The following is a 487,587-nucleotide window of genomic DNA, read 5'->3' on the forward strand; positions in this document are numbered from 1 at the left end:
TGAAAAGAAATGGGAAAAAAAATGTCCTCAGGTAAAGATTTAAAAATAAAAAGAAACCAGCATAGAGTGTTCTAAGAACTTGAAGAAAAGATCCTCTCTTGTAGACACAAAAGGACTTCACTATTCAAAAGAAAAATCAATTTAGCAGAGACTGGATGCGGAAGGATATGTTCACGAGATGCCCACTGTACAGCTTCTTTCCCACTTGGCCCCTATTTGGTCCAAGCCCATTCGCCTTGGCTGCCATAAGGAAGCGTGACTGTCCTGGTTGAGAAGATGAAACAATAGCCCCATCTGAGAGTTACTAAGTCCCTAGCAGAGTCTCATTATGAACAACCACTTCTCCCACCCCAACCTGGGTCTCCGTCACTCTTCACTTCACCTCCTCTTTCTACTCTGTCCTCACCTCCCCTTCTCTCTGCTTTCTGCTGTTATTGTCCTACTATCCATCTAGCTCTCAACACTTACCAATAATCCTAAAACAAAGCATCCAAACCATCATGGAAAATGCAGAATGATGTCTTTGGCTTATTGTTTAAATTCTGAGGGCCCTTGAGAATCTATTACTTCTATTACTCAGATCAGATATTCCTGGAAGCATGAGGATTTGGTTTATTTTTACGTAGCACCTTGAGACGATGCACATAGAAGGTGCTCAGTCTTTATTATATTAATTATAAAATGCTATGGTGTCCCCAAAATACAAAAATAATGTCACAGACGCAAATGTATATCCAGAAGGGGTATAAATATCAATGGACTAAATACTGTCTGCCTGCTGGATTTTTTTGCTTGGGATGCAAACCCATCTCTGCCTCCCAGCAAGTAGGTATTAATGGATCCTTAAAGGCCCATCACCATAACTAAAAATCAGCCGGACAGAAAGAGGCTCCAGTAGCATCCTCTGAATGTACTTAAGACAGCCACTCCACTAAGAAACACAGTACAAGGAAATGTTGTTTGTTAATGATTCTTTTCCAAAGAGCAAGTAGGTTTGGGGGGCGGGGGGAGAGGGAGCAGTAGAGACCCTATATTGAGGAAGGTGTCTAGCCCAGAGTCCCCACCCTAGCCAATCTCTCTCTGCTTATAGCAAACCCAAGTTCAGCTTCCCCCTCCTAACACAAAACATCGTGCCACTGCTTTTTCTGCCTCTTCATAAAAAGGGTTTCATGACATTACTTTAGACAAATTAAGTTTACATCTGTGTGTTGTTTTTAATCCAAGAAACCCTCTTGTATATACTGGAAGTGCTAGGGATGGTAACATATTTTTTAAGGGTTTGGGAATCAGTAGTGTGAGGTGAAGATGGAGATGGACTTATCTCGCCTATTTAAAGGCTTCTGGGATCTTGTGGGGTTCTGGGACAGAAACATGTTTAGAAAGAAGGCAGGATGTGTCCACTTTCTTCCCCTATTCTTCCTTCCCTGAGGAAATTGGAGCCAATTGCTTTCTTTCCCTAAAAGTAATCCACACTGCCCAAAATGAAGTTCCTGCGAATTCGACAGTCAAAAAATCCGGCTTTCCAGGAGATGTACACACTGCTTTACAGGACGGAACACGGGGCAGTGCAGTCCAACAAATGCTATTTCTAAAAGAGCATCCCGCACAGTCGATTTCTTCTCCATCAACATCAGGGGGTAAATCAGATTAAAAGCTGGAGGCAGCATCTGTTCCACGTACAATCTGGGGCTCAGATCTCCCACGTGGAATCCTCGCTTCCCCGCGCCCGCCCCTCTCACCTTGTTCGTGAGGTAAGAGGCCAGGTAGCAGGTACAAAAGGTGAGGCCGACCAGGCACCTCCTCATGCACATCTGTCAACTTGAGGCCCTGGCCGGGGACCCCGCGGGAACCCCACGACTGCCGCTGGAGCTGGGCCGCTGCCTGGACGGCTACGTGGCTACGAGCTCCACCAATCGGCTCGGGGACCGCCCCTCGCTCCCCCCACTACCCCTGCTCCTGGCTCTTAAGGGGGCCGCGCCTCTGTAGGGCCCGGCCTACTGGCGATGGGTAGGGGGCACCCAGCTGGCAGAATGACCTTGGAGGAGAAACTAAGTCTGCCAGGGCTGCGACCACCTGTGGAGAAAGAACGGGCAGTCATCATAAAAAAGTAGGAAATGGAAGAAGGGGGGAAAAAAGACAGTTCATGACACCCTTTTACCATTTAAAGAAAAATGTTCATAGCTATCTCTACAGGGTGGGACTAAAATGTTGTTGGTGCTCTACTGCGTTTCCCCAGATTTCTGCGTTGAGTCTGTATTACTTTTGCAAAAGACACACAAAAAAAGCTAACAACAATAAATGTTATTTTATAAGAAGGAGGACTAAGGGGGAGGGAACTAGAATGAGTATAGTATTTTTTTTTTTTTTTTAAGAGAAATAATTCCAATGTGTTGAGATTTACATAAGACGTTCTTCCAAAAGGGGATTTTCAAGCACAGCCCCTGTTACTGGTTTCTAGGGTGGAGAATTGACCGAGTTAAGCTTCTGGCCAATAGTAGTAAACATAAACGAAAACATGGTGATGGACTTTGTCAGGAGCTAGAGGTTCAACTGAAGTATTCGCAACATGTAGAAACACGCAGATTTTTAGAAATACCACACACACCAGAAAACTTTCGTGTTTTGTTTTTTTTTATGTGTATTTCCTACTTAATATTGTGTATCAAACTATATTATCCGAGCAAACACTGGATGTATTGTTTCTACATAAAAGACAAATAAACTAAGAAGTTATTTTCTCTTGACATTATTTTAGAGCTAAATTTCAGAGTTAAATTGTCCTTACAAAGAAAATTTTTGCCCAATAGAGTTTTCTTGAACCAGTGATTGATTTTATTTCCTGAGATTTCTCTAAGCTCTTTTAGTAGATGAACAAATTCAATTCAGACCTTATTATTTCCTAGTTATTGCTTCACTTACTTTCTTTGAGAGAATTTGCTTAACAACCAGTACAGTTAAGAACCATGTAAACAGAAGTTAACATTTGTAGCAAAAGAAGTATTGATTTTTTTCTGTTCCACAAAGCAAACTAAACTAAGACTGAATCAAAATAAAATCATCAGGTCTTTCGTTGAGCTACTATATATGCGATTGAAGACATTCTATACACATGAAAAGATCTAACTACTTACATTGTTAATTGAAATCTTTGAAACCAAAGGATACAGTTATTAATTTATTGTCTTATAATGAATCAGTAATTGCTCAATAAATGTTTATTGAATAAAAAAGAGGAGCTTGCATCAAACAATACCTTGTGAATTTTTTCCTTTACAAATCTTTTTTTTGTTTGTTTTTAATATGTTTTTATTGATTTTTTTTAGAGAGAGAGGAAGGGAGAGAAAGATAGAAACATCAATGTGAGAGAGAAACATCAATCAGCTGCCGCATGCACACCCTACAGTGGGAAAATGGAGCCCGCAACCAAGGCATGTGCACTGACAGGGAATCGAACCAGGACCTCTCAGTCCATGGAACAATGCTCAATCCACTGAGCCATACCAGCCGGGCACAGATTTTTTTTTTTTACAGCAATCATGGAGAATTTTCAAAATATGGCAGAAACAGCTATATACTTTTTGAGACTCCCTAAGTTCACCTTTAAAAACAGATATAACAGCCCTGGCAAGTTTGGCTTAGCGGTTAAAGCATCGGCCTGCGGACCAGAGAGTCCCGGGTTCGGTTTCCGCTAAGGGCACGTACCTCAGTTGCAGTTTGTCCCTGGCCTCGATTAGGATCCTGTGGGTGGCAACTAGTTGATGTGTCTCTCTCAAATTGCTGTTTCTCTCTCTCTCTTCCTTTCTCTCCCCATCCCGCTCCATCTGAAGATAAATGCAAAAATGTCCTCGGGTGAGGATAAAAAAAAACAAAAACATATTAACAGCAACATTCTTATGAATATAGATACAAAAATCCTCAACAAAACACTAGCAAATAGATTAGGTAATATAAAAAAACGTATATGATTGGGTAAAAAATAAAGCATGGTTGATCTAAAAAAGATTATACACATGATCAAGTGTGATTTATCCCAGAAATGCAGGGTTGTTTTAACATACAAAAATCAATTAATGTAATACACCATATCGATAAAATAAAGGATAGCCCTGGCAGGTGTGGCTCAGTTGGTTGGAGTGTCATCCCACATACCATAAAGTGGTGGGTATGATTCCCAGTCAGGAAACATACCCAGGTTTTGGGTCTGATCCCGGTTGGTGTGTGTTGCGGAGGCAACCAATGGATGTTTCTTTCTCACATTGATGTTTCTCTCTCACTTGCTCTCTCTCTCTCTCCTTTCCTCTCTCTAAAATCAATTGGAAGCCCTGGCCGGTTTGGCTCAGCGGTTAGAGCGTCGGCCTGCGGTCCAGAGAGACCCTGGTTCGGTTCCCGCTAAGGGCGTGTGCCTCGGTTGCAGTTTGTCCCCGGCCCTGGTTGGGTTGTGAGGGTGGCAACCACTCGATGTGTCCCTTTCACGTCAATGTTTTCTCTCTCTCTCTCTCTCTCTCTCTCTCCCCCCACTCTATCTGAACAAAATATAAAAAAATAAATAAATAAATAAAATCAATTGGAAAAATAATTTTAAAATAAAGAACAAAAACCATACCTTTATCTCAATAGAAACAGATACAGCATTTGACAAAATTCAACACCCTTTAAAAATTGTTTTAATAAGCCCGGCCAGTGTGGCTCAGTGGATTGAGTGTCAGTCCCATGGACTGAGAGGCCCCGGTTCAATTCCTGGTCACGGCACGTGCCTGGGTTGTGGGCTCAAAAATTGTTTTAATCTAGGAATAGAAGGGAACTTCCACGAAATGCATCCATGAAAATCCTACAATTAGCATTATACTTAACCATGAAAGAAAATGTCTTCTTCCCTAAGGTTCATGAATAAGAGAAGGATGAACATTCTTGTTGTACTTATTAAACATTGTATTGGAGGTTCCAGGTGGACAATAAGGCAAACACATTTTTCAAAAGTCATCCAGATTGCAAAAAAGGTAAAAACTATCTCTATTACATATGGCAAGATTCTGAATATAGATAATCATAAAGAACACACTACAGAAATACTATTAGAACTAATGAGTTCAGCAAGGTTATGAGATACAAGAACAATTCACAAAAATCAATTGTATTTCTATACACTTGCAGTGAACAATGTGGAAATAAAATTCGAGAAACAATTCAATTAAAAATAGCACCAAATAGAATAAAACACTTAGTAGTAAATTTAGCAAAATAAGTGCAAAATTTGTACTCTGAAAAGTGCAAAGCATTATTGAAGAAGACAAAATAAATGGAAAAATATACATGTTCATAGATTGGAAAATTTAATATTGTTAAGATGGCAATATTTCCCAACTCGATCTACAAATTCAACACAAAACCTCATTAAAATTTGAGGTGATTTCTCTGCAGAAATTAACAAGCTGATCCTAAAACTCATATGGAAAGTCTTTAAAAAGAAGAACAAACTTAAATGACTCACAGTTCTTAAATTCAAATGTTACTACAAAGCTACAGTAGTCAAAACAGTATGGTACTAGTATAGGGATACACCATAGATCAATGGAGTAGAATTGAGGTCCAGAAGTAAACCCTCACATTTATGCCGAATTGATTTTGACAGGGGTGTCAAGACAATCTAGTGAGCAAAGAAAAGCACTTTTCAACAAATGGTGCTCAGACAACTGGATAGCCACTAAAGGTGGACCCCTATCTTATACCATACTCAAAAATTAACTCAAATGCTATGTGAAAGAAGCCAGTAACAAAAGACCACATATTGAATGATTCCATGTATGTGAACTATTCAGAATAGGCAAATCTATAGATACAGAAAATAGAATAGTATCTCCCTGGGGCTGGGAGGAAAGGGTGAGGAGAATGGAGAGTGACTGTTAAGGGACATGGGTTTCTTTATAGGATAATGAAAATGTTCCAAAACTGACTGTCTTGATGGTTGCACAATTTAATGAACATACTAAAATCATTGAATTGTACTGACTAAGTTATATGGTGTGTGAATTATATCTCAACAAAAGTGTTATTTTTAAAAAACCAGACTGCCCTGACCAGGTGGCTCAGTTGGTTGGAGCATTGTCCTGTGCACCAAAAGGTTTAGGGTTGGATTCCAGTCAGGGCACATACCTAGGTTTCAGGTTTGATCTGAAGTTGGGGCCCATATGGGAGGCAACCCATCAGTGTTTCTCCATCAGATTGATGTTTCTCTCCCTCTCTCTCTCTAATCCAACAGAGACATCATCAGTTGAGGATTTAAAAAAACAACAACAATAAAAAAAAAAAAAAAAAAAAGCAGAGCCCTGCCCTGGCCTGTTTGGCTCAGCATTTAGAACATTGGCCCTTGGACCAAAGAAGTGGGGGTTCGATTCCGGTCAAGGGCATGTACCTCAGTTGTGGTTCAGTCCCCAGCCCTGGTCAGGATCATGTGGAAAGCAACCAATCAATGTGTCTCTCTCACATCTCTCTCTCTCTCTCTCTCTCTGTCCCTCCCTCCCACTCTATCTAAAGATAAATGGTAAAGTATCCTTGGGTGGGAATTTTTAAAAAACACAAAAAACAGAGCAACAAAACTACACCCCATGAACAATATCTACCTCAAAACTAAGACAACAATAATTACCCTTGAAGGTAGTTGTAACTGGAAGAAGGCACGAGGTGTATTTCTAAAATGCTGGTAATATTCTGTTTCCTGATGTGGATGCTGATTCCATGACGTACTCAGTTTGCAAATATTAATTTTAGTTGTATACTTACTACTTTGTATTTTTTAGTATGTACAGTTTAATTCAATAAAAGCACATAGCACAAAGGCAACAATATGGAACATATGAGAAAGTAGTTAAGAGTCATGAAAGATAGAACGAGAAGGTCTAACATACACTTAATATTAGTTCCATAAAAAGAGAATATAGAGAATGTGCCAGAGATATTTGTTGTTGTTAATCCTCACCTGAGGATAGTTTTCCCATTGATTTTTAGAGAGAGTGGAAGAGAGGGAGGGGAAGAGACAGAAACTTGGATGTGAGAGAGACACATCAATTGGTTGCCTTCCACACATGCCCTGATCAGGGCTGGGGATTGAACCTGCAGCCCAGGTACAAGTCCTTGATCAGGAATCAAACCTGTGACCCTTTGGTGCACAGGCCGATGCTCTAATCACTGAGCACACCAGCCAGGGAATGAGAGAGGAATTTCCCCCCCAGAACTAATGTAAGGCATGAATCCTCAGATACAGTAGGGATAATGAATGTCAAGCAAACCAAATGAAAAGAAATTCACTCTTAGGCATATTTATATATTGAAATTCATATTTTTAGTGTATTAAAAATAACATATAATTTACCATCTTAACCACTTTAAAGTATACAGCACAATAGTGGTAACTATATGCACATTGTTGTGCAACAGATCTCTGCCAGTCCCTGCCAACCACCATTCTATTTTCTAAGAGTTTGATTACATTAGATACGGCATATAGGTGGAATCAAATACATATATTTTATTTAAAATATTCTTTTTTAATTTATCTTTTACAGTCAGTTAAAGCATTATATCAATTTTTAAAAATATTGTGCCAGCCCTGGCCAGTTTGACTCAGCATTTAGAGGGCTGGCCTGTGGACCAAAAGGTCGCAGGTTAGATTCCCAGTGAAGGGGCATGTACCTGAGTTGCAGGTTCAATCCCTGGTCCCTTTCGGGGTTGTGCAAGAGGCAACCAATTGATGTGTCTATTTCACATGAACGTTTATCTCTCTCTCTCCCTCCCTTTCTTCCACTCTATCTAAAAATCAATGAGATAATATCTTTTACAGTGCTATCTACCGACTTTTGGGTTATAATCTGAACATTTTCTGAAGACTCCAACACCTGCTCACACTCTTCCACCCCAAGCCCTGACATCTTGCTGGGTAATCTTAAGGTCCATGTGGATCACCCATCCAATATCCTGGCATTTTATCCTAGTCTTTTAAACTTCCCAACCTCATCCTCACCTCCTCACCATAGCTTCACTGTGGCTTCCTCTGACTTGGGAATGACTTGCATCTGCTTTGCTCTATCACTAAGACTCTTAAATTGTGTGTGCGTGCTCTCTTTAAGGTTAAATTCACATAACATAAAATTAACCATTTCAAGTGTGAAATTCAATGGCCTTGAGTAGATTCACAGTGTTGTGCAACTGTGACATATATCAAGTTCCAGGTTTCATGACGCCAAAAGAAAAACTCCTTGCCCGTTAAGTGGTCACTCTTCATTTCCTCCTTCCCCACCCCATTACCTGGCAACCACCAATCTGCTTTCTGTCTTTATAGATTTACCCTATTCTTCACTTTTTATATAAATTGAATCAGACAACATGTGTTTTTCGTGTCTGGCTTTTTTCACTTAGCATAATGTTTTTGAGATTTATCCATATTGTAGCATGTATTAGTACTTCATTCCTATATTAGTTTTCTTGGGCTGCCATAACAAAACACAATAGACTGAGTGGTTTAAACAAAAGAAATGCATTATCTCACGGTTCTGGAGGCTGGGAATCCAAGATCAAGGTGCTGATGGGACTAGTTTCCACTGAGGTCTCTCTCCTTGCCTTGAAGATGGCTGCCCTCTTGCTGCTTCTTCACATGGCTGTCCCTCTGTGCACCCACATGCCCCTAGTATCTCTTCTTCTTCTTGTAAGGACACCAGTCATATTGGCTTAGGGCCCCATTCTAATCCACTTAATTTAGACACCTCTCTAAAGACCTTATCTGAAAATAATATAACATTCTGAGGCATTGGGGTTTGAGATTTCAATATATGAATTTCAGGGGACACAATTCAATCCATAGCAATTGCTTTTTATGGCTGAATAATATTCAATTGTAGGTATATATCACTATTTGCTGGTGGACATTTGGGTTGTTTCCACCTTTTGGCTATTGTGAATAGTGATTCTATGAACATTCAGGTACTAGTACTTGTCTGAGTACCTGTTTCCAATTCTCTTAAGTGTATACATAGGAGTGGAATTGCTGGATCATATGATAATTTTATGTTTAACTTTTTGAGGAACCACTAACTGTTTTCCACAGCAGCTGCACTATTTTACATTTTTACTAGCTATGTATGAGGGTTCCAGTTTCTCCACATCTTCACCGACAGCCCATTATCTTTCAACTCTTTAGCTCCAGTATGTCATTTCTTCCACTGAATTTCTTTACTACAATTTTATGAAAATTTCTTGTCCCTTAACTCCCTATATTCTCCCTAAAAGATTATCTCTATTTTCATTTCCTTCCATAGTCACCATGAAGCTTATCATTCATTATGTGTGACATTGGGCTTTCCAAATTTCAGTCTCCTAATCTATAAAATGGGGCTACCAATATCTCTCAGACTTGTCTTAAGAACTGAATGAGCAAATATATTTGAAATGTTTAATTCAACACAGCAACCATTCAATAAGTGGTAACAATGATGATGATTATTAAATTTCTATTTCAGCCCCTAATTTTTTTTTCTCATAAACTCTAAGCTGCCTATTAGCCATTTTCAACTTTATCCGTTCAGTTCATTCATTCACAAATATTAATCGAGTGCCTATTATATATCAGGCACCATGCTAGGCATTGATTACCTCAGTGAACAAAATAAACATATCCCCTGCTCTCATGAAGAAAAAAAGATAGGCAAATAAATGTGTGTTTACAATTTTTGATAGCTGCTATGTTGCATAGGCCACTTAAATGTAATATATCCAAAATTAAAATTATCTTCCTCTTTCTCCAAACCAGATCCTCAGACACCACCATCCACCCAGCCAACCAATTGAAAGCAGAAGTTATCTCATCTTCCTGCTCTCCACTGAGATGTCTTACCTCCCATTCTGCTCTACCCCCACCTGGCACTACCAACATCAGGCACCAAAACCCAAAAACCAAATCTTGGAAATAGATTTGGAATATTCAAAGTCACCTGAAAGAAATTTTCAAAGTTGCTGAAACTTGAAATTAGTTTGAAGTATTAACACATTTAAAGAATGTGTCAATGGAAGTTCAGACAACCCTGATCATCAATCACTTGGCAGGTTTTCAGTCTCTAACCTCACCCTTCACACAGCTGTCAAAATTATCTTTCTAGTAAGCAAATCTGAAAACATTATTCTCCCCATTTAAATCCTTTCCATGACTCTTTGTTGTCTAAACTCTGAAGCCCTTAGCATTAACATCTCTTGGACCTGGACCTCCCTTGCATTCTCCAACCCAATCTTTTACTTTGTCCCTGTTGAATCCTAGGTTTGCCCATGGCAAACCACTTGTCCTTTTCTAATGGGTGCTGTATACAGTTTCCTGTGGGGATGTTCCTGCTTGACCTACAGCCCACCTCATTGATGCCTGCTCTTCTTGCAAGACTGAAGTCAGTGTCATTTACTTTAAGGAAACTTTTCTGAACATCTGGGTAGATCTGACCTCTCCCTCCTCTAAATTGCCACATGCTTCTATCATAACATCTTTAACATTTAATTGTACTTGTGTTTATGATTTCAAAGTCCATGAGGACTGGCACCTATTTTTATTCATGTTTGTCACTCCAATTTAGGCACTTAAGAAAGCATTCAATACAATTTGTTGAATAAATGGTCTAAAGTGAATATCCTTAGTTCTACTTTTCTTAGTTCTACTTTCAACTTCTTGTCCTTTTCTGGCACATCTCCCAAATGGCCTCTCACTGGCACCTTTTTGTCATGAACTGCATTTCAGCCCTTCTTTCTGATCTGCTCTTTTCCTTTAGAAATTCTGGGCTTACTTAGTAGGCGGCCCCAAGTACATGAAACTGGCCAGCAAACAGGTCTGGGCCACGTGTCACTGCTTGAGCCAATTAAACAGAGACAAGGTTTAATTGTATATGAGTGTTTTATTCCAATAATGCTGGTAGTATAGGAGAACAGCAGGTCATCCTGTAAAATCTGCTCTAATCCCCCCACCCACCGAATGCAGTTGCTTATATAAGAGTAGAAAGACAAAGGCTACGTGGGGAAGGGCAAGTGGGCAAAAAGAAGAAAAAAAAAAATGGGTAAAATGGTTTAGAGCAAGGGGAAGGAATGCTGGCTGGGGTTTGCAAAGAATGGTTGCCAGTGCTTCCCCTCCAGGATTCCAATTCTCATCTTCCCATGATGTTAAGCAGTTCCCCCTTGTTCTCAGATAAGAATGGACAGCATTCCTGAAGTAAACTTCCAGGGCGTATAACTCCTAGCCAGGTCAGAATGTGCTTTCTTTAATCAGAATAAAGCAATCACAATTAACAGAGCAAAAATGATTAACATTTCTTATAACTATGGCTAGTGCCCGCTATGACTAATTCCCTATTATGCTATTATTCCTTCCCTGCCCCTATCAAAAACAGTCACAGAGGTGTCAAGTATGGCATAGAGAATAGTCAGTAATATTGTAATAACTATAAATGGTGTCAGATGGATACTAAAGTTATCAGGGGAATCACTTCATAAGATATTTAAATATCTAATCAGTATGTTGTACAACTCTATCGTAATATTGTATGTCAACTGTAATTGAAAAATAAATTTAAAAGCCCTGGCCAGCTTGGCTCAGCGGTTAGAGTGTCGGACCGTGGACCAGAGAGCCCCGGGTTCAGTTTCATTAAGGGCATATATCTTGGTTGCAGTTTGTCCCTGCCCCGGGTGGGGTCGTGTGGGTGGCAACCAGTGGATGTGTCTCCCTCACATCGACATTTCTCTCTCTCTCTCTTCCTCCCTCTCTCCCTCCCACTCTATCTGAAGATAAATGCAAAAATGTCCTCAGGTGAGGATAAAAAAATTAATTAATTAATTAAAAAATATATATATGGAAAAAAACAAACAAACCCACAAAACAAACAATAACTTCTCTTGGCTGATCCTCTCTCCTGTTCCTTTTTTGTCTAGAAGTGAGAGGTCTATTTAATTTCTGGTTACAACCATTGTCCTCAATTATTTATACCTTTGAACACTAATTGTAATCCTTTAAACACTAAGAGGGTTTACAATTTCCACACACATTCACAACTGTTGACATTTGCCAAGCATAAGTCTGTATCCTATTATACAGCTATATAGTTTTGCTTTATTTTAGTTTGGAGTTTTGGGAAGATTCAGGACATGTTGTGTCCTGGAATGGGAAGGAGGCAAGGACTGCACACTAATGACAATCATCAAGGTCAGTATACTGGGGATGTCAGGCATGGGATCCTGGCTCAGAATTGCAATTTAGGGAGAGTATTGTTATTCAGGACTTATTTCTAGAATGTCTGAAGAGTTAGCATACAGACAGTCTACTAAAGCCAGTCTCCAGACCCAGGCTGCCTGGGTTCTCATTTGCTGTATGACCTGGAGCAAATTACTTTACCTCCTTGTGCCTCAATTTCATTACTGGAAAATTTGAGATAAACGATAGAATTTACCTCTCAGGAGTATTTTGAGGACTGGAGAGTTAGTTCGAACAGTGGGTGAATATGTAAGTGAAGTGTAATGCTTAGATATTTTTATCCAGCCACCTTATGAGAATCTCTCTACAAAATATCGAATCAAAAATTGTATTAGGCAGTCCTAGTTATGTTCAATGTTATGTAATACCTTTTACAAATTTCCACATTCCATGTCCCGTCTCCTAAGGACAACACAACCGATTTCTTCCTGTCTCCTTCGGCTGGCTAAACCTGCCACTTTCTGTCTCGCATTTCAGCCCAGTTTAGAATTTACCCGGGAAATAATGAACCAACAGAGAGAATTTCGTTTGCTCGTTTATTTATAATTCACGCAGTCTCATTCCGATAACAAGACATCCAGCGGATGTCTTGCCCAGCGAAGGAGGAAGGAAGGGGACCGCGGTGAGGGTGAAGACAGAAGGTGGCCAGAGAAGCCACACCCGGCCTCTGCCCCTCCAGGGGCTTCCAGGACCAGCAGCCGGCTGCCCGGGGCTGCGACCGGAAGTGCGGCCCTCCGGGGGCGGGCAGAGGTGACTTAAGGCGGAGCCCGGGGCGCTGGCCAATCGGAAGCGACGGTCCCAGCAGAGAGGGCGGAAGAGAAGAGGTCTAGTTCCGGACGCGGCGGCGGCGGCCGCCGCCATCTGTCACCTCAGCTCCCGCACCACCACCAGCACCAGCACCCCGTCGCCCCTGCCCCGCTTGCTGTCTCCCCGGCGGAGGCTGCTTCCCGGTCCTGCCCTCTCTCTGCTCTGTTGTCGTTGCTGGTTTCTTCTCCCACATGGATCTGGTCGGAGTGTCATCGCCTGAACCGGGGCCGGCAACGGCTTGGGGGTCCAACAAGGTGAGTGGCCGTCGGGGCAAACACTCCTTGTTTGGTCACCTGGGCTGGACCTGTTAGAGGGCCGAGAGAGGGTGACCGGCGCCGAGGCAGCTCCGCAGGCGACCCGGGGAGTTCTGGGCGAGACCCCGGAGAGCGGGGAAGGGCTACACTGCAGGGCGGCCGGGGTGGGAGTGGAAGAGGCGAGGAGGGCCCAGGCCGCCCGAGACCTGGGGTCTTTCTCTGGGTCCGCCCCCCGCTCTCTCCAAGTCCGTAGTGTATTTGTGGGCGGGGCCGCACCGCCAGTGACGTTCGAGGGAAATCCGGCCCCGGCCTGTTTTGCACCGGCCGAGTGAGTCAGCCCAGCAACACCCAAGAAGCCGGCAGAGGTGATGTAGAAAGCTGTTTCCTTAACTTGACAAGTGTGGTTATACTACTTAGGCAATTTCTTGTTTTTTAAGTCGTGAAAGATAAATCTAGGGGCACCTTTTCTCCACCCAGGCTAATACTGAAGTGTACTCGACTTACTGTAAAAAACGGTTACGGATTCTTAGCGGCCTGGCTGTAACATTTACGCTTTTCCTATAATGGCCAACTCTTATGTTTATTTCACACCAGGTTTCCGGATTTCAGGCTGCTCCTTTTCACGATACTTTCACTAAAGGATGAAAAGGCTCTTTGCCACTTTATTGAAGGTTTGCTTGAAAATAAGAGTGCTTCAGTTGGGATTTTGTGTTCCTCAAGTTAAAGTTATGAAGGAATCCAACCTTTTTAGCTTCATAGTTCTTTATATGCCAACACAGAACTTTTCTTTTCCTGTAGAGGATCATTTGTTAAACTTATTGCATCTTCAGGCCAGATCTTAACAGAAATAGGGGGAAATAATTGGCTACTAAGTAAAAGGAAAATTAATTTCATGAAGTTGTCTCGTACAACTGTAGGGAGAATCTGAGCTGTTCTGTTGGCAATTGTGGTTACATGTACATGTTACTTTGTGTACTTTTTTCTATAACGCCATGTCTTCAAGTCCCAAGATCAATAGACAAAAAGACAAAATCAGTTGACAGATACTAATTAATATGTAGTTTGCATGTTAAATTCCTCCAGTTAAGCATCAACAACAGTTGGTGAAAATAAAACAAACTTTGCTCAGATTTCCTAAATTCAGAACAAATTTTATTTACAAAATGAATTCAATAATAAAATATTGGTGTACATTTAAATAAAAATATAACTGGTATCCATCAAGTATTATTTTTATTATGCAACAAAAATACCATCCTGGGTTTACTGGTGTTCAGTTGGGAAGATAGCATTTCATAGGCAAAAAATTTAGAAAGATGCTGCAAGTTTTACTTAATCCTTTCCTTCTCTAACTTGGAGGACCAGAGTGAATATTGAATCCTACATAGAGAGGTGGAGTTTGGGGGAAAGTCTTAAAAAATGGAAAGAATGTTAAAGGCCAGTGATTCTCAAGTTTTCAGTGGGGACTTCTTTACACTCTTAAAAATCATTGAGGACTCTGGAGAAATTTTGTTTATATTGGCTATTGCTATTGATGTTTGTCATATCGAAATTAAAACTGCAAGACTGAAAAATATTAAGTCATGTTAATATAAAAGTAATATATTTATATTAAAAATTATTTTCCAAAACAAAAAACTAGTGAAGAGAGTAATATTGTTTTACATTTTTGCAAGTCTTTTTAATGTCTGACAATAGAATACAGTTGAGCCCTGGCCAGGTTGCTCAGTTGGTCAGAGCATCGTTCCATACACCAAAAGGTTGCAGGTTTGATTCCTGTTCAGGGCACATAACATCGGTTGTGGGTCCAATCCCCAGTCGGTTGTGGGTCCAATCCCCAGTCGGGGCCTGTATGGGAGGCAACCAGTTGAATTGTCTCTCCCTCCCTTCCCCTCTACCCCCTCCCGCCCCTCCCCCTCTCCCTCCCCCACTCCCTCTCTTTCCTTTCCTTTCTCTTTCCCTTACCCTTCTTCTCTCTAAAATCAGTAGAAACATATCCTTGGGTGAGGATTAAAAAAAAAAAATAGAAGACAGCTGGATTCTCATAGCTCCTTTTTTCATTCAATCTGTTGCAATATGATTTGGTTGAAGTATATTGAAGAAAATCTAGTATCACAGATATGTAGATTATAGCAGGTATAATCAAGGATGGGTAATGAGAGCACAGTAGACATATTGAGAACAAACTGAGTTAATCTCTAAAAATCACATTTATATCCTAAACCTACTACTTTAGAAAATGTTGGAAAATGCAAGAATACACATGCACACATTCCCATAGCAATCAGAATGATGTCATGTCTGATAAAGAGTCTGGAAAACTCAACTCCACACTCTTGAGTGAATGAGTGGAAAAGACAGGGGATGTCTTAGTACTATTATGAAAATAAGTTTGACCTCACAGATACCCTGAAAGGGTCTGGGGGAAACCCCCAGGATTCTGGGCTACCATTTATAAAATGCCAAACTGCTTTATGGGCAAAGAATGTTGGGATAGTCCAAGAAGGGAGAATTGGCTAACTTGGGCAAAAGTGAGGATGTGTATACCTCTATTGGAAAGTGAGCTATAAAAAATTAGTGGTATTCCTCAAAACTATCAAGGTCATCAAAAACAAGGAAAGTAAAAAACTGAGAGCCAAGAAGAGCCTAAACAGACACAATAACTAAATGTATGGTATCCCGGATAGGATCCTGGAGTAAAAAAGGGACATTTGGGGAAAACTAAGGAAATCTGAATAAAGTATAGACATTAATTAATAATGTATAAATGTTGGTTCATTGCCCTGGCCAGTTTGGCTCAGCGGTTGGAGCGTCAGCCTGTGGTACAGAGAGACCCGGGTTCGGTTCCCGCTGAGGGCATGTACCTCGGTTGCAGTTTGTCCCTGGCCCTGGTTGGTCGTGCGGGTGGCAGCCACTCGATGTGTCCCTTCACATCGATGTTTCTCTCTCTCCCTTTCTCTCCCTCCCGCTCTATCTGAACAAAAAATGGAAAAATGTCTTTGGGTGAGGATAAAAAAAAAAAAAAAATGTTGGTTCATTAATTGTGACAAATGTACAATACTAATACAGGGAAAACTATTATAGGATATTTGGGAACTCTGTACTGTCTTTGCAATTTTTGTATAAATCTAAAACAACCCTAAAATTTAAAGTTAAAAAAACAACAACATAGCCCTTGCCAGGTAGCTCAGTTGGTTAGAACATTGTCCTGATAGGCCAACGTTTTGAGTGGAACATCAACTCAATGCTTCTCTTCCTCTAAAATCAATCAATAAAAAAAATTAAAAAAAAAAAAAATAGATTAGTGTTGTTGCATAGACCCAGATAACACTTTCCAGAGACCATGTCTTGAGAAGTAAATTTACCCACTTAAATATTCTGTCTATATTGTATCTTCTAGCTGCATGTATAGACAAGGGATCTTCCTGTGGGCTATGGTTGTCTTGATTTGCTTCAAGTTGACAACTGGATTTTTATGTGCCCACTTGTGTTTGCTGTTTTTTATTTTACTTGATTCTTTCTCTGTAGTTATCTGCAGTAAAGCTTTAAAAAGATAAAACTGGCATAAACAGCTAGGGATGCATCTTTGGGAGATGGAAAGAAAAGGGGACAGTTTCCCTCTAATCTGCAGCCAGCCAGGTTTGGGAGAATGTCTTATTAGTGATGACCGCCACTACTGAACAGAGTTCAGTGGTGGCTGTTTACCAGAGGGGAGGAAAGTCTGGTGAGTCTCAGGGCTCTTCATCAAACAGGGAAGAATGAATCAGGGAACTGGTTATGAGCTTGATGTCATTTAAAGCAGAATAACTAACTGGAAAGGATTGTGTGGGGTTTCCCATCTTGATGCAATGGGGAGTTCATGTTGATGAAGGGAGTAGTGGAAAATGATGTTGTACAACAAAGATAGAGAAGATTATGGGGGAACTCTTCTTTTTTTTTCTTTTTTTTTTTTCTTTTTTATCCTCACCCAAGAACATTTTTGTTCAGATAGAGTGAGTGGGAGGGAGAGAGAGAGAAATATCGATGTGAAAGGGACACATTGAGTGGTTGCCACCCGCAGGACCCAACCAGGGCCGGGAACAAACTGCAACCGAGGTACATGTCCCTAGCGGGAACCAAACCCAGGTCTCTCTGGACCGCAGGCCAACGCTCTAACTGCTGAGCCAAACCGGCCAGGGCAATAATTTTTTTTCTTTATTGATTTTAGAGAGAGAAGAAGGGAGAAGGAGAGAGAGATAGAAACATCGATGAGAGAGAATATCCACTGGCCGCCTCCTGCAAATCCTCTACTGGGGATCAGGCCCACAATCTGGGCATGTATCCTAATAGGGAATCAAACCGGTGACCTCTTGGTGCATGGGTCAACCCTCAACCACTGAACCACGCCAACTGGGCGGGATTTTCTTCTTTATCTTTTTAGATTTATTATTATTTTAACATTTAATAAAGTTTCTCTAATTACAAAGAGTATCTGATTTACTGAAGAGTTGTAAGGTGATGACAGAGGATTCCTCTCTATACACTCCATGGTGCTCATTCCTAGGAGGAGTCCCCAGTAAATTTTCTAGGCCCCCCTTGGGGTGGTAAACCTCTTGTGTCTATGGTGCATTGTCCCTTACCCAGCTTGAAATGTTTTATGGAGAGCTTCTGACTACAGGTTTGAAGAGTTTGGATTTGGTCCAAATATGGGAGTTGGCAACCTTTCAGAAGTCTTGACCAATTTATTACCCTCATCAGAGGAAGGCGGCCTAGCTGAGCTGGTTAGCAGACGTACCAGGAAGTACATCTCTAGAGTCTGAGGCTCTGAGGAGCAAGAGCAGTGGGAGTGGGCAGGGTGCCTTGGTGCCCACTGTGCTCTCTGCATGTTCCCTTTCTGATTCAATCTGTTTGGGGAATAGGTAAATCTCTGCCTCAAAATTAACGGTTAACTGCCGCCCATTTATATCTCTTCTAAAGAAATAAGCTAAATTTTACATATTAGTGGAATTAATTGACCTTGGCAAAAGACTAGAAAATCAGAAGTGGATGGGCAGAGGGTCCAACTTCAAGAGGAAAAAAGAACCTTAGTAGGCGTGTAGAAAGGCAACAGACCTCTACAGCCTAGGGGCAACCTGCCAGTTTTGTGGAATATCTCCCGTGTTTCCTTTTGGCACATATTCAGTAAACACTTGAGTGCCTCTTTATGTCTGAAGCTCCATGCTGGGCTCTGAGAATGAAAACACCCTGCCTTTCAAGAGGCTACTGCTATATTGTGGTTGATGCAGTAACTGATACAGTGATTGGTCCTGCTCACACAGTACACAGTGGTATAGGAACACAAAGAAACGGGTGGACATTAAGACAGCCTTAAGGAGGAGGTGTAATTTAATTGGGAGAAATAGATATGGAGGAAAAAGCATCAGGAGAGAAGAGCATGTGTGAAGGTGTGGAAGGACATATAATTAAGTGTTGCTTGAGTGTAGGGTAATGAGGGTAATTGAGACTGGAAAGTTAAATTAGATCAAGTTTTGAAGGACATTTATTGCTGAGGAATTTGGATTTTAGACTGCAGACAGTATAGTACAGCAGTTTGCTTCTCATATCCCAAGGCAAGGTGATTAGGGAAGCAGTATAGCAAAATACTAAGAATGCAGTCACTTAAATCCTACTGCCTTGGTTCAGATCTCAGCACTTCCATCTACAAAAAAAGTTTCTGTGTCTCAGTTTCTAAATCTATAAAATAGGGGTAGTATTGCAACTGATCAATTGTTGTGTGACTTTAATCTGTATAAGTTATGTATATTTAGCCAAGTGACTCAAATATAGTGAGTCACTGCCTTTTATTTTACTATTAGTCATTGCAGAATGTGATTGACAATTCTGAGTTAGAGAATACAATCTTTTACCTTTTGGAACCTGGACTTTGAAACTGATCAGACCAAACATTTCTAGGTAGCATTATGTCTTCTACCTAGAGGATTTAGAAGGAAGTCAGCAGAGTCATGTGGCCAAAAGATTAGCTATATTCTCCAGATTACAGAGAGCTTCAAGATTCTAGACCTCAAAATTCACACCAGGAGAGTGCTCAATTGCTTATAAGATCTGAGCAAATGAAGTCATTCCAGACCTTGAGGAAGCCTCCCCGTTCTCTCGAGGTCAGTTCTGCAATAGGCTAGTGTAGGTATGTGCTGAGATCTGGGTGCATCTCATCAATCTCAGGGTTAGACTAGATAAAACTTGATCCTGATTCACTTAGGCATAGTTGTCATTTATCACCCTTAAGTGCTCCACCGTAACAGTCTGAACCAAGTAAATTCCTGAACCTCAGTGCTTTGGAACCTGAGCAAGGGTCAGTTGCTCAGTTGTCCTCAGAGTCAAAAAAGCCCTTAGGCCAGCTAGAGATCCTTTACTGGCTAAACTTGATGAAACAGTTTTGTCTGGCTAAAACATGTGCTCCATTCTAAGTAAGACACTCAGTAGTTAAGGAATAAGTTTGGACTTTATCCTAAAGTCAATGGGAAACATTAAAACAAGGAAAGAGCTTTAAGTAAGGAAACTGGACCAATCAAGTCTGCATTTTAAGAAAATCATTGTGTTGGGGTGTGCTGACTAGAAACAAGCAGGAATGGAAGCAGAAAGGTTAGGAAGCTCTTATGGTAGCTTGGTGATGGGAGGATGATAGGTAGAATCTTAGAAGGAGAGCTGGGCAAGTTCAAGAGATATTTAGACATCTAACTCAATATTGATGGTTCTAATCCCTAGACTATCAAATATAATTTGCTGCTGTAAGTAAAACTTGCCCCCTCAAAGGGCTGAGATAGTGATGTCATTGAGAAAGGCTGGCTGGCTAGCCCCCTAAGAATAGTCTCACAGAATATCATTCTGCTATAGTGGTATTATTTTAAGACTATTTTTTGGCTTCTGAAGTTCAGAAAATAGTTTTTATTGTCAATTTTTTTTTTTTTTTTTTTTTTTTTTTAGCATATCCCAAGGTGTCTTGAGAGAGACTGACACATACTTTTTACATGTAGAAGAAACTGCTTAAATTAGAATGAGGTATGCCTTCCAAGTGGGCTTGAAATGTGCCAATTGGTATAGTCTGTTCCTATTAAGAGATTCTGTATGGGAAGCCAAATTATAAGCAGGAGGTTGTTTGGTGAGTATGGACTTGGAATAAGGGGCATTATATGAACTCATTGGCTGGTGGGGTGGTGCTATATCCCTTCAACTAAAAGACACATTTGCCGATTTGAGCCGGGAGATAGTTTTACTTTGGGTTGATTAAACTAATTTAGTTCTCAAAAGATAACTTTATTTCAAAGTTTGAAAGAAATTTTAATTTCATTATTATGAATTGAATTGCCTTTTTTTTTTTCTTCAATAGTGTCCGTGGGCTACCCCTCAGAACACAATATCTTGTTCTTTGGCTGATGTAATGAGTGAACAGTTGGCAAAAGAGTTGCAATTAGAAGAAGAAGCTGCCACTTTTCCTAAAGTTGTGTAAGTAAAATTCATGAATCTATTTTGTCTAGCAGCTTATTATGACAAAGTTTTAGGATTTGATTAGTGATTGTCATCACAAATGATTACGAAATACATTTAGAAAAGCAGTGCAGTAGAAAGAGCACTATACTGGGCGTCCACTGATACTTGAGTTTTGGTCCTGATTCTGTGATGAGTTTTCAGTATTATCTTAGGCAGACCATTCTGTTTCTCTGGGTTTTAGTTATTGCAACAATTGCACCAGATAGTCTCCAGATTACCAAATAATGTTTTAATCAAACATCTGTAGTTTATTTTCCTGTATAGATGTTATCTCTCCTTTGGTCAGAACACGGAACAAATGAATTCTGGGTCTTAGTGTGAAATTTATTATAGATTCTGTAGCTTTCTCTCACAGCTTTCTTAATCCCAGTTTGTGCTCACAGGTTCCTGCCATTAATCAGAGGGTGGCTGGTCAGGAGAAGGTGCTTTAGTAAAGTTTTTTCCATTGTTTCTTTAGTACAATTTTTAAGTGAAAAAGCACATCCAGCTCTCATAATTGGTAGCATCTGTTTACATAGCACAGTATATTAGTTTATATTGCCTTATTTTGAATAGTGTTGCTGAAGGACCATTTATTACTGGAGAAAACACTGATACTTCCAGTGACCTAATGCTGGCTCAGATGCTACAGATGGAATTTGACAGAGAATATGATGCACAGCTTAGGCGTGAAGAAAAAAAATTCAATGGAGATAGCAAAGGTACTCCAACCTCATTGTGACAACTGCATTGGGTGGTAGAAATACTTGTAAAGTGCTCCTCAATAAGTCTTCAACTGTTTTTTTGCCTTTTAAGTTTCCATTTCCTTTGAAAATTATCGAAAAGTGCATCCTTATGAAGACAGTGATAGCTCTGAAGATGAGGTAGACTGGCAGGATACTCGTGATGATCCCTATAGACCAGGTATTAATGCTTTTATTTGATGGAAACATAGGAAGATTAAGTTTTCCAATGAATCCTTATATTTTATATTTATCTTTGAGTTGTGTTTGGTAATTTACTGTTAGATTCAAATATCTTTTCAGACAATATTGAATTGAGTAATTTAGTTTTTGCTATTTTACATACTTGGCTTGTCTTAATTGCCTTTAGCAAAACCAGTTCCTACTCCCAAAAAGGGCTTTATTGGAAAAGGAAAAGACATCACCACCAAACATGATGAAGTAGTATGTGGGAGGAAGAATACAGCCAGAATGGAGAATGTAAGTTACAGAAAATATTATCTCTGAATTGACAATTTTATTAGAATAAGTTAAAAACATGAGATTCTAAACACAATATCTTAAATTTCTAAAAATATCTTTCATTCCTTCTAAAAATGTTTTAGATTATAATATGGCAGTATCATGAAAACTCTCAACCACTAATGAGAATATAATGTACCACAGAATAAAATTCTACAATATTAAGAAAAATAGTTTGATTTATATTGATTCTAAAATGAAGAAGTTCTTAGGAAAGTAACAATTATTTTTCAGCATTTTATTTTTCATAAACTAGCACTCCTACCCAAGAACAGGAAACAGTGGTGATTAGGGGATAAGAATGGGAGAAAGAAATAGAAATGCTTTCTACTATATCCCCTTTTATACTTTTTACATTTTTTATGTTATGCCTGAATTACTCCTGAAAAATCAGAAATAAAATGTAATTTAACATAATAGAAAAGGGGGAAAATAGCATTTTCCCTCTTTTATAAATATTTTGGTTAATATAAAATATTTAGACTTGAGGACACAAATACTTGTTAAGTAAACATATTACATTCTAGAAACAGTCCAGATTTGACTCTAGAACAGCCCTATCCAAAAGAACTTACTGGTAGAAGTGTTTTGTATCTGTGCTATTTAATATTATCCACATTTGACAACTGAAATTTTGGTGTTGTAACTGAAGAACTGAATTTTTTTTTTTTTTTAATTAATTTAACTTTAAATATCCACATGTGGCTAGTGGCTACTATATTGAACAGTGTACTTCTAGAACATAGTTGTCATGGTGTGGGCATAGTTTGCTATACTAACCCACTCCTCAGAAATAATTAATTATGAAATTATATTTCTTTGGTAAGATTTGGTGTAATCTTCAAAATATAGTGTCCTTTGAAGTAACAGCAAGGTACAAAGCATATGCTGAAATGTTTTTACACGTGATTGGATGTTTTCTGTGCATAGAATACAATAAACCTCTTCCTTTGGGTTGCAATTTCTTTTCTTTCAGTTTTTTGTTAATCCTCACCCGATAATATTTTTTAATTGATTATTTTAGATAGCATGGAAGGGAAGGAGGGAGGGGTGAAAGAGAGAGAGAGAAAGACAGACATCGCTGTCAGAGAGACACACTGACTGGTTGCCTGCCTCCCGAAGCACTCCAACTAGGGCCGGGGATCTAACCTGCAACCCAGGTGCTTGCTCTTGACTGGAACTCAAACCTGAGATGCTCTGCAGGCTGACCCTCTAACCACTGAGCAAAACCAGCCACGGCCAGTTGCAATTTCTTTTTTTTTAGTTTCTAGTTATTATTATTAAAAAAAAACTTTTTTTCTTTATTCTTTTAGAGAGAGGAAGGGAGAAGGAGAGAGAGATAGAAACATTGATGATAGAGAACATCGATTAGCCGCCGCCTGCATGCCCCCCACTGGGGATTTGGTCCACAACCTAGGCATGTGCACTGACCGGGAATCAAACCAGCGACCTCTTGGTGCATGGCTCGACGCTCAACCAGTGAATCACACTGACTGGGCTGGTTGCAACTTCTTAAATAGCCTTGCTCTCCTTTCTGTTGGATCTGTTAATGAGTCATTTTTTTTTTTTTCACTGTACTATATATGGGTTCTGCCTCCATGGCCTGATCGTCTATTGAGTAGGAAACCTGTTTCAAGTAAAGACTGATCTCCTCATTTTTTGTTTTTACTGGCCGCATTTCAAAGTATTAGTTGCTAAAACTTCTTTTTGGCAGTTTGCACCTGGGTTTCAGGTAGGAGATGGAATTGGAATGGATTTAAAACTATCAAACCATGTTTTCAATGCTTTAAAACAACATGCCTACTCAGAAGAACGTCGAAGTGCCCGCCTCCATGAGAAAAAAGAACATTCTACTGCAGTGAGTAATCTTCTATTTTTGTTTGGTTTTTCAAATCAAAGATGTAAATAAAACCCAAGTACTTTTCTTATTAGACTTTTTAGATTTTTTTTGTTGTTGAAAGTATTACAGAAGACTTTTTAGATTTAATGTAATGGTTTATTAATCACTATTTTAAAACATTTTAATGGTCATTAGTTTACATTGCATTTTAATGTTCTAAGATTTTAAAGAAATTATGACATATTTATAATAATTCACAAGTTTCTAATGCAGTGGTTCTCAACCTTCCTAATGCCGCAACCCTTTAATACAGTTCCTCATGTAGTGGTGATCCCCAACCGTAAAATTATTTTTATTGCTACTTCATAACTATGATTTTGCTACTGTTATGAATTGCCAACGCAAATGTGTGTTTTCCAGTGGTCTTAGGCGACCCCTGTGAAAAGGTTGTTCTACCCCCAAAGGGGTCGCCACCCACAGGTTGAGAACCGCTGCTCTAATGTTTTACATAAACGAAGACAATGTCTAATATCATGAGAATAAAGGTTTTTGTTGTTGTTGTTGTTAATCATTATCCGAGGATATTTTTTCATTGATTTTTAGGTATAGTGGAAGGGAGGAAGGGAGGGAGGGAGGGAGGGAGAGAGAGAGAGAGAGAGAGAGAGAGAGAGAGAGAGAGAGAGAGAAGCATCCATGTGAGAGAGACACAGTGATTGGTTGCCTTCTGCATGACCCCAGCCAGGGCCAAGGATTGAGCCTGAAACCAAGATACTGCCCTTGACTGGGAATCAAACCTGAGACCCTTTAATCCAAGGGCTGATGCTCTAACTGCTGAGCCAAACAAGCCAAGGCTAAAGTAATTTTTAAACTTTTAGAAAAACAAACTAATGGTAAGTGTACTGGGAGAACTGTTTTTTGTGTTTTTTTTTAAATAGGTTTTTATTGATTTTTTTCTAGGGAGAGGGAGATAGAAACATCACTCGGCTGCCTTCTGCACACCTCCTGCTGGGGGTCAAGTCTGAAACCCAGGCATGTGCCCTGACTGGGAATTGAACCAGAACCTCTTAGTCCATGGGAAGACATTCAATCCATTGAGCCACATCGGCCAGGCTAGATATTCATTTTCAAAGACATTAAAGTTATAGGAATAAATTGTATCTTGACACTACTCTTAAGAGTCTATTATAAGTAAATAATAAAGGTAAAATATATATATATATATTTTTTAATATTTGATAATAGAAATAGTTCAGAAAATGTTATGTGATGAACGGTTTCATTGATGGTGCTTTATCTCTTGCAGGAAAAAGCAGTCGATCCTAAGACACGTTTACTTATGTATAAAATGGTCAATTCTGGAATGTTGGAGACAATCACTGGCTGCATTAGTACAGGGAAGGAATCTGTTGTCTTTCATGCATATGGAGGGAGGTAAATGAGCAAAATATAATACCATGATATCAACAAAAGCTTAGCCCCTTTCCTCAATATGAATGGATTTACACAAAATCAAAGTTAATGCTTCTTGGAAAGCAGATTAATTTAAAAAGTGTTATTGTAGAAAATCTAGACAATATAAGAATGTAGAAAGAAAAACACAATCATCTTAATTCCACCATCCGGGGGTAATTATTAATTTTGTGTAGACTCCTTCAGTCTTTTTTCTGTGCATATACTTTCTACTTTATTGTAATCATACTATATTATACAGGCAACTGTAAGTAGCAGAGCAAAATTTGAACCTGGGTTTGTCTCAAAACCCATGTTTTTTCCACTGTGGAGCCTTTTGGTACCAGATCCAAGAGGACATGTTTCATCAGTCACTGATTCCTCCCCGTATAACTCCGATTCTTACTTTAAGAAATACCAGTTTTAAATAATGCTTATATTATTTAAGAAAATGTCTTTTAGAGATATTACGCTATTTAGATCTTACCACTTCACTTTGTTACAAGGGCTTAGATGAGTAAAGAACTGCATGAGGAAAAGAAACATTTTTAAAAGTAGAGTCTGTTTAGAGAACATTCCAGGAATATGAAATCATCTGGTTACTTACTGTTGAAATCACAGCAAGGCTTACTAGCTCAGCTATCCCTTTACCTTAACATTGTTTATAAACAAATATGTTAAAATAGATTACAGGAATTCTACTTTTTTTAGGTTTAGAAAGTTATTTACTGTGTACTTAAAGGGATTCAAATAACTGTTGGTCAAGTTCTTACCTTAGGTTTTCTTTGTCTTTTTTAAATTATTATTTTTTTTCTTATTGATTGATTTTAGAGGGGGAGGTGGGAGAGAGAGAGAGATTGTTGTTTCACTTATTTATGCATTCATTGGTTGATTCTCGTATGTGCCCTGATGGGATCTAGCCTACAAACTTGGCTTATCAGGATGATACTGAGCTACCCTGCCAGGGCAGGTTTTCTTAACTGTTTAACTAGTCTCTGTTTCTAGATGAGATATACATGTATACTTGTATATTGAATTATACTGTTAGTTCCAAAGAGAAAAGGATAAAAATTAATGTTAGAATAAAATAGTTCAACATTTTTCAAGCTGTATCATCTGGAGCAAGTTACTATATCTCATTTATAAATTGACCTTTACCTCAGGATTTTTGTGGGGATACATGAGGGTCATACTTGACAATACTTGGTATATATTAATCTTAATAAACATTTATTTCTTCCTTACTTTAAGCTTTGTTGCCCCTTTTCAAATTTAATTTGAGGGTTCCCTAAGATCAGGCAAATATAACCTAATGGCACAAATTATTTAAAATGAAAGATTACTTGTGGTAGAAATTAAAACTTTACAGGAAAAATTAAAGTGAAAAATATCTTTAATCTTACCAACTCTCACCCCACAGATCTTTTCTCTAAAGATAACTATTAAAATTTTTTACTCTGATCTTTCAGAAATTTTTATGCATATATCCCTTGGTTTTTTTTAATATAAAAGAGATTATTCTCTATGTTCAGGATCTTAGTTTTTCAGTATATATCTTAGATCCTCCTATATTACTGGCTTACACTACCCCATTTTTTATGGTAGTACATTCCATTGTGTGAATACATAGGAGTATTCTTGTATTTCTACCTTGGTGTGCTTTTGCCAGTATATCCTTAAGCTAAATTCCTAACACACACATTGCTGGGGCAAAGACTATAATGCACGCATTTGGAAAAGCTACTTGATTATATAACAGACTTTTGGCTTTAATGGACACCCCCTTGCTGGAATTAGTCCTTTATGTTGAGGATTCACTGTACTTGTAAGTTGGCAAAACTAGAGAGCATTTGGTTTTCTACAACTGAAAGTAAATGCTTTTAAAAGTTTATATTAGTTTTCTTTGCTACATAAATTACCACAGGCTTAGCAGCTTAAAAACAACACCCATTTATTATCTCATAGTTTTAGTTGATCAGAAGTTTGGGAGGGCATGGCTTAGCTGGGCTCTCTGCTCGGGGTTTCACAGGGCTGTAAAGCAGGTGTCTGCTGGGCTGTGATTCTTTCTGGAGTTTGGGTCTTGTTCCCTTGGTACAATGTAGTTCCTTCCAGCTATAGGACTGAGAGATCTCTACTTGTTGGCTGTCAGGTGGGGGCTGCTCGAAATTTCTTAGAGGCTGCTGCAGTTCCTGGTCATGTAGCCCTTTTACATAGTAGGTCACTTCTTCAAAGCCAGCAGGAGAATCTCCTTCAGTTAGCTGAAACTGAGTCTTAGATTAATGCAGTGTAATCCAGGGAATGACTGTTCCATCACCTTTGCCATATAATGTAAGCTAATGAAGGGAGTGGCTACCTACACTCAAGTGGGGGGTGGGGTTATTTAGTGTGTGTATATCTGGGCTACCTACACTCAAGGGGGGTGGGTATTATTCAGAGTGTGTACACCGAGGGCTGGGATCTTGCAAGCCATCTTAGGATTCTGCCAGCCATTTTAGGATTCTGCCTTCCACAAAGTTATTCTGGTTTCTATTGTTGGCCTCGTAATCCACAATTAATTGAATAGTAACTTGTGCTCGATTTTTCAGGGAATAAAGTATGACATGTTTTCTACTCTCAAAGAGCTTATGGTACAGCCAAGAGGAAAACGTTACAGCAAGAATTGTTATAGTCAGTAAAAGATAATTATGAAATAGGGAACACAGTTATATAAGTGAGACTTTGTAGTATGGGATAGGAATAGAGAACAGAACAACATTATTGCCAGTTGTGTTTAAGGAAGGTAGATGTACTCATGTTACAGAATTTTTATTTTGAAATTATTCTACTTGTGAGCTGACAACTTATACTGACTTAATTTTTTTTTCTTCCATTTAGCATGGAAGATGAAAAGGAACATAGTAAATTTATACCTACAGAATGTGCCATCAAGGTGTTTAAAACAACCCTTAATGAGTTCAAGAACCGTGACAAATATATAAAAGATGATTTCAGGTTTAAAGATCGTTTCAGTAAGCTAAATCCACGTAAGATCATTCGAATGTGGGCAGAAAAAGAAATGCACAATCTCACAAGGTAAAGAAAATCATTGTGCTAGAAATAATAGTGAGTAATTACCTTTTTGTATTAGGCCTGTTTAGCCAAGCAAAAAAAATCTGTGCTTTCTTTTAAATTCATTTGCAGAAATTAGGGAAGGCCTCAAAATTCTAGTGTGTGAAGAGGCTCTCTATAAGAAACATTTCCATGCATATAAGTATGAATTCATATTTTCAGGATAAATAAACCATTTTCTTTTTTCTTTCCTCAATACAGTTGCAGGGAAATAGAGTCATTTTCTGCCTAAGATTTTTTTGTCATATATCTAAGTGCTATCTTTTTTCATCCTCCAATTAGGATTTTTACATAAAATTATTTCCCTTTCTTATTTTAGAAAATGTTTATTACATGTAATATTTGTTATTTTGGTGGGGGTGGAGCCTTACCAGTCAAATTGCATTTTGCTTTAATTTATTAAACTTGCTTCTCGCCCTGGCTGGTTTGGCTCAGCGGTTGGAGCGTCGGCCTGTGGTACAGAGAGACCCGGGTTCAGTTCCCACTAAGGGCACGTACCTCGGTTGCAGTTTGTCCCCGGCCCTGGTTATTTTATTATTTTATAAAAAAATAAAATAAAATAAACTTGCTTCTCAATTCTCTAAGCAGAATTTATCAGGGAATTTGGTTTATCAACCAAGTAACTTAGTAATAATCTTTCTCATTAATAAAACTTCCCATATCTTTTTTTTTTTTTTAATCCTCACCAGAGGACATTTTTTCCATTTTTTGTTCAGATAGAGCGGGAGGGAGAGAGAGAGAGAAACATCGATGTGAAGGGACACATCTAGTGGCTGCCACCCACACGACCAACCAGGGCCGGGGACAAACTGCAACCGAGGTACGTGCCCTTAGCGGGAACTGAACCCGGCTCTCTCTGTACCGCAGGCCGACGCTCCAACCGCTGAGCCAAATCGGCCAGGGCAAAACTTCCCATATCTTAATCTTACTGGAAGCTTAATTTTAGTTTATTTTTTCTAAAGATGTTTGCTTTCAAATGTAATATTCATATTTATTTGTCGCAAAATTCCTCTATTTAGTAGGACTTCTAAGTATAGAATAATTTCCTAAGAGGTCTCCAGTCTCTTCTGTACTACTGAGATCTCACCTCTGCCTTTCTTAAAATTCTTCAGTAGCCCCAGTAGTCTTTAGTGTAAAGTTCAAAGTCTTTTTGTGATGCAGAGCCTACCTGTCTCTGCACCTGCAACCCACATTGCCTTTCCTCCTATTGAAGGTCCAGTTGTGTTGATTTATGTACATTTCCCAAATGGACTGTGCTCTTGAACGCTTCCATGCATTTCCACAAGCTGCTTCTAGCCTTAGACTAGCATCTCCCCACACTGTCTTAATTTGGCTAATTCCCATTCACCCAGTTTTCCTAAACCTTCCTTGATGTTGCATGCTCCCATAGTTCCCATCCCCACCTCTGCCAGTGCACAGACCATACTGCCCTGTAATCATCTCCTTACCTGTCTGTCGTTTCCGCCATTCCATGTGCATTCCCACATCTCCAGGACAGAACATGCAGCTCATTGCAGGCCCTTGTTAGATATTTTTTGAATAAGTAAAACATTCTCCCCTGATCTTTATATTCTTAATCACTTCTTTCTCAATAGAATGCGGAAAGCTGGAATTCCTTGTCCAGCAGTTGTGCTACTCAAGAAACACATTTTAGTTATGTCTTTTATTGGCCATGATCAAGTTCCAGCCCCCAAATTGAAAGAAGTGAAGCTCAGTAGTGAAGAAATGAAAGAAGCCTACTATCAAACTCTTCATGTAAGTTACGCCTTTCAAAGCATTCACATACCAACTTTTAAAAAATTTCTTCTAAACCTTAAAAAAGTTTCCTAAAATAGTACTCTTTGTTTTTTTTTTTTTTGTTTTTTTTTTTATCCTCACCCGAGGACATTTTTCCATTTTTTGTTCAGGTAGAGTGGGAGGGAGAGAGAGGAACAGAGAGAGAGAGAGAAACATCGATGTGAAAGGGACACATCGAGTGGCTGCCACCCGCACAACCGACCAGGGCCGGGGACAAACTGCAGCCGAGGCACGCGCCCTTAGCGGGAACCGAACCCGGGTCTCTCAGGACCGCAGGCCGACGCTCTAACTGCTGAGCCAAACTGGCCAGGGCTAAAATAGTACTCTTTTATGGTGATATAATAAGGACAACTGAAGAGTTGTCTTTGTACCACTATGTGTGTATCTTGAGTCGTTTTAGAAAAATAGGCTTATGGAGCAAGTGAAGGCTCAATTGTTAGCATCAGTGATATAGAAGCATGAAGCTATTATTCACAAAACTTATTAAATAAAATTTGACATTACTACATTTAGCAGATATAGTGCCTAATTGGTTTTTACGTCTTCTTGAATGATATTGCTCTAACTGTGAAGAAATTATCTTTCTTTTTGGGAAATTTGAAGGAAGTAGATTTGGACTCAAAGTACTGAAAACTAAGGATGGTCGGGAGTGGTTTCTCAATCTGTGCAGGTGTTAGAGTTAGGAGGCGCATGTCATGAATCTGGAGGAAGCTATTTATGCTTCAGGACAGCAACTGAATTCAGTCTGAGGTCCTTCTAACTTAAGAAAATTCTCCCAATATTGTCATGATTTTTCTGTATTTCTTTAACTGAATAGTGGAGAAATGTATGCTTTTTACACAGTCTCTGCATGGATCTCTCATGTCATTCAGCAGTTGATGTGAATACAGAAGTCTTATACAAGTTAATTTCTTAAGATCTAGCTACAGAGACAATCCAACTTTCTCTTCCTCCAGTAGGACAATATTTGAAGGAGAATCAAATTACTTTTCTGGCTTTTTTTTTTTTGTGGTGGGGTAGCTGGGGAAGGGATGAAGTAGTGATGTACTTTTTTGTTTGAATTATATTAAGACTGAGACACAAAGCATTAACACTGATTTCTACTATAAGGCTAAGGCTAAGGCTATCATCAATAATGAACATATAATACCACGTAATTTATAAGAATAACTCTTTCCTACTATGTCTGACAGGAAGTACATTTTAACCTTGGAATTATATACATCCCCTAGAGGTTTCAATGAGTCACTTGCCCTTTTATGAAGGGTAAACCTAAGTCTTCTGATTAGTGACCATGCACATGGCTGCTCTCTTACTCGTGTGGAATCCAGGTCTGCCCCTTGGCCTCCTGACCCCATTGTTATCACATGGACAAGGAAGGAGTGTCAAACACTCTTCCTCCCACTGTGTCTCACTGTTTCACCACCCTACCTTAAAACAAAGAAAGCCCAATCCTAGACTATACAAAGAAGAAGTAAGCTCTTTAACCTAGTCTTAATTTTTCTGGATACTGTTGGTTAGCATAGACATTTTAGTTGTACTGGTAAATTAGAATGACTGCATTTCCTAAATGTCTGCCTTGCCTCCTCACAGTTGATGCAGCAGTTATATAATGAATGCACGCTTGTACATGCTGACCTCAGTGAATATAACATGCTGTGGCATGCTGGGAAGGTGAGAATGTTTTGTTAATATTCAGATTAAATGACTTGATGTAAATTGCTGAAGGTTAATCAATATGCTCTATATTTAAATAGGTTTGGTTGATTGATGTCAGTCAGTCTGTAGAACCAACGCATCCTCATGGCCTGGAGTTCTTGTTCCGTGACTGTAGGAATGTCTCACAGGTAGGCATGTAAACTAATAATGGTTTTTTAAATAGGATATAAGAGATTTATATATTTTTCTCACTCCTAACGTAAGTAAGATGTTCTTAGAAATTGAAGGAAGGGTTTGGTTACTGGGTGCCTTCAAGATAGAGATATGAAGATCAATTTGTCAGATTTTATTTTCAGCAAGAATTTGCGTGCCTCACATTCAGGCCTTTGAATTAAATTTCCAATAGAGTAAGTTTTTATTTTGGCTCCAAATGTTTAAACAGTCCAGTAGGCACTTAATACATACCCAGTCCTTAAAGAGAGGACTGCATGCTTACTGTCATCGTTATTACCATTAAAAGGACAATAGTCATACGGGTACAGTATCTGATCATTGTTTCTCTGAGGCATAGTAGACAGATTAGGGAAGGTAAAACTTAGTAATCACAGAGTTGGGACACATTTGTTTGCTGTTTCTAAAGGAAATGAATTGTTAGTAACAGATTCAGGTAGTAATGATCTTTCTGAATGATGGAATAACTTCATATTGGAAATTACTTCTCTGCCTGTTTGACAGTTTTATTCATGGGACTTAGTGAATGTTTTGAGTCTACACATTCAAAGCAATGCCAAACAGTTTTAGAAACCATTCATTTTTATAGCTTTAGAAGGTACAAACGTAATCCAGCTGTAGACTGTGACAGACTTAACTCAGAAAACGGCGTGGATGTGTAAGAGAGGACAAAGAACAAGTAGAACCTGAACACAATTAAACTTGAAGTGGGAAAATCTGTGGTTTAAAAGTCGTGGGAGGAATTCAGTGGTGTCCTATCAAGTACACAATTCCATTTTTAGAGAACCTTGCTAATATTTCTTACTGACTTTATTTTTCTTTTACTAGTTTTTCCAGAAAGGAGGAGTAAAGGAAGCCCTTAATGAACGAGAACTCTTCAATGCTGTTTCAGGGTTAAACATCTCAGCAGATAATGAAGCTGATTTCTTAGCTGAGGTAAGCTTAGCTGTTTTCACATTGCTGATAATTGAGGACTGGGTATAGTAGATAACTGAAACCCAGAGCTAATTTTATCCTCCCTCCCCTCAAAAACAAAATTAATTTGTGATTTGTTTTTTTTCTGGAGATATTTTTAATCCTTTCTAGGCTTAAACACTAAGATAGACATAGCAAAACACCCCTTCAAGGAGTTTACAGTTTGGTTGAGACAACCAAATAACACATTTCCAGTACACTGTATTTCCCCTTTTTTGTGACGTTAACTGGTGAACACTCTGGGTGACACAGAAATTAGTGGCACATGGTCCTGCTTTTAACTGGAAATACAAAGTTAGCAGTGGCCATTCTCAGAAATACCCAGTCATTACAACATGGATCTATAGAACTATAAAAAAATCTCCCTTAGGGTTCTGTCAAAATTGAACAAAAACTAGCCCTGGCCAGTTTGGTTCAGCCATTGGAGCATTGGCCTGTGGACCAGAGAGTCCTGGGTTCGGTTCCCGCTAGGGGCACGTACCAAAAAAAAAAAAAAAAAATTGAACAAAAACTAAAAAGTGAAACAGCAGCTAATGATTCCCAACAATATACCGAAGCAGAGAAGAGAATAGTTGTTAGGGAGTTTGTTCCAGAACTCCCTATATGACTTGAATTTGGAAAGCTGAAGTCTAAGGCCAGAGGAGAAGTACTAAAAAGATGGTAAATCTAGCTTCTAGCTCAGTACAGTTGCTAAGTAGATGTCACTATTGTTGAATGAATGCTAGAAAAATCCTTTTTCCTGTTCCCTGAAAGCTTTATTTCTTTATTTTTGAAATTTTTTTCCTTATTGTTTAGAGAGAGGGAGAGGGAGAGAGAGATGGAAACATCGATGAGAGAGAACATCGATTGGCCGCCTCCTGCATGCCCCCCATTAGGGATTTGGCCCACAACTTGGGCATGTGCCCTGACTGGGAATTGAACTGGCGACCTCTTGGTGCATGGGTCGATGCTCCACTACTGAGCCACACCGGCTTGGCATAGGTATAAATTTTTTTTTAATCTTCACCCAAGGATATTTTTATAGAGTGGGAGGGAGGGAGGGAGGGAGAGAGGAACATCGATGTGGGAGAGACACATCGACTAGTTGCCTCCCACACGAGCGGACCAGAGCCAGGGACAAACTGCAACCAAGGTATATGCCCTTGACCAGAATTGAACTCAAGACTCTTTGGTCTTTGGGCCGATGCTCTAATTGCTGAGCCAAACCTGCCAGGCCCCTGAAAACTTTATAGAGTATACCGTAAGACATATTCCTGATTCCAATTGCTAACTTGATAAAGATGACTAAATATTGATAATCAAGTAAAAAACATACATGCGTCATGCTGTAATATATGTATGTGGCATATTATAATACGTGTCATATACTGTAATTCTAATTCAAGGCCAGCATCATTTGGAATGACCTCATTTTAAGAGAGTAAACATACTGACTCAATCTGAAGTATGGATTCTGTGAAATAGGATTTTGACAAATGGATTCAATTTTAAATGGTATTAAATTTTGTAGATAGAAGCTTTGGAGAAAACGAATGAAGATCATGTTCAGAAGAATGGAAGGAAAGCTGCTTCATTTTTGAAAGATGATGAAGGTCCTCCAGTTCGATATGATGAATAGCACCAATACCCACTGCTTTCATTGTTAACACAGCAGTGATTGCCGGCTGCCAATGCCAAATTAAGTTATGGGTGACTTGAAATACCAAACACAAGGAGTGTACAATGGTGCTTCTGTGCTTTTCCCCCCTTGTAACCCATATGCCAGATGTGTGGAATTTTTAGCTCAGCATTGAGAGAATAAAATGTCACTACCTCTCATCTTATGAACAGGATAATATAATTCTTTAATAGCTACAGGTTATCTAGTTGAAATTGACCTGATTTTACAGGATTCGTGGTATAAAATGTTTGGATGATAATTTTTTAAAACTTAGGTAACATTTCCAGATATGGGAGGAAAGGTCTTGCTGTGATCACCTCCCTGTTTAGTGTTTCATCTTCCCTTAAATATATTATTGGCCTGAAATTAGCCCTTCTCAATTCTTTTTCCAAAATGTAACCGTGATTCTAAAGGAAAATATCTTCTTTTAATTGGTGTTATAAATGGAAATCTGGTTTCAGAAAGGCTAATGAAAATAGATAAAAGCAAAATACTTCTTATTGGTACATCATGATTATAAGCTGAGTTCTTTTCCATGTTCATATCCAAGAAAAGGCATTGTAGGTTTCTAAAAGAGAGAAATATATAAGAACTAAACCATCCACATTTTTTAAAATTAGCTTTTAACATATTTAGGTGAAATGGATAGAATGTAACTCGGGGTGCAGCTGCTCTGCATTTGTAATGAAAATGTAAGTTATCTGGAAGGGCAGAATATAAGATTTAACCCCATTTAACATTTTTAATGAAGTCAATGATACAAAGTTTACATTTCACTCATACTATATACTTATTTATTTTGAGAGAAATATAGCAAGTCAGGTGATGAACACTAACTTTGAAACAAGTTGAGTACCAAATTAACCATCTAATTTGAACTATCTGACCTCATTTTTAATATTTTTCAGTACTTGCTAGATGCCACTTAAATAAAGCAAGCACTGTACTAGAAAAGTACATTGGTTTTGTTAGGATTGAAGTTCATTAACTACAGTGTAATCATTCCTCCTATTACTGACTTCAGATCAGAACCACTAGAGACAATCTGCTAATAGGAAGTAAAAATCTAAATATTATTTACACTCAAAAGTTTCTCCTTTAACATTATTTTAAAATGCCAAATATGTTCTTTCTAGAAAAAATATTTATTTTTGTTTCTGTTGTATAGTTTTTAGAGAAGTGTGATTGGGGATAGATACTACATTTCTGAAATGTTTACTATGAAACAGATTTAAATAACTGGTGATTATTGGATTTACAGAAAGTCCAGAGACCTAATTTTTAAAAACCATTAACCACTTTAAAAATTTTTTGTTTTGTTTTATGACATACTCTGTTTGACTAAGAGCAGCAAACCATTGCTGAATGGCATCCTTGGAGTGTGCTGTGAACATGCTTTTTAAGAAATTAAAAAAATGAAGAGATCATTTTAGAACTGGTTCTTTGTGTGGTTTCTTCCTGTTCCTTATATTAACGTATGTCATGGCACCAAGTTACCCCATCTACATAAAATCTAGTAGTACCTTTTTTTTTTAATCCTCACCCGAGGATATTTTTCCATTGATTTTCAGATAGAGTGGGAGGGAGGGAGGGGGAGAGAGAGAAAGAGAGACAGAGAAACATTGATGTGAGAGAGACACATCGATTGGTTGTCTCCCGCACAACCATGACCAAGGCTGGGGATCGAACCACAACCAGGGTACATACCCTTGACAGGAATCAAACCTGCGACTCTTTGGTCCTTGGGCTGACGCTCTAACCACTGAACCCAATTGGCCAGGGCTGGCAGTACTATTTTAAGCAGTACCTCCCCCCTCAAATTCTCATATTTAGATTTCACTTTTAAGTGACTTTAAAGATAGGGCCCATGCAGGAGGCAGCCTATCTGTGATTGCTTTCACATCGATGTTTCTCTCAAAAAAATAAAAGGGGAGGAAAAGATGGTGGACAGGCAGGACCAGAGCGTGGGTGAGTGTGTAAGAGTGTGAGAGAGAGTGTGAGTGAATGTGAGCGTGGACAACCAACCTTGAGCAGTGCAGAGACACAGGGCAGAAGGTTCCTGTGCTGTGGACAGAAAGCAGCTGGCTACCGTGGTAAGTAGCGGCACGTCAGTGAACTTTTCCCTGCGCAGTGGCCAGGAGGCCTCGCCATTTTGAAGGATCCTGGGTCTTCCCTGGGAGGAGGAAATGAAGTGGCTGGGGCCAAGCGACCTGAGTCCACTAGAGCGCCCTGCACCACCCGTCCAGTGGTCTCAGCTGTGTTGGCACGGTCAGCACACTGTAGGTGCCTGCAACAGTAGCTGAAACCGTTGGGGAGCCGGAGCCCCACCCCCAACAGCAGCAATGGCTCGCCCAGGCCCACAGCAGCATGGTGGCTGCAGAGTCCAGGCCCGCGATGGCATGGCAGCCAGCCCAGGCTCCAGGCCCACCCAGGCTCATAGGGGCACTAGCACCAGCTTGGGAGCCCGGCACCTCCCTCCACAGCAACAGTGACTGGGCGAGAGTAGAGCCCCACTCCAAACAAGCATTAGCAGCTCAGATCGGCAGCTGAAACCATCCCCAGCAGCATCAGCAAAGGCTGATCAGGAGTGGTGCCCCAGCCCAAGCAGCAGGGCTAGCGCAGCTGAGACCTGCCCCTGACAACTGCAGCAGTGGAGTTGGAGTGGAGCCACTCCCCCTAGCAGCAGCAAAATCCCAGGTGCAGAGCATTCTTAGCCCCCAACAGCAGTCAAGTATTGGGACCTGAGAGCATTCCCTGGCAGCAGCAGCAGCAGCAGCGGCAGCTGCAGTGTGAATTGGGAGCTGACACTTGCCCCCAGCAGGGACTGATCAGGAGCTAAGCCCCACCATGCATCAAGGTTCCCCAACAGCACACCAGCAGGACCCACGCACCACAGCAGTGTACCAGAGGGACCCACGAACCCCATAAGTGCACCAGTGGAACCCACACACCCCAACAGCATACTAGTGGAACCTCTCGCACCCTAGCAACATACCAGCGGGTCCCACACACCCCAGTAGAGCACCAGATGGACCTGTGCAACCCACGCAGCAGCAGCATGTATCAGCAGCTAAGACCCATCCCCAGCAGCATCAGCAGAAGCTGATTAAGAGCGGTGCCCCAGCCCAAGCAGCAGTGAGTCTCAAGGAGCTGAGACCTGCACGACAGACCAATTCCAGCCACCAGTTATCAACCCACCAGGACTCAGCAGGCAAAAGGTGCCATACACCAAAACAGGCTGGAAGGCACAGCAGCCTTAGTTGATACACACAAACCTGCCTACACATTCCAACAATCCCCACTGGGCTTAGAACTACCAGATTGCTAAAATCGTGAGACAAAGAAACAACACCCACATGAGAAACAACACCCACATGGAAAAAAAAAGAAGAATCACCAGAAAAGGAGCTACAGGAACTACAAGAAAGCAACTTATCAGATAAAGAATTCAAAGCAATGATTATAAGGGTGTTCAAACAATTTGGTGAGAACTACAAGCAACTTAATAAGAATTATGAAGAGCTCACTGGGAACTACTTCAGCTTAAAAAAAGAGGTAGAAACTATGCATAGAAATCAAGAAAAAATAATGACATAGCTGTTATGAAAAATATCTTAGAAGCGTTCAGTAGAAGAAGCTGAAGACTGAATCAGCAACTTAGAAGACAAGATAGAAAAAAACACCCAAGTGGAGCAGCAAATGAGGGAATAAATTAAAAAGCAGGAGGAGAGTTTAAGGGAGCTGTGGGATAATACAAAACATAACAACATTCTCATTATAGGTGTACCGGAAGGAGAAGAATCATAGAAAGGAATAGAGAACCTGTTTGAAGAAATAATGACAGAAAACTTCCCTAAACTGGTGAAGGAAAAAGTCACACAAGTCCAGAAAACACAGAGAATCCCAAGCAAGATGAACCCCAAAAGACCCACAGCTAGACACATCATAATAAAAATGGCAAATATTAAAGACAAAGAAAAAATCTTAAAGGAAGCGAGAGATAGAAAGTTACCTAAAAGGGGGATCCCATTAGACTGACAGCTGATTTCTCAATAGAAACGCTGCAGGCCAGAAGGGAGTATACAAAGTAATGCAAGGCAAGGGTCTGAATCCAAGACTATCCAGCAAGACTATCATTCAAAATTGAAAAAGAAATAAAGAGCTTAACAGATTAAAAAAAAAAAAGGCTAAAGGAATTCACCACCACCAAACCAGCACTACAAGAAATTCTGAAGGGACTCTTATAAGAAGAAGAAACAGAGAGAGGAAAAAAAGAACACAGGCATAATATAAAAATGGCAACTAATAACTATGAATAATAACCTTAAATGTAAGTGGCTTAAATGCTCCAATCAAAAGACATAGGGTAGCTGATTGGATAACAAAATACAACCCATATATATGCTGTCTACAAGAGACTCACCTCACAACAAAAGAGGCACAGGATAAAAGTGAAGAGATGGAAAAAAAATTTCCAAGCAAATGGAAATGAAAGAAAAGCTGGTGTAGTAATACTCATCTCTGACAAAATAGACTTCAAAACGAGGGCCATAATAAGAGACAAAGAAGGTCACTACATAATATTAAAAGGATCGATCCAACAAGAGGATATAACCCTGGTAAACATATATGCACCAAATATGGGAACACTAAAATACATTAAAAAACTTCTGGCCCATTTATCTTTAAAACTATCACTTTTGGAAGATGGCAGCGGGCAGGACCGGAGGGAGGGTGAGTGTGTGAGAGAGTGAGCGAGTGTGTGAGAAAGTGTGAGTGGACATGAAGGTGGACTACCAAACCCAATCAGTGCAGAGACACGGAGCAGAAGGTTCCTGTGCTGTGGATGGAGCAGCTGGCTACTGCAGTAAGCAGCCCTTCAGGGCGCTTCTCCCTGCACCATGGGGAGGACCCACCATTTTGGAAGATCCTGGGTCTTCCCTGGGAGGAGGCAGTGGGAGCGGCTAGGGCTCAGCAACCTGAGCCCACCAGCGCATCTGGTACCATCGGACCAGTGGACACTCTGTAGCAGCCTGATCAGAGTCAAGATATACCCCCAGCAACAGAGGCTGGGGAGCAGACATCCATCCCCAGGCAACAGAAGCACAGACCAGCAGCTGAAACCCATCCCCAAAACTACAGCAAAAGCTGAGCAGGAGTTGAGCCCCACGGGGCAGCAGCACTCCCCAGCCGCCAGCTTCGGGACCTGGGGCTCCACAGAGGCCTGTGCGGTCCAATAGCCCACAAGAGCAGTGGGAAGCCGGAGCCCAAGAGAAACAGTGCAATCCAGCTGCCCGCCCGCAGGACCTGCAGGGTGTGGGGACACCAGAGAGGCCTGTGCGACCCAGCCGGGACTACACAATCTAGTTACCCACGGGGCCTGTGGGGTGCTGCAGCACCAGAGAGGCCTGCGGAACCCAGAAGGGATTGTGCCCTCCAGTTACCCACAGGACCTATGGGGTGCTGAAGCACTAGAGAGGCCTGTGCGACTTAGCAGCCCATTACATAGGCATAGAGCCGGGTCTCCAAAGAAACTGTGTGATCCAGTTACCTGTGGGACCTGCAGGGTGCTGGGGCACCAGGAAGGCCTGTGCTACCCAGCTGCTTACAAGATAGGCATAGAGGATGTGAAAAATGGAGGCGGAGTGAATAGAAGCTATGCAGACAATCTCCCAGGACCAAACAAGAATTACAACTAAAATAAAGACAAATCCTCAGGAAAAAAAGCAACAGAAAAGCAGCAGGACAGAACCATATAACCAGGGATACTGGTAGGATCTATGGAGACGCAAGAGGGTGGCGGGTTGGGAGCCCACGGACAGCAGCAGTCTTAGCTGTGGGCAGCACCCTTGGTGAATAAAGACCAAGCCTGCTCCACAGTGCAGAGAGCCAGGACAGAGGCTAAAATAGCCACAGCCACTCTCCTGGGGGCTATGGCAGAGGGAGGGCAGACTGGGCTGGAACTCTGTGGGGACACCCGGGATTTGAAGGGCACTCAGAGTTTTTGCTGAATTGCGGCCACAAAGGACCATGGCCAGTGTGCTCCTTCCCAGAGCTGTGGGGAAAAGCAGCAGGCCCCCACCCCCAGAGATTCAGCCTTACCCAGGTGAGGCAAAGAAATCCAAATTGAAGCTCTTTCCAAGAGTTTGCTGGTTCGATTCCCGGTCAGGGCACATGCCCAGGTTGTGGGCCGATCCCCAGCGGGGAGCGTGCAGGAGGCAGCCAATCGATGTTCTCTCTCATCGATGTTTCTATCTCTTTCTCCTCCCTTCCTCTCTCTCTAAAATCAATAAAGAAAAAAAAATTTTTTTAAAAATTGAAGCTCATTAATAACCAGCATCTTCCCACCCTCTAGAAATCCTCTTCTGCAGAACACCAGGACTACATTCCAAGGTAATGAGTAACTGAGACTACTAGCCACCAGGAAAAAGCTAGAGGATAACTGAACCTTTCCAGGGCTTGCAAATCTACCCAGGAAAGTAAGACTTGACAGTGGTGTTTAACGTGGGCCCACCCAGGCTCATCCAAACCCAGTGGAGCGAGCCACAAACAGCAGAACACCAACACCCACAGGGAAAATTTGGCAGACTCTAAAACCCACTAAGATAGTCAAAATGAAAGAACAAGAAAACTCTATCAAAGATGAGATCAATGAAATGCAGTTAAGCAAATTATCAGAGGTAGAATTCAGAGCCATGATCTTGAGGAAGCTCAACAGCATGAGTAAGGACATCAGCACCATGAGTAAAGATACAGAAACACTGAAAACCAACCAAGTGGAAATGAAGAATGACACAGCAGAAATTAAGAACACATTGGAAAGACTAGCCAGCAGAGTAGAGAAAGCTAAGGACCGGACAAGTGAATTAGAAGACAGGGTAGAAAAAAATCAACCAATCAGAAAACCAAAAGGAAAAAAAAATTAAAATAACAGGAAGACAGCTTAAGAGAACTGTGGGACAACTGAAAACGTAATAACATTCGCATCATAGGAGTCCTCAAAGAGGAAGAAAATGGGCAAGAGTTAGAGATATATTTGAAGAAATAGTGACAGAAAATTTCCCTAACTTGGTGAAGGAAGAAAGCATTCAAGTTCAAGAAGAACATAGAACCCCAAGTAAGAAGAACCCAAACAGACCCACACCAAGACACATAGTAATTAAAATGCCAAAAATTAATGACAAAGAGAGAATCCTAAAGGCAGCAAGAGATAAGCAACAAGTTACCTACAAAGGAAACCCCATAAAACTCTCAACTGACTTCTCACAAGAAACACTACAGGCCAGAATGGAGTGGCATGAAGTAATCGAGGTCATGAAAAACAAGGATCTGAATCCAAGACTACTTTATTGAGCAAGGCTATCATTCAAAATAGGTCAAATAAAAAGCTTCCCAGACAAAAAAGGCTAAGGGACTATATTAACACCAAATCAGCACTGCATGATATGCTAAAAGGACTGCTGTAATTAGTAGAAGAAATAGGAAGAAAAATAGAACCACACTAAACAAAAATGGCAATAAATAAGTACATATCAATTATCACCTTAAAGGTGAATGGTTTGAATGCTTTGCTAAAAAAGATACAGAGTAGCTGACTGGATAAGAAAGCATGACTCACATATATGTTGTTTACAAGAAACCCACCTCACAACAAAAGACTCATAGGTTGAAAGTGAAGGGATGGAAAAAATCTTTCCAGCAAACAGAAAGCAAAAAAAAGCTGGGGTAGCAATACTCATATCTGATGAAATAGATTTCAAAATGAAGGCAATAACTAAAAACAAAGAAGGCCACTACATAATATTGAAAGGATCTATGCAACAGGAAGATATAATAAATAACCTTGGTAAACATATATGCACCCAATATAGGAGCACCAAAATATATTAAAAATCTTTTGGAGAAATTAACAGCAATACAATCATAGCAGGGAACTTCAATACCCCGCTGACATCACTGGATAGATCTTCTAGACAAAAAATTAACAAGGAAACACAGACTCTAAATGAAGCTCTTGATCAAATGGATTTCATAGATATCTACAGAGAATTACACCCCAAAAATGCAGAATTCACATTCTTCTCGAATGCACATGGGACATTCTCAAAGATAGACCACATGTTAGGACACAAACTGAGTCTCTACAATTTCAGAAGATTGAAATCATATCAAGCATCTTCTCAGATCACAATGGCATGAAACTAGAAATCAATTACAACAAGAACATGCAAAGACATTTGAACACATGGAGGATAAATAGCATGTTATTGAAAAATAAATGGGTTACCATGGAGATCAAGGAAGAAATTAAAAACTTCCTGGAAACCAATGAAAATGAACACACCACAACACAAAATCTATGAGATGCAGCAAAAGCAGTTCTGAGAGGGAAGTTCATACCACTGCAGGCCTACCTCAAGAAGCAAGAAAAATTTCTAATAGACTTTCTAACCTCACAACTTAAAGACCTAGAAAGCAAACAAAAAGAAAATCCCAGAGCAAGTAGAAGGAAGGAAATAGTAAAGATCAGAGCAGAAATAAATGACATGGAGACCAAAAAAAAAAAAAAAAAAAAATCAATGAAACAAACAGCTGGTTCTGTGAAAAGATAAACAAGATTGATGGACCCCCTTAGCTAGACTCACCAAGAAACAAAGAGAGAGAACCCAAATACACAAAATCAGAAATGAAAGAGGAGAAATAATAACTGACACCACAGAAATACAAAGGATTGTGAACAAATATTATGAACAATTATACAGCAACAAATTCAACAATGTAAGTGAAATGGACAAATTTCTAGAAACACATAGTCTCCCAAAACTGAACCAGGAAGAGATAGGAAACTTGAACAGACCAATAACAACTAAGGAAATTGAAGAGGTAATCAAGACTCTCCCAGCAAACCAAAGCCCAGGCCCGGATGGCTTCATGGGGGAGTTTTGCCGAACATTCAAAAAAGAACTAACACCCATTCTCCTCAAACAATTTCAAAAAATTTAAGAAGAAGGAAAACTTCCAAACTTGTTTTATGAGGCCAGCATAAGTCTAATTCCAAAACTAGAAAAAGACACTACAAAGAAAGAAAACTACAGGCCAATATCCCTGATGAACATAGAGATGCCAAAATCCTGAACAAAATACTAGCAAATTGGATCCAGAAATACATCAAAAAAATTATTCACCATGACCAAGGGGGATTCATCCCAGGGATGCAAGGCTGGTACAATATTCACAAATCAATAAATGTGATACCCCACATAAACAAAATGAAAGATAGAAATCATATGATCATATCAATAGACGCTGAAAAAGCATTCAACAAAATCCAGCACCTATTTCTGATAAAAACTCTCAGCAATGAGGGAATAGAGGGATCATATCTTAACATAATAAAGGCCATATATGAAAGACCTACAGCCAACATTATACTCAATGGGCAAAAATTTAAAGCATTTCCCTTAAGAATAGAAACAAGACAAGGATGCCCACTTTTGCCACTCTTATTTAACATAGTACTGGAAGACTTAGCCACAGCAATCGGACAGGAAAAACAAATAAAAGGGATCCAAATTGGAAAGGAGGAAGTAAAACTGTCATTATTCACAGATGACATGATATTGTACACAGAAAACCCTAAAGACTCCATCAAAAATCTACTAGACTTGCCCTGGCTGGTTTGGTCCAGTGGTTAGAGTGTCGGCCCATGGACCAGAGAGGTGTGGGTTTGGTTTCCACTAAGGGCGCATACTTCGGTTGCAGTTTGTCCCTGGCCCTGGTTGAGGATGTGTGGGTGGCAACCAGTCGATATGTCTCTCTCATGTCAATGTTTCTCTCTCTTCCTCCCTTTATCCCTCTTGTTCTATCTCAAGATAAATGCAAAAGTGTCCTCGGGTGAGGATTAAAAAAAAAATCTACTAGACTTAACGAATGAATTTGGCAAAGTAGCAGGATACAAAATTAATGTCAAGAAATCAACGGCATTCTTATACACCAACAATGAACTCACAAAAAGAGAAACTGAAAAAACAATACCATTTACCATCGCAGCAAAAAAATTAAGATTCCTAGGAATAAACAACCCAAGAGTTAAGGATCTCATCACAGAAAACTACAGATCATTGAAGAAAGGAATAGAGGAAGATATAAAAAAGTGGAAGCATATATCTTGTTCATGGATTGGAAGAATTAACATCATTAAAATGTCCATACTACCCAAAGCTATATATAGATTCAATGCAATTCCCATCAAAATACCAATGATATACTTCACAGAACTAGAACAAATACTTCAAAAGTGTATACGGAACCAAAAAAGGCCCCAAATAGCCACAGCAATCTTGAAAAAGAAGAACAAAGTAGGAGGGATCGCAATACCAGATATCAGGTTATACTACAAAGCCACTGTAATCAGAACAGCCTGGTACTGGCACAAGAACAGGCACACAGATCAATGGAACAGAACAGAGAACCCAGTAATTGACCCAAGACAATATGCTCAATTAATATTTGACAAAGGAGGCAAAAGAATACAGTGGAGTCATGGCAGCCTCTTCAATCGTGTTGGAAAAATTGGACAGCTACATGCAAAAAAGTGAAGCTAGACCACCAACTTGCAACATACACAAGAATAAACTCAAAATGGATAAAAGACTTAAATGTGACTCATTATTCCATAAAAATCCTAGAAGAAAATGCAGGCAACAAAATTTCAGACATCACATGCAGCAGAATTTTCACTGATACACCTAATGCAACAGAAACAAAGAAAAAAATGAACACATGGGACTACATCAAACTCAAAATCTTCTGCACAGCAAAAGAAACAACCATCAAAATGGAAAGAGAACCCACTCTATGGGAGAGCATAATTGCCAATGATACATCAGATAAGGGGTTAATTTCCAAAATATATAGAGTACTCACACAACTCAACAAAAGGAAGACAAAGAACCCAATTAAAAAATGGGCAGAGGACCTAAATAGATACCTTTCCAAACAGGACATACAAATGGCCAAAAGACATATGAAAAAATGCTCAATGTCACTAATCATCAGAGAGATGCAAATTAAAACAACAAGGTATCACTTCACACCTGTCAGAATGGCCGCCATCAACAAATCATCAAACAAGTGCTGGCGAGGGTGTGGAGAAAAGGGGACCCTAGTACACTGCTGGTGGGAATGCAAACTGGTGCAACCACTATGGAAAACAATATTGTGTTACCTCAAATAATTAAAAATTGAACTTCCATTTGACCCAGTGATCCCACTTCTAGGAATATACCTTAAGAAGCCTGAAACACCAATCAGAAAGAATATATGTACCCCTATGTTCATAGCACCAGTATTTACAATTGCTAAGATCTGGAAACAGCCCAAGTGTCCATCATTAGACGAGTGGATAAAAAAGCAGTGGTACATATACACAATGGAGTACTATGCAGCTGTAAGAAAGAAAGATCTCTTATCCTTTGAGACAACATGGAGGGACCTGGAAAGTATTATCGTAAGTGAAACAAGCCAAGTAGAGAAAGATAAATATCACATGATCTCACTTATTGCTGGAATATAATGAACTAAACAAACTGATGAACAAAGTAGACCCAGAGTCATAGAAGTAGGGTACAGACTGGCAATCTCCAGAAGAGGTGGAGGGAGGGAAAAAAGGAATAAACCTCAGAACTTACATGCATGTATGTATAACCAATGGACATAGATAAGAAAGCTGGGGTTGGGGGGGGATGGGGAGGAGGGTGTCAATGAGGGGAAAAAGGAGAAACATCTGTAACAAAAATAAGTTAATTAAAATAAATAAATAAATAAATAAATAAGAATACAGAAAAACATAGATAAAAGGGGGAAGAAGGCATGTGATAAGACAGTTGAACGTGTTACATATACAGAATTATTTAAATTGTCACTTGGGCTTGCATGAATTTTGAAAGAAAAAAAACACACATTAAGGAGGGTTATTAAAATAGGGAAATACAACAGGTAAGATTTTGGACTTATGCTATTTTCCTTTCCCCTGCCCCTTGAGCTGGAAGAATAGAACTACATAGTGGTAACTTTGGGAAAGATAAGCTGCTGAGTAACCTACTAGCAATTCACTGTCATACTAGATTCAGGAGACTCAGAACTTGAATATCTACCCAGTTTACTTACTCAGTGTATTTAGCAATGACTTGATTGATGCTATAAAGAATTCAGTTACCAGATCTGTGAAATGTACCCAAATCTGTTCAACCATTCACCCATTGAAAGACATTTGGGTGGTTTTTAGTTTGGGGCTATTATGAATAAAGCTGCTATGAACATTTATATACAGGTTTTTGCATGAACATGAGTGCAATTGTTAGATTTTATGACAAACGTATGTTTAGTTTTGTAAGAAACTCAAACGATTTTCTTGAGTGGCTATACCATTTTACACTTCCACCTGTAATGTATGAGTTTCTGCCCATCCTCACCAGCATTTTGTATAATCATTATTTCTTTATTTTGGCCAATCTAATAGGTGTTTAGTGATACCCAGTGAGATCTGTAGTAATACTTACATAGGTAGGATTTTTTTTTTGAAACATATAATGATATCAACATTTAAAAGATCTGTGTAACCCAGTGAACAAATATTTTCCAAAGAACCAGTGCATAGTGTTATGAAATCATCCATGAGTGTTCTGGTTTTAAAATATGTCCACAAAGGCCCTGGCTGGTTTTTCTCAGTGGTTAGATTGTCGGCCCGCGGTTATAGAGTCCTGGGTTCGGTTCCCACTGGGGGCATGTACCTCGGTTGCAGTTTGTCCCCGGCCCTCGTTGGGGTTGTGAGAGTGGTGGCCAGTTGATGTGTCTCTCTCACACTGATGTTTCTCTCTCTCTCTCTCTCTTCCTTCCTCTCTCCCTCCTGCTTTGAGGATAAATGCAAAAATGTCCTCAGGTGAGGATATAAAAAAAGAAAGAAAATGTGTACACGAAGTCTTTGATACCTCTCCTTTCAAAGATAGAAGCTAATTCCCCTCCCCTTAAATGTGAACTGCACTCAGTGACTCCAATGAAGAGAATATAGCAAAAATGGTGGTGTATGCCCAGAAAATATGCCCAGAAGTGGACTTGCTGGATCATATGGTAATTCTATGTTTATTAATTTTTTATTCCTCACCCGAGGATATTTTTCTATTTATCTTCAGATAGAGTGGGAAGGAGGGAAAGAGAGAGAGAGAAATCGACGTGAGACACATCGACTGGTTGCCTCCTGCATGACTTGACCGGGGCTGGGGACGAACAACAACCGAGGTATGTACCCCTGACCAGAATCGAACCTGCGGGTCAGTGCTCTAACCATTGAGCTAAACCGGCCAGGGCTCTATGTTTAATTTTTTTGAGGAACCTCCATAATGGTTTCCACAGCAGCTGCACTATTTTACATTCCCAACAGCAGTGTACAAGGGTTCCGATTTCTCTACATCCTTACCTTTTGCTTTTTGATAATAGCCATACTAATGGGTGTGAATCTTATTTTTTGAAATTTAAATTTTCCAACTTTATTTTGAAAAAACTCAAACCTACAGAAAAGCTGTATACCCATTACCTGGATTCACCTGTTAACATTTCACCAAATATGCCTCTCTCTTTATATTCTTTGTTGTTTTTCAGAATCATTTAATGGATTATTGCAGACACCATGCTTCTTCCTGCCTAAGTACTTTTAGTATGGATCATTTAAGAAGGATGGTCGATAGTAACATAATTTCATGTATTGTCTAGTATGCAGTCCACACTCAAATTTCCCCAATTGTCCCCCAAAAAATATTTTAAAGGGTTTTGAATTTGTTTTTTGTTTGTTTGGCATCCAGGATTCAATCAAAGTTTATTTGTTGAATATGGTTAGTATCACTCTTTAAATTTTCTTAATCCAGTTTTCTTGGATGCTTTAGGTCTCTTTGTTTTCATATTTAAAATAAAAATAATTGTAATATATACTGTTTTATGAGTTTTCTATGTCATAATGTAGGCGAGACTCACTACCAAAACATAAGCTCTAAGAAGGCAGGGTTTTTAAGTGTTTTTTCTTTTTTTTTAATCCTCACCCGAGGAAATTTTTCCATTTTTTGTTCAGATAGAGAGGGAGGGAGAGAGAGGTAGAGAGAGAGAAAGAGAGAAACATCGATGTGAAAGGGACACATCGAGTGGCTGCCTCCCGCACGACCAACCAGGGCCGGGGACAAACTGCAACTGAGGTACGCGCCCTTAGCTGGAACGGAACCCAGGTCTTTCTGGACTGCAGGCCAACGCTGTAACCACTGAGCCAAACTGGCCAGGGCTTTATGTGTTTTTTTTCAATGGAACCTCAGCACCTAGAATTGTGCCTTGCATATAATAGGTACTCAATTAATATTTGAATGAATGAATGACTGAATGAACACAGTGCCGGAGTAAATAGTGAGTTGGGGAAAGGTACTTATACTGTGCAACATTTACCATTATTTTATATCTAACATTTTACTTCTCTACTTGGATGTCTAGTGGGCATCTCAAACTTTGTTTTGTTCTCCACATCCAGGAGAAATATATCTAGAGTAGAGTGTGTCCACTTTTCACTGCATCCACTGCTATTTTCCTGGTTCAGGTTAATCTCTTAACTAGTCTCCCTGTTTCTGTTCTTGCCTGGCTCTCTCCCCCTTTCACACTAGTCTCAACACAGAAGCCACAGTGATTTAATTTTTATTTATTTAAACCTATCTTTATTGTTGAATGTATTACAGATGTCCCCTCTTTTTTCCCCATTGACCCCCTCCTCCCCAGTCCTGCCTCCCTCCTGCCTTCCCCACACAATTGTCTGTGTCTTTTGGTTATGCATATATGCATAGAAGTTCTTGGGTTTATCTCATCTCGCCTTCCCTCCCCACTTCCCTTTGAGGTTCATCAGTCTAACAACCGATTTGTACTTCTTAATTCCTTCATCTTTTCACTCATCCTCCCAGCCCCCTCCCATCTGGAAAGCAACAAAAAGTTATCTGTATCTGTGAGTCTGTTTCTGTTCTGCTTGCTCATTTTGTTTGTAGATTCAATTGTTGATAGATATGTATTAATTGTCATTTTATTGTTCATATTTTTGTTGTTCTTCCCCTTCAAGGAGATCCTTCAACACTTCATATAATACTGTTTTGGTGGTGGTGAACTCCTTTAGCTTTTTCTTGTCTGGGAAACACCATATGTTCGTTGACTCTAAATGATAGCTTTGCAGGATACAGTAATCTTGGTTTTAGGTCATTGCTTTTCATCACCTTGAATACCTCTTGCCACTCCTTTCTGGTCTGCAAAGTTTCTTTTGAGAAATCAGCTGACAGTGTCATGGGAGCACCTTTGTAGGTAATGAACTGCTTTTCTCGCTGCTTTTGAGATTTTCTCTCTGTCGTTAACCATTTGCATTTTGATGATGTGTTGTGGTGTGGACCTCTTTGGGTTCATCTTGTTTGGGACTCTGTGCTTCCTGAACTTGTATGTCTTTTTCCTTCACCAAGTTAGGAAATTTTTCTGTCATTATTTTTCAAATAGGTTTTCAATTTCTTGCTCCCCCTCTTCTCCTTCTGGCCCCCAATGATGTGAATGTTGGCACACTTGAAGTTGTCCCAGATGCTTCTTACACTATCCTCATTTTTTTGGATTCTTTTTTCTTTTTGCTGTTCTAATTGGGTGATTTTTTGCTTCCTTATATTCCAAATCAATGGTTTGTTTCTTGGCTTTACCTACTCTACTATTGAATCTCTGTAAAGTATTCTTTATTTCAGTTAGTGCCTCCTTCATTTCTGACTGGTCTTTTTTTATGTTGTTGATGTTCTCACTAAGTTCCTTGGAGGTCTCAAGTTCCTTGAAGTTCTCACTAAGTTCCTTGAGCATCCTCATAACCAGTGTTTTGAACTCTGCATCTGATTGATTGCTTATCTCCATTTTGTTTAGTTTTTTTCCTTAAGTTTTGTTATTTTCTTTCATTTGGGACATGTTTCTTTGTCTCCTCATTGTGCCTGCTTCCCTGTGTTTGTTTCTATGTATAGGTAGAGTTGCTATGTCTCCTAGGCTTCATAGGGTGGCCTCTTGTTGTAGGTGTCCTTTAGGATCCAGTAGCACAACCTCCCTGATGACCCCAGCTGGGCCCTCGAGGTGCACCCCTAGTGTGGACTGTACACCCTTCTGTTGTAACTGAGTCTTGATTGCTGTTGGCACATCAATGGGAGGGGCCCACTTAGGCTCATCATAAATAAAATAAAAATAGTTTGAGGATTAGCAAACAGCCAATGTGGCTATGTAAGGGGAGAAAGAGTAGGACATGAAGACAGAGGTACCATGGGCCCGATTTTAGGCCATTATAAATCCTTTGGATTTTACTCTGAGATGAGAATCCATTGGAGTATAGGGTTTTGAACAGAAAGGTGACCTGATTTGATTGTTTTTTTGTTTTTAATCATCCAAAGGACTGATGGGGGCTGGTGGATTCCTTTCCAAGATGGTTCATTTAACATGACTTTTGGCAACAGGCCTCGGTTCCTCACTGAGGTTTCAGTCCTTTGGAGATAGCAGCCTTTGCAAAGGGCTACTTGAATGTCCTTGACTCACAGCAGCTGACAGTCCTCAAAGCTATTGATCCAAGAAAGATTAAGGCCGAAGCCACCGTTTCTTTTATAACCTATCATCAGAAGACATTCTCTGTCATTTGTGCAATATTCTACTGGTACACAGGTCAGCCCTGTTCAGCCTGGGAGAGGACTGCACAAGGTCATGGGTACCTAGAGGCGGAAATCACTGTGGGCCACCTTGGAGGTTGGTGATGACGATAATATTTTTTAAAACCAAACAATGCCAGAGGTAGAAAAAAGAAAGCAAAAATAACTCACAGTACAGGCTGTATACAAGCAAACACAAATATGTAAGGGCACATGCATTCACACATACAATACTTACTTAGAAGGCTGCAAAATCATGATACATAGTCAAGATTCCCCAGTAAATATAGGCATACTTTTATTTATTTATTTATTTATTTATTTTTATTAATTAATTTTTGTTACAGATGTTTCTCCTTTTTCCCCCACTGATTCCCCCCTCCTCCTCCCTCCTGTCCTTTCCCCAATTTGTTGTCCATGTCCACTGTTCATGCATACATGCATATAAGTTCTGTGGTCTATCTCTTCCCCACCCCCCACCCCCATTTAGGGGATTGTCAGTCTGTATCCCACTTCCGTATCTCTGGGACTACCCCCTTCCTCAGACTGTTATGTTCATTATATTCCACAAATAAGTGAGATCATGTGAAACTTGTCTTTCTCTGTTTGGCTTGTTTCACTTAGGATGATATTTTCCAGGTCCCTCCATGTAGTCTCAAAGAATAAGAGGTCTTTCTTTCTTATGGCTGCGTAGTACTCCATTGTGTATATGTACCACTGCGTTTTAATCCATTAGTCTACTGATGGACACTTGGGCTGTTTCCAGATCTTAGCTATTGTAAACAGTGCTGCTACAAACATGGGGGTACATATATTCTTTCTGATTGGTGTTTTAGGCTTCTTAGGGTATATTCCTAGAAGTGGGATCACTGGGTCAAATGGAAGTTCAATTTTTAATTTTTTGAGGTAATTTTTTGATGGGGATTGCATTGAATCTATAGATTGCTTTGGGTAATATGGACATTTTAATGATGTTAATTCTCCCAATCCATGAACAGGGTATATGCTTCCACGTTTTTATATCTTCCTCTATTTCTTTTTTCAATGACCTGTAGTTTTCTGCGAATAGGTCCTTTATTTCTTTGGTTATTCCTAGGTATCTTAATTTTTTTTTTTTTTATTCAGATAGAGCGGGAAGGAGAGAGAGGAAGAGAAAGAGAGAGAAACATCGATGTGAAAGGGACACATCGAGTGGCCGCCACCCACATGACCCAACCAGGGCTGGGGACAAACCGCAGCTGAGGTACATGCCCTTAGCGTGAATCGAACCCGGGTCTCTGTGGATAGCAGGCTGACGCTCTAACCGCTGAGCCAAACCAGCCAGGGCTGTATCTTAATTTTTTGCCGCAATGGTAAATGGGATTTTTTCCTTAGTTTCTCTTTCTGTGAGTTCATCATTGGTGTATAAGAATGCCATTGATTTCTTGACATTAATTTTGTATCCTGCTACTTTGCCAAATTCATTTATTAAGTCTAGTAAACTTTTGATGGAGTCTTTGGGGTTTTCTATGTATAGTATCATGTCATCTGCAAATAATGACAATTTCACTTCCTCCTTTCCAATTTGGATCTCTTTTATTCTTTGTTCCTGTCTGATTGCTGTGGCTAAGACTTCCAGTACTATGTTAAATAGGAGTGGCGAAAGTGGGCATCCTTGCCTTGTTCCTGTTCTTAAGGGAAATGCTTTTAGTTTTTGCCTATTGAGTATGATGTTGGCTGTAGGTCTTTCATATATGGCCTTTATTATGTCTAGATATGATCCCTCTATTCCCACACTGCTGAGCGTTTTTATCAGAAATGGATGCTGGATTTTGTCGAAGGCTTTTTCAGCATCTATTGATATTATCATGTGGTTTTTATTCTTCATTCTATTTATGTGGTGTATCACATTTATGGATTTGCGAATATTGCACCAGCCTTGCATCCCTGGGATGAATCCCACTTGGTCATGGTGGATAATTTTTTTGGTGTATTGCTGGATCCGATTTGCTAGTATTTTGTTCAGGATTTTGGCATCTATATTCATCAGGGATATTGGCCTGTAGTTTTCTTTCTTTGTTGTGTCTTTTTCTGGTTTTGGAATTAGAATTATGCTGGCTTCATAAAACGAGTTTGGAAGTCTTCCTTCTTCTTGAATTTTTTGAAATACTTTGAGGAAAATGGGTATTAGTTCTTCTTTGAATGTTCAGTAAAACTCCCCCGTGAAGCCATCTGGGCCTGGGCTTTTATTTGCTGGGAGAGTCTTGATTACATCTTCAATTTCTTCTGTTGTTATTGATCTGTTCAAGTTTTCCATCTCTTCCTGATCTAGTTTTGGGAGACTATGTGTTTCTAGAAATTTGTCCATTTCGCTTAGATTGTCAAATTTGTTGCCATATAGTTGTTCATAGTAGTTGTTAACGATCTTTTGTATTTCTGTGGTGTCAGTTGTTATCTCTCCTCTTTCATTTCTGATTCTGTGTATTTGGGTTCTCTCTCTTTGTTTCCTGGTGAGTCTAGCTAAGTGTCCATCAATCTTGTTTATTTTTTCGAAAAACCATCTCTTTGTTTTATTGATTCTTTGAATTGTTTTTTTGGTCTCGATGTCATTTATTTCTGCTCTGATCTTTACTATTTCCTTCCTTCTACTTGCTCTGGGGTTTTCTTTTTGTTTGCTCTCTAGTTCTTTAAGTTGTGAGGTTAGATAGTCTATTAGAGATTTTTCTTCTTTTTTGAGGTAGGCCTGTAGTGCTATGAACTTCCCTCTCAGAACTGCTTTCACTGCATCCCATAGATTTTGTGTTGTTGTGTCTTCATTTTCATTGGTTTCCAGGAAGTTTTTGATTTCTTCCTTGATCTCCTCAGTGACCCATTCATTGTTTAATAACATGCTATTTAGCTTCCATGTGTTCAAATGTCTTTGTATGTTCTTCTTGCAATTGATTTCAAGTTTCATGCCATTGTGATCTGAGAAGATGCTTGATATAATTTCAATCTTCTTGAACTTGTAGAGACTTAGTTTGTGCCCTAACATGTGGTCTATCTTTGAGAATGTCCCATGTGCACTTGAGAGGAATGTGAATTCTGTAGTTTTGGGGTGTAGTTCTCTGTAGATATCTATTAAATCCATTTGGTCTAGTGCTTAATTTAGAGTCTCTGTTTCCTTGCTAATTTTTTGTCTAGAGGATCTATCCAGCGATGACAGCGGGGTGTTGAATTCCCCTGCTATGATTATATTGCTATCGATTTCTCCTTTGAAGTCCTCCAGAAGTTTTTAAATATATTTTGGTGCTCCTATATTGGGTGCATATATGTTTATCAAGGTTATATCTTCCTGTTGGATAGATCCTTTCAATATTATGTAGTGGCCTTCTTTGTCTCTAATTATGGCCTTCATTCTGAAATCTATTTTATCAGATATGAGTATTGCTACCCCAGCTTTTTTTTCTTTTCCGTTTGCTTGGAAGATTTTTTTCCATCCCTTCACTTTCAATCTATGTGAGTCTTTTGTTGTGAGGTGGGTCTCTTGTAAACAACATATAGATGAGTCATGCTTTCTTATCCCATCAGCTACTCTGTGTCTTTTTATGGGAGCATTCAGTCCGTTTACATTTAAGGTGATTATTGATATGTACTTATTTATTGCCATTTTTGTTTAGTGTGGTTCTATTTTTCTTCCTATTTCTCCTGGTAATTACAGCAGTCCTTTTAACATTTCTTGCAGTGCTGGTTTGGTGTTAATGTATTCCCTTAGCCTTTTTTTGTCTGGGAAGCTCTTTATTTGACCTTCTATTTTTAATGATAGCCTTGATGGGTAGAGTAGTCTTGGATTCAGATCCTTGTTTTTCATGACCTTGATTACTTCATGCCATTCCCTTCTGGCCTGTAGTGTTTCTTGTGAGAAGTCAGCTGAGAGCCTTATGGGGTTTCCTTTGTAGGTAACCTGTTGCTTATCTCTTGCTGCTTTTAGGATTCTCTCTTTGTCTTTAATTTTTGGCAGTTTGATTACTATGTGTCTTGGTGTGGGCCTGTTTGGGTTCTTCTTACTTGGGGCTCTCTGTGCTTCTTGAACTTGAATGCCTCCTTCCTTCACCAAATTAGGGAAGTTTTCTGTCACTATTTCTTTGAATATATTCTCTATCCCTTGCTCATTTTCTTCTTCTTCAGGGACTCCTATGATGCAAATATTATTCCATTTCCAGTTGTCCCACAGTTCTCTTAAGCTGTCTTCCTGTTTTTTAATCGTTTTTTCCTTTTGGTTTTCTGATTGGTTGATTTTTTCTAGCCTGTCTTCTAATTCACTGATCCGGTCCTCAGCTTCCCCTACTCTGCTTCCAATGTGTTTTTCATTTCTGATATGTCATTCTTCATTTCTTCCTGTTGGTGTTTAATTTCCAACTGGTTGATTTTCAACATTTCTATGTCTTTACTCATGGTGCTCATATCCTTGCACATGCTGTTGAGCTTCCTCAACATCATGGCTCTTAATTCTAGTTCTGTTAACTTGCTTAACTGCACCTCGTTTATCTCATCTTCCGTAGAGGTCTCATGTTCTTTCATTTGGCTTTTGTTTCTGTTTTTCACCATTTTGGCTATCATAGTGGGCTTTGTAGTCTGCCAAATTTTCCCTGTGGGTGTTGGTGTTCTGCTGTTTGTGGTTCCCTCTCCTGGGTTTGGATGAGCCAGGGAAGACCCACTTTAAACACCACCTTCAAGTCTTAGCTTTTCTGGTTAGTGATGCTAGCCCAGGGAATAGTAGTTATCCTCTAGATTTTGTGTGTGTGTGTGTGTGTGTGTGTGTGGAGGCTATTAGTAGAGGTCACCTGAAGACCCTTAGTTTCTGAGTTGCCTGGAAAACTCCCTCAGGTGCTCAGTGTAAGAGGATTTCCCGAGGTTGGAGCAGCTGCTGGTTATTAATGGGCCCCAATTAGCATTTCAATGGCCACCCGGTGGGATTGAATCTCTGAGGGGGGGCCTCCGCCTCGCCTCTCCCCAGGGCCCTGGGAAGGAGCAAAATGATCAGAGTCCTGTGTGGCTGCACTCGGGGAAAGCTCTTAGCACCCTCCAAAACCTGAGTGTCCCCACACAGTTCCAGTCTAGTCTTCCCTTCTTCTGCTGAAGCCCAAGGTGAGTGGCTGCTGCCAATTTAGCCTGTGTCTAGAATCTGCGTTGTGGAGCCGCCTGGGACTTTTAACCCGAGAGCGCTGCTTCCAGCCAAGGGCGGCCACGGCTGTGGCACCAGCAGAGGGTTTTGCACTCATTAGAAGCCCAAGGACTGAGCTGCGGTAGCGGGACACTGCCGGGGTGACAGCACCTTCCAGCAGAGTTCCCTGGTCCCCACGAGTCTGTGCGGCACCAACCGAGGGCTTAGCACGCAGAGTTCGCAGGAGTCAGCCTGGGTAGCAGCATCCCGCCGAGTCCCCTGGTCGGAGCCAGTCCGTGCGGCACCAGCCGAGGGCTTGGCAGGCAGCAGAGTTCGCAGGACTCAGGCGGGGTCTCAGCAGAGGCGGCAGCAGCAACTTCCCGCCGCCTAGTTCCCTGGTCCCCGCCCAGGCCGCTGCGGACCGTGGGCTCCCGGCCCCCTCTTGCGTCCTCGCAAGCCTACCAGGATTTAGTTGGTGTCCTGGTTATGTGGTCCTCCAAGGTGTCTTTCGGTTGCCCTTTACTGAAGATTTGCCTTTATTTTCGTTGTGAATCCAGTTTGGTCCTGGGAGATGGTCTGTGTAGCTCCATTCACTCCGCCGCTATTTTTTCTTCCCCTAGGCTTCCTTTTAAAAACAGTTCATTTTATAAAAACTAGTCGTGCTTATTTTTAAAACCAAAAGGAATTTAGAAAGTTCAAAGAAGAATGTAAGTCACATAAAAACCTGCCAAGCTGTGAGCACCACTATAAAAATGTTGGGCCCTGGCTAGTTTGGCTCAGCAGTTAGAGCGTCAGCCTGCGGTCCAGAGAAACCAGGTTCGGTTTCCACTAAGGGCATGTACCTCGGTTGCAGTTTGTCCCTGGCCATGGATGGGTCATGTGGGTGGCAGCCACTCGATGTGTCCCTTTCACGTCGATGGTTCTCTCTCTCTCTCTCTCTCTCTCTCTCTCTCTCTCTCTTCCTCTCTATCCCTCCTGCTTTATCTGAACAAAAAATGAAAAAATGTACTCGAGTGAGGATAAAAAAAAATGTTGGTACATGTCCTTGCAGATATCAGCCATATAGTCTGAAAAGGAATTAAAAAAAACAAACCCAGAAAACCAGAAAAGCCTGTGTGTTGTGTTTAGGTTTTTTTTACAAACTGCCAGAAGTACCTTTTAAACGCCAGGAGTTACACTGAGCACAGGCCCACAGTAAAATAAGAAAACAAACCATGAACTTACTGATTCACTACCACCCAGGGGCCGTCAAGTGACCCCAGCGGTTAAGCTGATTCAAAGCTGCACTTCATTTTTTTTTTTTTTTTTTTGGCTTTTTCAGTAAAGGTTTTGTCCCTCTTTTAGTTTTTATTTTACTTCTTTTCCTTTTTCCTAAATTTATTGGGGTGACACTGGTTAACAAAATTATACAAGTTTCAGGTGCACAATTCCACATCTGTACACTGAACTGTGTGTTCATCACCCCAAGTCAAGTATCCTTTTCAGTTTACCTGCTCCTAGGTTGGAGTGCCCTGCTGGGCCCCCTGAGAGCCTGGTGGTTACGGGGACTGCTCCTCCACCACATCCCTGAATGTGTCTAAAAATACTTTCTGGCCCGGCTGGTGTGGCTCAGTGGTTGAGCGTCAACCCATGTACCAAGAAGTTGCCAGTTCGATTCCCGGTCAGGGCACATGCCCAGGTTGTGGGCCAAATCCCCAGTGGGGTGCATGCAAGAGGCGGCCAATCGATGTTCTCTCTCATTGATGTTTCCATCTCTCTCTCCCTCTCTCTTCCTCTCTCTGTAAAAATCAATAAGAAAAAGGAAATTAGTGTATAGCCGTGGCCGGTTTGGCTCAGCGGTTAGAGTGTCGGCCTGCGGTTCAGAGAGACCCGGGTTCGGTTCCCGCTAAGGGCATGTACCTCGGTTGCAGTTTGTCCCCGGCCCTGGTTGGGTTGTGTGGGTAGCAGCCACTCGATGTGTCCCTTTCATGTCGATGTTTCTCTCTCTCTCTTTCTCTTCCTCTCTCTCCCTCCCACTCTATCTGAACAAAAAATGGAAAAATGTCCTCAGGTGAGGATAAAAAAAAAAAAGAGTCTCAGACTCAGCCAGCAAACCTTTTCCTTTCACTCTTCCCCTCCTTCCCGACTGAGAGCTGTGGGCCCGTGTGAGACTGAGCGTCCACCTTGCAGCTACCAGGCGATGAGCATGAGGAGGAAAGCCACAGACTGAGGATGAATGGTTCAGCGGAGAAAGAGAAGGGATATGGATCTCGGAGCCATCATGGACCCCCAATGTCAGGCCTGGAAGGCTTACCTCCAGACTTCTTCTTCCTTGAGAAAAAGTAAAGGCCTATTTGGTTAAATACAATTGCTGGACAATCAAAACATAGAATAAGAAATGAAAGGGCTCTCCGAAGAGCATCTGCAAGAACTATGGAGGCCATTACACAAACAGTATAATTAATAAAAACCTGAAAAAGCTGAAAGATAGATAAAAACATTGTCTCTTCTGTCAATAACACAACAAAAAAGAAAGGCAATTAAAAACTGCAGAAGACTTCTAGTCAAGATGACAGTGTAGGCAAATGTGGTACTTGCCTCCTCCCACAACCACATCAAAATTACAACCAAACTACAGAACAACCATCCTTCAGAACCACCTGAAATCGAACTGAATGGAAGTCCTACAATTATGAAATTGAAGAAGCAGCCACATCGAGACTGGTAGGAGGGGCGGAGAGTGGATAGGCTGGTCTCACACTGACGTGTAGAGGATAAAAATCAGGAGGGATACCTCGGCTGTGAAGGTCCTCCCTGAGGAGTGAGGGGGTCCCTGTCCCACATCAGGTGCCCCCAGCTCAGGGTTCCAGTGCCAGGAAGAGAATCCCCATGACTTCTGGCTGGAAAAACCAGCGGGAACTGAGGCTGAGGGAGGCGGAGGCTGCGTGAGCCCTGGGAAGCTCCTCTTAAAGGGCCTGTGCTCAGACTTACTCGGACTCACACCCTCCAGGCTCCAGCACTGGGGAGGCAGCTTGAAAGGCACAAAGACATACGGGGAAGAACTGAGTTGTTTGACATCAGGGTGAGAGCTAAAGGCACCTTTCTCCAGGACAGAAGTGCTGGGAGAGACCGTTTTTCCTTTGGTGAGCCCTTTCCCCACGGGGCAGGCAGATGGCCGCCATATCTGGGACTCCAGCAACCTGGCTCACACTGTTTTCTGTGCCCTGGTGATTCCCTGAGGCCCCGCCCCACCCAACTTTCAGGCCCACCCAAGCGGTTTCCAGTGGCTTTATCATAGGATTGACCTGTCTTGGCTCCTGTTTCAGATTTCCTTCTCTCAAAAAAAGCAGCACCTGGCCTCAGCAAGCCCCATACCTCTCACTAAGTGGCCCCAGGCCTGGCACTGGGAGCAGCCAGCTTGGTTCACGACTTGGCTTTTCCTGGGCACCTTCAAACCCAGTATAAGAAACAACCATCTGAAGGTTGCTTTGTAGCGTATGCTTGGTGGCCCTGGGTAGAACACACGCAGTGGCTGACCTTGCCCCAGAGCCAGCACACCCAGTGGACAGCTTCAGACCATGGGAAAGCACCACCACCCAACCACCTCCATAGATGACACACTCAAGGAGTGGACTCAGTGGGTACCAGAGCTCTGCTGAGGTAAGTCTTACTCTGTTTGATGGTCCCCTGCAGAGCTGATCCTCCAAGGTAGTCAGAGGTCAGTGGGCATTGGGTACAGCCAGTTGTTGCAGCTGATCAGCCTGAATAAATCCCTCCTATTGACGTGCCAATAGCAATCAAGACTCAATTATAAGAGAAGGGTGGACAGTCCACACGAGGGTGCACCTTGAGGGCACAGCTGGGGTGATCAGGGAGGCTATGGCACTGGGCCCTACATGACACCTACTACAACAGGCCACCCTCAGAAGCCTAGGAGATATAGCAGCTCTACCTAATACATAGAAACAAACACATGGAAGCAGCCAAAATGGGGAGACAAAGAAACATGTCCCAAATAAAAGAACAGAACAAAACTCCAGGAAAAGAACTGAACAAAATGAAGATACGCAATCTATCAGATGCAGAGTTCAAACAACGGTTATAAGGATGCTCAATAAACTTAATGAGGGCCTCAAGAGCATAAAATAAGACCAGTCAGAAATAAAAAATGCACAATCAGAAATGAAGGAGGCACTAATTAAAATAAAGAATAATTTACGGAAATCAATAGTAGAGTAGGTAAAGCCAAGAAGCAAACCATTAATTTGGAATATGAGGAAGCAAAACACACCCAATCAGCCCTGGCTGGTTTGGCTCAGCGGTTAGAGCATCAGCCTGTGGACCAGAGAGTCCCGGGTTCGGTTCCCGCTAAGGGCACATACCTTGGTTGCAATTTGTCCCCGGCCCTGGTTGGGGTTATGTGGGTAGCAACCAGTCAATATGTCTCTCTCACATCGATGTTTCTCTCTCTCTCTCTTCCCCCTTCTCTCCCTCCAGCTCTGTCTGAAGATAAATGCAAAAATGTCTTCCGGTGAGGATAAAAAACAAACAAACAAAAAACACACACCTAATCAAAACAGCAAATAGAAAAAAGAATTAAAAAAAAAAAAAATGAGGACAGTGTAAGGAGTCTCTGGGACAACCACAAGCGTACCAACATTCATATCATGGGGGTGCCAGAAGAAGAGAGAAAGCAAGAAATTGAAAACCTATTTGAAAAAATAATGACAGAAAACTTCCCTAACTTGGTGAAGGAAACAGACATACAAGTCCAGGAAGCACAGAGAGTCCCAAACAAGATGAACCCCAAAAGGTCCACACCAAGACATATCATCATCAAAATGTAAATGATTAAAGACAAAGAGAGCATCTAAAAGTAGCAAGAGAAAAGCAGTTTGTTACCTACAAGGGAGCTCCCATAAGACTGTCAGTTGATTTCTCAAAAGAAACTTTGCAAGCCAGAAGGGAGTGGCAAGAAATATTCAAAGTGATGAAAAACAAGAGCCTACAACCAAGATTACTCTATCCTTCAAAGCTGTCATTTAAAATCAATGGACATATAAAGGTTTTCCCAGACAAGAAAAAGCTAAAGGAGTTCATCACCACCAAACCAGTGGTGGTGAAATGTTGAAAGGTCTTCTTGAAGAAAAAGAAGATAAAAAATAAGAACAATAAAATGGCAATAAATATATATGTATCAACAATTGAATCTACAAATAAAATGAACAAGCAGAACAGAAACAGACTCACAGGTACAGAGAACTTTTTGTTGGTTGCCAGATGGGAGGGGAGTGGGGGAATGGGTAGGAAGGTGAAGGGATTAAGAAGTACAAATTGGTTATTAGACTGACAAACCTCAAAGGGAAGAAGGGTGGGGGGTTGGGAAGAGATAAACCAAAGAACTTTTATGCATATATGGACACAGACAATAGTGTGGGGAACTGAGGAGGGGGGCAGGAGAAGGGAGGAGGGTGTCAATAGAGGAAAAAGGAGGGACATCTGTAATATATTCAACAATAATGTTTAAAATACATAAATAAATAAATCCCCAGAAAAACATTAAAAACTGTGTAACAAATTTAGTTTTAGTTGAAGCAAACAAAAATATGCTATGACTTTTGCAAAATGGTGCAGAATTTTGACCACAGTATTTGGGATAGTCTCTTTTAAGTGGTCAAGTTATTGACCAAAGATTTCATGTACTTTTCTATAGACAATGTCATTCTACATGATTGTACAGTGAAATTCATAATATTATTTTAAATAATCATAGTAATTTTAATACTATTATTTTTCAAACTTTAGAAACGATCTATTGGCGAGGTACTGAATTTATATGTATGGACTGTTAATGCCCTAAACTTTGACAGTGTAAAAGACTGTGAGTAGGGGGGCGGAAGAAGAGAAAGGGTGTCGTACAAGCACTCTCCTCTCCATCTTATAGAGCATAGTGTCACTAGAAACTTCCTAATATTGATGGATCCAATATGATATTGCTAGAACAACTACAAATAACGCAACTAATAAAAATTGAGAAGTATGGGGAAAATAAAGTTGAAAAGCAGATTAATGTGCTAAACGCCTCATCTTATTTGTCATAGCAGAGAGTAACATATACCACCAGAAGCTGATAAAACAAGAAAAGTACAAGAGAGCTGTGATGTGATCATCAGAGCTAAAAAGAGAAACTGGTAACAGTGGCTTCCTCTGAGTTGTGGTTTTGCGAATTCTTGGCGAAGAGGGAGAAGAGAGATTTTTTTCACTTGATATTCTTCTGTGCTATTGGAATTATTTTAATCCCATGTGTGCATTCCTTTTGTAATCACAATATAGAATGTTTTGGTTTGTTTTTTAACTCTTTTGATTCTGACAGCCACCGGGTGTGTGGAACCTTTGAACTACACAATCTCTAAAACTGTCTTCAAGCTCAAACACTTCCGTGAGCTTTTTCTCCAGCACAGTCCAGGCAGGGGCAGGAGAGATGCCTACTGGTCCTTCCATAGGTTTCAATGGAAACAGGCTTTTAGGGAAGTTTTACTTAAATTACCTTTCAAAACAACTGCAGTCAAAAGAATAATGTTTTGAGAATGTTTAATGGATCACTTTATTTATTTGTTATTTATTTTTTGTTACAGATGTTTTTCCTTTTCCCTCCACTGACACCCTCCTCCTGATCCTGCTCCCCCACGGCATTGTTGTCTATTATAATGGACCACTTTAAAAATGCAACTTTGCATTCCCAATAAAATGAATTTAAATATTAAACATAAGAGTTATTTTGATTTGTATATCAGACTTCTATTTTTCTCTGAAAATCAAATCAAGAGCAGAGAAAACGTGTGACAGCAATGAAAAGAAACCAAAAGCAGAGGTATACCTTTGCGTCCTTTAAATGTAATGTTTTAAGAAATAGCAGAAAGGTTATCTGATGCATAAATAACTGAAATGAGGAAAGTAGCATCTATCTGAATAGCAGAGGAAATCTACAGAGAAGAACCTTCTGATAAAAGAGGTTAATTATCAGGCCAAATGGGGTACAATACAAAAGAAATTCTTACCTAATTTTAATTCTGGCCTGTCATTTATGGTAATTCCCAAACTGATATTAAGCACACTTACACATTTAAGTCCTGGTAACATGTGGAAATTCAAAGTTCTAGAAATGACTGTTGATCCAATGTTCTTTAAATCCTCACTTGAGAATATTTTTCCTATTTATCTTCAGATAGAGTGGGAGACAGAGAGAAGGAGAGAGAAACATCAATGTGAGAGAGACACATTGATCAGCTGCCTCCCGCATGACCCTGACCAGGGCTGGGGACTGAACTGTAACCAAAGTATGTGCCCTTGACCAGAATCGAACCTGAGACTCTTTGGTCCATGGGCCAAACTGGCCAGAGCTGTTGATCCATTTTTAAGGACTAATTCCAGTCTTTTAAAAAAATCCTCATCCCAGGATATTTTTCCATTCTTTTAAAAAAAATTTTTTTAAAGACAGAGTGGAGGGGAGGGAGAGAGAGAGAGAAAGAGAAAGAGAGAGAAACATCAATATGAGAGAGAAATCGATTGGTTGCTTCCAGCAGGACCCCAACCAGGGCGGGGATTTGAACCTGCAACCCAGGTACGTGCCCTTGACTGAGAATCGAATCCATGACCCCTCGGTCCCAGAGCCGACACTCTAACAGCTGAGCCAAGCTGGCCAGTGCTAATTTCAGAGTCTTGATGTTTCCAATGAAAAGATAATCTTTTAAATCTGGGAAGAACAGGGAATCCTATATGGGCATGGGGCAAATAATCAAATAGTGTTTAATGCTGAACTATGCAGAAAAAATAAGTTTGTGACTGAAAGAGATGGATCATAGAGAGGTGAAGACTTGGTTTGCCCAAGGTGGTTCTGGACTCTGCATGGTCTGCAGAGGCTTCACGGGTGCTCAGGATTTCCTGGGCCACACCCAGCGGCTGTGTTGAGGGCCTCCTGCCCATGGCCAGGCAGATCTCCATGCTGCTTGCCGACCCAAGGCAAACTGCACAATAATGAAGTCTGGCTCTCCTTGGTCAGGAGCAAATGTCTTCCAAAAACGACTGAATCTATCTCTCTGGAAAGAAGGACGAGATGCCCAGGGTCAAAAGGGGGCAGAGGTCTTCTCTGAGCATGCCCATGCCCATGCACACACACAGTGCCCTTCATAACTGCCTCCACTGCTCTTGGCAGACACACCTGTGGGAGTCATGTTCAAATAGGCTCTTCTGTGGAGAAGCTTGGGTTCCCCCGGGGGCCTTTTCAATCTCCAGATTTTTCCTGTTCTCAGCAGATTCTATCGGTGTTTGGGCATGGGGATGGTGACAGAGAGGGAGTGTCAAGGACGACTCCAGCTCTTGATTTCTGCAACTGGATGGGTAGAGGTGGCAGGTACTGGAATGAGAGACCCTTGCAGAGGAGCCTGGTGGGTGAGAAGGGGAGTGCTATCTTAGAAATGTTGACTTTCAGGTGCTCTGAGACTTCCAAGTGGAAATGAGAAGTAGGCAACTGATGTAAGGGCCGAGGGATACACGGTGACAGTGACATACCCCTACCTTCATGGGTCTTACAGTCAACGGGAACAGCAGTTAATAAAATAATTAGAACAATAAATAGCAACAGTTTCATGAGAATGGGGGAGTATTGGATGGTATTGGATGCTTCTGGAAAACGTGCATGAATATAATGACGTGAAGGCCACTAGGGGTCCTGATGAGAGCTGTTTCGTTTTCAGAGTGCTGGGGCAGAAGCCAGACTGGAGTGGGTTAAGGATGAGGAAATGGAGACCATGTATCACAACTGTTAGGAGAGGTTTGCTGTGAAGGAGAGGAAGCGGGTGATAGCTCAGAGGGATCAGTGCTTAGGGAAGGATTTTGTGTTTGTTTTCAGTTTTTGATTGGTTCTTAAGAAGGAAGACATGAACACACTGAAGGGCTATTTTTAGGAGCCAGGATTTGAAAAGAGGCGGGATAATCCATTGTAAGTTTTCTGAGAAAGTCACAGATGGGATCCAAAGAGTGTTGAGTTCAGCCTTGGGCAGGATGAGCAGTTTTTAGAGTCATGGACGATCAGAGGGGTGAGGGGCAGCTGTGGGGGACTGGACCATGGTGTGAGGCTAAGTTTTCATCTGCTGGTCTCACTTTCTCCACAAACAGAGACAAGGCGCTCTGTGAAGGGCAATGAGGTGAGCTGAGGAGTGTGGAGAAGGCTTGGAAAAGATAGGAGGGGCAGCTGATGAGGAGAGCCAGGTCCAAGGAGGGGCATTTCCATCTTTACCTCTGCTAAACCAGTCTCACTCCATGCAAAGATGCCCCAGTCCATTCTTTCAAATTAAGGTGGTCCTTCAACTCTACCTCAGAGATACCCAGGGTTCTGCAGATTCCTGGGCGCACCCCAGATTTGCATGCTTCTTAAGCACATAAAGTCAGAACAGCCTGGCTCCTGCTTTTATTTTAAATGCCAGGCTTATCCTCCATTCCTCATTCCTACATCCATTCCTTCCATCCTAGGCCACCACCATCTCCATCTTTCTACTTCCCTCGGTGGCAAACTTCTCCAGATTAGTAACCCCACTGGCTATCAACCCTTTCTCACTTCCAACCGCCGTAGTGTGGCTCTGTCCCGCACCCGGGCGGTGGTGGTCTTCCAGAGGAAGCCCCGTGTCTTCCCTGGGATGAAATGGAGAGCACGTCAGTGATCTGCTTTCCTGACTCACCTGCTTCCTGAAACAGTCTTCTCATTTAGCTTCAGTGACAGTCCCCTCTCCTTTTTCTACTTCTCCGGTGATTCCTCTTCCTGGCCCCTGTCTTAGGCCATCCTACCCAATTCCATGGCTTCAAATGCCATCTATATTTCAACAACTCCTAATTTCTACTGCAGTCTTGTCACTCTTCTGGTGAGCTTCAGACCTATAAGTCTATCCAGATGTCATTCTCATTGGAGTCACATGTTCTGAACTCAACTCATGATTTCCCCCACTTCCCCGTCAAATTTCTCAAGCCTCTGTATCTTAGAGAATAGGGCCAAAACCCATCTGCTGAGAATGGACACTGAGGGGTCATCCCAGACCCCTTCCTTCCATCTCTTCCTCTTCTATTCCTTGATTGAGGAGTTTCCCTCCACCCCTTCAAAAAGGCTTTCTGACCCGCAGTCTAAACTAGGTTTCGGGTTCCATGCTCGCAGCATCCAGGTGCAGCCCGCAGGACTCATCTCCCTTACTAGGCTCCTAGAGGCAGGCTCAGTCAACCCTCTCGAGAGCAAGGATGAGCCTTCCCTAGACCAAGGGCAGCCCTGTCCCACGCGGGAAACCGGCCACGCGCAAACCTCCCGGGAGGGATTGGAGCGGCCCGCACACGCTAGGGAAGGCGCGCTTGCGATTGGCAGAGCCACCGGCCGCCCTCCACAGGGCCCGGCTTCCGCCTCCGCTCCCAGACTCGGTGCCGCCCTGGGACCCCGCCCCCGCGGAAAGGGGAGGAGCCTCTTGCTCTGATGGGCCCCGCGGTGGCCAGGCGGCTGTCGCCGGCTTAAGCGCCGAGGGCCGCGGGTCACGTGCGCAGGGCGTGGGGGCGTGGCACCAGGAAGCCGCCTCCGCGCCCGCCGGATCGGATCGCCGCCGCAGCCTGGCCGGACTCCCCGGGCCCCTGCGCCGGGTGCCGTCGCCCTGCTCCACGCTGGCTGCCATCCCCGGGCCCCCCGCCGCCGCCGCGGCGCCCGCCATGGGCGAGGAGGACTATTACCTGGAGCTGTGCGAGCGGCCGGTGCACTTCGAGAAGGCGAACCCCGTCAACTGCGTCTTCTTCGATGAGGCCAACAAGCAGGTCCGGGCCCGCCCGCAGCCTCCGCCCCCGCGCGGCCGGGCGCGCCCTGCCTGCCGACCCCCGCGCCCCAAGGTCGCCCCGCGCCCAGGCCGGCGGCCGGGAACCAGGCCTGGGGCCTCCCCCGCGTCCCGGCGCCGGCGCCTTCCTGTGGGTGGGCCGAGGGACCAGACTCCCCCGCGCCGGGGCTTTCTTCTCCGTAGTGACAGCTGGGTGGACCCGAGCCGGCGCCGCCGACCCAGGGCCCTTTGGCCGGTGCGGTCGGCTGTTAGCACGCCAGTCCTTTCCCGGCACCTTTTGTTGGTCTTGGACATCGAGAAGTCGGAGTTTTGGAAAGGGGCGAAAAGCAGGGTGTGCTTAAGCGGCGCCTTTGCCAAACTGGATTAAAACTTGGGAGCCTCGGGGACCTCCGACCCCGTCTTGCACAGTTAGCATTGGCAACCGTTTTGGTCTCTACTCTCGTTTCTTAAAATTCATATGAACACCAAGCATCACAGATTGATATGTGCAGCGTTGGTTTAGAACCAAGGGTTGGGTGTAGCAGGAATGTTTACTTGTAGGTGGTATGTTGTCCAGGCGGTTAACCTTGCTGCTTTTCCCTCTCAGGTTTTTGCTGTTCGATCTGGTGGAGCTACTGGGGTGGTAGTTAAAGGCCCAGATGATAGGAACCCCATCTCATTTAGGTACCAGTATAACATTTTCAGAATAAATTAAGCATGTAAATGCTGTTTTTCTGTTTCTCATTCCGGAGGTGGTTTTGAAATTTTGTCTTTTGCCTCCCTTAAGAAGTCCGAAGTGTGTGTGTGTGTGTGTGTGTGTGTGTACGCGCGCATAAATCCGAGTCAGTAGGGAGAGGGAAGCAGACACCTGCTGTGCAGCCTTGCTGGCACATACTAGTGCTTTTTGTCAGGGTAAAATATGTGGAATAGTCCCTTGTTGATTTGGGTACCAAACACTCCCGAGTAGGGCATCTACTTCCTGGTTCTTGAAATTAGCAGGTCAGTACTTATTGATGTGCCCATTTCCTGTTTCTTAAGGGTGGAGTACCTTCATTTCCTCGTTAGGCTCAGGTCTTTCCAGAGGGGATTCCTGGGTCAGTATTTTTCAGGTAATAATGTATATTAGGAAAATCCCACCTTTGACTGTACTTAAGGTGACTGGGTGTCCCAGTTTATGCGACTTGAACCAGTATAATTATGAATAGCAGCTCCTTTCACTTTCAGAAGTATCTCAATTTGGATGATAAACTATTTAGTCACCTTAATTCCTGTGGTTACAGAAGGGGAAAGTACAATGTAGGCCCTCAATTCAGTGGTGACTTAAACATTTTTTTGCAGTTGGCCTGTGCTGACAGGAAACAGTTTTATTTTTTTTAGTAGAAAGTTGCTTTTTAAAAAAAATATACTTTTTTATTGATTTTAGAAAGGAAGGGAGAGAGAGAAATATTGATTGGCTGCTTCCTGCACTCCCCCTACTGGGGATTGAGCCCAGAACCGTGCTTGTGCCCTGACACGAAATTGAACCTGCAACCTCTTGGTGCATGGGAAAACGGCTCAACCAACTGAGCTACACTGGCCAGGCAGGAAACAATATGTTTGTTTTGTTAATTCTCACCCGAAGACATTTTTTCCATTGATTTTTAGAGAGAGTGGGAGGGAGGGGAGGTTGGGGGAGAGAGAGAGAATCATCCATGTGAGAGAGATACATTGATTGGTTTCCTCTCAAATGCACCCAACTGAGCTGGGAATCGAACCTATAACCCTTTGGTGCATGGGTCAGTGTTCTAACCACTGCACAATACCGGTCAGGGCAGGAAACAGGTTTTTCTAAAATTTATGTTTTGAAGGCTTTTTTTTGTTTGTTTTAATTTTTTTTCTTTATTGATTTTAGAGAGAGAAGGGAGATGGAGAGAGAGAAACATCGATGAGAGAGAACATTGATTGGCCGCCTCCTACATGCCCCCCACTGGGGATTGGGCCCCACAACCTGGGCATGTGCCCTGACTGGGAATTGAACTGGTGACCTCTTGGTGCATGGGTCATTGTTCAACTACTGACCCACACCAGCCGGGCTAGGTTTTTTGTTTTTTTTTTTAATGTTTTTATTGGATTTTGTTTTTTAGAGAGAGAGGAAGGGAGAGAGAGAGAGAGAGAAACATCCATGTGAGAAAGAAACATTGATTCACAGACTCTTGTATGCCCCCTACTGGGTATCAAGCCCAAAACCCGAGCATGTGCCGTGACCTCTGTCCATGGGACGATGCTCAATCCACTGAGCCACACTGGCCAGGCGAGGAAACAGTTTTGTTTTTATTTCAGTCCTCACCTGAGGATATTTTTCCATTTTTCTTCGGACAGAGTGGGAGAGAGGAAGAGAGGGAGAAGGGAGAGAGAGAGACAGAGAGAGAGAGAGACATCACTGTGAAAGAGACACATCAACTGGTTGCCTCCCGCGTGACCCAGACCAGGGCTGGGGACTGAACCGCAACCGAGGTATGTGCCCTTGACCAGAATTGAATCTGAGACCTGTTGATGCTCTAACTGCTGAGCCAAACCGGCCAGGGCAAGGAAATAGTTTTTGAAGTAGAAAATGAATCATGAATCATTTGTTGGGCAAACTCTGATTGCAGTGCCTGTGCCAGGCATCAGGCATGTGAATGCTTTGAATTAGCCTGGCACCTTTTTGGAGAATGCATAACTTTAGTGTAGGAGACAGATACTATTTACTGTGACAAGTGGTGTACCAAAAATGTGAAAACATAGAGAAGATGTGGCATTTATCTTGGGAATAGGAAGGAGAAGGCCTTAGGAGGTAGTCTTTGAGCAAAACTTGAGAGCTTGAATGGGTTAGTTCTAGTGGGGAAGAGAGGAGGCCTTCCGGATGGAAAGAACACCAAATGCAATGGGGAGCAAGCATGGTGTTTGGGGAACTCCAGGTCTGTGTGTCTGAAGATCAGGTGTCCATGCAGGAAGGCAGGGTGGTGGTGTGGCCACTGGCGGGGGTTAGCTTGAACCTTATCTATTCTGCTATGGAATTAGGGCTTTATCTTGTTACTGAAAATGTGTAAGGTGGGGCATGGCATGATCATATAAGTGTTTGGAAAGATCACACTGGTCGTAGGCTTGAGGCTGGATTGGTTGGAAGCATATCAGAGTCAGGGACACCATTAAGAGGTGATTGTAATAGTCTGAGCCAGGCATGGTGGAGACCAAACTGAAGGCAGTGTAGACTGGTATTTCGCAAAGGCACTTGGTGGTCAAAATGAGAGTGAGCCCATAATGGTCCCTATTTGGGTGCTCAGTAGGGTTTGAGGGGAAAGATACTGAATGTATCCTCTTTTAAAAACATTTTATTTATTGTTAATAGCCTTACTGCTATAAAATTATTATTAACTGAATATATATAACTTATGTAATTGATAAGCTTTGACATATTTGTACATCCATGAAACCATCACCATAAACAAGATAATGAATACTCCAGACCCCCCAAAGTCTCCTCACACCCCTCTGTAATCCATCTCTTGATTTTCCTTTGTTTGAGATGGTTGTGAGAATTGTAGATGGGGCCATATTAGCCCATAGAGTAGTGAATGGGAAAGAGGCCACTAATGTTTCAAAAGCTTTTCTGTGAGAGCAATGGAGAGAGAAGGCGGTAATTTGTGGTGGTTATGTGTGTGTACTGGAATACCTCCGAGATATGGCGGGTTTGGTTCCAGACCACCGCAGTCGAGTATCAGAATAAAGTGAGTTGTAATCTTTTTGCTGGTGAAGGGTCTTGCCTTCAATCTTTCAAAAGTGCAACACCTGTCCTGGCCGGTTTGGCTCAGTGGTTAGAGCGTAGGCCCGTGGACCTATGAGTCGCAGGTTCAATTCTGGTCAGGGGCATGTACCTCGGTTGTGGTTCATCCCCGGCCCTGGTCAGATCATGTGGGAGGCAACCAGTCAATGTGGCTCTATCACATCGATGTTTCTCTCTGTCTTTCTCTCTGTCCCTCTCACTCTATCTGATGATAAATAGAAAAATCTTGGGTGAGGAATTAAAAAAAAAAAGTGCATCACCTGTGAAGTGCAGTACAGCCCAGTAAAATGAGGTGTGCCTGTATATATGTATTCATCTAAAAGGATTCTCGTGACAGTGCAGGTGGTCCCAGTCTTTCTGGTGCTTGTGACCGCAGTGCCGTACATTTCTCCAGCAGCTTGTTGCTAGTTGGATTTTGTTTTCTGAAAAGACGTTTTACCATAGCTTCAGGAACATAAGTTTAATTTTAAACTAAGATTTGCTGCTTCCTGAATATTTAACTTGTCTTTTTTTTCTTCTCACAAAATGATAGAAGCTGGAGTTCAGTTATTAAATTTAACACTTAACATACTCTTTCTTCTTAAAGAATGGAAGACAAAGGAGAAGTGAAGTGCATTAAGTTTTCCTTAGAAAATAAGATATTAGCTGTTCAGAGGACCTCAAAGACTGTGGTAAGACACATCTTTAAATATAGTATAAACAAAGGACATTAGAAGTACATTTGGAAGAGAATGAATTGCAAACATCCAGTGTTAAAGGAACCGTTTATTATTTTAATGTCATGAAAACTATAATTATGCTGCCTTTGGAGTTCTTGAAGGACATTTGAATGGATAAATACTTGTGACCTTAGTGTGTCATTTTTGACTTGAACTAATTTGGAACCTCAGGCATCTTTTGTATGGATTAATAGCTAGCATCGTAGACTATGTGGCTGATATTTTGGGCTGCTTTCTGAATTACCCTTACTGGAGTAACTCCATTTATTCACTTCATTCACTTTTCTTATCTTTGAATGCTTAATCTAATAGGAACAGATCTTCAAAGTTGGAGCAGCTTGTTGGCATTTTAGCCTTTACAGTCATCATTGCATTTTTCAAGTAGAAAAAACTGTTGATAAAGAGACAGAATCCTCTTTTCTTCCATCAGTATTAATTGCTAAAATTTTTGGAAACCCTCTTACAAAATGTAGAGCAGCACATTTCTCTGAAATCAACCATTTGAGGAGTGAATTTTCAAAATCAGTTTCTAAACCCTAACTGAATATTTGGAGTAACTCTTTTTAAAAAATTAATTTCTCAGTGTGCTGCGGTTAAGGAGGCAGGTTGTCCAAATTGGTATTTTCATTTATCCTGTCTTTGGGTTTTTTGTCAGTTTTTTTTTTCTAATCACCTTTTACGTTTATTTGTCTTTTTCTTTTGTCTGTTGTGTTTCAAAGTAGGTTGCTGCCCGATCCAAGTTTCTCCTTGTGTTTTTTTGTTTTTTTCAGGAGTTTTCAAATTTTATCCCGGATAGTTCTCAGCTGGAATACACTCAGGAGTGCAAGGTATGGGCTCATATCCTTCTCCATCTGGTCTGCATTCAACTGCACAGTTATGCTGTGGAGATGCTGGGTAGCCTGGTAACAGCACAGGCAGGGCAGATTCCCGGTAGAGAAGGGAGGCAGTCTGGGAGGCAGATGCCGGGTAGCGTGGTAACGGCACAGTCTGGGAAGATGCTGGGTAGCGTGGTAACGGCACAGTCTGGGAAGATGCTGGGTAGCGTGGTAACGGCACAGTCTGGGCAGATGCCGGGTAGCGTGGTAACAGCACAGTCTGGGAGGCAGATGCTGGGTAGCGTGGTAACGGCACAGTCTGGGCAGATGCTGGGTAGCGTGGTAACAGCACAGTCTGGGAGGCAGATGCTGGGTAGCGTGGTAACGGCACGGTCTGGGCAGATGCCGGGTAGCGTGGTAACGGCACAGTCTGGGCAGATGCTTAACGGCACAGTCTGGGAGGCAGATGCCGGGTAGCATGGTAACGGCACAGTCTGGGCAGATGCCAGGTAGCGTGGTAACGGCACAGTCTGGGCAGATGCCGGGTAGCGTGGTAACAGCACAGTCTGGGAGGCCAACTGTGCTTTGTGCTGAGATATGCTGCCTGTGGGCGCTGTGACTTTGGACAAATCCTAAAAAGTGTCAAGCCTGTTTCTTCATCTAAATTTGGAGTTGGGAGGATTAAACGGATGGGGGATGGTACACACCTGACAGTGTCTGTATTTGGTGGCTGTCATCTTCCTGCCACCCCTGCACTTCTCTGGGTTGGCACATCTGGATCAGACTCTGGATTCCTTTCGTAGTCGCCTCTTTGGAGGTTTGTGGAAGAGGAGGTCTTTCTTGGTGATGCTTTCTTTCCTTGATTTGCCCTTGTCATATCCTTCTTTCTTTCCCAAGGTGTAGATTCTAATTCATGTCATTTAGATTTGCTGGGTATAATAAACGAGGCTAGAGAAGGCTCAGCTAAAAGTGGCAGTGTGGCACTGGAAACTGGCAGACGTTGGCAGTGGATAGGGATGGCGTTTGGCATCTTATAATGGTTTTGCTACATGAGTTTGGTGGGCTCCTCCGCGGGGAAAGGCACATCTGCCAAATAACAACCCTTCGCAGGCCTCCAGTTCCTCTGTGTGGTTGTCAGAGCCCTGTCTGCCCTCAGGCTCAGGGCACTCACTGCTGTTCACCAAGTGAGCTGGGCGTGCGTGGGCTCTAGGCCCTCAACCCTATTTTGGTCAACACTCACTGAGAACGTATAGGCCTTTATACTTTTATAACGCTGGTTTTTATAACGTGTTTGACCAAGAGATGTCAGCTGACCTTTGGTTCCTAAAGGTAGAAGTTGATGTCTGTGAGTGCTGGTCAGTTACCTTGCTGCATTTCCTTCTGTTTTGTTGACTAGACGGAACTAGATTCAGGTGCTTCAATGAGGTGTTATAGGTGAAAATCTGGGAATACTGTATTTAAAAGAAAGTTTGATTAAAAAATTTTTAAAGAGTAATACATACAGTATTTTCAGCTTTTGTTTTTCTTATTAATTAAAAAAAATCTAAGAATATATGTACCGCCATGTTCATAGCAGCACTATTTACAATAGCTAACATCTGGAAACAGCCCAAGTGTCCATCAGTAGACGAGTGGATAAAAAAGTGGTACATATACACAGTGGAGTACTATGCAGCTGTAAGAAAGAAAGATCTCCTGTCCTTTGAGACGACATAATACCTGGAGAGTATTATGTTAAGTGAAATAAGCCAGTCAGAGAAAGACAAGTATCACATGATCTCACTTATTTGTGGAATATAATGAACAAAATAAGATGATGAACAAAATAAACCCAGAGACATAGAAGTAGGGTTCAGACTGACAAACTTCAGAGGAGGGGGTGTGTGGGGGGAGAGATGAACCAAAGAACTTATGCATATAAGCATAACCAATGGACATAGACAACAATGCTGGGGCGTGGGGGGCCAGGGGAGGGGGTAGGAATGGAAGAGGAGGGTGTCAATGGGAGGAAAAGGAGAAACATCTGTAACAAAAATAAATTAATTTAAAAAAATCTTTCTATAATTCTTTTCAGACCAAGAATGCCAACATACTAGGATTCTGCTGGACCAGTTCCACTGAAATTGTCTTCATTACAGATCAAGGAATCGAATTTTACCAGGTATATTTGTCACTTATGTTTGCTGGAGAAAGTGAGGCAGGATAGTAAGAGGCTAGGGAGATTCCTTGACAGGTGGAATAAGGGAAATTGAGACAAAATAATTGAACAGGCCAAACAATCTGAGCATTTTACATCCAGTTAATGATTCACAAGATTTTGTATTCCCTCACCAAGGACATATAGGAGCAAATGGTTTGCATATTCCAGGCTGCCCCGGGGCAGACCAGCCTCAGTCTCAGTCTCTCTTCAATAATGTTCTTTTATAATAAAACTAACCAGAAAATGACCTTGGCCCCTCTGAACACACATTTTGATGAATCATCATATTGAAGGACACACCTGAAAAGCTAATGAATATTCTGTTGAGACCCTTACCTGAGACCTCCCCTTGATTCCAGTGGCCAAAGGGAGATAAAAAGCCTCAAGGCAAAGGAGCCACTGCACACTCTTGAAAGAGCACGCCCATGCTTTGTACCTTTGCTGTTTTTCTCCTACACTCTAAGGGACCCCATGAGACTTGCCACCAGGGGAGCAGCGGGCAGTGGCAGCTAGACCCAGGGTTATCCCCTGAACCTGTCTCCAAGGCCCCCGTTTTCTCTGACGTTTCCTCTCCTGTTGCTTCTACCTTAAGCCCTTCCTGTGTTTCACTGTCCTCAGCTTTAATAAACATACTATCAAATCACGGGGACTTGTATTGTGAAATCTTTCCTACAAGAAGTCAAGAATCCACACACTATCATCAGGCCAAAGGCAGACCCGCTCCAGGCCCAGACCCTGTCGGATAACAAAAGGTCTATAATAGCAGTTTGGCAGCTTTGTGAATTCAGCACTAAACTGATATTTTGGGATTCTAGAACTTTAGTCTCTTGGTTGGATTTAAATTCTTTTTTTTTTTTAATTATAAGTAATACATGTTTTTTATAAAATGTTCAAATATTGCCCTGGCCGGTTTGGCTCAGCAGTTAGAGCGTTGGCCAGCGATCCAGAGAGACCCGGGTTCGGTTCCCGCTAAGGGCACATATCTTGGTTGTAGTTTGTCCCCGGCCCTGGTTGGTCATGCGGGGGGCAACCACTTGATGTGTCCCTTTCACATCAATGTTTCTCTCTCTCTCTCTCTTTCTTCCTCTCTCTCCCTCCCACTCTATCTGAACAAAAGAAAAAAATGGAAAAATGTCCTCGGGTGAGGAAAAAAAAAAAGAATGTCAAACATTACCAAAATGTAGTTATATGGAAAATAAAAGTTCCCCATAGTCCCTAGAAATAACTATTATGAACAATTTGGTGCATAAACCTCCATTTTTTTCTACACACACACAAACATCTTTTTCACAAAGATGGGAATACTATATATAAACTTTTGTTATTGCTTTTTTTTTTTTTTTTGCTTTGCAGTGTGTCTTGGACATCTTTCCACATTTTATTCTAACTGAATTGTATTCTGCTGTTTGGGTGTAGTAGTTTATTTAATCAATTCCTTGTTTATGAACATTAGGCTTATTTTCAGTTTTTTGTAATTATAAACAGTCTCCAGTGAACACATTTATAAACATTTCTTTATATTCTTGGGTGAGGCTAAACAGATATTGCTGATTTTCTTCCAGAAGTTTGAAATTTTTATTTTATATTAATCTTCACCTGAGGATATGTTTATTGATTTTAGAGAGGAAGGGAGAGAGACAGAGAGAGGGAAACATAGATAAAAGAGAGAAACATCAATTGATTAGTTGCCTCCCATATGTGCCCCGACCCAGGGATTGGATCTGCAGCCTAGGTATGTGACCTGACTGGGAATTGAACCCACAGCCTTTCAGTGCACGGGATGATGGTCCAACCAACCGAGCCACCTGGCTGGGGCAGAAGTTTGCACAATTTTTTTTTTTTTTAAATACAACTGTATTTCTTTCTTTATGTTTTAAATACATCTGTATCTCCTTTATTTTATTTTATTTATTTATTTTTTTTTTATCCTCACCCGAGGACATTTTTCCATTTTTTGTTTAGGTAGAGTGGGAGGGAGAGAGAGGAACAGAGAGAGAGAGAGAAACATCGATGTGAAAGGAACACATCGAGTGGCTGCCACCCGCACGACCGACCAGGGCCGGGGACAAACTGCAACCGAGGTACACGCCCTTAGCGGGAACCGAACCCGGGTCTCTCAGGACCGCAGGCCGACGCTCTAACCGCTGAGCCAAACTGGCCAGGGCTATCTCCTTTATTTTATCTTGCAACACTACATCAATGGAATTTTTCTTTTTTTTAAAAAAATTTTTCTTTATTGATTTTAGAGAGAGAGAGGAGGGAGAGAGAGAGATATTGATGAGCGAGAACATCGATTGACTATCTCCTGCATGCCCCACACTGGAGGATCGGCCCACAACTTGGGCATGTGTCCTGACTGAGAATTGAACTGACGACCTCATGGTGCATGGGTCGATGCTCAACCACTGAACCACACCATCAGGGCCAGAAGTTTGCACTTTCATTAGCACTGTAGGACTCTCCATTTTCCACACCTTTGCTGGAACTGGATATTTTCAGTATGTAGATATTTGCCAATCTAAGAGGTGGAAAGACTTTTTAATTTACATTTTTCATTGCTAGAGAGGTAAGTGTGTTTTCATTTGTGTATTGTCTATTTGTATTTCCTCTTTTGTGAACTGCCTCTTCATCTTAAAAGAACACTGCTATTTTTCAGTAGTGTTAAGTATATTCACATTGTTATGAAACAGAGCTTCAGAACTTTTTCATCTTACAAAACTGAACTCCCTATTCGTTAAATAACTCCCCTTTCCTTCTTCCCTCAACCCCTAGTAACCACCATTTTACTTTATTAATTTGACTACTATAAGTACTAGACATAAGTGGAATCATACAGTAATTATATTTTGTGACTGGCTTATTTCACTTAGTATAGGTCCTCAAGTTTCATTTATATTGTTGTATGTGTTAGAATTTCCTCTTCAAGGCTGAATACTATTCCATTGTGTGTGTGTGTGTGTGTGTGTGTGTGTGTGTGTATACACACACACACTTACTTTTTTCAGTTTATACATTGATGGATACTTGGGTTGCTTTCCACCTTTGGGCTCTTTGAATAATGTGGCTACGAATATGGCTGTGTAAGTATCTCTTCAAGACCCTGCTTGAAGAGACCCTATCTCTTCAGGTCTTTTGGGTATATACCCAGAAATGGGATTGGTGGAGCATGTGCCAATTCTATTTTTAATTTTTGGGGGGAATTGCCATACTGTTTTTCACAGCAGTCATGCCATTTTACATCCCCACCTGCAGTGCACAAGGGTTCCATTTTCACATCCTCGCCAACACTAGTTGTTCTCTGTTTTATCAGTAATAGCCATCCTTCTGGGTGTGAGATGATATCTCATTGTGGTTTTGATTGCATTTCTCTGGTGATCAATGATATTGAACATTTTTTTTTATGACTTCTTGGCTATTTGCATATCCTCTAGAAAAATGTCTAATCAAGTCCTTTGGCCATTTTTTTAATTGATCATTTTATTTTTGTTGTTGAGTTGTTCGAGTTCTTTATATATTTTGGATATTAATCCTTTATCAGGTAGATGATTGGCAGATATTTTCTATTCTGTATGTTGCCTTTCACTCTGTTGATTGTTTATCTCGATGCATGTTCCAACTGCCTAACCTATTGAGAATGCTCCTGAGATCTGTAAGTGGAGCTGGTATAGGAAGTGTTAGGATCCTTTCAGGTTTTAATTTTGTTGACCTGTTGAAAGCAGTATAATTTAGAATCAGTGGCTGGAGAAAATATACCTATAAGCAAACATGACATGTTAACGCCATGGTGTTTTGCTGTAGGGCTGTCATTCAAACCTTTGTAATGACTGGCAGAAAGAAAAAACTTCACAGTAATCCTATGCTCACAGAAATAGAATTTGTGTATGTGACAGCATGGATAGGGAAAGGATTGATTGCTTTATAAAAGGGTCCCCTGGGGCAATCATTTAAAAGTATGTATTTCTGTTCTCTGTAGTGGAAAATGTATATCAGATCATCTAGATGGTCTTCAGAACTTTAAGAAATAAGTTAGAAAAACAACAGCCTTCCCCCAGATAAACAAAAAGAAATGTTAGAAAGAGGACTCTAGCACATCCTTATTATTATACCTGACTTATCAAGAAACTCATCCCCGACTTCCACCTCAGTTCTTCATTTTAGTGTTCTATGAGCATTGATGCCTTGGGCTCTATACAGTATTCCTTAATGTATCAGAGCATTTAAAGTATGTTAAATTTTGCTTTGAATAAGTTTGCATTCATAGTCTCATGAACACATCTGTTAGAAAAAGGGGGCCGCTCCCAGACACATCGGGAAGTGGAGTCGACAGAGCCCAGGCGGAAGGCTGATGCTGCAGGCCGCCTGTGGCTGATGAGTGCTCGGGGTTCTGGGGTGTGAGTCTGTTCGAATTGTTTCCGCGATGAGTGAAGATGCTGCTGCTGTGTGGTGCATGGTGCCTGAGAATGTGCGGGTTCAGACCGGGTCTTGCAGAGAAGTGGCTTGCCCAGATCACAGCTGTCATTGTGTCAGGTTCCTCACTTCTCTGAGCCTCTGTCAAATACCAGTGACACCCACCCCTCGGGCGTGGTGAGAGCCAAGGTTTGTAAAGCAGTAAGCGCCCAGATCAATAAGTAGTAGATGTAATAAGTAAAAAATAATATTTTTCTATTTAACTTACTGGGTTTTTTTGTTATTTTTTTGCTTTTTATAATTTTTAAAATTTATAGTCTTCTGACATTTTGCTGTTCTTTAATGAAGATTCTGTTTCTTGAACTTTGCTTCAGGTATTACCAGAGAAACGAAATCTGAAACTCCTGAAGAGCCAGAATATCAATGTGAATTGGTACATGTACTGTCCTGAGAGTGCTGTGATTCTGCTCTCTACCACAGTCCTTGGCAACGTGCTGCAGCCTTTTTATTTCAGGGTAAGAGTAAGCCTCTCTTTTAAAAATATTTATTTCCCCCTTCCTACCCTGTTCTTTAACAACCTGAAGTGCCAACTAGTTCTTCAAAGGGACAAGTTCCTCTAACGATAACCTTGCTGCATCTGACCACTAGAGGGCGCACGGTACCATCCCGGCACCTCCAAGAATGACTCATATTGTGGGAACAGACCTGTTGAGTGAGTCAGGGACAGTGTGTGTGTATCCTCAATGATTTTATGTAGGGCATGCAAAACAGAGGGCTTTAATAAACTTTTCCTAAAACTTTCTTTCCCCCCAACAGGCTGGCACTATGTCAAAACTGCCCAAGTTTGAGATTGAATTACCAGCTGCGCCTAAGTCCACTAAACTGAATCTTTCTGAGAGAGATATTGCGATGGCAACGATGTATGTTTGTCTTTTGAGAGACTTCCTTTTGTAATTGCTTTTAGTGATGCAACTAATAGAAGTGTGTTATAAATACTCCAGGGCCGCCCTTTCCTTAAGCAGCCTTGGACCACACAATAGGGACTTGCCTTCCCTGCTTAGTCCCTAGACTTATGAATATGGATCTTAGGAATGCCGTCTTCTGGGCATTCTTTTATTTTACTAGCTTCGTCTTGGGAAAAGTTTTTTTCACCATTCTAATCTGATAAAAATGAGAACATCGAACCAATTTATTTCTTGGGTATCTTCATTTTAGAATTTTTTTTTCATTCTCTGAGTTGAAGCTTATCAACTATTATTTTCTTAACAAAAATCTATCCTAATTGTTCTAAAAAGAACATAGTGTCAGTTTTTTATCTAACAAACATGAAACTGAATTATTTATATAGGACAGGATATTTTCACTTGGAAATACTGATATCTTAATTTTTAAACTTTATTATGAAAAGTTCAAACATGCAAAAGTAAAACTAATACAAAGAACCACCTATAACCCTATTCAACAAATATCAAAATTTTGCTTCTAAATTACTTCTGTGGCTTAGAACAGTGGTTTTTAAACTTTAAAAATATTTAAAAGTTAGACTGTCCCCCTCCCTTTTTTTTTCAAAGGCTATCTGTGGCATCCTGGTTTAGAAAAATGAGAGCAATCCTGGCCAAAGTGGAGGTGGGGGACCCACTCCCTTTCCTTTGGTCCCCTCCTCATTCCTGTGGCAGGTTAACAGCACAGTGTTAACCACTGGAATAAAAATGTACACGCAGGAATTGGTCACACCACATTTATTAGATGAGGCTTAGAAATGAAGAGTGATTCTATTTTCCTGTGATTAAGGAATGTACTCGTTGTACAAAACTTGGAAAATACACAAAGAGGAAAAGAAAATGGACCTTGCTTATAAACTCAAGGATCGTTAGTAACAACATGTATTTCCAGTTTTTTGGATATTATGTATTAGTTTGTATTTTTCTTTTAAAATATTATGGTCAAGCTATAATTAGTTTTGCATCCCTCTTTTCACTTCACTTTATAATAGGCTTTTTTTTTTTTTAACTGCACTTGCTTGGCAAACATTTTTGTTGGCTACAAAATACCCATGAAGTGATTATTTCATGATGTACTTAAGTATGATTCAGCATTGACAATGGAGGAATTTCAAACAGCCAAGTGTGACTTATGTCTCTCTGTTCTCCAATCAGCTACGGCCAGCTGTATGTTCTCTTCCTGAGGCATCATTCTCGGACCTCCAATAGTACAGGGGCAGAGGTGGTCCTCTACCATCTACCACGGTATATGCTTCATGCTTTTTCCCTCTTTCTCCGAGTTTAAAATGTGCACCAAAGCTTGCCGATTATGTTTTGACCTTTCTGTCACCCTACAGAGAAGGCGCGTGTAAAAAGACGCACATTCTCAAGTTAAGTCGGACGGGGAAGTTTGCCCTGAATGTGGTGGATAACCTGGTGGTCGTCCATCATCAGGATACAGAGGTACGCGGTACGCGGTCTGTCTGTGTTGGTACAGGTTAGGGTTGCTTACGAGAGTTATGAAAATTGATGAAACATTCTGAACGCAGACTAGAAAGTGCTTTTTATGCTAAAAGTTTTGGAATTCTAGATAGAAATGGGTTTGGTATTCTGGATAGTTTAGAAAAAACAGTGATTCTGTATCAGTTGATTAAGGATAATTAAAAACTATTCCAGGGAAGAATACATGAGGACATTTGACTTTGGAATAATTACTTGGTTGAATCCACTAAGCTGGGAATTCTCTGCAGAGCCCCTGTCACGTGAGCCCTGCACTTCCTTTGTGAGCAGAAGGGTAGTAGTTTTATGACTGTATGAACCGAGAGAAAGAACTCGAACGGGTCCTGCATTTTCTGTGCCCCTAGCTGGGAGTCTGTTGGTAGACAAGCTACATCTCTCCCAGGCTCCTGGAAGGAAGATGGGGACACCCATGTCTCTGAGATGCTGTGACTCATAAAGATCTGCTTAAATCAGTCAGCACTCTTCAAAGGAAGCATGTCATAAGTGTCAGGAATATTTATAGGTAAACATGTAAAATGTAATGTCACAGTCAAGTCTTTCGGAAGGTACAACCAGGGATGGGATGCAGACAGACTAAAGGAATCTGAAATAGCAGGACAAGAGGTGATGAAAGCATTAAGCCAGCCTGTGATCTGTTTTGGCTTCATAGTCTGTTCATTTTCTCCACTTTAGACATCGGTAATATTCGATATCAAGCTAAGGGGAGAGTTTGATGGCACCGTTACCTTCCATCACCCCGTGCTTCCCGCTCGATCCATTCAGCCCTATCAGATCCCCGTGGCAGGTAAAAGGGAGTCACCGTGTAGTTGGGGTCACATTCAAGGTGGAATGACGAGTATTTGCAGAGGGTCCCAGATCTGTTTGCTTTTCTAAGTGGCTCTTTTTTGTATAATTGATTATATCAGCTAAAATTGTGCCGTTGTGAAATATATTTTATAAGATAAGTGGGTCTTCCTCTTAAGAAAATAGAATGATTTCCCTTCTCTGTGTTTTAAAGTGGAGAGTTGTGATTACCCCTTGAAGCTAAAAGATTTTAAAATGTGGAGCAAGCCCTTGACATTTTCTGATTGCCTGCGCTCTGTAACCCTGAGATTAAATTTGGCAACTATGGCTCTTTGAACCCAGGATCACTTTTCCTTATCTTTCTTACATTGTGTCACAGTTATGACGACGAGTGCATTCTCTCCTGATGGTCACAGTAAGTGCTTATGGCTGTGGTTCTCAGGTTGTTGTTCTAGATCAGCCCTCCTCCCTGAAGAGTGGGAGCAGGAAGTTTGAGAAGGAATGTGGTCAGGATTTCAGGAGATTTGGTTTCTTTTGCCTTTGCCTAATCGATTTCAAAAAATACCCAGCTCTGTCAAAGGAGACTGCAGTACAGAGTAAGCTAGTTGAAGTTTCAGTGTGTAAACCATAGAAGGTACACATTTGGAAATCTGGTAGCAATGTATTCTTTTTTTTTTTTTTTTCTTTATTGATTTTTAGACACAAGAGGAAGGGAGAGGGAGAGAGAGATAAAGAGATAGAAACATTGATGAGAGAGAACATTGACTGGCCGCCTCTTGCATGCCCCCAACTTGGGATTGGGCCCACAACCTGGGTGTGTGCCCTGACCAGGAACTGAACCAGGACCTCAAAGTCCATGGGACAATGCTCAATCCATTGAGCCACACCTGCCAGGCGAGAATAGATTGTATCAAATGATTTATCTAGTATCTGTGCTCACTTGTCATGAAGGTAACTGCTGGTGAATTGGGGGAAAAACATCTCTAAACATTTAAAACTCAACTCTGTTCCAGTTGTTTAGGACTAGTTAGAAGGAAATGCTAATTGGTTAGTTATAAGAAAGCTAATGTCAGGTATGGTCAAAGCAGTAGCCAAGACTAAGATTAATACGAATTCAGGAGTCCCTGAATCTCTGGGCTTCTGCATTGTGGGTTGGTAAAGCATTTTTAAGGTTAATGCCTTTTTGTTTTGTTTTCCTGTAGATCGTAAGCCCCTTGCAAGCTTGTAGCATGTTTATATCTTGCCCGCCCTGTGCTGTGGCAGGGTGTGCATTCAGGAGAACTTGTTGGGTTATTTCGAAAGCTAAAACCAGCAACTTTGGGGAGTGCCAGTTGCCCTCACTCCTGCTCCTGTGTTGGTCTCTTTGACCAGTGGTTCTCACTGATTTCATATTAGGATCACCTGGGGGGCTTTAAAACCAGCGCCTTCTGGTCTCACCTGAGAGCACTTGAGACGGCATGATGGGCAGCCAGCGCTGAGGCCCTCGCGTGAGACCTTTACTCTTCACTTCCAAATGCAAGTGTTCTTTGCTCTAGCTCATCTGATGGGGCCCATTTCTCTTTTGGGGGAGTCTGTTCAGAATTACTACCTTTTCCAACCAGCTGATTAAAAAGGGTCTTCTGATTGGACCTGGGTAATTGGCACAGGACTGAGAATAATGTTTCGTCTCTAGGGCTGCATGTCTCAAGTTCACTGTGCTGCCTTCCTGACACGAGTGTAACCTGGATGTGAATCCCTGTCATGAGGTGTTTTGGGGTCTGTTTCCCAGACCAGATCTCTGTGCCTGGACCTACTTCTGTGTACAGTGGAGAATTAATTATGTAGTTTAATTATTTAAATTAAGTTATTTGATGGAGCTAATTAAACCAAAACACTTTTATCTGAAACATTCTCAGTGAATTATCTGTTTGATTTGGAATTGTCCAGGTACATTTCTCATTCTTTCTTCTTTTTTTTTTTTTTTTCTTTGTTGATTTTAGAGAGAGAGAGGGAGAGAGAGATAGAAACATTGATGAGAGAGAACATCTATTGGCCACCTCCCGCATGCCCCCACTGGAGATCTGGCCCACAACCCGAGCATGTGCCCTGACTGGGAATCGAACCAGTGACCTCTTGGTGCATGGGTTGACGCTCAACCACTGAGCCACACTGGCCGGGCACATTTCTTATTCTTTAATGTGCATGTGTAAATGAATGACATGCTTTCCCCTCCTTGGAAGACATTTTCTTGGCTTGTTCTTGACTTTCCCCTTCCTCCCTACATGTTACCAGTGGGACATGACAGTCACTTCGTCCTTGTTGAACTATAGGTGAATAAACATTTACGGAAGGCTTTGAAAGTGTTACATTTTAGCCAGGCCAGTGTGGCTCAGAGGTTGAGCGTTGCCCCATGTTCCAAGAGGTTGCTGGTTCTGTCCCTGTCTGGGCACATGCCCAAATTGTGGGTTCAGTCCTCAGTAGGGGGTGTGTGGGAGGCAGCCGATTGATGGTTCTCTCTCACACTGCTGTTTCTCTTTCTCCCTCTCCCTTCCTCTCTAAAAATCAATAAAAATATATAAATAAAAGTAAGTATGACATTTTACATCTTAAGTACTAGTATTGGCAGCGTTTTCTGGTCACATCATCAGTCCTCACACACTTGTTTTCTCCATTCGTAGGTCCTGCTCCTGTGACCAGCCAGTCTCCTGTCCCGTGTAAACTCTGTATCCTTGACAAAGGCATGGTGCTGTGCAGAGGGAAGCTGTTAACCCCTCACCCTCTTGTCTAAGAGGGTCCTGAAGCCCTGCCCTCAGCAGCCGGGAACAACGTTTCAGGAGCCAAAGTGGGGAGGTTTCTTACCCTCGAGGGGCGGGCATTTAGAGTAGCCTCAGCGCATGGGCAAGGCTGAGTGCTCATCGGAGCTTGGTGTGCCTTTCGTTTCAATCTGTCTGGTTTAGAATTTCCTATGACATGTAGATTCTTCATCCTGGATTGTTTTTCAACCTGACATCATCATCAGCGCAAGCCAAGGTGGGTCAGAGGGGATGACTGTCATGTTAGAGAGAAAATAGTGTTTTTTGACTTTGGATGATAGTAGCCAGTGACATTTTCAAGGTTAATCTCTGAGAAATAGCCTCTCCCCTCAGCCTGGGAGTGGGATTGTTTTTCACTTTATATTCTGTTCTGTACTATGTATATATTTTATCATGAACATATACTACTTTTATAATCAAAACAACTAAGAATGGCCATTCCCCTGCTTTAAACCCTTTCATGTCTGTCCATTCTGAAATGCCAGGCCCTGCCGGTGTGCAGGGCCCTCATCTCCTGCCATGTGCCCACCTGTGCCTGCCCCTCTGTGTCCTGAGGGGTGCTCCTGTTTTCCCCCTGCTGGGGAAGCCTCCCTTGGGATGTTAGTTGTTTCTTCCTTGATAATCCTTTAACACCTTGCATCTATTAGAGTCCTTTCTCTGTTAGTCTTTTTTTTTTTTTTTATCCTCACCTGAGGACATTTTTGCGTTTATCTTCAGATAGAGCGGGAGGAAGAGAGGAAGAGAGAAACATCAATGTGAGAGAGACACATCGATTGGCTGCCACCCACTAGTCTTTAGTTATATGAGTATTGTCCTGCCTTGCCCACTGGGGATTTTTTTTTTTTAATTCTCACCAGGGGATATTTTCCATTGATTTTTGGATAGAGTGGGAGGGAGGGAGGTAGAGAGAGAAACATTGATGTGAGAGAAACCACATTGATTGGTTGCTTCCCACCAATCCCCTGACGAGGGCCGGGGATCAAACTGCAACCGAAGTACATGCCCGACTGAAATCGAACCTGAGCCTCTCTGGTCCACGTGCCGATGCTCTAACTGCTGAGCCAAACCAGCCAGGGCCCCACAGGGATTCCTAAGGAGTTAGCCCTAATGCTCTAGGCAGCATCCACCCTATAGAATGAATTTACTTCGTACCTTTCCATGCAGAATGGTACGAGGTCTGTACCAGCCATGGGAGAATTGAGAAAGGATCATTCAGATCATTCCTTTTTTTTTTATCCTCACCCGAAGACATTTTTTTGTTTTTTGTTCAGATAGAGTGGGAGGGAAAGAGAGGAAGAGACAGAGAGAGAAACATCGATGTGAAAGGGACACATCGAGTGGTTGCCACCCACACGACCCAACCAGGGCCGGGGACAAACTGCAACCGAGTTACGTGCCCTTAGCGGGAACCGAACCCGGGTCTCTCCAGACCGCAGGCCTACGCTCTAACCGCTGAGCCAAACCGGCCAGGGCATATCATTCTTAATGTAGTGTTTAATTCTCTGGTGGAGCCCCAGTTGAGAAAGGCTGTGCCTGCCTACATGGTGTGTGGGTATTCAGGAAATTCATGGATTGATGAATGGATTTGTGGAAGTCCTCTGCAACTACCTTTCTCTAATGAGCCAGTGCTGGAGAAACAACAGTACGGGACTGGAGTTAATGCCACATGTTCAAGTCTTTTCCACCTTCAAGGTTAAAAGGGGCTAGGTGTGGGGAGGGAGCTGCTCTGAGCGCATTGAAGAGCTTGCTGCCCCCTTACTTAGGGAGTGCATCATTGACCCACCTCCAATCTGTAGAGGGTTACTTTGTTGCAAGGAATGAATCCGTGCAGTAGTTTGGCTGTCAGTCCTTCTGTTGTCAGGCATGTCCCGAATGTCCTAGACTGCTTTGATTTGTAAGAAAAAGCCATTGACTGCTTTGCAGTACTTTTGGGCTTGTATTCTGGTTTGTGTCACACAATTAAACTTGCTGCCTCTTAAATCCAGGTTACCTCTGGAACCTCCAAGTGAAACTTCAGCCCATAGTAAACCTCTTGCCAGATAAAGGAAGACTGATGGACTTCCTCCTCCAGAGAAAGGAATGCAAGATGGTCATCCTGTCTGTCTGTTCACAGAGTAGGTGGATAACTCCTTCCCTGTTGGTCGGATTCCAGCCTGTGCTGCCCAGCACCAGTACTGGGAGCTGGGCCACCTCGTTATGCCTGCCTATAGCCTGAAGCCCCATTCCTCACCTGAAGGATGGGTTCTTTAAGCCCCTGTAAAGGCTGCTAGACATGAAAATGACTCGTAGGGACTTTGGTACAACAGACTAAGTAGTAACTAAGTAGTAACATGAAAGCAAACCTGAACCTGGGTGCACATGAGGGTTAGGGGTTCCCATCCCTAGTTTTAAAACAAATATTTTTCAGAATCCAAAGTCACTGACTCCGTATTATCTAATTTGAGAATCTTCTACTGACACCTGTCATCGCTACTTTTCCCAAGTAAATCCAGAAGGGCCTGTGAGTCCTAGGCTTCCGGTCTCTAAACTAGACCAGTTCTCTGAATGCCTTTAAAAGCATGTTTGCACTGCTAGCCTTTGTTAGTTTTCCTTCCATAGCAACATGTTCTGAAGTTGACATAAAGTTGGTTGACCTGTGCAAACATTGATTCTTTCCAGTGTTGAGTGAGCCAGACAGAGCATCTCTGCCAATGACAGCCACTGTATTTGACAAGCTCAATCACGAGTATAAAAGGTACCTGGACGCTGAGCAGAGTTACATGATGGTAAGTTACATGTGCCATGTTGAAGCCCCCCGCCTTCTACCATATATTTCTAAGTAATTGTAATGCAAGATTCAGACAGAATATGATGTATTGGGACCACAGTAAGTTCAGAGTCCCTGCATCCCATTAGCTTGAGGCTGTATCTCACAATGCCTTCACCTTTTTTTTTTTAATCTGTTTGATCTTATATGTAGATAGATCCTTGGTCTTACCTCTATTTTATAGATAAAATTGTTCTCATTGCATTTTTTTTTTTTAATCCTTACCTGAGGATATTTTTCCACTTATTTTCAGACAGAATGAGAAAGAGAGAGAGAAACATCGATATGAGAAAGAGACACATCAACTGGTTGCCTCCTGCAAGACCCCGACCAGGGCCAGGGACTGAACCACAACTGAGGTACGTGCCCTTGACCGGAATCGAATCCACAACTCTTTTGGTCCATGGGCCGACACTTCAACTGCTGAGCCCAACCAGCCTAGGTTTTGCATTTTTTTATACACATTTCTGCCAAGCCAGAGCCTGGTCTTACTTAATCAGAAATAGACTCATTTGCCATGTCTGTTTTTCTTCCTTTTAGAGTGTAATAGCTATAAAAATAAGATTTATTGTGGAATTTAGCCAGTATCCTGTTAGTGTGATCAAATGTTAGCACTGTGCTTTTTGTATGGTGGGCTTAAATGTTTGTTGTGAAGAGCTGGGAAAAATCAACATGGCTTACTCCCAGGTTGTGCTGGAATGTGAGTGCATCGTATCTTCTGAAGCTACAAGGAAAAAAGTGTAGGAGCGGTGGAATGACTGATTTCACTTAAAAGAGCTGATCAGTGGTTTGAAACAATAACAGGAAATCCAGAGCTCCACTCACCTTGAGCTATCACGGATAACAGGAGGATGCAGGCTGCTGAAGTGGCCTAGTGACCTCGGAGTTGTGGGGCCCTCTTGTCGGACATGGTTCGGGGGAGGCCGAGCTCTCAGAGCCTTCTCTCAGTCCCGCTGCTAGTGCGCTGGGCTGTGGTATCAGTTGTCTGACCCCAGGGGCAGTTTCTGTGTGTCCCTGCTCTGTGGCTCCTGGGCTCTTGCTAGTGAAGTGTGCTCCATCTGGAATGTGGGTGTTTCAGAAATGTGGGTCTTCAGGCCGCCCCCACAGCTCCTGCAGAGTCTGCACTGATCTCGGCTGCTTTGGAAGTTAGGTGAAGTAGTCAGATCTTTTCTGAGCTTTCCTATTCAATAGTATTTGAGAGCCTTACTTACCATTTAAAAATCTAGATACAGATTATACAAGTGTTTACTTATTTTAAGATCAGGGCTTCATAAAACAAAGATGCAGTAAGCCATTTCATTTTTATTAGGTAACAAAGGCCAGGTAGTCTGTGATTAAGACAATTAAGGAGTTGTTTTTAAGGTTAAAAGCAGGATGATGTCCCTTAAAACTATGACTTATGCTTTTGTAGTTCCACCCACTGTGAACAGTGGTTCTTTTCAAGATGACCAACTCTAGCTTTTCTATTTCTAGACTCCGCCCCAGAGAGCCTAGGAAGGAAGTGTCACCCCTGCTCAGATTTGAGGTTCACAGCACGTAGAAATTCAGTCTTTCTGGATTAACTGCAAACACACCATTACCTAGAAGAGGGTGACGTTCACATTTGTAATTTATTGCTTAGGCGGTAGAAGCAGGACAAAGCCGGAGCAGTCCACTGCTCAGAAGGCCAGTGCGGACCCAGGCTGTGATCGACCAGTCCGACATGTACACCCACGTCTTGTCGCCGTTCACGGAAAAGAAGGTAAGTCACAGCTCATCAGCTGCTTCTGGACACAGGAGTCTCAAAACTGATCATTTGAAGGGAGCGGAGGAAAACCAGAACTCGTAATGTGATTCGAGTAATTGATTATTTTGGGTGAGGACCTAGTGCTGATGTTTGGCTTCTAATACTCAAGCCTAAACATGATCATTGATGGGGGAGGTTCTAGAGGGATTTGAACAAAACCAGCTAAACAGCACTAGGCCAGTTTAACGTGGAAAAAAGGGGGGGAGGGAACAGAATTGTAAGCTCCTTTGCAACTCTTTGGTGTTTCTAAGACCATCTCTGTTTTTCCATAGGCAATGCCTCATAAGTTTGTGATAGCCGTACTGATGGAATATATTCGCTCTCTTAACCAGTTTCAGATTCCTGTACAGGTACCTTCCAGTCATCACTGTGGTCCCAAGTTAGAGCAGGGAATAGTGGAAAAAATAACAGCACTGTCAGTATCCTAAAGATGACAGTCTTTATATGCTAAAGGGTCTGTCTTCCTGACTTAAGAGTTCTGAGCAATTTCCTGACATACCATGTTGTTCTTGGAGTAAGTCATATCATATCAAGTTGGGTTCTTTTACCTGCACGCTGACCCACTTCTCTTAAGAATGGAAACTTGTGCCCTGGCCAGTTTGGCTCAGCGGTTAGAGTATTGGCCTGTGGTCCAGAGAGACCCGGGTTCAGTTCCCGCTAAGGACACGTACCTCGGTTGCAGTTTGTCCCCAGCCCTGGTTGGTCGTGCAGGTAGCAGCAACTCAATGTGTCCCTTTCACATCGATGTTTCTCTCTCTTCCTCTCTCCCCCTCCCACTCTATCTGAACAAAAAATGGAAAAATGTCCTCGGGTGAGGATAAAAAAAAAAAGAATGGAAACTTGTACTCATCAGTTAGAACAGCTGCAGTCCTTGACAACCTCCCCTCCAGTCTGTTGTAGTTGAGTGGTTTGGAAATGTCTTTCCTTCTGTTTGTCCTCAGCATTACTTGCACGAACTTGTCATCAAGACGCTTGTCCAGCACAACCTCTTTTATATGCTACACCAGTTCTTGCAGTATCATGTCCTCAGTGACTCAAAGCCTTTGGTATGTGTCACCAGATTTTTACTTTTGTTTTATTAATTCTCACCTGAGGATATTTTTCTATTTATCTTCAGATAGAGTGGGAGGGAGGGAAAGAGAGGGGGAGAGAAACATCGATGTGAGAGGGACAGATAGACTGGTTGCCTCCCACATGACCCCTACCAGGGCCGGGGACCAAACTGCAACGGAGATACGTGCCCTTGACCAGAATCGAACCCGAGACTCTTTGGTCCAAGGGCCGATGCTCTAACTGCTGAGCCAAACCAGCCAGGGCCAGATTTTTACTTCTGTGATTAGACAGTTGAACCCTCCAACATCTTACGCTGAATAGTTTGAACATCTGTCTTTCAGGCTTGTCTGCTGTTGTCCCTAGAAAGTTTTTACCCTCCTGCTCATCAGCTGTCTCTGGATATGCTGAAGGTGAGTTACATCCTAGTTTCCAATCGCATCACCGTGTCTGTTCCTGCAGCTTGCGTTTACACGGACTTGTCTCTTTCTAGCGACTTTCAACAGCAAATGATGAAATAGTAGAAGTTCTTCTTTCCAAACACCAAGTATTAGCTGCCTTGAGGTTTATCCGGGGCATTGGCGGCCATGACAACATTTCTGCACGGAAATTTTTAGATGCTGCGAAGCAGACTGAAGACAACATGCTTTTCTATACTATATTCCGGTTTTTTGAACAGCGAAACCAGCGTTTGCGAGGGAAACCTAATTTCACACCAGGTGAGAAGGCGGCAGTGGCGAGAAGAGGTGGGGCGACCACAGACCCAGTAGCAACAGGACACTGGCAGCTGGTGGGTGAGAAGCTGTCAGGAGAAATCTTAAGTTCTTTTTTTAGAGAGTCATAACAGCCTGCATAACCCTTAGCCCGCTGTTAGTAGGAATGAACTCGGTGTGCTGATGGTGCCGAATCAAGCTTGAAGTGTTTCGGGAAGAGGCATATCCAGGGCTCAATTCAGGCAGTCTGAGCACAGCTCGTGTCTCACAGCGGCCCCCGGAATGCCCGAATCAGGAACGGGACAGGGACTGGTGGCTAAGGGTTTAAAATGGCCTGGGGCATGTTAATGTTTCAGGTTTATGTAGGAAGCATTGGCAAATCACTCTTATGACCCAAGTTATGAAATCTACGGTGGGGAACGAACATGCAACTTGATTTCTGGTCTAGCAACCTTTACTAGCTCAGTGTAGTGTCAGACGGCACTCAGTGCCACGACAGCTTAGCTTCCCTGCTTGTGTCCCAGGGCAGACGGTGGTTTGCTAGGGGTTGTGAAGGTCCCTGACCAGTGTCCCAATGGCATGAAAATAGAAAGGACAATTCAGAAGCTTAGGAAAACCAAGTATTTTATGGAAGAAAATAAGTTAAACCCCAGTATACACATCTTTGAGCTGCAGTGTTCATTCTCTCGTTTTCTCTTCTTGTGCCCTTTAGGAGAACACTGTGAAGAACATGTTGCTTTTTTCAAACAAGTTTTTGGAGACCAAGCTCTAATGAAGCCTACAACATTCTGAAATCCCTCACTAGTTTTTTTTTTAATATATAAAAATGTGTATAAAGTTAATTTATTGCATTAATAAAGCTCTTTAAACTACAAAATGTAATAAAGTGTACCTGCAACATCCTCAAATGTCACTAAAAATATGGTCGAGAATTTGTGTGATGGCTTCCTCCTAAAAAAAGGAGCAGCATTGCATTGATTGGCACTCAAGTGTCAGTGTTGACCTTCCACTTGTTGAAGAACCAGGCTTCATTCTTGGAGAACTGGAAGACGCTGCTGGGTCCTGGGTCTCCCTCAGGTTAGTAATACTGCTTGACCAGCCAGATGTGCATTCCTGAGTTTACAAGCGCTATGGGCAAAGCTGCTGCTGTTAGATCCCCAGGTTCAACTTTGCCTTGACAATGCAGTTACTGTCCATAGGTGAACTGACCGACCCACAGACACAGTTCAAAGTCCCCAAACCTGTAAGGGGGTTAGAAATTTAGGAGGTGTTCTCTCTCTGTGCCTTTATATCGCTCTTGAGTGGCCAGACTTTTGGCTTTATTTATTGATGGTCCTGTGAAGGATAAAAAGAGTAACTTGTAGCATTTCTTCAGGAGAGGGGGAGTATTTTGTATACCAACAGAATTACCCTTTCTATCTCCCAGACATTAAAATTAAAATAAAGAACAACTAAAGCCCTCATTTTCTCAGTCTATTTCAGTGCTTCAACTTAATTACAAAGCTATATATCAACCAAATTCACATTGTTCTTCTGACCATACGTTGTTACGGAAGCCAAAGAAGATCACAAGGATGGACTCAAACTAAGAGGTGGGCAGCGGGGGCAGTGTTTGCTGGAACAGTGAGCTGGGGGCATAACGACAGCACTGCTGGGTTGTGACTGGCTGTCCAGTCGCTCAAGGGCACTCGTCCCTCAGTGACAGGGAGGAGCTAGCTGTCTGGGCCCCTGATGTTCAAACCTGTTCACAGTTGGACTTCAGGGCCTGGTTCAGCAGACAAGTCAGCCGTCCAGAAAGTGTTAGTTTACTAAGAAGTGGTTTGGACAATCATGAAGCCCCTGGATAAGACATTTTCTCACAGAAATCTTTTTACTTAGCACTATTTATCAAATGACCAATTAGTACAAGTTCAAATACTTCAAAAAATGCTTCAAGATATTAATTCTCCTTCAGTAACATGCTTCCCCATCCCACTTCTTACCTATATAACTGAGTAAGACAGGAAGGAAGATCAATCCATGAGTGGCTCCCAGTAAGACCATAGCTAAATACATCCTGAAGTAAAATATCTGGAAAATCTGAGATTTGGCAAAGGCCAACACCACAATCCCTCCAAATTTTGTAAGTGTGATTCCACTGAATACCTAAAAGAGAGATGGTGTTAGAAACTGCCTTAATCAACCTATTATAATTGAACACTTCCTAATATAGGGATTTCTTAATAGTCAAGGTCAAAAGTCACGGGACAACCTGAGCATTCAGAGTTACTGCTAAGGAGCAGTGTTCTACTTAAAATTGTTTTATTTGTGCTTATGAGCCTGAAACAACAAATTGTATTACAATGGGGAAAGTTATGTATTCTGCACAGACACCATCTGTCTCTAAAATGAGATCATACATTTCTTTACATTCTCAGGTGAAAACTATTTTAAGTATAAAATTGTTATCAAACAAGGTTTGTGTTACTCTGTGGCAGTATTTCTTCAATGGTAAAGTAACTGGTTGATTGGCTAAACCAGGATATAGAGTTGAACCAGGGAGATTTGCTAAACATCAACTACAAATTGCTCGCTGGGCTCTTGCTTTTCCAGCACACAGCTGCCTGTGTTTCAAATGAAAAGGCTTCTGGCTCCTGCTCAAACCCAGTGTTTCTGTTCTTCCTGCCTCGGCCTCATTGCTGCCTACACAAGGATTTACCAGCAGGAACAGGTCTCAAGAATTTCAGGGTATGACTATGTCATGGATTGCCTGAAATCCTGTCATCCTTAGGAGCTGCTGCTAAACAAAGGCTACAAATTCTGTTTTCCTGCTGAAGTTCAAAGTTCTTTCTGAGAAACACTCACTGAGCCAGTCACTTCACCTGAGGTTTCTGCCGTTACTTACAGAACTGCCCATGTGGGCGAGCGCGTCTTCTGCCCGCTCCACGCGGCTCCCCTTCGCACTCACTGTGAACGCTCTCGTTATGTGGCTGCAGAACTCCACGGAGATGCCACAGCTCTGAAAGACAGGGCTTCCTTCAGGGCCGGCCTCTTCTCATCGAGACCGTACACAGCCACCCGTTCCCCTGTGGCGGGAGAGGCGCCCTGAAAGCGCCCTCTTTGACAGATACTGTAAAGCCCCATCACACCAACTTACATGCAGCGAGGAACCTGTGGAACCCTCTGCGCAGCGCCCAGCGCTCCGGCTTAGGAGCAGATCTGCCTTTTCTGGGAAGTGGCGGAGCCTCCTAGGGTCGGCCCACCCCCCACGGGTTACCCCAGCACACTGCCATCACTTCTTGAGTTGAGCCTCAGGGCCACTCCACCTGCAGCAGTGGTTGGATCTGCAGTACAGATGTACTGTTTCTATTTCTTGAATGCTCATGGCTTCAAGACTAACTATGAAAAAGCATCTGGCAACTGCATGGGAACCAAAAGGTATTGGTCAGAGAATCCCATTAGGGATGGGGCAATTTTCTAAATAAAAAGTGAACATCTTGCTGTCATTAGGCTAAATACTTTTTGCAAACCCTACAGAATAATAGAATAACCAAGTTAGACCATGAAATCCCAGTTTCACTGTCATAGTAACACCCCGTCCCAATTCCATCTAGCCCTCAGTCCCAGCTCTCCATGTGGACGAAGGGCAAGACTGGACTTAGTCTTTTACCCCAAGAAACAAGTCATGTTAGGGGCCGGGACTCACCATGACCAAGTTGACCAGGGAAACCGCATTCAGACTGATGCCCCACAGCCACATGACGCCAAACATGTTGACCAAGATCATGGCAATGGTGACACACATGATCACTGCAGACCACAGTTCACAGCCCAGGAGAACCACGGTCACCAAAAAGATGGCTCCCAGGGACACGCAGAGGTTGAAGACCGTGTCGTCAATAATGGTCAGGTACTGTTCGTAGAAGACATAGAACACACTAGGAGGGGAGAGGGTTCCGTTACAGCTTGTTCTCACTCTGGAAGCGTCCTCATGCTGCCTCTACTGCAGACTGAGAAGGTACTTCCGCAGGACGCATCTACAGTAATTTGACTGGACCCGCGACTAACCACTGATACCCAAAGGAGGGCCTAATAACGATCCAATATGTGTATTTTATATAAAGTTTTTGTTCACAATCCTAATCTATCCTACTTTATAGGCATTTACAAGGAATATTCCATGGTATTTTGAAAAATGTCCTGATCTATCCTGAGAATTACCTGTGCAGGGCCGGAGCACTTTGTCTACAAGGCTAAGGAGCTGTGCCCCAGGGTTAGGACACCCGCCCTGAGAACCCCTCCCACGGAAAACAGGCCGTCCCCCTGCCAGAAGGAGTCAGCACTCCTGTAAGTGAGATCATACAGGTGAGAAGAAAACAAACCCCACTTATTTCTTCTACTTTTCTATATTTTCCAAATTCAGTATTCCATATATAATTTTTTAATAAAGAAAAAAACCCAATAAGCAAAAAAAAAAAAATCTCCATAAGGGCAGCAGTCAGGGACACTCATCAGTTCCTGTCCAGGAAAGTCCACTTGGCCGCCTCTGTGAAGCCTGGTTTCAGGCACCCCGCTTGCCACCCCTGGGTGCTATTTTGCAGTCTCTTTCAGAGTGTGAGCTCCGGCCCAGAGACCACTCAGACCTCAGTGAGTGCCCACGATGGAGGAGGTGTCGGAACAGAAGCCGAGCACCAGCATCCGACCCAGAGCCCCAGGGTGTGGGCCCTTCCCTAAGACACTCTCATTTGTACAATTCACACTTACCTGTATGGGAACACACGATAATTACTGCCTTCCTGGCTCATGGTGTTGGTGATGTTATCAGCAATGAGGCGGGCCTTCTTCATGGCGTCAATAAAGTCGGCGGAGGTCTGGAGCACGGTGTGGTAGGTCATGAAGTGTGTGGCTCCAACACCCGTGCCATTGCCAAGGATGTTAACTGCCGACCCATAAGCAGCATGTCCCCTGAGAGAAGACTCAGTGGTGTCAGAATGACCACACTTTGCAAAAACCCACAGCATCTGAGCAGTCAAGGCTAAGTGAAATCATCTGACCCGGCTCAGATAGACTTCAGCCATGGGAAAGGCCCTCTGAAAGGGACCGACAAAGGTTTCGGCTTATTCTCTCCCACACTGGCTTTTCTTTACTGCCGTTGGTTTCATTGGTGCATAGCTGCTACTGTTTCTGTATCTAGCTCTGCTCCCAATCCATGTGTTTTGATGCAGAGTTTGCTCAGCAAAGTGTTTGCCAGGAAGTGGGGAAGGACAAGGCCCTAGAGACAGACAGCTGTGAGATGGGCCTCCGGATAGGCCTCAGGCATGTGTAGGCCCTGGAACCCTTGGCAAGGTTACTGCATTCGGGCTGCAGTGTCTTCTACAGACAGGTGTACCACCACCTACTCCCAGGCCGTGAGGAGTTAGTGAACTAATATCGTCAGGTGCCTGGCATCATACTGGCACATTGGAGGCTCCTCAAAGTGGTGGCTATTGCTTCATAAAAGCTGAATTCACTTGGACTTGTTTTATGTTTTATTCGTTCTGCAAATAGACCAAGATGCAAGATTCATTTCTATTTTATTTTATTCCCACAGTGCCTAGTACAGGTCTCAAAACACAGACAGAGCCCTGGCCAGTTTGGCTCAGCGGTTAGAGCGTCGGCCTGTGGTCCGGAGAGACCCGGGTTCGGTTCCCGCTAAGGGCACGTACTTCGGTTGCAGTTTGTCCCCGGCCCTGGTCGGTCGTGCGGGTGGCGGCCACTCGATGTGTCCCTTCACATCGATGTTTCTCTCTCTCTCTCTCTCCCTTCCTCTCTCTCCCTCCCACTCTATCTGTGCAAAAAATGGAAAAATATCCTCGGGTGAGGATAAAAAAAAAAAAAAAAAAAAAAAAAAAAAAAAAAAAAAAAAAAAAAAAAAAAAAAAACACAGACAGATATACGTGACTAATGCATGATGGGACTCAGGTCAAATTATATATTCTTTTTTTTTATCCTCACCCGAGGACATTTTTCTTTCTTTTTCTTTTTTAATCATCCTCACCCGAGGACATTTTTCCATTTTTTGTTCAGATAGAGCGGGAGGGAGAGAGAGAGAGAAACATCGATGTGAAAGGGACACATCGAGTGGTCGCCACCCGCACAACCAACCAGGGCTGGGGACAAACTGCAACCGAGGTACGTGCCCTTAGCGGGAACCAAACCCGGGTCCCTCCGGACCACAGGCCGATGCTCTAATCGCTGAGCCAAACAGGCCAGGGCGACATTTTTCCATTTTTTGTTCAGATAGAGTGGAAGGGGGAGAGAGGAAGAGAGAGAAAGAGAGAAAAACATCGACGTGAAAGGGACACATCAAGTGGCTGCCACCCACCCGACCAACCAGGGCCGGGGACAAACTGCAACCAAGGTACATGCCCTTAGCAGGAACCGAACCTGGGTCTCTCTGGACCACAGGCCGACGCTCTAACTGCTGAGCCAAACTGGCCAGGGCTCAAATTATATATTCTTATGAAAAACCAGGGATGTCCAGGGTTTACCTGGCATCTATGTGGATACTCATCTTCCTCCCTGAACGTTTCCAAATCACCCACCTTAGTGATTCCTATCTTGGCTGCCTGGCTGGAAGGACAGGCTGGTGAGCAGCTCAGTGGGGCCAAAACAACCTAAACCTAATCCAGGATGACATCGCCCAAGCAGAGATGCTGTCCCACATGCGCATGGACACGGCTGAACAGACCACTTCACACTCTAACATGCCACACGTTCCTCCTCCCCCGGCCCCACTAGTAACAGCGAGGGCCAGACGCAGGGAGAAGCCTACGAAATGAATGCTCAAGCTAGGATGAAATCAGGTGGAAATGCAGTTTTCTTTACAGGTGTTTTAGAGGTTCCTTTGCTGTCCCAGAAGCCTCAGGAAGGGTGAGGAGGGGGTGGAAAAGGCCTCTCCCACACAGCTGTTCCTACACCCCAGCCTTGTCCTTGTTTCCAGTGCAAATACAAGCAGGTGCGTACTGAAGGGCTCAGTGGCACTTACCCTTTGCCACATTTGGGGTTCGGGTTATCAGAAAGGAACATGGGCAGGAATCTCATGAAGTCTTCACCCTGAGGTCTCTGTTTGCCCTCTGGAGTCAGAGGCCTGCAGCGGACACAGGCAGGGTCGACCACTGGCAGAAACATGGCGGGAGGAGACAAGGAGAAAAGAATGGGTGGCCAGATTTTACTTTAAAACATTTAAAAATACTGTTAAAGAAATGAGGCCAATTCTTTTTCCTTATCCAAAAGCTTCAAAGCGCTCTCCGGACTCACGCACTGGACACCACCTCCATGTGAGGCTGTAAACGCCTCCCCCAGCAGCTTTCCTGCCGGAAGGACGGCCTCTGCGGGCGTCACCAGAGCTCAGAGCTTTGATGTTTTCATCAAGAAAACTCGAGCACAAACTCAACACTCTTGCGAAAATGTAGGGCAACAGTGATAAAAAAGCACACTTATGAGAAGCTCTGGCCAGATACCAATCAACAGGCAATGGGTGTTGTGGGGATAAGATGAGAAGCCCCAAAACTCTGAAAACCAGAGTCCCTGACTCAGGCCTTGTTCGCCTGCAGCCCGCGGGGGGCGGAGGTGGAATGAGGCGACTCTCAGAGTGAATGAGGACGGGACGATAACACGGGGTGAGACCCAGGCTGGCAAACAACCAGGTATAAATGGAGGTGAACGGCAAATGATTTTTACATTATGTTACAAGTTATCAGATAGAGGAAAGACTTGGAAAAGGAGGAGAAAGTACCTGAAGCGTTGCAGAACTGCTCGGTGCTGTTGTAGACTCTACAGCAAGACGACTGCGGCTTAATCCAGTCGAAGTAGTCGTCAATCCAGGACGAGGGAGCAAAGCCTATTCGGGTACTAGAGGAAAGGAGAAAACACGATTACTTGTCCCACGAGGAGGAAGTCTTTAGTTCCAGTTCTTTTTCTTGAATTCTTACTTCCTTTCTAGCTTTTATGCTGCTACTTAGTCAAAGACAAATTACATTAGCACTTCATGGAAAAACCCTCGAAGAATCAGGTGGTAAATTAGCCTTTCAAACGTTGTGTGCGCTCAGGTAAAGCTAGACTCAGCATACATTCTAAAAAACAAATTTTCTAAGAAAGTCTATTTTCAGTGAGAAATTTCAGGCCGGGGTCCCTCTGGCCAAGAGCCGGCAGTGCAGGAAGACGGGGTACTGACTAGTTGTCCAGCTCGGCCGCAGTGAATATCTGCTGCACCAGGGAGTCGTTGTTGCAGCCCATGCCCCCGCACACCATGTTCTGCCCCTTCAGGGAAGTATAGTCGTGCCCCTCCTCCAGCACGAAGTAGACAGGCGGGCCTGCGTGCAGGTACTGACTGAGGGACTTGAAATAATCCATCACGTAGGAGTCCTGAAAGAAGAGCCAACAATAGGACAGTGTGAACGTTCTGAGGTGTCTCAGTGAGACTGACAGAACCAGGAGGCACTGGGAGGCTCCGGGCCAAGAGGCTGCAGGCCCAGACCCAGGATTCCCTGCACAGTCAGTTCCCACTCTCCACCTTCCTGGGGCCCAGGGCGCTCCCCCACCTGCTCCCAACATCAGGAGGGCACCTCACAAGGTAAAGACTGGCTGCCTGCGCCGTGGCTGTGCCACAGAGTGCTGATGTCAGAATGCCAGGCCCACGGTGCAGAGCTTTGTGGCAGTTCTTACCACAGGGCAGAACCTGCCAGCACTTGCCTTCACAAGCAGGCATTAACTTGGAATATCTGCAGTCAAGTTTTCAAAAATGTATTCACCATTGGCTAAATAAGTTAAAATTTAAAAAGTATCATACGCCCAGTTGGTGTGGCTCAGTGGCTGAGCGTCAACCCGTGCACCAAGAGGTCCCAGTTTGATTCCCCGTTGGCACACGTGCCCGGGTCGCAGGCTCGATCCCCAGTGGGGGGCGTGCAGGAGGCAGCTGATCAATGTTTCTCTCTCATCAATGTTTCTATCTCTCTCTCCCTCTCCCTAACTCTCTAAAAAAATCAATAAAACATATTAAACAAACAAAAAAAGCATCTTACTTCTGGCATTGAAAGAGACTGATCCAATCCAATTTCTACTTTGTTCAGGACCGCAATGCTGAATGACAGAACACCCACAAATACTGCTATCTAGAATGAAAGTGAGTCACAAGACAGCAACTGCTTAATTATAATGAGCTGAAAAGCATAAATAAAATCTTAAGTACACACATAAAAAAGACTTCTAAACTGAAAAGCAAAGTAAGACGACACACCAAGTAAACAGGAGTGTGGACTAGGGGCTGAGATCAGAGTATACAGAGTTAAACTACCCAGGTTCAAATGCTGGCTCCTTCACACACGAGCTGAGTGACCCCGGGGAAGCCACTTAACCTCTCCCAGTCTACATTTCCTCATCAATAAATCAGGAAAAAGATGACTTCTAATATCAGACAGTTTTGTGGATTAAATGAGAAAAATTATTCTTAATTAAATTAAGAATAATCTAGATTTTAGCACAGTACCTGATATTATGTGCTCAATAAATGTTACATGTTGCTCTTACTTTTACTATCACTAGAAACGAACATATGTTCTTTCAGCAGAGAAGTGATACATGACCACTGTTGGCTACATCAGCACATACACTGGGAACAGCTCCGGCCTGGCGCTGAGGACCAGGGATTGGGGTGGACCAGGGATTGGGGTGGTGTGTGTGTGGGGGGGGTCACCGCTCTGCAGAAAGATCTCCACCGCAGTGGCGGTCGTGTGACTCTTCACATGGGGTAAAATGACACAGAACTAGACCCACACATTGTGCCAATAAATCCCAGGTTTTGATATTGAACTACAATTCCATAAGACCACAGGAGGAAACTGGGCAAAGGGTACCCGGGGCCTCTCTATACTTTGCAACTTTCTATGAATCTAATTATTTCAAAGTAAAAACTTAAAAACTCTTGCTTATATACCAACTGCAAAAAACTAGCTAAAAAAGATTTTCTATACATTTGCATGTAGCTGCTTTTATGTTTTTGCATACACAGCTAACAGTGGTTAGAATGTCCTCCCTGAGCGACATGATTCTTAGAAGGCAGGTGGCCAAGTCTGGGCCGGGGAGGAAACAAGCACCACAGACCAGCTCTCACCACGATCGGCCGCATCCAGTCCTTCAGCAGAAGTGGAGAATAGGAGTTCTTGAAGAAGCGGAACAAGAAGCTCCCTGAGGTCTGGCCGCCAGCTCCATCGTCGGGAACTCTGATACAGCAGAGGATGTCCAGTCGGTTTTTCTGAGGGGACACACAGGAACAAAGGTCATGCCCTCCTGCTGCTTCAGCTAGACTCTAGACTCAAATAGGCTGCAATCCTGATAACAACTCACCTCTTGACGCTTGATGTCTAACCCCAAGAGACTCACGAAACAGGTAATCTGAAGCAGGAAGTCGATGAGGACCGCCATCCCCGCAAACAGAGAGAAAGTGTGAACGGCGGGCATCACTGACAGGGCTCCTGCAGGGAGAGGAGAGCGGCCATCACGTCCCCTCACCGCAGAGGCTCCGCAAGTCTTATGTCCTCGTGTCCATTCGAGCACAAGGACCAGGACAGGCCAAAACCGTGAGAAGACTGCCCCCCCCCCCCCCAGGATGCTGCGAACATCTGTGGGGGTCACGCCCGAGCTGGAGAAGAGCCTGCAAGCCCAGTGTTGTTCAAATGGTGTTAGCATCAGAACCACTTGGTGAGTAAAACAAGTAGGTTCCTGGGCCTGGCCCCATCTTACTTAATCAAGACAGGGGGGATTCAACCCAATTCTCGTGTATTCAACAGGCTCTCTGGGCAAGTTTATGCACATTAAAATTTGGGAACCATTAATACAGGCCATGTCTTAGAGTACCCTCTGCTTCACTGTGAGAGAGGAGCAGCATTTTCCATCTGCTATTATATCAACATCAGCCTCCCAGTGTCTACGACCAAATGCGGGTGCTCCGAGTCAAACGCGCCGGCGAAGGCGGCCACTGAGACGGGTGGCTCGTGGGCCAGACGCAGCCTGCTTGGCCCACACTCTACAAATCCATTTTAAAATTTAAAAATAGTTTTTAAAATAAAATAAAGAGCCAACATTTAACAATGAGATTCTGATTCACAGTGTTGCTTGAGCAAAAACAACCGGATCTAGCAGCACTGGCCTTGCGACACAGGACTGCCTCTTTGGGTCAGGACCCCTGTCGCAGTCCCTGCTCCCAATGTTCTCCCAGCCGCTCCACCCTGAGACACTGTCAGCTGCTATTATCAACACACTTGCCCTGTTTTTCTTACAACAGAGGCAAAAAGAGGGAATAACTGGTTTGCACCTGCACCCGTTAAAAGGAACTGTAAGGCCATGGGCTTCAAACCACACTGCTTCACAGAAATGAAAACTAATGTGCTAACAGTGTGTCTGTGTTGAAAGGCTACCACCTATGATGTTCCTACAACCGCCCTGTGATGACCTGGTGGCCTGTGTAGGAATTTCTGTTTGGATTGTGTGTCTTCTCTGGACTTGCTGCGTGATTCTTCAAAGGATGTAGTCAGTTTTCTCTTACTACACACCAGAGATGGGGGCAGAAACAGTCCCACTCGTAAGACTGGCTGATTTCTCCACATGAAAGAAATACAAAAGAGCTGGCTTTTGTTCAAGCTTATTCCGGCTCCTTTTACTGAGGCAAGATCCAAGAACCTCTGCTCATCAACAAGGCCCTTCCCCACTGAGCTGTGTGTACAACGGAGGAAGACGACCTAAGAGAACACCACCAAACACCTTGCAAGCTAATGCTGTGGATTTTGGAGCTGCTGCTTAGAGTGTTGTTTTGAGAAGGAGTCTGTGGCCATTCAAAAATGCTATTTTCAAATATTGACATTTGCCATGGGTGCCGAAAAGGGGAAGTGGCAGGGGAGTCCCGGGTATCTGGACCCCAAAGGTCAACACTGTCCCGAAACAATGTGAGAAAGAAGACACTGCTAAATGACACCCAAGATACCGCGAGCAATTGTTCTTGCAGTCCACTCCGATACTTCCCAATTACAGAATAAAGCTTAAGAGAGGAAGAACACAGAGGTGCATATTCAGATACCCAAGCCCCTTCTAGTCCCAGGCTTGGCAAACTGTGGGACTGGTAGAATTCAAAGAGCAATTACCTAAGAAAAACGCTACTGCCTCTGAAAGGGACGACAGGAACATGCTGGGAGCCACTTCTCCGAGGACCCTGCCCAGCTGCTGGTCCAGGGTTTCCCCTTGAAGACGTTCATCTCTCTTAAGAAAAAAAATTAAACACAAGAAATTAAAATTTCTCAATAACCACGCCACCTCTTTGCTACTCTGTGTTAACAGGAAAGAAAACTGATTAGTGGCATCTACTTATTGCATGCAAACTTCGGTGGGGGACTTGTAACATGTCCTGTTAGTTCATTCAGAGCACTGCTGACCTTCTGTGCTAGGTAACAGGTGAGAGGCTCAAGGAAAGAAGACTGGGTCGTTTCATGAGGAAAATACATGGAATGCAGGCTGCAGGTGGCTGGACCATTCAATGACATGCCACTGAGTCTCCACGCAGGCAAGGGCTACAGGACAAGGTGACCATGTGAGAATTGATAGAGACCATTTTCTACATTAGCAGGTCCTATGTTGACCTTGGTCTTTTTAGTGGCACTGCTGACAAACCTTTCATTATTCTATACTATGTGGAGAATCATTTAATAGCAGTCACACCCAAAGTATTTTCCACAGCGTGTTAGCCCTTTTTGCATGTACGTTGCACATATTTAAAACCAAATTCTCACTTTATTCCATCAACCAATGAGAGGGGTGAACTTCTTGGTCCCCAAATGTCCAGAACAAGTGACAGACACCAGAGAACACAGAGGAAAGGAAACAAAGTGTCCTGTTGTCCACCCTTGCAAATACTCTGCATGGAGCCAAACAGCCATGAATGGAGCTCAGTCCCTGTCAGCTGCCGAGTTCTGTGAGACGGTGAAATGTACCTGGTAGGTCTGGACCAGAATGAAGATGTTGTCCACCCCAACAGCCAGCACCAGGAATGGGATGACTTCAATCACAATGAGGGTGAGGGGGATCCCAGCGTAGCTGAAGATGCCCAGCGAGCAGGCCACTGAGCTCAGCACGATGAGGATACCTGCGATGCCCAGGGAGATTTTAGAATCCACCTGAGATGCAACAAAGGCACGATTGTCCGTTAGGGCGTCTTCTGCTCTACCTGTTACTAAGGTCCTCATCTCTACTTCGTTACATGGATACAGCCAATCTGGAGCTAAAAGTACAGTTCCCAGTTTGAGAAAAAATATGAGAAATTGTCTAGGTCTTCCCAAAGACCATATTTTACAAGCTTCCATTCTTAGGTGAGGAGGTAGACAAATCAGAAAAAAAACTGGACCGCTCTGGTCCAGAGAGACCGGGGTTTGGTTCCCGCTAAGGGCATGTACCTTGGTTGCAGTTCGTCCCCAGCACTGGTTGGGTCGTGCAGGTGGCAACCACTTGATGTGTCTCTTTCATGTCGATGTTTCTCTCTGTCTCTCCCTCTATCTCCCACCCCACTCTATCTGAACAAAAAAAGAAAAAATGTCCTCGGGTGAGGATAAAAAAGAAAGAAAAAGAAAAAGAACTGAACCATGTGAAATAAATTTTAATTGAAGATAAACCAAAAAATTGGAACTGAGGGAAACAGATGCAGGGAATAGAAAATGTTACATACAACTGAAAAAACCCAGGGGAATTTAGGGCAGATTTGAACATAATAAATCAGAGTTAAGTAGAGGCAAAGAACAGGACACACGCTGTACACTGCCATTTCTAACAACACAGACACGCACCCCACTTACCAGAAGCCTGCTGCAGCTTTTGATGTGGCCCAAGGCTATGGAGATGTACAGGAACATGACGGCATAGCTGATTACAATGGTGAAGACATCACTGTCACTTTCACGGTTTAGTTCGTCTTCGATACTTCGTTCAGCAGTGAAAGAAATGCTGAGATTCGAATTGTTGTAGTTTTTCACAAAGTTAATAAACCTAAAGGGTCAGAAGAATTTTATATTTTTACTTTAAACTCGGTGACAACAAAGTGAGGAGCTTCTTCCCAACTTAAAAATTTTTTTATTAATTAAAAACCTATTTAAACACAATTTTTTTTATTTAAAAAAGACTGCCCTTTTCCATAAAACTGCCTTTGCACCTTTTTGAAAATCATCGTGTTCGTCAGCTTCTGATCTGTTTGTCCTGTTTCCTTGGTCTGTTTGTCTATCCTGACACAAACAACACACTTCCTTGGTTACTTTAGTTTTCTACCAGTCTGAAATCAGGTAGTGAAAGTGCTAAAATTTGTTCTTCTCTTTCAGAGTTAATTTGGTTATTTCCCTCTTTTGTTTTCCATATGAATTATACAATCTGCCTGTTAATTCCTATGAATTAGCCTGCTGGGATTTTTCACTGGAATTATGCTGAAACTACAGGTCAGTTTGGGAGGCCCGCCCTCCTCAGCGCTTGCCCGTTCTCTGAAGCAGTGTTCTCAACCGTCCTAATGCCGCGACCCTTTAATAAAGTTCTTCATGTTGTGGTGACCGCCAACTATAAAATTATTTTCGTTGCTACCACATAACTGTAATTTTGCTACTATTATGATTCGCCATCAGAAATATGTTTTCCAATGGTCTTAGGCAACCCCTGTGAAAGGGTCGTTCCACCCCCAAAGGGGTCGCGACCCACAGGTTGAGAACCGTTGCTCTAGAGGCTGCAAATACAGTTAAGAACTTCCTGGATATTTTTTCTAGCATGTATAGTACATATTTACTTAAACATGCTAACTGCAATTTTTATTTAGTACATCTTGAACCACTTGTTACCTATCTTTAACGACTGCAAAGCTTTCTACTGTACTCATCCCTAATAATGTACATTCAGCAAGTTCCTGGTTTTGGCTGTTATAAAATGATGCAAGAAAAATTTCTGCATATAAACTTTTGCATGTTCAAACAATGTTTATAGGCAAACTGATTTACAGATTTTTTTTCTTAGCATCACTAGTAGCAAGTGAAAAGACAGAGCTCAGATTTGATGTTCGCTAGTTTAGCTGAATGAAGTCTGGTGCCTCTGCTAGAGGACACCTTCCCACAAAACAAAGACAGGCTGTTCAGACCCTGTGAGCAACTCACTCTCTTTCCCAGGCCTGGGCCCTCTGGAGCTTCTCAGTCTCATTATAGTAATTGTTGACAAGAAAGGTAATCACAAGGGCTGTGGCGTTATTGTAGTTTTGATCTAGAAAGAAAAAAAATGTGACATCAAAAAGATTGCAAGTATGCAGAAAATAAGATGAATACACGGGGCAAATGACAAGCTAGCCAGGTGGCTGATTTCTCACGGGGGCTGTAGACTATTCCTGTGCTCTAAGAACAAAAAAGGAGTTCACTTAAATAGTGTCGCTGTAATTCAGTTAATGAATAAAAAGCATTCTCTGTCTGAAGTAGGCACGAGTCATCAGGAAGAGTACCTTTTTCTTTGATTACATTGCACGTGCATGGTAAAAATTTCAAACAGAGCAGAAAGGTGTTGAGTGGAAAGTGTCTCTCCTTCCTTAGTGCCCTTTCTGTCCTCTCAGACCGCCCGATCCTGCGACTGCCCGTGACTCTTCCCAGTGACACCGCATGGATGCACAAGCAAATACGTATCCTCTTCCCTTTCCTTCTCTTTATACAAATAGTAACGTACTATTCTGCACAATATGTTTTTAAGTTTGTACCCTGACTTTCGTTTTAGTACATAAAGAGCTTCCTTATTCTTTTTGCTGCTAAAATATTTTCTAGAATAATTTAATCAATCTCCCATTGATGGTTATTTTCACAATTTTTAAAATTATCAACACAATCACCTCAAGGAATAACCTTTTATTTTTAATGTGCAAAATACATAATTGTAGAATCAATTCTTACAAGTATAATCACTGAATCAAAAAGTTTGTGCATTTCTAATTTTGATAGATTCTCCCAAATTGCCCACCAAAAAGGCTACCCTGTTTTTCATCCAACAAAATATCTACCGAGACCACTTTTATGCCAGGCAGGATTTAAGGACCATGGATACATCAGTGAACAAAAGTGATGACAATCCCTGCCTTTTCCTGGGGCTTATATTCTCGTAACCACTTTACACTTCCAGCAACACAGTATCTTTCCCATGCTCTCACCTATCCCCAGTTTACTGGGCCCTTAGATTTCTGCTGATCTGTTAGGTAGAAAAACTGAAGCGAGATGCATTTCACTAATTAGAGGTGAGGCTGAGCATTTTCCCTATATAATGAAAAGCCATTTGTATTTCTTCTTATGTTAACTTTCATATGGCTTACCCACTTTTCTTCTGGGTTGTTGACCTTTACTTTTTTTCACAAGAACTCTTTATATATTAAAGAAATGCTGTTATGTATACTAATTTTTTCCTCCAATTGGTTGCTTTTACTTTTTTAAAACTTAATGATATATGTTCTCCACACCGAAATTTAAAATTCTCATGTAGCCAAATTCATCAGTGTTTCCTTTTGTAGCTTCTAGGTTTTATCTAGAAATGACTTCTCCATTTAAAAATTATTCTAAAAAATTCCTCCTGTACTTCTTCTAGTCCTTGAGTAGTTTCACTTGTTACCTCTCGCTCCCGGCTCCCTGGAATGATCTGTGGAAGGCACGAGGCAGAGACGACATTCAGTGGTGACGACCTGACTGCATGTTGGGGCCGCCGCCTCCCCTCCACCAGTGAGCAATGGCGTTTTATTACATGAGGCAGAGTGACATGTAACTACAGATCACAACTTCTAAGGAGAACATTTATTTGGTGGAGAAAAACTTCTGAGCTGCCTGTAATTAGGCTTGAGGTGCCAGTGCTGCCACCTGAATCAGTGCCCACTGTCCCAGTGCGACCTGTTCCACGGGGCTACAGGAACCAGCGGAGGGCAAGCCAACTGCTCCTCCTACCATAAAGTGTCTGAAGTCTTAACCAATTTGTTTAGAAGGAAAAAACCCCATCAACTGTCTTTCCCCACCTTACACAGTATCTCTTCCCTGTTACAGATGTTCTTAGCCCGAGGTCCATGCATTCAGCAGAGGCTGAACAGATGAACTTCTAGGGTTTCAGGAGCTCCCTAAGCTGCGCAATACATTATGTGATGTACACAATTACACTGTTCTGGGGACATGGCCTTAGCTTTCGACAGCTTTCCAAAGTGTAAACTAAAAAACAGCTAACACAATCCACTTTTTTTAAATCCAGGAAAAAAACCAAACCCAAAGGAACTATTATATTTGGGATTTAAGAGACAGGGAATTAATAACAGTGCTTAATTTATAAAACCTGTATGATTACCATTTGACTATTAATAACAGAACCAAGACGACGTAATGTAAGAGGAAAAGCAAGCTTCTCTCACTTACCGTCATAGCCTCCTAGGACGAGCCACGGGAACACCGGCCCACCGAACGTACCCAGACAGGGATCGTGGAGCAGGCTGGTATCGTTCAGGGAGGCAGGAGCCCTGCCAAGAAGTTCAGAAGACAGCTCCCAGTTAGAACCAGCCTCCAGACATCAGAGACTTAAAGTTTATACAACGGACAGTTAATCAGACTATCCTATTATTCATTCAGTCAACAAAACATTTACCTATTCTCAGCATAACATAGGTCCTGAGGTTCCTTAGGTAAATAACACAATACAGTTTAGCACTTGCCTTTGGAAGCTCGGAGTCACCGAGCGAGAGGCAGGCAAATACAACATGGTGACTTAGTTACTCGGTGCCTGGTACACAGAGGGAGCAACTGATACAGGGGAAAACTGTCACCGAAAAGAGGAGACACCTACAGAACCAGGTCTCTAAGGCTGAGGGAGAACTTGCCTGGGAGGGACAAGAGAGGCTGCTCCAAGCAACTGCAACTGGCGGTGGGGCTGGGCGAGGAGTGAGAACAGGCATGTGAGAGAGGAGACCGCAAGAGGGTGACAATTTGAGAAAAGAAGTCCTGTGTCTAGAGCATGGGGTGCCCACGGGGGTACTTCTGAGAGGAGTTGGGCCTAGAAAGCGACAGACAATCACATGCCATATTAAGCAGTTGGGATTTTTCATCCTGTAGACACTGGGGAATAGAGACCTCGGGGAAAGGGGCCATGGGCTGTTTTACAGATGACTCTGGTGGCAAAGTGGAAGACGGTCTGCAAGTGGGAAAGAAAAGGGAAGTGGGAGACCAGTCAGGAGGTTTGTGCAATGGCCCAGGCAAGGGACAACCAGGAGTGCAGTGAAGACAGATATCAGCGGAAAGGAACCAGCGTTCCAGGACAGAGCATGAGCCAGACTCTGCTGGGCACTGAGAAGTTCTCGAATATAATCCGAACCAGCAGCCTTGACAGCCGACGGATGGTGGAATCAGGCCCCACAGGTCAGGTCACCTGCTTGGGGCAAACAGGCTACAGGCAGCCAGAAGCTGAGTCCCTTCATCCCACAGCCTGACTCTGCCCCCGAATCATGGTTCTGAGAGCTCGTCCAGAGGTTAAAATCACAGAAACAATATGAGGAAGAATTCAGGGACACAGCCTCAAGTTTGAGTAAGTAACTGGTAGATGCTGAGGCTGTTACATAATACAGGGGAAAGAAGTAGATCTGGGCAGTTAGGTTTGCCATTCTGGCAGGCCCTTCGGGGGAAAAAGCCCAGAAAAAGTTGGAGGGTGAGAGCTGAAGACACACAGCATAACTAACCACACACCGAGCACAGAGCCCTGACGCACAGGACAGGAGTTACTGACACCTAGATACGTCTTGTGCATCTCCTCCATCACAAAATTTTGTTGAGTTTGATTTTGTATAACAGCAAGTAAATAGTTGTTTTTTTCTTTAAATATAAAAATCACACAATATTAATTTTTTTCAAACTGTCCATGGCTCCCCTGTACCCTTCACCTTGTGGAAAATGCTGGTTTAGGATATATGGGCATATCCTTTTTGTTTTATGGGCTGTTTTTAGAGGTGACCTCCTTGAAATAGAGTATACACAGCTCAACCACCTAAAATGTCATGTTCTCATAACAAAAACAGAACTCAAGGCCATCAAACCAGATCAGAAGCCAGTGCGTTCAACTCTGGCGATGTGGTTAGCTGAGCAGGGTGCTCAAAGTCAGCTGAGTACACTGCTCAACTAAGAATCCTTTTCCACAATGAAGAAACAGCTATGGTGACTGTTTGGCTGAACAAGTGTCTCCAGGTCTGGTCAAAGGGCAGGACATCACAGGTCACCAAGCAGAGCTTCTCCGCCTCCTCCAGGAAGCAGCTCCCCCCGCCCCCCATCTGCACCTGCACACCGACCCTGCCCCCAATCTGCACCTGCACACCGACCCTGCCCCCAATCTGCACCTGCACACCGACCCTGCCCCCAATCTGCACCTGCACACCGACCCTGCCCCCAATCTGCACCTGCACACTGACCCTGCCCCCAATCTGCACCTGCACACCGACCCTGCCCCCAACCTGCACCTGCACACCGACCCTGCCCCGACTCCGCACAGGGACACTGCGTTTTTAAAACAATTCAATGTTATGGTATACATTTCTACTTGAAAGATAAGAAAAAGCACCATAGGTATTTATTTTTGTAAAAAACCAGCTCTAGAAACTTAGGGACTGGTATGGTAGATAAAACTACATGTTACCAATCCAGGGATGAGTTAAAGGCTGAGAGGTACCTGCTGTTTCTTGATTACACATCACAAAAGCTCTACCTCAGTGCCTTTGTACTTGCTGCTCTGTCTACTTGGAACACGCCTTTCCTTTCCCTTTGAGCAGGTCTCTACTCCGTCTAAGGCAGGCCACCCACTGCCCTGTCTTCTTGCCTGGCTGTATCTTCTCCATAGCTCCCATCTCTACCTGGCATTAGAGCATGCATCTATTTGCTTATCGTCTGTCTCCCTCCGTTGGAACATCTGCTCTATTTGCTCACTGCTGGGTCTCTGGTACCTACAATGGTGTGTAGCAACAGCAAGTGCTCGAATATTGGTGGGATGAACGAGTGACCATCCTGCCACGTACCGTACACAGTACAGAAAGTGTGTGTGGTAATCCGCATACACAAAGAAGTCATCCCCTATTTCGTGGTCCAGAACGGAGTGGCTGTTCTGGAAGTAATTTAACACACTCATGATGGTGCAGTTCTTGTTATACGGTGAGAGAGGGGCCAAGCAGATGTCTCGAAGTGTCACGGTCTCATTGTTGTAAGATGTAGTAATGTTTTCGATAGCTGTCTGTAAGTCAAGAACCTGAAAGAAGATACAAATCCAGAAACACATCAAATTTCTCTCTGAGTTTGACTCACCATCATTGCCCTGAGGAGTCAGAAGATAAAGCTTATTGCCCTGGCCGGTTTGGCTCAGCGGTTAGAGCATCGGCCTGCGGTACAGAGAGACCCGGGTTCGGTTCCCGCTAAGGGCGCGTACCTCGGTTGCAGTTTGTCCCCGGCCCTGGTTGGTCGTGCGGGTGGCAACCACTCGATGTGTCCCTTCACGTCGATGTTTCTCTCTCTCTCTCTCTACCTCTCTCTCCCTCCCGCTCTGTCTGAACAAAAAATGCAAAAATGTCCTCGGGTGAGGATTAAAAAAAAAAAAGAAGAAGATAAAGTTTATTGGGGGGAAATCCTTCCGAGATGGGGAAAGGACTAACACACACACTATGGTAAAGTGTCTGATGACACCAAAGGCCCAGTCTTAGAGAATAGCTCCCTGGGATGGAGACCCAGTTATGAGGTGTCCAGAGAGACAGGGAGGAGACACCATTACCAGGCCAGATCTCAGTGCAGAACACATGAACGTGTGCCTTGCACCCTTCTCCAGCAGTGACCAGCAGGGCCAGAGGGGAGACTGGGCCAGTTTACCTTGTCTTCCTGACACTCCCCTCACTGACAACATACCACCTGCTGCCTTGCTCCAGTCTATGATTATTTATGTACATTCTCGTATTTTCTAGTAGAGAACACACTCCTGCAGGTGAAAAACTGCCGTGCACCTTCTGCAACAAGTTGGAAAAAAGCTACAGGCAGTCGTCGGTGGGGAGAAGATTCTACTAAAGTCTTGGGACCACTCTGATGTTTCTCAAGATATCCGACTTTCTGGGGGCAAGACCAACATTGAAAGGAAAAACCATGCAACTGTTCACTGAAAGACAAGTGGGATACAGTTCATTCACGAATACATTTCTCCAGGGCAAGCATGACAGAGGAGAGCAGGATGGATCTCGTCCAAAGCGTCTCTCCCCAGACACAGTAGCAATGCCTTCACTTCTACAGGAGATTAGCAGTGACCCAGCAGCTCCTCCCTTGGTCCCTAGGACAGCATCAGAGGCTTCCTTCCTTTGGGTTCCAGTGTATTACTTTTCAATTACCACGGGGAAAAAAATTAATAGGTTCCTAAGGTGAATTATAAATGCATTCTGCTTCAATAGAGAAATGCTCATCTCAACTCCTAGAAAGTAGCAAGACCTACCATATGCAGTGAGTATGTAAGTGGCCTACAGCCGATTTTTCATTAGGTTCAACACCTGTCCCTTTTCCTTGGAAATTCACTTCACTTTTACCATTAAGATGTTAAAAATACACCACTACATTCAGCTCCAAACTCATCCAGGAGAAAGGGTCAGCATGTGAAAGCCAGCCAACCACTGTGTTCCCTGGAACTGATTTCTGCAAAGGGTAGATTACCTGGTGCAAGATCTGTTTGTTGAGCGGAGCTCCAAAGGGCACGTCGGATCCTGAGGGGTACGGGTGGTAAATGTGCATGTCAGTGTGGGGGGCCCGGATGATGAGCTGCTCCGTGCGGAAGAAAGGCCCAAAGTGGGTGTCAAAGTACTCTTTTTCCAGGCGTGCCTGGCTGCTGGGAGCTGACCAGAGGTCAACTGGATTGGTCGTGACTTGGACAAACACCAGGCCTGAGGAACAGGCAGCAATGAAGGCCAGGGAGAAGAAAATGACACAGCCGGGGTTTCGGACACAGAAGGAGCCCCACTGTGTGAAGAGCCGCCTCAAACAGCCCTCAAATGCTGCACCGAGTGGGTCGCAGCAGGGTGCCTCTCCTGGAAGAGCGGGAGAGGAAGAGAAGGCGGAGGTTAAGAGCCCAGTCATTCCTGAAAGTTGGAACAGGGAAAGCATTAGCTACTTCTCCACCCAGCAGGGATCCTGCCTGCTCTGGGGACGTGCAAAGACTCTCCCCAGCCTCAGCCCTCAGCTACCTGCCTGATGGAAGCCACCCTTCTTGCCTGGCCACAGTGATCCCCATCCCCTCCCCACACAGGACTGATGCTCACACAAGCCTCTGAAAGGCAAAGTTCTCTGTCCAAAACAGTTCCCATCATCCTTTCCTGCTCTTCCTGCTCTCAGCCTGCTAAGTTGGCACCTCCACAGCTCTATCCCATCCATCATTATTCTACTGCTGTTATTACTTCACTCCGCTCTGCCGCCCTGACTAGATTGTAAGTGCGCAATGGCAAGGACCTGTCTTGATCAGAACTGTGTCCTCAGCACTAGCACAATCCCTCTCCCAGACAGGTGCATGAACAGTTGTTGAGGAAATGAACACCCACACCAACATAATCCTAACCCTTTTATTTAAGTACAAATGTGCCTACCTTTGTCACCGGCATTTATAGGGAAAGCTATATTGCTGTCAATGGGGGTGTACTCAGAGACAAAATACCGTTTTCTGAAAAATAAAAGCATGTAAGTAGTATCAGTGAATTTCAACATAACAAGGCTGTTCTGACATTCCCATAACACCTTTAAAAGTTTACTTCCTCATCCTGTTTTCTTCTTCCCTAATCGTCACCTTCCTTCCCCTAAGTTCACAAAGAGTTAGCATAGTCTCCATGTATCTCCCCTAAGATATTTATCAACTATGAAGACAGAAATAGTAACTTTACAGTGGAGAAACCTGGAAGAGACCATCTTAACCAAGTGATCAAGGTTAAACATCACCAGTGATGAGACGTGCTGACACCATGTGCCCCTGACAGGATACACTGAGAAAGATGCAACATCCCTTCTGTGATATTCCTGGTAAAAAACCCTTACCCTCAACCTAATCGTGAGAAAACATCAGATAAAGCAGAATCAAGGACATTCTACAAAATAACTGACCAATCCTCATCAAAAGTGTCAAGGCCACCCTGGCTAGTTTGGCTCAGCGGTTTGAGTGTCGGCCTGTGGTCCAGAGAGACCAGGGTTCGGTTCCCGCTAGGGGCATGTGCCTCAGTTGCAGTTTGTCCCCAGCCCTGGTTAGGTTGTGTGTCAGGCAGCCACTCGATGTGTCCCTTTCATGTTGATGTTTCTCTCTCTCTCTCTCTCTCCCTCCCACTCTATCTGAAAAAAAAAAAAAAAGTGTCAAGCCATAAAAGAAATGGAAAGACTGAGGAACTACCTGTCATAGATTAGAGGAAACTAATAAAACACAGTAAGTGAATGCAATATGGGGTCCTGAAAAAGAAAAAGGCATTAGCGGAAGAACTGGTGAAATTTTAATATAGTTTAAATTTAGCTAATAATATTATACCACTGTCATTTTCATGGTTTTGATAATTATATACTATGGGTTATATAAATTATAACATTAGGGGAAGCTGGATAAAGGATACACACACACACACACACGTATTACATATATATTATATATATTACACACATACACACTCTCTCTCTCTCTTTCTACTATTTTTGTACATTTTTGCTGTCTAAAATGATTTTATTTTCTTTCTTTATTTATTTTTTATCCTCACCTGAAGACATTTTTCCATTTTTGTTCAGACAGAGTGGAAGAGAGAGAGAGGAAGAGAGGAAGAGAGAGAAACATCGACATCAAAGGGACACATCGAGTGGCTGCCTCCTGCACAACCCCAACTGGGGCCAGGGACAAACTGCAACCAAGGTACATGCCCTTAGCGGGAAGTGAACCCGGGTCTTTCTGGACTGTGGGCCGACACTCTAACCACTGAACCAAACCAGTCAGGGCTAAAATGATTTTAAAATAAAAAGTTAAATAAAATAAACTGTCCTAAATCAAGATGCAAATATCTAAAGGGACTATGGTATTGCATTTAAATAGATTTGAATCAGATTTGTCTAAGACTTTCTGTTAAAGAATGGGTGGCTGCCCTGGCTGGTCTGGCTTAGCAGTTAGAGCATTGGCCCGTGGACCATAGAGTCATGGGTTCAATCCCCTGCCTGGGTCAAGGTTGTGTGGGAGGTAACCAACGATGTGTCTCCCTCCCTCCCTCCTTCCCACTCTATTAAAAAAAAAAAAATCAATGAAAAAATATTCTCAGGTGAAGATTAAAAAAAAAAAAAATTGGGTGGCCACTGCACGGTGCTTTAATCCACACATCGTTTTGAATAAATCAATGAAACCAACTTCAAATGTTTCAATGTCTGAACAGGCCTTGATTGTTTACTACTTGCAAGACATAAGCAATTCATGGAATGGTTTTAATGCAGATAATTGTTTTCTGTTCTAATTAACCAAGGTCTGCCAAGTGAAAACTGGATGTGCAACTTGGGTAATTTTGCTCTTTTTACTCTGAAGAGCAAATAAAATGGCTTACCTATAGCACCACACGGCAAAAAATGCTCCAAAAAACACGAGCAAAAATGCCATGTAGGTGATCCACATGATGACATACATGGCATCCAGGCCTAAGATTCTCCAGGGAACAGGAAGGGGCGGTGGCTGGGGCTTGGGGCCACAGACCGCAGAGCAGTCCTGGCAGCTGCACGGCGCGGTGACGTCATCCACAGACTCGTCACAGCCCTTGGTGGCATTGTTCATGGGCTCCATCCCATGGGCTGGGAGATCTGTAGCGAAGGTTGTGTTGAGTGAATATCTCAATTAAAAAAACACTACAAAGTTTGTATTAAATTACACTGAAATCCAATGATAAGCATGCTGAAATATATAACATGACTAGAAGAATAAAAAGGACTGGAGGTTCTGTTCGATCAAATTATATTTTAGTCCTATAAAATTTTAAGTTACCTCAGTAAGTTACCTCAATAACGCTGAGCACGGATAGGTTTTGTCACTGAGATTCGAGTACATCACTTTCTACTGAGGAGCTAGTCTAATACTATTGCAGAGCTTCTGAAAAGGCTTTTGGAACAATTTTTGACCTTTTATTTTTTTAAATTAAAAAAACATCACTTTTTCAATTATGTAGCAATACCTGAAGGCAATTCTTCCTCCTCCCTTCCCACTCCCAGACCCTAAATTAACCAGGGGCAGGATAAATGCTCCAGTTACCTCTCTCACTGGAGGGACATTCCAGTAGCTAGTTACCTGAATTTATCTCCCTGTTGCATTGTAAGGTTCCTGGGCTTTAAAAAACATCATAAGTGCCCCAACCTTGGGAGTCCATGTCTACCTGAAAAAATGGGTGTGATGGTGAAGGGTGCCTGGCCGTTGTCCTTATTGAACATGTACTCGATCCAGTTGGTGGCATTGCAGGCATCGGCGTCCTTCCCACAGAGAAGTCCCAGGGCTTTGTCATTACTTGAGGGGGCCTCCACGTCCCTGCAGGCATTGTACATTGCTAGTAGAAGAATAAGGGGAAAAGACTGCTTTAATTCACTCAGTGAGACCTTACAAAGGCCTCTCATGTGAACTCCGAAATCCATATACACTGCAATCAGAAGTTACGGACAGGATCAGCCACAGTAAACACTAAGGGCAGAAATGGAGATTATCCCTGAAACCAGTTTATCACACCTCCAGGCCAGATTCCAAGTAGCAAACATAAACATTAGCCAGGAAAGGCTTACATCATCCCACAGCTCACAATACCTTGGAGAAGTATCATCCCTACTGTATGGAAGCGCACACTAAGGCTGAGGAAGTGAGGGAGCAGCGGCTAAGAACCTGAGCGCTTCTTCAGTTACTAAGGCTGGTTCCAGAAAACTTCTGCAGTAGGAAACTACAGGGCTGGAAAATAAAGGAACTTAGAGGGAACTGGATTTAGGGCAGAAGTCACGTGGGAATAAACCTGCTATTACTATCTTTTTTAGGTTTGAGTACACATAAACAAAGCATGCTAAATAAGGATAATGCCCACAGCATTTTGCACATAAGGAAGTAGTGGCAATGCATCCTACATTATTTATCAGCCCCTGCTTGTCAGAAACTTCCCAGGATCTTCTCCTAAACTTTAAGGAGATGCCTATAAAGTCACTGCATTTTACTCTCACTCTTGAAAGACAGTTTAGCTAGAGTGATAGTAATTTTCTTTAGAACTCTGATTTTTCCATTGCCTTTTGTTGCTGGTAAGAAAATCTCCAACTGTCATTCTTTTGAAGTGACTTATATTTTTTCTACTTGCTTTTAATATCTTTGTCTTTGGAGTTTTATAGTTTTTCTAAGTTATATTTAGATATAGGTTTCTTTTTTTTTTAAACAGCTTTATTGAAACATAATTCACATACATATAATTCATTTAAAAAATTGTAATTTAGTTGACTTTAGCATATTCACAGATAGGTGCAACCAATACCACAGTCAATTTTAGAACATTCTCATCACCTTAAGAAAAGAAACCCTGAACCCTTTAGCTAATGTTCCCTTATCTCCCCAAACCCTAAGCAACCATTATTAATCTACTTCTGTCCCTACAGATTTGCCTATTCTGGACATTTCATATAAATGGAATCACATAATATGTGGTCTTTTGTGACTGGCTTCTTTCACCTAACATGATGCTTTCAAAGTCCATCCATGTTGTAGCATGTGTCAGTACTTCATTCCTTTTTTATGACCAAATAATACTCTGTCATATGAATACCACATTTTGTTTATATATCAGTTGATGGATACCTGGGTTTTTCCACCTTTGGCTATCATGAATAATGCTGCTATAAATATCTGTGTACAGTTTTTGCAAGGACATGGTTTCATCTTTCTTGTGAAACTGCTGGGTCACATGGTAATTCTATGTTTAATTGCTTCAGGAACTGTCAGACTGTTTTCCAAAGTGAACGCATCATTTTGCATTCCCACCAGCAACGTATGACGCTCAGATTTTTCCACATCTTTGCCAACACTAGTTGTTACTTTTTTATTCTAGCCATCCTAGTGGGTGAGAAGTAGTATCTCGTTGTTGTTTTGATTTGCATTTTCCTGATGACTAATGATTTCAAACATCTTTTCATAAGGTTATTGGCCATTTGGCCTTGGAGAAATGTCTACTTACATCCTTTGCCTATTAATTTCTTTCTACCTTTTTTTGTGTGTGTGTGGTACATGCCCCTAGTGAGAACCGAACCCGGGACTCTCTGGTACTCAGGCCGACGCTCAACCACTGAACCAAACTGGCCAGGGCTTTCTACTTATTTTTGAGTTGTTAGAATTCTTTACATATTCTAGACATGTCCCTTATCAAATAAATGATTTGTAAATATTCTCACCTTTTCTTGATGGTATCTTTTGAAACACAAAATATTTTTATTTTTTGTTGTTGCTCATGTTTTCAGTGTCATGACCAAGATTTAACTGCCAAATCTGAGATAAAAATGTATACCTGTTCTCTTCTAAGCATTTCCTAGTTTTAGCTTACATTGAGTTCTTTGATCAATTTTAAGTTAATGTTTGTATATGGTAAGAGCTAAGGATCCAACGTCATTCTTTTGCACGTGGCTATCCAGTTGTTCCAACACCATTTGTTAAAAGACTACTATTTCCCCATTGAATGGTTTTGGAACCCTTGTCAAAAATCAGATGACCTTGCCCGGCTGATGTGGCTCAGTGGTTAAGGTCGCCGATTCAATTTACGGTCAAGGCACATGTCCAGGTTGTGGGCCTGATCCTCATCGGGGGATAGGCAGGAGGCAGCTGATTGAAGTTCTCTCTCACTGAAGTTCCTCTTTTTCTCCCTCTCCCTTCCTCTCTCTCTAAAATCAATAAAGAAAAATTAAACAAAAAAATCAGATGCCCACAGATGTATAGGTTTACAGCTGACCCTTGAAAAATGTGGTGGTTCGGGGTGCCTCCCACACCGTTGGCCCTCCATATATTTGGATTCCCAACTGCAGAGTTGACTCCTGAACAAAATGTATTTGAACTGCAATGGTCAACTGAACCATGGTCAATTAAACTGCATGGATCAACCGAAAAATATCCTTGTATAAGTGGACTCATGCAGTTCAAACTTGTGTTGTTTAAAGGTCAACTGTATTTTCAATTCTATCTCATTGTTCTATATGTTTATTCTTATTCCAATACCAATCTGTTTTGATTTCCATTGGTTGGTAGTAAAGTTTGAAAATGGAGTGTGAGACCTCCTATTTTGTTCTTTTTCGGGAGGATTGTTTTGGCTATTTGGTTCCTTGGAAGTCTGTGTGAATTTTAGAATTATTAGCCTGTCAATTTCTACATAGAAGTCAACTGGGTTCCTGATAGGGATTGCACGGAATATGTAGATCAATTCAGGCAGTACTGCCATCTTCACAATATTAAGTCTTCTAATCCACGAACGTGGGATGTCTTTCTATTTATTAAGGTTCCCTTTAATTTCTTTAAATAATGTTTCATAGTTTTAAAAGAATTTTTTTTCTTTATTGATTTTAGAAAAAGAGGAAGGGAGAGGGAGAGATGAAAACATCGATGAGAGAGAACATCAATTGGCCGCCTCCTACATGCCCCCCACTGGGAATTGAGCCCACAACCTGGGCATGTGGCTTGACCAGTAATTGAACCTGCAACCTCTTGGTTGATGCTCAATCACTAAGCCACACCAGCCAGGCTTGCATTTCTTTTGTCAAATTTATTCCTAAGTATTTTACTCTTTTTGATACTATTGTAATAGAATTGTTTGCTTAATTTCACTTTCAGATTGAACACTGTAAGTGTACAGAAATACACTTGATTTCTGTGTATATTATTTCTTTTCAATTTATCTGGCTTAAGATTCATTTTCTTTTCCTAAGTTTGAGGATTCATCTCTCATCCATTCTGGAAAATCCTCAGCCATTATCCTTTGGCTTATTGTCTCTCCCCAACTCTCTCTCGTCTTTTTTCTGGAGCACCTCACTTTATCCCACATGTCACTTCTTTAATGATCTTTATAACTCTATGCTGTTTTCTGGGTAATTCCATCACATCATCCAGCTTGCTATTTGGTTTTCAGGTTTTTATTTTATTAAATATTTCAAGCATATAGGGAATATGGAGAATACAATTCCTATTTACTCACCACCCCACTATATCAATCTTATTATTTTATTAGATTTGCCTCAACATTAAAAAAAAGACTATAGATACAATTGAAGCCCCCTCACTCCCCCCCCCCCATGACCATTCTCCCTTAAGATAACCATAATCCTAAATTTAGTGTTTATCTTCCCCATGCATATTTGGCACTTTTATGATACACAGTCATATTTGGCACTTTTATGATACACAGTCATTTAGGTTTTTAAAAATGTTTTTATTGATTTTTAGAGAGAGAGAGGAAAGGAGAGGGAGAGTGATAGAAACATTGATGAGAGAGACACATCGATCAGCTGCCTCCTGCACACCCGCAGTGGGGATTGAGCCTGCAACTCAGGCATGTGCCTTGACCGGGAATTGAACCAGTGACCTCTTGGTCCATGGGTTGATGCTCAACCACTGAGCCACACCGGCTGGGATAAACTTCAGTTTTTGAATGTCTACCATCTCGAACAATTCACCTCTCACCCAACAACCCTTTCATGCTGTTACCTGTATGATCAGTCACACATCTCTCAAGTGACAAAGAAGAGAATGCATGAGTATGAGTCAGTTTACTGCGAGTAACAGCTCAGGAAATTGTACTGTGAGTATTTTCATGTTTTTTGCTTTTGTTGCTGATTATTATTATTAAATATTCATTCTGTACATTTCATTTCCTTTTTGTTAAATTTTCATTTACATATAATGTCCTTTTTGTTTTTAAAGTGTTTATTTACAGATTAAACAGTACATTAGACATATACTATATATAAGGTTAAAACAGGGAATCACTTTGGGGGTCTGGAATTAATTCAGTTTACATTATTTCTTTTTTAAAAAAATATTTTTTCTTTATTAATTTGAGAGAGAGAGAGAGGACGGAAAGGAGAGAGAGATAGAAGCATCGATGAGAGAGAACCTCTATTGGCTGCCTCCTGCATGCCCCTCACTGGGGATTGGGTCCACAACCTGGGCACGGGCCCTGACCAGGATTTGAACTGGTGACCTCTTAGTGCATGGGTTGACGCTCAACCACTGAGCAACACCGGCCAGGCAAACATTATTTCTAATAAGAAAAAATGCTTCGGTTTTCAAACAGCTTTCTGGAACGAATTAAGTTCAAGAACTGACATTCCACTGTATTATATCCATAAATATGCAGTATTGCTTAATATAAACAACATACTACATATATTTTCTGTAACTCATTTTTAGTCAATATTTTTAAGTCATTCATGTGACTGCTGTAACTCTCATATATCTGAACAGTTTTAAGTATTCCATTATAGACTATGACTAAGCTCCAATATATTATCCATTCTCTTAATTAGCATTTAGGGCCTCTTATTTGTTAATGTTTTTATTTTAAATGGACTTTATTATTTAGAGCAGTTTAGTTCACAGTAAAATTGAGCAGAAAGTAGAGTTCCCATATAATCCCTACCGCCACACAATCACAACCTCCTCAACTATCAACAGCACCCAAGTGCAACCTATACTGACACATCATTATCACCCAAAGTCCATAGTTTACATTAGGGTTCACTCTAGGTGTTGTAAATTCTATGAGTTTTGGAAAATGTGTAATTACATGTATTCATTGTTATAGTAACAAACAGTTTTAAGTCCCTTAAAGATCCCCTGTGCTTCTCCTATTTATCCCTCTACCCCCAACCCCTGGCAACCAATGATCTTTTTTTTTAAATTCTCACCAGAAGACATTTTTCTATTTATCTTCAGATAGAGTGGGAGAGAGAGAAACACTGATGTGAGACCCTGACCAGGGCCAGGGACAAACTGCAACCGAGGTAGGTACATGTTCTTGACCAGAACTGAACCTGGGACTCATTGGTCCGCGGGTTGACACTCTAACCGCTGAGCCAAACTGGCCAGGGCCCAATGATCTTTACACTGTCTCCATAATTTTTACTTTTCCAGAGTGTTATAAATAGTTGGGATCATCCAATATGCAGCCTTTTCATACTGGCTTCCTTTACTTAGTAATATGAATGAATCTAAGGTTCCTCCATGTCTTCATAGTTTGATAGCTCATTTCTTTTTATTGCTGAATAATATTCCATCGTCTGGATATGCCACAGTTTAAAACATTTACCTACTGAAGAATATCTTGGTTGCTTCCAAGTTTTTGCAATTATGAATACAGCGTCTATAAACATCCATGTGCACATTTTTGTGTGGACATGTTTTCAACTCTTCTGGGTAAATACCAAGAAAAGTGACTGCTGGATTGTATGTAAGGGTATTTTTATTTTTCTAAAAAATCACCACACTGTTTTCCAAAGTGGCTGTACTATTTTGCACTCCCACCAGCAATGTATGAGAGGTTTCTGTGGCTCCACACGCTCCCCAGCATTTGGTGTTGTCATTGTTTTGGATTGTGGCCATTAAATAAGTATGTAGTTGCATCTTAATTTGGAATTATTATTTTAATTTGGAATTTCCTAATGACATATGATGCTGAGCATCATTTCATATGCTCATTTGCTATCCATAAATCTTCTTTGGTAAGCTGTCTGTTCAGGTCTTTGGTCCGTTTTTCAATTGTGTTGTTCTCTTTCTTACTGTTGAGTTATAAGTTCTTCATATATTTTGGGTAATAGCCCTTTATGAAATAAATCTTTTACAAATATTTTCTCCCAATCGGTGCTTGTTTTCTCATTCTCTTAATGTCTTCAATTTTTCATGATCACAGAAATGCTACAACAAGTGTTCTTATATGGCTCTCCCTGTTTATACGTACTAAGAGTTGCGCTAAGGCAGGCACCTAAAAGGGGTATTTCTGGAATGAAGGTACATCTATCTTCAACTTTGCCAGACATTGCAAAATATTTTTTAAATGGTTTTCAAACACTTGCTCCAAGTTATTGGCATTCCTATTGATACTAATTATTTATATTTATAAATCTTTTCACTTATGGTTTCTGCTTTTCCTCTCTTGTCTAGGACCCTACCTCCTCACCTTAAAGTCATAAAGACATTTTACATTTACTTCTAAAAATTTCCAAGATTAGGATTTTAATCTACATATTTTTAGTAAAATATGCAAGAATAAAAATTAGATGACTAGAATAATCAATTTTCTCACTCCATTTATCAATTAGCCCACCTTTCCCTTAATGACTTGTAACAACACTCCTGTTATATGGTATCGACTTTTCACATGTACGGTTCTGTTTCGAGACAGAATTATCTCTCTCTGTTCAGTAGACTGTCTTTTATGTCACATCTTTTGGCAAATTTATTTCTAGGTATCTTACTTATTGTTGCTTTTGTAAATAGAGGACTTATCCTATAAAATTTTTTGGTTATATTTTTAATTAATCATTACAATTAAAGTTGTATATTGCTCTTCTAATCAACAACGTTGTCAAATTCTTATTCTCTTATTTTATAGATTATTCTTGGGCAAATTCTTTTTTTTATCCTCACCCGAGGACATTTTTGCACTTATTTTCAGATAGAGTGGGAGGGATAGAGGGAGGAAGAGAGAAAGAGAGAGAAACATTGATGTGAGAGAGACACATCAAGTGTTGTCACCCATATGACCCCAACCGGGGCCGGGGACAAACTGCAACCAAGGCACGTGTCCCTAGTAGGAACTGAATCTGGGACTCTCTGGTCAGCGGGCTGATGCTCTAACCACTGAGCAAAACCGGCCTGGGCTTGGGCACATTCTTTATGTAACTGTGTCAATCTGCTGCTTATCTTCCAGTCATTTTAAATGATTATTTCTCATTAATATATTCAGTTGAATCTACTTCTAATCTGTTCATTCCTTTTTCCTAGTATCTTACTCCTTAAGAATTATTTCATCTCACCCAGCCAGTGTGGCTCAGTGGATTGAACATCGTCCCATGGACTGAGAAGTTGCAGTCGATTCCCGGTCAGGGCACATGTCTAGGTTGCAGGCTCGAACCCCAGTAGGGAGCGTGTAGGAGGCAGCCCATCAATGTTTCTCTCTCATGTCAATGTTTCTCTCTCACATCGATGTTTCTCTCTCTAAAAAAAAAAAATCAATAAAAACATATTAAAAATGAAAAGAATTATTTCATTTCAATGAGTTTCACAAACATTATGTGATCTTTTTCAGATTGTTTTATTATTTCTAGTTGTTGGGGTACCCTTTACCCTGTTCATTACACCTGTTTACTTTCTCTTATGGCAATCTGTTTCTTCATAGTCAAAATCTCCTCTCCTCTGCCAACTAGTTCTATCTAGCCTTTCACCCACTCGCCTTAGTCTTGTAGTAATTCATGTAGTTACACAATTCACATCCAATAGAACCACAGTTCCACTGGTTTCTAAAATGTACAGAAGTAAATTTGCATGCACTAAAAGTTCTCATGTGGGAACTTACAGTTAGGAAGGAGTTAAAGCAAATCTCTCCTTTAAGGAGATTGTTTTATAAGTTGTGGTTCAAGTCACAGGATATAAGCAAAGCAACAATATACATTTCATGGCCAATGGAACTAAAAATTGTCACTTTCACATAGTTGACAGGACAACAGAAAGAATAACTTGATCCACTGCCCTGATACTAACTGTAAAAGAGAAATAAGTAAAAGTTTACTTACCATTGGCAAAACTCTCTCCAACATAGAACTGTAATTCTTTTACGTTTGTTTTGTTCTGGTGTGTAACAGGATCAACATAATCTTCAGTTTCTGTAACATTCAGAAACTGACTTTGTCGAGGGCTACATGTCAGCTCACAAAACAGGTTCATTAGGTTATAAAAACAGGATGGACATCTAAAGAAAAAGTAATCATATTTTGTATGTCAGATAATAGGACCAACAAAACAATGATTTAAAATAGACAAAGCATATTTAAAATTTATTGCAAAATGAAGAATGAATTACTATCATGAGGACACACTAAACTCAGCAATTCTTTTTTTTTTTTTTTAAGTGCCTTATTTTTTTTCCTTTATTAATTTTAGAAAGCAAGGAAGGAAGAGGGAGAGAGAGATAGAAACACTGATGAGAGAGAACATCAACTGGCCATCTCTTGCATGCCCCTCACTGGGGATCGGGCCCACAACCTGGGCATGTGTTCCGACTGGGAATCAAACCGGCAGCCTCTTGGTGCATGGGTCGATGCTCAACCACTGAGCCACACCAGCCGAACTAAACTCAGCAATTCTAAACCAAAAACCTCACTTTAAAATAAAGACACTTCTCTAAAAACTGCCCTAATTACTACATTTATGCTGTCCAGATGTAATTTCAAAAAGAGCAAAATGCTTCTCTGAATTCTGCACTTTATAATTTAGAGAATTGTTTTCTTTGACTTGAAGCTAAAGGGACTTAGAAGCATCATGGTGACAATTCTGATTAAGGGGGAAAAAAAGGGAAAATGAGATTTACACAACAGAATGCTCATCTGTTCTACTGAAGGTCTCTCTTCCAAGCCCAGATAATCCCGAGGTCCTCACTAACAGAAGAGGATTTCCTGCGACTCAGGAAGGAGAGAGAGCAGCGGTGGTCTCTGGCCGCGTGCGTTTCAGCAGCACTCAGGCTTTCAGGAGAACCACAAGCTCTCTGCTGTCCTTCACGTTCGAAGTTTAAGCTCCTAATGTTGACTAGTTATGTGGCAAAAGAACTCTCTCTCCTCTTCGGTTCACAGCTATCTACAAAAACTATTGCTTCAGCCCTGGCTGGTTTGGCCCAGAGGTTAGAGCATTGGCCCAAGGACCAAAGAGTTGCTGGTTCGATTCTGGTCAAGGGCACGTACCTCAGTTGCAGTTTGGTCCCAGCCCTGGTCATGCGGGAGGCAATCAATTGATGTGTCTCTCTCACATCAATGTTTCTCTCTCTCTCTCCCTCACACTATCTGAAGATAAATGGAACAATATCTTCGGGTGAGGATTAAAAAACAAACAAACAAACAAATGATTGCTTGATTAGACCTTCATTCTTGCGATTCAACCAATCAAGACTGCTCTGATCCAGTCCAGGTGACCACTCAGGACATAGAACAAGGAAGGTGTGGTCCCAACCTTCAAAGCCTCTGGTATAGTGAAAGAGCAGACACACACACTGACCCTCTTTCAGGAGTCTTGTGCTTTACTGTGACAAAAACAGGAATGGCAATGACACCATTTATCACAAAAATCACTCTTGTGGTGCACAATTTTCTATCACTTTCCATAAATTACAAGCCTCCTTCCATGTTACATTTAATCTCTACAATCATTAATTTGACAGCTGCTTGTTATTCTATATATTAGCTTCTCATTAGCTGCTGTTATGGATAAAGCTTTGGTACTTCTGACAACATGGAGAAAACTTGGTTAACTTTTGCCATCCACAATGCCTAACCTACAGCACGTGCTAAAGAAATATATTTTGACTGAATGGTGGCTCCATTCTGGCTCCAACAACACCTACCAACCGTCCACAGGGTATGCTGGCCAAATTAGATTCTTAACTTTCAATCTGTTATTATATTGTATGTTGCCCTGAAAGGACAATTTAGGGATTATTTTCCACTCTATAACATTAATTTAAACTTCTGGGAAGAAGCTGCAATTCCCCAGTGGATGCCAACTTGGGCCCTGTCACCTGCAGTGATACCTGTACTAATATCTGCACAGAGAAGCATTTCCCTCTCGCCATATGTCCTTCCCATACACCTTTATCAGGCTGCTTAAATGCAAAACATTTAGAAAGGTATCACAATGTGCTTTCTTTTTTTTTTTTTTATCCTTACCCGAGGACATTTTTCCATTTTTTTTGTTCAGATAGAGCAGGAGGGAGAGAGAGAGAGAGAGAAACATCGATGTGAAGGGACACATCGAGTGGCTGCCACCCGCACGACCAACCAGGGCCGGGGACAAACTGCAACCGAGGTACATGCCCTCAGCGGAACCGAACCCGGGTCTCTCTGTACCGCAGGCCGACGCTCCAACCGCTGAGCCAAACCGGCCAGGGCCACAATGTGCTTTCTAAAGTCCACCATTAGCTTGTCCTTTTGCACATTTGAGAATTCTTGCATAAGCTTAGATAAGAACATCTATTATGTGACTCTTTTCACTGCCCTCGTCATAGAAAACAGATTGGACAGCAAACTAATTTTGACAAAACTAGCCAACTATGCCAGAACAATCTTGTTAACAGCTACCAAAGGCCAGCTCTACTGAGGACTGGGCCTATATCTAGCACATCGCGTCACCATAGGAAGAGAGAACCACGTGCAAACCAGGGGAGGTGGAGAGAGGGAGTCGACCCAGAGAATTTCATAGATGAGGGTCTTGGGTCTGAACCTACAGCGCAAAGAGGCTTAAGTGTGAAAGGACCTAGTTCTCAGTGCAGATAAATCCAAGTGTCAATTCTGAATGTAACAAGGAAAAAAAGTAAGTCTGATAATTAATACTTTATCAGAAAGTATTCATTATTTTTGAGAAGTCATAAGCTTGCTTTCTTAAAAAAACAAAAACTTTTTTTTTTCTCTTGCATTTATCTTCAGATAGAGTAGGAGGGAGAATGGGAGGAAGAGAGAGAAACACCGATGTGAGAGAGACACATCGAGTAGTTGTCACCCACATGACTCCAACTGGGGCTGGGGACAAACTACAACCGAGGTACATGCCCTTAGTGGGAACCGAACCCAGAACTCTCCAGTCCACAGGCCGACACTCTAACCACTGATCCAAACCGGCCAGGGCCAAAAAGAAAAACTTTTTAAAGGAAATCAGAATGTTACCTGTTAGGAAGTACGATAAGGCCTTGCTTAGTGTCCTTGTTAGGCTCTGTGACTTTAAGTGAAACGGCATATAATGAAACCAATTTTATCACAGAGTAATTGATGCAAACAAGAACTAAGTTCCTACTGCATCTCAGTGATGTTATAACAAAATGACATTGAACGAAATGACGTTATTAAGGACCTGCTGAACCTAAAAGCCATTTTTTCTGTTTGCCTGGCAGTCAACCTACCTGGACAGAAACTGTAGAGGCAGCTGCAGGTTGCCTTTTAGTGTCTGAAGCTGCTGAACATCACAACAAAGACTGACATTGTCAAAGAAGAATCCTGGACAGAGTTCCTTTTGGGTGAGAAAGCATGGATATCAGAGTAGCATAGGTAAATAAGGGCAAGCACTACTCAGTGAAATAAGACAATTTCATTCACATAATCCTTTTAAGTATGCAAGGAAAAGACATCTATTTGTGAAGTTCTTGAAGAATTCTTTTAAAAGGCTATTAATTTACTATTTCTGAACTAGGGATTCACAAATGTAGAGACATTTCAAGGTTTTTCTCATTTGGAAGCTCATTCACCTCCCTTGAACAATCATTTTACCTCTTCTTGTTTCGTTGTTGAAGGTGAACCAGAATGCTACTATCTATTTCCATTAGTCACTCCAGGGAAAGTCAGTGCCTTTCATAATTCTGACCAAAGGAGCAAGGACATCTTGGAGACCCGCTGCTATGTCAACTTGATTTAGATTACTTACACTTCTAAAACTAGTCTTTTCACCTTGATTCTCCCAATTATTTTCTAATATCCCTTTGTATCAGGGATGGTAAAAGAGACAGCAGAAAACGGGGTGGTAGCCAAAGTTCTCAGGCTCTTGGTGGAAAACAAAGGAATCACTGCAATGAACAGAGGACAAGGAAGTCACAGCCACTCAGCAACCTAGTCCATTCAAGTTCTAAAATCCAGGGACCAGAAAAAGCTGACTTCTAATATATTTTGAAGAAGCTACAAAGAGCACATCTGAGGTACCAAAGTCAGTCCCTAAAAAGTAACCTCCTAATGGGAAACTTCAAGAGAAAGGCAAAGTCAGCTCCAGAAAATGAAATCTCTGGAGTTGTTTTACCTTCTGTCATCATGCACTACACGTAAGTTTGGGATAAGAGTTAAGCCCATTGGTGTTTCACCTCAACCCCTACCCCACAATAAGATTTAAGATATAATTACAGGGGGTCTCGGATTAGCATTTTATGTTCCCAATGTCCAAGATAATGAACTTACCTGCACTAGGTCATACCCGTCCTTTGGCAGTGGTTTTGGTGGCCCAGAATATCTGCAATTGTACCTCTTATCTCCAGATGCAATTCCACACTCTCCATACCAAACACAGGACTGTGAAAACACCTGCAGAAAGTCAACACAAAACAGTTCACCAGGGCCTCAAGGGTAAAACGAATTATCAACAGCAAAAAGGACCCACTCAAGCACTATTATAGAACCTTCCAATGTTACCTGTAAAATGAGGTAACAGCAAGAGGCATTGGTTATTTTAATATTTTGAAAAATATTAAAGTAGACCAAATGCCCTCCATCCCCCCAAAAAACTTGGAAAGTAAGTCAGTGAAGTAGGTAACAGAAACTACTTATTTACATGATTTCTACCTGCCAGTTTATTTGTTCATAAGAGAAAGCTATACAGTTCCATGTAAGAATTACTAAGAATCAGAATCTCGGAACACAGCATGTGAGTTCATGATTACTAAGGTACTATTTTGCACATATGAATAATGAACTATGAGCTCTAAACAATGAAAGAACCTTCTCATATCTTTAGGTTCAATAATAGCAGTACATCATGACTAACATGAAGAACTAAACCACAAACATCAATAAACCATAAGTAAAAAGCAGCAATAAAAATGAACACTTTGTCCTTAAGAAGACAGTAAGGAATGTACTAATTTTAAGGAAAATCACCTCATCAATCTTAAAAGAAAAATTTTAAACCTCTTATGTAAAGATTTCTCAAGAGCCACTCATATCCCTCATGTGAGAGTCACAAGGCTGTCAGAAAATTCAGAAGGGTGGGGGTGCAGCGTGAATCATCGTGTCGGCTGGTCACCGAGCTCTGCCAAGCTGGCCAGGGCCACAGGACTGCACAACCTTGCAATCAATTGTCCCCTAGGGAAACAGAGGCATTGAGAAGTAACCAGGCTCCCAAGACACCTGGTGGAAAAGCCATTTTAAAAAACTGAGTAGTCCGACCAGTGCGGCTTAGTGGTTGAGCACTGACCCATGCACCAAGTCACTGGTTTGATTCCTGGTCAGGACGCATGCCCAGGTTGTGGGCCTGATTCCCAGTGCAGGGCATGCAGGAGGAGGCCAATTGAGGTTCTCTCATCGATGTTTCTATCTCTCTCTCCCTTCCTCATTCTCTAAAAAAATCAATTAAAAAAAATTTTTTTTTTTTTTTAAAAAAGGAGCTTTAAAAAGAAAGTCATATGTTTAGGCCACAAGGAAGTGACAAGTATTCAAGTATTCAGCACCACATACCAAACCTTTGGTGAGATACTGCAAAATTCCAACACCATTTCTATGCAAAAAGAATCACAATTATTTTCATAAGGTTAGCAATTCTAGGGAATTGTTCTTTCCAAGATTCTGGGTTTCCAACTAAAAGGTCAGTATCCATCTACTGAAGTTTGAAAGGCAAAAAAGCGGACCAGGAGACAGCAATGCAGATACTAACATGTAATTTAAATAGAAGAAACCCCTCCCTAGACCTCACAGTATTCTCAACAGACCAGCAGGGCCTTGGGAGGAGCGGGGGGAGTGGGGGCACTGTGCCAGTCTGGCTCGTCACCCTCTGGAGTGGCAGAAATCCAGTCAACAAACCACAATCATGACTAGCAGGATGGGCGTCTGGAGTCTACGTTCCCCTTTCTCAGCACTCAGCGCTTTAAAAAATAAAAAAGATGACCCAATGCTGTTTGGTTCCTAATCACAAAGATCATCCTTTTAAAATCTACATCATTTGTTTCAAAGCAAAGTTTCACCCAGCTGGCAGAAGAGAGGGGGAGGGGAGAGTTCTCAATAAATGTGCTTGTTAAGGCCAATCGCAACTGGAGAAGGTACTCAAATCTTGCTGAGCAGTTTTCCTGCCTCTGAACTGTGTAGCTCATAACCACCGCTCATTCATCGGTGTGAAGATCCGATGAGGGAAATAAACATGGAAGTACTTGGTAAACTTGGAAGCACTATACAAATGTAAGGAATTATTATTAACGCCTTGCAACTGTTTGGGACCTCAGCCTCAGCAAAGAGGTTTCACAAACATGAAGAAAATAAAATACCCGAGGTTTCTTTGGGCCCAGGAAAACTGGGCTTGACTCAACATTCTTAGGTTTGCTTCCCAAAGTCATCCTGCCTAAAGTAGCAGCCCAGCAGCCCTAAGCCAGTGGGGCCCAAAGAACTTGCAAGCCACTTACTGTGTGCTAGGCATGGTTTGAACTGCTCTTCATATATTAACCTAATAAATCCTCACCATGAGTTGATGAGGGAGGTGCTATTATTACACCTTTACCTCCCTGTGAGCCTTCCTGACCCACCCAGACATAGTCCAGCGTCCAGACACTTGCTAAGTATGCCTGTTAGCTTCCTTAATCCTCAGATCTGTGAAGCTGGCACTAAAATAACACCATTTTACAAAAGAGGAGACAGGGTTGCATAGGTAAAGTGACTCATCTAAGGTCAGATCTAAGAAATGGCAGAGCCAGACCCTATCCAAACCCTGGCTGATTAGGAAGCCGGAGCTCTTAACTCTTCACACTGCACTGAGGGTCACTCCTCAGTGGACCAGTGGCTTGGTCATCCTCATCACTGAATCCCACCAGCTGGCATCTGAACAATTAGATTTTCCGTCTCCTAATCACCACAGCACAGTGGGTGGTCAGGACTTGATCAACAAAGAGTCCAGATGCACCTGAAGATCCCGGACTGTCAGGGCAGCACGTGCCGACAGGACCAAGGGTACGATATGCAATCAGGGGCTCATGCACAGGCCACTCACTTCCTTTCTAAGCAAAGCACCTGATAACAAAAGCAGGGTGTCTGGCTGAAAGTTGCCTTTACTATGATACAGGAACACCTGGTACGGATTTCATGTCAATAAATAACATTTACTTGGGGAAGAAAGTATTAAGGCCAATAGTGAAATAAAACACACTGATGGTTGAGGTCTGCTGGAGCCAAAAGGCATGTGATCAAATGTGAGCTCAGTTCTGGAGATGACTAGTAGTGATGGTTGTACAAAAATGTGACATAGTATCACTGAATCACACACTTAAAAATGGTTAATTTTATGTTACATGTTTTTTATCACAAAGTAAAACATGAGCTCAGATGTCCTTCACCACAGAAAGAAAAGCCTGGTGGCATGGATCGCAAAGAACGGTTCTGTTACATTCTGATGTTAAACAGAGAAATGACAGTCCACACAGGATCGAAGACTATGGGGCTGGTCGTCACTTGACATACCCAGTTTCCAAAATCAGTTCTTGTTAAAGCTCCACTTTGGGGTCCAAGTCTAAAGAATGATGATAATTCTTCACAGGTCATCTCGGGGTCATTGATCAATCTTATAAAGCTATTCATAATCACAAGAACTATCTTATGCAAGCATTTGAAAATGTTGCCAATTCCTAAAATGTTAAAAGTAAATGATTGTTTTTATTTTAATTACCGAATCAACACCCATTTAGCAGAAATACAGGTATACCCTATTTTATTGTGCATAAATACAGGCATACCCCATTTTATTGTGCGTAAATACAGGCATACCCCGTTTTATTGTGCATAAATACAGGCATATCCTGTTTTATTGTGCTTAAATACAGGCATACCCTGTTTCATTGTGCATTGCTTTATTACGCTTCATAGATGTTGCAGTTCTTACAAATTGAAGGCAAGACCCTCCAACAGTAAAAAGACTGCAACTCGCAGTATCGTAGTGGTCTGAAACTGAATCCTAAATATTTCCAAGGTACGCCTGTATTCAAACAGCACAGGTGTTCATAAAATAACACTGAAAACTCCTCCTCAGTTCTCCATCCCCTACTCCGTTTCTTAGACTTAACCAGAGCTAACTTATTAGATCTAGGTCTTCTAGGCCTTTAATTTCTACTATTGGCAAACCTGTACAGATGTAAAGCCACAAACACATACAGTAAGTGCGGTGACTTTTAAATCGCTTTTTCACAAAACCTTGACTACCCTCCACAGTTGGCTTTTGGCTCTACCTGCCCCACCCTTAACTGTATCTATCTGGGTCTGCAGCCCCACTTTTTCCACAGGTTTCAGTCCCACCCATGCCGGAACATCCTCCCTCTCACAAACCTTTCCTGATACTCCCTGTCTCCACTAAATCTAACTCTGGCTCCTGTCCAGGTGCTCCCCGGACCACGTGAGCTGTCCTGGAGCAGAGGCAGGTCAGCCCAGGCAGCACGTGGCCTGTGTTCAGGGCATCCATCCTCACTGCTCAAGTCAGCAGGTGTTCTGTGCCCAGAGCTCTGGTGAGCATCCCTGTCCAGGGAATGGACAGACTTTTCCTTAGAGGGCCAGCTATTAAATATTGTAGGCTATGGGCCATAAGGTCTCTGTGGTAAATACTCAACTCTGCCTGTTGTCGCTCAAAAGGAACCATAGACTTTTGGTAAATGATGAGCATGGGCATGTTCCAAGCACAGTTTATTCACAACATCCTCTGGCCAGGCCATACTTTGCTAGCTCCTGCTCCAGGATCAACAGAATTTATATTTGTGAGAATTACAAAGTTGTGTACGTGGGAGATGTTGCAAGAGTATTTTCTTGCTTTTGTCTTGACTCCCTCATGAGACCATAAATTCTAAAGGGCAGAACACAACTGTTATATTTCTTTAGAAATTCCCTAGAGTACCCCATTCAGTTTTCACTAATTCAGAAACCATCAAAACTTATGAGTTAAGGAGTTCAAATGGATTATATAAAAAGGTAAAAAATGGTAACTGCTGGTTGTTTTAGCTTTAACTCAGAATGTAGTAGTTAGAGGGCTAGACCATCTTTACTTTTAAAAGTTAGGTCATGTGGATATTTCACAACATAGTCCAGAGTTTAATTATTGGGTATTTGACAGGTTAGGGAAGTTTCTTTCAATAATAATAACAACAACAACAACCCGGCCGGTGTGGCTCAGTTGGTTGAGTGTCATCCCCTGCACAAGGTCATCAGTTTGATTCCCGGTCAGGGAACATGCCTGGGTTTCAGGCTCCTTCCTCAGTAGGGGTGGGTGCAGGAGGCAGCTGAACGATGTTTCTCTCTCATTGATGTTTCTCTCTCTCTCTCTCTCTCTCTCTCTCTCTCTCTCTCTCTCTCCCTCCCTCCCTCCCTCCCTCCCTCCCTCTCCCTTTCCCTCTCCTTTCCTTTGTCTCTAAAAAATAAATCAATAAAAACATTTTTAAAAATTAAGAATAATAGCTCTGGCCAGTTTGGCTCAGCGGTTAGAGCGCCAGCCTGCGGTCCTGAGAGACCCGGGTTTGGTTCCCGCTAAGGGCATGTACCTTGGTTGCAGTTTGTCCCCGACTCTGGTCAGTCGTGCGGGTGGCAGCCACTCGATGTGTCCCTTCACATCGATGTTTCTCTCTCTCTCTCTCTCTGTTCCTCTCTCTCCCTCCCACTCTACCTGAACAAAAAATGGAAAAATGTCCTCGGGTGAGGATAAAAAAATAAAAAAAAATTAAGAATAATAATTTAGGAAAGGCTAAAAAAAAATGCCCCTTCTGCTGTATGTCAGCATATCTTGTCATATGGAGAAGCTCTGAACATCAGCAACAGGATCCTATACACCAGGTTGCCTTTAGACAATCCAGACGAATCATGTATTAAGTAACTCATATTCAAATGCTTACTGAACATCAACCATGTTCAGTAGGCACAAAGTTACATGATTTGTTCCTTACTTCCTCGTTTATTTCTCAGACTCTACCCCACCCCCACTATGGAGTAGTATTGCACCCTTTTATGGGTAAGGAAACTAAGGCTAGGCGAAGATTCTCTGAGGTCACATTAGCGACAAAACCAGTAATGAGAACTGAGGTTCTGAGTGCCAAGTTAAGCATTCTCCATCCTATGCCCTGTCCCCACCCCCCAGGCTGCTTCACTGCTCACACTCCAGCTCGGTTTGTACACAAGATACATCCTCAGATTTTGGCAATTCGTGAGAGATAGGCTGTCCTTTCTGTTATAATCCTACACAAGTATCCTTCTTTCTACACAAATTTATCCACATGTAGAAATGAATACCACTTACATCTTTTTTTTAGTCCTCACCTGAGGATCTTTTCCCATTGACTGTTTTTTCCCCAGATATAGTGGAAGAGAGGGAGGGGAAGAGAGAATAAAAGAGACACATCAATGTGAGAGAGACACATTGATTGGCTTTCTCCTGCACGATCCTGACCGGGGTCAGGGATCAAAGCCACAACCGAGGTATGTGCTATTGACCAGGCATCAAACCCAAGACCCTTCCGTCCAATGCTCTAACCACTGAACAACCAGCCAGGGATAATTTTTCTTTAACGGCTTTTTTTTTTTTTTTTTTAAGTTTTCTTGCCAAAGCAAATATTTCAAAGACTGAAAATAAGAGGCATAGTCCAAGCATAGAAAAACCTGTTTGGCCACAGTTGGTCATTGATCACCACCCAGAAACCAAGTGCAAATCCAATTCTCCACTGGCCTCTGAAGCCCTCCTCCATCCTACCCTCTCACCAGAACTCACGAAAGCCCAATGATTTGGTGATTCAGAAAAGTGAGAGTCCTGGCCATACTGGAGATAGCAAAATACAGTTCTTGCCCTCAAGGAGCCTGCAATTTAAACACAATTTCTCTATCTTTCCACAAGCACACTGAAAAGCAGGCATAGCTGTTAATCGGATTTGACAGAAGAGGAAACTGAGGCTCCAGGGAATCACTGGCTTGCCCAAGATCACTCTTGGTAAGAGGAAGAGTCAAGACCCACATCCAGGTCTTTTAACTCAAAGTCTTTTGCTAGGCAGTAAATGCTGCTGCAGAAGTTTCCACAAAGATTTAGAATTTCAGAGGGAAGGCATTCTAGATGGGGAAACAGGATGACGAATGTCACGAATGATGAAGCACTGGAACTGGGCCTTGGAAGATGGGCAGAGTTTTGATAGCAAGTAGTTTATTTGGCTGCAGAGATGATGCCCTTCATAGAGCTGTGGGTACAAGGGCAGAAAGGGGCACCTGAGATCAGATTAAAGATGGTCTGACCCAGGCTTCTGCAGTAGGTAATGTGTCATCCTTAAAATACCCTGCAAAGCATCCTTTTTTAGAGGCTGGGTTACCCAGGAAAGAGAGATCATACTGTCTTCATGACTAGAGGGATTCTTTGTTCTGGGTAATATAACAAACACTGAAGGAATACAAAGACCTATTCAGCAAGTGGCTTTCTTTCTGCCCACTTGCTAAAATAAAAAACCTATTTTCCCTTGATTATTTATGTTGGTAGAACATCTGATCACAGCATCAATCAAGGAGTAGGATAGACTGGGAAAGATTACCCACATTCACTCCATTTTCAGGTGATTATTCTTCAATGCTCTCAGGCCAAAAAAGTAAACCATTCCCAATCTCAGGAAAAGCCATTTTAATGGCTTCATTCCTACCCAGGCCTCACTATGTTCCAAGTTCCTCAAGAAAAAGCTTATAAAAATACACACACACACACACACAATTTCTCAGAACTGCACATGTTATTTGGATGACCACAAGGTTGTTGTTGTTGTTGTTTTTTAAAAAAAAAACAAACCCATGCAGTCTAGTAATGTTATTGTAAAAATCATCTGTAAAAATTAAAAATTAAGAAAAGCAAAAATTGCCCTGGCCAGTTTTGCTCAGTGGTTAGAGTGTCAGCCTGTGGTCCCAAGAGACCCGGGTTCGGCTGCCACTAAGGGCACGTACCTCAGTTGCAGTTTGTCCCCAGCCCTCATTGGGTCGTGCAGGTGGGCAGCCACTCGATGTGTCCCTTTCATGTCAATGTCTCTCTCTCTCTCTTACCCCTCCTCCCACTCTATCTGAACAAAAAAGTGGAAAAATGTCCTCTTGTGAGGATAAAACAAAAAAGAAGAGCAAAAACCCCTCCAAAATGTATTTTAAGCCTTTAAAGGTCAGTTAGTCTATAATTCTGTGACAGAACTCTATTAGTGCTCAGACTGCACCTAGATGAGCTGCTATCATAGGTAAGAATTCTGAGAACAGATTGCCCCCTCCCCCCAACCTGTTCGGGTATTCTAAAAGCTTCTGCAGACTTGAAGCAGTTAATTTATAAAATAACAATAGGAGTTTTTCCAGTTAGGCTTCACAGACCTGTTCAAGGCTTCCAGGTGTTTTGCAAGAGACTCGTGACCAACCCTCTGGCCAACCTCAAAAATGCTAGGAGGAGAGGGGATCTAGCCATCAGCTGGGATACTACCTCCAAGTAAAAGGATTTCAGAGTTAAGTGAAAGCTACTTAACAATGTGAAGCCTGCCTATGAGATCCTGACCTAACACTCTAGAGAAATTGAACAGCTGTATTTTCTGTAAGGCACAAGATTTCTATTTCTTGAGTTTTTACTGAAGTGGTAAGGTCTCTCCATATATCATGTTACTTAATAATGCTTACAATCCTATGAGGTATTGTTTATCTTCAGAAAAAAAACAAAGTGCTAGTGAGTGGTCTACCTGCTCACCACCTTCTGGAAACCTGCTTTCCTCCGCCTCTCCTCCCAACCAGGCACCACAAGCCCAGACTGCTGGGAATCCCCCACATACACAACTCTTGGGCCCTTACTGGGTCAGCATCCCCTATCCACTTCTGAGAACATAAGTTGAAGGAGGGGTTTTTCTAGTCCTGGGTAAACTCTTGATCTGCCTTCCCTGTGATTCATTACCCCCTCATTGCCAACGCCCCTATAAGTGGGCGCCAGGGCACAGGATTTCCAGAGGTCACTCTTCCATCCTGTTCTGGTTTAATCAGCGATATATCTTTAGACATTCCGTCCTCCCCACCACCACCCGCGCCGCCCCAGCCGCCCTCTCCCAGTTTTCAAACAGAAAACTGTACACACACAAAAAGCAGTGAGGCACTCATACCCAAGAAGGCAAAGCTGACCTAGGGAAACCAGGCCATCGAATTTCAGTCCCCATTCTGTGGCTAGTACTGCGACAATGGGAAAGTCAATTACCCCCAGGTGGGTCTCAGTTTCCAAACATGTGAAAGGGAGTTGATAAGAAGCAACTTGCACTCTTTAGAAGACCGAGCTGACTTATTGTCAATTACGTAGAACTGTCCCAATTTGGTGCTTGACGAATTGTTTCCTTTCTTTACCTTCCCTTACACCTTCATCTTTAGGAGAGGAGTAGGGGAAACAAAGTGGTAGGAGCTTCTAAAGAAATCTATAAAGAGTTGGTAGGTATGTGGCAGAATTAAGAGGAAAAAAAAAAAAGGGTCAGGTTAAATAAGATCCCTATCCCTCTCTACCCATTTTCCTTCTTTCCTGTGATTCCACATCCTCAACCCAGAAATTAGGTGACCACAGCCAAAACGAGGTGAAAACAGGCCAACCAGGAGCTCCTAGTTGCCACCCTCTTCCAGAGCGCAAGGAAAAGTGCGTGGCCGGAGAAAGAAATCAGAGGGATGGGGTTCTCCAGGGACTCCATCGTCAGAGCAACTTCCCCAGGACCAGCTGGACCTGCGACCCTTCGGGGGACGGGGGCGCCTGAACCGCTGCACGGCCCGCCGCCCTCCAGGACTCCCACCCGGGCCCGCCACCCCGACACGACCCCCACAGCCCACCGGGGTCCCGAGCGGCCGCTCACCTGCGCCCAGCACAGCGGCAGCAGGAGGAACCCCAGGGCCAGGCCGTGCGCACTCATGCTGCCGGGGCACGAAGCTACGGACCTCCGCGGAGGCTCGGCTCGGCTCGGCCCAGCTCGGCTTGGGCCGGAGTCACCGGCTCTCTCAGAACCCGGTCCGGCGTAGGGAGAAAACAAGACCCAGCAACAGCGGGCTGCGTGCGCAGGTCAGGAAGGAAGAGGCGTAATCAGCTCCTCCCCTTCTGGGCGGTGCCGCTGCCCGCACGTTCTGGGACAGGGCCAATCCGGGGAGGGCGGGGACAGGGGCGGGTCCGAGCTGTGGCCTGAGCCGGGCACCTGACCGTGCTTCCCGAACCTCCTGGAGTGCCAGTTCTGCGTTTCTCTGCGCTGCTGCAGCTGGGAGCCAGCGTGGGGCCAAGGACTCCCCGACCAGGGCAGCTTAACTTCTGGGATTTTATTTTAAATTAATTAATTAATTTATTTTTAGAGAGAAACATGGATGTGTTGTTTTACTTGTTTATGCATTCATTCGTTGATGTTTGTATGTGCCCAGACCCAGGGTTGAACTCTCAACCTTAGCATACCTGGAGAAGGCTCTATTCAACTGAGCTATTCGTCTGGGCAGGGCCGTTTAACTTCTGGAATCTGGGCTGGGATTAATATTTCTGGAGTATCAACAGTGGGTGGTTATCATGCTTTAAATTCATGTCTCCCCTTTTTGTCTTTTTGTTTGGTTGGAAAATGGTGGGCGAGAAGGTTTTAGCAAATGGAACTTCTTGGAGACTTTTTCATAGTAAGACCCCCATTCCTCAGCGGAATACGTGTTTATTTTAGGTCCCGGGAGCACTGGAGCAAGTTCTACTTCCAAACCCAGTCACCCAAAAGGAATCCGTGCCTGGGCACTTCCAGCGAACCCGGGAGATGCTACGTAGGGTTCTGACACTGTTGTGATCTGAGAGCGCGAGGGTGGAGCGCGGCAGGGAGGATGCCCCTGAGTCACCCAGTCCTGCTTTTCCTCTGCTCTGCCCATACCCAAAAAGAGCTGGAAACCGAACCATCTGCTGGTGCTGCCAAGCCTGGCCGACAACCTGAGCTCCTGTCTGTGGAGTGGGACCAAAGTTCGTTTTTGAGTTCCAGGGGAAGTCAAGAAACACAAAAATAAAGAAGAAGCTCTTCTTTGTTGTGTTTACCTTGCCTCTTATTATTATCATATTTTTTAGACTTGCACTTATTTATTCTGTGCATTTCTGGTAACATTACCCCTCGGATTTCAATTATTGAGACCACTCATAAGCATCAGTCATTTTCATTTTGAAGTTAAAGAAATGAAGGTGAGCATCTCTTCTTGCCACAGTGGATGGCAATTTACAGTGAAAAGACTAAACAGCCATCTGTAGCTATGCTGGTAGGCTGTGATGCAAATGACATTCCCATCCCTACTATACACAAGAGTTGATTCAGTTACTGTCTTGCTTCTCCCTCCTCGGCCCTGAGATGTCCACTTGACTGGCTGGGCACTGAAACTACAAGGATTTCCTCTGGACCTTCAGCCCTAGACCTTCCTTGAGGACGACCTCCTCCTCCTCCTCCTCCTCCTCCTCCTCCTCCTCCTCCTCCTCATGTAACTGTGTGTTCTCCTAGTCCTGGTGGTTCCATGATGATAAAGTAGTATGCTTTATGCAGATGTACTCAAAGTGTTGTCACTGAACCTGCAGCATCAGTGTATTATCTGGGGATTTGTTAGAAATGCAAATGTATGGACTTCACATTGTACACACTGAGTCAGAAACTCTGGGGATGAGCCTGAATGTTTGTTTTTTACAGGCCCTCCAGGTGGTTCCAATGCACCCTCAAATTCAAGAACTAAACCTGTAATGTATTTTCTGGCTCCTGGTGGGTTGGTTAGCCTTCCAATTTTAGCAAAGTCCTTATGGAGAAAACAAAACGACCTTTACAAAATAATTGATGTGAATAAAGAAAATTTCAAGGAACATATCAAACATTTCTGGGAGATTCCAAAATGGCGGCGGAATGAATGGAAGCTACACAGACCATCTCCAAGGACCAGACTGGAATTACAACTAAAATAAAGACAAATCATGAGGGAAAAAGCAACAGAAAAGCAGCTTACGAGGACCATATAACCAGGGACAGCAGCGGTCTTATCTGTGAGCAGCACCCTCGGGTTAAACTCCCAAACAGCTCCACAGTGCAGAGCCAGGACAGAGGCTAAAATAGCCACAGCCACTCACCTTGGGCTCCGGCAGAGGGAGGGCACACTGGACTGGAATTGTGTGGGGACACTCGGGGTTGGGAGGACCCTCAGAGCTTTTGCTGAGTTGCAGCCACGCAAGATGGTGGCCATATTGCTCCTTCCCAGGGCTCTGGGGAGAGGTAGCGGCCCCTCCCTCGGAGATCCAACCCCACTCTGTGGGACACTAAAATGCAAATTGAGGCTCATTAACAACCAGCATTTGCCCCACCCTCCGGAAATCCCCTTATGCTGAACACCTCAGGGAGTTTTTCTTATTTTTGTCTCTCTTCGTTTTGTTTCAATTTTATTTTTAATTTTATTTTTGTTACAGATGTTTCTCCTTTTTTACCCCATTGACACCCTCCTCCCCATCTCCTCCGCCCTGTTCCTGGCTTTGTTGTCCATGTCCATTGGTTATGCGTACATGCATATAAGTCCTGTGGTTTATCTCTTCCTTCTAGTCACCACCCCCTCTTCAGAGGGTTGTCAGTTTTTACGGTACTTTCATGTTTCTGGATCTGCCCTATTCCTCAGACTGTTATGTTTATTATATTAAACACAAATAAGTGAGATCATGTGGTATTTGTCTTTTTCTGCTTGTCTTGTTTCACTTAGGATAATACTTTCCAGGTCCATCCATTTCGTCTCAAAGGATAAGAGATCTTTCTTTCTTGCAGCTGCATAGTACTCCATTTTGTATATGTACCTCTGCTTTTTGATCCATTCGTCTACTGATGGACACTTGGGCTGTTTCCAGATCTTAGCTATTGTAAATAGTGCTGCTATGAACATGGGGGTACATATATTCTTTCTGATTGGTGTTTCAGGCTTCTTAGGGTATATTCCTAGAAGTGGGATCACTAAGTCAAATAGAAGTTCAACTTTTAATTTTTTGAGGTAACACCATAGTGTTTACCACAGTGGCTGCACCAGTCTGCATTCCCTCCAGCAGTGTACTAGAGTCCCCTTTTCTCCACACCCTCGCCAATACTTGTTGTTTGATGATTTGCTGATGACAGCCATTCTGACAGGTGTGAGGTGATACCTCATTGTTGCTTTAATTTGCATCTCTCCGACGATAAATGATGTTGAGCATTTCTTCATATGTCTCCTGGCCATTTGCATGTCCTGTTTGGAGAGGTGATTATTCAACTCCTCTGCCCATTTTTACATTGAGTTCTTTGTCTTCCTTTTGTTGAGTTGTATGAGTAATCTATATATTTTGGAAATTAACCCCTTGCCTGATGTATCATTGGCAGTGATGTTCTCCCATACAGTGGGTTGCCTTCCATTTTGATGGTTGTTTCTTTTGCTGTGCAGAAGCTTTTTAGTTTGATATAGTCCCATGTGTTCATTTTTTCCTTTGTTTCTGTTGCCTTAGGTGATGTATCAGTTTAAATTCTGCTGCGTATGATATCTGAGGTTTTGTTGCCTACATCTTCTAGGATTTTTATGAATTCACGGGTCACATTTAAGTCTTTTATCCATTTGAGTTTATTTTTGTGTATGGTGTAAGTTGATGGTCTAGTTTCATTTTTTTTGCATATAGCTGTCCAATTTTCCCAACACCATTTATTAAAGAGGCTGTCTTTACTCCATTGTATGCTCTTGCCTCCTTTGTCAAATATTAATTGAGCATAATGTCTTGAGTCCATTTCTGGGTTCTCTCTTCTGTTCCACTGGTCTATGTGCCTGTTTTTGTGCCAGTATCAGGCTGTTTTGATTACAGTAGCTTTTTAGTAGAACAAGATATCCGGTATTGTGATCCCGCCTACTTTGTCCTTCTTTTTTAAGATTGCTGTGGCTATTCGGGGGCTTTTTTGGTTCCATATGAACTTTTGAAATATTTGTTCTAATTCTGGGAAATACATCGTTGGTATTTTGATGGGGATTGCATTGAATCTATAGATTGCTTTTGGTAAGATGGACATTTTAATGATGTTAATTCTTCCAATTCATAAACAAGGTATGTGCTTTCACTTTTTTATATCTTCCTCTATTTCTTTTTTCAATGACCTGTAGTTTTCTTTTTTTTTTTTATCCTCACCCGAGGACATTTTTCCATTTTTTGTTCAGGTAGAGTGGGAGGGAGAGAGAGGATCAGAGAGAGAGAGAGAAACATCGATGTGAAAGGAACACATCGAGTGGCTGCCACCCACACAACCAACCAGGGCCGGGGACAAACTGCAACCGAGGTACGCGCCCCTAGCAGGAACCGAACCCGGGTCTCTCAGGACACTGGCCGACGCTCTAACCGCTGAACCAAACTGGCCAGGGCAATGACCTGCAGTTTTCTGCGAATAGGTAGGTCCTTTATTTCTTTGGTTAAGTTTATTCCTAGGTATCTTAATTTTTTTTTTGCCGCAATGGTACATGGGATTGTTTTTTCAGTTTCTCTTTCTGTGAGTTCATCATTGGTGTATAAGAAGGCCGTTGAGCCCTGGCCATTTTGGCAGTTGGAGCGTCGGCCTGCAGACCAGAGTCCCAGGTTTGGTTTCTGCTAGAGGCATGTACCAAATAAAAAAAGAAAAAAAGAATGCGGTCGATTTCTTGATGTTAATTTTGTATCCTGCTACTTTGCCAAATTCATTTATTATGTCTAGTAGATTTTTGATGGAGTCTTTAAGGTTTTCTATGTATAATATCATGTCATCTACAAACAATGACAGTTTCACATTCTCCTTTCCAATTTGGATTCCTTTTATTTTTACTTCATGTCTGATTGACTTTCAGTACTATGTTAAATAAGAGTGGTGAAAGTGGGCATCCCTGTCTTGTTCCTGTTCTTAAGGAAAATGCTTCTAGTTTCTGCCCATTGAGTATGATGTTGGCTGTAGGTCTTTCATATATGGCCTTTATTATGTCGAGATATGATCCCTCTATTCCCCCATTGCTGAGCGTTTTTATCAGAAATGGATGCTGGATTTTGTCGAATGCTTTTTCAGCATCTATTGTTATGATCATGTGGTTTTTATTCTTCATTTTGTTTATGTGGTGTATCACATTTATTGATTTGCGAATATTGTACCAGCCTTGCATCCCTGGGATGAATCCCACTTGATCATAATGAATAATTTTTTTGATGTGTTGCTGGATCCGATTTGCTAGTATTTTGTTCAGGATTTTGGTGTCTATGTTCATCAGGGATATTGGCCTGTAGTTCTCTTTCTTTGTAGTGTCTTTTTCTGGTCTTGGAATTATAATTATGCTGGCCTCATAAAACGAGTTTGGAAGTCTTCCTTCCTCTTGAATTTTTTGAAATAGTTTGAGGAGAATAGGTGTTAGTTCTTTTTTGAATGTTCGGTAAAACTCCCCCATGAAGCCATCCGTGCCTGGGCTTTTGTTTGCTGGGAGAGTCTTGATTACATCTTCAATTTCCTTAGTTGTTATTGGTCTGTTCAAGTTTTCTATCTCTTCCTGGTCCAGTTTTGGGAGACTATGTGTTTCTAGAAATTTGTCCATTTCGCTTAGATTGTCAAATTTGTTGTCATATAATTGTTCATAGTAGTTGTTAATGATCTTTAGTATTTCTGTGGCATCAGTTGTTACTTCTCCTCTTTCATTTCTGATTTTGTGTATTTGGGTTCTCACTCTTTGTTTCTTGGTGAGTCTAGCTAAGTGTCCATCAATCTTGTTTATCTTTTCAAAAAACGAGCTCTTTGTTTCATTGATATTTGAATTGTTTTTTAGGTCTCCATGTCATTTATTTCTGCTCTGATCTTTACTATTTCCTTCCTTCTACTTGCTCTGGTGTTTTCTTTTTGTTTGCTTTCTAGGTCTTTAAGTTGTGAGGTTTGAAGTCTTCTGGAGGACTTCAAAGGAGAAATCGATAGCAATACAATCATAGCAGGGGACTTCAATACCCCGCTGATACCACTGGATAGATCCTCTAGATAAAAAATTAGCAAGGAAACAGAGACTCTAAATGAAACACTGGATTTAATAGATATCTACAGAGAATTACACTCCAAAACTACAGAATTCACATATTTCTCAAGTGCACATGGGATATTCTCAAAGATAGACCACATGTTAGGACACAAACTACGTCTCTACAAGTTCAAGAAGATTGAAATCATATCAAACATCTCAGATCACAATGGCATGAAACTAGAAATCAATTGCAACCAGATCATGCAAAGACATTGGAACACATGGAGGATAAATAGCATGTTATTAAACAACAAATGGGTCACCGAAGGGATCAAGGAAGAAATTAAAAGCTTCCTGGAAACCAATGAAAATGAACACACCACACCACTGCAGCGAAAGCAGTTATGAGAGGGAAGTTCATAGCACTACAGGCCTACCTCAAGAAGCAAGAAAAATCTCTAATAGACTATCTAACCTCACAACTCAAAAAATTAAAAATTGAACTTCCATTTGACCCAGTGATCCCACTTCTAGGAATATACCCTAAGAAGCTTGAAACACCAATCAGAAGGAATGTATGTACCCCCATGTTCATAGCAGCACTATTTACAATAGCTAAGATCTGGAAACAGCCCAAGTGTCCATCAGTAGACAACTGGATAAAAAGGCTGTGGTACATATATTCAATGGAGTACTATGCAGCTGCAAGAAAGAAAGATCTCTTATCCTTTGAGAGGACATGGGGGGACCTGGAAAGTATTATTCTATGGGAAACAAGCCAAGCAGAAAAAGACAAATACCATGTGATCTTACTTATTTGTGGAATGTAATGAACATAACAGTCTAAGGAATAGTGTAGACCCAGAGACGTGGAAGTAGGGTACAGACTGACAACCCTCAGAAGAGATGGTGTTGGGGGGAGGGAAAAGATAAACCACAGACCTTATATGCATGTATGCATAACCAATGGACATGGACAACAAAGCCGGGGAAGGGGTGAAGGTGATGGGGAGGAGGGTGTCAATGGGAAAAAAAAAAGGAGAAACATCTGTAACAAAAATATAATATAATATAATATAATATAATATAATATAATATAATAAAATATTTCTGGATGGGCAGAAATTCTGATGCTCCACAAATACTGTCCACCAGTTACAAATAGTAACAAAGACTTTTTAACCTTATATCTGTTTCTGCTGTGTCTTTCGTTCAACTTTCACAATGCCTAAAAGTCTAGGGTATGTATTTTAAATAAACTCTCCTATTCCTAAGTGACATTTTTCCCTTCCTTACTGCAAAGTAACCCATGTCTATGGTAGAACCTTTGAAAATACACAAAAATTGAAAGACAAGAATAGAAAAATCATTTATAATTCCACTATTATGGATAATCTGCGTCACATTGTAGTGTATTTTCTCCTTTTATGAAAATTGTTTTAGCATGGTTGAGATCCTAAGAGAGACTTTTTGCTTGTTTGTTTAAATAATATTTAATACCACTATCAGTATATACACTATCAGTATATACAACATTGATTGCATAATAACAAAGGACAAAATGAGGAAACATGAAATTATTAGACATATGCATCTTTATAAATGTGCAAAAACATTCTCCAAAACAGTTCTGTGTATTTGAAAACATATATGTAAATATAATATATGGACTTTGTAAACAGGTGGGAATATACTGTATACATTTTACAGCTTGCTTTTTACACTTAGCAATATGCTTTATTACTAATGTGCTTTTTTTTTTTTTTTTTTTTACTAGCTCTATTGGATTTAATTATTTGTATATGACATTTCTGAAGCCAATGATGTAGGCCAGTCTCAGAAAAGAGCCTAGGTCAATGAAATATAGTTCACCAACAAACAAGAATTTCAAAATAACTCATCTCCAGTTGCACTTCTGGTATAGTGAAGGGTTTGAATGGTTCCAGTAATATTGCATACATTTACCTTTCTTTTTCCATAATTTCTTCACATTCCTGAGCTTGTCTGGATTCCACAAAGTTTTGCATCTTTCTGAGCCTCTACATTCCTCATGATATTGCACTGTGAAAATCTAAACACTATTCAGCATTTCCCTTAAGAAGAGAGATGAGCCCTGGCCGGTTTGGCTCAGCGGTTAGAGCATCAGCCTGCGGTCCAGTGAAACCCAGATTTGGTTCCTGCTAAGGGCACATGCCTCGGTTGCAGTTTGTCCCTGGCCCTGGTTGGGTTGTGCGGGTAGTAGCCAGTCCATGTGTCCCTTTCACATCGATGTTTCTCTCTCTCTCTCTCCTTCCCACTCTAACTGAACAAAAAATGGAAAAATGTCCTCGGGTGAGGATAAAAAAAACAAAACAAAAACAAAAACAGAAGAGAGATGAGAACATTGACTTAAGAAAAATTCTTTTTACTTAGCAGATGGGAGGGAAGGCTAGATATATTCATGTTAATAGTTTTTGATCTTTTACATAATTTACTGAATCAATCTCCTGTTGGACATTTGGTTTGTCACTTTTGTTACTGGAAACGATGCAATGAACATTCCCGCACCTAAATCCTTGCAATTATATACAAATAGAATTTCAGAAAAATTTATATATTGTTGGATCAAAGGAAATGAGCATTTCAGTTTTGATTAATGCCAAATTGCTCTCCAAAGAGATTGCATTTTACACCTTTGCTAATAAAATGGAAGTACCTAATTCCACCTTCTTGCCAACTCTTATCTTAGCCATTCTGCTTGGTGGAAAATGGCATCTGTAATTTTATGTACTTTATAAAATATTGTGATGCTTTAATTTGCATTTATTTCAAGTGAGATTAAGAATTTAAGACAGTTAGAAATGATTTTATTTCTTTTTCTGTGCTCTTCATTTTCAATTAGTAGTTTTCATGACTGTAAAAGCTCTATTAGGAAAATTAACCTGTCGGTCTAGTATATGTATTACAGATATTTTTACTAATTTACTAGTTTTCAGGCTTATAACAATTATTTCATGTTTTCCTCTAGAATTTTAATGATTTCATGAAAATAATAATCCATCTGAGATTACTTTGCTGTAAGGAGTGATGTAAGGATTCAGTTCCCCTCCTAGCCCCAGAGCTTGGGCAATCACATGGCTATCTGCTCTTCTTAAAGTCATCATTGGTTTCTGTGTTGCCAAATCCAAGGATTTATTTTCATCTCACTTGACCTCTTAGTAGCATTCAACACAGATGACCACACTGTGCAACATAAAACATATTATTCTTTAACCCTCACTCTCCTGGGTTACCTCACAGGCTAAGTATCTATTATATCTCATCTTCTAGACGAGGGATGTGCTTTGATCAGTATTTTCATGTTAATAAAATGTCATTACAGCACTGGCTGGTTTGGCTCAGCAGTTAGAGTGTCAACCCACAGACCATAGAGTTGCAGTTTCAATGCCTGGTCAAGAACATGTACCTCGGTTGTGGGTTTGATACCCCTATTTTTCTTTTTTGATTAATGTTTAACCCATATATAAAGTGTACAAAGCTTACATGTACAGTTTTATAAGTCTTTACATATTGTACACTTATATTAGTTATCTATTAATTCATAACAGATTACCCCAAAATGTAGATTAAAAGAATAAACATTCTTTCACAGTTTCTGTTAGCGAGGGGTTGGGTCATTCTGTCTCAGGTTTCCTCATGGGGTTGTGGTCAAGACGTCAGCCAGCCATCACCTGAAGGCTTGCCTGGGGTGGAGGGTCTGCGTCCAAGGTGCTGCAGGAAGGACGTCTCAGTTCCTCTCTAGGAGGCTTCTCCAGAGGGCTTCTCGAGTGTCCTCAAGACTTGGCTGTTGGCTTTCTCCAGAGTGAGATCCAAGAGAGAACAGGCTGAGTCGCAACGTCTTTTATGATCTAGCCTCAGAAGTGAAATGACATCACTTTTTCCATATCCGTCCGATCACACAGACCAGGCCTGAGACAGCATAGGATGGGGACTACACAAGGACAAGAATGCCAGAGGAGGGGAGCGTTGGGGGCCTTTCTGTAGGCCAGTACCACAGATCCATGTAGCCACTACCCAGAGAAGCACATGGACGCTTTCGGCAGTCCACAAGACTCCCTCATGCCTTTCCCCAGGAGGGTAGCCACTATTGACTTCCGTCACCATGAATTGATTTTGCCTCTTCTTGAACTTCAGGTCAATAGAATCATGCGCTTCTATGTCCGGTTTCTTTCACTCAACAGTGTGAAATGTGTGGATGTGAGAATCATTCTTATTGCTCATAGCAGTATTTCATCCTTTTTATTGCCGAGTAGTATTCCCTGACCTAAAACCACCATAGCAGACATTTGGCTTGTTTCCAGTTCTTGCTATTATAGAGTTATAAACATTCTTGTAGATGTCTTTTTTTTTTTTTTTTGAAATATGCACTCAATTTTGGGGGGGGGAGTTCTGCAATAGACTTTTAAAACTCCATACTTAAGCAAGCCAAAGTTCACCGACATCTTCATTTAAAATATCTTACAGCTACAACTCATGATTTAGTGCCAGTGGTTCTGACTGACTCAGAAATGGGGCATTGTCGGTCAAACTTCTGTTAAAATGTTATTCACCCTATTAAGGACACTTGGCTTGGTGACTAATCCAGTCACGGGTTGTGGTGGCACTTCCACTCAGATCCGATGCTGCCAGCATGAGGATAATTAGAAACTTGGTAGTCAGCATTCACAGTGGTGTTCCCTTCTTTGGAGAATTCAGTCACATGACACAATTTCTGTTGTCTGGGGTGTTTTTAGTCTAATCTTTCCTAAAATAGGGAGTCCAACTTTTGTAAACTAAAGACTTTCTTTCTAAGGCTATTCTCATAAGTCCAACTGTAGGAAGTGGGAGAAAACAGCATTTCCGTCTTTCAGTATTAGAGGGTTAAATCCAAGTTCAGAAGGGAAGAAGAGGCCAACAATGGGAGTAGTAATTCTTTCTGATAAAGCCGACAAGGCATCTGAGAACAGAAAGTCTTTCATAACTTCCTTCAGTTGTTAAAATATGACTTCATTCATAGTTTAAAATTATCTTAAAGTATTGCTAAAAAGAAAGTTAAGAGCACCAGGAAAAGATTCTAAGACTTTCCAGACCCACTAACACATAAATTACTTAACTGAGGGCTAAGCACAGTAGCCAGAGAGCCTGGAGAAAATACCTGTTGGTATTACTGGTTTATTTCATTATGTTTAGTAGGTTAAGCAGAGCAAAGAGACTCTCTCTGGTGGTCAGGTAGAGGAATGTGAAATAAATTATTCTAATTTTGCTCAGAGAGCACATAACTTGTTGTTTGTTTGTCTGTGTATTGTTTTTCTCCATATTTTGTAGCACTGGTACATACAAGAGCATGAGCTGATGTGGGACAATGGCATGAAGAACCCTAACATAGTGTGGCTCTGCTCACCTCACTGCGCTTCTAGGCACTAAACCCACTAACTAAACCCAATCAACTGACATAGGCAAACATATTTTCTCTCATTGCACCAGTAAGATAGTAAAACATTAACTCACCACACAGATCTTGCATCCTTATAGTGTGGCACAAAGTACTTTATTTGTGACAAAGTGGAGGCAATGCATTTTTTTTTTTATTGTTCTTTATTGCTTTTAGAGAGAGAGAAAGAAAGAGGGAGAGAGACAGAAACATCGATAAGGGAGAACATGGATCAAGGCAATGCATTCTGATAGTTGCCAACAATTCCTAGAAAGTGTTAGGATTGGTTTCACAAATGCAGTTCTACCAATCACAACTAGAATTATTTCAAGGCAATCATTTTATGTATTTATTTCCATTGATTTTTAGAGAGAGTGGAAGGGAGAGAGGGAGGCAGAGAGAGAGAAAAAGACAGAAACATCAATGCAAGAGAGACATATTGATTGGTTGCCTCCTAAATGTGCCCGGATTGGGCTGGGAATTGAACCCAAGACCCTTTGGTGGTCAGGCCGATGCTCTAACCACTGAGAAACTCCGGCCAGGGCAACCATGTATTATAATTTAATGTTAGCTCCAGGTCCTGACTAGTTACATTATCATCTCCAACACAGGGTTAGAGTTCTTGGGGGACTGAACAAGCTCACCACAGCTGAAGTTATAGAGCAAAAGTCAGTCTGGACGTTGTATTACATGGCCAGCCCTTGTGTCACATGGCCACACTTCTTCATGGGGTCGTTGCCCACTCTCTTCTCCTCAGGACTTTCTTCTTCCTTGATACGTGTTTCAGTTCCCATGCCTGTCCATTTCATCTCATTTTTTGCTAACTTCCTTTTTTTGCTTCAAAGTTCCTTCTTAGTCTTTTTCTCTCACCAGACTCTCCCTCTTTCATCCCATGACTTTGGCCATCACTTCTCATAGATGAAGCCCCAAATCAGCAACAATCTTGTCCTAAACATTAGCTGCTGTTTATAACTGCCTTCTGGAATCTATTTCACACATCCTTCGAACTGAACGTGCTCAAAACTTTCTCTCTCTGTCCCCGTCCCCAACTCTGCTGTCCTTTCCCATTCCCTAACAGTTATTGGCGCATCTAACATGTACATCTTGTGGGTGGAAAAGAGTTAACAGAGCAGACCTGAGGCTGCTATCCTTAGAAATTCTTGCTTACAAAGTTGTCTGTTGGCTGGCATCTGGGGTCTTGGTTGTCTAACAGCTCCCTACACTGATACAAAACTTTCCCTAAATGATAATGGCTCATTGTGCCCAAATCATTTGAACAAACAATGTGATTGAAGCTGAATGCCTAGAAGTCTGGAATTTGGTAAATGCTAGGTGGAGGGTGCCTGTGTGACCAGGTCTAAATTAAAAGCCTGGGTGAGTCTCTAATGAGCTTCCCCAGTAGACAGCACTTTACAATGGAGTCACAACTCATGCTAGAGTAATGAAGCTGGTCCTGTGACTCCACGGGAGAGGACTCCTGGGAGCCTGCACCTGATTCCCTCTGTCTTTACTCCATTTCCCTTTCTCTTTGCTGATATTGTTGTGTGTCCTTCTGCTGTCATCTTAGCCCTGAATATCACTCAAACTGGGGGTGGTCTTAGGGTCCCCTGACATATCTTACTATAATTCCTCTCTTTTCCTTACCCTCTATGTTCAATTAATCACCAACTATTATTAGCTCTGCCTGTTTTGAAAAAAATGTCCTATATTTTCCACCCTTACTGCCTTCATGCCACAACCGTGACTCCATCTGGGCACCACCCTCCCCTAATTTCCCACACTAAAAACAGCAAAACAAGGAAGAGTTTCCCAGGAAGTTTTGTTTGAATAAAAAACCTTTTGGGGTCATTACAAAAGTTATCTACAGTAGAAATAATGAAACCATAGGTCCATAAGTAACATAAAGCTTACAGAGATGAATATCTAACTCTAAAATTCCATTTTATTAAAAATCACAGATATAACTTCTGATTAAAAACAAACAGAGAAAAGTAGCAAAGGCAAATTGGATAGTATATTAATTTTATTTTGAATTATTACCTGGAATATTTCATCAAACAAATGGACATAATAAAAATCTTTTGTGGTTCAATTAAGCAAATAATTTGCATAGAAATTGCTAGCTCTAAGTCATAGGATGCAGAGCTCATTGAGTTGTGAATTAGATTAACATAAAATAAGAATCATCTACCTGTGTGCAAAAAAAATTACAATTTAACTTTAAATAGGACGTTTTCTTCAGTCTTTGGTGAGTGATTTACATACTCGTATTCCCTGCTATGGATAATACCATATAATCTCATCTAGACCGAATGCGAGCCTTTTAAGCTAGACACCTCCATTAACTATTGTTAAAGCTACTGGATTCACTTTAATGGCCCTAATATTGATCAAGAACATTATCTACATAACATGATCTAATGAATAGGCCAAGGTAAACATGTTTTAGTGAAAAGAACATTAAGTTTGTGGTTTAATCCCATTTTTCTCTTTGGAACTTTGTCATTAGTCTCCATACAACGTTTGGTTTAGATCAGTGATGAGCAACCATCTTTGGCCTAAGGGCTCTAACTAAGGGAAAACTACATAAAACAGTTAAGGCCACATTATTTTCCTCTTCAAAATAAATATAGCTTGAACTTCCGGTCAAGATGGCTGCGTAGGTAAACGCGGTATCACGTCCTCCTACAACCACATCAAAGTTACAACTAAACTACTGAACAACCATCATTCAAAACCACTGACATCATGCTGAATGGAAGTCCTACAACTACGGAATTAAAGAAGCCACCACATTGAGACTGGTAGGAGGTGCGGAGGCGGACGAGCTGGTCCCACACCCACGTCTCGTGGATGAAAATCAGGAGGATTCCTCACTGGGAAGGTCCTCCCCGAGGACTGAGGGGTCCCCGTCCCACACCAGGTGCCCCGCTCAGGGTTCCAGTGCCAGGAAGAGAATCCCCATAACTTCTGGCTGGAAAAACCAGCGGGAACTGAGGCTCAGGGAGGCTGAGGGGGCTGGAGCCCCAGGCAGCTCCTCTTAAAGGGCCCGCGCACGAACTTATCAGACTCTCTCCCTCTAAGCTTGGAGGGGAGGCAGCTCCAGGGGCGCCAGAGATATACAGGGAATAACTGAGCTGTTTGGCATTGGAGCGAGGGCTGGAGAGAGGGCTTTCTCCAGAACAAACGTGCTGTCAGAGCCCTTTGTTCCTTAGGTGAGCCCTTCCCTGGGGTGGCAGACAGCTGCCATATCTGGGACTCCAGCAACCTGGCTCACACTGGTAGCCCCGCCCTGGTGATTCCCTGAGGCCCCGCTCCACCCAACGTTCAGGACCACCCAAGCTGTTGCCAGTTGCTTAACCATAGGATTGGCCTGTCTTGGATCCTGCTTCAGGTTTTTTCTAAATTCTTTCAAATGAGCAGCATTTGGTCTCAGCTGGCCCCAAACCTCTTGTTAAGTAATACATAGAAACAAACACAGAGAGGCAGCTGTAATGAGGAGACAAAGAAACAGGTCCCAAATGAAAGAACAGAACAAAACCCCAGGAAAAGAACTAAGCGAAATGGAGATAAGCAACCTAACAGATACTGAGTTCAAAATACTGCTTATAAGGATGCTCAATGAACTTAGTGAGAACCTCAGTGAACTTAGGGAGGGCCTCAAGAGCATAAAAAAGGACCAGGCAGAAATGAAGGAGGCACTAACTGAAATAAAGAATAATTTACACAGATTCAATAGTAGAGTAGGTAAAGCCAAGAAGCAAACCATCAATTTGGAACATAAGGAAGCAAAAAACACCCAATCAGAACAGCAAAAAGAGAAAAGAATCCAAAAAAATGAGGATAGTGTAAGGAGCCTCTGGGACAACTTCAAGCGTGCCAACATTCGCATCTTGGGGGTGCCAGAAGGAGAAGAGAGAGAACAAGAAATCGAAAACCTGTTTGAAACAATAATGGCAGAAAACTCCCCTAACTTGGTGAAGGAAACAGACATACAAGTCCAGGAAGCACAGAGAGTCCCAAACAAGATGAACCCCAAGAGGCCCACACTAAGACACATCATCATCAAAATGCAAAAGGTTCAAGACAAAGAGAGAATCTTAAAAGCAGCAAGAGAAAAGCAGATAATTACCTACAAGGGAGTTCCCATAAGGCTGTCAGCTGATTTCTCAAAAGAAACTTTGCAGGCCAGAAGGCAGTGGCAAGAAATATTCAGAGTGATGGTAAGCAAGAACCTACAACCAAGATTACTCTATCCTGCAAAGCTGTCATTTAGAATCGATGGCCATATAAAGAGTTTCCCAGGCAAGGAAAAGCTAAAGGAGTTCATCACCACCAAACCGTTATTATATAAAATGTTGAAGGGTCTTTTTGAAGAAAAAGATAAAATATACGAACAAACAAAATGGCAATGTATACATATGTATCGACAATTGAATCTACAAACAAAATGAAGAGGCAGAACAGAAACATTCTCATAGATACAGAGAACATTTTGTTGGTTGCCAGATGGGATGGGGGGTTGGAGGAATGGGTGAAAAAGGTGAAGAGATTAAGAAGTACAAATTGGTTGCTAGACTGACAAACTTCAAAGGGAAGAGGGTTGGGAGGTGGGAAGAAATAAACCAAAAAACTTATGTGTAACCAATGGACACAGACATTGGGAAAAGGCAGGAGGGGGGTGGGAGTGGGGAGGAGGGGTTCAAAGGGGGAAAAATGAGGAACATCTTTAATACATTCAATAATAAAGATAAAAAATAAAAAATAAATAAATAAAAAAACAAAACAAAATAAATATAGCTTGATGACATTCCCATGGGGGGAAATGTGTAATTGTACAACTTTGCTGAATAAAAGAAAGTAAGTGAGGAAACTCGCACTGCTTTGCAGCTACTGAAATATTTATAAATGGCTGTTTTTGCAATCCAGATATCGAGCTTTCTAATTGTTTATCTGAAATTAGATTGTGTAAGTGCTGCATAGCTAGTCAGGTTGCTCATCACTGGCTTTGCTTGTGATATTGATCAAAATAAGCTAATTTTCGTTGATTGATTATTTTATTGATTACAAAAAACTTTGAGAGACTATCTTCTAATTTCAAAGTTATATTCCATTGTTTACTGACTTAAAAAAAATGCTTTTAGTAACAGTGCTTGTTGGTTCAAAACAATCTTTTGGGATTACATTTCCCTCCACTTCAACATGTATTTATACACAACATTGGCAGGAAACCAGAGAATGTGAACAAGAAAACAAAAAAATGTGTTTTTAAATAACAGAAATTCCATCAGTGTTGATTATGGTAGATTATAAAAAGCAGATTTAATTTTTGTGTGCACAATTAGGCACTGACTGAGGCATTTAGACACCAGTGATTATAAAGTGCATCGAATATAAATTTTGACACCCCTTCTCAAAGGAATAATTCAATAAAACTCAGCTATCAATGAGCTCAAGAACATGCATAGAGGAACATTTACTACTTACTCATAACAGTCTTTTATTACTTATAGTCCTGCAATAGTAATAGCCACATATTGTACTTGCATATGTCATATTTTATCCAAGGATCTCAAAGTCACTATATCAAGCAATGTGATGTTGGAAGCTTAAGATTCCAAAGCATGTTAAATCTACTTAGTATGGCACAGGAAATAGAGTCCCAATAATAGAACCAAAATAAAAGCTCAAAGAAACAAGCCTAAATTTCCTGTGGTTTGTAATTTTCGGAGTTTCCAAATTTGCCAATAGTATCCTGCCATACCTACACTACAGACCCCAGGTAAAAATGATTTTTACATGTCAGGTATAAGATGGGGATCAACTCATAAATGCACAATTTGTCTTTTTTTTTATAGTTCAACAGTCCATCTTTGAAAGCACGTGGTGGAATATTAGATGTGGCTTTTTAATAATGCTACCTGACACATCAGTGAGTCTTAGTGACCTTGGCTGTGATCCCCGAGTAGAAGAAAACATTTCACACTGGAATGACATACATACGTGTATATGTGTAAAATATAATGGAGCTATATATTTTAGCACACTTACATTCAACACGAAAACAAAAGTGCACTGGTTCATTGAAGATCAGATTTTCAGTCTTTAAAAGGCTTACAGTCTTTCTGTCTTACTTAAAGCTCTTAGAAGGTTTAACAGTTTAACTGAGAGACCCAGGTTAGTATAGTTTAAAATGAGTTTCTGTGGAATCCACGAAACTGCCAGGCCCACGGGAGCGGGGTTATAGGCCGAGTGAGAAGCCCAAGTAAACGAGGGAGGGGCCCCTGAGCTGTTCTGTTCTTGCTTCAGGGCGCGAAGCACAGCTCTTCTCGGTCAGGGATGCAGGGTGGGCACTCAGAGCATTTTTTTCTTTACAGAATTCCCAACACTATTTGAAAGCAATTTCTAGTTGGACAATGTGATTAAGGTTTCTATCTTTCGGGTCAAATACGCAATTAAGCTTCTTAGCTCTTCCTATGTCCTTCTTGACCTCGGAGGAGACGCAATATACGTTCGTTTTTGGTTAGTTCTGCTGGAAGTTTATTGGCCTGAAAGAAGAGAAGATAGGCATTAGTGAATTCCCACAGTTGGTGTGGTCGTAGGGACTCCAAAGAGGGGGCTCTGACCAAAGCTTGCTCCTCCGCTGGTGAAAAACCCCACTGACTCTGTTTTGTATTAAGTCATTAAAAATCTCTATTAACCCACCAGTGTCGCTCAGTGGTTGAGCATTGGCCCATGCACCAAGAGGTCACCGGTTTAATTCCTGGTCAAGTCGCAAGTCCCAGTTGTGGGCCCGGTCCCCAGTGGGGGGCATGCAGGAAGCAGCCAATCAATGTTCTCTCTCATCGATGTTTCTATCTCTCTCTCCCTCTCCCTTCCTCTAAAAAAAAATAAAGAAAAAATAAATAAACAAATATAATTTTGCCCTGGCCGGTTTGGCTCAGCGGTTAGAGCGTCGGCCTACGGTCTGGAGAGACCCGGGTTCGGTTCCCGCTAAGGACACGTACCTTGGTTGCAGTTTGTCCCCAGCCCTGGTTGGGTCGTGTGGGTGGCAACCACTCGATGTGTCGCTTTCACGTCGATGTTTCTCTCTCTCTCTCTCTCTCTCACTCTCATTCTATCTGAACAAAATATCGAAAAATGTCCTCGGGTGAGGATTAAAAAAAAAAAAAAATCTCTATTAAATGTAAAAATATCACTGGTTATTTTCTGACCTTATTGTTAGGGTTATTTTTCTATCTAGCCATCTCTCTTGCTAGACTGTAATCTCCTAGATGCCAGGGCCCATGTCCTATTAATCGTGTATTCTCATTTCCAGCACAAGACCTAGCATGTCTAACATGTGCTCAATAAATACTGCTAACCTTAAATTGAATACCTTATATTTAATTTGTTTATATGAGGCAATCTGTTTGACAGGGACTTGAAATTATTGGATGAGACGGTGGAGTCAGGAGGCGTGCAGAGATACCGGGAAGAGCAGGGCCAGTGGCCCCCGCTTCCCACGGGCCTGTCTCACTGCATGTCCTTTCTTTCCACAGCGCTGCGGAGACACATCCTCACACATTTATTTAGTGAGTGAATCTCTACCATCTGCAATAAATGTATGGGGCAGTGGTTCTCAAACTTTTTGGTCTTAAAAATTATTGAGGACCCCAACGAGTTTTTGTTTTTAACTTATTAGAAACAAAAACTGAGAAAAAAATTAAGATATATTTATTAATGGATTAAAAATAAAAAACCCATTACAGGTTAACATAAATAACATTTATAAAAATCACCAATTTTTCAAAACCAAGTTAGTGAGAAGAGGAGCATTGTTAATGGTTTTACATATTTCTATATTGCCTAGTAGAGGACAATTGGATTCTCATATTTGCTTCTGTATCCAGTCTATCGTGATACAGTGCTTTGGTTTGATGCGTAGGAAGAACATTCAGCTTCACACAGGTAGGTAGCTGAAAAAGAGAGGAGCATTTTAATAGCCTTTTCAGATCACCATAGAGATTCTTGTTTGATGCAACACCAACACAGGACATGTGGTAGTTGCTTAAAGGTAATTGCCATGTGGAATTTGAAACCATATCAATGAACTTTTCATACTCTATTACATTAAAATCCATAAGTCTATCTAGGTATAGGTGGATATTTTTAAAAATCTCATTGGGGATATTTTTTCCTTTTTTTTTTTTTCAAAGAGAGTAGAAGGGAGGTTGGGAGGGGGGAGAGAGAGAGAGTAAACATCAATAGGAGAGAGACACATCGATTGGTTGCCTCCGGCATGTGCCCTGATCCAGGGCCAGGGATTGAACCTGCAACCCAGGTACGTGCCCTTGACTGGGAATCAAACTGGCGACCCTTTGGTGTGCAGGCCAACATTCTAACCATTGAGCAACACCAGACAGAGCCAGGTGGATTTTTTTTACCCATGCATGATTTATAACAGCATACACTGGTCACTTAGAAAATAATAGTTCAATGAGTTATGCAGAACTTCCAAATGTTGACATGTTTTATTACGTAATATGAACAGATCCCATTCATGAGTATTACCATTGATTCATCCAAAAAAACCGTTAAGTGTTAGGAAGCTGTTAGGCTCAAGAGGTGGATACAAGTCATTCTTTCAAGTAAAAATGATGTTCCATGAAAAAATTAGCCGGTTCACTCATAATTCCAACAATTGCACAAACGCCTTTAAAAAAATTTTTTTTTCCTTTATTGATTTTAGAGAGGAAGTGAGAGGGAGAACGAGATAGAAACATCGATGAGCAAGAACATCAATTGGCCCCCTCCTGCGTGTCCCCACCCCGCACTGGGGATCGGGCCCAGAACCTGGGCATGTGCCCTGACCAGGAATCGAACCAGCGACCTCTTGTTGCATGGGTCGATGCTCAACCACTGAGCCATACCAGCTGGACACTTTTTTTTTTTTTTTGAGACAACCATTGTGTTCAGTGTGCAGTGGAAGTGCTTTACGTCTACTCTCATTCTGTCACACGGGATACTAAAAGACATATAGCATGGGTCAAGATTTCATAAAATTAAAAATTGTTTACTGATTCGTCACAGACTTTCTTAAGTAAAACTGCTATTTTGTAAAAATAAATTATTTTGTAAAATAATTTATAACATTTGAAGAACTTACAAAGGTTTGTAAAATCATTTGCCAGTACAGCTTGGTTCCCTGCTTGGATGTGTACTAAGGTGCCAACAGTTTCGCCTACCATTGCTTTTGCAACACTAGAGCAAATGCCAGCACAGTGAAAAGGGCAAATAACACCCTTGTATTAAGCATGTTGTTTTGATCTTACGCTTCCTGAAAGGACCTTGAGGATCCTCAGGGGTCCATGGACCACACTCTGATAATTGTTGTTATAGGTGAATCAAAAGGATGTTCTTGAGATTTCAGGAGAGGCCATTAAAGTGTAGAAAGGCCCCCAGAATGGCAGAGAGGGCTTGGATATAGCTGTCACCTGTTTCACATATATATTTTTTCTGCTGCAGAGCCTGGAACCCCAGCTGCTTTACCTGGGACCCTGATCCTAGGTGAAGCTCTTACAGTCCCCACCTTCTAGGCTGGACACTGCTCCTTGAGCCTTACCTGCTGGCTAGGGCCTCACTGAACCTCACCTGCTGGTTGGGAATTATGCAAGGACTTGTGAGTTTACCGCAAGTGGTCTGCTGTGTAGCATGTCCTGCATCTGTAGCTCAGCGCATCACAAAGGATCCCTGATGCTGATGCAAGACTGGATCAGACAGGAAATTGCTACTATAAACAGAGTTCCCTATGGAATCAAATTCTACTATTAGTTTGGTTTCTGCAGGAGCAGGCACTGAACAGGTCTAATGCTCGGGCCTGCCGAAAAATGCTTCTGGTAGAGTCCAGGCTCATATCCACTCAGGAAAAATGAACTGTTTTGCATTGGTTCATGGTGAGCAGGCTAGCAGGTATTCAGAGGATCCTCTACAGTCAGGAAGAAGAGGAGACCTGAGAAACTGTACTGTACACAAGCCTGTAAGTTACAGAGTGTGTGTGTGTGTGTGTGTGTGTGTGAGCAAGCTGCACGACTAACTCCATGAATGTCCATATCCTTTATCATTAAAATAAGCTTTATACTTTCAAACTGTGTTGTCAATTTTTTGGTCAGTGACATCACTGTTTTGTGTGTCAACCAGATAGTTTTTTTTTTAATCCTCACCCGAGGATATTTTTCCATTGACTTTTTTCAGATAGAGTGGGAGGGAGGGAGAGAGGGGGAGGGAGGGGGAGAGAGAGACAGAGAGAGAGAGAGAGAGAGAAACATGGATGTGAGAGACATGACTGATTGCCTCCCACAAGACCCTGACTGGGGCTGGGGATCAAACCTGCAACTGTGGTATGTACCCTTGACTGGGAATTGAACCTGTGACTCTCTGGTCCGAGGGCCAGCACTCTAATCACTGAGCCAAGCCAGCCAGGGCTCAACCACATAGTTTTAAAAACCTGGTCTCATTCCTCCTCTCTCCTGGTCGGTCCCCACTGAATTCTCAGGTTGCTGAGGCTGTGAGGACTGCTGAGGGCTAGCACCTAGGCTCACCCCTAAAGGCCACCCTCATTATGGAGCAGGATCACAGGTCCACATTCATGATAGCACAGCATCAAACCACTATTTCCCTACTGCTCCTGGGAGATGTGTTCCGAGTCCTCAGTTGGGGGCATCGGGAACACAGGACCCCTGTACTGATGGGGTTGAGCCATCAGTTACCCTCTCCTCAGACATCTGCCTCAAAGCCCCAGAGCAGAAGTCCTGGAAGCCTGGAGCAGAAGAGTGCTTCCGTATTAGCTTAGAAGTCACTTTTCTCGGAAGCCTTCCATAGCATTCCTTACTTCCCTGCTGACAGCTCTTGTCACTCAGTATTACAACTGCTTAATTGTGTTTATTCCCCGTTAAACTCTGAGCCCTATGAAGGCAGAGACTATGTGTATCTCATTCATCACTGACTCCCCAGTACATAACATAGTGCATGGTATCTAGCAGGCACTCAACTGGTGTTTGTTGAATGAGTAAATGAAGGTCAAGAATACCCGATCAGGAGTCCTGTGTGGCGGCTGGAGTCCCAACACCCTAGCTGCCTGTAGAGGCTGGCTTCTACTGTAGAGGTGGCTGTTGGGTGGGTGGGTTCCCTAGCAGCTACTCACAGCTCTCTAAGGGCTTCTGCAAAATGAAACTCCAACAGGAGCGGCGCATACATATATTCAAGAAGCTCTAGAGAGGGTCCAAAGTCCAGCATTGTGGTCCCTGGAAATTCCCCATACACATTATTGCCCAGAGTCCAGGAGACACACAAGGAATTGCATTTTTCAGTTTCTATAGAAAAGTACTAAGGTTTCCCTCTTGCCTTAATTCAGCACTGATTGGCTTAGCCACAGAGGCTACTCCCTTTAGGATGTTGTGTCCAAGGTCCAAAGATAAAACAGAGATTGTGACTTCAGCAACCTTATCACTCAGCCAGGTCTGCTAGTGGACAACAAATCTAAATATCTCAGGGAGAGATAAGCAACTGTCTTCTAACAGTTCAATGGTAGGAACAAGAGAATAATTCTGCATATTAAGTGGAATAAAAGAGACCCTGGGCATGTTGGTAAATTGTACTTCTTAATAGTTTATTTTCAAAATGTCAATGTTTCTGTTTTGCTTATTTATAAAACCAAACACAGTAGTAGATGCTTATAAAAATTCAAACAGTAGATAAGTACAAATAAAAATGGCTGTTCATACCTTCCCCTATTAATAAGTACCACTTCCACTTCCTCCTTCAAAAGTGAGCAGTTTAGTGTGTTTTCTCAAGACCTTTCCTAGGCCCCAGCCCACTCTGTACATCTGACTGCTTATGACGATGTTACCTAAGAGGAAATACAGTGACGATTATTTTTTTCCTACGGCTACTGTGCATCTTCCACCTCCAAATTTGGCTTAATTGTAACATAAAAATTTTGAGCTATAAAAAATATGGGCTGGTTTTGTAACAGTGTCGTGAAGTCCTGTTAACAATATAAAAGGAACATGTTCCCCATGTAGATTCCAGGCAGAGTACCAGCAATTCTCAACATGTGAACATCCAGCTTATGGAGGGTGGTGATAAACTACCAGATTTTGACATTTTCAGGACACTTCCTTGGTGATAGAACACTCATCACCCTGCTCCCCACAACTACTGCCTCCCTGCCCCTAGAGGCTGCACCATTGTTAGCTGAAATTCACTGATACAGGCTTTTAGTATACTTTTCTGGGTCCAAAGGTACTGTTCACTCACAATCTAATGACCATCTTGCACGCCAAGTATGAAGTATGATAGTGACTGGAGCCAGAGAGATGTTCCCTTGGTTAAGGTAGACAGTGCCTTATCTCTCTGCATGGGTCCCTAATGGAGTTAAAAGATGCCGAAGGAAAGGCCAGTACCTTGTTTCTCAGGGCTGGGTCTGCCCCGGCTTCCAACAGCAGCGCAACTGTCCTAATGTTCCCGCTGAGCACCGCCGCATGGAGTGCCGAGGTCCCGTTCTAAGAGAAAATGACAGTGTGTGTCAGGAGTGAGCTCACAGCCAGCAGCACTCAGCTTGGCTGTCATCATCAACCAGCCTGAGTGATGACTGTCACGCGGGAGCCCTCCTCTTCCTTATGTCCCCTTAACAAAGTCACATCGGCATCTGATATGGTGGCCTCAGGTACATAGTAGTTGGACAGTGTAAATATTGCCAATGTTCTTTTGCAAGTGAAACAAGAAATCTGACCCTGGGTGCACATGACCTCGTGATCACTGGTCAGTTTTATATACATTAGAACTTGCGATGAAAAAACAACAATACTGTGTCAAACATGTTTTCCCAACATATGTAGTCTTTCTGCTTTTGGTGAGCCATTTCCAGCAGGGCTGGAGGAGTGGCTGGCTAGCCAGCGGGCTGGCCTGTCAGCACAGCGACACACACTCTGCTCACTCAGGGGAGCAGGAGTTACAGGGTGTAAGAGTATGTGGGGTGAGGAAATCTCCCCGAGCCCTGATTTGAAGCATTTCTGAGCAAAGAGGGCCTAGTGGAAAGGTTGCTGATATGTCATGAAATTCACTACAAATATGTATTGAAATAAGAGAGTGGCTTTGTGTAGCCATGCAGCCGGATTCTGGAAGGGGAGAGGAGAGAATATCACACCTCATATAAGAATGACAGTCATAGGACATCTGTTCCAGAAGGTACATTTATCTGTGAGTAGTACCTACGTGCAAGCTTAGTTTCCAAATTGACTACCTATAATAAGAAATAGTTTCTTATTTTGTAAAAGAGCAAAATATCATGCCCAGAGAAATGTTCCAGCAAAGCAGCATTTTCCCATATTTGCTTTTATTATCTGTATGGTACGTAACTAATGTGGTAATTTTTCACTTTTGTAAATCGTAAGCAACCTATCAGCTTCACCTATGTGCAACATGGCCAAAAAGAAAAATCCAAGCCACACAAGAGCTGTCTGAAATGAGACTTTGCAAAGATATTGCAAAGTTCATTTCTGAAGCTCATTTCTTGTATTCACAGAGAGGTCACTTTCCCAGACTATTCTCACTATTGTTAACAAGTGCAGCTTTCTGGCTTCCAAGCTTGTGGAAGATTAGAAGTCGCTCACTGGGACGGGGGAGGGGCCAGCACACTGACAGCAGCTCTGTATCAGCTGACAGCAAGAATGGAGCCTAAGGATACAAAGATCAGAATCAGCGCCCAAAATACCTTTGGGATCACACAGGGCGAGTAGACTTTATACACATCAATAAACCCTGAGGTTCAGAAAGTGCTAGGCCACTGTCCCAAGTTTGGAACGGGTTTGGTACCCTCTATTTAAGAAAACAGGAGAGTGTGTATCAGGGGTCAGCAAACCATGGCCCATGGGCCAAATCTAACCTGTAGTTCTGTTTTTCTATGTCCTGGCAAGCTCAGATTTAAAAGAAAATTAAAAGAAAAAAAAAATTTTGTAACGTGTCAAATTTCAGAACTACGATGTCCATAAATAAAGTTTTATCAGAATGCAGCCATACTGCTTTTTTAAAATTTATTTTTATTTACTATGCCTGATTTTGTGCTACAGAGCAGAGTTAAGCAGTTGCAACAAAGGTTATATGGCAGGGAAAGCCTGAAATATTTACTATCTGATCCTTTATTGAAAAAGATTGCCAACTCTGGTATACACTATACTTTAGAAATATTTTCATCCCAAATGATTAAAACATAAAAAAATTTTGGGGTTCTGTTTCCTGGAACGCCCAGCTCCCCAGAATGACACATTCTCTGGGGTGTCCAGAAGTTGGAGGCTTCTTTTATTTCACCCAAGGTAACTGTGGTTCTTTGCTCCAGATACTGAAGAAAAGGAACTGTTAGCTCTTAACTTCCATATTACTGCCCTAAACCTCTCATTCCAAGAAACCAAAACCCATCACCCTTATCATTTAACCTTTCCCTAAGCCTCTCATTCCAGAAAACCAAAACCCATCACTCCAGTCAGGAGGAAGGGAAGGATGGAACCACCCTAACCCACCCAAAACTCCAAATGGTCGCTCCACAAGAAAAACAAGTTTCAGGAGATCCCAGCCCCTGACCAATCAAGAACTTGGGAGACCCCGGGCCGACCAATCAAAGAGGACCACGCCTCCTCTGCTGAACGACTACCCCCTCCCCCCCCCCAGCCCTGAGTTTAAAAATCCCTGTACAACAGTCTGTACAAGCCGGTTGCTACTCTCTCCTTAGAGGTAGTCTGGCAGGTTGACTTTCAATAAACCTGCACTGCTGGAGACCCTGCACCGCCTCATTCCACCTCGTTCTTACAGGAACATGAACATCTGTCCCCCATGTTTTGTGGGACAAAAATCATGTGTTTTAAGATTTGTGGGGGATTTCACAAATTCTCCAATCACATACCTATATGGTTGACTTTCCAATTTAGCGATTTCATTACTACTATCCAATATTTTTTTCTGGAAAACTAGGTACTGACATATTCTGGTTCATTCTTTTTACCACATTCTCATCTCTACCAGTGTCCATGAGTCTCCAACATTAAGAAGTTGTAGGTATGTTCTTTCAAGAACACAACTAACCATGTGAATTATACCCAGATTCTACTATAATCTCCAAGTATAGATTTCTTCATTTCTAACCTCTTTTTTTTACAGATCGGCAAAATTTCTCTTTAGCTCTTACCTTCAAAATACCAAGGGTGGGTGAGAATTTCAGCAATTCCTCTATAACATTATTATACCCTTTGTTGGCTGCTTTCAGTAATGCTGTTGTACCATCCTTCAAACACAGAGGAAAACAAAAGTTGATCATTAACATATGCGTATGTTGGCTGGGAACTAAATGTGAGTTGAGAACTAGTAATATGTATAGACCTGCAATGTCTCCTAATCTAGGAGCATTTTAAAGCATATTAAGCAATCACTTCTGCTAAAAAGAATACCAGACAAAATAGGTGACTTCTTATATTATCTTTGAACCCTGCTATTTGGGGATTCACACGCTTTCAGTCTCTTAGAACACTGGGTTGGGGACAAGGGGAATTCCAAGAGCACATTTTAGGACATACTGGACGAAAGAGGCATTCTCTGTATGTAGTTCATGACTTAGCAGAAATTAATTTGTTGAACTGCCTGCAATGACTTAAATAATTCTGAACTGTATTGACTGTTCTAAAATGTTAATGTGCTTTTTAGTTTGCCTTTTCTTATCTGTAACCTTGCTCTAATGTGCCCCAGGCATCTATTGGACTGTGGGGGAGGGTGGGGGAGAGGGCAGATGAGGAAAGGAGTGTTTGAAATCAGTTTAAAAATGGTGCAAAGACAAGCTGAAAAATTAACATTCCCTTCTGTCATTTTTTGGCCTGGGAAGAGATTTTTCCAAATTCTTTTTTCTCCTGCTTTAACATGTCAATTGCTGTATTTGGAGGATTTAGCTCACTACACGTTCTCAGGTAGTAAAGACCAGACCCCACCCAGCCAGCACCAAATGCTTAGCTGGAATCAGGAAGAAAGATGAGAAAAGAGGGTTTTCTTTTCTGGCTTCAGAGTCTGCCGGAAGAGAGGGGGGGAGAGGGTAGACGAAGTGGTCAGGAACGCACCTTCTGACATCCTCTCTTTGGGCCCCGACTTGGAAAGGGGAGGTGGGTCACATAAGCAGGAGTAATACCAAGGGCAAAAAGGACAGACACTTAAAAAAAAAAAAAAGGGAATGGCAAGTCGCCCTTAGTTCCTATGGGCGCAGGCACTGGGGGACTTAGATGACACCAGCAGAGGCCATGTAGGGGTCGATGGGGGATGTGGAGCAGGGGTCTGCAGCTGGGGAGACAGGCGAGGCGGGGTCAGCCTGGAACTGCAGGACCCCAAACCATAGGCACCCACCTCCACGCTGGGCCAGCCACACTGCCGCGCAGTGCCATCTGGACAAGCAGCCCCCAGGGACATACCTCCAGGGACAGCCCCAGGCCCATCCTACAGTTCACCCAGAAGTCTGCTCAGGTGGAGGAGCATCACCGAGGAATTAAGTTTTTCCGTCGGAGAGACTAAGTTTCAGCGGTTTCACACTTTTTGTTTCCCCCGCTGAAGAGCAGGTGGAGGTTGGGGGAATCCCAGCAGCCCTACAGACCAAATACAGCTGCACTGTCTCTGCGGGGTGAGGCCAGGTCCCCGCACGAACTTCCCTCCGGAGCCCCCACGTGTCCAACTCACGTCGCGGGCGGCGTCGCGCTCGGCTCCGCGCAGCAGCATCACCCTCACCACCTCGCTGTGGCCCATCTGAGACGCGATCCACAGCGGCGCCGTCCCGTCCTGCGGCGAGAGGACACGCTCGGACTCCGCACACGCACAGCATCCGCCGCTGCAGGTCAACACGGGGAGAGCCAGCTCCCCGCCGACAAACGCAGAGGCTGATGTCAACCCAGGGACACGGGCTGGCGGTGGCAGTGCTCGGGCTACCCGAGCAATTGCCCACGCTCGATTTCGGCTCACGAAACAGCCGTTGCATGGCAGGAACTAAAACCACAGTGTGGCAGAACCCAGTCTGCTAAAGCTGGGTAGGAGAAGTCAGCCTGTTTCCCCTGAGACTGTCGCTTGCTGTCCTGGGGGTTCACACAACACCCCCTCAGCGCCCAGCGGCGCCCTTCAGTCCCACAGCAGGGCAGTTCCTCTGAGGTGGGCGCGCTCTGAGGGTCAGAGAACCAAAGACACCTCTCCCACTCCTGTTCTATGGCCAGCATTCACCACAGCCACATCGTTTTCCGAGCCTTGCATTTTATGCAGGGGTGATACTGCGTCTTCTGGGAGGTGCTTCACACTAGCTAGTTACAGCAGGACGACACCTGGGGCAATGCTTCCGGCGTGTTATTCCCCAAGACCCCTTTCCCCTGGACACCGGGCCAGGAGGCCGAGACGTCCTGCTTGGGAGGAGGGCAAAGCATCCAAGGACAGAAAGACTGGGCAGTGGGTGGTTCCCGCTGGACAGAAAGGAAGACGGAAACCCTGCTCATGCGGGCAGGAGTGCTACAGAGGGAGGGGGGGAGGCAGAGGTCGGTGAGGGTCCATGTTTCCCTCCCCGCTCTGGGGTGAATTGGGTTGGCTAAGCTAGGGGTGATCAAAACACCCAGATAAATTATGGTGAATTCCAGATAGGGAAGGATGTTTTCCTGTTTTGGGGATGGAATCCAGGAAAACTGCAAGTGCCTTACAGAAGCTCTGAATTTTGGCTGGTACCTGAGAGAGAGAAATGACAGTGGGAGGTGTCTGGGCCCCAGTACCCCAGTCCACATCCACGAGGCAGCTGGCCACCTAGGAGTCCTCGTGTGTGTGTGTGTGGGGGGGGGGGAAGGTGAGGCAAACAGTGGCCCGGAGTAAGCCTTCAGGTGGGAATATAAGGCCACAGAATGTCATGATTTCACCAACAGAGATGATGGCAGGGCCAGTATATGGTGGAATCAGGGTACCAGTGCAGGATGCTCAGGGAACAGAGAGGCTGGACAAACCAGCACGCGGAGGAGACACGAGCACCCCCACCTCCACCCCCACCTCAATGCCAGGTGATAGTCTGACCTCTGAGAACTTAGGTCACTTTGGAGAGAAGGCAAGAGGAGGGAGGAGTGTCCAGGACAGGATTATTGCCCAGTGCTGTCCCGGCAAAGGGACAGAGGGCAGAGCTCTCTGAGCGAGGTGGTGGATAATGGCAAATCAGGGTCCTAAAGGGATCCGAGGGTGCTGGGGACACAGTAGGCACCTCTGTGTCTTGGGAGAGATATGGGAAAGAGGAGCTGAAACAAGGCATGGAAGAAGTCCGAAAACACTTCATCCTTTCAAGGGTCTCGGAGAAATAGCCTTCAATCTGAAGATTATTTATCATTAGCAACATAAATACAACCTTGATTTGTACTTTTGGTTTACAAAACAAATTCATTATTTCATTTGATTCTCCCAATTCAGGAGAATCATTCATTCATTCAACCACCCAGTAATTATTAAGCATCTTCTTAGTCTTAGGCAGAGCACTAAAAATAAGACATGATCCCTATTATCAAAGGAACTAAGTCTAGTGGAAATTTCAGTATGATTGCAGTGCTACAATCAAGCATGGACAAAAATGCCCCAGATGAATCAGGAAAGAGGCCCTCTTACTGCATGGGGGTTACAGGTCAGTTTCACAGATGGGGTGTTGGGATCTGAGCTGGGTCTTGAAGGAGGACCAGAATTTTGCCAGTGAGAAGAGGGGAATTCCATGTAGAGGAAAGAACATTTACAGTCACAGTGGCTTTGACAGGAGTGACTGGTTCAGGCAGGGTGGGAATGCAGCTGGCATGGCCCAGGGGATATGGGTGGGGCCCCAGGAAGGCAGGAGAGGGTGTCTGGCCTCCACAAAGGTTTTCCAGGGCTCAGGTGCTGATGCACTTCTCCCACCTTATCTGCTTCGGGTTCATTTGTTCATATTGCCACCAGAGGGCAGCCAAGGCTGTTTGATGCTTTCTAAGGGCTTGTTTTTGGTCAAATTCTATTGACACTAATATGTAGAAAAGGGCTGAGAAGTGCTATATTGGGAATAGCAGTCATGCTGACACTTAATTTAACACTTAATTATCACCTTGACTGCAATAGTCATGGTAGGTGGGAAAAGTAATCATTTCCTGGTTGAGACTGTAGGCAAATTATGTCTCAGGGTCCCCTTCTACAAAAATATTAGCCTTACAGTGATATTAGTGAATGAGAAAATATATAGAAAGGTGCTGAGCACGAGTACGGACTAACAGATGGTTAGAGAATGGTAACTGAATCTGAATAATATTTATCATGAAAAACAGGAAGTATCTTGATTTGTACTTTTGCTTACAAAGCACTGCCATATGCTTTACTTAAGTCAAATCTCCCAGTTTCCCCCTGAGCTAACTGATCAGCAGGTAGAAACGATGGATAAAATGAGATTTGAGATTTGGGGGACACTGTGTATTTCTTCCTTTTTTTTTTTTTTTTTTTTTTTTATCCTCACCCAAGAACATTTTTTCCATTTTTTGTTCAGATAGAATGGGAGAGAAAGAGAGAGAGAAACATCAATGTGAAAGGGACACATGGAGTGGCTGCTTCCTGCATGACCCAACCAGGGCCGGGAACAAACTGCAACCGAGGTACGTGCCCTTGGCAGGAACCAAACCCGGGTCTCTCTGGACCGCAGGCAGATGCTCTAACCGCTGAGCCAAACCGGCCAGGGTGACACTGTGTATATTTTTCATTACTAGTGGTTACTTCATAATGAAAATGGTGGAAATTAGGTCAGTTTAGCTCCTTTTTGTAGAGTTTTGGAGAAAATTGGAGTAGAAAAAGCATAAAAAATATTTATATAAGTTTTTAATACTTCTTGACAAAAATACATAGTTTTAAAGTCTATTAAATTGAATAAGTCACCATGGAGTGGAAGTTATAACTTCTACAGCATTTAAAGGAAATAGAACATTTAGCTTGAAGAAGATAAGACTCATGGGGTTATGACAGCTGTCATTTACTATCTGTGTGCAAACCAACTGAAAAAAGATTTAGACTTATTTGGCATACCAAGTAAAAAGACTGATGGGTGAAAACTACAGGGCGACTTTGGCTCAATGCAAGAAAAAAAATGATAATGAGGGCTGGTCAAAGAATAAATAAATGGCTCTTATATCTGACATGTAAAAGCCTCTAAGGGTGTTCCTAACATCCTACTTCTGCTTTCTTTAGGAAATGTTGGACTCTACATGCAACTTGAAAGAAAACAAGTCTGGGTCAAATGCTGAACTTAAACTAACATTGTTTATCATTGAAAAATATTTTAATAATGTCTTTTCTGTGAAAAATGCTAGTGTTGTATAGAAAGAAAATTACATCTTTCATCCTTAAAAAAAGTAGCTTTGACTTATATCAGCTCAAAATGAATTTTTAGATTGACTATAGATTTCAATGGTCTCTGTGACTCTTCTTTACCTAGGACAACTCAGAAGAAAAATGTTTTCAAGTTTTAAATCAAGAACTTAGTCTTTCCAAAACATGCCTATGGGTAGCTTTGTAATTATGATTCCTTCTCACAAAAGTATTAAAAGTGTTTCCAGTTAGTTTGTCAGGAATACAGTTACAAGGAAAAGTCATTCTTACTACCTTTCAGATCCCCTGCAGCTCAGAGGAAATGTCAGCGGAACACTCTCAGTGCAACTTTGTAACATCCTGTCACAATGAGCCATAGAATGTCAGGATTCCACAGGATGGCAATGCAAAAAATTATACACCGGATTTATCTAAAGATATAAAGAAATTAAACCAGGCAAATATTTTGTACATTCAAGAATTTTCTGACAATGTGTCAGCTGAGATTTCAGAATAAAGCATTGGTTTCCAAATGTTCTTCCGATATAATTTTCTACCATGTGCAGGACATTTTTTTTTTTTATCCTCACTCGAGGACATTTTTGCATTTATCTTCAGGTAGAGCGGGAAGGAAAAAAGAAGGAAGAGAGAGAGAGAAACATCAATGTGAGAGAGACACATGAGCCCAACCAGGACCGGGGACAAACTGCAACTGAGGTACATGCCCTTAGTGGGAACCGAACCCGGGACTCTGGTCTGTGGGCCGATGCTCTAACCGCTGAGCCAAACCAGCCAGGGCTAATGGGAATTTTTCAATTTTTAATGAAAAAAATTTTTTCCCTTTATTGATTTTAGAGAGAAAGGAAGAGGGAGAAATAGAAACATGGATGAGAGAGAACATCAATTGGCCGCTTCCTGCATGCCCCCACTGGAGATCTGGCCCACAACCTGGACAGATGTCCTGACCGGGAATCAAACTGGTGACCTTTTGGTGCATGGGTCAATGCTCAACCACTGAGCCACACCAGATGGACATTAATGGGAATTTTTAATCAGAACTTTTTTTAACCTCCTAACTTGTAACAAAGTCAGCCAGGACTGATATCACTTTTGCCATATTTATGACACTACTTGTTTTTTTGGAATGGAATTAAATATGCAGAGTTTACCCTTTGAGAGAAGACAGAACTTGGACTAGTCTGACCTAGCCAGCTAACCTTTTATTTATAAGCTCATGACAGGCAGCAAAAAGTATGGTTTTTATAGGTACAGTGGTTACCTCTGGGGTACAGAAGGTATAGTAGGGTTCGTATACTCCATGAAAAGGAAAAATCTATTGCTTCTCTCCCACCACAAATAAATCTTATGTTATATAACACCCTGTTCCTGAATAACAATCTTTTCAGAGCTGGACTCTCTCAATTCCAAACAATCTCATCGGAAACAATCTTTGGAAGGGCATGTCACATGCTCCTTGACCCGAGGGCAGAGCCCTCCCACTCCCAGACTAGTCCACTTTGACCAGGTTGTTCTTGCTTCTGAGGAATGAACACTGTGGTGCACTGTGACTACCACTGCAATGTTGGTTCACTCATAACTTCTGGGTTTCAGTGTCATCATCACATGACTCAATGTAGGTTTAAATGGACACAATCCATGCAAATACCTGAAATATAATCTTATATCAACTTGGCTTCTGTAAAAACAAAACAAACAACACACAAAAAAAAACAGCCCCTTAGGCATATAAATAATACTTCTTTTATAAATAGATTTGTCAAAATGTCAGAAATTATTTTAGGATGTACAGAGAGAGACTTGATAATCTCTCATTTATAAATTCACAGTGTTACCCTCAGTAATTACCTCCAAATCAAACCTATTCAATCAAAAAATAGCCAATTCTTTTTATTTAGTAAAATGAGGCCTCTAAGTCAGAATCAATCAACAATTTCAAAATAAGAAGGACCGACAAGAATATTAAATTCCAATCCCCAAAATATCAATTCTGGCAGGAACGGAAGTGCAACTTTTCCTAAAAGTTTCCTTCCCCAGAAATATTCCTGAGGCCATCTAAACTAAGAATATCTTTAAAATTCTAAAAATATAATCTTGCATTCATAGCAGTGTCTGGCACATCTTACGTTCTCAAGAAATACTGATTAAAACAATTATCAAAAATTTGGGAGCTTGTGTTCTGGCTGATGCAGCTCAGTTGGTTGGAGTGTTGTCCTGTACATCAAAAGGTCGGGTTGGATTCCCAGTCAGGGCACATACCCCAGTTGGGGTGTGTATGAGAGGCAATCTATCGATGCTTTTCTCTCCCTCCTCTCTCTCTTTTTCTTTCTCTCTCTCCCCTCTCCTTCCCTCTCTCTCAAATCAATAAAAATAAAATAAATAAAATTTTTTTAAAGCGGGGAGCTTGAAGAGATCATCAGGATCATCCTGCCCAGCCTCCTAAATTTCAGATGAGGATGAAAGGTCCAGAGAGGTCGATTCACTTGTTCAAAACCACACAGCTAGTTATTGGCAGAGCTGGATCTAGAACTCAGGATTCCTGACCTCAAACCCACTTTGCCCAAAGGCTCTTTCTTTTCTTAGTTTCCTTATGCACTCAGACTTCTTAAGACTGAAGAATCCTGTGGTCAAGAACTTGGATCAACCTTAAGATTCCCATAGGAACCTTACATGAACATACAGGCATTGTCAAAGAGGTCACATTCCAGTAGGGATCTGCCTGGGTGTCATTTACTGGTAAGAAATCAGCTTGACTTTTCCCTAGAAAACTACCTTTAAAGTAAAGTTACCTTAACCTGAAATGTTTCGTTAAAAACAAATTAATTAGTGAGGAAATAGTTCCTATTATAGGAAGCTAATTATAATGCCTTACATTTGGATGGGTCTTCCCCATTTCTAAAGCGAGGCCTGCATGATCTTGTAGTTCTGTTCCTTCTAGTATCAATTAGTTGATTTACCAGATGTCAGCTTGCTGTTGGTAAATGAAGTCTCAGTCACACTGAACTGTGAGATGAAGGTGTGGAACCTGCTGATGACTGCAGGGGGCTGTTCTTTGGTTTGGTAGAAGAAAGGGGGTGGGGGGGGGAAGAGATAAGGCAGCATATCAGTGGAGGGACAGGGCAGGGGCAAGGCTACCTGGCGCGCCTCTATTTACCTATGTTCCAGGCTAGCCCACTCTCATTACCTCAGCACAGCCATAATTTATTTGAACAGGAGGTGGCAGAGTGTGTACTTGACCTCAGACACCAAACACCCATGTTTTAAAAATAGCAAATGGTGATGTCAGCCTGATTTCAGGTGAGCCCAAAGCAAAGAACAGGAGAAACCCTAATCAAAGATTAACTTGTGTCACAGAAGCCAAAGGATTTAAAGCCGCCCAGAGCTGACTGGTGTCTGAGGAAATGCGGCTGCAGGAGAGCTGGCCCTCCCTGCCCACTGCCCCTACAGGACATTACCTGCCTCGGCTGGTTGACCTTTGCTCCCGAAGACAACAGTAACCGAGTAACATCCAAGTAACCACCTTGGGCAGCTAGGAAGAGTGCAGTGGCCCCATCCTGAGAGAGAGCAAATTGAATGTGTTAAAAAAAAAAATCATCTTTCATATTTATGTTAAAAAAATTACCTTTTAAAATACATACAATTTAATACAATTTTCCATTTCCATCTCCCCCCTTTTTTTTCACATTCATAGTTAATGTTTTATTCTTTGAAGAATGATTCTTAAAGATCTCACTGAGTCAGCTGAAAGGTAAAATAGACAATTTTATAAGGATAAGTTAAAATGTATATAATGACTTTCACAAAATCTTGATCCTAGAGCTTATGCTAAGTAGGTAGTAGCATCTAGGTTTTCCAAATATCCAGTCACCATTATTTTCTTGTCTGCATACACTTTCATTGGCTGCGTTTTGCTTTTGTTGCGTGATCCGAGTCCATCTACTTTTTAATTAGATTTAAAAAGACACATTTAATACAATTTTCCATTTTAAGCCTTCTGTCAATTAAGAGCAAAGTCTTAGTTTAAAAACAAAGAAAAAGGCCCTGGCTGGTTTGATTCAGCGGTTAGAGCATCAGCCCACGGACCAAAGAGTCATGGGTTCGATTCCGGTCAAGGGCATGTATCTTGGTTGCGGTTTATCCCCAGCCCTGGTCAGGGTTCGTGTGGGAGGCTACCAATCAATGCTTCCCTCTCAGATCGATGTTTCTCTCTCTCCCCCTTCCTTCCACTCTATCTTGAGATAAACAGAAAAATATCCTTGAGTGAAGATTAAAATAAATACAAATAAATAAATAAATAAAAACAAAAAGTACTCTATTAATAAAAAGCAAAAAACAAATCAATTTTCCAAATCTATTTGGTGTGCTTTTCTAAATCCGGAGTAAACAGATCTCTCCTACTCTTATCTCATTCCGGCCCTCTTACCCATGTCTCCTCGACAGCCAGTCTCTCCAAGCCTTAAAGCTTAAGACACTTTCAGAATAACTGCCCTAGTAACAACATCCATGATCTTGCTCCACAACAGCCCAGCAGACGCCCATAACACCTACATACGCCACTAAGCAATCCTGCATAAAAGCCCAAAGCAAGTGCTTGTTTCCAATACTCCTTAATTTTCTTTTTAACTGGATGTCTACGTCTTCTGGTCATTTCTTTTTCCTTCAAGATGTGTCATCGGGCGATTTCGACAATACGTGGGTCAGCTGAGGGCATGCATCCTCCCCAGCTGCTCACTTCATGCAGACAGAACACGGCGAGCTTCATTACTGTCAGACCACAGTGGAAAACCCTGGTACCTAGCTAGCCCAGCTAATTATTACCCTCCCATCAGGAACACCAACCACAGGTTAAAATACAAAGCACCTTTCCCTGCAAGTCCAACCACGTGGTGGGCGCTAGATTTCCACTGGGCGTCAGCTGAGCTGCCAGACTCCCCTCAAGGCAATCATTAAAAAATTAATTAGCCTGTACAGATTTTTAAGCAGGTGTTTGATATGGGAATGAAGTGTTCAGCTGCTCCCTACTCTGTTGCCACAGAAAGTCATCCAAGCCCTTTGCCGCTCACAACTCTTCGGAAGTTTCTAAAATGGATATTATGCATTGGATTTTTTACCGTGCATTACCAACTTCCTAGAAGTTTTCAGGGATCAATGACAGAGATGTCTCATATTTCAGTTGTTTTTCATGAAAACATTTACACTGGACTGTTTGGGTAAGGGTAAAAGTCTTAACAGAAAATGCAAGTTCTGGTACATGAAATTTCTTGAGTCACCTTATAACAGAGATGAATTTACTGTGGAAGTGGGCTCTCCCCAAACTTAACATTTCTAAGATTATGTGTCACCCTGATGAACCTTATGGAATAATATTATCTAACAATACAAATTCTATACCCACTATCAATTTGGACTGCTGACTGTTAATGCTATGAAAATCACAACTCATTTTCTTTTTCAAAGACTTGGGCTCTCCTAGTCAGCCTTCTCTCTCTCTCTCTCTCTCTCTCTCTCTCTCTCTCTCTCTCTCTCTCTCTCTCTCATCCACTGCACCTATATACAGCCAAAGAAGTAGCTGTAGACCTGTGTTTCCTGGACATGGCCACGTGTCAGAAACACCTGATGCTCAAGCTGTGCCCTCAGACACTCCGGCTCAGGTAGTCTGGGGTGGGCCTGGGACGTGGTATTTTTTAAAACTCTGGAGGTGATTCTAATGGGCATCCGGAGCTGAGAATGACTCCTTTAGATCATTATTCAGTGGTTCAGTCATTCAACTGGGAATGCTTTGGGGCTCGGTGTTCCAGATTTTGAAGTACAAAGGGTAAGGATAGTTGCATATACTTCAAAGAAGTCTGTGATTTGTCAGTTAACCATGTAAACACTGGGAAGGATGTTCAAATGGAAAGGTTCACACCTACACATCTCATTTCATGTCTATGAAAGCATACAGTGCCCTAGGCATGAGGGTGTAGAAGAGCCCAAAATATGGTTCCTAGACCACTGGAAACGGGAATTCTTCCGCTCCACCCTGTGATACTCAAGTCACTTCATCTCCCCATGTTTTATTTTTTCGCAAAAACAAATCACATTTGCCTTAAGTCCTATGAAATTACAATGACAATAAATTAAGAGAGTTCTTGGGTAATGTGCTAATTGGCAATGAGCTGCAAACAGACCCACACTAGCAGTGGATGCTTTCAAAGGTCAATGGTGTGTATTTCCGAGGTCTTCATCCACCCAACCTCACTTCTCTTCCAAATAACCTGATTTTTCCTCTTTCGTGCCCTTCCTCCCAAATAAATCCACAACAGAATTTATTTTGGTTTTCAGCAAGTCCATATGCGGGCTTCTCATGTTACGAATGAGTATGTATCACATGATTTTTGAAGATCCCACTTGCACAGGTACACGAAATATTTTATGTGTAAGAGATTTAAAAGGGCAAAACAAAGATAGATAAATAAGATGATGTGGTTTCTACACAGAAAAAGGTCATCTGGTTAACTATATATTTTTTTCCTTGCTGTCTCAGATTAAAGTTCTATTGTTCATTAAAATATTTTTTTAAATGGCATTTCTGGAATGCAAATTTAGTTTACAATGGTATGTGTAATGAGGGAATGAGCAAGGTTCCCTTGAAACACACTCACATAAAGCTGGTCGTGGATGTTAGCTCCATGCTTCAGCAAGGTATCCACCACTTGCATGTGCCCATACTGACTGGCGGCCAACAGGGCAGTGCCCCCATCCTATGGACATGCAAGTAGAAACATTTTAGAAATGGTGCAGGCACAACTCATAGCAAATACACGCGCCTCATGTAGCGAGAACTTTGGAAAAGAGCTTTCCATAGATGGTAACAAACTCACAAACTGGTATTTCCTCTTTGGTCCCTTTTACATTTTCTTCTCCTAATTTGTGTGTGTGTGTGTGTGTGTGTGTGTGTTAATCCTCACTTGAGGATATTTTTTCCATTGATTTTTAGAAAGAGTGGGGAGGGAGAGAGAGAGAAACATTGATGTGAGAGAGATACATCGACTGGTTGCCTCCTGCATGTGCCCTGACCACGGCCAGGGATCAAACCCGCAACCCAGGTTGCCCTTGACTGGGAATCAAACCTGAGACCCTTTGGTCTGCAAGCTGATGCTCTAACCACTGAGCAACACTGACCAGGTCCCTTTTATGTTTTCTTTATAATGGTGACAGGGTTCATCTTACAGACTTCATTATGTTGTACACGTGATGAAGTGCTTGAGATCTATTACAGTTGTTTAAGCTATTATGACTAATTTAGAAATTCCCATGTCTATTAAACTTACAAAGTGATCACTTTGTAAGTTATATAAATGTCTGATCACTATGTTGTATACCTGAAACTAATATAATCCTGTATGTCAACTGAAATTGAAAAATAAAAATAAATAGAAATTTCCCATGTCAAACGCAGACTGGTCTATTTGCCTCTCAATAAAGGGAACAAAGAACAGAAAGTCTATACTAGTCAGTTCTGTCTTGGAATTACCAGAATAGTCTCCTTGGCTTCTGGCCAGAGACCCTCTTGACAAACATTGGCTTCTCCCTATGGTCCCTCCCACTGCAGGCCCCTGAGATGAAGGTGCTTTTACAGGGTGACCTCTGGGGCCATGGCCTCCACGAAACAAGATCTGCATCCATTAGAAGAATGGATAATTACAGCCTATTCCAGGGGCCTCTAACCATCCTACTTAGCATTTTCCTTTGAACATGTGCCAATCTGTCCAGGTCTTTTTAAAAACGTGGGCCCTCGAACCAAGCAGAGCACTGTGAAGTGGATGTGGTCTGATGTGGAGTGGGGCATTCCTTCGTTCCATCCACTCCACTTTCATTTCTGCAGCCTAGATTAGAATTAACTTTTATGTCAACCACATCACACCACTGATTCACTGAGTCTGTGGTCAACCGAAATCCTTAATGGTTTTTCTCAGGTGCTGAAGCGAATGAATGCCTTATCTTCTCCCATCTAGGGTTAGTGTCCGTTTGGCTCTGGGAATTGGTATGTAGGCATTTCAGCTAATTATACATAATGCAAGAACATGTAATCTGGTTCTAAAATACAAATCATAAATGTGAGACAGGGTGGTTTCTAAATTTGGGCATAGCGTGTTTGTTGAAAATGGCCCCCCACGCTGGAGCCCCATCCTCAGGTTCACTCGGTCTGGGGTGAGGTCCCGAAGCGGGCCTTTGGCCGTCCTGTCAGGTGACTGAGGGGAGCAGGCGGCAGACGGGCCTCCGTGGAGAAACACTGCTACAAGGGCCCCCGCGTTCACAGGCAGGCGAGGTCCGGGGAGGCATGCGGCTGAGTAGGGCTTCAGCAAAGGCTGGGTTGTGTGTGGGGGAGCTGAGTGTAGAAGGGTGAGGAATGGAGGAGAGAGACTGAAAGGCTGAGGTAGTAGAGGGGTGTGTGAGAGCTGGGTAAGCATCAAAAAATTGCTTAATAACAGCAATGAGCAACCAAGTTTCCAAGTTGTTGTTTTTTAATCCTCACCTGAGGATATTTTTCCATTGATTTTTTTTTTTTTTTTTTGATAGAGTGGGAGGGAGGGAGAGAATGAGAGAGAGAGAGAAACATTGATGTGAGAGACATATTGATTGGTCGCCTCCTGCACGACTTCTGCTGGGGCTGGGGATCGAACCCACAACCGAGGTATATGCCCTTGACTGGGAATCAATCCCAAGACTCTTTGGTCCACAGACTGACACCCTAACCACCGATCCAAACCAGCCAGGGCTCCCAGTTTTTTTCTGCCAATTTTCTCAGCTCTTTGCCTAAAGAGTTTAGAGAACAGGTTAAATATGATGATTGTCACAGAAGAGCTAATCACTTTTATTTTTTAAATACATTTTTGGGGATACAGGTTTCATAACAATGAGAACAATTGTTGACACAAGTCAGTTTTGACGACAGGATCATATGAAAACTCAAAGCCTCCCGACACTTCTTCCCATGGGAAGCTCTTGGAAACCTGCAGTTGACCTAATGGAAATGTGGAATGGTTCACCTGGGCCCCATGTTCCATGGATTTCTGGGACCACACAAACAGGCTCGTCTACAAAGGCTTTAAGCCAGCACTAACTTGCTAACCAAAAAGCCTGAAGCAGCCATATGGTTACACATGATCATTCTGACATAGTCCAAAGAGTTGAGATTTAGATTTGTAAAACTTTGCTTTTTGTTTTAATTTTATCACTTTTATAATGAAGAATAAAATGATAGCCCTGGCTGGTTTGGCTCACCGGTTAGAGCATTGACCCAAGGACCAAACGGTCCGGGTTAGATTCCCAGTCAAGGGATCGTACCTGGGTTGCAGGTTCCATCCCTAACCCCGGTCGTAATCATTCAGGAGGCAACCAATCAGTGAGTCTCTCTCACATCAATGTTTCTCTCTCTCTCTCCTCCTCCCTCCCTCCCATTCTATCTAAATATCAATGGAAAAATATCCTCAGGTTAGGATTAACAACAACAACAAAAGAATACAATAATTAATGTAAAAATATACACACATATATCTTGTTTATTACATTCGACATGTTTGCAGCATGTTTGGAGGCACTGATGTAGTCCAACAGCAGATGTCAGAAAAGACAGAAACCTGATATTCAGATGTATGTAATAGTTATCATTTTAGTCAGGAAAAAACCCAGTGGAAACTCCCTTGATACTGAAATATAAAATACAATGAATTAAGAAAACCTGAAAGTTTCCTACTGGGGCAAATTCTCAGGAATTTTTGGTCATGAGTTGGCCAGAAATAAAGTTGACAATTTAAAATTTTATGGCAGTTCAAATTCTCCTACTATAAAACATTATCACTTAAAATCATATTGTGAACACAAAGTTGATCTCCCTACAGTCTGTTTTCTTAGCCACATGTCCAATACGAAGAATCAGTGACTTCTCTTGCCCCGCTATATAAACTGCAATCATATATATTTCAGCGAGGACATCTCAGAAGGTAAACTACCTGCCAAATTACCCTCCTTAGAATCTCTGAGATTCACTAGGAGTGGCTTAATACTCCAACATTTCCTATCACAGCACTGGGATTAGCCTTGAAGTAGAACACACACACACACACACACACACACACACACACACACACGAAAACAGGAACTATCTAAAGCACCTGCTACTGTATCCATCCTGGTAACAAAATTTAGTGTTCCAGAGTGGAAAGCTACAAATGCAAAAAAAGAATCTAAGTAATTCCTCATAAAATTGTCCAATTGCAAGACCAGAGAAAAAAAATGTTGTTTTTTGAAGTGAATCCCTAAGACAATCCCTGAACCATTGCAAGGAACCCTGTGAAACTCACCTTCTGAGGCTAGAAAATCTTGCATAAAAGGAAGCAAAAATATGTATTATAGATTAAGAGAAATAAATACTCATGATTGCTGAAATTCCTCAATAGGGTATGAAATCAAGAAAATTCTCTTACTTTTGTTCTAAATTCAGTGGATGCTCCAAATTCAAAGAGAAATCTCACGACATCATTATGGCCTTGCTGGGCAGCGAAGAACAGGGCAGTTGTACCTGACTGAAAGAGAGACAGAGGCTGGTTTTAAAAGAGATTTGGTTAGCCCTGGCTGGAGAGCTCAGTTGGTAGAGTGTCGTCCTGATGCCAAGGTTGCAGGTTTGATCCCCAGTCAGGGCACCTTTAAGAAGCAAACAACGTGCGCTGGCTGGTTTTGTTTGGCAGTTAGAGCATCGGCCTGAGGACCAAAGAGTCCTAGGCTCTATTCCGGCCAAGGGCATATACCTCGGTTGTGGTTCGTCCCCAGCACCGGCTGGGGTCCTGTGCGTGGCAACCAATCAATGTGTCTCTCTCACACCCATGTTTCTCTCTCTCTCTCTCTCTTCCTTCCTCTCTCCCTCATGCTCTATTTGGAGATAAATGTAAAAAGATCCTCGGGTGAGGATTAAAAAAATAAAATAAAAAAGCAACCAATGAATACATAAGTAAGTGGAACAACAAATGGATGTTTCTCTCTCCCTCTTTCTTTCTCTAAAATCAATAAAAAAATTTAAAAGGGCATTTGTTACATTACATTTAACTTACACATTTGCCAACAAACAAAACAATCCTTGCATTAATAACTTCTAGCCTAGGAAATGGCTAAACTGATTATATTCTTTGGTCAGAGGTGAAAAGGACCTTTGGACAGGATGAAAAGGAACTTTATTCTTGGTGCACTGGAATGAACGGTGGACTTTCAGAAGATATGTCTTCGTCCTAACTCCTGGAACTCGTGATATTACTTATATGGCAAAAGATGTGATTAAGTTAAGGATTTCGAGAGGAGGAGCTTATCCAGGTGGGCCCTAAATCCAATGACAAGTGTCTTGATAAGAGTGAGGCAGAGCAGTAGTTGGCACACAGAAGAGACACAGACAATGTGACCACAGAGGAAAGATCAGAGTGATGGGGCCACAAGTCAAAGAATGCCAACAGTCAAGAGCAAACTCCTCTGGAGTCTGCAGAGAGAGTATATCCTTTTGACACCTTGCATTTCCTGTTCTTCAGAACTGTGAGAGTATAGATTTCTGTTGTGTTCAGCCACCTAGTTAAGAGGGTGTGCACATGTGCGTGTGTGTGTGTGTGTGTGTGTGTGTGTGTGACAGGATCAACCAAGGCCTACTGCTGTGGTAGGACACATGCTAACACTTTCCCAGAAGCAGTAAAAAGCTAATATACTTGGAATGGTATTTGGGGAACACCCAAATGGGGAAGAATTCTGGAAGTGGTCTGGTTACAAAAGTTATTGCCCCAGAGTAGAAAGCTACCTGTACAAGAAAGAATCCAAGTAATTCATGCAAATGGACCCAAATATTTCCCCAAATAGGACAAATTAACATGAAACAGTCTGATTCTAATTTTAAACTTAATGATATTCTGAGACACAAATTTTTAGCATCCTTTCTTTATAGGCATTTTTTTATAAACTTACTCAAAGATTGGTACCCAAATCCTTGTGTAATCTGAGCAAAATCACCATCCCACTGACGTGGGAAATGTATATTTTTCATATAGAGATACTCTTCACTCCTGTGCTTTGAGCATGGGATGAAGCTAAGACAGCACTTTCCCAGTGAAGAGAAAACCAGCTGGGAGTATTAAGGTGGCAGGTTCTCATCTAGGTGTGACAAGCCGGGGAGAGCACGTCCTATGGATTACTGATCACTCTGAGTCTCATTCTTAAGAGGGTGTGCACATGTGCATGTGTGTGTGTGACAGGATCAACCAAGGCCCACTACTGTGGCAGGACACATGCTAACACCTTCTCAGACATCACTCTCTCTCTCAGGCTGTGCCCCACCACACTCTGTCCCAGGAAGGTACAGGTGGCATGACATTTGCAGAGCCTTTCTGCCTGTGACGCAGAATTGGTTTTCTCCTTGGTTCTCACAGAAACAAGTGGGAAACATCTGCTCATGGCTTTCTTACAGTGGAAGATGTTAGGTTCCAGACACCTTACGATATAAGGACTGGCTGGAGAAACTTGGCTAGATAGGAAAGCAAGCCCTCACCTTCTTTATAGACATCCATTTTATACTGCCCAAGTTCATTTCGAGGTGTTGTTTGTTCATTAAGAGAAAGGATTTGTTTTTCAATAAGCTTTTTCTTTTTTGATAAATGACAAAAATCACATTTACAGCAGTTGGAGCCGATTTGGGAATGTGCACACTGTTAATCATCGAGCACATGCACACGGCAGCCTGTAGACAGCAGGGGCTTGACTTCAGTCTGGAATGTGAATGAAGGTCTTCAGTGCATGGACCTTACTCCGGAAACCCAGGGCCTCGTGACAAGCACGCGTACAGCTTCCACGCCTGAGCGTTTTACTCAGTCAATACTGCTGAACTCCAGAGCAATGAGCTCCAGGCCCACTAGCTTGTAGTCTGCCTAGCAAGCTGTGTGTCTAGATAGCCAAACTAAGAAAACAGTGGCAGGTATTTTTTTTGGAAACAAATATTCTGATACTGCAAAATGGTTTACAAAGAAACCAAGGCAGAAGAAGTCTGCTCTGTAAGTTCCACAGCACGGCAAGGCACGCCCTTGCAGATTCCAGAACACGCCAGGTGAGGTTGGGGCCTCTTTGGCTTAGCAGCTTTATTGTCCCAGACTCCCACAGCCTCAGGGGATCGCCAGGAACTTACATCGCATCATTATTGAGCCACACAGGTTACCTCCACACTGGGCATACTTCGGTAAGTCTTCAAGGGCCACTGTGTTCAATGCACAATAGTTTACCTCTTCAAGAACATGAGCTGAGCAAATGGAACCAATCAGACAATATAAACACAAAACCATAAAAACCATACATTGGCTGGAAATCAAACAAATGTTTCTCTTCTCGCAGCTTTCTCAGGTATTTTTGTGCACTTGAACTTGCCTTTAAGGATAGTTTTTGAGCAAGCAGAGCTGGATCACATTGTTTTTATTAGAGAAAATCTCTCTTCTTCAAAGTTAAAATAAACAAAGGCTGTAAAGCAGAAGAGGAAAAATAAAAAAAGAAAAGGGTAATTTTAAACTATAATTCTCAATGGGCCCAAACATTTTCTTCCAAAAAGACAGCTGCTGAAGTGAAAATGACCTAACAATGACTCAGTTACGGAAACTGTTCGGGAGAATCTGTCTGTGAGAAGATTCTGGTTGAATTTGCTGTAGTCTGTATACTGCTCCTGCCAATAGACCAGGCTTGCTGGTCCAGGGCAACGAAGGACCAGACTCTGGATTCTGTCCATTGTCACTCTCCCATGGTCCACGGCCAAGGCGACGCCCACCGGGAGATGAGACTTCTAGATGCCCTATGGAACATCAGCCCTTACACATGGTGCGTTGTAATTTGCTCCACACCAGGCGGCAGTCCAGCCCACAAGACGAGGTGCACTGCTTGACGGAAGTGTGGACAATGACTTGTCCTTTCTGAAACAACTGTAGGGCAGGCGTTCGAATAAGAGTGGATCAAGGGCCCTGGTCGGTTTGAACAGCGGTTAGAGCATCGGCCTGAGGACCAAAGAGCCTTGGGTTCAATTCCGGTCAAGAGCATGTATCTTGGTTGTGGTTCAGTCCCTGGCCCTGGTCAGGGTTGTGCAGGAGGCAATCGATGTGTCTCTCTCACATTGATGTTTCTCTCTCGCACGCTCTCTCTCTCCCCCTTCTTCCCTCTCACCCTCCCTCTCACTCTATCTGAAGATAAAGGGAAAAATATCCTTGGGTGAAGAAAAAAAAAAGTGTATCAAGGAACACCTGGCACTCCAGTTTGTTTTGGAGCTTGTCCCCAAACACCCATCTCTGGTCTGTCAGTGAGGACTGAGCTGCGGGTGTGTCTCCATGAAGGGCACTTTCCCAGGCCCTAAGTTGTCTTGGAAATATACGAACCCTTCTCAGACCTGAATCCCAAAGTGTGTTCAAATGTCCGAGCCTGTCACTATTTCTCTACATGGGACCAAGAAAGTATCCTCTGCCCAGATGGAACTCCGAGATTGCCCTGGAATGAAGTGTGGGACCAGGCTCACATTTTAATCCAATGCTCACCACATGGGCTTTGGAGTGGGGGGAGCTTATGTAACACACAGCCAGCCAGAGAAGTCCTTCGAAAACATGGCTTGGGGGCAAGGGGTGGTTGAGATAGTCTAGCGAGTGACCCTCATTAAGAACAAGTTGGCGACACAGTCCTTCTAAAAATATAATGATCTCTATGAAAATCCTATAAATTCTAGAGCATCTCATCCCAAGGGAAGAAGGAACAATTGATTTAAGCTTGTGACAAAATACTGGCGTGTTTCAGGAATGTGGTTAGAGGTCTGGTTATCTGACTGCAACACATGCCTGAGAAGACATGTTCAACTTAAGTACAACCAATGGTCAGTCCCTGGGCCTTGTTTTAGACATAATGACGCCTGCAATCTGGGCTTTAGTATCTTACAGGAGAAAGGCAATGATTACTCTTACCCATCTTAACAATTCACTGTTTTGAAAGCATCAAGCCTCTGTCACCTGGGTCATTCTTACTCAAGTGCAAAACCTGACCTACCTCTCTCTGGAGATTGATGTCTGCTCCTTGGAGAACAAGTTCCTTCACACAGTCTATGTGACCAGCGTAGGAGGCGACCATGAGGAGCGTGGTGCCGTACTGGAGGCAGGAGAGACAGGTAAATGGTTAGGCCATCGTATGTCAGAGAGGGGTCCCGGAGAGGAGGATGCAGAGAGGTCAGCACCACTCGGCACGTCCAAGCACATTTCCCTCAGTGATACATGTCTTATGAGTAGTCTTATAATGTAGACTAGATGGGGGAAAAAGCCAAGTGATGATTGCTGAGGCTGGAATTTTCCATGGAAAATGTACTTCTTCCATTACCCTCAGAAATGTGGTCCAAGTGAACCATGGTTACTGCATTTTAAAACAGTAGTGACGTAATGATATCATTTTATGATTCATATAAAATTATTCTTGAACCAAAACACTGCTTTTAATGCAAAGCATGGGTTGAATGGTACCAGTTGGTTTTCTGGGTTTGGATGTCTTTATCTTCAAACTGATTCAGGCAGAGATGAAGGCACTGTGATGAAATAAGAGACTACAGAAGAGTCAGGAGCCCTGGGACCAAGTAGACCTCTGTTGTTAACCAAAGTGTAACTGGGGCAAGTTGCTTACAATCCCTGGAGCTCATTGACCTCATTTTTAATATGGGGGGGGGGGGGTTGGACAAGTGACCAAGGTCCCTTCCAGCTTTCAGATTCAAGGACTGGAGGAGTACCATCTGACGCGGACCCTTCCAGTTCAAGTGAACCTTTGTATTTAATTCATCGTCACCAAGGGCTTGACATTGTAATCTAAGCCACCACCTCTGCACACTCAGCAACCTGCCTTCCAGGAGTGGATGACAAGAGACAGAGGTTTTGCACATGAGGAAGGCTGTGTAGGGCGGGGAAAAGGGACTCTTAGGAGCGTTATCTGCATCTGTGGGATTTTGTAGGAAGGCAGTAGAGTTCAGTAGTCCCTGACAGTATGAGCTTGGGTGGGTTATCTAACATTTCAAAGGCTTATTCTCTCATCTGTAGAATGGGGAATAATTCAAGTATCTACCTGATTAAATGAAATGGGAAAAAGAAAATTCAGGCAATGGGCTTAGCACAGTAATGTTAGATATTTATTTGGCAAATGTTAGACATTAAAATAATATTATAACAGTTCAGTAAATGTTAGGTTATCATCTGTCATCTGGCTTTTGTTGACTTCTGTGAACGACAATGCTACTTTTGGAAGCCTTGTTTGCTATAAAGAAAAGGTACAGGCAGTCAAGAAAAGCTAATGTCTTCAGAGAAGTGATCTGTGGTACTTTCTCTACTCCATATGACTGTACTTGGTATTTCAATGTAAGACTTTCACTTAGAATGTACCGTCCATTATTCAGTTAAACGCCTTCTTCCATATTTTCCAAGATTGGAATGGCAAGCTTGGTATACTAACTTTCTCTTGAACATGAACAATTTTTATTTAGATTATAGATAAAAAAAAAAAAAAAAAGAACCCTTGATTTAAAGCCAATCTAAACTGATAAGCTATGATTATATTCTTTACATGAAGGGTGAGAAAATATTTTTACCATGGGTCACACTGATCTCAAAATAAAAACCAATCATGAGCCAGAGGAAGCACAGAGCACTTAATTTGGATATTTTAAAAAGAAAATAAAAAATGTTAGGCTCATCTGTATTAACATAAGGAAAAATGAACGAAACAAATACCAAAAGTGTCTCTTTATAGCTTGTATTTCAATTCTACATGATGGTCAACTGAGAAAAAAGTCAGAGGTTGAGATAAAGGAAAAAGAGAATAAAGAAGTGGTACCTGTTGATGATTTGCTATACAAAAATATTTCCTTTATATTCGAAACCTATTAGCTTGACTGATTTTAATTCTCTAACAATTAAGGTTACTTCATTTCATTACCTGATGTTAAAATATATCTTTTAAAACAGGCTGATTTTGAACAGAGGACATTGTGGATATAAATGTAGGGTAGACCACGACCAACATGATGATGAAATATATACATTCATATGTGCAAAAAGTCCAAAATAACCTTGCCATTGCACATCTTTGTGGTAAAAGTGTCAGAGAGATGAGCAAAGCAAAAACTATAAACATCTTTAAAGACAGCATTAATCTAGGAACTGAAGGTGAATGAGCGTTAGCAAACCAAAATGTTGCCTATAGTGGGTGGCCCGGGGATAATGCGTATTTGTCCTTTACAAGGCTGTTTACTGAGAAAGTTTGAATGGGGTCACACTTGAGGTTAGGGCAGTTCCCAGCAAAGGTCTGGGGCCTCTCCTTTCAGTCTATCAGCTCTCACAGGTGTCCTTGGTGATCCCGAGGCTTGGTCCCATTGATGAGGGCAGTACTAGTCCAGAGACACTTCACCACAAGGAGAAACCATCCTGGAACCCGGACTCCACATCAGGTGGCATGTGGAGGAGGCAGAAACCCACCCAGTGAAGTTTGGGGGGGACAAAGGCCTGCACTGTTCCCAAACATCTCCCGTCTCTCAATCAATCTTAGAAGCCCTTTCAAAATAAGAGAGTCTGAAATCAGCATCATTTAGACTTGCTCCTTTGGGTTAAGGAATCATCTTTCTTGAAATTTTCTAATAAAATGACATTTTGTTTTAAACAAGGAGTAACCTAAAAACATATTAGTATCTATTTATAAAAGCAATTTTTAGAAAAGTCAAAATAGCTACTGGGTAACTCAGCAGAGAGACAGAACGTGGGCTCGGAGGGGAAAGGAGGCGGTGGTAGGAGGGGGCCTCTGATGAGAAAGGGCACTGAAGGGGCTGACAGTGCGGGGTGCTGTCTGGGGGAAAGGGCGTGTGTGGCACGATGAGGTGACCCTGGGAAGCTGAAAGCAGGAGATAGTCATAGGGATGTCTGAAAAGGAGTGGCTTTGAGAAAACAGATGAAAGTGATCATCAACGTGGACAGATGAGGCCACAGTGAAAACCAGCGTCCCTGCTCCAGCTTTGCCCAGTGTGGCCCTACTGCCCAGCAAGATTCAAGTAAGAGCGGGATGGCCAGTCCACGGGTGCCCAAGACACCGTCTCAGTCTGGGTCCTGGCAAGAACAGATGCTACATTCAAATTGGGATAAGTGGAAGAAAGTTTAACAAAGAGACTATTTATAAAGCTGTGCCCTGGGTGCAGGGACATTATAAGAACGGTCGCACGGGGAGCTAGTAAGAGTGGGTCCACCGCCGGCCCAGCCTGAAGGCACGAGGGGAAGGGGGTGGCTTCTGAGATGCTGTTGCCAGAAAGAGCAGTGGGGAGGGGGCACTGGGCTCCCCAACATCTCTGTCCTTCTCCCTCTGACTCCTGCCAATGCTCCCATTGGCCAAACCCAACGGGAAGGCAGAGAGAAGCAAGTCCTCTGGGATGGGCCATACAGTTCAGAGGCTGGGACTCGGGAAGCTGGAGAAGGGTACGGGTGGATCGGGAGGTGCAAACCCAAGATACCCTGACTGACGCCCAGGGGGGGAACAGGAGCACACTGATATGGCCCTCGGGCTGGTGGCTGACCTCAATTACCACATTTGTGCAATAAAAGCTGGAAATGGCACATCCTGTTTTCAGGAAAACAATAAGGCTCCTTTGAAAAAACATTTTTATTTAAATCTCAAAATCAAAACATGTCTGTGAGCTCTCTCTCTCTCTCTCTCATTTGAGGTCCTTCTTGTCCCCAGGGATGTGGAGAAAGCCTGCTGAGTACAGAGAAATCATTACCTCTAGCTGGAGAGGGAGGGGCTGTCTTAGTCTGCCAATGGGCAGTAGTGTCTATTTTTAGTTCCCCTTAATTGCCAATTAGTTGTATTGATGTTTGCAAAGGCAATGAGAGAATGAGGAGCTCCGGGGAGTCTCCCATTTCTCAGTTCTCTCATCCTTGTAGGAAGAAACCTGACTCCCACCTCCACAGCAGCCCCCTTCTGCTCTAAATTATCTCCACCTTTTCATGAAAGCAGCTGGTTTGAGTTCTCTGACTAAACGCTCATCTCTTCTCGGAATCTGCCAGTGCTGATTCCTGGTGAGGTGAAGTGTCTCTTTCCCTACTGGGGCCTCCTGTTTTATGTGTGTAACTGTTTCCCCGATACACTGTTAAGTTCATCACGGTACCCTGGACTTTTTGAAAAGGACAAAGCAAGCAAACCCATGAAAGAGTAGAGCACTGTAAGGGAAACGTGTTTAGGAGGTGCTGTCATGCCAGCCGGGGGCCGTGGCATGCTCCTGGCACGCGTATACGAACGAGTCCACCGTACACTGTCCCTGCAGTCCACGTCCACCCGGCCGCTGTTCAGCAGCAGCCTGAGCAGGGCCAGGTTCCCTCTCCTCGCGGCCCAGAATGCGGCATTGGCAAGTGGAGTTTCCTTCTGCAGAAGCAAAATGAAACAGGACCTTAAAATCAACGTCAGTTAACACGACCACTTCTACGCACATATACACCACTCAAAAGGCAGTTTCCAGATGTGTCATATCATTTGCAGGGCTGCTCCTCCACCAACAGATACCTGTAATCTACTGGGTCATGGAACTCAGTTTTATAGCGGATACCTGAACCCCAAGGCTGTTTATGAAGAGCAAGCTGTTGATAATAAATACAGCGCTATTAATACCCTATTTCCCACCAATGTACTCACTTTCCTGCCTCTGTGTCTTTGTTCACAGTTTCCTTTTTGCTTAAAATGAGTTTTTCCCCATCCTTCAAGGCCAAGGCTCTTTTTAAATGCTATTTCCTCTCTGAAATGTTCCCAAATCTCTCTTCACCTCTAAGCAGAGAAACCGCTTCCAATTCTGATGTCCCAAAGGAGTTTACTAGCACCTTCTCTGTGCCCTCAACATCTTCTACCCAATTCCAGCGGTCTGGGTAAGGGCCTCACCTTCTTTCCACCTCATTTTCTTTGCTTTGGCTGGAACCTGCCAAGGGTTGCAGTTGAGAACCAAGAACTCTGGGCAGAAAATGCTGTTACATGTCCTCCTATGGATCCTTCATGCTGGGCTATTTTAAAGTTGAAAAGTTAATGTTGGAACCAGACCTACAGAAGAACAGAGCTAGAAAACAGGTCTCCAGAATGAGGGCGGCAGAGCTGGCGGCAGTAAAACTTCCTTCTCCGAAATGTAGAGCAGCTGTGGTGGGGGCGGCGGGGAGGACAGGCTTGGAACCGGGCAGCTCTGGGTCTCAGGCCCAGCCCTGCACTCCGGACTTGGCCCTGCCGGGTCTCAGTTTCCTCTTGCTTAGGCAGAGATCACATTACCTGCTCTACAGCTTAAGATAAGGATTAGGAACAGCCCAAATGTCCATCAATAGATGAGTGGATAAAAAAGCAGTGGTACATATACACAATGGAGTACTATGCAGCTGTAAGAAAGAAAGATCTCTTATCCTTTGAGACGACATGGAGGGACCTGGAGAATATTATGCTAAGCGAAACAAGCCAGAGAAAGACAAATACCACATGATCTCACTTATTTGTGGAATATAATGAACAAAACAAACTGACGAACAAAATAGTCCCAGAGACATAGAAGTAGGGTACAGACTGACAAACCTCAGAAGAGGAGATGGGGAGGGGGAGATAAACCACAGAACTTATATGCATGTATGCATAATCAATGGACATAGACAACAATGCTGGGGTTGGGGGTCGGGAGGAGGGTGTCAATGGGGGAAAAAGGAGAAACATCTGTAAAAAAATGAATAAAAAAATTGTTTTAAAAAGATAAGAATTAAATGATATAGGTTAACTGTGGGGCCCCACACATGATAAATGCTTAAAAATGCTCATATCCTTCCCTCTCTCCCCTTTTCTTTACAAAGTTAGAATCAGCAGGCAAAATTAAACTCAGACTATTGGTACTAAATAAAGAATGTTGTTGGTCTCAGAAAATTTGCTAGTGTTCCAATTGTTTAACAGAAAGACTTTTTTGAGTGGGCTTAAAACACCTGCCTGACCCTTTTATGCAAGGCCTTTTAAGTGTACGGACAAGGTAATAAACACAACACCTAACTCCCCTTCACTAAGTTACAGGGAAAACACCAACAGCTGAAGCTCGTCCACGGAGCCACCTAAGTGGACGCTCAGCGCCAGTGGGTGTGTGAGGACTTCGTTCCAGAACCTTCAGCACACACACAGCCGAGTGCCCTTGTGTCTTCTCGGACGAGAGCGCGGCCAAGCGGGGAGCGATAAGCAGATTACAAACATACTTTGAATAGTTTCCTGGCTCAGTCAGGAGGGGGAAAAAGTCACCTCAAATTCCAGGTGAGCCATTTGCTTTCCCCGAAGGTGTACATTTCACGGTCCCAGGAGTTTTCGGACAACTGCAACGGTGGTGTTCACACCCCGTGTTTGTGGCTTGTGCACGTCATAGTTTTTATTAACTGGGTGAAGCAATAGTAAGGCAGGCTTGACTTGTATAATAAATCATGAAACAATGCCTCTTTAATAAAGGGACTGCACGCGGCCAAAACCAAGTTTGAGAGGGTAGGTTAGGAAGAGAGCTGAACATGCACCATGGGAGCAGCTCTGCTGGCATTTCCTGGAACATGAAACTAGAGGGTAAGGAATTATAAATAATTTTCAGTGGTTTTGTTATTTCACATTAACCCTAAACACCTTTCAAAAACCATCAGCGGCCCTGGCCAATTTGGCTTAGTGGTTGGAGCGTTGGCCTGTGGACCAGAGAGTCCCGGGTTTGGTTCCTGCTAGGGGCACGTACCAAAAAAAAAACCTATCAGCAAACCACAATCTTTTATTGCCATCAAGAGCTCCCCAGCCAGGAGCCTCCAGGATGGCATTCGGGATTCCTCTCCTGCTCAGGCTACACATCCTGGTTTCCTATAAGGTTCTAGAAAGCAAGCTTTGCGAAAAGCTGTACATATTTCACTTTTCGCTCGAGGGCTTGGTTTGCTGGGAGGTGGAGGCATGACAGAGTAGTCAATTTGGGGTAAGAAAGAGTGGAGTTCAAGTTCTGACCCTGCTACTTCCCAGCTCTGTAACCTTGGGTGGGTTATGTACTTCTCTCTGCCCCAGTAAAATGGGAATAATAATAATACCTCATTCGGGTGCTGTTGGAAGATTAAATGAGATAATACACATAAATGCATGTTGATAGTAAACACACAAGAAATCTAGCTATAAATGCACAGCCCTCACAGCTTGTTAAAATACTGTCCAGGCTAATTCGTTTACTTGGTCAGAAGCATGTGCAAGGGACACTGGCACTGGCCAGGGCTCAGGACTAGTGGTGTGAGTCATCCGATCTCTGCTCACAAATAATTTTACAGCCCAGAAGGAAAATAAGTCAAGTCAAGAGGCATCAGAGTTACTATAGGTGCCAGAGTAGGAGTGCAGACACTTGGGAGAGCAGGGAATGGTGAATTCTACCTGGGGAAGGTGGCCAAGGATGGCTTCAAAGAGAAGGAATTCTTGGGAAGAGTTCCGAAAGATGAGTAGGGGCCTGGGTGACATGCATCCAGGCAGACAGGGTGGTAAGGCAAAGATGTGGAGGCTCCCCACAGCCTCTGGGCCCTTCCATCCCCACCTTGGAAGGGGTGGAATGAAGGGTGTGAGGAGGCAGGGCAGGGGGTTGTGCAGGGCAGGTAGTCGGGGCCACATCCTGAAGGGTCTGCTGTGCCATGCCAACAGAGTCTGCACTTTACCCTGGTGGGCATGGGCGAGTCGAGGAAGGTTTTATGGTGGGGAGAGACCATCCATTAGTGTTGCAGGAAGGTTCCTGTGGCAGCCTCAGGGAGAGTGGATGAGGCCTGGAGTCAGATGAGACGGGTATCTGTGAGGGTTAGGAGACTGCTGCATACACGGGGCAAGCGAGGATGAGGGCCCGAGCTGAGGCCACAGTGGACTGGCCGGGTGAGCCAGACAGGAGACATTTCGGGGAGCTAAAATGAACAGTCTTGGTCTGCGGCTGTATGCGCAGGAAAGCAGGGAGGAGGAGCCTGTACTGACCCTCCGGTTTCTGGTTTGAGCGCCTGGTCGATGTGGTGCTATTCATAAAAGTCGGCAATAATGTATGAGGGACAGGTTTTGGGAAAAAGGGTAAGTTCAACTTTAAACATGCTGTTTCAAGTGCCTAAGGGGCATCTAGGTGGAAAGGTCTAGCAAAGAAATGGGCAAGTTCTCCTATCACACGGGGGCAGACACATTAGTGGAGGGCAGGAATCTTGAGCTAATAACTAAATGCTTACTTTGCACCATTTGGTATATTGTCTGCATGTACTAGCTCATTTGAACCTCATCGTAGCTCAGTGAAGTAGGTACTGTCACCATCCCACTGCAGTGGGAAATGACAAGGCAGGCTTCGGTCACAGGCTTCTGGTGCTGGTGGCTGCCCTTTCGGCCATCACACTGTCCTGCCTTCCTGTGGAATTGTCTTCCTGTAGACAGCAAGGAGTAGGCAGCACGGACCAGTGACCTCCTTCCTATCCTCATTTCAAACTCTTTTTCCGCCAAGGTGCAAAGTCCCCTGACCTTACTTCTCTTTGGGGTCCATGCACACATTTCCTGAGTAACCCCAAACCTCCTCAGGTACAGCATGCACAAAGCCATCAATGCTGTGGAGTGGACCAAGGGGGAGCCCTTTAGTCTTTAAAGGAGACAATGCATGTGACAATGTTCCACACATATCGCCAAGCACGTCAGTAACCATGCTATGCCCACTTCACCTCTTTCTTGATTTCTCTCATCTCAACAAGGCCAGCGAGCCTCTCAGGCGTGTTGGTCGTCATATTATGAGGAACAGCAACAACCATTGCTGACCGTGCTCTGTATCAACCAGGTGCTAAACACTTTCACTGCTCTGACACATTTAATTCCCAGAACAACCCTGTCAGGTAAGTGTTGATACTTTCATTTTAAGATGAGGCTCAGAAGTGAATTACTAAAGGTCGGACAGGATTCACCCCCGTGTGTTTGAGTCCAGAGTCTGAGGTCTTCTATCTTATTACCCTGTGAGAAAAACTAAACGTAAACTTCCACATATGCCACATTTTCTTCTCTTTTTCCCCTCATTTACTGCCAGAATTTTGGCTCGTACACTGTTCATTAGCACACTACCAGAAATTAAGGACAGGAAGGAAGGGGACAGGAAACATAGAAGGGAAACTGTTATTTACACAGAACTGGAATTCCAATTAAAAGCCTAGAGAAGGTAGAGATTTAAATTATTGATTTAAAAAAGAGTTGAGCCCGGGCCAGTTTGAATCAGCGGTTAAGAGTGTTGGCCTGTGGTCTAGAGAGTCCCGGATTCAGTTGCCGCTAAGGGCATGTACCTTGGTTGTGATTTGCCCCCAGCCCCGGTAGGGGTTGTGTGGGTGGCAATCAGTCTGTGTCTCTCTCACATGGATGTTTTGTTCTCTCTCTCTCTCCTCCTCCCTTTCTCCCTCCTGCTCTATCTGAAGATAAATGCAAAAATGTCCTCCGGTGAAGATTAAAAAAAAAAAAAAAAGAGTTTAGAATGTGGATTTCAGTTGTATCCTATTAAGTCAGTCAAGAGAACATGAATGTTATTCAATAATGTATTTCTTTGATGTTAGAGGCCACATCAAATAAGGATACAATAAAGGACTGAGAAGCCATGTGCAGAAAGATGCTTTTGATGTATTACTGGCTATTCTAATCCATTGTTCCACTTTGTGCTAAGTACTTGAAACTTTCAGAATGTTTAATAAACTCTCAAAAAGCCTAAACCCTGTAGTGTCAGTATTGTTACACTTCTTTAAGTGATAGGAAATAGAAGAGAAAAAAGCGAATTGCCTGGCTAGTATGGCTCAGTGGCTGAGCATCGGCTCATGCACCAAAGAGTTTGCCAGTTTGATTCCCGGTCAGGGCACATGCCCAGGTTGTGGGCCAAATCCTCAGTAGGGGGCATGCAGGAGGTGGCCAATCGATGTTCTCTCTCATTGATGTTTCTCTCTCTTTCTCCCTTTCCCTTCCTCTCTCTCTCTAAAATCAATAAAGAAAAAAGCAATTTGCACCCTGGCTGGGGTGGCTTAGTGCTTAGAGCAGAGGTTCTCAACCTGTGGGTCGCGACCCCTTTGGGGGTGTCGAACGACCCTTTCACAGGGTTGCCTAAGACATAACAGTAGCAAAATTACAATTATGAAGTAGCAACAAAAATAATTTTATGCTTGGGGGAAACCACAACATGAGGAACTGTATTAAAGGGTTGCGGCATTAGGAAGGTTGAGAACCACTGGCTTAGAGCATCGGCCCTCAGACCAAAGAGTCTCGGGTTCAATTCTGGTCAAGGGCATGTACCTCGGTTGCAGGTTCAATCCCCAGCCCTGGTCGGGGGTCGTGTGGGAGGCAACCAACCAATATGTCTCTCTCATTTCAGTATTTGTTTCTTTCTCTCTCTCTCCCTCCCTTCTCCCTCTCCCCTTCCATTCTATCTAAAAATCAATGGAAAAATATCCTTGGGTGAGGACTAACAACAACAAAAACAAAAAAAGAGAGAGAGAAAAAAAAAGATTTGCCCCCGGCATTCTGCCTTAGAGGTAGGATTTATATAACACCATTATTTACAAACTCAGAACTCAATACTATGTTTAAAATCTGTTTAAAACGTGTATGACCAGAGTAGGCAAATCTATAGCAATAGAAATTAAACAAGCAGTATCTAATACCAGGAAGTTTGGGGTATAGAGAAAATGACTGCAAACGGGTATGCGACTTCTTTTCAGAGTGATTAAAATATTCTAACTCTGCCGATGGTGGCGCAACTCTATACTAAAACTGAAATGAATACTTTAAATGGGTGAATTACATGTATGTGATCTGTATTTCAATAAAGCTGTTAAAAAACATATGACTTTGTTAATTTATTTTCCTGTGGCTCATCCAAATAATTTCAACTGATGGGTGAACTGGAGTGGATGAGCAACTTTACATACTTTTAAACAAGGATGAAATATGCATTACAAGCCCCTGTACTTTTGGCCAAGGCATGAGCAGTTTCTATCACCAAGATGAAACACAATATTGAGATGCTTTGTCTGCTTGGATAGCACATGCTCAAGAAAGACCTGGGGGGTGTTCTTTACCCAATGATGTCACTCACCTGTTATGGTAACCTGCCTGTGTTCCTCTAAACCCCCTAATTGTGATAAGCTTTTGGCAACCTCAGCCCTGAAGAATAAGCCTGGGGTAGGTAAAACAGCTGTTATACAGGGAAAAGTCGATGTACTGAAATCCATGAACTTTATTCCACAAAAAGGCTATGGCCTGCATTCTGAGTCTGCTTTTACTTTAAGGATAATTCTAAAGAACATGTGTCTGTTTTCCCAACCAGATCAAATTAGGAGCTGCCAACTGTGAAAGGGGAGGTTTACCGGAGGCAAACCGATAGCAGGGAGAAGTGACTGCTGACAGCATAATGGAGGAAGGATAAAAAATAGATGCGGAGGGGTCCATGTGGTTCAGAAGCAAACAGCCCTACACACGGCGACTCTGAGTCATCAAGCAGAGGCTAAATTGTGATTTATGATGCTCTGTTTATTCTCCCACAGACTCAGCCAACAAGGCTAGGCCTTTAAAACAAAGGCTTTGGAGACCCAGGGCCTAGGGCCTAGTAGCCTTTCAGGGGCCTGTGGAAATGAAACAATGAATCTATGGCCCCAAAGTCAGAGTTAATGAATTTGTAATTTTAAAAAATACAAAATGTACCATCTTGTCAACTTGTTTAATTGTTACAATTGGTATCCCTAAAATATTGATGACATATGAAAGTAATATGTAGGTCTGATTTTCTCACTAATGAAAATTAGGGACTATATATGGCAATGGCAGAAAAATCATGGACAAATGTAAATTAAATGTTATTCATGGCTAAACAATTTTAAAAGCAATATTATAAAAATCCTTCCAAAAATATACAACAAAGTCTCTATTATTATTATGGGCTGTGAGCACATTTTTTTTCTATCCTCACCCGAGGACATTTTTTTCCATTTTTTTGTTCAGATAGAGTGGGAGGGAAAGAGAGGAAGAGAGCGCGAGAAACATCGATGTGAAAGGGACACAATGAGTGGCTGCCACCTGCACGACCAACCAGGGCCGGGGACAAACTGCAACCCAGGTACGTGCCCTTAGTGGGAATTGAACTTGGGACTCTCTGGTCCACAGGATGATGCTCTAACCATTGCCAGGGCTGTGAGTACATTTTAATATGTTTGATATGATGTGAGCTGGGGCCAGTGCAGGCTTAGTCCACTGGCCTGGGACTCTGTTCCCCTCCCCCTCCAGCCTTCCTCTGTGCCATTTGGAACTTCATGGAAAATCAACTCCTCAATCTTAACCGAGGACACAGTGCTTCTTCTGTCTTCCTGCCAAAAGCTCCGGAGCACCCCTGCCTGGTAAGGCTGGACCTTCTCCCACACCAGCCCTGTGGTGGGAAACGAGGGTGGGCCCTCCTCACCTGGTTTCCAGACACTGCTCTTGTGGTCAGGTGTACGAACCTCTGGTTTTCAACATCCTCTGCCTCACCTCACCTGGTAGTTGTTGCCAGCTGATCGTTCTTTGTTCTTCACCGAAAATTTTGGCACTTCCCTTTCTGCTCAAGCCAAATTTTTACCTCATCCTGGCCTTCACTGTACAAAACACCAATATCCACGCTCAATCTCGCCTCCTTTCCTCTTCTCCAATGGAAAGGTTTTCCTCCACCTGTCTATAGTTAATCCCTACAATTAACTAAGCCCTGCTCACTTTGTCCCTCCCACCTCCTTAGTACCTCATCCATCAGCAAAGTTAGCCTCTCTCCTCCCAAGCCTTCTCAGCACTGTCATTTTTTTTTTAATTCCTCACCTGAGGATATTTTTCTATTTATCATCAGATAGAGCAGGAGAAGGGAGAGAGAAACAGAGAGAGACACTGATGTGATAGAGCCACATTGACTGATTGCCTCTCACACAACCTGACCAGGGCCCCTTGACCAGAATTGAACCCGTGACTCATTGGTCTGCGTGTTGACACTCTAACCACTGAACCAAACCAGCCAGGGCAGCACTCTGCCATTTTTAAATACTTTTTTTTATTGAGGTATAATTTATACAATACAAAATCTATTCCTTTAAAGCATTTAACTCAATGTGTTTAATTAGTGTGTTCTCAAGGTCTTACAACCATCACCATACTATTCCAGAACACTCCATCACCCCAAAGGGAAACCTTGTACTATTAACAATCACTCCCATCTTCCCCTCCTTTCCCAGCACCTGACAACCAATACATCTGCTTTTTGTCTCTACAGATTTTCCTATCCTGAGCATATTATATTAATAGAACCATAGAATACGTGTCTGGCTTCTTTCACTTAACATAATGTTTTCAAGGTTCTTCCATGTTGCTGCATGTCAGTACTTCAGTTTTTGTTTTGTTTTTTTATTTTTTATGGCTGAATGATTCCATTGTATGAATAGATCATCTTATGAACTGAATGTTTGTGTTCTTCCTCCACCAAATTCCTATGTTGAAGTCCTAACTCCCAAATGATGGTATCACAAGGCGGGGCCTTTGGGAGGTACTTCAGCGTAGATTAGGCCAGGGTAGCACAGCCCCATGATAGTGTTACTGGAAAGGGGACCTGGCCCTTGGCAGTTCTGCCCAGCGCCGGCAGGTGGTATGTGTGGGTTCTTGACCTCGTGAAGGGAAAATTTCACAACACGAATCTAGGTGAATTTTAGACGATGTTTCTTGAAGCTGGGGACAATGAAACAAGAAAGGGCTGGGGAAATGAGCCTAGGCTGGTCTGCTCTGGCTCAGTAAGAAGTCAGAGAAAAGGGGGCTTGAGGACAGCTTTGGGGGGTTAGCCTGGATGAACTGCTGCTGCCCTGGTGGGTTTCCTTAAAGTTTAGGAGATGCTTGCCTGTGGGGGAAGAAGAGAGGAAGAGGGAGGGGAAGGCACGGGTGTGCTCCTGAGAGGGAGCACACACTCTGAAACCTTCCTTTTGAGGGATTTTAAATGCTGGGCATTTACGGGAGGTCTTAGGGGAGGACCTCAATAGAATATATTCATCAGCTTTACTACCAAAATGAGATCTATTGTCTTAACTTCATCTGTCCTTGGGTGTGGTCGGCAAATGGCACTAATTGGATTTCTGCTATGTCTCCCTGAGTAGGGTGATTTAAGCCACTTACCCTCTGGTTAGGAAGGAGAAGTGCAAACCATTTACTCTCAAGTGTCTTTGGTTTAAGGAAGATAGAATTTACTAGATGGCTGCAAGCTGCAGTTTAACTGTCTCAGTTTCCCTATTCTGCTTATATTGTTTTCCTACCCTGTCTCAGTAGGGTTAGTACCCTTAAAATAAAAGAAACACCAGAGCTCCCTCTCTCACATCTGAGAATACAGCGAGAAGGTGGCTGCTGGCAAGCCAGGAAGATGGTTCTTACCACACATGGAATCTGCCAACAGCTTGGTCTTGGACTTCCCAGCCTCCAGCAATGTGAAATATAAAATTCCTGTTTTTTAAGCTATCCAGTCTACAGCATTCTGTTATGACAGACCAAGCTGACTAATATATACCACATTTTGTTTATCATCAGTTGATGGACATTTGGGTTGTTTCCACTTTGGATCTATAATGAATAATATTGCTGTGAACATTTGTGTATAAGTTTTTGTGTGAACATATGCTTTAATATCTCTTGGGTGTGTGTATGTGTATGTATATATAGATATAGATATATAGATATAGATCTATCTAGGACTGAAATTGCTGGGTCATGTGGTAACTCTATGTTTAATTTCTTTTTTATCCTCACCCGTGGACATTTGTGCATTTATCTTCAGAAAAAGCAGGAGGGAGAGAGGAAGAGAGAAAGAGAGAAACATCAACATGAGAGAGACACATCGAGTGGTCGCCACCCACACGACCCCAACCAGGGCAGGGGACAAAGTGCGACTGAGGTACATGCCCTTAGCGGGAACCGAACCCGGGACTCTCTGGTCCACAGGCCGACGCTCTAACCACTGAGTCAAACTGGCCAGGGCTCTATGTTTAACTTTTTGAAGAATAACCAGACTGAATCATTTTACCTTCCTACCAGCAATGTATGAGGGTTCTAATTTCTCCACATCTTTGCCAACACTTGTCATTGTCTGTCCTGCTGATTACAGTCATCCTAGTGGGTGTGACGTAGTATTTTACTGTGGTTTTGACTGGCATTTCCCTGATGGCTAATACATTGAGCACATTTCCAGTGGTTTATTGGCTGTTTGCATATCTTCCTATCCTTTGGCCATTTTAAAATTGGGCTGTGTTTTTATTGTTGAGATATCTATCATCATTTAAAGATACTCAAGTATCTACCATGTTAAAGCAAATAAACCCTTAGCCAAGTCTGGTTGCCTGCTACAGCCACCGTTTCATGCAGAATTTTGGAAAGAGTTCTCTACACTTATGATTTCCACCCACTCTTTTTTCAAGCTATTGCAATCTGGCTCCTGCACCCCACACTTCACTGAAACTGCTCTCATCAAGGTCACCAGTGATTGTTTTGTGTAAATTCAATGGACACTTTTCAATTCTCAGTCTGTTTGATTTCTCTGTGGTATTTAACTCGGAGTTCCTCTCCACGTTATTCAAAGACTAGAGATTCTTGGCTTAAATAATGGCACATGCTTCTGTGTGTTCTCATGTATCTCCTGCTCAGTTTTTTCAATGGGCTTCTCTTTTTCTCCTCATTTTTAAGTCTTGATCTTCAAGAGTTTGTCCTCAGTCTTATCTTCTACCTTCACATGGTCTCACTGGATAATCACATTCATTCCCGTGGGTACAGTTACCACTTAACACTGCTCACCCCTAAATCTCATCTCTCTGGTGCCTAGATTACCCTCCTAGGCTCCCAGTTTGTACATCTATTTATTCAGCATCTCTTCTTGGACTCCCATCAACCCTTAAGCTTTATATATTCTGAACTGAACATTTTCTCTTTACCTGTCTGGCCTACCCTAACTCTGTGAACAACATCAATTACTGAATTCTGTAGATTTAAACATTTCAAAGTCACTCATTTTGTTAATTACATCCTTCCACCTTTGACTTCCATGCCCTCATCCAGTACCATTTAACAAGATGACCCCAACATCCTCCTGTTTGGTTTCCCAGCTCCACTGTCCAAACTGTAGCCAGATATCTTTCCAAATAGTGAATTTCACCGTGTCATTCCTCTGCTTACATGAGCTACAGGAGAAGGGATTACAGTGGCTCTGGAGCCAGGCACACTAGGGTTTGGTTTCAATCTTAACACTGTTTACTTACCAGCTGCAAAACTGTGAGAGGAGCTAATTAACTGGTCATGCTTTAGTTTTCTTGTTTTTGTTTAAAAAAAAAAAAAAGAGCCAGGAAAGTAAATCTCATGGGTCTTTTGAGGATTCAGAAGATGAACGGTGATGCCCTTAGTTCAGAGTTGGGCACATTTTAGCTCAGAATTTTAACTATTATTTGTATTAAAATCATTCAATAGAGGGAAATCAACTAACCTCACTTTCATCCTAAAATGTGGGGATATAATGGAATGACTTTAATAAACTCTTTTAAGACATGACTCCTTTGGACACTAGCCTCGTAATCAATTACAACTCCACTCTGTGCTGGTCACCCAGCTTCAGTGTCCAAGAAAGGGCCCCGTGCGGAGGAGCAACCACCGGCTGGCGCTCCGAAACGGGGACACAGGACCGGGAATCCGTGCCGCAGCCCGTCGCTGCGAGCGCGGCTGCAGGACCCGCAGACCGAGGGCTTCTCCCGCCGCCCCCTCCCCGCCGCAGGCCCACCTGCCCTGCAGCCTCCGCACCGAGAGCTTTTCCGCGAAGCGCACACGACCAAACCGCAAAGGACAGGAGCCGTCCGAGCGCGGGCGCTTCCTCCGTCCCCCCGGCACCCCGCGGCGCCCACCCCACCCCGCGGGCCCTGCGGCGGCGGCGGCTCGGGCGGCCTCTGGGTGCGGGGTCGCCGCTGCGGTCTGGCCCCGGCCCGACACGCCCTTTCGGAGTCCGGGCGCTCACCTTGAAGGACATCCTGCACATGTCGCGGCCGCCGGGGGACCGCGCTTCCGGCTCGGGCTCCCGCCGCCTTCCGCACAGGGGCGGCCTCCGCGCCGCGCTCCCCACGCGCACGACCCGCGCGCCGCAGCCGGGGCGGGGCAGGGAGGACCAGGGGGGGGGTGGAGGGCGGATCGTAGGGGGAGGGCGAGAGATGGGGTGGAGCCAGAGGTGGGGGTGAGCGAGAGGTGGGGGTGAGCGAGAGGTGGGGAGGGCGAGGGGGGGGCGCGCATATGCCCTCCACGTACCCACCTCACCCACACTGCAAACTCGCACGCCTTGTGTGCTTACACACACACACACACACACACACACACACACACGGCACTTCACACTCACACCCTCACACGCCTCTGAATCCACACTCTCACACTCCAAATTGTACACATCACACCGAGCACACGCTCCACGTTCCACACACACAACGCTATCCAGACACCCTCACTCCGCACACACTCACACTTTTTCTTATACGCCCCACGCACCTCCACATTCCCGTCACACAAGCACACACATTCTCACTCCAAACTCCTCCCACATTGTAGTCTCCACATCTCCCCCGCACAGGTTCACCCACAATACTCCCACACTCACACCCTCACACACACATCTTTCGAAGACCATGGTCTGTATTAGATGACTGTTAACCTTCATGACAGCATGAATATGATGACGATGTAAATGAAACATGAGACACAAAGTCACCCACCATCCCACCACCCTTTCAAATAGCTTTTTTTCACTCACTTTTATTTCTTTCCAAGTTTTCTTTTCCTTCTTGTCCTTTTCTAAGACTCTGTTGGGTCTCTCCCTGTCCTCCCTCCAAACATCCAGGAAACAAGCCTTTTGGTTGAACCAATAATAAGTGGTATTTTCCTTCTTGAAAGTGAGGGGGCAATTTGAAATATACTCATGGCCCTCCTTTTGATGACACCTGTCACCTCCTCCTCTTGGCCTTATGCCGCACACCTGGAGTATCCTGGGAGCTGTCTACGCCCTCACACATACTGCTTGCTGCCTGCCCTGGGTTGGTTTGGGGGAAGTAAAGGTGAAAGAATCATATTTTTTTTAATGAAAAAAATTATTTTAATGTATAAAAGACAATAATAGCCTTTCTAGAAAATTCAAAGCTAAAGTAAAAGTGGACACCTCACACCCTTGCCCTATAGCAATCTACTGTTCTCCCTTTCACCACTGTTTTTGCCTCCTTCCCGCTCCTCAATTGAATTTGTAATGAATATTAAATTTATAAATTAAAAGCTATAATTACAAATAAAAGTTAATGACAGTAAAAATGTTTACCCTTTATAGATAAATTGTATTACTTTGTGTTTAAAATAATTTTAAAATAAAAACTTCCAAAATTTGATAGAAAATTTCAATATTTAAATCAAGAAAGGCTCAAAGCCTTTTCTTTGCCTCGAGTGCCTATGGATGACGCAGTTGTGAAGCTGTTACACAACATTATTAGATAAGATCAAATACTGAAGGAGTTGTTTTAATAGTTTTGATAAACAAATAGAAAGAAGAGAAAGAAACAACTTTTTTTTTTTTAATCCTCACCCGAGGATATTTTTCCATTTATTTTCAGAGTGGGAGGGAGAGAGAGAGAGAGAGACATCAGTGTGAAAGAGACACATGGACTGGGTGTCTCCTGCATGACCCTGACCAGGGCGGGTACTGAACCAAAACCGAGGTATGTGCCCTTGACTAGAATCGAACTCAAGACCCTTCGGTCCACAGGCTGATGCTCTAACCGCTGAGCCAAACTGGCCAGGGCAAGAAATGACATTTTGAGTGTTATCTATGTACCAGGTGCTTTCCTTATAAAAAATCCTATAGGTGGGGATTATGCCCATTCCAAAGATGAAAAAAACTAAGCTTCTGAGAGATGAAATGGAGTAATTAGCTAATGAGTGATGGGCTAGACTTTTAATTTAGTCTGTCTGGCTCCAAAGCCCATTCCCTTTCCACTACCACACTTGCCGCTCAGAGTTGTTTCTGGCCGTGCATCTCTGGCCAGGGGGCTGATGGGATTCTTGTCAAAGTCCCAGGATAGAATATGCCTACACACCACCCCACACACCTGGCTAAGCTCATCTTCATTGAAAAACAACAACAAAAAACAAAAAGGTCCCAAAAGGAAAAAAAAACTAATCATCACAGCCAGGCAAATCCTTTTATTTATTTATTTTTTTTAATTTTTTTTTTTTTTTAATCCTCACTTGAGGATATTTTTCCGTTTTTTGTTCAGATAGAGTGGGAGGGAGGAAGGGAGGGAGGGAGGGAGAGAGAGAGAGAGAGAGAGAGAGAGAGAGAAACATCAATGTGAAAGGGACTCATCAAGTGGATGCCTCTTGCACCACCCAACCAGGGCCGGGGACAAACTGCAACCTAAGTACATGCCTTTAGCGGGAACCAAACCTGGGTCTTTCTGGACCATAGGCAGATACTTTAACAGCTGAGCCAAACTGGCCAGGGCACCAGGCAAATCCTTTTAAAGTGGCCCACTCCCAAACAAACAGTGCCCCACCAAGCCTAATACATGAAATTCGATTCCTATAGTCCCCCCCTTCTTATCCAAATAATTTCTCACTACTCCAGCAGAGTGTCTCCATCCTTGTCAGGGGATTCTCCTTGTTACCACTCTTCTTCCCATTTCATGGTTCTTCTCTCTTCTCTCTTCTGCCCACCCGAACCCAAATCCTGACCTATCCGGGGTTACTCACTGCTTAGGCTGCTTCCTGCATCCTGCCCCTCAGCCATCTCTTTCCCAACTTCACTGAGCCCCTGCCATAATTCTACTCTGCACAGCATTCTCTAGCCCTTCATTTTAGAAGATCTGGTATTGCTCTCAAATCAGAAGTGCTTCTGTTGCTTTTGACTCTTTCATCAAAATTTAAAGTCTTCAAAGCTGGACCTGTATCTTACATGTCTTTTATTTTCTTTAGGGGTTATTTTATGGTTGGAGATGATATGTGGTCATAACTTATTCATTGTTGATTTTGAAGGGATTTTGTTCTTCATCTGGATCTGAAGGCCAACCACTCCTCTCCATAGATATCTGCAACTCAAATACATAGACATTCCTGTTCATCTCAAATGAGGCAATATTCATTATCACCTTGTATTCACACCAGCTATGTGTTTGGCCTTGATTTCGTACTGTCCCAGTTTACACTCCAACAGGACTTGCTCTAGTCTGGACAGAACTATGAGGTAGGTCAGGCTGGTGTACTGAGCCCTCTCCCTCCTCCTTTTGTCATCAGGCCCTTTCACCCCAACTTCCCTGGATAAGTCAGCTATCTATCCTCATCTACTTCCCACCTACATCACCTTCAAAATTTACAGTAGAAAAGGCTTCATGCAATGGGGAGTAGAGAAGACACACCATTGAATGATCTGCCTTAACATCCATTGCCCCCTTCCCTTTCCTTATCAGGACACAAATTTTGCTCTGGCATTTACCATAGTTGCCCTTGGGATGTACTTTGCGAAGGCCAGCCCTTTTTTCTGTCCAAAGCTCTCTGAACTAAACTGGTAATTGTTCCTGGATTGGGTGTGGGCATGTGACAAATTCTGACCTTTGAGACATGAGAGGAGCTATGCTGAGGGCTTTTGAGAAAGATGTCTTTGCTTCTAAGAGAGATACCCAGGAAAAGGTCCTTTTTACCTTGGGACATTGTCCTGTATGGATCTGATGCCTAAAATGCTGCAGCCACCTTGTTACAAGAGAGGAGCTATCCCCTGAGGGTGACGGAGCAAACAGATGGTGTCATTAAGCTCTGTGTTGACCTTCTAGGGCTGCCCAGCTCCTGGGCTTCTTTTTTTTTTTTCTTTATTGATTTTAGAGAGATAGAAACATCGATGAGAGAGAACCTCTATTGGCCGCCTCCTGCATGCCCCCCACTGGGGATTGGGCCCACAACCTGGGCATGTGCCCTGACTGGGAATCAAACACGTGACTTCTTGGTGCATGGGTCAACACTCAACCGCTGAACCACCCTAGCCGGGCACTCCTGGACTTCTTTTTATTTAAGCCACTTTGTGTTGAGAGTTCTGATATAGGGTGAGAATGAAAGCAAAGGTGTTGGACAAAGTATTAGAAATGTAACCCGCAGTGATAAATATTCATTATGTGCTGGCATTTTGAATGTGTCCTTGAATTTTAGTTTCATTCCAACTCTATGTGAAAGCCATCACTGATGATGGAACTGAGACTCAGAGTGGGTGAGAAACTTGTTCATGATCACAGGAAAGTGGTATTTGAACCCAGGCAAATTAGAGAGTAAACTGCTCTCACCATGCTGTCTTACCAGGTTTGTATGCATGCGGTTGTTGAGTAAATGTCAGAATGAAGTTTTCTGTTTGCATTTTCTGACCTTAGGGTTATAGGGAATATCCCTGAGGATAAATAAATTGTTGGCAGGTTGCTACAAAAAGGAACTGGAGCACTTAAATCCAAGCAATACCCTTAGATTTTGCTTATTACCTTTGATAGGCAATATCTATACCTTTGTTATCTTCTCAATAAATATTTTTAAGGTGGAAGTTTTTGCCCAGTCAAATTAATGTTTTTTCCAGATGATAAACCCAGACTATAAAGAGACAAAAAGGGAGACAACAATAACCTGTTGTTATTGCGAGCTATAGTGCAACTTCCCAGAGTTATCAATTGCTAAACCCCTTGATGTTTTTTCAAGCATATAGTAACATAGTGGAATCATGTGTATTTCGCTTTTTTTAAACCTCACCCGAGGATATTTTTCCATTTATTTTCAGACAGAGTGGGAGGGGGAGATAGAGAGAGACACACACACACACACATCAATTTGTTGCCTCCTGCACGACCCTGACCAGGACCGGGGATGAAATGCAACTAAGGTACGTGCCCTTTACTGGAATCGAACCCACAACTCTTTGGCCCGTGTGCCAACGCTCTAACCACTGAGAAAACTGGCCAGGGCTCTGCTTTTTTATTAAGCATGATAATGTGACATTTTCCTCTGACATTAAAAATTATTTTAAAACTTTGCTTTTAATGGCTGCATTTAAAATTGGGTATATTGTACTATAATTTATTTAGCCTTTCTCCTATTATAAGATGTAAGTTATTATTAGTTTTGTTACTAAAAATAATTGCTAGAATAATTATTTCATGCCTAAACTTTATTTACATTTCTCATTATTTCCTTAGGATAAATTTCTCCAGTTCTAGATCCAAAACATATAAACATTGTGAAGGTGCTAATTCATATGTCCAAATTGATTTTCAGAAACACTATGCCAACTTTATATTTCCATCCAGGCTGGTTAAGATATTAGTTGGGACTTTCCTGAAAACTTCCAATGACGCTGTGTAGGCAGACGACGCATGCACTAAGCTTATCTGCTTGCTTATTTATACCCCTGCCAGGCAACATTTAATTGTTTTAAATAAATGCCCAACCCTACTTCCTTCTCCTCCTTTCTGTAGTATGAATCTCAAAAACAAGCTCTAATAAATGACTTGCACCCTATATTTTGCATCAGAGTCTGCTTCCCAGGGAAGCTAACCTGCAACAATTTTTTTTTTCTAGCAACTGTTCAAATATCATAAGTTTAGGCCTCACTGTGTACTAGGTACACACATTTGAGTTTTCTTTCACAAAAATAACTATTCGATGTTAAATGTTCAAATGAAAGAAATTTTATATTCCAGAGCATACCTCAAGAGGTTTTATGGAGATACCCAAAATAATTTAGAAATCTTAATTTCCTTTGATAACAGAAATGTGTGCCCTCTGTATTACACTGAACGGACCAAGGTATCACAGAACCGAGGAAGGCAATGACCACGTGCTGTAAACCTTCCAGACTTGGGTGAAACCCTGCGGTTGGCCTTGGCACTCTGCTCCGAGTGAAGAGCGTGGCTCAGCAGCTATCAGCAGTGCCCAAGCTGTGAGCAGGTCCACTCGCAGACTCCTCAGAGTTGGCTTTGTGAACTTTACGTTCAGGAACCCCAGGAAGGGAAAAGCAGAACTAAGACACAAATACACAATTTTTTCCTACTTCCAGGTGGGATGTGCCTGAGACCGTGGTACTTGTCCTGGGCCGGTATGTTTCAGAGCGGACCAAGGAGAACTAGAACAATGTCATCAATAGCAAAAACAATAATACCCACTGCAACAAAACAGGTAACAAAAATCAACCTGCCAAAGAACAAATGTGATTTTTTATCATACTTAATTTTAACTCTTAGTTGAACCACAATCATAACAGAACTCACTAGCTTATTTTATTTGGCATGGAGATTAGAACAAGAAAGGATAAGCAGAAAGAATTATAAAATATTACCAAGTGTGTTTTAAAAGCATTATGTATAAATGGTTACCATCCATCAAATTAACCCATCCACATTTGTATTCCCAGAACCTTTCATGGTTTCTAGCACATAGGAAGTGCTATTGAGTTGTTAAGAGCAGGAGTTTGGATTGCTTATTAACTTCCTAATCTCGAAAAAGTTTTAGGGTTGGATTGTAAGAAATTGCCAGTTTTCTAGGTCAAAATCATATGAACTTGTCATTTTAACAGGTCAGAATTAGGCAAATATCAGCAATTTTTTTTTTTTTTGCAGTGTAGAAACCAAGCTTTATTATTATTTTTTTTCTATTTGCTAGAGTGTTTTTTTAAATCTTTATTGTTGAATGTATTACAGATGTTCCTCATTTTCCCCCCATTGACCCCCTCCTCCCCACTCCCGCCCCCCTCCTGCTTTTTCCCACTGTTGTCTGTGTCCATTGGTTATGCATATAAGTTCTTTGGTTTATTTTCTCCCACCCCCCAACCCCCTTCTCTTTGAGGTTTGTCAGTCTAGCAACCTATTTGTTCTTAATCCCTTCACATTTTTCACACATTTCCCCCAACTCCCCTCCCATCTGGCAACCAACAAAATGTTCTCTGTATCTATGAGAATGTTTCTGTTCTGCCTCTTCATTTTGTTTGTAGATTCCATTGCCGATACATATGTATTCATTGTCATTTTGTTTGTTTGTATATTTTATCTTTTTCTTCAAAAAGACCCTTCAACATTTTATATAATAATGGTTTGGTGGTGATGAACTCTTTTAGCTTTTCCTTGCCTGGGAAACTCTTTATATGGCCATCGATTCTAAATGACAGCTTTGCAGGATAGAGTAACCTTGGTTGTAGGTTCTTGCTTTTCATCACCCTGAATATTTCTTGCCACTCCCTTCTGGCCTGCAAAGTTTCTTTTGAGAAATCAGCTGACAGTCTTATGGGAACTCCCTTGTAGGAATTATCTGCTTTTCTCTTGCTGCTTTTAAGATTCTCTCTTTGTCTTGAACCTTTTGCATTTTGATGATGATGTGTCTTGGTGTGGGCCTCTTGGGGTTCATCTTGTTTGGGACTCTCTGTGCTTCCTGGACTTGTATGTCTGTTTCCTTCACCAAGTTAGGGAAGTTTTCTGCCATTATTGTTTCAAACAGGTTTTTGATTTCTTGTTCTCTCTCTTCTCCTTCTGGCACCCCCTAGATGCGAATGTTGGCACACTTGAAGTTGTCTCAGAGGCTCCTTATACCATCCTCATTTTTTTGGATTCTTTTCTCTTTTTGCTGTTCTGATTTGGTGTTTTTTATTCCTTATGTTCCAAATTGATGGTTTGCTTCTTGGCTTTACCTTCTCTACTATTGAATCTGTGTAAATTATTCCTTATTTCAGTTAGTGCCTCCTTCATTTCTGACTGTGCTTCCTTTATTTCTGACTGGTCTTTTTTTTATGCTCTTGAGGCCCTCACTAAGTTCACTGAGTATCCTTATAAACAGTATTTTGAACTCAGCATCTGTTAGGTTGCTTATCTCCATTTCGCTTAGTTCTTTTCCTGGAGATTTGTTCTGTTCTTTCATTTGGGACCTGTTTTTTTGTCTCCTCATTACGGCTGCCTCCCTGTGTTTGTTTCTACGTATTACTTAGCGAGAGGTATGGGGCTAGCTGAGACCAGATGCTGGTTGTTTGAAAGAATTTAGGAAAACCTGAAGCAGGATCCAAGACAGGCCAATCCTATGGTAAAGCAACTGGCAACAGCTTGGGTGGGCCTGAACGTTGGGTGGGGCGGGGCCTCAGGGAATCACCAGGGCGGGGCTACCAGTGTGAGCCAGGTTGCTGGAGTCCCAGATATGGCTTCAGTCTGCCGCCCCAGGGAAGGGCTCACCAAAGGAACAAAGGCCTCTGACAGCACGTTTGTTCTGGAGAAAGCCCCCTCTCCAGCCCTCGCTCCAGTGCCAGACAGCTCAGTTCTTCCCTGTATGTCTCTGGCACCCCTCGAGCTGCCTCCCCTCCCAGCTTAGAGGGAGTGAGTCAGATAAGTCTGTGCGCGGGCCCTTTAAGAGGAGCTGCCTGAGGCTCCAGCCGCCTCAGCCTCCCTGAGCCTCAGTTCCTGCTGGTTTTTCCAGCCAGAAGTTATGGGGACTTGTCTTCCTGACACTGGAACCCTGAGCGGGGCACCTGGTGTGGGACTGAAACCCCTCAGTCCTCAGAGAGGACCTTCCCAGCCAAGGTATCCTCCTGATTTTTATGCGCCACACATGGGTGTGGGACCAGCCTGTCGGCCTCCACCCCTCCTACCAGTCTCGATGTGGCTGCTGCTTTAATTCTGTAGTTGTAGGACTTCCATTCAGCTCAATTTCAGGTGGTTTTGAATGATGGTTGTTCTGTAGTTGTAACTTTGATGTGGTTGTGGGAGGACACGATACCGTGGTTACCTATGCCACCATCTTGACCAGAAGTCCCAAATATTAGCAATTATATTATCTGATTTAAACTAATATTAATCTCTCTAAACTTTGATTTCCTCATATATAAAATGGAGATAATATAATCTTCCTCATTGGATTGTTGTAACGAATAAATTAATTTAATGCATGTAAAGCACATAGCATTGTGCTTGACACATGCAACCGCCCATTAAATGTTAGCTATTATTAATGTCATTGCTATTATTATATAAAAATTTAATTGGATGAATCAATGCATGTATGAATGGAAAATAATTTATAATTAATGCCATTCTTTAACCTACTGAATGGGATAACATATTTGCAAATCATATATGTGATAAGAGGCAAATATTCCATATACATAAAGAACAATATAACTTGCCCTGGCAGGTTTTCTCAGTGGTTAGGGCGTCGGACAGTGGACCAATGAGACCTGGGTTCGATTCCGGTCAAGGGCATGTACCTCGGATGTGATTTGTCGCCAACCCTGGTTGGGGTTATGCGGGAGGCAGCCACTAAACGTGTCCCTTTCACGTCGATGTTTCTCTCTCTCTCTCTCTTCCTCTCTGTCCCTCCCACTCTATCTGAACAACAACAACAACAAAAAAATGGAAAGAATATTCTCAGCTGAGGATTACAAAAAAAGAAATCTTGCCATTTGCAACAACCTGGATAGAATGTTATTGCTTTATGCTAAGTGAAATAAGACAGGAAAAGATAAATATGGTACACGGTCACTTATGTGTGAAATCTAAAAAACAAACAAAAAGAACAAGCTCATTGATACAGACAAAAGATTGGTGGTTGCCTGAGGTGGAGGGTGGGGAGTGGACAAAATGGGAATCAAAAGGAACAAAATTTCAGTTATAAAATGAATAAGTCATAGGGCTGTAATATACAGCATGGTGACTATATTTAATAACATGGTAGTATATATCTTATCAAGTTCTCATCAGGTGAAAAAAAATTTGTAACCGTGTATGGTGATGACTGTTAACTGGACTAATCATGGTGATCATTTTGCAATATATACAAATATTAAATCATTGCATTATCACCTGAAACTAATATAATGTTATGGTAGTTATACCTCATAACAATTAATACCATTATTACGCTGATAAAAAAATAATTTTTAAAATTTTGAATCTAATATTAAAGTATGATATGGAAGCTATTGGTATGCTGTATCTACTTTGTAGGGTCTTTTAGTGGCAATTAGTATCTTGTAAATACTGCTGTTGATTCAGCTGTTTCCTCTGCTACTTAAATCTATTTCTTAAGAGGTTCCTTCTTTGACAATATAGTCTTCATCATATCTTCTAAAAAGAATGCTCTTTAGAATTGCATTTGCTAAAATTTGTCTGTTGTTCATTGATGAATTAACAGTTGTGCATATGCTCTGCTTGCTTGCCGAAGCGCTGGCTCTGTTCCTCTAGGTAGAGCATTCCAGTGTTGCCCCCAGGGAAGCACCCTGGCCCATGGAGCCATGGTGCTGGCTTGGCTTTGTACAAAGATTGTTCTGTACCCCCTGTCCCCAGGAAACAGGAGGGCCACACTGACATTGAGGAACTTCATTAAATGGTTCAACTTTCCCCCAACTAGCCAGTAGCCATCGAGGCCTCTTTTACTCTTTGCTTTTTGGAACACACTAGTAATTTTGCTTTTATTATCCGTCATAGTTATTTAACAAAATATTCACTGTCCTTCATTTCTGTGATCGAGGTCAGTGATGCTCTCTTGAGGGTCAGTTGCCTTTGGTACTGCTCCATCAAATGCTTTGCAGTTTAAATCTTGTCATGGTGAACTGTGAGCTACCCATGGCAGGGTTTCTGGGAGACTTGTCTATGACCCAGTGGTCTAAGCACCATGGTAGAAATGCCAGCCCCAGGAGCCCTCATCTCCCATCAGATTTCTAGATTTTGCCTGAAGTGTTTGATTTTTTTTAAAAAATATTTTTCCATTGATTTTTTTTTAGATATCATGGAAGTGAGGGAGAGGAGAGAGAGAGAGAGAGGGAGAGAGAGAGAGAGAGGAAGATCGATGTGGGAGACACATCAGTTGGTTGCCTCCTGCACAACCCCTATTGGGGCCAGGGATCAAACCTGCAACCCAGGTGTGTGCCCTTGACTGGGAATCGAACCTGCGATCCTTTAGTCCATGGGCTGATGCTCTGAGCCAAACCAGCCAGGGCTGATTTTCATTAGAATGTTTAGCATTATTGTGTAACTCTCTCAGCTTCCAACATCTGTTTAAAGAGAGTTGGGTTAATAATTGGAAAGTACCCTATCACTAATCTGGCCCTTGGGCATAAAAGCATCTATAATGGATGGGCCCAGAAGAGGTGCATCCTAACTGAAGCTGCTTTTAGCATTCCACTGAGGCTCCAAAGTATCTACGCAAGAGCATTAGCTTTAGATCCTGAATGCTGACCTGCTGAAATCTCAGCCCTCACACTTTATTATCAAGTTGCTAACCCATAAGGAGCAAACATGTAGACTTAGTTCTAAATTATTTGCAAATTTGGCACTTTTTTTACTTAATCTTTATTGAACCACAGAAGCCAAAAAAGCTGAATTTGGTCCTTAGGGAAAATAGGCCAGAAGAGTCTCATGCTATGGAAATTCTCTCACAGCCTTACATGGAAATAAGAGTGAACTTCTAATTTAATTTTGTTTGTGGAGAAAACAGATTTCCTCCCTCCATGGTTAAAAATACAGAATATAATATTTTTGTTAGCATTTGACTTTTGGAGCCCTTATTTGGCATTATTTAGCAATGTACCAAACCGTATCTTAAAGACTGTGTAAATATCAAGTGTGGTAGGTGTCTCATTCTTTCAGCAAGGTTCCTTGGTGGGCTTCACAGCTTAGAGGTAGGATGGGAGCAAGGGTTGCAGACACTTCAGTGAGACTGACCATCAGACCATGAGCCACATGGAGTCAGATACCATGTTTGCCTCATTATCTTTGCAGCCCAACTGCTAAGTACTTAGCACATAGTAAGTACTTACTGAGTCTTTTTATTTTTATTTTATTTATTTATTTTTTTATCCTCACCCAAGGACATTTTTGCATTTATCTCCAGATAGAGTGGGAGGGAGAGAGAGAGAGAGAGAAACATGGATGTGAGAGAGACACATCGACTGGTTGCCACCCACATGACCCCAACTTGGGTTGGGGACAAACTGCAACCGAGGTACGTGCCCTTAGTGGGAGCTGAACCCGGGACTCTCTGGTCCATGGGCCAACGCGCTAATTGCTGAGCCAAACCGGCCAGGGCTTACTGAGTATTTTTAAATGAATGAATTCTCACATGGAACCTGAGGATCCATGAGCTTCACAGATGTGTGACCAAAGCTTCTGATGCTCTGTTCTCTAAGTGATTTGGAGTCTGTGTGGTTCTCTTCTTATTCAGGAATCTGGCTTGTGAGGGAGGCCTTCAGGCAGACAACAATAAAGAACATCATCCTATTTTTGCACAAAGGCTAAAGCCTGGTGGAACAACCACTGTGGCTTCACTGAGCAGAGCCTTACCACCCCTCTCCCAAAAGAATTCTCATCATTGGTCCCCAACATGGGGCTGGAAGGTGCCTGAAGGAACTGAAAGTTATTGCTAAGGGGCCATGACTCTAGTTTTATGTATGTTTGTATGCAGTTTAAATTAACTGATATCCCAGCTGATATGGCTCAGTGGACTGAGCATCGTCTCATGGACTGAGAGGTCCCAGTTTGATTCCTGGTCAGAGCACATGCCCAGGTTGCAGGCTCGATCCCCAGTAAGGGGCATGCAAGAGGCAGTTGATTGATTTTTCTATCTCACTCTCCCTTCCGCTCTCTCTAAAAAAATCAATAAAAACGTATTTAAATTTAATTAATTAATTAATTGATACTTTGTGCATGTACATGTATGTTGTGTGTGTATGTGGGGTGGGGGTGCTCTGGAATTTTAAAATTGAACAAGGAACCTTATGCTTGTACAGGATGCCCCCACCCCCATTCTCCCTTCCCCCAGTGGTGCAACTCACACTAAGCTGAGGCCACAGTCTTTCATAGGTCACTGCTGGCTTTGATGCCTTAGACATAGGTGTAGGAATCTTAGTTGCCCCAGCGAGTGGAATAAAGCTGAAAAAACAAACAAACCCATAAACAAAAAAGTGGAAAGATTTGGGGAGAAACCCAAGTGACTTCATTGGAAAGAGAAATATCAGCAGAAGCTCCCAGAAGAGTCACAATCAAACATGGTTTCTAGGCAAAATGGTTCTTATAACATCTGCCTTCAATCTGGTTGCCAGGATTATGACACCATGGGGATGTGCCAGTCCCAGGATGGGACCAGTGCTCTGAGATATTCCATAGCAGGTCCTGTCAGAGCTGGAGCTCAGCAGGTGGCCTGAGGGCCAGTCTACTCTGGCTCAGTCCTGGAGCTAGCCAGGCTCACTGAGGGCTGGGGGGCAGGGATCCCGAGAGCTCCCAACAGAAAGTGAAGCAGGGTGAAGGCTGATCAGGTGTCCCGGGGGCCTGGGGCAGACAGTAGGCGAAGTGCAAGGCAGACCAGTTGACCAGAAGATCTTAGGGCGATGGGAGCTTCCATATGACTCCTCCAAGGTGCTTGGGTTCTGGCAAGGTAAAAAGTGGGCAGCAGGGAGCGATGTCCAGTAGACAAGGTCAGCAGGTAAATGCAGAAATGCGATTACTAAGGACTGATGCTTAATGGCAAGAGCAAAGAAAGCTTCAAGGTTCTGAGAAATCAGAATACTATGCAGGAGGCTGGATAGAAATTCAGACACAATGGGTCAAGACCTGTTTCCAGAACTGGACATATAACTAACAATAGTTAGCCTAATTGGAAACTAGTATGTGTATATTTTTGGATTCTCTTATCTGAATTTACCTGCTGACCTTGTCTACTGGACATCGCTCCCTGCTGCCCACAATAAATCTATTAACATTTTTAAAACATTATTATTATTATTTTTATCTTTATTGTTGAATGTATTACAGATGTTCCTCATTTTCCCCCATTGATCCCCTCCTCCCCACTCCTGCCCCCTCCTGCCTTTTCCCACACTGTTGTCTGTGTCCATTGGAATATGCATATATGCATATAAGTTCTTTGGTTTATTTCTTCCCACCCCCAACCCCCTTCTCTTTGAGGTTTGTCAGTCTAACAACCTATTTGTACTTCTTAATCCCTTCACCTTTTTCACCCATTCCCCCAACCCCCCTCACATCTGGCAACCAACAAAATGTTCTCTGTATCTATGAGAATGTTTCTGTTCTACCTGTTCATTTTGTTTGTAGATTCCATTGTCGATAGATATGTATTCATTGCTATTTTGTTTGTTCGTATATTTTATCGTTTCTTCAAAAAGACCCTTCAACATTTCATATAATAACGGTTTGGTGGTGATGAACTCCTTTAACTTTTTCTTGTCTGGGAAAGTCTTTATATGGCCGTCGAGTCTAAATGACAGCTCTGCAGGATAGAGTAATCTTGGTTGTAGGTTCTTGCTTTTCATCACCCTGAATATTTCTTGCCACTCCCTTCTGGCCTGCAAAGTTTCTTTTGAGAAATCAGCTGACAGTCTTATGGGAACTCCCTTGTAGGTAATTATCTGCTTTTCTCTTGCTGCTTTTAAGATTCTCTCTTTGTCTTAAACCTTTTGCATTTTGATGATGATATGTCTTGGTGTGGGCCTCTTGGGGTTCATCTTGTTTGGGACTCTCTGTGCTTCCTGGACTTGTATGTATGTTTCCTTCACCAAGTTAGGGAAGTTTTCTGCCATTATTGTTTCAAACAGGTTTTCAATTTCTTGTTCTCTCTCTTCTCCTTCTGGCACCCCCAAGATGCGAATGTTGGCACACTTGAAATTGTCCCAGAGGCTCCTTATACCATCCTCATTTTTTTGGATTCTTTTCTCTTTTTGCTGTTCTGATTCGGTGTTTTTCATTCCTTATGTTCCAAATTGATGGTTTGCTTCTTGGTTTTACCTTCTCTACTATTGAATCTGTTTAAATTATTCTTTATTTCAGTTAGTGCCTCCTTCATTTCTGCCTGTGCTTCCTTCATTTCTGCCTGGTCCTTTTATATGCTCTTGAGGCCTTCACTAAGTTTGCTGAGGTTCTCACTAAGTTCATTGAGCATCCTTATAAGCAGCATTTTGAATTCAGCATCTGTTAGGTTGCTTATCTCTATTTCATTTAGTTCTTTTCCTGGGGTTTTGTTCTGTTCTTTCATTTGGGACCTGTTTCTTTGTCTCCTCATTTTGGCTGCCTCCCTGTGTTTGTTTCTATGTACTACTTAGCGAGAGGTATGGGGCTAGCTGAGACCAGATGCTGGTTGTTTGAAAGAATTTAGGAAAACCTGAAGCAGGATCCAAGACAGGCCAATCCTATGGTAAAGCAACTGCCAACAGCTTGGGTGGGCCTGAACATTGGGTGGGGCGGGGCCTCAGGGAGTCACCAGGGCGGGGCTACCAGTGTGAGCCAGGTTGCTGGAGTCCCAGATATGACTTCTGTCTGTCGCCCCAGGGAAGGGCTCACCAAAGGAACAAAGGCCTCAGATAGCACATCTGTCCAGGAGAAAGCCCCCTCTCCAGCTCTCACTCCAGTGCCAAACAGCTCAGTTCTTCCCTGTATGTCTCTGGCACCCCTCGAGCTGCCTCCCCTCCAAGCTTAGAGGGAGAGAGTCCGAGTAAGTCTATGCACAGGCTCTTTAAGAGGAACTGCCTGGGTCTCCAGCCGCTTCAGCTTCCCTGAGCCTCAGTTCCTGCTGGTTTTTCCAGCCAGAAGTTATGGGGACTTCTCTTCCTGGCACTGGAACCCTGAGCGGGGCACCTAGTGTCGGATAGGGACTCCTCAGTCCTCAGGGAGGACCTTCCCAGCCAAGGTATCCTCCTGATTTTTATCCACCACACGTGGGTGTGGGACCAGCCCGTCCACCTCCGCCCCTCCTACCAGTCTCGATGTGGCTGCTGCTTTAATTCCGTAGTTGTAGGACTTCCATTCAGCTTGATTTCAGGAGGTTTTAAATGATAGTTGTTCTGTAGTTCAGTTGTATCTTTAATGTGGTTGTGGGAGGATGCGATACCACGTTTACCTACCCCACCATCTTGACCGGAAGTCAACATATGGTTTTTGACTGCCCACACTGCATAGTGGAAGCTTGATCAGGGGAGCAGGGGAAGGTGAAGGGCAAATGATAGTGCGTATCCACTGGGGTCAGTCCAGCCCTAAAACAGACATGTTCCACACACTGTCATTTAACCTTCATAGTGTCCTTGTCCTTTTTATATTTTCCTGATGAGAGAATCCAAAATATATAGAGGCTTGAGTAGCTTGTCTAAAATCACACTGGAAGGGGGACAATAACCCAGTTAATGGGACTGAAGTACAAGCCAGAGCAAAGCCCACAGCAATGCTGCCCTAAGGCTGATGTGGCACAGGGAGGAGCAATGTAATTCCTGCCATACATTCAGGTCTCTAATCTGAAATCTGAGTTAGTAAAGGGGTTCTAGGATAGAGAGCAGTTTTAAAGATACACAACTTCAAGGACTCTGACTTCCTGTACTAAGTGTAAGGAGTGGCTTTCACCTGATATAACCCAATGATGCATTTATTCTTCATAACAAATGAGTCATGGATTTAGTCCTTACATTGAGTTGAACATTTTACACCCATCTCTCTGTTCAAAGGCAGCTAAATCAGTAGGGGCTATTATGGAGTAAGTGAAAGCTAATTTTAACTTTAGCATACGTGTCATTTCTTTTGAATTCTCTAAAAGTGGATATAATTTATTACTCATACCAAGCCAAGAGAATTAGGCAGGTTATTTCATGCCCTTATAAAAACAGTTGCAAAACTCTGCCTTCTTATATTTGTTGTATGTACAGTTGAGTGACTGATAAAGATTTAACATAATATTACAGAATCATAGAATTACTATGCATTAAGTAACAATCAATTGACATGTTTTTGACTGCTCACTCTGGGTCCCATCCTGTCTTAGGCCTTAGGAAGGTCATTTGGAGAGGTCATTTAGACTAGTGTTTCTTTAACTGTCTGTGAAAAAAGACCATTAAAAAAAACTCCAATCAATTGTTCATCAAAATTGGGCTACAAGAAAAAGGATGATATCAGTTTGATGTCTATATATAATATATAATTTTATATAAAATTTAAAATTGTTGCCCTGGCCAGTTTGGCTCAGCGGTTAGAGCGTCGGCCTGCGGTCCGGAGAGACCCGGGTTCGGTTCTCGCTAAGGGCATGTGCTTTGGTTGCAGTTTGTCCCCGGCCCTGGTTGGTCGTGCGGGTGGCAGCCACTCGGTGTGTCCCTTTCGCATCGATGTTTCTCTCTCTCTCTCCCTTCCTCTCTCTCCCTCCCACTCTATCTGAACAAAAAATGGAAAAATATCCGCGGGTGAGGATTAAAAAAAAAAAAATTGCTTTAGAAGTTTATAAACACTCAATTTTTTATGCTTTTCTCATTGCAACAATGGTTCATGGACTGGCACTAGTCAACAGACCACGCTTTGAGTGGCACTGATTTAAACTAGATATGGCCATTCAGAAACCCTCTCAACAACAAAAACACTAGCTTTTGTTGCTTTTTCTTTCAATCTTTAATTTTTTTTACTTTTCACATTAGTGGAATTTTTCATACTTAATGAAATTGTTAAAGTCTTCGATTCAAGGTAAACCACATATTTTTCCCAACTGAGTATCTAGATAAAGGAGAAATACTTCCTTTAAGGATCAACCGATAAAAAGTACAAAAAGAATGAAAGAAGGAAATGTAAACTATGAACCTAAAGTGAGGGGGAAAGTGAGGCCACGAGAGAGGCTCATGGATGATCAAAAACCCATATGACTCACAAGATAGCTACAAAAGGATTATCTCACTGTGTGGAATTCACATAGATACAGAATGAAGAAATGTATTTTTATAGAATTGTCCTTTCTGGCACCGTTCTTGATGCTGTGGCATGTTCACAAGAACATTGTTTTGTGGTGGTGGTGTTGTTTTTTTACTTGGAATGAAGTTAACAGAGCATTTTGGCAAGAGTGAAAAAAGGATATACAACTCATGAGATCAAATTTTTCTTTTCCCTAGATACTTACCCAGGAGCAAAAGGCAGGAGAGAGAGAGAGAGAGGAGAGAGAGAGAGAGAGAGAGAGAGAGAGAGAGAGAGAGAGAGAAGAAGAAGAAGAAGAAGAAGAAGAGAAGGAGGAGGAGGAGGAGGAGGAGGAGGAGGAGGAGGGGAGATAAACTTAATTTGTCTTATAGACATTAACTACATAGAAAAAGAAATCTAAATGTGAAAGTCAAATTCTAAAACCCCAATTTCTCAGAAGTGTCTAGAAGAAAACTTCCTTACCCTAATAGGAAAGAGTATTTTATATTTCACTTTGAATCTAACTCAAGGTGTTTAAGAATGGAATCTGCAAATAGTAGGTGATATATGTCAGTTCATATTGATGAATAGGAAGAGATCAATTCTGAGTGTTGTGGTTATCTACTGATGCATAATAAACTACCCCCGTAAAACCAGTAGCTTCAAACCGTCACTATGCATTTCTTCATGATGCAGTAATCTGGGATAAGCTGGGCAGCTCTGCTGGTCTCCCTTGGGGTCTTCCATACTGGTGCCTTCATCTGATGGCTTGAATAGGGTTGTAATGACTAAGTTGGCTTTACTTATGTGCCTTGCATGGTCTCACATATTCCAGGACCTCCTTCTACATACCTTCTTTCTCCAGCAGGGTAGTTAGACTTCCTTACAGCATGGATTCTAGGTTCAAAGAGGGAGAATTCTAAGATACAAGGACTTATAAAAGTTCTGTTTGTATCACTCTTGCTAATGGGTCATTTGTCAAAGCAAGTCACATGACCAAACTCAGGCTCAGTGTGGGAAGGAAAAACACAAGAGCAAGAATTCTCAGAGGCATGCTTCATTGGAGGTCACCAATGTAATAAATGGTCCATCATAAACTAAAAATATCTTTAAATGAAAAATATTTTCAAATTATGTAAATACAGATTAAGAATTAGGCTACTTGGAAAAGCTAGCTGATGTTCTGGAGCTTTGTAAGATGGCACTGATATGTGGGGATTTTTTTTAATGACTGTGGGTCTATAAAACCTCACCAGATTAGACCAACCAAGTCAACTGATCAATCCATAAATATTTACTGGGCACCTATTAAGTCATTTTCACTTTGCAGAGTAGTATGAAAGACACATTTTCTTTTTTTTTTTTTTTTAATTCTTTTTTCTTTCCTTCCTCTCAACCTTCCTTCCTTCCTTCATTTTTTCCTTTCTTCCTTCCTTCCTTCTTCTCTTCCTCCCTCCCTCACTCCTTCCCCAAGACACATTTTCTTGTATTCAAAATACCTGTAATGGAGTCAGAGAATACAAATAGTAAAAATAGTGTTGGAAACAGAATAAGGCAGAATGTAACTAAGCACTAAATTGTCCCATATAGAATACAAAGTAGTAAAGAATTTCTAACTTTTATTTTATTTTTACTAATTTATTTTTTGTTGTAGATGTTCTCCTTTTCCCCCCATTGACATCTTCCCCCCCGCCCCAGCATTGTTGTCTATGTCCATTGGTTATGCATACATGCATATAAGTTCTGTGGTTTATCTCCCCCCTCCCCCGTTCTGAGATTTGTCAGTCTGTACCCTACTTCTATGTCTCTGGTTCTATTTTGTTCATCAGCTTGTACTGTTCATTATATTCCACAAATAAGTAAGATCATGTGATATTTGTCTTTCTCTGACTGGCTTATTTCACTTAGCATGGAAGCCAGCCAGGTCCTTCCATGTCACCTCAAAGGATAAGAGATCTTTCTTTTTTACAGCTGCATAGTATTCCATTGAGTAAATGTACCACAGCTTTTTTATCCACTCATCTATAGATGGACATTTGGGCTGTTTCCAGATCTTAGCAATTGTAAATAGTGCTGCTATGAACATAGGGGTACATATATTAAGAATTTCAGCCCTGGCCGGTTTGGCTCAGCGGTTAGAGTGTCGGCCTGCAGTCCGGAGAGACCCGGGTTCAATTCCCGCTAGGGGCATGTACTTCGGTTGCAGTTTGTCCCCGGCCCTGGTTGGTCGTGTGGGTGGCAGCCACTCGATGAGTCCCTTTTGTGTCGATGTTTCTCTCTCTCTCTCTCTCTCTTCCTCTCTCTCCCTCCCACTCTATCTGTACAAGAAATGGAAAAATGTCCTCGGGTGAGGATAAAAAGAAAAAAAAAAGAATTTCAAACTTTTAGTTATACCTTGTTCTGATGAGGCTTTCAATACATAGAGACATGGTCTAAGAGTTGGAATAATCCATTAATAATCCAAGTCTGAGCACGTAGACTCGACTAGCTACCATCTGGCTCTACTGATCCTCCTCGCAGGGGTGGAAAGCACTGGCTTTATGAATAAGGGAAACAAGGGAAATCAGCTACTTAAGAAAGGTGATTAGACTCTCAAACGTAAGTCCCTGTCCTTTGAGAAGGCAGGTGCCTTGCAAGTCAATTTTGCAGCATCTGCCTGGTTCTCTTTGTCATTAGCAATCTGCAGTCTGGCCATAGTGCTGCATTCAGCTGCACTGGGAGAGGATGACAGCTGAATAGGGTGACAGCTGAACGAAGGGAATGTGATGGCATTTGAAACAAATGATCCTAGATATGAGGTACTGAAGAGTAAGGAAGAAATAATACTAATTCAACACCTACTTGTGTTCCAGACACTCTGTTAGACCCTGGGGATAAAGATAAATTAAACTTGGTACCTTCCCCAGAAGAGCTCACGGTCTCATGAGCAGGCAGACCCCAATGCTATGACGGGCACGAATAGCATGCTGTACAGGCACAGTGACAGGCCAGCCCAGTTCTGAGCAAAGGGAGGCTACTGCCAAGTGAGGTGATGCCCAAGGTGAATTTTGAAGAATTAATTGGAGTTATACAGGTTGCTAAGGTGGCAAAGGGTATTTCTGACAGAAGATATGGCCATGTGCAAAGTCGTGGAGATACAATGAGGAATGGGAAATTGTTTGATGAGCCTGGAGAACAGGGTACAATACAGGCGAGTGCAGGAGATAGGGCAGAAAGGAAGGCTAGGGCCAACTTATAAACCACCCTACTAAGGAATTAGACATTAAATGATGTTAAGCAGGGTAAAGATAGAATCACATTTGCATTCTAGTAATGGAACTTGCTGTGATGATGAAAATGTTTTATAATCTTCTCTGTTCAATGTGATGACCATTAACCGAATGTGGCTGTTGAACACTTGAAATACAGCCGATGTGACTAAAGAACTACATTTTTAATTTTTTTTTAAATCCTCACCTAAGGATATATATTTTTCCATTTATCTTCAGATAGAGTGGAAGGGAGGGGGAGAGATGAGAGTGAGAGAGAGAGGGAGAGAGAGAGAGGGAGAGACATAGATATGAGAGAGACACATCAATTGGCTGCCTCCCGCACGACCCTGACCAGAGCCAGGGATCGAACCACAACCAAGGTATATGCCTTTGACCAGAATCGAACCCGCAACTCTTTGGTGCATGGGCCACCACTCCTACCGCTGAGCCAAACTGGCCAGGGCTAAATTTTTTATTTTTTATTTTTAATCCTTACTCAAGGACATTTTTACACTTATCATTAGATAGAGTGGGAGGGAGAGAGGGAGGAAGAGAGAGAGAGAAACATTGACGTGAGAGAGACACATCAAGTGGTTGCCACCCACACGACCCCAACTGGGGCTGGGAACCAACTGCAACCAATGTACGTGCCCTTAAGTGGGAACCAAACCCGGGATTCTACTGGTCTGCGGGCCAATGCTCTAAGGCCGCTGAGCCGAAAAGGTCATGGTTAAATTTTTAATTTTTAATTTAAATTTAGATAATCACATGTGGCTCTTGGCTACTATATTGGATAGTTCGGCTCTAGAAAAATCCCTGTGGCAGCAGTGTGGGGATAAATTAGATGAGGACAAGACTGTTAGATGTAACAATTCAGGTGTGAAATAATGTGACCTGAAATTAAGGCTGGGGCCATGGAAATGGAGTTGAGCTGACTTGAAAACTATTTAAGAAATGAAATGGACAGACTTTGGTATCATATTTGACAAGAAGGAACAGCCCTGATCATGAGAAAAAGATGGAACAAATAAGTCCACTCAAGAGAATGAGGTCGAATCCAGGGGCTGTGGAGCAGTAGAGTGTGGACTGACACGGGAGGCAGTAGGACGCTGTGGCAAGACCTTGACCTGGCATATAATGCTAGTCTGTTACTACATGAGACTTCGCTTTTGTTCTTGTTGTTGTTGTTTATTCCTCACCTGAGGATATTTTTCTATTTATTATCAGATAGAGTGGGGGAGAGGGAGAGGGAGAGGGGGAGGGAGAGGGAGAGAGAGAGAAACATCGATGTGATAGAACTCCATTGACTGGTTGCCTCCTGCACGACCCAACCAGGGCCGGGGACAAACTGCAACTAAGGTATGTGCCCTTGGCTGAAATCGAACCCGCTCTCTAACCGCTGAGCCAAATGGCCAGGGCACTACATGAGACTTTGTAAGCAGAGAGACTGGAGGCAGAGAGAACAGCTGGGAAGTTGGTCTTCGCATGGTTGAGGGTAGTCTGGACTAAGGTGGAGCTAGCAGGAGGGTAGATAAGTGGACGAATTCAGGCTAATGGTAATCAATCTCATTTAGACAGAAGAGATTATGGAAGGAAAGGCTGAGGAGAAATCCATGTTTTTTAGGCTGATAGAAAAAAGGAAAGGGTAAAGTGATTAATGATTATTAAGCACCTGTCTATTAGGTGTTTGATAGATACTTTCACAGAACTCTTATCTCTGGGATATTAGACAGATTGGTGTTGCCCAAGGAAGGGTTTTAGTTAATAGAGTTCTACTGCATATATTTTGAATATGACATATCCTAAGTGGATGACCTACTTTTTCTCTGTATTTTTGTTGAGGAGGTGAGAAAGAGAATTAAAGGTGTATAGTCAGTGGGATTAAAAAAAAATAATACCCATTTAACTACTTACATAGTTTATTTGACTAATGAGTAGGTTTATTTATTTATTGTTGCTAATCCTCACCTGAGGACATTTTTTTTCATTGATATATATATATATTTTTAGAGACAGTAAAAGGAAGTGGGAGAAGGAGACAGAGAGTGGGGAGAGAGAGAAAAATATTGATGTGAGAGAGACACGTTGATTGAGGCTGGGGATTGAACCTGTAACCCAGGTATGTGCGTTTGACAGCGAATTGAACCTGTGACTCTCCAGTAAGTGAGCCAATGCTCTAACCGCTGGGCCATGCTGGCCAGGGCGACTAATGAGTCATTTTAAAAGATTTCATTGACAATGGTTAATTTCAACGTTCTAGATCTGATATTATTTTATTTGCTGGCCCACATAAATAGCAATCGCTAAAAGGACTTTGTCCTTCAAAGTCAACAGGAAAATACTTTAAAGAATGCTAAGCAATAAAGACTGCACACAGCAGGCAACAGCTCAACCAAACAGTGTCTAATATCATTACTCCAGGTGAATCCAAGTAAACCTATTTCAATACTCCAACATATTTTAAAAATAAAACAGTAAGCCTCCTTATGTTGTGAGATGAGAAAATTGGAGGTTTGTCAAGATTTATGACCACATAATAACTTAGTTTTAGGGCCTTGATTATGCTCTCATTTACCATTGAACACTTCATTATGAGGGTCTTCTTTCTGCTCCCATATATGTAAAAATATTGTAACAATAATGATTCAATCAGACATGCTAGTTACCATTAACCACTTTAACAGATACTCCCCCAAATCTAGTTGGCTTAATTCATTGGAAGTCTATTCCTCATTTACATAACAGTCCAGTGCAGGTGTGTGCGGAGCAACCTTCCGCATGGGACAGGACCCAGGCTCCTTTTTCTTATAGATTTCCTCTATCTCCTTGGCCTTAGAGCCCCTTGTCTCCAGGCAGAAGAGATAGAGCATGAAGGATCACACAAAAGGTTTTTACATTTTTTTCCTTTATTAAGGAGAGAGAGGAAGGGAGAGGGAAAGAGAGACGAGAAACATGAATGAGAGAGAACATCAACTGGCTGCTTCCTGCACACTCCCCACTGGGGAAATGGCCCACAGCCTGGGCATGTGTCCTGACCAGGAATCAAACCGGTGACCTCTTGGTGCATGGGTCGACGCTCAACCACTGAGCCACACCAGCCAGGCCACACAAAAGGTTTTAATGACTACTATTCTTCAATATTCATTGTTCTAAATTAGTCATATGACCCCACTTAGATGCAAGTAGGGTGGAAAATATATTCCTCTGGCAGGCACCACTTGCCAGAACATCTATACGCTGTGGCAGGGGAGCACCAATCCTTGGTAGGCAGCGAGTCATTGCTATCACATCAGATCAGATTATGTTGGTATTTCTTTTCTCATCTCATCATATTGTTTCCATACCATCGACTCTGTCCCTCTCTCATCTCCTCCCACATCCTCAGGGCTATGCCTATGGTTTTACTCATATTTTCCAGTTGTTTTTATGGGGGCTGGCTGTGTAACCAGCCACACTCAGAATCCTCTTTGGAATATACTTCTATAAAAATCAAAATGCATGAGATAAAGAAATAACTGGAAAGTCCCATAAACATAATTAGGTACTCTATAACTCTAGCATAAAAATGTACAGACATGAGCAAGTTGGATCTACATTGCCTTAAGGAGAAAGTATTGTATTTAGCATCCCCATTTGTTCTGCAAACTACTCAGCATTAAGAGGGGTATTAAAGAACATTAAGGAATGAGAGATTTCAGTGATTATATCTTAAAAATTATTAGACCTATGTTCTAGGGCTCAAGAGAAATTAATTCAATCTGAATTTTGACAAATAATTACCAACCTGCTGCTTTGTATAAGTCCGTTCTATTGAGATCTTAAAGGATACAAAAAAAGAAATCCTTAAGCCAGCCTCTGTCCTCAAGACTTTTCATCCTTTATTGTTAATTAGCCCTTTATTGGATCTCTTGGGCAAATTCTCACCAAAATGCATGTCTCTGAAGTGATATATTCTGGACATAAAAACAGAGTGTAATGTGGCTGAACACTAGCTAATGACATATTGTAATGCTGCCAGTAGTGAGAACTCTTGTGGCCATAGAGACTATGCAACAGGATTCCAAATCTGAAACTTAGGGTGATCAAAAACAGGATAACTTGGAAATGATCCAAGAGGATATTTTAGAGGCTGCTTTCTAATTTTCACTCCAAATCTTTGCCAGATAAATTACTAACCTTTATGTCAGGAGAAATGAAAGCCTCATTTCTTAAATCTCCACTAAACCTGAGCAAGATGATTTAACTTCTCTCTGCCTTATTTTTAATCATCCACAAAATGAGAAGAATAGTTTTCACCCACTTGCCTTTCAGGATTAGCCTTGGGCTAACGGGCAAAACGTCATTGTAAAGGAAAGGTACTATTACAGAGGTGTAGGCTTTCTTTTATCCTAGTACTACTGCTTGTAGTAACACACACCTGGAGTAGAAAAAAGAAATCCTCCTTATTAACAAATATGTAAAATTACCTGCTCTGCCCAACTGCATATTTCACATAAAGGCCAAACTGGAGTGTGCGAAGCAAGAGCTGGAGAGGAAATTCATGCAGTTGGAATGTGAATTCTTCACAGGGTCTTTGGCAGAACTGACTACCAGGGAGTGCCGTAATGGGAGGTACCATTGTCAAGGTTCCAACGAAAGCTGGAAACTGCCTGCCATGAACAGAAACACTAACTACTGAGAATTCCACTCTGGTTTGGCTAACACTGGTTTGAGCTCAGAAAGTGAACCAGACACAGGCCATGTGCCAAGGGAGCATCACTATGTTCCAAGGAGCGCTTAGATCTAGGAGCCTGGAGCAGGACCTGGAGCCACACTGAGAGGGGATGGGTGGAGTGTGCTGTTATACCAGGCAGGCGCAAGGCTGGGTTCTGGGTTCCAGATGCCATTTTATGGTAATGAGGACTTGGTCCAGTCCCTTAACCTCGACTTCTTATATGTAAATAAAAGTGGGTGGTGTTGAATTTGTGTTTTCCAATGCCCAGGGGTCTAGAGAGATCTAGGGGCAAGTCTCAGTTTTCAAAATGACTAATAGAAACCCTGCCTTTAGAGTATGGCAACGTGGTCTAAAGGAAGGACACTTTCTTCACTTTGGCCTGGAATGAGTTAGGCTCAGCATTGGCACACTAATTGTTTCATGCTAATCAAAAGCTTATATTAACAGCTATATAGATCTTTATAGATCTTTAACAGTTTGAAAAATATTTGTTGGAAAATATATTTTGTAAAATTTATTCAAAGTAGAGGTCATGGCCCTGGCCGGTTTGGCTCAGCAGTTAGAGCGTCGGCCTGCGGTCCGGAGAGACCCGGGTTCGGTTCCCGCTAAGGGCACGTACCTCAGTTGCAGTTTGTCCCCGGCCCTGGTTGGTCGTGTGGGTGGCAGCCACTCGATGTGTCCCTTTCACGTCAATGTTTCTCTCTCTCTCTCTGTTCCTCTCTCTCCCTCCCACTCTACCTGAACAAAAATATGGAAAAATGTCCTCGGGTGAGGATAAAAAAAAAAAGTACAGGTCATGGGCGAAGAGTAATAAAAGCATATAAAAGTATATGGTGCCCTGGCTGGTTTTTCTCAGTGGTTAGAGCGTCGGCCCGCGAACCAGAGAGTCCTAGGTTCCGTTCCTGCTACAGATACATACTTAGGTTGCAGTTCATCCTCGACCCCAGTTGGGGTTGTCCGGGTGGCAACCAGTTGATGTGTCTCTCTCACATTAATGTTTCTCTCTCTCCCTCCCGCTCTATCTGAAAATAAATGCAAAAATGTCCTCGGGTGAGGATTAAAATTTTAAAAAGTATATGATAAAATGGTTGCATTCCAAAAGATGGTCTCAACCTTAGTGTTTGCAATGAAGCTAACCAACTGGACAATAGAACTTGACTCATTTTCTAGTTCCCTCTGGTTTTCAAGGGGAGGCCTCACCAGGTGTGTGGTATTACAAGAAGTAGAAATGCCTTTTGCTTTTCTGTTTTGTTTGCATTCTTTTCATTACTGTTGGTGATCCACATACTGTTATTGGCCTAGAATGACGTCATTGTCATTGTTTTCCCTATGAAGTGATGATAAAAGAGGAAAACCACAACCTGTCTTAAGTGAAACCAAGCCGGGGGTAAGTTGTATTAAACAATATAATTTTAAGAATAATAATAAACAAGACCCAGGATTTAAGATCCCAGTTCATATTTTCAGGAGGACTTGGGGGGACAGAGAAAAAGCTGCCATATTGGAGAGGGGGTAGAAGGGAAGGAGAAGGAAAAATCTATGCTTTGACTTAAAGGAGCACAAGCCATGAGTATGTTAGTCCAAAAACTGTACTAAAGGAACATTATCGAATTTGATTATGCCCTTGCAAGAGTTTATCACCTTTGCATGTCTAGGTTCTGAACTAGGGAAATTCTTTTCAACAATGGAATGGCAAGTTGCATTTCCATCTTGAAATCTGAAGAACATAGCTATGCATGAATCACTTCTGAAGTATTGGAAGGCCAGCCAAACCCCCAGTTCATTTGTGCTAGTTTGGGGTTTGTTTATACCCAACTATGCATGTCTGTCGCACCCATCTCCTCTAGGGCTAAGCAAACCAGTAGCTACTCTTGTGCTTGGGACACTTGGGTGGCTTTCACACCTCAGATGGGCCTCACCCAGGGGCAGCTTTTCCCTCGGTCCGACTAGAGTTCTTCTAGGAACGTGAATTGAGAATCAGAAGTCCTGGGTCCTTATTATTCCTATTTTTCTTAAAATACGGCTAAGTCATTTAATTTCTTTCAAGCATCATCTTTCTCCATTAAAACACAACAGCCCCATCTCACCTTTCAAATACAGGTGTGTGTTATATTTGCTGCTTCAGTGTTTAAAAGCACTTTCTCTCACATTCCTTCGTTTGAACTTCAGAGCAGCCAATTTCCCGTCCCCAAGCAAAGTGTCATTCTTCTCAATATATCTCTGATCTCTAGGACTGTGGATGGTAGGTGCTCCCAGGATGTTTGTTTTGGGTACATAATCTTTAGGGAGAGAACTTTACTAGCAAATATTAACTTTAGATATTTAGCTTTTATTTGATCATCTTTAAAGCTGTTCTCAGTGGGCAAACATACTTATCGCACCCTGACATCACAAAGTTATTTTTAAACGGCAATGACAATGTAAAGTCAATGATATTACATATCTTCTGACTATGGAATGCAATAAAACATATCAAAGAGAAATGCTGTCATTTACAAGACAATAAATTTGTATATCATGCTGTTCATTGTTACCTTTTATAGCAAAATAGGAAGTTCTATGGGGAAGAAGCTTTGATCTGAATCTGCAGGTGGTCCGATCTGCTGCTGAGAACTCGGAACATCTCAGTGACGTGCTCTGATATTGTGGAAGAGTTAACTGAGTGGGAGGAGAACAGCTTCTTCAAGTTAGGCTTTGCTTTCACATTGCATATTAATAAAATAATTTTGGAATCTTAGCCACTTGTGGAATATTTTTCTTCAAATAATCTTGTGTCTGGAAGGACTTTGTAAAAAATATGTAAATCTATCTTTCTCACTTTGTCTCAATCTTCTTTTGTCAAGTTAGATAGGACCATACTACCTCGGGCAGGACTATTCCAGGTAGTGCTGGGTGTTCATTCAGTTGATTTATTAAAATATAAAAATTCCTATTTAGGGCAAAAGCAATGTAGTTTCATTTTTGGAAAAGTTAAAAATATATAGACAAGCAAAAAGAAGAAAATAAACAAAATGCTCCTCTCTCCATCCCAGCTATCCACTCTTGAACATTCTATTGTATAGCTTTCAAAATCTCTTTGAGTCTGCTTTCACACATGCGCGTGCGTGTGCGCATACACACACACACACACACAGTGTACATGCATGTATACAGTCATGCAACCATTCATATATACTTTTTATATTTAATATGTATTTTAGTTCTGCAAAAATTTAATAATAGCCATATGAAGATATGATTCACATACCATAAATTCACTTTTTTTTTTTTTTTTTTATCCTCACCCGAGGACATTTTTCCTTTTTTTTTTGTTCAGGTAGAGTGGGAGGGAGAGAGAGGAACAGAGAGAGAGAGAAACATCGATGTAAAAGGAACACATCGAGTGGCTGCCACCCGCACAACCGACCAGGGCCGGGGACAAACTGCAACCGAGATACATGCCCTTAGCAGGAACCGAACCCGGGTCTCTCAGGACCGCAGGCCGACGCTCCAACCGCTGAACCAAACCGGCCAGGGCCATAAATTCACTTTTAAAGTGCATGATTCAGCTCTGGCTGGTTTGGCTCAGCGGTTAGAGAGTCGGCCTGCGGACCAGAGCGTCCTGGGTTTGGTTCTCGCTAAGGGCATGTACCTCGCTTGCGGTTTGTCCCTGGCCCCAGTTGGCGTCGTGTGGGTGGCAGCCACTCAATGTGTCTCTCTCATGTCGATGTTTCTCTCCCTCTCTTCCCCCCTCTCTTTCTCCTGCTCTATCTGAAGATAAATGCAAAAATGTCCTCTGGTGAGGATAAAAAAATAAAATAAAATAAAGTGCATTATTCAGTGGTTTTTAGTATATTCATAGAGTTGAACAACCATCCCCACTACCTAATTCCAGAACATTTTCATCATTCCAAAAAGAAACACAATATTTATTAGCAGTTACTCCCTATACAATAACGTAGCCTTTTGTGTCTGGCTTCTTTCACGTAGGCTTCTTCAAGGTTCATCTCTGTTGTAGAATTTATCAGAACTTAGGTTTTTGTTTGTTTGTTTGTAAATGACTGAATGGTATTCCATTGTATAGATATACCACACTTTGTTTATCCATTCATTAGTTGTTGAACACTGGATTGTTTTCACTTTTGGGCTATTATTGATGCTGCTATGAACATCAATGTACAAGTTTTTGTGTGGTCATGTTTTTAATTCTGTTGAGTATATACTTAGGATTGGAATTGCTGGATCACAGGGTAACATTATGTTTAAATTTGTGAGGAATTATGGAAGTGTTTTCCAGTATCTATATCATGTTCATTTCCACCAGCAACATATAAGGGTTCCAATTTCTCCACATTCTCACCAACACTTATTATCTGTTCTTTTTAAAAAAAAAATTTTTTTTTTCTTTATTGATTTTAGGGAGAGAGGAAGGGAGAAGTAGGAGAGATAGAAACATCGATGAGAGAGAACATCTATTGGCCACCTCCTGCATGCCCCCCACTGGGGATTTGGCCCACAACCTGGGCATGTGCCCTGACTGGGAATCCAATCGGTGACCTCTTGGTGCATGGGTCAATGCTCAACCACTGAGCCACACCAGCCGGACTCTGTCCTTTTGATTCTAGCCATCCTAAAATGGGTGTAAAGTGACATCTCATTGTTGTTTTGATTTGCATTTGCCTGATGACGAATGATGTTGACCATCTTTTTGTGTGTTTATTGGCACTTTTATATCTTCATTGAAGAAATGTCTATTAAAAAGTTTCCCATCATTTAATTATTATTTTTTTAAATAGTTGAGTTGCAGAGTTCTTTATTCTGGATTTGAGTCTCTTATCAGTATATGATTTGCAGATCTTTTTTCCCTGTCTTTGGGCTGTCTTTTTACTTTTTTTGATAGTGTTCTTTGAAGCACAAAAAAAGTTTTTAAATTTGATGAGATTCTGTTTATTTTTCTTTTTTGTGTGTGTGCCTTTGATTTCATATGTAAGAAACCATTGCCTATTTCAAAGACAGATTTACTCCTATGTTTTTATTAAAGAGGTTTATAGTGTTAGTGGTTACATTTAGGTCTTTAATACATGGTGAGTTAATTTTTTAATATGGTGTGAGGTAGGTGTCCAACATGATTCTTTTAATTTTTTTTATTTTATCCTTACCCGAGGACATTTTTCCATTTTTTGTTCAGATAGAGTGAAGGGAGAGAGGGAGGGAGGAAGGGTGAGAGAGAGGGGAGAGAGAGAGAGAGAGAGAGAGAGAGAGAGAGAGAGAGAGACATCGACATGAAAGGGACACATTGAGTGGTCGCCACCGCCCAACCCAACCAGGGCCGGGGACAAACTGCAACCGAGGTACATGCCCCCAGCGGGAACTGAACCTGGGTCTCTCTGGACCACAGGCCAACGCTCTAACCACTGAGCCAAACCAGCCAGGGCCAACATGATTCTTTTGCAGGTGACTAGCCAGTTGTTCCAGTACCATTTCTTGGCAATATTCAAAATGGTGAAAATGAAGTAGCCATAAATGTAAGGGGTTATTTATGAATTCCCAATTCTATTCCAGTGATCTATGTTTATCCTTTTGCCAGTACCATACTGTCTTGATCACTGTAACTTTGTATTAAGTTTTGAAATCAGAAAATGTGAGTCCTCCAACTTTGTTATTTTTAATTTAAGATTGTTTTGGCTATTCTGGGTCCTCTGCAGTCCACATAAATTTTAGAATCAGCTTATCAATTTCTGCAAAAAAAAATCATATGGGAATTTGATAAGGATTGTGAATATGTAAATTGCTTTGGGGAATATTACCATCTAAACTATTATCTCCCAAATCCATGAACATAGTATGTCTTTCCATTTATTTCAATCTTCTTTTAATTACTTCCAAAAATATTTTTTAGTTTTCATTATACAAGTCTTGTACTTATTTTGTTACATTGATTCCTAAGAATTTTATTATTTTTGAGTCTATTGTAAATGGAATTGCTCTTAATTTCATTTTTGGGTTGTTTATTTCTAGTGTTTAGAAATACAACCAATTTTTATACATTTATGAGTTTATATCCTTTTTTAATGTTTAAATATTATGAACATCTTATAGATTTTATAGAAGTATATACTCCTATAACATCACTTTATAGACCTTGTAATAATTCATTGTGTCATATACCATAATTTATTTAATTACCTCTTTATTAATGAACATTTAGTTTCTTTTAAACTTGAAAAAAGTTATAAAAAGTTCTGAAAAGTACTCACCATTAAATCTTCGCAAACTTGCCCTGACCGGTTTGGCTCAGCGGTTAGAGCGTCGGCCTGCGGTCCTGAGAGACCCGGGTTCGGTTCCCGCTAAGGGCGCGTACCTCGGTTGTAGTTTGTCCCCGGCCCTGGTCAGTTGTGCTCAATGTGTTCCTTTCACGTCGATGTTTCTCTCTCTCTCTCTGTTCCTCTCTCTCCCTCCCACTCTACCTGAACAAAAAAAAAAAAGGAAAAATGTCCTCGGGTGAGGATAAAAAATAAAAAATAAAATAAATCTTCGCAAACTTTCTGAATTATTTCCTGTATATAAATATCTAAAGTGGAATTGTTAGGGCAAAACATATGTGCATTGGAGTCATTTGTTAAGCACTGCAAAAATTGCCTCCCTGAAAGGTTACATATTTTTCTCACTTCTACCAAGGGTGTGATACTTGAGTCCCTGAATTCTCTTCAACTTTCAGTTTTATTTAAAAACTTGTTTGCTAGTTTGGAATGTGGAAGATGAGTCTCATTGGTGCTTTGCTTGTATTTCAATTTCCAGGAAGGACACATATTTTTTCATGTTTATTATCTTAAAACATTTACTTTCTGTGAATCATGTTAGGTTTCTTAGCCACGAGTGTTCAACTTTTCCTAATTATTTTGTAAAAGCAGTTTATATATGAAAGTCATTAATCCTATGTCTTTTAATGGTATAAATTTCCTCCTCCCTCATTTATTTTCCATTTTTGTTTAGTTACGGTGCTTTTCATGCACACATTGTTACTTTTTAGGTCATCAATACATCAATCTTTGTGGCTTTTCCGTTTTGGGGTTTTGCTCCATCCTTCAGAGCTCCAGCCCTACTTCTGAGGAACTTCTGCCCCTAATGGCCAACAGCTGACCCCCTCTCTAATTGCTTAGAGGGCCTATGTGGGCTTCGTTTGGTGAGGTGTTCCTGCATTCCAGACCAAGCCTCAGTCCCTGCCAGAGTATGGTATATCCTAAGGTCAGCTTGACAGCTCCAGTATTTCACTCAACATCTTTCACATTGGGCATCTAGAGGATTTCCTCCAGGGTGAATTTCCAGTTTGACAACTACAATTTCCACTATTGGCTGTCTCTTAAATGCGTTCATTCTGCCACTCACAATCCCCTTTGAGCTCCTTTGCTTCCAGACGCAGTATGTGGCTGCAGTGCCATAGATGTCGGTGACGCACAGTTTGAGAACTGAGGCTTGTCTGAGAAATCACAATATCTTTTATATAAGTTCTGCATGAATGGCACTTTCCTCTGATACCTCACCCAAATTTGCTGTAAGCCTCCTCCCTTGTCCAAGGTCCAGAGCTGACTTTTCTGGACTACCGTGAGTATCTAGAAAGGAGAAATATCTGATTTTGCTCTGGCCGTGGGAAGTTGGGGCTGTCCGGGCCCCGAGCTTGAGCCGTTAGGATGGGAGCCCGGGAACGCCTTTTGCCTTCCCCGCCCGCAAAGTTTGCAGCGCACTGCGCGCTTGCAGCGACGCTGTCTGCTGGCTCGGGGCTGGGCGCTGTCAGTTCCTGATCCGGCGGTGCCCGCTGCAGGCAGATTCCACAGGACAGAAGCCTCCCCCACGCCGTGGGCTCCGGGGCAGCGCTCGCCCGCCCAGCTGGAGGACTGTGCTGTCCGGACTGCGGGGCTCCCCTTTCCCCCGCCTCCCCGAGCCCCTCCGCGGGCCGCCCAGGAGGGAGGGCCATGCGCGGCGGGATGGCTGCGGCCGCGCGGGCTCGGGACTGGGTACCGCCGCCAGTCCTGCCGTCGCTGCTGCTGCTGCTGCAGCTCTTGCTGCCCGCCGTGTGCACCGCCGCTCGGGGAGCCCCAGCCGCAGCCGGGCTCAGCCTGCATCCGCCCTACTTCAACTTGGCCCAGGCGGCGAGGATTTGGGCCACCGCCACCTGCGGGGAGCCGGAGCCCGGAGGCGCGCAGCCCCGGCCGGAGCTCTACTGCAAGTTGGTAGGGGGGCCCACCGCCCCCGGCAGAGGCCACACCATCCAGGTAAGGTCCGGGGTGAGAGCCAGGGGTGGGGGGAACTGGGGGCGGCCTCCCTCCCCGCGTGGTTCAGCCACAAGGGGCGAAGGAATTGAGCCCTTTCCCCGCGCGCGCTAGTGACCCCAGACGAGTGGGAAGAGCTCCCTCAACTCTGGCGCGGGCCGGCGACCGTGGGAGGTGGGCGCGATGTCCCGCGAGCGATCCCTTGGGAGCATCGCCCTTGTCAACGCGCGGCCCGAGGCGGGGATGGGTAAAGCATGCCAGGTGAATGAAGTCTGGCCTCAGGTTTGGGCGAGCAGAGGAGAAATCCCGAATCTGTGCGCTAGGGATGCAGGGAACCGTGGTCCAGTTCTGACTCGGCTCGTCACCCAGGTACCCCTCGGCCAGGCTTTGGGTCCACACGGAGTTCGCTAGCGCGCCTCCTTCAAGCCACTTCAAGCCACTTCATCTCCTCTACCTTATTCCGAGGAGACATTGGTAGCCGTTGGTTTCCGTGGTGTATTTTAAGAGAGATTTTTTAAATTACATTAGTAGTACCATTTCGATGTCATTGAAAAGATGCACTTCACTCCACTGCCTGAAGTGCCACCATTCAGAGTCATTGGGACAAATAAGACTTGAGATCGACAGGTACAGCGCTTGAGTCCATTAGAAACGCTCACCGCGAACGCCAGGTGTAAATGATAGAGCTGGTGGTGCTGAATCAGCTTGTGGTTGTGTGCCAGGTCCTAACACACAATCCTCGCAACAGCGCTGGGAAATGGATCAGGTGCAGGTTAAGAAAGGCGCCTATGTCCTACAGTAGGGCATCTGGATTTGAACCCAGTCCTGCCTCCAAAAGCCGCTTTATGCTAAGCCACAATTGCTCCCTTCAGATGCTGGGAAGTGTTGCTGAAGAATACCAAAGTGTTGCCAGAAGAGGGAGTAATGTTGGAGCTTGTGCTCCAAAAGCTAAAGATTGTCACTGAGAGTTTTTGAAACTCTTTTGACTAGGCACTGGCATACCTGACAAGCTGTTGACTCTGCAGTGCCCATACATGTTTATTTATTTAGAAATTATATGCATGTATTACTTTATTAATATATTGTGTGTACTTAAAACATGCAAAATAGAAATGTAAAAGAAAAATAATGCTGAAAATACTTTCATTTTATTTATTAAAAGATCAAAATAATTTTGCTTTCTCTAAAAATTTTATTTGTGATTGTGTATAACTATTCATAAATATACAGATATGCAAAAGTACTTATATGTGTAATTATTTTTTACAAGTTTAGTTTAGCACTTATGATACAATTCAAAGTTGTTTTATATTAATAGTTGAATTTAGCAATTGTTATAGCTGAAGAGATACCTCAAAAAATATGTAGATTCAAATGGAAGAACTGCATTGACTAAGCTCCAGAACCAACTACATAATTTATTTATTTTTATTTTATTTTATTATTTTTTATCCTCAACCGAAGACATTTTTTCATTTTTTGTTCAGGTAGAGTGGGAGGGAGGGGGAGAGAGAGAAACATCGACGTGAAAGGGACACATTGAGTGGTTGCCACCTGCACGACCAACCAGGGCCGGGGACAACGTGCAACCAAGGTACATGCCCTTAGTGGGAACCAAACCCGGGTCTCTCAGGACCGCAGGCCGATGCTCTAACTGCTTAGCCAAACCAGCTAGGGCAGAACCAACTACATAATTTATGAAGTCCAACGCAAAATGAAAATGAGCAACCCCTTTGTTAAAAAATCATTAAGCATTTCAAGATGGTAATAGCAGAGAATTAAACCAAGTCAGAGGACTCTCTAAGAGTGGGGCCCTGTGTGACTGCACAGGGTGTCTGAGTTCACTAAATCACAGCACTCATATTTCTGCCCCATCCTTCAGTTATGTTAAGGATGTAAAGTAGAAACTTGGCCAGTAAATGTTTGCTTTTCAAGTGGTATTCAGTACTTTCTGGTAGGAAGGTGTTGTGTTTTAATGTTTCAAACAATAGATTCAAAACACATGGTAAGTTCTCTTTTGGAAAATATTAGAATATGTTAAAAAATTCTGTTTCCGTGTTTTTAAAATGTGCAACTATGAGAACTTTTAGAGTAACGGTTCCATATTTTTAGCAACAACAACAACAAAAAAAACATTTCCAAACATCTATTTTTAAAAACTGCTCTTTCCAAAGCATACATTTGTTAGAACAGTATTTACTTTTTCACACATTGTTAAAACAACACTTTATTTTGATAGAACAGAGTAAATACCTCTATTGTTTTGTAAATATCCATCAGGTAGTATATTACTGGCAGCCACTTGTCATCCCTGAAAAAGTCAGCACATTTGGAATTTATGTGAAAAAAAATGTTTTCTTTCTTTCTTTCTTTCTTTCTTTCTTTCTTTCTTTCTTTCTTTCTTTCTTTCTTTCTCTCTCCCTCTCTCTCTCTTTCTCCCTTTCTTTCTCTCTTTCTCCTTCCTTCCTTTCTTTCTTTCTTTCTTTCTTTCTTTCTTTCTTTCTTTCTTTCTTTCTTTCTCTCTTTTTATCCTCACCCAAGGACATTTTTGCATTCATCTTCAGATAGAGCAGGAGGGAGAGAGGGGGGAAGAGAGAGAGAGAGAAACATCCATGTGAGAAAGACACATCAACTGGCTGCCACCCACACAACCCCAACAGGGGCCGGGGACAAACCACAACCGAGGTTCATGCCCTTAGCAGGAACCTAACCTGGGTATCTCTGGACCACGGGCTGACGCTCTAACTGCTGAGCCAAACTGGCCAGGGCTGTAATTTATCTTTAAATTTAAAAGGTCTTTAAGTGATTTATCATGAGCTAACCAGTTAACACGTGTAGTCAAAAGAATTTCATGGTCACTCCCCATTTCAATAGAAGATTGTAACTATTCTGCTCTTCAGAAGAATAGAATCTCCATGTCCACTTAACTGGACACATATAAATTTCGAGTGTCAAGGTCAGATGATGGCCTGGTAGAACCCCTTCTCTTCTCTTGGACAGATATTCAGGACCATCGGTGACTTGTGACCAGCCAACTTGTGTACTCTGTGAAGATACCTAAGCAATCCATATATTAAATATTAGTAAAATTAAATTTCTTATTTTTAAGTAAAATAAATGTACAAAGAAGTCAGTATTCCCTTGGTGCACCCACTGGATTGCCTGGTACAGCCAACTTTGGAGAAAACTGTCCTAATTAAGGGGAGAGTAGATGCAAGGAGAAGGAAGACATTTTCAACGGACTCCTCTCCCCCAGATTTGCAGAGGAAGAGGCCACCATCCCTCATTTTCTCCATCTGGTATTTTTATTGTGTTCATAGTTTGATACTTCTGTTTTGGAGGTCCAGAAAAGTCATGTTTCCTTTTCCTGGTTGACTTTCCAGAACAGGTCATTAAACCTAGGTTCACAGTCCTAGATAGAGTAGGAAGTGACTGTGTTTCTAGGCCAGGGTGTAGCCTGCAGGAAAAAAAAAAACATTTGGGATTGTCTTGGCTTTCCTGAAAACGAGAGATGAACAAAACGCTCCCCTGAATAGTGCTTTCTGCTTTCAGAGTTGAGGGCTTGGGGAGAGGCACTGATGGCTGGTGTGAGAGGTTCTCATGTAAGGAGAAATGTGTCTGAGAACAGAAAGGGAAGCTGAGTTCTAGAGTCCAGGCTGTTAGACACCGTGATAGCCCAGTGTTGGCAGCTACAGACCCGCCTTTCAAAGAAATGAGGGGTGGAGGTTGGTGGGTGAGAGAAGGGAAGAAAGGTTATGATTAATCAGTTGGTTGTGCCTGAGCGATAGTAGTTGAAGTCTGCTCATGTACAGCTCAAGATGGGAAATGAAGATTTAACTAAAATAGTTCTATTCCACCCTGGCTGATTTCGCTCAGTGGTTAGAGCATCAGCCCGTGGACCAATGAGTCGTGGGTTTGATTCCAGTCAAGGGCACATACCTCGGTTGCGATTTCTCCCCAATCCTGGTTGGGGCTGTGCGGGAAGCAGCCACTCGATGTGTCCCTTTCACATCGATGCTTCTCTCTCTCTCTCTCTCTGAACAAAAATGGAAACATGTTCTTAGGTGAGGATAAAAAAAAAATAGTTCTGTTCTTTTGAACTTTCTGAAAATAATTCGTTGGGGCCAGCCAGGGTTTAGAATTTTAGGTCAGAAGGATTTTGCGAAAAAATGAATAAAGTCACATCTTAGACTAAAATCTGAGTTTATGATCCTGATTCTATAATGACAATGCTGATACTTAAATGGTAGCATGTGTCAACAGGCAGGGTGTTTTAAAAATCTGAATTTTTATTTTTGTGTGAAAAATGTTCACTGGTTTCTCTGGACCTGATATTCGTCAAATAAGATTTTATATACCTGTTAATGCTCAGACATTACGTTTTTGGAGTTTGATTGCTCTTTGATTCAGGGATTCTGTCTGGTTCATAGCTGTATCTCCAGTGCTTAGAACAAAGCCTGGAACTATATAGGTGCTCAGAAAATATTGAATGAAAGGATGGTGGTGTGGAGGTACAGTTACAGGCTAAAAAATGGAAGGCTGTGTCTAAAATACAACCTTATGTTTGGTTTAGCTTGGCACATACACTATACTCACAAGGGATGAAATGCACGTATCTACCAAATATATGATTTTGATTTTGTGCATTGACAGTTCAACATCTTATGTTCCTTCATTACACTTTGATATGTGTAGCTAACCTGACTGATATTGATAGAGAAGCACACACGAGTTATGACTAAGAGTGAGAGTGTTTGCCACAACACAGTCTCAGCCGTGTGTTTGTGTAACTTGGACTAATGTCCATAAACAGGAAACTCAACTGCACTTAGGTCCTGTTTATAGAATTGTTGTGAAAGAGAACCATTTGTTAACTTCAACAAGGCCTTTTTCTTTGTGAAAGTGATGTGAAAATCTTGGGCGAGGACCGGAAAATGTAAGATTTTAACTATGTCCATTGATATATTTACAGCAATGATTAATGATAAGAGTTATTTTGAGACATCAGGCCAATGACTACAGTCATCAATTTAAAGATGGGTGATTCTTTTTCAAAAAGTGATTTTCCTAATAGTTGTTTTGTGTTTGTGGACATTAGCCAATGACAATTTAGCAATGAAAATTTATATACGAATCATTTGAAGAAGACAAACATTAAGTGTTTTCCTTGGAAAAACCAATTCATTCACCAGTGTAGAAACATGGTTCCTCATACCAGAATCTCAGCAATTTGTTTCTCAACCAATCACAGACGGCTGGAGCACGAGGCCCTTCAGGGTCGCTGGTGAATAGTTGGAACTGGGAATGTTCAGTCCTTGAAGGCAATTTTACTTCATACTCTGAATTACCTGTGCCAGCAAGTGTGAACTATTTAATCTGAGAAAAAGAAATATACAGTTAGAGGGAAAGAAGAAGACAAAACATTAATTCCAGCCCCTTTCTTTTTCATTTTATTTATTTATTTATTTATTTATTTATTTATTTATTTATTTATTTATTTAAACTAACTTATTTTTGTTACAGATGTTTCTCCTTTTCTCCCCTCGGACATCCTCCTCCCGATCCCCAGCATTGTTGTTTATGTCATTGGATTATGCATATATGCATATAAGTTCTTTGGTTTACCTCTTCCCTGCCCCCCTCACCCCTTTTCTCTGAGTTTTGTCAGTCTGAACCCTACTTCTATGTCTCTGGGTCTGTTTTATTCATCAGCTTATTTTGTTCATTATATTCCACAAATAAGTGAGATCATGTGGTATTTGTCTTTCTTTGATTGGCTTATTTCGCTTACCATAATACTCTCCAGGTCCCTCTATGTCATCTCAAAGGATAAGAGATCATTCTTTTTTACAGCTGCATATGTAGCACAGCTTTTTTATCCCCTCATCTACTGATGGACACTTGGGTTGTTTCCAGATCTTAGCTATTGTAAATAGTGCTGCTATGAACATGGAGGTACATATATTCTTTCTGATTGGTGTTTCAGGCTTCTTAGGATATATTCCTAGAAGTGGGATCACTGGGTCAAATGGCAGTTCAATTTTTAATTTTTTGAGGAAACACCATATTGTTTCCATAGTGGCTGCACCAGTTTGCATTCCCACCAGCAGTGTGCTAGAGTCCCCTTTTCTCCAAACTTTCATCAGCAATTGTTGTTTGATGATTTGTTGATGGCAGCCATTCTGGCAGGTGTGAGGTGATACCTCACAGTTGTTTTAATTTGCATCTCTCTGATGATTAGTGATGTTGAGTATTTTTTCATATGTCTCTTGGCCATTTATATGTCCTGTTTGGAGAGGTGTCTATTTAGGTCCTCTGCCCATTTTTTAATTGAATTCTTTGTCTTCCTTTTGCTGAGTTGTATGAGTACTCTATTTTGGAAATAAACCCCATACCTAAGCCATTACAGAAAGATAGCTGTATGTTTTACATCTTTACTGCACATATGAATGTGAAAAACTACAGGTTTTCTTCACATCTTTTAAATTTTATTTTACCAAAACTAGACTAAAGCATGTGAGTCATTTTAAACAGCTTTATTGAAGCATAATTTAAATACCATAACATGCATCCACTGTAAGTATGAATTCAATTTTCAGTAAGTTTATGGAGTTGTGCAGCTAACACTAGAATCTCATTGTAGAATATTTCCTTCAGCTCTAAAAGTTCTCCTGTCTACTCAATCTCTGCATGTATCTCCACTAAGGTGATTTCTGTCTCTAAAGATTTGCCATTTCTGGAAATTCATATAAGTGGAACAATACAGCATATGTGGTCTTTTGTGTCTGATTTCTCTCAATTAGCATAATGATTTTGAGGTTCATTCATATTGTTGCATGAGTTAGTAGTTCTTTTTTTTTTTTTTTTTTTTTTTTTGGTAGAAAATAGTATTCCATTGTATGGCTTTACCTCATTTTCTTTATCCATTCACTAGTTGATGGACATTTGTGCTGTTTCTAGGTTTTTTGCTATTATAAGTAATGCTGCTATGAACATTCACAAACAAATCTTTGTGTGGACATATGTTTTCAATTTTCTTGGGTAGATGCCTATGAGTCAAATTGTTAGATCATATAGTAAGTTTATGTTTAAGTTTTTGAGAAACTGCTGTTATTAAAAGTGGAGTATTGATGTCTCCAACTATTATAGAACAATTTTTTCCTTCAATTACGTCAAATTCTTTTCCCTGTATATTTGAGGCTCTTTTGTTTGATGCAGCTATATTTAATATTTTTTATTTATTGATTTTAGAGAAAGGAAAGGAGAAAGAGAGAGAGAAACACTGATGAGAAAGAACGTTGATTGGCTGCCTCCTGCATGCCCCGGGACTGGGCCCACAACCTCAGCATGTGCCCTGACCGGGAATTGAATCAGCGACCTCTTGGTGCATGGGTTGATGTTCAACTAGTGAGCCACACTGGCCAGGCACAGCTATATTTAAATTGTTTTATCTCCCTGATGAATTGGGTTTTTTATCAATGTGTAATATCCATTTTTATCTCTTGTAACAATTTTTGACTTGAAGTCTGAATTATACCCTTTCCGATCTTCTATTTTATCTGATACTAGTATAGTCACTCCAATTCTCTTTTGGTTTCTATTTGCATGGGAAAATTGTTCTCTGTCCTTTCACTTTCAACTTATTTATGTCTTTGGATCTAAAGTGAATCTCTTGCAAGCAGCTTATATGTGCTTATTTGTTTTCCCACATGTATTTGGATCTTTTTTTTTTTTTTTTTTTTTTTTATCCATTCTTCCAATCTCTGCCTTTAAATTGGTCAATCTAATTCATTTACATTTAAAGTAATTATTGAAGGACTTCTGCCATTTTGGTATTTGTTTTCTCTATGTCTTATATTTTTTGGTCTCTCAATTCCTCCATTACTATCTTCTTTTGTACTTAATTTCTTTTTTTTCTAGTATACCATTTTGATCTCATTTTTTTCTTCATATTTTTAGTTATTTTAGTTATTTTCTTTCTCTGGGGATTAGAATTAACATCCTAAATATATAGGGTGGGGAAAAAGTAGGTTTATAGTTGTGAGTACTCAAAATACAGAGTTAATAAAGCTATAATAATAATCATAACCTGCATGTCTTTTTCCATACCAACAACTGTAGATCTATTTTACCCTCCCCTTTATAATTATTATTCTATACATTTGTCTTTTAAATCATATAGAAAAAAATACAATAATGCTGGCTTTTATATTTATCTATATATAGTTACCTCTATTGGTGTTCTTTATTTCTTCATATGGCTTTGAATACTGTCTATTGTTCTTTCATTTTTATTCGAAGGACTCTCTTTAGCATTTCTTATAAATCAGGTCTGCTGGCAATACACTTCTTCAGCTTTTGTTTCTTTGGGAATGTTCTAATCTGTTCCTTATTTTTGAAGGATAATTTTATCACTTGTAGAATTCTTTTTTAAAAATTTGAATTATAGTATACATTCAGTATTGTTTTGTATTCATTTCAGGTATATAACATAGTAGTTAGACAATTATATACTTTTCAAAGTGTTTCCTCTAGTATTTTCAGTGCCCACGTGGCTCCATACATAGTTATTACATTATTGACTATATTTCCCCATGCTGTACTTTACATCCCTGTGACTATTTTATATTTTATTTTAAGTCACATCTCTGTGAATATATTTTATTTTCAGTTGTACTTCTTTAAAAACAATTTTTTTTCTTTATTGATTCTAGAGAGAGGGAGTGAGAGGGAAAAAGAGATAGAAACATTGATGAGAGAGAACATCAATTGACTGCCTCCTGCATGCCCCCCACTGGGGATCGGGCCCACAAACTGGGTATGTGCCCTGACTGGGAATCGAACCAGTGACCTCTTGGTACATGGGTCGATACTCAGCCACTGAGCCAGCTGGGATTAAGTTGTACTTCTTAATCCCTTCACTGTTTTCACCCACTTCACAATCCCCTACCCTCTGGCAACCATCATTCTGTTCTCTGTATATATGAATCTCTTTCAGTTTTATTTGTTCATTTATATTGTTTTTTAGATTCCACATATAAGTGAAATCATGTTATCTGTCTTTCTTTTTTTTATCCTCACCCGAGGACATTTTCCATTTTTTATTCAGATAGAGCGGGAGGGAGAGAGAGGAAGAGAGAGAGAAACATCCATGTGAAAGGGACACATTGAGTGGCTGCCTCCCGCACAACCCAACCAGGGCCGGGGACAAACTGCAACCTAAGTACATGCCCTTAGCGGGAACTGAACCCGGGTCTCTCTGGACCGCAGGTCAACGCTCTAACCGCTGAGCAAAACTGGCCAGGGCTGTCTTTATTTGACTGACTTATTTCTTTTAGTGTAATATCCTCTAGGTCCATCCTTTTCATTCTTACCACTTGTAGAATTCTTTTTTTTTTTTTTTTAATTTTCACCTGAGGACATTTTTGCGTTTACCTTCAGATAGAGCAGGAGGGAGAGAGGGAGGAAGAGAGAGAGAGAGAGAAACATCAATGTGAAAGAGACACGTCGATCGGTTGCCACCTGCACGACCCCAACAGTGACCGGGGATGAGCCGCAACCAAGGTACGTGCCCTTAGCGGGAATTGAACCCAGGATTCTCTGGTCCACAGGCCAACACTCTAACCGCTGAGCCAAACTGGCCAGGGGCTACTTGTAGAATTCTTAACTGATGTATTTTTTTCTTTAAGTCCTCTAAATATGTAATCTCACTGCCTCTGGCTTTCATGGTTTGTAATAAAAAATAGGCTGTTAATCTTATTGGAAATCCCTTATATGTAATGAGTTGCTTCTCTCTTGCTGTTACAAGATTTTCTCTGTCTTTTGACAGTTTGATTATAACATATCTTAGTGCAGATCTCTTTGAGTTTACCCTATTTGGAATTTGATGAACTTCTTGGATGTGTAAATTCATGTCCTTAATCACATTTGGAAAGTTACAACCATTATTTCCTCAAATATCTTTTCTGCCTCGTTTTCTGTCTTTTCTCCTTCTGAGACTCCTATAATGTGTATATTGGTCCATTTTATTGTGTCCCAAACGTCCCATGGGCTTGTTTATTTTTCTTCATTCTTTTTTTCCTTTCTTATCCTCAAGCAGGATAATTTCAATGGACTTACCTTCAAGTTTGATGATGTAGGCTGTAGGTTTTTTAATAGATGAAAGAGTTCTGAAAAAGTTTATTCTGACAGTTTTTGCCAGGTTAATTGTTGCTTCAGTGGAGAAACAGATCCCTGAAGCTCCCTTCTCTGCTACTTTTGGTGATATACCCACATCTTTTTTTTTTTTTTTGAGTGCTTTCTTTCTCTCTAATACCACAAGGTATTCCAGGGTCATTTTTTATTTGCTTTACTCTGGCCTTGAAACCAACTATTTTTCCAAGGAGCTGTTTTGTTGTTGTTGTTGTTTCTTTCTTTCTTTTTAATTGAGTGTGGTATTAAAAACAAAGATCTGGGTATGAAGTGTGCTCATTTGTCATTGCTTCTATACCCTTTCAATGGCCAGAGCTATAAAATATTTGTATATCTACAAATAGTTGCACACACATCTACATTAGAAATGCAGTTGATTTTTGCTTGTCGATTTTGTATCCTATGATCTTGCTGTAGTTTTTTTTTTTTTTTTTTGGTAGACTCTTTTTTTTTATCCTCACCTGAGGACATTTTTTCCATTTTTTGTTCAGATAGAGTGGGAGGGAGAGCGAGGAGGAGAGAGAGAGAGAGAGAGAGAGAGAGAGAGAGAAACGTCGATGTGAAGGGAACACATGGAGTGGTTGCCACCCACACGACCCAACCAGGGCTGGGGACAAACTGCAACTGAGGTACGTGCCCTTAGCGGGAATTGAACCCGGGTCTCTCTGGACCGCAGGTCAAAGCTCTAACTGCTGAGCCAAACTGGCCAGGGTTTTTTGTAGACTCTTTAGAATTTTCTACATGCAGCATTATATGTGTTTTATTTCTTTTTTCCCAATCCGGATGCCTAATCTCGGTGCCTTCATATATAAAACAGGATTAATAATAATGTCTACCTCACAGGTTTATTGGGAGGATAAAAATCACTTAGTATATTTATTGGTGCATAGTGCTCAGTGAATGTGTTTTTTTTTCATGGGGTGAAAAAATTCTTTGGTAAGACTTCTAAAGTTGTAAGCTACAAAAATGATTTATCACGATTTTCCAAGGTCAGAAAGCTGATAGAGTGAGAATTCAAACTCAGGTTTCCATGACTGCAGAGCCAGAGTTCTCCCACTCTAAGTGAGAATAGTTTGATAATATGGATGATAAGGTGATATTATATTTTCCCTCACAGGAGTTTCCCTGGTCTTTAAAGAAAATCAGGGCATAAAAAAGTAGTCATCTACAGAAAGGCTGTGTCTGGATCATCTGTGCATACTTGGCATCCAGCATGGTGCCTGGCGTGTAAGAGCCACTCAGTAAATGTTTGTGAATAAATGAATGAGTCAAAAAAGAAAAATAAAAGACCCCCCCCCTTTTTTTTTTCCCTAGATCAGCTAACTAAAGTAACCTTCTTTAGGGGGAGATATTAACTTTTTAAGGTTAATTTTGGTGGTAATAATACATTATTCCAGATCATACATTTATTTCTGGTTGAGATTCAGACTTTCATGAAACCTTATTAACTCTTGATTGACATTCTGGATTTATTAACTGGTACCGCAGTGGTCTTAGTCAATGGAACTGCCTACAGTTGTGCTGTATACGTGGGTTCCTGGCCAAGGGGTAGGTGGGGGCTGACATCAGCCTGGGCAAGCTGTATCTGCTCGGAGGCAGGGATCCTTTTTTCTGCTTCACAAAATAGAGCTGTTTGTATGAGCCAGCAGGGCCTGCATTAGGTCCTTCCTGCCAACAGGGTGGAACCTGCCCCGGGGAAAGCCAGCTCATTGAGTCTCGTGTGTCTTGCCAGTTTCTCAGTGTCATAAGCTTATTGTTTTCCCTTAGAGGTTTTCCCATTCTAGATGCTCAGAAAACACACAGGGAATTAATAAAATGAATATTATCTAAAGAGAAATCGGAGTTCTAATTAGATTATGTACACATATCTTAACTGTGAATAGTGGGGAAGAGAAGTAATTCTTCATTACTTTCTAGTTTCACCATACTGTGTATAGGAGTGATACCAAATAAGGGAGGTGAAATGGTGAGCAGGGAGAATAGTCTAGTAACCAGGGAATGTACTCCCCGGCGCAGTGCAGGGTATTCATTTAACACACACATATAACACCTGCTGGTGCTTGGCACTGCTCTTAAAGCACCTTACACATACTGACTTCTTAATTCTCACAATGTATGAAAGAGGTACACTGAGCATGCTCATTTTAAATATGAGGAAACGGAAGCACAGAGAGGTTAAGTGTTTTCTTCAAGATCACACAGCTAGGATGTGGAAAAGCCAGGTGCTCTGGCTGCAGAGTTCACACCCTTACCCACTATGTTATGCTGCCAATGCCATGCTCACAACTCCTCCCTCAGAGTTCCAGCCAAATTTTTTCACCACCTTGCTGATTTAATTCACCACCTTGGAGCCACTTATTTTCATGTCTGTATCCTTATTAGATCATGAGCTGAGGGTGGGGCCACATTTTCCTGCTCACATCTGTTTCTCCTGTGGCAGCTTGTCGTAGACACTGCATAGATGCTTTTCGAAGAAATATTCAAAGAACAACATCATCATAAAATTTTCCTACTACACCAACACCTTGATGGAAGTGCTGTTCAACAAAACAAATACCCGAATTTCCTCAACCTGCCTTTGGATGTGTTGAATTTCAAGTAGAGGTGTCTGATGCAGTGACAAGACCAATGACCAGGACTGGGCCACCAGAAGCTGGAAGAGGCAAGGAAGGCTCCTTTCTCTGCGGGTTTCAGAGGGAGCATGGTCCTGCTTGATTTCAGACTTCCAGCTTCCAGACCTGTGAGACAATAGTTTTCTGTTCTAAGACACCAGTTGGTGGTATTTTATTTTGGCAGTCTTAGGAGACTAATCCTGTACAGTAACTATCTTAGTCTGTTTGGAATGCCATACCAAAATACTATAAATTGGGTAGCTTATAAACAGCATATGTTTATTTCTCATAGTTCTGGAGGCTGGCCAATTCAAGGTCAAGGTATGGGCAGATTCAGTGTCTGAGGATCCACTTCTTAGACTTAGTCTTTCTGGGTGTCCTCAGAAGGTGGGAAGGATGAGGCATCTCTCTGGCCTCTTTCAAAGGCCACACATTTCATTTATGTAGGTGGAGCCCTCATTCTAATACCATCATCTAGGTGGTTAGGTCTCAACATATGAATATTTTGGGGGTTGGGGAGATACAAATATTCAGTCTATAGCAGTAACTTTAATTGTAAATCAGATAACCAATCTCTCAGTCAGTCAGCAATATTTAAAAAAAATTTTTTTCTTTATTGATTTTTAGAGAGAAGAAGGGAGAGGAAGAGACAGAAACATCAATGTGAGAGAACATCGATTGGCTGCCTCTTGCACCCCCCACACTCGGGATTAGGCCCACAACCTGGGCATGTGCCCTGACGGGGAATCAAACCGGAGACCTCTTGGCACATGGGTCGATCCTCAACCACTGAGCCAGATCAGCTGGTCAGTCAGCATTATTTTAAAAAAATAATAATTTTATTGATGCCCAGCTTGTGTGGCCCAGTGGTTGAGCGTCGACCCAAGAGGTTGCCGGTTGAACAAATATTTAGGGATCACCCACACTGAGGCATCCTTAAATATGAAGAACATATCAAAGAGCATAAAGAAATGATTGCTTAATGCAGGTTGGGTGATGGAGTTTGGGGACAATGGGTACCTGTGAAACTTGGACCCCTTTTTTGCACAGATCCCTGTGGTAGGATGGTTCCTTCCTTAGTGAGGACTCTGGGGCGGCAGCAGGGGGAGTTCAGGGAGGGAGAGTAACATGAAAGGTCTGGTTTCTTATGTCCTGAGATTGGCTCTGCAGAGACTAAATATTGTGGAGGATTTGGATGCACAAAAGACATTGGTGGCAAAGATTCTCTTTAAGACAGTTTGCATAGTGATTTGATGAGAACACAAAATTTTCAGACTTTCAATTTTCTTACATGTCTCATCTGTTTCCAAGCAGATTTCTATTTCATTGTGACAGCTATCACTTAATGTATCTTAAATGTGACATTGATTTTGAATGTTTTTAATGAACCAGAAAAATTAACAGAAAATGCTGGGAAACCTCACTGGGAAAGTCTCTTAGTAAAGTTGCCATAAACTGGTTAATTTTTCTTTCTTTTGTTTTATGTCATTATCCTTTAGGTCAACTTAGCAGACCTTTAGATAAAAATATAGCTATTGGCCCTGGCCGGTTTGGCTCAGTGGTTAGAGCATCGGCCTGCGGTCCAGAGAGACCCGGGTTCAGTTCTCACTAAGGGCGCATGCCTCGGTTGCAGTTTGTCCCCGGCCCTGGTTGGGTCGTGCGGGTGGCAACCTGTCGATGTGTCCCTTTCACGTCGATGTTTTTTTTTCTCTCTCTCTCTCTCTCTTTCTCTCTCTCCCTCCCACTCTACCTAAACAAAAAAGGAAAAAATGTCCTCGGGTGAGGATTAAAAAATATATCTATATCTATATCTATTTCTATATATCTATATCTATATCTATCTATCTATAGCTATTGAAGTCACTCTCTAATGGAAATGCTAGGACCCATGACATCTTTGCTCCCTCTCTCTGAGCACCATCTGGCTTTGCAGTCACTCTGTACCCCTCACGTACTTGGTGTTACCTGCAGCCTCATTTTCCTTTGATCACTTCCTTGCCTGAGTTCGGAGGTGTTGTTTTTCTCTGGCTGTTAGTACAGCAGCTGTCACTGTGAGTAAGGATGATGACTGGAACACATCACAGTAGGACTGCTTGACTGACCACAAGGAAGATGAGGCCAAGGGCCTTCAGAACCACTGCTGAGGTGTTTGTATCCAGTGGTTCCCCGTCTTCACTAACCGGGACACGAAAAGAGTGATGGAATACTGCAGCACGAGGGACTGAGAGAAGGACGGCCACGGCCAAGTGCTGCATCGCTGAAATGATCTGCGAGGTGGGTGAGGAGACTGTCTCTGGGTCCCACATGGGTCTGGGGTCCAACCATAGGCAGTTACAGGGCTTTGACGGGCAGGCCTCGGGGGAAGCGGCCTCCCCACCACGCCAGCTCTGTGCGTGGTGAGTGGTGACTGCAAAGGCGGTTTTCTGAAGGGAGCTGCAGTCAAGGATTGTGTCACCTGGACCAGCCCTGCTCAGGGCACATCTGCATTCTCAGCCCAACGTGAGCGCTCCCTGGCGGCCTCCACAGGGACTTCTTATCAAGAGGCACCTTCCCGCACTCTGCCTCAGTACTTTTCTACTCCTGTTCCTCTCTTCTTTTACCCCCAGAGAAAGCAGGAGCCTTTCGTTTGGGGCTTTCCCGCAGGTGAGATAATTCTCCTGTCATCTGATCCCTGCCTGGTGCCATTCCAAGGGGAAACATAGGACTCAGAGGAGTGGGCACCTTGCTCTTGCCTGCATTGTCCTGATGAGGGACTAAGGTCTTGACTGTCACTTGTAGATTGGCTCATTGTCCTTATTCACCAGCCCGACACCTGGAAGCTTGACAAGAGTGAGTAGAATGTCCTTTGTGGATGATCTCTGATGCAGATTCTTATCTACTAAGGAAAGAACCGCTGCCCGGAGACACGTGTGTATACACATTCGTGTAGAATATTCACCCACTGGGAAATTTAGCAAATATTTATCGACAGCTATGTGCCAAGCACAGAGGGTGGAGATACAGTGGGCTGGGAATACCGTTCTGAACAAGGCAGGAAAGGTCCCTGCCTACATGGAGCTAACGTGCTATGGGGAGACTGCAACTAACGAGTGAACATATACAATAATTATAGATTGTTACTGTGTCTTAGAGAGAATAGACAGGACTTCCTGATAGCATTTAACGAGGGGAAGCTTCTCTAGGTTGAGTAGTTGGGGAGGCTTGTGTAAGGAGGTGCTGATGTGCAGAATCGAGTTGAGAGGAAATCAGCCCCAGGAGGAAGGTGGGCAAATGTGCTCCAAGCAGAAGGACCAACAGGTACAAGGTGGCACGTGCTTGGTGTGTCCTAGGAGCTCAGAAAGCATGCTGCCCTAGTTGTCACATACTCTGAATGTTATTCCTGTATGAGATTCTGTGTCCTTTCCAGAATTTGTAAATACTTCATTTTATTTTTTTGTATGTGTTCACACCCTTTCTAGTCTTCAGAAGAATTTAGACGAGTGATGAAATGACAAGGATGAAAAAAAGAGTTGAAGGAATTGGGACAATGGGAAAATAAAACAGTAAAAGAATATAATTATTTCACAAGGAGATTAAAATAATAACTGAAAGGGAAATGAGAATGAAAAGCTTGGTTTGAAGAATGATTCAGGTCCGCGTCAGACTATCTCCTGCAGGATAGTATCTGGCTCTTAGCAGGTCAGTAGTTTATGATCGAATGAATAAACTATCGGGCATGCTTGTATCATAAGTCGAAGTTTTGGCATAATGCTCTGAAGAGGAAATGCTTTGGGTTAGAGGAGATGCTTTCAGTTTGGGGCATTGAGTGGGCAGGCCTGAATGTGTCCTGGCCAACTTGTAAACCTGAGTTTTACAGCAGACTACTTCCATGCGACTAGAGTTACCAAGCCACCCCGTATCCCAGTGAAATGCCAACAAACATGTAAGGAACAAGAGAATAGAATGAGAAGTAGAAGGAAGAGAAATGTATGGAAGCCATTAATATGTGGGTTTTAACACTTCCAGAAAGAACTTCTTGGGTTCTTTCAAGAAGGAACCAGTTGGTACTAGAATCCCAAACTAGATTGTGTGGCATCATAATTAAGAGCATGGGCTTTGGAATCAAATATACTCCCTTTGAGAGCATCCCTTCCTAAGGATGTGACCCTGAGTGAGTTATTTAACCTCTCTGAGCCTTGGTTTTATCATCTGTAAAACAGGGATACAATACCTTTTAGTTCAAAAGGTTATTTTGAGGAGTACATGAAGTAAACCATATGTACTTGGAACATAGTGTTTAATAAAATGGTAACTCTAATTAAAGGTTGTTGGGGAACCTAGTTCAGTAAAAAAGTTAAAATAACAAGGCATTGATTAAAGGGGCAAGGTGTGATGGGTAGAGTAGATTGGTGGCGGGGGGACATAGTTGCCTGGAAAACCTCTTTGGAACGGAAAGACTTCACAATGAAGAAGCATGTCATGGCCAGAATAATGACCATCACTTCCTTTCTTTCCTCTCGGATTTGGCTGTGATGGAAAGGTAAGCAAGGAGGGTTATACCAGAGAAGTCTCTGAAACCCGAGATGCTCCATCTAAACATGGGAGAGCTCAGTTAAGCATGAGTGGTGCTTCCTGGCCAGAGCAGGCAGGTGATTCTGGGGGGCCCTGAGGCATGGAACTAGTAGATTTCCAGTAGAGGAGAAACAGCAAGTCTAGATTTAGTTACAGTGTGCTTTCTAGTAAGTTCATTGACACACGTATTCATCTGCAATTTCTTGTTTATTTTTTTGAAGTCAAGAGTTCTACTTCTGACATTAAAGTTAAAATTACACACACAAACACACACACACACACACACACACACAAGGTCCATGTCTGGAACCACCCCTTCCCCATCACTGATTAACTTGCTTATTACTTATTACTTTCTGGTATATTTGTTGAAGTGAAAAACAAAATACTTTACGCCATTTTAATGTATTAACTAAATGAATACATATTAAGTGCCTATCCTGTGCCAGATACCTTTCTAAGTAGTGAAAAGTCCCTGGCTCAGGGCACTTATGATCTAACAGACATGACAGGAGAAAAGCAAACACTAAGTGATTTTTCCTCAGAAGAAAAAGTGAATAAAAGGATAGAAACAGACGGTAAAGCGCAATGCTACTTTAGATGGTGTTAATAGCAGTGACCTCTTTGGATAAGGGACTGAATTCTGGGAGAAGCCTGTTCCCGGAAGAGGGACAGCAAGTGCAAAGACCCTGAGGCAGGGACATCCTTGGAGTGAGTGAGCAGCAAAAGGGGGAGTGTGGGTTGAGTGGACTGAGTGAGGGGACAGTGGGAGGTTGTTTACTTTAAGCATATTTATTTATCTCCTGGTGGGGATAATCCAGTAGAAGAATAAATTGAGATGCAGGAGAGTGTTTAGGGGGTGTAATTGCAAACACCAAGTCCTTAGGCAGGAGGGACGGGATCAGTGTGTGTGTGTTGGGCGGGGCTTTGGAGCACAGACAGCTTCTCCACAGCACTGGGAGGCAAGGCGGGCGTGTGATTAGGAAGATGAGCAAATTCAGTCAATTATCCGCAGAAGGGAAGAGGAAGGAGAAGGTTTGAGGAGCGGGGGAATGTGTGAAATAAGGTCTAGGAGAGTAAAAGAGGGAATGTAGTGAAACACTATCCCAATATAGAAAGAAAACACAGTTCCTCAGTTTCTGTGGATGGAGAAACTTAAAAGTTTATTTCTTTACCTGCCTGACTCATAGGCAGATGGAGAGCACACAGTCCTCTTTCTCTCTGTCTGTAAAAGGGCCTGATGAGTGCACTCATGAATGACGGATCTGTGAGGTGAGTGCACTCATCAGACCCTTTTTAACTTGAAACAAGTTTAAAAAAACAAAACGTCAAATTGGACTGAATGGACATAACATTTTAGTTATACTTATACATTTTCCAGGCATTTGCTTATTATCTACCTTTTAAAAAGATAGATTTGGAAGCAACTTTGAGCCCCTTATTATTGTATAGGTCTCTCAAATCCGCTCCTTCAGGAGCCCAGCACAGTGGAGATGCGATGCGTCACCCCGGGGGGTGAAGCCTGTGTGGGGGCCACAGAGCTGGGCACTCTCCAGTGCTGTGTAATCGCCCTGCCCCCCACGACGTGCAGACGTATAGGTCTTCGGGATTTTTACAAAACACCTGTCTTGATCATCGGTAACCACGCGGGAGTGCTTTTGTGCCTCTCAGAGAGAGAATGTTCTGAACAAGGTCTTTGCATAGGAGCAATTCCAAGTGTGGAATGGGCGCACTCCAGAACATTCTCCACATCAGGGCTCCAGCTGGTTTGGGCTCTGGCACTTGAGACAGTGCCTTCAAGGCACAGAATCTCAGGAACCTTCATGAGTGATGGCTTGGAGTAGGGTTCGCGGCAGCACCCACGTGGTCCGTGATGGGGCTGTTGATAGATGAGTGTGATTAAATGCTCATCTTGCCGGCTTTTTCGTGCTGCCATAGCGCATGCATCTCAGCTTCTGTCAGACAGCGTTCTTCCCTGAGCGGGGTCTCCTTTCACACATCTGGTCATTGGCAGGTAAAATCACATAATCGCTATTGCAGTGCAGCCTCATGCTCCATTCAAGTCTAAGACAGGCCTCTTTGATGTAGCTCACAGAGCAGCCAGGCCAGGGTGGAAAGCGTTCTGGGCTGTAACAGCACCAGACCTGCACACAGGCCCTAGTTCCTGCACGTGCTCGCTGTGTGGTGCCCTGGGCTCCCGCACGCTCCTGCCATCTGGATCCCAGCACCTTTCGGTAACGTGGTGTTGGAGTTACTTCTCTCCTCTCCCACTTAGGGCCAGGATCCACTCTCAGTGTGTGTTTTCACCCCAGCCTTCAGTGCAGTGCTCTGCATGTGGTGGGCAATTTGGAAAAGTTGAATAAACGAATGAATGTTCAAACAATAAAAGAGAACTTACATTAGGGAGCAGTGCTACAATCACCCTCTAGTGCCTTAGGACAAGACAGTGTATATATTGTGAATTCAGTTGCAAAGTATTATATATGTGAGACTTTTAGTTAAGGAGAATCATCAAAAATGTTAGCGACAAGGAGAGACTACTTTTTCTCATCCTTCTGAAAAAGTGTAGGGCATTCTGTGGGGCTCTGGGCAAACATTGGCTTATCCTCTGGGGCCCCCCACCCTTGGAACGCAACTCTTTTTTTTTTTTTTTTTTTATCCTCACCCGAGGACATTTTTCTATTTTTTGTTCAGATAGAGCGGGAGGGAGCGAGGGGGAGAGAGAGAGAGAAACATCGATGTGAAGGGACACAGAGTGGCTGCCACTCACACGACCAACCAGGGCCGGGGACAAACTGCAACCGAGGTATGTGCCCTTAGCCGGAACCAAACCCCGGTCTCTCTGTACCGCAGGCCGACGCTCTAACCGCTGAGCCAAACCGGCCAGGGCGGAATGCAACTCTTGTTAGTTGTTTATTTGAACAGTCCTGTCCCCTTTCCTTTCAGCCCCTTCTATTACATTAGCTATTTCCCATACGACTGGGCTAATATTAGCCTTAACACAAGTCAGAGGCGGGTCCCTTGTCCTGTTTATCTTTCAGTTTTCTCATCTTCTAGTGTAGCGTCTGGTACACAGTACAGGTTTGTTACGTGGATAAATGAATAATTGAACTGCCTCCTTGTTCTCTCTCTGCCTCCCTCATCTCTGACTTCTATCAGATTCTGTCTTGCGTTTATCTATATGGTTATTTAAAAAATATTGGACCTCAGGAGCAGAGTTGGATTATAGGCTATTCATAAACCTCAGTTATGACATGCTTTCATCACGGTTCTTGCATGGTCTGCTTTATTATATGTGGATGGGTGGATTCAAAACAGTATGACAAGTATTCATGAACTTGCTACTAAAACCCAAAATAGGGTCTTGATAATAACTTATGTCTAACTATATGGTTTCCCCACCTACCATCTCTCTGTTTCCTGTAATCTGGGGGTAACCATCATCCTGAATCCTTTCTTACTTTTTCCTTTGCTTTACTTTTTATATAGTTTTTATTGCATCTATATATATTTAAAAAGTAAGTACTCTTAACTTTATAAAAAGTATATCGTGCTTTTTAAACTGATGTTATATTGCTAACATTCATCCATATTGTTTCATGTTGTTGTATATATTCATTTTTTAAATTATTGTTCATTTATTCATTCATTGTGTGAATGTATCTCTGTTGATTTATTCACATTCCTGTGGCTGGAAAACTAGGTTATTCCCAGGATTTTGCTCTTGTGAACAATGCTGCTATGAATATTCTTGAACATGATGCCATCAAATTTGAGCAAGAGTTTCATTTTAAATTATGAGCTTCAGAGAAGAATTTCTGGGTCATAGGAAATATGAAATTTTGACTTTAGGAGGTAATGCCAAAACATTTTCATTAATTAATAAAAAAAATTAAAAAACAAAACATTTTCCAAAGTATTTATACCAAGTCATACTCCTATCACATTCTTTCCAATATTTGTTATTTTCAAACTTTAAATTGATCCTAATAAATGGGTATAGAACAGTATAGTACTATGTTCTATCTGATCACTAATGATGGTTACTGTGAACATTTCTTCAAATGTTTATTGACATGTATTCCCTTTTCTGTAAAATGCCTATTCCTACTTTTGCCCATTTTTCTGTTGAACTACTTAGACTTCCCTTATTGATTTGTAGGAGTTGGGATATAGTTTTTTTCTTTCTTTTTTTTTTTTGTTAATCATTACCCGAGGATATTTTTAATTGATTTTTAGATACAGTGGAAGGGAGAAAGAGAGAGAGAAACATTGATGTGAGAGAGACACATCAAGTGGTTGCCTTTGCATGACCCTGACTGAGGCTGAGACCTGAACCTGCAACCCAGGCACCTGCCCTTGACCAAGAATTGAACCTGAGACCTTTAGTCTGAGGGCCGGTGCTCTAACTGCTTAGCCAAACTGGCCAGGGCTGGGATATATGTCTTAAAAAAAAATACACACACACACATATGTTTATATACACATATATGTATATACACACATATATGTGTATATATATTTATATATGTATATATATTTATATGTGTGTGTGTATATATATTATCTATCTATCTATCTATCTATCTAAAGAGAGAGACAGAGAGGAAGGGTGAGGGAGGGAGAGAGAGAGAAAAACATTGACATGAGAGCAAAACATCAATCAGGGCCTGTTGCATGCCCCTGACCAGGGATCAAGCCCATCACCTAGGCATGTGCCCTGACCACGAATTGAACCAGCAACCATTCTGTGCACAGGACAACACCCAACTAACTGAGCTACACCAGCAAGGGCTATATATATTTAAAAAAATTTTTTTTTCTTTATTGTTCTTAGCGAGAGAGGAAGGGAGAGGAAGAGAGAGATAAAAACATCAATGCAAGAGAACATCGATGGCTGCCTCTTTCATGCCTCCTGCATACCCCCCACTGGGGATCGGGCCCACAACCTGGGCATGTGCCCTGACCAGGAATAGAACTAGTGACCTCTTGGTGCATGGGTCGACGCTCAATCACTGAGCCACACCGGCTGGGCTATATATATATATTTTTAATCCTTACCAGAAGATATGTTTATCGAGTTTAGAAAAAGAAAGGTGGGGGATGGGAGGGTGGAGAGACAGAAAGAAAGAAACTTCAATGTGAGAGAAACATCAATAAGTTGCCTTCTGTATGTGCCCCAACCAGGGATGGAACCTGCAACCAAGCCACCCAGCTGGGGTGGGATATATTTCTGATGAGAATTCTTTCTTGATTTTATATTGTTCAGTTATTGATTCTTGTATAACAAATCACCCCCAATTTAGTGGCTTAAGACAATGGCAAATAATTTCTTTTTCTCGTAGTTCTGTGGGTTGACTGGGATCAGCTAGCTGGGTGATTCTTCTTCTTTTATATAATAGTTAACAATTATTTTTACTTATTTTTTACAAACATGTTTTTGTTGATTTCTTAGAGAGAGGAAGAAAGAGAAACATTGATGAGAGAGTAACATTAATGGGCTGCCTCTTGCACTCCCCTTATTGGGGTTCAAGCCTGCAACCTGGGCATGTGCCCTGACAGGGAATCAAACCAGTGACCTCTTGATGCATGGGAAGATGTTCAACAATGGCCAGGCTCAGTGGTTCTTCTGGTCCATGTGGTGTCAACTGGGGTAACTCAATTGCATTCAGCTGCTGGCTGGGCTGGACTAGCTGGTCGAAGAAAGTTTCACTAACATGTCACATGTCTCAGTGCTCTTCCATGTGTCCTCTCCACTCGGTTACCTTGGACACAGAATCTGTCAGTTTTCTTAAGGCTTGTGCTTGAAAATCCCAGAATGATGCTTTTCCTACAAAAAAGTAAATAATAAAGTCAGTCTGGATTCAAGGGTAGAGAATAGCTTCCACGGTAAATAGCCTCCACCTTGATGGGTGCAGTGGCAGACACATAGAGAAAGCGAGAGGGATTGATGGAATCTATCACTGGACACGTGTGTGTTGTGAATATCTTTCAGTGTGTAATTTTTCTTTCTACTCTTTAAGGTGCCTTTCATGAACCAATATTCTTAATTTTAATATATTCAATATTTTAAATTTAATATTATCTTTTTTTATATAATGCTTTCTAAATCTTGTTTAAGAAAGCTTTTCTTATTCCAAGTTCACTTTTATTTTTCACTAAGAGACTTTAAAGTTTGATTTCTGACATTTAAGTTCTTAATTTATTTGACGTTGATTTTTGTTTGTGGTTCGAATGGGAATCTGAGTTTGTTCTTTTCCATTTCATATATGTTAGCCCTCCCTTTTTTTTTTTTTTTTTTACTGATCTCACAGACTGTCTTTGTTGTGTACTAAGGTTTCCAAGATGCATGGGTCTGTTTTTGCCTCTCTCTTCTGTCCCATTGGTCTGTATCTCATCTTTCTTGTCTTAATTATAATAGCTTCATAATAAGCCCTAATACCTTGAAGGGCAGCTTTCCTTCTCACTGGTTATCTTCAGGAATATCGAGTATTTTCTTGGTCCTTTACTGTTTCATATGAATTTTAGAATTATTTTATTGTGTTCCTGAGTTGTGTTGACTTTATAGATCAATTCTGGAAAGAATTGACAGGTTTTTTATATTATCTTCATATTCAAGAAAATGAGCCCTGGCCAGTTTGGCTCAGTGGTTAGAGCATCGGCCTGCGGTCCAGAGAGACAGGGGTTCGGTTCCCGCTAGGGGCACGTACCTCGGTTGCAGTTTGTCCCCGGCCCTGGTTGGTCATGCGGGTGGCAGCCACTCCATGTGTCCCTTTCACGTCGATGTTTCTCTCTCTCTCTCTTTTCCTCTCTCTCCCTTCCACTCTATCTGTACAAAAAATGGAAAAATGTCCTTGGGTGAGGATAAAAAAAAAAAAAAATTATATCTCTCCATTTCCTTATTTAGATTTTTTCCTAATAATGTTTAAATTTTTTAATTGTTAAATTTCTTTTGAGATACTTGATGTTCTCTGACACTACTGTAAATGGTATTTTCTCTATTTACATTTTTCAGTTGTTTGCTACTGTTGAACAGAAATGCAATGACTTCTGTACATTAGTTTTATATTCAACCACTTTGCTAAATTCTCCTAGTAGTTCTAAAATTTTTTCCAGTAGATTGATTTAGAGTTTTCATGTAAATAATTGTCTTCTTTTAAAGTCCTGCTTCTTAGTGCCAAGACCCGACTTTCAGAGATTGGTCTTAGTGTTAGCCTCCCTAAGAAGGTTCTTCAACCCCAAGTCTACCCATCCATGCAGCATTTCCACATAGATTTAAATCTCCATGGAGATCTCCAGATGAATAGAGTTTTAACATTTTAAAAAGTCATTATTCTGATTTTTTTTTCCTTCAGGGTACTACTGAATTTTTTATGAGTCTTCACATAAGTTGATTCAAAGTAAATGTGACATTTGAGATGTAGGGTGAAAATCACTGAAACTTGAAGAAGAAAATAAATGAAAAAAAGAGAAGGAATATTTAAATAATTTTTTGAATAAAAATTCCCACCCTGTCCATTTAAGAATAACTTAAAAAAGCCAGAGTTTCTAATATTAATTTTTAAATCAGTTATTAAATATATAATTTTTTCAAGGAAAAAGTATAAATTATACTTTTGCTTGTTATTGTTTAACATAAGCTGGTGGAATCTTTGTTAGAATTTATTTTATATGGCAAAAAAAGTATCACTTAAACTTGGCTAATATACACAGTAAATCTAAAAAAAAACACATTAACTCTGGAATTATTGGTTTGATAAGTTATTTCTTTAAAAAATATTTTAATTGACTTTTTTAGAGAGAGAGGGAGAGAAAAAGAGAAACATTGATGTGAGAGAACAGCATGGATCGGCTGCCTCCCGTATGCCCCCAACCAGGGATTGAGCCCACAACCAGGGCATATGCCCTGACTAGGAATCAAACCAGCAAACTTTTGGTAAAGGGGATGATGCCCAACCAATTGAGCCACATTGGCTAGGGTGATGTTATTTCTTATAGATTTGCTGTCAAGGTTTTTTTCCTGATGACGTGTAGAGAAATAAACAAATGGTTTTGCTCATTTTTATTACTTGGGAAAAGTTTGCTACTAGGTAGTCATTTTTAACTTATGTATTTATTATATCTGTGAACCTTCCATATGTCAGTGTTGAGGCTAACTTGGAAACTGTAATGCTCTCAGGGAAGGCTGTGTGTATAAATTTGCTTCCTTTCCCCTCTCCCATATGGTAGTTATGCCCTAAGGTAATTTGATTGGAAAACAGAGTAGTTCAGTCTGTGAAGTCCATCATTGGGCAAGCATGATTCTTTGACCCAGTTTAAATAAACTCAATGTATAAGAAAGGCCTATGTTTAGGTTTTTAGATTATAATGGCTGTAAAATTCTGCATTACAGTGAACAAATAACAAACAAACAGAACCAAGAGAGTCTACCTACCAAAGAAGAGTAATTCAGTAAGAAGTTAGAGATGATACTATCAAACCGATAATCACCCCACGTGAAAATGGATTCCCATTTAGGAACTGAATTAACTACCAACATCTCACTCTGGTATCCAGAGCCCATCACCTCTCCCCCATTTGCCCATCGAGCCTTGTCTTTTATTGCATATGCTGTGATTAAACTGGATCAGCTGGCCTCTTTGCCTTTGCTCATGTTGGTTCCTCCACCGGGAACACCTTCCCTCTTGGCTGCTCACTGCCACTCGAAGTCCTGCGTATCCTTATAGCAGCTTAAATTCCACCTCCTCCACCTGCCTTTCCCGAGCCCCTGGAACATCTACTGGCTTTGACCCAGCAGCCAGTACTTTTGCTGTACCCTGCTTCCCTTATGGTTACTTGTATACAGTAGTACCCCCTTATCTGCAGTTTCGCTTTCAGTTACCTGCAGTCAACTGAGGTCTGAAAATATTAAATGGAAAGGTCCAGAAATAAACAATTCATATGTTTTAAATCGCATGCCATTCTGAGTAGCACGATGGAATCTCGTGTCATTTTGACCAGGGCAAGAATCATCCCTTCCTTTGTCCAGTGTCTCCTCGCTGTGGATGCTTCCCACCTGCTAGCTAGTTATCAGCTGCCACTGTGGTTATCAGATTACCTGTTTCGGTACCACAGTTTTCAAGTAACCCTTATTTTACTTAATAATGGCCCCCAAAGTGCAAGAATCATGATGCTGGCAATTTGGATATGCCAGAGAGAAGCTGGAAAGTTCTTTCTCTAAGTGAAAAGGTAGAAGTTCTTGACTTAAGAAAAGAAAAATTTTGTATGGTGAGATTGCTGAGCTCTGTGGTCAGAACATATCTTCTATCTGTGAAACTGTGAGGAAGGGAAAAGAAATTTGTTCCTGTTTTGTTTCGCACCTCAGACGGCAAATATTATGGCCACAGTGCGTGCTAAGCCCTTAGTTAAGCTGGACAGGTATTACATCTGTCTGTGGAAGACATGAACAGAAAGGTGTTCTGATTGACGGCAACATTTTGCGTCAGAAAACATTGACCCTATACAGACTTCATAAAGGATCCCTTGCAACAAGTGACCACATTCACACTATTTCCTTACAGTGTATTGTTACAATTGCTCTATTTTCTTATTAATTAATATTGTTAGTCTTTACTGTGCCTAATTTATAAATTAAACATTATCATAGGTATGTACAGAAGGAAACAGTAGAGTTCAGTACTCTGTGTGGTTTCAAGCATCCACTGGAGGTCCTGGAATGTATCCCCCACAGATCAGGGGGGAACTGCTGTATCCCAGTGCCTGACTCAGAACTTACACTAAGTGGGATATAAACAGTAAAAAGGATTTGCTGTAGGAAAAAACCTTTGCATCTGAAGCACAACAGCTCTTCTTAACGTCTCATACAGGACGAGAAGCACAAAGCTGTAAAAGATGGAAGCTAAAAAGAACCTATATCTGAGAAACACAACAGAGGTATAAACAAGTGGTATGGTTTAAGATTAAATTAAAAAAAAAAGAAAGCTTTAGTACTCTCTTTAGAATACATTATGATTAATTTCAACAGCTGACATCTCTAAGCTATATAAAGCCGTCTTGGATTTGGTTAACTTTCTTACGGAATTGGTAAGACAAAAATTACTTGAACGTAATAACATAATACAAAAAATAACTTTTTTTCCCCCCAGGGACAATTCTGTGACTATTGCAATTCTGAGGACCCCAGGAAAGCACATCCTGTCACCAATGCAATTGATGGATCTGAACGTTGGTGGCAAAGCCCTCCTCTCTCCTCAGGCACACGGTACAACCAAGTCAATGTCACCTTGGATCTAGGGCAGGTAAGTTATACTTCCAACTGGAATGGAGGAAAATTCATTTGGACCGTTGTTTCTGTGGTGATTTTGATATAATAATAATTATTTAAAAACACAAACGTCAGTGAATGTAACAGTGAAGCCTGTTACATTAATATTTGCATCCCTCCACACTCAGCACAGTGCCTGTCACAATGCAGACACTTACACCTGCCTGTTAAATGAGTTAAAAATAGTTGTCAGTAGTTTTACTGGCAAATATATTGTTATTGTTATTTTTAATTGTGGTAAAGTATATATGATATACAATTTGCCATCTGAGCCATTTTTAAATGTACAGTTCAGTAGTGGTAAGCACATTCATGCTGTTGTACAACTGGTCTCTGGAACTCTATTCATCTTGCAAAACTAACACTCTACCCATTAAACACTAACTCCCCATTTCCCTCTTCCCCCAGACTCTGGAAACCACCATTCTACTTCTTGTCTCTGTGTATTTGACTCCTCTAGGTAACTCATATAAGTGGAATCATATTGTGTTTGTCTTTTGTGACTGGCTTATTTCACTTAGCATAAAATATCTTCAGGGCTCATCCATGTTGAAACATGTATCAGAATTTCTTTTTAAGGCTGAATCATGGTCTGTTAAACTTTCTTTTTCTAATTGAATTTTCAGAGACGGAAAGGAAGGAGGGAGAGAGAGAAACATTGATGTGAGAGACACACATCAATTGGCTGCCTCCCGCATGCCCTCTACTGGAGATCGAGCCCGCATCCCGGGCTTGTGCCCTGACTGGGAATGGAACTGGGACCTCTCAGTCCATGAGACGACACTCAGTCCATGAGACGACACTCAATCCACTGAGCCACACGGGCTGGGCTCATAGTCTGTTACATATCACGTTTTGTTTGTTGGTTATCTGGAACACTTGTGTTGTTTTCCTTTAGGCTGTTGTGATTAATGCTGCTGTAACATAGGGATGGCAAAGGCATTTCATAGCATTCTCTTTCCTGGAAATCCTAACTCTGTGAACTCCGACTGCCATAGTTTTGGGCTTTGTTTGACCAGCTGGTTCACAACGGAACCTGACTTCAGGCCTAAACTTTTGTGGTAGGCTAAGATGGCCCCAGGATGTCTGCCCTGTAGTGTACATGCCCTTTGAGTGTAGACACCACTGTATACATGGTGGATGTCATGCCTGTGTCTAGTTGGCATTATATGACAAAGATGAAGGGATTTTGCAGATGGATTTAAGGTTCCAAGTCAGTTGAGCAAAAGGGAGTTTATCCTGGGGGACCTCTTCTAATTAGGAGAGCTCTTAAAAGGGACTGACCCTACCTGAAGGGAGAGATCCAAAGCATGAAAAATTTTCCTGTTGACCCTGAACGGGAAGACTGCCAAGCTGTAAACTGCCTGTGGAGATGGCACAGACCTAGGAGCTGGGTTCTAGAAGCTGAGTGAGAGAGGCTGTAGCCAACAGCCAGCAAAAAGGTAGGGACCTCATCGCTACAATCACAAGGAGCTGGATTTTGCCAACAACATATGGGAACTTGAAAATGGGTCTTTCCAGTCATCTAGCTGACAACTTGAGCAGAGAGCCTGGTCATGTCATGCCCAGAATCCTGACCGACAGGACTGGGAGACAATACATGGGTATTGTTGTAAGCCAGCAGGTTTGTGGTAATTTGTTAAACAGCAGTAGAAAACGAAAGCACCTTCTTATTTCCTTTTTCAGACCAGGGAGTGCCTCCTATCTATTCCATCCTATTTCTTCAACAAATATTTATTGAGTCCCTTCCATGCGCCAGGCACTGTTCTAGGCATTTGGGATACATGAGGGGACTAAAGAGATGAAGATTTCTCCCTTCATGGCACTTATATTCCAGTTTGGGAGACAGCCAACAAAAATATACATTTTTTGTTTAGATAGAGAGAGAGGAGAGAGAGAGAGAGAAAGAGAGAGAAACATCAATGTGAAAGGGACGCATCGAGTGGTTGCCACCTGCACGACCAAACCAGGGCCTGGGACAAACTGTAACCGAGGTACGTGCCCTTAGCGGGAACCGAACCCGGGTCTCTCTGGACCATAGGCTGATGCTCTAACTGCTGAGCAGGGTATTAGCAGAAAATTTTAACCCATCAAAATGATATGTACTGAACCTACCAATCCTGCTGGACTTACTCTTTTTACCTTAAAACTATTGTTTAAAAATGTACCTTTAAAAGCACACTTTGTTGTACTAAAAAGTCTCCAATTAAGACAGCTGAATTAAAAAACAACAATGTAGAACAATTTAGTCATTTGCTGGTTGCCAACAGGCATTAGCCATGGCAAACATCTTCATGAAGACGCTGTGTCCACCCACCTGTCTCCTGGAGGAGGAGGCTGCTCTGTGAGGGGTTTGAGCGTGTGGGTCCATGAGCGCTTACTCAGGGTGTGACCCCAAGCACAGACTTAACCTGTCTGCTGCTGTTTCCTCTTTCAAGAAGTGAGGTGATGATAAAGCTTACCTCCCGGGACTGCTGTAAGGGTTGCGTGAGTCATCTGCTTCATTTTGAAACCTCTGTAGGCCAGTGGTTTTAAAACACATTTTTTATTTAATAAGGTAAAGTGGACTTTAATAAATGCTCATTAATAAAACACTCATGACTTCTGCTCCTCTAGAACACACCGTGTGCAATACTGTAGAAGACACTGTGAAAACAGGAAAGGCAATATAAATTACCCCAGACTGAATGTTTCTCTCCACTTCAGGTTGGAGCAACACGTGTTTTAACGAGCGTGTTTTGTCTTGTAAGGTTCATATTTTATGTCCATAAAATTAGCCACGGAAGTGTCACTGAAAGGTTAGATTTCATAATTGGATAGTGACCTACAAACTTTATATTTAGGGAAGTGTGAATTTTGATGCATAGCTGGAAAATAAAATATAGACCATAAACTCATTATTACTAAATCACTGTTTTCCAGCTGTTGGGAACGGAAATTTGATCTGAGGTGCTGTAGTCAGTTTGACAGCTAAGTTGTCATGAGGGGACCACTTTTCTCCATCTCCTTTTGTTGGTGGTTTTTATTGTTATTTTTCTTCACCAACACAGTTTGTCAGATAGAAAATGACCTTCGGGACTTTATCTTGAAAGGCAGCTTCCCCCCCTATAAGGTGGCAACTGCAGGAAGTTTCTGCTACTCATTCAAGGCTGTGGCACTATCCTAAGCGATTCAAGCTCCTTTGGTTATGCATTATTCATCAGCTTCAGGCTATGGAAGACGAACATGATGTCTTACAGGAAACTTTCGTTTCATCTGGCCAAGTAGAATGAATTGATTTGGACATGTAAAGCAAAATTTGGATGCCCAGTTTTTTTGTTTTGGTACGTGCCCCTAGCGGGAACCGAACCCGGGACTCTCTGGTCCGCAGGCCAATGCTCCAACCGCTGAGCCAAACCGGCCAGGGCGGGATGCCCAGTTTTTAAAGGAGAATTCTTGGACTATAGGGACACTTGTTTCTTCCCAGACTCCAGGTAGGGTGACCTCCGGAGGCCTCCCACTGTGATGCAGGGCCCTCGATGTCCTCCTGGCTTTCCTGCAGAATCCAGATGGATCTTCCTCCCGGACTCCCCATATTTACCTCCACTTTCCCTCCTCCAGGGCGAGGTGTAAGGAAAAGTTTGTGGAAGTGGGTGTGGCAGGACTTCTCATTGTCCCCTGGAGTCAAGGTGGCAAGGAGGTTGGGAGGGGCTGGCCTCAGGTGGGAAGGAAGAGGTGAGCCAGCGCAGGGCATGACAGGACCCGCCGCAGAGCAAGCCTGGCTCATCGGCTCTGGGGAACAGCAAGGAAATCATCTTGAGAAGAATTTGAAGGCTTTCATTGCAACTTGTCATGCCTCCAAGACCTATTTTAACCTATCAGTACTAAAAATAAACAAAGATACATCAAATAACCCCCCACAAAATCTCAAAAGGAATGAGTGTTTGCCTCAGAGGTGTGGAGAGAAAAGGTGACACTGTGCCCTGATCTGCAGGATTGCTGGGGAAGGAGGCCAGGCTGGAGCCAAGGCAGCAGATGAGACCATCCTCCGGGCCAGTTAGAGGCAGGGGCAGCGATACCAAGGCCTGTGCAGCCCCTGACCCCCTCTGGCTACGCAGCCCTGACGGACAGTTCCCGTGCTTATGCCCGTTCTCATGTGCTATCTCAAGGGCTTACACTTGACTCTCTGTTTCCCAACCGAGTGGTCTTTTTTAGGGCCAGGGCAGCTTTCTTAGACTGTGCATAGAGCACCCAGGAAGTGTAGGATTTAATGCCGTCTAGGATGACTCTAAACCCGGGAGGGCCAAGAATTGGAGGAAAATTTCTCTATTTCCTTGCCTTTCCATGGGACATTTCTCAAGTACATTCTTCATAATTCTGAGTGTCGCCACCAGAGCTGAGCCCCAGTTGGCCCGGATTGGAGTCTGTATATTAACATATTAGTCACTGACTTTTGTCCCTCTTCTGTGTCCCCTTTCTCCCTCAAATTGTGGTTCTTGAGCTCAAATCCCCCTTATACTTCCTATCTCCAAGTCTTTGTCTCAGGGTTGGCTTTAGAGAGGACCCAAACTAACACAAGGAAGAGAGGGGACCTAGACTGAGACCCCGAAACCCCCCTAGGTATTCACACAAGCAAACACTACTAAATGTTACTTAAAATGCAACAAGCCAAACAGAGAAAGACAAGTGTCATATGATCTCACTTATTTGTGGAATATAATGAACATAACAGTCTTAAGAACAGGGTAGTCCCAGAGACGTGAAAGTAGGGTACAGACTGACAATCCCCAGAAGATGGGGTCGGGGGGAACCACAGAACTTATATGCATGTATGCATGACCAATGGACATGGACAACAAAGCTGGGGACAGGGTGGGGAGGGAGGGGGAGGAGGGTGTCGATGGGGGAAAAAGGAGGAACATCTGTAACAAAAAAAAAAAATTTTTTTTAAATGCAATAAGTAGAAAATTCAGAAAATGTTTCTTAAGCTCCTAGATTAAGGGCAACAAATGAAACAGTATTATAACTTTTAAAGAAAAAAATAGGTCACGGAGAAATTTCCCATTACTCTATTTTTTCACGAACTTATTATAGATCATGAACTCCCCAGGGGCCAGATGTAAATGTAGGATCCAAGCATCTGAGAGTAAATTTAGTATGTAGGTGCCTTCTTGGATCTTTTTTCTTCTGGCCCTCTTCAACTTTTCTTAGACTTTGGTGGATGAATATAAAACATTCTTTGTAGCCCTTGTTCGTTCTCAGTCAGATGGGTGGAAGGCTAGTTTCTGATGGATACAGCTCAATCCAGAAAGTGGATGACTTTTGGATTTGACCCAATCTTCTAGATTCTTCAGGAATTCTCTAGACTACATGCTTTAGGAAGCCAGAGGCTATGTCTTCTTTTGTGCACTACATGATATTCTGCCAACATCTTGCACAGTGTTCAGCACATCGTAGATGCTAGTAAATATTTGCTGAGTGAATATAGACTGAACCAAGGATGACTCAGGATCAGTCTGGATTTCTCCAGGATATTGTACTAGTGGGAGCATATTACTATGAGACCAATTTCTGGTGGGAGTGGACCAACCTTGGCTCTATAATTGAGGTGGTTGGTTCCATGTATTACACTTGGGTCTCTTTGTGGTGCCATGTAAGTATTTTATGGCTGTAAAACAATGAGAAGATACAGATCTTATTCAGAACAAAATTGTAATTAATAAATATTCTATTAATGAACATACAGCATGAAATTCAACCCTTGAAAACAAATGATTTGTGAGTGGGTAGAAAAATAAGGACCAATACAATCTGGGCTACTGGGGATGCAATTTTAGCCTTTATGTTACTTTGAAGTGCCTTTTCAGGAACTTGCACATTAGGAAGAATCTGACAACTTCTTTTTATATATGAAATACTCAAGGAAGGTGAGTGGATTCAGAGCAACAGACTGGCATCTCTGAGATGTCAAGTTTGTTTAGTTCTCTGAACCACTATCTCGAACAGCATGTGTAATACGTATTGGTAAATACATTCTAAGATCTTTAAACACTATTATAGAAAATAATGTCTGAGAAATAGTTTCTTACCTAAAAACGATATTTTCTGGCCCTAATGGCTCTTTTTCAGTACATTTTTTCTCACTTGATGTATATATTTTCACCATCTACTCATTTCTTTAAGCCATGGAATCGAGTCACCATTTACTTCATGTATTATAAATCATAAACTCCTGACTCGAGTGGCTAAACACAATGCAAGTTTAATTCTTGTTCATGTAAACAGTTCAGACATAACTAATCCTGGCCAGGCAACTCCCGTTGCCCTGAGGGCTATCTCTCTTCCAGCCAAGGGGAATGAGGAAAGAAAATGGAAGATTATGTGTAGGAAGTTTTTATGGGCCAGGCTGGAAGTGGCATAGTCTTATTTTGAAAGTTCTTATTCCATTGGCTAAAAGTTGGTCACATGCCCCACCTAACTGCAGAGGAGGCAAGAAAATGTAGTCTAACTGTTGCCTGAGAAGAGGAAGCAAGATTCCTGGCCAGCACAGCAGTATTTTCAGTGTGTGCTGCTGGTGGCTCCTACCAGGTGAGAGAGCTGATGCTGTGCATCTCTTCCCAGCTCTGCATCCAGTGACGTCAGCCATGGTGGGAGCATTTACACCCTAGGAATTGGGATATGTTACAAATCAGGGCTTCTTATTTCCAAGAGCCAGTTTACTGGCACAACACTTGCTGAGTCTCTTTCACATTCCTCCCCTTTCCTTCCCTACTCCTCCTTACTATTTAATTAATCAGTGTATCTTGCTCCTTTATACCTTGGAGTCTGGCCTCTCCTCTCCATTGACACCACAATACCCTAGTTTGGACCTTGACAGCTCTTCCTGTTATTAGTCCACCAACCTCTGGCTCATTTCGTGGAGTCTACTCTCAGGCTCAGTTCTGCAGTCAGCCTGGGAGGAGCAGAATCACCAACTGTGAAATGAGAAAGATTAGAAACAACTGAGGCTGATGGTTTTCTCATTGCTTCCAGAGTGAAACAAACATTTGAACATGGCGTTGTCCCTGGTTAACATCCTTTAGTGGTTCTCCATTACTTTTAGAAAGAACTTGGTTTCTTGGCATATATGTGCCTTCACAATTTAGCTCCTGCCTTCTTACCAACCCCTTTCCTAGATGCCCCTTTCCCCTGTAGACTCCTTGCTACATCAATAGGAACCTATTTGTAATTTCCTATATACTCCATGACATTTCCTGCTTTGAGTCCTTGTTTTATTGTTTTTCATGGCTCTTGGGTTACTTTCCCACCCTGCCCCATCTGGCTACCTCCTTCCCGAGATAACTCAGCTATCACCTGCTGGAAATCCTGCCTGGCTGTCCACTCCCTCTACTCCCACTGTTTCTGTTTACTCTGAGGCACTTGCTACACTGTGTTGTGAAGCTCAGTACATTTCGAGCTCCTTAAGGTCAAGTGCATATGATATATTCTTCTTTGTAACCATGGGGCTTAAAAGTCCTGCAATGTACTGTCCTCAGCGCTTGCTGAATTAAATAGAAAGAAAAATTCCAACACTGTTCTTTTCATATTATCTCATCTGACTATATATCTTGCTATAACCATGAATAGCTCTACTTTATTTTATTTTTCTAAAATAATTTTTCTTTACTGATTTTAGAGAGAGAGAAGGGAGAAGGAGAGAGAGAGAGAGACATCAGTGAGAGAGAACATTGATGCCTCCTACTGGGGATCAGGCCCACAATCTGGGCATGTACCCTGAAAAACAATAAAACAAGGCCTCAAAGCAGGAGATGTCATGGAGTAATCGAACCGGTGACCTCTGGCTGCATGGGTCAACACTCAACCACTGAGCCACACCAACTGGGTACTTCTGCTGTATTTTTTAAAGATCCCTAACATTTACATTTGCTAGTTTCCTTAGAACCAGCACCAAAGTTAGCAAACATAACAGAAAATGAGTTAAATAAATTTCCTCCCAAAATACTCAGTACTGTAGGCTGTAGGCAGACAACATAAAGCCAAGAAACAGAAGCAGGGATAGAAACATACTAGGAAGCAGCAACACTTTCCTTCTGGAATTTCCTCCCAAACTCTCTACAGACAGAAGTTAATATGATAAAGTGATAAACAGAAGTCACCGTGACCTCCTTGATGACTCTTACCAGGTAACCCTGGGTCACACTGTTAGGGCTGACATTCACATACAGCTCATTGTAAAGTTGTCGGAGAGGGTGAAGACTGCAGTCTGAAGGAGACACCAGAGGAGCTGCCCCTCTGCTGAGTCAGCTCACACGATGTACACCTCGGAGAGCTGGACAGCAAACATACATGCGAGGTTCATTTCTTGAGAACTCCCAGGATCCTGGCTCATGCTTATGAGAGAAAAATAATCAGGAATGAAGCCCTAGGTGCCTTTTAGGAAAGGTTAATCCTTATCTGAGGGTTGGCCATGCAGCTAAGAAGGCAGGAGGAAGAGGGCATGCCACGGCCCTGACAGTGAGCTATGTGGGAACAAAATTGACCGGGAAGCAAAGTCACTGTTTTCGTGGGAAGGGCCCAGGCTGCTGTGCCAACCTTTGGTTCTATGGGGGTGGTCAGGATGGTAAAGATACCAAGGCATAGAACATGGGCAGGCTGGGGTCAGGGCATTCAAGGGTCTGGTGGTGGGCCTGGCAGGCCCAGGCCCTCACCTGTGACTTGGGGACAGACGGCACTGACTATGGCTAGAGGTGCTTGTGAACAATGTATGCGAATGTGCTTTGACCTTTGTGCAGTGCTAAACTAGCATGGGATATTCTTTTTTTTTTTTGGTACATGCCCCTAGCGGGAACCAAACCCAGGACTCTCTGGTCCGCAGGCCGATGCTCCAACCGCCGAGCCAAACCGGCCAGGGCGAGCATGGAATATTCTTATTAGTACTTACAGAGATCGTCATTGACCCCCGCCCTCCCTTTTGCCCCCTTTCTTGGGTCCCAATGAGCTTAAGCTGCTTTTTCTAAGGTTACTAAAACATAACTATCTATCTTTGTCATAAAACTACTACTTCAAAGAATGTATCCTGAAGGAAACTGAGATAATTGCTCAAAATGTTTGAGCAAGGATATTCTCTGTAGCATTGTTCATAATAACAACATGGGAAACAAGCTCATGTCAGTCAAAGAGGTCTCATTCATTCAGGGATAATCAGCAGCCATTAGAATGATGCCTAGAGGGGTCTTGATTGACATGACATGTGTCAGTGCAAATTGTTAAGAGAAAAATCAAGTCATATGTAAGCTGTGTATATAGTATGATATCATTATATTTTCTTTGTGTGTATAAGCAAAGAAAAAAGTCAGGAAAGAGAATCTACAATGCTAAGAGTGCTTTTCTCTGGATGGTAGATTATTGGTGGTTTTTCCCGTCTTCTGTAAATTCCGTTTACAGCATAACTCAGATCGATGGCTCTGGGTTCCTACCTAGGTGCAAATCTGAATCCACAGCCCTTTAGCTATGTGACACCGGACCCTCCAGCTAATATCTTGGGGCCAGTTTCTTCACCTAAATTTTGGGTATGAATCCTGTTCTGCCCTCATAGGGTTGTTCAGAAGAATTAATAAGATAAAACAGAGAAACTTTTAGAATTGTGCTTTACACACTCTAAGAACTCAATCATGTCAGAGTTAGAAAGACAATAAAGTTCATTGGGAAATTTTTTCCTTTTGGGGAAAAAAAGAAGAGTTCAATGTAAAGAGGCCAAAAGAAACAATAGTTTCGGGTGGGATTTGGGATATTGATTGAAAAGCTTACTTGGAGCTTTCCAGATGTCCCCTGCCCCCCAGACGCCCCCCAGATGCCCCCTGCTCCAGGACCCCCCCACCAAACTTCTGACTCTTTCATCCCCAAATGAGGTCGGCCTGCTAGAGATCTTTAAATGCCAACAGAATGATAAAAATGCACAATAAATGGAAATTTATTTTTTTTAAAGATCCTATTTTATTCCTTAGCTCATCTTGAAAACTATTTCATGTTTCTTCCCTTGTGAAACTTTTTGTGATTTTAGGCATATTTTGGCTTTAAATCATGGCAGTTCTCCTATTCTATTAATGGCAAGCATATATAAGGAAAAACTGAATTTCATGAATTCCTCACAATGGTTCCAATGAGAGTCTGAGTTAAATATCATGTCGGGGAGTCCTCGCTCGGTGCCTCTTCTCCTCTGCCCACTGCACTCCAGGGTGCCCCCCTGTGCCCCTCAGAGCCTCGGCTCCTCCTCACACCCCGTGACCCCAGGGCCTTTCTGCTTCATCAAACTCTTTCTTTATTCTTTCCTTCCCGATGCCTCTTCTTTCCCTGTTCTTATTTCTATGATTCTCTTCACTTTTGCCTTTTTACTTTCCTTTCTTCCATTGCATTCCTTCCTTTAGGGAAAAACTAAAACCAGCTCAACCACCACCTTCTGTGGTCACTGCCAACCTTCAGGATGCTATCCCTGGTCACCCCTTCCAGCCCCAGAGCGATGGTTGGCTTAGCCGGTTGGGAGTGTCAGGGTGCCTGAGGGAGCCCAGGCTCCGCCAGGACCAGGCTCCCTGGCGGGCTGCAGCTGTACCGCCTGCCCTGGCCCGAGTGGCCTCAGACTCAGGCAGTGTGAGCATCCCACGTCCCCAGACTCTGGCATCTCTCTCCAGTCCAGAGGGGCTGGGGTTTATTTCTTACATCCCACTTGGCAGCTCCTGGCTCTTTCTGCAGGAAGTTCACTTCCACCGTGTAGCCTGCAGATGCGCATGCGTCAGGCTCCCTGTCTCAACATCAAAAGCAAGCTCCTGCGCAGTTTGCTCTCTTCTCTTGGACTCTCAAACCACGAACGTAAACGTTCTGCGGCTCAGTGTTCCTGATTCAATACATCATGTGTGACACGCTGTGCCATATGTTTTAAGCACCTTGATTGATGGGATTGTTTGTTCCTCCATATCACAGAATAACTGGATGGAATAGTTGGTTCTTCTATAGCCTGCCTCTCACAATCCTCCTAGCTCAGCTGACTCACTGTCCCCAGCACACCTGTTATAAGTATGCGGTGTCCAGGTGCTCCCTCGAGATGGAGGGGGCGGGCCAGGGCCAGGGCCAGGGAGCCAGGAGCTGCAGCGCTCTCTCTGTTCAGGATCAGAATTGCCGATCCGGGATGGCACAGCAGCATGAATTCAGGCTGGTGTCTCTAAGCAGAGGTCCAGGCAGGCAGAGCAGCAGGGCCTGGACCAAGTGACAGAGCTCAGGAAAGCACAGCCCAGCCTCCTGACTGTGGAGGGGGATGAAGGCAGGGAGCTGGGCACAGGGCAGCTGTTCTGCAAGTTCCTGTGTTTCAGGGTGAGGGCATCGCCCCAACACTGCTCAGGCCTGGGCAGGGCTGGACCTGAAAGGGCCTGGTATTTAGACAGGTGGATCTGACACCTTGCCTGGGCTGTCCAGGCTTGTCACCATGAGTAGGTTACTATGGCTTTCACATAGCCCCTGTTTAAACTATTTTTATTACCCTTCTAGCCAGCCAGCCAATCAGTGCTGGACATTGCACCCCTCCCCCCTCCCTCCTTCCCTCCCTCCCTCCCTCTTTTCCTTTCTTCCTTCCTTCCTTCCTTCCTTGGTCCATTTCTTCCAGTCCATGTGCTGCTGGCTTCCTACTCTCCCCAAAGTTACACAAACCACCACCCAACCCAAGGGCACGCTCACATCCCTGTCCCCCAACCCTGCTGGCTTCCAGCCTGGGTAGCCTCATTCTTGCTGCTCAGGGTGTGGTCTTTGGATCTGCTGCATTGGCCTCCCCTGGGAGCTTGTGAGAAATGCAAAATCTGGGCGCAACCCGAACCTGCTGAAAATCAGAGCCTGCCTTTTAAGTCTCCCCACCTAGACCACTTTGCGCATGAAGATTCTAGAAGTGCTACGCAAACAATCTGTAACATTTCTAATCTGTCACAATAAAAATGAATCCTAGAAAAATAAAATGAAAAATAAGGCGTAAAGGCATACAAAATACAAGCAATGTTAAAAAAAAATTAGATTCACTAACTTACTCTTTCAAGCTGTTATGAAGGTTTCTGAATGCTTGCCCTCAGGGTCTGCCCTTGTCTCACAGTGGAGGAGGAGCCAGCAGTCCAGGGACCACACTCTGAGCAGTGCTGCTTTAGCCAGCGCACCATAACTTTTTTTCAAACTTACTGATGCCCATGGTGTCCCATCCTGAAAAATCTGCCTCCTCTTTCTAGGACCACAAGTCTCTTCTCTGGCTCAGCTTTGGTTGTGCGGGTCAAGATATGTATGTTACTTATTTAAGACGGTAGCCTCAAGCACCCTGTGGCCCAAACACGCTCCCTCTCTTCAACCACTCTCTGCCCTTGGCAGCTGACGTTCGTGGGCAGCATCTACAGGCTTCTGGCAGAGTTTGACATATGGGAGGTACAGGCAGGTGCTCAGCTCAGAGGACAGGGGGAGAGCAAGACAAAGGCATCTATTCCCCCATTGGTTCCAATATCTCAGTTCTTCCGCCCAGGGTCTTGGCTCCAGCAGGTCACTTGCCCCCACAGCTCCAGCGTTGCCTGGCTCCAGTATTTGTCGCCCTCTGCTCACCTTCGGGCCCAGGTGGGAAAGGCGCTCAGATGTCCTCAGCTCTGAGGTGCTTCTCCATCACGAGAAGGCTTCCCCAAGGCCTGCCCACTCCTTTGTGAATAGCTGCTTTATTAAAGTCTGCTTAATCACTTTGTTCTAGTAGGTCGTCTGTCTCCAACGGGGCCTCTGGGTGACAGCCAGCACTCTGACTTGCAAAGGATGCTTTTCAACTACTTGAAATTTACCCAAATCCCCCAGTTGTCATCTCTGAAAGAATACAAGGAAATACTGAGGAGGTGACTAAGAAAAATTTTAAAAGTACATATACTATGAGCAAGTGTGTGTGTGTGTGTGTGTGTGTGTATGTGAGAGAGAGAGAGAGAGAGAGAGACTGCCCAAATGAATTAAGACTATGAAGTAAGAGACATCATTTTGTTCCTTTCTATGTCTCCAGTTCCTAAGAGAATGCCTAGTATATAGAAATAATTCAGTAAATGTATGTTTCATATATGAATGAATGAGGATACAGAAAGTTTCTTAATTATATCTACTCAATTTACACATGTCCCTGACATACCAAAGACATACATATGTAATAAATAGTAAAATATTTACCACTTATAACTTGAAACATAATGAAAAAGTTGGACTTACGGTCATTCATAAGTAGATAATTAATTTAAACATTTAGAAAACCAGGTGGTAGTAAGAAGGTCTATTGCTCTTTCCTTGTGGTAGATAAGCTCATAAGTCTTAAAAAATTCTTCAACATCTGCTTCACAAGTTGACACAAGATAAATATCTTACTTCACAAGATGAATAATTTAGAATTTTAAAAAAGTTAAGTTTTATGACAGCTGTAATGTGAATTTATTGCTAACATACTTACTGTTCTAGAAGCTGTTCCAAGTACCTTTCAAGTATTAACTCATTTAATCCTCACTACAACCTTATAAGGTAGGTCCCCAGTTCACAGAAGAGGAAGCCGAAGCTCAGAGTTACACAAGCTCTGACTCGTGGTCCCAGGTGAGCAGGGGTAACTGCAGACTTAGCACAGGCGGCCTGGCGGCGGGGCGGCCTTAGCGCGGGGCGGTGACAACGCTCACACTGCTCCTGCTCTACCTGAGCTCAGGCTTAAAACTCTCGTGGCCCCTGTGGGGTAACTGCTGCCCTCCCTCAGGGTATCGTCCATCACCCTCCACAGTGGCCCCTGTGGAGGACCACAGGGGTGCTGCTTTGGGGCATTAGAAAGCAAAACCAAGCACGGACACTGGGGTCCTGTTTCTGTCTGTATAGTGGCCGCTGGAAGGGTTCTGTGGCCCTGCCAGGGGGTGCAGAGCGCCCGGACCTGCCTGCTGTGTGCAGACCTTGCCGGGGCTCACCTTCTCGTCCCTACTGATAATTCCCTCTTACCCCTTCTGCGGTTTGTTTTCCACTTTCGGTAATTCCATACTGCTGGTCTCTTTACGTCCCTTGGGATTTAGGACTCGCACTCCCTTTCCACCTGTATTTTTTCTTAAAGAAAATGGGTTGTGGATGCGTGCGTGGGAACTATTGATGAAACAGTAAAATGGAATCACTGTTTTCATTCCAGTCATACGTTTGGTTGCCACGCAGAATAAACTGTCAAGACATCTTTTGCCTGACTTAATGGTTATCCAAAGCCTGAAAGATCTGTGTATTCGTATTAAAATATTTCTCATTTCATAGCATGAAATGATATTTCTGAGTCATTTTGAGAAGTACAGTGTGCAATTCTGTAGAACACAGTCAAGCCTCGTCAGCTGGCTGTTGCCTTAGTTTTTCATTTCCGCTTCTTTCTGAGTGGACTGTCACGGCGAAACCCTTGACAACGTCATGCGTAATGAGCAGCATCAAAGGCCGTCTGAATAGCGCGCCAGGTTATAATTTTCCTTTTGCGATGCTCATCTGTTCCCTTTTAAAACTGATTTGTTAAGTCCTCCCCCTCCCCAGAGCAAATACATCATTTAATTATAAGGCCTCATGAGCTATCATACTGTTTTATTCCCACACGTTTTTTTCTTTTGCTCCTAAATGTTTCCACTGACAGTAGGATAATAATGTGTGTTGATAGCTGAGAGTGGGTATGTTTCTAAATATATAGGGATTCATCCTAAGCATTCATATCATGACTGGTAATGTCTCCTCGAGGCATTCTTTCAAAAGACCCTTTCCCACCCACGTAGGACTGTACCTCTCCCTAGCCATTATCTGTCCTCTCGTTAAAGAGATACTGCTTATTTTGAAGAACAATTAGGGTTTAGTAAAGCATGTTCCAGGCTGAAATTGCTTGCTCCGTGTATTATCCTGAAGAAGACAGACATGCACAATTAGATTGTAATTTGACTACCCAAAGATACTTATTTTGTCCCCCCAACTGGTCTGTAATCATGGCGTGGAGAAGACACCGGTCAGTTTCAGGAGAGCAGGGCCAGCTTCTATAGCGATGGTTGGCAGCTCTTGGCGTGGTGCGATTTCAGGATGTAGAGCAGTCTGTTAAAAAACCCACAGAATTCCTAAAGCTTAGAAAGGCTGATGTTCTTGGGAGGCTAATACACTGACTTAGAATTCACCTGAGACCCGGTTCCGGAGGAGAAAGAGCTGTGCACCCGTAACGGGAAACAGGATACATACCATGGGCCGGGCCAGTGCTTCTCACACTTGGGTGTACGTCTGGATCATCCGTTCAGATGTCGACTTGGACTCAGAGGGTGGCAGCGTACCTGTAGTTCTGCATTTCCGCGATGCTCCCAGCGATGCCACAGTTGCTGGCTGTGGGCCACACTGAGCAGCACCGGGCGAGGCAGACTCCCCGCTCACCAGCAGGCCTCGCTGAGAAGTGAAGGGCCAGGCGATGGCTGAGCCAGAAGCAGGACGGGCAGGGGAGCAGTGAGAACCCGGGTGCAAGAAGACGAGGTCCCCGAGGAGCAGGCACAGCCTCCCTGAGGCCTTGTGAGTGATAGTGGACTCTGCACCGAGGCACACAGACCTGGAGACGGGGCACAGTGTCCTCCTAGCCAGGTAACTCAACTCTTCATACCCCTGGCTGTCCTGAGCATGGTGCACATGGGGGCCTGACAATCAGGCAGTGACTTCTGGCCCTGGCAGAACCAGGGAGCAAAGGCTCCTTGAGGAAAGGACCAGAGTCCCCCACTGCAGCCCCATGTGGCCCTGTGGCTGTCCGTGACAGCCGATCGCTGACGGCCTCGGAAGCCAGGCTTTGGAACTGGACACGTGGGCTCGCGTTCTTGCTCTGTCACCTACTTGCTGTGTGACTGTGGACATGTTCCGCTTCTTCTCCACATGTTGGTTTTGCATCTATGAAGTAGGGATAGTATATTACCAATATCCTGGGCTTACTGTAAAGGCTACAAAAACATGTAAGCATTAGTACTTAGCACTCACAAAGTCCTAAAAAAAAAAAAGCTAGATTTTTCTCTTCCTCTTCTTTCTTCTTACTATGATTTTATAGTAATCCTACTTGATTAATCCTTCTTGAGGTGCCACCTTTTTCTTCTCTTACTCTCCACTCTAACCACCTGCCCAGTTTTCCTACTTCTGACCCTGTATTTCCTCAAGCTCAGGGCATGAATCCAGGAAGACAGAGCCGCCGGTCCTGAGACTAAGCCGCAGCCCAGGTCACAGAGTAACCCTGGGTTGCTAGCTCTGTGAGCAGCGCTGGACTGGTCTTGAGCTGTCTGGGTGCCCCACCACCGCCAGGCCCCCGCATCACACCGTGGCAGCGGGGGCCTCTTCACCCTGCTTTTCTGCATCAGACCCCTCCCTGTCTTCTGGGATTTCACATTCTTCTTTGAGAGTCAACTGCGTGAATAAAGCATTAATGTTCACCCTGATGAGTGTAACCACCATGGAAGGAGGCATTGCCTCTACTTGGGATGCTCTGGGAACATTTCACAAGGAAGCAACCTTTCCACTAGTCTCCCAAAGAAAAAAACGTTTTGGGGCCAATACTAGGCCCTGGTCGTAGTGTGACCAACTGTCTCTGTTTGCCAGAGATGGAGGGGTTTTCTGGGATGCAGGATTTTCCATAAGATAACCAGGAGAGTCCCAGGCAAATAGGAAGGGTTGGTTACCCCTATTAATCTATCATAGCAATTTTTAACTGGTGTGCTGCAAGAATTTTCAAAACATGCAGTGCCTGACTATTTAGTCAGGGACACTGACCTCTTTTCCCTTAGACTGTCAAGTGAAAAAATGACAACAGCCAACACTACACCCATCTGGTGTGAATGAATCAAAATTATACCTATTATCTTGTCAGATGGGCAAAGAATATATTTTTTGGTGTGTCACAGAATTTTAGTAGTTAGTTTATGTGTGCCGTGAGATGCAAAAGGTTGAAAATTGCTGGTCTATCATGATCATCCGTCTGGATCTTAGACTCCTGTTTTCTTTTGCTGGTTATCCAAAAGCCTGGAGTCTGTGGCTGGGATCCTGGTATCAAATTCTAGGACACACAGCAACTTCCTGCCTGGAGCTGGGCTGGCCGTCAGTCTCCGCCTCTGTCCCCCTCCTCAGCGTTGGGATCTGTCTTGATAACCTGCTTCCCTGGATGAGACTGTCTGTAGGTTCTCAGTTAGTGCTTGGATTCCTGAGCTCAGAAGGTGGACCCATGCGTGGGGCTTGATGCCATCTTGGAATTCTTAATAATTTCATGCTTGAATTCGTGTTTTGTAAGTGAAGTCCAATGGGACAATGGACCATGGGCTGGCTCATTCTCTTTCCCAGGTTCTCAGCCATCTGCTTCCCCCAAGCCCTGGCACCTCGATCCCTTCAGTTCTCCTCCACCTTGTTGCCCTTTGCCCTTGGCTGGGGTCTGGGAGCAGATCCAGCAGGGGTTGGCTGCATGCACACCATGTGGAGGAGGGGCAAGGCCGTGTCACCCTGTCCCAAGTTAGCAGAGTGACAGGTGACTTGACAGGAATGAGCCTGCATCCAAGCACCAAGCACATCCCAGCGCAGAGGTTTAAGTCCCTGAGGAGTCACCTGTCTGTGGGTTGGGGCAGTGGGCCCATGGGAAGGGGAGATTGACTTCCTTGCTCCTGGCCAGGGCGCTGTGTGTCACCCCGCAGCTTTTGGGTGGGGAATCCTGGCAGGTACACAACCAATAGCAGGGTGGGGCCCCCTGGTGCCTGTGAGGGTCTTTATTCACCCAGCAAGAATCCCCTTGCCCAAGGGAGTGATTATAACAAATAAAAATAGCATGATAAGTCAAGAGAGAAACTGGAAGAAAAAGAAAAGTATACTTTCCCCCCTGCCTGTATATAAGGGCCCCTGTGTCTTCATTTTGCTCTAAGCTCTGCACATTTTAGTGGGCCTGGTTTCCAGACCTCACTGCAGACATGCTGACTTAGAATTTCCTGAAGTGTACCCCGAAAATCTGCATGTTAGCATGCTCCCCAGGTGCTTCTATTGCACACTGTCATTTTGTCCTCAGAACTGGGTGAGTCTTCTCTCAGCCACATTCATCCCCTATGGCCAGTGTGGGTAGCATGGATTGGGGGGGGGGGGCAACACCTCTGAAATCTCAGCTTCTACCACCATCGATTTCTGACCTAGCTGGCCAGTGGGGCCAAACTGATATGAAATGGGGTCCTCTAAGCACCTGCATGTCTGCTTTCCTAGCTCACTAGGGTTTCCTGTCTCTTTGAGGGGAGACTGGCCATGGACCTGCTTCAGTGAGCAGTGCACTGTGTCCCCTTCCTGCCTCAGTGATGTCCCATAGTCGGGCTCCGCTGATTCGTGTCCCTTTGTGAGGAGGACATGGAGCTGAGCCCACTCGCCACAGCCTTGCAGCAGGGTGAGATACAAACACACCCACTGTTTTCAAGCACTGTGATGTTGGCGTTGATTGTCACGGCAATGCCACCAGCACATCATGATAGACAGGCTGTTTTAATACGGGAGACTCTCTAACCACCCTCAAGTCCTTAGTCGAAGGGCAAAAGACGGGTGCATGGAACCCCCCTCACTGGTTCTCTGAAATGGAGGAGAATAAAACAAGGATTTCCCTAAAGAGAAACTTAGATTCTGACCCAAGTATGGCGATGAGATAGAATCCCATGTGGCCATCCACAGGCCTTTGTGCCCCTCTCTGTACCAGAAGCTTCACCCAGGTTTCACAGCTCAGAAACTGGAGCCAGAAATTCTGACCCCAGGTCCCACCCTCTCAACCATTATGATACATTTCCCATAAAATATGAAGTGTTGTTCTATGTGAATAAGTATGTGTGTGCACGAGTATAGATCTGTGTGTACATGAATCTGTATATATATAATTTACATGCATGCACTTAACGTCTAGTTTGATGTCTTCTGTATTCATGCCCTGTACGTTATGAATGTTCGTCCACATTGCTGTATGTGTATCTGTTTCCTTGCTTCTGATAACTATGGGGCTGGTATGGAGATGATCTTCCACATTGTTTTATTTTTTTATCCTCACCCGAGGACATTTTTTTTCCATTTTTTGTTCAGATAGAGTGGGAGGGAAAGAGAGGAAGAGAGAGAGAGAGAAACATTGACGTGAAAGGAACACATTGAGTGGCTGCCACCCGCACGACCAGCCAGGGCCGGGGACAAACTGCAACTGAGCTACATGCCCTTAGCAGGAACCGAACCCGGGTCTCTCTGGAGCACAGGCCGACGTTCTAACCACTGAGCAAACCGGCCAGGGCCCACATTGTTTTATTTAATAAAGTATTGCCTTGTGGGAAGTCATATTTAGGTATAAATGAGGTGTGCACCAAAAGTTACATCAGATATTTAGAACTCATGTTGCATTATTTTCCCCAGAAAAATGTTATAAATAAGAAGCTATGTGTTACAAGTTCATTTAGTCTCTTGTGTAGCTGTAATAGTTGTCATGTTTCACATTTGCAAGATGTAACGTTATAAACATTATTTAATCCTCCCCCTCTCTGTAGCTTCTGGGGTGCAGGGAAAAAAGGAACCCCAGATCAGAGAAAGGCTTAGGAAGACTAGGGAGTAAGAAATCTGGGGGTGAGAGATGGGTCTATGGAAAGTGAGGGGGGTCAGGCCATTGTGTGGATTGAGGATGATGGAAATTGGGAGCTCCACCCACCCTCAGACGCCAGACCCTTCATTTTGGAATGCCTCGCTGTCCACCCTCTCTACCATCATAAGACCCAGATCCCGGTCCCCGAAAGGTGGTAGATTGCCCCTGGGAGATGGGCCTGCTGGCACAGAAGGTGTCCCCTTCACCAGGCAGAGTGGGAGTGTGCTTCGCCCCCAATTTCCCAGTTTAACCTGCGCAGCCTTGGGGGATCTGTCTGGCTGTCCTGTCCACTTCCCTGGCTTGTGTTCCAGCACACAACTGCTCGGGTGGGCATGCATCGCTGCCCTGGTAGCAGAGCCTTGCCCGGAGGAAGTTTTCAGAAACGAGCGTGGAGAAGTTCAGTTCTCTCACTCAAGGTCCCCTGACTCCAGGCAGAGGCTGAGCTGGGCACAGAACCCAGTCCTCCTGTTGTCCATCGGGCGTGGAGCCTGTCCACACTTCCCTCTGCTCCGGCCGCCTTCCCTCACGTGTGCTCTGACCCTGCACACCGGCCTCCCCTACTCTGCAGTGTCACTTTTTCACACATGTGTCCGTGATGAAGGATGCCTGCTTCGGGTCCTCGTGGGAGCCAGAGCATTTAAGTAGGATCAACGGGGACACAAGAGGTCGTCTCCTGTCCAGAGGCGAGAGTTCAGCTGGGGGTTCACCACGGCATCACCATGATGGTAACTGTGAGCTGTTCTGTTTCATGCCAAGTAATCTCACCCTTAGGGTTTTGGCCAACTACCAGCATTGCCCTCATCCAGGCAGAGTGTGGGCCCTACCCTGGCCTCCAGCTACATGTAGACAAGGTATTCCTGTTGCAGTTCATGTGTGGGCAGGAGAATCAAGTACATGTCCTGTATTCCCAAGGCCAGGTGTACTCGAGCCATGAATATTTAATTCCTTCTGTGATGAGCATCTTAAAGGAAAAGCACAGTACTGCAGGAAGCACGAGATACAGACAGCTGAGCAGAGTGAAGGCGGCACTGAGACCTACAGGTTAAATAGGGGTTAGCAGCTGGGGTCAGGCTTCCGCGGGGTCATGTCAAGTTGAGGGGGATGCGAAGTGGAGATGAAGGAAACAGTTAGAACGTAGGTTGGAAGATGGTAGGGAGAGTCTGGGCTACCGATGTACATCAGGGTTAGGGGTGGAGAAGGAAGCACGGTGTAGAGAGAGGCGAGACAAGGCTGAGAGCTGGACGCTGGGTGACCGGGGGCAGGTGCAGGAGTGGGTGAGAGGGGAGGAAGGACAAGCAGCAACCGCCCTTCGGAGACGTGCGGCTGTGATGGGGAGAAGGAGCTGGGGTGGAACCAGACGAGGGCTTGTCTTTAGGATGGAATGATGTTTAAAAGCTGATGGGAAGGATTCCACAGAAGTCAGGAGGGGAATGGGGTCCCGAGCACAGGTGGAGGGATTGGCTCTTGACAGGAAGAGGCTCCTGGCTCCATTGGACCAGAGGGAAGGGGGAGAGGATGTGCTTGTGGATACGGGAAGGGAAGGCAAAGATGTTCCTTTTTGGTAGTTCTGATTTGACCAGGGGAAGAGCAAATGTCACCACTGAATGTGGAAGGAGCGGAGGGGGAGTTGTGGGCTGGGGTTTGAGGGGCCTCAGCAAATGGGCAGAAGCAAAGGAGGCTGCACGGGGAGAACCACAGGCTCCTCTGTGAGGACACGGCCACAGCTGAACGCTGGTGCTGCAGCCCCGAGCCTGACTCTGGACTCGGGACACCTCTGCTGGGATCAGCCACTGTCCCCAGGAGCCAGCTGCTGCTGCCATCTTTGTTGCTGCTGGAAAGCCTTCTCCAGTGTCCCTACCTTTTTGTATCATTTGTCTAGATGCAAAATCTTGACAGGAGACATCCAGTTCCCGGAGCCGGTCATGCACCCATGCTGCCTTAGCTGCTGCGGGAGCTGGAAAAGATGGCATTTTCAGCTTTTAAAGGTGGAGCTGCCTTCTGTTCCCAGCAAGGTTCGAAAGGTGGGAGGGCATTCGGACCCTTGGAAGTCCAACAGACACCTCCCCCTCTCCAGCCACACTGCATGCTAGTGCAAGTCCCCGTGTCAGTCAGATCCAAGCACCCGGAGAGCAGCTTCCTCATCAGAAACTGGCTGTGATCTTTCTCAGGTGCAGGTTGATGCTTCTGAAATAAATGGTCTGTCTGATTTATTGGGCTTGTTACTATGACGACCAATAAAATACCCCAGGGGTGGTACCACCCCCTTTGAGAACTACCATGCCAAGGGATTTAGTGTTCAGAAAGCAAAAGACAGCTTTTGATCAAGGGGTGAGTTCTAAGAAGAATATTTAATCTGTGACTGCACTGATTTGAAATGACACTTCATTCCAAAATAAGTATGCTGACTAATAAAAATGAACACGCTGAGTCAATTTAAGTGACCGTTGTTATGCCCTACAGACATGCACAGCTGTTGTCAAAAGTTCTCTGAAGTGCCCTGTCATTAGTAAGGCTATTGGAAACACAGCCAAAAGGATAATTTTAGCCTTAGGTAAAACTCTGATGTAGTCACGGCTGCTGAAGTTAAGAAAGATGAAATGGAGGGAGAAAGGAATGGATATGACAAGCAAAAGTAGGACAGGATCTGCCTGGCCGGTGTGGCTCAGTGGATTGAGCGTCATTCTATGGACTGAGAGGTCCTGGTTCGATGTCTGGTGAGGGCACATGCCCGGGTTGTGGGCTTGATCCCCAGTTGGTGGTCGGGGGTGGGTACGAGGGGACGTGGATGTGCAGGAGGCAGCCGATCGATGTTTCTTTCTCACATCAGTGTTTCTATCCATCTCTCTCTTCCTCTCTCTCTAAAAAAATCAATAAAAGCATATTTTAAAAAAAGTAGGACAGGACCATTATGAGTGCAGGTCAGAAATGATAACACTCTTTGGGTAGAAAAATATCAGCCAAAAGGAGAAGACAGAAACATTACTGAGGGTTTGGAATTATTTACGAAAAATGACGATAACATCAGTTGGAAGCTGATTTAGGACAAATCATCATCAAGAAATATTTTGTTGAAGCCCACCATGCTATAAGTCACCTATAGAAATCCATATATTTTTAGGAGCCTAAAAAAATATAGTGGGGAGGATTCAGATAGCTTGGTTGCTGGTTATTAAACTTGACTTAGTTAAATCTCGTTGCCTTGGAAGAAGATGACTATATAATTTTTTTTGTCCTGTATGGTTTTTCAGACAAATTTGTAAGCTACTTATTAGTTCAGTGAGTGAACCAGGTGTCAGACCTAATTTTCTTTAAGAAATTTTTTTTTCTTTATTGATTTTAGAGAGAGAAGAGGGAGAAGGAGAGAGAGATGGAAACATCGATGAGAGAGAACATCGATTGGCTGCCTCCTGCATGCCCCCCACTGGGGATCGGGCCCACAACCTGGGCATGTGTCCTGACCAGGAACTGAACCGGTGACCACTTGGTGCATGGGTCGACACCCCGGCTGGGCCTAATTTTCTTATAAATTAGCAAAAAAGCATGAATCTGCAAAACTGGTTTTATAAGGAGAATCAGGCCCTAGACAAAGAGACTCCCCGACAGTGAGAGGAACTGCAGAAGAGGATAAAATGTGAGACTACGTGTAAAACAGCTCAGAGCGTTGGATTCCAGTGGGCTCCAGCTCGTCTAAAATCACCTCCGAACCTATCTGTACATTGTTAGTCGTGGATACAATGCTCTTGATTAACATATTTTAGTCTCAAGTTCTGCACTTTTGAGTCTACATATGGGATAATGATTCACATCCACAAGGACTAAACATTAAGCTCTATGTCCTCAATCAGTGTTTTTCTCCAGAGTTATGAATTTATCAGTAATAAAATATAGGTGCGTGCGTTTTACCTTTCCCTCTTTTTTTTTCTTCTTTTTTTGGTTAATCCTCACCCAAGGATATTTTCCCATTGATTTTTAGATGGAGTGGAAGGGGGGCAGGGAGAGAGAGACAGAAACATGGATGTGAGAGAGACATTGATTCTTTGCCTCCGCCGGACCCCAACCATGGCTGGGGATCGAACCTGCAACCCAGGTACGTGCCCTTGAGTGGGAATGAACCTTTGACCCTCTGTCCTCAGGCGGAAGCTCCAGCCGCTGAGCCAAACTTGCCAGGGCAGGCTCTTTTTCAGGCCGGCTGAGTTGTTTTCATCACTGACCTTGATTGTTCGATGAGGATTGAACTTCATTTTGTGAATTTTTTTTTTTTTTTATTTTTTATCCTCACCCGAGGATATTTTTCCATTTTTTTGTACAGATAGAGAGGGAGGGAGAGAGAGGAAGGGAGAGAGAGAAACATCGACGTGAAGGGACACATCGAGTGGCTGCCACCCGCACGACCAACCAGGGCCGGGGACAAACTGCAACCGAAGTACGTGCCCTTAGCGGGAACCGAACCCGGGTCTCTCCGGACCACAGGCCGACACTCTAACCGCTGAGCCAAACTGGCCAGGGCTCTCTTAACCATTTGTATGTCCTGTTTGGAGAGGTATCTATTTAGGTCCTCTGCCCATTTTTTAATTGGGTTCTTTGTCTTCCTTTTGTGGAGTTGTATGAGCACTCTATATCTTTTGGAACTTAACCCCTTATCTGATATATCACTGGCAATTATGCTCTCCCATAAAGTGGGTAGCCTTTCCGTTTTGATGATTATATCTTTTGCTGTGCAGAAGCTTTTGAGTTCGATGTAGTCCCATGTATTCATTTTCTTCTTTGTTTCTATTGCCTTAGGTGATGTATCAGTGAAAATTCTGCTGCGTATGATGTCTAAAATTTTGTTGCCTACATTTTCTTCTAGGATTTTTATGGATTCATGAGTCACATTTAAGTCTTTTATCCATTTTGAGTTTATTTTTGTGTATGGTGTAAGTTGATGGTCTAGTTTCATTTTTTTGGATATAGCTGTCCAATTTTCCCAACACCATTTATTAAAGAGGCTGTCTTTACTCCACTGTATGCTCTTGCCCCCTTTGTCAAATATTAATTGAGCATATTGCCTTGCGTCCATTTCTGGGTTTTCTATTGTGTTCCATTGATCTATCTGCCTGTTCTTGTGCCAGTACCAGGCTGTTTTGATTACAGTGGCTTTGTAGTATAACCTGAAATCTGGTAATGTGATCCCTCCAACTTTGTTTTTCTTTTCAAGATTGCTGTGGCTATTCAAGGTCTTTATGGTTCCATATGAACTTTTGAAGTATTTGTTCTAGTTCTGTGAAGTATGTCATTGGTATTTTGATGGGGATTGGATTGAATCTATAGATTGCTGTGGGTAGTATGGACATTTTAATGATGTTAATTCTTCCAATCCATGAACAAGGTATGTGCTTCCACTTTTTTATATCTTCCACTATTTCTTTTTTCGATGACAGTAGTTTTCTGTGAATAGGTCCTTTATTTATTTGGTTAAGTTTATTTCTAGGTATCTTAATTTTTTTGCTGTGTTGGTAAATAGGATTATTTTTTTAGTTTCTCTTTCTGTGAGTTCATCATTGGTGTATAAGAATGCCATCAATTTCTTGACATTAATTTTATATCCTGCTACTTTGCCAAATTCATTTATTAATTCTAGTAAATTTTTGATGGAGTCTTTGGGGTTTTCTACGTATAGTATCATGTCATCTGCGAATAATGACAGTTTCACTTCCTCCTTTCCAATTTGGATCCCTTTTATTTTTTCTTTTTGTCTGATTGCTGTGGCTAAGACTTCCAGGACTATGTTTAAAAAGAGTGGTGAAAGTGGGCATCTTTGCCTTGTTTCTGTTCTAAAGGGAAATGCTTTTAGTTTCTGCCCACTGAGTATGATGTTGGCTGTAGGTCTTTCATATATGGCCTTTATTATGTTAAGATATGATCCTTCTATTCCCAGACTGCAGAACATTTTTATCAGAAATGGATGCTGGATTTTGTCGAATGCTTTTTCAGCATCTATTGATATGATCATATGATTTTTATCTTTCATTTTGTTTATGTGGTATATCACATTTGTTGATTTGCAAATATTGTACCAGTTTTGCATCCCTGGGATGAATCCCACTTGGTCATGATGAATAATTTTTTTGATGTGTTGCTGGATCCGATTTGCTAGTATTTTGTTCAGGATTTTGGCATCTATGTTCATCAGGGATATTGGCCTGTAGTTTTCTTTCTTTGTAGTGTCTGTTTCTGGTTTTGGAATTAGAATTATGCTGGTCTCATAAAACGAGTTTGGAAGTCTTTCTTCTTCTTGAATTTTTTGAAATAGTTTGAGGAGAATGGGTATTAGTTCTTTAAATATTTGGTAAAATTCCCCCATGAAGCCCTCTGGACCTGGGATTTTGTTTGCTGGGAGAGTCTTGATTACATCTTCAATTTCTTTTGTTGTTATTGGTCTGTTCAAGTTTTCTACCTCTTCCTGGTTCAGTTTTGGGAGACGATGTGTTTCTAGAAATTTGTCCATTTCACTTAGATTGTCAAATTTGTTGTTATATATTTGTTCATGATCCTTTGTATTTCTGTGATGTCAGTTGATACTTCTCCTCTTTCATTTCTTATTTTGTGTATTTGGGTTCTCTCTCTTTGTTTCTTGGTGAGTCTAGCTAAGGGTCCATCAATCTTGTTTATCTTTTCAAAGAACCAGCTCTTTGTTTCATTGATTCTTTGAATTTTTTTTTTTGTCTCCATGTCATTTATTTCTGCTCTGATCTTTACTATTTCCTTCCTTCTACTTGCTTTGGAGTTATCTTTTTGTTTGCTTTCTAGTTCTTTAAGTTGTGAGGTTATATAGTCTATTAGAAATTTTTCTTGCTTCTTGAGGTAGGCCTGTAGTGCTCTGAACTTCCCTCTCAGAACTGCTTTCACTGCATTTCATAGATTTTGTGTTGTTGTCTGTTCATTTTCATTGGTTTCCAGGAAGTTTTTAATTTCTTCCTTGATCTCCATGATAACCTATTCATTGTTCAATAACATGCTATTTTGCCTCCATGTTTTCAAATGTCTTTGCATGTTCTTGTTGCAATTGATTTCTAGTTTTATGCCATTGTGATCTGAGAAGATGCTTTATATGATTTCAATCTTCTTGAACTTGTAGAGACTTAGTTGTGCCCTAACATGTGGTCTGTCTTTGAGAATGTGCCATGTGCACTTGAGAAGAATATGAATTCTGTAGTTTTGGAGAATAATTCTCTGTAGATATCTATTAAATCCATTTGATCTAGCGCTTCATTTAGAGTCTGTGTTTCCTTGTTAATTTTTTGTCTAGAAGATCTAATCAGTGCTGTCAGCAAGGTATTGAAGTCCCCTGGTATGACTGTATTGCTGTTGTTTTCTTCTTTAAAGTCATCCAAATGATTTTTAATATATGTCAGTGCTCCTATATTGGGTGCATATATGTTTACCAAGGTTATATCTTCCTATTGCAGATCCTTTCAATATTATGTAGTGGCCTTCTTTGTCTCTAGTTATGGCCTTCATTTTGAAATGTACTTTATCAGATATGAGTATTGCTATCCCAGATTTTTTTTGCTTTTCGTTTGCTTGAAAGATTTTTTTCCATTTCTTCACTTTCAACCTATGTGAGTCTTTTGTTGTGAGGTGGGTCTCTTGTAAACAACATATATATGAGTCATGCTTTCTTATCTAGTCAGCTACTCTGTGTCTTTTTATCGGAGCATTCAAACCATTCACATTTAAGGTGATAATTGATATGTACTTATTTATTGCCATTTTTTTTTTAGAGTGGTTATATTTTTCTTCCTATTTCTTCTACTAATTACAGCAGTCCTTTTAGCATATCTTGCAGTGCTGGTTTGGTGTTAATATATTCCCTTATTTTTTTTTTTTTTTTTATTGTCTGGAAAGCTCTTTATTTGACCTTCTATTTTGAATGATAGCCTTGCTGGATATAGTAGTCTTGTATTCAGATCCTTATTTTTCATGACCTTGATTACTTCATGCCACTTCCTTCTGGTCTGTAGTGTTTCTGCTGAGAAGTCAGCTGAGAGCCTTGTGGGGTTTCCTTTGTAGGTAACCTGTTGCTTATATCTTGCTACCTTTAGGATTCTCTCTTTGTCATTAATTTTTGGCATTTTAATCACTATGTGTCTTGGTATGGGTCTGTTTGTGTTCTTCTTAGTTGGGGCTCTCTGTGCTTCTTGAACTTGAATGCCTTCTTCCTTCACCAAGTTAGGAAAGTTTTCTGTCACTATTTCTTCAAATATATTCTGTAACCCATGCCCATTTTCTTTCTCTTCGGGGACTCCTATGATGCGAATGTTATTATGTTTTCAGTTGTCCCACGGTTCTCTTAAGCTGTCTTCCTTTTTTTAAATTGTTTTTTCCTTTTGGTTTTCTGATTGGTTGATTTTTTTCTACCCTGTCTTCTAATTCACTGATCCGGTCCTCAGCTTCCTCTACTCTGCTGGTTAGTTCTTCCAATGTGTTCTTAATTTCTGCTATGTCATTCTTCATTTCCACTTTGTTGGTTTTCAATGTTTCTATATCCTTACTCATGGTGCTGATGTCCTTACTCATGCTGTTGAGCTTCCTCAAGATCATGGCTTTGAACTCTACCTCTGATAATTTGCTTAGCTGCATTTCATTGATCTCGTCTTCGATAGAGTTCTCTTGTTCTTTCATTTGGTATTTGTTTCTTTGTTTCACCATTTTGGCTATCTCAGTGGGTTTTGGAGCCTGGCAAATTTTTCCTGTGGGTGTTGGTGTTCTGCTGCTTGTGGCTCCCTCTACTGGGTTTGGATGAGCCTGAGTGGGCCCACATTAAACACCACTGTCAGGTCTTACTTTCCTGGGTAGATTTGCAAGCCCAGGAAAGTTTCAGTTATCCTCTAGCTTTTTCCTGGTGGCTAGTAGTCTCAGTTACTCAGTGCCTTGGAATGTAGCCCTGGTGTTCTGCAGAAGAGGATTTGCAGAGGGTGGGATAGATGCTGGTTGTTAATGAGCCTCAATTTGCATTTCTGTGCCTCACCTGGGAAAGACTGAATCTCTGAGGGGGTGGGGCTGCTGCTTTTCCCCACAACTCTGGGAAGGAGCACACTGGCCACTGTCCTTTGTGGCTACAACTCAGCAAAAACGCTGAGTGCTCTCCAAGTCCCGGGTGTCCCCACAGAGTTCCAGCCCAGTCTGTCCTCCCTCTGCCATAGCCCCCAGGTGAGTGGCTGTGGCTATTTTAGTGCTCTGTTCTGGCTCTCTGTGCTGTGGAGTGGGCTTGGTGTTTACTCCCCAAGGGTGTTGCTCACAGCTAAGACTGCTGCTGTCCATGGGCTCCCAGCCCACCACCCTCTCGTGCCTCTGCAGATGCTACCAGTGTCCCTGGTTATATGGTCTTGTCCTGCTGCTTTACTGTTGCCTTTTTTTTCCCGAGGATTTGTCTTTATTTTAGTTGTAATTCCCATTTGGTCCTGGGAAATCTTCTGTGTAGCTTCCATTCACTCCGCCTCCATTTTCACATCCTCTACACCTATCTTGTGCACAGCTGGGTCGCACAGTCCCTTTGGGGATCTGGTTCTATGCCTATCTTATGAGCTGCTTCAGCACTTCAGCATCTTGTGAGCAGGCAGCTGGATTGCACCAGTCCCTCTTGGGCTCCCTTCCCACTGCACTTGTGAGCTGCTGGACCGCACATGCCTCTGTGGAGCCCCAGGTCCTGCTGCTCGTAAATGCTATTTATAATCCTTGATTGGATCCTGGATTGGAAATATACAATGGGTGTTATTAGAAAAATCAGGGAAATTAGAATATGGACAGTATGTTAGATAAGATTTTTGCATAAATGGTAAAATTTATTAGGCATCAAAATGTTAAGCTATGAAAGAAAAATGTCTATGTTCTTGGAAAATGCATGCTGAAATAATGATGTGTGAAACTTACTTTCAAAGATTTCTTTAAAAGTGTGTGTGTATGTGTGTGTGTGTGTGTGTGTGTAGATGGTATTTCTCTGGAAATGCACAACTTTGCCTTTGCTTTTCTGTGCTAGTGACTCCCTTGTCTGGTGCTTTTCAGCTTCATAAAGGGCATTTTTCACACCAGTGAATCTCAAGTGTGGGTCATGTGTGCTTCAAAGTATTTTGAGTGATCAAAGAGCAAACATAAGTAACTGACAATAGGAGGTTAGCAGAAGAAGCCATTTCAAAGGCACATAATTTTAAATGATCAAGCAGAAGACAATAAACCCACAAGTGTTGGTTTAACAGGCGCGAGCCAGCTGTGAACCACTTTGGGCACCACTCACGCTGCCTCACAGCAACATTTTGAACCAGCAACCCTCAGAGATCAACTACAGAGCTGGAGTGCTTGGCAGGCTCGGCTGCAGTGATGATCCAGAAACCAGTCTGTCAGTGCAAATGGACTCAGGACAAATGAAATGCAGCCGACAGGTTCCTCAGACAAAGATGGGAGGGAAACATGTTAGAGTGAAATGCCCTGTCTGATAGGTGCTGGAGGACGAATTGGTAGAATCAGTGGGCTTAGTAATTTAGGCCTGGGTGGCAGGCTCACCCAGCAAGAGGAGCAGCACACCATGGCGTCTCCGTCTGCTGCTGCTTCAAAGGGATCACACGTTATCTCAGAACATGATGAAGCGAAACAGAGAGGGGTCCTCTGAACCACGGGGGTTTTTCATTCAGTAGCAGAAAGTGCAGCTTTGGGAAACCACTGCATTCAAATAACCTTTGTGCTGTGTGATACCTAACACGGCTTCCCGGTAATGGCCACTTCACAGATTGGAAAATAATGATGTTTGGAGCTTTCTGACAGTTTATTTCCCCAAGATGAAAGAGGTCAAATATTAAGTACCTGTTAGTCTGTGGCCTAGCTAACCGGCAGCGAGGGGAATACACATAGGTTCAAGATTTTCACATCTGCAAGCTCTGGCCACATTACTTACCCTCTGGAAGTCACACTTTCCTCATCGTTATTGTGAGGCCCAAATGCAAAAATGTTTGAGAGGTGCTTATCATAGTACCTAGAACATAGTAGCAATTAAATCATAAATCATTAAATAAATAGGGGATTTTTTTTTTTTTCAAGAGGGAAAGGTGCTTGACAATGGTTGTTGCTTGACATTAGATTTCTCTGAATGTACAGACTTTAAGATGCTGTGTAGGCTGGTTGAAATTCAAAGATATAATAATTAAGGTGTGACAAAGCTTTTGTGTAGATTTGAAAAGTGATCCTTTTAAGCTTGAGAAACTGGACCCAGGTAGAGATGTCCAGTGGGAAGTTAGGAATGGGATCTGTGTCTTGGGAGAGGTGTGGCTATTCGTGTTGCCTTGGGGATCAGCATCACATAGAGATGGTCAAGGGTGTGGATAGACTAGGTGACTTTAATAACTGTATCTCCTTTGCTTTATCAGCTTTTCCATGTGGCCTATATTTTAATCAAATTTGCAAATTCTCCTCGTCCTGATCTTTGGGTCTTGGAAAGATCTGTAGACTTTGGAAGCACCTACTCACCTTGGCAATATTTTGCTCGTAAGTAGTAATCTCAACTACTGTGCTACAGGGGGCTTTAATTATTTGCAACAGATTAAGGCTTTAGATTGAATTAGAAAATTTGTTTCTCCATGTGGCTAGTTAGGGATTGATCAATTTTAACGTTCTAGGTTACCCTCAGCAGAGCCCTGTTTCTCAAGCAAGTGTGCATTAATTACAAGTACACACTTGCAGAACTGAGGTTGAAATGCCTTTTATGTTAACAGTTTTTGCCACTATTCAGGGAGAAGCCATCATTTTCCTTTTATGCATAATTAGAAACCAAGTTTCATCTTTATGGATCCTGTATTTCACCTAACTTACCTTGACTCTGTCCTCTTCACTAATGAAGAATGTCAGTGTGATGAACCCTAGGATAAATTGAGGTAGACAGGGATTTTGCTTGCAAAGGCATTGGGTTTTCTGTGACTGCTCCTTAAACTTGCTTAATGAGGAGTGAGGGTTTCGAACCACATCTCCAAACACTGCTTTTGAAAGTCAAGTGGCCTGGCTTGATCTTTCCTTTCATGATCTGAAAACTTCATTCTAAGCTTTTGTCTAAAAATCCTCAATGCTTCTCTGTTCTTTCTCTATTCATGTATTTTCTTAGGGAAACATAAGATTTATTAAGAGATATCCAGCAAGGTGATTATATTTTACTTGATAATATTAAAATGTTTTGTTTCTAGATTCTAAAGTAGACTGTTTGCAACAATTTGGGCAGGTGGCAAATGTGGCTGTCACCAGAGATGATGATGTTCTTTGTACTACTGAATATTCCCGGATTGTACCTTTGGAAAATGGCGAGGTAAGTAGATTTGGGAGGCTGTGAGAGAGACGACTCAGAAATGAACACGAGGATATAAACATCTTCATAATTGTGAAATTTGCACTTTCAAGTAGATTTGACATAGATCACGATGGAAACCGGTACTTGGGACTAAATGGTAAAAGAATCACATTAAAGACTCCCAGAATGAATTGGATTGGAAATTCTGTTTTATTTTGTTTTTTTAAATTATTGAGGTATGATTGACATTGGAAATTATATTAGAGATCTCTAATTCTCCCCTGGAAGTCAGGATTCTGGATTCAAGGCCCAAGGTCTTGAACTCTCTTTTCTGGCGGAATATTTAGAAGGTGGGTTGCTGGTGATTGACATGAAGCCCCTCCCACTGATTCCCAGACACATTATCCCAGTAGTAAGAATAAGGAGATGAAGGGTAGGAGGCAGCACGAATCCCTGATTCCTTTGGGCAGGGTGGGCATCATCTGTTGGGAAGAGAAGAATTGTTGTCCTGAGGGGTTGCGTTTCGCCCTTGTGCAGTCAGCCAGGCTATTGTTACAAGAAATGGGAAAACAGCCCTGGCCGGTTTGGCTCAGCGGTTAGAGCGTCGGCCTGCGGTCCTGAGAGACCCGGGTTTGGTTCCCGCTAAGGGCATGTACCTCGGTCGCAGTTTGTCCCCGGCCCTGGTCAGTTGTGCGGGTGGCAGCCACTCGATGTGTCCCTTTCACATCGATGTTTCTCTCTCTCTCTGTTCCTCTCTCTACCGCCGACTCTACCTGAACAAAAAATGGAAAAATGTCCTCGGGTGAGGATAAAAAAAAAAAAAAAGAAAGAAATGGGAAAACAGAGATGGGGGAAATCAGAGAAGAATTCCATGGAAATTGTGATGCCATAATGAGCATGAATGAGTTTCAAGTAAACTTCTTTAAAGGGTGTCAGTCTCCCCCTCTTTAGGTAGAAAGATATTTTTGAGCAGGTCTATCCAGTATCTTATAATGAGTGGTGAGTGGTTCATGTCTCAAATGGTTGGGACTTGAACTCTTTCTCCTCAAGCTTTAAAATAAAACCTTGGCTTTGTATAGATATTTTAGCTCCTTCACTGTCAACTTTAAATCCAGAGACTTCCTTTTTTAACCTCATTTAGATTTTTAGATTACTTTACCTTTGTTTCTTTGATGCAGCTTGACAAAAAGTGGTTTCCTTATGTTTATATATTTTAACATTATGCTTTCAACATGTCATAGTGTTACGGCCCCACTGCTACAGTGATAGAATGAAGGGTTTCAAAATGAAATGATAGCATCTTATGAGAGCCTAGGTTTTAAGGACAGATTGCCAGAATTTGAAGTGACTGTGGAACTAGCAATGATGCTTTAGACATAAACAAGATCCAAGACCACCTCACCTACAAACATCTAATAGTTCAAAGAAACCTAGTACTTTGGAGCATGTGAGTTATTAATTTTTATGACAAGACTTTTTTCCCCCTATGTGTATGTGTGGTTATTTTAGGTTGTGGTGTCTTTGATAAATGGTCGTCCAGGTGCAAAAAATTTTACTTTCTCCAACACCCTGAGGGAGTTCACTAAGGCAACAAATATCCGCTTGCGTTTTCTCCGAACCAACACCCTTCTTGGACACCTCATCTCCAAAGCACAACGAGATCCAACCGTCACTCGGCGGGTGAGTCATATTTTAAAGTGCCTAGACAGCAGGTTTTAAAACATTTTTTTTCTGCTTATCACATTAATTGCCTTGAACTCTTTCAAGTAATCTTTATAGCTATAATAGTGTAGGCGTAGGAGTTGTTCTTGTCTGAATTACTAGATGTAACTTAGAAGTTTGGTTGTTGAGGAAAAATTATTACCTTCAAAGATGAAAGGCAAAGGATGACAGCCAGCCTGGTATTAGTCTGATATTAAAACAAACGATCCCCAGGTCTCAGAGGCTTAACAAAATAAAGGTTCACTTTTTGCTCATGTGACAGTCTACTGTGTGTAGCAGGAGGGATCGGCTCCACAGAGTCATTCAGGGAACCAGTCACTTTTTATTTAAAGGAGCAGCCATCCTGTAGGACCTCAGAGTCCTTCTATGGATCCCCTGCATCTGGTCAGCAGATGAGGGAAGAGAGAGGGTAGAGAAGACCCAAATGCTCCCAACCACATAGGTCACTTCCATTGGCAGGAACTGGTTGTATAGCCGCACCTACATGCAGGAGGCTGGGTAATATAAAATAGCCAAAGTAGAGGAGACATAGATATTGGTGAGCACTAGTACTTCTGTTGTGTTGGATGTATAGCCTGAACACCTCTCATTCTTCTCCCACTCCCTAATTTCCTGCCAGTGCCTCCCACTGGCCAAACCCAACAGAAAGCCAGAGAGCAAGAGACGCTTGTTGCAACCCATGAAGTTCAGCCCCAGGGCAAAGGGCAAGGTGGAAAAAGGTGGAAAGTGGACCTCAAAGTATGAATGGAAGATGTCCAACACCTTTTAGAGTTTGGCTTCTTATGTAGGTAATATCAGAGAGCTGGAAAAGGAAGAGAGGAAAGTAGGTTTCACTACAGCTTTTAGCATTTTCCAGAAAGGCCCGCTATGTTGGGTGTAGGTGGCTTATCTTGAGCATTTACTGTACTGGTAGCACTCTGAGCTGCTGTCTGTGGGAACTGTCCTGGATCCCAGGATGGAATTTACAAGGGAGACGGGGCTTTCTGTTCAACTGTGGGCAGACTGCGCTTCCATTCCTCCAGGTGTTTCGAAGCCCTGCTGCAAATGTACTCAACACCTTTAAAAAAAAATGGTCTATTCAGGGGTTGCAAAATTTGTACTCGTATGTTTGCGTATTGTTTTTCACTTAGGTAAACTCAGCCTCTACTGTTAAATTATTTTTTTAATTGATTGTTAGAGAGAGAGGAAAGGGAGAGAAAGATAGAAACATCAATAAGAAAGAACATTGATTGGCCGCCTCCTGCATACCCCCTACTGGGGATCTGGCCCACAACCTGGGCATATGCCCTGACCGGGAAGCAAACTGGCGATCTCTTGATGCATGGGTGAGTCACACTAGCCGGGCTCTTTAAGTAATTTTTAATGGGGTGCACAACATGTGATCTCAAGTCCCCAAACCTAGGTTGCTTCTCTGAATGGAGGAACAGAATGTCAGCTGTCACAGTATGCGTGCTGCTGGAGTGCGGGCTGATCGCGTGCTGCTCTCTCCTGCTGCTGCCCTTAACACATATGTAGAGAGAAAGAAACTCCTACGGTGATCAGCACAGAAGCCTCTGAGTGTTAACATATCACAGAAAGCCCTTGAATATCGAATTCATCCATATTAACAAGAGAGGTTGTTAATGCCTTCAGACTAAGCAAGATGTTGCCAGGAAGCTTAGACACTTAAGCAGTTTTTAAAGAGGAACTCAGAAGAGAACCCCAGCATCCAGTGAACAGGGCGCTTTAAGATGATTAATCTCAGCACGGCAACAAAAAGCTACAAAACCCTCTTGTCCTTGTGAATTCAAAGACTTCCTCACTGGCAGGTGTTCTCACTGGCAGAAAGATCATTCCAACTCCCGAATTCCTCTCCCAGTCTTGTGCCTCTCCCGCTAAGTCTGAGCAGGCAGGGAGCTGGCAGACAGTGCCACCTGTTGTCGCTAGCGGGGAGGCCTTCAGCGCACCCGAGACCTGCCTTGTCAGCGAGATGGCCTGCCGGTGTGTGTGGCCGGGCTGATCCTCGGCTTGGTCTGCAGCTTGCGGGGTCTGGCCTTTGGAGCCTGAAGCTCTGCAGTTGGCCTTCCTAACCTTGAGCTGGCAAGGCTGCAGCAAGTGTGATGGCCCCGCCGGCTTTGCAAGCATCCCCTCCCTTCGCGGAACCTACACGGACATAGTAGGTGCAAACTTTCTGATACAAAATTTATTTTTGGTAAATAAATATGTTGTCTGTGAAGCCCAGATTTGCATTTAAAAAATAAACTAGGAAGTGCTTCATTTCTTTTCAAAAGGCTAGAGGGTATGATTCTTTCCCAGGGCAGTTTCCTTCCAGTGTTTTAAAGCGTTTAGTTTTTAAAAAGGTACACATTCAGCATTATGTCATTAAATTTGATCGAGGATTGAATTAATTATTGATTCCCTTGGGGTTGAGGTAGGCTCAAGAGAACAGGATGCAAGGGAAGCAGGGCCAGTAGAGACCGCGTAAAGATTAGTGAAGGAAGGTTTTTGCTGTTCTTCAGTAAAATGGACACATTCTGTTTTCTGTTGCATAGTATTATTACAGCATAAAGGATATCAGCATTGGTGGGCGGTGTGCTTGCAACGGCCATGCTGAAGTGTGCAATGCAAACAATCCTGAAAAACTGTAAGTACTCTGTGCAGATTTGTTAGCCCTGCTATGAATAGGCCTAATTGTTTCAGTGGATGTTTGCATCCCTTTAAACATCTCCAGTTCCCACCACCACCACCACCCCGCCCGCCCCCCAGCCAGACAGTGCCTCAAGCAGGCACAGATAATTGATTAGACTTGCCAAGAGAAATAAAACTGGTTTGTCATCCTTGGTTTAATGGGATCAGGGGTATACATATTCAAATCCTCCCACCCCTTTTTTTATTTTGGCAAAATTCACATAGAGTTTAGAATCTTAACCATTTTTAAGTGTTCAGTTGTGTTAAGTACATTCACAGTATTGTGCAACCAATTTCCAGAACTCTTCATCATGCAAAAATGAAGTTCTCCCCCTATTGAACAACTCCCCATTCCCTCCTCTCTCAGCCCCTGACAGCCACCATTCTACTTTCTGACGCTATGGTTTTGACTACCCTAGGTACTTCATATAAGTGGAAGCACATAGTATTTGCACGGTGGAATCATGCAGTATTTGTCTTTTTGTGACTGGCTTATTTCACTGAGCATAATGTTCTCAAGGCTCGCCCGTGTTGTGGCATGTGTCAGGATTTCCTTCATTTTTGAAGCTGAATATTATTTCATTGTGTATATATATCACATTTTGTTTATCCATTCATCTGTTGATGAACACTTAGGTTAAAGCTACCTTTGGCCATGAACAAATTTGTGTTTTTAATTTGGTATATTTCACATAGAATGAGATGCATGGGTCTTAAATATTAAGTGTTCAGCAATCGCATATATTCATGTTACTGCCACAAGAGGGATACTTCTAAGGGCCGGAAGTTGCTGGATGCTAGACTTGTAATACTTTTCTCTCAGTGTTTGATTTAATGGCTACAATTCCCCATGAGTAGCACTGATGAGAGATACATTTCACTTTAGTCGGATTCGGGTCTGTGCATTGTTAGGCCACGCTGCAGGTTCGGGTGGAGGTGCCAGCTCCTGGCCTATGTGCTTTGTGGAGCCCTTATCCCTGACCAGCAACAGTCCCCAGGTTTGTTCGTCCTCCTTCAGGGGTCAAGTGATGCTATCTGAGGTAGCTGCGTGAATCCACCAACTGACTAGCCTTTCATTGGCAAGGACTTATTATTATTTTAATCCTCACTCAAGGGTATTTTTCTATTCATCTTCAGATAGAGTGGGAGGGAGGGAGAGATAGAGAGAGGGAGAGAGAGAAACATCGACATGAGAAGGACACATTGACTGGTTGCCTCCCACATGACCCCGACCAGGGCCGGGGACGAACCACAACTGAGGTACGTGCCCTTGACCAGAATCGAACCTGCAACTCTTTGGTCCACAGGCCGACGCTCTAACTGCTGAGCCAAACTGGCCAGGACAAAGACTTAATTATTAATGATTAAACCATCACTCCCATGTAGCCTCCTGGAGGTTACTGGAAGTCAGGTCAGGGACGTCCTGAGTTATAGAGAGGGAGAAGAACAGGTTGGTCTATTGCTTCTGACCCTGAGACAAAATGGATCCATGTGGGAGAGTAAAGTCAACAAAGAAGATCTGAGTCTTTCCTCTTGGAAGAGCTGCCAAGTTTGATTCTGCACACCTGGAGGAGTTGTATACTGGGAGGTTGTGAGTGGAGAGCCCATCTCCCCATGCCTTGGTGAAAGGTTCAGTTTGCCACTGGTCTACCTCAATGCCACTGCCTTGCCTCCTCCTACCTGTTGGTTTGTTTGACCAACAGGCTGGCTTGCACAAATGCTGATAAAATTCACATCCATGAACAAAACCTTATATTTAGGGGATGCAGTGACACTGGAGGAAGCCAAGACTGGAAAATCAGAAAAGTTAGTTGCTGCTCTGGTTGGTTTGGCTCAGCAGTTGGAGCATCAGCCCGTGGACCAAAGGGTCACAGGTTCAATTCCTGGTCAAGAGTTGCGGGTTTGATCTCTGGCCCCAGTGGGGGTTGTGTGAGAGGCAACCAATCAATATGTCTCTCTCACATTGATGTTTCTCTCTCTCTTCCTTCCACTTTATCTGAAAAGCAGTGGAAAAGTGTCCTTGGGTGAGGACTGAAAAAAAGTCAATTGCTAATCAAGCAGAACTGGCAGAAGAGGGCTTTAATTAAGCATAGATGCCATGCTGACCTTGATGCATGGAAACATGGATTGATCACATATTTCATTCTGAGCTTCCTAGCAGTCCACTCAAAAAGAGAAACCTGCTCAGTATCATATTTCACTATGATAATCTAAAAAGTAATCAACTGCTTAGGAGAAGCATGACTGTTTACATTAGAACCAGATAAGAAATTTCCCTGGGGGTAAGCTGGAGTGGTCATCACAAAGCGGATTCTCTAGTCAATAATGTCGTTAATGAAGTCCTTACAGTAGATGCAAGGATCAATTTTCTATATTAACCATCAGTCAGAAAAAGCAATTATTTGGGGGTACTAAAATGATTCAAACAAATACCCAGCTTTCTGTTTTTCTTTTTGACTATGCTCAATTTTAATCTCCCTAAGAGAGCAGTTGGACTGTATGTTCTTCAAGCTGTATTCCTTAAATAATTCTTTCAGTCCAGCTTATGCAAGTATGTCATTGGCAATGAACTGAACTCATCTCTCTCACAAAATCCCATTTGGACTCCAGGGTTCTTTGCTGCCAGTTAAATGGATGTCCACTTGCTTTACAGCAGCTGGGAGAGGACCTGAACCTATGCCATCCCACCTCCCACACTACAGTTGAAGGAATCCCCACAGGCACAGCCAAGAGCCTTCTTTTAATTACTTCCTGTTTTTGTTATTTATTAAATTCGCTTATGTCTTTAGATATTTACATATATGCGAACACCATTTAATAGGATTACACTTAAAGCATTTGTGCTTTACCAAAAAGAGCGAGATATTCTATGTAATTTTCTTTTTTTCTTTTTCTGTTGTGAATCCTCCTTCAAGCTCAGATGAATGTGAGAGAGCTCAGAGCTTAGAGTTCTAATCCAATGCCATGGCTACAACAATTTCATTAAAATTTGGAAAAGTTTTAAGGCAGATATATAATCTTTTGAATGTATATTTTTAAAAGATTTCTTTTTAGCCCTATGCCTTGCTGAGCAATCTCAGCTTCGGGCCCTGGGCTGACACTGTTTGTTGGAGCTGGCGTGGCCACTTGGGACGGGGTCCTATGAGATCTTACCTGTCTCTTGGATCCGTGAACCTCTGTGCACGGCCCCAGGCTGAGAGCAAGGAATCTGAGTAGACCTTCGACTCCAGATCTCTATGAAGCTGTGGACTCACGTCTCAGAAAACTCAGCACGTGTTGATATTGTGCTGATTTATCGTCATATAATGTGATTTGGAGTCAAACAGGTTTGAAATCTGACTCTCATTTATCACCAAGTGTTTTAATATCTCTGAATTTTAGTGTCAACATCTGTAAAATGGAGATAATAAGCGGGCTGGGGGAGACTTGAAAAATATATGCCAAATGCTTTGTTCTCATAATTACTCAATGCATGGTGACCGTGATGACTCTCAGTTTTTCACACAGGAACAACTGATCTTAATGAAAACTTTTCGGTAACTCAGATGTGCTTCACCACATGCCCAGGTTTCGTTGTGAATGCCAACGCCACACCTGTGGGGAGACCTGTGATCGCTGTTGTGCTGGGTACAATCAGAGGCGCTGGCAGCCTGCCACATGGGAGCAGAGCCATGAGTGTGAAGGTGAGCAGTGGGGGAGGGGCACCGGGAAACGAGGCCCCGCCCAACACCCCCGCCCTCAATTCTACCTGACAACTGATGCTGTGTATTTCCCTGCTTGTGAAGAGGGTGGGATCATGTCACTCTTAGGCACACAGGTCTTACCTTGTAACGAATAACACACAGACGGGAGGTATAAGTGCCCCATTCTGAATTCAGATATAAATATGAGAACAAAAATAACAACAGTAATAATCTTTAATATGTAGTAAGCATTCATTATATGCAAGAATTGGGCTGAGTGCTTTAAGGTAAGTTGCCCTCTCCTTTTAGCAATCTAAAATATGATGCAGCCACTACTAAATTTTAAACACTTACCATTTCTTAAGTGATGAGTGATACTGGATTGGAATCCTAACTATTTTGGGGACTGAGGTCTGGAGAAGGTGGTGAGACTGGCAGCTACGTAAGCAGAGAGCTGGAAGCATTGGGGCAGCAGGGGGGCGGCAGGAGGGGTGCTATAGTAGGATTGAGGTGGGTGCAGATGGAGGGGACCATAGAAGGAAGGAAAAGAGACGCGGGGCTGCTTTTGATTATGGTTGCAACGTAAAGTAAGGAAACTGATATTTTAACAAACAAGCCCTATAACCGCCAACTGAAGAGCTGTTTCTTTCAAACTGCTCTTCTCCGTCCCTGGACAGTTTGCTCAGTGGTTAGAGCACCGGCCTGTGGACTGAAGGGTTGAGAGTTCAATTCCCAGTCAAGGGCATGTACCTGGGTTGCAGGTTTGATCCTCAACCCTAGTTGAGGTCATGCGGGAGGTAACCAATCAATGTCTCTCTCACATCGATGTTTCTCTCCCTCCCTCCCTTCCACTCCATCTAAAAATCAATGAAAAAAATTTCTTTGGGTGAAGATTAACAAAAATAAAAATAAACAAAAATAAACTGCTCTTCTTAGGAAGCCACCTATTTATTCCAGTTGCTGAAAACATTTCTGTAACTTTTAGTTACTGGTTTTGGAGACTGTGTCCTTTTTTTTTTTTCTGAATATTCTTAGTGTGTGGACTGAAGATGGGTTTGTTTTTTTTGAAGTGATCAAAAGGTGCTTGGATCTAGGTTTTTTGAACTAGGTGGGTAAGAAAGAATCTGTACTTTCTATCTTTTGGCCAAATATTTTTGTAACTATTAAGAAATGAGACCGATGAGGTCTGTGATCAGCAAACTTACTCAAAAGGCATTTGCAGTGAGGAGCTCCGAGGGTGTGTTGGAAGCTCAACGCTGCCGGAAGCTGCTGCTGCTCCCAAGGGGGACACTCGGGTGCGTATCCAGGCCCGGGTGTTACCTGGACGGCCATTCTCACTTCATGGTCAAGTGAACAATGACTTTCTCAGTGACTTCTCCATTCCTCATCCCCAGATAATGGGACCAGAAAGAGGGAAAAGTAATAATCAGGGTCGTCTGGTTTAGGACACTTTGAATAACTGTGATCACTTGAACTCCGATATTCACAATTGGTTAATTTTTCAGATTAATTGAATCTTTCAGTGAATGACATGCTTTACTCACATATGAAAATGTTTAACTAGTTTCCTCTTATTAGTTTTTAATCATTTTATACTTGTCAGAATGGCCAAAAGTTACAAAACCAGCATACGGAAATCAGACTGTTAAGATCTGTTTGTTAGGTATTTTCTAAATTCCATGTGAACTACTGCAATTCAGAATAAACATACTTCTTAAGAAATAACTGATGCAATAAATATAAAAGGCTTGAATTTTGTTTTAAATCATGGCACCACGGGGGAAAAGAAAATAAGAAAGTGCTCAGCTTTTTTAAAAACAGAGTAACTTGAAATCTTAACTCAATCTTATTTCCTGATAGATTTATCTGGGAACTTGATTAAAACATACAAATTACTAGAAAGACTTGGAAAATTTGATCTAGGCAGAATGTAATGAATAGTTACTTTGCATAAAAGAGAATAAGAATTTCACTCATGTTAGATCTTTTTCATCTTGGCAATGAAGAAAATCCTAAATGGGATTTAAATTAGATTTTCTAATTTTAGAAGTATTACACATTACTTGTAAAAAACTAAAAAATTATTTTAAAAAGGAAAATCACAATCATTTTGCTACCCAAAGAAAACCACTAGTAACATCTTGTTAGGTTTTTTAGTGGGTTTTTTTCTTGCTTACTTTAAAATTCAAGAGTGTATTATTTATATAATTTTATATTCTGATCTTGTCACTTGCTATTTTTAGATATGTTCTCATATTATTAAAAACTCTTTATGCCTGACCAGTGTGGCTCAGTGATTTGAGCGTCCACCCATGCACCAAGAGGTCACCAGTTCGATTCCTGGTCAGGGCACATGCCCAGGTTGTGGGCCAAATCCCCAGTGGGGGGCATGCAGGAGGCAGCTAATTGATGTTCTCTCTCATCCATGTTTCTCTCTCTCTCCCTCTCCCTTCCTCTCTCTCTAAAATCAATAAAGAAAAAAAAAAACAAAAAACAAAAAAAAACCCCTCTGTGACATCCTTTTTAATGGCACATAATATTGTCAATCTATGGATTTAAGTGTATCCAAAAAGTGTTTGTTGAGTTCTCATTATGTTCTGGAGAATGTGCTCTATTGCAAATGAAACACAAGCTGTTCTTGGCTTCATGGAACAGACAGCCAAACAATTATACTGTTGTTTGTTTAGCCGTTTCCCTATGATTAGACATTATGATTATTTCAATTTATCACTATTATAAATAGTGCTGAGATGAAAGGCTTAGAGTATGGGCTTAGAGAATAGCTTTGAAATCAAACACAGACAAGTCAGGATTCTGCCTCTCTTATTTATAAGCTGTGTACCTATGGGCACATCCCTTAACTTCTCTAAGCCTCAGCCTCCACAGCTGGGCTATGGGAATAATAGCACCTACCTTAGGGTGTTATTGCACTGATTGAGATACTGCATTTAAAGTGCTTTCCACAGTGTACCAGGAACTCAATTATTCTTGTTAGTAGTAGTAATAACAGTAAAAGTGATCATTCTCTTTGTGCATGATATTTTTTATTTTTATTTTTTTAAATCCTCACCCGAGGACATTTTTTTCCATTTTTTGTTGAGAAAGAGTGGGAGGGAGAGAGCAGAAGAGAGAGAGAGAGAGAAACATCGACGTGAAAGAGACACATCGACTGGCTGCCACCCGCACTACCAACCAGGGCCGGGGACAAACTGTAACCGAGGTACATGCCCTTAGCGGGAACCAAACCCGGGTCTCTCCGGACCGCAGGTCAACGCTCTAACCGCTGAGCCAAACCGGCCAGGGCTGTGCATGATATCTTAATTTGTTGTTACTATTTTATTTATTTATTTACTTATTTATTTATTTATTTATTTATTTATTTATTTATTTATTTATTCTTGATGTGCACATTCTCTTGGTCTTGGCAGGTTTTTTTTTGTCCTTACCCAAGGACATTTTTGCATTTATCTTCAGTTAGTGCGGGAGGGAGAGAGAGAGGAAGAGAGAGAGAGAAACATCAATGTGAGAGAGACACATCAACTGACTGCCACCCACATGACCGCAACCGGGACTGGGGACAAACTACAACCGAGGTACGTGCCCTTAGTGGGAACCGATCCCATGTCTCTCTGGTCTGCAGGCCTATACTCTAACCCTGAGCCAAACCAGTCAGGGCTTGCTTTTTTTTTAAAAAAAGAGAAACCTGTCCCATTGAATATCAAATGAAAGAGCTATAAACTGCAAATTGTAATAGACTAGACTTTGTGTAAAAGTCCCTAAAATGTTCTACTCAGTGTCCCTTGGGTTCTGGAAGAGACTGTATGTAGCTCAATAAGCAGTAATATTCTCTGGGGGAATTTACGAGTGTCTCACCATCACGATGCTATAATAACTCAGATTGCCTTTTTTCAGTGTGCAACTGCCATGGCCACGCTGCCGACTGTTTCTACGATCCAGAAGTTGAGAGGCAGCGGGCAAGCTTGAATAGCCAAGGCGTCTATGCAGGTGGAGGGGTCTGCATTGATTGTCAGGTGAGGCACTGTTTAAGTCAAAGTGGATGTATCACTGTAGGAGATGGACATGCATTAAGCCCTGCTCCCAAAAAGATGCCAAGAAAGTCATAAGCAAGTTGAAGTGTTTTCTGAAATTGTTTTTCCACTTTTGTACGCAGAAGTTCTTGTTAGCTGGATGTACTTTAGGGACCGAAGGGAGAATGGAATGAATCACGTTTGTCGACACCCCATTGATTAAGTTCTTCATTTAAGTCTTTGCCTAAATGGAGAGGAGAATTCCTGGCTGTCATCCTGACCCATGTTATGGTGTAAAGGCTCTAAAATTGGAGGGAGAATAGGTGTCAACCTCAGTGCTGATCCTAAATCTTGTGTTCAGACAGATTTTGAATCTAGGCTCGGTGAGATAGTACACGAGGAACAATTAATGATGTTTGCCATTGATATCAAATATGAAACACTAATTTTTCATCTTCTCTATTGGACAATTGGGTTCACTGGGAATTAGCCAAGAGGAGGGTATGGCCCAGGAGGGTCTAATGTTCATGAATTTGGTCTATATTGTCACTCAGTCTTGTGTGCTTTTAGAGTAATATTGTGTTAATGTTACCATTATTGAACCAGGGCCATCCAAGTTTAGAGAGACCTACCGTTCTCCACTTATCCCACTCTATACACTATCTCCTCTGTCATTGTAGATAATTAAAATACAAGTAAAATATAAGTCATAGGTTTGTTTCCAATCACAGGGTTTCAGGGTCTTTTAAAGGCTATGAACTACAAGACCCTCAGGTAATGTGTATGAAATTAAAATTGCAGAAGCACTGGACTAGGATGTATAGGCGGGATGCTTTCTCCAAATGCAGGATCGACCCCCTCCAGTATGTCTTTAGAATATATTGTTCTTCCTATCCCTTTTCTCAGGTGATATTACATTTTGTATTTTGCAGTTCCAGAAACACGTCAATATAGTCTCTCTCTCTCTCTCTTTTTTTTGTAATGGCTCTGCAAAAGCATTTTTCTTTTGTATATGAATTATTGAAGTCTTGTTCAGGTTCACTGTATTCTTTCCAACTTAAATTTTAAATGCCCTTGTTTAAGTTAGGTATGCAACTAGCATAATTAACTTAATTTTTATTGTAGTGAAATATGAATTACATAAACTCTATCACTTTAGCCATTTTTAGTATAAGAATAAAGAAATTTTATGTTAATAATTAAAGAGCAAGGAGGGAGCTCTGACTCTGTATGGTTTAGTGGCTCCAACAGGACTGAAACCTCCCAGAATAAGAACTATGGACTATCGACAAAATACAAAAACAAAGAAACAAAAAAAAACCCTCCCCAAACAGTGATCTGAAGGCACTGGGGAGTAAACATAAACAGGAAGATACTGGAGAGGAGCTGCCACTTAGTAAAAGAGATCAGCATAGTTACTTTCTTTTTTTCATTAACTTTTAGCCAGAGGGCAGGTCAAAGTTGGTGCCATGTGGTGTGGCTAAAATTCCTCCAGAAAATCTGGAGTCTTTCTGGCCCGAAGAACAAGAGGGCAGAGCTTAGGATAATCACAGCTTTTGGAAAATGAGTGGGGAGTTCAGGGAAAAAGAAATCAAGAGAGTAAATCCTTAATTCTGTGTATAAATTCTTCTCAAATTTATGACTGACCCCTGAACCATTCATACACAGGATGGATTTCACCTAAGACTAAAATAATTTATTTGAGATTTGAGTTACCACTCGAGTCAAAGTTTACAGTCTCTGTAAAGCCAATGGTCTCATAAAACAAGATAAAATATTCTTTAGAGAAATATTACAGAATCCAGAGTCTTTATAATATAATATTTATAATGTCCAGGATACAATCCAAAATTTATTGACGTTTGAAGAACCAAAGGTAGTGACCTATTCTCATGAGAAAAGACAATCAATAAAGACCTGACAATCAATCAGTCCTGAGATGACCCAGATGTCCATGCTAGCAGTTAAGGATTTGAGACCTGTTGTTATAACTGTGCTCACAAATATAATAAAAACATGTTCACCGTTAATTAAGATATAATAACTATAACAGAAATAAACATGATAAAAGAAACCAAATGAAAATTCTAGAACTAAAACATACAATATATTAAATTGAAATTTTACTTTATAGGTCTAATAGCAGGATGAAGAAAATAGAAGAAGGATAGCAGATCTCAAGATAGATCAATAGAAATTAGAGAGTCCCGGGTTCCGTTTCGGGTTCTGCTAGGGGCACATACAAAAGAAAGAAGGAAGGAAAGGAAAGGAAAGGAAAGGAAGGGAAGGGAAGGGAAGGGAAGGGAAGGGAAGGGAAGGGAAGGGAAGGGAAGGGAAGGGAAGGGAAGGGAAGGGAAGGGAAGGGAAGGGAAGGGAAGGGAAGGGAAGGGAAGGGAAGGGAAGGGAAGGGAAGGGAAGGGAAGGGAAGGGAAGGGAAGGGAAGGGAAGGGAAGGGAAGGGAAGGGAAGGGAAGGGCAAGGCAGAAGGAAGAAAGAAGAAAGAAGAAAGAAGAAAGAAAGAAAGAAAGAAAGAAAGAAAGAAAGAAAGAAAGAAAGAAAGAAATTATCCAGTCTAACAAAGAGAAAGAAAAGATAAAAAAAAAAAAAAAATGAACAGAGATTTGGGGACTTGTGGGACAATAGGAAAGGTCTAACACACATGTAACTGGAATCCCAGAATAGAGGAGAGAGAATGAAGGGGAAAAAAGAAGAGAAACAATGGCAGGAAATTCCTTAAATTTTGCAATAGATTAATATTCAGGAGAGTTCATGAACTCCCAAGTGGATAAATACAAAGAAAACCACTCTGGGCCTAATAGGGTTAAAAGCAAAGACAAAATGAAAATCTTAAAAGTAGACAGAAAAAGAACACATTACAATGTTTGTGGACACCTCATTAGAAGCTACGAAGGCCACAAGATAGTGGAGCAATATCTTTAAAGTGCTATAAGAAAGAAAGAAAAAAAGAAATTGTCAACCCAGAATTCTGTATTTAGCAAAAATATCATTCAAAAAGGAAAGTTAAAAAAAAAAAAAATTCATCAATAAAATAAAGCCGATACTCTGGTGGCTCAGTTGATTGGAGCATCGTCCCATACACCAAAGGTTTCAGGTTTGATTACCAGTCTAGGTTGCAGGTTCAATCCCAAGTCAGGGCTCATATAGGAGGCAACTGATCAATGTTTCTCTCTCATACTGATGTTCCTCTCTCCCTAAAAATCAATAAAAAACATATCCTTCAACATGGCCGGTTTGGCTCAGCAGTTAGAGCATCAGCCTGCGGTCCAGAGAGACCTGGGTTCGGTTCCCACTAAGGGCATGTACCTCAGTTGCAGTTTGTCCCTGGCCCCGGTTGGGGTCATGCGGGAGGCGGCCACTCAGTGTATCCCTTTCATGTCAATGTTCTCTCTCTCTCTCTTCCTCCCTTTCCCTCCCACTCAGCCTGAACAAAAATGGAAAAATGTCCTTGGGTGAGGATAAAAAAAAAAAAAAAAAAAAAAAATATATATATATATATATATATATATATATATATATATATCCTTTGGTGAGGATTAAATAAATAAAAAGCCAGAAATGCTGAAGCAAGTATTTTAGGTCAAAGAGATATGGTACCAGATGGAAACTCAGATCCTCAGGAAGAAATGAAGAGTATTAAATAAAAAAAGACTATTTTTAAAAATTAAAAAAAATATGTAGGGCTGCTTAAAGTGAAAACTATAACATTGTCTTGTGAGATTTATAATGTGTATAGATATAATGTACATGAAACCATAGCATAAACAACGGTGAGGACATATAGGACTACAGTGTCCACACTGTTCATGCAGTGGTACAGTATTAACCCTAATCAGACTATGAGAAGTTAAGGATGTATATTGTAATCCTTAAAGTAATTAACTAATAAAACAATGCAGAGGTAAAGCTGTAAGGCCAATAGGTAAATTTAAATGTAATTTAGTTTTAAAAAATATATAAATAATCCAAAGAAGGGAGGAAAGAAGGAACAGAAGGATAAAACACACACACACACACCAAAAACAAAATGAAATAGCTAACAGAAAATAGATACAAAAATGACCTATTTTCCAATGATATCAATACATATAATACAGATTAAATATTAATGGACTAAACACTCTAATTCAAAAGCAGAAGTTAACAGGTATATGCAAAAAAATGAAACTCGATCCGCAACTTACACCATACACAAGAATAAGCTCAAGATGGATAATAGACTTAAATGTAACTCAAAAAATCATAAAAGAGGGAGAACAAAGATAGAGAACTTGTATTATCTTGCTTAAGGACTAACTATAAAGCTACAGTAATCAAAACAGTGTGATATCAACATAAAAACCAATAGATCAGTATACAAAATGGGGAGCACAGAAACAGACCCACACTTATGTAGACATTTAGTTTCTGATAAAAATACCAAAGCAATCCAATGGTGGGTGGAGCGGGGAGAAAATCCTTTCAACAAATGATTCTGGAATAACTGGATGTTTATATGGGAAAAATAAACCTTGACCTCCTACCTCAAATCATATACAAAAACTAAATTGGTGTGGATCAGACTAAAACAAAACCTGAAACTATAAAGCCTTAGAGAAAAATATAGGAGAATATCTTTGTGATTCAAAAGATGAGCAAAGTTTTCTTAGGTCACAGAAAGCAATAAACATGAAAAACTATGGACAAATTAGACTTCATCAACATTAAAAACTTCTGCTCACAAAAAAATAAACAGGCAAGCCGCAGGCAGGGAGAAAATATTCATAAAACATAAATCTGACAAATGGTTGGTATCCAGTACATATAAAGAACTCCCACAGCTCAATAATAAAAAGACAAATAACCCAATAAAATATTTGAACAACCACTTCACAAAAGTAGACATATGAATGGCCAATAAACACGTAACAAATGGTTTAGCATTATTAATCATCAGAGAAGTGCAAATTACAATTACAATGACTTACCACCAATTTTGGTGAGAATGTGGAGCAACTGTAGTATCATGCATTGTGTAAATGAAAAATGATACAACTGTTCTGGGGAAATATTTTGGCAGTTCTTAAAATAAAATTAAACATGCACCCACTCCATGACTCACAGGTTCCACTCATAAGCATTCATCCATGAGAAGTGGAAATGTATGTTTACAAAAAGTTTATAGCAGCCTTATGCACAATAGCACCAAATTGGAAATAGCCCAGGTGTCCATCAATAGTAGAATGGATGAATAAACTGGCATATTTAAATAATGGATTAACAACAAAAATAGAGAGGAACAAACTACCCAGATGCCTGCAACAACATGCAAGAATTTTAACAACATCATTCTAAGTGAAGGAAACTCCCCCAAAAGAATATGTATAGTATAAGGGCCTTTTAAGTGAAATTCTGGAATAGGAGAAACTAATTAATAGTGGGAAAAAATCAGTACTGTGGGAAGTTGATGATGACGCTTGACTGGGAAGGGTCATGGGGAACTTTCTGGGATCATGCATTGTTCTATATCTAAATAGAGATTTGGGTTTCACAAATAGAGACATTTGTCAGAAATCACTGAATATACAATTAAGAGCTTTGCACGTGTGTATAACTTTAACACTAAAAAAACCCAAACAAACTGAAAATAAACATTGAATTCCAGTTAATTATATGCACGCTAAAGTTTTTGGGAAAAGTGACTGATATCTGCAATTTATTTTTAAATGCATAAGAAGTAAGATCGACTGGTGGATAGATAGTGAATGAGTAGATGGATAATTATGTGATAAAACAAATATTGTAAAATGTTAATGGTAACCTCTACATATGGCATACATAGGTAGGTGTTCACTGTAAAGCTTTAATTTTCTTATAATAAAATTCTGGGGGGAAAGAGCAATGAAAGAAGAAAGCAAGGAACACAACATTTTTGGGGGGTTTACTCTTCCATATCTTTTCCTTTAATGAAATATTGGTGTTCTTAATTAAGATGGAAGATTACTCAATTTGTTTGAGATGATGCTAGAAGATACTTTACCTCCATTAACTGAAACAGTCTTTAGCTTCTTCTGTGGAGACATGACTTGTGATCTAAGTCTTGAGCTTGCTCCCTAGCTGTTGGTGTCCTCGATGCGTTGGTCTCACCATTCCCACACTGTTGGCCGCACACAGCCATGTACACCGCACAAAGCTAAGAGACGAGGTCCAGAAACAGATGGGGCAGATACGGTTGCTTTCCCTCCTGCGACAAATCCCACAATATGACAGAAAAGATAATAAATAAGCAAAATGCCCTCTCCTTCTAGAATGCACAACAGCGTGAAAAATAAGAGTCATCAACAGACCAGGAATTTCAAGCGATTCTAGATAGAAAACAGAAACACACATACGCAGGAGAACACAGCTATGACTGTTGGGATGATTTGGAGATACTCCAAGAGGCAATAAATGGAAAAAATTAACTGTGGAGCTGCTCAAACCTATAAGACCTTATTGGAGTTTATAAAAGAAGACCATATAGAGAGGCATAATATGTTTCCAGACTCAATGTTATAAATATTTCTACAAAACCAATTTATAAATTCAGTGCAATTGCCATCAGAATTTCAAACGGATTTTTTATGAAAAATGACAGACGGAATCTAAGGTGTTCAAGGTGTGGTGTGGGACCTAGACAACTACCTGAGATCTGAAGGCAAACTACAGGCATTATTCCATCTGCAGGGTCATTGGTTGTTTTCTTTTGGCCATTTGTTGCTGTTTTTTATGTCTTAAAAATATAACTTGTCTGTGGCAGGTGCTTCATTGACCAAACTGTGAAAGAGGGGAAAGCCCAGGCTGCCTACTTCAGAGAACTTTTCCTCATTTCCTACTCCAGTGGGAACAAATTGGGGAGCCAAGGTTAACCTGATATTTTCTGTCTATTCTAGGTCACAGTGGCAAGCGACAGAGTTGAGAGGTTAAGTGGCATTTAATGGGAAGGAACGTGAACTACAGCTGTTTCGTATTTGCCCCAACTGTGAATGTTCAGGCAGAGAAGTGGCCAGTGTGGTTTTAGTCCTCAGGGTTCAAGTGAATTCAGATTTTCGCCTACAGGACAAGGAGTGATAATAAACACAAGACTGTAATTAATAAAATGATCTGAAATGGGGGAGAGAATACAGAAAGGGCCTTTGTTCTCCCCTCTGTGCTTCTCTGAAGACTCTTTTTGGGTCCAAGTGTGTTATATTTGTTCTTTTTGACTTCCAACTGCCTTTCCTTTTGTTAATGAAAGAACACTGTCCTCCTAATTGTTTCCAAATTAGAAAACGAGAGAGGCAGAATTAAGCTAGATCCATGGTGCATGGTTCTCGGAAACTGATGATGCATGTTGGGTAATTTGATTTTGTGGCAATTAAAAGGATTAATCATGAAATGTAAAAAGCTGCCTAGTATTATACTTTAAAATGAGCTCTGTATGAGATGCATACCTACATTTTCCATTCATGTAACAAAAATGTTTGGGAAATGGTTTCAGGACTAAAGCACAGATAAAATTAGAATGGCAAGAGAAGAGGATCTGTATATGCGATTTCTTCCCAAATCAGAGAAGATAAAACTACACACATGGCCCTTTATTCCTTGGGTTAAACTAAGGGTAATTTAATATTCATCACTTCTTCTGAATAAAGCTTTGAAGAATGGTCCTCTTGAGGTTTCGTTCTCACTCAAATGTCAGGTGCTTCATTAAGCAAATTCTGTGATGGGGGGAAACCTGAGTTGTCCAGTTCACGGAACTTACTCTTATTTCCTCTTCCAATGGGAAAAAAAGTCCAGGGCCACGTGTAAGCCAGTGTTCTGTGCTAAATCTTGGAGACTCAAGGTCAAGTTCAATGCTTTTATTATCATCATTATTATGATGATGATGATTATTTTTAGTGACTTTGAAATTACAAGTGCATACTACATAATTATTTCTCAGGATGAATAGCACAAAATAAAGACGTCTTTAGTAGTAGTCCCTCTAAATTTTTTTTTTCTTTTTTTTTCTAGCATAACACAGCTGGTATTAACTGTGAAAAGTGTGCTAAGGGTTATTATCGCCCTGGTGGTGTTCCTGTGGAGGCCCCCCATGGCTGCATCCGTAAGTTTCATTTCAACCTGGTGTGTTTCAGCGGTGTGTGTGCTTCAGGGAGGTCGACAGGCTAAATTCTGGTCAGTTAGTAGTTCTCTCTTTTCCTATATTTTCATATTATTGGTTCACTTCTTACTATGTGACCTCAGGCAGTTACGTAATCTCTCTGAGTCTCGGATTTCTTATATACAAATAGAAGTGATAATATATTCCCTCAGATGAAATGAAATGCCCTCAAAAGCCCCCAGGAGAATGCGAAGCACTGGGCCTGTCACATACTGGGCCTGCAACAGATGTCAGTTCCTCCGTTCCCTGTTGTTCTGACGTGTTTGTATGATCTCCAATAGCTTTAAAATGTTTTCAGAAGTAGAGTAAAACAAAACATAGTAAAGATTTTACAAGGATTTAATAATAGTCCTAACATTTAAAATAGCTACAATTTATCATGCCTTTGCTATATACTTTCATAAATGTCTTATTTCGTTATCACAATAAATTTAGGACATTGTCTTATTACTCTCGTTTTTTAGCTACAGGGAAACCAAAGGGTCTGAGTAGTTAAATATGTTGGCCCAGGTGACAAAACCACTAACGGGCAGATTCAGGAAATAGTTTGGACCTGTCTGGAGTCACTGTGTTATACCACATCCACTATATGGAAAATGCCACTGGTCCTTCCCTGGCGAATGATCAGCCAGAGGTGCAGTTATAGACCTTGTCCTGCATGTGTATCCTGTTGGGTTCTTTTCTGTTCTCTGGCTGTTATGGTTGGAAGACAATTTCAGTCCTGGAGTTGGTCTCTGTGCCCACTGTTTCCCAAATCCATCTGTCATTTCATTAAGATTTGAGGGCATCAAAGTCCAAAGTATGTGTGAACTCTGGTCGGTCTCTCTCTGGGACATTCAATTTTCTATCACTTTTCTCATTTCTTTCTTTGTCGTTGAAGTGGTCTCATGGAGATATTAGAGGCTTAGCACAGAGAATCCAAAGGCATATATATATCTCCGAAACAAATTAAGCAAAGAACACCAGGAGAAGCCAGGCTGTGGTGAGGCAGGGAGAAGTTACTTAATGCTCACAGCTTCTCCCGTCTCCCAGTTCCTCATGGGACATATAAGCTGAGTTATGGCAGTATTTCTGCTGTCCAAGGTGAGGACCTGCCGAGTCAAGGAAAGCTCCCAAGGGAAGGCATTACCAAACTTCTTATACCCCAAGTATGTGCCTCTGAAATGCAAACCTAATAACTGCCTTGGTTGCCTTCAGTAAGCTGTATCACTTGCATCTAGCATTTGGATTATGGGCACACTCTTGCTATACTGTCCACAGATTATAGATCCACATCTAGGCATCCCACACTGTGTCCACACCACGGCCGTGAATGATGAGCACAGTGTGGACACTCACGGCTGGCTCGTGGCCAGCAGCTCCAGCACACAGCCACCCACCCCTCTGCTGGAGCTGGTGAAGGCTTTCCCTCTTCTGCAGTGAGCTGGGCGGGGCGCAGTGTAATCAACTGCATTCTCGAGAACATCTCATGGTGGCTGCTCGTTGAAGCTCATCTCTGAAGGCCCACGGGGTTCAGTCAGTGGGAACCACATATGTAGTGGAAAACAGTAGGTACCCTTTCAAGAATGACTGTAGACCAATGATAAAGTATTAATCGTTGTATGAGAAGTATTGAGACATAGTTGCCTTATCAAGTGCAGCGAATGGCTGATCTTTTGAAAACTGGGAATTCTCTTAGCTTGCAGCTGTAACCCTGAGCATGCAGACGACTGTGAGCAGGGCTCAGGCCGCTGTACCTGCAAGCCCAATTTCCACGGAGACAACTGTGAGAAGTGTGCCGTCGGATACTATAATTTCCCATTTTGCCTGAGTAAGTACCACGGCGGGAGTAGAGACCTCCCTTCTTGGCACACAGCTGGGCTTTGTGCATTAAGACTGAGGGCATGGCGCCTGATAGGGGGACGGGGGAAGCTACAATGGGGCCAGGTGAGTGGTATTTACATGAAAGTGTTTCCAAAGGTTTGGAACATAAAATTTATACGAGTATGTTGTGTAGGCTTATTTATCTCCAAAGTGTTAGGTTGTACCATAGACATTGCCATCTCATTAGGCCAAAAGGGTCCAATATTGGCAATTTCAACTTAACAGTAACCCATGTGTGTGATTTTTCTTCATTAACCTACAAGGGATGTCATGGTTTGCAGAGGCCCTTTTGCGTACACATAGTGTATGTCACATTTTAGGTGACCAGGAGGATGTTTCCTCTTTCCCAATGAACAAGAGGCCAAGTTATCACGAGCCCCTACTGCAGTGACCTAAGTGAACATCTCAGCATCTCGGAGAGAAAACCGTATCTGTTAGAAACACTGTAGAACATGCAGCAGGAGCATCTATGAAATCGGCTGTGCAAGTTGTGATAAGAGCGATGGTTCTGTCTGTTCTGCCACAGTAAAAAAAAAATGCAGCTCGGTGTCAGGACGAGGCCCCCCCCCCCCCCCCCCCCCGCACTGGCTCTTGTGCATTATTCCCACCCTCCCAGCTCTATACCACAGGAAGAGCACGCTGAGTCGTGGGGATATGGGCAGGACATGTGACTATGTGACTGGGGTAGCTCGCTGTCCAGGCTCACAGCTGTCCCAGGGTAATGATTAAACTAGCACTGTCGAGTGTCCTAGTCTGAAGGACACATTATATGACCATCTAATGTTTAAAGGAGCCAACTTTAAGCCAGAACACAGTAACACCAAGTCAGGACTTGGAATCTGCAATTATTGGATAGAGGCTGCCCAGAAATTGTATTTGCCTTTTCAGTGAAAAAAGGAAACCTGAAGTAATGTTATGGTGTAAACAAAATTGGGGGGAGGGGGATCTTGAAGGAAAACATTTTTAAAAAGCTAGTCTCAATTTTACATTAAAAAACCAATAAGGATGTTAAAGAAGTCAAGCCATCCTGCATAGGCTGAGACTTAGCTATTGTGAGCGCAAAATGTCTATTTCTCTTGGTTAAGATACAAATCAGGATGGCTGAGCAGCCTGCTTTCAATTACCAGCTGCATTTTAAATGTAGCAATATTGCCTTTCTTTAAATTAGTCTCCACAGGCTAGGTAAGAGAGGGCTTCTTTCTAGTTAGTGCAGTTTAATATTTAACTTTACTGTCTCCTTAACCCTTCTCTGTACTTTTTAATAAACTATTTTCCTAGGAATTCCCGTTTTCCCTATTTCTACTCCAAGTCCAGAAGGCCCAGTAGCTGGAGATATAAAAGGTAAGTAGCCTCTCTTTTGACCTCACTTTAATGACAATGTTATGCCCTCCAGACTTTTCCTACTTCCTGTGCGCAGCTATGCCAGGTTCAGGGAGTGTGGCGGTGCCTTGCGGCGCCTCCTCTGTGCGCTCCCCATCCTTCCCCTACGATTTTCTACTGCAATGGCACTACTTCTTCTTCTTTTTTTTTTTTTATTGATTTTAGAGTGAGAGGAAGAGAGAGGGAGGGAGAGAGAGATGGAAACTCATCAATGAGAGAGAACATCCATCGGCCGCCTCCTGCACGTCCCCTGCTGGGGATTTGGCCCACAACCTGGGCATGTGCCCTCACCTGGAATCGAACCGGCCACCGCTTGGTGCACGGGTCAATGCTCAACCACTGAGCCAAACCAGCCAGGGCGGCACTACTTCTTAATGAAATGAAGCTGAGCTTGGACTACCAGTCACTAGCTTGCTCAAAACCTTCCACTGCATCAGTGCCTCCTGTCTCCTTTGGGAGTCTCTACAAAGAAACCCCAAGAAAGGAAAGGAGTGCAGACAGATTGTTTGGGAGGTGGTCCCAGGAAACATCATTAAGGGCGTGAGTCAGGAGTGAGAGTCGCCCCCCGTGGTGTAGATACATTAGCAAGCAGGGTCCTCCTGCAGCACCCGGAGCTCCATCCCTCTGAGCGCAGACTTTGCTCAGCGTTATCCCCGCTAAAGGGATAACCTCAGTTACCTGCCATGCAGGGAGGGCTGCCTTGGGCATGGATTCTGTGGCCCCTCCAGCTTGGCCTGCAGGAAGGCTGAGGAGCTCCTGCAGCCAGAAGAGTACCCCGGGCAGAGAGTGGCAGAGGTGTGCAGGAAGGTGTGGGAGCTACAACTACCTAATTGCTCATTCTGTGAATATTTTGTGATAGTCGATTGTGATTGCTGAGGACTTAGCATTCCCAGCTTTCTTAGAGCTTACATTCCAATTGGGGAACTCATACAATAACATAGATAAAACTATTAAACAAATAAAATCCCCAGTGTGCTAGATTACGACATGCAAGTTTACTACTTTTAAGGAGGAGTCATTCACACTGTAGGTATAAACTAACCCATATGAGATATTGCAGGCCTTTGTGTTAGATTCTGGAGCTGTGGGCAGTTTCCTACATGAACCCCATGATGGCACACATAGGGGTGCACACACTCAGAAGGGCACGCCTGCACCAACATTGCGTGCACACAGCCCATGACCAACTGAGTCACTCAGGGACTTTGCTTCTCATCCCCCAGGGAGCCCAGAAGGGGGCTTCATGGTCACATGTTCTCTCTCTGGGGTGTAGGTGGGGAGACGGGTGTGAAAGCACACGTGGCCCCCCTCCAGGCAGGTCCAGGGTCTGGGTGGGAAGAGGAGGGGCACTTGTGACCAGATAAGATGGTCTCTGGAGAAATCTCTTTGGCTAAGGATTTCAGGTTCTGTGACAATGTGGCAGCTCAGGGTATGGGCTGGAGGCAGCCTTGGTCATGAGTGTTGTGGAAAAAAATGAGGCAGAGAGAGAGGATAGGAAAGGTGAGGTTTGCAGATTTAAATAGGATGGTCAGAGAAGGCCTCATTGGAAAGATAATAGGCAGGGCCCTGAGTGGATGGGTATGAGCTCTGCAGGTGTCTGGGAAAAATCACCCAGACAGAGAGAAAGTGCAAAGTCACTGGGGCAGGGGCCCACTGCGGGTGTTCACCGAACAACAGGGAGACCAGATGTATGAAAGCTGAGTGAGCAAAGGGGAGATGGATAAGGAAGGGGGCTCCCAAGGCCAGATAATAGACCCCTGTCAGCCACCACAAAGACGTAACCTCCTCCTCTGAATGACATGGGAGCCATGGAGAGTTTTGCACTGAGAATTGATATTGCATAAGGATCTTTGTGGCAGTTGTGTTGAAAACCACTTGTAGGGGAGAGGAGAAGCGGGGAGACGTCATGGGAAGTATTGCAATAATCCATGAGGAAGAGATGATGGTGACTCAGACGCGGGAGGTCTCGGCGGAGGTGACAAGGAGTAGACAGATTGTGTATGGAATCTGAAGAAAGAGCCAGCAGGAGTTGCCAGGGGGTTGCTGGACCGGAAATGGGGTACGAGAGAAAGAGAGGGCCCGGGATGGAGAAAACAAGGAAGATGTTGCCATTTATTGAAACAGGAAAGGCTGTGAAAAAGAAGGTGGTGTGTACGGGCTGGGGGAGAGGCAGGCGGAGGAGGTCGTGGGAGCTTGTGGACACCCTCTTCTGTGACGTAAGAATCAAGGTCAGAGGCAGAAGCGAGGGTGGGGAGGAGCTCTTGGAGTTGAGAGAGAAGGTATAACAGAGTCGTCCTAGAATGTGTACGTGCTTGGGGCCTGAATGGGCTTGGGGAGTGTCACAGGAATGGGGGCAGCACAAAGGGCTCACTGAGAGCAGGTGTGACATGATCCAGTCTCCTTCCTATGCTCTGTCGACTTCTGCTCTGCCTGTACCTCTGATCATACCTCGGCACCTGTGTGATTACGTGGGGTGCTGTCTAAAGTTTTTGTCAGATGCGTGGTTACTTGGGAACGGCAGCTCTGCTCGACTTGGTCCCCACAGGACCAACCACAGCATCCTGCCCACAGGAGTATAATCCAGCGCTCCCCTAAAATGTTTGCTAATTGACTAGAATGAAACTCAGCTTTTGAGTTTTGATTACAACACACATCCGTGGTCTTCTGCCACAAGAATGTTTTAGATCTCCCACTTACTGTCTGTTTACAGTAATTCCTTTGTTATTCAGTTCCCTTTCCTCCCCAGTAGACTGGTGTTGACTTCAGGAAAATACATTTAATTGAACTTGAAGGGAAGTTCAGATGTCTGTTACAAAATATTAGGGAACAGCCTCAAGGAAAAGAAGTTTAATTAGTGCACTTAGATTTATTTGGGAATTTGAATGCACAGATATCCATTTCAATTTGGTCTTTTATTAATGCATTTGAAAAACATCCAACTTGGGGCCTAACTCCTGGCAGTGAACTTGAGAAGCACAAACATCTCAACAGCCAGAGGATACACAGTACTGGATACCAAGCGCCTTTCAACCCCCGAGGATTTTAATTCTTTAAGTCCCATTGATGCCTTCATGTCTTCTAATACAGAGGATATAAATTCCTGTGTATCACCCCAGGTCTTAATCTAGATTTCCAGGGGTGAAGCCCAGGCTTTTATTTTGAGCCAGTTTTCCAGAGGATTCTGACATATGTCTCTTGATACGAACCACTCCTCCAGTTAGTAAAAGTTCCCATTTAGTGGTTGGCAAACTTTTCTGTAAAGGGTCAGAGAGTAACTCTTTTCAGCTTCGTAGGCAAAGTGGCAATACTTAACTTCGCTGTTGTACAAGCAGCTATAGACAATACATAAATGAATGAACTTGGCTGTGTTCCAGGAAAACTTTATTTACCAAGACAGGAGTGGATTTGGCACTCAGGCCACGGTTTATGGACCCCGGGGTTATATCAGAATCTCTGGGTCTGGGACTGCACAGCCAGCAACGGTGTTTTACCAGGCGACTCCAGCGTGCAGCCAGTAGGGGAGCCGCTGCTGCAGAATCCACCTGTCAGTTTCTGACACCGAAGCTGTGAAGCGAAGGACAGAACAGTGTTGCAGATCAGGATGTTCGTGGATTTTTTACTGTATTTAATGACCCCGGATATGATTAAGATTTTCTGGGTCCAAGTGATTAGTTGTTTCCACTTAAGATTCATTTTTAGAAGTCCATGTATAACACACCCCTTCGAGGGCTCCTTCTAAACATCACAGCATACGCAAAACATACACTCTAGAGCAGTGGTTCTCAACCTTCCTAATGCGGCGACCCTCGAATACACTTCCTCATGTTGCATGTGGGCGTATCTGCATGTGGGCGGACCCGCCTGGAGATGGACAGAGGATCGGTGTCTCGGTTCCTAAGACCATCAGAAATATGTGTTTTCCCGTGGTCTTAGGCGACTCCTGTGAAAGGGTCGTTCGACCCCCAAAGGGGTCGCGACCCCCAGGTTGGGAACCGCTGCTCTAGAGGGACACTGGCTGACAGGCGTGTGCACACGCTTTTCCCTTCAAGTTCAAATGCAGAGAGGAGAAAAGCAAAATCCACGGTGGCAGAAAGACTCTAGGTGCTTACTTTAGGAGGCTGATACAGTCCAAGGATGATGGTGTGGGGCAGCCCACTTGGCCGGAAGACTGGCTAGTCAGGACAAATATGAAAAGGTTTTGATTCCCCTAATCACTTTTTTAAGGGTTACTGGCAACTGCCAAAGTTTTGAGGTCAGTGTGGACGGGACTAAGGATGAGAACTCGGAGGCTGCAAGGGAGCCGCTGGGGCATACTTTCCTGGCTGTGTTCTTCCCCAGGCAGGACATTTCATCAACCCGGCGGGGTGGGGCGGTCACTGTTGACGTGGAGACCTGCTAGGTAAGGCTGAAGAAAAGGACCAGCGAATTCTGATATCTCAGTTTTGAAGCTCTGTGTAGATGCCAACAAAATAGAATTCAAAGAGCGGTGTTTACTGAAAAGAATTCTAGTCTTGCATGCTTAGCATGGTCTTCATTCATTAAACTTTTATTAAGTGCCTACTCCGTGCTAGGCACTGGCAAGGCAGCAGTGTGCTGCCCAGTCCCTGCACCCTGGAAGCTCCCTGCCCTGCAGGAGACACCCAGGTGAACGGTTATAACAGCAGGAGTTAACGCCATGACTGGGCAAGAACACAAAGCCATGGGAGCATACAAGAGTGACATCCTCCCAGTCCCTTACAGAAGGGAGGGAGGGAAGGCTGGATGGCAGAAAAAGAAAGGAAGGGAGGAAAGAAGGATGGGAGGTAGGTAGAGCTTCTGGAAGGGCTTCCCCGGAGCAGGAGGTGAAGGAGTTAGGCAGGCAGAGGGGCAGCTAAGAGGAGGCATGGGGATAGGAGAGGGGATGCCAGGTGGGTCACTGGGGCTGAATCACGGGGAAGGGGGAAGAAGCGGAAGTGAGTCATGGGGTACGGAGGGGAGTGGACTAGGAAAAGATCAGAGGGCAGCCAGGCTCCACTCTGCAGGTCACAGTGCACAGCTGTCTCTCGTCTGAGGGACACCACATCCACTGAGGACCTTGCACGTTTGTATATTTATGACGACGATTTTGCAGCAGGTGACAGGAAAGCATCTTGAGGAAGAGACACCTTCTCTAGTTTGCACAAAGGTGCCACGTGGGCTGCTGGCAGTCTGGAAGATTTGAAGGGTATACAATGTCACACATGTCAAGGATTTTGGATTCTGTCACCTTTGAGGAATTTAAACTGGACAGTGATATGAGAAGAAAGATCACTCTTGACACCAGGATGGACTGAACTGGAAGGGGTCAGACAGGAACCAGACAGCCCTGTTAGGAGGTTGTCAAAATAATCCAGACGGCTCTGGCCGGTTTGGCTCAGCGGTTAGAGCGTCGGCCTGCAGTCCGGAGAGACCCGGGTTCGGTTCCTGCTAAGGGCATGTACCTCGGTTGCAGTTTGTCCCCGGCCCTGGTTGGTCGTGCGGGTGGCAGCCACTCGATGTGTCCCTTTCACATCGATGTTTCTCTCTCTCTGTTTCTCTCTCTCCCTCCCACTCTACCTGAACAAAAAATGGAAAAATGTCCTCGGGTGATGAATGGTCAGGGCAGTGCTCATGCCAGCCTGTGTTCCGAGGCTTCTCCTGTGATGAATGTGCCCTTTTTGTCAAATTAGGTGACTGTTTGATTTATGTATGAACAAGTCAGAGATTATGCAAACATTGCAAAGGTGTTCTGATTTTCCCTGATCTTTTGTCTTAATTATTTTATTAGGAAAAAAAATTCCACAACACTGTTACTAACCTTTTATCTGAAAGATTAAGGGTTTAAGGCAAAGCAAAACGAATGGGATTTGGCTAAACTTTAAAAATTATTGTTTTAGCCCTGGCCGGTTTGGCTCAGCGGTTAGAGCGTCGGCCTGCGGTCCCGAGAGACCCGGGTTCGGTTCCCGCTAAGGGCACGTATCTTGGTTGCAGTTTGTCCCCGGCCCTGGTTGGTCGTGCGGGTGGCAGCCACTTGATGTGTCCCTTCACGTCGATGTTTCTCTCTCTCTCTCTTCCTCTCTCTCCCTCCTACTCTATCTGAACAAAAAATGTCCTCAGGTGAGGATAAAAAAAAAAAAAAAAAAAAATTATTGTTTTAATCCTTGTAGAAAATCTTTTCAAAATGCATGAGACCTCCCTTTCTTAACCAGGGTGAACCCAGTCAAATCTTGAGCCTTTCGGGATCTTTTTTATGGGACCATGGTGCAGATTAGACACTAAAGTTCTTGATAGAAATGTAGATGGTTTAAATAAGAGATTGGTTTGACTATGTAAACGAATCTAGGACATACCTTGAACGTGGCTTTTAAAATCAATTATCAGCTTATATTTTTAGCATGAGCTTTAGAATCAAACAGATCTAGGTTCAAATCGTGACTCTGCTTTTCTGGCTGTGTGACCTTGGACAAAGTAATTACCCTTTCTGGGCATCTTTTTGCTCAACTCTAAAATGCCCACCTCTCTTACAGGGCTCTTGCTTGACTTCATTTCATTTTAATCCTCACCTGAGGACAAGCTTTTATTGATTTTAGAGAGAGAGATAGGGAGAAGGAGAGGGAGCGAAACATTCATATTAGAGAAAAACATCCATCGGTTGCCTCCCATATGCGCCCTGACCAGGGATCAAGACCAGGAATCGAACTGGCAGCCTTTTGGTGTATGGGACAACGCTCCAACCAACTGAGCTTCAGTGGCCAGGGCTTGACTTCATTTTTCACCCGTTTATAATGAAGTCAAGCAAGAGCCCCGTCTTGATGAGAAATATTTATTTATTGAGAAATACTGTATGATGACACTGGGTCCCCAAAGTGACCTCTCACCACGTGGTCAGTCTGCTAGATGTTTGACTCATTTATTATGTGTAATGAATCACCCCCAAACGTAGAAAAACTTGGAGAAATACAACACAATTTATTTCTCACAATTGTGTGGGCTCGCTGGGCAGTCTTTCTGCGGGACTTGCTGGAGGGTCTGCTGGGGACACGGGGCGTCCCTCCCACACGGCCTTTCTCCTCGAGGAGGCCAGACCGGGTACTTCACGTGGCTGTCTCAGGGGTCCCAGAGGGTGAGAATGGAAACCACAGAGCCTGCTGTGACCTGGGCTCAGAAATCCTACACCAGCCGTTCACTTCATTTCTCGGGTCAGAGCAAGTCACGGAGCCCATAGTGATTTCAGTGGAGTGATGTGAAAGGCACACAGCTAAGATGGAGACTGGGAGGGGAAGGGGGAGCCTGCTTTACACACGGGCTGGGAAAACCGTCCTCGGAGCTGACTGAACAGAGAAGGAGCCGGGGGCGGGCGTTCCAGGCAGAGGAAGGTCCTGAGGTGCCAGAGCCTTTGTTTGCGGGCTTGGGAGCAGCCGACTGCTGGGCAGGCCTCCTGTCTGGGGGGGGGGGGGGAGCGCCCCAAAGCCACGGATGGCACGGAGTTGAGCTGAATTTACGTTTATTTCTCTTCTTCTAAAACATATTTAATTCAAGATTGTCCATAAATAGGAATCTATTAAATTGAAGTTTTACCGTACAAAGCTCATATCTGGGGCAAAAAATGTGTTTCGCAGGAGTAGTGATTAAAAGATTATCTGAAAGATGTTTTGCAAAGTATGCCCTCCCTGGATGTTGCTGAGTGGCATCTCTGACTTTTCCTGACTATTTGTTTCATTTCCCTTGAGGATGAGTGTTTGGGGTTAAGAATGTCTATAAGCCGCGGATAACGCATAGTGTGTGTTTTCATGACGGAGACCTGGAGGAAGAGAGAAAGTGACAAAGGGATGGACAAGGGAGACCCCTCTGAAGTGTCCTCTCCTCCACAGGGTGTGACTGTAACTTGGAAGGAGTTCTCCCCGAAATATGTGATGCCCGCGGAAGATGCCTGTGCCGCCCTGGGGTGGGGGGCCCTCGGTGTGACGCCTGTCGCTCGGGCTTCTACTCATTTCCTATTTGCCAAGGTAAGTGGGCAGCACAGCACAGCGATCGCCGGTCCCCCGAGGTGAGTCTCCTCCTCAGGAAAGGCAGAGGCTGTTTTCTGGCAGAGCTGTGTGGCCTGCGGTTTAATAAATAAGCCCTTGACTTATAAACGTGCATCACATGGGACTGTCCTCCTCCCTGGACCATGTCACCTTCTTCCGTCTTTCCAACCCTACCCTTCCTCCTCGCTGATGGTCAGGCACATGGCTTTGGAGTCAGCTGCCTGCGCGTGCGCATCCTGGCTCTGGGGAGGAGGTGTGATGTGAGCAGGGTTTAGGAACCTGCCAGGCAGATACGGGGAGGAGGTGGGGCATTCCAGGGCAAGGGAACAGCATGCACAAATCCTCAACCTCCTCCCTCCCCACCGTGGTGTGTCCTAGCATCCCGTCCTGGTAAGAGTCACGGAAGAGGATGGACCGTGGGAGTAGGAGGCGTCTGGCCCAATCCCTAGGGCATAATAGGTGTGCTGTAAATGGTGGGTGAATGAGCAAATGCATGAATGGGTTTGCGCAAGTCCTTCTCCCCATTGCCTGGCGCTGTTCATCCCCCAGTGGTCAGTGTAGGGAAAGGAAGGAGGAAGAAGAGAAGATTGTCAGTCAGGGCTAGAACTTAACACTTCTGCAGTGTTGTACACAGACAGGGACTTGCCGTAAGTGATTAGGTGCTAACCCATCTCTTAGCGCCCAGGAAGCCAGACAGGGCACAGCTGCAGAAACTCAACAAGCCGCAGGGAGGCAGCTCCCACCTTGTTTTCCTCCCTTTCCAATCTTAATTACTTCTTATTTGCAAAACCCAATTGGCATCAGACATCCAGAACCCACCTCCAGGAGACTCTGGAAAGTGTCGTTTCTGGTTTCCCAGCCTCGGAACACAGGAGGAGGTTAGCATTGCTTTTGAGAAATCTCATCCACAAGGTCAGCCACAATAAGGACCTGTGTGTATGGGACAGGAGCAGGAAAAACCCTCCCCAGAGCTGGAGGGCAAGGTGCCCAAGAGCAAGGTTTCACTGGCTCTCACCGTGGGCAATTTACTTAATCCCTCTGTTCCTCAGTTTCCAAATAGTGCCCACCCTGCAATGTGCTGTGCAGGTTACGTGCCCACTGACGCATGGATGTTCTAGAAGCACTCTCTTGTATGGTAGCTATTATTCCTTAACCCTCCTTCTGTCCCATATTACCCTCTGCATCATTTTAAAATATATATATATATTTTTATTGATTTTAGAGAGAGAGGAAGGGAGAGGGAGAGAGAGAAACACTGATGTGAGAAACATTGATGTGCTGCCTCCTGCACGTCACCCCTGCTGGGGATTGAGCCCTCAGCCCTGGCATGTGCCCTGACGGGAATCAAACCGGCAACCTCCTGGTGCATGTGATAACTGACGCTCCACCAACTGAGCCACACTAGCCAGGGCATGCCCTCTGCATCATTTTAAGAGCCTGTTGCCCCAGTGCCAGCTGATCTCTCTGTTTGTATAGATGCCTTCATGACATATCCCAAGCTCCCTCTTTTTCCTCCTGGTCCCCTGGCACGCCCATCCACAGACCTCTATCCTCTGCCTCTACTTCTCAGCCTTTGCCTCTGAGGCCACAGAAGCTCTCAGTAGTTTCTGTACAGAGATTTGCTCACCTAGCAGGTGGAAGGGTAAGGACAGGGAGCAGGTATTTTTTCTTTCTCTTCCTTGACTTCAGCCATTTGAAATGTCCAATGCATTTCCCATGGAAACATTGGACAGGTGATACTTTTGTTCAGATTGTTTGCTAACAATTGTATGCTAACTTGGCTCTGTGGTCTGGTGTGAGAACTTCATCCTTGTATAAATATTGTTTCTGACATTTGAGCTCTACAACCCTATCCCCAGCGCTGTTTTATAGAAGCTCTACTCTGGGCATATATAGCCAAGAAGATGGGGGTTCGCTCTCTTTCAAACTTCCAATCTGGGGCTACAGTTTCAGCTGAGGAGGGGCAGGCTGCTGGCATTTGTCATTGCCCTTGTATGATGGAGACTCTGCCAGGCATTCCAAGCTGAGAATACTGGGGCCCTTATCACTCCTCCCCAGCTGGCTTATAGGGTGGTGGTTCCAAGTGAGGGGAGGCAAGCTGAGACAAGGGCCCACCACTCTCACCCCCAGTGCCTACTTGTACAGCAGGGGTGTTGCTCCAGTAAAAGTGGGTCCTCATATCAACTCTGGCCGCACAGTAGTTCTGCACATCCAGGAAGAAAGGTAGGTCATAATGATAAGGAGTTCTGAAGCTTTTTCTGAGGGGACTACTTTAACAGAGGAGAGAACTTCGTACCTAAAGGTGTTGTGAAAAATGGTGCAGATCTGGATGCATAACACTTAAAAGGAGACTGATAGCTCCGATAGAAGCAGAACAGCAGAGCAGCCAGGAGTGCAATAGAATCAGGTAAAGGTAGCCAAGAAGAGCCTTCCTGACATCACAGGTAATTCTGGAGGTTGGGAAGGTTAGAAGGCTACACCTACTCGGGCGTAATTAGAGAAGGACACGGGGAAGACTCAGAAACGTCTCCGAAGCTGCCTACAAACCCATCAACACAGAGTGGAAGCCTCATTGGCCACAAGAGGTTTAAGCATAACCTAACCAAACACTGACGGAACAAGCTGCTCTGACACAAGGCAACTCCTAGGGTGTCAGGATTAAAAATAATATCATAGTCATCCCTGGCCATCTAGAACTGTATGATGCCCAAGGCTGTGCCCTCTCCGAAGTGATCACAGAGGGAAAATCCAAACTAGTAGCCCATGGCTACATAAGGGGAAAAATGTAAACTCCCCAAACCATGAGAGTGGCCTTCAAGCCACGAACATATGCAATGGGAAAGGGTGTTTAAGTATAACCTTCAACCACTAAATTGCTTGTACTGACCCAGGTGACCCCAAGGTGGCCAGGCCAAGAGATAAAAACAATGGGGGAAAATCTGAATAGGAACATGAGAATCCTGAACGTTGAAGAGGAAATAGACTATGCAGAATTAGTTCAGTCAAGTCACTAAACAAATAAACAAACAACCAAGCAAACAATAGTAACAATCCTGGTGGTGGCTTAGTATCCAGAGTTGCTATAATATATTATTTAAAATGTCCAGTTTTAAAAAATAATTGTGAGTATGCAAAGAAACAGGGAAGTGTGACCTATACACAGGAAAAAAGCAGGCAATATAAACAGATTTTGAATGGGCTCAGATGGTGGACTTAGTAGACTAAAATAGTTCTATAAATATGTGCCAAGAACTAAAGGAAATCATGCTTAATGAATTAAAGGAAGGTATGATGACAATGTCTCATCAAATGGAGATTGTCAGTGAAGAGAGAGAAAATATTAAACAATCGAATGGAAATTCTGGATTTGAAAAGTATAATTGTAATGAAAAATTCACTGGAGGGATTTAAAAGTAGATTTGAGCAGGCAGAAGAATCAGCAAACTCAGTAATAGGTCAACAGAGATTATTCAGTCTATAAAAGAGAGGAAAAGAATGACAATACATGAACAAATCCTCAGAGAAATAAGGAACACCATTAAGTCCACCAAAATATGTGTAATGGGAGTACCAGAAGGAGAGGAAAGAGAGACAGTGCCAGAAAAAATTGTCAAAGAAATAATGGCACAAAACTCCCCAAATCCAATAAAAACAATTTATACACCTAAGAATTCAGTGAACTTCAAGAAGGATAAATAAAAAGAGATATAGACATATCATGGTTTAAATACTGAAAGACAAAGATAAAATCTTTAAATCAGTAAAAGAAAAATGACTTATTGCCTGCAAAGGAACCCCAGTTAGACTTCTTATCTGAAACAATGGAGGTTAAAAGGTAGTGGATCACATATTCTATGACCCGAAAGTCAACCAATAATTTTACATATATCAAAATTCTTTTTCAAAATTAAAGCAAAATAAAGACAATCCCAGATTAACAAAACTGAGAGAAGTTGATGCTAGCATCCCTACCTGCTTTATAAGAAATACTAATAGAGCTTTTTCAGGCTGAAAATAAGTGACACCAGACAGTAATTGGAATACATATGCAAAAATAACCCATTAGCCATGGGTTACTATTGGCCGTGGTAATTATGTAGGTGTATTAGCCTGCTTCGGATGCATAACAAGATGGTATAGACTAGGTGGCTTAAACAATAGGCATTTATTTTCTCAGTTCTAGAGGGTAGAAGTCCAAGATCAAGGTGCCAGAAAATTTTATTTCTGGTGAGTACTCTCTCCCTGACTTGCAGACAGCGGCCTTCTCCCTGTATCCTCACATGGCCTTTCCTCTTTGTGATGGTTGTGGGGAGAGATCTTTGGTGTTGCTTCTTCTTCTTATAAGGATTACAGTCCTATAGGATTAGTGACCCACCCTTATGACCTCATTTAATCTTAAATACCTTCTTAAAGGTTCTATACCAACATATAGTCTCATTGGAGGTTAGGATTTCAACATATGAATTGGGGGGAACACAGTTCAGTCCATGAAAGTAGGTATTACAAGACAGTGTAATTGTATATTTTTATTCTTTCTTGTCATGATTTATTTGAAAAGAAATTGCACAAGAATACACATATACATTGTTGGGCCTATAATATAGAGAAATCTAATAATATATTTCACAATGATAGATGGGTAAGCAAAGCTCAAAGCTGTGTTAGAATAAGGAAATGACACCAAATCCACAGGAAGAAATAAAGAGAACCAGAAAGGATAAACAATCAAGTTTATTAAAATACTCTATACATATATGCTTGCTTTCTTTTCTTCTATCTTTAGAAGACATAGATGATCTATAAACACACACACACACACATATATACACATATACATGTACATATATATATATACACACACACACACATACATATTTTGTTGGGTTTTAACATATATAAACATAATATGTACAACAGTAATAACATAAAAACAGGGAGAGGGGCCTGGCCAGTTTGGCTCAATGGTTAGCTGGACCAAGAGTTGCGGGTTCTGGTCAAGGGCAAGTACCTTGGTTGCAGTTTGGCCCCTGGCCCTGGTTGGGGTCGTGTGAGAGGCAACCAATTCATGTGTCTCTCTCATATTGATGTTTCTCTCTCTCCCCCTCCCACTCCATCTGAAGATAAATGAAAAAATATCCTTGGGTGAGGATTAAAAAACAAAACAAAACAGGGAGAGGGAATGGAGCTACATTGAGGAGTAAGTTTTCTGTGTCATTGGAACTAAGTTCATGTAAATCTGAAGTAGATTCTGATAAGATGTATTTTGTAAGCACTAAAACAACCACTGAGACAATAACTCAAAAATAATTAAAAAGTTGTTAAAGGAAGTAAAATGCTACACTAAAAAAATATCCATTTAATTCAAAAGAAGACAATAAAGGAGGACTAGAAAAACAAAAAGACATGAGACACATAGAAAACAAAATGCAAAATGGCAGAGGGAAAATTCAGCTGTATCAATATAACATTAAATGTGAATGAATTATACCTCATACCATATACAAATATGAATCCCAATGGATCAGAAACCTAAATATAACATCTAAAACTATAAAAATTCTAGAAGGAAACAGATATAAATCTTTGTGACATTAGTTTAGGCATTAGCTTTTTAGATTGGACACCAAAAACATAATCAACAAAAACAAAAGTAGATATTGGACTTCATCAGAATTAAACAGTTTTGTGCTTCAAAGAACCCTATCAAGAAAGTGAAAAGACAACTCAAAGACTGATAATATTTGCAAATCATGTATCTGATTAAAAACTAGTATCAATAAAATATAAAGATAATCTTATAATAATTGAAAGACAAATAACCTAATGAAGATAGACAAAGAATTTGATACAGATTTCTCAAAAGAAGATATGCAAATGACCAGTAAGCACATGAAAAGATGCTCAACATCACCAATTATTAGGTAAATACAAATTGAAACCACAATGAAATATCATAGACTAAAATCAGACAATAACAAGTGTTGGCAGCAATGTGGAGAAATCTGAACCCTCATACATTGCTAGTGGGAAGGTACAATGAAACGGCTGTTTTGGAAACAGTTTTGCTGTTTCTCAGAGTTAAACATTAGAGCAACCATAAGACCAAGCAAATCCACTGCTAGGTATATGTCCAAGAGAAATGAAAACATACATTCACACAGTATACCAACATCCATAGCAGCATTAGTGAAAATAGCCAAACAGGAAAAAAATCCAAATGTTCATTAATTGATGAATGGATAAATAAAATATGGTATATCCATACTATGGGATATTATTTGGAAAAAACAATGAAGTATCGACATGTACTACAACATGGATGAACCTTGAAAACGTTATGCTAAGTGAAATAAACCAGTCACAAAGACCATTTATGGTATGGTCCCAATGATATGAAATGTCAAAATTAGGCAAATTCATGGAGTAGATAGGGTTGCTTAGGACTGGAATGGGGGTGGGGGTGGCAGAGAAAGGGCCATGGGCATTGACTGCTAGTGAGTATGGGATTTCTTTAGAGGGGACAAAATGTGTTTTTTTTTATCCTCACCCAAGGACATTTTTGCATTTATCTTCAGATAGAGCATGAAGGAGAGTGGGAGGAAGAGAGAGAGAAATATTGATGTGAGAGAGACACATCTACTGGCCACCACCCACACAACCCCATGGGGCCGGGGACAAACTGCACCAAGTTACATGTCCTTAGTGGGAACCAAACCCAGGACTCTCTGGTCCACGGGCTGACGGTCCAACTGCTGAGCCAAACTGGCCAGGGCCAAAATGTTTTTAAAAGTAGATTGTGCTGATGGTTGTACAACCCTGTGAATATATGTAAAAAACCATTGGACTTGACATTTTATTTTATTTTATTTTTTATCATCCTCACCCGAGGACATTTTTCCATTTTTTGTTCAGATAGAGCGGGAGGGAAAGAGAGGAAGAGAGAGAGAGAGAAACATCGATGTGAAAGGGACACATCGAGTGGTCGCCACCCGCACAGCCAACCAGGGCCAGGGACAAACTGCAACCGAGGTACATGCCCTTAGCGGGAACCGGACCCGGGTCCCTCCGGACCGCAGGCCGATGCTCTAACCGCTGAGCCAAACCGGCCAGGGCTGGACTTGACATTTTAAATGAATGAGTTGTATAATAAAAGAATTATATCTCAATAAACCTGTTTAAATATTTTTTTTAATTGATTTTTTAGAGAGAGAGGAAGGGAGAGAGAGCTAGAAACATTGATGTGAGAGAAAAACACTGATCAGCTGCCTCCTGCACGCCTCCTACTGGAGATCAAGCCCACAACCTGGGCTTATGCCCTGACTGGGAATTGAACTGGGACCTCTCAGTCCATGGGACAATGCTCAGTCCACTGAGTGACACTGGCTGGGCTCTCAATAAGCCTGGTTTCTGCAGGAAGGAATGGATGAAGTGGGGTGAGCAGGCTTAGGTCTGGCTAGTCGAATAATTTTAGCGGGCTCTGGGGCTTAGGAGTTGTCCCTAGTTGTTTGGCGCTTGGCTCTGGGCGATCAGGGGCAGTGGGACAGTGGCCCCAAGTGTGAGAGCCAATAGAAGAAGGATCTGGTTGGGGTATGGGCTCTGATTTGGTTGGTTTGCATTTGAAAAGTGCACTCTCTGGGCACTCCAGGAATTGGGTGACCGTGGGAGGGGCCGTCTCTCGAGTCAGCAAGGCCCCAAGATATCAAAGCATCAGAATACAGAAAATAAAAGACGTGGTTAATATATTAGCCAGGGGCTGAGAAAGTGTGAACTGAGGAGAGTCACAAGCGACAGGAATAGAGAAGCACCTATAACTGGGGGCAGGGGAATGGCAGGAGAGAGGTGCCCAGCACCCAGCACGGAGTCACCAAGAGGCCCTAGACATCACCCTTGGAAGAAGAGTTCGCTTCAGATGTCTTCAGGGCTGGTCCAAGAAGAATAATCCATTCCCTTCTCTCTTCTTCCAGTCCCCTGCCCCCCTCCTCACTCTGGAACAGATGTGAAGTTGAAGTCAACAGTGTGAAAAGAATGCCCAACCCCTCACCACCACCACCTCTTCCCACTGTGGGCTTTTGTCTTGAATCAGGTCCAAGCTGGAGGAGGGGTGATTTGGCCTTATACTGGGTTTTGATGGAATGATTACTCTCTTACCTAAAAGTGTGCTGAAAAGCCCTAGAATTTACTAGCGTTTTCATCAGCATGCAGGACGGTCACCCACACTGAATGAGGTCGGAAAGAGCCAGGGATTTAGTTTACAGCAGGGGTTTGTTCAGTACACTAGTCATATAACACTCAATGGCATCTCCATGTGGCTTAATTCACCATGGTTTCCTTAAACTTTAGTAAACGGAGACCATGATTCTGATTTGTTTCTAGGAACTGTGATCATTTTTAATGCTCTGCCTATTTAAACACAGATTTCTTTTTTTAAATAAAATTTTAATACAGCTAGTTTGTCTTTTTTTTTTTTTTTTATACTCACCTGAGGACATTTTTGCATTTGTCTTCAGATAGAGCGGGAGACAGACAGGGAGGAAGAGAGAGAGAGAAACATCGATGTGAGAGAGACACATCGACTGGCTGCCACCCACACAACCCCAACCTGGGCCAGGGATGAACTGAAACCGAGATATGTGCCCTTAGTGGGAACCGAACCCCGGACTCTGGTCCGCGGGCTGATGCTCTAACCACTGAGCAAAACTGACCAGGGCTAAACACAGATTTCTATAATAAACATCCAGCTCTGACCAGGTTTTCACTGTTTGTAAACGGATGCTATGATCCTTTGGATTGCAGATATGCTCCCACCTAGCTGGAATGTGGTGTCTGGCTCCTGTATCCGGAGCAAAAGTGAGAACAAGCAGTAAGATCCCCAACCCCGACTGCCCCTGTAAAGTCAAAAAGCACACCCAAAAGATGTGCCCTCAAAGTTATGCATTTTACTCCTAAAAGAATCCCATAGGCCCTCTCTCACTCTGTTCCCTTTAAGAAGTAATAATTGTACTCAATTTGGTTATTTGTTTTCCAAGCCAAAACCGTGGAGAATTGGAAACGTAAAATGAGAAGGGAGAAGAAGTCGCTAAGGCAAGACACTAAGGGGGGGGGGGGGGGGGAAGCAGACAAGAAACTTAAGAAGTGCAGCAGTCAGTATGAGACCATTTAATGAAGGGCAAATAATACCACCCAACTCCAGAGGGTACTGAGGGAATCACTATTAGACTAGGTCAATGAGCCCTGGCCAGTGTGGTTCGGTTGGTTGGGCGCTGTCCTGTACACCAGAAGGTTACTGGTTTGATTCCCCGTCAGGGCACATGCCCAGGTTTCGGGCTCAATCCCTGGTGGGGGGTTGTAGCGGGCAGCTGATGGATATTCCGAATGGATGTTCCGCACAGATGTTTCTTTTTCTCTCTCCCTCTCCTTTCCCCTCTCTCTCTGAAAGTCAATAAAATATATATTAAAAACGAATAAGTAAATGAGCACTATAATGATGGCTCTGGATCATAGGGAAATGGTTAAATTAAATCTAACTACTGGCTTCAGAAGGAAGAAGGTACATAGTACATTTTAGTAACAGTGCCATTTAGTAAGAGTACTTTGTAAAAAAGAACTCTCGAGTTTCATGTGACAGAAAATTTAACCTAAACTGGTTTAGGGTAAAAATAACTTATCGGAGGTAATGAAGCAGTCCAGGCATATTTGGTTTCAGGGACAGATTGATCCAGAGGCTCAAAAGAGGGTGGCCACTCTGTTTCTCTCCATTTTAACTCTGCTATCTTCTACACTGGCTTCATTCTTAGGCTTCCGTGGTTAGACTGTAGCCAACAGTTCTTAGACATATGTTGCTGTGGAAGGAACTGGGCCTCCCGAGTCACACTTTGAAACCTTAATCCCCAGCATGAGTGCATTTGGAGTAAGGAAGAAAGTAAAGTTAAATGAACAGTGATCTGATAGGATTAGTGCCTTACAATTATCCTCGTAAGTAGCTTTCCTGATCCTTCTCCCTCCCTTCTGTCCCCCCACCCCCCTCTCTCTCTCTCTCACGTGAGGACACAGAAAAAAGCAAGCAGAAGAGTTCTCACCAGGAACTGAATGGGCCAGTCCCTTGCCTTGGACTTCTGAACCTCTCCAGCTGTGAGAAAACAAACACCTGTTGTTGAAGCCACCCAGTCTGTAGTATTTTGGTATGGCTGCTCGACCAGACTAATTCATTCTTCAGGTTCAAATCTAGAGAACAAGACCATGCATTTCTCCAGGGCCCTTGAATCCAGTGCTCTGGCGGCCCAGCCTGAGTGTCCCCACATTCACAGACTTGGGAGTGGAATCAACACTGTCTGAAGTGTGGTTGGAGTGTGTGGGGGAGTGGTTCCCCTATGGCAAAATCGGGGTGCCATAACCAAAAGGGGTGGCAAAACTGTGTGCAGTAAAATCCTCAGCAACCTGAAAGAATGTGGTTCCCCAGCGGGCCCAGTCCTGTGAGAGATGAGGAAATCCCTGAGGTTGAACTAGCATTGGCATTCCTAAGACGATAACACCTGTAATGAGGAACTCTTTAATCGGTTACCGTGCATGAAGATTACACAGTATCCCCACTATTCAGTGATTGGAGTCAGGATTTAAAAAGTAAGACTTGATCATCTCATTTATATTTTTGGTGGACTTGGTTTGGATCTCTGCTTCCAACGATCTCCAAAAGCCATCTGACCTCAGTGGCCCGAAGGTGGACTTGGAAGCACCAGAGGAGACCGGGCTGACAGAGGACGGGCAGCCCACACTCTCTGGCTCCTTGGGTGACGGTGTGGGGTCCGCCTCTGCCGGATTCCCTTCCAGCAGAAGGAAGGGCTCACTGAGTGAGGCAGAGCGAGGGCAGGTACATGGGTGCTCCCCCTGTTGTTTTCCACCTGTTCCAAGCTCCACCGAAAGGTGGATAAGGGAGCGAGAAAGCATTGTTCAGGCTTTGCAGTTCGAGCGGGAAGCAGTTCACCTCAAGTCCTGTCTTTTTTGTTTTTAATCCTTACCCGAGGATATGTTTACTGATTTGAGAGAGAGAGAGAGAAATATTGATGTGAGAAACTTCCATCAATTGCTTCCTATATGCAATCTGACCGGGGATCGAACCCACAACTTAGATACGTGCCCTGACTGGGAATCAAACCTGCAACCTTTCGGTGTATGGAGTGATGCTCCCACCAACTGAGCCACCCAGCCAGGGCGTAAGTCCTGTCTTAGGGACATCACTAGGCACCTCCAGCCTCGGAGAAGCCCGCTGCCACCTCAGAGCTATTTTCCAAGTTTTACAGGAAACACACTGTTGCCTTATTCCTGGTGTGGTCAGAGGACAACCACAGTGTGTTGTTCCCGGAAAAGTTTGGGGTGCTCAACATTCTGTTTGTGATGGTCTTCTCTTGCTCTCACCCTTTTCTAACGGGTTTTGTGATTTTTTTTTTTTAACCCACCAGAGGATATGTTTTTATAATCAACTTTTAGAGAGAGAGGAAGGGAGAGGGAGAGAGAGAGAGAAACATCTATCGGCTGCTTCCAGAACACACCTGACAGAATGATCCGATGCTCCAACCAGCTGAGCCACATGGCCAGGGCATTTCTGTGATCTTTTCCATTTTTTTCCTTGGAGGGCAGCTTTGAGACTAGTGGCTGAAGGGCAGACTCACTGAAATCTGAACTTGGTCTAGCATCAAGGTCTGATCCAATATTTTAATTTTTATCTTTTTTTTAGATGAAGTCGATTGCTTGGCCTATCAAATTTTAGAATCAGATCAACGTGACCCCAACTACTACCTCAGATAGTTCAATATATTCTAGCCAAAAAGTGTTCTTATGGCTTTACTCTGTATTGCTTTAAAGATTTTAAAATCTTCTGGGAAGGAATTTTTAAACCCTTCTAAGTTGTTCTTGCCAATTGCAGTCCTGCATTCATGTTTTGCATTAACTTAATTCATTCCAGACTTGTCTTAGTACAATGCCATATTCTTCTCATTTTAATTTTCACTCACTCAAGTGCTCTGTACTTTCTTGTAAGTGTAAATTAATATGAGGTCATGTTGGAGAATTGTCTGTGTGTATTTATAATTTATAATTATGTTGATGTCTGGTTCAGCTCTTTGGAGTCAACCACAGAAGACAATGGTGACTCTAGGTTAACGTGGTCATTCAGAGTGTTAACTCTTCCCTTTTTCTCCCCCCATGTCTCCCTTTCTTTTCCCTCTTCTCACCCCTCATTCCTGTCTTCCTCTCCTCTTTCTTATTTCTCTTCCCCCCCCCCATCCCCACCTTTCCTGATGAAATTTGCTAGAACAGAGGCTCAGAGGGTGGAGATTTAGGGACAATTGGTCCTCCCATGACGAGGAACAGAAGGTGGGCAGAGTGCAGCTGTCCCCAAACCTCAACCACATTGACCTGACCCAGGGCCCAGCACTGTCCCCGTTAGAGGTTGCTGTGGTTTTTGGGTTGTGGTGACAGGTCTTTTCTTAGAAAACTCCTATAACTATGTTGCCAGCCCAAGATTAACTTCCTTCTATCTGTCAGCATATTCTCATGAATCATACAAACCGTCAAGAGAAGAGGCCAAAAGCGCCAGCGGGTGGCAAATAGAGCTGTAGGGAAGGGCTCTGGCTGGGGACGCTCCTGGGAGAGCCTCTCAGCCTTTCCACGGAGGTAAATAGGACCCAGAGAGCTGGGCACGGGGGGAGGGTCTGAAGCCAAATTCTATGCAATTATGGCTTGATCTGGCCCTTCACTTTGTAACACAGCTTTTGTCTAGAAGAATATTGAGGTGGTTGGTTGGAAGAAGCCTTAGGATTTTCTGTAGATTGAATCTACCCTAAGCCCAGTTTGCCAGAGAGTGGGTGGTGGTAAGTATCATGGAACTGACTGTTGGCTTTGCGGCTTCAATGGAAGAAGGTGCCTGCCTGCTTTTCCAACAGAAGGACACACTCCAAAATCATGGGCAATAAGAGCATCCCTGAAGCAGCCAGGAGCTCTGTTTACTTTGTAATTTACTTATTTATGGGTGGAGAAGAGGGTGGTGTTACTTATAGCAATACCTGTCTCCTAGCAGCATTGCAAGATTCAATGAAAGAACATATCAAGAATCTATATTTCAATAGTTGCTTTCACTTAAAAAGTATCTGTTTGGCATATACTAGGGACCGGGACTGTGCTTGATGCCGGAGGACACTGGGAAACACAGCAGACACGCTGTGTTCCTTGGACCTTTTGATCATTATTTTTAAATACTCTTTGGGAGTAAAAATGTCTTCAAGCAGAAACAATGAGTAGATGAGAAGTAAAATACTCCAGAAACTCTGAAGGACCTGGACCAAAACAAAGAGCAGAATTAAAATATTTGTGAAGCCTTATAGTATTTCCAAGAGCGAGAACGGGCTGCCAATGTTGGGCTTTGGGTTTGGGGTTTGGCAGCTTTCACTGACAGCAGGATCGAAGTGAGGAGGGTGATGCCAGGTCGAGCAATTCACAATTTAAAACAACATACCTGCATGTAGGCTGGCTCTTTGTTTTCATCTCCGGAGTGTAACTGCGTCTCCTGAGGCTCGCTGGACATCTCCTGGGGCCCCAGGGGTCAGTGCAGAGGTCACCCTCGCTATTCTGGCCAGAGCTGCCGGCACTGTGCTCCAGTTCCTACGGCCAGGCTCTGCCTGCATGAGTGCGTGTCTCTGCATTCCCCTTCCTTTAGGGCAGAGGGAGCCTGTATTAGTCAGGCTTCTCAAAAGCAGAACCAACAGTGTGAGTGTGTCAGTGTGTGTGTGTGTGTGTGTGTGTACATACAGAGTTATTTTAAGGAATTAGCTCACATGATTGTGGGGACTGGCAAGTCCAAAATCTGCAGGGCAGGCCAGCCAGCTGGAGATCCAGGGAAGAGCTGATGCTGCCACTTGAGTCCCAAGGCACTTTGGAGGCAGAATGCCTTCACTTGATTGGATGAGGCCCACCCACCTGGTGGAGGGTAATTTGCTTTACTTAAGGTCAACTGGTTTAAATGTTAATCACATCTAAAAAAACAGAACACAACAAAACACCTTCACAACAACATCTAGACTGGTGTTGACCCAACCTCTGAGCCCCATGGCTAGCCAATTTGACACAAAAAACTAACCATCACTGAGCCCAGGAACATTTCCTCAGTGATCTGCCCCTTGGTCAAGACTTGATCTCTGCAGGTGTGTGTGGGGGGAACATGAGCCATGAAGAACACAGACCCAGATGGCAGCAGGAGATCTGAGTCCTTGTGCTGCTGTCTGCCAAGACCTGGCTGAGTGGCACTGGGCACATTTCTTCATCTCTCTCATAGTTTCTTGAGGTGGGGTTGCTTCATACTATTTCAATAGTCCTCTAGCCCCTCTTCTGGATTTTTAGCTCCCTGAGGTCGGGGAATGTATGTTTTTCATATTTACCTCCACCCCAACACCTCATTGTGGTGCTGAGGAATACAGTAGGCATTTACCCAAAGTCTGCTGAATGGATGAATATGAAATAGGGTGGCATGGTGGTAAATTCTCTGGGCCTGCCATGACCCAACTGTGCCTCTCCACACAAGTTCCATAGCCCATGGAAGTCCCAGGTAATTTTTAAGTGAGAAAACTGGCTAAATTCCCTTCCATCAGGGAGAGTTTATTTTAGAATTCCAGTTTATTTTAGAATGTCACCATTACCATGAAAAAGCACTATCAGAGGAACTCACCACAATGGGTCTGGGCCAAGCCCTGCCAGAGAGTGAAAATGTCATGGTTGCATCCCTATAGGACCTCTGCGCCCCAAGGCTTAGTGATGTGGAGCTGTACAGACCCTGAAGACACTTGCAAATAAATCACCGGAATTGACACTTTACCTCACGAATCTTTTCTTTCAAGGCCTCAACAAGTGTAGAATCTTGGAAACTTTGCAACAAAGTTGTGTATTTTTTTTACCGCATGCATGGAATATAAATTTGGAAGTCAGGAATACGAATCCATTAATTCTCATTAATGCAGCATGGGATCATGCCCAGAGCCCCTTCTCCAGCACTGGGCACTTGGGTGATCACAATAATCATGTTAGGGAGAGTGAACACTTACTTTATGCAAGTGAGCACTTTCTTTATGCCAAGCATTGTGCTCAGTGCTTTTCATGCCTGGTCACTGGTGATTCTCTGACGACCCCATCAGATGGGTACTATCACCAGCTCCAGTTTACAGAAGAGGACACTGAGGCTTACAGACGCCGAGCTACTTGCCCATGACTGCACAGCTAAGGGGCAGAGCTAGTACTCGAATCCAGATGTGTCTGACCCAGAGACTGAAGCCCTGTGCTGCAGACTAACATGTGACCTTGGAAATGTCACTTCTGAACTTCATTAGGTAACAGTGGCATTCAACGAGACAATCTCTCCAGTTCCTTCCTGTGCATAAGGTGGGGAACCCTCCAGCTCAGGAAATCAGTGGGCCATGTCCACTGCTGCCTCTCTGCAGAGGCAGGGTCCTAGCAGTTGGAACGGGAGCGACGCTGAGTCACTGCAGCCCTTTGGAGATTCGCTACGCAGACGGGCAGGAACCTGACCCGGTGGGAAAGGGAACAGGGAGGGGAATGGCCGGTCTGTTCTCTCCACCCGTATATGCTTAATTTCCCGACTGGAGGTGGGAGAGAGGAAACTGGGATGCTTTTCCCATCCATTCCCAGTTCTGCCCGTGTAACTTCTTCCATGGTTTTTTAACTACATTAGACCTTGAGAAATCAGGTGTGAAGAGAGGTTGGTGCGGGGAGAGGAGGACAGTTGGAGGCCAATCTGGACTGGAATGGTTTACACTTAATTCCTGGTGGGGTGTGGGATGAATGTGTCCCCTCCAATGAGTGCCCCCCCCAATCTGTTGTTCCCTCTGTCCTTGGACGAGCACCAGTTAGTGTATGCAAGAGGCATTTCCCAAACCTTCCTTCACGATCAGCCAATTTTCCCAAATGTGAAGTTAACAACAGCAAAAACAAAATTTAAAAAAATGTGAGCATTTATGGAGTGCTCACTATCAGATAGGCATTGTCCCCAGCTCTCTGAAGTATTATCTTATTTAATGCTGGCAACAATCATATCAAGTAGACACTGGTATCATTTCCGCTTACAGAGGAGGAAACTGAGACTTTTGGGCATTTGGCCAAATTGTTTCTGGTCCTGGGTCTAAAAAGAGGTGGAGCTGGAACTTGCGTTTGGCTTTCTGGCCCCCACCCCGTGCTCTTATCCGGGTCCTATTCCCCACCACCTGAGTCTGACTGAGGTCTTTTCGCCCAGCCTGCCAGTGTTCAGCCCTTGGCTCCTACCAGACGCCCTGCAACCCAGTGACTGGACAGTGTGACTGCCGGCCGGGGATTACAGGACAGCGCTGTGACAGGTGTCTCTCAGGAGCCTATGATTTCCCCCATTGCCAAGGTAAGGAAGACATCAGAATGTTGGGGGTGGGTTCCTCTCTGAAGTATATGCAGCAAACCTCACAGAGCAGCCTGCAACCCCCCACAGACCCATCACTGGTCACATCTACGTTTGAACCTAATCTGCCTGGTTCCCCCCCAATTCGAGTCCATTGAAAATGCATATGCATTTTCAGATATGCATTCTCTAAGGACTCCAAAATGATTTATACCTAAAATTAAAAACAAACAAACTCATGTGCTATAAATTTCTGTTTCTTGATTTGCATGTAAATTCTCTGTGTGATAAAGATGACCCCTTTTAGCTAAGCCCTGTGTCCCTTTTCCCTGACCCAAGGTGGCCTAGCTTCTCTTTCGATCCGGGCTGCGGCACTGATGTCGGCTGCTTCTTAATCCCCTGAGGGGTGCTCCAACAGGTCCCCCCATGGGCGGGCAGAGCAGGGCCTTCGCTGGGTTCTGTCCCTCCCTCCTTGCCCCACTACTGGCCTCCTGGGGAACTGTGTCATCATACATCAGCATAGGTGTGAGGAGCAGGGGCCTCATACCTGGGGGTGAACCAGGGTCTATTTGGTTTGGAAAGAGTGAGACAAGGAGGAAACATCATCCCCTGATTGATAAGAGATTGAGCATCTGCATGCTCCATGGCCAAGGTCACGGATGTAAGATGCCCACGGAATCTCACTATGTTCCAGGTTGTGCAGCCTCCCGTGGCAAGTAGCTCCTGACTGTGGCTTTCATAGGACCCTTTCCCTATTGAAAAGAGGTGTTTGTGGAAGGCTGAATGTCTTCCCATCAGGAGAACGTGGCTTTCTTAGACCGCTTCTGTCTCCTGACAGCTCCTGGAGCCTTGCATTCAGAGCTATCTGAAGTCAGGGCTAAGCTCAAACTGGACTCCCCAGAACCCGACTCCCCAGAATCCTCCAGAGACCAGGGTTTTTTGCTGATAAAAATTGTAGCCAGCAGTCAGAGGGTGCTGCTTGCCTTTGAGAAGCCTGAAGGTCCCCAGAGCGCAAGGCTGTCTGGAGCTGGGACTGCTGGCCTCCACGGGGTCAGGAGTGGAAGGGAAGGCTGTGCGGACTGCTGTGGCCACAGGCGGCGGGGCTGGGCAGCCACACAGCTGCTTCAGAGCCAGATGGCAACATTGGTCAGCCTGGGAGGAGCCAGAGCTGGGAAACCACAAACAGTGGGAAGATTGTGTTGACTATTGAAGAGGAAGGTGAGGGAACATCAAAAGAGAAAAGAAAAGAGGAGAAAGAGAGAGAGATTGTGAATATCATTAAGGAAGAAGCGGAAATAGACCAAGAGGAGAACATAAAGGCAGAAATATCTAAGGTATAACTTGTAAGAAAACAAAATCATATTATAGATTTACCAAAATTTTAAATTATTGGATAAACCAGGTTCAGAGCAGGCTTACCCAACCTCTCTTCATTTTTAACGCTGTATAATAGTAAGACCGAGAGACTATAAGATAGCAATTTATTAAAGAGAGGTTATATTGGGCTTGTCATACTATATTGACTAAGACAGCAAAACAAACTAGTTTTATAAATATTTGTATTGAAGGGGGGGAACAAGAGGATTGTGATATTTAGAGAATTAGATCTTGGTTAACTGAAAAATGTACTCAAATTCTGGAACATTTTAATCAAGCGATTAAAAAAGTCTCTTGGTACAATATTGCCCTCTTCTGGACAATCCTAAAAATGCTCAAAATTCTAGCATCTCTTTTCCCCCAGTTAATTTTGGATATTAACCCTTATCGGATGAATCTATTGGTGAATATCTTCTTCATTCAGTAGGCTGTCTTTCATTTTGGTGATGGTTTCTTTGCTGTACAAAAACCTTTTAGGTTGATGCAGTCCCGTTTATTTATTTTTTCTTTTGTTTCCCTTGCCTGAGGAGATATATCAGAAAAAAATATTGCTAAGAGAAATTTCAGAGATTGCCTATGTTTTCATCTTGGAGTTTTATGGTTTTAAGTCTTACATTTTAAGTCTTTAGTTCATTTTGAGTTTACTCTTATATATTGTCTAAGATGGTGTCTAGTTTTAGTTTTATTATTTTTTGCATACATCTGTCCTATTTTCCCAACACCATTTATTGAATAGACTGTCTTTACCGCATTGTATATTCTTGCTTCCTTTGTCAAATATTAATTGACCATGTAGTCATGGGTTTATTTCTGGGCTCTTTATTCTGTTTCATTGATCTATGTGTCTGTTTTCATGCCAATACCATGTTGTTTTTTATTACTGTAGCCTTGTAGTATTGTTTGATATCAGGTAGCATGATACCTTCAGCTTTGTTCTTCTTCATCATGAGTGCTATGGCTATTTGGGGTCCTTTGTGCCCTATGTCTGTTACAGTGTTATTTACAATAGCCAAGCTATGGAAGCAACCCAAGTGCCCATCAATAGACAAGTGCATAAAGAAGTTGTGGCACATATGTACAATGGAATGTTACTCAGCTATAAAAATATAACAAAATCTCACCATTTGCAACAGCATGGATGGGCCTAGAGGGTATTATGATAAGTGAATTAAGTCAGTCAGAGAAAGACAAATGCTCTATGATTTCATTTATATGCGGAATCTAAAGGACAATACAAACAAGCAAACAACACAGAAACATACTCAGAGATACAGAGAACAGACCGATGGTGGCCAGAAGGGATGGGGGTTGGGAGCTGGGTGGAAAAGGCGAAGGGATTAAGAAATAAAAATTTGTAGTTACAAAATAGTCACGTATGGTGCCAGGTGGGTACTGGAAATATTGGGGTGGGGAGAACACTTGATAAAGTATATGATTGTCTAACCACTATGCCGTATATCTGAAACTAATACAAAATAATATTGAATGCAAACTGTAGTTGAAAAATAAAATTTAAAAGAAGAAATGAACTTTTAGTTGTGGGCAGGTACTTGAGTTGTTCAGAGGCAAAGGGAGTGATTTGGAAATTAAGACGATAAAGGTTATTTGGAGTGGCTTTTTCTGAATTACATGCAATATCCTTGCCTCCCATATATCAAAAAATATAAATGTAGATGCATTATTTTTAAAAACAAGTAAAACTTTTAAAACTCAAAACATAAAAACAAAGGAACAAACAAATAAACGTTAAAACCTACAATTGAACACACTTCTGAATTGCATGCAGGCTCCCACAGTTCCTGTGACCTGGCTGGTACCCTGGACTCCGGTTTGGTAAGTGGAGAATTATAAAAGGCTTGCAATTCTATTATTCTGTTTAAAGACCAACACATTGGGAGCTTCCTGAAATTAAAAGTAAATTAAAATAAGGCAAGAGGCCAAATTGCTTAGAGATCATTGCTCATTTTCAAACTGCATATGTGATATTGTTTTTTTTTTTAAAGAACCAAAAGAATCGGTTTATGTAAACTTTGAATTCTAGAGTCCTAGATTTTAACTGTTGTTGGTTACTCTGAGGGCATTGCCTGCGCATAAGCCTGACATACATAATTAAAATTAAGAAAACCGAAGGCTAATTTCATATTAAATAAAGCTGTCTGAGTGCAAAGTGATTGTAATGTATTTGATATTACTCCAAGACAATACTACAATATTTTGATTAGTTTTCTAAGTGCATTAGAAATTATCTGTCTCCTTAGCCCCTGAGGGATAGTGGGGAGGGTTCTGCATCCTTCCTATGAGTCTTGATGATATTTAAGTAAGACGTGACTCTTCCATGTTACAAAACTTCCAGATGAACACATTTTTCTACTGATTCTCACATGTTAAGTGTTCAGATATTTTTCCATTTAAATTTATAGTCCAGGCTTTAATAGAATCAACAATGACAATGTCATAAATCACAACGATTTTAATTTTTTTTCTGTATTTTCCAATTGTTTCAACCAGAAGTATGGGTTATGTGTATAACAAATAAATGAATAATAAAACAAAAGAAATTAAGCAGACTGTTGAAATCATCCCAGTATTTTTATTCCCCTTGAGTACAGTTAATGTACTTTTCATGATCACAATATATTTCTGTGACAAGCTTTCAGAACACATGTTTGAAACATGTCTAAATTCTGAGATGTCAAATCTCAGCTTGATTTTCTCTTAAAGGGATATTGCCAGTGTAAGCTTCATGTTGAGAGCCCTACCTGCAACACCTGTAAACCATTATACTGGAATCTGGCCAAAGAAAACCCCAGTGGATGTTCAGGTAAAGTTTTCTATGCATAATACTTTACTATATTGTAGCTTCCTTGTGATTTTCTCTGTCTCAGTGACTAAACCCACAAAAGAGCCATTTATTTAGTCAGTTTACTTTGTCTGAAATTTTGATGTCTGTCCCCCCCCCCACACACACACACACACACACTCACTTTTGGCAGAACTTCTGTCATTTTCAAAATCTCGGCAAGGGATTTATATCCTGTTTCCATAGGTATTGTGTTGTTTGGGAAGGCGGCCACTTGATAAATGGATTTTACAGCCTTGTTTTTGTAATCCATTCTTTCTGATTGAATTTTGTTTCCATTTTATGCTTAGATTGAAGCCAGGATAGGACTCAAAAACATCAAGCTAAAGGTGGCTAAGTGGAGTGACTATCCTTAAATAGAATACATTTTCATGTAAGCATATCAGTAATGACCTTGACATTAGACTCATTTAAAAACCCCAGGGTGCTGCAGCTTTCGTCTTAGAGTGGTCGTGAACTAGCCATTACTCCTTGTAGGTGGATGGTATTGATCTGGCTGTTCTGATTCCAGAAATCAGTCCAGTCTTAGGCTTCAACAGTGCGAACTGACTTCCCTTCAGCACGCTAGGAACTGACGGCACAGGTGGTGTCGCTGGTCTGGTGTGTTCCCAGAGCTGGGGAACGGTCTTTTGCACAACCTTGGTCCAAGGACTTTCTCTTGTCTTCACAGAATGCCAGTGCCATGTGGCGGGAACAGTGAGCGGAATTAGAGAGTGTGGGCAGGTAACGTGAGCCGCTTTTTCATATGATACCAGTAGCAATTGATTGTGGACTTTCTGTGGGAGGGTATTAGCGCGTCTGTGATCGTACTGTGTGTGGTCATCTTTTTGGATACTTTTAGATCCTGACTACACGGCTTCATATTACACAGTGAGCCAGTTTTAAACCTTGCAGCTTAGTGAATTCTTAATCCAATTTTGTCACCTGATTGTTCTGCAGCGAGACGGCGACTGTCACTGCAAATCCCACGTTGGCGGCGATTCCTGTGACACATGCGAAGATGGATATTTTGCTTTGGAAAACAGCCATTACTTTGGGTGTCAAGGTAAATACATCCGGTGGGTCCTGAGGAAAACAGAAGCGCTGATGGACAAAGACTGTCAGGGTACCTTTATTCTGAATTCCTGTCTTCCCGCACACTTTCCCATGGCGCGGGACTGAAAAATCCTATCCAGGGAATTCGGCCAAACTTTCAGCTGTAACTAGTAAAAACAGCACACTGCGGGTTTAATTATAAAAAACATGATTGGGATGGGCAAAGTCATTGGAAATAGCATCGAGGTTTTATGTTAAAGATATATTTTGTATTCTCAAAAACACTCACGCCAGGTTTTTAGAGATTATAGTGTTTTAAACAATAAAACTATGGGAGCGGGTGTCCTACAAAGCTACGCTCGTTCGCACACATTGTGTACAGTGCTATGTTGCTGAATCATTTCTAGTTCCTGGGCTACTGTCCCCTTACCTTGGACAACCGTGTTGGAGCTGGCTACACGTCATCTCCAACTTGCTAGTGGACTCTTGAGGGTCATGCCATCTCAGTTTGGGAGGTTCATACCTATTTCAAACACCTGCCAGATATAAGAAACGGGGAAGAAGGCAGGGCACAATGACCCTGGGCCTACTGATTTCCACTTCTAGTGGCAGGGAAAGCGTCCGGCGTGGAGGTGCTTGGCTGGGTAACCGCTGCTGTTTCCTGACTTTCAGGGTGTCGGTGTGACATTGGTGGAGCAGTCACCCCCATGTGCAGTGGGCCCTCCGGAGCATGCCAGTGCCGAGAACACGTCGTGGGGCAGGCGTGCCAGCGGTGAGTCTTGGGGCGGTTGCTCCCCCCGCTGATGTTGGGGAGGACTCTCAGAGTCCTGTCTGTGCTGACAGTCTGGGTGTGGAGAGGAGCCTACGGACAGAGGTAGAGGAAGGTGCACTGTCAGTTGTAATCTGGACACTTGTCAGTGAGTCCAATGAAAACAGGAGGCAAGGTTGCTTATAAAAACTGTTCCACTCTGCAGGGCATGGAGCAGCCTCACTGGGAAGTTCCCCCAGGTACAACGGGTCAGGTGGGCGAGACTAGAGCGGCCCCTCCACGTAACAGTCAGAGCACGGAGGGACTGGGCACACAGGCGGGCTCCTGGACCCGGCAGTGGGGTCCTGGAGAGGCCGGTGTGTTACTCATGGCAGGGTGGGGGATAAGAAAACCTCAGGAGTGGGAAAAGCCCCTCATCTCACACAGAAGCAGGTTAAAATGAACCGCAGAAGCAAAGATCCCAGAGCGACTATAGCAAGTGGGACAGCAAACTGTCTCTTCGCCCTGGCGTGTTTAGCAATTGATATCTATTTTTGGAACCATGATCCATCCATAATTTTATCCTGGTGGAGGAAAGAAAAGACAACTGTGTAATATGCTGACTTTTAATCGTACACTGGAAATGCTGTGAAATGCAAGAACTGCTGAATCTCAAGTACCTTCACTATTTAAACAATCTTTATTCCCACACAGAGAGAACCCCCTTTAATATTTTTGTATATTTTATAGCCTTTATAAATAAAAATTAGTATTATATTATATTAGTATTATATTTTTCATATCATTTGTATCAATTTGTTCACATGATATGATAAGTATTTCCATGATCAGTAAGTTATGGAATGGTTACATTATGAATGGTTACATAATATTTCATAATTTCTTTAATTATTTCATAATTGTACATTTTTGTACAAAACAACACTTATGTTGTTTCCAAGTTTTTACTATTATAAACATCTTTTATGTTAATTCTTTGACATTATATACAAAATCATTCTTTAGAATATATTCCTGGGAGTGGGATTACCGAGTCAAGGGGCATGAACATTTTTAAGGATCTTTGTAAATATCCTCCAGAAAAATTGTAAGCATTCCCAATTCCACTTGCAATATAGGAGCATGCCCTTGTATTTCCTTTCACTAAATGATCTTTATGGCTTTACATCTACTAGCTGCTATTAGTTTTGACTGGATTGTCAAAATGCGCCTTTTTGAAGAACTCCAAGTAGTTTGAATTTAAAATGTCACACAAGTGCTGTAATATTTTTGATCCTCCTCTGTGATTGCCATTATTGGACTCTTGAAAGGAATCTGCTTATAGGCATATAATTTAAGAGAAAATGAGGCATAGAAAAGTCACTGTAATGATAAAAATATATATAAATAGAAATGTATCTAATTTGTAAACAGCATATAAAATATTTTGTCATGCTCACTATTGTATCTGGAGTGCTTAGCAACAGTTCTATAGATATTAATATTTGTCTAATGAGTGAATATGAGTTGATAAGTGATGAATGAGTGAATAAATGAATTTAGAGTAAATAACCTAATTTAACTTTGCTAAGTTGTTAGCACCCATTGAGAACTTTTTTTTTTCTTTATTGATTTTAGAGAGAGAGGAAGGGAGGGGGAGAGAGAGATAGAAACATCGATGAGAGAGAACATCAATTGGCCGCCTCCTGCATGCCCCCCACTGGGGATTTGGCCCACAACCCGGGCATGTGCCCTGACTGGGAATTGAACCAGCGACCTCTTGGTGCATGGACCGATGCTCAACCACCGAGCCACACCAGCCGGGCACCACTGAGAATGTTTTAAAAGATGTCACCACCATGTGTTGTGTTAAATGATTTTCTCATTTTACTGGTTAGAACAAGTAGGTGTTGGGTGTGTTTTATGTGAATGCTTACGTGAGTGGAAGCAATCATTTAGAGAAAACGCTGTGGGCCTCTCTCAGTTTGCACTCTGTCAGGTGCTGCAGCTTTTGTCTTAGAGTGGTCATGAACTAGCCATTACTCCTTGTAGGTGGATGGTATTGATCTGGCTGTTCTGTCAGTTTGGTGGGAGTTCTTTTAGTAGTAGTTATTGGCGCTAAAGGATATTCAGATGATCAATGAATCTAACTTGCGGTATCCATGTTTACTTTTTGTTTATAAAAGACCTGAAAGCAACTACTACTTCCCGGATTTGCATCATATGAAGTATGAGATTGAAGATGGCACTACCCCTAATGGAAGAGAACTTCGATTTGGATTTGACCCCCTGGAGTTTCCTGGGTTTAGCTGGAGAGGATACGCTCAGATGAGCTCTGTGCAGGTGGGTAGCCAGCAGGGAACAGCTTCACGGCCGAGGAGCCCATATATTTACACACAGCACTCTCAGTGAGTCCCCCAATAGGTGAGTTGTCCCCCAAATGGATTCCAAGATTATTTTTATCCTGGAAAAAAAAAAAAAAATATAAATGGGGCCCTGTAGGGTTGGATTTTATTTGTTTGTTTGTTTGTTTTATTCTCACCCAAGGATATGATTTTATTGATTTTAGAGAGAGTGGAAGGGAGAGAGAAAGAAACATAAATGTGAGAGAGAAACATCAGTCAGTGGCCTCTTGAACATGCCGTGACTGGTGATCAAACCCACAAGCTGGGTGTGTGCCCTGACTGGGAATCGAACCCACAACCTTTTGGTGTACAGGACAACCCTGTAACCAACTGAGCCACCTGGCTAGGGCTAGGGTTGGATTTTAACTGATAAACATATATATCAATATCACAGTTTCTTGTTACTTTAATTTGGTCACCAAATCAGAAAATGAGGGGATTAAAAATGGTGCTTATCTCTGGAGACATTTTATAGGTAATTTCCCAAACAAGATTAGGCTATATTTTAACACAAGAGACATTTTTTTCTTTAAGCCACTTGTGAAAAATAAAAATAAGTTGACTTAAATAATTCCAATAAAGCTTGTGTTGCTAATTTTTGACTAATGATTTTTTTTTTTTTTACATTTTAAAACTCTGAATTACTATATAAATATAAACTAAGATAAATGAGGAATTTTAGTCAGTGCTATTTAATTTTTCTCTCCCACATTGCTCTGTTGTATCCATGTTTCTGGGCTTTGTATTGGAATATGTAAGGAATTTACATGTTACGTTTAGAAATTAATATTTAAAATGAAAATTTTCTGTTTAGTCATTGAGTATTTTTGTTCTCAGAATTTCTCTTTGAGGCTGGTCTCTTCCAGCTATTTCTCAGTGGAGAAATCCAGAATAAAAGAGACAAACTGATGACCACGGCAACCCGATGCATGTCCTTCACACATCCAGAACTAGCTATTTCTACCTCATCTAGCCCTTAGAGAAACTTGACCATCAGCCCCCACTGATTCTAACTCTGCTCTTGCCGGAGCAAAAGTCCCCAGCCAGGCTGCCTTTCCCAAACAGTCACGAGGACCTTAAGACACCTCACTGTTTCTCCTTCCCAGATACAGCAATTTTGTTTCTTTAATTTCTTTTTTTCTTCTTTATTGACTTTAAAGAGAGAGGAAGGGACAGAAACATCAATGAGAGAGAACATCGACTGGCCACCTCCTGCATGCCCCCCACTGGGGATCAGGCCCACAACCTGGGCATGTGCCCTGACTGGGAATCAAACCGGTGACCTCTTGGTGCATGGGTCAATGCTCAATCACTGAGCCACACCGGCCGGGCCAATTCAGTATCTTTAGTTCCATGTTCCTACTTCATTATTCAGAAAAAAGCAGTGGATTCCATTGAGTCATAACAGGATGTTTATGACTGAGAGCCCAATATACACCTTCCCAAGGTGTTTAGAGTTTGCAAGAATAGCTGCTTAACACTAGGGAATGACTTTCCAATGATGAATTCTCTGCAAGTATTTTTAGTCAGAGGACCTTGGTAGTGTTGCTCAAATCACCACTAACTTGACTCTGCTCCTAATATATTTTTGCATTTTTATTTTTCACCTGGGAGCTAATATTAAAAGATGAAGTCGGTCATGCTGAGGCCCAGCTGGAGCTCCTCAGTGTGGGTCAGCTGCAGCCCTGCTCCCAGAACAAGGGATTCTGCCCAGTCAGTCTTTTATGTCACAGATGTATCCTTCAATAAATGTGCCCTTTGTTTTAACCAAAAGAGCTGTGGAGAAACCAAAAGAACCACTGCTTTGGAAATTTCCAAGTTTCATGAACTTTCCTTGGACCACAGTTGGATGTGAACATGTAGTCTGTGGTTCAGACTTAAAATAGTCTACTCTTTCCTTAACATCATGGGCTCAGCAGCACAGACAGACCATTGAGTGAGCACCAGGGTGGGTTTGGACAACAGGACCACGTCACATACACCAGTCTAAAAAGCCCTATTCTTCTTCGATGGGGACTGAGATAAATTTCATATGACTTAGTAAGCATATTTTAGTTATATCCAGATTTCATCACTAACATGTTTGAGGTCTATAACCTCTTCTTAGCCACCACTGATTTCTGTGACCAGTTAGAATTTTTTGTATGTGAGGTAGACCCGGGAGTGGTCTCTCCATGGGGTTGGGGATAGTAAATAATACACTTTCCTTTCTTTCTCTTCCACCTGTTTATTTCTCCCAGCCAGTGGTGCTCGCCTCTGTCACTGTGGCTTTTCCTAACTAGTCCACCTATATTCTACTCTGTCTGCCTGATTACAAAAAGGTCAAAAGAGGATCTCAGTGGCGAGGGAGTACGTTTTCACTGTACCTTTAATTGTAAGTGATTTTGGTTTATTGTTAGGCCTGCCTGTTTCCATCTGCCATAGAGTCAGTTACTTGGTGCTTGTTGAATGTGTGTGTATTTGTGTGTTTGTGTGTGTACACTGCAAGCCCAGCAGTGGAACTTGAATGAAGTCACGGTTTGGCTAGCATTTCTTTTAACATGTTGTCTCTTCTATACTTTATGGCCTTTGGTATTTTTCAGAATGAAGTAAGGGTCACGCTGAATGTGGGGACGTCAAGTCTCTCTTTGTTTCGAGTTATTTTGAGATATATTAACCCTGGAACTGAAGCAGTAGCTGGCCATGTGACTATTTATCCATCCCGGGCTAACACAGGTAGGTACATTTTCAAGCCTCTTGTTGATCAAGAAATGATTAACGGGTGAAACATTTTCTCCAGCTTTCACAAAGTCGCCTCCTTAGAAAATGTGACGCCTGGTCGTGGTCTGATTAGGACAATGCTCCAAGTGCCTGGTCCTGTGCTTCTTTCTCAGTTTCTAAATATTCTGCTTATTTACATTTTGCTATTACATTGATCATTAACTGGCATTTAAAAAGTCAATATAATAACCTGTATAACCACTGAGCCAAACCAGCCAGGGCCCCATGCCCGTTTTTTAAACTTAGTTGAAATCATACTTGACCTCCAGACTTTTATCCTGCTTCCTAACCTTCCCCATGTCACTGAGTGGCCCCACATGATCCCACTATACAGCTGCGCCTTGCGTTACTTTCTTTCCTCCACTATTAGACATTGAGGGTGTTTCTACTCTTTTTCCTATTTACTGCCATGCAGCTGTGAAAATCTCCACCACAAAGTTTTTACCTACATTTTAAAACACTTCCACAGGACAGATTTCAGAAGTCGAATCATTGGGCCATTTGGTAAGAAGGTGTTTTAAGAACTTTGAAATTGTCAAAATGGTTTCCACAAAACTAGTACCAATGCCCCTTCTATCTGGTTGTTACCACATTGCTGGTTCCATGTCCAACATGCCTGGTCACTACTACAGAACTCTGCCGACTTAACAGGTGAAAATTATATGATGTCCTTATTTTGATTTTCACTTATTTGAGTGCTTGTGATATTGAGTTTTATTGTGTTTATCTACTTTATTTTTTCTTGTGAATTATAACTATATTTCATTTGACAATTAAAAAATATGCCAAGAACTTTTCTTTAAAATTTTTATTTACTTATTGATTTTAGAGAGAGAGGAATGGAGAGGGAGAGAGAGACAGAAACATCGATGAGAGAAAACATCAGTTGGCCACCTACTGCATGCCCCCCACTGGGGATCAGGCCCACAACCTGGGCATGTGTCCTGACTGGGAATCGAACTGGCGACCTCTTGGTGCATGGGTCGACGCTCAACCACTGAGCCTCACCAGCCGGGCTCCAAGAACTTTTTTAGACAGTTTATCTGAATTAATATACTTAATCGTTTAACAAATAAAAGATGACTCACAATCCTAGCATAAATAATCACTGCTAACATCTTACCAATATCTTTCTAGTCTATTTTATACATATGCACATGCATTCACACAATTTAAAAAAAAAGAGGTCTGTACATATGACCAGTAAATCATCCTACACTTTTTCATATGTAAACTGAATGTTCAAAACTGATTATCTAAAATCATAACACTGACTGCTAGAAAAATGCCCTAAGCAATTCTTTTTATTTCTGATAGGTGTTGCTCAAAGCAAAGAGATCATCTTCCTGCCCAGTAAGGAGCCAGCTTTTGTCACCGTCCCTGGAAATGGTTTGGCAGACGCCTTTTCAGTTGCACCAGGGACATGGATTGCTTGCATTAAGGCAGAGGGAGTCCTCCTGGTAAGCAGTAGTTCTGAGTAGAGATTATCTGCCCTCCCCCCCCACCATGGTTCCATCTCTAGTGACCCACAGTGACTATAAGATATCAAAATCATAGCTGGTTTCCTTTTAGACATAGAAACCTATGTGACATTTGCCCTCACATGAGTAAATGACATAGGAACCAACTTAAAATATCTTCTATTGTCTTCCAGCCAGCTTCTCAGAGACAAAAAACATACCAAATTATAACTCACAATGACTTGAAGTTATCAAAATAAATGCAAAACCTTGATGAACATATGTCCTAGCCTTTCAAACATTTCTTCTGGAGTTTTCATCATGAATCAGATGGGCATCTAAAAAAAAATCAGCATATATTCTTTCTGATTGGTGTTTCAGGCTTCTTAGGATATATTCCAAGAAGTGAGATCACTGGGTCAAATATCAGTTCCATTTTTAATTTTTTGAGGAAACGCCATATTGTCTTCCATAGTGGCTGCACCAGTCTGCATTCCCACCAGCAGTGTGCTCGAGTATCCTTTTCTCTACATCCTCGCCAGCACTTGTTGTTTGAGGATTTGTTGATGGCCACTATTCTGGCTGGTATGAGGTGATACTTCATAGTCATTTTAATTTGCATCTCTCTGACAATTAGAGACATTGAGTATTTTTTCATATGTCTCCTGGCCATTTGTATGTCCTGTTTCAAGAAGTGTCTATTCAGGTCCTCTGCCCGATTTTTAATTGGATTCTTTGTCTTCCTTTTGTTGAGTTGTATGGGTACTGTTTATATTTTGGATATTAACCTTCTATCTGATGTATCTTTGGCCAATATATTCTCCCAGAGAGTGGGTTCCCTTTTCTTTTGATGCTGGTTTCTTTTGCCGTGCAGAAGATTTTTAGTTTGATGTAGTCCCATTTATTAATTTTTTCCTTTGTTTCTCTTGCCCTAGATGATGTATCAGTGAAAATTCCACTATGTATGATGAGATTTTTCTGCCTACATTTTCTTCTAGAAATTTTATGGTTTTATGAGTTAGATTTAAGTCTTTTATCCATTTTGAGCTTATTCTTGTGTATGGTGTAAGTTGGTGGTCTAGTTTCATTTTTTTGCATGTAGCTGTTCAATTTTCCCAACACTATTTATTTATTTATTTATTTTATTTTTCTTTATTGATTTTAGAGAGAGGAAGGGAGAAGAAAAGAGAGAGAGATAGAAACATCGATGAGAGAGAACATCAACTGGCCACCTCCTGCATGCCCCACACTGGGGATTTGGCCCTCAACCGGGGCATGTGCCCTGACTGAGAATCGAACTGGCAACCTCTTGATGCATGGTTCAATGCTCAACCACTGAGCCACACCAGCTGGGCAAGCCAAAATCATTTATTGAAGAGACTGCTTTTTCTCCATTATATACTCTTGCCTCCTTTGTCAAATATTAGTTCTGCATACTGTCTTGGGTCAATATCTGGGTTCCCTGTTCTATTTCATTGATCTATATGCCTGTTTTGTGCTGAACCAGGCTTTTTTGATTACAATGGCTTTGTAGTATAACTTCATATCTGGTATTGTGATTCCTCCCACTTTTTCTTCTTTTTCAAGGTTGCTGTGGCTATTCAGGTCTTTTGTAGTTCCATATAAACTTTTGGAGTATTTGTTCAAGATCTGTGAAATATGCCATTGGTACTTTAATAGGGATTGCATTGACTCTGTAGATTGCTTTGGGTAGTATGGACATTTTAATGATGTTGATTCTTCCAATCCATGAACATGGTATATGCTTCCACTTTTTTTTCTCTTCCTCTATTTCTTTTTCCAATATCCTGTAGTCTCTGGTTGTTAATGAGCCTCAGGTTGCACTACTCTGGGACATGTGGTGTTAAATTTCCGACGGAGGGGCAGTTGCTTCTCCCCCAGGGTTAAGACCACTCTGGGAAGGGACTTCTTGAGGAAGATGGCTACTGTCTTCTGGGGGAGTGACTCAGCATAGAGCTCCTGATGTCCTCCTTCCCAGCTCTCTTCCCAGTGCCACAAACCCCTGACTCTCCTCACACAGCTCCAGTCCAGTCTGCCCTCCCTTTGCTGGAGCCCAAGGTGAGTGGCTGTAGCTATAATTTAGTGCACTGGCCCTTCCGGGAAGTGCTGGTGCTCCCTGTGCCTCTCTCTGCTGGACAAAACCTCTGCTCTGGAGATTTTCTCAGCCAAGTGTTATGTGGTTGCCTTTCCCTATTCTGCTACTCTGTGCTGGGAATCTGGCTTGGGGTTTTAACCCCCAAATTCTCAGAGGGAATTGCTCACAGCTAAGACAGCCCTCAGCTGCTGCCCATGGGCACCCAGCCAGCCCTCTTGTGTCTCCACAGCTCCTACCAGTCTCAATTTGGGGTCCTCTTTATGTCCCTGGTTATACGGGTTCTCTCTAGCTGCTCTTCGATTGGTTTGTCCAGGTGACTTGTCTTTATTTTAGCTGTAATTCCAGTTTGATCCTGGAAGGTGGTCTGTGTAGCTTCCATTCAGTCTGCCACCATTTTCTTCTCCTCCGTGTTGTTGCTTTAAGAAAGAGTTTAAGAATGTTTCACAGATGCTAGAAATGAGGAATAGGAAAATTCCACTGAGGCCAATAATGGGTACATAAAGTTGGACTAATGGAAAGATAAATTTCATTATTACAAAAGTTACTGCATAGGCATGGAAGATTTTTATGACATTTAATGCAACCGTGTAGTAATCCATATGTATCCATCCATAGTATGATCCTATTTACTCTAAAAATATTTTATTGAGCACCTATTACCAAGCTTTACTGTTCTAGGATCTATGGTACTGTAAAAGAATCAGGAGATAAGGTCCCAACCTAAGGAAATGTACTCATAGAATAATAACCATTATTAAATTAAAACCCATTCAGAAATAAAATGAAGAATAAAAACCACATGATCATATCAATAGATGCCGAAAAAGCCTTCAACAAAATCCAGCACGCATTTCTGATAAAAACGCTCAGCAATGTGGGAATAGAGGGATCATATCTCGACATAATAAAGGCCATATATGAAAGACCTACAGCCAACATCATACTCAATGGGCAAAAACTGAAAGCATTTTCCTTAAGAACAGGAACAAGGCAAGGATGACCACTTTCACCACTCTTATTTAACATAGTACTGGAAGTCTTAGCCACAGCAATCAGACAGGAAGCAAAAAATAAAAGGGATCCAAATTGGAAAGGAGGACGGGAAACTGTCATTATTTGCAGATGACATGATACTATATGTAGAAAACCTCAAAGACTCCATCAAAAATTTACTAGACTTAATAAATGAATTTGGAAAAGTAGCAGGATACAAAATTAATGTCAAGAAATCGATGGCATACTTATACACCAATGATGAACTCACAGAAAGAGAAACTAAGAAAACAATCCCATTTACCATTACGGCAAAAAAATTAAGATACCTAGGAATAAACTTAACCAAAGAAATAAAGGACCTATTTGCAGAAAACTCCAGGTCATTGAAAAAAGAAATAGAGGAAGATATAAAAAAGTGGAAGCACATACCCTGTTCATGGATTGGAAGAATTAACATCATTAAAATGTCCATATTACCCAAAGCAATCTATAGATTCAATGCAATCCCCATCAAAATACCAACGGCATACTTCACAGAATTAGAACAAGTACTTCAAAAGTTCATATGGAACCAAAAAAGACCTCGACTAGCCACAGCAATCTTGAAAAAGAAGAACAAAGTTGGAGGGATCACATTACCAGATTTCAGGTTATACTACAAAGCCACTGTAATCAAAACAGCCTGGTACTAGCACAAGAACAGGCATATAGACTAATGGAACAGAACAGAGAACCCAGAAATGGACCCAAGGCAATATGCTCAATTAATATTTGACAAAGGTGGCAAGAGCATACAGTGGAGTAAGGATAGCCTCTTTAATAAATGGTGTTGGGCAAATTGGACAGCTACATGCAGAAAAATGAAACTAGATCATCAACTTACACCCTACACAAGAATAAACTCAAAATGGATAAAAGACTTAAATGTGACTCATGAATCCATAAAAATCCTAGATGAAAATGTAGGCAACAAAATTTCAGACATCATACACAGCAGAATTTTCACTGATACATCACCTAAGGCAGTAGAAACAAAGGAGAAAATGAACACATGGGACTACATCAAACTCAAAAGCTTCTGCACAGCAAAAGATACAATCATCAAAACGGAAAGGCTACCCACTGTATGGGAGAGCATAATTGCCAATGATACATCAGATAAGGGGTTAATTTCCAATATATAGAGAGTACTCATACAACTCAACAAAAGGAAGACAAAGAACCCAATTAAAAAATGGGCAGAGGAACTAAATAGACACCTCTCCAAACAGGACATACAAATGGTTAAGAGACATATGAAGAAATGCTCAACATCACTAATCATCAGAGAGATGCAAATTAAAACAATAATGAGGTACCACCTCACACCTGTCAGAATGGCCGCCATCAACAAATCATCAAACAACAAGTGTTGGCGAGGGTGTGGAGAAAAGGGGACCCTAGTACACTGCTGGTGGGAATGCAGACTGGTGCAGCCACTATGGAAAACAATATGGTGTTACTTCAAAAAATTAAAAATTGAACTTCCATTTGACCCAGTGATCCCACTTCTAGGAATGTACCCTAAGAAGCCTGAAACACCAATCAGAAAGAATATATGTACCCCCATGTTTGTAGCAGCACTATTTACAATAGCTAAGATCTGAAAACAGCCCAAGTGTCCATCAGTAGACGAATGGATAAAAAAGCAGTGGTACATATACACAATGGAGTACTACGCAGCTGTAAGAAAGAAAGATCTCTTATCCTTTGAGGCTACATGGAGGGACCTGGAAAGTATCATCCTAAGTGACACAAGCCAAACAGAGAAAGACAAGTATCATATGATCTCACTTATTTGTGGAATATAATGAACATAACAGTCTGAGGAATAGGGTAGACCCAGAGACGTGGAAGTGGGGTACAGACTGACAATCCCCAGAAGAGGGGGTGGTAGGGGAGAGATAAACCACAGAACTTATGCATGAACAATGGACATGGACAACAAAGCTGGGGACAGGGCAGGGAGGGAGGAGGGGGAGGGGGGAATCAGTGGGGGAAAAAGGAGAAACATCTGTAACAAAAATTAATTAATAAAAAAAGAAAACTCATTCAGGTACTAAGGCCACTATGGTGGACCACTGAGCCCCCTGAGTCAGCATATGCTACTTCGTCCTCCCCATACATTTCTCCTCTTCTTCATTCCAGACAAATTAGGGGCTCTGAGGAGAGAAAAAGCCTTATGGCCTGTGTATGAGTCTCTTCACAGTTGCAAACGTTCCATCCTTCTCTCTGCAGATTAGCAGTGATGCCAGGATTACTGTAAACTGTCAAACCATCCACCACTAGAAACCGGGAGCTCTGCTCTTTCCTGAAGAGCGCATAGCTGAATTTACATTGTGGGCTTCATTTGGCACAGTCAGTGGAACAAGTTCTTCCTCTCCTATCCGAGGACAGGCAGTAGGCCAGTTTTAGTCTATGATTCACCAGGATCACAAAACACCATATTTTACACCAAGCCAGGCGAGCGCTGCTCAAGTGTGGGAATAAAAAGCCATACTGAATGAAATGTAGCCCAGTGTTGTGTAGTGATGACGGCACCTGTATTTCAAAGGAATGTTTTATTAATCGACAGTAATTACCTTTGTTTATTTTTTAATTAAAAACAACCCAGAAGAGACAGTAAAATTTCCCCCTGAGATTTGAAAATTACAAGGTCCACCCCGAGGCACTCGTCTCCAATCTTCCGGTACCTGTGTGAGTTTCTTTGCGCGTGCTGGTGAGTCAAGGGTGGAACAAAGCAGCTGATGTGCAGAGTTTAACTAATGAGCTTCACCTGGTTGTTATTAAATTAGCTAGTATGTTTGTCTATTTTATTTCTAAAGTAGGGCCACCCTCAAAGTGAGTAATTGCTCTTTTGATCTTTATTTCCTAGGACTACCTGGTGCTGCTCCCCAGGGACTACTATGAAGCCTCCTCACTGCAGCTGCCTGTCACAGAGCCGTGTGCCCATGTGGGACCTCCCCACGAGAAGTTAGTGTGGACAGTGGGTGTATTATGGGGTCTTCTAATTCAGGAACCTTTGGTGTAAAGATTTGCAATAGGCCTCAGGGTCACAACTGCAGTGGGATGCTCTGGATAATTACTTGTGATTTTTTTCTCTGTAGCAGTTGACCATCTTTCTCGTAAGAATCACAAAGCACTTTGCACACCATAGCTGGCGTTTAAGAGTGACTCCCACCCTCTTGCATGTGGAAATGCTGATGCATGCCCAAGTAGTACCCTCAAGGTCATGCATCCGGTGAGGGGAGGAGCTTAAAACAGCAAGCGGGTGTATGGACCTTCATGTCGATGAAAATGTGACCCCGATTTCTGTAATAGGCACTCAGTAAGAGTTTGTTGGAGGAATGATGAATGAATGGAATGGATAAGAGTCACTGGGGATGCACTTTGATGCTCTGTGTTTTGTTCTCAGTTGTAACTGTTTTCTTTTGTTGTTGTTGAAGCTGTTTGCTTTACCAGCATTTGCCAGTGACCCGGTTCCCCTGTGCCCTGGCTTGTGAGGCCAGACACTTCCTGCTTGACGGGGAGCCAAGACTCTTGGCAGTGAGGCAGCCCACCCCCGCACACCCAGTCATGGCGGACCTCAGCGGGAGAGAGGTGGGGCAGCCTTTTATTTACTATCAAAGCTATTGCTACCTCCCCATCTGTGTCTGCTGAAAACGCTTGGCCTCAGTTGCTTCTCAAATTCAGGGGAACCTGGAAGGATTTCTTTGAGGTACAGTGATACCTCGGTTCTCGAACATAATTCGTTCCAGGAGGACGGTCGAGAACCAAATTGTTCGAGAACCGAAGCAATGAAACCAATAGGAAATAATGGAAACTGGATTAATTCGTTCCAAGCCCCAGAAAATGCCTATTTACTGGCCTAATTTGTATATAATATGTAGAAAAACATAAGTCTCAACAAGAAATAAAAGTGTACAGTATGTCTAAGGGTTAAATTCAGTGTAAAGCGTGACTCTCTCCACAAAGCGTGACTCTCTCTCTGTACTCACGCTGATGACGCAAGCAAGGCGAGCTGGGCCGAATGAACGCCTTTCGGCTCAACTCGGCTCATCTCGGAAGTTCGAGTTCCAAATATTTGTTCGGATTCCAAGACAAAAGTTTCTCGAATCTCCTGGTCGAATACCGATTTGGTCGAAATCCGAGGCGTTCGAGAACCGAGGTATCACTGTATTAATTAAGGTACTGAGTTCTCCGATTCGGGTTGGGGCAGGACAGTGTACCACACTGAGCCATGGTAATGCCTTGGAGCACTATCTAAACATGACAGGAACATGGGTGACCACAGAGTCTTTTCCTTTTGATTCCCTGGACTTTGGGGGTAGGGAGCACATCCTGCTCTACCTGATTCAGGGCAAGAGCTCTCTAAAAGGCCTCCCCAAAGTACACACCTTTTTCTAAAAGGATACAACGCACACTGACTGTTCAACCCCCTGGGCTAGGCAATTTGTAACAGCTGAATTCCTTGAGCTCGGAATCTGGAACTGCTACAGGCCAAGGCACCTCCCTCGTGGCTTAGAGGACAGGTTACCACAGGTCTTGGTGTTGCTTTTCTTCTAGGACTCTTTGAGCCTCACAACCTAAGACTATACAAATTTAAGATGTGAGTTAGAAGTACTCTATATCAACAATAACAGTAAGAACACAATGCAACACGTCAAAATGAAGACCCTGAACAAAAACTTCCTCCACTGTATTTTCATTCCTTACTTTCCATAGCATTCTCTGTTTTGTGCCTTTGAGGATCATTTGGGGAATTAAATTTGTGGAAAAAAACTAAATGTGATATTAATTCTCACTGAACATTTAGATGTGCACTTTTTTAAAAACTACATTCCTGCCCTGGCTGGTTTGGTTCAGCAGTTAGAGTGTCGGCCCGTGGACCAAAGAGTCACGGGTTTGATTCCGGTCAAGGGCACGTACCTCGCTTGCGGTTTGTCCCCCGCCCTGGTCGGGTCATGTGAGGGGCAACCAGTCAATGTGTCCCTCTCACGTTGATGTTTCTCTCTTTCCCTCTCTCCTTTCCACTCTATCTGATGATAAATAGAAAAAATATCCTTGGACTTTAAAAAAAACAACAACTACATTCCTGACATTTTCGTGTAGCAGTTGTAGGATTTTAAGGATATTCTTAAGTTTAGTCCTCATTTTATCATTAGAATTTTTATTTTACAAAAAAAGTTAATACTTGGAACAAGTAAAGCAATATAGATATGCATAAAGAAAAATGAAATGATCTTCCCACTCTATTCTAATATTAAATTTGTCCACTGTATCCTTCTTTACCCATGGTGTGTGTGTGTACACACATACACATGTGTACACACACGGGCACATATTTTCATACATACATGTATGTGCAAACACATACTTACCTGTGTATTCATTCCCCAGACAGCAGGAGGTACAGGACTAACCTCCAGGAAGTGATGCTGATGATTCATGAGGAGGTGTCCTTGCCTCTGACTTAGCGCCACAGCCCTGAGCCACTGTATTTGCGTGATGCATAAAACTACGCCCTGGGCTGCCCAGTTTTACTTAAGTCCTTTTCACTGTTGGATCTAAGTGCTTACAGACTTGTGCTGTCCAGTACAGTAGTCACTAGCCCTATGTGGCTACATACATTTGAATTAATTAAATCTAATTAGAGCTAACATTTCAGCTTCTTGGTTGCACTAGTCACATTTTAAGTGCTCAGCTATCATATGTGTCTCGTGGCCACCCTATTGGACAGCACAGATTATAGAATATTTTTACCATCTCAGAAAGTCCTATTGGACACTGTGTAATAGGTCAGTGTGCTAAACTTCAGAGACCCATGGTGTTGGAAGAGATCTTAGAAATCATTTGATTTCCCTGCCTATGAAGGAATCCTCTTTACGTTACTCCTGTTAGATATTTATTTAGCTTCTGTTGAATACTTAAGTTGATGAAGGACTCACCTCGTCTAGAGGTAGCCTATTCCATTTTTAAATAAACCATAATTATTAGGAAGTTTTTTGTGTGTGTTTTTTGTTTTTTTATATTAAGGCCAAATCTGGTTCATTATAATGTCTAACTTTTGGCCATCATAAGCCACCTGAAGCAATGCAGGATAATCCTCCCTTCATTTTGGTGGTTGAGTCACCAGTAGCTGGCTGTAAAACCTCCCTGGACCTGAACTTACTAGTATATAAAATGCAGATAAGAATAGTAGCTACCTTATGGGTACTATGACATAAGATCATCTATGAGGGGCTCTTGTTGGGGTGCCCAGCACCCAGTGATGCTCAGGAACTGTTAGCCATATTGCTCTTGATGTGTTCTTGTCAGGACTCTGGGCTAAGGGAAAGCAGCCCCCCAAATCCAGCTCATGGAAGGGAGGGTTTTGTTCTTTTTTTCCCAAGACACAGAGAGGACTGCCAGGCTCCAACGTCTGCATTCAGGTCTCCCAGGAGTCTGGTTCAGACAGAAGCCTGCCCTTGTCTCCGTGTTTTCTGTTCACCTCTCCTTCCTGAGTGGCCTCCTGTCCTTACTGATAGCGCTTGGTCTCTCCTATGCCACAAAGGCTGCCTGGTTCCAGCGTCCACTGCCACCCGAGTGTCCCTTCTTCTTTCTCTCTGAGAGAGAACCTGGGTAGTCCATCTTTCTAACACCACACCTGTTGTACACTGTCATTTGTAAACAAATACACAGCTAGATTTTTAAAAAATATTATAATCTGGCCCTGGCTGGTTAGGCTCAGCAGTTAGAGCGTCAGCCTGCAGTACAGAGAGACCTGGGTTCGCTTCCCGATAAGGACATGTACCTCGGTTGCAGTTTGTCTCTGGCCCTGGGTGGTGTGGGTGGCAGCCACTCGATGTGTTTCTTTCACGTCAATGTTTCTCTCTCTTCCTCTCTCTTTCTCTCCCTCCTGCTCTATCTGAATAAAAAATGGAAAAATGTCCTTGGGTGAGAATAAATATATATATTTTTTAATCTGGTCATTTCTGCTTTACAATGTGACTTTAATTCATCTATATGTAAAGTGATTGCTGACATTTTTAGACTTATTTTTACTATCTTAATTATTTTGTTTACTAGCTTTTTATTGACCTTTTTTTAAAAAATAAAAAATATATAAACTTTTTCTGATTTCCCTTTGATTGATATAGTTTTCACCATCTCCCTGATTGTTTGGTAGCTCTAGATTATTTTCTGGTCTTTTAGTGGTTACCCTGAACATTTGTTCTTAAAGTATACATTTTTCCAACAGAGTCTAAAGTTATTCAGTAATTCTGTTCTCTTCTTGTACTTGACACAGACTTTAGAATGTAAACCAACGTCCAACTTTCTGGTGTTGTCTAGAAATTATATTTTTACCCTTTCTTTCAGACCTTTGGATAAATCATACATTTAATCTTGATTCAAATACATCACACACCCTCCGTTTCTTCCTCCCTCCTTCCTCTCCTTTCTTCCCTTTATGTCTCCTCCATGTCTCCTTGGAGACATCTCTCCTGGAACCCTTCCTCTCTCTTCTTCACGTCGGATGTAGTCTCCACGCAAGGCACAGCCACTTTTGAAAATTCTCATGACCACACCACCATCCTACGTACTCTTTTCATCCCCACTGTACTGGTTCCTCTTTTTCCTGACCATTGGAACTTCCTTTCTTTCTCTCTCTTTTTTTAAATTTGCTCTCTCATTTTGGTAGATATCCTCCACCAGATTCCTGAGATACTCCACCTGGGAGGTACCTTTGTTTTTGAGACCTCACGTATCTGAAAATATCTCTATTCTACTTTCAATCTTGATTTTTTTCCTTTGGTTAGATATAGCGTTCTTGATTAGAAATCATTTCTCTCCAGAATTTAGTGACATTTCCTCACTGACTTCTAAAGCTTCAAGTGTTGCTGTTGCGATGTTGCATTTTGATTCCAGTTCCTTGCATGCCACCTGCTTTCCTTTTTGAAAAGCTTTTGGGGTCATCTATTTCTTGTTTTCTGAAATTTCACAAGGATGTTATTTGACAGAGGTAGTGTTTCAGTCAGGGTGCTGGGCTCTCAGCAGGCCCTTTTAGCCTGGAAACGTCTACTCATCATCCTGGGAAACTTTCTTGAGTGTTTCTTTGATAATTTATTTCTTTATCCTTAACCCACCTTTTGAATCTCTTTATCTTGGAAGATTTCTTCAATCTTTTCTTCCAATCCCCACCCCGACCCTACACGCACGCACACATGCACACACACACACACACACACACACACACACTTGGGTTTTAGCTTTGTCTGATATAATTAGTTAACATCCATTTGCTTTCCAGCTTCCAAAACTTTGTTGATTTCTGTGATCTGTCTTTTCCTCTTTCCTATTCCCCTTTTCCTTGTGGGTTTATGATTTTTTTTAAATGGACTCTTATTTTTGTGGAGTTCTGAGAGGGAAAGTTAATAGATATGTGTGTTTAATCTATTATTAGCATAGACGTTTCTGGAATAGCTTGACTTGTCTTCATTTATCTTTCGTATTCCATACACCACCTTTTTTTTTATATATATAAGAATCTCTGCAGTAGCCTCCTAATTAGCTCACCCACATCAGTCCTTGCTCATTGCATCTACCAATCCATTCTCCATACTATAGGCAGCATGCTCCTTTTGATAGAAATATCTAATCATCACTGACCCTCTCACCCACCCTCACAGATGCACAATTGGAACATTAAAATAATGTCTTACTGCTCTTAGGATGAAGACAAAACATGTAATGGCCTATAAGCTGCTGCTCTTACCTCCCAATTGATCACACCTGCCCTTGCTCTCCATTCCTCACCACTGTGCCCTGCCTTCGCTCTCTTGGTCTTGCATTATACACTACCCTGCAGCATTGCATGTCGTAGGGAACCTCCTCCTGCAGCGTGCTCCCTCTGCCTGAATGCTCTTCTCTCTCCTCGGGCCCGGCTATCTGTTCCTTGTCCTCTGGCGTGGAGCTAAGCTATTACTTCTTTAGGAAGTCTGCCCTCTCTCCTCATCTCTCGGACTGGCTTCCACACCCCTCTTAGCACCTCTCCCAAGCATTTGTCATACATGTCATTTCACATTGGACTTATCTAATGAATTATTTGATTAAAGTCTGTCTGTTGTGGTTCCCATTGTATGCCTGTCACCTTGCTGGTAGGCTGACACAGAATAAGTGTCTAATAAGTGTAGGTGACTAAATCATTTGAATCCTCACTTCGACATCTGCCATGTTAGTTCTCTTTGTGTAAGCAGCATCTCTGATACACCCACCTTTTATGTCTGTATCCTGAAACACTGAAAACTAGGTAAGGGCATAACTCTGTACCATAAAACTGAAAAAATCCCTCCAAGTTGGCACTGGTTTTCTATATTTTTTTTTATTAAATTTTTTTTTTTTTTACTGGTTTTAGAGAGAGAGGAAGGGAGAGGGAGAGAGCAATAGAAACATCAATGAGAGAGAACATCGACTGGCCACCTCCTGCATGCCCCCCACTGGGGATCAGGCCCACAACCTGGGCATGTGCCCTGACCGGGAATCGAACTGGTGACCTCCTGGTGCATGGGTCGACGCTTAACCACTGAGCTACACTGGCCGGGCGGCACTGGTTTTCTTAAAGTTTCCTTTCATAAAAGCTAGATAACTGATAATAAACAGCAAACAGTACAGTTTCTCTTTGCCATCTTTTATGTATTTTATCTGAGTTTCTCAAAACCTCTTTTTACCATCAAATATATTCAAAAACCCTTCCCATAAGTCTTCCAAAAATCCGCCCATAGGACTCAAAATGGAAAGAGTAATAGGAGTTTATAATGGTTCTGTGATTGAATTGGAAGCCAATAAAACTTCCGGGAGAAAACTTCCTATGCTGTTGGCCTGTGTGTAGGGTGAAGACAGACAAGCCCTTGTTTGGAGATGCTCAGGGGAGAAGTGCTTGTAATAACCTCTCCTCATGGGCCCATGGCAGCCTCCTGTTTCACTCTGTAACATGGAAAAGTGGTGTGGAAAATCCATATTTCTCACCCCACCCCCCACCCCCACCCCCGGGAGGTCTTTCTATTGTAAGTGATAGAAAAGGCACTGTGGGAAATGGCAGTTGTGTGGTGCAAAGCTGTGCAGAAGGAAGAGTAAGTGTGAATTTCCTGAAGACAGGGCCTGGGGGGGGTTAATTAAATGTGGTAAAGTTTGGCTGGGCCTGAGCTTATGCACTGTAGTGGGTTAAACTGCTAGAAATGTAGTTCTAATGTTGGCTCAGGCATTCAATGCGCACATACGCTTTGACCCAGAAATTCTACTTTGAGGAATCTTACAGAAAGACTAGGATAATTATACACACACACACACACACACATATGGATGATCGTATAACATTATATGTTATAGGGAAAATTAGAGACAACCTCAGTGTCCATGAATAGGGGATTTGTTAAATAAATGATTTTATATTCATGTTATGGAATAACAGGCGGTCATTAGAAAAATGAAGTATTTCTTCTGTATGTATTGCTATAGACATATGAAATACTATTGAGATAAAAATGCATGTCATGGCAAAAATCGATAATCAGTTATAATCATTACTGTTTATATAGTGCTTATGACACAGCAAGTACAGTTCTAAGAGTGTTTCATGCATGAATTCATTTAACCCCATGATAGTTTTAAGACGTGGATGTTATCCTCATGTTTACACAGGAGGGTACCGGGGCACACAGCGCTGGGTCACACAGCTGCAGGCAGTGTGGTTCCAGATGTCAAGTTCTCAGCCCGTAGGTGCTGTCAGGGACAGGCACACTCTCCTGTCAAGGGCTAGACAGTACTTTAGGCATGTGGGCTGTTCAGTCTCTGTCACAGCTACTCAGCTCTGCCATGATGGTGCGGATGCGTCCGTGATTGCCTATTACGATTACAGCTTTTCTTTTCTTTTCTTTTAAAAAATACACATCTGTGCATTTTAAGACATAGAAAGTGGTTTGGGAGTATGAAAACCAAGTTATTATTTATCATTATCCCTGGAGTAGGGTGTGTGTATCACTTTACATTGTTTGTATTCATATAATTTAAAGTTTCTTTTCAAATTAAAAAACAGCTAAAAAGCCTCAAGGCACACTTCCATTTCTCTTATCTCCCCCTGGAAACGTCTTTCTACTTCAAGATGTGGAGTGTCTTTTATCTTGAGAAACAGGCAAATATATAAGTAGAAAAAGTAGAAGCTCCTAAATGGAGGGTTGTCAGATTTAGAAAATAAAAATACTGGATGCCCCATTAACTTTAAATTGAAGGTGATCAACAATTATGTGTTGTTTATCTAGATTTCATATTAACAGAGCATCCTGTATTTTATCTGGCATCCCTACCTACAGGACCGCCTACCTTACAATGGTGACATAGAAAACTATGTCCAGGTGTCTACTCAGCCCTATCACCACTGCCTATATAAACACACCCAGTACATTTCACGTCTGTCTGCTCGGGCTCCCTGACAGGTGGAACTGCATCTGCAGCTGCGGGTCCCGCAGGTCAGCCACTACGTGGTCGTGGTCGAGTATTCCACGGAAGCAGAGCAGCTTTCTGTGGCTGACGTGCACGTGGAGAGCCCTGGGTCTGTCCTGGTTGGCCAGGTGAACATCTACAGCTGCAAGTACAGGTAATCCGTCCTGCCCTGGGGGTTCCTCTGTAACTCAACAGTCAGGAGGTCAGCTCTGGGAACCTTGGTTTTTATCTGGATTGGAAAGCTGTTTCCTTTCTGAGGCTGATCTTAAAAACAAGCAGGTGCCTAGTTGAGTGATCCAGTGTCACCACCCAGTGTGGGTGTGGGGAGGTTTCTCAGTCGGCAGTGTCTTGAAAATGTGCATTTTCTTGAAAAGCTGTTATGTTCTACTTACCATTTTGGCTCAGACAGGAGGCAGCAAAACTTTATATTTTATTTTCCGCCACCCCATGTGGTGCAATGAAGTCAATGCTCTCACATCAAATGCTGTGCCGAGTACACGGGTGTGTGGCACAGGGAAGAAGTCCTGTTCTCTGGCACGCCTGCCATCCCAACACGCCGTTTAGAACTAGAGAGCATTAATGTTTGATGATCGTCAGGTGCAGAATGACTTGACAAGTTTGTTGTTTTTAATCCTCACCGAGGACATTTTTCCACTTTTTTTTTGTTCAGGTAGAGTGGGAGGGAGAGAGAGAGAGAGAAACATCGATGTGAACGGGACACAATGAGTGGCTGCCACCTGCACGACCCAACAAGGGCCGGGGACAAACTGCAACCGAGGTAGATGCCCTTAGCGGGAACCGAACCGGGGTCTCTCTTATTTTAAAAATCTTTTTAAGTCTGGCCAGTGTGGCTCAGTGGTTGAGCATTTACCCATGCACCAAGAGGTCACTGGTTCAATTCCTGGTCAGGGCACATGCCCAGGTTGTGGGCCCAACGCCCAGTGGGGAATATGCCAGAGGTGGCCAATCGATATTCTCTCTCATCGATATTTCTATCCCTCTCTCCCTCTCCCTTCCTCTCTCTCTAAAATCAATAAAGGAAAAAAAAGTTTGTTTTTAATCTTTTTAAAAAATCTAATCCACCCCTTTCTCTGGGGCGATGATTTAAAAAACAAAGAATATAATCGTGTTTGGATTTTTAAAAGGAGTACCAGATGGGCCAAAAAGTTCCCCAGGATATCCTCCCATTATCTGAAAATATTAGTTTCATCTATAGGTGACATCAACAACCACTGGAATGTACACTCCCAGATGGGTGGGTCACCCCTCCACAGATATCCTGGTGACTGTTGGCCACAGGGCCTGGGGCAAGTCTTCCTCACACCCTGTCTGTCCAAGTCCACCCTCTGCATCAGCTCTTCTTCCAGGTCACATGGCCTGATCCCTACTCCACAGGATACAAAGTAGAGATGGCTAAGAGGATACAAGGAAGCATTTCTAATGACCCTGGTAACTCTCTGAATTATTTCAGAAGAGGCTGAGAATATCTATGCCAAGCAGAGGAGAGATTTCACAACCAAAGGCAGAAGGGACACCCTTCCGGGATTCCATAAGCATTGTTTCATGACCTTTGTCTGAACGACACATTGGGGGAAGAGCTGCAAAATATTCTGCAGCTCATTTTGGCTATGGACATGGCAGCACCAAAGTTCTCCACCACCAGTTTCCATGATTAGGGTTCCAACACAGTATTGTTGGACAGGGGTCACTTCTATCGTACTTAACCACTCCCAGGAAGGTCCCATGGTATTTATTCACTTGCCTACAATATTTCCTGCTGTTCTACTTTGCTTGTTGTGTGGACATATGAACAAGCTACATATACCAGAGTCCAAAAATATGCAATTGGAAAATATTTGACCCATAAAAACCTATTTCAGATGTCAGGCCCTTTCAACATTGCAACATCTCCTGCTGAGGGTTGAACCTTTACCAGCATTTCTCAATTGCATTCTATGTTATTAAAAACAATATCCCCAGCAGAAAAGTAATAGTTCTAGTGGGAATACCACTTTTCAAAACAATGCCATGATAAATTTGATCTTCCCTCCATAAAAGAGGTGATCATTAATGATTAAATCAACCCAGTTATTACTGTCAGTCTAGTCTTAGAAAGAATTTAATAGAGGATAAGGATAAATCTAAACCTAAGTGAATTACTTAACATATTTAACTTCCAGGATTATGTTTGAATCCAAAAGGAATGCACTTTAGTTGACACATACTCATAACTCTATATACACATGTACAAAAAAGGAAAAGAAAATGACTGTTTATTGAGTTTCTATTATATGCCACAAACTGTGTTTAGCTCTTTATACACTATCTCATTCTAATCTTCACCCCAAAAGTCATTAAATAAATTATTTAAAATATAGCACGGACAAAAGTAGGTTTATGGTTGTCAGTATGTGAAACACAGAGTTTATTCTTGTATTATTATTTATTAATGATTTTATTATTTTTTGTATGAACAACTGTAAATATATTTCTGCCCCACCCTGTATTTCCCAGAGATGGTCATTTTGTTTTAGAGTGACACTTGTTCCAAATTATATTTATAGACAGAAAAGTTACTATGGAATATAAAGTCAGAAGCATTCCTCAAAAAATACTTTATGGGTTACCATTACAGTGTATTCTTGATTCAAAACGGTGACCTTTTATTTATTTATTTTTTATTTAAAATTTTTTTTTCCTTTATTGATTTTAGACAGAGAGGAAGTCAGAGGGAGAGAGAGAGATGGAAGCATCAATGAGAGAGAACATTGATTGGCCCCCTCCTGCATGCCCCCCATTGGGGATCAGGCCCATAACCTGGGTATGTATCCTGACCGGGAATCGAACTGGCGACCTCTTGGTGCATGGGTCCATGCTCAACCACTGAGCCACACCGGCCAGACAAAACGGTGACCTTTTAAATGTTCCTGAACATCTAACCTGTTGGGATGAAGGGAAGACCTGCCACTGGTAGAAATGAGGAAGGAAGGATGAGGAGGAACAGGCTGGGTTTCCAAAGGCAAACTGGGTATCTCACAACGTTGTGTGAAGCCCAGCTACACTCACGCATAGGCCTGGGATGGTGGTTGTGAGGCCAATAGGCAACTTGAATCGCCCACAATACCAAGGCTATTGGTAAACTTCCAAGAAGGCTGTCTTAATGATCAGGCATTATTGACTCTGGGCCTTTTTCTCCCGATGACTAAACCAAGTCCCTAAAGCCAGGGGAAAAGGTAAGCAAGGTGTTTAGCCCTGAGAGGTGCAGCTCGGACCCCTGTGGAAGGTTCTTTTCCGGTGCTGGTCCTGAGCTGTGTCCCTCTTCAACTCACCGCGCAGGAAAAGTCACTGTTGGCCACCAGGTTACAAGCAGGAGAAACGGAAGAGCACTCAGCCACCCACAGGAAGGCACAGAGGGAGGGAGACCAGGGAGTCAGGCTGAGAAAACTGTGTCCTCTTGCAGTGTGCTCTGCCGCAGTGCTGTGACGGACGGCAGGGGCCGCATCGCCACTTACGAGCTGTCGGCAGACGCAGAGGTTCGGCTCAAGGCGCACAGGGCCCGGTTCCTGCTGGTATGCCATTGATTTTAGAAGCATTTGGTTCCTATCTATGTTTTCAAAAAAGCTTATGAAACTTTTGGCTGGGTTTTTATTACATCTATAAAAACCCAGGACATTAACCCTGTGAAGAATTGCCAGTTTTATGATGTTTATTCTTCCCATCTAGAAATCTATCTTGCCTCTTCTTTGAGCCATTTTTATAACACTCAGTAAAGTTTAATCATCAGATTTGAGCACATCTCACAAAACCCTATTTCATTAATTTTTATTCATTGTCACTATTACGAATTGAGATAACTTTTGTCATTATATTTCCTAGCTTATTATTGCTGATGTAGAGAAATGTAGTAGTCACTGTTTATGTTCTTTCTCATTTTACTGTTTTATGATATCTATTAGCTTCTTGGCAAATTCCTTCAGAATTATTATTTTTTTTTTTTATCCTCACCCGAGGACATTTTTTTCATTTTGTGTTCAGATAGAGCGGGAGAGAGAGAAGAAGAGAGAGAGAAACATAGCCGTGAAAGGGACACATCAAGTGGCTGCCACCCACACGACCAACCAGGGCCAGGGACAAACTGCAACCGAGGTACATGCCCTTAGCGGGAACCGAACCCGGGTCTCTCTGGACCACAGGCCAATGCTCTAATCGCTGAGCCAAACCGGCCAGGGCAGAATTTTAAAGATTATAATCATCTGGTATTTTTTTTCCTCAGATTATTGTTACTCTTTTTCAAAAAGAGTGTTATCCAGTTAATCTGATATATAATAGTAAGATTTAAAATGTTAATTTTGGTAAATTAAATATGCTTCATATCTACCCTTTTAATAGCACAACTTAAATGCTGAGAATTATGATAAACAGGGTCAGTGAGATCTTGGCTAGGAAGGAGTGGCCAGATTTGCAGTAAATATCTCAGAAAACATAAAATTATCTAAATATGAAGCAACTTCCTGTGACTGTTAATATTAAGCATGCATCACACCCTGGGAAGTAACCAGAAGCCTGTTCTAATGTGTTTTAAATATTTGTGCTTGACAGTATTAAAACCTTTGAGCTTTCTCTAAAGAAGTACCTGGAATTTAATTTTTAAAAATTATTCCATAAAGTATATAATAATTTAAGACTTTTTAAATTACAAATCTCTTTTTAAATATAGCAGTCCAATTGACTTAACCTTTTCATCTTTGGAAGTTATAATGTGGCTAAATCTTCATTTTTTTTTTTTTTATGTCCTCACCCAAAGATATGTTTATTGATTTTTTTTTTTTTTTTTTTTTTTTTTTTGAGAGAGAGAAACATTGATGTGAGAGAGAAACATCAATCGGTTGCCTACCGTACACACCCTGGCCAGGAATCAAGCCTGGAACCAAGGTATGTGCCCTGACTGGGAATCAGACCTACACATTTTTGGTGTATGAGACGATGCTCCAACCAACTGAGCTACCCAGCCGGGGCTGACTCTTCATCTTTGAAGCATAAATTTGCCCTTTTTGAAATAGTCAAATGTAATTCAGAGTCAAGGCTGATAGAATATAAGCTCCATGAGGGCAGGAATGTTATCTGTCTTGGTCTTGCTGATCACCTGGTGGCTGACATATAGTAGATGTTCAATAAAAATTTTTGTTGTTGATACTGAACAGTTCTCTGATCAAGCTAGTAATACAGTTTTGATTTAAAATTAAATATATTGGTAAGCTAATAACTGAGTTTCTTGTATGACTCAAAAACTAGCTCTGGAGACAGTTCCTTCAATGAAATTCAAATGTGCCTGAGATCTGCGTCATCCTCTATTAAGAAAGATTGAGTGTAGCAGGAGTAGCCCTTGCTCCAGATAGCAGGCTCCCTGGCTGCACACCACCCCTCCCCCCTCTTTGTCAAGGGTCTGAAAAGCCAGCATCAGCTTAGGGCAGGAGAAGAAAAAAAGCACCAAAGTCACTGACGAAGAATTGTTTTTGAACTTTCACATGATTTTGTCTATTTATATTATTATTCCCAGATCTCATCATTCACTGACCTTGAATAACATTAAAAAGGATTTGTTGCACATGATGATGCCAGAGGGAGCACCATCATGCCATTTGGACTACTTTAAAATAACAATTATAATTTCTCTGGATGAGTCCTTTACTTCACAGCCCTTTTTTTTTTTTTTTTAATCCTCACCCGAGGACATTTTTTCATTTTTTGTTCAGATAGAGCGGGAGGGAGAGAGAGGAAGAGAGAGAAACATTGACGTGAAAGGTACACATTATGTGGCTGCCACCCGCACGACCCAACCAGTGGGTCGGGGACAAACTGCAACCGAGGTACATGCCCTTAGCAGGAACCAAACCTGGGTCTCTCTGGACTGCAAGCCAACGCTCTAACTGCTGAGCCAAACCGGCCAGAGCACTTCCAAGCCTTTTAAAGAGTGTATTTGACCTTACCATTGGTTTTGCTGATAACTGCAACATACCTATTTGCATTGTATTTGCTTGACAGCATCAAATTTGTATTATACCCATTGAAGAATTCTCAACGGAGTATTTGAAACCTGAAGTAAAATGCATTGCCAGTTATGGACCATTTGTTAATCAGAGGTAATGTGTTTTCTTCCTTTGTCCCTTATTTATGTTCTGAATGATACTATGATGCTTGTAAGGCTGCAACTTGATACCATGTTGGGGGTGATACTAGGCCAAAGTGAGAAAGGCTGGTGACGACTTAGAAAACAAACAAACAGCTAAACAATTTACCCCAGAAGTCTTTTCAGAATTCTGTTATGTCAGGAAGCTGGTTAAGCCTCGTGCTCATGGGCAGTTACGCTGAGCGCTCTTCTGAGCTCTCGGAAACTCACTTTGTCCTGATCCGCGAATCCTTGTGTCGGAGGCTCTTCATTTAAAAAAACCATGAAAATAATGACCCATCTCCCAACTGAGTTATGAGAATGAGCTAACCAATACTTACTGGTTTTGGCAGGGTTGTTTTGATGTGGATTCAAAAATAATTTATTGACACGGTCATAAAATCTGTGCACATGGCTAGGACCCTGGAAACTAGCAAGGCAATGAAATCTGGCTGCACCTGAAGAAACAACATGCATTTGTTCTCTTTGTTTTTACAGTTTTATGTCAACATGTATGTTTAGAGGTGAATAATGTTTCATTGCATTGATCTATTTAACAACTTTAGTTCTAAAAGGGAATTTTCAGTACGTTTCTATATAGTTTACTTTCCCTCAAAATTAAGGTTTTTCTTTCTGTGTTAGCTCATTGTATTGAGAAGGTAGCTGGGATACACTGGCCAGTATCAAGATCACCACAGTCCTGTGGGTCCCCCAAGACTGGATCCTTCACACCGTCTTATACTCAGAGTCGATATCTTCATCAGTGGGCAGTTCTCCCTTTTATGGTTATTTTTAAAATGAGATTTTTAAATATTCTCATTTTCAGGGCCACTTGTATCTCCCTGTCCCCCAAAACTCCTTCAGCAGCATTCGTTTGGGATGTCCCATGGGGTGAGTCTCCCCCTCTCCTGCCCCAGGAGCCTTCACCTTCTGCTGATGTTGTTGCTGGCACCACCTTGATGGCACCACAGGTAGGACTGCCCTGAGCGTGCTGTTTCTAAGCCAGTGGTTCAAGTGTGGCCCCGAACCAGCAGCACCTGCAGCACCTGGGAACTTGGTAGCAGTGGATGCAGATTCGCAAGCCTGCCTCGGAGCTACCGGATCGGAATCTCTGGAGGGGCCAGGGATCCGTGTTTTCATTGCCCTCCCGCTGAATTCAGGTTCCCCTAAAGTTTGAGATCCTCCCCATCAGCTGTGGAGGATTCCAGACGCAGGCATCTGGTTGATCCTGTCTGCGACCACCTCTTCCTGATGGGCTCTTTCCTTCTTGCCTCTCTGTCTAAGGCACTCGACAACTTCTCAGGGCACATCTTATGAGACCTCATGTTTTCACGGGCTATTGCTGTTCAACATTGTTGCGTTTATTACCTTCCCACGTTGGAAAGGAAGCACTTTATGAGTAGCTGCTGTGGTGAACAATTTTTTTTTTTTTGGTACGTGCCCCTAGCGGGAACCGAACCCTGGACTCTCCGCAGGCCGACGCTCCAATCGCTGAGCCAAACTGGCCAGGGCGGCGAACAATTTTTTGTATCACCAGCTGCATAAGCACAATGCCTGCAGGAAGGGAATTCTCAGTAAACATTTATTGATTAATCTTCCAGAGCAGCAATTTTCAACCTTGCTCATCTTGCGGCACACATAAACTAATCACTAAAGTTCTGTGGCACACCAAAAATATATTTTTTGCTGAGCTGACAAAAATATAGGTATAATTTTGATCGATTTAAAATGATAATAATAATCTACCCTTTTTTCCTAAAGGGACTTAAAAAAAAAATCAGGTGCCTATACTTGTATAATATAGATTTCTGGTACCAAGAATTAACCGATTGGACACAACCTTATTATGCAATGTGGCCAATAAAATACAACTCTGTTTTATGACTTGTACTATATTTATGGTTCAAGATAGGACATTCACACCAGACAACTATTGTTGTGTTGGCTGTCGTCATTTTTTAATTTGACAGTCTCAGAGGAAGGAGGTCAGTGCTCCTGACTAAATAGTCAAGTATGGCATGTTTTAATAAAACTCGCGACACACCAGCTGAAAATCGCTGATCTAGGCATGAGGATGAAATATAGTATGGGAATACAATTTTTTTTCACTGTGAACTACAAAGTTCACTGTGAAATACAAGGACTTAACATTTGTTCTGATGATATTATATCCTTCTAATACCAGAGATGGCTTGTGTCCATTCCCATTGAATTGAGTTAGGAACTTAACAGATGTGAGAGAGAAAATGTAGTGAGACCTCATATGGGAAAGGAAGCTGAACATAGAAGAGGGCAATGAATTGAATTCAAGACAATACAGTTCTAGTCCCAATGTTATTTCCAAGTTAGTGTGTGACCTTCAGCAGGTTACTCTCCCTGAATCATGTTCTCTTCTGGAAGATGAGGATAAACTTGTTGTTATTCTTGTAGGGTTTTTTTTTTTTTTTTTGAGAGTTTGAAAAGACTTCTTACTCACATAGTGAAGCTTTTTGGAGAGAGGAGGGCCCACACTCAAACTTGAACAAACAGAGGGGTGTGACTGGTTTTCAGTGTGACTGGGTGGGTGTGAGGGGTGGGGTGGGGGAGTCCCGGGTGAGGGCTCTCTCTCTCCCATGGGCTAGAACTTGTGTAGTTTGAACTTGCCACCTGTGCCAAGGCATGAGTATCTGGGCTTTCTTTTTTTTTTTTAATTCCTCACCTGAGGATATTTTTCTACTTTTAAAAAAAATTTTCTTTTTCTTTGTTGATTTTAGGGAGAGAGAAAGGGAGAGGAGAAAAGGAGAGGGAGAGAGAGATAGAAACATCGATGAGAGAGAACATCAACTGGCCGCCTCCTGCATGCCCCCCACTGAGGACTGGGCCCACAGCCTGGGTGTGTGCCCTGACTGGGAATCAAACCGGCAACCGCTTGGTGCATGGGTCGATACTCAACCACTGAGCCACACTGGCTGGGCTATTTTTCTACTTATTATCAGATAGAGTGTGAGGGAAGAGAGAGAGACAGAGAGAAACATTGATATGATAGAGCCACATTGACTGGCTGCCTCCCCCGCACCTCCCAACCAGGGCGGGGGACAGACCACAACTGAGGTACATGCCCTTGACTGGAATCGAACCCGCAACTCATTGGTCCGAGGGCCGACGCTCTAACCACAGAGCCAGACCAGCCAGGGCATACAGTGGGTTTATCTGTTCTGCAACTGCGGAGCATTTGGGTTGTTTCCAGCGTTTGTGATCACAAATAAAGAGGCTATAAACATTCAGGTGAAAGTTTTTACTTCACTTGGGTCAATACCTCGGTTGTTTTGGGTTTTAACCTCAAAATATCCTGTGATTCTGGTTATTCATAGCTCTGCAGCTTGAGGAGATTTTTTTTCTCCCTTTTCCTCCTAGAAGCATGTGACCCTGAGGGGACGCGTACCACGCCTGGGCCCATACGTTACTGTCATCCATTTCCGTCAACCCGCGCACCCGTCCTTTCCTGCGCAGGTGTCTGTGCAGGGCGGGCGGCTGTGGGCAGGTGAGCGGCAGGAGCAGGACCCCGCCAGGTGCCACCTCGCTTGGCCTTGCGGGGGTGTGACAGGACCTCCCCTTTCTGCCCAGGTGTCTTCCGGGCCTCTTTCTGCCCCCACGTGCTTGGCTGCCAGGACCACGTGATTGCTGAAGACCAGGTGGAGTTTGACATCTCGGAGCCTGAGGTGGCTGTGACTGTGGAGGTTCCGGAAGGAAAGTCCTTAGTATTGGTGCGTCCTGCCTGTCCCTCAGCTTGTCCTCGCCCGATCGCCCTGGTCGGCCGTTCTGTGTGTCCGTTTGGCTCATGACAGTAATTCCTCCAGGGCATTGAAGGCATATTTATGGAGAAATGTTTCAATTGTACAGCTACCTTTTACCAAAAAAACAGTACGTGACAACTAAAATCAAGCAAAACTGGAATAATAGAGAGTAAACGGGAAGAAAATACCCCCCGCAAACCCTCCTCACTCCCCTTCTGACTGGTCTCTCTCTGAAGCATTTAAGATCCTTTGTTCTTAAAACTGTCTTTTTGTGGCTTCCATGGCTGTGTTCTCGTTTTTTCCCACTTTCTCTAGTGCTTCTTCCGTGATTTCTTTGTCCCTTAGTCCCCATATGTAGGCATTCCCTTGGGTGGGACCCTGAGCCCCTTTTTCTGTCACCCCCTCCCCCCGGTAACATCCTCTGTGCCTGTTGCTTCTATTCTGTCCTCGGTGAGAGTGGCGCCCACATCTGTGAATTCATCCCTGATTTCTCCTGAGCCCCAGCCCCAATATGAAGCCATCCGCTGCCCTCTCTACAGCCGGAGATCTCCCACCTAGCCTGCTCCCTGCACAGGCCCAGCGCCCCTGCCCTGTTCCCGGTCACCCAGTGCCTGTCGAGCAGCCCTCCAGTCCCTGCTCACGCACCTTCTTTCTCCGAGGATGTCCTCTTCCTAGGGACAGGGCCTGGCTTTGTTTGTCTCCCCTGTGCCTAGAACATCAGCTGGCACAAGGTGCTTGGCTAATGTTTATTGACTTGAATAACATCAGATTGATAGTCTCTCTGTAAGCTGAATGTTGGTGAGTAGTTGATAAAGACGTTTGAAATTTCCTACAGTATTTGTTTTTTGTTTGTTTGTTTGTTTGTTTGTTTGTTTTATCATCCTCACCCGAGGACATTTTTCCATTCTTTGTTCAGATAGAGTGGGAGGGAGAGAGAGGAACAGAGAGAGAGAGAAACATCGATGTGAAAGGGACACATCGAGTGGTGGTCGCCACCCGCACAACCAACCAGGGCCGGGGACAAACTGCAACCGAGGTACATGCCCTTAGCGGGAACCGAACCCGGGTCTCTCCAGACCGCAGGCCGATGCTCTAACCGCTGAGCCAAACCGGCCAGGGCCCTACAGTATTTGTTAATAACATAGTCTCGTTTATACAGTTTCAGAGAACTGAGCAGGACTTTTAAAAACTAGGGCTACAATTATTCACGATAACACATCTGATGTGATATAAACTTCAGGGGCAAGCCATGATATGTTTCTCCATTGGTCCTGCCATTTCCATTTGCTCGCCTTTAAAAGCTACAAAGCCACAGCCCTTGTAGATCCAGAGGCATTCCAGACACGGGGCCTGGGGCATCCTGACAGGCCCCTGTCTACCCCCAGGCCTCCTGCCTCGACCCACATTCCAGGCTGCTGCTTCTCTGAGCAGCTGCCCCAGGGGCCTGCCCAGCTCTCATGATCACTTCCTACATAGGACCATAGCTTGAGCCTTTAATGCTGGCTTAGGGGTGTTCTTGTGATTCTTCTATTCACAAATCCTGTTTCATCTGGCCTTGGGCTTACTGACAGAGAACACTGATCTTAGTACACAGAGTGTAATGAACAGCAGTAGGTGTGCCCTGTTGTTGGAAATCCAAAGACGTGCTCACTGTTTCCTTTAGGTCCGTGTTCTCCTGGTGCCCGCGGAGAATTATGACTACCAAATTCTTCACAGAAAATCAGTGGACAAGTCCCTCGAGTTTATCAACAATTGTGGAGGAAATAGTTTTTATATTGAGTGAGTATTACTTTGTGGAAAGGCCCTCGAATGCATGAGGTTCTCCCCCATTCCCGCCCAGGGCAAGGCGAGGGAGCTGCTGGCCCTCGGATCTGTCTTCTTCCTCCCTGCGCCCAAGGGAGTGGCAGCGAGTCCCGGGTCCAGGGAAGGTGTGCTCTTCTCTGCACACGTTGTCTCATAACAGGTCTCGTCATGCACGGGGCAAGATTTCCACCTCTCAACAGAGGTTCACCCTCCAAACTGGGACTGATGGGCTGCTCAGGAGATTCTCTCCCTCTTTGCTTCTTCCTGTTGTCTAACTCAGTTTCCCGAAAGATGCCACACAGGGTACCCTCCACTGGGAGGCATGCAGACCTGATTCCCACCCTCCATTGCCATCTGACTGAGCGGGGAGCATCATAGCAAGACAGACCTCCCATCCTTGTCCTGAGTCTTCAAATGCCGAGAGCCTAGTGCTGCCCTGTATCAGCTCCTGTTCTCCTCTGCAGGCCCACCCAGCCCCCTGTAGGTTCCTGAGGAGCCCAGGTGCTCCAGGCAGCCTGGTAGGCAGAAGCTCCCTGCACAGAAAGTATGAAGAGCCAAGGCTCTGAGGTCAAACAGCTGCGATGGATGTACATGCCTGCTCGGCCACTCTGTCGCTCTGTGGCCTCGGGGATGTTGCTTCACCTCTAGGAGCCGGTTGCCTTATCTGTGAAATGGGACTAAGGCCTCCCTGGTGGTCATGAGGTTAAGTGACATGTAGGAAAAGCTTCTAGCACGTAACATGCAATAAATGTTGACTGTTCACCTGGTCCTCCTTATTATGGTTATTGGTGTATCATTACACATTTAGGTGTAATTTTTTGTAACTGCTTTATTGATATATAATCCACATATCATACAAGTCATTCTACAGGTAAATTTTCACCCTCTTATTCCAGCCACCTAAAGTTCCACCTTGTGAGGTGTTCTGGGGTGGATGGGTGAGGGGAAGGGTGGCTGTCACTGGCTGTGGGTCCAGGGATGGGTTGTTCTTCCATTTTCTCCCAGGCTCCAGAGCCAGAGCCTCTCCCCACAGACCCTGCTTGGTGGGTAAATAGGAAGGGAAGGTGGGATTGTTTCTGGGCACACCTCCTGGGATAGCACCACAAGTTGTTTTTGTCTCCACAGCCCCCAGACAGCTTCCGGATTCTGTAAGAACTCTGCCCGGTCCCTGGTGGCCCTTTACCACAAGGGCGCACTGCCCTGTGAGTGCCACCCCTCTGGGGCCGTTGGCCATCACTGCAGCCCAGAGGGCGGGCAGTGCCGATGCCAGCCTGGTGTGATTGGTCGTCAGTGTACCCGCTGTCAAACGGGCTACTACGGATTCCCACACTGCAAGCGTAAGTGCACGTTCAGGCCGTGCAGAGGGGTCTCTGGTCCCAGGTGGACGATGCTCATGTAGGGCAGGGCTTCTCCGATTTCACTGTGCTGGGGACTCACGGAGGGATCTGTGGAAATGCACATTCTAATTCAGGAGGCCTGGGCTGCAGCCTGACGGTCTCTACTCATTATTCCCTTGCTGCTGGCCCATGGACCACATTCTGAGTAGCAAAGTTCTAGAAGATAAATATTTGTGTTTCCCAGGCTAGGTGACCCATGCGTTTGGCAAAGTGGGTGAGTGTAAGTAGCCTTAAGCATTAAAATATTGGCCAACTCAATCTCCTTCCTAGTGGAAGCCTTTTCAGTTTGTGCAACCCAACCAAGGTTGCGATGGGAGGACAGGCAGGGTCAGAGGGCATACTACTCCCTGAACAAGGAGTCTGCAGACTTGATCTAAGAGCCGTCCTGCTGCCTGAGACGTAGGGTCAGCTCCGGCCATGTAGCAGCAGTGAGGGGTGCAGGTGTGGCACAAACAGTCCCCACATGGAGACCAGCCTTTGCCTAATGGTCCTCCTGAGTCAAGTCCTGGCTCTGGGCTCAGTGTACAGGGGTGATGTGGAGCCACTTCAGGGAGCCTGGGAGGAGCAAACGTCCGATGATCCAGAGACCTCACACTAGAATGGCACAGATGGGCAGCTGGGCGGGTTCCTCTGAGTAGCTGGTAGGAACCAGTATAGTGTTCACACACTGTGTCATACACCGTATCCACCATGAGCATTTGATATGTTTGCTCTTAGCCCCAAGAAAGGGCCTTTCCTATCAGCTTTGACCAATAATGTCATAATGAAGAAAAAGCAAGACGTTTCTCCCAGACCCCTTGAAAGCTTCTGGAAATCCTGGCTGTTGGTAGCCCTGCTGGAGGTCAGGCATCGAATCTTACCTGTATCTCTTTGCCCCCTGGCCAGCATGCAGCTGCGGCCGGCGCCTTTGTGAGGAGACGACGGGGCAGTGCCTCTGCCCTCCCCGCACGGCCCGGCCCCAGTGCGACGTGTGCGAGAGCCATTCCTTCAGCTTCCACCCCCTGGCGGGCTGCGAAGGCTGCAACTGCTCCCGGGCGGGCGCTGCTGCTGGGGCTGCCATCCCGGAGTGCGACAGGGACCACGGGCAGTGCAGGTGAGCTCCGCGCATTGACCTGTGTGGTCCTGTCATGGGAAGGAATGGCGCCACCTGCCACGCACTGGTCATTACTTCCCATTTCTCACGGGTTCGGGGACTGCACCATGTTTGGCTCAGGGTGCAGGTCCACGCGCAGAAGGGGCTACCTGTGTGGAGTACCCTGTCCCCTCAGGTAACCCGGCAGAGCCTGAGTGGGCGGGTGGCCAGTCACCTGAGGCCACAATCTGCCTTGTCTATTCACTCCGGCATCATTCTTAGTGTGTGTGTCAAAATATATGTATAAAGTTATCAGTGTCTTCTACTGTCTCACCCTGTGGTGAGCACCTATCTACCTGTTCAGGGCTGGGCTCCCAAACTGCATCCTGGGGTTAGCTGGAAGGTTTGTTAAGAACAGTGCATGACCGACTCTGAAGTCCTCAGGCCTGCCCCCGTCACTCAGACAGGCCGGCTGGAAGGGGTGGTGACTCATCTACTTCCTCCTACCTACTGCCCTACTGGCCAGGACTCCAGAAGCTCCGGCTCAGTTTCCCTGCTACACAACCTACTCCCTAATTCTGCCCAGCCTCTTCTTCTAGGAGACTGGATCCTGTCCTTCATCCCCTATAACCACTCTCCAGTCCTGCTGAGATCAGGCTGAGCACCTGGAGTCACGTGACTTCGGCTTCTAGTTTTCAGTGCGGAGCCTGACCTGCACCGATCGGAGCCAGTGTCTGCCACTTGTCTCTTAGTAACGGGCACTGGGCCTGTCGGTGTTCCTGGGGGCAGCCTCACTCTCAGGAGGCTCTCCAGCCTGTGCCTGCCACCGCGTTTCCCTCCCCACTCCCAAACAACCCCCCCGAACCCCCGCATTGGCTCTCACCTTCTGGTGTTGCCAGCAATCCTTGATTTCTTTGGCCTATAGATGCATCACTCCAATCTCTGCCTCTGTCTTCACATGATGTTCTCTCTGTGTGTCCTTCTCTTCTTTTCTTGAAGGCCACCCACCAATCACTTTGGAGTAGGGCCCACCTTATTCCAGTATGACCTATCTTAACTTGGTTATATCTGAAAAGACCCTATTTTCAATTCCAATAAAGCCACATTCTCGGGTAGTAGGGGTTGGAACTGGAACATATCTTTTTGGGGGACAAAAGTCAACACTCTATAGCAGTGCTGTTCACTTTTCCTAAGGGAGGGCCCTTAACCACACCTTAATTGTTGCCAGTACCTAATCAACTCCCTTGTTCAATGGGAAGGAAGCTGAGGGAAAACTTGAGTCATGAAACATTCCAAGTCTTTAAATACACGGGTGTGAGTCCATCCTGAGTCAACTCGGTTGTGTCTCCTTCTCAGAGTAAGAGTATAAACTGAATGTGATTTGCACAAAGAATTTGAGGCAATCTCTAGGGAATTTTTATTACAACTGATTAGCATATATTAAGTTCTGTTTAAGCTGTTCTCCGGAAGGAAGACAGGCACTTAGTTCATTACTGACGACTCTGCATTGTGTACCCGAATGCACCCACGGGCGGGTGAAAACATCTAACTCATCTCCAGTAAGTCACTGACGTGCGAGGAGGATGCACCTGGTGTGGAAGCACAGACTCCCAGGACCAGCGGGAATGTGCGGAGCAGAAAATGCACTGTGCCCAGGACTTGCTTGCAGACTGGAGATGGCTGAGTGGGAAGCCAACGGAGCAATATGTGCCGATCACGACCTGTTCAACTTTACAGAAAAGTAGAGAGAAAGAGCAGTTGTGTGTGATCCTGTGACTTCATTATTGATCTAGATTTGCTTCCAGGAAAAATTGCCTCCCTCCTTCTGTTTCAACCCTTGGTCCAAAAAGTCACTGGAAAGGAGCAGAACCGTGTAGGTTTGGTCCAGCATGCAACCATGCCACCTAATCTCGGCTGGGCTATGTGGCTTTTCTCTCGGCATCTCCTCTACTTGCACCTTCATTTCATACAGCTGTCTGTGCTCCCACGACCTTTCTCTCTTTTTTTTCCCCACCTTTTCACTGGTGGGTATCATTTTTTTTCTCCCCCGGCTAACACCCCCACTATGCTTTGTATCTTTTCTATCTCTACAAGTGCCTTCTTCCATCAAAGAGCGAATTTCACAATTATTTTCCATCACTCCCTTACCATTGACCTCTCCCTCTTCACATTCCCATCAACGCCATCTCCCTTGCTTGAAAAACAAACCCTTTTATTGGCAGGAAAGTGAAAGTTAGCCATAAATGTTTGACGTCAGAGCTCCAGGTATTTGTAAATAAAACATGTGGCTCTCAATGGAAACATCCACAAGGATAAGGAGAACTGACTGCTTCTCTCCACGAAGCTCAGCGAGCAACACTGACTCAACCTGCCATCTTGGGTTTCAAAAGGTGGTCGTGAGAGAGTTAGGAATCAACAGGCCAGTTTGTTGCTATTGAAATACTTCTGCAGTTTCTCAGTCCAACACACACACACACACACACACACACACACACACACACACACACCTCAAACCTCCCCAGGACATCTATCAGAACAGAGGAAACAGTAGAATTAAAACTGGCTTCAGAAAAGGAAATCCAGGGTGGTTATAAAAAGGGAAACAGATTGAATTAGGAATCATTGTTTTTATTTTAATATATTTGAAGAACAAATCAAAGGAAATAATTCAACATCTTTATGGGAAATAGGTTTGTACAAATCCTTCGGAAGAAAGAAATGTCTGACAAATAGGCAGGATAAGCAGGGAATGGGTTAAAATCCTTTACTCGGGGGTGTTAAAGCAGGAATATGGAAGTAAGAAAGGCTGAAAGGACAAGATTCCATTTGAGCAGCAGAATAAGCAAGGCATAACCTTGCAAAAATAAAGAAAACACTAGATGGAAGAGCAGGACAGGAAAATAAACAGGGTGCAAGGAATGGTTATTAGGAAGTCGGGGCAGAGGATGGAGCCCAGGATTCTGCAGTGGCCCCAATCACAGCTGCATTAAGGTACTTAGGGTCCTAAATACTGAAAACATTATGGTGCCCCCGTATATAATTAAGAATAAAAACTTACTAAGCCTCCAAATAAGTGGAAGGAAGTACAACAAAGTTCTGTTATTCCATAATGACTACTTTAGTTTTTCTTTTGAAAGCAGAACATCCAAGTGAAGAGTTTGGGGCTGGAGAGGGAGGTTGGGAACCAAGTGTGTAGGTTCAAGTGAATGCGGACCCCAGGAGAAGGCGCAGACACGGAGGAAAAGCCAGGCGTGTGTCCTGGAGTGAGCGCCATGTTCAGTCCTCCAAGGCCAAGGAAGCCAGAAGGAGATGGAGAAGCAGTTTTTCAGCAGGAAGAGAAGCAACGGAATTCACTGTCTGAGAACTAGCGGGAGAGTTTTAAAAGGGAGTTGCTGGTGAACAGCAGACATCGCTGCCAAGGGGCCTCACACACAGTTTCCCAGCGCTGCTGCTACAGAAAAAGAAACCAAGAATGCATCAAACACGGTAAAATCAGTGAAGGCACCATCGCTGATGGAGAGATTTCTCATAGTGTTTTAGGTAAAAAGTCTAAGGAGTGTTTACCGAAACTTCACGAACCAAGGACAATTAGTAGTCTGGAAAATTCCTGACGAGGAACCAAGGCATGTCATACAGTTTTGCCCAAACCAGAGAGAGCGTCACAGGAATGGAATCTCATTGACCTCTATCACACTTAAACCAACATGTGATTGTTTGTCTTGACATTACCAGCGAGACTGTAAAAACCTCATGGGATGACATATCCATTCATGATCAAAGTGGATTAGTTATGAAAAGGCCCTTGGCAGATAATGTAAGAAAATCTTACAGTTTAGTACATGACTATAAATTGCACATATTGCTCATGGTAATTCCAGTGTTCATGCTGAAAAAGCTTCTGATTGCCTGAAAGGATTATTTCTTTAGAAAATATTAGAGGAAAGAATGCTTTTTTCACCCAGAAAAAATTTCTAATAAAAGTGAGGAATGTGTCTAAAAGAACCTAAAGTTTATATTAAAGAAATAATCAAGATACCTGGAGTTCTCAAAACAACAGTAACAATAACAAAAACACTTCCTTTTTCAGTTACATAATAGATTCTCTTTTTTTTTCTTTATTGTTGTAAGTATTACGGATTTCCTCTGTTTTCCCCCATTGACACCCTCCTCCCTGCCCCTATCCCCCCTGCCTTCACCCACTGTTGTCTGTGACCATTGGATATGTATATATGCACGTAAGTTCTTTGGTTTATCTCTTCCTGCCCTGTCCCACTCCTTCCCTCTGAGGTTTGTCAGTCTGTTCTCTACTTCCATGCCTCTGGGTCTATTTTGTCATTAACTTATTTTGTTCATTATATTCCACAAACAGGTGAGCTCATATGATATTTGTTTTTCTCTGATTGGCTTATTTAGCTTAGCATAATACTCTCTAGGTCTCTCCATGTTGTCTCAAAGGGTAAGAGATCTTTCTTTGTATAGCTGCATAGTATTCCATTGTGTAAATGTACCACAGCTTTTTTAACCACTCATCTTCTGCTGGACACTTGGGCTGTTTATAGATCTTAGCAATTGTAAATAGCGCTGCTATGAACATAGGGGTGCATATATTCTGATTGGTGTTTCAACAACAGACTCTCTTGCAGTTATACAAATGATCACAAAGCTTAATAATTAGAATTTCCAAATTTTATTTGACAATAGGTGTTAAATTTATAATGCCAAAAGAAAAATCAAACAGTTATAAATGTTAATCTACTTTTAAATGAATTATAAAAACAACTGTAGCATTCTACAGTACTCCATCTTTACTTAATTAAAACTGGTGCTACAGTGTTAGAGACAATTGGGAATAAGTAAAGTTGGAGCCACAAAACTGAGTTCTCAATTCACTTTTGTCAGAACTAGCTAGGCGATCCTGAGCAAGTCACTTTGTCTCCTGGGTCTCAGTTTCCTCGCCTATAAAATGAAGCTTGGTAAAATTATCTCTACCATCCCACCTAAATTAAAAATTCTGATCATATTTATTCTTCTTCAACCTCTGATTGTATCACAGAAAATATTTCAAAATTGTATTGTATAAATGCCATGTAGTCTTTTAGCCAACTCTATCTACTTTGAGGTCTTAAAGATGCTTCTATTAATCACAATTTCATTTTTATAGCAACACAGTAATTTAATCAGATGTAAAAGCAAAGAAAAAGTCCATATACATGGGCTTTTAATAATGGACGAGGAGGTCTGCCATCAGATATTTTGAACAAACAAAAGGACTGATTTTGCCAATCAGTCAGAAATATAAGGACATGGTTGGTAGTCACTGCTTTTAAAAACCATCATGATGTCAAACACTTTCAAGCTATTTTGTTGTTAATCCTCACCCAAGGATATTTTTCCATTGATTCCACTGATTTGAGAGAGAGGGGGGGGAGAGGGAGAGGGAGGGAAGCATCGATGGGAGAGAGACACATTGATTGGTTGCCTCCCACACGACCCTGACAAGGGCCAGGAATCAAACCTGAGACCCTACAGTGTCGCGGGCCGGCGCTCTAACCATGTAGCACACCAGCCAGGACTCAAGCTATTTTAAGATTGATTGAAGGAGATGGCATTTCACTTGGATGTTCAGTGAAGCCACATGTACAGGTGTGCCTTTATAGAAGCGCAGTGGTAAAAGCCCTTTTGGGTGACCTCTATCCTCAGCCAGTCTTCACAGATCTACTAAATGCGTGTGTTAGATAGAGAAACAAAGTATCAGGAAAGGCCATAGCCTCCGCGTTCTTGGAAGAGAAGTGCTTCCAGCTAGGCACAAATTCCCGTGCTCTGCCAACTCGGAGAAGCAAACCCTTTGATTCACCACACGGAATAACAGGGCTCAGGGCTCGGTCGAGAGCTGGGTGGCGGGGACCCCGCCACATGACGCAGTGTCATGGCCTCACCTCATTCCCTTGGTCTGCTTTCACCTTCTGTAATAACTGTCTTTCTCTTGTCTCTCCGAACAATTCTTCTCCGGCTGTTTCACTGGCTCAGCCACCTACTTCCCTGGACGGAGACGGTGGGCGGTGTGAGTTCGCACAAGGTTGTGCCCTGCCTCTGCCACTCACTGTCTGGGTGAAGGCATGTTACTGCCTCTGTGCCTTGTTTCTTCATCTGTGAGGCACCACCCTCTTGAAGTTCCCTAGAGGATTAAATATCCTCTGCAAAAACCCTTAGCACAGTACCTGACGCACACTAGCACCCAATAAGTATTAGCTGTTATTCTGCCCTCCTCCCTCTATCCTTTGTCCCCTGGAAACCCCACCGAGTCTCCTGGCTTCCACCCCCACCGCTCTGGGTGATTCCAGCATCCAGAGCTCCAGTCCTGGTCCCTGAGGGCCGCCGCATCCCACCTTCACTGCAAATCAGTGCGACCTGGACTTTATTACTGGCTTTACTTAGATGGCAAGTCCCGTAAGTCTTTTAGCTCCTGTCCTCTCACATGTATAACAAAATGAAATATTAGGTTAGACGATCTTTAAGAGCCTTCATAACTTCAACTGTCTACAAGTCTTACCCCATATCTGAAAGCCATACCACTGTCTTGCTGTTCAAGCCATTTCTCATTTTTGTTTAAAATTTTCTACCTAATGGTGATAGCCTCCTCCCAGTACTCAAAGCCTGAAATTCCTATATATCTTAGAATCAACTTCTCTTTTCTACAGTCAATCAGGTGTCAACTTCTGGCTAAGTATCTATTATCCCCGTTCCTTCCCATGGCTCTCTGCCCCCCCCCCCCCAACCGCCGCCCCCATGCATCCTTTTACCTCTTCATGTTTGAATGATATTGATGGTGAACCAGTCGACCTACCTTTTCCTGGTTTGTAGTCTCTTTCTTTCCTTTCCTCCTTCCTTCCTTCCTTCCTTCCTTCCTTCCTTCCTTCCTTCCTTCCTTCCTTCCCTCCCTCCCTCCCTCCCTTCCTTCCTTCTTCTCCCCTTAGTCAAACAGGAATGTGTTATTACAAAGTCATATTGGGATTTAAAAATGTATTTTTCTTATAACTTTGTCATGAATACATAAAACTATTAGTCTATAAAACTTGAGACAATACTAATCAATGCATATATATTTATGACTTTATCTTCTTTAAAAAAATTTTTTCTTTATTGATATTAGAGAGAGAGGGGGAGGGAGAGACAGACAGAAACATTGATGAGACAGAATATTGAGTGGCCACCTCCTGCATGCCCCACACTGGGGATCAGGCCATCAACCTGGGCATGTGCCCTGATGGAGAATCGAACCGGTGACCTCTTGGTGCATGGGTCGACACTCAGCCACTGAGCCACACCGGCCAGGTGATTTTATCTTTTCGTATGTGTCTTTTTAAACGATGATGAAACATATCCCTCAGTTCCTTGTGAATTACTATTTTTTTGCCTTAAATTCTATCTTGTCAGATATAAATATATCTTATTGCTCAAACTATATCCAGCACCTACTCCAGTTCAGGAGCTGTGCCTCGTGCAGAAGGCACATGTGCTCTGTACTAACACTGTCCCCGGTCACAGCCGGGCAGGGTCCTCGGCGGTGTGCTGAGCGCCAGCCTGCACGCGGGCGGCTGAGGGACACGTGTCCCTGCGGGGCACCACTGCTCACACCACTCTGGGCACAACCCTTCTCAACTCCCGAGGGTCTGGTAGGGTCAAGGCCAGCTCTCCGCCCACCCTAACGAAGACTTCTTCCAGCTTTCTTCTCTGGCTTGGTTTTCTCACTTCCTCCAAACACTTTCTGCACATGCTCAGTTCTCCAGTTAGGAAGGCCTCCTTCCCCTCTTCTGTCACCGCCAAATTGTACTTACCCTTCGAGGACTGTGTATTAAAACTCAGAGAAGGCATGAAGCCTTCTAAAAGTCCACAGAGATATCCTCCCCCATCGCCTAAAGCAGGTTTCCCATCCGGCTTTCCATCGCTCCCCCCATTCCCTAGCGTTCTGCATCTCTGTGCCCTGTGTCCTCAGGGAGAATGTGCGGAGGTCAAGACTGACCTGTTCTACTTTGTCCCTTCACAGGAAAATATATATTCATTCATTTATTCTTTCAATAATTATCGAGCGCCATTATTACTATTATTATTACTTTTAATCCTCACCTGTGAATATTTTTCTATTTATTTTCAGATAAAGTGGGAGGGATGGAGAGAGAGAGAAACATTGACATGAGAGGGACACGACTGGTTGCCTCCCGCATGACCCCACCAGGGCTGGGGACAAACCACAGCCGAGGTACATGCCCTTGACCAGAATCGAACCCACAGCTCATTGGTCCGAGTCCTGATGCTCTAACCACTGGGCCAAACTGGCTAGCGCTCGAGAGCCATTACTGAATGAATAAATGAATGAATAAGACAGACTGGGTTCTAGATTAACTGGAGTTCGATGTGAGTGTTGTATTAAGGGACCCACAGTGTTTAATGAGCAGAGACAGAGTTCACCCTAACAGCAGACTTCTGATTGTCTGTGAGACACGGTGAGCACCCACACGTGCAGATGTTATTACATAATGTTGGGCTGTGAGCCTGTTGCCGTGGAGATGACTTCACATGACCTGAGTCCCAGGGCTGCTGTTCTGTGCCTCTAGGCAGCATCTACTGGAACCTCTTCCCTTTTCAGTGGGGCAGCTTCTTGGGTAGCAGAGTGTCTCCCTGGAGAAATGTACCGAGGTCAGGGTGACTTTAGGTAGTTTTTAAAAGATGTTCAGCCAGACTTCGAAAAGGAAGTTTACTTTCGATTCTCTGTTGTTATAGTACCACCCCAAACTGCACTGGTTGTGCTTTGTTTTTGTTTCTTGCACGGGACTTACACGCTCAATGCTGTGAGCGTTGTGTTGCCCAGGAACCCAGACCTCATATTCTCCGTGTTTCGGTTAACCCTTGCCCGCCAGTCCTAACTGGGGTTCTCAGAGTTCAGCTCGCGGGCTGCTGCTGTTACCCCTCTGCTCAGCCTGCTGCTTTGTCTCAGCCTCTTATGCTCCCAGTTGCTACGTCCAGGAGGAGTGACGCTCAGAGCTTCATCTAATGTTACCGATGCAGCCCACCCTCAGCCCACCTCTGCTTTCCGCCCTATCATCTTACGTATGTTCTGAAATAAACAGGCAGAAAAGTAATGACATTGCCTCCATTTCTCCTTGTCTCAACAAGCAGCTCCCATGGCTCCCTTCCCTGCAAAATATTCCTGTTTCTTTCTTTTCCAATCAAGTGAAAATATCAAGGTTCCCATGGCCTGTCCTCACCTTCCAGGCTCAGGTCCAGGCCATTTGTCCACCAATGGAGTTCAGTGTGTGAGTTGTTAAGGATTCACTTAACACCCCGGTGGGACAGAAGCCCTGCATGGTTGGTACCGAACCGTCCCGCACCTGAGGACGCCAGGCTTCCAAGGCAGCACTTGGTGACAACAGCACTGTCGGTGCACAGCGTCCTTCTCCTCGCTGCAAGCTGAGGGGATCAGAGTGCACCCCAGTCTAGGTCAGATTATCGCCAAAGGTCCCCTTCTGATCTATTTCCTCTTCCTGACCATTTTATTTGGGAGGGGTTGCCCGTGCTCCCTCGTTTCCCGTCTCTAGACCACCAGCCTTCTTGTGCTGTTCGCTTGCTGCTTCCCCAGAAATAAGGCGTCATCTGGGAACAGTCTTTTTTCCTTCTTTGCTGGGCTGTCTGATGCATTTAGTTTGAGATTCATAAGAAGAGAGCAGCTGATATTAACATGGGCCCAGAATCCCTTTGGGAGAAAATGTAAAAATTGTGTGTGCTAATGAGAGTACATGTGTGGGGGAGAGGGAGGGGGAGAGAGATTGTGTAATCTGCGAGAGGGTAATAAGTACTCTTTTGAGAAGATGACCCACAGTTTTTCCAGCTTCCAGAAGGGCCCCTGACCCGTTCCACAGTTTACAATCCACTGCATTAGAACGGTCACTGTCAGCAGAACATTGACACTTTCCAGCTGCATTGCTACAGATGTTCTCTGGAGAGTACACTCTTCTGTATGAAAAGAATCTCGGCAGGTATTAGGCAGGGAAGAAGGTAATGAGGGTGGGTCAGGGAAGAAGAGAATGGCATTGGACCGGTCAGTAGGCCTCTCAGGTGAAGCTGACTTTGTCTTTTTGGGGCGTGATGAGTGGGATGAAGGGACACCCACCTGCTCCCCTTAGCCAATGTCATAACAAGAATAATGATAGCAAATACTTATATGTGTAAATGGCATTGTTCTAAAGTTCTGACATATTTAATTCTCACAAGAATTCTGTTAAGTAGTTATTTTGACGTCCATTTTTACTAATGAGAAAACTCAGTTGAAAAGAGATTAATTTGCTCAAGGTTCAACATCCAGTAAGCAGCAGGGTTAGGATTCAAACCCAGGCTACCTGGTCCCAAGTTCATGTTCTTAATCAAGTTCTCATTCTTTTATCTGATTATAAGCAGATATCTGCCAAAAGCAAAGTTACTCAGATACATTAAGTTATATTATCTTTTTTGGCCTGGGCACTATGGTAGGTATTAAGAGATAGGTGATCCCTTATGTTTGGTAGCGAGTTAGTGAAATATTTTCTATTAGATTGTACTCCCTATATGCATCGAAAAGCACACTTCCTAATGCTTTCTGTAGATCCACCAAAAAGGATCAATATGTAGATCCCACCAGACTTCAGCTGTGGAGCTCAGTGTCCAAGCTGCCGAAGGATGGCACCTACTTCCTCTTCCTCTCCTCACCCCCACCTCCCCGGGTTGGGCTTCTCAGTTCTGCTTGCTGCCCGCTGTTCTTCTCACTCCTTCGGGCTTCTGTTTTCTCATCAAGCCTCATGCTTCGGGTGAGTGTACCTGCTGGTGGCTCAGGCTCCGTGCCGGGGCCTGACTCAGCGCCCAGGCCCATGCCAGAATTGCCCACTGGAGCCCCCAGACCTGCCCGTTGCCACCCTCCTTCCCTGCCCTATGGGGCCACTCTGTTGCTCAGGCTGTACGACTGGGAATCTCTCTTGCTTTCTCCTCTTTCAATCCCCTCATTTAGAACAGTACTAATCTCAGCAACCTCACCTCAAAATAGTTTGGAACCAACTCTTCCTTGCCATCCCAAACACCTCTGCCCAGTTCAGCCCCCTCACCTCCCTCCTGACTCAACAGCCTGCTGCAGAGTTCATTGCCTTGACTCTTCATCACACACGTCCAACCACACTCTTTCCTCTTTCAAAGCTTTTCAAGATAATGATGCCAAGACCTTGAGGACTTGCCATGTGCCCGCACTGCCTCCTCTATCCCTATAGCAAATCAGGAGCAACAGCTAACATTTCCCCTCTCTCACGGATGAGAACACAAAGCCTTTGAGAAGTTGGAGAACTGCTAAGATACCAGACCTGACATGTGTGAGAGCTGCAATTAGAGCTCCAGCCAGTCTGCCTTCTGTGCTCAGGACTCAGTGAGCACACTCCAGGGCCACAGGGCAACGTCACAACGTCCTCTGATGGCATGAGCTGGTTCCCACCGTCTCTCCAGGCTCACAGTGCAGTACCCCCTCTGGCGCTCCTGCCCCAGCGACACCACACTTGTGTTCCTTGCACACACCAAGCAGTTTCTCTCTCTCTTCCTTCTGTCTGGAATACCCACCCTACCTCGAACCCAACACTTGACCTTTTAGGTTCAACTCAGGCAACACCCAGTGAGAATAGGTCAGGGCTGCTCCTCTGACCCCCACTCAGACCCCATGTGTATATTGCTCACATTTCCACCTCACCACTTAGGCCCGGGGGCCATGTCCATCCTTGCACCCCAGAGCCTAGCACCAAGCCTGACTCTCAAAGTGCACTGCCCATAATAGGCATCTGTACTTAAATTGAGGTATAACGGACATAGAACACTATATTAGGTTCAGGCATACATAATCGCCATGCTGTACATTAACCCCCCTGACATTTATTTTATAACTGGAGGTTTGTACTTTTTGACCCCCTTCATCATCAAAATGAGAGTCATCCTGACCTGCTTTGTGTAGGTGCCTTTTACCTGCTACTTCACTTCTGCCTTTGATGGTCAGCACGCTGTGGGCAGACACTGTGTCTGTGTAACTGACTGTACAGCAACTGGTCTGCTGCAGTGTAAGTGGACTCTGGAACTGTGTGTAGAAGATGATGAGCACGTTTTTGCTTCCTTTGCTTTGGGTGTAGATGCAAGCCCAGGATCACAGGACGGCAGTGCGACCGGTGCACCTCTGGGTTCTACCGCTTCCCGGAGTGCGTCCCCTGCCACTGCAGCAGAGAGGGGACAGTGCCAGGAGTCTGCGACCCAGACACCGGGGCTTGCCTCTGCAAGGTAAGAATGAACACGCAAGGCCAAGGACGTCAGCCACCAATCAGTGCAGAAATTCTTCATATCGAATCAACATATAAGAATACATTGGAAACGGGACTGACCTGTAATAGATTTCCACAAGGTGTGTGTGTAGCATTTTATAGCCATTCTCATTTGGTGGGAGTTCATCCTTTGGAGGGGCAGCAGACCTCCTTAAGCATCTGATGACAGGTACAGACCCTCTCCAGAAAAATCAACACAAACTTCTGTCTACAATTCCAAGAGGCTCAAAGTTTCCCTAGAAGCCTATTCCTGGCCCGTCTCTGCCACCTGGGGTTCTGCCGGGCAGTAGGAGGGCTCCCAAGCCCTAGCAGATATTCTGAGGTGGTAGAAAGTGGGATGAATCGATCCCACCATATTGTGAATCCTTCTGGTTCCAGTTCCCTACTTTCGAGATGCCAAGGGGAATCCTATAAAATTTAGGAAGTTTTCTATTTGTGTGTGGTATAAAAGTTTAGACAAGTAATGCAGTATAGAAGCTTAACCATCATATATCTTAATGTTTGGTTAGCATCCATGTTCTAACATCTTGTATTGGTATTTCATTTGGGCAAGGAGCTAATTGCAACCAGGGAAACTTTAGAAGAAATGGTCTCTTGGTTCATGTTTCTCAACAGGAGAATGTGGAAGGTGCAGAATGTAACGTGTGTCGAGAAGGCTCATTCTACCTGGACCCAGCAAATCCCAAGGGTTGTACAAGCTGCTTTTGTTTCGGAATAAATAACCACTGTCACAGTACACATAAAAGAAGAGCTAAGGTATGCAAGGAGTGAGAGTCTTTTTGGGTTTTTTTGTTTGTTTTATCCTCACCTGAGGACATTTTTCCATTTTTTGTTCAGGTAGAGTGGGAGGGAGCGAGAGAGAGAGAGAGAGAGAGAAACATTGACGTGAAAAGAACACATTAAGTGGCTGCCACCCACACAACCCAACCAGGGCCGGGGACAAACTGCAATCGAGGTACATGCCCTTAGCGGGAACCGAACCCGGGTCTCCCTGGACTGCAGGCCGACGCTCTAACTGCTGAGCCAAACCGGCAGGGCGAGAGTCTTTTTGTTTTTATTGAGTTCTTCTGAGTGAGGAAGCAATGACTTGGCATGAAACATGAAGGGTCGTGGAAGTTTTTGCCTATTACTTCATTAAAAGGTTAAGCATGGCCCTCGCTGTTCCTCAGCCCTCAGTGTTCTTTCCACAGATGTCCTCATGCCCCATCCTTCAGTTTGTCAGATCTCTGCTCAAGTGTCTCATGCCCTCAGGGGCCTCTCTTCACCACTCCCTACGAAATAGCTCGCCCTGGTCACTCTCCGTGTGCTTACCCTTGTTGTATAGTGTACTCAGTAGCATGTATCACTTCCTGCCATATTATACATTTAGTTCTAAAATGTATTTACTATCTGCTTTCCTCCACCACTAGCATGTGAGCTCCTGATTCATTCCCAGTGCCTGCAGCAGCATCTGGAACATAGCAGATGCTCATTAAACACTCGTTAAATAAAGGGACTTGGTTGGTCTTCCCCTTGTTTCTTCTTCTCTGCTTATCTTCTTCCTGTCTTATCTTCCTTCTCATGTGTTTCACCACATCTTTTCTTTGGCCACATTTTAAATGAACTCCATGAAACTAAAACTTTTGTTGCCTTCATTATTCCATGAGCCAGTAGTCTAATTTTTGCTTTCTTTGTGAGAGTAATGTCTTATATCCAACCAGTATTCAAAGAAAGAATTTTTTTTTTTTACTTATTTTGTTGCCAGCCTCCTAAAAGGAGTATAAGCTTATAATGGGGGGGGGGGGGGGAGTAGTTTGTAAATCTACTCTGACGTCTCCTCTCATTACCCCATGGAGCCCAGAAGCATTATTCCTAATCTATGCCTTGTCAGTTCCTTTGTTTTCTCCCTCTCATTTAACTCCTGGCCTCCTTTGTGATCAGGGAACTATTTGATTACGATGCTCCATTTAGAGAAAAATAACGATAGCTTACCACTGTATTCCACATCACATTTTATATATAAGGAGCTCACCATTAAAATGTGTTCCCTGTATGAGGTGTTATTCATATACTTATTTAGTATTTTTTGAACATTTGTGGATGCCTACTAAAAGTCAAGAACCAGGATGTGTGCTGGGTACAAAGATAAACCCCATACCCACATGCTCTCTGCCCTCTGAGAATTCTGAGGACCAGCCAAGAGGAGACACAGAGAGGAAGCCTTTTAAGCAAGGTGGCCGCCCCACGACTCTTTCTGTTCTGCATCATCCAGCCATCATCAGGAAGTCACAGGCACACGCTTCCATCCCTTGCTTTTGTGTTCCAGTTTGTGGATATGATGGGCTGGCGCCTGGAGACAGCAGACAGAGCAGAGATCCCTGTCTCATTCAACCCAGGCAGCAGCAGCGTGGTGGCTGACCTCCAGGAGCTGCCCTCAACAGTTCACAGTGCAACCTGGGTCGCACCTCCATCCTACCTGGGGGACAAGGTAATAATATCCTGTTGTTCTCCCACGCCTGCGCGGGACCTCCTCCCTCACTGCATGAGCATTGCTCACTGGGTGTCTGGAAGGGAGCATCAGGAAGTTCAGGTTACTGAAATGGAAGAAATTAGGTGAACTACACATGCAAAAGAGATGCTGACACCCGCTGGGAGGGGCCCAGACCATGAACTCATGGACCTCACATTCATTCAGCTCATTAGCTGAGGAAGTCATGCACCAGGTTTTTCTCGATTTTTTTACTTAATGCCAAAAGTCATAACCATTTAAATCATGTCTGTTGCAAATGGGACATGTATGCTTTTAAATGCCAAGCTCGGAATTCTTTGTTGTAAAGCAGAAGAAGGGCTCCTTGTCAGGAAAACAAAAGCTGAAAAGTGACCCATGAGATTACTCAAAGGAGCACAGGCTCTGGGGCAGTCGGCTTTCTTCAGGGAGTGACGTGGGGCTAGTTAGACACTCCCGTGGGAGCTGGCTCTCCCTTGCTGCATAAATTGTTATTTCAGAGCCTGGCCAGCTGTACTCATTCATGAGGACAGAGGTTGGACCTCCTGTGGAAACACTATCAGGTGACATATGCACCTGGTGGCCTAGATTAGTGTTGAGAAGGGGTGGATTTCATAGGGCCGGCTCAGGTAATGCCATAGTCTCACCTTCAGAATGACTAAATATCAGGGCTTGTTGGCCTGAGCTCTTTAATTCTGTCTTCCGGTTGAAGGACTGGGTTTTGACCTTTGAGTGTGTGGAACGTTGCTCCTCTCATATAACCCTGTTTCTCCCTCATGTAATGCTCCTCTGCACCTCCACTGGGTGGGCCCATGTGCTGGTCATCTAGTGCTGTGTAACAAGTGACCCCACAACTTTGCTTCTTAAAGCAACAAACAATTAGGACCTTGCCTAGTTTCTGTGGATCAGGAATCCAGGAGCAGGTGGCTCAGAGTGTCTCATGAGGGTGCAGTCAAGATGGCAGCCAGGGCTGTGGCATCTGGGGCTGGAGAACCCACTTCTAAGCTTACTCACGTGGTGGTCAGCAGGTCTCTGTTCCTCACTCGCTGTGAATTGGAGAACTCAGTTCTTCATTGAATTAAGCTCTCTTTCCAGAGGTTGCCTGAGGGTCTTCATGACCTGGCAGCTGGCTTCCTCTAAAACAACTGATAGATAGATGATAGATAGATAGATAGATAGATAGATAGATAGATAGATAGATAGATGATAGATAGATGATAGATAGATAGATAGATAGATAGATAGATAGATAGATAGATGATAGATAGATGATAGATAGATAGATAGATAGATAGATAGATAGATAGATGATAGATAGATAGATAGATAGATAGATAGATAGATAGATAGATAGATAGGCAGACTCAAAACAGAAGCCATAGTCATTTTATAACCTAGTTTCAGAAATGACATGTTCTCACTTCTGCCATATTCTACTCATTAGAAGCCAGTCACTAAGTCCAGCCCACACTAAAGGGAAGGGAATTAAAAACAGGATACCAAAGAATATGGAGACATATTTTTAAAATTACCTTAGCCATCAAAAAGGCAGTATAATTGACCCTTGAACAGCATGGGTTTGAACTGTAGGGGTCCACTTATATGCGGATGTTTTCATCTTATAAACAGATGATGTAAACTTACATTATCAATAAATACATGCCATACTATAAATGTATTTTCTCTTCCTTGTGATTTTCTTAATATTTTTCTCTAGCTTACTTTATTATAAGAATATAGTATGTAATATATATAACATACAAAATATGTGTTATCAATTGAATATTTATGTTATCGGTAAGCAGTTCTGGTGAACAGTAGGCTATTAATAGTTAAGGTTTCGGAGAGATTAAAGTTATATACAGATTTTTCAACTATGCAGGAAGGGGTGTGAGACCTCTAACCCCCTCATTGTTTAAGGGTCAACTGTACTCAGTAAGATGATTCAAGATGCTGCCTTAGCATTCTTCCAGACTCCAAGATCAGAACTCTGTAAAGCTTTGTCAGGGTATGGATTCTAGGGGAAAACCTCAGTGGACTGGGGGTCCAGAAATGCTACTCCTTCCCTGCTGCAAGTTATTTGCATTCTTCAGTCAGGGTATTTTGTCCTGCCTGCTCTGATGTATATTGCTTCTGATTCCCATCCCTTCGTTACTCCTTCCTCCTGGTTGGTTTTTACTTTAAGGGTGGGAGGTGTCAGGACCAGAATGAAGTTGCTGTCAGAAAACCACAGCCATTCGTCCCCACATCTCCACCACCATCATGCCATTCACGTGCCCTGAGAGGAAGTCCATACACCTGTGTAGTAGTCAGACACGGCTATGTACGCAGGAGAATGTGTGATCACTCAGGAAATAGTCACCATCTGCTCTCAGGGAAAGGTTTTTGAACATTTATGTTTAGAGGTTCATTTTGTAACTGATAGATATGAACCAAGTCTCTCCATGAAGTAAGAAACCAATGGCCTAAATTTCTTAGAATTGCTGTGGACTAAATAAATGCTCTGGTTTAGCAGTCAACTAGAATAAAAGAATCTTATTTGTTTCTGTGTGACTATTATTTTTTTTTTAACAGAAGTATCTTTTTTATCATTGACAGCATTACAGATGTTGTCCATCCTCCCTACCCCCCCCCCCAGTCCCCACCCCCATCTCTCTGGCAATCACCACACTGTCATCTGTGTCCATGGGCTATGAGTATATGTTTTTTGGCTAATCTCTTCCCCTTCCTTTGCTTGTAAAACTCAAGTTCATGTTAAACATTCAAATTGATATAAAATGGCATAATGTGGGACCATCTTCAATTTCACCATCTAAGGATGACCACTGCTAATAGGTTGATGATGTATCTTTCCAGATCTATGTGCCTATGTACTTTTTATAGGGGCTAATGTTGCCATAGTCTCTTCTAATGTTTGTGTTACTGATCCTAACATTTCAATCTTAGGTTTCCTCCTACGGTGGCTACCTCACCTACCAAATCAAGTCATTCGGCCTACCTGGTGACATGGTTCTTCTGGGGAGACAGCCAGATGTGCAGCTCACCGTAGGTATCAGAACACGCCCAGGTCACCTTGACGCTGATTCGGGTTTAGGACAGCTTGATAAGGGGCCTACAGAACGTTTATATTAAGTCATTTTCAATATTTCGTAGAAGCTAAGAGAAGTTTAGAGCATGTAGCACCTCCCCAGGATCCTCACCGCTGACCACCCCATGCCCAAACCGCTTCTCTTTTGCCGCCTCCCACTGTACTTAGTGTCTCACCCTTGCCTCTCGCGAGTTCATGTTAAACTCTTGTTACGCTTCTATCTTTATATTTAGTTTCACAAATGTTTTTGAGCCCGTCCTGTTTACAAGACCATGTTGCTGGGCTCATAAAGGACAGGTAATCCCTGACCTCAAAAAGAGTGTAATCTAAAAGGGGAGATAAGAAAAAAAAAAACAAAAAAAACTGCAGATAGCTTTATTCCACTGAATAGTAAGCATGTGAGGCAAGGTCCCACCAAGGCTGTGGGGTCTGGGGTCCAAGTGGAGACTTAGGTGGTAGAGAGGCCCCCAGAACACTTGCTGAAAAAGGTTCGTTTGAGCCAGGCCTTTAAGTGTGGGCGTGAGAGGAGAAACACCCTTGCAGCCGTGAAGAATGAGGTAAACTGAGGCAGAGGGGTGACCAGTCCAACCTGGCTGTATTACCACTGCGTGCTGGGTCATCGAAGACAAGCCTGGCAGGGCAGGGAGGAGGGTGTTCAATGCTATGATAAGCAACTTGGCCTGATGCAGATAGTGGGGGGCCAGTTTGGCTCTTTGAGAAGAAAAGTGACATCACCTACACAATCCAGAACTGCCATCTAGAAAAGTCCTGAGGGACGGGGCAATGTCACATCCTGCATGGGTTCCCTACAATGTACGGCTGGAGTGCCACAGCCTGAACTTGACTGTGCTTCTGGTTTGAGTGCTGTGATTAATGTGACGCAATCACAGCTTCCTGCAGGGTTACCGCTCACTGCGCAATAGGGACTAGCGAGTCTCCCACCTTGCACAGACGAGGCCTCACGTTCGGGCACATTTTTGTGTTAGGCACTGCAGTGGTGTGTTTTGTGCTTACTAGCACCCAAATTTATTGAGCTGTTGTTTTAAAAACTCAAAGAAACCTTTGCAAAACACCTTACAGACCAAGCAGCAAAGGTTTTAGAGTTATAGTGGAAGGAAAGATAGCTCCACAATAAAATACTGTCATCGCCGTACTGCATTTCAGTTTCGTTATTTTCGCAGAGTAGCTCAAGTTCAGGCCATTAGTGTCCTATATTTTACTGCCAGAGAGTTTATCATGCAAACTGTTAGAATTCACGCAGAGGTGATGATCAAAATTTCTCTTTCATGGCACCTTCAAACGTGGGGGCAAGAATTAGGCTCACGAAGCATCACCCTGCTTCGTTCCAAACTGCTAGGATTAAGAGGCTATTGGGCATGTTTCTTAGGTGAAGGTTTAAATGATGTGTGATCGCAGATAATGCTCTTCTTTCTGCAACACTGGCTCTACTGAATGACTTTCGGGTTCAGGGCTACAACAAAAAAGCTGGGGCTTTGTGTATGTGTGTTTTTAGAGTGGGGGTGCTGATGGTGGGCGCTGACTTTCCCATTGACACCTGTGAGTGGTCCCTCAGGAGCCACTGCACTGAGGAGCGGGGTGCAGAGGCTGCGTGAACGAGGCTGGGGCCCGGAGGGTGAGGGCTGCGCTGGAGGCCTGCTAACCTTTCTGCCTACCCCACCCGCCAAAGCACTGTCTCGCCACCACAGTCAGGTCCTGTAGGCAGGAATAGAGACAGCACCTGTGGTTTGAAAAAAATTTGTTTGCATCTTGTTAGCCATTTTTCAGTTAGGAAAATTTTGGAGTTTCCTATTTGTATGCAAACGCACTGTATTAGGTGGTATTATTCTGCTTCCATGTCAGTAATCCTTTGCCAGTCAGTTTATTTCCCAACAATTTCTCAGAATCAGGTACTCCCTGCAGTGCAGATCCATAGGAATTGGTTCTTAGCTCCATCATAAACTTCAAAACATCCCAGCCGCAGCATTAACGCATTTGTGTTTTTCTTTAAACAGGGTCAGCGCATGTCTGTATTCTACGAGGAGCCGAACAGCCCACGGCCAGACAGGCTGTACCATGGGCGAGTGCAGGTGGTGGAGGTACATACATAAAGGAAGAAGACACATGAAATGGTTCTTGATGATCCTTTTTGTTCGATAGCTTAGTTCTTTCAAACAGGCATGCTTTTTAACTTATTTGATGAACTTAAACTATTAATTATATTAATATCAACGTAATTTATATATATGAATTTAAAACATAAATCAAACATGTAGAGTTTTATCCTCACAGGGCTTTGTTTGTATTGTTTTTATGGCACTGAGGCCTGTCTGTCCTGTGTTATAGTTAATTATCCTTGTCTTATAAGCCCTGCAAGTCTATAAGTGCTATGATGCAGCTCCCTGTCATCCACAGGCACCCCAGCGCCTGAGGCCAGGTGATTGTCCAACAAATGCTTGGGACGAATTGATGGAAAAGCCACAAAAATTTATAACATCAAAGAAACAAGATAAATAAAGGAAAGCTCACTGAATCATAAAATATTACATTATACCTACTTGGTTACAACTATTCCTTTAAAATAGTGTTCCACTTGTATTCCTAAATATTTTTAATACTTCAAGGTGATGCTTTTTCAAGTACCTTGAACTTGCAGACATATTTTAACATTTCTGTACAGATCCGTCATACAATGGAAAACTATTTGGCAATAAATGACACAAAGTATTGATGCCTACCACGGCATGATGAAAGGATGAACCTCAAAAACATGATACCAAGTGAGAGAAGCAAGACACAAAAGATCACATATTGTGAGATTCAAGTTACATGAGAGAGGTGACACCAGCGAAAATGGTGGAATAAGAGCCTCCAAAAATTCTTTCCGCCGTAAAAGCAATGAGAAAACTGGCCTAACTGGTCAGAATCAACTATTTCAGAACTCTGGAAATGAACCAAAGGCTTGCAGCAATCTGGAAAGCATTTATTCAAGAAAAATGGATCTTAGAAAGAACAATGAGCTTTGTGGCTGGTATTCAACTTGCTCTGTTTCCATCCACTGGTCCCCCAAGCTCCACAGCAGCCTTAAAAAGTAATAGCCTACCATCAAGGTAAAAGCCTGGAAGCCACCAGAGGGGACAGAGTGGGTTTAGAGCTCCTACAAAGCCTCATTCCTAGAGAATTGTCATGGTTTGACATGTCTGGAGCGTTTCTGGAGGATCCCACTTCTAAGGTTATCTTACCTGACTTAGAGTTTTCCCAGTGTGAAAAGCCTTTCCCCTGGGAGTTCTGGAAACAGTTAGGGGCAATTGTTTCACTTCACGGCTGCCTGAGGTGATGGACAATAGTTGGAGCAAACAATAGGCTAATCACAAAGCTTAAGATAAAAAGTTGGGGGAATATGCCCTGGCCAGTTTGGTTTAGCAGTTCGAGTATCAGCATACAGACTGAAGGGTTGCAGGTTTGATTCCTGGTCAAGGGCGTGTACCTGGGTTGCAGGTTTGATCCCCAGCCCTAGTTGGGGTCATGTAGGAGGTAGCCAGTTGATGTGTCTCTTTCACATCGATGTGTCTCTTTCTCTCTCCCTCCCTCCCTTCCACTCTATCTGAAGAAGCAATGGGAAAATATCCTTGGGTGAGGACAAAAATAAGTTGATATCCATAGAGGCTTTGAAGAGATCCAACACAATCTTGGAAATATAGAAAGACTTACATACTCAGAGCTGTCTGCATTCTCAGAAAAGACCAGAGAAGGCCCTAAGCTCTCACCTCTGGCTGACCTTAAGGCTCTGTGCAAGCAGGAAGTAAAGGCTAAAGCAGAGTTGTCAGCTGCCTGGCTGAGTGTTGGAGGTGTCCCCCAATATGCACACAGAGTCCTTTTGCAAAGACTAGGAAACTTTTTGTTTCTAGGCATTTGTACAAATCTCTAATTATTAGCTGACTACTAAGCTAACTTTAATGGCCACACAGGACAAAGATTACAGATTTCACAGAATTAATTCAGAAAAGTCATTAAATAAACACACAAACAGCAACAGTAACAAATCCTGCAAAGCAAGAGGAGGTTGGAGGGGAGAGGTGGATTTCCAGAGTTGCCACAGTATATTATTTTAAATGTCCAGTTTTCACCAAAAAGGTTATGAAACATGCAAAGAAATAAGAAAATGTGGTTTATACATTGGGGGGTGGGGGGTGGGGAGGCGGGGAATAGACACTGTCCCTAAGAAGCCCAAGACATTGAATTTACTATAAAAAGCTTTAAATCAACATTTCAAACATGTCAAAACATGTCAAAGAATTAAAAGAAACCTTGTCTAAAGAACTAAAGGAAAATATGAGAACAAAGTCTCACCAAATAGAGAATATCAATTAAAAATATAAATTATATAAAAGAGAAATTCTAAAATTGAAAATTACAATAACTAAAATGAAGAATTGATTATAAAGACTACTGTGGACTGAATTGTATCCTCTCCAAATTTATATGTTGAAGCCCTGACCAACCCCCAGTGTGGCTGTATTTGGAGTAAGGAAGTAACTGAGGTAAAATGAGGTCTTAGGGTAGATCCCTGATCCAATAGGATGATGTAAGTACTATAGTATGTCCTTTTAAGAAGAGACATCAGGAAGCTCACTCTGTCTCTCTGCCATGTAAGGACACAGTGAGAAGGTGACCATCTACAAGCCAGGAAAAGAGTTGTTACCAGGAGCCAAGTTGGCTGGCACCTTGATCTGGAATATCTAGCCTCCAGAACTGTGAGAAAATAAATTTCTGTTGTTTAAGCCACCCAATCTATGGTATCTTGTTATGGCAACCAGAGCTGACTAAGACAAGGGCTCAGCAACAGGTTTGAACAGGCAGAAGGAAGAATCACCAAACTTGAAGAAGTTCAATTGAGATTATGCATCGGGGGGAACAAAAAGAAAAAAGGATGAGGTAAAACAAACAGACTGTCAGAGATATTCAGAACAAATGTACCAACATGTACATATTTGCGGTGCAGGAAGGAGAGAAGAGAGAGAAAGGGGAGACATATTTGAAGAAATAATGGTTGAAAGCTTCCCAAATTTGATGAAAATTATTAATCTACATATCCAAGCTCAACAAACTTCAAGTATGATGAATGCAAGAAATCCATATATGGAAACATCATAGTAAAGATGTTAAAAGAAAAAGAGAATTTTGAAAGCAGCGTCAGAGAACTGCATCACATACAAGGGATCCTATATAAAGGTAGCAGCTAATTGTTCACCAGAGACTGTGAAAGTCAGAAGACAGTGGGATAACGTTTTCAAAGTGCAGGAAGAAATACAATGTCAACAAATAATTATATATTCAGCAAAATGTACTTCAGAATAAAGGAGAGAATTGACTGGCTCGGCTCAGTAGTTAGAGTGTCAGCCTGCAGACTGAAGAGTCCCAGGTTTGATTCCGGTCAAAGACACATACCTTGGTTGTGGTTCGATCTTTGGCCCTGCTTGGAGTCATGCGGGAAGTGACCAGTTGATGTGTCTCTCTTACATCGATGTTTCTCTCTCTCTCTCTCTCTCCCCCTCTCTCTTCCCTCTCTCTTCCCTTTCCTCCTTCCTTCCCACTCTATCTGAAAGAAATCAATGGAGAAATATACTTGGGTGAGGATTAAAAAAATAAAATAAAAATAAAGGAGAAATGAAAATATTCTATAATAAACAAAACTGAGATAATTCATCAAATAGCCAACTGTCCTTACAAGAAATATTAAAGGGAGTCCTTTATTATTTTTTAAATTTTATTTATTTTAATTTTTTTCTTTATTGATTTTAGAGAGAGGGAGAGAGAGATAGAAACATCAATGAGAGAGAACATTGATTGGCTGCCTCCTGCATGCCCCCCAGTGGGAATTAGGCCCACAACCTGGGCATGTGTCCTTATTGGGAATCAAACTGGCAACCTCTTGGTGCATGGGTCGACACTCAACCACTGAGCCACACCGGCTGGACTTAAAGGGAGTCCTTTATACTGACATGAAAGGACATTAGACAATAACTTAAATCTACATAAGAAACCCAGCACAGGTATATTTATATAGGTAAATATAAAAGGCAGTATAAATACATTTTTTGTTTATAATTCTTTTTTATTCTTCTATCTGATTTAAAAGACAACTGCATAAAGCAATAATTATAAATCTGTGTTGGTGAGCATACAATGTATAAAAATGTAAGTTGTATGACAAGCACAAAGGAGCAGGGGAGGAAATGACTCAAATGGAAGCCAAGCTTTTGTATACTACTGAAATTAAGTTGCTATTTATATAAATTGTCCAGCATGGGCAAGTCCATGGAGACAGAATGTAGCTAAGTGGTTGCCTGGGGCTGGAGGTGGGAATGGGTAGTAACTACAAATGGCCATGAGGGTTCTTTTGGGGAAGATTAAAATGTTCTAAAATTACATTGTGGTAATGGTTGCATACTTCTGTAAATTTACTAAAATTTGTACACTTAAATGAGGAAATATTATTGTATGTAAATTATACCTCAACCTAAAATGTAATTTTTTTTATCCTCACCTGAGGACATTTTTTTTTTTTTTTCCATTTTTGGTTCAGATAGAGTGGGAGGGAGAGAGAGAGAAAAAAAAAACATCGATGTGAAAGGGACACATCGAGTGGCTGCCACCTGCATGACCAACCAGGGCCGGGGACAAACTGCAACCAAGGTACATGCCCTTAGCAGGAACCAAACCCAGGTCTCTCTGGACCTCTGGTCAACACTCTAACTGCTGAGCAAAACCAGCCAGGGCTCAAGCTAAAATATAAATGAAAATTATATAAGTACTATATTTGTGTTAATAATTGCCATTTACTAAATGTCTACTATCATTAATTTACTTTAATCTTCATGATAGTCCTGAGAGATGAGATATTATTACTATGCCCATTAAAGAGATGTGGAAACTCTTCAAAGGAGGCCACAGGATCTAAAGGTTAAAAGTGCAGGCTTTTATGTGAAAAGATGCTTAACATCACTAAATCATTAGAGAAGTGCACATCAAAACCACAAGGTACCACCTCATACTCATTAGGATGACTACTAAAAAATGTTTTTAATTTAAAAAAGCAACAGAGCCCTGGCCGGTTTGGCTCAGCAGTTAGAGCATCGGCCTGCGGTCCAGAGAGACCTGGGTTCAGTTCCCGCTAAGGGCACGTACCTCGGTTGCAGTTTGTCCCCGGCCCTGGTTGGTCATGCAGGTGGCAGCCACTCGATGTGTCCCTTCACGTCGATGTTTCTCTCCCCCCCCCCCACTCTATCTGAACAAAAAATGGAAAAATTTCCTCAGGTGAGGATAAAAAGAAAGAAGGAAGGAAGGAAGGAAGGAAGGAAGGAGGGAGGGAGGGAGGGAGGGAGGGAGGGAGGGAGGGAGGGAGGGAGGGAGGGAGGGAGGGAGGAAGGAGGAAGGAAGGAAGGAAGGAAGGAAGGAAGGAAGGAGGAAGGAAGGAGGAAGGAAGGAAGGAAGGAAGGAAGGAAGGAAGGAAGGAAGGAGGAACAGAAAAGAACAAGGATTAGCAAGGATGTGGAGAAACTGGAATGTGTACACTGTCGGTGGAACTCTAAAGCAGTGCAGTTGCTGTGGAAAACAAAATTAAAAAATAAAGTTACCATAGGATTCAGCCGTCCCGTTTCTGGATCTCTATCCAACAGAAGGAAAAGCAGGATTTTGAAGAGATTTTTGCACACTCACGTTCGTTACAGCACCTAGTCCCAACAGCCAAGAGGGAAAGACAGCGGCAATTGTCTGTTGACAGGTGAATGGGTAAAGAAAAGACGGATATCCATTGAAATATTATTCCACCTTAGAAAGGAAGGAAATCCTGCCACAGGCTAGAACATGAATGAATCCTGGGGACTCTATGCTAAGTGAAATAAGCCAGTCACAAAAACGAAATATTGCTTGATTTCACTTATAAGAGGCATTTAAAGGATTCAAATTCATAGAAACAGAAAGTACAATGGTGGTTGCCAGGGGCAGGGAGTGGTGGGGCAGTGGGGAGAAAATGGGAGTTATTTCTTTAAAAAATTTTTTTTTCTTTATTGTTTTTAGAGAGAAAAAGGAAGGGAGAAGGAGAGAGAGAGAGAAACATCCATGAGAGAGAACATCGCTTGGCCGCCTCCTGCGTGCCTTCCACTGGGGATTTGGCCCACAACATGGGCATGTGCCCTGACTGGGAATCGAACCACCAACCTCTTGGTGCATGGGTCAACGCTTAGTCACTGAGCCATACCAGTTGGGCTATTTCATAATACGTAAAGAGTTTCAGTCTTGCAAGATGATAGACTTCTGGGGATCTGTTGTACAACAATGTGCATACAGCAATTGTAGTGTACAATTAAAACAGTAAGGTGATCATTGTTATGTTATGTTTTTTACCATAATAAAAAATAAAACAATATGAATGTGCGTATGCACGAAAAGATTGTACTTTCTGTCACAGTTATGGACATTTACTGATCTGAGTTGCACGATTCCGTTGGTTGCCGTGTGCCTTTCTCTCCTGTATCTTTCTCACTCACTCTGCTTGCACAAACAGAAGTGCATTTTAAAATAAGCCTAGCACTGGAGAATTCTGTTTCCTTGTCTTGTTCCTTATTTCCCGCCTTCATTGTTTCCCCCTTTCAGGTGGCATCCTCTCTCTTTGGGAAGTGCCCAGGACATCTGACCTCTGAATGTAAATTCACTGTCTTACACTCCCCTATCTTCTTGTATTTTATTCTCCCTTATGTATTTTAAATGTCATTCTCTGGCTCCTTCCGGGTGTCTGACTCTTTGATATCCCGGGAAGTGAGCCTGCCGAAGGGGGACCTTGCCTCTCTGTGTTCACATGCAGGGAAACTTCCGACACACCCGGAGCCGCGCGCCGGTAACTCGGGAAGAGCTGATGACGGTGTTGTCTGGACTGGAAGATGTGCGCCTTCGAGGCCTCTACTTCAGCGAGACCCAGAGGCTCAGCCTGAGCGGGGTGGGGCTGGAGGAGGCCTCTGCCACAGGAAGTGGTCGGAGAGCACACCATGTGGAGATGTGTGCTTGCCCCCCTGTCTACACTGGTGACTCGTGTCAGGTAGGAAATTCTCCTAGTCCATGAAATTCCCCCAGGGGACTCCTGGCTGCTGTCCAGCATCCTGGATGGTCTGGGACACTCGATCCATCACACAAGTTTCTGCTGGGCTATAGCTCCTGACTTACCCGGACCACCTTCAGGCATTAAATATGAAAAGAAATCACAATGTCTCGAAATCCATATGAGCCCAATCGATCCTGGGGGTTGTATAAATCAGAAGTTTCCTAGAGGTTAGAAGGAGCCTGCCGGTCGGCACCCCAGAATATGAGATACTGCTTTCCCTGTAGCTGACCCAGGGTTTTCATGCTGTTCCCTAATCCAGGGCCTCCCTCCAACCACCACCCCCAACAGAGTTAGAGTCTAAAGTATATCTTAATTCTTTGAGGGGACCCAAGGGACCCAAAGTCCAATTTTCTAGCTCACAGCAGGTCCTAGTCAACCTGATTTGTCCTAAGGTGATCAAAATGTGCCATAAAATGAAATTATTTCATAGTTCAGGCTGTACATCTGTTATCTTCCTAAAGAGAGGGGGGAAATCACAATGGTTATCACAGCTATTAGGAAATAATTGTCATTCTGTATATTCCATGGGCTTCCTTCATTTTCTCTCCCAGCTCCTTGACAGCAGGAAACCCCAAGGTGATCTGCAAATAAGAGTTATTTGTTTTTGTTTTTGTTTTTTAAATCTACAAATATATTACCTGCAGTGGTTTTCCGGGGACTCCTGTCTTGTAACATTTAGCCCACAGGTGCCTACATTCTTCCACCTTCCTTCTATCTCTTTTCCAACCCGATTAAATAAAACATATAGCTCAAGGGAAAGCTCAAGGGAAAGAGTGGAACCTCTGGATTATCACCCTCCTGCCCAGGGCGTGTCCTTTGCCCATGACTCAGCCTGTGATTTACAGCTGCTCTAATCGGCCAGGGCCGTCTGTCTGTGAGGCAAGGTGGGTAGAAGGTGATGCCTGCCCCACCTCACAGGGATTGCAGAGCGGTGCACTTCCCTGTGGAACTGTTATGTGTGCTCGCTCACAGGCTGACTCATGGGTGAAGTTTACAGGTGGGGCCTCCTGCCGCAGACAGCTTGCCTTACCTGAGTCAGGCGGGCCAGGGCACCGAGCAGGAAGGGCTGGTATAAGAGGAGAGGCAGAGGTTTGCCTGCAGCCAGCAGGACGCCAGGACCAGGATGCCCCCAGCAGTGAGGTGGTCAGCCGGGAGTGCGGGATGGCTGTGGATCTTCGGGGTAGCCCTGGGGCCGTGTCTGGGATACAATTCACAGCAGCAAAGGGTAGCGTTTCTGCAGCCTCCCGGTCAAAGTAACCAGCAAGCAAGTTATGTGGAGTTTAAACCCAGCCAGGTAATGTCCCTTTTACATTTCGATTTGGGATGGGGAAGGGTTCCCAGCGTTGTGACATTTTAAGTAAATGGGTGGGCTGGGGGAGGGGCCCACGGTCTCCCCTTCCCATTGACTGGCAGTGTTTACTGCAGTGCCTAACAGATTGCTCTCCTGAGTTGTTAACCACAAACCCTATAAACATCAGCCCACCTGGAAAGGCTGAGGCAGCTGAGTTCGAATACTTGTGGAATGTTAAGATGCTATGAAACTTTGTGCCCTTTCGAGAGTAACCCAAGCCTCAAGACAAAGGAGTTCAGTGCCTGTAGGCTTTCAAATTCTGCTTGGAAAAAAAAATTACCCAAAAAGTAAAACATTTGAATCAGTGAAATCGTGTTTTAAAAAGTAATGAGGTGAAGTTTGTATAATACCTGCTAGGCATGCTTCAATTTGCCAGGCATTCGACACTCACACAGTCTGTTCTCTTTAACCTTCCTGGACGTTGCATGTATGCTCACACAGAAATAGATCCTGGGGCTGCTGCAAGAGCTTTGGAAACCTGACAGAGAGAGGATTTTAGCATTTGTACTACACAGGTTTATTGGAAGAGTTCTCCTGAAAAATTATCACTTAAAAAATGATGAGCTGCAAAACCCCTTTACTGAAATAATATATTACGGTACATTCACTGTCATTTAGAGTAAGTCTTTAATATAATCTGTATACTTGAACTGAATTTTATATCAAACGTGGAGTTTGTGTGCTTTATAGAGGTGAGAACGTGATTTCAGTAACTGACAAATGTTTTATCTGAGAGTCTCATGACACAACTCTTGCAGAGTACTTCTGATTCAAATCAAGAGCGAAGGAGGATGGACGATTTAACTTTAATCAGCATAGACTGTCCTTTCCCCCAAAACACGCTTAATTAAGGCTCTCTCTCACTTACTTGGCTATGTTGTCGCAAATGAACCTGATATACTTGTTTATTTGGATAATTTGTTCTTTGCCGAATATGATTATTGTATAAGAATGTAATGTGATATATGGTGATGATGATAAGGTCCTTGCTCCTGTTCAGCAGAGATTCGTTGTTTGCAGATATGATCACACAATCACTGGCTGGATTTTGCTCACACATCTCTCAGTTGTGTTTTCAGCTAAAGAACATTCCTTTCATACTTCGATTCTCCTGTAGACAAGCCTATTCACAGAGCATATAGAGTAATCTCATTTTCTGCAATGTTTTCTTTTTGCCTAAACATGGTTTCTAATAGCTGAAGGAAAAAAGTATATTGGAAATTATAGTCTTGTGATTGTGTACAATTTGTAGTTACGGGTCATTTTGGAAGAGCTCCTAGCAGCCACTGGGGTAGTCCACTCTGGGGAGCACAGGCGAGTTCTCCCTCCAGCCCTGTCCCGTGGGCTTCTTCCTCCCCCACTTGACCAGGGAGAGACCTTTATGGCCATGGATGAATCGGGATGATCAGCTCATGTTTAGACTTCCCAGGGCTGTGGTTTCAGAGTCTTACAGACATATATGCTGTTTAAAGAGGAGAAAATACCTTTTATCTTGAAATATTAAATTTTCTGGTGCTTTAAAGATAGGGCATGTAAGGAGATCAGTGAAAGAAGCTAGGACAACATTTGATTTTAACTGGCACACTGATTCACTCGGCCAAAGTAATGAAAATGTCTATAATTCAGTTTAAAGACAGAAATCTAAATAATTTTTAGTGGCTGGTGTAAGAATAACTGCTTTTTTAAATTGGGGGCATTCCTCACTGGAATACTTTTAAAAAGACTGTCAGTTCATTAAAAAGCATAATTCATTTCATCCATGTGAAAATAATGATCTGTGTTACTCTGGAGAGAGACAATATACTGGAGATAGAAATAATCAAAGTGCTGTTGAACAGGAGAAGACCACAAGGGAGGGGACTTCCTGGAGCTGGGTCTTTGTGAGCTGGGTCAGCACCAACCATCCCTGCAAGTTCTGTCTGAGAATGTAAACACGCTCCTGTCCCCGGGCTCCCTGTTCTGTCCACAGCTGGGGAGCAGCAGTGATGGATTCCACAGTCCTGCCGTGATTGTGCAGATCCCAATGAAGACTCTTCATTCCCCCTCTTCTCACACTGCCTCACCCATCAGCCCAGATCCATACTTGGAGAGGGAATGGCTACCAAAGAGAACTCGAACTTGAAGGGGTTTGCTTAGCGGTCCTCCCCCCCGAGGACTGAGGTCTCATCCCCTTTGTTCTTTCACCACTTCCCCATCCACTCACCCTCGAAACAATTGGCATGAGGAGAGGAAGCCATGTCCACACACATCCTCCAAAATTTCCCCTTCTCTGGATTCCCCACCCTGTCTCTCACTCAGGCACAAACACACCCACACCCCACCATGATGTGGACACAAAACAGAAGCTGACAAAAAAAGAAAAGACAGGTGGACCAGGCTAGTGTTTGAGAGTAGAAATCCACACCCAGACTAAAGGAAAGATGTGAAAAGCAAATGCTTGATAATCAGAATTGTCACATGCTTTGGATAATGATTTTCTTTCTTTGTTTTGACTAAACGCTTTGAAAAATAGGGTTGTAGCCCCGGATACTATCGGGAAAACAAAGGCTTACATACCGGACGCTGTGTTCCCTGCAGCTGCAACGGACATTCCCATCGCTGCCAGGATGGCTCTGGAATATGCCTTGTGAGTACATCGAAACTGGAATGCTACCAGCGGGCAATCTGTGTCTCCCTGTCCCCCCTGCCGGGCCCTGAGACATCACATCTACCAAACCCTCACTAGAGTGGCTAAGCAAATGCAGGAAGCTCTGACATTATTGGGCCAAGCTATTTTACACTTCACTTCTTCCTCCATTTAACATGGGTCATCAGAAGAGAACACCTGTCTGAACAATTAATTTACACCTTAGCTCCTAAATTTCTGCTCGATTAAATTATATTAATGGGTGGATCCTGGACTTCACTCTTGCCAGGTTCTAATAAATTAGAGTCATTACTATGGGCTCCAATTCTATTGGGGTGCCAGGAGCTTGTGGGAGGGGAGTTTGGGGGCTTCACATGAGCAGTAGCTCAAGAGAGCCACCAGAGGAGACGGAGATGTAACAAAGGCTTGATGTGCCCCCGTTCAGTGAAGCACATGCCCTCGTGACATGACAAAGCGGGTTCATGTGGGAAGACAGATGAGTGGAGTCCCTGCTGTCTGTGGCTTATCCACTGGAAAACAATCTTGGTTGGTAATATTTTAGAAAACTCTCCCATAGAGCATTAGGTTCTCAGGAAAGTTTTCCTTTGTATCCTCAAGCGTGACATTTTTTATTCTGCTGACTTCTTCCTTTCCATCAGCGTTCCTCTCCAATTAGAAGGAGAATGGACAGTTTCAAGGAAAAGAGAGAGTGTGGGTACCCGCAGAACACAGAGCCCCCCACTTAGGTCGTGCTGTTTGGAAGCGCATTCTCTGGCGTGGATTTCCTTCACATTGTGTAATGCAGCTGGAGTGTTTCAGTTATTTGAGTTCCTAGACCGTCTTAAGCCAAGTTAACATGTCCCAGGGAACTGCTTCCTCTGCAAGACGGGACAGGCCAGGACAGGAAATTGTTGTAAAGAGCCAGAGAGAATATTTTGTAGGATTTTAGCCTTAAGAGTTCAAAAAGAAAATACAAGACATTGAAAAATATTGTTTTTCCACTCATACATATTCTTATGTAATAGTTTATGTTTGATAATGGGTGTTCTGTGTAACACAGGTAGATGCTTTAATGAAATATAAATATTTATCTTGTCACTGAACCATTGCTAAATGTTGATTCTACTTTATAAAAGCTGCTGAAGCCCTGGCCGGTTTGGCTCAGCGGTTAGAGTGTCGGCCTGCGGTCCAGAGAGACCCGGGTTCGGTTCCCGCTAAGGGCACATACCTCGGTTGCAATTTGTCCCCGGCCCTGGTTGGTCGTGCGGGTGGCAGCCACTCAATGTGTCCCTTTCATGTCGATGTTTCTCTCTCTCTCTCCCACTCTATCTGAACAAAGAAATGAAAAAATGTCCTCGGGTGAGGATAAAAAAATATCTATAAAAACTGCTGAAGAGCAAAGGGAATTTTCTCCGTAGTCCGTTCACTTAGTGGAAGGATCACTAGTGAGAGTTATAATTCACATGTTTTTACCAAACAAGATTTCCTTTCCCTTTTCTTTTCTTCGGAGCTCTGTCTTCACTTGTCCCTAATACCCATGCGGCCTCTACAAACTATTCATTCAGGAAACCCTTACTGAGCATTTACTCTGCGGGAAGGTCTGAGCTAAGGGTTGAGGTTAAAACCATCAGACATAATGCCGACTCTCACAGGACTTGCTGTCTAGTGGAGAATGTGTGCGTGCACACACGCATGGACACACATACACTCACACACATGTACACACACAGAGGCATGGAGCCCGTGTCTGCTCACTAACTGCTGGAGGCAGGCACGGAGTACCCACACGCCTCTCAAGCGTGATGATGGCGTGGAAGCGGAGGCCGCAGCCCTCGTTCTCAGACCAGTAACGGGGAAACCAAGCACCTTTCACCATCAGATGGGCTGGTTGCTCTGCACGCTGGCCTCTACCTCTCAAGGTCCAATATCAATTTCTAAACTTTCCTTGTCTTTTCACAAATAAACTGAAGTTTGAAAAGAAAGTAACCCAGCTCCTTTTCAATAAAGCAGAATGTAGTTAGGGTTAGGGTTGGGTTAGGGTTAGGTTATGGTTAGGGTTGGGTTAGGGTTAGGTTAGGGTTAGTGTTGGGTTAGGGTTGGGTTAGAGTTAGGGTTGGGTTAGGGTTAGGATTAGGATAGAGTTAAGGTTAGGGTTGGGTTATGTTTAGGGTTGGGATTAGGATTAGGATAGAGTTAAGGTTAAGGTTAGGGTTGGGTTATTGTTAGGTTAGGGTTGGGTTAGGGATAGGGTTAGGGTCTGGTCAGTGTTGGGTTGGGGTTAGGGTTAGGGTATGGTTTGGGTTATGTTGGTTTGGGGTTAGGGTTAGGGTATGGTTTGGGTTATGGTTGGGGTTGGGGTTAGGATTAGGATAGAGTTAAGGTTAGGGTTGGGTTATTGTTAGGTTAGGGTTGGGTTAGGGTTAGGGTTAGGGTCTGGTCAGTGTTGGGTTGGGGTTAGGGTTAGGGTAAGGTTTGGGTTATGGTTGGGGTTGGGGTTGGTGATAGGGTTGTGTTAGGGTTAGGGTTAGGGTCAGGGTTAGGGTTAGGGTTGGCCTCAGGATTAAAATAGAGTTGAGGTTAGAGTTAGGGTTCGGCTTAGCAGAAGGAACCTATGGTGAGGACAGCCCCTCTCCCTCCACTTAGGCCCTCCCTTGCCTTCTTCCTGCCGCTATTTCTCCTCCCCCTACCTTTCTGCCTGTTTCCCATTCTCCTTGACTTGTACTGTTTCAGTCACTTTTATCTTTATCTTTGTTTTCATGTCCCTCCCTCTTTCTCTTTTCATCTTCTCATTTAGATTTGTCTTCTTATTCCCGACCACTTGCCTATTTTCCCACCTTCCTTTTAAATGATTTCTGTGAAAATCGCCCCTTATTCTGCTACCCGCCCTATGCATTTCACCCTCCAGAGCAGCAGTGTTTTCTTGTGGCCTACCCACGCTGCTATGCTCCTGCTGAGCTGAAAGTCTATGCGCACTGTTCCTTGTACCTCGAATGCCCTTGCCTAGCTGTTCCACCCCGCTAATCTCTCTCCTTGTCGCCTGCAGAAGCCCTTCCCTAGAGCCCCTGCTGCTCTTATGGAATGCTGGCACACCTTTGTCATCATACTTTCTTTAATTTAGTTTTTTAATCCTCACTCGTGGATATATTTTTTTCCATTTATCTTCAGATAGAGTGGGAAGGAGAGTTGGGGGAGAGAGAGAGAGAGAGAGAGAGAGAGAGAGAGAGAGAGAGAGAGAGACAATAGGAGAGGAGGGAAGGGGAGGAGAGGGGAGGAGAGGGGAGGGGAGGGGAGGGGAGGGGAGGGGAGGGGAGGGGAGGGGAGGGGAGGGGGAGGGAGGAGGGAAACATTGATGTGAGAGAGACACATTGATTGGTTGCTTCCTGCACAACCCCAATCAGGGCCAGGGACCAAACCACAACCTAGTTACGTGCCCTTGGCTGAAATCCAGCCTGCGACTCTTTGGTCCAAGGTCCGACACTCTACCCGCTGAACCAAACCACCCAGGGCTGTCATCATACTTTTTACACTGAGGTGAATATGTCTATTCACAAGGTTCTATCTACCAGAGTCAGGTACCAATCCATTTGGGCATCGTGTACCTAGCATAGTTGAGCATAGAATAAATGCCCTTTAGCTTCGTTGTCCAATGGAACTAGGCCAGCAATGTGCGAGTGGATGTGGATTCATTCATTCACTGACACCTTCATTTATTCACAAAACACAGGCTGTTTGATAGGGAGCTACCTCGGATTTGCAGGACTGATAAAGACATATTCTAGATGGTCTCAGCTGAGGATAAGAGGATGTTTCAGACATGCTTATAGGACTTTATCAAGCAACACGGGTTCTCACCCCCTTCCATGACCCTCTCCCCTCACCCCTGTGGAGGACAAGCACTCAGAGTGTTTTCGTAGAATATAGATGACCTCACTACAGTTCTTGCTTCTCTAGTGTTTGTTGCTCAGAACTAAGTAGTCACAGGACTAAACTATATCTATTCGGGCATGTCTTCTTCATCATTGTCATTTGGAGTTATAAAAGAAAGGAAACTGATGTGGGAAGGAAATGAATGAATTCAGAAGATGGGTGTTTCCTGAGAGAGCAGGGCCACCAGGCAGAGCAGAGGTGGAGGGAGCCTTCGGCCCCTCACTGACTCCCCTGAGAGCTCCTCTGTGGATCCGACACACTGCAGTGTGGATTTGTTCCCAGTTCCGTGCCTCCGGGGAAACCCCACAAGGCTGTGGCATTTGAGGAAGGAGGGAGGGATTCAGGACAGGAGTGAGCTTCCCGGTGACGATCAAATGTCTGCACGTACGCAGCATCCTCCTTGAAAGACCCCCCTCGTCTTCTGATATACTTACCAATCCCTTGTGTTGATAGCACAATTGTATATCTGGAAAAAGTAGGAAAAGATATTTTCACATCTTGGTGGATTGTGTAGTTCTCAGTTATCAAAGGTTTGTGAAAGATGGATCTGTTTCCGCTGAACAAACTGAGGACATCTGTTATCCAAGGGCAGGCTGGGCTGTTCAGAGCAGTCCCATGTTCACCTCGGACATATGCATGTCGTTTGTCCCAACCTGACTTCAGATACTATTTTAAAACTCACACCCATTAACGTTTCCTACACAAGCACTGCCTCACAGAGGTAACATGTGATCAGCACAAAATATCTCTGAATTATCAAATGCCCACAGTAAGAAGAGTTTGCCAGGCTATTTTTGTGCATTAAGATCTTTATTACTAGAATAAAGCTAAGAAAGTTTATACTGCACTAAAAATTCCACAAACTAAATAAAGTGGACACAATCCGTTTGGTTTTGTCTCAGTAGACTGCATAGTTGCAAAGTTGTATCATTCCAATACTTTGCTAATGAACTTTCATTAGACATTGACTTTTACATGAAAATAATAGATTCACACAAACACAAGCTTAGATGAAATTAATGACTTGCTTCTTTGAGACATTGGCATTAAATTGAATGCTTTCTTCAGATACGATGCAACTTTTTGTTCTTTAGATATATACCAGGTATTAAAACCATTTCAGTTTTATTGCTTTTTAGTATTTGTGAATTATGAAATCAAATGTAGTTTATTTTTATAGAAGCCATTCTAAGGGTCAGAGGTAAGAGGGAGGAGTTTACATTTGCTGAGGGCATATTATACTTTTATTTTTTTTTTTTTATTTTTTTTTTTTTAATCCTCATCCGAGGACATTTTTCCATTTTTTGTACAGACAGAGTGGGAGGGAGAGAGAGAAAGAGGGAAACATCGATGTGAAGGGACACATCGAGTGGTTGCCACCCGCACGACCAACCAGGGCCGGGGACAAACTGCAACCGAGGTACGTGCCCTTAGCGGGAACCGAACCCGGGTCTCTCCGGACCGCAGGCGGATGCTCTAACCGCTGAGCCAAACCGGCCAGGGCATACTTTTAAAATTTCTCCCAGCAACCTTAGAAAGTGGGTACTGTTCTAACTGTACATTTTCAGAAAATTAGAATTGTATGTAAATCATACACCAATAAAGTTGATTTATAAAACACACTGAGGCTCAGAGAGGAAAAAGAACTTGCCCAAGATCCCACAGCTACAAAATGATAGAGTGGGATTTGGACCTGGCTTGTCTCTCTCCACTTCATCATGCCTCCCAACATTAAATCAAACAGCTGGTAGAGGACATGCATACCTTTTTGCTAGTTCCAACAATGACTGGCTGGACAGGAAAAATACATGGTTAACGAAACTATCACCATACAGAGACAGAGGATTTGAGTTATAATTGTGTGAGTAATTAAGATGACAGTGATCTCAGTAGTAATAAATGTAATTGGCTGCTATTAATTGTACTGTTTATCTGTCCCAAGAACTGCCAGCATAACACTGCTGGAGAACACTGTGAGCGCTGCCAGGAGGGTTACTATGGGAACGCCATCCAGGGATCCTGTAGTGTCTGCCCATGTCCTCATTCAAACAGGTACTGTGGAAGCTTGAAAATAACCTATAGAGACAGGAAGTAGGTTGGTGGTTGCCTAGGACTGGGTGGGGGTGGAGGGAAAATGGGAGATGAATGTTAAAGGGTAAGTGATATGGGATTTCTTTGTGGGGGTGATGAAAATGTTCTAAAATTGACTATGGTAATGGTTGTACAATTTGGGGACTATACTAAAAGCAATTTAATTGTACACTTTAAATGGGTAAGTTGTACACTTAAAATGTATGCTATGTGAATTCTAACTCAATAAAGCAATTATTTATACACACACACACACACAAACAAAAAGTATGAAACACAAACAAAAACAGTCTTTCCAAGTTGTATGCTTCTGGATTTTTCCTTTTCACCTTTCCTTTTGGTATTCATTCAATGACTAAACAATTACTTCTTGAGAACCCATTACAGGGCTAGGACCTAGCCCTCTCTAGATGCTGGGGAAACTGCAATAAAAAAGACCAGCAAAGACTGATCCATGAAACTTCATCTGGAGAGTATGGATGGGGAAAGTGTGGTCACACTCAATAAATTGTGCACAAATAAATGAGAAGTATGTTTTCAGAAAGAGATGGATTATGCAATTGACCAAAGGGTTATGCGATTGGCAGTGAGTAGGTCAATTGTTAGAGAGGGTGGTAGGAAGGTTTTCTGAAGTCGTTGGGCAGGAAGCAATGAGTGATGAGGAGTAAGCCACGACAACATGTCAGCAGTGCGGGGCCCAGGCAAGGAAAAACCGAAGAGAAAGCCCCTGTGATGATGTGGTTGTGGACAGTGAAAAGGCAGGAGTGGCTGGAGTGTGGTATGGGAGAGCCCAGGAGACGAGGCCGGCGGGCCGGGTTCAGATCCTGTAGGACCTGGCATGCTGAGGAAGGCATTGGGTTTTACCCGCCACCTGATGGAAGCCACAGGACAGTTCTGAACCACAGCGTGGTGTGATCTGAGTGGTCACTCCGTTCCAATGTGGCTGATAGGTTATGCAGGTAGAAAGCTAGCTTTTTTTTTTCATGGTAACCCCTGTTCCATTTGGGCTTGGTGCCTCGTCACATTCTTGCTCATCATGGCACGTTCACTGTGGGTCCAAGCAAAATAGAATAAGTGACTAGGAAAAGCAAGAAAATGAGGAAGGTACTGATAAAGTGCCAGTAGTACACAGGCTCTGGAACAAGTGTGGACCATAAGGCAGACTGATGTCAGCTGAGTAGCAGAGAAATTGGCCAAGTTTAAAATGTCCAGAAGTTACTTGCCCAAATGTGGCTTCTCTGGGGGTGCGTATTTGAAATGTTCACCCTACTTTGCTCTCTATGGACTGGATGCTCCTTAAACCTGCCCAGTCCTGCAGTTTATTTGTAAAGAGATCTATCACTTGACACCAGCCCAGACTTGTTTGCACAGACGCTAGAGAGAGTAGAAAGTAGGGAGGTTTCCACCGGGTGCTCGAGAAACCCTTCTCGTGTCTGGTGGCAGTGTATTGTTATCATCAGTCAGCTTCCAGTTCCACACAGCTGAAGTAACATACTTCCTCACATACATCAATAAAACCCTATTTTTATCTCCTTCTCCTTCCAGCAATATTAGTACTGCTGACAAATTCCTAACTGTCCCTTCAGAGCTGTAACTGCATCCACCTAATAGGCCAGGAGAAGCTTCTCAAAATGAGAATTTTTTTTTTTTACCAGCAAACAATAAATAGAGTGATTTGCCTTCAGATTTATGCAGTGAAATGTGCAAAGCACAGACATAGACATTTCACAGGGGCTTTTTCATGATCTCTTAATTTAACAAAAACTTCTCAAATGTACACCGATTTAGAACTAAAGGAAAGGGAGTCCAAATCCCACAACTTGACTTGAAGAATGTGACAGTCACCAGTGATTGTGCCCACAGAGATTCATTCGTAGGCGGCAGCCGTGCTCTGTGCCCCGGTCCCTCTGGGCTCTGGGGGCCTGGCCTCTCCACCACCTTTTCTTCCCAGAAGGCAATGTGCCCAATTTAAAAGAACGAGAATAAACAAGGGCATTTTCTTAAAGAATCAGAACTCTCTGTTCTTTTGTTCTGCCTAGACTTGTTTTATTCCTTCCTTGTTATTTCTGGAAAAATGCTGTTGTAATCATCTTTTCCAACATGAGTTACTCTGTTCCATCTTATGGGAAGGAATGTGTTTCTTCAGGCCAAAAATAAAGCAAAATAAATGCCTTCAGTCCTTATTCACCAAAATTTGCCCAATGTCAGCTAAAATAATGCATCATTATCTCTACAAGTCTCAGTGGGCAACATTTTCTTTGCACAAAAAGTAGCCAGGCCCTTGGTTTCTGTTTTCACTTAAGACAAGTCTGTTCTTTGTGGCAAAAAATCATGAGCATAAAGCCTATCAATTTATGTTTTCACTGGGGCTTTGTTCTGTCTTCCTTCAAGTTTTGCCACCGGCTGTGTTGTGACTGGGAGAAGTGTGCAGTGCTTCTGCAAACCTGGATACACAGGAACACAGTGTGAAAGGTGGGTGCTGCCTCTCCCGCCCCTCCCCCACCCTGCAGGTAGGGTGGGCTCTGCAGGCTGCGGCAGGCACCCGGCTGTGGGTGGGGCTCTGCTCAGACTGGCTCAGAGGGAGGGGTGGGGCTCTTGGTTTAGGGAGGCTGGAAAAAGGTCTCGCGGGAAAAATACAAGACTGCTCACTTAATAAATCATTAACTTCCTTCTCATTCCTGTTTCGTATATGTTTCAGAAATCTGAGAATAAGGTCCAATGTGTCATAACCCTATATACTCCTAAACATACACCTCTATATACTTCCACCCCTTGCACACTCCTGTATACTCCTTCCCCATCATATTTGCCATATTTCTATATTCCTCTTTCCCACCACATCCCTACATCCTCCTCCCCGTACATATCCTTACATACCCCTGCCCCCATATAGATTCATCCCTACATCCTCCTACCCCTACATATACACATCCCTACCCGCACACATCCCTGCTTGCCCATACACACGCAAACTCTACATGCTCCTACATGCACATACATAGCCACAGCCCTAGACACACACACACACACACACACACACACACCCCTCTATCCCCATACAATATTTATGATTAGCTACTATAACTAGGACACTGCCAAGTATTATGAAAGCTAAAGAAGGTATTTACAAGCCAGCTGGGAAGATAGCACACACATGCTTGGAAAAGTAACAGTGTAACAAATGAATCATACCGACAACATGTTTTTAAATTTAAAATGACGTTATCATAAAATCAATACGTATTTATTATAAAAACGATATAATGCAGGTGAGCGAAGAACCAATGCGGCCCACCGCACCCCCACAGAGCCCTCTACAGACCTGCTCACTTACAGTCCTGTTCACAGCATCTCACCCACAGAAATGCTTAAAAGCTTGTTGTATATTCTTACAGATCATTTATATATGCACAGACTTTTTCTTAAAAACAAAAGTAGATTCCTCTTTTACTTTCTGTTTTGACTTGTGCTCTCACCTAATAGTATGTTAGTAATATCTTTCCATTTCAGCAGGTATTCACTGATAATATCGTGTAGGGACCACGAGTTCCATTGAAGTTCCATACCCCCTGCTATTGATCTTTGAAATAGTTTTACTGTTTCCCATTTAAAGCAGATCCAAAAGTACATATTTTTAGCTACATTTTGTATACATAAATCCTCACGATATGATATAATTATAGATGTGAATCCCTTGGATCAAAGGGTAGTAAATTGTTCAAGCTTGTGATACATTTTGCAAAATTGCCCTCCAGAAAAGTTGCATTTATTTACATTCCTATTGGCAACAAAAGTGTAACTCCTGCCCCCAGGGGGTACTAAAAATGATTAATTTTTCAAATATTTGCCAATTTAATAGGGAAACATTGTATGCCATTTTAATTTACATTTATTGTTTAATAATCAGATTGGACCTTTTCATGTACTTATTGACTATTTGTAAATCTTATTTTTTAAATTGCTATCCAGGTCTTTTACCCATTTTTCCTAGTGAAATTTTTAAAAATTTTTATTGGTTTGTACATTTTTTAGAGAAAATTAATCCTTAATACTATAAGTTGCCAATGTTCTTCTCAGTTTATTTTCTGTTTGTTTGATTTTGTTTTTGTCAATGTAAATATGCAGCAGTTACATTTTACAATATTTGCATCTATTCTTCTGTCCTTTAGGGTTTTAGCCATTAGTGTCATGAATGGAGAGGTGATATAAATTTTTATGCATATTTTCTTTTGGTACTTTAATGGCTTCATTTCTTACATTTAAATCTTCGGGTTGGTGAAAATTTGGAACCTACCTTTTGGTGGTATTGCCTCTTCTTACATGGGTAGATAGATTTAGGGTCAACATGTTAGGCAAAAATGGACCAGAGTTCAAATAACCTTAACTATCCCAATATCCCTTCTCTCAATAATCCAGGGGCCACATTGCATGAAACACGCATAGTATCTGGTTATACCTGAGAACTCAGTAGGATGAGATGTTCACTCTAGGAGAAGCAGAAGGAATCTGGAGCAGCTGGGGAAAGAGCAGGTTCCCACCCCCCTGCTGTGCTCACGGCAGACTGTGTGCTCATTGGGTGAATGAGGGCAGACCCTCCCCGTTTCTCCCTCTTACTCTCATACGCACGCTCACTCTGTTTTTGCCAAGTACCTTTAGTTGAATTCACTAAAGCTAAATGTTTATATACAAAACTCTCATATAAACTTGGATTTGTTTCTGTGTATTTGATTTGGTTCTTGTGCCATGAACGCTCTGTGTTATTTCCGAAAGTACAAAATGCCTTTGAACGAATGTTTAATTGAGCAAAACTCCCCCTGGAACCCTCATTTAAAATATTTTCTTTGATCGTTCTGGCATGTTATTTTTCTGGATAAACTTTAGAAGAGTTTTACCAAATTTGGAAGGAAAAAAAAGGAAATTAATCAACTGATTTTATAGTAAACAGAGCCTCTCTAGACTGGGGTTATCTAAAACATTTCAGGGCTTTAAGAGGTTGAAGGGATGACTGCAGCCCAGTGGAGCTGCAAGGTAGCCATGGAAGGTGTCCCAGGCCAAGGAAGTGATGCAAGACAGGGCCAGAGGATACCTGACATGTGAGGAAGGGCGGGGAGGACCTTATTGGAACTGTCTGCTAGATGTCTCAAACTGCCCTATAGTAAAAAGCAGCAATTCACATTTCTTCTATTTTCTTTTTCTTTTTTTAATCCTCACCCAAGGACATTTTTCCATGTTTTGTTCAGATAGAGTGGAGAGAGAGAAACATCGACGTGAAAGGGACACATCAGATTATTTTGTTAATTAGATTCCACATATTAGTGAGATCATGTGATAGTTGTCTTTCTCTGTCTGGCTTATTTCACTTAGCATAATAATCTCCAGGTCTATCCATGCTGTCACAAAGGGTAAGAGATCCTTCTTTTTAATAGCCACATAGTGTTTCATTGTGTAAATGTACCACAGCTTTTTTATCCACTCATCTACTGATGGGCACTTGGGATATGTCCAGATCTTAGCAATTGTAAATAATGCTGCTATGAACATAGGGGTACATATATTCTTTCTGATTGGTGTTTTGGGGTTCTTAGGATATATTCCCAGAAGTGGGATCACTGGGTCAAAGGGCAGTTTCATTTTTAATTTTTTTGAAGAAACTCCATACTGTTTTCCACAGTGGCTGCACCAGTCTGCATTCCCACCAGCAGTGTGCTAGAGTCCCCTGTTCTCCACACCCTCATCAGCACTTGTTGTTTGATGATTTGTTGATGGCTGCCGTTCTGGCAGGTGTGCAGTGATACTTCATTGTAGTTTTAATTTGCACCCCTCCAACAATTAGTGATGTTGAGCTTTTTTTTTTTTTTCATATGTCTCTTGGCCATTTGTATGTCCTCTTTGGAGAGTGTCTATTCAGGTCCTTTCCCCATTGTTCAACTGTATTGTTTGTCTTTCTGGTGTTGAGTTGTATGAATTTTTCACAGGTAAATGCCATTTTAATATCAACATTTTTCATTTGTTAAACATTTATTAAGCACCCACTCTGGGCCAGGTATCAGTCCCAGCACAGTTAACTGTGTGTTGATAAACATAAGAACAGAATAGAGTGAAAGTAGAAATACATGCAGGAGCTAGTTGGGCAGGGAGGGAGGCCACCCAGTCACAGGGAGAGGGTAGGAAAGGCTTCCCAGCTCATGACCTGCACTGGGGCACATTGCCCCTCAGCAACCCTGATTTCCCTGTTGATCAAACCACTGGCCCCTGTGTGCATTTTCTTCATCTGCATTTTGGTGACGAGTAACTGAGGATTCCGTCCTCCTGGGTGTCAAGGAGGGAGGGAGCAATCTCTGCTCACATACCGCTCTCACATTTTCATTCAAGCCATAAATATCTCTGTACTGAAACACATTCATTCTTGAAAATCCACGTCAGCCTTCCTCTGATAGGGTTACAATATCCCAAACGGGGAGCTAGAGGTTGAGAAAATTGGGTGGAATAATGTGTTTCTCCTCTTTTCTGTATTTTGTGTAGCTGTGCACCAGGATATTTCGGGAATCCCCAGAAGTTTGGAGGTGGCTGCCAACCATGCCCTTGTAATAGCAATGGCCATTTAGGCAGTTGTGACCCCGTGACTGGAGGTAAGATCAACTCATACTCTGTTAGTCTGCATTTATCAGACTAGTATGAAGTAACAGGTGAAGAACCCAAGTAAACATTTTCAGGAAGCATAATGCCCAATTCCAGCTAATAAATCGTCCCCTTATTTTTGATAATCTGTGAAATGCTTAGGTGATATTTTCAGCTTCTGTGAATAACTTACTTCAAGTAGGTTCTTTTTTTTAAGTAAATTGTTTTTGAAATTCAATTAATTATAGCCGAAATAACCTAGACCTTATTTTGATGATTTTCCTAAGACCTCTTTTTCCTAAGGTTATTATCACAACAGCATTCTTTGTGTGTGTATGTCTAAAGAAGTCAAAGTACTCACTCTGTAATAGGAATACATGTTCTAGGATGTGGGTGGTATAATTGAGATGGGTTTTGCATATCAAGGAAAAGGTAACTACTGGGAATTAGTATGGATTCATGAGGAACAACTTGGAAGAAAAGGGAAGACTATTCATTCTCTTCCTTGTTTGACAGAGAATATTAATGAGATATCCCAGGAAAATGCCATTGATATAATGTAATGTCAAACGCTTAGATAAAGTCTCTCATCTTATATTTATAAACAAAACCTTGGATGTGTGGATTAGATTTGGTCAAGTGACTTGTTCCCAAAGGAATGTAGAGTAAATGGATTATCAGTCAAGAATGAGGTGTCTATTTTCATGCCTCAGAGCCTCATCCTGGTTCCATCTTCAATATCAACTCAACACTCTTGACTTGAATGGAAATACAATTATCAGATGATACAAAGTTCAGAGAGGGAAAGTGCTTCCTATGACATATTTAGAATACAAAAGGGCCTCAACAGCCTGGAACAATGGGCCAGTTCTAACCAGACAAAATGATGTTAGGGATAAGCATAAGGTCCTATGGATGAATGGAAGGAATCAATCTTTAAGTGTGTGAGAAGTGCAATGTGGCTTAGTAGGCGGTGTAAAAGACTAAGGTTTTAGTTAGCAGTAAGTTGAATATGGCTCCAGAGTGTATGGTGACTCCTAAGACACCTCCTACTGTCTTCACTGAGTTCTAGTGTCTAGAACCAGCTGGTCTGCCATTCCCTGGTCGGCTGCTCCTATAGGTCCTCAGGTGGAGCTTGTATCTTTAGAAGACAATAGACCAGCTCCAGTTTGTTCAGAAAGAGGGAGAGACTGTGAAGGTGCTTAGAATCATGTCACATGAAGGAGGATTGACCAACCAGCACAGTGAAGCGAAGACTTGGAAAGTACATATTGAAAGGCTGGTGTGTGGCAGAAGGGTTGGTTGTGTTCTCTGTGGCATGAGGGACAGAACCTATACCAAAGACTGGAAACCAGAGGGACACCTATTTTAAACAATCTTAAGAAGGAAGTGTCCAATGTTTAAAGATGAAAAGGACCATTTTCAAAGGAGCTGAGTTCTACTGTCAGTGGAGGCATTCAAGGAGAAGCTTCTTGAGGTTAATGTCTTTTCACGAGGTTAATGTGTCCCCGACTCCCCGCTCCTCTAATAACAAAAATAGACAATGTGAAATGAAGGTGGTAAATTCTGTTCCTAAAATGGAAGAAAATGCTCACACATGAGACTGTGTATTCCTGGGAGCTCTCCCCCTCTCTTTCCATCCTTTCTTTTTCTTTCCATTAGTAATGTACGGATTGCTCGATGGTCAAAACTCAAACTTGTTGAGAAAATTGCACTGATAAATCAATCATGCTCTTAAGTCAAGCCCCACAAGCTGTTCCAAGTGCTGTGGGAGATTGGGAAGGAAATAAAACATCTTTCCTGGCTGTACGGAGTTTACCACCTAATTAAGGAAATAAAAGTGACACCGACTATGTAGCCAAAAAAAGAATGAGTAAATGATTTAAAACACGATGAGTAAGACAAACTGATGATGATATCTAATAAATGAAGATGTACCCAAATATATATAAAGGAGATACTGATTGCCTTTGAATGGGAGGATCAGGGTGATGCTTTTATCTCACTTTTCTGATTTTCCAAATTTTCCATAGTAAATTTATATTATTTTTTACAATTAAAAGTAAATGTAGTTTAAAATACATGCATACACACAGCGTGTGGAGTGTTGCCAGCTGCTGAGAACAAGCGTGAAAGCATGTCCAGGAGCTTTTCAAGCTTGGCCTTTTCCTGGGGGGAAGTTGGGTGATCTTAGGAGGGAAGTTGGGTGATCTTGGGGGGGAAGTTGGGTGATCTTAGGGGGGAAGTTGGGTGATCTTAGGAGGGAAGTTGGGTGATCTTAGGGGGGAAGTTGGGTGATCTTAGGGGGAAGTTGGGTGATCTTGGAGGGGAAGTTGGGTGATCTTAGGGGGGAAGTTGGGTGATCTTAGGAGGGAAGTTGGGTGATCTTAGGGGGGAAGTTGGGTGATCTTAGGGGGGAAGTTGGGTGATCTTGGAGGGGAAGTTGGGTGATCTTAGGGGGGAAGTTGGGTGATCTTGGAGGGGAAGTTGGGTGATCTTAGGGGGGAAGTTGAGTGATCTTAGGGGGGAAGTTGGATGATCTTAGGGGGGAAGTTGGGTGATCTTGGAGGGGAAGTTGGGTGATCTTAGGGGGGAAGTTGGATGATCTTAGGGGGGAAGTTGGGTGATCTTGGGGGGGAAGTTGGGTGATTTTACAGGGGGAAGTTGGGTGATCTTACGGGGGGAGGTTGGGTGATCTTGGGGGGAAGTTGGGTGATTTTACAGGGGGACGTTGGGTGATCTTACGGGGGGAAGTGAGGGGATGTGTCGGTAGAAGAATGCATGGTATGGGAAAAAGAGAAGCAGAAGAGTGTAAATTGTGTGCAAGGATGACCAGTAGGCTCTCCTGACTGCCTGAGAACCTCACAACTTGGCTTTTATTTATGGCAATTGGCAGTGTGGGTCCACTAGCATTGTGTGCATATCTCTGGTGACTAAAGTCTTGCAAAACCAGCTTTTGTGAAAGCCAAGTCAAAAAGCAGAAGATGAATAAGCTTAGTAACACTGTGTTGTTTGGTTATTCCTCATTTCAGATTGCATAAACCAAGAACCCAAAGATGGCAACCCTGGAGAAGAATGTGATGGTTAGTAAAGAAAGCTCCTTTCCTTTCCAAGTTGGTGGTTTTACCGAAGATACGTGAGCCCCGATTTGGAACATGCTTTTCCAGTCTGGGAAAGCAACGTGGGAGGAGGGAGGAGGAGGACTATTTAAGGTGAAATCCAGCCTCATCAACTACAAGCTGTATGAACTTGGGCAAGTGACCTTACTACTCCAAGCCTCAGTTTTATCATTTGCAAAATGGACATAATATCTAGGTCAACCTCATTAGGGTTGTTGGAAAAATTCTTGAAAGTCTCTTGTCACAATGCCTGATAAATAGCAATAAATAACCAAAAGCTACTTATTATCTTTCCTACATTTAAAATTACAACAATTCACATAGACTTACTATGTCTTCTTTTTTTCCAGTTTTATTGAAATATATAACATTGTATTAGTTTAAGGTGTACAACATAATGACTACATATATATTGCAAAATTATTATCACAAGTTTAGTTAACATCCATTATCTCACATAATTAGAATTTTTTTCTTGTGATGAGAACTTTTAGGGTCTACTCTTTTAGCAACTTTCAAATATGCTACACAGTATTGTTAACTATAGTCACCATGCTATACATTTCATCCCCAGGACTTATCTTATAACAGGATATTTGTACCTTTGACCACTTTCGCCCATTTCCCCCACCCCACCATTTCTTTTAAAAATGCATCCCGTCTGGAGACCTTCCCTTTGCACAATCTGCATCCCTCCCTGAGAAGTATAGGATTGTGATGTTTGCCTGTGTGATCCGTGTGCTTATTAACTGGGCTGTATAGCCCTTGTGTTCTGCTTGCATTCCTGTGGCTCCAGCCTACAGAACACTTGCTTTTGATTGTGGCCCCTATAGATTGTGACAGCTGTGTTATGACACTCTTGAATGACCTGGCCACCATGGATGAGGAGCTCCGTGTAGTCAAGTCTCAGCTGCAGGGGCTGAGTGCCGGTGCCGACACTCTGCAGCAGATGGGGCACTTGGAGACCCAGACCAAGGACCTGAGGGTAAGTAGCCTGGGGGTCCAGCATGATGCTGGCCCACATTAGATACGAGTTGAATAGATGCTGCATGAATTAATATTCCTCAAGCAGGAAAGGAGAGGTTGACTCCATTTAAGGCCAGGGGGCTTTCCTCCTTCCTCTGATCTAAATGAAAATTGGATTCTTTTTAATTGAGGTATAATTGGCAGACAATAGTGTATTAGTTTCAGGTGTATAACATAGTGATTCAATATTCGTATCCATTTTGAAGTGATCACCACGATAAGTCTAGTTACTTTCTGTCACCATACAAAGTTATTATAGTATTATTAATCATTTTCTCCATGCTGTTTGTTACTTCCCCATGACATATTTATTTTATAAGTGGAAGTTTGTACCTTTCAATCTCCTTTAACTTTTGTGCCCATTCCCCACACCACCACCACCTTCCGCAAACACTAGTTTGTTCTCTGTATCCATGAATCCATTTCTGTTTTGTTTTATTTGCTCATTTGTTTTGTTCTGTAGATTCCCCATATAACTGAAATCATACGGTGTTTGCCTTTCTCTTTCTGACTTATATCACTTAGAATAATACATTTTTTCTGATGGACAGTATTAGTAAACACACAAAACTAACACTTCTAAATGAACATTCCTTATGTACTGAATGCTTCTGCGCTAATTTTTCTCATAGAGCCGTCTTGCATTCAGAAGACTCAGAAACAGATTTGTGTAAAATTATATTAATTCTTCTTTAAATGTTTGATGAATTTTCTAGTGAAGCCATGTGGGCCTGGGGTTTTCTTTGTTAAAAGTTGAGTTTTTTGTTTTTTAAAATAAATTATAAATTTAATTAGTTTCAGGTGTATAACATAGTGATTCAATATTTAAATTCAATTTTAAAAAACAGATATGGGACTATTTGGGTTATCAGTTTCTTCTTGAGAGATATTTGGTAGTTTGTGCCTTTCAAATAATTTTTTGTTTTATCTAAGTTATCAAATGTATTGACATAAAATTGTTCATAAATGTATCTTATTATCCATTTAATATCTACAAAATCTGTAGTGATGTCCTCTTGTTCATTCCAGATACTGGTAATTTGTGTTTCTCTCTTTTTTTTCTTGATCATTCTGGCTAGAGGTTTGTTCATTTTATTATTTTTTTTTATTTCATTGATTTTTCTCTCTTGTTTTTCAATTTTCAATTTTATTGATTTCTGTTTCATCCATATTGTTTTCTTCTTTCTGCTTGCTTTGGGTTTAATTCACTAGTGTTTTCTAGTTTCCTAAGAGGAAAGCTTATTTTACAGATTCAAGGCCTTTCTTGTTTTTAACATAAGCATTTGATGCTAAATATTTTCCTCTAGCACCACTTTAGCTGAATCCTACACATTTTAAAATGTTGTTTTTATTTTCATTCAATTCGAAAGATTTTCTAATTTCCCTTGTGACATGCCCCTGAGTTATTTAGAGTGTGTTGTTTAATTTCCAAACTAGATATTTTTCAGATAACTTTCTGTTATTGATTTCTAATTTAATTCTGATGTGATCAGAGAACATACTTTATATGGTTCCAGTCCTTTTTTAAAAAATATTTTTTCTTTATTGATTTTTAGAGAGAGGAGAAGGGAGAGGGAGAGAAAGATAGAAACATCAATGAGAGAGAACATGGATTAGCTGTCTCCTGCATGCACCCCACTGGGGATCAGGCCCACAACCGGGCATGTGCCCTGACCGGGAATCAAGACCTCTTGGTGCATGGGTTGACGCTCAATCAGTGAGCCACACTGGCCAGGCAATTCCAATTCTTTTAAATGTGTTAAGATTTGTTTCATAGTTCAGAATATGGTCCACCTGGGAGGATGTTTGATGTTCACTTATAAAGAAGGTGGCCAAGAGGGTGTCCTACGAAGTAATAGGGTCTGAAGTGCCCCATAGGACAAGAGTCAGGTTCTCCCCATGAATTAAGTCTGAAAAAAACAACAACCTGAAACTGCCTAATGCTTACTGCTGGGTGGTGGCTATCTGAGAACCTAGAAAGCTACAAACTTACAGCTGAGACCTGGACAAGATTCACAAAGCAGGATCTGTACTGGAATGTGACATCTGCAATATCACCATAGTGTACAAGTCCTAAGATGCTAAAGTAAGACCTGGTCCGGACTAGGGGATCTGGAGAGGGAGTGGTGATAACCATAGACCCCTGGACAGGACACGGAGAGTGCAGGGAGGGAGAGCTCCCACTCACAGTGAGCTTGCAAACACTGTAACAGACTGCAAACAATAAGAAAGACATGTAACAGAAGCAGCAAAGAGATGAATCTGGAAATGCATAGGTCAGGCAAGTGGTATCACTCTCGTTCTGTAAGGATAGGTCATTCATTCTGGTAAAGTATTTCTTGCCTGTTCACATTTTTAAATGTTGCTGTTTTTATTGTAGAGCCATATCACAATTTATATCAGAAAGCAGGTTCTCCAGGTAGCCTATTCCAAAGAACCATGTTTTTTCCTGTGGAACCGGTGTTGGTCTTCCTAACTGAATCTTTTCATAGCATCACCAGGTTTACCAAGTTGATAGGACACACTCCAAATTTCTACTCTGAAGTGAGATTAACTCTGTACTTGACTTTCAGAATCAGCTGCTCAGCTACCGTTCTGCCATTTCAAATCAGGGCTCCAAAGTGGACGGCCTGGAAAAGGAACTGAGTAATCTAAATCGTGAATTTGACACTTTGCAAGAAAAGGTAACATGCTAGGTCAATAACATTAACCTCTTGTTTGTACTTTCAAAATATTGATCATTCCTCCCCCCATCAATTTATTGCTAATCCACTTATCTTTCATATAGGTTCAAATGAATTCCGGAAGAGCACAGACATTATACAACAACATTGATCAGACGACCCAAAGCGCAAAAGAGCTGGACTCAAAGATTAAAAATGTCATCCGAAATGTGCACAGTAAGAAGAGTTACTCAATCCAACTAATTTTTTTAAATGTCATAGTTTTTGAGCACTGAAAGAATTTTCCTTGAAGGGTTCAACATTATGAAGAAGATCCGACAGTGATACTAAAAAACTAATATGAACCTTCCCGTAGAAATATCTGCCTTTTTTTTAAGTCGTCTGCGGCAGTCCTCAATTCCCAGTTCAATAACCTCCTCGCTGTTTTCCAGTTCTCCTGAGGCAGATCTCTGGGACAGACGGCGGAGGAAACAACTTGCCTTCCGGCGACGTTTCCAGGACGCTGGCCGAAGCCGAGCGCATGATAAGGGAGCTGCGGGACCGGGACTTTGGAGAGCACCTGAGAGAAGCAGAGGCTGAAAAGAGAGAGGCTCAGCTCTGTAAGGACTTTCCCAAACTCGTGTATCCATCCACTCTAATCGGTTTCAAATACAATGTGCGAAGTACAATATTGAGTCCTCAGTTGCAGGGGGAGGGTGTCTCATTTCAGTGTATGTTACTGTTAGAGCATCCTGTGGTGAAAACAGGTAGCCCACCCCCATTACTATGAGGCTGTAGAATATAACATCTTACCCTTGTGTGGAAAAAAAAAAAAAGGTTCTTCTAAGATATTAGATACTGCTACCTCTTTTCCCATTTTTACTGCATTTTCGTTCTTTCATTCAGTTCCTCCCGACTTTCTTATTTTATCATTTTTGAATGGTCACCTCACCACCACTAGGGTTTTGAACTACAAATCGATATTAGCACTATCACTGCAAAAACAAATAATGGATATAGAAGAAATGAATGGAATATATCTGAAGTTTTAATTAGGGAGAATGATTCATTAGCTGAAAACTGAGAAATATTAGTTTGGTGCATTTTTTTTTTCCAAATACTGTGCATTATTCTCTAGTAAAATAATGCTATCGGTGGTTCATTGATGACTGCTACAGATAGTGGCAGTTTTCTTTTAGCATTTGTATTGTTTACATTTAAGATGAGCCTTGGCTGGTCACCAAGGAGACGGAAGCAGCAGGAGAGCAGGTGCAGTGTGCTCTGCAGATCCCGTTCGAATCCCTGGGCGGACTGCTCATGCAATCTCGGGTCGTCGCCTAATTTCTCAGAGTCTCCCTCTTTTTCCCTGAAACATGAGAATGATAATTACTGTTTTCATGTGTGATCATAAAAGTTAAATGAGGCAGTGGGTACAATGCACAGAGCAGGTGCTACATAAAGGTTAGTTTCCTTTCCCATTCCCTGGCAAATTCAAGGAAAATCATGAAATGTTTAGAAACCCAATTCTTCTTCTGTAGTCTTTGTAACGTAGCTGCAACTTATCCATCTGTGAAGTGGAAAACATTAAGTGATGTATTACAGTGCTGAATCGGATACGGAGCTGGCTGGAAAGCCACCACGTGGAGAACAATGGACTTGTTCAGAGCATACGAGATTCTTTAAATGACTATGAAGCCAAACTCACTGACCTCCGTACTGCGCTACAGGAGGCCACGGCCCAGGCAAAGAAGGCTACTGGCCTCAACCAAGACAACGAGGGGACTTTGGAATCCATCAAAGTGAGTTCACAGCCAGATCTGCACTCTTTCATTAATGACAAGGATGAGGGAGATGGGTCTTTATTGTTGATTAAATGGCATGGCCAGAGACCCGTCTGCACATCTAGTCTGTATGCACCTCTCTGTATGGTGAACCCTCTAATCAAACAGGAATGAGGCATTAAATGTGAAACCAAAGTCATTCCTCCCCCTCAGTTGCCAGAAAAGATTCTGAACTTAAACCACAGAGAACGCAGAGCACGTTGCTCCCCTGACCCCTGGCTGATAGAGTACTAAAGGAGTATTGTTACCAAGTAGATGAGAAATTAAACTAATATTGTGATTAGTTCAAAGTATATAATATGTTTTAAGTAACTTTTTGTGTCAGATGCATAAACATCATTATCATAGTCACCAGCAAGGGCGTTTGAAGCCATTACCTGCTTTTAGGATAAATGAAATATTAGGGCTCATGCAGTAGCTGCAGTGACAGAATTGAGAGCTCAAGGTTCTAGGCCAGTGGTTCTCATCCTTCCTCATGCCGCGACCCTTTAATACTGTTCCTCATGTTGCATGTGGGCGTATCTGCACGTGGGTGGACCCTCCTGGAGACGGATAGAGGAGCCGTGTCTCGGTTCCTAAGACCATCGGAAATAATGTGTTTTCCGATCATCTTAGGCGACCCCTGTGAAAGGGTCATTCGACCCTCACAGGGGTTGTGACCCACAGGTTGAGAACTGCTATTCTAGAGTATATTTTTTCAATGGTGAACATTATATGCTAAACCAACAACAAAAGTGTGAGAGGTTAAAAAATAACAGTAAGATCTAAGAGGAATAATATAGGACTGACTCCAAAAAAGAACTTGGTAAAGAGAATAAATAATATCTCTTAACAGATGGCAATACGCTTTATTCCCAAAGCCTTTTTCTATAGTAACACCTCCGTTGAAGTCCTGATTACGTCCGTCCAAGGGAGCAGCGTCCAATTTTCTGGGTCCCTGCACTTGGGCAGCCTCCTGGCCTGGCAGTCTCGGGTCCTAGGCGCGCTCATGGAGACCACCTTCATCCTCACGGGGACTGGCACATGGATGTGCTGATGGCTCGGGCTGGTTTATTTATCAAGTCTCTCACTCTTCTCCACAAATCAGGGCTTAATTATATGTCCTCCTCGATGCCCGAGATGACCCCAGGGTAGAAACCATCTTCAACCACAACTGTTTCCTCGGCATGTAGTTTGAGGAAACTAGGACAGTTCACCCAGCCTCAGAGGACTGATTTCCCTCACTTTGTAGTTGCCTAGACAATCTTTAAGTTCAGGAAAACATTCTGACTCTGAAAGTACTTCTGTGCTGTTCTCCAATAAATATGCCTGTGCCTGCTGATAATATATTCTGTAGCTCATGCAAATATTCTTTTTATTCTCTCCAGAGACAAATTAAAGAAATGAATTCCCTGCAGAGTGATTTCACCAAGTCTCTGGCCACTGCAGATTCTTCCTTACTGCAAACCAACATTTTGCTGCAGCTGATGGGGAAAAGCCAGGAGGTAGAGACAAACTTGTCTAGAAAATAAAAGAGCACTTAAATTATATTGTGGAGAAACTATGGGATGGGCTGGCCTATTTTTTTCTCCCTAGTGTATGTCTTTGAGTTGGAAGGAAATATACCAAAATGCCAATAGTGGTGCTCCCTTGGAGGAGGGGTGTAAATGATGTCTTCTTTTTGCCTATTTGTATTGCCTGCAATGAGCAAATGTTACTTTCATCATTTAAAAAATTGAAATGCTATTTTTAAAGTATCAAGCATACCTTTATTCCCAGAAAACATTTAGGACTGACAAAAGATTGACAACATGTCTCAGCCCAGTGGGCATTTTGAAAGTGTCTTTTTTATGATCGCTATTTTCAAATCAGAAAAAGAGTGTTTTGGTTTAGTACTTTACACTAATGATAACAGCGTGCTTTTATACAATCTGTCAAAGGGGTACCCACCATAAGGAAAATGTTCAGATGGTGGTTAAACTTGGGAGAATGTTATAAGCACCACTACCTGAAATAATCAAAGATCAATTGGTGTAGTAAAGGGCTTAGAAAACAAATTTCTTCTTGTTGCTTCCTGGAAACATGCCATTTATGACAGTTCATGAAAATGCCGTACACGATTCCTTGCTTAAATTGATACTGTCTCTGTTTACTTGGAAAAACAGGACTATAAAAAACTAGCTGCCACTGTAAATGAAGTAAGACTTGAACTCAGTGACAAAGTGAGAGAGCTGTCCAAATCCGCCAGCAAAGCATCGCTGGTGAAGGAGGCAGAGGAGCATGCACGGGCCTTGCAGGAGCTGGCAAAGCAGCTGGAAGAGTGAGTGTGGCCCCGAGGTCTGACCGCGCCCCTGCCCGGGCCTGGTATGAAAGCCTCCCCCCGGGTGGGCTGGGGCTCCAAAAACAGGGTGGAGGGTGGGCCCAGGGCCCAGGGCCAAACCTCACCTGCTCCGGGGTACTGATTCCCAGTTGCACTGGGACAGAGCTGCAGGGCCCACTGCCTCCAGTCTCCCCTCCACTTGCCAAATGAACTGGGACTCAGTGGTAGGCAGGGGTGGGCTGCTGGAGACCTCACCGTCTGTCTTCCAGGATCAAGAAGAATGCCAGTGCGGATGAGCTGGTACGCCGAGCTGTGGACGCGGCCACCGCCTATGAGAACATCCTCAATGCCATCAAAGCAGCCGAGGATGCTGCAGACAAGGCCTCTAGTGCATCCGAGTCTGCCCTGCAGGTGGGCACCTGCGCTAGCAGCTTCTCTAGATGCACTCTAGAGATGACTCGCTTTCTTTTTTCTTTACTGATTTTAGAGAGAGAGAAAGGAAGAGGGGGAGTGAGATAGAAACATCGATGAGAGAGAACATCAATTGGCTGCCTCTGCATGCCCCCCACTGGGGATTTGGCCCGCAACCTGGGCATGTGCCCTGACCGGAATCTAACCTGCGACCTCTTGGTGCATGGGTCGACGCTCCATCACTGAGCCACACCAGTTGGGCTGACTTGCTTTCTAATTTTCTTTCTCTGTGCACTGAGGGATATATATATATTTTAAAAAGCATTAGTTTAAGTCAGAACTTGTTATGCAGAATAGACTTGAACTTGCTCCAGATATGGGTCATTTCTGTATTTACATGACTGATATGTAGCACAATTTTTAAAACTTTGTAAAACCAGATAGGAGTTATACTAATTATCAGTTTTGAAGCAAAATAAATAGTATATCCTGCTTCTTCTTAGGTATGCTTTTAAGTTGTGATTAAGTGTTAACAATTACCAAAGAAGAGGTTTTTGTGCACAATTTTTGTTGTTGTTGTTAATCCTCATCTGAGGATATTTTTAGAGAGTGGAAGGGAGGGAGAGAGAGAGAGAAACATCAGTGTGAGAGAGACACATTGATTGGTTGCCTCCTGCATGCACCCCAACCAGGGCTGGGGATCAAACCTGCAACCCAGGTACATGCTATTGACCGGGAATTGAACCCAAGACCCTTCGGTCTGTGGGCCAATGCTCTAACCACTGAGCAAAACCAGCCAGGGCTGTACACAATTTGATATCCATTTATTTTCTGTTCTTTGTCTTACACCTATGCATGTCTGTGGGGTCCTATGGGATATTATGTACACCATGCATATTCCTATATTTAAAGATAAAATATTAACTATCAAAGAATTAGGGGAAAGGCTTTATTGGAAGGTTAAAGACTTTTATCTCCCAAGACCAAAAACTGAAAAGCAACTCAATTCTGTGTTCAGTTGTTGCGGCGGGTATTGTATATGTGACGGTGGGAAAATGCGACAGGTGTCCGGTCGTTCATTAGCGTGTCACCAGAGATGGGCCCACTCTCCCAGCCACAGATGTCCACCTAGATCATTTAAGGAACCGTCTTTTTAAACTTCTTTACCTTCAAACCTCATTCTTCAAAGATTAAAGATAAGAGCTTTGGGGTAGGATAAAAACAAATCTTACTCCTTGTTTCCTAAGCTGTACCATGTGCTGAAGGCTGATAAATGCTTTGCTTTCAGACAGTGATAAAGGAAGATCTTCCAACAAAAGCTAAAACCCTGAGTTCCGAAAGTGGTAAACTGTTAAATGAAGCCAAGAAAACACAGAAGAAGTTACAACAAGGTACTGGGGGGGGGTGGGGGGGGGGTAGGGGTCAGGTTATAATCAGGGGCTTGAAAACTACCTGTAGGACCAGGAGAGGCAGCCCTAGGAATAAAATGCTCTTCCTGAATATCAGTGTTGATGCAGATTTGTAAATCCATGGTTTACTTTATAGATCTGATATTTCTTCCCAATATTCTAACATATATTGAATTAACCTGAACCTCATGAATAGAAGTAAATCTTGAGGGTGACAAGCCTGTTTTGGTCTGGCCTTTGGGGGCTATTTAATTTAATTTACTTGTGACCATGGCATTAGAACCCACATGGTGTAGAGGTATTTGCAATGCTGGTTCCTTTTTTTAAAAAAATTTTTTCCAGCCGGGCTGCAATGCTGGTTCCTTACTCAAGGTCAAGATCATTAGTCTCCAGTCATTAGAGCAACTGCTTCAAGAGTTCTTAAGTCCTGAAATCTTAGCAATTAGAAGTACCACTATGAAACATGAGAATTTCTTAATTACAACTTTTATTGAAAATTTTCCACTTACTTTATTTGCTTATTTATTTTTCATGAACCCATCTCAATCTCACCAAATTCCCGTGTTCTGAAAATGTTGTCTCTTGATTCCCCCTGGTCCCTCGTGGTCATTCATGGCTGAGCAGCCGTCCGCAGGCCCACAGCCCTCGCTGAGCTCTAGTCCTGTGCGTAAAGGGCTTCTGCTAGATCCTTTCTTCTTTCTTCTGTAAAAATTAAATATATGAGAAATAAAATACAACAAATATGTATTAACATATAATCATGTGCCTAGCAAATTTCAAGAATTAAAGTTTCCTTGTATGACATCTGCTCTCTATAAAATTCGAGCTAAGAAGTAAGGATCAGTGTTTTATTTTGTTTCTATATTGATTTGAGAGAGAGAGAAAGGGAGAGAGAAAGATAGAAACATTGATGAGAGAGCCTCCTGCATGCCCCCCACTGGGGATCGGGCCCACAACCTGGGCATGTGCCCTGAGGGGAATTGAACCGCCAACCTCTTGGTGCACGGGTCGACGCTCAACCACTGAGCCACACCAGCCAGGCAAGGATCAGTGTTTTAAACAGGCTTAGGATGCTAACCACATTGTTACTTTATTCTTTTATTTTCTAGTAGCTTTATTATTTATTTATTTATTTATTTATTTATTTATTCATCTATTAGTTTTTGATTCCCTTCATCCATTTCCCCTTACCCCCTCACCTCTGGCAACCCCACTCTAGTCTCTGTATCTATGAGTTTTTTGTTGTTGCTTTAGATTTTACACACAAGAGAGATCCGTGTGGTTTTTGTCTACATTGTTATTTAAACTAGTCCTGGAATCATAATTTAAGCCATCTGTCATCAGTTTGGTCTTAGAGCATTCACTGGTCATGTTCCATGACCCCAAATTGGCAATATTGTCAACTAGGAATGTCTGCTAGCTCTGCTTCTCTCACTGTAATTCCTTAAATGTATCCATTTGGAAATGAACAGAAACAAACAATGCCTAATAGTATATGTTTTCTTGGATAAGGCTCTGATAACAACACTCCTTTCTTATACTGGGAGACTGAAGAGGCATCCTTTCTGCATTACTCATTCATTTGTTCATTCACTCACACAGTCATTCATTCATTCAATAAATGTGTACTAATATTAAGCCCCGAATAGTGCCAGACATGGCACTTTGTGCTGGGACACAGCAGTGAACATGACAAACACATTCCTTTCCTTCACTAAGCAGAGACGTCTGTCCTGAACAGATAGAAATTATTAAGCCTCTTCCTTTCTTCATGTGTATTTCCAAGGAGCTTGGACCACAGGCTTCGATATGCTCCTGACTTCTGTAACCAGAGAACCCTGGAGCTGTAAGTCTAGACACAAGCAGTGGGCATCTCTGGGATGACCCCTTAAATACAGGTTTGCTCAATGCTGTGCAGATACTACCTACTTAAGGGCCATTAATACCAATGTGGGATCAAAATTTACAGAGTAATTGCCTCTTAATGCTTTATTTTATTTTAGAAATCAGTCAAGCTCTGAACAACCTACAGCAAACTCTGAAAATTATGAAAGTTCAGAAAGGGATGATAGACGCCAATATTACTACCATCCGAGATGATCTTCGAGGGATAGAGAGAGGTCAGCATCTCCTGAACCCACCATACTTGGCTTCTTTTGTTGAACAGTTTAGGTACCTATACCACCCTATTTGTGTGTGCATTAGATGACATCGATGGTATGATCAGTAGTGCGAAGAACAAGGTCAGAAATGCCAACGACATCACAGATGAGGTCCTGGACGGGCTCAACCCCATTCAGACAGATGTGGAAAGAATTAAGGATACCTATACGCACACAAAGAGTGAAGACTTCAACCGAGCTCTTACTGATGCAGATAACTCAGGTATCAGGCATTCTGGGCCAGAAAAGACTATCCATTTCCTCCATTGTTACGTGCTTTCATTAGTTTCAAATCTCCCCTGATAAAGTATAATTTTAGAAATTAAAACGTTAGAAAACAGTTTCACATAATGCATTCAAAGAGTATGGGTATTCTGTTAGTTAGAAGAACCAGGCAGGATCCATTTACCTTGCTACTGATTTTCTCTTTTATAAACTAGAAGTATAGGTCCCTGAATCGTGAGATATTAAATTATGATTGCTATTAAGGATTAGAAAACAAAGATTTCCTTTCCCTATAGTGGTCAAGAAAAATGATTTGATATTTGGATAGCAGAATAAAATCCCTGACATATTTAGAAAAGGTATCTGAGTCATCCTGTTCAACATTTGGTACCCAAACATACACTTGATGAATACTGTCAATGAGAGCATCTATATTTAACCTTTCTCCATTTATAATTATAAATTTCTGTTTTGTAATCTCACCAACAGTAGAGAAATTAACCAACAAACTGCCTGATCTTTTGAGCAAAATTGAAAGTATCAACCAACAGCTGTTGCCACTGGGCAACATCTCTGATAACGTGGACCGCATTCGAGAGCTCATTCAGCAGGCCAGAGATGCTGCAAATAAGGTAGGCGTGCCCTGCACTGCCAGGCACCGAAGTTCCTTCTTTGATAAGTTACCGCATTCATCAAGAAAGGAAACATTTGTTTCCCCAAGAACCTTTGTCTTTCTTACTCTAATTCTTTGCTTGAATTGTGAAAGTTGATTTCCTCCTGTCATCCTTCAAAAGTGCACATCACTTTCATCACTAAATGATCTGGTATGTCAGGGACCCGAAGCGCTTTCCTTCCCACTGAATTTGTGCGGACAGGAAGAAGGGGTTCCTCCAGGCCCCGGCTGGTAAACTGCACGTTCATGTAGGGGTTCTGTGGTCAGAATATGCTAATATGATATTGCACACGACCTGCTTTCTCACTGCAACTTGAAATGTGTAGAACACCTTTATTGAGGATGGAGGAATAGTTCTTACATGGGATTATAGCCATTTTCTGTCATAGGAGCCTGATCCATCAGCCTTTCTCATTTTAATCTGACATTATTTACTTGACTTCCTGACACTTCTCTCCCACTATGTGGTTTTTTTTAATCCTCACCCGAGGATATTTTTCTCAAATATCTTCAGATAGAGTGGGAGGGAGGGGAAAGAGAGAGAGAGAAACATCAGTGTGAGAGGGACAAATCGACTGGTTGCCTCCCGCACGACCAGGGCCGGGGATGAACCGAAACCGAGGTACGTGACCTTGGTGAGAATCGAACCCACGACTCTTTGGTCTGCAGGCTAACATTCTATTGCTGAACCAAACCAGCCATGGCTTCCCCACTGTGTGTTTTGTTCTAACATAATATTAATGAAATATCATGTATTTTTCAGCCAACCCCCTGTGAGAGATTTGGAGATAGACAGTTGGAAAACCAAGTTGGGATATCACTGCCCTTGAGGCACTTTCATTGATTTCTAGGTTCCATATGACATCTTATGAGCCTCAATTTCCACCCCCTCTCCCCCCTTTTTTGGGGAAAGAGAAGTACTGTCAACATAAAATCTTTGGCAGGAACACAAAGAGCATAAGGCACAGTTTGGAAGATGCTACCGTCTTCATACACACATGTGCTTCAAAAAAACCAAATGAAAAAGAATGTGCTTCTATCTTTTGCACATCTATGTTCATTCACTAATCTATTCAAGAAAAATTGAAGTGTATAACAGCGCCGTTGTCAAGGGCTGGTGAGCCAAGCCGGGACACATTATCCGTTTTCTCCACTGTAGTGTGCTTTGGTCAGACCAAGCCAGATGGTCTCAGTTTTGTTCCTAGTTCCATCACTTACGAGCTGAGACCTTGGGCCAGCCCCTTCGCCTCGCTGTGCCTCAGTTGCTTCATCTGTGAGCAGAGTAAATAATGGTACGGACCTCATGAGAGTGTTAGGATTAACTGAGCTCACGTAAAACTGTCCCTGGCTAATAGTACCATGTAAGTGGAAAATAAAAAGTAATCAGCAAGTGCTTTTGAACCCTTGGCTTGCACTCAGCTTTCTCCTGGGTGCTGGGGACACAGGTTGCTCCCCAGCTGCTGTCAGCGATAGCGGGTGAACAGACTACTCTAACAGGCTGGATTAAGGCGTTGTGCAGGTTTTGGAAATACCCACTTCTACCTGGAGAGGCTCAGAATAATACGAAAGGACACATATAAGAGTGTTCAGTGCAACACAGCTTATAATCACACACAAAATTGGAAAAAATCCAAATGTCTATCGACAGGAGATGGATAAAATTGGGATAAATTTATGCAGTGGAAGACCATGCCACAGTAAATGTGAATGAACTGGAGCCACGTATATCAACACAGATAAATCTGAAAAACAGAGGCAAATAAAGCAAGTTGTAGAATGATATGGATAGCTGGATACCATTTTTATAAAAATACTTAAAACATAAAAAATGAGACTAGTGACAGCTTATAGATAAATGCATATTTAGTAAAAATATTAAAACATGCATGAGACTCTGCCTGGGAGTCCAGCTTTAGGGTAGTGGTGACCTGTGAGAAGGGAGAGGGGAACGGGGACCAGGTGGGATATGCCAGGGGCTTCAGTTATACCAGTAATGTTTAATATCTTAGGGTGGTGATGCATAACCAGGTGCACTCTCCATACTTTTTTGTATTCCTGGAATATTTTCTTAATTAAAACAAATTTTTTTAATGAGTAGGAGTTCTCTAGGTGACAAAAAGCACAAGGGCATGCCAGGCAGGACTCAGGATGTGGTTGGGTATACTCGAGGTTGAGTGGAAGAGAGAAGCGTAAAATGAGCCTGTACATGTTGGTGAGGGGAGCTCAGTCATGAGCACTTTGCAGAGATTCTAGCTCACCTGTCCTCACGTGTCACTAAGCCACCCGCCCCCTGCCACTACCACCTCTTAATGCCTCGCATATACAAGGCCGGCCACTAATATTTAAATGCTTAGTAGGTAAAATGTAGAGTTGGTGTAGGTATCGTTCCAGCAGTGTAATTCTTTAGATTGTTTGAGAATGTTTATTTTCTGTGTTGTTGTTGTTTTTTTTCTTTATTGATTTTACAGAGAGAGGAAGGGAGAGGGAAAGAGATAGAAACATCGATGAGAGAGAACATCGACTGGCCGCCTCCTGCATGTCCCCCTCTAGGGATCTGGCCCACAACCTGGGCATGTGTTCTGACCGGGAATCAAACCAGCGACCTCTTGGTCAATGCTCAACCACTGAGCCACACCGGCCAGACATATTTTCTGTGTTTTAATGCAGAACTACCAAAGCTGGTCCACAAACCAGCTCTGGTCAGAGAGTTTTTACCAGTCTGTTATATTTAAGTATAAAATTGAGATGTGTAGAAATGTTTAATAATTTGAATTGTTTCAACATCCAAGCATGGGGTCAGTGGAATAAATACCTTCTTTATTTCATTTTTATAGTTGTTTAATTTTTAATATATTTTTAAAAGACTTGGTCCAGGGCAGATTAGACAAAAATAAGGGTCCTCACCACAGTTAGGAGCACTGTTTTAGAGGACCTCGATGCACTCATTGGTAGGACTGGATGCCTGTAATGAGTGCAAACAAAACATGTACCATGTTCATGGGAAACAGTTCCTTAAAAAGTTCCTTTAAGCCCTGGCCGGTTTGGCTCAGCGGTTAGAGCGTCCGCCTGCGGTCCAGAGAGACCCGGGTTCGGTTCCCGCTAAGGGCATGTACCTCGGTTGCAGTTTGTCCCCGGCCCTGGTTGGTCGTGCGGGTGGCAGCCACTCAATGTGTCCCTTTCACATCGATGTTTCCCTCTCTCTCTCTTCCTCTCTCTCCCTCCCACTCTGTCTGTACAAAAAATGGAAAAATGTCCTCGAATGAGGATAAAGAAAAAGTTCCTTTAAAATGTTTTCTTGGTGTATTATATATTTACTATATGCCCAACATCATGCTAAGTGCTTCCATACCTGTTAGCTCATCTACACAAAAACCTTCAGGGTTGAAATTATTATAATAACGATTATATTTCTGGCACAGAGAATTCAGTGACTTCTCAAAGACCCTTGGCTGATAAACCAGAAGAGAATGAATGCTTTATCACCTGGCTCCTGAGACAGTTCCATGAGTTTTCAATGCAGGTCCAGGAGACATTCACACTCCTTTGTTCCTTATCCTGACAACCTGGTAAACACTTACGTGTACTTGAAAGGATGTGTTGATGTGTTGGTGGGATTTCCTCCTGCTGTGCCAACACATCAAAGTCACAAACTTCCGCTGCAAAGTCACAAACTTCGGCTGTGATCACACCCACTCTCCTCGTGGTAGAAGGGTTAACACCACAGCTCTTACCGCCCACAGGTCGCAGTCCCCATGAGATTCAACGGGAAATCTGGTGTAGAAGTCCGGCTGCCAGGAGACCTGGAGGATCTGAAAGGATACACATCTCTGTCCTTGTTTCTCCAAAGACCTAAGTTAGCAGAAAACGGAGGGGCTGAGAATATGTTTGTGATGTACCTCGGAAATAAAGATGTAAGTATTGCTTTGACATTTCTCTTGCTTTTAAAATAGAACATAGTTTTGGGATGCGTAATGCCACTGGTCACTGCTGTTGGCACAGCAGGAGGAAATCCCACCAACACATCAGCAAACTCCACCGCCTCTGATGGTGCCACAAGGACCTCCTGTCAATCACGGATTGGTATCTGCTGGCAGGCCTAGAGGCCTTACTGGATGGGGGCCCAAGCACAGGTGCACACGTGTGTGTACCCATGAGCACATACACACTCTTCTCACGTGACCAGGGCAGCAGTATCCAGCCTTCATGGAAATCAACTGTTCTTCCTCATAGGCTTATGATACTGTTCTCTCGCTCGGAATGGGCAGCCCCAGCCCTTCCTCAGGTCTGTGGGGTGACGACCATCTGTAGATGAGGACCCGAGCAAATGAAGCCTCTCCTTCTACCTAATTAATCAGAAATCCAGTTGCCCCATCTCTATCATTCTAAATTCTGTAAGCCTCTACTGTTACAGGCATTTTGAAGAGTTCCTTTTAGCATGTAATCCCTCCACTTAAAATACATTTCTTCAGCCCTGGCCAGTTTGGCTCAAGAATTAGAGCATCAGCCACAGACCAAAGAGTCTCAGGTTCAATTCCAGTCAAGGGCACATACCTGGGTTGCAGGTTCAATCCAAGCCCCAGTCGGGGTTGTGCTGAAAGCAACAAGTCGATGTGTCTCTCTTACATCAATGTTTCTCTTTCTCTCTCTCTCCCTCCCTCCCACTCTAACTAAAAAAGTCAGTGGAAAAATATCCTCGGGTAAGAATTTAAAAAAACACACAAAAAACACCACATATCTTCAACCTAATTGTCAGAGGCAAAGCTAATCACTGATTGAGTTAGGATACAATTTTTGGAAAAGAAATATCTGAAAATTCTGTCAGTTAAGAAATGGCTGGCTGCCACTGGTGGATGCCATATTTAAAGATTCTTAAAATCAACACAATTGTTAATCATCCTTTCTGCTTCGAGGTATTGGTACTTTATTTGTAGCTTTCTTGTGACATAACTTTTTGCTTTCTATTATGACAAAATGCGCATTACTTTATTCCTTCAACAAAGTTATACCGTATAACTGCTAGGTGTCATGCCCTGTATTTATGATAAACAAAAATTTGTTTCTTGAGTGTGCTTAATGTACACTTAAAACAGATTAAAGTGGTATATTTTACCATAATTTAAAAAAAAATCCTTACCCAAAGATATGTTTCTATTGCTTTTAGAGAGAGAGGAAGAGAGAAAAAGAGAGAGAGAAACAGTGATCAGTCGCCTTCCGTACACACCTCAACTGGGGATCAAACCCGCAACCCGGTTATGTGCCCTGACTAGGAATCAAAGCCACCACCTTTTGGTGTATGGGACGACTGTCCAACAAACTGAGCCACACCAGACAGGGCCATTTTAGCATAATTTAAAAAAATCTACCTCAAAGTGGTCACAATCTAATGGGAAAAAGATACATATAGCAGTGATAATATAGGGTGCTAGGTCATGTAACAGAAGTATGCACACAGTGTTGTATGGTACAGGGGGAACAAAATGGCTTGTCTTCCTTAGCAGGCTAGCATCTAATGGAGACCCGAGTCCCCATCTGGTTCATTTTATGGCAGGTGCTTAGCAAATATTTGTAGAATAAATGAGTGTACTATACCAGAGCAAAGACAGCTCAGACAGCACTAATGTTGAGTGTTCTGTCTGTATTATTCTGTACAAGGATACACCCCCATTTATTCTGCCTGCCCAGAGCTTATTCTGTAAAACCCTCTAGTTATTTGAAATGCATCTCTTGGGATGGGTAGTTGAGAGACTATGTGTGTCAAGTGCCTTGAGGTAGACTTCATGCCTCCAGGCCTCCAAGGACTATATCGGCATGGCAGTTGTGAATGGCCAGCTCATGTGTGTCTACAACCTGGGAGAGCAGGAGGCCGAACTCCAAGTTGACCGGATCTTGACCCGGAGTGACACTCAGGAGGCAATCATGGACCGAGTGAAATTTCAGAGGTACAAGTCTGATAGACTACTGCTCTTCATTAATCTGACTTGCACACATTGCTGAACCCCCTTTTTAGAATCTTGGCTTTGCTGTTTTTCATTTTTGCATAAATTTTTCTATAAATTTACCCTCTGATTTATTTTTAAACAGAATTTATCAGTTTGCAAGGCTTAATTACAGCAGAGAAGCCACGTCCAGTAAACCAGAAACATTTGAATACAATGACATGGACAGAAGAAGTAGCAACACTCTCTTCACTTTGGATCCTGAAAATGTTGTGTTTTATGTTGGAGGCTACCCACCTGATTTTAGTGTAAGTACAAATGTTATTTCACTAGGGAAAAATATTTACATTTTTATTTGGCATGACGACTTCTAGTCTCTACTTATTGGTTATATTTAAGATGGATTTAACTATATATTCTGAAAGCTTATCTAGGGATAATAGCTAACACTTGAGTACTTCCTTGTGCAGTGATATATGGTAAGTATATTGATTTAAAAAGCATCATTATCATTCCCACTTCACAGATGAGGAAACTGAGACAATGAGGTTGAATAACTTGCTAGTAGTCATACAGCTAGTAAATAGTAAAGCCAGGGCATTTGGTTCCAGGGTCCACATTCTTAACCCCTATTGCTATGTTGATGGTTAAAAGGGATAGATTCATACTATTTCTCGGTCAACCTGATCATTGTCCTTAGTTCAATTCGTAGATTTCTTTCTTTCTTTTTTTCCCCCCAGCTTCCTAGAAGACTTAGATTCCCTCCATACACAGGTTGTATTGAATTAGATGACCTCAATGAAAATGTCCTGAGCTTGTACAACTTCAAAGAAACTTTCAATCTTAATACGACTGAAGTGGAGCCTTGTAGAAGGTAAATAGAGCCTAGAAACTGTCTCTAGAACTGTTATTTTTATAACTTACTGGTATATTACATATAACAACGGATAGCCATTGACTTGCTGTTGATGTCGCTGGTTGCTTTGAGCCAGTAGTTCTTAAATTGTGCTGGCATGAAGCAATGCTACTCCATCCCTAAAATCTAATGGTGGTGGACTCTTCTTCATTTATATAACATGTTAGATTGATAGAGTTTTGTCACTTAAAAAAAATAAACTTTTCTTATATTTTTGGTGCCTCCTACCACAAAATGTTCAGTGTAGGATGATACCTGATTTAGGCACAAAAGTATATATTTACTGTAAGTTTAAAAAAAAATAGTGGTCCACAAAGTACACTGTGACTTTCTAGGTATTCTGAAACCTGGCCCTGAGGAAAATCGCTGCCTTCCCTCTAGTGAAAGGATTTGGAATGTTCCAATATGGAACAGACTATTTATTACTCAGAATCAAATTATTATATTTCAAGTTAATATATATATATATATATATATATATATATATATATATATTTTTTTAACATTTCAAGAGCTTCAGATGCTGGGCTACATCTTTCTAAGTAGATCTTTCCAAAAGGGACTCTTGAATATTATCTTAATTGAGCTAGGGTTTAATTATCATAAGAGTGTAAGAGCACATCCAGGAGAAATAGCTGGCTGTTTTAACATTTTAAAGATGTTTCCTCGTCTTTAACAAAATCAGAACAACTAGATTGCATGTGCTCTGCTCCATTTTTCAGAGAGCAGCGTCTTGTATTACTTGTGTGGTAGTTCTCTGCTGCTGTGTTCTAACTGATGATGATTGATATTGACAGGAGAAAGGAAGAGTCAGATAAAAATTATTTTGAAGGTACAGGCTATGCTCGAATTTCAACTCAACCAAATGCTACCTTCCCAACCTTTGCCCAGACGATTCAGACCACGGTGGATAGAGGTTTGCTGTTCTTTGCAGAAAACAAGGTAATTTATAACAAGCATCTACAAATCTTTTTTTTTTTTATCCTCACCTGAGGACATTTTTTTCCATTTTTTGTTCAGATAGAGTGGGAGGAAGAGAGAGAGAAACATCGACGTAAAAAGGACACATCGAGTGGTTGCCTCCCACACAACCAACCAGGGCCGGTGACAAACTGCAACTGAGGTACGTGCCCTTAGCGGGAACCGAACCCGGGTCTCTCTGGATCGCAGGCAGACACTCTAACTGCTGAGCTAAACCGGCCAGGGCCAAGCATCTAAATACTAGCAAATATGTCCATTCAATTGAGCAATTTGGGGGTACCTGAGTATTATAAACAGTCAACTACATCTGAAAGACAATATGAAAATGTTACCTGCATCCTTTCTCTTGGCCCAATTCCACTGTCTTTGGGTGTGAGATTGTGTGTTGTAATAAGGCAAGTAATCAAGAATTTGAGAACATGCTACCAAAATGTGGGAGAAATCACCCCTTTTCCCATTCAATTCTCATTGTCAATTTTATTCTGAAAACTAGTAATTGCCTAATAATTTACTTATTCTGCGTAAAAAATGTGAAAACCTCCTGGGGTCTCTGAGAGCTAGACTGTTTGACCTTTGGCTGTTTGCATCTCAGTCCGACTCTGGCCAGGCTGTGTGGGATTGTCTTTATCAATCTGACCCTTGACTGTCTAAAGACATGAAAGCTTCTCTGTTATCAAGCAGCTGAGATCACTAGAGGCCATTCGTTAGTCTCCTAGTTTAGAAAAGTCCAAAGTGATGCTCTATAGGTGATCATTAGTGCCATCTGCTGGTAGGTGGGCTGGGAGTTGTCTGCTCCTGTGAAGAGCCCTTCTGAGGTTGCTCCATTAGACAGCATTTCTGGATAAATAGGGATCTCTGGTCTAAGACTGTGGGATTCATAGGCACTTGGAACTTTACCAGACCCTTGTACCCAAAGGGGGAGGACATAGACCTGGTCCAACTCTTCTCTCTGCGGTTGGTCTGGACCCTCCCGGAGCTTCCAAGGCTAAAGCAGTTCTGATGGTTTGGGAAGGTCCTGACCTTCCTGGAGAATGCGGAGAGCTAAGAAGTCACACAGCATCTTCAGGGCAAGGCGGTTGTTTCCCCAAATAAGGTCTTCTCTGCACTACATTTTAAGTTCTACTTATGTGAGAAGAAAACTTACAAAATGCCGTTAGCAACCAGATAGGAGAAAATGATCTAGAGGACTGCTATTAAGTAGGCTGGCTCAGTGAGTTGATGTTATTCCGTCATTTATGAGTATGAGGAACCCTAACTGGCTTCCCAGGGCAAGGTTCAGATCCAGCTGAGGACTGATTGGTGCTTCAGTTGGGACTCGGGCAGGAGGCGGCAGAGAGGCCTTCGTATCCGTAGGGAATTGTGCAAGAGCAAACCTCGAGCTCTGTGGGAGAAGTTCCTCCGAGGAAATGGCGGGTTCAGGTGTGTGCCTCACACCACGATGCATCATGGACCAGGACCAACATGATTCATGCCTTCAAGGACCTTGTGTGCTAGATGGGAAGACAAATATTAAACAAATCGATGTTTGTTAATTGGTTAATTACGTCATCACAATGGTTTGAGGTGAGATGAGGATATGTAACAGAAAAGAATATGTAACAGAAAAGACTTCCTTGAACAAAGGACGCTTACTCTGAGACCTGGAGGACAAGTAGAAGGCAGCATATAAAGGAGAAGGGGCAGCAGGGTGATCCGTGTGGAGGAGGGGCAAGAAGAAGACCCAGCCCTAGGAAGGGCAGGGAGACTGGGGGATGGAATGGTGGACCATGTGGCTGGGACACAGAGAGCCAGAGGGACCACAGAGAAATGAACTTGAAGGGGTGGTCAGGCCTCCGAGCATCTGATGGGAGTTAGGGCTTTATCCTGATAGCAAAGGAGAGTATCATGCTCAAACCGGTATTTTCAAAAGACCGCTTTGGCTGCAGAGTGGAAGATGGATCTGAGAGGGCACGGAGTGGACAGGGTGGACTGTGCGTTATGGCTGTGCAGTCCAGCTGAAAGAGCGGTGGCTGAGACCAGGTGGCATGAAATGGAGAATTAAATGGAACTGACAAGATTTAATTGGACGGGAGAGGGAAGAATCAAGAATGACTCCCTAATGTAGTGAAATATATACCTATATGAATTAAAAACATACACCTGGTTGTTGTTTTTTTCTCTTTATTGATTTTAGAGAGGGAGAAAGGGAGAGGGAGAAAGAGATAGAAACATCGATGAGATAGAACATCGATTGGCTGCCTCCTGCATGCCCCCCCCCTGGGGATTTGGCCCACAGTTCAGGTATTTGCGGTGGTCAGAATTGAAATGCGACCTCCTGGTGCATGGGTTGACCCTCAACTGCTGACCCACACCAGCCGGGCACACTTGCTTTTTAATACTCATTAACAGTATATTCTGTTTCCCTTTTTTTTGGCTGAAGACATAGCAACAGCAAATGTTCAAATAAGTGTTGGAAAATCTGAAAATGATTCTATCCTTTAAAATTTTTGTCTAAACACCGTCTTCATGTTGATGAACATTTGAAATGGCTGATATCTTTTGAATGGACTTCGTATTTGTAATCTTGTGAGAAATCCTTAAAAATAATGTAATGTTTAGAATTTTAAAAAAAGAATGACTCCCGGTGGGTTTGTGGCTGGCTCAGCAAGTGATTAGTAGTAAGAGAGAAAGCAGAGCGAGCAGAGCGGAGGGCAGGCGGGGAGACGGGATTGGCAGCAAGCGGGAGGCATGTGGACCATACGTTCTGTTAGAGATATTCTGAATCTGAGTATCTGGGAGTCGAGCCAGCAATAATAGTTAGGTAACCAGATGCACAGACCTGCTGCTGAAAAGACAGGTCGAGGCTGCAGAAAACCATTTGGGCCCCATGGGCACACCTGAACTGGAGCCGCGGGAGTGTCTGATTGTGAGACAGGGAGAGTGGTGGGAGGGGAGAGGTCCTATGTAGGATCCCCAAAGAACCCCCCAACACTTAAATGGAAGGTGAGAGGGGGACGTGCTGGTTGTAGATTGCTATGAAACAAAACCATAATAGCTAGCAGTTATTGTGTCCTTCCTGTGTGCCAAGTGCTGTATATGATGTTTGACAAGACTTACAACGTGTAACCATCATGCCATCCCAGGAGCTGAATCTTGCAGCACTCTTGTCCCTTTCAACTAAGGAGGCAGGTGGAACTGAGAGCAGCCTGTCACTTGAGAGCAAGGTGTGTGCCCGTGTCAGCTCCTCCTCTGTGGGGTCTCCTGGTAATCTGCATTGTTTCCTTGCTCTAGGATCGCTTCATCTCTCTGGATATCGAAGGTGGCAGTCTCGTGGTACGACACAAACTGAATTCGATGCCACCACAACAAGAAGGCATTAGAGAGATCATAAGCGACGGAAAAGATCATGTGGTATATCCTCTGAGTCTGTCTACTTGAATTGTTAAATATCCTTAGTCCTTTAAAATTAAGTCAGTGCCTCAAACACTTTCCTGTTATCGGATGAACTTGTACTTGGTAACTGAGAGACACATCCTTTTAAAATTTGACCAGTTGGGTGTGAAATATGTAACACGTATGCAACTTATATGAAACACGATTAATTTTGAGTGCAAACGTTTCTATTAAAATATTTTAATATTGTATTTTTATGCAAAAGGCCTAATATCAGAGTCTTCCCGCCATGTACATAAATGAATCTGAAGGAAGATAAAAACACACAGCTCTGAAGCACTGCGTATAGGTTTTTTTCCCTCATTGCTTGCTGACTCACCTCTCATTTATTTCAGGTTCTGATCAAAATTAGAAAAGCCCAGAAAATTATGGCGATAAGTGTAAAGACTGCCAACATTAGAATTGAAGGTGAAATATTTGATTTCGACAAATATTATCTGGGAGGAATTCCACTTTCAATCAGGGAAAGGTAAGATGATAATTTTTTTTTAAAGGAAACAGATTGCCTCTCTTAGTGTTTAGGACTGCTACTGATTAGTTTGCTGTTTAAAATTCAAGGAGAAATAAACACACAACGTTAGCTTTTCAGTACTAACAGTGTCAGGCAACAGAATAAAACAGGGTATAAACAAACTAGCCATTTTCAAAAGGCAGGGATAGGGGAACTATGTGCCACCCCCATTACCATTCTTGAGAGAAAAGAAACCTCAGGAATATAGATGGTGTTAACAATGCTGCCAATTCGCATGGAGGCTGTGGCCCTGGGGTCCTAAAGGTGGTGTGAGGGAATGCAGGCAGTCCTGTTCCTGACCGGCAGTTCTGAGCATGACACTGCTTTGCTGCCTTTGTCAAGTATCTCTAGAATGTAAGTCACCTCTGTGTTACCTGCCCCCTTACATGTTATCAAGCATAAAATAGAAGCATACTTGTTTCTCACTTAGTGAATACATGAATGAATTCGATTTGTTGGAAAAGAAGTAAAGCTTAATCGGAATGAGAAAAAAAATACTTTAAGAATATACTTTAAAACACTTTTATATTTTGTTTATATCCTCCAAAAGAGGTTTGAGATCGCTGATGATCATGCATGGAAAGAAGACACCCTGGAAGGGTTAGTACAGCCTTGTGGCTAAGCTAAGAGTTCCAGAATGTTTGATTATGAATACTCCGATATGAGATCTGAGGCTAGTTAACTTTTTTCTAACTCATCAATCAGTCGGAAGGAGTACTAGATATGATTTATAAGGTGTTATGCAAAGGTATTTTTTCTTCTACAGTTCTTATACATTTGAGCATCTGTCCATCATTAGTAAGGAGGCACTAATCTTTGTTTTAAAGTTGTCGGGGTTGTCCCCAAAGACAAAAATGCAGGTGAGAAATCTTAGCTCTTTTAGAGTTGAACTGCAAAAAAACTTTGTATTTATTATTTATTTTTTTATCCTCACCCGAGGACATTTTTCCATTTTTTGTTCAGACAGAGCGGGAGGGAGAGAGAGGAAGAGAGAGAGGGAGAAACATCGATGTGAAGGGACACATCGAGTGGCTGCCACCCGCACGACCAACCAGGGCCGGGGACAAACTGCAGCTGAGGTACGTGCCCTTAGCGGGAACCGAACCCGGGTCTCTCTGTACCACAGGCCGACGCTCCAACCACTGAGCCAAACCGGCCAGGGCTAAAAAAACTTTGTAGATCATGGTATGTAACCTCTGAATTTCACAGATGAAAAAATTAAGAGCCAAAGAGGTGATCATTGATATTTAATATTGATATTAAATAGCAATTCAACCACGAATGCTCAATGATCAAGATTTTATTCAATTAAATGTAATAAAATACAGTAGCTTAAGGTAGCACTACTGTGCACATCTAGGGTTCTGATTTATTTGTTCATTGCTCCTTGAAGGTCTGGTGACATCGGGCAGCGTGGCAGGTGTTGGGAAGACAGTGATGACCAGGGCAGAGCCACAAGTGCAGTGGAAGGGAGACAGTAGAATGTGACCTATGCCATGAAAGGGGAAGCTCGGGGTGCTGGGGGACGCCAGTGGGAGCATCAGGAAATTGGCCTCTGGCTAGACCTGAAAGCCACTAGCGGTCAGCATATGTGAAGAGCCAAAAGCTAGAGAAAGTGTGAACTTTCAGGAACTGGAGGACCCTGTGCAGCAGGCGGGGCTGCCCCCACGGGGCTGCTGTGGGAAGCAGGGGCCTGACCACAGAGGCTCTGCAAAGTCATAGTGAGGAGCCGTCGGCGGGACTTCAGCAGAGAAAGGACACGATCAAATGGGTTCTCGGCAGCTCAGTCTGGTTCAAGGCAGAGATGGGGTTTAAGGGAATGGCAGAGGCAGGAGGAGCAGTTGGAAGATGAGAGTGTCAACAGAGGTGAGAGAAGAGGTGGCCTGCCCGGGGCGATGGCAGTGTAGGTAGGAAATAGGAGTGGGTTCCCAATATATTTAGGACCGTGCGTGGGCAGTACTGAATGATTGCTTGGCTTTGGAGAGTAAAGGACAAACGTGCTCAAGAGCGACACATGGTTGCTGATCTAGCCCTGGGGTGGATGGAGGAGCCGGGTGATGAGCTCGGTCTGAGACAACAGGTGGAGATGCCAAGACGGGATTGGATATAAGGCCTGGACCTCTGGGGAGACATCCAGGCTGAAGAGAAGGTGAATCAAGCTCAGTACAGCTGGTTACGGGGGCAGGCGAGCTCACCCAGAGCAGTGAGGAATTCCCCGAGGCCATACCGAAGCCACTGGTCAGTGGTTTGCATTTGTGTGGCGTCTGCAGAAAGCCCGCGGACAGTAATTGGGTGCCAGGCAAGCAGGGTTTACCATGACCAGAAATGGTTCTTTTGGCTCCACCATCAGAGAGCAGTGCGCCCTTGGGTTAAGTCCGCCTTCCATCGCCTTGTCATCTCTACCTACCGAGAAATACATAGTGGGTATAGGTGAGCCTCTGCACCCACCTTCAGTGGTGACTGTCTTAGGGTCTTCCAAACGAGGGGCTGCTTCCTTTTACTGGGGAAGCTTATACTTTGAATTTTTATTCAAATCACAAAAGCATGGACAATGCAGGATATAGAGGCCGGTCCAAAGACCTCACAGGCCTTTTACTCCCTCACAAGTGAAAAGCTAGGCAATATTCAGCGGTTTCTGGTCCTGCCTGTTCCCTCTTGTGACGTCCTTGATGATCCAGAGAGTCCTGAAAACCCCTGTGACTTGGGCCGCCAAGGGGTGGGGCGGGCATAGGGGTGCCTACTGATAACCCAGGCTGAACCCTGAAAGGGCCACCAGGAATTCTTTCCAAGGAGGGAGGCGTTCTCACCGGCATGCCCGGGAGGCCCTGACAGACAGTGAGTGCGACCTCCACTGCGGAGTACAGCGAGCTGGCGTAATCTCTAAATAAAGCAGCTCTGACCAAGGGACCTTGTGGACATTCTGTGTCCTCTTCTCGCTGTCCTGTCTTCTGGGAATGGGGACCCAGGTCTTGGGATGACTTGTTTAGGATCCTAGTCAGAAGCCGCAATCTGTTAATCCCCTTCATTTCCCCCGAGAAGAGAAAACCATCTCTGATAATGCCAGAGAGCCTCAAGCCAACAAGAAACTTTCCCTGAGGACCAACATGCTGTGTCTCACAGTATAATAAAACGCTGAAATGAAAATAATTCGAAAAGTATAAATCAGTCAAGGATGTGTTGGACACTTACTGGGTACCCAGGGTTTAGGGTTACATGTTCTCTTACTGCTCTCTGAAGTCTGCAGGCTGGAACCTGGCCGAGCCTTTGTGAGTGGCTTGGTCCATGGCACACATACACGGCCCAAAGTACTAGTCCACGAACACCGCCACTTCCACCCCTGCCGGTCACATCCCTCTAGCAAGTGTGTTCGTCCCTACATCCCGGAGTGAATGTAGACCTCTGGGCCCTCAGTGACCCAGAGGAACAGGGACGCCCCAAAGAATAGTAGGAATAAAGGTATCATCTTATCATCTCTTCTGTAGATAATTGTTCTGTAGGAAAGAGCTATGATCATTCCAAGTGCTGTGGGTACACACACTGTGTATGCACAAGGCTCAAGGGCTTCGGGTGACAGTAACTTGTGTGACACACTGACCACCTTAGGCAAGTAACTCAACCTTCCCGAGCCGCCTGGCTACATCTGTAACATGGACACACTAGCTGCCTATCTCTGAGGGTGGTTGTGGGACTCAGAGTCATTAGCACGGTGCCTGGCACATGCCAAGTGCTCAGTAAATGTGAGGTCAGAAAACGTCTTCCTTGCAAGGTATTGAGAGGAGAGCATAACAGCACGTGTTAGTGGCCTTTCCCCTCTCGTTTCTTTTCTGCCACCTTCTTCTTCCTTCAACGTGTACTTGATGGAAAGACAGGTTGAAGGGTTCGATTTCTGGTCAAGGGCATGTACCTGGGTTGCAGGTTCGATCCCTGAGTATGGGAGGCAACCAATCGATATGTCTTTCTTACATCAATGTTTCCTCTCTCTCTCTACCTTCCACTCTATCTGAAAAAAAAAAAAGAAAAAAAAAACAATGGAAAAATATCCTTGGGTGAAGATTTAAAAAAAACAAAATAGAAAAGTTCCAAGAATCCATATGAAATGTCTTCCTCTTCTGAGGCAAAAAGCCAGTTTTATAAAATAATTAAACTCATGCTACAATTCCATTGAGAATTCACTTTTTCTTTTTCCTTTAATGAAATTCAATTTTATGCATATTACATGTAGCTAAACTGCTTATAATGAATTGAATAAAAATGAATGCAGACACCCTTCTACTTAGAACAATGAGCCGCCTTAGGGATTTACAATGATAGCAGCTTTGTGTTTTTTCTTAATACATAATTTGTTTAAGAAACACAAATATTTGCCCGGACTCCCGTTGGCTGAGGTGTGTGCATGTTTTCTGTGAATTCCGCTTCAGATAGAGCCAGAAGTCAAGTCAAAAAGGAAAGGCCACGCAGCCACATAGAAAGAGCTGCTTGAGAAATGGCTCTCCTTACGATGATCACGCTGACGTGGGGGCAGTTACCGAGTCCACCTCTCACAGAGCCCCTGCTCTGTACCAGGCACCAGTTGAGTGCGCAACACGTATTCACTCATTTAAACTCCCGACAACCCTAGGGAACAGATTATATGTCCCCATTGTATAAGTGAGGCAACCGAGGCACAAAGAAGCTCTGTCGCCTGCCCAGGTGACACCTCCCGAGAGTTCCTGACCACGTGCCACACATGGTTGCAGGCATTTCCCGTGCATCGACTTGTTTCATCCTCACCATGACCCGTGCCCAGGCTGCACAGTCCGGAGGCGGTGGATACAACCTTCAAGGCCACACAGTGCTTTCTAGTCTTCCAGCCTGGCATCGGTTAAACACCCAGCCACATTCTTCATAATTGTCTAGAACCAAAAAGTAACAGTTTGTTTCTTCTGAGTTTAACTGAAGAGTGGACAGGAAACAAAAGAGCATAACGTTTTCTAGAGCATTCCTGGCTCTAACAAATTATTGATGTATTAAGTTATTAATATGTATTTATTCATATTTATAATATATGGATTTATTAATATACTTTCTATTCACCATGCACTGCCATGACTCCAGGGACGTCGGAGGGGTGGGAGGAGGGAGAAATTCTAGATATTGTGTATCTTTTCTGTCTCCATACCTTTTGGGGACACTGGCCATTCTTCTGTCAACACTCGTGTTAATTTTTGAAGCTGAGAATGCAGAATTACACAGAAAGGAAGTGGGTTTTCCCAACATCACAAAATAAGTAGCATCATAGACATCTCATGAGGACAGATCACCCTAAAATACAGACTTGTTCCCGTGTGAGAAGTAGTGGAGGGCAGTGTTTCAGCTCCGATTCTCAGGGAAGGCTGGCCCCTTTCCTTTTTTGTGTGTCCCAAATCAGGTTTAACATCTCTACACCTGCTTTCCGAGGCTGCATGAAAAATCTGAAGAAAACTACTGGTGTGGTGAGGTTGAACGATACTGTGGGAGTAACAAAGAAGTGCTCAGAAGACTGGAAGGTAAGTGAAGAGATCAAAACCTTACCAGGGAGTGCTCCCCAGCCAACCCATTTTTTTGGATTCCGTTAAAACTTCAACTTAGGACTCTCTTCTGGCAGCACACAGTGCGTTATCGTGAACTGACTGGTATACACTCCCCACATTCTTGCAAAAACTGTTTTAGGTTTGCATATGAAATTTGTAGGAAAGGAGGGATGCCAACTATACACACAAAAACTTGCCGATGATTGATAAATTATCATTCAGAAAAGCAAACTCTTATTTATTCTTGAGATGCCATAAGCCACAATGATCAGTAAGGTGCGGTGACGTAGGGTAAGATCTGTATTTCAGCCAAAATGATTGCAATGCCAGTAATTTATTCCGTGTTTGCATTTCAGCTCGTGAGATCTGCCTCCTTCTCCAGAGGAGGACAATTGAGTTTCAGCAATTTGGACTTCCCATCGGTCAGCCAGTTCCAGGCTTCCTTTGGGTTTCAGACCTTTCAACCCAGTGGCATACTATTAAGTCATCTGGCAGGGGTATGAAACATTGCATGAATATTGAACAAGATTTAAACCTGACTCAAAGTTTGGTGTCAAAAAGCAATAGAGAGATTTTGAATGTAAATTAGTTGGGTGTTGTATCTACCATCACATGGTAAATGCCATTGTGTATTTCAACCATGGAGGTTTGAAATATACACCCCAGGGTAGGTCCGTAAGGAAATCAGGCTTAGAAAGTACATTATAGTTCACAGAATTGAGTTTGTGTGTATCCATGGGCTCATCTTCATTCTTTTTAGATTTCTTTTTTGAGTCAAGGTGAATTATAACTGTTAAGTAATAATGCAGCTTAAAGCTTTAGATCTAAGAGGAAAAAATCAGAATGTATCTCCATTATTTTTTATTTCATGAAAGGTAGCTTTTCTTTTTTTGCAGCAGCTAGTTGGACAATATTTAAATCTGGGAAATAGGAGAAAAGAAGGTGTTTCGCTACTTGTTCATGTACAACAGAGCCACAGAAATTCTCTTCAGCAAGGAATTAGCTAGTGCAGGTACACAGGCATAGAAGTCAACGAACACTTAGCAATCCTTTTTGCAACCAGTGGGTTTTTAAAATGGAAGGAGAAATAGCATACTGTCATTCTGGGGTTTGTTTCTTCAGGATCTCCAGCACTGCATCTGGTGTTTGTTGCAGAGAAGGGTGGTAGCTGGCCGTGGCTCTGTCGGATTGGGAAGCCTTTCCTCTCTTGACCTCTTTGCTCATCAGCCTTTGGAGATCTTTTTTCAAAAACTGGCACTAAAGAGGCACATGCTAACATTTAGATTCCAAGAATGGCTTTTCCATCAAAACAGGATGTTTTGATCTACTCTTTTGACACCCACCACTTGTTTCTTCTACTGGGGGTAGGAACACTTAGTGCACAATATACAAAATAGTCAAAGCAGATGGAAGAATTAATTGATAGTAAAAGAGGAGATCAGTCCTGGACCATGCAGGAATCCAAGTCCTGGGAACATGGCCCTTCACTTCATAATTGGTTAACTAAGAAATACATATCAACTAGCATTCTTTTATCGAATCCACGATGAATACTGCCAACTGAAAAAAAAAATCAACATAAAATGAAACTGACATGGCTATGGCCACACACTGTAAACATTGTTTTAGACTAAAAACTTCCTGAAGAATTACATTCTGCTAAAAACTGCAAAATGGTAAATGATAGAGAAAACATCAACAAAATTAAAGTGGCAACTGCTAAAAGTATACATATTTTATTAGTTCAGATTTCATAGAAGGAATCAAATCATCTTGCCAGAATTTAGATCTGCAATTTGACACCAGAAAATTGAACTTCCTAGAAATTATGACCAGAAAATAAAATTTTCATAATGACTGAAGATAAGAGATCATTGTTATAATCAAATGAAAAAAAAAAGATTAATCAAGTTTTTATTCTAAAGTTTATTCACAAAAGAATTGATCTGATGAAGATAACTTTAGCAGAATGGAAGTAAAAATAGAAAAATTTAGAAATGGTTTAACTGTTTTGTATAATTTATGGAGAAATTCAATTGGTTTATGAATGCCAGTCCATAAAATGCTTTTGGCAAATTCATCGGTGTTGAAATAATTGGCACAAGACTTTTATATTCATAAACATGGAGTTAAAATATTTAAAAATAATCTTTAGATCAAAATAGAAAAGTCAAAACATTTGGGTCAAAAACACCCTGTTTTATACATAGTTTTGGTAATAAATTCAGTATTGATACATTCATAATCCTTAAAAGTAAATTAATTGCACTGATGAATATATTCTATGACGATTTCAGACAAGTAGCCTACAAGTCTCCCTGGAAGACGGTCACATTGAACTCAGCACCAGGGATAGCAGCCTCCCAATTTTAAAAACTCCGCAGACGTACATGGATGGCTTACTGCACCACGTGTCTGTAATAAGTGACGACTCTGGGTGAGTGAAATAGCCTGCCTGCCAGAGCTCTAAGAATTTTACTTTATTGAGTTCATTGGAATTTTCTAGTATCTTTTCTTGTGAAATATTTGTCCTTGCAATTGACACTATTTTACTAGTAAGTCCGGGCCGTCTTTCTGGTTCTATATCAATTTCCTCATTATATATTAATCCATATGGATGGATCAGTAAATTGTGTTGTATTCAGACTTGGGGACTAAACTGGAAGCGATGAGAATGAAAGTGCTACAACTTTCTGTGACAACGTGGTTCCTGGGGTGCTGGTCGGTCCTCTGCCTGGGTGCTGGTGATAGTGGTATATTCACATTGCACAGGCTCGTCGAGCTGTACACTTAGGATGTTTGCACTTTCTGTGTGTGTAGAATACTTTAATAAAGATATGTGCAGCCCTGGCTGGTTGGAGCATCAGCCTGCGGTCCAGAGACCCGGGTTCGGTTCCCACTGAGGGCACGTGTCTCAGTTGTGGTTTGTCCCCGCCCCGACTGGGGTTGTGCAGGAGGCAGCCACTCGATGTGTCCCTTTCACGTTGATGTTTCTCTCTCTCTCTCTCCCTCCCACTCTACCTGAACAAAAATGGAAAAATGTCTTCGGGTGTGGAGTAAAAAAAACAACAATAAACATATGTGCAAAACAGAAAAACATTAAAAAATGTAAATGCTCTTTAAAAATAAATATAGTTTAATGAGTTATTTTACATAAATGACCTTGAGTCTGCATTGGAGACAGTAAGTTGACCACAAGGTGACAACCTTCTTGTTTCCAGCACTTCTCACCCGTGTTCTGCTTCCCTCCTCTTTCAGAGTCCGGCTTCTCGTGGATGACCAGCCTATGAAAAGTAGCCAAAGGCTACAAAGACTTTCAAGTTCCCAGAAGGCCCTGCGTCTGGGCGGGAGTGACTTCGAGGGCTGCATCAGCAACGTTTATGTCCACAGGTGCGTGCCCTTTGCTCTCCAGGATGAGCATGACCTGCCGGTACAGAGGGCATGCCATTGGCTTGTTCATGGAGTCGGATTACCACAGCCTTTCCAAAAATCATGTCCTTGGCAGGGTACACACGTTAAAAACAAACCAACAACAACCAAAAATTAAGAAAGAACACCTGAGCCCAGCCTTCCTTTGTAGGAGCAGCTGTGGCACATAACCTTAGAAAAGGTTTAAATAAAACTAAGTTTCAGATTATGTTACTGAAAAGTATTCACACCGAAATTTTTACTTCATCATAATCAAGATTGCACAATTCAATCAGTTTCCCTATTTTCAAAGAATTGCATGGACCCGTGCAGTGCTAGGAAACCAAACCACCACAGCGTTGAACGTGACTTTTCATAGACAGGATAGAGCCTGATGCTTGCAGTAAATGTCTTAATAGTTTTTTTCCTTTTGATATAAAATGATTATTTTAAATAAGAGGCAAGACACTCCCCAGGGCAGAGGGGGGCGGGGCACCCAGGACTGGTCATGAACCTCAGACAGCCTGTCAGGAGCTTGTGGGCTCCTACTGTCCATCCAGTCTCGGATAACAACTGTGAGATAAAGCAGGCTTAGCTGTGAAACCTGCCTACTCAAATGCAGTGAGAAAAATCCTTTCCTAAACTCACTCCTGAGGCTTCCTTATGTTCATCATCATTCTAGGTGAGCGATTTTCAACCGGTGTGCCACAAAAATGTTTAAGACATGCGACACCTGACCATGTAGCAGGGGCACTGACCTCCTTTCCCTTGGGTTGTCAAAGAAAAAACTACAACAGCCAACACAACAATAGCCATTCAGATTGGATGAATCAAAATCATACTTATTTTTTGGTCAGGTCGGCAAAAAATATCGTTTTTGGTGTGCCACAGAATTTTAGTAATTAGTTGATATGTGCCATGAGGTGAAAAGGGTTACAAATCACTGTTCGAGATCGTCCAGTTTCTCCTGTCTGCATATTTTGTCGTCATATTTCTATACGACACTCGTTCCAAAGAAAGAACTGGAGTATTCTGGCTGTGCCACAATCCTGGATGTTCAAAAGAAAAAGAAAAGTTCTCACCCCCTTCTGCTGGCGAGGGAGGGGCTGGGCATCTTAGGGAATACAGAGGTGGACACAGCATATTCTCATCCTCTGTGAACCTAATGACGCCTCTAGGTGTAGGTACAGGTAGATGAAAGGTTACCCAGAAACCGTGACCGTAAGAATGTGTGTTTCGGGAACAGTCTCTCCCTGCCAAGGTGTCTTCTTTGATGTGTCAGAGTTTGGCAGCGGCTTTCTTTCTGCCCTCATTCCAGCTCATTGAAGGGTCCCGAAATCCTGGATCTGGCCATTAAATCTCACAAGAGAGATGTGTCCCTGGGAAGCTGTCACCTGAACAAGCCACCTTTTCTAATGTTGCTTAAAGGTTCTGCACGATTTAACAAAGCCAAGACTTTCGATATCAACCAGGTAAGTGTCAAACCTTATTCCGGGTTTTGCTTCTTGCCATCTCATGGGAGATGTTAGGGGAGGGCAGGGAGGACCAGGGGGGCGTGGCTCACCTGGCCCTATGGTGGTCAGTGCCTCCAGGAAGTGGATGTGATAGATCATCAACAGCTGAATTGTGCCGAAGGTCAAAGCGGTTTTCTTTGTAGCTTTTATTTTGTATCAACGAAAACTTGGCAATTTTTGCAGTCACAGAACAAACAGAACCTTGACTTGGGTTTCCAAATTTCTGTAGCTGATGTCTTATTGTTTTGTATTTCTATTGTGTCTCTAGCAGGTACCGTGAGTATCTCTAGAATAAAGGGACCATGCCCCTGCTCCCCACAGGCACCCCTCCGGCTTGCCTCTTGTGACAGGCACACACGTGCAGCCTGGCCTTGCTGAGACTAGTGTGCCTTGACCTTGACTGCACATGAGAAACTTAAAATTCCAACACTCAGGTTGCATCCCACCCAATGAAGTCAGATGTTCCCGAGGTGGGTCCAGGTGGCAGGAGTTTGTCAGGTTCCCCAGGTGACTCTAATGCGCAGCACCGAGAGACTCTGAAAGGACAGAAGGTACTTGTTTGGAGGAGCAGAAGAAGCCTAATGAATTGAACATAGGGTTAGAACGTAAAGAATGCCTTGCTCTGCCTGGGGTCAATCGTGTGACCTCTCTGTGTTGAGGTGACAATTAATATGACTAGCAGATAACACTGAGCACCTCCAGTGCCAGACATCGCGCTAAGCTCTTTAAGTAGATTTTAAGTAACCTTATGAGAGAAGCACTGGACTGTCATTAGCCACATCTTACAGAAAAGGATGTTGTGGTTTAGAAAGGCAAGCAATTTGCCCGACCTCCCGCGGATGGAAGGTAGAGCTGAAATCAAACCCAGGCAGCCCGACTCCAGAGCCCGTGCGCTCTCAAGAGCGTGTGCTTCTGCTCAGCACACGTTCTACTTCCCGTCAGCCGCACACGGCTTGTCTGCCAACATCTGCCTGCTGTAGGGTGATTTGGGGGAGTCTAATAGAGAGTACCTAATAGAAATGTTTTATGCCATTAAGAAGAAATATACTTCATAAATCCCAAAGGGTTGTCATTTCACTGTTAGGGAAAGAACATCTTTAGACCTGCCCCATCAGGAACGCAGTCATCTATTCATTTTTTTTTTTTTTTACTGTAAGGCTGAAAATTACTGAGAGACTAAATTAGCACAGTGATGGGGGAGAAGGAGAGAAGGAAATGGATTCAAAGCTATTTAAAATAGAATATACATGGCATAATTGAATGTGGGTGGCAATGGAGAGGCAGGAACTAATAGAATTCTGAGGCATCTAGTCTGGTTACTGGATGGATGGAGATGGCATCATGGAGCAAGGGCAAGACACGTATTTGGAGGGAAAGAGAATAAGTGAAGTTTGTGGCATATTGAGTGGCAGGAGACTGTCGAGTGTCTCTGAGTGGACCTCAGCAGACGGGTGGGACTGGGGCTGTTGATCTGGGAGATACCAATGAATATGCTGTATTAACCCCCCCCCCCATTCTGTGAAAGTCCCCAGATTAGATGGAATAAGACATTAATTCTGCCTCCCAAAGCCCAGTAACAGAAGGCAACAAAGCTTTGTGGTTGTGAACTGGACTTTGGGGTCAGACGTCCAGGGTTTGTATCAGGTGTTATCACTTACTAGGTGTGTGACCTTCAATGATTATTTAACCTCCCGGTAGGTCTATTTCTGCAACATAAATGAGGATATATAATAGTGCTATCTCATAGTGTTGTGAGGATTAAATGAGATAAGAAACACAGAGCATGTAGAAAAGTGCCAGGCATGTAGTAAGCATGCAATAAATATTAGCTATTATGATGATTATTTTTATTACACACACTAATAACCCAAGGGAAAGGGACAAAACATGCTGCAGGGTGGCACAGCAGACATTTTTCTGCTGCCCGGATCAGGGTGTCCTTTTGGAGGAGGTGATACCTGAACCGAGTCTGGAGTATGGGTTGAACTCAGACAAGTGAGTGTTATTGCTACGTGAGCAGAAGGCCGAAGCTGGGAGGCAGGATGTGGGTGGAACTCACAGGTACAAGACATTTTCTGTGCATTCTCTCTGATCTTCACAAATCTTCACACCGTCTCTTTTCAGTTCTCAGCACACCCCTCTGCGAGCAGAATAAATGCCAACTTTATATGCCAGGAACTTGAGTCTCAGAGAGGTTAAAAAAAAATGTGTCCTGTCAATGAATGATAGATTCAGAATTGAAGCTTGGGGCTGTAGAATCCCAAAGAATGTGCTCTTCACCTGCGGCACTAGCAGGCTTGGGAAGCCAGGACAGGGAGATGTGATGGAGAACAGACTGGGGGAGGTACGCTTGGAATCACCCTTGAACCAGATCAGGTGCGTCTTGAATGGCCTAATATAATTTTGACATTTTTTTTTTTGTTTTGTTTTATTTTTTTTATCCTCACCCGAGGACATTTTTCCATTTTTTGTACAGATAGAGTGGGAGGGAGAGAGAGGAAGGGAGAGAGAGAGAGAAACATCGATGTGAAGGGACACATCGAGTGGCTGCCACCCACACGACCAACCAGGGCCGGGGACAAACTGCAACAGAAGTACGTGCCCTTAGCGGGAACCGAACTCGGGTCTCTCCGGACCGCAGGCCGACGCTCTAACCGCTGAGCCAAACTGGCCAGGGCTGACATTTTTTGATAGTTAATGTGAAGCCATTAAAAGGAGTGCTTTGGTTACAGTTTCAGATCCCAAATTGCGGTCGGGTCCAGATCTGGCTGTGATTTTAAGCAATTCTCTTAACTTTCTAGTGATCGAACATCCCCACTCAGCAATGTTCAAGCACAGACTGTGTTAAAGAACTGATTTGCATTCTGGGCACTTTATCTAGAAATTTGGTCAGGGAGGAAGACCTGATCTTGAAGGAATCCGAAACTCCTAGGAAGCCTTCAGCTGCTAGCTCCAGAAAACCCGCTGCAAAATGGTTTAACCAGCAAGAGGGCTATGTGTCCTGTTAAGGGACACAGGTGGGTTGAGGCCTGGCACATCGGGACTGGGCTCTGCCTCCCCACAGCCATCCTGGCTCTGTGCTGCACAGCGGAGGATGGCATACCCTTACGCGACAATGCCCAGCACCAGAAGCACCGATCTGCCTGGCTTTCCCTCTACGAGAAGGAAACCATTCTCAGAGGCCGCACCCCAGGCTTCCCCTCAAGGCTCATTGGCCAGGAGGGCTCACATGTTTGTTCCTGAACCAATTCCTAGCAAGATGAATTCCCACATTCACTTTGAAGAATGGAGAGCCCCCCTGAGCTCTAAGCCCCTTAGGAAAGGAATGGACAGATCATTAGAATCTGGGCTTTGCAGAAGAGACAGGAGGGGGCTGGTGAGTCTTGGTTTCTTCCAGCAGTTTTTTTTTTTTTTTAAGTCACTTTAGATATTTATTAGGGTTGTTTTCTGCTTTAAAACCCAGTCCCATTCAAAAAATCCAAAGCACCATCCAGCTCAGACTTCTGGGCGTGGGTCAGCTTTGATGAAAGTGGGGATAGACTGGACCCCCACACCTTCAGGATCCTCTCTTGATCCTCGCACTGCCCTACTGCTAAAGCCCGAGTGAGTGGCCCCAGGGCAGGTGACAGGTCGGCAGCTCTGTGGCCCACTGACTGGCCTCAGTGCTCCTGGCTCTCAAGGACAGGTTCTAAGGAAGCCCTGTGGTGGGAGGGGCTCTGGACAGGTTCTAAGGAAGCCCTGTGGTGGGAGAGGCTTCAAGGACAGGTTCTATGGAAGCCCTGTGGTGGGAGAGGCTTCAAGGACAGGTTCTAAGGAAGCCCTTAGTGGGAGGGGCTTCAAGGACAGGTTCCAAGGAAGCCCTGTGGTGGGAGGGGCTTCAAGGACAGGTTCTAAGGAAGCCCTGTGGTGGGAGGGGCTTCAAGGACAGGTTCCAAGGAAGCCCTGTGGTGGGAGGGGCTTCAAGGACAGGTTCTAAGGAAGCCCTGTGGTGGGCGGGGCTCTGGACAGGTTCCAAGGAAGCCCTGTGGTGGGAGGGGCTTCAAGGACAGGTTCTAAGGAAGCCCTGTGGTAGGAGGGGCTCTGGACAGGTTCTAAAGAAGCCCTGTGGTGGGAGGGGCTTCAAGGACAGGTTCCAAGGAAGCCCTGTGGTGGGAGGGGCTTCAAGGACAGGTTCTAAGGAAGCCCTGTGGTGGGAGGGGCTTCAAGGACAGGTTCCAAGGAAGCCCTGTGGTGGGAGGGCCTCTGGACAGCCACTGGCTCCCGGTGCCACACTGGCAGGAAAGACAGCAGACCTCTGTAGGATGTGAATAACCTCCATCCTCCCCAAGGATGAATCCATATGTATTGAATTCCTCTCTTAGGTTCCAAAGTAAAAGCTGAGCTAGGCACTTAGCAAGATCAGCATTCTTCATTCTTCCCCCTGATAATTTGTGGCCCTAATTTTGTGCTTCTTTCCCATACAGCCATTGCAGGACACACCAGTGGCCTCCCAGAGCAGTGTGCCTGTGTGGCAGAATGCTCAGTCATGCCCATCGCCTCCTGGAACCCAGGCCAGTCACGGAGCTCTCAGATTTGGGGACAGTCCCACCAGCCACTTGCTGTTCATGCTTCCCCAGGAATTGCTACGACCCAGGTATTACTTAATTTTCCTACCCGCCCCGTCCCCACACTCAGAACCTGACTCTGTGATTTTGCCCCAGAGCAGGCTCGCTGGCATGACACCATGCACCTGTCGCTGAGGATGGTGGCACGGCCACTTTTGTGACGAGGTGCTGGCCTGTCCAGGACACAGCCTCCCCACAGCGGGAAAGCACACGTGACGTGCTGCTCGAGGCTGAGACAAACAGCTCGGCTCTGGCTTAGAACTGACAGTGTTCTAAAAATAAGGCTGATAATTCTCTTCAAAGCTGCTATTTATTTCTATGATAAATCACCTTTCTCCCCCTGCATTCTATAATCAGAGGAAAATCATTCTTTTCGGTATACTCAGTGCCTGACAGACCATTTTTAGAGAATACATTTGGACTTTTTGTGCTGACAAGTTGCATCTCTTTTGGGGAAGAAGGAATGAGCAGAGACGTTAATTATGCCAGAAAAAAAATGTAGAAAAACAAGGTTTGTCATTTTCATGTGATTTGAAGGAGACCTAAATAAAAAGGTGCCACAAATTCTCTTATGACTTATCTATAGGAGCAGAATTTCCCAGAGGTCAGAAAGACCTGGCTTTCCATCCCTGCTCAGCCACTTGCCAGCTGCGTGAGCTCAGGCCTCAGGCCCTGCAGGCTGGGATCTGACGTGCAGGAGCTTTATTGTTCCTGTAGATCAAGGGGCGGGGCAGGAGCCGGCAAAGAGAGCCTTTAGCGGAGCTGGGGGGCTGCCGCCCTGCAAGCGGATGGAAAGGAAGGAGCTGGCGGGAAGGGCCTCAGACTGCAGTGTGGCCTGAGGGTCAGGCTTCCTACTGCTGCCTTTGGGGGCAAGGGGGCGTTATTAAGTTCATTTTTTCTGAAAGAATGTTGCTGTGAGAAATAATTCTGGAGAGCAAAGGTCAAGTCTGCTAACCAAGGCCACATATGTAAAGTACTCGAATTCTATAGTAAATTCTACTATCTTCTTTCAACGGGCTAACCCTCATTTTCCAAACCTCCGCACTCACACGGATACACCACGAGAAATACTGAGCAGTGTCACCATCTGGTTGGTTTAATGTAACAAATATAGATTTCGTCTTCATTTTAAAGAACATTACCCCCAAGGAAACTTGCTAATTTGAAGAATTAAAGTTCATCTGTGTTGGCTCAGCCTCACAGTATAGAAAAGCAAAGAGAAGTTAACAGTATGATTTTTTCTTCCACTTCTTGAGTCTGCCTCCAAGTTTTTCATATGCAGTGCCATTTAATTCAATTCAGTAACTAATTCTTTTTATTTTTTATTTATTTTATTTTTTTTTATCCTCACCCGAGGATATTTTTCCTTTTTTTTTTTTTTGTACAGATAGAGTGGGAGGGAGAGAGAGGAAGGGAGAGAGAGAGAGAAACATCGATGTGAAGGGACACATCGAGTGGCTGCCACCTGCACGACCAACCAGGGCCGGGGACAAACTGCAACCGAAGTACGTGCCCTTAGCGGGAACTGAACCCGGGTCTCTCCGGACCGCAGGCCGACGCTCTAACCGCTGAGCCAAACTGGCCAAGGCACTAATTCTTTTTAAAAAAAATATGTTTCTTTATTGAATTTAGAGAGAGAGGAAGGGAGAGAGAGAGATAGGAACACTGATGAGAAATCCTGCACAGCCCCCCACTGGGGATCAAGCCCAAAACTTGGGTATGTGCCCCAACCAGAAAGCGAACCAGCAACGTCTTGGTGCATAAGTCATTGCTCAACCACTGAGCCACACTGGCTGGGCTCAGTAGCTAAATCTTTGTAACTAAGCAGGACAGACCCAGTTCCTGCCTTCTGTCTGGTGTGCATTTAAACATAAACCACGAGGAATGGGTGCCGACAGCCTGCATCTCCCACCCCCTCCTCCCACTGCATGCCCAGGCAGCCACTTCAGTGCACCCGTGCCCCATAAACAGCTGAGGAATGAAACGTGCACCACTGAGTTCTCAGTGCCCACCAGTGTCTTGTGCATACTACACACTCATTAAATATTTGGTGAATGAATGAATAAATAAATGGATAGAAAGCCTGGCTGGTGTGGCTCAGTGGTTGAGCATCGACCCCTGCACCAAGAGGTCGCTGGTTTGATCCCTGGTCAGGGCACCTGCCCAGGTTGTGTGACAAATCCCCGGTGAGGGTCATGCAGGAGGCGGCCAGTCGATGTTCTCCCTCATTGATGTTTCTATCTCTCTCGCCTTCTCCCTACCTCTCTCTAAAATCAATAAAGAAAAAAAATTTTTTAATAAATAGATGGATAGATGAATGGAGTTTTCATAGAAAGTAAAGCTTGTTTAGCCAGATGTGCATATGATATGTAACCATCGTGCAAATGAATATTAACTTTTATTCTCTGCTTTTACTGCATGATGCTTGTTTAATTCCTATTTTATCACAGGTGGGGTATTAAGGTCTGAGAAACAAACATAAAGGTGGGTGGGAGAAGGTGGGTGTGCACTTCTGTGCCTCTGTGTTAAATGCGTCTTACAGAAAGAAAACATTTACCCAATGCTTAAATCATATCCTTGTTACTCAAACGATCTCGCACTGCTCTCAACAACTCTCCTGGCTGTATACAAAACAGATCGCATATTCATAGGGGTGAAAAGGGGTGTGAGGGCTCCGTGAAATAAGCAGCCACAGAAAGACAAATACTGTGTGGTCTCACTTACCCAAGGTACCTAGAGTGGTACAATTCAGACACAGTGTGGAGTGGTGGTTGCCCGGGGCTGGAGGAGCAGAGAATACAGAGTCGATGTTTAATGGGTACAGTGTCAGTTTTGCAAGATGGGTTGTACAACGTTGTGAATGTACTTAACACTACTAAGCTGAACACTTCAAGATGGTAGGTTTTATGTTATGTATATTTTACCATAATTTTTGTAAATGTTGGTTTTTGTTTTTTTTTAAGTAAAGCATCTTCCTCCTTGCCATGTGCTGGGACTTCCACCACCAGCAAAGCTCCCTGCAAAACTCCCACCTTGTTCCCCAGCTCAGTGAGGGAATTACACAACACAACTTCCAACAGCTGAATGTAATGACTTTTAAAAGTTCCCAGAGGGACAGGTGGTTTAAGCAGCACATGCCTCAGTCTATTCATTTAAATAGAGGGTCTTCAGAGATTTGCTCCTCACCCTCTCCCCCAGCCTCTAAGATTTGGAAAAACATTAAAAACTTCGACTTTCTTTCTTTGCCTGTTGCTTTCTTTTCCTCACAGGTCACAGTTCTCTGTGGACGTGCAGACAACATCCCCCAGAGGGCTTGTGTTTTACACAGGCATGATGAACTCCTTTATGGCTCTTTATCTCTCAAAGGGGCAACTGGTCTTTGCTTTGGGGGCAGAAGGGAAAAAATGGAGGCTCAGAAGCAAAGAGAAGTGCAATGACGGGAATTGGCACACGGTAAGAGCGGGGCTGCATCGGAACCTCAGCACTGGAGACCGCTGCCTCTTCAGTCCCCACCCCCATGCCTCCTGAGGTGTCTCACTCCCTGTCCCTACTTCACCCTGGCTTCCTAGACCATCTCTCTCCTTCAGGACAGTCCCCAGGCCTCCAGGCCCCCCTCTGATCCTTCTCTACAGCACAAGTATCAAGACCCACACCCCTAGCCTCCCAGCTCTTGCCTCCAGCATCCCAGATTTAAAGAAATAAAGGCAAGAGCCCTGGCCAGTTTGGCTCAGCGGTTGGAGCGTCGGCCTGCGGTACAGAGAGACACGGGTTCGGTTCCCGCTAAGGGCACGTGCCTCGGTTGCAGTTTGTCCCTGGCCCTGGTTGGGTTGTGCGGGTGGCAGCCACTCGATGTGTCCCTTCACGTCGATGTTTCTCTCTCTCTCTCTTGCTCTCTCTCCCTCCCGCTCTATCTGAACAAAAAATGGAAAAATGTCCTCGGGTGAGGATAAAAAAAAAAAAGAAAGAAAGGCAAGAAAGGACCAATTTTTTTTTTTTTTCTGATAAGGGAACTGAAACTCAGACAACTTAAGCGATTTGACAAGTGGTACTCAGTCGACAAAGATGTAATGAGCTGCCATCCTGGAGCTTATAAACAAAAAATCCCCACTGTAATGTCAGATCTTAGTAAGAGCTTTGAGAAAAATACTAAAGCAAGGTGAGGAAGTAATTGAGTGGAGAGACTATTTTAGATCGGGTAGTGAAAAAAGGCCTTTTCCGGGAGGTGACAATCACATGAAGGTATAGGGAGGGTGTTCAGGCAGAGGGAACAGCAGGTACCAAGACCCTGAGGTAGGACTTAGCTGAGTGAACAGAACGGAAAGAGTAAGAAATGGGATTCAAAAGCAAGGCAGGTTCAAATCATTTAAGTTTTGAAGACCAAGACAAGGATTTTGGATTTTAGTTTGAGTGTCTCTGAAGCGTTTGGAGAGCCTAAAACTAAAAAGGGACCATTGGGTGAACTGGTTTATGTTTTCAAAACTCTTTTTAGCTGAAGAGACTAAAAGAGGGTAAGAGTAGCCCTGGCCAGTTTGGTTCAGTGGTTAGAGCATCAGCCTGCGGTCCAGAGAGACCCGGGTTCGGTTCCCGCTAAGGGCACGTACCTCGGTTGCAGTTTGTCCCCAGCCCTGCTTGGTCGTGCAGGTGGCAGCCACTCGATGTGTCCCTTTCACATCGATGTTTCTCTCTCTCTTCCTCTCTCCTCCCACTCTATCTGAACAAAAAATGGGAAAATGTCCTCGGATGAGGATAAGAAAAGTTAATTAATTAATTAAAGAGGGTAAGAGTAGAAGTAGGTACACCAGATCGATGCTAGTGCCTGTGCTTCTAGAGGCTGTGGTGGAGGTGGAGAGAAATGGACCATCCAGACTGTGTTCAAAGGCGGACACAAGAGGTCTTGCTGATGGATTGCATGTAGAGTGTGAGGGAAAGAGGAGTCCATGTTGAGTCCTATGATTTTGGACCAGCAATTGAGTCAATAGTGAAACTTGCTGAGATGAAAAAGCTGGGGAGGGGGTGAATGTGGCCAGGCAAGGAGCAATTTAGAACTGGGGAGGAGCAGGGGTTCTGGTGTGAACATCCTAGACCTGCGATGCCTATCGGACACATGAGCCCACATTTCAGTAGACAGCAGAGGCCAGAAATCACAGCTGGGTGTATAACTCGGGAGCCGTTGGTGAACAGTCTCCCATCGACAGTGGAGCTCAGGAATCCTAACTTTTAGCCAAGTTTAGAAAACTTGTTCCTCGTTAGAAGAGAAGTAGCCACTGGCCCCTTGCTCAAGGGAGTGTGTGAGTCACCCTACCCCCCAGTTCTGCACAAACTATTCCTTCTCCTTTGTTGCTTGGGTATATCTATAGTCCTTTGGCTCTTCAGTTGTTTATATTTTCTATGAATTTCCAGATTAATTACATCTTTATTAGTTCACTTTTGAGCAACCTTTTCTGTTTTGCTCATAATTTTTTTTAAATTCTTTTTTCTTTATTGATTTTAGAGAGAGGAAGGGAGACAGAGAGAGAGATGGAAACATTGATGAGAGAACATTGACTGGCCGCCTCCTGCATGCCCCCACTGGGGATCAGGCCCACAACCTGGGCATGTGCCCTGACCAGGAATCGAACCAGTGACCCCTTGGTGCAGGGTGGACGCTCAACCAGTGAGCCACACCAGACGGGGTTTTGCTCACATTTTTAGCTCACTTGGTTCAATATCTAACATATCACAAAATGATGATGCAGCTGATGATAATGATGACAACATGAGGGAGAAAAATCTTTGATTTTTTTTAAAGTTACTTGAGGGACAGAAAAAACATTTTTTAAAAATTCCCTGCGCCCAGTAAATAAAATACAGCAACAACTGTCAAAGGCAAAAATATGATGAACTCATTTTCTTTACTATCAAGGTGACGTTTGGACAAGATGAAGGAAAGGGGCGCTTGGTTATAGATGGTCTGAGGGCCTCAGAGGGACGTTTGCCTGGAAATTCCACCTTCAGCCTCAGAGCATCAGTTTACCTGGGATCGCCTCCCTCAGGGAAGCCAAAGGTAAAGAGTTGTGCCTCAGAGCCTTAGATAAAAAAATAACTCACTTTATGATGTGATCATTATAATTATACAAGGTATTCAAGAATATCAAAATACTCTAAATAGTTTTCAAAATAATCTAATTAATGTCCATAAGCCCTAGCCTTTCTTTTTTTTCTTTTTTTTTTTTTTTTTTACATTTATGATCTCATTTAATCTTTTTTTGTTGTTGTTGTTGCAGATGTTTCTCCTTTTTTTACCCCATTGGTACCCCCCTCCCCATCCCGGGCTTTGTTGTCCATGTCCATTGGTCATGCATACATGCATATCAGTTCTGTGGTTTATCTCTTCCTACCCCCCTACCCCCTCTTCTGAGGGATGTCAGTCTGTGCCCTACTTCCATGTTTCTGGGTCTACCGTATTCCTCAGACTGTTATGTTCATTATATTCCGTATATAAGTGAGATCATGTGGTATTTGTCTTTTTCTGCTTGGCTTATTTCACTTAGGATAATACAGGTCCCTCCATGTCATCTCAAAGGATAAGAGATCTTTCTTTCTCGCAGCTGCGTAGTACTCCATTGTGTATATGTACCACAGCTTTTTTATCCACTCGTCTACTGATGGACACTTGGGCTGTTTCCAGATCTTAGCTATTGTAAATAGTGCTGCTATGAACATGGAGGTAGCCTTTCTTTTTAAAGGTGCAGCTTGAGACAGGCAGGCCCTGAAGGAGTGGATTCAGGCCTTCTCCATGGCCCCAAGTCATAAAGTATTATTTTACTTAATTATACATAATAACATTTATATCCTAAGTGATATATAACATACTATAGTATATGTAATATATAATACATATGTAACATATTAATTGCTAAGGAGGATACTCAATGTTATTGTTTGCTTTTCTGAAAACTCTGTACCTATTTCCCTCTCAGCAAAGTCACAGGATGGGTTAGCCTTTGAAGGGTACAATTTGAGTATTTTTTTGACCTGGATAAATCCTACACGGCCTCCTAATATCAGGGACAGTCTGTAGCACCTCATTTATAACATTCTTACAAGCCACGGTTCTTTTTGCAGCCTTCCTGAAGGATTACCATTGGATTACTGTCCTCTAAATCCTCTCGAAGGACAGACCGCTTCCCACCAAACCATGCCTGCTGCTGAACACCGAAGCCTGCAGCCAGCCAGGGTTCAGTGTGGGGCCGTGGTCTGTCCTGGAGAGTCTGAGCTGGGTCTCAGCTATAAGCGCCTCATGGCATAAGATGGAAAATCTTGAGACCAAAAATGTCATAGGAGCCCGATCAGTACTATACCATTGACACTCACACCACATGCGTCTCTAGTGTCACCATATTCTCTTAAAAGGGAGTCCAGGGTCCCAACGGCACTAATTCTAGAAGGGAGTTTAGGGATCTCATTCAGTGATTCTTCAACTGTTTTGAGAATTTCATGAGCGTTACAGCCCCTCACCCCAGGCCAATGCACATACGGAAAACATCCGGTGTATGATTGAAGGGATCACAGAACCCAGAGCGCGCCCCTGGGCCCAGGTGAGAGTTGCTGTCCAGGCCAGTGCTAGGCGGGCGCAGGCCTCCATGCATGCCCACGGAGGCTCACTTTCACTTTAAGGCGTTCAACGAGCCTAACAATGGAGGGAACCTTTGCACACTTTATTATTTTGGGAACGCTTTGGCCTCTTCAGGCAGCTGCCCTGCACTAAGCAATCACATGAGCTCGTGAACTCCGAAGAAGCGGTTGGTACACCAAGGAGACAGGGAGATCTGTGAAGTGTACAGTGCAAATGTGCCCTGTTGCAGCTCTGCCTGTGTGGACCAGGGTCAGGTCACCTTCCTGCTCTTGTCCCAGCACTCGAGAGCAACCTCCACCATTGGCACGCATGCCACTTGGGTTGGTGGTACCTTCACATCTGACCACCCACCAAGCATCTGGTATCCAGGTTTTTCTTGGAACTATGGGCAGAGAGCCAAATGGAACAGTCAGGCCCCCTGACTGAAACAGGAAGAAGAAATCCCCAGCCTTCCACCTTTAGCAGACAGCTGCCCCTGCCCCAACCTTGGCTGCCCCTGCCTTTCTGGGGGTTCTGAGTAACGAAGTTTGCTCTCTCTTCTGCTTGGTTGCAGGGTGTCCCCCAAAACAGCTTTGTGGGATGCCTGCGGAACTTTCAGTTGGATTCAAAACCACTCACCCATTCTACAAGCTCTGGGGTGTCTCCTTGCTTGACTGGCTCTTTGGAAAAAGGCATTTATTTCTCCCAAGAAGGTGGTCACGTCAAACTAGGTAAGGAGCAGTTTGGAAGAGTTTATGTCTTTGAGTCTGAAGAACTCCATCCTTTTTCTTGAATTATGATGTTTTAACTGCTTCTTGTCTTTTCTTTTTCTTTTGAAAGCTAACTCTGTGTTGTTGGAGCCAGAATTCAAGCTCCTGTTCAGCATCCGCCCGCGAAGTCTCACGGGAATCCTGATACACATCGGCAGTCAGCCCGGGAGGCACCTGCGCGTCTCCATGGAGGCAGGAAAGGTAGGCAGATGCCAGGCAGGGCCGTGCCCCTGCATCGGAAGCGGGTTCCGTTTTTGGAAACCACAGCAGGTGAAGTGATGAAGGAGTGGCATCCAATCTTGTATTTAAGAGACCTGACTCCAGGGCTGACTTACCCCCTTCCTTGAGCAAGGAATTTGATCTTCATGTTTTCTGTCCTTCTTGAAAATTGGGAAAACTCCAGCAAGCGGGGCTGAATTCCAGTGGCACCACTTAGTTACCTGGCCCTAGGGAAGCTCCTGAGCCTCTTTCAGGCTCAATTTCTTTTTCTTTAGAATGAAGATAATAATGCTTCTATCTTAGGGCTTCTGTCACGAGAATAGAAGCTGCCATATACTCAGTCAGTGTCCCTTGTTCTCTTCTCCCCATCACCCTGGTCATATCTCTACTTTTATTCGTAAGGGCAGAGCCAGAATTCATGAAGACCATTTTCTCACCTGTCACACCCATGTCCACGCCCCGTGTCCACTGTATCAGCTTCACCTTCCCCTTGTCCTGGTGCCTGCAGCCACACTGGCCACCAGGCCTCCACCCGGGCTTCCTTTGGCCTTCATGGGTTCCTTCTTCAGGGTATGCTTCTGCCACCGGCCTTTCCATCGCTCAGAGCCTTGTCCATATCGGATTTTCATGACCCTGTTATATCACCTTATCACCTTTTTTTTTTTTTTTACTAAATCTCTTTAAAAGCAGATTCTTCTAGGAAGCCTCTCTTGGTTAAGGCCTCGAGGAAAAGATGGATAACATGCCATTTCTTTATCCTTACACATCTTATTAAACATGAGGGGAAAACTCCAAGAAGACAATAAAATGGCCCAAACTTTCAGAACACGTTTACTTACGTCGCAGCCTTTACGTGTGGGCAGGCCTCTGGGGGCGAGAAGCAGGCGGCCACCTGCTTGCGGGTGGTTGAGACAAGGCTGGCTTTGCAGGGGAGGGTATGGGGAGAGTCTCCATTGTGAGCTGCTGGATGGAAAATATTCAAAAATTTTTAAACCAAGACCTATGACCATCATAACAGCGGTCACATTGGTTAGCTCAAAAATTCCCTGAGTATAGGCTGCAACTGTCTAGCTACATGCAAATTAAATGTAAATTATTTATCCACACCTATTTTAGTCCTCTCATTTTATTCACCTTGATTCAGCACTTGGAGGATCCTAGCCCAGAGAACAGGAATTCGGGATTCTATAAGGCAGCACGCTGAGTGCCTGACCCCTGACACATGCCCAGTACAAATGCAATCCATTAGCTTGTTGGATCCTTGGATGCGAACCCTCTATAAGTCATGCATTCATGGAATTGTTTTAATTGGCTGGCCCTTTGCAGCAGGGTGTAGGCTCAGCCAGCACTTTTGCCTTCCAAATTTTACACATCTTTCTAAACAAAGCCACTGTCACATATTAATAGCTAAGGAGGATCTTTGAGGTTAATCAGTAACCTTTGAGTAAGGCCTGATGGGGGCAGGGTTCGGGTGCAGAGGGAAGAGCTCATTGCCTTAGCCAGCAACTTCAGGCAGAACTCTGGACACGCAGCTTGCTTGCTTCAAAAGGATGCAGCAGAGAGATTCTCGCAAAGCCTTGGACCCCATGTGGTCACTTGGTGTGTGGCGGGGACCGCTGTCAGGGTGGAAGTGCTGGGAAGGGATGAGGGCAGGGGAAGTGGCTCCACCTGTCTTTCTGGAGGAATTAGGAAAATGCATGTATGTTCCAGGTCATGGCCTCTGTGGACAGTGAAGCAGGTGGGATCTTCACATCGGTCACACCAAAGCAGTCTCTGTGTGATGGACAGTGGCACTCTGTGGCAGGTATGGCAGCCAGTCTCCCTTTTCATCTGATTTGAATGCTCCAAATACAGCCAGAGTTTATTAATCCATTAGTGTCTGACCAGGGTCAGCCCACCAGGTTAACATTGTAAACCAAAATTAATTTGATGCCCTAGCTGGTTTGGCTCAGCAGTTAGAATGTCAGCCTGCAGACTGAAGGACCTCAGGTTTGATATTAGGTCAAGGGCATGTACCTGGGTTGTGGGTTCCATCCCTGACCCTGGTCAGGGTCGTGCAGGAAGTAACCAATCGGTGTGTCTCTCTCTCTCCCTCTCTTTCTTTCTCTCTCCCTCTCCCCCTTCCTTCCCTTCCACTCTATCTCAAAATTAATGGAAAAATATCCTTGGGTGAGAATTAATAACAACAACAATATAATTATAATAATAATAATAATAATAATAATATTTTGACTATAGTAAAGAATAAAAAAGCATTTATTTGAGCAAAAGGAGCTGCAGCCCAGAAGACACAGATTCAGGTAGCAACCTAAATTCTGTTCCATTGAGACAAAGGAGGGCCATCTTTTATAGAGAAAGTTCCTGCCCAAGTTCCCAATTATATGCAAATGATGTTTCTAAATTGTGCAGTTCTGATTGGTCAATGTAGGTGCAAATGAAGATACAATTTATGTAATTCTGATTGGCCATGGCAGGTCTTAATCCATTGGTCAAAAGATGAAACCAGGCTTTCCCTGCAGTGGTTGTCCCAGATGGTGTCAACAAGCAGGGCACAGGGCAGGAAGCCAAGAGTTCATTGCAATTAAGATTATTAACATGGCCCTGGCCAGTTTGGCTCAGCATAAGAGCACTGCCCTCAGACCAAGGAGTCCTGGGTTCAATTCCGGCCAAGGGCATGTACTTCAGTTGCAGTTTATACTGGCCCTGGTTGGAGTTATGCGGGTGGCAACCAGTCAATGTGTTTCTCTCTCTCTCCCTCTCTCTCCCTCCCTCCCTCCCTCCCTCTCTCTTCCTCCCTCTCTCCCTCCCTCCTTTTCTCTTCCTCCCTCTCTCCCTAGCTCTGTCTGAGAATTAATGTGAAAATGTCCTCTGGTGAGGATTAAAAAAAAAAAAAAAAGATTATTAACATGGGAGGAATTTTACTTGGACAGTCAAAAGTGACTGCCTTTGGCATCAGTTTTCAGAAATCAGTGTCTTCCTGGGAAGAAGCTGAGGTCATGGGACTTAGGCATGGCCCCTGGAGATAGGAGCCCAGGGCCTGAATCCTGTTCAGCTGGTGAACAAGCCATCTTCACGCTCCTCAGTGACTAGGAATCAGTCTCTGGGAAATAGGATGATATCTTTCTCACAAATTTTAAGGATTAAATTCTGCAATATATGGGGAGGGACCCAAACACCACCTGGTGTGGAAAAATAGTTGAACTTATGTTTAGGTTGACTGAATTCCTAGGAATAGTGCTCCCACAGGTCCAACAGGAATGAGTTGAAAGAAGCCAGTGTTTTAATGGGCAGAGGAACTAAATAGACACCTCTCCAAACAGCACATACAAATGGCCAAGAGACATATGAAGAAATGCTCAACATCACTGATTAGTGATGCACAGAGAGATGCAAATTAAAACAACAATGAGATATCACCTCACACCTGTCAGAATGGCCGCCATCAACAAATCATCAAACAACAAGTGTTGGCAAGGATGTGGAGAAAAGGGGACTCTAGTACACTGCTGGTGGGAATGCAGACTGGTGCAGCCACTGTGGAAAACAATATGGTGTTACCTCAAAAAACTAAAAATTGAACTACCATTTTGACCCAGTGATCCCACTTCTAGGAATATACCTTAAGAAACCTGAAACACCAATCAGAAAGAATATATGTACCCCCATGTTTGTAGCAGCACTATTTACAGTAGCTAAGATCTGGAAACAGCCCAAGTGTCCATCAGTAGATGAATGGATAAAAAAGCAGTGGTACATATACACAATGGAGTACTATGCAGCTGTAAGAAAGAAAGATCTCTTATCCTTTGAGACGACATGGAGGGACCTGGAAAGTATTATCCTAAAGTAAGCGAAACAAGGCAAGCAGAAAAAGACAAATACCACATGATCTCACTTATTTGTGGAATATAATGAACATAACAGTCTGAGGAATAGGGTAGACCCAGAGACGTGGAAGTGGGGTACAGACTGACAACCCTCAGAAGAGTGGGTGGTGAGGGGAGGGAAGAGATAAACCACAGAACTTATATGCATGTACGCATAACCAATAGACATGGACAACAAAGCCAGGAACAGGGTGGGTGGTATGGGGAGAAGGGTGTCAATGGGGAAAAAAAGGAGAAACATTGGTAACAAAAATAAATTAATTTAAAAAATCAAATAAAATGAATAAAAACGTATTTTAAAAAAGAAAAAAACAAAAAGAAGAAGCCAGTGTCTTCACACCAGTGTAGACAGTGAACAGTGGGCAGCGCCCTCCCCAGGTCACACCTGACCAATGTGCTTTCCCTCCAGTCACCATAAAACAGCACATCCTGCACCTGGAACTGGATGGGGTCAGCAGCTACACGGCTGGACGGCTCCCCTTCCCGCCTGCCGGCACTCGGGAGCCACTGCACATTGGAGGTGTCCCAGGTAACGCTCCTCATGACGTCTGTGCCGTGTTTTTCCACGTCAGCTCTTAACATTTCCATTTTAACCCAACACATGCGATACCCCAGCCCATGGGCTGCCAGTAGAGCAGCTGTTGACTGTACAGTGGACATGGGGAAGCCCTCTGCTCTAGCACGTGGCGAAACCCAGTTGCCAGCAATGGGCACATTTAATGGCAGCCCAGGCCTCACTACCCCTGCTTCCTTGTCCCAAGCCTGTAATCTGTAAGCCTCTCTTAAGAGCCTGCGTTAACCTAGAAGCCTGATAGCAGCGAAGAATCGGGAAAGGGGCTGAGAGACTGGTTTCTCCCCTCCAGGCATTAGGTTTTACTGGTGAGTTATTAAGCTTTGTGGGGCCAGAATGGGACAGTCAGGCAGGTTGAGATGGAGTCAAGTTCAAGACTGGAATTTTGCCTGGAAAGAGTCTTGTCATTCTTCATTGTTTTATGTCCGTCCAAATAGTTTGGTCATTAATTTTACGGGTCTTCCGTGACCCACAGAAAGCACTCACGCTTAGAGTTATTATCTGTTGATTTGCCTGTGGAATCTACTTCTCTGAGGAAGTGGAGGAGTAGCCTTGTGCTGGTTTATCCCAGCAGGTGGGGTGTTGGGTACCTGCTCAAAGCAAGGAAATGACTGGGTGAGCTGAGGCCTGGGTCCCTTTAGTTCTAATCTATTTTTTAAATTGGGTTCATTTATTTGACAGTATGAATTATCCATTGAATGCCTCTCCTTTCCCTCTCTCAGCCGAGTTAAAGACTCTGAAAGTCCCTGTCTGGAAATCATTTTTCGGCTGCCTGAAGAATATTCAAGTCAACCACATTCCCATCGCTGTCACCGAAGCTGCGGAAGTCCAGGGGACTGTCAGTCTGAACGGCTGTCCTGACCACTAACTCAAACCAATGACACAGTGAGGAAATTCACCTTAAAGTCACTGATTACCAACGCACCTCCCTCTCCCTGCACAAGGTCATCCTTGACTTACGACACCATGCGAGCGGTTCAGTAGCAAATCCAAGTTTGAACTTTGATTATACATAACCATCATCTTGCCATTCAGTGCTACATGTGTATTTTATATAAAAATTCCATTTCTCGAAGATGATGAACAAATTGTTATATGCTTTTTGGTAATATCATTTTCCACTAAAATTGAAATGTCTTTTAAAGAACATTATTTTCCACTTGTTAAAAAATAAATATCTTTTAAAGCACTTTAGAAATACAAAAATTTTACATCTGTTAAGAGGTTATAATTTATGAGGTTAAATTAATGCAGTGTACTCTTTAAATTATGATGTTTTATTAACATAAAGCCAGTGGCTTGATGGTCATTGTTAATCGTATTAATTCTTCAGCACCCGTTCAATGTGTTACCTACAACACAGATTTCTATGAATAATTATTGAGCACGTACTGG

General features: G+C 42.9%; 6 protein-coding genes across 19 annotated transcripts in view; 3 read left to right on the forward strand and 3 right to left on the reverse strand.

The window, feature by feature from the left end:
* Positions 1 to 1,868, reverse strand: part of TMEM241 (transmembrane protein 241) — a 119,873-nt gene extending 118,005 nt beyond the window's left edge. Inside the window, exon 1 of the mRNA XM_036244939.1 lies at positions 1,740 to 1,868. Within this exon, the coding sequence (XP_036100832.1) occupies positions 1,740 to 1,811 (72 nt within the window). The 5' untranslated portion in view covers positions 1,812 to 1,868. The remainder of the gene's footprint in view (positions 1 to 1,739) is intronic.
* Positions 1,869 to 13,122: 11,254 nt separating this feature from the next.
* On the forward strand, positions 13,123 to 35,749 carry RIOK3 (RIO kinase 3). 5 transcript variants are annotated; one of them, XM_036244422.1, is made up of 13 exons: positions 13,123 to 13,323; positions 20,687 to 20,802; positions 21,403 to 21,548; positions 21,643 to 21,750; positions 21,940 to 22,049; positions 23,806 to 23,949; positions 25,235 to 25,362; positions 28,255 to 28,452; positions 30,084 to 30,243; positions 31,879 to 31,959; positions 32,043 to 32,132; positions 33,004 to 33,111; positions 34,661 to 35,749. In XM_036244422.1, exons 1-13 carry the CDS (start codon positions 13,261 to 13,263, stop codon positions 34,766 to 34,768), a joined length of 1,560 nt encoding a protein of 519 aa, XP_036100315.1. In that variant the 5' UTR covers positions 13,123 to 13,260; the 3' UTR covers positions 34,769 to 35,749. The 5 variants fall into 5 exon arrangements, with proteins under 5 accessions (XP_036100315.1, XP_036100317.1, XP_036100316.1 ...); XM_036244424.1 differs by lacking the exon at positions 13,123 to 13,323 and adding an exon at positions 13,568 to 13,688; XM_036244423.1 differs by lacking the exon at positions 13,123 to 13,323 and adding an exon at positions 13,950 to 13,994.
* A 31,515-nt stretch (positions 35,750 to 67,264) lies between these two features.
* RMC1 (regulator of MON1-CCZ1) lies at positions 67,265 to 92,710 on the forward strand. Of its 5 annotated transcripts, XM_036245706.1 has the most exons (20): positions 67,265 to 67,468; positions 68,072 to 68,148; positions 71,853 to 71,937; positions 72,756 to 72,812; positions 74,875 to 74,961; positions 79,782 to 79,922; positions 80,224 to 80,327; positions 81,564 to 81,653; positions 81,746 to 81,851; positions 82,581 to 82,692; positions 85,349 to 85,393; positions 85,647 to 85,700; positions 87,469 to 87,597; positions 88,142 to 88,248; positions 89,911 to 90,030; positions 90,348 to 90,425; positions 91,017 to 91,121; positions 91,470 to 91,538; positions 91,619 to 91,844; positions 92,551 to 92,710. In XM_036245706.1, the coding sequence occupies exons 1-20, from the start codon at positions 67,367 to 67,369 to the stop codon at positions 92,628 to 92,630; spliced, it is 1,974 nt and encodes a 657-aa protein (XP_036101599.1). In that variant the 5' UTR covers positions 67,265 to 67,366; the 3' UTR covers positions 92,631 to 92,710. The 5 variants fall into 5 exon arrangements, with proteins under 5 accessions (XP_036101599.1, XP_036101602.1, XP_036101600.1 ...); XM_036245709.1 differs by lacking the exon at positions 91,017 to 91,121 and having other exon boundaries at positions 67,340 to 67,468; positions 92,551 to 92,658; XM_036245707.1 differs by lacking the exon at positions 90,348 to 90,425 and having other exon boundaries at positions 67,340 to 67,468; positions 92,551 to 92,658.
* Positions 92,711 to 92,972: 262 nt separating this feature from the next.
* NPC1 (NPC intracellular cholesterol transporter 1) lies at positions 92,973 to 139,866 on the reverse strand. Of its 3 annotated transcripts, none has more exons than XM_036245704.1 (25): positions 139,720 to 139,866; positions 130,091 to 130,213; positions 129,052 to 129,158; positions 125,687 to 125,862; positions 117,277 to 117,444; positions 116,461 to 116,710; positions 114,496 to 114,569; positions 113,573 to 113,943; positions 111,913 to 112,139; positions 109,280 to 109,380; positions 107,018 to 107,120; positions 105,689 to 105,878; positions 104,834 to 105,016; positions 103,991 to 104,105; positions 102,201 to 102,328; positions 101,968 to 102,108; positions 100,880 to 100,969; positions 100,033 to 100,223; positions 99,595 to 99,710; positions 98,845 to 98,974; positions 96,582 to 96,782; positions 95,524 to 95,755; positions 94,723 to 94,836; positions 93,821 to 93,983; positions 92,973 to 93,079 (listed from the first exon to the last, which is right to left on the reverse strand). In XM_036245704.1, exons 1-25 carry the CDS (start codon positions 139,774 to 139,776, stop codon positions 92,988 to 92,990), a joined length of 3,843 nt encoding a protein of 1,280 aa, XP_036101597.1. In that variant the 5' UTR covers positions 139,777 to 139,866; the 3' UTR covers positions 92,973 to 92,987. The 3 variants fall into 3 exon arrangements, with proteins under 3 accessions (XP_036101597.1, XP_036101598.1, XP_036101596.1); XM_036245705.1 differs by having other exon boundaries at positions 93,078 to 93,173; XM_036245703.1 differs by lacking the exon at positions 139,720 to 139,866 and adding an exon at positions 133,346 to 133,505 and having other exon boundaries at positions 93,078 to 93,173.
* Positions 139,867 to 157,738: 17,872 nt separating this feature from the next.
* Positions 157,739 to 203,843, reverse strand: ANKRD29 (ankyrin repeat domain 29). The gene is made up of 10 exons (XM_036245509.1): positions 203,785 to 203,843; positions 191,031 to 191,141; positions 186,756 to 186,854; positions 182,156 to 182,254; positions 178,331 to 178,429; positions 175,142 to 175,240; positions 168,033 to 168,131; positions 166,510 to 166,605; positions 163,736 to 163,834; positions 157,739 to 157,840 (listed from the first exon to the last, which is right to left on the reverse strand). Exons 1-10 carry the CDS (start codon positions 203,803 to 203,805, stop codon positions 157,757 to 157,759), a joined length of 906 nt encoding a protein of 301 aa, XP_036101402.1. The 5' UTR covers positions 203,806 to 203,843; the 3' UTR covers positions 157,739 to 157,756.
* A 33,530-nt stretch (positions 203,844 to 237,373) lies between these two features.
* LAMA3 (laminin subunit alpha 3) lies at positions 237,374 to 487,306 on the forward strand. 4 transcript variants are annotated; one of them, XM_036245199.1, is made up of 76 exons: positions 237,418 to 237,705; positions 265,202 to 265,354; positions 296,410 to 296,527; positions 297,217 to 297,335; positions 298,827 to 298,997; positions 301,571 to 301,662; positions 305,274 to 305,389; positions 309,302 to 309,420; positions 317,448 to 317,538; positions 319,274 to 319,405; positions 320,737 to 320,803; positions 321,921 to 321,922; positions 328,707 to 328,841; positions 345,148 to 345,285; positions 348,446 to 348,492; positions 349,381 to 349,480; positions 350,190 to 350,242; positions 350,459 to 350,564; positions 351,227 to 351,326; positions 353,489 to 353,645; positions 356,290 to 356,422; positions 357,785 to 357,927; positions 363,954 to 364,051; positions 364,525 to 364,678; positions 372,547 to 372,707; positions 376,014 to 376,122; positions 378,596 to 378,693; positions 379,546 to 379,690; positions 382,113 to 382,239; positions 382,323 to 382,462; positions 384,156 to 384,271; positions 385,421 to 385,632; positions 386,578 to 386,785; positions 398,947 to 399,091; positions 399,748 to 399,888; positions 401,438 to 401,599; positions 404,564 to 404,662; positions 406,718 to 406,801; positions 413,566 to 413,796; positions 417,723 to 417,836; positions 423,706 to 423,815; positions 426,246 to 426,326; positions 430,377 to 430,483; positions 433,505 to 433,555; positions 434,425 to 434,576; positions 437,191 to 437,301; positions 437,406 to 437,517; positions 437,733 to 437,900; positions 438,883 to 439,079; positions 440,489 to 440,605; positions 441,266 to 441,420; positions 441,690 to 441,831; positions 443,120 to 443,222; positions 445,244 to 445,360; positions 445,446 to 445,625; positions 446,117 to 446,259; positions 450,041 to 450,211; positions 452,088 to 452,239; positions 452,382 to 452,544; positions 452,977 to 453,110; positions 453,950 to 454,094; positions 457,404 to 457,523; positions 457,901 to 458,034; positions 463,484 to 463,601; positions 463,982 to 464,122; positions 465,923 to 466,062; positions 466,884 to 467,015; positions 468,352 to 468,505; positions 473,011 to 473,180; positions 476,421 to 476,604; positions 479,054 to 479,194; positions 481,320 to 481,476; positions 481,586 to 481,716; positions 483,445 to 483,538; positions 486,031 to 486,150; positions 486,915 to 487,306. In XM_036245199.1, exons 1-76 carry the CDS (start codon positions 237,418 to 237,420, stop codon positions 487,058 to 487,060), a joined length of 10,017 nt encoding a protein of 3,338 aa, XP_036101092.1. In that variant the 3' UTR covers positions 487,061 to 487,306. The 4 variants fall into 4 exon arrangements, with proteins under 4 accessions (XP_036101091.1, XP_036101093.1, XP_036101092.1 ...); XM_036245198.1 differs by lacking the exon at positions 321,921 to 321,922 and having other exon boundaries at positions 237,374 to 237,705; positions 320,737 to 320,799; XM_036245200.1 differs by lacking the exons at positions 321,921 to 321,922; positions 437,733 to 437,900 and having other exon boundaries at positions 237,374 to 237,705; positions 320,737 to 320,799.
* The last annotated feature ends 281 nt before the right edge of the window (positions 487,307 to 487,587 follow it).

The sequence above is a fragment of the Molossus molossus genome, unplaced genomic scaffold (assembly GCF_014108415.1).
Source record: "Molossus molossus isolate mMolMol1 unplaced genomic scaffold, mMolMol1.p scaffold_m16_p_6, whole genome shotgun sequence".
Lineage (NCBI taxonomy): Eukaryota > Metazoa > Chordata > Mammalia > Chiroptera > Molossidae > Molossus > Molossus molossus.

Coding starts and splice junctions, on each gene's coding strand:
- LAMA3 (XM_036245198.1), top strand. CDS start 237,406: ATGCGCGGCGGGATGGCTGCGGCCGCGCGGGCTCGGGACTGGGTACCG. Junction 434,577..437,190: donor CCCAGACCAAGGACCTGAGG/GTAAGTAGCCTG, acceptor CTTGACTTTCAG/AATCAGCTGCTCAGCTACCG. Junction 463,602..463,981: donor AGTGCTCAGAAGACTGGAAG/GTAAGTGAAGAG, acceptor TTTGCATTTCAG/CTCGTGAGATCTGCCTCCTT.
- RIOK3 (XM_036244422.1), top strand. CDS start 13,261: ATGGATCTGGTCGGAGTGTCATCGCCTGAACCGGGGCCGGCAACGGCT. Junction 25,363..28,254: donor TTTCATGCATATGGAGGGAG/GTAAATGAGCAA, acceptor TCTTCCATTTAG/CATGGAAGATGAAAAGGAAC. Junction 33,112..34,660: donor AAGCTGATTTCTTAGCTGAG/GTAAGCTTAGCT, acceptor TAAATTTTGTAG/ATAGAAGCTTTGGAGAAAAC.
- ANKRD29 (XM_036245509.1), bottom strand. CDS start 203,805: ATGTGCAGGATGTCCTTCAAG. Junction 186,855..191,030: donor ACGTGGACTGCAGGGACAGT/GTACGGTGGACT, acceptor TCCTGCCTCCAG/TACGGCACCACGCTCCTCAT. Junction 163,835..166,509: donor CCACCCTTGGTATTTTGAAG/GTAAGAGCTAAA, acceptor ATTTTCTCTTAG/AACGGGACCTCGGCACTCCA.
- NPC1 (XM_036245703.1), bottom strand. CDS start 133,462: ATGAATAGCTTTATAAGATTGATCAATGACCCCGAGATGACCTGTGAA. Junction 116,711..117,276: donor CATCACACCCATTTTTTCAG/GTAGACATGGAC, acceptor CCTTCGCTACAG/ATCTCCCAGCCCATGGGATG. Junction 109,381..111,912: donor CACTTTCTGTACTGTGTACG/GTACGTGGCAGG, acceptor ACTTCTTGGCAG/GGCTCCTGCCTCCCTGAACG.
- RMC1 (XM_036245706.1), top strand. CDS start 67,367: ATGGGCGAGGAGGACTATTACCTGGAGCTGTGCGAGCGGCCGGTGCAC. Junction 81,654..81,745: donor GTCCTCTACCATCTACCACG/GTATATGCTTCA, acceptor GTCACCCTACAG/AGAAGGCGCGTGTAAAAAGA. Junction 87,598..88,141: donor CCTGTCTGTCTGTTCACAGA/GTAGGTGGATAA, acceptor GATTCTTTCCAG/TGTTGAGTGAGCCAGACAGA.